This window comes from Scyliorhinus torazame, chromosome 6 (genome assembly GCF_047496885.1).
Source record: "Scyliorhinus torazame isolate Kashiwa2021f chromosome 6, sScyTor2.1, whole genome shotgun sequence".
Lineage (NCBI taxonomy): Eukaryota > Metazoa > Chordata > Chondrichthyes > Carcharhiniformes > Scyliorhinidae > Scyliorhinus > Scyliorhinus torazame.
The window spans coordinates 186,669,345-187,246,060 of record NC_092712.1 but is presented as its reverse complement, the minus strand read 5'-3'; the positions used below and the strand labels follow the sequence as shown (position 1 = coordinate 187,246,060).

General features: G+C 47.3%; 1 protein-coding gene across 5 annotated transcripts; it reads left to right on the top strand.

The window, feature by feature from the left end:
• The first annotated feature begins 118,087 nt into the window (after positions 1-118,087).
• On the top strand, positions 118,088-353,494 carry snx13 (sorting nexin 13). 5 transcript variants are annotated; one of them, XM_072509178.1, is made up of 26 exons: positions 118,088-118,377; positions 182,030-182,142; positions 200,509-200,611; positions 201,344-201,433; positions 230,364-230,485; positions 237,213-237,331; positions 242,505-242,606; positions 243,923-244,011; positions 251,876-251,959; positions 253,583-253,721; positions 263,248-263,336; positions 272,004-272,103; positions 286,902-287,095; positions 294,644-294,748; positions 298,502-298,634; positions 301,920-301,957; positions 303,917-303,986; positions 306,356-306,531; positions 336,869-336,976; positions 337,452-337,562; positions 341,111-341,260; positions 347,438-347,503; positions 349,302-349,447; positions 350,544-350,612; positions 350,694-350,806; positions 351,513-353,494. In XM_072509178.1, the coding sequence occupies exons 1-26, from the start codon at positions 118,366-118,368 to the stop codon at positions 351,758-351,760; spliced, it is 2,889 nt and encodes a 962-aa protein (XP_072365279.1). In that variant the 5' UTR covers positions 118,088-118,365; the 3' UTR covers positions 351,761-353,494. The 5 variants fall into 5 exon arrangements, with proteins under 5 accessions (XP_072365279.1, XP_072365282.1, XP_072365281.1 ...); XM_072509181.1 differs by lacking the exon at positions 118,088-118,377 and adding an exon at positions 118,648-118,771; XM_072509177.1 differs by lacking the exon at positions 118,088-118,377 and adding an exon at positions 118,831-118,957.
• The last annotated feature ends 223,222 nt before the right edge of the window (positions 353,495-576,716 follow it).

Here is a 576,716-nt window from a genome sequence, read left to right as displayed (position 1 = left end):
TATATACAAAGCCCGAGGGGCGGAGCCACAGGTGGAGCCAACAGAAGCAAAAACAACAGTAAGTAACAATGGAACAAACAGTAACAATGAATATATATATACAGCAGTGAGCAACAGTGGAACGTGGTTCACCACAGTTCCCAAACATTATACTCCGCAGGGGGCGAGGAGCACAATGTTATCATGGCGCATACACCCGTGCACAACCAGGTTACATGGTGGCCTCGGATGGCACCACACTCCCCAGCCACGCATGCCCCCCACCCCCGCCCCATTGATGCCCCCACTCCTGGCACGCGCCTCTTCTGCCATGGCCACCGTTTGATTGCACTGCCCTCACTGGGGGCTGTCGTGGGTGTGGGTCTGGGTGGTCCCCTGGTGGGTGTCGCCGGTTGGGTGGGGTGGCCGGGGATGGAGGCGGCACCCACCCATACCCAGCACCCGGGGTGGGTTGCAAACAGGATAGCCAGCGTAATGGCGCCCATTGGATGAGCACCCCCCAGTCATGTCGGGGGCTCCCCGACTGCTCGGCATGTTCCCCGCCCCGCCCCAACCCTCGCAGGCTCGCCTCCCCCCTGTCCTGCAGAAGGCACGGGCTGGTGTCTGTTTCGGGAACCCGCGGTCCCCCACGCTAACCCCTACCTCCTCCCAGGCCACATCAGCCAGCACACCAGCTTCACAATTTTCTATAGGTGGTTAGAATCACACCGCCGGAATCACTGAGGCCCCGGTGAATCGGTCGTCAGGGCACCTAATGCGATTCTCCGGGCCACACAGCGGGAACCGCCATTCCGTCATGTTGGGGGGGTTCAGAGAATCAGAAACCGGCGTGAAATCGGCGTCAAAGCCGATTTCGGCGTCGGAGCCGATTCTCCGGCCGATCGCGTTTCGCGATTCCGGCGCGGAGCTGCGGAGAATCCAGCCCTTTGATTCTAATCTCAGATAATCAAATAGTAGAGAATAGAACAAAGAAGCCTAGTCCTCCAGGCGGATAGGGAGCTGGTGGTACGCAGACTTAAAGTCTACTGTGGAGAAGACCCGGTACTGCGCAATCTGGTTGACCATGTCAGATATGCGGAGGGTCCGTATCAAGCTGCGTGTACCGGTTGATCGTCTGACTGTAGTCGCTGACCATCCGGTGTTTCTCCCCAGTCTATACGACCACCACTTGGGCTCTCCAGGAGCTGTTACTAGCCTCAATTATCCCTTCCCGCAGGAGTCGCTGGACCTCTGACCTCATAAAGGACTTATCCCAGGCACTGTATCGCCTGCTCCTGGTGGCGACGGGCTTACAGTCGAGGATGAGGTTAGCGAAGAGTGAGGGAGGGGCGACCTTAAGGGTCGCGAGGCTACAGACGGTGAGAGGAGGCAGGGGTCCACTGAACTTCAAAGTCAGGCTTCGGTGGCGGGCGGCGCCGAAGATGGCGGCCAAAGTGGCGGCCCCCACTGGCCGCACGAGGTGGATGACGCATCAGAAGGGGGTGGTCCTGGCAGGCAAGATGCCACGCCGCGGGACCTGTGAGCTTCAAGTCGGGCCTGGCAGACTTTGGGTCTGGGAGTTTGAGGTTGGGCCTGATAGACCTTGGCAAGTGCCCCTTCTTACCGCACTCGTTGCAGGTCGTGTTCCGAGCAGGACAACGCCGTCTGGGGTGCTGGCCCTGGCCGCAGAAGTAGCAGAACGGCCCCCCGGAGTTGGCGGGCTGCCACGCAGCACAGGCTTGTGACACGCCCAGGCTGGGTGATGGCCGCGCTTCCGATGTCCACGAGGGTGCCGCGTGGTCGGACGTGAAGGCATCCATGTTCTGGAACGCTACTTCCAAAGAGCTAGAGAGCTGCACAGTGTCCTTGAGGTCGACGGTACCCACTTTGAGCAAGCGTTGTTGGATATAAATAGACAGGACTCCGGCCACATCGGCGTCCCTGATTAGGAGCTCAGAGCGCTGAACCGCCGTAACTGCCTGGCAGTTACAATTTCGGGCGAGCACTCGCAGGTCACGCAGGAATTCGGCCAGTGATTCACCAGGGCACCGACGCCTCATGACAAGGAGCTGTCAAGCGAACACCTCATTCCCTGCCCTCACCAACTGTCCTTTTAGCAGTGCGATTGCCTCTGCATATGAGGCCACGTCTCTGATCAGCAGAAAAATTTTGGGGCTCACCCGGGCATTGAGGAGACACAGTTTGTGCACCTCGGTGACGGCGTCGGTCGATGAGCCGAGGTAAGCCTCGAAACAGCTTAGCCAGTGCTCAAAGATCGCAGTGGCGTCGGCAGCCTGTGGGTCAAGTTCAAGTCGGGCAGGCTTAAGAGCGGCATCCATTGTAATCCAGTGTATTAAATTGATGAACCATTAATAATAGACGAAGCAAGTTATAGAACTAAATTGTGGTTTTAATACACTGAGATGTGTGCCTCACTGGGGGCAAGGTCATAGATCAGCCAACTATATACAAAGCCCGAGGGGCGGAGCCACAGGTGGAGCCAACAGAAGCAAAAACAACAGTAAGTAACAATGGAACAAACAGTAACAATGAATATATATATACAGCAGTGAGCAACAGTGGAACGTGGTTCACCACAGTTCCCAAACATTATACTCCGCAGGGGGAGAGGAGCACAATGTTATCATGGCGCATACACCCGTGCACAACCAGGTGCCATGGGTTACATGGTGGCCTCGGATGGCACCACACTCCCCAGCCACGCATGCCCCCCACCCCCGCCCCATTGATGCCCCCACTCCTGGCACGCGCCCCTTCTGCCATGGCCACCGTTTGATTGCACTGCCCTCACTGGGGGCTGTCGTGGGTGTGGGTCTGGGTGGTCCCCTGGTGGGTGTCGCCGGTTGGGTGGGGTGGCTGAGGATGGAGGCGGCACCCACCCATACCCAGCACCCGGGGTGGGTTGCAAACAGGATAGCCAGCGTAATGGCGCCCATTGCGTGAGCACCCCCCAGTCATGTCGGGGGCTCCCCGACTGCTCGGCATGTTCCCCGCCCCGCCCCAACCCTCGCAGGCTCGCCTCCCCCCTGTCCTGCAGAAGGCACGGGCTGGTGTCTGTTTCGGGAACCCGCGGTCCCCCACGCTAACTCCTACCTCCTCCCAGGCCACATCAGCCAGCACACCAGCTTCACAATTTTCTATAGGTGGTTAGAATCACACCGCCGGGACTGCGGCTCATGTGGGCCGCAGAATCATTGAGGCCCCGGTGAATCGGTCGTCAGGGCACCTAATACGATTCTCCGGGCCACGCAGTGGGCGCCGCCATTCCGTCATGTTGGGGGGGTTCAGAGAATCAGAAACCGGCGTGAAATCGGCGTCAAAGCCGATTTCGGCGTCGGAGCCGATTCTCCGGCCGATCGCGTTTCGCGATTCCGGCGCGGAGCTGCGGAGAATGCAGCCCTTGGACTCTAATCTCAGATAACCAAATAGTAGAGAATAGAACAAAGAAGCCTAGTCTTGATATACATGAAAGCTTTTTCGAAGGTCCTGACTCTACTGCACAATTTAGCAAATTTAGTTGCCATACTATTGATGCCCTGCTCCAAATCATTAAGAAATACACTGGAAGTGTCTTAGTATCAAATATTGAACATCTCAGTCATGACTGAACCACTTTGGAAAACAGTCCTTCATAAATCACCACCGTTGGGACAGCACGGTAGCACAGTGGTTAGCACTGTTGCTTCACAGCGCCAGGGACCTGGGATTGATTCCCGGCTTGGTTCACTCACTGTGCGGAGTCTGCACGTTCGCCCCGTGCCTGCGTGGGTTTCCTCCAGGTGCTCTGGCTTCGTCCCACAGTCCAAAGATGTGCAGTTTAGGTGGATTGGTCACGCTTAATTGCTCTTAGTGTCCAAAAAGGTTAGGTGGGGTTACTGGGTTACGGGGATAGAGTGGAGGTGTGGCTTAAGTGGAGTGTTCTTTCCAAGGGCTGGTGCAGATTCAATGGGCCGAATGGCATTTTTCTGCACTGTAAATTCTATGATTCTATAAAAACAACCTTTGCCTACATTCCTTTAGTCTCTCTATCATCTATTTCACAAATTATTGTCAAACTATAAAGAATGTTTCCACTTGGATAACCTATATTGTTAAATTGTCATTAATGCAAATTAGGCATTCCTTTCAATCTCCTTTTAGATACTTCCATTCACTTACATTTACTAAAAGATTAGATCAATAAGGAATTCTCAAACTCAGGGAGCGAGCAACATAAATCCTCTGTAATACAAGATGCTATTTATTCATATTCTACTGGTATTATGTAAGCCAGTCTCAACAAGCGATCACAGAATCACAAATATGTCATAGTGCAGAAAGAAGCCATTTGTCTGCACCAGTTCTCCAAAATGAATAATTCATTTAGTGTCATTCTCCTGTCTTCTCCCCTTAACCCTGAACATTCTTCCTTTTCAGATAACAATCTGATTCCCTTTTGAATGCTTCAGTTAAACACACTACCACCACAGCCTTGTACACTGTATTCCAGACCTTAACCACTTGCTGCATGAAAAAGATATTTTCTCATATCGCTTTTGCTTCTTTTGCGAATTACTTGAAATCTGTGTCCTCTCATTCTCGATCCTTTCACGAGTGGGAACAGCTTCGCCCTATCTAGTCTGTTCAGCCTGCTCATTATTTTGAATACATCATTAGTTACCAGAATGATTCCTGGGATGGCAGTACACCAGAATGATTCCTGGAATGGTGAAACTGATGTATGAGGAGAGATTGAATCGGTTAGGATTATATTCACTGGAGTTTAGAAGAGAGGGGAGATCTCATAGTAACCTAAAATTTCTAACAGGATTAGATAGGGTAGATCCAGGAAGGATGGTCCCAATAGTGGGAGAGTCCAGATATATGGGTCACAGTCTGAGGATACGGGGTACACCATTTCGGACAGAGCAAAGATGAGGAGGCATTCTTCGTCCAGAAAAAGCAGTTGAAGCCAAAATATTGTAAGTTTTCAAGAAGCAGTTCGTTATAGCTCTTGGGGCTAAAGGAATCAAAGGGTATGGAGGAAAGCGGGAACAGGTTACCGAGTTGGATGATCAGCCATGATGATAATGAATGGCAGAACAGGCTCGAATGGCTGAGTGGGCACTCCTGCTCCTATTTTCTATGATTCTATGAATACATCCATCAAATATCCTCAACCTTCTTTTCTTTTAGGAAAAGTATCCTAACTTCTCCAATTTATCTTCATGACGAAAGTTCCACATCTCTGGAGCCACTCTTGTGAATCTTTCCTGAACTGTTTCCAATGTCTTCACATCCTTCCTAAAGTGCAACACCCAGAACTGGACACCCAGATATTCCAGTTATCTAGTGTCTTAGACCAGTGTTTTTCAAACTTTATTTCGCAGGACTCACTTTTGCCAATCAGCTGACCTTCGGGATACATACTGGCCAACCTTCGCAACCCACGCCGGCCGACCTTGGGGATGCACGCCACATTTGCCAACCTTGAATGCGAAAAGAACAGGTGTTGGGTGTCTTGAAAAATATTAAGGTGGATAAGTCCCCAGGGCCCGATGGGATCTAACACAGATTACTTAAGGAGGCAAGAGAGGAAATTGATGACCCCTTGAGAGAAATCTTTGGATCCTCACTGTCTTCAGGGGATGTCCCGGGGGACTGGAGAATAGCCAATATTGTTCCTTTGTTTAACAAAGGTAGCAAGGATAATTCAGGGAACTACAGGCCGGTGAGCCATACGTCAGTGGTAGGGAAATTACTGGAGAGAATTCTTCGAGACAGGATCTACTCCCATTTGGAAGCAAGTGGACGTATTAGCGAGAGGCAGCACGGATTTGTGAAGGGGAGGTCGTGTCTCACTAACTTGATAGAGTTTTTCGAGGAGGTCACAAAGATGATTTATGCAGGTAGGGCAGTGAATGTTGTCTATATGGACTTCAGTGAGGCCTTTGACAAGGTCCCTCATGGCAGACTGGCACAAAAGGTGAAGTCACATGGGATCAGAGGTGAACTGGCAAGGTGGATACAGAACTGGCTAGGTCATAGAAGGCAGAGAGTAGCAATGGAAGGATGCTTTTTTGATTGGAGGGCTGTGACGAGTGGTGTTCGGCAGCGATCAGTGCTGGGACCTTTGCTGTTCTTAGTATATATAAATGATTTGGAGGAAAATGTAACTGGTCTGATTAGTAAGTTTGCGGACGACACAAAGATTGGTGGAATTGCAGAGAGCGATGAGGACTGTCAGAGGATACTCCAATCAGGTTCACAGGATTTGTGCATTTCAGGTGCCGACTTCAGCCAGTTCCTTTCTGCTGTCTTCAACTTTGTGAAAACAGAAAATCCAACCTTGCACATGTAGGTCATCGTGAAGGAGAATAGCACAAAATGCTTGTTTTAGTCAGCAGTGGATACTCCTGCGGAATGCTACTTCAGAATACTGACAGCCTCATGGGCTTTTGACGTGTTTTTAATGTGGTCTAACAGATCAGGTGCAGCAACATAGTTTTTTAATTTGGAGTGAGCAGTAAGTTAGTAACTGACTCAAAAGTCCCAACCTCAAAAGGAATTTCTCACCCACCACATCTCTGCCGAAATCTGCAACTGGGCCATTTCACTTGTGATCTCTTCCCGTTTGGGTATGGGGTAATGGTCCCTCATAATATTGTTATTGAGGTCTTTTGGGTCAATACAGATCCGGAGCTCGCCGGAGGGCTTCTTGACACACACCATGGAGCTGACCCACGGCATGGGCTCCGTGACCCTGGATAGGACCCCTTGGTCCTGGAGATCCTGCAGCTGCTGCTTGAGGCGGTCTTTGAGTGGCGCAGGGACCCTGCGAGGTGCGTGAATGACCGGGGTGGCGTCTGGTTTGAGCCGAATTCTATAGGTGTATGGCAGTGTTCCCATGCCCTCGAATGCCTCCTGGTTGTGGGCGAGGAGCGATTGGAGCTGTGCGTTAAACTCTGCATCCGAGAAGTCAGACGTTCCGTCTGGAGAGAGTGGACTCGTTGCACGAGGTGGAGAGCCTTTCATGCCTGTGCGCCTAGCAGGGAATCCTTCGATGAGCCGACGATCTCGAATGAGAGTGTGGATGTGTGTGTGTTGTGTGTCACCTGGAGCTGGCAGGATCCCGTAGCCGGGATAACGTTCCCGTTGTCGTCGACCATCCTGCACCGGGATGGCCGAATTGGTGGTCTGACCTTCATGGCGTAGAAGGCTGACCATGCTATGAGGTTGGCGGAGGCGCCAGTGTCCAGGCGGAAAGTTATTGGCGATTGGTTGACCATCAGGGTGGCACACCATTCATCACCCGGATTGATCGTGTTAACTCGGTTCCCATCAATGACCGCAACACGGAAGGCGTCTGGGTCATCTGTGTCACCGGTCTGGATGTCGTCTGGGCAAGATTCGTAATGGGGAGGCTGACTGGTCCGCACGTCACTGCGAGGTTGTTGGAGTTGTGGAAGATTGACAGGTTGAGCTGCTCGACAGTAAGCAGCGTAGTGGCCCACCTTGCCACAGCGTAGGCATTGTTGGGTTCTTGCGGGACATTGCCGCTTTAAATGTGCAGCTCCACAGCTGCCGCATGTCGTGACGTCATGACATTCGTTGCGCCACTGCGCATGCGCAGTTCGGTCTTGTGTCGGGCGCGCCTTCGCATCACGTCCCTCAGTGTTGCCGTAGGTTTTGGCGCGCACAAGCGCGGGAGGCCTCGAAAAGCGCGCGAAATGGCTGACGTCGTCCGGGCTGCTGGCCGGGAGGAACTCGATCGCCTGGACCCGTTCGGCCTCGTGGGGTATCTGGCTCGCCGATCCGGCCGCATAGGACCCCCGCCGTGCCAATTCGGTCGCCTGAAATTGTGCATAGTGGCTAGTTGCATTTTCGTGCAGGACACAGGCTTCGATTGCGGAGGCTAAGGTGAGGCCTTTTATTTCTAAAAGCTGCTGGCGTCGGGTGCCCGAGGCGACCCCAAAAACGATCTGGTCCCGAATCATGGAGTCTGAGGTGGTGTCGTAACCGCAGGACTGCGCGAGGATGCGGAGATGGGTAAGGAATGACTGAAAGAGCTCATCCTTACCTTGCAGGCGCTGCTGGAAGATATATCCCTTGAAGCTCTCGTTGACCTCGACGTTGAAGCGTTGGTCAAGCTTGAGAAGGACCGTCTCATATTTGGATTTGTCCTCGCCTTCCGCGAACACCAGGGAGTTGTAGATATGGATGGCGTGCTGCCCTGCGGTGGTGAGGAGGATGGCGATCTTTCTGGTGTCCGAGGCGCTCTTTCTTTCGTTGGCTTCCCGAAAGAGCTGGAAGTGCTGCTTGAACAGCTTCCAATTTACGCCGAGGTTCCCAGCGACTTGCAGCAGCTGCGGTGTGTTGACGGTGTCCATGGCGCAGGATGGCAGATTTGTGGGTAGGTGTCGATTTACTCCTGGTATCATGATATGTTGGGTACTCTGACACACAGACGAACCAACACGGTTGCGAATGGTACAACGCAGTTTTATTTCATTGAACTATTAACATAGTAAACTCTGGTATTCAGCACATGGTGAACCTCTGAGTGGCTGGCAATGAGGTCTGTGCCCTGAGCTCTCTCCTGCTCGAGAGTCCAGGAAGTGTCGTGTTCCCTGCCTTGTACTCTGTATGCTCTTGTCCATGATTGTCTGTCGTGTTGTGTGTGTTGATTGGTCCGTTGATCTGTCCATCATTATGTGTGTATGTATGTGCTGTGATGTTCACCTGAATATCATGACACTAATTACATAGAATTTACAGCAAAGAAACATGCCATTTAGCCCATCTGGTCTATGCCAATGTTTACGCTCCACACAGGCCTCCTCCCACTCTACTTCATCCAAACCTTATATAATTATATTCTTCTAATCAACAAAACATGCATCATGACAGTAAACAATTTTTAATAACTACACTTTAGAGATATATTGTGATTCCCCACCGACTAATTAGTACGCGAGTGCATAACTTCTAAAACTGAGATCCATTGTACTACATTCTTCTTCGTAGAAAACCTGGTATAATATTTACATTTTTTAAATCTCACATGTTTAGAATTGTGATAAACATGGATACCGCAGCTTTTGAATGGCACCATGTCATGTGGGCGACTTGGCATTGATTGTTGTCTTTTTAAAATGTTTTTATTAAAGTTTTTCATTCCATACAATACAAAATAAACAAATCTGTGTCGACTAGATACAACTTACAAAAGTCCACAATTGGAAATAACCCCCCAAAACCCCCCACCCCCTTTTCTTGTTATTTTGAAATATTTCTATTGGAATACATAGTTTACAAAAGGTAATTGTCATGTATTTACCTATATATATTTATTTTGGCCAGGGAGGATCTTAAGAGGTGGGATACACTGCACTTAACATTGGTGGGGAGGGTCCAAGTGGTGAAAATGAATATTCTGCCGAGGTTCTTGTTTATCTTTCACGTTCTCCCGATCTTTATACCAAAGGCCTTTTTTCGGAAAGTGGACACAATCATCTCTGACTTTGTATGGGCGGGGAAGGTGCCGAGGGTGGGGAGGACCCTGCTACAGAGCCAGAGGCAGCAGGGGGGTTGGCGTTGCCAAACTTGCTTCATTATTATTGGACGGCGAATGTGGACAAAGTGCAGCGGTGGTGGGAAGGAGAAGGGGTAGTGTGATGAATGATAACTGTATAACTGTACCTTTAATATGATGATCCCTTTAAGACCAGGTTTGGAACCCTGGGGGACTCCGCCTCCAGCTTCGCCCCCACCAGGGAACTGTATATAAGGTAATGTTCAGTGGGCAGCGTGCAGTGAGCACACTTCTCGGCAGCTGTCTGGTTCTCTGCTAACTAAAGCCTTTGAATTATCACTCTTCTCTCTCGAGTCGTAATTGAGAGTATCTCAATTTAATTAGCAGAATACTTCGAGATGGACAGCGGACTAAAGCTGGAGAAGCTCACTCTGGACGTTCGGTCGCCAGAGGCCGCTGAAATTTTTTAATACTGGCTCCGGTGTTTTGAGGCCTATCTGAACTCCTCAGAGACTGAAGTTGACGGACCTCGCAAGCTGAGCTTACTACATGCCGGGATGGGCCACAGACTCTCCTCCGTGATCGAGAAGGCTACGACGTACGAAACAGCGGTCGAAATCCTACTGAAGCGCTTCGTTAAGCCGATAAACGAGGTACACGCCCAACATTTGCTCTCGAGCTGCTGCCAGCGCTCCGGGGATACGCTAGACGAATACTTGGAGAGATTCACTACGCTCCATATGAACTTACATATTTGTGATGCTTTCGTGTCCGGTATCCGATCCACGTACATCAGGCAGCGGCTCCTAGAAGACGGGGCAAAGGACCTCCAAGGCAAGGTAACGCTCGCCTCTTCTCTGGAAGCGGCCCACCATAATCTCTGCACGTACTCCGCGGACATTGCGAACCCCTCTCGATCCCCTCCAGACTCGGCCATGCTACAGGCCTGCGCCGCGCAGCGACCCGCTCACACCGAGGGCACACCGTGCTATTTCTGTGGGCAAGGCCAACACCCACGCCAGTGTTGCCCAGCCCGCTCTGCTATCTGCAACGACTGCGGAAAGAAGGGGCACTTCACAAAGGTCTGCCTAGCTGGGCCCAAAGGCCAGAAACAAAAGTCTCATCGGGCCCAGAAATCGAACTCCCGGGCCTACAGGCCCCGCAACGCGGCTGCGCGCCGGCCGGACATGCCCACTTCTGACGTGTCATCGGCCTCGTGCGAGTCAAGGGGGTGGCCATCTTGGCGGCGACCATCTTCAAAATCCGACATGTGTGATCAACAGTGGTGGCCATTTTGTAACTCCCGGTGGCCATTTTGTGAGTCCGACTCAACCGAGGACTCTGACTACCCGCAACTGGGAGCATTCACTCTCGATCAATCATGGCCGAATCACCTGCGGAACTCAATGATGCGGTCCAAATCAATGGTCGCGACACCCCCTGCCTATTTGACTCCGGGAGCACGGAGAGCTTTATTCACCCAGACATGGTAAGACACTGCTCCTTGCGCACCTATCCTGCCTCCCAAACTATCGCCCTCGCATCTGGGTCTCATTCGGTCCTAATCACGGGGTATTGTGTCGCGAACCTCGCTATTCAAGGCGCCGAATACACCCATTTTAAACTTTATATCCTCCCTCACCACTGCGCCCCCCTGCTGCTCAGTCTTGACTTTCAGTGCAGCCACCGAAGCCTGACACTGAAGTTAGGCGGACCCCTGCCCCACTCACGGTATGTAGCCTGGCAACACTTAAAGTTGCACCACCCCCCCTCTTCGCGAACCTCACTCCCGACTGTAAGCCCGTCGCCACCAGGAGTGGGCGGTACAGTGCCCAAGACATGACTTTCATCAAGTTCAGCGAAGGTTCAGCGACTGTGGTGAGTGTATAATTACTGATAATTCACCAGTGCACTGTGTTATGTTATTAACCCTGTGGTTTCTACCTATGGGCCATTGTGTGGCTTCACCCACAGGGGATATGTTGGGGCATGTACGGGCTCCGCCCATGGCTCCACCCCCTTTACAGGAAGTATAAGAGCTGCTGACCTGCGGGGCCGCCTTCAGTGTTGCAACGGTCACAGGCAGGCTCAGTTCTAAGATGATTAAAACCACGGTTTACTTCTCCACGTGTCTTCGAGTGAATTGATGGTTGCATCAATTTAATCAGCTTAAAATACTACTATGGAATCAGCCCTCAAACCTGACAGGCTGGAACTCGATCCACAGGCCGCGGAGGCGAAATAAATTTTTTCACATTGGCTTTGATACTTCAAGGCCTATCTCGCCGCGTCATCTACGCCATCCGTCACTGACGAACAGAAGCTGAGCCTCTTCCACGTGCGGGTGAGCCATCGCATTTCTGTCCAGCTCGATGAAGCCGCTTCGTATACAGAGGCCCTCGCACTACTCGAACGCCTCTATGTGCGGCCTGTGAACGAGGAATACGCGCGACACGTCTTCACCACTCGCCGCCAGCGCCCCAGGGCGTCGCTAGATGATTACCTACGCGACCACAAAGCCCTCGCACGCAACTACCAGGTCGTTACTGCCACTCAGCACATGGAGCTCGCCGTCCGAGATGTTTACGTGGCGGGGGTCCGATCGAACTATGTGAGACAGCGCCTGCTCGAAAAAGGGGCCCAGGACCTGGACGACATGGTAAAACTGGCTACCTCTCTGGAGGCCGCTTTTCAGAGCCTTACTGCGTCCCGGCCGATCACACGACCCCCTCGTGGGCCCCCAACTCGAGACTACCCCAGGCTTGTGCCCCGCGGCCGCCCGCCCATCATGGGGGCTGCCCTGCTACTTTTGCAGCCAGTCCCAGCACCCCCGACTGCACTGCCTGGCGCGCAACGCGAACTGCAGCAGCTGCGGGTGAAAAGGACACTTTGCCAAGGTCTGCCTGGCCAGGTCTAAGAACTCAAACTCACAGACCCGATCCACAGACTCACAGGCCCGCAGACCCCGCAAGGTGGCAACGTGTCTGCCGCCTCCGCCTCACATGTGCGACTCATGGGGGCCGCCATCTTGGCCATCCACCCCCATGCAGCCGGCCACGTGCGATCCATGGGGGCCGCCATCTTGGATGCCATCTTCCTCACCGCCCGCCACGCTCGACCAACGGGGGCCGCCATCTTGGCCGCCATCTGCTACGCTGCTCGACGCGTACGACCTACATGGACAGCCATCACGGGGCCGACCCAACACCTCCGATCACGCCGCCGGCTACCCACACCTCAGCGCGGTCACCCTGGACCAGTCGCGACCTAAGCACTTCCGGAGCTCCATGATGGCCGTCCGGGTTAACGGGTACGAGACACCTTGCCTTTTCGACTCCGGGAGCACAGAGAGCTTCATTCACCCGGACATTGTAAGACGCTGCTCGCTCCCAATATTCCCGACACAACAAGTCATATCCCTCGCCTCTGAGTCGCACTCGGTGCAAATCCAAGGATGCACTACTGCAACCCTAGTGATACAGGGCACTGAATACGCTAATTTTCAACTATATGTGCTCCCAGACCTCTGCGCTCCTCTCCTTTTGTGACTCGACTTCCAGTGCAACCTCAGGAGCCTAACTCTTAAGTTCGGGGGGCCCCTGCCCCCGCTCACCATATGCAGCCTCGCGACCCTAAAAATTGACCCCCACCCCCTCTTCGCAAACCTCACTGCCGATTGCAAGTCAGTAGCTACCAGAAGCAGGCGGTATAGCATGCAGGACAGGACGTTCATTAGGTCCGAGGTCCAGCGTCTCTTGCGGGAGGCGGTCATAGAGGCCAGCAATAGCCCCTGGAGAGCTCAGGTGGTGGTCGTCAAGACCGGGGAAAAGTTCCTGATGGTGGTTGATTATAGCCAGACCATTAACCGGTTTACGCAACCCGTTGCGTACCCCCTTCCCCGCATTGCAGACATGGTAAATCAGATTGCGCACTACCGCGTGTTCTCCACGGTGGATCTGAAGTCTGCATACCACCAGCTCCCAATCCACCTGGAGGACCGCCACTACACGGCGTTTAAGGCAGACAGCCGCCTTTTCCATTTCCTCCGGGTCCCCTTTGGCGTCACGAATGGGGTTTCGGTGTTCCAACGAGCGATGGACAGAATGGTGGACCAGTACGTGCTGCGGGCCACATTTCCGTACTTGGACAATGTCACCATCTGCGGCCATGATCAGCAGGACCACGACACCAGCGTTGCGCAGGTCAAAGAGACACAGCCTGAGTGAGTGAGACACAGACAGAGTGAGAATTTGAAACTTGGTAATTTGGTGCAGTGAGGTAATTCAGTTCAGAGTGGGAGAAGGTGCTTTTTCCCTACTGTTTTGTTCTCTCTCTTTCTTCGGGCCTAATTTCGGGAGCCGTTCGGAGGAGGAGGAGCAGTCTCTGTGAGTATAAAAACCTAACGGTAACTTCCTGTTTTCCATTTTTTCCCCCGAACTTACCCAGAGGGAAGCTGTGATCTGATTGGTTCATAGAAAATCTGCCCCAAATTTAAAAAAAAACACAGCCAAACTCGTAAACTTAAATTAAACTAATTAATTAATTAGAAATGGCTGGTCAGGTGATGTGCTTGAGCTGCTTGATGTGCGAGCTGGCAGATCCCATTGCGAGCTGCAGCGACCACAAGTGTTGGCTGCTCGAAGAGCTCTGGCTCAGAGTTGATGAGCTGGAGTCTGAGCTTCAAACACTGAGGCACATCCGGGAGGGGGAGACTTACCTGGACACTGTTTCAGGAGGCAGTCACACCTGTCAGAGTAAGTAGTTTAAATCCTGCCAGTGGCCAGGGACAGCAGGGTATGACTGCAAGTCAGGCAGGTAAAGGGAACCAGCAGTCAGGAACTCAGGAGCCTCAGCCCTTGACCCTGTGGGCACTTGCTCCCTGTGTGGATGGCGAACAGGGCTGCAGGAAGGATGAGTCAGCTGACCAAGGTCAAGGGGAGGGAGTAAATAGGCAAGTTGTAGTTGTAGGGGATTCTATTATCAGGGGGATAGATAGTATCCTTTGTGAGCAGGATAAAGAATCCCGCCTGGTATGTCGCCTGCCCGGTGCTAGGGTACGGGACATCTCTGACTGGCTTGAAAGGATACTGGAGAGGGAGGGGGAGGATCCAGTTGTTGTGGTCCATGTCGGTACCAACAACATAGGCAAGTCTAGGAAAGAGGACCTGTTTAGAGATCATAAAGAGCTAGGATTCAAATTAAAAAACAGGTCCTCAAGGGTCATAATCTCCGGATTACTGCCCAAGCCACGTGCAAATTGGCATAGGGAGGCAAGAATAAGGGAAGTTAACACGTGGCTGAAAGAGTGGTGTGGGAAAGAGGGGTTCCTTTTCATGGGACACTGGCATCAGTTTTGGGACAGGGGGGACCTATACCGTTGGGATGGTCTCCACCTGAACCGAGCTGGGACCAGTGTTCTGGCGAAAAGAGTAAATAGGGTGGTCAATAGGACTTTAAACTAGAGATTGGGGGGGGGGGAAGGGAAAGTCAGGGAACCAAGAGGTGAAGTAATCAGGGGGAAGCGTAGCTGCTTAGGAATACAAAAAAGCACAAAAAGACAGAACTCAGGAGAGGTTACGATAGTCCCCATCTCACAAAATATGACACAGTGTATGGAAAGGCTCAGTAAACCAAGGTCCACCACACTAAGAAAACAAAAAGGGACGGTCAATAGAGAATTAAAGGTGCTATATTTAAATGCGCGCAGTGTACGGAACAAGGTAGATGAGCTTGTGGCCCAGATTGTGACTGGCAGGTATGATATGGTAGGCATCACAGAGACGTGGTTGCAGGGGGTTCAGGACTGGCATTTAAACATCCAGGGATTCACAACCTATCGAAAAGACAGAGAGGTGGGCAGAGGGGGTGGGGTTGCCTTGTTAATTAGAAATGAAATTAAATCAATAGCACTAAACGACATAGGGTCAGATGATGTGGAGTCTGTGTGGGTAGAGTTGAGGAACCACAAAGGCAAAAAAAAAAAAATGGGAGTTATGTACAGGCCTCCTAACAGTGGTCAGGACCAGGGGCACAAAATGCACCACGAAATAGAAAGTGCATGTCAGAAAGGCAAGGTCACAGTGATCGTGGGGGACTTGAATATGCAGGTGGACTGGGTAAATAATGCTGCCAGTGGACCCAAGGAAAGGGAATTCATTGAATGTTTACAGGAGGGCATTTTGGAACAGCTTGTGATGGAGCCCACGAGGGAACAGGCCATTCTGGACTTAGTGTTATGCAATGAGCCAGACTTGATTAAAGATCTTAAAGTAAGGGAACACTTAGGAGGCAGTGATCATAATATGGTAGAATTCAATCTGCAATTTGAAAGAAAGAAGGTAGAATCAGATGTAAAGGTGTTACAGTTAAATAAAGGTAACTAAAGGCATAAAGGTAACTACAGGGGCATGAGGGAGGAACTGACGAAAATCGACTGGGAGCAGAGCCTAGTGGGAAAGACAGTAGAACAGCAATGGCAGGAGTTTCTGGGAGTAATTGAGGACACAGTACAGAGGTTCATCCCAAAGAAAAGAAAGGTTATCAGAGGGGGGATTAGGCAGCCATGGCTGACAAAGGAAGTTAGGGAATGCATCAAAGCAAAAGAGAAAGCCTATAATGTGGCAAAGAGTAGTGGGAAGTCAGAAGATTGGGAAGGCTACAAAAACAAACAGAGGATAACAAAGAGAGAAATAAGGAAAGAGAGGATCAAATATGAAGGTAGGCTAGCCAGTAACATTAGGAATGATAGTAAAAGTTTATTTAAATACATTAAAAACAAACGGGAGGCAAAAGTAGACATTGGGCCGCTCCAAAATGACACTGGTAATCTAGTGATGGGAGACAAGGAAATAGCTGAGGAACTAAATAAGTACTTTGCGTCAGTCTTCACAGTAGAAGACATGAGTAATATCCCAACAATTCAGGAGAGTCAGGGAGCAGAGTTGAATATGGTAGCCATCACAAAAGAGAAAGTGCTAGAGAAACTAAGAGGTCTAAAAATTGATAAATCTCTGGGCCCAGATGGGCTACATCCTAGAGGTCCAAAGGGGATAGCTGAAGAAATAGTGGAGGCATTAGTTATGATCTTTCAAAAGTCACTGGAGTCAGGGAAAGTCTCAGAGGATTGGAAAATCGCTGTTGTAACCCCCCTGTTCAAGAAGGGAACAAGGAAAAAGATGGAAAACTATAGGCCAATTAGCCTAACCTCGGTTGTTGGCAAGATTCTAGAATCCATCGTTAAGGATGGGATTTCTAAATTTTTGGAAGTGCAGGGTCGGATTAGGACAAGTCAGCATGGATTTAGTAAGGGGAGGTCATGCCTGACAAACCTGTTAGAGTTCTTTGAAGAGATAACAAATAGGTTAGACCAAGGAGAGCGAATGGATGTTATCTATCTTGACTTCCAAAAGGCCTTTGATAAGGGGCCTCACAGGAGACTGCTGAGTAAAATAAGGGCTCATGGTATTCGAGGCAAGGTACTAACATGGATTGAGGATTGGCTGTCAGGCAGAAGGCAGAGAGTTGGGATAAAAGGTTCTTTTTCGGAATGGCAACCGGTGACGAGTGGTGTCCCGCAGGGTTCAGTGTTGGGGCCACAGCTGTTCTCTTTATATATTAACGATCTAGATGACGGGACTGGGGGCATTCTGGCTAAGTTTGCCGATGATACAAAGATAGGAGGAGGGGTAGGTAGTATTGAGGAGGTGGGGAGGCTGCAGAAAGATTTAGACAGTTTAGGAGAGTGGTCCAAGAAATGGCTGATGAAATTCAACGTGGGCAAGTGCTTTGGAAAAAAGAATAGAGGCATGGACTATTTTCTAAACGGTGACAAAATTCATAATGCTGAAGTGCAAAGGGACTTGGGAGTCCTAGTCCAGGATTCTCTAAAGGTAAACTTGCAGGTTGAGTCCGTAATTAAGAAAGCAAATGAAATGTTGTCATTGATTTCAAGAGGTTTGGAATATAAAAGCAGGGATGTACTTCTGAAGCTTTATAAAGCATTAGTTAGGCCCCATTTAGAATACTGTGAGCAATTTTGGGCCCCACACCTCAGGAAGGACATATTGGCACTGGAGCGGGTCCAGCGGAGATTCACACGGATGATCCCAGGAATGGTAGGCCTAACATACGATGAACGTCTGAGGATCCTGGGATTATATTCATTGGAGTTTAGGAGGTTGAGGGGAGATCTAATAGAAACTTACAAGATAATGAATGGTTTAGATAGGGTGGACGTAGGGAAGTTGTTTCCATTAGCAGGGGAGACTAGGACCAGGGGGCACAGCCTTAGAATAAAAGGGAGTCACTTTAGAACAGAGATGAGGAGAAATTTCTTCAGCCAGAGAGTGGTGGGTCTGTGGAATTCATTGCCACAGAGGGCGGTGGAGGCCGGGACGTTGAGTGTCTTTAAGACAGAAGTTGATAAATTCTTGATTTCTCAAGGAATTAAGGGCTATGGAGAGAGAGCGGGTAAATGGAGTTGAAATCAGCCATGATTGAATGGTGGAGTGGACTCGATGGGCCGAATGGCCTTACTTCCGCTCCTATGTCTTATGGTCTTATGGCCAACCTCCACCGATTTCTCCAAACCGCTCAAAAACTCAACCTCACCGACAACAAGGAGAAATGCGTTTTCCGCACAACCAGGCTAGCCATCCTCGGCTACGTCGGCACTACCTCGCTGGTAGGAGGTTTAGCCTCGTCACCGACCAACGATCGGTTGCCTTCCTGTTTGACAATACGCAGCGGGGCAAGATCAAGAATGATAAGATCTTGAGGTGGAGAATCGAACTCTCCACCTATAACTATGATATAGTATATTGTCCTGGGAAGCTCAAAGAGCCCCCAGATGCCCTGTCCCGCGGCACATGCGACAGTGCACAAGATGACCGACTACGGGCTATCCACGATGACCTCTGCCACCCGGGGGTCACCCGGCTCGCCCATTACATCAAGGCCCGCAACCTGCCCTACTCAAGCGAGGAGGTCAGAGCTATAACCAGAGACTGCCAAATCTGTGCGGAGTGTAAACCACACTTCTATCGACCGGATAAGGCCCGCCTGGTAAAGGCATCCCGGCCCTTTGAACGCCTCAGTATCGATTTCAAAGGACCCCTCCACTCCAATAACCGCAACACGTACTTCCTTAACATCATTGATGAGTTCTCCCGCTTCCCGTTTGCCATCCCCTTCCCTGATATGACCACCCCCATTGTCATTAAAGCCCTGCATAGTGTCTTCACCCTGTTTGGTTTTCCCAGTTATGTCCACAGCGACAGGGGCTCGTCGTTCATGAGCGACGAACTGAGTCAGTACCTGCTCAGTAAGGGCATCGCCTCGAGCAGGACTACCAGTTATAACCCTAGGGGAAACGGGCAGGTGGAGAGGGAGAATGCGACGGTATGGAAGACCGTCCTACTGACCCTGCGGTCCAGGAATCTCCCAGTTTCTCACTGGCAGGAGGTCCTCCCCGATGCGCTCCACTCTATTAAGTCCCTCCTTTGCACGGCCACAAACCAGACCCCTCATGACCGTTTGTTTGTTTTTCCTAGGGGAGCTACCTCAGGGGCCTCGCTTCCGCCCTGGCTGATGACACCGGGTCCAGTCCTCCTCCAAAAACATGGTTGGAGCCATAAGACCGACCCCCTGGTAGAGAGGGTCCAGCTCCTGCACTCCAACCCACACTATGCGTATGTCGAACACCCCGATGGCCGGCAAGATACCGTCCCCCTCCGGGACCTGGCGCCCGCAGGCTCCAACACCACTCCCACTACTGCATCTCCCACACTATGTCCCGTCCAACCTCCCATGTTCAACGCCCCCACCCCTAATATGGTTCCCGCGCTCCCTCCCACCCGCCGCACCAGTCCACAGGAATGAAGCTCCAGAAGATCCACTCCCGGAGTCCACGCCTGTGCCTGCTCCGGACCCACTTCCACAGCCACCCGAAGCGGCTGCAACACCAGCGCTTTGGCGGTCGCAACGTACGATCCGGGCACCGGACCGACTGAATCTATGAGCCCGTCACCCCCGCCGGACTTCATTTTTAAACAGGGGGTGAATGTGGTGAATGTATAATTACTGATAATTCACCAGTGCACTGTGTTATGTTATTAACCCTGTGGGCTCTACCTATGGGCCATTGTGTGGCTTCACCCACAGGGGATATGTTGGGGCATGTAAGGGCTCCGCCCATGGATCCACCCCCTTTACAGGAAGTATAAGAGCTGCTGGCCTGCGGGGCCGCCTTCAGTGTTGTACCGGTCACAGGCAGGCTCAGTTCTAAGCTTATTAAAACCACGGTTTACTTCTCCAAGTGTCTTCGAGTGAATTGATGGTCGCATCAGCGACGACTAAAAGAAGGGGTCATAGAGGCTAGCAACAGCCCTTGGAGAGCACAAGTATTGGTAGCCCGGTCTGGGGAAAAGTAACGAATGGTGGTGGACTATAGTCAGACCATAAACCGTTTTATTCAACTCGATGCGTACCCACTTACCCACATAGCAGAAATGGTGAACCAAATCACCCAGTATCGGGTATTCTCCACGGTCGGTCTAAAATCCGCCTATCATCAGTTCCCTATCCACCCGGAGGACCGCTCCTATACGGCCTTCGAAGCAGCCGGTCGGCTTTTTCACTTCCTCAGGGTCCCTTTTGGTGTCACAAACGGAGTTTCCGTTTCTCAAAGGGCGATGGATCAAATGGTGGACCAGTACGGCTTACGGGCTACATACCCGTACTTGGACAACGTCACCATCTGCGGCCATGACCAGCAGGACCATGACGAAAACCTAAGGAAGTTCCTCCAGACCGCCCGGGCCCTCAATCTGACATACAATAAAGAGAAATGCGTGTTCCACACAACCCGACGAGACATCCTCGGCTACGTCGTGGAAAACAGGGTCCTAGGCCCAGACCCCGACCGCATGCGCCCCCTTAAGGAACTTCCCCTCCCCCATTAGCCTCAAGGTACTCAAACGGTGCTTGGGGCTCCTTTCCTATTACGCCCAGTGGGTCCCCAGATATGCGGACAAAGCCCGACCACTCATTAAGACCACGGATTTTCCCCTGACGGCTGAGGCTCAGTCAGCCTTCAGTCGTATCAAGGCTGATTTCATCAAGGCCGCCATGCACGCAGTGGACGAAACTATCCCCTTCCAGGTAGAAAGCGATGCATCAGACATTGCCCTGGCTGCTACCCTCAACCAGGCGGGCAGACCAGTAGCGTTTTTCTCCCGAACCCTCACCGCCTCGGAAATCCGGCACTCTGCAGTCAAGAAGGAGGCACAAGCCATAGTGGAGGCCGTACGGCACTGGAGGCACTACCTAGCTGGTAGGAGGTTCATCCTCATCACCGACCGACGGTCGGTCGCCTTTATGTTCGATAACGCACAACGGGGCAAAATAAAGAATGATAAAATTCTGAGGTGGAGGATAGAACTCTTCACCTATACGTACGATATTACATATCGTCCGGGGAAGCTCAACGAGTCCCCAGATGCCCTGGCCCGTGGCACGTGCGCCAACACGCAGAAAGACCGCCTGAGGGCCATCCACGATGACCTCTGTCACCTGGGGGTAACCCGGCTTGCTCACTTCACCAAGTCCCAAAACCTACCTTACTCCACCGAGGAGGTCAAGGCCATGACCAAGGCTTGCCAGATCTGTGCGGAGTGCAAACCGCACTTCTACCGACCAGACAAGGCTCGCCTGGTAAAGGCCTCTGGGCCCTTTGAGCGACTAAGTGTGGACTTCAAAGGGCCCCTCCCATCCACCAACTGCAACATTTATTTCCTCACTGTCATCAATGAATTCTCCCGCTTCCCATTCGCTGTCCCCTGCCCCAATATGACCTTTGCCTCCGTAATCAAGGCACTGCACAGCATCTTCATCCTGTTTGGTTTCCCCGCTTATATCCACAGCGACCGGGGTACATCGTTCATGAGCGATGAGCTGCGTCGATATCTGCTCAACAAGGGCATTGCCTCGAGCAGAATGACCAGCTATAACCCGCAGGGAAACGGGCAGGTGGAGAGGGAGAACGCGACAGTTTGGAAGGCTGTCCTTCTAGCCCTACGGTCAAGAAGTCTCCCAACCGCCCGCTGGAAGAAGGTCCTACCCGATGCCCTACACTCCATTAGGTTGCTCCTCTGTACGGCCACGAACGAGACCCTTCACAACCGTTTGTTTGACTTCCCCAGGAAGTCCACCTCTGGGGGCTCGCTTCCACGTTGGCTGACGACTCTGGGACCAGTTCTACACCGAAGGCACGTGAGGAGCCATAAGGCAGACCCACTAGTCGAGAGGGTCCAACTGCTACACGTAAACCCTCAATACGCCTACATCGAACACCTCGACGGCAGACAAGACACCGTTTCCCTGCGAGACCTGGCACCCGCTGGCTCTCCCACCGATGCCCCCCCTTCTACCGACGCTCCCCTCCCCGCACCGGCTGCCGACTCCGACAGCGCCCCCCCATAGCGCCCCCTTCCACCCAGCCGGCGCCGGCACCAATCACCCTAGTCACCCCGGATATCCCCCCTGCTCCAACACGGGCAAAAGCTCAGACAACCGTGTTCCCGGATATACCCCCACCAAGGACGACCATATCCGCCGCACCACCGCCGGAGCTGAAAAGGTCAACACGGACAATCAGACCACCCAAAAGACTGAACATGTAATTCCACTTCACCCCCGACGGACTATGCGTTTTTTTTTAAACAGGGGGTGAATGTGATGAATGATAACTGTATAACTGTACCTTTAATGTGATGATCCCTTTAAGACCGGGTTTGGAACCCTGGGGGACTCCGCCTCTGGCTCCGCCCCCCCCAAGGAACTGTATATAAGGTAATGTTCAATGGGCAGCGTGCAGTGAGCACACTTCTCGGCAGTTGTCTGGTTCTCTGTTAATTAAAGCCTTTGAATTATCAATCTTCTCTCTCGAGTCGTAATTGAGGGTATCTCAGGTAGAGTGGGTTAGGATGGAGGAGGAATCTTGTAAGGGGTCTAGTTTGAGGGCTATGATGATGGCAACATTGCCAATGGCTCCGCGTAGATATTCAGGGAGCCCAGTGGTGCAGTCCACGGTGAACATATGGAATCAGCTGAGGAGGCATTTTAGGGTGGAAGGGATGTTGGTGCTAACACCACTGTGCGAGAATCATGGGTTTGAGTCGGGGGGGATGGATAGTGTATACAGGAGGTGGTGGGAAGTGGGGCTGGTCAATGTGAGGGATTTTTATTTGGAAGAAGAGTTCGCCAGTCTGGAGGAGCTAAGGGAGAGGATAGAGCTGCTGAGGGGTATTGAGTTCAGGTATCTACAGGTTAGAGACTTTGCACGAAAGGTCTGGAAGGGGTTGATACACGATCAATAACCTCAGAACCGAGATTGGAGACAATTGAAGGCTTTAATACGATAGATGTTTCCCCCAGCAGCGCAGGTACAGAAGAAAGCTGCTGGGCCGGCATGGGCCCTTATACCCCGCCTTGCAGGGCAGAGCTAACATACAAGCTTATCCAATTGGAACAAGTACATTCTCCACCAATGGTATTCTGACATTATTAGGTACCATAATCCTCCTAACACAGACTACCACAGGGGTTCCCTAGATTGCCGGGTTACACCCTGCTGGAGCGACTGCTGCTTCCGGATGTGGAAAGGGAGAGAAGAATTGGGGATATATATAAGTGGCTGGGGGAGTGTGGTAGGCTATATTAGGGGTATTGCGGTACCTAGGTGGGATGTACCTTATACTGTAGTATGATTGGTAGAACCTGCCTGCTGGTTCTGCCCAGCAGGTGGAGCATAAGAGTCTGTGTTTCACCCACAGCAGTCATTCTGTACCGGAGCTGCTGGGGTAACTACTTGTTCATTAAAGCCTTCAATTGGACAAAGTCTCGCTTCAGTAGTGATTGATCGTGCATCAGGGAGCAGGGAGGCGAACGGGTGGTGAAGATCAAGGAGAAATGTGAAGCGGAGTTGGGAATGGAGATCAATTGGGGAGTTTGGAGTGAGGCACTGCGAAGGGTAAACGGGACCTCCTCTTGTGCAAGGATGAGCCTGATACAGTTTAAGGTGGTGCACAGGGTGCATATGACTCGGGTGAGAATGAGTGGGTTCGTTCAGGAGGTAGCAGATGAGTGTGAGAGGTGTGGGTGGGGTCCAGCGAATCATGCGCACATGTTTTGGGGTTGTGAAAAATTGAGAAGATTCTGGGCGGGAGTGTTCGCGGTCTTAGCCTGGATAGTGGAGGAGGAGGTGGGCCCGGACCCTTTGGTGGCGATTTGTGGGGTTTCAGGGAAGCCGGAGCTCATGGAGAGGGGGAAGGCCGATGTATTGGCCTTCGCCTCTCTGATTGCACGGCGACGAATTTTACAGGAGTGGCAGTCGGCATCGCCACCGGGGGTAGCAGCATGGTTGGGTGACCTGTATGACTTCCTACGGTTAGAGAAGATAAAGGGCGTCATTCTCCGACCCCCCAGCGGGTCGGAGAATGGCCGTTGGCCGCCGTGAATCCCGCCCCCGCCGGTTGCCGAAGTCTCCGGTACCGGAGACTTCGGCGGGGGCGGGAATCGGGCCGCGCCGGTTGGCGGGTCCCCCCGCTGGATTCTCCAGCCTGGATGGGCCGAAGTCCCGCCGATAAATTGCCTGTCCCGCCGGCATAAATTAGAGTACCTATTTACCGGCGGGACAAGGCGGCGTGGGCGGGCTCCGGGGTCCTGGGGGGGGGCGCGGGGCGATCTGGCCCTGGGGGGGTACCCCCATGGTGGCCTGGCCCGCGATCGGGGCCCACCGATCCGTGGGTGGGCCTGTGCCGTGGGGGCACTCTTTCCCTTCCGCGTCCGCTACGGTCTCCACCATGGCGGAGGCGGAAGAGACTCCCGCGCATGCGCCGCCCCGACATGTCATTTCCGTGCCAGCTGCCGGGGCAACAAAGGCCGTTTCCGCCAGCTGGCGGGGCGGAAATCCCTCCGGCGCTGGCCTAGCCCCTCAATGTTGGGGCTCGGCCCCCAAAGATACGGAGCATTCCGCACCTTTGGGGCGGCGTGATGCCCGTCTGATTGGCGCCGTTTTGGGCGCCAGTCGGCGGTCATCGCGCCGTTTGGGGAGAATTTCGCCCAAAGTATGAGCTATGGGGAGTTTGAGAAAAGGTGGGGGGATGTTTGTGACCATGTTTGAGGTGATGTCCTCTTTAAATCACCTCCTTAAGTATCTGATCAACACCAGCATTGCTACAAAATAATCAATAACACCTAGAGCCCAGCTGGCGTGTGGGGAAGGGGCCGGGGCGGGGTGGAGTCGTGAAAAAGGAGAAAAATCTGTACAAATTGTATAGTTGTTGATTGTTGGGAAGAATGTTTCCCGGGGTGTTTATTTGCTGTAACTACTTTGATTCAAGTTTGAATAAAATGCGTTTTTAAAAAAAAAATATATATATATATTTCTTTCCCTCCCCCTTCCCCTCTGCTGATTGGCCCCGCTCCCCCTCTCCTCAACCCCCTCCTTGTTTTAGGTGTACCTTTTGGATCTTGTTCTATTTCACTTTATTTGTCTTTGCCTGTGCACCCCCCCCCCCCCGCCCCCCCCCCCCCGGCCCCCCCCCCCGGCCCCTTCCCCACATGCCAGCTGGGCTCTAGGTGTTATTGATTATTTTGCAGCAATGCTGGAGTTGATCAGATACTTAAGGAGGTGATTTTTCTTTCCACTGAAGTCCGCTCTTCACCAGTGCATCGTGGCACTTGAAAAGATCAGGGGCGGGATTCTCCCATCGGGTGACTAAGTGCCGACGCCGGTGTAAAAACGGGAGTGTTTTACTCAGGCGTCGGCACCCGTTCCAGGACCCCATTCTGTGGCCCACAGGGTGCTAGCACGGCGCTGGAGCAGCCCGCGCCGCTCCAGCTGCCGATCCCGGCCTGAACCTGGCGCCGCAGGGTCCACACATGCACAGTGGCCTTCATCCCCGCCAGAGAGGCTGGCCCGCCGATCGGTGGACCCCGATTGCGTGCCAGACCACGACGGAGGCCCCCCCCCGGGGTCGGACCCCCCCCCCCCCCCCCCCGAACCCCTTCAACGCCGAGGTCCCGCCGGCTCAGAGGATGTTAGAACGGCGCCGGCGGGACTCGGCGTTTTGATGAGGGCCGCTCGGCCCATCCAGGCCGGAGAATCGGCGCGCCGGCCTGTGCCGGCCTGGGCCGGAGAATTGTCGCATACCCCGACCGTCGCCAGGCCGACCCCAATGGCGTCGATTCTCCGCCCTGTAGGCTGCCGGTTCTGAAGACTGGCCGGGCTGGTTGAAGGGTGTGGGGGCCTGCCAGGTTTGGGGGGGAGGGGTGATGGGGGGGAACGGGCCATGGGGCCGAGGCAATCCCCCCACATGAGTGGGGCTGTGTCCAGCCACCAACTGACATTGCCAAGGCCTGCAAGGCAGCCATCTTGCCATCCACATTGGCCCATGTTTCTACAGAGTGCCACCGGCCATATGGTTGCCCCCATCCCACCACCCCACACCCCCGCACCCAGCACCCACTCTCCACTCCACTGCCCTTACACCTCAGCCCCCACTCTCCACCCCACCATCCCTGCACTCGTACCCCACCCTTCGCCATACCACTCCGCCCCCCCCCCCCCCCCCCCCCCAATTGGTCGTGGGGCATCATGAGGCCAAAATAATGGCAATGTCCACAGTAGCCCCTACAGGAGAGTACAGACAGGGGCCGCAGAGTGTACTGCTGGCAAGGGTAGCGCAGTGAATGGTACCCCTAGCAGCAGGGTTGGGCAACAGGGTCAGAGGCCCCCACGGTGCCGGACACGGATGGGGCCAGGAGTGCGTGGATAGGGGTGGGGTTGGGAGAGGGACATGCAGAGGTAGGTTCCACAGAGCCATCCAATGTAGCCCATTGGACCTGGTTGGACACGGGGATATGCACGATGCTAACATGTCTGCCTTTCACCTCCAGTAGACAATGGATTTTGGAATACAACCAGCAATGGTGGCCATCCTACCAGTCACCGCAGTTGTACGACCTGGGGCTGCCCGAGGAGGAGGACCATTCAGCAGTGGAGCCTGCCCCAGAGGAACAGGAGGCATCTGGTGAGGATGGAGAGTCAGCACCTGTCATTCGAGGGCCTGCTGGACCGCGCATTTAGTCGGAGACTCTGGCTGAGCAAGTGGATAGTGCGGCATATCTGCCAAATCACTGTGCACCTGGCACCTCAGGGGAATAGGGGAGGACACTCGCTCCTGGTGGCTGCCAAGGTGACAGTCGACCTAAATGTCTACGCCATGGGGGCCTTCCAGGCTCTGAGTGGGGCCCTGTCCGGGATCTCACAAGCCCAGAGCACAGGTGCATCCGCGCCATCATGGAGGCCCTATATGCCCAGTTGGCACAATACATCCACTTCAATATGGACCGAGCCCATCAGGTTGCCCAAGCAGCAGGGTTCGCTGCCATCGCAGAGATGCTCGGGTCCAGGGCCTGATCTATGGGATACGTGTCACCCTACGAACACCTGTGGATCACAGGCCGATCTTCATAAACCAAAAGGGGTTCCACTCGATGAACGAGCAGCTGGTGTGTGACCATCAGCTGTGCATCATGCACGTCTGCGCCCGATATCCAGGTAATCTGCATGATGCCTTCTTCCTGGCACACTCAACGGTTCCTGACGTCTTTGAGGCGTACCCCCAGCTGGGGTGTTGGCTCCTGGGTGACTGGGGTTATTTGCTGTGGGCATGGCTGCTGACACCTACCCGGAGGCCAAAGACCAACGTGGAGACCCTCTAAAACGACACCCATGCAGCGACCAGGGACAAGATCGAGCAGAGGGTCAGCATCCTGAAGATGCGGTTCAAATACCAGGTGGGGTCCTCCAGTAAAGCGCTGGGAGGGTCGCCCACATTGTGGTGACCTACTGCGTCCTCCAAAACATTGCGCAGCAGAGGAGCAACCTGCTGGAAGAGGAGGATGAACAACAGTCCTCGTCTGATGAGGGGAAGGGCGAGAATGAGCAGGACATGGGGCCAGGCAGACAAGGGAGGCCGCACAAAGTGTGCGCCAGGGCCATCGCGCACTGGACTGCTCTAATCGCCTCCAGGTTCACCGACTGGGGTTGGAGACTGGTAAGAAGCAAGGACACTGCATCCCACTTGCACACACGATGCTCCACACCCCCCCCCCACTCCATCCACGGCCCTCGGCCAACTCCCCCAATTGCAACCCCTTCCATGAAATCTACCTGCCTCACTATGGGGTCCAGGCCCTAGGTTGGCAGTAACAACAGGTCTGTCCCATGGGCTGGCGGATGATAACAACCGGCTCTGTGATGAGCTGTGGGATGAGCTCTGGTACTCCGCACCGTTGAACGTGTCAATCCTGCCCACGGTGGCACATTCCACTGTTCATCTGGGTGAGCCCTGCATGCGAACAAGCCATTCCATCACATGGTCCCATCGAATCACTGGGGTGGCGGACGTGAGCAAGCAGGGCAGGGGTGGGGGGGAGACATAGTGGGGGTGGGACACCGGAGCGGTGAGTGGTCCATGAGCCAGGCCAACTTCCAACATTGCCCTACCCCCAGTGCACCCCCTGTGCCCCCTCTGCTGCCAGCCAAGACCAGCCAACCCCTTACACCCTTCTGACAGAGCACCGAGGCGAGTTGTAACATTGTAAACAGGTGTTTAATGTGAACAAATATACACAGGTTTGTGCCCTAGCCCCTATCATTATACTGTGCCCTGCACCCATGCCAACTTAACTGGTGTCTACTTTTCTGGTTTTACAGGCCCTAATGCCATGCCTTGGTGGATGCCCAGACGGTACATCAGGAGCGGAGGCTGGTGCTATCTTTTGTTTGGTTCAATTGGCTCTGCATTATAACCTTTGCTCTTGAGTCGCCAGGTATCTTTATGATACCGCCACGAGGTTCAAGTTCAAGTAATGATCAAGAACTCAACACACCAATTAGTAAGATTCAAATCAATACACATTTATTATACACAGTAAATCGCTACTCATGCATAAATTCTACTTCTAAGCTATTTCTACAACTAACAGGCCTATACTTAGCTTTGGACTGGCCCACCAGGTCAGGGGAAGAAATGGCCTTCCGTTCGGGTTCTGAGTCTGTGGGATTCAAAAGCTGGTATGGACTGGTAGCTAGGGACGCCTATCTCGTAGCGAGCGTTGACTTAAAACTTACTTCGTTGGAGCGGCAGCTGGACAGGTCACTCTCAAGGGTTGCTTCGCGTTGCTGAGTGACCCTGTCAAGAAGGACGATTTGAACTTGGGGGCTTAACTTTATAGTCCCCAGGGGCTTCCCGCCTTTCAGGGCGGACCCTGTACCTGGTTCCAAGTGATTGGACTTTGTTCCAATCGCTTGGTTCGATTTCTCCAATACTGGAGCTGTTCCCTGATCGATGGGCGGTCTTGAGGTGTCCGTTAACCTCTTTTGTGTTGGCTCCTGCTGGCGCCGAGGAGTCTGGCTTGGCCTTGTTTATCCCAAATGTTTCGATTGTTCCAGGGGATCGCTCATTAGTATGTAGGTGGCTGCTACATTATTATGCAGATGGCTGCTTTTATCGATGCTGTCTGGGCTTTTGCAGAGTTTATTACACAGTAAACTGGCACCTGCTAGTTTCTGCCTCTGTTGGCTGAATTTCCCTTCAGCCTTTGCTGTTCTCCATTTCACGTCAGGAGTTGGCCAACGCACGTGGCTACACACCCTCCTTGTGATCCTAACGCGAAGCATGAAGGATCACATAACTGCGTTGTTCTTCATTCCCTGACCCGGCGAGCACTCTTCTATGGCCTCTACACTGACCATAACCAAGCAAGAAAATTTTTAACTGACAATTCTGAGGGGCGCTATGTCAAACAGGGACATGCATTACAAAATAAAAAAATCGGAACCTCTAACTATCCTTAATAAACTACACTCACTCAAACATTCCATCACACTAACTTCTGAAACAATACACACAAAATCATAGTAGCATTATACACATTTTTCTGGCTTGGCAGTCAAGCTCAGGATTGTACAATCGCTCATGAAACAATTCTTTATTCACAACAAAAAACGCTGGTCATATCTGAAAATAGGGGATCTGATCCTATATACCTGGGTGCGAGCGCGGTAGGCTCTCCTTCTCCATTTTCTCAGACGAATAGTCTGCACGATGCAGCAGAGTATCGCCAATACTAGTACGGATTCTATCAAGTAGGACAGGTTATAAACTTGGTTATAAACCTGTCACACCAAGATGGTGTGGTGTCGCTTGTGACTGGGCTCTGGCTACTACGGGGAAGTGAATTATTAACGGCTGGGGGGGGTTGAGGTCAGTGGGTTCGCGTTCGCGCGCAACCAAATGTCCATTATGGTGATGAGCCACGCGGAGGATGTCCTCATGGTTCTTCTTCTTTCACTTCTCTTCTCTTCTCTGGTCCTGGAGCTTCTGGAATTCTGTGGGATCAAGCATAGTGTCTGTTACTATCTTGGTTTAATATCTCATATGATAGCCTGTCTGTCCTTTGGTGCCAATTACTCCCTTTATAATTGGTCACTATGTGTGACTCCCTCATTTTCTTATTCCAAAAACTGAATTTCAGGACAAGACACACTTACAAATACCGAACCAGTGTGAGCCATCTCGCAGACTGTGCGGTTTACCATCCAAATGTTTGAGGATGTAAATAGCAGAGGGTTGGCAACCTAAGGGTTACCTGAAAACAAAACAAAACTTTTTGAACAAAACTTGCCGAAATGAGGTGCGTATGGGCCGTGACGGGTAAGATTTGGATGGAGGCCCAAGGTAGGACGGCGACCAATGCCGTGTGTGCCCTACCCGAGCGTAGCTGACCAGAGGGGGGTTCCCAGGTAGGGCAGGTCCCAATGCCGTTTCTCCACTGCCTGAGCAACCAACAAGAACGGGCAAGAAATGTAGTCATTGTGGGGGGTTGCCATATTGGTTCTTCCTTCGAACCAGAAGAGCAGTTACGAACGGGCGTCTGTCGACAGACGAGTTCCTCTGAACTGGCGTCTGGGACATTAACAAGTCTCTGCAGACAAACTAGTTCCTCTGAACTAGCGTCTGGCCAAACTAGTTTCTCTGACTGCCAGTGGGCGTCAGAAGGGAGGTAGCGTGGGGGCGTGGAAAAAAAATTCCGGTCTTACAAACAACATTTAACAGAACAAGTACAAACAACATCAAACATGCTGCAGGTTCCATCAGAAAGGACACCGTTTCTCCCAAGCGGTTCCTTTTTAAAACATCATCTGGACACCTCAGTTATCGGTTGCAAACAGGGTCGCAAAGGGGTTCTCGTTTTGGGAGTCAGACTCAAAGTCGTCATCTTCTCCCGGATGCCAAACTCTCGAGTGTATCAGGGCTGGTGAGGCTGCTTGATGTGATTTGGGATCGCTCGCGTCATTCCGGACGAGTCTGTATGAATTATCTCGGTGCCAAAAGGTGGTGTCTAGTTCTGTGGGGACAGAATCGGGGTCGTCATTGTAGGTCGGTGGTCGGTGGTGGGGTTTGTTTAGGAAAGTGATCATGAAGGGATCACTTGAATCGTGGTCAGATTCGCTGGGTGTGGGTCCGATTGCTTGGGGATAGTAGGGGGTTGTGCTGTGGCTATTGTCTGAGTCACAGTCACTGTCGCTGCTGCTGCAGTCTGTGGTCGTTCGGGGGTGGAGTCGGGGTTGAGTCCGTGGCTTGGCTGGATGTGTTGGGGGAAGGTAGGGTTATGTTGGCTGTGGGCGGGGCGTGGTCTGCTGCGTCAAGCATGACGTGGTGTGCGTGGTTAGACTGTGTTCCATATGCCTTCATCTGGTTGATATGGAACCACGCAGTCTTTCCATTGGGGTACTTTATTTTGTAGACAGAAGGGCTTACTTTGTCCGCAATGGAGTACGGACCCGAATACTTAGGTGACAGGAATATGCTGGGGTTGTATACGGAGAGCATGACTTGCTGTCCTACCCTGAACTCAGTCGCGTGCACTGTCTTATCGAAACGGGCCTTGCTCGGTTTCTTTCTTGTGCTCAATTTCACTGCGGCTGCTAGCTGAGCCGTTTTTACGTTTTCCACTAATTATTCTACTGCTTTCTCATGTGTGAGGGCCGTCACTTCGGGGCTGGTCAAATCTAATCCTAATAAAAATTCTGTGCCTTTCATGGGGCGTCCGGTCATGAGAGTGTTTGGGGTGTAACCTGTGGACGTGGAAACTGCATTTCGCAAAAACATCAGCGCAAAAGGGGGGACTGAATCCCAAGTGGTGTTATTTTGCTGGACCATTTTTCTGAGGATGGATTTTAGGTTCCGATTCATGCACTCCACGGTACCACTTGACTGGGAGTGGTATGCGATGTGGAATTTTTGAGTAATGGCAAATATCGTGAGGACAGTCTTCATGACACGTCCCGTAAAATGGGAACCTTGGTCGGATTCAATGCTGCGGGGGAGTCCCCATCTCGTAAAGATGTGGTGGGTTAAAATCTTGGCTGTGGTCTTTGCCGTGTTCGTTCTGGATGGGAATGCTTCCACCCATTTTGTAAATGTGTCTATCACCACGAGTACATATTTATAACCATTCCTGCAAGGGGGCAATGGCCCTATAAAATCAATCTGGAGGTTAGTCCAGGGGCCATTAACGGGTCGGGTGTGACTGAGCTGAGCTTTTTTGGCATATCTGTCCAGGTTGTTCTGGGCACAGATAAGGTAAATCTCAATGTAGTGAGTTACATCTTCTTTTAAACTCGGCCACCAACAGAGCTGCCTGAGGTGGGCTGTAGTGTTTTCCATTTTATGGCGGGTGTTGGCCAACGCAGGTGGCTACAAGGCGGCCTGTTGTCATTCCCGCCCTATAACCTGGGTACCCTTTGGCGGCCTTCTTCTGGGGCAACCGGGCCTGGATGTTCCTGATTACTGCTTTGGTGTCCCAGGTGGCGTGGTGCCACCCTGTTCTGCCCACTACACATATGGTGCGCCAGGGACAGAAGGGGGAGGGAGTCTGAGGTGTGCGGTGTTCTGACACCTCCCCTGTGGGAGTCTCCGGCACAGGCCCATCACCTCCTCATTCCTTGGGGTGTCTGGTGGTCCCCCGGCTCCTCCATTGGACCGGAGTAAGAGCAGAGCTAACCCCTGATGCTCCCCACCACCTGACGCTGCCTGTCCTGGAGGCCCACATCAGTCTTGACCACAATTTTCATGCCTGCAGCCCTGGAGCACGGGGAGTGGACCACCTCTGTCTGGGACTGAGCCACATCATGCTGTGACTGTGCCACCACCTTCAAGGTCTGTGCCAAATCAGCCAGTGACTGCGTCATCTCCCTCTGGGACTCGCCACCTCCCTCTGGGTCTGTGCCATGTTGGGCAGTGCCTGGGCAATGGAGCCGCTGATGCTCTTAGCCATGGCCTTCTGTGACTGGGCCACACTCTGGAGCACTGCTGTAATGTCCAGGTGACTCTGGCACATGGATGCCTGTAAGAGGGCAGCCCTGTCCTGGGCCTCGGCCACTGCCTGCAGATTGCCCCAGGCCTTGGACATGTTGTCCCATGGCCGAATCCTTCACACCCAAGGCCTCCATCGCGGGCGCCAGCCGTGCTATGTTGGCCTGGGTGGCACGCATGGTTGGAACCATGTGTACTCCTGCACATTCTGGACTCCTCCAACTGCACCTACAGGTGCTGGAAGCTCGCCGACAACCCCTCATGCAGTTCCTGACTCTGCAACTGCATCTCCACAATCGATTGGACGATCCGTTCCAGAAGCCTGAAACCCATCCGGACATCAGCTAGTCCCTGGGGTTGACCCGGCCTCCGAGCATCAGACCCCTCAGGAGTTCCTACCTCCACTTGCTGTGCAGGAGCATATGTGTGCAGCGCACAAGATAGTGACCCAGAAGGTGCTTCACTAAGGTGCCCAACCGAGGTGAGTGTGTCTGGGATGGAGGAGGGTGTTGGAGACCGCTGTGAGGGGAAGTCAGTGTCATCTCCGGACTCAAGGTCTGGGGTGCCCCGGGATGCGGGTTGAGGGCACCCGTCCATGTCGTTTTCATCCTCGTCGCTGGTCGATAACTGGGGGTTCTGGCTGCTGCTGGGGGAGGGGGACACCAGAAGAGTCCATGCCAATACCAGCAGCTCCTGCAAGACACAAGAGGGGGTGGAGTGGGGTATGGGGGTGGAGCAGGTGGGTGGGTGTGGGTGTGGTGGTGGAGCGGGATGTGAGTGTGGGGATGGTGTGGGGGGGGTGAGGGTGGAGTGGGTTTGGTGTGGGTGTGGGGGTGGTGTGATGGTGGAGCAGGGGTGTGGGGGTGGAGCGGGGGGGTGGGTGTGGGGGTGTGGTGGTGGAGCGGGTGTGGGGTTAGTGTGGGTGTGGGCGTGGTGTGGGGGAAGTGTGGATGTGGGGGTGTGGGGGTGGTGTGGGGGTTGGGGGTAGCGTGTGGTGTGTGGGGGTGATGGTGGAGCGGGTGTGTGGGGTTGGTGTGGTGGTGTGGGGTTTTGGGGGTAGTGTGGGTGTGGGGGTGGTGTAGGGGTGGTGTGTGGGTGGGGGTGGTGTGGGGGTGAGTGTGGTGTGGGTGTGAGTGTGGTGTGGGGTGAGAGTGGTGTGGGGGTGGGGTGGGGGTTGGGGTAGTGTGGGGTGTGTGGGGGTGATGGTGAAGCGGGTGTGTGGGGTTGGTGTAGGGGTGAGAGTGGTGTGGGGGTGGGGTGGGTGTGGTGTGGGGGAGGGGGTAGTGTGGGGGTGGTGTGGGTGTGGAGGTGCTGTGGGTGCGGGGGTAGGGGTGGAGCGGGTGTGTGGGGGTGGAGTGGGTGTGTGGGGGTGGAGCGTGGGTAGTGTGGGGGTGGTGTGGGTGTGGGGGTGGTGTGGGGGTGGTGTGAGGGTGGGGGTGGTGTGGGGGTAGTGTGGGTGTGTGGATGGTGTGGGTGTGAGGGTGGTGTGGGGGTGGATGTGGTGTGGGGTTGTGGGGGTAGTGTGGGGGTGGTGTGGGTGTGAGGGTGGTGTGGGGGTGGAGCGGGTGTGTGAGAGTGGTGTGGGGGTGGGGTGGGTGTGGTGTGGGGGAGGGGGTAGTGTGGGGGTGGTGTGGGTGTGGAGGTGCTGTGGGGGTGGGGGTGGGGGTGGAGCGGGTGTGTGGGGGTGGAGTGGGTGTGTGGGGGTGGAGCGTGGGTAGTGTGGGGGTGGTGTGAGTGTGGGGGTGGTGTGGGGGTGGTGTGAGGGTGGGGGTGGTGTGGGGGTAGTGTGGGTGTGTGGATGGTGTGGGTGTGGATGTGGGGTTGTGGGGGTGGTGTGGGTGTGAGGGTGGTGTGGGGGTGGGGGTGGAGCGGGTGTGTGGGGGTGGAGCGGGTGTGTGGGGGTGGAGCGGGTGTGTGAGGGTGTGCGTGTGGGTTGGAGCGGGGGTAGTGTGGGTGTGGGGGTGGTGTGGCTGTGGGGTTGGTGTGGGGGTGAGGATGGTTTGGGGGTACATCGGGTGTGTGGGGGTGGAGCGGGTGTGTGGGGGGGGTGCATTTGGGGGTGGAGTGGGGGTAGTGTGGGTGTGGGGCTGGTGTGGGGGTGGTGGTGGTGGTGGTGTGGGGGTGGTGTGGGTGTAGTGTGGGTGGTGTGGCTGTGGGGTTGGTGTGGGGGTGAGGGTGGTGTGGGGGTGGTGTGGGGTTGAAGCGGGGGTGTGGGGGTATTGTGGGTGTGGGGGTAGTGTGGGTGTGGGGGTGGTGTGGGGTTGAAGCGGGGGTGTGGGGGTAGTGTGGGTGTAGTGTGGGTGTGGGGGTAGTGTGGGTGTGGGGGTGGTGTCGGTTTGTGGGCGTGGTGTGGGGGTAGTGTCATGGTGGGGTTGGTTTGGGGGTGGGGGTGTTGTCAGGGTAGTGTGGGTGTTGTGCTGGTGTGGGTGTGGGGGTGGTGTGGGGGTGTGGGGGTGGAGCTGGGGTGTGTGGGTGGTGTGGGTGTGGGGGTGGGTGTGGAGGGTGTGGAGGTGTGGGGGTAGGGGTGGAGCTCGGGTGGGGGTGAGTGACATGCATGCCATGGGGAATTGCAACTCTGCGGGGTCTCACTTCCTTGCCCGATGCCGACCTCCACCCCGGCGACTCCGTTCTTTGGGTTCACCGACCATGTCCATTGCCCTCTGCTCTACTGTCATGAGGGGCCGCAGGTCCGGCGGTCCCTCTCCAATCTTCTCCCATTTCCGGTGGTTGTGTCCGGCCTTCTCCTGGGGGGTGGAGGGAGAAACAGAAAACGCTTAGTGTTAGACAGCATGCAGCCCAGGGGTTGGATAGCTGGTGTCTTCAGTGGCCAGGACACCAGGCCATGGCAGCTAGGATGTGGGTTTCAGGTGTGTGAGGGGGCAGGGGGATTAGTGCCAGGGGCACAGTGCTGCCCACTCCCCCTAGCTACCCTGAGGAGGTCATGCAGTATTTTCAAGCACTGCTGGCTGGTCCGGATGGTGTTGCCCATGGCGCTGACCACCTCTGCCACCTGCGCCCAGGCCCAGCGAATGGCAGCGGGTGGCAACCTCCTTCCAACCCCGGTGTACAGGGGACTGGATTCACTGTTTTGGGGACTATGTCCCCACACCGTCGTGAAAATGGTGTCAAAAGGCCACCGATTCACAGCCTTGCAGGGGGCTAGCAGGCAGCTGTCGTGGAGCTCGGAGCTCCAGCTGCCAATACAGACCCCGCACTTCCGGGTAAGAGGCCATGCATGCGCACGGCGGCAGCCTCCAGCGGCCATGCCGTGCTGCATGGTGGACTCAGCCCATGGACCTGGACCGTGGAAATTGTGCCCCGCTCGACAGCTCTCCCGATCAGGACGCCCGCACAAAAATCTCAGCCCCGAATGATGCACCCGCTGCCCTCCGATTGGCCAGCCCCCGACTGTGGTGACCGCGGACTGAATCCACAGCCGTCTCACGAGTTTCCCGAACGGCAACACCAGATTAGATCCACGCCGTCGGGAATTCGGCTGGTCGGGGACGGAGAATAGTGAGGCGTGTCTCAAACAATAGCCTCAGGTGGTGGATACTCGGCGCGGTGTACCCCCGAGTATGGAGCTTTTTGGGAATCGCAGAACCGGTGGCGGGCCCGATTTCATGCGGGAAACTGGATTCTCCGCCCCGTCGCCGTACACGGAGAATCCAGCCCAGAGTCTCTCGCCTCTCCTCCACGGCGTCCAGCAGCGACTTCAGTTCCGCATCGGTGAATTTTAAGGCCGCACCTCTTGCTGCCATCTTGTTGGCTGGGATGGTGTGTGTGGGGAGTGCAGTGTGTTTATGCAGCTGCAGCTTGTCAGCCTCCTGAGTGTCAATCGTGAAACCGGCGAATCCCGCACCGTTTCTCTTTGGAATCGATTGTGTTCCAGGTGGCGCCGATGCTAGCTGAACGTTAAAGCGGTCCAGATGTGGTGGCAGTTTTGCTGTCGTAGAACTCAACTAATCCTGCCCCAGCGTCAACCATTAGTCTCAGGAACGGGTAATCCGGCCGGTGATATTCCTCAGGTTACTGACATTAGCTTCAATAGATGGAAAATGAGGATAGCACACTGACCCTATTTATCTGACCGCTAGTGGAGTTGATGCTTTTACCGTTAATTCTCCTCCTCCCATTTCATTGCATTTTCCATTCGATTGTTTGTGTTTTATCATTTTCCTAACCAGCTGCAGGTAGGCAAACACCATTCAGTGACATAATTATCTCATTCATATACTTGCCAGTTTAGTGATTACGTTACTAGATCAGTAATTGAGAAGCTCAGGTCAATAATCTCATCATAGCAGATTTACCAACCACCCCACCGCATATTTTCCATCAGGGGAGGTGGCCCGTCAGCCTGATCTACCGGTCCTGCCGTTGTCAACGGGATTTCCCATTGCTGCCGGGAAATCCGTGCACCGGCGCAGGACTGGAATTTCCCATCAGCGTGACCAGACAATAAATCTTCACCAGAGAATTTGAATTCAGTTTTAAAAGACCTGGAAATTTTTTTTTTAATGGAATCTGTAAAAAAAATGACCACAAAGTTTAAAAATCCAACTGGTTCCCTAATGTCCTTTTAAGAAAGGAAACCTGTCACCCTTAACTGGTCTGACCTACATGTGGTTCCTATCCCATGGTAAATTGCTCAACATTTAACTTCCCTAAGACAATCAGTTCATCCACTAGCATCTTCTCGGGGAAATATGGAATTGGTAATGAATGCTGGACTTGCCACCGATGCACATATCCCAAAGATTAAGAAAAATTCCTTTACATGGTAAAGTGCTCTTCAGTTGACAACGTACTAAGAAATTCGTCCATGTGGGTACTGTCAATGATTAGTGAATTTTGATAAACATCATTTATCACTCAAATCTTAATCAATTTATAATGTACTCGGGATAAATGAGCCAACCTTGATTCGTATAGTCCATTAGCTTCAACCTGAATTTCAAGCAATAAAATAGTTTCTGCAGCCAACAGTACAAGTGAAAACTTGGCTGAGCTCCCAGCTTCTGTTTATATTGGGATGAGAAGAAATCCAAACTCATCGCCAAATCCAAATCCATTACCCAGAATGTTTTTCACTTGTATCAAAATTTGTTACTCAGCAATTTTTGCATAAATGTACCAACAGAATATAGCATATATATATATATATAATTGGAGGAATTTTTAAACAGGGATTTATAAGATTTTTAACTGCATTATGGATTCAACATTGATTGAAGTTTGTCACAAAAATCCCAAGTTATCCCCAAGAGCTCCCTGTCTAGTTTATCATTTCAATGGTAGCATACCTTTCATATGCATTACGGAAGCTATTGGTGTGAGGAGATCTATCTACCCGCCTTTTTCTCTTTTTTTATTGCAAAACAAGCAAAACATAACCGGGTGGAAGGGGCATCTGGGTCCCTTGCATCTCTTTGTTGTTTATCTTTTGTCCATTTGCCTCAGCTTCGGCCATCTGTCGTTCCTTCTTCTTGTTCTTTTTTTCTCTCTTTCACCTTACTGTGCTTGTTGTGGTCATTGTCATCTCCTGTGCTCTCTCCCCAGTTTATGTTCCCTCCTCATTCCTTCCTTCTGGCTCCTCTCTGTTGTTCTCCTTCCCTTGTCCTCCCTCTCCCTCCCTGTCCCCCTCATCCCTCCGCCTTTCCTTCCCCCCCCCTTCTTCCCCCCATCCCCTCCCAACCCCTTCTTCTCTGCTACTCCCCCTTTCATTCCCGCTGGGTTTGGCTACTGCCCCGCCACCCCCCCCCCCCCCCACCCCCCCCCCCCCCCCCCCCCCCCCCCCCCCCCGGTCCTCCCTCTCTCCTATCATGTCCATGCTACTTTCCCCTGGCTCTTGTTACTTGTTTATTTGTTTGTTTGTTTGTTGGCCACAAACAGGTCCCGGAACAGTCGGGTGAATCGCTCCATGTTTTGAGGAAGCCATCTTCCGATCCTCGGATGGCGAATTTGATTTTCTCCATTTGGAGGTCGGACAGCCAGTTTTCAGCTTTAGGTGGTGCTGTTGATCGTCAGCTGAGCAGAATGCTATGGCGGGCGATCAGGGTAGCAAAGGCAAGGGCTTCTGCCCTCCTCCCCATGAAGAGATCTGGCTGATCTGATGCCCTGAAAACCGCCACTTTCGGGCGTGGCTCCACGCTCATCCCCACCACTTTGGACATTGCCTCGAAGAAGGATGTCCAGTACCCAGCAAGTCTGGGGCAAGACCAGAACATGTGGGCGTGGTTGGCCGGGCCTCCGCGGCACCGTTTACATCTGTGAAGACCCTACTCATTTGGGTTCTTGTTAAGTGGGCTCTATGTACCACTTTCAGTTGCGTTATGTTGAATCTTTGTTGATTGAGCACTGGAATCAGGGGCGGGATTCTCCGACCCCCCCGCCGGGTCAGTGAATCGCCAGGGGCGGTGTGAATCCTGCCCCCGCCGGCTTCCAAATTCTCCAGCGCCAGGGTTTTGGCAGGGGCGGGAATTGCCCCGCGCTGGTCGGCGGCCGCTGGCAGCGTCCCCCCGACGATTCTCCGGCCCGCGATGGGCCGAGTGGCCGCTTGTTTTCGGCCAGTCCCGCCGGCGTAAATTACACCAAGTATTTGCCGGCGGGACCTGGCTGCGCGGGCGGCCTCCAGGGTCTTCGGGGGGGCACGGGGGGATCTGGCCCCGGAGGTGCCCCCACGGTGGCCTGGCCCGCGATCGGGGCTCACCGATCCGCGTGCGGACCTGTGCCATGGGGGCACTCTATTCCTCCGTGTCGGCTTCTGTGGTCCTCCGCGATGGCCGACGCGGAGCTGATCCCGCCCCCTGTGCATGCGCTGGGATGACGCCAGCACATGCTGGCGCTCCCGTGCATGCACCAACTCGCGCCAGCCGGCGGAGGCCCTTCGGCGCCGGTTGGCATGGCGCCTAGCCCCGTCCCCGCCGGCCGGCGCAAACCACTCCGCCGCCGGCCTAGCCCCTGAAGGTGCGGAATATGCCGCACATTCGGGGCGCCACTCCTTCGCGCCGGAGTTGCCCGCCCCACCGATTCGCGGAGAATCCCGCCCCAGGTCCCTCCCAATGTCCGCTATGAAGGTTAAACAAAATGCTACTAGTGGATAAGAAATTTTGTGAACACATGTCCAGTGCCATTGAGGACTATAAAAATTTAATAAAACTGAGTCAATCTCACTGTCAACGCTGTGGGAGGCCCTTAAGGTGGTTCTCAGGTGGGAAATGATCTCCTATAAAGCGCGAGGATAGAGCAGCAGAGGCTGGTGGACTCCATTCTTGAGTTGGAGCACCAGTACTCACTTGGCCCTACCCCAGAGTTGTTGACAAGTAGAAAAAAGCTGCAAACACAATTTGAGCTATTATCGTCAGGCACAGTGGTAAGCCAGTTGCGACACTCAAGGGGCATGTTTTACGAATGTGGGGAGAAGGTCAGCCGCCTTTGGCTGACCAACTTAAGCAACAGGTGGCCTCCTGGGAAATCATACAGATACACCATTGAAGCGGTAGTCTGGTGTCCACCCCTCCACAGGTTAATGCGGCTTTCGAATCGTTCTATCGTGATCTTTATAGATTGCAGTCTCTGGCGGAGGGATCGGTCAAGACTGACTTTTTGGACAGTCCCAGCTATGGAAGTGGATAGGAGAGACGAGTTGGAATCCCTGTTAAACCCAGATGCAATTATAAAATGCATTGGTTAGATGCAGTCTGGAAAAGCTCTAGGTCTGGATGGTTTTCTGATTGAATTTAGAAGACGCTCTGGGAGCAGCTGGTGCCTTTATTTCTGGACATGTTTAATAACTCCTTATCCCGGGATTCATTGCCCACTACCCTCACACAGGCCTCGATCTCCTTGACACTCAAGAAGGACAAAGAGTCAACAGAGTGTGGGTTGTACTACCTATCTCACTCTTGAACATGAATGTAAAGTTGCTAAGGTGTTGGTGCGGTGGCTGGAGCCCGATCTCCCAAAGGTAATCTCGGAGGATCAGACAGGCTTAAAGGTCAACAATTGTCAGCCAATATCCATCACCTGCTAAATATTGTCCTTTTCCCCTCCTCGGTGCCCAAATAAGAGATGATTATTTCCCTGGATGCCAAAAAAGCATTTGATAGAGTGGAGTGGCAGTATCTGTTTGAGATTCTTTGGAGGGTTGGCTTTGGCCACAAATTTATTTGGCCACAAATGTATTTACTGGATTCAACTACTGTACAAGACCTCCCCCCCCAACCCCACCCCCAGCCCACCCAACCCCACCCCCAGCTACTGTCCATATGAATGTCCTGAACTCTAGTTATTTTCCATTGAATAGGAGTGCCTACTGTTCCCGCTCCTGTTTGCTTTGGCAATAGAACCGCTCGCTACAGCGCTGAGGTCCTCTATTAAGTGAAGGGATAAATCGGGGAGGGGTGGAGCACCAGGTGTCCCTTTACGCGGATGACCTAATTCTCTCTATTATGGACCCTGTACCCTCCATCAATGAGATAATGAAGCTGCTTAGTACTTTTGCTCCTTCTCTGTTCACAAGTTGAACTTGGAAAAGAGTGAGTATTTCCCGTTCAACCCCTCAGGGAGGGGAGCCCAACTGGGCACGTTACATTTTCATCTTGCCAAGACTAACCTTCGCTATTTGGGGGTCCGGGTAGCCAATATTTGGGCCTCGCTTCAGAAATTAAATTCCACTAATCTGGTTGTCAGCATCAAAACAGACTTGCATATGTGGAATAACCTCCCCCTATCATTGGCAGGTAGGGTTCAGACTATTAAAATGAACTTTCGCTTCAATGTTTCCACAGTTTTCTCCCCAAGTCCGTTTTTGTTAAAGTGAACAAATTAATGTCCTCCTTTATTTGGGCAGGTAAGATTCACGGAATCGGTAGGGCTTTCCTTCGTAGAGACAGACACTTGGGAGCCCTGGTCCGGCCCAATTTGTTCTTTTACTATTAGGCAGTCAACATTCAGAAGATTTTCTTATGGTTTAGCGATCCTGTTTTCATATGAGTACAAATGGAAGTAAGCTGCTGCACTGTTTCTAGCATTTGTGCAATATTTACTGCACCGTTGCCTTTCTGTCCAGCAAGATTTTCCATGAATCCAGTGGTGGTCTCCACCCTGAGAATTTGGAATAAGTTCAGGCAGCATTTCAAACTCTGTTCCCTGTCTTCGCTACACCCACCTGCAACAACCACCTTTTTCTGCCAGCGTGTCTGGACTCGAGGTTTAAGTCTTGGGAGGGGAAGGGTCTGGAGAGGGACGGAGACTGGTTTGTGAAGGGGATGTTTGCTAGTTCAAAGAACTTGGCAAAGAAATTCCAACTGCCTGGCTCCAGTCTTTTCAGGTATTTTCAAATTCATGATTTGTCGTGCAAGATTTTTACCTCCTTTCCCTTGGCGTCACCCTTTTACCTGTTTAATGATATTTTGTCTTTGGCCAGGACTGACAGGGGCACTATTTCAGACATATATGGCAATATCCTTTCACTGGAGTGCGCTCTGTTGAGCGAGGTGAGGATGAAAGGGAGGGTGAATTGGGTTGAATTCTGGATGTTGACGTATGGAGTGAGGCCCTTCGTACGGTCAATTCCATGTCTTCATGTGCTTGGTTTTTTTCAAAAATATTTTTATTCTCTTTTTCACATTTTCACCCAGATTTGCACCCACCAACAATAAACAATAAGCAGTAACGAATATAATGTCAATCCCCATATCAACAACAATAATCCCATCCTCCCACCAAACCCCCAAACAGCAGCCCGCATGTTAACATGAATAAATAACAAAACGGAATCAGGAATCACCCATAGTCACCATTAACACAGACAGTCCCCCTCCCACCAACCCTCCCAACACCCCCCCTCCCCACTAATGTTCGATGCTATCCAATTCTTGAAAGTGCACAATGAAGAACGCCCATGAATTGTAGAACCCTTTCATCCTTCCCCTCAGTTCAAACTTAACCATCTCAAGAGTCAAGAATTCCAACAGGCCCCCCCGCCACGCCAGGGCACAGGGTGGAGAGGCTGCTCTCCATCCCAACAGGATCCGCCTTCGGGCAATCAACGAGGCGAAGGCTACAACATCTGCCTCCACACCTGTTTCCAACCCCGGCTGGTCCGACACCCCAAATATGGCCTCTCGAGGGCTCGAATCCAGTTTCACGTGCACCACTTTAGAGATTACCCGAAAAACCTCCTTCCAGTAATCCTCCAGCTTTGGACAGGACCAGAACATATGAACGTGATTTGCAGGCGCCAGACCCCCAAGTGTCTTAACCCCCTTCTCCTCCCATTTCCAAAAATTTCCGTCCCACTTCCATGGCTCAAAACTGTGGTTGCCCCGAATCGGCATTTCCCTTGACCCTGCCCCCAACCCGAAGTGTTGGCGAAACTGCCTCCAAATTCTCAATGAAGCTATTATTACCGGACTCCCTGAGTATTTCCCCGGGGCCATCAGAAGCGGCGCTGATGCTAGCGTCTTCAATCCCGACCCCCGACACAAACTCTCCTCCATTCTGCCCCATTGGGAATCAACCCCTCTGACCCAGCGCCGCACCTTCTCCACATTCGCCACCCAGTAATAATACATCAGGTTCGGAAGACCTAAACCGCCTGCCTGCCTTCCCCTCTGTTGCAGCACCTTTCTAACTCTGGCAACCTTCCCTCCCCATATGAACGTGTTGGACGTTCAGGGAGTGCAACCCCTTCCTGTTAATGTAGGGCACTCCCAGATGGCCCAGTGAACATAAGGCATCATGCGTGCAGTCTATCAGCCCCTGTACCTGGGGCATCCCCGCGATGGCAGAGAATCCTGCTGCCAGTACATCCTGTTGGGCTTGGTCCATGCCAAAGTTTATATTGTTTTCCGCCCGGGCAAACAGGGCATCCGTGATCTGTCGGATGCACCTGTGGGCTGTGGCCTGCAAGATGCCACACAGATCCTCGCTTGAGCCCTGGAAGGATCCCAAGGTGTAAAAGTTAAGGGCTCTGGTGGCCTTGATGGCCAGAGAGAGCGGGTGTCCTCCTTCTCCCATGTGGTGCCAAGTCCAAGAGGACATGACACAGGTGCCGCACCACCTCCATGTTGAGGTGGAGCCTCTTGCGGCACATGCTGTCCATCAATTTTTCAAAGGACCAGAGATGCCTGTACACTCTGGGCCACCGCGGGTCTCCCCCTTTGGGTCTCACCGTGACTTGATGGGTGGCCGGGTCCTCAGGGTATGGGGCAGGTCCCTGCACGTGGGCCGCCGCCTCGAGCATCTGCAGACGCTAATGCTGTCTCCGGCGTCTTCCCACTTGGCCTACCAGCAACACCACTGGAGCCTGTTCTGCGGGGTCCAAAATTCCTCACATAGCGTTCAATATCTGTAAGGAATTGGGAGAGGGTGTTAGACTGACAAACAGAGGTCACACCCAGAGGCTCCCCCTCCTATGGCAGCCCATCCCAGCTGAGGCCCAACTCGACCCTGAGAGACCCACCCAGCGACCCGACCCAGAGAGGCCCGCCCAACAACCCGACTTACCTGGAGATGGAAGAAAGAAAAGTCCACATGGAGGCCCGACCGGGTCGACTTCAAGACCCGACCCCAGGAGCGCCCAGGGAGTGAACAGACCATGGGACTCAGCCCAACCTGCCTCAGGAAGCCCCTGCCCATGATCCAGGTCCCCTGAACTGGCGGAGACCCTGCGCGAGGACCCAAATGCGCTGCAAGGTATTCACGTGCCTGCAGAATGCTGGGACCCATCCGGATCGCAAACATTCCCCCCTAGCAACCCCTCTACCTCAACCAGTGCCCAGGACCATGCCAGATGCGACCCCGGAAACGTAACCAGCGCCCTGGTCCCCGCCAGCACCCTGGACCCCGCCAGACGCAACCACCTACCTTCCACAAGGACAGACATCTCCCATCAGATCCCAGGATCATCCAGCCGCAGCCGCCGACCGAGGAAGCGAGGGAAACACGGCGGTCTGCAGGTTAGACTGAAACAACGTGGTTTCAAGACCCCTCTCCCCAGCATACTCCTGGCAAACGTCCAAGCGATCGAAAACAAGCTGGATGAACTTAACGCCAGTCTTACCTCTCAGAGGGAAGTAAGAGACTGCTGTGTGCTCTGTTTCACAGAGACATGACTCACCCCCGCCTCACTGGAGTGTGCCATACAACCTGAAGGCTTCTCAATTCACCGGGCGGATCGCACTGCGTCATCAGGCAAAGCGAAGGGTGGAGGGGTTTGCCACCTCATCAACTCCTCCTGGTGTTTGGATGTAGCGACTCTGGCGACCTACTGCTCCCCAGACCTGGAATACCTGACTGTGAAGTGCCGCCCATACTATCTTCCACGTGAGTTCACTTCAGCCATTATCACAGCGGTCTACATCCCACCCCAGGCAGAATTGAGGAAGGCCCTGGATGAACTGTACAGTTATAAACAACTATGAAACAGAACACCCAGAGGCCTTGTTCATCGTCGCCGGAGACTTCAACAAGGCCAACCTCAAGAGCGTAGTGCCAAAATTCCACCAGCACATCTCCTGTCCCACCTGGGGCGACAACACTCTTGACCACTGCTACTCAAAAATCAAGGGCGCCTACCGTTCCATCCCCCGACCACTCTTTGGGAAATCAGATCATAAGACGGTGCTCCTTCTCCTGGCATACAAGCAGAAACTCAAGCGGGAGAATCCAGCTAGAAGGTCGTGCAGTGCTGGTCCGAGGAAACAGAAGTGCTCTTACGTGACTGCTTAGAGACAGTGGACTGGTCCATATTTAAGAACTCAGCGACCAACTTAAATGAGTATGCCACCACCGTCACAGACTTCATCAGCAAATGTGTGGACGACTGCGTGCCAAAGAAAGCAGCACGTACGTTCCCCAACCGGAAACCATGGCTCAATCGCGAGATTGACTCCCAACTGAAGGACAGATCTGAGGCGTTCAAGTCAGATGACCCTGACCTATACAAGAAATCCAGGTACGACCTCCGTAAAGCCATCCGAGATGCCAAGAGAGAATATCAAACCAAGCTAGAGTCACAGACAGACTCTCGGCGATTGTGGCAAGGACTAAACAACATAACGGGCTACAAAGTGAAGCCGAGCAGTATCTCCGGCAGCAGCGCACCCCTCCCCGATGAACACAATGCATTCTATGCTCGTTTCGAGCAGGTAACCAACAATCCACTGTCCAGTGCCCCAGCAGCCCATAACTCACCCATACCCACCATCACAGCTTCCGAAGTCAGATCGGCCTTTCTGCAAGTGAACCCTTGGAAGGCGACGGGCCCGGACGGGATCCCTGGTCGTGCACTCAGAGTCTGCGTGGACCAGCTGGCAGAGGTGTTCGCGGACATCTTTAACCTGTCCCTATTCCACTCTGAGGTCCCCACCTGCTTCAAGAAGACTATTGGATAAACATATGGATGATAATGGCATAGTGTAGGTTAGATGGCTTTTGTTTCGGTGCAACATCGTGGGCCGAAGGGCCTGTACTGCGCTGTATTGTTCTATGTTCTATGTACTACCATCATAACGGTGCCAAAGAAGAACCAGGCAACGTGCCTCAATGACTACCATCCGGTGGCCCTGACTTCAGTCGTAATGAAGTACTTCGAGAGGTTGATCATGAAGCGCATCACCTCTATACTCCCAGAACGCCTTGATCTACTGCAATTCCATACCGTCGCAACCGATCCACAGCAGACACCATTTCCCTGGCCCGACACACATCCCTAGAGCATCTCGACAACAAGGACTCCTACATCAGACTCCAATTTATTGACTACAGCTCCGCCTTCAACACCATAATCCCAGCCAAGCTCATATCAAAGCTCCAAAACCTAGGACTTGGCTCCCCACTCTGCAACTGGATCCTCGATTTTCTGACCAAGAGACCACAATCAGTAAGAATGAACAACAACCTCCTCCACAATAGTCCTCAGTCCCAGGGCCCCGCAAGGCTGCGTACTTAGCCCCCTACTCTACTCCCTGTACACACACGACTGCATGGCGAAATTTGGTTCCAACTCTATCTACAAGTTTTCTGACAATACGATCATAGTGGGCCGGATCTCGAATAACGACGAATCGGAATACAGGAGGGGGATTGAGAACCTAGTGGAGTGGTGCAGCGACAACAATCTCTCCCTCAATGCCAGTAAAACTAAAGCGCTGGTCATTGACTTCAGGAAGCAAAGTACTGTACACACCCCTGTCAGCATCAACAGGGCCGAGGTGGAGATGGTTAGCAGTTTCAAATTCCTAGGGATGCACATCTCCAAAAATCTGTCCTGGTCCACCCACGTCGATGCTATCACCAAGAAAGCACAACAGCTCCTCTACTTCCTCAGGAAACTAAGGAAATTTGGCATGTCCACATCAATCCTTACCAACTTTTACAGATGCACCATAGAAAGCATCCTATCTGGCTGCATCACAGCCTGGTATGGCAACTGCTCGGCCCAGGACCGCAAGAAACTTCAGAGAGTCGTGGACACCGCCCAGTCCATCACACGAACCTGTCTCCCATCCATTGACTCCATCTACACCTCCCGCTGCCTGGGGAAAGCGGGCAGCATAATCAAACACCCCTCTCACCCGGCTTACTCACTCTTCCAACTTCTTCCATCGGGCAGGAGATACAGAAGTCTGAGAACACACACGAACAGACTCAAAAACAGCTTCTTCCCCGCTGTTACCAGACTCCTAAATGACCCTCTTATGGACAGACCTCAATAACACTACACCCTGTACGCTTCATCCGATGCACGAGCTTATGTAGTTACATTGTATACCTTGTGTTGCCCTATTATGTATTTTCTTTTGTTCCCTTTTCTTCCCTTTTGATGCATGGCATAGGGACCTGGTCTAGCTCTAAAAATCTTCGGGGTCGAATCCGGATTGACATAAATTGTGGCTTTGACGCCTTTAATCTGACCTAGTTCGCTGTGAAAAATGTCCTTGTATCTTCTCAGAACATCATGAAGGACATTGTTGGAAACTTAAAAAATTTCCAGCTAATTGAGTTTCCAGTTACCAGTTCCTTCCCCGTTAGGCTGGGTCTGTGCCCTCCATGCCAACCAGGACCTCTAGCTCTTGGACCATCATTGGTGCGCCGGTGGTCCCAAGGAATTTCAGTTTTCCTGATGTAAGTTAAAAGCCTGGCTGTGGTGCTGCTCCAATTTAAAGATTGAGCTCCATCACAAATGTACTTTTAAAAAATATATATTTTTATTCTCCTTTTTCACATTTTCTCCCAAATTTGCACCCAACAATGAACAATAATCAGTAACGAATGCAATGTCAATCCCCATATCCATAACAACAGTCCCATCCTCCCACCAAACCCCAAACATTAGCCCGCATGTTAACATAAACAAATAACAAAAAGGAATCAGGAATCACCCATAGTTACCATTGACACATACCATCCCCCTCCCCCCAACTCGCCCAACACCCCCCCTAATGTTCGATGTAATCCAATTCTTGAAAGTGCATAATGAATAACGCCCATGAATTGTAGAACCCCTCCATCCTTCCCCTCAGTTCAAATTTGACCTTCTCAAGAGTCAAGAATTCCAGCAGGTCCCCCTGCCACGCCAGGTCACAGGGTGAAGAGGTTGATCTCCATCCCAACAGGATCCGCCTTTGGGCGATCAACGAGACGAAGGCTACAACATTTGCCTCCGCACCCGTTTCCAATCCCGGCTGGTCATCATAAATTTACTTGAAGGTCTGCCCCCGCCCCCGATCCACCCCACTCTGCCACCCTCCCACTCCGCCAACCCCTCCTCCCCACTACTGTCACTGAAACCCCTATGTAGATTTATATTTTCAAGGGTTTACCATCCACACTTGGGGCTGTCTTGTTTGACTGGATTGGATTCAAACAGTACATTGGGTGCTCCTTCTCAGAGCTCCTCTCCACTTGATTCAGTGACGATGTGGACTGCCGCTGCACTGTGGACTGCTGCTGCTGTTGTTTTATTTTTCATTGGCATGCTTTGCCTTGTGTGGCAATGTTCTTGGAAAAGGCCCATACGATTATAACGGAAACACACAAACTCTCATCAATGGAAAGTGTTTTGGGGACGGTCCCCTCCCACAACAATAGCGGTCCACCTTTATCTTAGGTTGATGTCCTGATTTTTTTCCCGGTCCTTTGACTCTAATCCAGCCTCGAGGACAGTGCCTGGTTCTCTGCTGTACCTGTTCTTCATGCCGCACAGCTCACAGCCATACCACCCCATACTTGATTGACTTTCCCTTCAGGATGTTTTGGAGCTCAGTGGCAGCTTTCTCAGCATACTCCATCGCCCTGAGCTATCTCTTTTACTTCATAAATTTAGGGTACCCAATTCATTTTTCTTTCCAATTTAGGGGTAATTTAGCATGGCCAATCCACCTAGCCTGCACATCTTTGGGTTGTGGGGGCGAAACCCACGCAAACACGGGGAGAATGTGCAAACTCCACATGGCCAGTGACCTAGAACCGGGATTGAACCTGGGACCTCAATGCCATGAGGCAGCAATGCTAACCACTAAGCCACCGTGCTGCCTCACCTGAGCTATCTCAATCACTTTTTTCCACCGGGCTATGAAGGCTGAGATACAGTCTTCAGGGTTCCCAACAGTGGAGTTGAATTTATCACATTGGAGGATAATCAAGGGTCTTGGGTTAAAAGGTTCCTTGACCAGCTTGACTATCTGATCAAAGGTCTTTGAGTCAGGTGCCTCCAGGAATGTGAGGTTCTTAATTAGATCATATGTTTGGGGTCCACAAACTGTTAGAAGTATCACCTTCTGCTTGTCTTTCCCTGTGATCGGGCGGCATGGTGGTGCTGTGGTTACCACTGCTGCCTCACGGCGCTGAGGACCCAGGTTCGGTCCCGGGTCACTGTCTGTGTGGAGCTTGCACATTGTCCCTGTGTCTGCATGGGTCTCACCCCCACAACCCAAAACGATGTGCAGGGTAGATGGATTGGTCATGCTAAATCGCCCCTTAATTGGACAAAAAAGTATTTCCCTGTGATCTTGTTGATGGTGAAGCAGAGCCATTTGATGTACTGGCTCCAATCTTCAGCCCCTATGTCAAGCGGGTCTAGTTTACCGATAATAGGCATTTTCACTCACGTTTTGATGGTTCCCAACACTTGCTGGTCCTTCGTTCTTTCTAATTGTTGCTTCCTTCCCTTCAAATCAGCTGCAATCAAACCTTTTATCTCATTGCCAATGTGGAGGCTCGAGAAACACTCTGGAGGCTTCCACTAGTAACAATGGGTTTATTAACAAAAGGCAGAGGCTGGTATTTACTCAAGTACAGAAAACAATAAGACGGATCTTGTCTCTTTGGCTCAGGAGTCCACACTGCTATTGTCCAAACTCGTTATTGGCCGGGGCCAATTGTGCCACCAGTCACGTGTGCCACCAGGTTGGCCCCTTAATAGGCCACGCGACCACATATCCTATCTAATACCTTGCTATTCACTACTCATGTGCCAGCTGTCTTTCCCAACTTTCTGTGCACCTTAGTTTTCCTCTAATACAAGGGGATATTTTGCATTTTTGCATTCTGTGCAATGAGTGCTGGCCTCTTAAGGACTGATCTGATTTCTTCACACATCTTCCCTACTGAGTAGTACTACATTCCAGAATGTTTCACCCGATGCCTATGTGTGGTAAACCACTGTTACTGTATTATATATATTGTGGTAAACCACTGTTACTGTATTGTATATATTGTTTGTTGTCTCTGCTGGCTCCGCCTGTGGCTCCTCCCCTCAGGCTCTGTATAAAGGTGGGCGACCTCTGGCCCTGCCCCAGCTCGGGACCAGTTGCCAGCAGGTTCTCGTTTAGCTTATTAAAGCCACAGTTTCGTTCCACAATTCGTCTTTGTTATAATTGATGGCACATCACTACGTCTATGTATTTACATTGTGAATTTATGTTTACCCTATGATTTTTTTGCATGTATGGAATAATCTGCCTAGACTGTATGCAGAACCATACTTTTCACTGCACCTGGGTACATGTGACAATAAACAAATCCAACGGCTGAGGCGAGAAAACTGGCGTGCAGCTCTCCAGATGTACAGACAAGGTGCGGGATTCTCCAATAATGGATCTATGTCCCCACGCCATTGTCAAAACATGGTCGTTTTACTCTGGACTTTCCTTTAGAAAGTCCAGAATGATTCTCCAACCTGCAGGGGGCTAGCAGGGCCCTGGAGTGCTTCTCGCAGCTCTGGCTGCGGATATTGGGCACTGCACTTCCGGTCGGGCGTCCACACATGCGCACGGCGGGGGCCTGCGGCGGCCGCACGATGCGCAATTGCGGCACCACAAATGTAGGCCCCCTCGAGATCACACAGGCCCGCGGAACGGTGCCGCCCAATCGCCCCCCGGACAGTCCATCAAGCTTCCTCCCCGATGAAGGATCCCACCGCCCCCCCCCCCCCCCCACCAGGGCGGCTGCGGATGACCGTTCCCGACAGGCAAAAAGGTGGTTAGAACCACGCCGTCGGGAACTCGACCAGTTACCCTCGGTGAATTGCGGGGGGAGCCTCTGTCAATGGCCCCCTACCCGCACCGCGTAGACAGCGCACTCGTGCGATTCGCGGCGTTTCTCCTGGGACCGGAGCGGGAGCAACGTTGGACCAGTTTTTGTCGTTGACGCCCATTCTCCGCGCCAAACACGATTTCGGCTCGGAGAATCCAGCCCACGTTTTCTCTTCAGATTCTCTATTCAACGGTACACAGAAACCCTTAGGGCATGGTTTTGGTCGTCCTGCCTGATAGAATCAAAAACACCGTCTCCACTGAGAGTGCGCCCTGATCTGCACTGAAAACAATGCTAACCCCACAGATAAAGGGAAACCCCCGCCATACGCACGGGGGCAACACCCATCCACGAATAGGAGGAACAACCATCCCTTCAGATGTCCCACCGCATGGATTCTGGAGAACTGCCCAGGACTTTTAAACTTACAAGGGTCAATTCGCCTGCTCCCCAAGGCCCTCCAAAAAGGTCATCAACTCTGACTTAAAATAAAAGGCAATTCCAACTTACGTACCGGAATAGTCACCCAAGAAAAGTTCCAAATGACCGCACAATTATTCACACTGACAACCCCCCCCCCTCCCCACCCCCTCCCCCCCCCCCGACTTCCCCATGACTCCCTGACCACCCCCTGAACACCCAACTGTCCCCCTGACTAGCCTCCGACCTGACCTGACTACCTCCCAAACCGACCTGACTGGCCGTCATCATGCTAACTTGGGTCCGCACCATCCAACTTCCCTCCAATTCCCTTCTACCTGACAAGACCCCAACCTGACAGCCCCTCCTAACCGGACTGCACCCCAAAAACCATGTCCATAAAATTATAGACTATGGATAGCTTGGGATTCTAATATTTTCTCTGGAATCCATCACTTCTTTAATTTTAGAAAGTATGAATATAAAATTAACTGAATTTTAAATTATTCTCTCGTGTCTATAAGTAGCTCATTACCAGGAGGGGTGATTGTCTGGCTAATCACTGCAGCTTCAGTTTCCTACTAATCACCACACTCATATGTTAAACAAGAATTGAATTTGCATTAAAATTTTCTTCACTCTATTCCTTTGTTTTTTTCTCCCTCATGGACTGAACCCACGGTTAATAATATCCCCTTGAAGAAGCTAACTCAAAAGCTAACTGAAATGTTACTGAATCACTTTATTTCATCGTTGAAGGTTATTTGCCACTGAATTCAATTTGTCTCATCTACTTGAACAGTCCTCATATTTAAAAATTTTGTGAACTAATAGTTTAAGAAATGGTGAGCACAGTAAGAAGTCTCACAACACCAGGTTAAAGTCCAACAGGTTTGTTTCAAATCACTAGCTTTTGGAGCACTGCTCCTTCCTCAGGGGAATGAGGAGGTATGTTCCAGAAACATATATATAGCCAAAGTCAATGATGCAAGACAATGCTTTGAATGCGAGCATTTGTTGGTAATTAAGTCTTTGCAGATCCAGAGATAGGGGTAACCCCAAGTTAAAGAGGTGTGAATTGTCTCAATTGTCTCAGTTGGTAGGATTTTGCAAGCCCAGGCCAGATGGTGGGGGATGAATGTAATGCAACATGAATCCAAGGTCCCGGTTGAGGCCATACTCATGTGTCCGCACACATGAGTACGGCCTCAACCGGGACCTTGGATCCACACCTCATATGGGGTTACCCCTATCTCTGGATCTGTAAAGACTTAATTACCAACAAATGCTCGCATTCAAAGCATTGTCTTGCATCATTGACTTTGTCTATATAGGCGCAACACGGTGGCACAGTGGTTAGCATTGCTGCCTCATGGCACTGGGGTCCCAGGTTTGATCCCGGCTCTGGGTCACTGTCCGTGTGGAGTTTGCACATTCTCCCCGTGTTTGCGTGGGTTTCACCCCCACAACCCAAAGATGTTCAGGGTAGGTGGATTGGCCACGCTAAATTGCCCCTTAATGGGAATAAATGAATTGGGTACACTAAATTTATTTTTAAAAAAGACTTTGTCTATATATATGTTTCTGGAACATACCTCTTCATTCACCTGAGGAAGGAACAGTGCTCCGAAAACTAGTGATTTGAAACAAACCTGTTGGACTTTAACCTGGTGTTGTAAGACTTTGTACTGTGCTCACCCCAGTCCAATGCCGGCATCTCCACATCATGGCTACCTTAAAAAATGGTAACTGTTCTATAAATATCAACGGTGTTGTGGACCCTTATACATTTCCACTTATAATGATGACCTTAGTAATTGTGTATAAGATTACAACATTCTGCAGTCAATGCTATATTTCAAATTAAACCACTGATTAAACCAATGCATTCATGTGAAAGATATTTTCACTATCAGGTCATTGAGATTCCAAAGCATCATAATTCTTTTTGCAGCCTAAAATCTTATGCTTTTTTGTTTCTGAACACCGACTTACAATGGTAACTTTCCATTCTGCCCATCTTAAAGTCCTCCAGTAAGAAGACACGCAGTGTTTAAAAAGGCAGAACACAAAGAACCACAGGAGAGGCTTGAGATGCAAACACAAAAAAAATCCACAATGCACAGAAAACAAACACTGAGGGAATTTGAGGAAGTGAACAGCAAATTCAGAGGAGGAGAACGTCACATCACAACGAGGGTCGGAGGGTCAGTGGGAGTAACTTACAGGTAAGAATTTAATTTAATCTACCTATAACTTAAACTACATAAAGTAACTGAGGCTTAGTTACATTTACAAGAAATACACCTATGACCTAATCAATAAAAACACAGCATAGCAGGGCTTCTCTTTTCCTTTGAATGCACACCCTTGCCATGTGGCAACTAACTCCAGGACTTTTCTTGTGCATCTGTGAGGTTCGGAGCTACATGGATAGCACATTTCAGGAAGTCATCACATCTCATATCAAGAGTATGCAGACAATCAGGGATTGGGTAACGATCAGAGAGACAAGGAAAATCAGGAAGTTAGTGCAGGAATCCCCTGGGTGCATCTCGCTCTAACTGGTATTCAGCTCAAAATACTTGTGAGAACAATAGTTCCAGATTCAAGGCCACATCATCATGGGAGGCTCAGCTGGGTGCAGGGGAGGAGGGAAGTCAGGAAAGCAATAGTGCTCAAAGAATCAATTGTTTTTTTGAAATCAATTTAGAGTACCCAATTATTTTTTTCCAATTAAGGGGCAATTTAGCGTGGCCAATCCATCTAGCCTGCACATCTTTGGGTTCTGGGGGTGAAACCCACGCAGACACGGGGAGAATGTGGAAACTCCACATGGACAGTGATCCAGGGCCGGGATTGAACCCGGGTCCTCAGCACCATAGGCAGCAGTGCTAACCACTGTGTCACCATGCCGCCCTATAAGAGAATCAATTGTAAGGGAAACAGACAGATGTTTCCATGGCTGCAGACATGAATCCAGCATTATATGTAGCCCACTGGTGCCAGAATGAGGAATGTTACTAAGCGGCTATAAAAAAAACTAAGTTGGGGAGGATGAAGAGCCAGAGGTCATGGACCATATTAATACCAATGTCATTGGCAGAACGAAAGAGACAGTCCTGCAGACAGCTTTCAGAAAGCTAAGAAGGAAATTAATAAGAAGGTCCTCTGAAGTAGTAATCTCCAGATTAGTCCCAGTGTCACATGCTAGTGAGTACAGAAATAAGATAAAGCAGATGAATGCATAACTGGAAAGATGGTGCAGGAAGAACAGCCTTGGACTCTTCGAGGATTGGGATCAGTTTTGGGGAGGACGGGCTGCACTTCAACAGGGCCAGGACGAATAACAGGGTAGATGGTTTACTGGTACACTTGGGGAAGATTTAAATTAGCTTTGCAGGGACCTGCATAGCTTCAGAAGAGAGAGAAACACATATGTAAATGGAAGACAGAAAATTAGTTGTCAAATATTTTTTTTTTTACTTTACAGTACCCAATTATTTTTTCTTCCAATTAAGGGGCAATTTTAGTGTGGCCAATCCACCTAACCTGCACATATTTGGGTCGTGGGGAGAATGTGCAAACTCCACACGGAGAGTGACCCAGGCCGGGATTCGAACCCAGGTCCTCAGCGCCGCAGTCCCGGTGCTAAGTTGTCAAATATAAAGGTGGAGAAAACAAAGGCTTGAGCAGTCAAACAATTAATGATATATACTTGAAAGTGAATCAGGCAGGTGAGCTAAGGACACAGGCAGACACTTGGAAGACAAATTCTTGGAAGGGGATAAATCAACCATGGTTTTAAAAAAAAATTTAGAGCATACAATTTTTTTCCAATTAAGGGGCAATTTAGCGTGGCAAATTCACCTACCCTGCACATCTTTTTGGGTTGTGGGGCACAAACATGGGGGACAATGTGCAAACTACACACGGACAGTGACCCTGGGCCGGGATCAAACCCGGGTCCTCAGCGCCGTGAGGCAGCAGTGCTAACCAGGGCGCAACCATGCTGCCCAAATCAACCAAGAAATGTAGGATAGTGTTAAACTGAAAGCTTGGCACTTCCAACCTGGCAGTTTGGCAGTGCCCCTGCCAGCTGGCAGTGCCACCTGGGTACTTTGGTAGTGTCAGACCCAGGTGCCACTGCCATAGTGGCAGGCTGGCACTGCCAGGGTATCCAGATGGCACCAGCAGTGACAGGGCACCACCCTGCCCAAAGGGCATGCAATTGGCTTCTGATCCCCTTGGAGAACCTACGAGTGCCATTCTGTCTGGTCCCCGTTTCTGGGGATTAGTACCAAATATGCTCGCCCGAGGTCTCTGAGACGAAGGGATTGAATCCCAAAGCTCCAGGTATCTCGGGGATCTGCACATTAGAGGAAAGCTCACTGCCTCGATCTAATATGCAGATTTGCTAAAAAGTGATTCCACCCATGTACCTTGCAACGTCTCACGAGATTGCTCGAATGGGGACGGCCATGCTGCACCGCCGCGAGCCACTTTTCCGGCACAGCATTGTCGGAGGATCGCATCCTCAGAAATGTTTTGGTTGAATTGAGCCCATTATCTTTGTGAATAAATGTTTTTCATAAAACTTTACAGGTTGCTACAAACGTGCTGTTATTCAAAACACAACACTAAAATAGAAGATAACTATAACTGAAGACATAACCCAAATAAACAACAAATCAGAAAAGAGAAATTTTTAAATGAAGGCAAAATATATTAATAATCCCAAAATGACTCAAATGTGACAAAACACATTTTACAGTCAAGCCGGTGGCCAGATGCGCCACAAGAAAGAAACACAGTGAAATAAAAGAGACAAAATATCCAATATGAAAAAAGGGGTGGATGAGGGAGAGTAGACAATGTTGGACAGAAAGGGGCAGGCCCTAATTCCTTTCCTGTCATCTTTGGACCGTTCCCCATCTACTTTTCATAACCTTCTGTGTCCCAGATGCATGCCCAGCAACAGGCTTCTCTAAACTGGGCGGCTGGTGGACAGAAGATGCAGACGCTGAAGCTTTTGTCCAGCAGCAACTGGGGGGGGATAAATACTGTCTCTGCAACTGTCCAAAAGGTGCAACAGGTGTCAGCATTTCAGTAAGAATCTCACAAAGAGACTAATTTTGCTGCCTCATACATTCATTGTGCTGTCTCATAATCTCATTCTGCCCCTGACAAATCTGCATACGCTGCGTATTGACCTCAGTTAATCTTCGCAGCTGCTGAGAAACATCTGTTAAGGCTTGGATTTGCAGCTGTGAATTGGCCTCACAACTTTCACCCTTCTGTGACAGATGCTGATAGAGGCAATGAAGGATATACTCAGCTTCTTCATCATCACCTGCACGGTCTACATGTTCCCTGAAACTGGAAGCCCAGGGGAGCACGATACAAGAGATGGAAAAGACACAACGGATCAGAGTGGCCGAATCGTTGTCTGGAAGCAGAGATCAAGAGGTTGGCTACGACCCCGGGGAGCCTGAAAGGGAAGATCAAGGACCAGGAGAATCAGTCGATGAGGCAGAACATTTGGATAGACGGCCTGGCAGAGGGGATCGGGGGCAGGGACTCAACTGACTTTGTGGCCCAAATACTGGGCAACCTGGTTGGGAGAGACAGCTTCCCCAAACCGCCCGAGATCGACAGAGCTCGCAGGTCACTCTGACCAAAGCCCAGGGCCGGTGAGCACCTGAGGGCGATAATAGGCAAGCTGCACAAATATCAGGACCGAGAAAGGATCCTTCACTTGGCTCGACAGGCGAAGGCATTCAACTGGGAGGGACATAAAATAAGTGTGTATCAAGACATTGGGGTGAACCTGGCAAAGCGCATGGCTGAATTTAACCACGCAAACTGGCCCTGTACAAGAGCAAGGTCAGATTCAGGATGTTATTCCCAGCCAGGCTCTGGGTAACATATCAGGGCAAAGAACATTATTTTACTGCCCCGGTAGAGGTGGATAAGTTCGTCCATAAGAATGGTCTGGACAGGCAGCAAGAGAGGCAGCGGTGAGAAAGGCACATAGGAGGCAGAGGAACTCAAGGGACAATTTTGCGCAGGACTGCATCGCCTCACTATGAACAGGAGAACCAGCTCATAGGAAGGAGAGAGCAAAGGCAGCAGAGTGCAGGAGAGGATATGGAGGAGACAGTAGGGACACTAGTAGAGCAGGCACAGGAGGGGGTCAGAACGACCCTGGGACGGGTCCACCACATTGGCGGGAAAGGTAGCGCCAGGATGTTTGAGAGAGGGGGGGCCGCGGCGCATGGCTCACTGTGGAAAGAGTCTGGCAGAGTGTGGGGGGGGGACACATCAATTGGAGAGAAGGCAGGGGGGTAGACAGAAAAGGGGTATATGGGGCAGTGAGGGGGGCAGAAGGGGGAACCAAAACCATGGGGGGGTGGTGGTGAACCGATAAGAGGGGAAAACGGCTCTAGACTGGCTTCAGCAGGTCGATATTGGAAACGTGGAACAAGATGGCGCCACAAGCAGCCACTTTGGAAGGTCCCAGAACAAAGGGAAACCCCAGAGTGCAGGGGCTCATCCACATGGCATACACATAGTTGGCGGCCATATTTGGTGGGCCCTGGACAAAGGGAAACCCCAGAGTGCCGGGGCCTGGCCTTATGGTGATAACGGTGCCATGGCCATTTTAGATGGCCCTCTAACAAAGGGAAACCCCGGGGTGCGGGGGCACATCCTCAAGGTAAGTATGGTTGATCCCACAGGACGTGGGATGGACTAACCCTCCATCGGATTAGTAGCTGGATTGGCAAGGGACTTAATGGCCCAGTGAAAAGATCCAGAGTCTTCGCCCACCTGAAAGGCATGAAAGCTGACATAGACTTCCTCCAAGAGACACACCTCAGGGAGAAGGACCGACTGTGGGTAAAGAAAGACTGGATGGGTCAAACCTACCATTCCTGTTACAGGACGAGGGCCAGGGGGATAACCATACTGATAGGTAAGAGGATGGTGTTCACTGCGATGAGGATGGTCACGGACCAAGGGGGAACAGTATGTCATGGTCAGCAGTGTCCTGGACGGGGCACCGGTAGTTCTTGTCAACGTGTATGCTCCCAACTGGGGCATCACGGTGTTATATAAGTTATATATAAAAGACCATGGTGGAAATCCCCGACATTGATGAGCAGCGACTGATCATGCGGGAGAACTTCAACTGTGGACAGGACCTGAGGACAGATAGATCAAATCCAAGAATGGGGAAAGTAGCAGGCATGGCTAGGGAACTGGGAACATACAGGAAGCAGATAGGGGCGGTGGACCCATGGCAGTTCATGCACTCGGGTGAGAAGGAATTCTCATTCTTCTCACCAGTACATAAGGTATATACCCGCATCAACTTCTTTGTAGTGGGGAAATCGGTGCTTCCAGACCTAATAATAGCGAAATACTCCACGATTGACATCTCCGACCACGCTCCACATTACATGGATGGGAGGTTGGGGACGGGCCGTGCCCAATGCCCCACAAGGAGATTGGACATTACCTTTTTGGCAGAAAATATCACAGGCCACAGGTGAGTACATCACTAACAACTGGAATGGGGAAGTCTCATCTTCCACATTTTGGAAGGCAGTGAAGTCTGTCGTTAAGGGAGAAATTATCGCCCATAAGGCTCGCAGAGACAGGGAAGGGAGCCTGGCTCGGCAGCAACTGATCCTGGAGGTCAACAGAGGTCCCAACGTAGAGCTCCTGGCGGAGAGGAAAAAGCTACAAATGGACTTTAACCTGCTATCCACTAGGAAAGCAGTGTATCAACTCCGCCAGACACGGGGACCTTTTATGGGCACGGAGACGAGGCTAGCCACCTGCTGGCTCACCAGCTGAGAAAGCAGGCAGCCATGAGGGAAATAGCCCACGTAAAGGATAACGGATGCAGACTGGTAGCCCAACAAAAAAGGTCAATGAAACATTTGAAGCCTTCTACTGGGGACTATACACCTCTGAGTCCCTTGGCGGGTTCCTTGATGGACTGGACATGCCAGTCATGGGGGGCGATAGGAGGAGGGAGCTGAAAGCACCACCAGGACTCGGAAAGGTCATAGAGAGCATCAACTCCATTCAATTGATAAGGGGTGGGATTCTCTGACACCCCGCCGGGTCGGGCAATCGCAGGGGGGCGGCGTGAATCCCGACCCTGCCGGCTGCCGAATTCGCTGGCGCCGGGGATTTGGTGGGGGCGGGAGTCACGCTGCGCCGGTTGGCGGCTGCTGGCAGCGGCCTGCCCGGCGATTCTCCGGCCTGCGATGGGCCGAGTGGCTGCCCGTTTTAGGCCGGTCCCGCCGGCGTATGTTACGACAGGTACTTACCCCCCCCTGCGCATGCGCTGGGATGACACCAGCACACGCTGGCGCTCCCGCACATGCGCCAACTCGCGCCGGCCGGCGGAGGCCCGTTGGTGTGACGCCAAGCCCTTTGCGCGCCGGCCGGCGCGGCACAAACCATCCACCGCCGTCCTAGCCCCTGAAGATGCAGAGGATTCCGCACCTTCGGGGCTCCCCGACGCCGGAGTGGTTCACGCCACTCCTCGGAGCCGGAGTGGCCCGCCCCACCAGTTCGCGGAGTATCCCGCCCAAGATATTTATGGCATCTGTGTTGTGGGGGGGGGGAAAGAGTCCAAGAATCCCGAAAACAGTACTACAAAAGAGAAGAAACATGGGAGGCCTGCCTGTCCCGGATTTGCAATGTTATCACTGGGCAGCCTCAGGGGATGTGTAAAGGACGCAAACACGGAATGGGAGAGGATGGAGGAGTCCTGTACAGGGACAACCCTCCGGGCCCTCGCCATGGCAGCGCTCCCATCCCTACCAGCAAAACTTTCAACAAGCCTAGTGGTGGTAGCGACCCTGAGAACTTGGAACCAGATGAGGCAACATTTCGGTCTGACTGATATGTCCATCATGGCCCCCATCTGCGGCCACAATAGGTTTGCACCAGCCATGCGAGAGGCCACCTTCAAGAGGTGGAGACAGGATGGGGGAACACTGACGGTTAGTGACTTTTACATGGGTGGGAGAGTGGACACCTTAGAGGAGCTGACAGAGAGACTAGACCTACTGAACGAACTCCGACATCTACAGATCAAAAGCTTTCTCCGTAAGGAGACAACGACAAAGCCGCGAACCCCAAGAAGCTCAATGCTAGAGGAGTTACTGGGCGCGGAGAGTCTGGGGGATGGGAAAATGTGGGGGGCCTGTAGGGATGACCTTTGGAAAGGACACGATCCCCACTGGACGAAACTTGGGAAAAATGGGAGCAAGAGCTAGGGACGAAAATAGGGTGGGGTCTCTAGAGCAAAACACTGTGCAGGGCCAACTCCACATCCTCATGCGCAAGGCCCTATGGAGCAGAAAGTGCTGCACAGAGCGCAGCTGACAAGAACCAGAATGAGCAGGTCTTCCGGGAGGTGGAGGCCAAATGTGACCGGTGCCAGGGAGGCCCAGCCAACCACGCCCACATGTTCTGGGCATGCCCCAGGTTTGTCGGGTTCTGGACAGCCTTCTTCAAGGCAATGTCCAATGTAAGGTGGAGCCAGGCCTGAAGGTGGCAGTCTTCGGGATATCAGACCAGCCAGAACGATTCATGGGGAAGAGAGCCGACACCCTAGCCTTTGCTTCTCTAATCGCCGGCCAGAGAATCCTGCTCGGTTGGCGATCAGCAGCACCACCCACAGCTGCAGACTGGCTGGCAGACCTATCGGAATTTCGCCACCTGGAGAAAATCAAGTTCACTATCCAAGGGTCAGACGAGGGCTTCCAAAAAGCATGGAAGCCAGTCACTAACGTATTCCAGGACTTGATTAAAGACAACAGCCAATAGAACAGGGAGGGGGGGGGGGATGTACAGGAGCCAATGGGACCACAGGGAGCAGACAGGAAATGGGGAGAGGGGGAAGGCTACTGGGAAAAGGAGGGGGAGGCCAGAAAACAACTGGCACAGAGGCCAGAGAGCCCAGAACAAGAACACAGGAAAAGGAACCCCTAAGGGAAGGCCCAACAATAAAAGTGGGGGGGGAAAGGGAGGGCACCACCCACTTGTAAATAACAAATAACTATCCATTGTACAGTCAAGGGCCCGGGAAAGGACCCTGAAACAATGAATGATGGGGACGGGGGTGGGAACCGGGGTGGGGGTAGGGGGGCGGTACCATCGCAAAGAAATTGATATGTACATTGTAATCAGCACAGTTACCCTTACTGCATGTATAGTGTATAGTATATTTTAAAAAGCTTTAATAAATACATTTCAAACAGATAGAGCTCTTTGGGCTAAAGGAATCAAGGGATATGGGGGGGAAGGCGGGATGGTGGGATGAAGGTATTGAACTTGATGATCAACCATGATCATAATGAATGGCAGAGCAAGCTCGAAGGCGCAAATGACCTCCTCCTGCTTCACATTCAGGAATCTGAAATCTCACCCTCTTGCAAGGCATCTCCCTCCTCCGCTGCAGTTCTGCACTGCCGCAATGTACTTGCCTCCATTACATCCCTTTCAGGTATCTCTGTTGCTGCTGCAGCAGACTCACCTACATTGGCCTCTGATGGGACCGTGGCACCTGTGAGAGCAAAAGCACAATTACTTTTTGTAAAAAATTACTGTCATCTTGATGGTGTGATCACTTTCCTTTTTGTAAACTTTCACTCATCCCCACATCTGAAACACTGTTGTTTAATTGGGGGTTGGAGGGGCTCATAAGCAAGCTTCCATGTGTGCTCCTCCTGTTTGGAAAGGTCCTTAATGTATCCCAGCCTCCAGTCAGTGAGTGCTCGCTCCCAGGCATTATGAGTCTGCTTTGCCTACAGAAAGAAATGGAAATTTGTTCTAAAATTCTGACTGTCCTGTGACACATTTCATGACTTCTGGAGACAGTTGAAAGCTTTGATGCACCATCAATTGGACACGAGGCGAAGATGCGATCCAAACAAAAGGCTTTAATACACAAGATGTGTGCCCGACAGCAGACGTACAGAAGAATGGCAGACTGCCGGGGAACACGGGTTCTTATATCCTGAGAGGCACATGACTTATCTGGGCCAATGGGCAGCGAGTCCTCTGCACCAATGGCAGCTCACCTCTGAAGGTACCGTCATACCCCCAGTCATACTACCACATTCACCCCTTGTTGAAAAGGAAGCCGGGGGGGGGGGGGTCCCGTGAATACGTGAGGCTGGTAGTATGACTAGAGATGTTTACACCGTGCCGTTGCATCGATGGCTGCCCACTGACCCATAACCACTATTCAAGAGGAGAACAGAACAATAACTATGTACAGTGTGCAATAAGCAACGGGGATAAATGGGTGAACAGTTAAAGAACAAAAAAATCACAAGAGTCCATCCGCAGCCAGAAGTCCACCCCACGTCCACCCGTAGGTCACATCGATTCAATCAGTCGAGTGGGCGCCCATGATGTCCTGCTTGACCTGCGTCGTGGTGCCGGTGACGTCGGAGCGGTTGGTGACGTCGGAGCGGTGGTCGTCCGTGACTCTGGGAGCGATGATCTTGTCGGAGCGGTGGTCGTCCGTGACTCCGGGAGCGATGATCTTGTTTCTGTGTCCGTACCCCTAGTTGGAGCTAGAGGGGGCCAGGCCGGGGGAGGGGGTCCCTGTCCGCTGAGCTGTGGATGCGTCGTTGCTGGGGGCAGTGGGTGTCGAGGGGGGCGGGGTGGGGGGTGGCTGGTGCTGGGGGGTGTGGCCTTGATCCGGCGGGTGCCAGGTCCCGGAGGGAGATCATGTCCTGTTGACCGTCGGGATACTCCACATGCATGTATTGCGGGTTCGCATGGAGTAGCTGGATTCTTTCGACCAACGGGTCCAATTTGTGCACCCGCACGTGTTTCCGGAGCAGAATGGGCCCGGGGGTCGCCAGCCTGGTCGGGGTCCCTGAGGAAGACTTACTGTGAAAAACAAGAAGACGTTCGTGAGGCATTTGGTTAGTGGCGGTACAGAGAAGTGACCGGATGGAGTGGAGGGCGTCTGGGAGGACCTCTTGCCAGTGGGAGACTGGGAGATTTCTGGACCGTAGAGCCAGCAGGACGGTCTTCCAGACCATACCGTTCTCCCACTCGACCTGCCTGTTACCCTGGGGGTTGTAACTAGTCGTCCTGCTGGAGGTGATGCCCCTGCTGAGCAGGAATTGACGCAGCTCGTCGCTCATAAAGGAGGCCCCCCGATCGCTATGAATTTATGCGGGGTAACCGAACAGGGAGAAGATGGTATGCAGGGCTTTGATGATGGTAGTTATGGTCATGTCGGGGCAGGGGATGGTGAACAGGAAGCGGGAGTACTCGTCAATCACGTTGAGGAAGTACGTGTTGCGGTTGTTGGAGGGGAGGGGACCCTTGAAGTCCACGCTGAGGTGTTCAGAGGGGCAAGAAGCCTTTTATCAGGTGCGCTCATTCAGGGCGGTAGAAGTGCGGCTTGCACTCCGCGCAGATGTGGCAGTCCCTCGTGACTGTCCTGACCTCCTCGATGGAGTAAGGCAGGTTGCGGGTCTTTATGAAATGGAAAAAGTGGGTGACCCCGATGGCAGAGGTCCGTGTGGAGGGTTCGGAGGCGGTCCACTTGTGCGTTGGCACAGGTCCCGGGGGACAGGCATCGGGAGGCTCGTTCAACTTCCTAGGACGATACAAGATGTCGTAGTTGTATGTGGACAACTCAATCCTCCACCGCAAGATTTTATCGTTCTTTACCTTGCCCCTCTGTGCATTATCGAACATGAAAACTACTGACCGTTGGTCTGTGAGGAGGGTAAACCTCCTGCCGGGCAGATAGTGCGTCCAATGTCGCACAGCTTCAACTATGGCCTGTGCTTCCTTCTCGACCGAGGAATGTCAGATTTCGGAAGCGTGGAGGGTCCGGGAGAAGGCGGCCACGGGTCTACCCACTTGGTTGAGGGTGGCCGCCAGAGCAACATCGGACACGTCGCTTTCAACCTGAAAAGGGAGGGACTCCTCGATAGCGCACATCGTGGCCTTTGCAATGTCTGCTTTGATGCGGCTAAAGGCCTGGCGGGCCTCCATCGACAGGGGAACGTGGCTGATTGGATGAGGGGACGGGCTTTGTCGGTGTAATTGGGGACCCATTGCGCGTAATACAAAAAGCAGCCCAAACAGTGCTTGAGGGCTTTGGGGGAGGGGGGGAGGGGGAGCTCCATCAGGGGGCGCATGCGTTCAGGGTCGAGGCCTATCACTCCGTTACGCACTATGTAGCCGAGGATGGCTAGACGGTCGGTGCTAAACATGCACTTATCCTTATTGTAGGTCAGGTTAAGGAGTTTTGTGGTACGGAGGAATTTGCGGAGGTTGGCGTCATGGCCCTGCTGGTCATGGCCGCAGATGGTGACATTATTGAGATACGGGAAGGTTGCCCGTAAACCGTGTTGGTCGACCATTCGGTCCATCTCCCTTTGGAAGACCGGGACTCCATTCGTGACACCGAAAGGAACCCTTAAAAAGTGGTAGATTCGCCCATCCGCTTCGAACGCAGTGGTAGGCGGACTTAAGGTCCACCGTGGAAAAAACCTTGTACTGCGCGATCCTGTTAACCAGGTCGGAGATACGTGGGAGAGGATACGCGTCCAGCTGCGTAAATCGGTTGATGGTCTGACTGTAGTCTATGACCATCCGATTTTTCTCCCCGGTCTTAACCACCAGCACTTGTGCTCACCAGGGGCTGTTGCTAGCCTCGATAATCCCCTCCTTCAGGAGCCTTTGGACTTCAGACCTGATGAAGATCCGCTCCTGGGCACTGTACCATCTGCTCCTGGTGGCGACGGGTTTGCAATCCGGGGTAAGGTTTGCAAACAAGGATGGGGGAATCGACCTTGAAGGACGCGAGGCTGCAGACAGTAAGGGGGGGCATAGGGCCGCCGAATTTTAAAGTTAAGCTCTGGAGGTTGCACTGGAAATCTAACCCCAGGAGTGCTGCCGCGCAGAGGTGGGGAAGGACGAAGAGCTTATAATTTTTAAACACCCTCCCCTGGACCGTGAGGTCCGCTATGAAGCACCCTGTGATCTGGACCGAGTGCAAACCGGAGGCCAGAGCGATTCTTTGTCTAACCGGTTGAACGGGAAGTGCGCAGCGTCTTAGCGTGGCGGGGTGGTGAAAACTTTCCGTGCTCCCAGAATCCAACAGGCAGCTCGTTTCGTGACCGTTGAGAAAAATCTTCGTGGTCGCCGTGGAAAGCTTGCTGGGCCGTGACTGATCCAACGTTACTGAGGCGAGTCGAGGCAGGAACTCCGAGTCGTCATCCGGCAGCGAGTGGTCACTTGTGGGGTCCTCGGTGCCGATCCAAGATGGCGGCGCCCGTCGGCCGCACATGGTGGGGGGTGAACAAAATGGCGGCGCCCTGGGATCGCACGTGGCGTCGGGGGGCCCAAAATGGCGGCGCCCGGTGGTCACTCGTGACGGTGGGGGTAGCGAGGTCCGTGGGCCACTCAGGGCGCGTGAGGAGCGCGGGGGGGGGGGTGAACCCACGGCCGCTGCTCGGGACCGCAACGACCGCCTTAGACTGGCAAACAGTCGCGTAATGGCCTTTTGCCGCAGCCTTTACAGGTTGCGGCGCAGGCCGGGCAGCGCTGGTGGGGGTGCTTGGCCTGGCCACAAAAATAGCAGTGGTGCCCCGTGGGTTAATCGGGGCACCCTGCGGCGCAGGTCTGGGGGGGGGGTCAGAGTCTGCGGAGGTGAGGGGGGTCGTGTTCCATGCCGCCCAGGGAGCCGGTGCGCGGTCGGGAGTGTACGCGCGGGCGTTGCGATTTGCAATATCGAGGGAGGAGGCGAGGGCCCGCGCCTCAGCGAGGCTTAAAGATTCCTTCTCCAAGAGTCTCTGGCGGATCTGGTTAGATTGAATACCCGCCACAAAAGCCTCTCGAATTAAAAGTTTGGTGTGCTCTGCCGCAGAAACTTGTGGACAGGCGCAGTTCCTCCCCAGAACAAGGAGGGTCTGATAGAATTCATCTAAGGACTCACCGGGGAATTGCTGTCTCGTGGCCAGCAAGTGCCGTGTGTAGACCTGGTTCACCGGCCGGATGAAATGTCCTTTATAGTAAGTCCATCGCTGCGTCAAAGTCTGGTTCGTCCTCTATGAGCGTGTACACGGCAGTGCCCACGCACGAGTGGAGGATATGAAGTTTTTGTTCCCTTGACGGGCGGCTTTCGGCTGTGCTTAAATAACTGTTAAAACCAGTGTTTAAATGCAGCTGTTGCATTTGCTGCGTGCGGGCTGAATCAAAGGCACTCCGGCTTGATACGAAGCTCCATCTTTTAAAAACTTGTGTATTAAATTGATGCACCATCAATTGGACACGAGGCGAAGATACAATCCAAACAAAAGGCTTTAATACACAAGATGTGTCCCGACAGCAGACGTACAGAAGAATGGCCGACTGCCGGGGAACACAGGTTCTTATATCCTGAGAGGCACATGACTTACCTGGGCCAATGGGCAGCGAGCCCTCTGCACCAATGGCAGCTCACCTCTGAAGGTACCGTAATACCCTCAGTCATACTACCACAAGCTTGTACCCTTGTTGTTACATTATAACACTTATGACAAAGTTGGAGCCATCACCAAGCTAACTGCATATTATGACATATCAGAAAGTTAGCAAAGAAATTATATTATAAAATGGAGATTGGACGGAACTAGCTCATAGCATATCCAAAGCACCAGCATCTTTGACACCTCTAAGGTAGCAAAGAAACTATTGGATTTGACACCTCACAAACTTAGTAGTTGGAACAAACATTTCTGCCCTATCTTACACTTTTAAAGTCAGAAGCCAGCATATTACATTTCAGGAATTATTTTATGTATTCAGATATATCGTATATAATATATATATATATATACCATGCCTGAAAGCATTAAATCATTCAAAGTCTGACGGCACTGATCCACCATCCTCGGCACAATGCTGTTGGCATTAAGAACTGCTGCAACCTGTTTCCAAGCCATAGTTTACTTGGAGATTTAGAGTTTCCACACCCTACGCTATGTACAAGCCTTTCTTCCAACTCATTTAACAAAATATTCAATTGCTCATCTGTAAAGCGGATTGACCACATCCCCCCCTCCCTAACCCTCCCCTCTACCCCCAAGGCCCGGCCCAACACAGCACCCCCCCCCCCCCCCCCCGACCCTCCATCCCAGAGGCTCAAACAACCTCCCAGTTCCCTGACCTGGCCCCCTCCATCCCTTCCCTCTGATGCCCGGCTCTCCCACCCAGGGCCTGACTATCCACACTTTGCGCCCCAGGTCAACCCTCCCCCAACCCCTGAGCCAGACTGAGGCCTACGACCTGTGAACATTACATACATTTCAAAATGACCACCACACAAAGTGCAATAATAATCAGATTCTCTACATACATCATGTTGCACTCTTGCGGTGCTTCAATTCAGTTAAAGAAACATTACAGACATTTCAAAATGGTCACTACAAATGATGCAAAGGTATTTTAAGTTGTCTACCTACATTACGTTACACTCTGAGGATTTTCAATACAATTGTGACATTTATAATATTCACTGCATATACTTTACGAATAAAGTATGGTTTTGCAAAATAAAAAGAAATTCAGAAGATTGTCACTTGTCTGGGTTAGTCACCAACATCTTAAAATACCAAAGGAAAACCATATTAAATTATCTTGATTAATCTCTGTTAATTTAGCTTGTCCTGGTTACATCCAAACATTCAAAATTGACAAGCAGAATACATACTGGTTCAGTGAGCTGCCTGACACAACTGCAATGCTTGCTGTCCATCATGCCCAATCTGGGAAAAAAATTAAGCTGGGTAATTCCTCTCCAAATCCCTCAGGCAATCATAACCTATCCAAAGGACAACATATACCATGTTCATAGCACCAAATACTTTTCCTACCTTTTATAAGATGTGATCGTACCAGTGAGGAACTTGTCTAACTCTCTCATGAAGATGTGCAGACAGTTTGCACTCATCATATGTGCGCTTATCTTGTTTCATAGGTCTCCAATCCCTTGGGAAAAGATAAAAATCTAACCAATCTCTATTCTTTGTATACACTTGACCATTGGCCTTCACCACCACCCCCTCCCCCCACCCCAACCAACACCATTGATGTACTTTGTTTCATCTTGAATAGTTATTATAATGCAAACAGTTGCTTTGATTCTGATGTTTTGGCATCAGTCATTGAATGTTAGCTATGAGCAATGAAGCCAATAAAAACACAAAATGCTGGAAATACTCAGCACCCGCTGTAACCTGTTGAGTATTTCAAGCAGTTTCTGTTTATCTTTCAGATTTCCAGAACCTGGAGTATTAATCTTTTCGGTTAACAAAAATGCCAAGATCCCTTCCTCTCATAAAGATTTTAATTTGTGTAAGTACACTAGGTATTGAGCTTGCCCAAGTGGAATACAATGTACTTATCTAAGTTAAAGTCCATCAGACAGGGTTTGGCCTACCCCCAAGAGCAGTTCGATCCACTTTCAGAATTCCTTTCATCTGCATAGTTCTGGCACTCCCACAAATGTCTGTGTCTGCAAACCTACAGACCACTTCCCCAGCAACATCCCAAGACTTCCCATAGGAGACCAATAAAGCAAGGTGTGGTCAACCATGCCAAAGGCTGTAGACACAGGAAGGATGCAGAAGGATATTTTACCTTTGTCACTGCGACATTTGTGACTGTAATAAAAGCCATTTCAGCACTGTGGCAGGGGCAGAAACCTGGGGCGTCATTCTCCGCCGGCGGGAGTCTCCGTTTTGCCGGTGCCCGGGGGTTTCCCGACGGTGTGGGGCTGCCCCACAATGGGAAACCCCATTGACCGGCCGGTGTTCCGGAGACTCCCGCCGGCCGGTCGGAGCAGAAATGTGGCGGGGCGGGTAGGAGAATTTCGCCCCAGATTAGGGACAATAGTTTGCAAGGAAACTAATAATAATAATAATCTTTATTGTCACAAGTAGGCATACATTAACACTGAATGAAGTTACTGTGAAAAGCCCCTAGTCGCCACATTCTGGCGCCTGTTCGGGTACACAGAAGGAGAATTCAGAATGTCCAATTTACCTGACAAGCACGTATTTCAGGACTTGTGGGAGGAAACAGAGCACCCGGAGGAAACCCACGCAGACACAGGGAGAACATGCAGACTCCGCACAGACAGTGGTCCAAGCCGGGAATCGAACCTGGGACCCTGGCGCTGTGGTCAAGGTTAGGTTTTTTTAGAGGTATGTCGTAATAATGGCAGATTTAAAGGAAAGAGGGAACTGTTAACAATGTTAGCTAATATGGCAGCCAGGAAAGGAAGTTAGATGGTCAGCAGCTTAGTGAGAATAGGATCAAGAGAGCAGGGGATGGATCTCATGGACAAGGTGAGTTCAGAGGGAATCTGAAGGGAAATAGTAGAGAAACCAACCTAGTGAATGATGTGAGTTAGGGCAGGTAGAATTTTGAAAGGAACTTGACCTGGTGAGCTAATAGAAGGGAGGGAAGCTGCAGAGACAGTTGATCGATTGCCTACATCTCGGCTATTTCAAATTGCTTAAGAAGGATTAGAACCTAGATCAATCCCTGTGAAACACCGTTAGTAACCAGTCTCCAATCAGATTGGTGGCCATTAATCACAATGGTCTGACCACAAGGATCAGCTAATTCCAAATCCATCAAAACAGCCCCCTGCCAATACAACAAAATTTTGCTTTGGAGAGTAACTTACTGCATGGATCTTATTGAAGGATTTGTTTGGGAATTCTAAGTTGACAATGTCCATTAGTGTTATGACACTCTGGGCTACTGCATGGTCAATTCCAGCCCCACAGGCCTCGGAGTCCCAACACAAGTGAATTAACCAATAATTCTTATAAAAATTCCCGAAATCTTTGGCCCTTGGCTACCCAATAATTTACAGTCACCAGGTTTGTAAGCTGAAACACAATTACTATTTATATATAACAGGAATAAAGATGAATTATGCAGTAATAACAGAATAACAGCAAGCTAACCTACAACCACCCCCCTTTACTGTCCCACCTTCTACCCACACACACAAGACAGACAAACACAGGGGGTGGAAAGGGATAAAAATAATAAGGATTAAGGTGAAAAGGATAAGAGTCCTTTCTTTCTATGTTGAATTCTTTGCAGTAGGCTTTCCTCCCAGAACACTAATTGATTGAAGCTACCGGTGAAGAGTTGGTAATGGTCTTCTTGCAGAGACATTCACTCAGTACTCACAGGTAGCAGGATTTCTTCAGGAGACGCACTTAGCCTTTATTAAAGTTGGCCTCCAACTCAAAGGTTCACCTTTGAGTCTACTTCTCTCTTAAAACTCTTTATCTCACATCAAGCCCAGCTTCCAGCCTAAGTTTTAATCCCAATACTTTGCAGTTTCACTAAAATGACATGCAATTTTACTGGAGAAAGAGAAGAATCTTACACTGGATTTTTAAAGACTTCATCATAGCAGAGAGAAAGAAGCAGAGTTGCTCTTTCCAGCTTCAGAACCAAAAGCAAAACTAAAAGCCCAGCCCTATCACACTGAGAAACATTCCAGAGAAATCAGAACCAATCACCACTTGTTATTGGTAAAGCCCAGCATTTTGAGCCAGTTCATTGGCTGCAAATGAAGTCAGTCAAACTAAGTAATCAGTGATGTCTCCTGCTTCAATTAAAGACAAAGCCTGCATTAAAGTCACAGGTCCATTAATCGGCCATGGATCAAAATTATAAAAGCAAACAAAAAGGAAAAAATAAGGGAATAAACAGGAACTCAACAGGAAAATCCTTACAGTATGCAGGACCTATTTTCCAGAAACGGTGCTGAGTGTCTCTGATAATACTCCAGTTAGTCACGTGATCATACAGGATGCAAGACGTCTCTTACAATTGGTGTCATGTTTAACCCCCTGGATCAGACATGTCATTCTTTTTGAAAATCATCATCACATGATAACCTTTCTAATTGAAGAGAATATTCCCTGACTCCATCTAACAGTTAACTTTTAAAAAAAATATTTTTATTCTCCTCCTTTTTCACATTTTCTCCCAAATTTACACACAATAATAAACAATAATCAGTAGCAAATGTAATGTCAATCCCCATATCATTAACAACAATCCCATCCTCCCACCAAACCCCCAAACATTAGCCCGCATGTTAACATGAACACATGACAAAATGGAATCAGGAATGACCCATAGTCACCATTAACACATACAGTCTGCCTCCCCCCAACCCTCCCAGCCCCCCCTAATGTTCGATGTAATCCAATTCTCGAAAGTGCATAATGAATAATGCCCATGAATAAAATGAAATCTGAAATCTGAAATAAGAAATATGAAAATGAAATATGAAAAATAAAATGAATAAAATAAAATGAATAAAACCCCTCCATCCTTCCCCTCAGTTCAAATTTGACCTTCTCAGCGTCACAAATTCCAGCAGGTCCCCCCACCACGCCAGGGCACAGGGTGGAGACATTGATCTCCACCCTAACAGGATCTGCCTTCGGGCTCCAACCTATACAGCTTTTCATAAAACTCGTCAAAGACCATATTGATCTGCTCCAGAGCCATCAGCAATTTCCCCGTCCTGTCCTGCACCTGGCCTATACTCCTCGCCACCGCCTGACTCCGAAGCTGGCCTGCCAACATATGCCTCACCATCTCCCTATATTCATAAATATTCATAAACTGCTCCCTTCGCCCTCCTCAGTTGGTGCATTGCTTTTGCCACAGACAGTGTTAGTTCAATAAACCTGATTGAACTAACTTCAAAGGCTGGAGTATCTTTCTGATCTAAGCTGCATCCAGTTGCAGCCAGTGTTAGACCAGTGTACCTAACACGACAATGTTGAAGCCAGTTCTGTGGACTTCCTTGCCTCTCTGAGCCAGAGTGTAGTTGGGCAGTTTGCAGTCAGAGACCTGTAAAATACTCTTTGGGTGGCATATCCTGTTATTATGTTCAGCATCAGGATCTGTTTCTTTATTGAGTTCAGTGCGTCAGTAACAAACCCCGTGCGTCATTTATCATTCTCTCAGTTAAGCTGGACATACAGCCTCCTCCAGCCCTACAAGCCCCTATGTCCACTCCTTTCACTTCCAAATTATCGCTCCACACCGGGGCTCTTGTCCTTCAAGGACGCTTCTTTTTTTCAACACATCTCCCGCCGCTATCCACCCCCTCTTCCAAGGTACTCGTCCCCAAGCTTCAGTCTCTGCCGGGTGGCTACATGGACTCCATCCGCTGAATCAGTTCCTCGACAGCAAGGGCTTTTACATCTACCTTTAACGGGGCTTGAATTGTTTGCCAAAGATGGCAATAGCTGCCGACTGAACTACACTCATGTATACAGGAGCCGGTAAAATGTTGCACGCGTATGAAATGGAATGGGTCTGCCCGTTTTGCATATTGGTCAGCTGAGTTGTTCCCAGCATTGTTCTTTTAAAGCATGCTTTCAAACTGTTACATAATTACCTGGGAAACGATACTGACAGGCGTCCAGTGATATTTGGTCTGACTGTGCTTTTAGTTCAACAGTTAGGGCTCCTGTTTCTGAAGTTGAAGTTTTGAGTTTAATTTCCTATCCGACGTCGTGTTAGGTTTTGAACGTGTGAACATGACGTTTTTAAAACTGTGTAATACTGAGCCTGCTCATCTTTCCAGCGCTTGCATGCAATTTTCCAAATGCTAACAATGGGTGTGAAGAAATAAAATAATCAAATAATCCTGACCCTTTAGCAATGGGTCAGGGTGGAGCTGTCGTTTAAGGTGAAACTGCAGCTTAATTTACAAATTTACTTGTAACAATACAGAAGTGCCAACAATGAGTGTGACTTTTTGAAAGAAATTATGGAGAATCTTTTGTGAATGTGGCATGGGCCATTCTGTAAACGTGGGTCGCTCGGAAAAGAAGTTTGAAAAACACTGTTTCTCGAGGATAGGACAGATTTGTGTATTCAGGTTGTTGGAGCTGTGCTGCAAGGAATGGTTACAACAGCACATTAAGGGCGGGATTCTCCAGTCCCCCAGCTGTGTGTTTCTCGGCTGCAAGCCTTTCGCTGGTGGCGGCATTCTATCTTCCCGCTATTTGTCAATGGGAATTCCCAATGTAACCACCCCAAGCTGTCGGGAAACCTGCTGGCGGGGTGAGCTACCGGCGAAAAAATTGAATCACAACGACTGGAGAATTCCATCCTATAATTGTAAGGAGCAACAGAAGAATAATTTGATAACAGAAGAATAAGTGGATGATATAGGCCTCTGGAGGGAGAACAGAGAAGTGGGATCAGTTTTGGGTTGCAGTAAAGGGTAGAGAGTTTGATTCTTTTCAGTTTGGAATAACTTTTGCAATAATTCTTTCAGCAGTCTGTCTGCACAGGCGTGTTGTCATTTCTTACCATGATGGGCACTGTGTTGCACATAAATGACATTGGCCAGCAATGTCATAATCACAAGTACAGATAAACTGCTAATCTGTCACGTCATTGGATTGTAAGGTAAACCTACCACCTATTTTAATAATCCCCCCTAACCATGTTATTTTTGAAACTACAGGCTGAAAACTAGTTTGCATTTAGCTGTTGTTGTGAGTTACAGAACAGTGATGTTTGGGTTAGTATTCATTTCCCGTCACTTATTGGATCCTATCAAATCGCTTTTCAGGGTGAGTAACTTCTATGTACCCAAGTGCTGAATGTATTATACTACATTAGTTTCAATTGTTGCTACCAATGTAATAGATCCTTAAAGGAAAAGCATATTATAACGCAAGGCTCATACTCACTGAGATCCTATAGTCCATTTTCATTATGCATTGCAGAGGCACCTTGCTACTTATCAGCAGTCAGTATTGATCTATCATTGGAGAAAATGGCCAATTAGCACCTGATCAAAGAGCTTCAGTGTAGATTTCTGAAGGGTAGGTCATGTCTGACTAATCTTTTGAATTTTGGAGGCCATCAGCATGCTGAATAGTAAAGATGTTGGGCTGGATTCTCTGTATTTGGGATTATGTCCCCTTGCAGTCGCAAAAACTGTGGACTTTCACGCCAGGAAAACTGCCGTGAAAGGGCCACATATTCCTAGCCCTGCAGGGGGCTAGCAGGGACCCAGCGTGGATCTAGCAGCTTTTGCTGCAGAAACGGGTGCCCGTATTTCCATGTCAGAGGCCGCGCATGCACATGGCAGTGGCCTCCAGCAGCTGCGGCCTGCTCCATGGCAGACTCAGGCTGCGGAGCAGGACTCTAAAACTTAGACCCCCCCCCCCCCCCGATCGGCGGTGCGCCCGCCCGAAAGTTGCCTGGCAGAGTCTAAGGCCCTCCCTGCCCTCCGATCGGTCTGCCCCCGATCAGGGCGGCCACAGACTGAGTCCGCAGCCGGCATGCTAGTATCCCAACCGGCAGGACCATGAGTGGTCCACGCCGTCGGGACTATGGCCGGTTGGGGGCGGAGAATGGCGGAGCGGGCCTCCAACCACGGCCTCGGGTAAGGGGATGTGTGGCGTGGCACACTCTCGGAGTACAATGCTTTTCGGGCCCAGGAGAATCGGGGAACCGCCGCTGGTCCCGATTCCTTGCGGGGAACTGGATTCTCCCCCCCGGCGCCGGCCGCGCGCTTTTGGAGTCGGGGTTTTGAGAATCCAGCCGTTGTCTAGAAAGACCACCAGACGGCATCCAAGAAGCTTTCACACAAGATCATTAGCAAAAATGAAAGTGCTTAGATTTGGAGATGACCTTGTGATATGGGATGTTAATTGGACTGGAGACAAAAGAAAGGAAGTAAAGGGAAAGCAAATGTACTTTGATTAGTGGGATCTGGTGGAATGTGTAAGATGGTGTTTCATAGCAATCCATCTTAATTTTTCCCCATATATCTGCCTCACGACACCGAGGACCCGGGTTCGATCCCGGCCCTGGGTCCCTGTTCGTATGGAGTTTGTGCATTGTCTGCGTGGGTCTCACCCCCACACCCAAAGAAGTGCAGGGTAGGTGGATTGGCCTTGCGAAATTGGCCCTTAATTGAAAAAAAATGAATTGAGTACATAGAATTTTTAAAAAAACTTCCCCATATATATACTAAAGGCTTGGACAAAGGAATAAGGAGGTGCAGGGCAGCACGGTGGCGCAGTGGTTAGCACTGGGACTACGGCGCTGAAGACCCGGGTTCGATCCTGGCCCTGGGTCACTGTCCATGTGGAGTTTGCACACTCTCCCCGTGTCTGCGTGGGTCTCACCCCCACCACCCAAAGAAGTGCAAATGGCTGCTGGAACATTGTACTTTATCTCAAGGGCTTAGAATACTAAAGTGAGAAGCTGCTGCTTCAATTATACGGAGCATTGTTAAGACCCCATTCTGGAGTCCTGTGTTCAATTGTCAGAACAATTTTCCTGAATATATGAGAACATATACATTGGCCTTGGAAGCTCTCCAGTGCAGATTCACCAGAATGGCAGGGTTAAATTATGAGGCTGTAGAAATTTGTCCTGTGTTTCATTTTGCATAGGAGTTTGAGAGGCAATCGAAGACCATAAAATAATTAAATAATTCAAGAGGATGGCAAGAGAGAAATTATTTCATCCGATCTAATTGAGAATAAGGTGGCATAATCTTAAAATTTGAGCTGGGGCAATAAGGGATCGAACCTGGGACCTCGGCACCGTGAGACAGCAGTGCTAACCACTGTGCCTCCGTGCTGTCTTTGACTGTTATTTTACCACATTTTTTTATTTCGGAAAATAAAGAGAACAGATAAGCAATGTACGTTTTGAGACTATACATGATCCAAGGAAATTTCCCAAGAAAGGATCCCATGATTCTCCAATGCAATAAAAGATCCGCGGCACTATTTCAAAGGACAATATTTATTTGCCAATCTCACAAACAAATGTGGTCATTATTGTATTTGTGTTTGTAGGACTATGCTGTACAATAGACAATAGATTGTCACATTTCCTAAGTTACAACTGTGACTGCACTTCCGCAGTACTTCACTGGAATGCCAACCTACATTTTGTGCTCAAGTCTCTGGAACAGATCATGAAAAAAGCTCTTGGGACTCTGCTTTCCAGCTTGTCCAAATGTTTACTTGCATTTTACCAAGCCCCATTCACCCATTACCACCTATGCTTGCTGGTCTACCTTTGCTTCCAATACCTTGAATTTCTCCATCCTCATGTGCAAATCACTCCATGTCCTCCCTCCCGCCCTATCACTGTAAGCTCCTTCAGCCTTGCAACTCTACAACATTTCTTCCTCTTCCAGGTCTTGTGCGCATCCCTCAATTTTAATTGTTGCATCACATATCTTCTGTTTCCTAGACACTAACGTCTGGAATTTTTTCTTCCTTATTGCTCTAAAACCTGCCGTTTTGACCAGGCTTCTAGGGGTGCTCCTACTATGGCCTCACATGGCTTGATGTCGATGAAATGAAATGAAAATCGGTTATTGTCACAAGTAGGATTCAAATGAAGTTACTGTGAAAAGCCCCTAGTCGCCACATTCCAGCGCCTGTTTGGGGAGGCTGGTACTGGAATTGAACCGTGCTGCTGGCCTGCCTTGGTCTGCTTTAAAAGCCAGCAATTTAGCCCTGTGCTAAACTAATGGGTGTTTAGTCTGATTAACAATCTCCTGATGAACTTTGGCATATTGTACCAAGTTAAAGGCAGTATAAAGAGGTTATGGAGGCACTCAAGAAGGTGCCAAATGATTTACAAAAGAGATAGCAAAATTGAAAATTTATAATTATCAGGAAAGAGTGAATAGGGTGGGATTTTTTCTCTGCTTTTGTTGGCAAGAATTCAATTTCCGAGGAACGTAACTGACTAGTTATTTGATCTCTATCTCATTCTCCTGTGATTAAACTGCACAAACACCTACATTGCTGGCGTCAACAGCCAGTTTAAATGGCTTAGCATAATTCGGCACTGCGAAAACCGATGTAGTAATCAAGCCAGCTTTCAAGCTGTCAAAGGCACTTTGACACTCCTTTGTCCTCTCAAATTCCTTCCCTTTCTTCAACAAGCTGGTCAAGGGAGCCAAGGGAGTTCAACTGGAATCTGGAATGGACTTCCAATTGAATCCACTCATGTTTATATAACGCAAGATATCTTGCTTTATCTGAGGCACTGTAAATACCAAAATAGTCCTTACTTTCACTTCTCTAGGTGCCATTTGGCGTTGTCCCACCCTGTGGCTCAATCAGTCACTTTTCCTTTGGTTAATTCACTTTTTGCCAGGTTTATGACCAAATTGGCTCTTTATAACCGATCAAACAATTCATTCAAGTGTTTGAAATGTTCCTCCCAGCTTTGGCTGAACACAACCGCGCCATCAACATATTCCACGCAGTAGCATAATTCTTCAATAACCTTGCTGGTTAATCTTTGAAAAGTTGCTGGTGCATTTTTCATTCCAAAAGGCATGACTTTGCATTGTAACCATCCGGAGTTACAAAAAATAATTTATTTGGCTGTTTCATTTAATGGAATTTGCTAATATCCCTTCAATAAATCAATGGGCAGAATCTTACTAGAATTTGGCAAAGTGTCAGGCTCAGACAGAAAACTGGTGTGCAAGTCTCCAATTGCATAGACCAGTTTTCTCATGAAATCTTGAGCCTCTTAGTCAAAAGATATGAGTGAACGTGGTTTACGCCATGATTCTGGTGGGGCAGGACCTCATAGAGCCGGCAACCGGCTCCAAAGAGATTGGGGTGCCATCCTTAAAGGGCGCCCTGATCAGTGCTGCTGTCAAACGACCCCCAGCCCCATCACGGAGGTATCAGGGCTTCCCACCCACCCCCACCGACAATCCAAGCAGATAGGGGTCCCTTTTGGGGGGCGGGGTGGGGGGGGTTGCGGTGGGGGGAGGCTTCCCTTCATCAGGGGCTCCCTGTGGGGATCACCCTATCACTGGGATCCCTGTGGGGGAATTTCCCTATCACAGGAGTCTCTGCAGGGGGAGCGGCTATCAAACGGGTTCCTGTGAGGGTCTCCCTATCACAGGGGTCCCTGTGGGGGTCCCCCCATCAACTGTAATATCTCAATTTACTAAGTCACTCTTTAATCCAATTCTATATAATAGAACTGGTATTTAACATCCGTGGATACCTCCAATTAATAGTTTTTCCTTCATTTACCCCTCTGGAAGACAAAGTGAGCTATCATCTGTGACTGACTTGCTCTGTGTCTCTCAAGATTTTTATTGGTTTACTTTCTTGATTAATAGCATAAGGGACTATCTCCCCTTGGTTAAGAAAACCTTTAAACCCTTTTGGAATTTGTTTTCCGAATAGAATAAATAGAATTATTTTATTTGATGAATTATCTCCACCTTTTCGGTAGATCCTGAGACTTTGCTTTGCACTTGCACTGTGGCTATTGTTTTGGTTCTTGTCTCTTTCCCCAAGTTAATTTTTCTGCAAGATTCTTTAGGCATCCCTATCACTGCAATAGGTCTCACAAATAATTTCCAGGATGTCCAGTTTTATTGCACTGGAAACATACCATTTTCTTTGCATCACTTTTAGGCTGCAGTCTATCTCCATTATTATTTTGGCATCCCTCTGTTTGTTCTCTACAACTGGTAGATGTTCGATCACCAGGTTTTCTATTCCTCCAATTTCCCTGTTGATTCCCATAGACAAATTCCCCACATATGCGAGATATCATAGGTATCAGCCAAAACTGCTGCTTCTCGGACCTTTGATAGTTGGCACTCACCTAAGTAAGACTCAATGGTTACTGGAATGCAATTTTGGAATTCTTCCATAATCATCATTTCCCTCAAGCTCTCATTTTTTTTTCTAATTTTAGTGATTGAAACCACTGATTGCACATCATTTCTTTTTCTCTTGCAAATTCTACAAATGTCTGATTTTTCCTTACCATCCGAAACTTTAATTGAAAAGCTTCAGGGACTTGTTCATAGACATTGAGTATTTCCCTTCTAACCACTTCACAGTTTGCAGTTTGATCTTCTGACAAACTAGTGCATACATTCATTGCTGTTCCTAACAGGGCATTTGTAACATTAAGCTCCAAGCATCCTTTGACCACTTCGACTTCACAGCTATCTTTCAAATTGGATCAAATATCTTTCAACTCAATTCTCTGTAAATATGAAGATTTTTAGTTAAATCAATGTTCTCAGTGAAATCAAACTCATCCTCTAAAACGTTATCTATCCTTTCTTTCTTTAATCTGAGCTTTTCTTTAGACAAATCATACTGTCTGATTTATTTCTCACTTTGAAACTCTTTCCGTTTCCTTATCTCTCCCTTGCTAACTTCTCTCTCTGGAGTTCAAGTTCAAGCTTTTTCATTTCCATTTCTTTCGCTCGTTCAAATGCTAATATTTTCTGGTTTTCGCTTTATTTTTGAACATGGGATTTTTCATTTAATTTTCTTTTTTTATAAATTTAAAGTACCCAATTCCTTTTTTTCCCCCAATTAAGAGGCAATTTAGCGTGGCCAATCCACCTACTCTGCACATCTTTGGCTTGTGTGGGTGAGGCCCGCGCAACACGGGAAGAATGTTCAAACTCCACGCGGGCAGTGACCCAGGGCCGGGATCGAACCCAGGTCCTCGGTGCCGCCCTTTCATTTCATTTTCAAGTTCAAGCTTCTGTTTTTCTCTTTCTATCTCAAGGTGCTTCACCGAGGACCTGGGTTCGATCCCGGCCATGGGTCACTGTCCGCGTGAAGTTTGAACATTCTCCCCGTGTTGCGCGGGCCTCACCCACACAAGCCAAAGATGTGCAGAGTAGGTGAATTGGCCACGCTAAATTGCCTCTTAATTGGGGGAAAAAAAGGAATAGGGGCTGGCTTAGCACACTAGGCTAAATCGCTGGCTTTTAAAGCAGACCAAGGCAGGCCAGCAGCACGGTTCGATTCCCATACCAGCCTCCCCGAACAGGCGCCGGAATGTGCGATTCCCATACCAGCCTCCCCGAACAGGCGCCGGAATGTGGCGACTAGGGGCTTTGCACGGTAACTTCATTGAAGCCTACTCAAGACAATAAGCAATTTTCATTTTCAGTTCATTTAATTTCATTTGTAAATTAACTTTAGTTAACTTTAACTATGTCACATTAGTTTCAGGATTCCCTTCTTCTAATTCTAAATTTTGGGTAATTATTTTAATCATCCATTCCTTAAGACATCTGCTTTTATTTTATCTGCTAACCCTCTCAGTTCAGTCTTATTCAAGGATTTAAAATAATCTACTGTTACATCTTCCATTCCCAGAAAAAGTCTTAACAACAGTCAAAGCCATTTTTGAGTTTCAACTGATGTGACATACTTCACAACAGTCCTCAGTCCCTGTAGGCTTTAATTATTTCAAAGAACTACACAGTACCAAAGACTTATGCAATTGCAGCAGCAACCAGTAGAGATCAATCAGCAATTAATCTAAAAGTATTTGATTAACCCTTTAAATGACACTGGTGTGTGTATGGGGGGGGGGGGGGGGGGGGTCCTTCTTGCTACTGAACAAATGCTCAGCCATGAGTGATTAAGAGACAGCATTAACTGAAGCTCTAAGCTCCAAAATGGCAGTGCTGGTATAAAATCAGCTTTGCAAGTTAACTGACGTCATGATCTGTCTGCTCTGCAAACTTCCAGCAGATGCTCACTGAGTGTGCATTAATACCCACACAAATATGACATCCAGCGTGACTCCCACTAGAAGTGCAAGCATGTCGTAGCCAACATTTTGGTCCAGTAAGGCCACTTGTTATGTCAAAGAATTGAGCACTATGCATTTACATTTTGTGCCATATACCTTACCTACAGATATTGTTAACCATTTAGAAATGCTCAGTTTACTCTTGGTTAAAGTGCAATAATAATTTTTTGATTTACATGTTGTCTTTTGCTCAGTGATAGCTAAACATTATGGGCAGGATTCTCCATTTGGGAGACTAAGTGTTGACGGCAGCGGAGCATGTGTGGTCTTTCACAACCGAAAAATCAGCGTGAAACCCTCACCGATTCTGGTACCAGTGACGGGCTAGCACCGGTGCCGACTGAAACTCCCAAAAACGGGCGGAGAATGGCCGGGTCCCGGGCCGTGCATTTGCACGGCTGACGACCTGCACTGGTCGCACCGTACAACATGGCGTCAGCCGTGCGCATAACCTAACCCGCATACCGCAACCCATCAGCCCTTTCCCTGGCCACCCCCCTCCCACCAGTCCCCCACAGCCCTAGAAGAGGCCTCTCCGGCACGGATGCCGGTTGAGTGTGGCGGAGCAGGACACATTCCGCAGCCAGCATGCCGGTTTCCTGCACGGTTGGGACCACACATGGCCCGCAGCATCGGAAACGTGCCCCATCGGGGTGGAGCATCGTGGGTGGGTCAGCCATTGACGTCCCAATGCCATTGAAATGTGTTACTAATTGTGTTTCTCTTAACTTGGCTCTGAAGATGGCGGCCAATATGGTCGCCTTCCTTAATTCAAATTACGTTTGCTCTAGAGTCGCCAGGTATCTCTCGATACCACCACAAGGTTCAAAACCAAATACTGATCAAAGACTCGATACACCAGTTAGTAAGTTCAAACTCAATGCTCATTTATTTACACACACTGTCAAATATACTCATGCATAAAACTCTACAAACTAAACTATCACTACTGCTAAAAGCCTATACTTAGCTTCGGACGCCCACTCAGTCAGAGGAACAATGGCCGTTGTTCGGTTCTGAGGCTGCTGGGGTCGAATTGGTTCAGAATAACAGCTAGGAGCATCTGTCTCGTAGCATGTGTTGACCTTGGACTTACTTGTTCTGATGTTGCTGTTGGGCAGGTCTCTCCTTCATGAGAGCCGGGGCTGCAAGAGATTGATTCGCTCTTGGGCGATTCTTCTTATACCCAAAAGGGGCTTCACGCGCTTTTGGGTGGGCCTTGAACTTGGCCCCAATTAATTGGGCCATTTCCCAATTGTTCCCATCGATTTCCTCCAATATAGGGGTGGGTGCCCTGATTGCTGGGCGTGTCCTAGGTGGCCGTTGGCCTGCTTTGCTCTGGTCTCCTCTGGCGCCGGGGTGTCTGTCTTGGTATTGTTTACTTAAATGTTACCTTTTTGTTCCCGGGGATGGCTCATCAGTATGGAAATAGTTTGCAGTATCAGTCTTGTCTGGGAGCTCTGGCTCCAATCAACAGACAAACCTTGCACCTGCTTGCTTTCTTAGTATTGTCCATTTTCCCTGCAATCTTTGCAAAGTGTCCATTTTGTAATCGGGAAGTGGCCATCCCAGATGGCTACACCCCCTCCTTCTGATCCTCAACGCGAAGCGTGAAGTATCACATTACTGCGTCGTCTTCGTTCTCTGACCAAGTGGGATACCGGTAAGCAGTTCATGGGCTCTACACTGCCCTATCCTATGAAACGCAATTCTTTAGCGAAAATCATTTTACATGCATACGTCAGTATAAAACTCTACGGGGCGCTATGACATTCAGGCATGCATTACAAAATAAAAAAACTGGAACCTCTAACTATCCTCAATAAACTATCCTCACTCAAACAATCAAAAATAATCTACAACATTTTAAATGTACAAAATAGCAGCAACACAAGTTTCTTCGGCCTGGCAGTCAGACACAGAGGTTTACATTTGTTTATTGAACAAAACATACATAAAGAGAAGCGGATGCACTTTAATTCATGTCAAGGGGTTCGGGGTTTGGTGAAGTCTGAAAATAGGGGACCTAAACGTGTATGTACCGGGGCGCTAGAGCGGTAGGCTCTCCTTCGCCATTTTCTGATTCTAAGTGTCTGCACGACACTGCAAAGTATCGCCAGTACAAAGAGGGCTTCTACTATGTAGGATAGTGAATGCCAGATCATAAACCTATCACACCAGGTCGGGGTATCGTTAACTGTCTTAGGACTAATTATCTCGGGGTTCTGTGTATGGCAGGGGTGGGAATCATTCACGGCCTGTGTGGTAGGGGTCAGGGGGGTAGCGTCCGCGCGCAACTGAAGGGATCCCGCTAAGATCCAGGTGAACATGAAGGTTGTCTTCATCTTTCCGTCTTTCTGTCTTCTTCTTTTTCTTCCTCTGAGGTTCCTGAGGTTCGGGAGGTCTATGGACACAAGCATAATATCTGTTGTTATCTTGTTTAAGATCTCGTATGTCTGTCTGTCTGTCCTTTGTTGCCAATTACCCATTATAATTGGTCACCATCTGTGACTCCCTCATATCTTAAACCAAATATTTGGGACAAGACATCCGAGAAAAATACTGACATAGTGCGAGCTGTCTCGCAGCCAGTGTGATTTACCATCCTGGTGTTTGAGGATGTAAATAGCATATGGCAGCAACCTAACGGTTGGCAAAAACAAACAAAAGATTTTCGAACTGAAAGTGCCAAAATGGGGTGCGTATGGGCCGCGGCGGTTAAGAAATGGGTGGAATCTCCGGGTAGGACAGTGATCAGTGCCGTTTGTGCTCTACCCGAACGTAGCTGACCAGAGGGGGGTCCTCAGGCAGGGCGGGGACCAGTGCCGTTTCTCCACTGCCTGAGCGACCGGCAAGAATGGGTAAGAATGTGCTCATCGTGGGGGGCTGCCCCTCGTGATCGAATCAGGAGAGTAGCTATGAGTGGTGTTCTGCCGACAAACTTGTTCCATTAACAGGCATTGGGCATCAAAAGGGTGGTGGCGTGGGGCCATGAAAAACTTTCAAATTTACAAACAAACATGTCCATTAAACAAACAAACATGGTGCAGGTTCCATCAGAAAGGACACCGTATCTCTCCATCGGTTCCTTTTTTCCATCATCTGGACACCTCATTGATCAGTATCGAACAGGATCGCAAAGGGATTTGTTTAGTGGGAGTCAGACTCTATGTCATCATCTTCTCCCGGCTGCCATACTCTTGACTGGCGTAGTTTGGCTAAAGATGCTTGGGGTGAATTGGGGGCCATCTCATCATTCCGGATGAGCTTGAACGAATTGTCTCGGTGCCAGAATCGTGTGTCGAGGTTGGAGCTGCTAGGTTGTAATCTGTAATCGTCGGGCAGTGGGTCTGGGTCAGGGGCTTTAATGATGTGATTTCGAAGGGGTCGCTGGAATCATTCTCGGATTTGCTGGGAGTGGGGCCTGGTGCGGAGGTATAAACATAACGTGGTGTGCTGTGGCTGTCGTCATTGCTGTCGCTATCACTGTCGCTGTTACTGTCGCTGTCGCTGCTGGTTGAAGGAGGGAGAGGCGGAGTCGTGCCTCTGGGGGTGGAGTTGAAGTTGTGTCTGAGGACGGACTGGACTGGCTGGGGGAGGGGAGGAATAAGTCATCTGTGGACGGGATGTCTGCTGCTGCGAGCAAGATGTGGTGTGAATGGTTGTTCTGTGAGCCATAAGCCTTAAGCTGGTTGATGTGAAACCACGCAGACTTGCCATCGGGATATGTGATTTTGTATACCGAGGGGCTTACTTTGTCCAAAATGGAGTACGGTCCGGAAAATTTGGGGGAAAGGAATGAACTGGGGTTATATAGGGAAAGCATCACTTGCTGCCCTACTACAAACCTGGTGGCGTGTATCTTTTTGTCAAAACGAGCCTTGCTTTGTTTCCTCCTGGTCCCAAGTCTCACAGCTGCTGCGAGTTGGGCTGCCTTTATATTCTCTATTAACTGTTGTACAGCATTTTCATGCGTGAGGGCGGTGACTGCGGGGCTGGCCAAATCCAGTCCTAATAAATACTCTGCCCCTTTCATGGGGCGTCCGGTCATGAGGGTGTTGGAGGTGTATCCTGTGGACGTGGATACCGTGTTTCTTCGGAACATTAAAGCAAATGGGAGAACTGAATCCCAGGTGCTGTTGTTCTGTTGTACGATTTTCCTGAGAGTGGCTTTTAGAGTTCTGTTCATCCTCTCTACAATGCCGCTTGACTGGGGGTGGTACGCTATGTAGAATTTATGCCTGATTCCGAAAATTGTGAGGACGTTTTTCATTACTCGTCCTGTAAAATGGGAGCCTTGATCAGACTCTATACTGCGTGGGAGGCCCCATCTTGTAAAGATGTGCTGTGTCAGGATTTTAGCTGTTGTTTTGGCCGTATTTCTTCTCGATGGAAAAGCTTCCACCCATTTTGTGAAGGTGTCGATGACCACCAGCACATACTTATAACCATTTCTGCATGGGGGGTAGGGGTCCTATGTAGTCTATCTGCAAATTCGTCCAGGGACCATTAACGGGACGGGTGTGACTAAGCTGAGCCTTGCTTGCATATCTGTCTGGATTGTTCTGGGCACAGATCAAGCAATTTTCTATGTAGTGAGTAACATTGGCTTTTAAATCAGGCCACCAGCAGAGCGGTCTGAGGTGGGCTAAGGTGGGTTCAATGCCTTGGTGCCCATGATTGTCATGGAACTGACAAATAATCTGGTTCCTGTCCTGGCTGGGAACTACATAAATGCCTTCTATTAAAATCACGCCGTCGTGTGTGGTGATTGCGTGTTTAAACTTGTCATACGGGGCTGGGAAGGTTCCTTTTAAAACTTCCCTGAGTTTTTCATCTTCCTTCTGTTCCTTTGCTAGATCCTGAATGTTGGTCTGTGAGACCTGAATCGCGTGTACTGGGGTGTTCTCAGGGGGTTCCAAAGGTTACCATGCCTGGAACCTGCCTTCGCTAGGGTGTCTGCTTTAACGTTACCAGGGGGGGAAGAACGGTGATGACTGCGAACCCTAATTATGCCATATTTTCTATCTTTAGCTGTCTCTAGGATATGTCAGAGTAATGGGGCTGAGGGTAGGGGCTTTACGTCTGTGGAAACGAATCCTCTAGTCTCCCACAGGGGCAGGAATTCCGTCAAACTATTACAGACATACAAGCTGTCCGAATAGATGTCTGCTGGGGTCGGAACGAGTCTGGGTGGTCTACAATATAAGCGATTGCTGCCAGTTCTGCTGCCTGCCAGCCTAAGTGTCCTGGCAACTTGAATGAAATCTCATCTAGGGCGCATCGCTGCGTGTCCTCTACATAAATGCCTCAACTGGTAATTCTCTTTCCGTTCAAAATTGTGGAGGAGCCATCCACATAAATTTTCAGGGGTGCGCACGTGTCTGTGGGCTGGGGTCTCTGGGGTGTAGTACCTGCTTTCCTGGGGGATGAATTAGGTATAAATGGGCCTGTGTTGTGTTTTGTGGTGATGATCTCACACTCATGAGGGGTTCCTGCATACTGCAAATTATTGGCTAGGAAGGTATGGGTCTTGGTTCCTTTGACTGTAATGTCCCATTAAAAGAAGGGTCCAACGGGCTGCGCGGATTTGGCTGACTGTGCCATCTTTAAGTCGACCGTCTAATCATAGCTGTGTTGGGGTGTGGTCAGTGAGAATGGTGATGGGGTTGAGTCCTGTAATGTAGGCTGTAACTTTACTGCCCAGAAAACTGCGAGCAGGTGCCTTTCGCAGGCAGAAAATCCTTGCTCGACAGGATCTAACACGCTTGAGGCGTATGCTACGGGGCGTAATTGGTCATGGCGCTCCTGGAGGAGTACGGCTGAAAGGGTTTGGTTGGTGCTTGCAACTTCGATTGCGTACAGGGAAAGTGGATCTGGGACCTGTAATGCGGGGGCTGTACTGAGGGCTCTTTTTAAAGCATCCACGGCATCCGTGGCTGTGGAAGCCATTCCCAAGGTGCCTTTTTCTTGAGAAGGTCGGATAGGGGCGCTGCTTTTGTGGCGAAACCATTGATATGGTTTCGGCATTAGCCAACCAGTCCTAAAAATGACCAGAGGGCTGAGACATTGTGGGGAAGGGGCAATTTGACGATCAAGTCAATTCTCTTTTGCTCGATCTCGCGTTTACCATGGGTGATTACTGTACCAAGTAAATCACTTTTTCCTGCAAAATCTGGGCCTTCTTGGGGTTGACTTTACATCCAATTTCTTTTAGGAGTGCTAGGAGTTCGGCGAAAAGTGAAATGTGCTCTCCCTTTGTGTCTGTCTGTAGTAGCAAGTCATCTACATACTGGACCAGACAATCGGGGCAGGAAAGTTTTGCTAGTCCATTTGCCAGCTGTCGGTAGAAAATGGAGGGGGAGTTGTGGAAGCCTTGTGGAAGGCACGTCCAAGTATACTGTTGTCCCCGGAATGTAAAGGCGAATTTGTACTGGCACGCTTTATCCAATGGAATGGACCAAAAGCCGTTACTAATGTCCAAAGCCGAAATTTTTTTTGACTTGAGTCCCTGTTTGAGCATGGTCTCGGGACTCGTGGCTATGGTTGTGGCTGCTACTGGGGTTACTTTGTTCAGTTCCCGGTAATTAATGGTCAGTCGCCATGATCCATCGGGTTTCTTGACGGGCCAAATTGGTGCGTTGTTTGTGGAGGCTAGTGATCTGAGTACGCCTTGATCCAGCAAACTCTCTATTACTTTGGAGATTTCTCCCTCTGCCTCTTGGGGAAAACCATACTGCTTTTGGGGTCTGGGTCGGGACCTGTAATATTTACCAAGCCAGCTATTTTGCCACAGTCGTGCTTGTGCTGTGCAAATGCTGCTTTGTGTTGCTGCAGGACTTCCCTAACCTGTTTGTCCTGACTAATGGCTCGAGGGTCGAACCAGAAGTCTCCTACTTAGCTAATCCTGTTTTCATAATCTCCAACTGTGAGCGTGGCGGGGGCTCGTGCTGCCTTTGCCATTCTCCAAACACATTTATTAACTGGATCAAAAGAGAGGTTGTGGGAGCTCATAAAATCGATTCCTAGGATGTGTTCAGCTGTCTGGGGTAGATCGACCAAAACTACGGGGTGTTTAGGTGTAATGTTCCCTATTTGTATCGCTACAGGGGCTGTGATGAGTCCTTGTTGTAAATGACCTGTAAAGCCGCTGAGTGTGATGGTATCTGTTGTAAGCAGCACAGTAGCATTGTGGATAGCACAATTGCTTCACAGCTCCAGGATCCCAGGTTCGATTCCGGCTTGGGTCACTGTCTGTGCGGAGTCTGCACATCCTCCTCGTGTGTGCGTTGGTTTCCTCCGGGTGCTCCGGTTTCCTCCCACAGCCCAAAGATGTGCAGGTTAGGTGGATTGGCCATGATAAATTGCCCTTAGTGTCCAAAATTGCCCTTAGTGTTGGGTGGGGTTACTGGGTTTCCAAGAGCCGGTGCAGACTCGATGGGCCGAATGGCCTCCTTCTGCACTGTAAATTCTATGATATTATGTGTCTCGCTGAAACATCGTGGAGGAATTGAGTGTGGTGCGGGACCCTCCTGTGTGCCAAAGAAATTCTACGGGGTGTCCCCGAACTTTGCCTGCTACGAACGGTCTACCGGACTTGTCGAAAAGGGTGTCGCAGACCCAAGTTGGGGAGCCCGAACACCGTCAGTCGGTGCCGTTCATGTCTATGTTCTTTGAACGGGCGCTAACGCTATGGATTGGCTTTGCCCTATTCTTATTTAGGGTGCCTGTCTGTTGGCTTCTCTGCTGCTTTTGGGGCGCATTGCACTCTCGTGCAAAGTGTCCTAATTGTCCACAGTTGTAACATTCCTGGGGTTTTGGCTGTTGTGGGCTGTTCCTGCCCTCATTTACCCATGCGGGGTTCTGGTGCACTTTAACTGGATTCATATCTGCCTGCTCTTCATCTGGTTTTATAAATGCGGTTGTGCCTTGGACTGATTGCTCCCAAGCACGGGACAATCTCTTCAAAACCCATTTCTTGTTGTGGGCCTCGTCTGAGGGGTTGTAATTTGCGCAACCTCTCTATCCTGCGTCTTTCGCGTGAGACTAGGATACAAGTCCATTTGGCCATGTTATCTGGGGACAACTGGGCACGGGCTAACTCTCCGAAAACTGCTGTGAAATGTATCCACAAGTGTCCAGCAAATGCTGTGGGGTGCTCTGTCTTCTTTTGCCTACACTTGTTTAGGCCTTCTATGGGGTCTCCTCTGTTATAGTCGATCACATCTAGGATCGCTGTGTGCATCTCTTGGATTGTGCCTCCTCCTACATTCTGTGGGTCGGGAAGGGCTGCCACAACTGAATGGTCGAGGCTTAATACTGTGAGCTTCACTTTCTCCTTTTCGTCCAGGCCGTACATGGTAGCCTGCTGTTTAACTCTAGCAAAAAACTGGTGGGAGTCTGATGCGGGAAGGAACGGTGTAATTTTTCCACGCGCGTCCTGTAATTGGGTCACGGTTAACGGGGTTGTATCCAGGAAATCTGCATTTCCTTCTGCTGCGGCCCTGTGGTGTGTGGTTACAGGGTTCATGGGGGTGTGTTCTGCCAGTTCAATCGGGGGTTGGGGTGCTTTTCTCTTTTGGGGTTTTTCTTGCGTACATGTCCCATGTACATATCTATGGGCAGTTTCATTGAACTCCTGCCAATCGGGGACGTTTTCCTGGTCTAATCTTTTGGGTCCGAACGTATTTTGAAAACCATTCTGGACAGAAAGCAGACATTGCAATTCTGCAATTTGCTTCCGGCACTTTGCGTGATCTACTGAGCTCTGTCTTTGTTCCGTCGTGGAAGTGTGAAGCGCTCGTAGGGCTGCTTTTAAATCATTGCACTGTTTCTGCAATTTCTCTACCTGTTGCTCGGTTTCTTGTCTTACCACAACTGCACGTTGCGTGTCCTGGTAGGCCTTATCATATTGCGTCTGAAAACTACTCAAATGGGCGAGACAAGACTGGTGTGCACGCTTGGCATCATCCACCTCTCCCTCCCTCGCTGCTAACTGTTCTCTCAAATTTTTATTCTCTTTCTCAAACTCGCTCACATCTCCCTCACTATTTCTGTCTCTCTCCTCTATCTCTCTACGGAGCGTCCTAACGACCTCCTCTGTGCCTCGCAATTGTGCCATCGGCTTGCGAGCTTTCCCTAAGCTCTTCTTGTGGATCTCTGACAGGTTCTCCCACCAAGTATGTCCTATACTCCCGGGATCTGTTTCGTCATTCGCGCAGAATTTGCTCCAAAGGGGCCATCCTTTCCCTTTGAGGTACTTTCTGATTTCCTCTTCCCATACGGGACACTGTCCTATTCTACTGTTTGCTGCGACCTCGAATTCCTGGGGGTTCATAAGGCGTTCCATTGCCTTCATTGCCATTTTCCCTATCTGGGTTCTCGACTGAATTTGGAACAGGGGGGATAAAGTGGTGATGTAAACATGGGTACGGCTTACGCTAATTTCCGGTCTACAAAACTCCCGACAGTTTTACGCAACAAAATCTCTCAGATTTACCTTATATCCCTGTTAGTACGCATGCATTAACAGACTTCTGAATCTCGGAGGTTTGATCAGTATTGTTCTTACACTTGTGGTTTTCCTGTTTCTAATTGGATTCCAATTCAAATTTTGGGTTCTCTCAGAGTGGTTAGGCCACTTCTAAGTCGAGTTCCGGCAGAGTCGCCAGTAAATGTTGCTAATTGTGTTTCTCTTAACTTGGCTCTGAAGCTGACGGCCAATATGGTCCCCTTCCTTAATTCTAATTACGTTTGCTCTAGAGTCACCAGGTATCTCTTGATACCGCCACAAGGTTCAAAACCGAATACTGATCAAAGACTCGATACACCAGTTAGTAAGTTCAAACTCAATGCTCATTTATTTACACATACAGTCTAATATACTCATGCATAAAACTCTACAAACTAAACTATCACTACTGCTAAAAGCCTATACTTAGCTTCGGGCGCCCACTCAGTCAGAGGAACAATGGCCGTTGTTCGGTTCTGAGGCTGCTGGGGTCGAATTGGTACAGAATAACAGCTAGGCGCATCTGTCTCGTAGCGTGCGTTGACCTTGGACTTACTTGCTCTGCTGTTGCTGTTGGGCAGGTCTCTCCTTGGTGAGAGCTGGGGCCGCAAGAGAGCGATTCTCTCTTGGGGGATTCTCCTTATACCCAAAAGGGGCTTCACGCGCTTTTGGGTGGGCCTTGAACTTGGCCCCAATTAATTGGGCCATTTCCCAATCGATCCCATCGATTTCCTCCAGTAGAGGGGTGGGTGCCCTGATTGCTGGGCGTGTCCTAGGTAGCCGTTGGCCTGCTTTGTTCTGGTCTCCTCTGGCGCCGGGGTGTCTGTCTTGGTATTGTTTATTTAAATGTTACCTTTTTGTTCCCGGGGATGGCTCATCAGTATGGAAATGGTTTGCAGTATCGGTCTTGACTGGGAACTTTGGCTCCAATCAACAGACAAAGCTTGCACCTGCTTGCTTTCTTAGTATTGTCCATTTTCCCTGCAATCTTTGCAAAGTATCCATTTTGTAATCGGGAAGTGGCCATCCCAGATGGCTACAAATGGTGCAAGGCACGCGGCACGATGACGGCAGTTTGGAGGGGGCTGAGCATGGTGGACTGGCATCAAACTGGCGCGGCCCCGATTTTGGTGTGGGAATCCATTCTCCGCCCGATCGGCAAACACAATTTTGGCGTCGTCATGCGCAGCACGGTAGCACAAGTGGATAGCACTGTGGCTTCACATTCCAGGGTCCCAGGTTCGATTCCCCGCTGAGTCACTGTCTGTGCGGAGTCTGCACGTTCTCCCAGTGTGTGTGTGGGTTTCCTCCGGGTGCTCCGGTTTCCTCCCACAGTCCAAAGACGTGCAGGTTTGGTGGATTGGCCATGATAAATTGTCCTTCGTGTCCAAAAAGTTTAGGAGGGGTTATTGCGTTATGGGGATAGGGTGGAAGTGAGGGCTTAAGTGAGTCGGTGCAAACTCGATGGGCCGAATGGCCTCCTTCTGCATTGTTAGTTCTATGTTCTAAATCCAGCCCAATATCTGTTTAATAATTATGTATTGTTCTTCAAAGAGAATGATGTGGAAGGTAAATATAGCAACAGATTGAAACAATGCAAAGGATTTGTATGATCAAGAATCACATTCAAATTTAACATTACAAACACTCAGACACCTTGCAATATTTTTAACACCCCAGTCTTCCTTGGTACATCTTCAAAACAAGATGTTCCCGACATAAGTTTTGAAATGTTACGGCCGTGTCACAGTGGGGGTGGGGCCAGAAAATAGGATGAACCGCTCAAAATCTTTTTGTCCTCGGTGGGACTGGAAGATCCAACCAGCGGAGGGGCTGTATGATTCCACTCTCGGTCATTGAAAAGGAACAAATTATAAGACCATAAGACATAGGAGCGGAAGTAAGGCCATTCGGCCCATCGAGTCCATTCCACCATTCAATCATGGCTGATTTCAACTCCATTTACCTGCTCTAATTATCTTCCATGTGTGGTTCCTTTTGGCAATATATGCTTATTTAAAATATCTGCATTTGGACACTATTTTACCCCCAATGAAAATAAATCTTTTCGGCTAATGGGATGAATTGGGGCGGCACAATGGTTAGCACTGTTGTCTCACAGCTCCAGGGACCCGGGTTCAATTCCAGCCTCGGTGACTGTCTGTGCGGAGTCTGCACTTTCTCCCTAGGTCTGCGTGGGTTTCCTCCGGGTGCTCCCGTTTCCTCCCACAGTCCAAAGATGGGCAGGTTAGGATGACTGGCCATGCTAAATGACCCCTTAGTGTCCAAAAGGTTAGGTAGAGTGGGCAGCACGGTAGCATTGTGATTAGTACAATTGCTTCACAGCTCCAGGGTCCAGATTCGATTCCCTGATGGGTCACTGTCAGTGCGGAGTCTGCATGTTCTCCCCGTGTTTGCGTGGGTTTCCTCCGGGTGCTCTGGTTTCCTCCCACAGTCCAAAGAAAGATGTGCTGGTTAGGTGGATTGGCCATGCTAAATTGCCCTTAGTGTTCAAAATTGCCCTTAGTGTTGGGTGGGGTTACTGGGTTATGGGAATAGGGTGGAGGTGTGGGTTTAGGTAGGGTGCTCTTTCCAAGAGCCGGTGCAGACTCGATGGGCCGAATGGCCTCCTTCTGCACTGTAAATTCAATGAAATTCAATGAAATGTGTCTCGCAGTCTTAATTGTAAGAGTTCTACATTAAATTACTTTAAACAGTTATTAGAGTATCAGACCTACTGTACACTCCCGGCTCTTGTGCAACCCCAAATATAGCCAACCCCCAGCTTGGTTCGACCCGGACCCCCACTACTTTTGAAAGCACCTTTGTCACCCCCATCCAAAGCCCCTGTAGTGCCGGGCATGACCAAAACATATGGGTATGATTCGCTGGGCTTCTCGAGCACCTCGCACACCTATCCTCCACCCAAAAAAATATACTGAGCCGTGCTCCAGTCATATGCGCCCTGTGTAATACCTTAAACTGAATCAGGCTTAGCCTGGCACACGAGGACGACGAGTTTACCCTGCTTAGGGCATCTGCCCACAGCCCCTCCTCGATCTCCTCCCCCAGCTCTTCTTCCCATTTCCCTTTTAGTTCATCTACCATAGTCTCCCCTTCGTCCCTCATTTCCCTATATATATCTGACACCTTACCATCCCCCACCCATGTCTTTGAGATCACTCTGTCCTGCACCTCTTGTGTCGGGAGCTGCGGGAATTCACTCACCTGTTGCCTCGCAAAAGCCCTCAGTTGCATATACCTGAATGCATTCCCTTGGGGCAACCCATATTTCTCGGTCAGCGCTCCCAGACTTGCGAACTTCCCATCTACAAACAGAACTTTCAGTTGCGTTATTCCTGCTCTTTGCCACATTCCATATCCCCCATCCATTCCCCCCGGGGCAAACCTATGGTTGTTTCTTATCGGGGACCCCCCCAAGACTCCAGTCTTTCCCCTATGCCGTCTCCACTGTCCCCAAATCTTCAGTGTAGCCACCACCACCGGGCTTGTGGTGTAGTTCCTCGGTAAGAACGGTAATGGGGCTGTCACCATAGCCTGTAGGCTAGTCCCCCTACAGGACGCCCTCTCTAATCTCTTCCACGCCGCTCCCTCCTCCTCTCCCATCCACTTACTCACCATTGAAATATTAGCGGCCCAATAATACTCACTTAGGCTCGGTAGTGCCAGCCCCCCCCTATCCCTACTACGCTATAAGAATCCCTTCCTCACTCTCGGGGTCTTCCCGGCCCACACAAAACCCATGATGCTTTTTTCAATCCTTTTAAAAAAAGTCTTCGTGATCACCACCGGGAGGCACTGAAACACAAAGAGGAATCTCGGGAGGACCACCATCTTAACCGCCTGCACCCTCCCTGCCAGTGACAGGGATACCATATCCCATCTCTTGAAATCCTCCTCCATTTGTTCCACCAACCGCGTTAAATTTAACCTATGCAATGTGCCCCAATTCTCGGCTATCTGGATCCCCAGGTAACGAAAGTCCCTTGTTACCTTCCTCAACGGTAGGTCCTCTATTTCTCTACTCTGCTCCCCTGAATGCACCACAAACAACTCACTTCTCCCCATGTTCAATTTATACCCTGAAAAATCCCCAAACTCCCCAAGTATCCGCATTATTTCTGGCATCCCCTCCGCCGGGTCTGCCACGTATAGTAACAAATCGTCCGCATACAAAGATACCCGGTGTTCTTCTCCTCCTCTAAGTACTCCCCTCCACTTCTTGGAACCCCTCAACGCTATCGCCAGGGGCTCAATCGCCAGTGCAAACAATAATGGGGACAGAGGGCATCCCTGCCTTGTCCCTCTATGGAGCCGAAAATATGCAGATCCCCGTCCATTCGTGACCACGCTCGCCATCGGGGCCCTATACAACAGCTGCACCCATCTAACATACCCCTCTCCAAAACCAAATCTCCTCAACATCTCCCACAAATAATCCCACTCCACTCTATCAAATGCTTTCTCGGCATCCATCGCCACTACTATCTCCGTTTCCCCCTCTGGTGGGGGCATCATCATTACCCCTAACAGCCTCCGTATATTCGTGTTCAGCTGTCTCCCCTTCACAAACCCAGTTTGGTCCTCGTGGACCACCCCCGGGACACATTCCTCTATTCTCATTGCCATTACCTTGGCCAGGATCTTGGCATCTACATTTAGGAGGGAAATAGGTCTATAGGACCCGCATTGTAGCGGGTCCTTTTCCTTCTTTAAGAGAAGCGATATCGTTGCTTCAGACATAGTCGGGGGCAGTTGTCCCATTTCCTTTGCCTCATTAAAGGTCCTCGTCAATACCGGGGCGAGCAAGTCCACATATTTTCTATAGAATTCGACTGGGAATCCATCCGGTCCCGGGGCCTTTCCCGCCTGCATGCTCCTAATTCCTTTCACCACTTCTTCTACCTTGATCTGTGCTCCCAGTCCCACCCTTTCCTGCTCTTCCACCTTGGGAAATTCCAGCCGATCCAAAAAGCCCATCATTCTCTCCCTCCCATCCGGGGGTTGAGCTTCATATAATTTTTTATAAAATGTCTTGAACACTCCATTCACTCTCTCCGCTCCCCGCTCCATCTCTCCTTCCTCATCCCTCACTCCTCCTATTTCCCTCGCTGCTCCCCTTTTCCTCAATTGGTGTGCCAGCAACCTGCTTCTCCCCATATTCGTACTGTACACCCTGTGCCTTCCTCCATTGTGCCTCTGTAGTGCCTGTAGTCAGCAAGTCAAATTCTACATGTAGCCTTTGCCTTTCCCTGTACAGTCCCTCCTCCGGTGCTTCCGCATATTGTCTTTCCACCCTCAAAAGTTCTTGCAGCAACCGCTCCCGTTCCTTACTCTCCTGCTTCCCTTTATGTGCCCTTATTGATATCAGCTCCCCTCTAACGACCGCCTTCAGCGCCTCCCAGACCACTCCCACCTGGACCTCCCCATTATCATTGAGTTCCAAGTACTTTTCAATGCACCCCCTCACCCTTAGACACACCCCCTCATCTGCCATTAGTCCCATGTCCATTCTCCAGGGTGGGCACCCTCCTGTTTCCTCCCCTATCTCCAAGTATACCCAGTGTGGAGCGTGATCCGAAATGGCTATAGCCGTATACTCCGTTCCCTTCACCTTCGGGATCAACGCCCTTCCCAGCACAAAAAAGTCTATTCGCAAGTAGACTTTATGGACATAGGAGAAAAACGAGAACTCCTTACTCCTAGGTCTGCTAAATCTCCACGGGTCTACACCTCCCATCTGCTCCATAAAATCTTTAAGTACCTTGGCTGCTGCCGGCCTCCTTCCAGTCCTGGACTTCGACCTATCCAGCCCTGGTTCCAACACCGTATTAAAATCTCCCCCCATTATCAGCTTTCCCATCTCTCGGTCCGGAATGCGTCCTAGCATCCGCCTCATAAAATTGGCATCATCCCAGTTCGGGGCATATACGTTTACCAAAACCACCGTCTCCCCCTGTAGTTTGCCACTCACCATCACGTATCTGCCCCCGTTATCCGCCACTATAGTCTTTGCCTCGAACATTACCCGCTTCCCCACTAATATAGCCACCCCCCTGTTTTTCGCATCTAGCCCCGAATGGAACACCTGCCACACCCATCCTTTGCGTAGCCTAACCTGGTCTATCAGTTTCAGGTGCGTTTCCTGTAACATAACCACATCTGCCTTAAGTTTCTTAAGGTGTGCGAGTACCCGTGCCCTCTTTATCGGCCCGTTCAGCCCTCTCACGTTCCACGTGATCAGCCGGGTTGGGGGGCTTCCTACCCCCCCCCCCCCTTGTCAATTAGCCATCCCCTTTTTCCAGCTCCTCACCCGGTTCCCACGCAGCTGTATCTCCCCCAGGCGGTGCCCCCCCGCCCATCCCCTCCCATACCAGCTCCCCCCTCTCCCCAGCAGCAGCAACCCAGTAATTCTCCCCCCCCCCCCCCCGCTAGATCCCCCGCTAGCGTAATTACTCCCCCCATGTTGCTCCCAGAAGTCAGCAAACTCTGGCCGACCTCGGCTTCCCCCCGTGACCTCAGCTCGCACCTTGCGACGCCCCCTCCTTCCTGCTTCTCTATTCCCGCCATGATTATCATAGCGCGGGAACCAAGCCCGTGCTTCTCCCTTGGCCCCGCCCCCAATGGCCAACGCCCCATCTCCTTCACCTCCCCTCCTCCCCCCATCACCACCTGTGGAAGAGAGAAAAGTTACCACATCGCAGGATTAGTACATAAAACTCCTCTTTCCCCCCTTTTTAACCCCCCTCTTCGCCCCCCACATTTGCCCCACCACTTTGTTCAAACGTTCTTTTTAATAACCCGCTCATTCCAGTTTTTCTTCCACAATAAAAGTCCACGCTTCATCCGCCGTCTCAAAGTAGTGGTGCCTCCCTCGATATGTGACCCACAGTCTTGCCGGTTGCAGCATTCCAAATTTTATCTTCTTTTTATGAAGCACCGCCTTGGCCCGATTAAAGCTCGCCCTCCTTCTCGCCACCTCCGCACTCCAGTGTTGATAAACGCGGATCACCGCGTTCTCCCATTTACTGCTCCGAGTTTTCTTTGCCCATCTAAGGACCATTTCTCTATCCTTAAAACGGAGGAATCTCACCACTATGGCTCTGGGAATTTCTCCTGCTCTCGGTCCTCGCGCCATCACTCGGTATGCTCCCTCCACCTCCAACGGACCCGCCGGGGCCTCCGCTCCCATTAACGAGTGCAGCATCGTGCTCGCATATGCCCCGACGTCCGCTCCCTCCGCACCTTCAGGAAGACCAAGAATCCTCAGGTTGTTCCTCCTTGCGTTGTTCTCCAGTGCCTCCAACCTTTCCACACATCGTTTCTGATGTGCCTCATGCGTCTCCGTCTTCACCACCAGGTCCTGTATGTCGTCCTCATTCTCGGCTGCCTTTGCCTTCACGACCCGAAGCTCCCGCTCCTGGGTCTTTTGTTCCTCCTTTAGCCCTTCGATCGCCTGTAGTATCGGGGCCAACAGCTCTTTCTTCATTTCCTTTTTGAGCTCTTCCACACAGCATTTCAAGAACTCTTGTTGTTCAGGGCCCCATGTTAAACTGCCACCTTCCGACTCCATCTTGGTTTTTGCTTGCCTTCCTTGCCGCTGTTCTAAAGGATCCACTGCAATCCGGCCACTTTCTCCTCCTTTTTTCATCCGTATCCAGGGGGGGATTCCCTTCTGGTTTACCGCACAGTGTTTTTAGCCGTCAAAATTGCCGTTGGGGCTCCTATCAAGAGCCCAAAAGTCCGTTTCACCGGGAGCTGCCGAAACGTGCGACTCAGCTGGTCATCGCCGCACCCAGAAGTCGCTTTTGTCAATTATTTATACAATCTTTGGGATACTTCATCGTTAACTCACAATGTTCTTATCTCACCGTAATTACAAATTAGTTTATAGCATGAACACAAAATGATCAGTTCATTACATCCACAATACAGAGGAATTTGTAAAATAATCTGTGGAATGATCTCTCCTTTAGTACAAACAATGTCCACAGTTTCTTCCAAATCATGAACTTCGCTTATCTATCCTGATATTTTACTGCTGTGGTAAGTCATCTGTATTTCTTAGCTTGACACCAAGGTTTAACATTTCAGTTTAATACAGTACAATTCATAGACTATTCATCAACATATTTTATCATGAGCCAAAGTTCAAGTTCCTTTAGCATATCATGGACTGACCTGTAGGCTGATCATCACCTACCTAATAATAATAATCTTAATTATTGTCACAAGTAGGCTTACATTAACACCGCAATGATGTTACTGTTAAAATCTCCTAGTTGCCACACTCAGCGCCTGTTCGGGTAAACAGGGAAAGTTCAGAATGTCCAATTCACCTAACTGCACGTCTTTCAGGGCTTTTGGGAGGAAACTGGAGCACCCGGAGGAAACCCACGCAGACACGAGGAAACCGTGCAGACTCTGCACAGACAGTGACCCAAGCCGGGAATCAAACCTAGGTCCCTGGCGCTGTGAAGCAACAGTGCTAACCACCGAAAGGTCATAGAATCATAGAATCATAGAAGTTTACAGCATGGAAACAGGCCCTTCGGCCCAACCAGTCCATGCCGCCCAGTTTTTACCATTAAGCTAGTCCCAGTTGCCCGCACTTGGCCCATAACCCTCTATACCCATCTTACCCATGTAACTATCTAAATGCTTTTTGAAAGACACAATTGTACCCGCCTCTACTACTACCTCTGGCAGCCCATTCCAGACACTCATTACCCTCTGAGTGAAGAAATTGCCCCTCTGGGCCCTTCTGAATCTCTCCCCTTAATATTCATTCTATTTTTTTTAAACTGTAAATATTTTTAAAACTCATATCCAGAACTTGGCCAAGCCTTGGTGATCCCATGATGCATCCTGATATGTCACTTCAATGAAGATATGTGGTTAGAAGCACAACTCAGTCTGAAACATGACACTGACATTGCAAACTATCTGTGTTAGTCTCAGTTACCATGGAGAGTAATGGAGTCTAGGAATCAGAGTTGGAGTGGGGATCAGAAAGAATTAGTGAAGTCTTTCCAATATACAATTGGGGGAAATGTCTGCTCATAATCTCCTGCTTGTCTGATAAGCAACCTGCTAATTTAACAACAGTGGACGTGTCAAGAGAAGTGGTGATGAAGTAAGGCTGATGTGGTGAATGTTGGTATTTCAGACATATTGTAATATATGTAATGGGTGCAGTAAGGGTTAAACGCCTGTGTTAGTGTGTGCATGACTGCTTCAGTAGAGTTTTTAAAAATCCTGGTTTGCAAGACAGCTCGGCTTTTTGGATCCAGACAGGCAATTAAAGCATCGTAAAAGTTTGGGCTAATGGACTTTTATTTATATTAAGAGGGTTCCTTGAAGAGTAGTTAATCAGAGACATTGTGTTCAGCTTAGCAAGGTGATGTAGTTAATGGGAGGAGCTCGGTGTTGAAGCAATCAGGTATTGAGGTTTTCAGAGTTTTAGTTTTTGGTTCTAAGGTGAGCTGAGAAGATTTCTGAAGAAATACAGCCAGAGATTCTGCATTAATCTGATAGGGTGTCAGGTCTCTTTCTTTGAAGCAGTCTCAAAAGATTTCTCGTTCTCAAAGTGAAGTACACAAGTCATCTCTATACATCAAGTATTCTTGAGTGCTAACTGTTTTTAACCATGGATTGGGACGCGAGATGGTTTTGTTGTTTGAGGGGAAATAAAGATAACAGTTAAGTGTTATTGTGTCATTGTATTGATTAGCATTGTTTAAGGGGTTAATTGTAAACTATTTTCTTGTGTGCAGTTCAAGATATGTTAATACTGTATTAGTAATAAAGTTTGTTTCAATATACCATATCCCTATTTTGTGTTCAATCACTCCTGGAGCGAGGCATCTTTTGCTCGCAGTAGGTCCATCGAGTCTGCACCAGCCCTTGGAAAGAGCACCCTACTTAAGCCCAAGTCTCCACCCTATCCCCATAATCCAGTAACCCCACCTAAACTTTTGAAGACGAAGGGGCGATTTATCATGGCCAATCCACCTAACCACTGTGCCATCTTGCTGTGGGGTTTCTGGCCAGTTGGGGTCTGGTAATGCTGAACATAATCCGTGTACATGTGACAACGAATGCTTTACTTTTGGATGATGTTGCTAAATGGCAGGGTGCAGATGAGAAATTAGAGGGGGCCAAAGATTGATTCTTGGGGGCCAACAGAGGCAATGATTCTTGGGGGCCAACAGGGTGGGGAAAAAAGCCACCGTGAGACATAGTCTGGCTATGATTATTGTTATGGGCTAGGCGTTTTCAGAACCCCAAAACGTATCATGGAGTTCAACCGAGCACGCGGCTTTTCCCTAGGTGTGGGATTACAATTATGGACACGTGGGTTTTTAAACACAAAACACTGTTTATTCCATGAACTCAACTTAACATCTTAAATAAACATTGGATCTCTTAACACCCCTTACTTCAAAGATAACTCAGAAAATATTGCAACTGTAAATAATTCCTTAAAATGTTCCTTCAAACTTCCAAGAGACTTAACACCTTTAAACAAAATCACATCAGGTTAAAGGCTTCACTATTATAAGTTTAAATCACCCAAATGATCCAGAGATAGTCTTTCATGGCAGATATCCAGTTCACTGCAAAACACAGACACACACCAGCTCTTTTCAAAACTGAAACTAAAAACCTGCAAAACTAAACTGCAAAATGGCTGACCTGACCTCAGCCCCACCCATTCTCTGACGTCACTGTTTTCTTAAAGGTACATTGCTTAAACATCCATGTCTTAAAAGTACTCTCACGTGACATTACATAGATAAAAAATGGAACCAGATGAGTGTAGTCTCATCCAGTTGGACCTGAGTGGAGAGGCATTGGAGGAGGATAGTATGGGTAATCATGCTAAAAGCTGCAGGCAGGTCAAGAAGAACAAGGAGGGAAATTTTAACATGGTTAGTCACTTAGGTTGTCATTTGTAACTTTGATAAGAGCCATGTTGGTACTTTGGCAGGGGTGGAAGACTGATTGGAGGTATCCAAACATGGAGTTCCAGGAAAAATGGGAATGGATTTGGGAGGTGAAAACATGTTCAAGGATGCTGGAGAGGAAAGGGATGTTGGAGTTAGGGTAGTAGTGTGCATGGACAATGGGGTCAAGGTTTTTTTGTTGAGGAGAGAGCTGGTGAGAGAACAAATACCAACATCAGAAAACAATGAGACCAGGAGTAGATGTGGAGTGGTAGCGGTTAATGAGGTTACGGTTGAGGGAGCAGGATGTGGGTCACGTGGACAAGCTTGGAGAGAGAACGAGGGTAGAAAGGAGTGAAATTAGAGAAAGATGCAAGCTCAGAGATAAAGCAAGAGGGACATTTAGAGGACGTTTGGTTTGGTGGGCTAGTGGAGTGAGGAAAATAACAGAGGGAACTGATTGGATGGTCTGATCTTACTGAGAAAGAGTCCATGAGCTCTTCCCACTTATTGACTAGTTGGCGGAAAGAATTAATATGACATGGGAAAGGGGTTTAACACGATGGGTCTGCTCTAGAGAAAATAAATTGGGGATAATATTTTTGCAATGTGGGGAATATGGTGGCAATGTGGTAATGTCACTGGACTAGTAATCCAGAGGTCCAGGCTTTTGCTCTGGGAACGTGGGTTCAAATCCCACCATAGCAGCTGGAGTAATTTAAAATACAATTATCAAAAAAATCTGGAATCTAGTCTCAGTCATGCTGACCATGAAATTATCATTGATTGTTATTGAAATCAAAACAAAACCCATCTGGTTCACTAATTTCCTTCAGGAAAGGAAAACTGCCATCCTTACCTGGTATGGCCTGCATGAAAATACAGATCCAGCAGTAATGTAGTTAACTCTTAACTGTCCTCTGAAATGACCCAGTATGCCACTCAGTATAAGTGCAACAAATGCTAACCTTGCCAGCGACACCCACATTCCATGGAAAAATAAATAAATACCCTTAAATCAAGGGTTCCCAAACTGGGTTCAGTGGAACCTCAAGGATCTGCGAGAGGCCTCCAGGGATTCACAGAGCCTCGGGGGGGGGGGGGGGGGGGTCATGTGACAAAGGTCAGTAAAAAGCCGGCATTTATTTAAAAAAACAACAGAAGCATGCAAAACAAAATGAGCACGAGAGTCAGTTAAGAAGAACATTGCAATAAAGATTTGAAAAAAAAGACCAGGAAACAACTGCCACAAAACAAAATAAACAAAAAAATCAAATTGATGTCAGGAGGTTCATGGAAGAGGCTGATGGAAGGGGGCCATGGGAGAGGATGATGTGAGGGGCGGGGGGGGGGGGGGGGGGTGGGGGGTTAGCGGGGTAACATGGGAGAGGATGATATAGGGGGGTGCATAGGAGAGGATGATGTGAGGGAGGGGCGATGGGAGAGGATAATGTGAGGGGACTATACATATAGCTTGAAAAGACATGTATCCATTTTGTTTGGGTGTTTGCACCTATTTCACAGGAAAAGGTGTCTTTGATATGATAAGAATGTCTGTGGTTGACTTCCGCTTGTGGCCATGGAGTGATTGGTCACATAAAGGGCTGTTCCTGTTCAAAGTCACAGAAAAGGGCTCTTATTACCCAGATCCGGGTGGAATTTTGATGAAAAGGCGTAGGTGAATGTTAGAGGAGTAGTTTACCCCTGGAATGGTATGTCTTCTGATCACCGGACCCGGCAGAAAACAGTGAGAGGTTTGGCTGGAACGTCGAAAAAGTCTTGTGCTTCACAGCCAGTCTCTTCCAGTAGGTGGGCGAGGGGCAAGCTGTAAGGCCCCAGATACAGGAACTGATTACTTTTATCAAGGAGGAATTCCATAAACAGAGGAAAGAAATGCATGGGGAATCATGCAAAGGCCATTGCAGAAGCTGTGGCACCGCTGAAGAGTACTTTGGAGCGGATGGAGAGGTATTTGGAGGTGAGGGGTCACAGATTCGGGAGATTGAAGCAGTGATCTCGGACCACAGCGATCGTGTGGTGGCTCTGGTTGCGGAGGTGGGGCTCCTAGGAGACCTTTTAAAATGCTGAGGGCAAAGTTGGAGGAGCAGGAGACTGTCTCGAGAAGGCAGAACCTGCGAATAGTGGGCCTGCCTAAAGGAGTGGAAGGTGTGAGTGCCACGAGGTACGTCTCGAGGATGCTGGCGGGGCTGGTGGCAGGAGGGGTGCTAGATAAGGCACCTGAAGTGGACCGAGCGCATAGGTCACTGAGGCAAAAGCCTAGAGCTGGGGAGCCGCCACGGGCGGTGATCGTGAGACTCCATAAATTTGTAGAGAAAGAGAAAATTCTACGGTGGGCCAGGGAGAAGCGTAGCTGCGACTGGGAGGGAAATAACATCCGGATTTATCAGGACATCGAAGCCGAGTTGGCAAAACGGCGGGCGGGTTTCAACAAGGCCAAGGCGGTGCTGTACCGGCAGCAGATCAGGTTTGGGGTGCTCTACCCGGCGAAATTCTGGGTGACGTTCGGAGGCCAGGAGTATTATTTTGAGACCCCATAAGCGGCCAAAGACTTCATTAAGGAGCATAAACTGGGGGAGAACTGAGTGGACAATGCTTGGGAGCCGGGGTGCTGGCACTATGTAATGGTCGGGAGCATGTTTGAAGTGGGTGTAGGGATTGGGGGGATTTTCGCCTTTTTTTGTTGGGGGGGGGGGGGGGTGTTCTGTTCAATGTTGAGATTGTAAAGAGTTGTAGGGGTGAAAAGTTTATGTGGCGATGGATGTTCCCAGCCCCCCTCCTGTTTTATGGGACTGTTTGTGTTTAACATCTGTTTGTTGCTTTTGGAGAAGGCTACCTGGAGTTCAGGAGACGTCCGGGTGGGGGAGGGTATGGCCAGCAGAGGCCTTCTTCTTTGAGCTGAGAAGTGGGGGGAGAAGAGGGAGAGAGAGGTCATTAGGATGTGATTTTGGGCAGGGGCAGCCGTGCTAGCAGGTTATGCTGGTGAACGGAAGTGAGGTGGTGGGGGAGAAGGCCAAAAGGGTGGCCGGGGGGAGGGGGGAAAGGGGAAGTGGGGGGGGGGGGGAAGAAGGGGAAGGGGAAAAGCGGGGGAGGGGGGTTTCTGCGACGCAGCAGGGGGTGAGAGATGACATGGTCAAGGGCGAAGAAAGGGGCCATCTGGGATGGGCTAGGTACAGAGTGGAATTAAAGGGGCAGGGGTTAAGTGGGGAAGATGACGGTTTGGAGGCGCAAGCCTCCGCTAAGATTGGTAACGTGGAACGTCAGGGGACTGAAAGGGCCGGTTAAAAGGTCGCAGGTGTTCGTGCACCTCAGGAGCTTGAAAGCGGGGGTTGACTTTTTGCAGGAGACACAGCTCCGTGTGAAGGACCAGGTTAGGTTAAGGAAGGGAGGGTCGGGCAGGTTGTTCACTCGGGGTTTGACTTGAAATCGAGGGGTGTGGCGATTTTAATGAGCAAGAAAATGGGATTCGTGAGTGCGAAGGAGGTGAGGGATCCAGGTGGGAGATATGTGATTGTGAATGGGGTATTGGAAGGGGCACCAGTAGTGTTGGTAAATGTGTATGCCCCACATTGGGATGATGTAGGTTTTATGAGGGGGTTACTGGTAGCGATCCTGGATTTGGCCACGTACCAGTTGATCATGGGAGGAGATTTTAACTGTGTCCTGGAGCTGAGGGTGGACAGATTGAGCCCCAGGTCGATGGGTAGGGTACGAATGGCAAGGGAGCTGGGGGGCTTTATGGAGAGGATGGTATGGTGGATCCATGGCACTTTCAGAATCCAAGGGGGAGTATTCCTTCTTTTCACACATCTATAAGGTGTATTCGAGGATTGATTACTTTGTAGTGAGTCTGAAGATTTTGGTTTTGGTGGAGGGTTTGGGCAGAGTATGCGGGGAGTTATCTCGGACCATGCACCACACTGGCTGGATATTCAGTTCAGTACGGGATGAGAGCAGAGGCCGGGGTGGAGGTTTGACTCGGGATTGTTGGCGGATGGAGGTTTTTGTGATAAGGTGCGGTTGGCGATTAGGGATTATGTGGGGCAGCACAGTAGCATCGTGGTTAGCACAATTGCTTCACAGCTCCAGGGTCCCAGGTTCGATTCCCCGCTGGGTCAATGTCTGTGCGGAGTCTGAACGTTCTCCCAGTGTGTGCGTGGGTTTCCTCCGGGTGCTCCGGTTTCCTCTCTCAGTCCAAAGATGTGCAGGTCAGGTGGATTGGTCATGCTAAATTGCCCTTAGTGTTCAAAATTGCCCTTAGTGTTGGGTGTGGTTACTGGTTTATGGGGATAGGGTGGAGGTGTGGGTTTAGGTAGGGTGCTCTTTCCAAGAGCCGGTGCAGACTCGATGGGCCGAATGACCTCCTTCGGCACTGTAAATTCTATGTATTCTATGTATCTATGTGGAGTTCAATCAGAATGGGGAAGTGTCGGTGGGCATTGTTTGGGAAGCACTAAAGGCAATGGTCCGGGGAGAAATGATCTCAATTACGGTTCGTGCGAATAAGGAAAGGAGGGCGGAACATGACCGTCTAGTGAGCGAGATAGTGAAGGTGGACAGGGAATATTTGAGGGTGTCCACCGTGGAGGGATTGGTGAGGAGGAAAAGGTTCCAGGGGCAATTTGACAGGCTGACAATGGGGAGGGCGGTAGGGCAACTGCGTAGGGCAAGAGGGGTGCAATACGAGTATGGGGAGAAGGCGAGCCGCATGCTGGCGCACCAGCTACGGAGGCAGGCTGCGTCCAGGGAAATATTGAAGACCCGGACTGGGGCTGGGGATGTGGTGTCAGAGCCAGGGAAGATAAATGAGGCATTTAGAGAGTATTACCAGGGACTTTTTGAGGCAGACCCAGGAGGAGAGGAGGGGGACACGGGGTGGTTTCTGGACGAACTGGCATTTCCCCAGGTGGAGGAAGCAAAGAGGCAGGCATTGGAGGAGCCCCTGGGGCTGAGGGAGGTGCTGGGTTGTATCAGGGGTATGAAGTCGGGGAAGACCCCTGGGCCGGCTGGGTACCCGGCAGAATTTTATAAGGAATTTGCGGCGGACCTGGCACCACATCTGTTGGGGGCGTTTAATGAAGCACTGGAGAAGGGGAAGTTGCCGGAGACGATCAAGCAGGCAGAAATCACACTAATCCCTGTAGCCACCTGGGTTGGCCACTTCCCGACTTTAAAATGGAGATCCGCTAAGAATGCAGGGAAATTCAGTCATACGCTGGAAAAACAAGCAGGTGCAAAGTTTCCTGTATATCAGAACTTGCAGGAACCCAGACAGCACTGAAACTAACAACCATCTGCATATTGATGAGCGATCCCCGGGAACAATTAGAAACAGTTAAGATAAACAAGGCCAAGCCAGACTCCTCGGCGCCAGCAGGGGCCAAGACAAAGGAAGGCCAATGGACATTTAGGAACCGCCCAGCGATCAGGGAACAGCTCCAGTATTGGAGAAATCGATCCAAGTGATCAGAACTTAGTCCAATCACTTGGAACCAGGTACGGGGTCCACCCCGAATGGCGCGAAGCCCCTGGGGACTATAAAATAGAGTCCCCAAGTTCAATTCGTCCTTCTTGGCAGGGTCTCTCAGCAGCTCGAAACAACCCTTGACCGTGACCTGCCTAGTAGCTGCGTCAACCAAGTCTCCAGTCAACGCACGCTACGAGATAGGCGCTCCTAGCTATCAGTCTATACCAGCTTTGAAGCCTGCAGACTCAGAATTGAACGAAAGGCCATTTGTTCCCCTGACCTGGTGGGCCAGTTCCAAAGCTAAGTATAGGCCTTTTAGTGTTAGAGATAGTCTAGTAAGTAGAGTTTTATACATGAGTAGTGATTGACTGTGTATAATAAATGTGTTTTAATTTGAGACGTACTAACTGGAGTATTGAGTTATTGATCAGCACTTGAACTTGAACCTTGTGGTGGTATCATAAAGATACCTGGCGACTCTGGAGCAAAGGTTATAAAATAGAGCAAATTAAGTAAAGACACAACGAGCAACATTTACTAAGAGCCAACCAAAAGTTAGCAACATTTACTGGCGACATCTGACGGGATTCGACTTAGAAGTGGCCTAACCACTCCGAGAGAACCCAAAATTTGAATTGAGAGTCCAATTGGGAACGGAAACATTCACAAATGTTCAAGCAGTTCTGATCAATCCTCATAATTCGGAAGCGTGTTAATGCATGCGTAAATAACAGGGCTACAAGGTAACACTGATAGATTTAGTTGCAGAAAACTGTCGGGAGTTTGTATTCCGGAAAATAGTGAACGCCGTACCCGTGTTTACAGCTCCGCCTTAGTACCCCTCGTTCCAAATTTAAAAAGAGAGCATTCAGATAGGAAAAATGGCAATGAAGGCAATGGAACGCCTCATGAACCTCAAGAATTTGTGGTCAGTGTCCCGTTTGGGAAGTTGAGATTAGAAGGTACCTCAAAGGGAAGGGATGGCCCCTTTGGAGTGACTTTTGTTCAAATGAGGAAACAGGTCCCGGGAGTATAGGACATACTTGGTGGGAGAACCTGAGCGAAGTCCATATGAAGAGCCTAGGGAAAGCTCGCAAGCCGATGGCAATCGTGTCCTGTCTGGCACAATTGCGAGGCACAGAGGAGGTCGTTCGGACACTCTGCAAAGAGATAGAAGAGAGACATCGAATGAGAAAGGTCGATGTTAGTGAGATCGAGAGAGAATGTAGACTTGAGAAGGAAGTTGGCAGCAAAGGACGGAGAGGTGGATGATACCAAGGGGGTTCACCAGTCTTGTCTGGCGCATCTGAGCAGCTTCCAAACCCAATACAATAAGGCCTATCAGGACACGCAACGTGCAGTCCTGGTACGAGAAGAGACAGAGAAACAGGTAGAGGCATTGCAAAGGCAGTGCAGCGATCTAAAAGCAGTATTAAGAGCACTCCATGCTGCCACCACGGAGCACAGACAAAGCTCAGTGGATCATGCAAAATGCTGGAAGCAGATTGCGGAACTGCAGTCTTTGCTTTCAGTGCAAAATGGGTTTCAAAGCACCTTTGGATCCCAATTAGATGAAGAAGACGGCTCTGATTGGCAAGAACTAAACAAAACCGCGCATAGATATGTACAGGGAACATGCGCGCAAGGAAAGCCCCAAAGGAGAAAAGCACCCCCTACCCCCCACAGAGCAGATAGATCAGGCACCCATGAATCCAGTAACAACCCACCGCACAGTCACATCGGACGGAGACGCGGAATTCCTTTACACCACCCCCTTACCCGTGACCCAATTACAGGACGCTTGCGAAAAGGTCACACCATTCCTCCCCACCTCAGAAGCCCACCACATCTTTGTTAGAGTGAAGCAGCAGGCGACCATGTACGGACTGGATGAGCGTGAGCAAGTGAAGCTCACAGTTTTAAGCTTAGACCCTTCTTTTGCAGCAGCCCTTCCCGACCCACAGAATGTAGGAGGAGGCACCCTTGCAGAGATGCACATGGCGATCCTAGACGCAATCGGTTATAACAGAGGTGACCCAGTAGAAGGCCTGAATAAGTGCAGGCAGAAGAAAACAGAACACCCCACAGCGTTTGCTGGACGCCTGTGGATCATTTTACAGCCGTTTTCGGAAACTTAGACCGCGCCCATTTGTCCCCAGACAACATGGCCAAATGGACCCGCACCCTTATCTCCCATGCCACAGAGACAGGACAAAAAGCTTGTACTAATTATGACCCCTCGGAAGAAATGCACAACGAAAAGTGGGTTTTAAAAAGGTTGTCGCGCTCCTGGGAGCAATCTGTCCACAACAAACCCGCGATTAGAAAACCCGAAGAACAGCAGGCAGAGGCAGATATTCAAGCAGTTAAAGCGCACCAGAACCCCGCATGGGTGAACGAAGGCATGAACAGCCCCCCACAGAAACCACAGGAGTGTTACAACTGTGGACAATTAGGTCACTTTGCACGAGAGTGCAATGCCCCACGAAAGCCACAGAGAGCCCAGCAGGCAGGCACTCTGAATAGAAACAGGACAAAGCCCATACATAGTGTAAGCACCGGTTCAGACCAGACAGACATGAACAGAACTGACTGACGGTGTTCGGGCTCCCCCACCTGGGTCTGCGACACCCTTTGGGATAGGTCCGGCCGACCAGTCGTTGCAGCAAAAATACGGGGACAGCCCATCGAATTACTCTGGGACTCAGGAGGGACCCGCACCACAATTAATTCCTCCACCATGTTCCAAAAAGACACGTGGCCCACTACAGCCACAATCACCCTCAGCGGCTTCACAGGCCACACACAACAGGGACACATCACAGCCCCTGTACCCATTCAAATTGGCAACATTACAACAAAACACCCCCTAGTTTTGGTCGCTCTGCCCCATACAGCAGAACACATTTTGGGCATCGATTTCATGAACTCCCACAACCTGTCATTTGACCCAGTAAATCACTGTGTCTGGAAAATGACAAAGTCAGCAAGAGTCCCGCAACGCTCACAGTAGGTGAGTATGCTAATAAGGTTAGCCCAGTCGTCGATTTTTGGTTTGACCTGACCACGATTAGTGCAGACAAACAGGTTAGGGCAGTTCTCCCGAAAAACAGGACCGCATTTGCAAGTCATAAAGATGACTGCGGCAGGATGGCTGGTTCGGTTCAAATAACAGGACCTGACCCTAGACCCCAGAAGCAACATGGATTTCCCCAAGAGGCAGAGGGAGAAATCTCAAAAGTTATTGATAAGTTTATTAAAACAAGGTGTACTTAGATCAGTAGCCTCTACTAATAATGCACCGATTTGGCCAGTGAGAAAGCCCGATGGATCATGGCGACTGACCATCGATTACCGGGAACTCAACAAAGTCACCCCCGCAGCAGCCCCCACGGTAGCCACAAGTCCCGAGACCATGCTCAAACAGGGACTCAACTCACGATATTTTATGGTTTTGGACATCAGTAATGGATTCTGGTCCATTCCATTGGCAAAAGCGTGCCAGTACAAATTTGCCTTCACTTTTAAAGGTCAGCAGTACATGTGGACATGTCTTCCATAAGGATTCCACAACTCCTTCATTTTCCATCGACAGCTGGCCAATGGTTTATCATAATTTTCTCGCCCCCAATGTCTGGTCCAGTATGTAGACGACCTATTACTGCAGACAAACACCAAGGCAGAGCACATCGCGCTTCTGTCCGAACTCCTGGAACTCCTACAGCGAATTGGATGTAAAGTGAACCCCAAGAAGGCCCAAATTTTAGAAAACAAAGTGGTATATTTGGGAACAATTATCACGCATGGTAAATGCGAGATCGAGCATAAAAGAATTGACTCGATTGTCAAATTGCCCCTTCCCCAGAATGTTTCCGCCCTCCGGTTGTTTTTAGGACTGGTTGGCTACTGCCGAAACCACATTGACAGTTTCGCCACCAAAGCAGCACCCCTCTCGGAACTCCTAAAGAAAGGAGCCCCTTGGGAATGGCTTCCGCGGCACACAGATGCTGTAGATGCTTTAAAACGTGCACTCATTGCAGCCCCTGCACTACAGGTTCCAGACCCGCTTTCCCCCTATGCTATAGAGATAGCTAGCACAGATCGTACCCTTTCGGCCGTGCTCCCCCAGGAATGGCACGAACAGTTAAGACCTGTGGCTTACGCCTCCAGAGTTTTAGATCCTGTGGAGCAGGGATTCTCGGCCTGTGAAAGGCACCTGCTCGCAGTTTGCTGGGCAGTTCAATACTTTTCATATATCACCGGACTAAACCCCATCACAATCCTCATGGAACACCCCCCCACCCAACTTTTACTAGACGGACGACTTAAGGACGGTACAGTAAGCCAGATCAGAGCAGCCAGATGGACCCTTCTTTTGCAGGGATGGGACATCACTGTAAAAAGGACCAAGACCCACACTCTCCTAGCCGACAACCTTCAGTACCCAGGCACCCCCCCACGAATGTGAAATCATCTCACCGCACCACAACATAGGCCCCTTTATTGCGAAACCCCCTCGCAAAAAGATAGGTAGTTCACCCCAGAGCCCCCAGCACAGACACGTGCGCACCCTTGAGAATATATGTGGATGGTTCTTCCACTATATCAAACAGGAAGCGCATTACAGGATGCGCAGGGACGCGCCCTAGAAGAAATCTCATTAAAACTGCCAGGACACTTAGGTGTGCAGGCGGCAGAACTAGCAGCCATTGCATACATTGTAGATCACCCAGATTCCTTCCCCAGCCCAGCAGACATATACTCAGACAGCCTCTATGTCTGTAACAGCCTCACAGAATTACTACCCCTGAGGAAAGCAAGAGGATTTGTTTCCGCAGACGGAAAACCCCTCCCTTCAGCCAAATTGCTCCGGCACATTTTGGACAAAGCACAGGACAGGATATTTGGTATTACTAAAGTACGAAGTCACCACTGTTCCTCCCCACCTGGAAATGTAAAAGCCGACGCACTGGCTAAAGCAGGTTCCAGACATGGATATTTTTGGAACCCCCGAAAGTGCCCCAGTGAATGCAGTTCAGGTCTCACAGACAAATATCGAAGATTTAGTGCAGGCCCAGAAGCAATATAGTAATCTCAGGGAGATTTTAAAAGGAAAATTTGACCCCACTACAGCCCACCTTAGGCAGCTCCTTTGTTGCCGAACTTTGCCAAAACAATCCGGACAGATATGCGAAGAAAGCTCAGCTTAGCCACACCCGCCCCGTTAATGGCCCCTGGACTAACCTCCAGATTGATTTTATAGGACCATTGCGCCCTTGCAGGAATGGTCACAAATATGTTAGTTGTTATAGACACGTTTACGAAATGGGTAGAAGCATTCCCACCCAGAACAAACACAGCAAAGACTTTAACCCACCACATCTTTACGAGATGGGGACTTCCCCGCAGCATTGAATCCGACCAAGGTTCTCATTTTACAGGACGTGTCATGAAGAACGTCCTCACGATATTTGGCATTAACCCAAAATTCCACATCGCATACCACCCCCAGTCAAGTGGTATCGTGGAGTGAATGAATCGGACCCTAAAAGCAACCCTCAGGAAAATGGTCCAACAAAACAGCACCACTTGGGATTCAGTCCTCCTTTTTGCACTAATGTTTTTGCATAACACTGTTTCGATATCCACAGGGTACACCCCACACACTCTCATGACCGGACACCCCATGAAAGGCACAGAATTTTTATTAGGACTTGACTTGAACAACCCTGAAGTGACGGCCCTCACACACGAGAACGCAGTGAAACAATTAGTAAGAATGTAAAAACGGCTCAGCTAGCAGCCACAGTAAAATTAGGCACCAGGAAGAAACAGAGCAAGTCCTGTTTCGACAAGACAATGCATGCGATTGAGTTTGATGTAGGACAGCAGGTCATGCTCTCCATTTACAACCCCAGCACGTTCCTGTCACCTAAGTATTCGGGTCCGTAATCCGTTGCGGACAAAGTAAGCCCCTCCGCCTATAAGATTAAGTACCCCAACGGGAAGACCGCATGGTGTCATATTCACCAGCTCAAGGCATATGGCTCGCAATCTAACCACGCACACCACGTCATGCTCGCCGCAGCAGACCACGCCCCACCCACAGCTAACGTATCCCTACCCTCCCCCAACACATCCACCCCATCCACGGACTCGACCTCGACCTCGACTCCACCCCCGAACTCTAGACTCCGCCCCGGAACGCCCACAGACAGCAGCGACAGCGACACAGACGATAGCCACAGCACGCCTTCCTACTATCCCCATGCAACAGGCCCCACACCCAGTGAATCTGAATACGATTCGAGTGATCCCTTCCTGGTCACATTCCTTAGCAAACCTCACCAAAGACCACCACCCTACAATGACGACCCCGACTCTATCTCCACAGAATTAGACACGACTATTTGGCACCGTGACAATTCGTACAGGCTCGTCCGAAACGACGAGATGGACCCCAAGTCACACCATGCAGCTTTAGCAACCCTCATCTATTCAAGAGTATGGCATCCGGGAGAAGATGATGACATTGAGTCTGAAAAAAAGGAGAAAAATCTGTACAAACTGGAGAGTTGATTGTTGGGAAGAATGTTTCCCGGGGTGTTTACTTGCTGTAAAATGATACAAAGAACAAAGAACAAAGAAATGTACAGCACAGGAACAGGCCCTTCGGCCCTCCAAGCCAGTGCCGACCATGCTGCCCGACTAAACTACAATCTTCTACACTTCCTGGGTCCGTATTCTTCTATTCCCATCCTATTCATATATTTGTCAAGATGCCCCTTAAAAGTCCCTATCGTCCCTGCTTCCACTACCTCCTCCGGTAGCGAGTTCCAGGCACCCACTACCCTCTGCGTAAAAAACTTGCCTCGTACATCTACTCTAAACCTTGCCCCTCTCACCTTAAACCTATGCCCCCTAGTAATTGACCCCTCTACCCTGGGGAAAAGCCTCTGACTATCCACTCTGTCTATGCCCCTCATAATTTTGTATACCTCTATCAGGTCTCCCCTCAATCTCCTTCGTTCCAGTGAGAACAAACCGAGTTTATTCAACCGCTCCTCATAGCTAATGCCCTCCATACCAGGCAACATTCTGGTAAATCTCTTCTGCACCCTCTCTAAAGCCTCCACATCCTTCTGGTAGTGTGGCGACCAGAATTGAACACTATACTCCAAGTGTGGCCTAACTAAGGTTCTATACAGCTGCAACATGACTTGCCAATTCTTATACTCAATGCCCCGGCCAATGAAGGCAAGCACGCCGTATGCCTTCTTGACTACCTTCTCCACCTGTGTTGCCCCTTTCAATGACCTGTGGACCTGTACTCCTAGGTCTCTTTGACTTTCAATACGCTTGAGGGTTCTACCATTCACTATATATTCCCTACCTTCATTAGACCATCCAAAATGCATTCCCTCACATTTGTCCGGATTAAACTCCATCTGCCATCTCTCCGCCCAAGTCTCCAGACAATCTAAATCCTGCTGTATCCTCCGACAGTCCTCATCGCTATCCGCAATTCCACCAACCTTTGTGTCGTCTGCAAACTTACTAATCAGACCAGTTACATTTTCCTCCAAATCATTTATATATACTACAAAGAGCAAAGGTCCCAGCACTGATCCCTGTGGAACACCACTGGTCACAGCCCTCCAATTAGAAAAGCATCCCTCCATTGCTACTCTCTGCCTTCTATGGCCTAGCCAGTTCTGTATCCACCTTGCCAGCTCACCCCTGATCCCGTGTGACTTCACCTTTTGTACTAGTCTACCATGGGGGACCTTGTCAAAGGCCTTATTGAAGTCCATATAGACAACATCTACTGCCCTACCTGCATCAATCATCTTAGTGACCTCCTCGAAAAACTCTATCAAGTTAGTGAGACATGACCTCCCCTTCACAAAACTGTGCTGCCTCTCACTAATACGTCCATTTGCTTCCAAATGGGAGTAGATCCTGTCTCAAAGAATTCTCTCCAGTAATTTCCCTACCACTGAAGTAAGGCTTACCGGCCTGTAGTTCCCGGGATTATCCTTGCTACCCTTCTTAAACAGAGGAACAACACTGGCTATTCTCCAGTCCTCCGGGACATCCCCTGAAGACAGCGAGGATCCAAAGATTTCTGTCAAGGCCTCAGCAATTTCCTCTCCAGCCTCCTTCAGTATTCTGGGGTAGATCCCATCAGGCCCTGGGGACTTATCTACCTTAATATTTTTTAAGACACCCAACACCTCGTCTTTTTGGATCACAATGTGACCCAGGCTATCTACACCCCCTTCTCCACTCAACATCTACCAATTCCTTCTCTTTGGTGAATACTGATACAAAGTATTCATTTAGTACCTCGCCCATTTCCTCTGGCTTTCCACACATAGATTCCCTTGCCTATCCTTCAGTGGGCCAACCCTTCCCCTGGCTACCCTCTTGCTTTTTATGTACGTGTAAAAAGCCTTGGGATTTTCCTTAACCCTATTTGCCAATGACTTTTCGTGACCCCTTCTAGCCCTCCTGACTCCTTGCTTAAGTTCCTTCCTACTTTCCTTATATTCCACGCAGGCTTCGTCTGTTCCCAGCCTTTTCGCCCTGACAAATGCCTCCTTTTTCTTTTTGACGAGGCCTACAATATCACTCGTCATCCAAGGTTCCCAAAAATTGCCGTATTTATACTTCTTCCTCACAGGAACATGCCGGTCCTGTATTCCTTTCAACTGCCACTTGAAAGCCTCCCACATGTCAGATGTTGATTTGCCCTCAAACATCCGCCCCCAATCTATGTTCTTCAGTTCCCGCCTAATATTGTTATAATTAGCCTTCCCCCAATTTAGCACATTCATCCTAGGACCACTCTTATCCTTGTCCACCAGTACTTTAAAACTTACTGAATTGTAGTCACTGTTACCGAAATGCTCCCCTACTGAAACATCTACCCACTGGCCGGGCTCATTCCCCAATACCAGGTCCAGTACCGCCCCTTCCCTAGTTGGACTGTCTACATATTGTTTTAAGAAGCCCTCCTGGATGCTCCTTACAAACTCCGCCCCGTCTAAGCCCCTGGCACTAAGTGAGTCCCAGTCAATATTGGGGAAGTTGAAGTCTCCCATCACCACAACCCTGTTGTTTTTACTCTTTTCCAAAATCTGTCTACCTATCTGCTCCTCTATCTCCCGCTGGCTGTTGGGAGGCCTGTAGTATACCCCCAACATTGTGACTGCACCCTTCTTATTCCTGATCTCTACCCATATAGCCTCACTGCCCTCTGAGGTGTCCTCTCGCAGTACAGCTGTGATATTCTCCCGAACAAGTGGCGCAACTCCGCCTCCCCTTTTACATCCCCCTCTATCCCGCCTGAAACATCTAAATCCTGGAACGTTTAGCTGCCAATCCTGCCCTTCCCTCAACCAGGTCTCTGTAATGGCAACAACATCATAGTTCCAAGTACTAATCCAAGCTCTAAGTTCATCTGCCTTACCCGTAATGCTCCTTGCATTAAAACATATGCACTTCAGGCCACCAGACCCGCTGTGTTCAGCAACTTCTCCCTGTCTGCTCTGCCTTAGAGCCACACTGTCCCTATTCCCTAGTTCTCCCTCAATGCTCTCACCTTCTGACCTATTGCTCCCGTGCCCACCCCGCTGCCACACTAGTTTAAACCCTCCCGTGTGACACTAGCAAACAAGTTTGAATAAAATGCATTAAAAAAAAATGAATGACTGCGGTTGGAAAGGTTTAGGAAATCCTGCCTTGAATTAAAAATACAAGGCCCTTCATGATTTTTCAACACCTCTTGTTAAATCTTCCCTCAATTATGTCAGCTTTAAGAACTCAAGTTTCTCTGGTCTCTAGACATAACTGAAATCAAAAAAAGCAGTTTCGAACTGCAGAAATCCTCACATAAGACAACTTAACAATTCCCCAGAAAGTTCCTTCAGGAAACTAAAAATACGAATTGCAGCTAAGCAACATTTTGTTTGTAACCACGACTATCACACATACAACTACAAAACCAACAACTCATCTTCAACTTCTGAGGTTCAAATTCCTGTGCAGCAAAGGAAAGTAATTATGTGATACTTGGTTGTCGACAGCCTTCACTGCCCTCTTGCATGAGGGCCGATTGATGCTGACAACCTTCAACCCAATAAGAAAAGTCATATTTGGCGAAACACCAACAAGCTGAGACAGGGTGAACAGCTGAGAATTAGTAGATATGTAAGCACTCCTTAAAATGGCAGTGGTTCCTCTAATTGAAGAGGTGGTCTTTTTTTAAATGAGGAACAAAATTCAGACACCAACTCAGGACACAATATGCTCCAGCAATTTTTGTCGTCGCAGTACCCCAGAACTGGCTCACGCACATTCTCCGCCCCGGGCAGCGCGTAAGCGCGCTCTGCAGTGGGCGGAGCTCGCTGACACCGCTCCAGCGCGCAGGCTCGCTCTACAGTGGGCGGGGCTCCATGACACCGCTCCGGCGCGAGCAGGGGAACGGACGTCAGCCTCAGCCAATCGGAAAATCGTCACCCTGACAGTATTTTTAAAAAAAAACGTCAGCAGCGTTAAGATGGCGGCGGTGCGGCTGTTCCGGGAAGAGTAACGGTCAAAGGCAGAGCAAGGGTGCCCTGCGAGTGACGCGATATTGGGGGTTACCGATCCACTTTCTACCCCACCCCCTCGCCATCTCCGGAGTCAGTCAGCGAGACGCGAGGATGTGCTGCTGCACGGCCGGCTGACAGCTCGGTGTGGGAAGGATGAGCCAAGAGGTGAGAAGGGAAGGGAAGGGAGGGGGCTTTGTGGGGTTGACCGGCCCAGGTCGCTGCATGTGTGCCCCCGGAGGCTGGTCAACGTCGTTGATGTTCCGAGCCGGAGCACCCCCCCCTCCCCGCAGGGGAGCTCGGCGCAGCTCGTGCTCGGTACATCACAAACAGTCACGAGTGTGGGTGCGCGCGAGCAAGCTCGTCCTCCATTGTCTGCAGTCGCCCGCCACGCCCATCAGAGCCCGGGGGAGGGGGAGGGGCGTAACCTGCAGCACCGGCAAGTCAACTTGTCCCTGTGCCACCGCTGCCACCTCCTCCTGCCTCTGGGCACTGCAGGCATCTCCATCTCAGGTTGCCCAGTTGTACCCGAACTGGTCGCAGTAGATTACAGTCCAATGAAGTAAGGTGATTTTGTTTTTGGCCTGAAGCAAGTGGACACATTTTAGACAGATGTCACCCGTTGTATCCCTTTGTTTTTCACTCCCTCCTCCTTCCCTTGGCTTCATGTCATTTCCATGTCTGGCGTCTCTTCCCAGTTTCTTTCCACCTTGCGTTTTATCTGATGGATGTTGAGGTTATTGCGAAGGTCAGTTGAATGAAGATCTATCTGTCGCTGTTTCTATAGGAATCTGTTCTTGTGATTTCGTAACTTAGACATTGATCTATTAGAATGCCATTGATCAAACAGGTTAAATGAATGTACAAAGTATATATCATAACTTTCATGTTATCATTTTAGAGCATTTTCATGTTTTTGGGACATAATTTTGTCTTTATTAATCGTAAGGAGAGATTATATTGGTCTGTAACATTTATTTACCGGTATATGGAGTTGAGATTCTATGTATTCATTTTATGACTCATTTAAGAACTGAGGAAATCTTGGCGTGAAATGACCAACTAGACTTGTTTGTATTCTGGTAAGGAGATAATTCTGTTCAGAGATGAAATGCAACTTGCATGGCATAAGTGTATATGGGTATAGAATCATAGAATTTACAGTGCAGAAGGAGGCCATTCGGCCCATTGAGTGCACCGGCCCTGGGAAAGAGCACCCTACCCAAGCCCACACCTCCACCCTATTCCCGTGACCCAGTAACTCCACCCAACCATTTTACTTACATAGAACATACAGTGCAGAAGGAGGCCATTCGGCCCATTGGGTCCCCATAACCCAATAACCCCTCTTAACCCTTTTGGACACAAAGGGCAATTTAGCATGGCCAATCCACCTAACCACATCTTTGGATGTGGGAGGAAACCAGAGCACCTGGAGAAATGAAGTCTGATTTGTTTCTGATTTTTCGCATACTAATTCTACAAAATAAATGAATGTACAATGAGTCCAGATTGATAAGTTGTTGATCTTTCAGTCGCTGCCATGTTTATCGTTGCTGTCTAATTCTTTATTTTACAAAATATGTTATTGTTGGTCTTGTTTCTCGTGAAATAAACTGCATGTTGCACTATTTCGTGTGCTTTTTGCTGTTTAAATGGGAGATCATTGACAAAAATGGCAACAGGTTTACATATGGAAAACTATTAGCACTAAAGGGTGATAAGTTCCCTGGACCTGATGGCTTGCATCTGAGAGTCTTAAAAGAACTAGCTGTGGAGATGATGGATGTGTAATTGTGATCTTCCAAAATAACTTCGATTCTGAAAAGGACCCTGCGGATTGGAAAATGGCAAATGTAACCCCTTTATTCAAGAAAGAAGAGAGACAGAAAGTAGGAAACTAACTATTGGTTGGTTAGCCTAACATCTGTGGAGAAAATGCTGGGATACATTATTAAGGAGGTAATAGCATAACATTCAGAACATAATACAATCTGGCAGAGTCAACATGATTTTGTGAAAAGGAAATTAGAGTTCTTTGATGAAGTAACACGCGGGGTGGATAACGGGGAACCTATAGATTTGCTGTACTTGGATTTTCAAAAGGCCATATCACCAAGGTTGCTTCACAAAATGTGATAGGAGCTAACATATTAGCATTGATAAAGGATTGGCTGGCTAATGGGAATAAATGGGTCACTTTCTGGTTGGCAGGTTGTAACAAGTGGAGTGCCACAAGGAATATTGTTGTGGTTTCAACCTTTAGCAGTCAATATCAATGACTTGGATGGAGAGACCAAAAATGTATGGTGTTTAAATTTGCTGATGATACAAAGCTGGCGAGGAAAGTAATTCGTTAAGAGGACTTAGAGTCTGCAAAGGGATATAGGTTGATATAAATAGGTTAAGTGAGTGGGCAAAAAATTGACAGATGGAGTATAATATAGGAAAATGTCAACTTGACCCCTTTGGCAGGAAGAATAGAAAATCAGTGTATTATTTTAAATGGAGAGGGAGAGTGCAGAACTCGGGTATCTGGTTGTCCTGGTGCATGAACCACAAAAAATTAATATGCAGGTACATGCAGCAAGTGATTAGGAAGGCAAATGGAATGTTGGTGTTTATTGAAAGAGGAATGACGTATAAAGACAGGAAAGTGTTACTGCAGCTGTAAAGAGTCTTAGTGAGACAAAATCTGGAGTAATGTGTGCGGTTTTGGTCTTCTTGCTTAAGAAAGGATATAATTACATTAGAAACTGTTTAGAGGAGGTTATTTTGACTGCTTTCCGGGATGGAAGGATTATCTTGTGAGGAACGGTTGGGACTATATCCATTGGAATTTGGAAGAAAGAGAGGTGATTGTATTGAAACTTGAGGGTGGATGGATGCTGTGAGGTGTTTCCTTGTGGGGTAGTCAATAGCTAAGGGGCACAGTTTAAAAATTAGGGGTCTCTAAGACTGAAATGTCCATCTTTCTTCTCTGGTGAAATTCTCTTTACCGGAGAGCAGCGGAGGCTGGATTATTGAATATGTATTCAGGGCTTCTATTTTTGATTGACAAGGGTTATAGGAGATAGACAGGAAAGTGGAGTTGAGGCCACAATGAGGTTAGCCACAATCGTATTGAATGGCAGAGGAAGCTTGAGGAGCTGAATAGCTGATACATAGAACATACAGTGTAGAAGGAGGCCATTTGGCCCATCGAGTCTGCACCGACCCACTTAAGCCCTCACTTCCACCCTATCCCCGTGACCCAATAACCCCTCCTAACCTTTTTGGATACTAAGGGCAATTTAGCATGGGCAATTTAGCATGGCCAATCCACCTAACCTGCACGTCTTTGGACTGTGGGAGGAACCCGGAGGAAACCCATTCAGATACTGGGAGAACGTGATCCAGCGGGGAATCGAACCTGGGATCCTGGCGCTGTGAAACTACAGTGCTATCCAGTTGTGCTACCTTGCTGCCTAATACATGTATAGCTTTTATGATCTCGTGTGTGCTTGCGCATGCATGTGTGTCTGTATCATAGAACATACATACAGTGCAGAAGGAAGCCATTCGACCCATCGAGTCTGCATAGGTCCTCACTTCCACCCTATCCCCGTAACCCAACAATCCCCCCTAACCTTTTTGGTCACTAAGGGCAATTTATCATGGCCAATCCACCTAATCTGTTTGTCTTTGTACTGTGGGAGGAAACTGGAGCACCCGGAGGAAACCCACGCAGACACGGGGAGAATATGCAGACTCCGCACAGACTAGTGACTCAAGCCGGGAATCGAACCTGGGACCCTGGCGCTGTGAAGCCACAGTGCGATCCACTTGTGCTATGTGCTACCCTTCATTGCTGAAAAACATTTCAATCTGCCTGAAATTGGTGACCAAACCAAAGAAGGGAATATTAGGAGTGAATAAAAATTTGGTCCGAGGTAAGTTTCGAGGAGCATCTTTATGAAGGAGCGAGCAGTCATGTGGCTTGGAGAGAGAACTTTTCAGATCTTTGAAAAATGGCAGGGCAAATGGAGTGGTGGATGTACAAGACGTCAGAGTTAGAGGAATGAGGAGTTCTCGGGGGGCTGTTTATTTGGTAAGGATAAGTCATGGAGTTATTTGAACCAGAATGAGAATTTTAAAAGTTATGGTATTGGGAGCAGTGGAGGTCAGTGAATACAGATGAGCTCAAGTTTTAATCGTAGAAGGTGGCTATCCAAGAGAGCTTTGGAAAAATAAAGTCTGGAAATAACAGTAGCAAGGATGGGCGTTTTTGTAGCACATGGGCTGAGTGGTAGGCGGGATCGCTGATACTACAGATTTGCACGTAAACGCTTTGTGATGGGGGGGATATGTGGTTGAAAGGTGCATGCCATTGAATGGCTTTGAATTTCTGATCTGTATATACCTCTCCAACCATGAGGTAAGGTATGGTTTTTGGGTATGGAGTACAAAACTGTTGCAACTTAAAGCAGCTGTATATGCTCAAACCTTCTCTGTTATAGGTGCTGTGTGATCCACCCCCAATACAATTGGGATGATTGATACAAGATGGAGCCAATATTGCAAGGTTGCAATTTTTATACTTGCTAATTACTTCCTACCCAGTTGATGTATTTTCTATATGGTTGTCAAAGAGCTCACTGGACTACATTATTTTAAAACTATATCCTAATACGGTACAGCTTTTTCCAGTATCTGGCAGTTTGTAAAGAATGCTGTGAAAGTAAGTTATCTAGATTCCTAAAGAGAGTCTCAAACTATTGACTGATCAAAGTCCCAGAGAGGAAGGATGCATTTTTCATTTCATAGAATTCTTTCTTCCAGATTTATAGGCAGGCCTCGGAACTTCACCTGACAATGACCATGTTTTGCTCCTCTCCTTTGTCAATGTTTACTAATGTGGCAACGTGACTTTAATGTTATACTGCAGCGATATGCTTAAAGTTAAATGTTGAATTACATATGGAGCTTTGTACCACGTTATATCTTGTTTGCTGAGAGGATAATTTATACTGTTGAGTAAATATTGCCTTGTGCTGTCATGGATACCTGATTACTTTTTTCAAAAAGCTGAATTTTTCAGCTGAACTGAGAAACCGAGACACCATTACAAAATGCTTGTTTTGATATTGTTCACTGTCGGCAGTCTGAACAAATTAACTTATCTATGTACATCATTGTGTACATAATGTTTGAAGCATATGGGAACAGCAACTTGTATAGTTCCTTTTTAATGTACGAAAATGTCCCAAGGCTATTCACAGCAGTGTTATCAAACAAAATTTGGTACTGGGTCAATGAGATATTGGGGCAGGTGTCCAAACATTTGTAAGATTTTAAGGCATGTCTTGAAGGTGCGAGAGGTTTAGGGAGAGAAATCAAAGACTTGGCATCTTAGAGGCTGAATAAAATAGGGGCTGTGCAAAGAATTGGAGCAGCATCGGTAACCTTCTCCTGTACGACAACACCCTTTAAACTTCATTGTTCTGACTTTGCGCCCCTGTCAGTTGGTAGCATGTTGGTCTCTAAATCACAAGGTTCCAAGTTTTTAAAATTACTTTATCAGAGTTGCACAGCCAGAGCTCAAGAGTGTGGACCGGGGCAAACCCCTAATCCAGCTCCTTGCCTGCTCCAAAGACCAATTAACATTGAAACCAGTGGCCGTAGAAGGCAGCACGGTAGCACAAGTGGATAGCACTGTGGCTTCACAGCGCCAGCGTCCCAGGTTCGATTCCCCGCTGGGTCACTGTCTGTGCAGAGTCTGCACGTTCTCCCCGTGTCTGCGTGGGTTTCCTCCGGGTGCTCCGGTTTCCTCCCACAGTCCGAAGACGTGCAGGTTAGGTGGATTGGCCATGATAAATTGCCCTTGGTGACCAAAAAGGTTTGGAGGGGTTATTGGGTTACGGGGATACGGTGGAAGTGAGGGCTTAAGTAGGTCGCTGCAGACTCGATGGGCCGAATGGCCTCCTTCTGCGTTGTATGTTCTATGGTCCCCACAAGAGAGACATACCAGATCCAGGCATTTCACCTGACCTCGAGCTCATCTTAGCCAAACTACACTTGATCTTAGCCAAAAGGCCGAAGTTCCACACCAGGTCTTGAGTGCAAAATCATTGCAGTATGTATTTGGGTGGGGGGGAAGAAATTATCCCTGTGTCCTGGCCAATATATATCTAAAAAAAAAAATCACAAAAGACAGATTATCTGGTCATTATTCCACTGACGTTTTGTGAGCGTTGCTGAGCACAAATGGACTGCCAAGTTTTCTACGTTGCAGCGTCTGCACTTCAGAAGGTACTTCATTGGCTGTAAAGCACTTTGAGGTGTCTGATGGTTCTAAAAAGTGCTTTATAAATGCGAATTTTTCTTGTTTTCTTGCATTCCCTCCTCTTGTCTCCATTTATTGCCATGCCTTCAGCCATCTAAGTTCTGTGCACTGAAATTCTTTCCCCAAACCCCTTCACGTCTCTAACTCCCTTTTCCCCCTTTAAGGTCTTCCTTAAAACCCACACTTTTAATTAAACTTTAATATCTACTCACATCCATTTTAGCCCAATTTTTTATTACAGATATTTTATTGAGGCATTTATAATTTTAAACATCAAATTTCAACAAGAACAAAAACACAGCAATATAACCAACAAACCCCCTGAGCACAGACCCCCAGCCAACATGGCTTAAATAAACAGTGCCACCTTCCCCAGACCCCCCTCCCCATTGGTTCTCCTGCCCTCACTCGTCTCTCCCATGCCACCCCCCCCCCCAAGCTGACAGCTTAATTTTTCTCTAAGAAGTTGATGAACGGCTGCCACCTCCGAGCAAACCCCTGCAACAAATCCCTTAAGACAAATTTAATTTTTTCGAGACTGAGAAACTGCGCCATGTTGCTAACCCATACCCTTCGAGGGTTGCGAGTCCCTCCATCCTAGTAAGATCCGTCTCCGGGCCACCAGGGCCTCTCTCCCACTCCATCAGCTACTTATAGATCTCTGAGACCTTGCCCTCTCCTACTCTTGACCTTGACACCACCTTATCCTGCAGTCCCCAGTGTGGCACAAGCTCGGGAAACCTTCATCAATAAACAGATTTGCCCAATTTATTTTGCATGAAACACCTTGGCATGCTTTTCTACATTGAAGACACTGTGTACAAGGATGTTGTGGGCCGACATGTTGCGTTCAAATGCCAGTAGTTTGATTTCAGTGCAGTGTTTAGGTTGCCAAAACTGTCATTTTAACATGCCAGAACAGACCTTTTTATTTTAAATGTTCACATTTCCTTGAATGTTTGTACAATGTGAAGATAACCTACTTCGCTTCTGTTGGCAAGTGTATAGGAAGAATGGTAGCATCTGTGAACCTCAACCTGAAAATCACCAGTTTGGAATATAATTAGAAACTGTGACTCTTAGTAAATCATAGGATGCTATGAGAAACTTCTATAAATGGAGTACTGTTGATTGCAGACATGTAGCCTTGCAGTTCATTACATTTTTTAATACAGAAGAACTGACGGCATTTGAAGTCCAGATTTTCATAATCTCAGAAGTTGACGATGGATAGACATTCAGCTAAATCAGCAGAACCATTTGCTTTCCCTTTTAGCTATGGAATCACCTTGGAGTAGTAGTGCCAGCTAAGGGTGGTGCAAGGGGTCAGGTGAAGTGCCTCTTGTTGGCCCCTGGTGCCAGTTAAAGGCCTCTCTCCACACCTCCCCCTTGCTGGGTCCATGCTGCTGAATATCCAGGTCCATTGCTAAATGCCACCTCCTCGACCTACCTGCAGTACCGGCAGTAGCCATTGCTCTAGGCGCTGTCAGTCTGCAGAGCTGCAGGCCACCAGTTGGCTGTCAGAAGTCCCACCTCGTACTCATTAAAGGGCAGTGGGCAGAAAAATTGTTGAGTTGAGCCAGCTAAGTGAGGCAGGCTTTAAGCTGGGTGCGGCGAGCCTAACATGGCTCATAATCCAGCCCATGTTTTTAAGATGATGTGAAATTTGAATAACTGTAGCTTTAAGTTATGTACTGGGATTTGGATGAGTGATGTCTTGTTTGGAAATACCTAACAAGTAGTAACATGCATTATCTGTGTGTGTTGAAAAACATTTTGAGGTGAAACTTGGCACATACAATCAAATAAACTTCACGGCCTATACTGTTCTCTTCTGCATTATGGTATTTATCAGTTGCTTTGAGACTAAGTGACGTTAATAGCAGTGTACACTTCAATTAAATCTTCAAAAATTTTGAATCTTCAGCTATTTTAAGTTTGTAAATTTTCAGCCATTATATAGAAAAATTAGCTACATCATATTTGTTTCACAGTAGCTCTTTGCTTTTTTTTGCTATTTTCATAAATGTGAAACATAGGATTTCTGCTATCTGGTTTAATATTGTAAAATTTTTACATGTGGGACTGAATTTTCTGGGACTGGTGATCACTGTCAGGTTGCCACTCCAATCCTATTTTCTTATACAGCGCTGGTGTTTCGCATTTCTCGTTTGGACTTCTGAACCGGGCATCCTCCGAAGTGTGGACTATAGCTGTTCTGGGAGTCCTCGTCACACAAGATCGCCAGACGAAGCCTTGCCACTCCCCCTTTTAAGGAACTATCTGGGTATTTTACCAAGTCTTCATTCACTAATGCAGTGAGAAACTTTGGGGACATTTAAATAGCTTAAATGGGTATGAATAAGGTGGGTTGGGCCCCAGCTGGATAGAGTTGCAGGGTGGGTAGGATGATTTTTGGAGGGGGCGGGGAAGGGAGATGGGGAGGGAGGAGAAAAGTTGAAAGAGGGGGTGGGTTCAGTGGGGAGATAGTCGGGACGGGGTAATTCAATTGTAATTAATTGGTAGTTTTTTCCTGTCTAACATTCTCTGGTTAACTAGCCAGGGAGTTACTGGTGCAGACTGGTCTGTCTCTCAGTATACTGGAGGGACCGTGAAAGTGAGATACAGCCCTCTGTGAATTCCCAAGAGACGTTCAAAAAATAATTGGATCATTGTCAGGAAAGGAAAAATTTACAGGGTGACAGTAAAATGGCACTAGGTGAATTGCTCTTGCAGAGAGCGAGTACAGACACAGCGTGCAGAATGACCTCCTGTGTTGTAACCATTCTATGATTATATGTGAGTCAGAACCTTCCCAAGTCTCTGACTCTCTGGCTCTAAATCAGGGTTGGAGTCTTTATTGGAGGGTTCTGGAAACAGGTGCCATCTTTAATCTTTATTGGCACAAGTAGGCTTGCATTAACATTCCGCGCCTGTTCGGCTGCACCGAGGGAGAATTCAGAATGTCCAAATTACCTAACGGCACACCTTTCGGGACTTGTGGGAGGAAACCGAGCATCCGGAGGAAACCCACGCAGACACAGGGAGAACGTGCAGACTCCACACAGGCAGTGACCCAAGCTGGGAATCGAACCTGGGACTCTGAAGCTGTGCTACCGTGCTGCCCATATCCATTGCATGTTGAAACTTCCTCGGCAATTTCCATGGAACCTTGTATTGGTACTTCTATAATAATCTTTATTGCCACAAGTAGCCTTACATTAACACTGCAGTGAAGTTACTGTGAAAAGCCCCTAGTCGCCACATTCCGGTGCATGTTCGGGTACCCTGAGGAAAAATTCAGAATGTCCAAATTACCTAACGGCACGTCTGAGGGGTGCTCCACATCTTCCCGGATACTTCAGGGGTATGACCATCCAGAGACCAGAAAATCTGAGCCTATATATCCAAAACTTTTCTGTAATGTGAAATGTAGGTAGAGCTTATATTGGTGCAGGATCAAGGAGCATCTGTTTTTTTTTTAAACTTATATTTTTACCAAATATTTTTTTACATTAATCTTCTGAGTATGTCCAAGGATGCATACAAGTAGCTGGTAAAGCCTGTATAATCTAAGATCTGTCAATGAGTGTGTTCAGTTTAGTAGAATTTAGATTATTCATCAAGTTTGTACTTGAACGTGTTTAGTACATGCTTGCAGTGATTTTAGTTAGTCACAATTTTGATTCTTGGCAATCTTTCATTGGTGGCACTTGCCATTCTAAATCTTTAGTTGATTTAACTGGTTACTTTCAAGATTGATTTAATTCTTGTTTTAAAACAAACAAAAATTCAAAGTACAAGCAGTACATGCAGCAATTTTAGTCTGCAGTAAATTAAAATTTCTAATGGCAGGGGGAATGGAATTACTCCCAAAAAAGAAGTGTAAAATTTTAGTTAATTACTGGAATGCAATATTTGGTAATTAAAAATGTCAACATCAAACTGGTGCTGGGGATGTTTACTTTTAGGGTGCAGCCTTCTTTGCCATTAGGACAGATAGCTCCGGTTTTCAATTTACCCACTTGGTCACAGTATTAGGAATGCTGTTGATTGATGTGGTTTTAATTTGGGGGAAAAGAAGCATGTGGCTAGGGTAAGTAAATGATGGCACACTACAAAACAATATCAGTGGCTCTTCCCTGAAAATATAGACAGGATAAGAAAGTGGGGAACAGAGGTTCTCGAGAGCTAGCTCAGAAACAGTGGGTTGAATTGCTTTCTGGCTATAAAATTCTATGATAGTTGCAGTTGGACCTCCAATTTTAATTTGGTTTTAACTTCTAAGCCACTTGATTGTGACCTCAGTTTGGCCTTGAAATTGCCAGAATATTTGAACTCTTAACAAGGAGAAAAAAATGTTATTTTTATAGGGGTACCTGTTAGTTGTTACCTATCATCTTTGTTTCCTGTAATTAACAAAAGTGTGTAAATTTTCAACCGCTTCTATCACATGATGAATTAGTTTCTGAAGGATAATATTGACCATGAGGTGAGAGATTAATGTTTATGCTTTCTTCGAACATAATTTCAAACATTAGTATCTTTGTCCTCCGAACAGAATTTAACACGTATAGGGATATTTGGAGGTGTCTTTCAATATGCAGATATAAAGTTATGCATTTTTTTTCTTGGTTTATTGGTAGGAGGAACAGATGTGCAGAGTATTTTTTTAAACTGAGAGATTAGAAAGTGGAGATGTACAAAAGGACCTGGGTAAGTCCGGTACATGCAGATGCAGCAAGCAATTATGAAGGCAAATTGCATGTGAGCCTTTATCGTAAGAGGATCTGACTACAGGAATAGAGAAGTCTTCCTTCAACTGTATAGAACCTTGATTAGACTGCACCTGGGGCATTGTGTGGGACCCCTTACCTTAGGAAGAATGTTACTACCATAGAAGGAGTGCATCAAAGGTGCATCAGACTTGTTCCCAGGATGGCAGGGATGAGAGATTGGGAAAACTGGACCTGTATTCTCTAGAGTTTTTAAAAATAAATTTAGAGTGCCCAATTCATTTCTTCCAATTAAGGACAATTTGATGTGGCCAATCCACCGATCCTGCACATCTTTGGGTTGTGGGGGCGAAACCCACGTAAACACGGGGAGAATGTGCAAACTCCACACGGACAGTGACCCAGAGCTGGGATCGAACATGGGACCTTGGTGCCGTGAGGCAGCAGAGCTAACCACTGCGCCACCGTGCTGCCCTCATTCTCTAGAGTTTTTGAAGAATGATCTAATTGAAACCTACAAGGATAGATATAGTAGATACAGGTCAGATGTTTCCTTGGCTGGGGAATCTAGAACCAGGGAACATAATTTCAAAATAATGGGGAAGTAACTTAGGACTGAGATGAGGTGAAATGCTCAGAGGTTTTGTGAATCTTTTGGAATTCTTTACCCCAGAGGACTGGAAGCTCAGTCAGTAAGGTGTGAAAGATTGACATAGTTCTAACTACCAGTGACATGAGAGGATATGGGGTTAGTGTGGGGTAAACAGACATTGAAGCTGGTGATCAGTCATGATCGTATTGAATGGTGGCGTGGACTTAATTGGCTGAATAGCTTACTTCCTCATTCCAAAGCAAAACCATTGCTTTTGTTCTACTGGTTTTACCTTTGTACTTTAACTTCAGTGTGGAATGTAACTAAGCTGCCAGACCCATACTTGTGTGCAATATTGATTTCTAAATCTTCAGTATAATGTTTTTGCACAGGTTGAAAATCCTTTATCCAAAATGCTTGGGGCGAGTGCGCATTGAATTTCGGAATATACAGCGCGGGTGCGCGTGCCCCCAAAAAGTGTGAATTTTGGAATTTTTCGGTTTTCAAAATTTTGGATAAGGGGTACTCTTAGGGTACAGAATGTTAATAGATAGTCATAGACATTGGGTGAAGCATACAGAGTATAGTGCTACAACAGTAGATAAGATGCGTAGAGAGATCAGTTGAGTCCATAAGAGGGCCATTTAGGAGTCTGGTTAACAAGAAGCTGTTTTTGAATCTATTGGTGCGTGTTGTCAAACTTTTGTATCTTCTGTCTGATGGGAGAAGTTGGAAGAGCGAATAACCCGGGTGGAGGGGTCTTTAATTATGTTGCCAGCATTCCCAAGGCAGCGGGCGGTGTAGACACACAATGGATGGGAGGCAGCCTCGCACGATGGACTGGGCTATGTTCACGACTCTGTAGACACTTTCAGTTTTGGGCTAAGCAGTTGCCATACCAAGCTGTGATGCAACCAGATAGGATACTTTCTATGGTACATCTATAAAAATTGGTAAGTGTCATTGTGGACACATCTAATTTCCTGAGGAAGCATTGGCGCTGTTGTGCTTTCTTGGTCATAGCATCAACATGGATGGACCAGGACAGATAGTTGGTGACGTTTACACCCAGAAATTCGAAGCTGTCAACCATCTCCACCTCTGATACAGACAGGGGTGTTTATGACACTTCGCTTCCTGAGGTCGATGACGAGCTCCTTAGTTTTGCTTATGTTGAGGGAGGGATTGTTTTCATTGTACCATGCCATTAAGTGATTCTACGATCTCCCTCCTGCACTCTGACTCATTTTTGTTTGAGATCTGACCCACTACGGTCGTGTCATCAGCAAACATGTAGACGGAGTTGGAGATGAAATTTTCCACACAGTCGTGTGTGTATAAGGAGTATAGTAGGGGGCTATGTACACAGCCTTGTGGGGCCCCGGTATTGAGGACTATTGTGGAGGAGGCGCTGTTGTTTATCCTTATTGATTGCGGTCTGTGGGTCAGGAAACTGCGGATTTAGTTGCAGAGGGAGAAGCAGAGTCCTAGATTGTGGAGTTTGGATATGAACTTGGCTGAGATTATGGAATTGGAGTTGAAGGTGGAACTGTAATCAATGAACAGGAGTCTGACGTAGGTGTTCATATCGTCGAGGTGCTCCAGGGATGAGTGTAGAGCCAGGGAGATAGCATCTGCTTTGGGCCCGTTGTGGCCATGGGTGAATGGTAGTGGATCAAGGCAATCTTGAAGGTTGGGGTTGGTGTGTCTCATGACCCACCCCTCAAAGCACTTCATAATAATAGATGTCAGGACCAACAGTCGGTAGTTGTTGAGGTACGTTGTCCGGTTCTTCTTTGGAACTAGTATGATAGTGGTGTTCTTGAAGCAGGTGGGAACCTGTGAACGGAGTAGGGTGAGGTTAAAGATGTCTGCCAACACACCCGCCAGTAGGATCGAAGTGCATGACCAGGGACTCCCATCGGGACCTTTTTTTTTAGAATCATAGAATTTACAATGGAGAAGGAGGCCATTCGGCCCATCAAGTCTGCACCGCTCTTGGAAAAAAGCACTAGCTGGCCTTTTCAGAATCTTAAATAAAGTGTTGATCAGGATTCCAGCCTACTTTTTAAATTCCAATTATGAAATATACATAACTTTAATGACTATTCAGTTTTTCCAAATATAAAAAGGATGGCACATAGGTTCTCCTGACGCAAATAAGCAGCTTCATTGAAAAATTGTTTCCCACCCCACTCGTTTCTTTTCTATGGACATTGTATAGAATATTTGAACAGTAACGGTTGCACAGTATTGAACAGATTTTACAGAACAGAAATGGATCGTTTGGACCAACAGTTCTGTGCCACACAAGCATATACTTATTTCACCTAACCGTGGTCAGTAAACTGTACCCTCCTATTTCTTTCTCATCTATTTGTGTAATTTCCCAATATTTACATTATGCTATTTGCCATGTGGTATTAAGCTTGACATTCTCAACATTGCCTGTTTAAGGAAATTTCTCTCAAATGACTTATTGGATATTAGTTAGTGACTGCTGCAAGGTTTATTCAGGAGGTCTCACGAAGAGGTTGAGGCTTGTAAGATCCTACCAACTGTCCTGGCTTGACACAATTCACACCTCTTTAACCTGGGATTACCCCATCTCTGGATCTGTAAAGATTTAATCACCTGCTAATGCTCGCATTCCAAGCATTGTCTGGCACCTTTGAATCTGTCTATATATATATGTTTCTGGAACATACCTCTTCATTCACCTGAGGAAGGAGCAGCGCTCCGAAAGCTAGTGACATCGAAACAAACCTGTTGGACTTTAACCTGGTGTTGTAAGACTTCTTACTGTGCTCACCCCAGTCCAACGCCGGCATCTCCACATCATGTAAGATTGAACAGTGGTGTTTATTGGTAGGATGTAATTAATACACATGGACAAAGTATAGCCCAAATTAGGATCTAATTCAACGTTGAGGCTTTCTAGAAGGCCGACCTAAATTCTGAGCATGTGATGGTAGATATGGGTGTGCCTGAAGCTGTTGGGTCAGGTGACATCAGTTTGTTGGCTTCCTGCTCAAAATGTGCATAGAATGCATTAAGTTCATCGGGGAGGAGTGCTCTTGCCAGAGATCTACTCTGGTTTGCTTTGTAGCCCGTTATATTGTTTAAGCCTTGCCACAATGCTTGTATTGAAACTGTCATCTGCGACTTCAGGCTTGCCATTAAATGAAAGAAAGACGTCTTGAAATGACACAGCACCTTTTACGACCAGCAGATATCCCAAAGTGCATTGAAGCCAATGAAATACTTTTGAACTCTAGTCACTGTTGTGATGTGGAAACGGAACAGCCAATTTCAATGCAGCAAGATCCCACAAAGATCAGCGTGAACATGACTTTTTAAAAATAAATTTAGAGTACCCAATTCATTTTTTTTCCAATTAAGGGCCAATTTAGCGTGGCCAATCCATGTAGCCTGCACATCTTTGGGTTGTGGGGGCGAAACCCACGCAAACACTGGGAGAATGTGCAAACTCCACATGGACAGTGACCCAGAGCCGGGATCGAACCTGGGACCTCGGCGCCGCGAGACAGCAGGGCCAACCCACTGCGCCACTGTGCTGCCCTCAGTGTGAACATGACTGATGATTTGTTCGAGGGATAACTATTAGTCAGGACACCAGGGATCACTCCCCTGCTCTTCGTCAACATCGTGTCATGGGATGTTTTGTGTCTACCCCAGAGGGTTTGCGTATCATCCGAAAGATGACACTTCAGTGCATGTCTCCCACCGTACTGCAAAAGAATGTTGGCATAAATTTTGTGCTCAAGTCCTGGAGTAGAACTTGAACTCTGCACTCTCATCTCTGAGTCATGAGATTGTATCAACCGAGCCATGGCTGACACTTCCACTAAATGTTGCGGAAGATTAAGGTTGTTGTGATCATAATATATGGCTTCAACTTCCCTCATTGGTCTGAATGCTTCATATCTGCCTGGTTCATGCCTGCAATGTGTATTACCCTGATGGTTAGAATTGGTGCTGCCAGCATACCTGTAAAATTAAGCATATAGAATATTTTTCTTCAATTGAAATATGACAATTATACTAAATACTTGCACTCCAGAAATTGGCATGCACTAGCCAAACTGTTCTGGTACAGCTACAACGAGCATCTGCCCTGCAATGTGGAAAATTGCCAAAGTATGTTCTGTGTACAAAAAGCAGGACAAGTCCATATCTTTTTATTAAAACAGTAAAAATATACGAGGCCAAATGGTAAAAACACTAATTTTGTGTGGGAGAAACAGGGTTCCCTCCCCTCAGTACCAATGTACTGGGAGGGGAGGTGGATACTCTGATTATTAAAACAGTTCACAACACGTTTGCACAATAAACAAATGGTATAAGCACTAAACTTTGCGCTGGAGAGACCAGATACCCTCACCTCTACCAACAGAAGGGAAAGGAAGAGGGGTGATGGGAGGGAGGGGGTCTGAGCTGGTGAAGTGGGGGGGGGGGCAAATGGGGCACTGCCTGAACTATCTACGGAGGCAGAAAAACAAAAGAACCTTCAGTTATGATGTGCCAGTTTCCGGGAGTTCCCCAGAGGACGTGAGGGGCGACACAGTGTCAGGCACGAGTGAGCTCCGCACCCCGCTACAGAGTGCCTCGTGCACCCTGCGCTCCCGACACTCGGCGGCTGACCGCCTTCGGACAGTTGCCCTCCGGGCCAGAATCCTTCCCCACACTGAGTGCGGCGGGTGACATGGGCCCACCAACCAACTCAAGGACTGCCTTGATCCCGCCACCGGGATCATCGACAGACGGGATCTCCTCAGGCTCCTCCTGGGGCCCCGTGCCACCCTAGCCAATTACTTACCCCATCAGTCTACTCTCAGTCAACAGCAAAGTGATGGAAGGTGTCTCATCAGTGCTATCAAATGGCACTTCCTTAGCAACAACCTCACTTACACTCAGTTTGTGTTCTGCCAAAGCCACTCGGCACTGACCTCATTACAGCTTTGGCCCAAACACAGACAAAAGAGGTGAAAATTAATGTCTTTGGGGCAAATCTGCCTTGAAAAACAGATCAGTGGGAATCATAGGGAAAGCTCTCCACTGGTCAGTGTCACACCTAGCACAAAATAAGATGGTTGTGGTTGTTGGAGATCAATCATCTTCGTCCCAGGACACCACTGCATGAGTTCCTCGGGGTAGTGTCCCAGGCCTAATCACCTTCAGCTGTTTCATCAATTACTGTCCCTCCATCATAAGGTTAGAAGTGGAAATGTTTGCTGACAACTTCACAATGTTCAGTGCCATTTGCAACTGCTCAGATACTGAAGCAGTCCATGGACAACATTTAGGCATGGGCTGATAAGTGGCAACTAACATTCCTGCCAGGAAATTACCATCTCTCAAAACGGAATCCAGATATCTCCCCTGGACAACCAATGGCATTACCATTGCTCAATTCCCACTATCAACATCATGGGGATTGGGCGGAACTGTTGAGCCGTGGTTAGCACTGCTGCCTTACAGCGCTGATGACCCAGGTTCGATCCTGACCCCGGGTCACTTCCATGTGGAGTTTGCACATTCTCCCTGTGTTTGCATGGGTCTCATCCCCACATCCCAAAGATGTGCAGGATAGGTGAATGAGCTGTGCTGAAATGCCCCTTAATTGGAAAAAAGAATTGGGTACTTAAAATCATTAAAAAAAACATCTTGGGGGTTACCATTGACCAGAAATTGAACAGGCCCAGCCATATAAATACGATGTCTACAAGAGTAGGTCAGAGACTGGGAATTCTGTGGCAAGTAACTTGCCCCCGACTCCCCAAAGCTTGTCCACCATCTACAAGGCTCAAATCAGGAGTGTGATGGCATCTCGTTCACTTGCCTGGATGTGTGCAGCTCCAACAGCACTCCACAAGTTCATTACCATCCAGGACAAATCAACCTCCTTAATTAACACCCCATCCACCACCTTCAGCATTCACACCCTCCACCACTGATGCACAATGGCAGTAGTGAGTACCATCTACAAGATGCATGGAAGCAACCCACCAAAGCTCCATCAGCTCATTCCAAACCTGCCACTCAAAAGGACAAGGGCAGCAGGTTCATGCGAACACCACCATCTGCAAGCTACCCTCCAAGCAGCACCGTATCCTGACTGCTTCACATTTTGGGTTAAAATCCTGTAACTCCCTTCCTAACAGCACAATGTGTGTATCGTGACCACATGGACTGTAGTGGTGCAAGAAGGCAGCTCAGCACCACCTTTTCGAGGTCAATTGTTGATGGGCAATAAATGCTGGTTTAGCCAGCAATGATCACATGAAAGAATGTTTCAATATTTGGAAACTAACTTGTATGTTTCTTCTTCTCTTTCTCCTCCCCCCCCCCCCCCCCCAAACCCCCCCCCAATCAACTGCAAGGGTAACCTTGATTTTCATTTATCATCATGCTGTTCTTTAGTTCAATATATATTTAGCAGTACCTGTACAGAATTAATCTGGTATGATAAACTTGTTTGTTTAACAGTAACTAATGACAAAATCCTCCCTTTCATGATTTAAAGTCTACGTATGACCTTAAATTCCGACCTTCAACAGCAACTTGATTATAGCGCCTAACTGCTATAAGACACTGAAGTATCAACTCAGTATTTTACTTGCTATACTAATCTGTGGGGTCGTGTGTACTCCTTTCACATTAGCAGCATAGGCATTCAAATGTGTGAGATATGATTCAGAGGCCTTTCAGCCCATTATGCCTGTACTGTCTCTTTGGTAGAACTATCCAATTAAAATTCTCCTTGAGGGAATTGTGGCAGTGTTGAGTTAATTACCTTTTAACTGTTACTATTTGACGTACTTGCACTACGCTTTCCAGATCTTCACAATTTGCTATAAGGGGATGGGGAGAGCAGAAATTGTTCTAGCATGTCACCTCTGGTTCCTTTTGCTAATTGCCTTTATATCTGTGTCACCTGATGACTGAATCTTTGACCACAGTTCTTCTTATTTACTCCATCGAAGATCTGTCATGATTTTGAATGCCTCTTACTTTCAGAAAACCACAGCTTCTCTAGTCTCCACATAGCTAAATTTTCTTCTCCTTGGTACCATTTTGCTCAGTTTGCTCTGCATCCCCTTAAAGGCATTGGCATCATTCCTAAAACCAAGAATTTAATACAATGCTATTTTTAAGGCCGAATCAGTACATAAACTTCCTGGGCGGGATTTTCCAATCCCGCGGCAGAGTGTCCACGCTGTTGTAAACGCCGTCCCGTTTTACGACGGCATGAATGGACCGCTCCCATGACTAATTCTGGCCCCTCCAGGGGGCCAGCACGGCGCTGGAGCGGTTCGCGCTGCCCCAGCTGCAGATCCCAGCACGAGCTGTGTGCTGCGGGATCCGCGCATGTGTAGTTGCGCCGGCGCCAACGAGGACATGCGCAGTGGCACCGGTGCCAATGCGCGCATGCGCAGTGGCCTCCTTCAACGCGCCGGCCCCAACGCAGCATGGCGCAGGACTATAGGGGCCGACGCATAGGAAAGGAGGCCCCCAGCCACAGAAGCCGGCCTGCCGATTGGTCGGCCCCGATCGCGGGTCTGGCCACATCGGAGGCCCCCCCCCCCCCCCCCCCCCCCCCCCCCCCCCCCAAAGGCCACCACCTGACCCTTGCACGCTGAGGTCCTGCTGGTCCAGAGCAGGTTAGAACGGCGCCGGCGGGACTCGGCTCTTTTCTTACAGCTGCTCAGCCCATCCGGGCCGGAGAATCGGTGGGCCGGCCGCGTAGAGCGGACCGCAACCGGTGCCGCGCCAACCACGGCGCGATTCGCACGGCCCGCCAGCGATTCTCCGACCCAGATCCCGCCCCCTTCCTTTTATCTCTATTAATACAGCTAAGGATCCAACAAACCTTTTAAACTTGTTCAGAAATGTTTTCACACTCCCGTTAAAATTGTACCATATTTCATTTCTTTGTCTTCCTTGTATCATTTCACACTTTGTGCAAATTTGATCTGTTATGCATCTGACCATTTCACAAAACTCTTGTTCTGAATTTTATTTCCTATCTTCCTCATTGGTCACTAAATTTCTTAGATTTGTACCATTTATAAACATTGACATTCTACGCTGTATATCATAACAATATGCGGTCATAAGAAATGTGAGCAGGAGGAGTCCATCTAGCCCCTCAAATTTGCTCTGCTGTTCAATAAGGTGTTAGCCAATCTGATTAACAAGAAAACATTGGGAAATGACCCCTGGTTGAGTTCCATTTTAAGGTATATACGACCAGTACCAGTCATTTTCAAAATTGTACTGTTTTCTTTATTTCTTGTTAATTCCACTTTTCCTGCCTGCTCCTATAATCATTTACTCTTTTTTTTGATTAAAAATGTGCCCAATTCAGCCTTTCATATATTAGAATAATCATTATTGTCACAAGTAGGCTTACATTAACACCGCAATGAAGTTACTGTGAAAAGCCCCTAGTCACCACAGTCCGGTGCCTGTTCGGGTACACAGTGAGAATGTCCACAAATTACCTAACAGCACGTCTTTCGGGACCTGTGGGAGGAAACTGGAGCACCCGGAGGAAACCCACGCAAACACCGAGAGAACGTGCAGACTCCACCCAGACAGTGACCCAAGCTGGGAATCGAACCTGGGACCCTTGAGCTGTGAGGCAACAGTGCTAACTACTGTGCTACCGTGCTGCCCCATCGATGACGCAGCCTCCACTGGTCTTTGGGGAAGTGAATTCTATAACAACCCTCTTGAGAAGAAATATTTCCTTTGTAAATGGGAACCTCTTTATTTTGAAACAGTGCCCCCTAGTTCCTGCAAGGGCAAACATCTCTCCGCATCTAGCTTGTCAAGACCTCTAAGAATTGTAATTGATCAACTCCAAGGCCCAAACTGCTCAACTTTTCCTTGTAAGACAAATCCCAGGCAGCTGCCTGCAGAGCCTTCTGTGAACTGTTTCCAATGCAAGTGCATCCGTTCTTCTGTGAGGAGACATATTGTCCACTGTCTGTAGGTATGGTCTTGTACCAGCCCTGTACATTTGTAGCAAGACTTCCTGACTTTATTTGTCATATCCCTTGCAATAATGGCCAACATTTTGTTAAGAACTCGGCTGATCACCTAGTGTGTTCCAAATCCTAGCTTATTTCAAACCCCAGAAGGGAAACTTGGAGTGCCTGCTGTCAACTGTATTTTGCAATTTGGTGTAATCATGGAATAGAATTTACAGTGCAGAAGGAGGCCATTCAGCCCATCGAGTCTGCACCAACCCTTGGAAAGAGCACCCCATGCCTCCACCCTATCCCCGTAACCCAGTAACCCCACCCAACCTTTTTTGGACATTAAGGGCAATTTATCATGGCCAATCCACCATGATCCACGGTTTAATAAACATTTATTTGGTTTAAAATCATTACAAAACCATCTGGGGCATCCTTCATTAGTCTTCACATCATTCCTCCGGGTGCTCCGGTTTCATCCCACAGTCCAAAGATGTGCAGGTTAGGTGGGTTGGCAATTCTAAATTGCACCTTTGTGTCCAAAAATGATTTAGGTGGGGTTATGGGGATAGGATGGAGGCATGGGCTTAAGCAGAGTGCTCTTTCCAAGGGCCGGTGCAGACTCGATGGGCCGAAAGGCCTCCTTCTGCACTGTAAATTCTGTGATTCTAATTCCATCAACTCAAACAATCCATCTTAACTACAATTTTTATTTTCAAGTAGTTTGTTTTTCTTTAAACATACAACCACCAGAATACATTTCCAATTATCAAATTTCCTAACAATTTCTTTTGCCTTCCTAATTAATTGCGGTACTGCATACTGAATTTTTGAAATTCATGTACATGGAAACTTGGATCCCTTTGCACTGCAGCATTCTGGAGTCTCTCTTCACTTAAACAATATTCTGCTTTTCTGTTCTTTCTACCAAAGTGGTCAAGTTCACTTTTACCCATATTATACTCCCATCTGCTGAATTTTTGCTCATTCTTATTAAACCTATCTATATCTCTTTACTGGCTCTTTGTATTCTTCTCTTCTCACAGTTTCCAAGTCCGGAATGATCCCAAACACCTTCCTCACAAACCCTTCATCATCCCAGATTGGGCCATGCACACTCGCCAATGCTACTGACCTCCCCTCCAATGCCCCTGTTACTATCATATATCTACCCCCCTGGTCTGCCACCACTTTCTCCATCTGGAACCTCACTCTTGCTGACCAAAACCGCTATCCACCATGCCCTGCTGTTGAACACGGAGTGAAATATTTGGCTTACCCAGCCCTTTCTGAGCCTCACCTGATCTTTCACCCTCCGATCAGTCTCCTATAGCATAAACACATCAGCCTTTAAGCTTTTTAGTTCTGCAAACACCCTAACCTGACCGGAGGGTCTCTCATCACCCCCGTTATCTGCCATCATCCATAACTCCGTCCCCATCCCATTGTTGCCATCAGCCGTGCCCCCCCCCCCCCCCCCCCCCCCACCCCCACCCCCATCCACTTCCTCTCAAACACCTCACCCAGTTTTGGTCTCCTAGACTTTAACTTTCCAAATATTGACTGGAAACGCTATAGTTAGAGTACATTAGATGGGTCCGTTTTTGTCCAATGTGTGCAGGAGGGTTTCCTGACACAGTATGTAGATAGGCCAATGAGAGGCGAGGCCATATTGGAGTTGGTACTGGGTAATGAACCAGGACAGGTGTTAGACTTGGAGGTAGGTGAGCACTTTGGTGATAGTGACCACAATTCGATTACGTTTACTTTAGTGATGGAAAGGGATAGGTATATACCGCAGGGGGAAAGGCAATTATGATGCGATGAGGCAAGACTTAGGATACATCAGATGGAGAGGAAAACTGCAGGGGATGGGCACAATGGAAATGTGGAGCTTGTTCAAGGAACAGCTACTGCGTGTCCTTGATAAGTATGTACCTGTCAGGCAGGGAGGAAGCGGTCGAGTGAGGGAACCGTGGTTTATTATAGCAGTCAAAACACTTGTCAAGAGGAAGGAGGAGACTTATGTAAAGATGAGACATGAAGGTTCAGTTAGGGCGCTCGAGAGTTACAAGTTCGCTAGGAAGGACCTAAAGAAGCGAGCTAAGAAGAGCCAGGAGGGGACATGAGAAGTCTTTGGTAGGTAGGGTCAAGGATAACCCTAAAGCTTTCTATAGATATGTCAGGAAAAAAGGAATGACTAGGGTAAGAGTAGGGCCAGTCAAGTACAGTAGTGGGAAGTTGTGCTTGGAGTCAGAGGAGATAGGAGAGGTGCTAAATGAATATTTTTCATCAGTATTCACACAGGAAAAAGACAATGTTGTCGAGGAGAATACTGAGATTCAGGCTACTAGACTAGAAGGGCTTGAGGTTCATAGGGAGGAGGTGTTAGCAATTCTGGAAAGTGTGAAAATCGATAAGTCGCCTGGGCCGGATGGGATTTATCATAGGATTCTCTGGGAAGCTGGGGAGGAGATTACAGAGCCTTTGGCTTTGATCTTTAAGTCATCTTTGTTGGTGCCAGAAGACTGGAGGATAGCAAATGTTGTCCCCTTGTTCAAGAAGGGGAGTAGAGACAACCTCGGTAACTATAGACCAGTGAGCCTTACTTCTGTTGTGGGCAAGGTCTTGGAAAGGTTTATAAGAGATAGGATGTATAATCCTCTGGAAAGGAATAATTTGATTAGAGATAGTCAACACGGTTAAGAGGTGACTTAATTGAGGCATACAAGATGATCAGAGGATTGGATAGGGTGGACAGTGAGAGCCTTTTTCCTCGGATGGTGATGTCTAGCACGAGGGGACATACCTTTAAATTGAGGGGAGATAGATATAAGACAGATGTCAGAGGTAGGTTCTTTACTCAGAGAGTAGTAAGGGCGTGGAATGCCCTGCCTGTAACAGTAGTGGACTCGCCAACACTAAGGACATTCAAATGGTCATTAGATAGACATATGGACAATAAGGGAATAGTGTAGATGGGCTTTAGAGTGGTCGGCGCAACATCGAGGGCCGAAGGGCCTGTACTGCGCTGTAATGTTCTATGGTCTATGTCCTATCCAAACCTGTTTGACCAGGCTCCAATGACTATTTTTATATATACTGTGCTTCTGATGTTTTAGATTACCTGACCAACAGAAGAAACACAAACAATCTCTCAGCATCTGCCCGAACAAATCCCTTCAGAATGTTGTATGTTTTAATGAGATCGCCCCTCGTTCTTCTATATTCTCGCATATATAGGCCCAACTTACTCAACCTTTCATCATGGGATAACCCCCTCCTGAACATTTGCTGTACTGCCTCCAATGCAAGGATATCCTTTCTTAAATATGGACACAAAAATTGTACACAGTATTTCAAATGTGGTCTCGCCAAAGGCCTGTAGAATTGTATTCCAGTACCCTTGCAATAAAAACTGACATGCCACTTGCCTTTACTTGCTGTAACTGGATGCTAACTGTGTTTCTTGTACAAACACACACAAGTTTTACACCTTTTTAAAAAATATATATATATATATTCTGCTTTTCTATTCTTAGGGCTAAAGTGAATACCTTCACACTCCTCCACCTGTCATCTTGTGTCCTCCTCATGGCTAACCTTTCCACCTCCCTTTCTCTCATTAGCAAAAATAGATACTCTGCCTTTTTATTGAAGTCATTAAATTGTAAATAGCTGAGATCCTAGCACTGATGCTTGCAGCACTCCACTAGTCGCAACATGAAAATGCCCTGTTTATGCCTGCTCTTTCCCTCCTGACCTTTACCCAATCCTCTGTCCATGCTATACCTATGTAATTGTCTTTGTTTAAGTTTAAAACTCTTATTGTGATTGGAGTATTGTCACTTTCATGTTGCTTTCAAACCCAATGTGCAATTAAGTGTTATTATCATATTTCCCAGTGGATCTTTTACTACGCCATCACTAATTACCTTGCCTCATTACACAATACTAGATATCTCAGCTAGCTTTACCCCAGTTGATTGCATTGCGGCTATATATGCGAGTCCATGTCATCACTATTTAGCAAAAATGATCCCAGTACTAACCCTGGAGATCAACACCGCATGTTCACTAATCTGGGGAAAAAAGCCCATTCACCACTTCTGTTTTCTGTTCTTCAGCCAATTTTGTATCTATGTTGTTAGACTATTTCAAAGGACATTTTAAGAGCCAACCACTTCTGGAGTCACATGTAGGCCTGATGAGGTAAGGCTGGCAGAATTTCTTCCGTAAAGGACACTAGTGAATCAGATGAGTTCTTGCAACGCTGGAAATGGTTTCACGGTCATGATTAGATTTTAATTCCATCTTTTATTGGATTTAAATTTCACTATCTGCCATGGTGGGATTCGAATCTGGGTCCCCAGAACATTACCGTGGGTCTCTGGATTACTACGCAACCACCTTGTCTTGGTGTGTTTAAGTTGTCTCTTTGACTTCATCATAAAGTGTACTTCAGTCAGCAAAGCCCCGGGCGGCACGATGGCACAGTGGTTAGCACTGCTGCCTAAGGCGCTGAGGACCCGGCTTCGACCCCGGCCCTGGGTCACTGTCCGTGCGGAGTTTGTACATTCTCCCCTTGTCTCCTTGTCCCCACAACTCAAAGATGTGCAGGTTAGGTGGATTGGCCACGCTAAATTGCCCCTTAATTAGAAAGAAAATAATTGGGTACTCTAAGTTTTAAAAGTCAGCAAAGCCCTGTAGTAATTGAGTAAATAACCGTGCTAAAGCCGAAGTCCCTGGACAGACTTGAAGACTTAACCTATATATTCTGAAGTCTCTGGTACAATATTGCGAGTGGATTAAACAAAGGGACAATGAATTAGTTCTAAGTTTGGATTGTGTGGGGGTTTGGAGCGAAACTTATAGGTGGTGATAAAGCATGTTTAAGATCTTACAGTAGTTCGAAATAGGATTTAAAACAAAAGATTGCTTGTGGTATAGAGCCGTGCATGATTTACGGATAATTGGCAACTTGGACCAAATGTTCATGAAATTAGTTTACAAAACCAGGCAATAGGATTTGTTGTCAGTTGCTGCTTTTGGTTACTTGCTGGCAGGCAACTGATAATTGTTTGCATTAACGGTTTGACGATCACTATCAACAACAGTTGCATATGAAAATTAAATTAAAACATGTGACAAACTTTATTTTTTTCACCTCACTTTTTATATTTGATTTTCATCCCAGTGCTAAATGCTAATCCTTCTATTCTGAATAGGTGGTTTTCTTTTCCACATTGTTTTTTAATTGGTTCCTTTCGAAGTCCTTCAGGATGAATTCTGTTTGGTTCTGGTCAAGAAATCTGAGGAATCACATGACCTTGCATTGGAGCCATCAAGTGGAGAGTATTCTATCACACTCCTTACTTGTGCCCTGTAGATGGTGGATAGGCATTCGGGAGTCAGGAGGTGGGTTACTTGCTGCAGGATTGCTAGCCTACGACCTGCTCTTTTAGCTACTGTGTTTATTTAGCTGGTCCAGTTATGCTTCTGGTCAATAGTAACCTTGCAGGAGGATGTTGATGGCATTGATTGTTAAGGGTAGATGGTAAGTTTCTTTCTTGTTGTAGATGGTCATTGTCTGACACTTGCATAGTGTGAATGTTGCTTGCTACTTATTATCCCAAGATTTATGTCACAGAAAGAGCCCACTTGGCCCATGTCTGCACCAGGTCTTGCTGGGTATCGACATGGACTGCTTCAGTATCTGAGGAATTGCACATGGTGCTGAACATCCTTGCTTCTGACCTTAAGATGGTGGGGGGGGACGGGACATCATTGAAACAGCTGAAGATGGTTGGGCCTAGGCTACTACCTAGAGGAGCTCCTGCAGTGATGTCCCAGGACAGAGATGATTGAGCTCCAATGGCTACAACTATCTTTGTTTATTAAAGATATGGGGCGAGATTCTCCGACCCCCCCCACCGGGTCGGAGAATCGCCGGGGGCTGGCGTGAATCCCGCCCCCCGCCGGTTGCCGAATTCTCCGGCACCGGAGATTCGGCGGGGGCGGGAATTGCGCCGCGCCGATTGCCCCCCCCCCCCCCCCCCCCCCCCGCGATTCTCCGGCCCGGATGGGCCAAAGTCCCACTGCTAGAATGCCTGTCCCCCCGGCGTGGATTAAACCACCTCTCTTACCGGCGGGACAAGGCGGTGAGGGCGGGCTCCGGGGTCCTGGGGGGGGGTGCGGGGCGATCTGGCCCCAGGGGGTGCCCCCACGGTGGCCTGGCCCGCGATCAGGGCCCACCGATCCACGGGCGGGCCTGTACCGTGGGGGCACTCTCGTCCTTCCGCCTTCGCCACGGTCTCCACCATGGCGGAGGTGGAAGAGATTCCCTCCACTGCATATGTGTGGGGATGCCGTGAGCGGCCGCTAACGCTCCCGCGCATGCGCCGCCCGGAGATGTCATTTCCGCGAAAGCTGGCGGGGCACTTCCAATTGAGAGAAACTTAAATCTATTCTCAATAAAGTCTGGCTAGCAAAAGGACTTAAAAAGAAGTAACTTGTACACAATTTAACTTTCAAAATAATACAGAAATGGTTTCTTGCTTACGGCAAAGCAGCTTGCATTTACTTAAAGAGTTAGAGTGGAAAAGTGAAAATATGAAAAATAGAGATAGCGAATAGTTAGATCAAAGTATAGGATGATCCCGGAATAAAGATGGCCTTCCGGATCATCATGTTTAAGGGAAATCTTATCAGTCTTGAGCCATCTATCTACACCTTCATGTCGTCCTAATTGGTTTGGGTTAGAATCAAATACATTTGATTCGATGGTTAACTGTCAATCCTTAATGTGCAACATAAGTTCTGAATGTTTCATGTTAGAATATTTGTGTGTATTATGGAATGCGATTCTGTGCTATGATCAAGACCGGTTTCTACTGATTTTCTGTTGACTTTGCTTTATCCACATTATGAACAATGGTGCCTTCATGTTGCTATGGTGCCTACTTTGACCTTGATCTGATTACTGGTACAGCTCATTTCTTAATGTCAAACTGTCTTTGGAAATATGTTTATTAGAACAATAGCTTTTTCATCTTGCTTAGTGAAAAATGTTGTTTTTATCTCCAATTAGTTTATGCATGTGTCAGGCTTTTTGTGTCTCTGTTGAAGCTGTGTGTTTTATCATGACCTGAGGTTATGAGTACTGAAATCCCCATTTTGGGTATTAAAACTGGGTCTTAATATTTACACTAAATAACCTTCTTTTACCTATCATATCTATCAGGAAATAGTCGATTACTATCAGTCCGCCCTTTTGATGAATCGAAAGATCAAGTGAGATATATCACAATAAGATAAACGATATAATAAATGCGATAGGATAGGTAAAAGCGCAAAGAAGAACTCATTTATATTGTCATTGCAGTTTTAAACAATAGAGTGGGCAGGCATTGCATTTCAGCAAAAATTATTATAATTCTTAAAGAATCATTATTATAAAATAACAATTAATTAATCGAATTTGATTCTCCTGATTCAGTATTAATCTATTAGCAATATGTTAACAATACAGTCAAATAATTGATTGATCAGTACCATTTCAAGAATTAATAATTCATTTCTATTTCATCTAATGGTGGTGCAGTGGGGTTAGTGAGAATCATTCTGACTGTTGGGCCCTTGCGTTTAGTGAATAGTTGTTTAATGCACTCTATACACTGATTTGTTATGTAAATAATGAATCCTGCTACACAGGAGACATTCCAGTGTGTCCCAACCACCCGCAAAGTTTCTCCCCGATAGAGATAACTGGCGGTGGATCAAGTTTCTTGATTTCCTTTTGGATATGTGATGTCAGATCTTTAACTTCCTGTGAGTTATCTGGAATGAAAGTGCAACACTCCGCACCAATCAGTGCGCAGGTGCCACCTTTTTCGGCCAGCACATAGTCAAGTGCCATTCGATTTTGTAATGCCACGGTTCGAATTGCTCTCATTTCGTCAGAGATTTTATCTAGGGCATTGGCGGTGTAATCGGCTGCGTTTTGTATGATGGTTGTTATGTTATTCAATTCATTGGCCACCCTTACTTCCCAATAGAATGTAATAACTAATAAATTGCATCTCGTAATGTTATGGCACGTTTATTTCTTTGAGTGGTTGGATCTGAAACATAATGCAGATGAGGAAGATGATGGATTGCAGGTACCATGTATCCTAAATAGCAAGATCCTGACCACTATTTTGGGAGCCAGGAATATGCTTTGTCATTAGAAATAAAATAAGTCCCATTAAAAGCAGAGTATAAGTAAATATCTTCTAAGTACCAATGATCTGAGAATGTTTTATTATTTGTGATGTTGTATATGCCTGTTATTGTTGAGGACCGTTCAGTTCTTTGTAATAAATTTTGCGTACATTTATAAGCTGTGTTAACATCCAAATAATGAGTACAAACGCTATCGCCCATTTTCATCCCTTTGGAGTGATTACTAATGAGGCATATTGATCCTTTTTTGTTTAATATTAGTTGGGAGGCTAATATATTGAGGATTTTTGTTCGGGTTATATTTCCCCACTGTCACCAGACTCCTAAATGACCCTCTTATGGACTGACCTCATTAACACTACACCCTGTATGCTTCATCCGATGCCAGTGCTTATGTAGTTACATTGTATATCTGGTGTTGCCTATTATGTATTTTCTTTTATTCCCTTTTCTTCCCATGTACTTAATGATCTGTTGAGCTGCTCGCAGAAGAATACTTTTCACTGTACCTCGGTACACGTGACAATAAACAAATCCAATCTAATCCAATCCAAGTTGGTGCCATCCTGAAAAGGTGTTTAGTGGCTAGCCTGCAGATTTCCATAAGTTAATACATTTCTTTAAATAAATCTTGTACCTTCCTTTTTCACATGAATATGCTCCAGAACGGATCACTACAGAACGAGGGACACTTTGATAGATGTACCATTCTGCTGTTTCTGAAGCATTAAAGGGAATAGTTATGAATGGAATACCCTCTCCTGAGTTAGTAGAGGTTGCAATGCATACCCAACAATTAGAAATGTTGACATTTTAAGCACATATCACAGATGTGTAAAGAAATGTATTCTCTTTCAGTTCTGGTAGAACATTTACAAAGCCAATCAAATAACTGAAAATGAATATTACAGTAAACATTTTACAGATCTTAATATTTATATGCGCGCTTCACATGTGATGCGTGGATCCAACTTTTCTTTCCTTTTAATTTTACAGTGGATTGGGTGGTGAGAAGGATTACGAATGGTCCTTCCCACTTTGATCCTAAGGGTTCTTGATGCAGCTTTTTAACGTACACTTCTTCACCGGGCACCAGGTCGTGCCCACCTTCTGGAGGATCGGCCCACGCAGCTAACACCTGTTGAGAGGCAGAACTGACAGCATTTGTTAGATTTTGACAATAAGTCAGCAAAGTATCACTCATTAAATGACAGTCTGCTTTCCGCAAATCAGTAGTTCCTGGCAGAGACATTGGTCTGCCTGTGATGATTTCAACTGGACTCAGGCCTATTGTTCTGTTTGGTGTAGCTCTAATACTGCACAATACTATTGGCAAAGCTTGAACCCAATTCATGCCTTCCTGGTTGTATTTAGACAGTCTTTCTTTCAAAGTTCGATTCATACGTTCCACTTGTCCTGATGATTGCAAATGATAAGGACAGTGTAAATTCCAGTCAATGTTTAATAGTCTACAGACTTCCTTACAAACAGCACCTGTGAAGTGGGTTCCATTGTCTGAGTCAATGCCAACTGGTACTCTCCATCTGGGGATAAAGTCTTTGCATAGCACTGTGGCTGTATGGACAGCTGTCGCTCTTCTAGCTGGAGCAGCTTCCACCCATCTAGAGAATTTATCCACTATTACAAGGACGTCATTGTACTTTTGGCATTTAGGAAGGGTGATGTGATCTACCTGTATATCCAGGAACGGTCTTACAGGAGCTCTTAATTGAGGCATTGATGTTATAGGTCCCAAGTTATTCTTTTGACAGGTTACACAACGGTTTGATACTAATTGTGCATGTTTTTTGAATCCTTTACCACATCCACTTCTATGGAATCGATCCATCATTTGTTGAGGTGATAGATGTTGAGCTAAGAAGGGCATTAGTGATTGTGACTAATGTGATATAAAATAGTTACTTTAGAGTTACTAGTTAATGTAATGTAGAAATAAGCCACTTTGATTTTTGCAGTTAGGGACAAAGGAATTTGAGACCGCATGGAAAAAGCAGGAAGAGGTGTGTCTATGAGAGTGAGACTGCATTGATAGGGGCCAGAGAAAGGGATTGGAAGTGAGCCAATCAGAATAGATCGAACAGGTCAGGAGGGACATAGGCTGACCTATGTCCGTCGAGTATGTGAAACTTGATACCATTTGAACTGATTTTGCAGAGATCCCTTTGTCTGTTAGTTCAGTCGTTTTCTGGAATGAAAGAGGCTGGATGTCTCTTACATTTCTGTAAGATGATTAAGCTTGCAAGCTAAATAAATAACTTCTGTTTACGTGCGAATCCGTCTCAACTTTTATTGAGGCCAGACTGACAGAGAAAGAAATTTGGAGATCAACATTTGGTGCCGAAAACCGGGATTTCTCTGGGCGATCCTGTTCCAACTGCGAAATCAGAATTAGACTGATTATGAACAGGAGGACGGGAACAAAGGGCCCTCAATGTAGAAATGGAAAACGACCAGCATTGATTGTTCCCCTCTTCTTATCGTCTGATTAGTCTGGTCACTCGCGGTTGGCACAGAAAGACCGCCTCGACGAAATCACAGGTCAGTCTGGGGATTAGCACTTTAATTGATGGGATTTCATATTGTTGTTTCGGCTTGGGTTAGGGTTTTGGGCTGATGGGACTTTAAATAATAAAGGTTCAGTCTATTATTAGGGTTCAGAGGCTGATGTGACTTAAATAATAAAGGTTCAGTCTATTATCGGGGTTCAGAGGCTGATGTGACTTAAATAATAAAGGTTCAGTCTATTATCAGGGTTCAGAGGCTGATGGGACTTTAAATAATAAAGGTTCAGTCTATTATATGGGTTCAGGGGCTGATGGGACTTCAATAGATGGGGGTTAAGTCCAGTATAACTGTTTTTAAATCTGAAGATGGTTCAACTCTATGTGTGAGTGTTTTAAATATATAGTTGATTAAGCTAAAATTGTCTCCTTGGACTGTAAAGTTCCGAGGTCTAGTTGAGATTGTGAGGTTGAAGCAGAAGTCTCTCAAAGGGTTAACAGCAGCAGGCGGAGTTGAAAACAGACAGTGCTTCTCACTCAGGCCTTGAGATAACAGTCTGCAGTGTAATCGGATACCTTTCCTTTGAGTCAGTGAACACCAGCAAAGTTACGTTTTGAATTAATTAAAGGAAACCAGTGGGTTTCTCCACCTCTTTGATAAAAGTTATTATTTTCGAAAGCAATTGATTGAAATTGCCAGAATCTTAAATTTTACTTACTTGAAATAAGGTTTATCTCATTTTATCTGGAGATTAATAGAAACTTAAAGAAGATCATGGACACCATTTTAAAAAGTGTCAATCTGGAGATGATAATTGATTTTGCTAATACTTATGATAGTTGATTTTGCTAATACTTATGTGTATGTAACAGAAAAAAAAACTTGTTAAAAGAAAAAATTGTTAAGATAAAGAAATAATTAAGTTGTAAATGTTATACAAGTTTGTGTTAAGCAAATTGTAAATTTAGTTCTGAGTTGAGATCAGAGCTAAGCTTGCAAGTTGCAGTAATTCAATTTGAATTTTCAAACATTTTTAAGTTTTAAAAAAAAAAAGAGAGCAAATAGAGAAAAGAAGGACACAGATCTTGAATGCGTTGAATAGCACATTTCAAAGGCCCATAAATCTTTGTTATCTTAGACCTAAAACCTAGGAAGATTGATGAGCCATAGGAATGTCTGGGGCGTTTTAATGAAATCTACCGGGGGCAGTCAGGCGATTTGCTGTATCAAAATGGTCAGAATTCCCCTCAATACTGTGCTATGTTAATGCATTGCCTACCACCTTCTGTGGTTACTGCTGTGAAATGTAATAACATGAATTGGACAGAGAACGACCCTTCCCAGATGGCAAGGGCAGTCAGATTTTACTGGAAGGAGGGTGTAGGCCAAGAAGGAGGCTCAGTTACAAAGGTTAAGACTGAGTATGTAATGAAAAAGGATGATCTGCGATCCCAACAAGCGGCAGAAATGGTAGTTTACCAGCAGGAGCTCCAATATAGTGACTTTGGGTGGGTGGATCAGCGAAGAGGAGGATGAGACAACAGTGCTATATTTCTATCACCCCCCAGTGGTGGACGTTAGACATTGAACAGCCACTATCACTGCATCACGTTACCCTGGCCTATGACAGAACTGGACGAAACAGGGAGTTGGAGGACAAATACCGGCCATTACTTGAGACCGAATGGCCAGTCAAGGTTACAGCCACAGTCACGGGAAAAGAAGGTACAGCCGATTTTGTTACAATATCACCACATTTATGGCCACAGTCAGCTTCGGTAAGCCCTCATATTACACGTCAGGTCCATGACCAGTACCATGCCAGGGATATGGGGCGAATGGTCAGCATCTTACCACAGCTCGTCAGAATAGGTATGAGATATACCTTTTGAACAATCCACGTCTGACATTTAAATACTGTACCACTATCAATCCAGCCTGTTTTCTTAGTGGTCCCCCTGTCCATGAAGACGCACCTGGCCACGACTGTTTAGCCTTGATTCAGGAAACTACCACAATAAGGGGCGATTTGAGTGACATTTCGTCAGAACAACCTGACATGATTATGTGTGGTCAAATATCCCACCGGGGTTTAGTTAATGACCTACTGCAGGCCCTCCTTCTGCCAGCGCAGATTTCCGTTATTAAATGTGCTGCCCACACGAATGGTACAACCCCAGTTGACGTTGGTAATGAACGAGCAGATTGTGCAGTGCGCACAGCCGCACAAATTCAGCAAGTGATGGTGCCTAAAATGTTAAGTCAGACTAAACGATCTACTATGAATGTGTCTGCTTCTGACAAGCCAATGCCAACCATCCAAGACGTCATAAGGTTACAGGAGGACGCTCCTGAGAGTGATAAACAAATGTGGAAACGGTTAGGTTGTACATATGATTCTGTTTCCTCTTTATGGACCACGCCTGCACATCAGACTTGTATGTCTGATGTACTGGCTTTATGGGTCATCGAATGTGTACACTTTGCAACTCATTGTGGGGCTCGGGGGACTAGTGATTTGTTGCTGGACACTTGGTGGCACCCTAAAATGCAGGGGTTGGCCCAAAGTATCAGTAATCGGTGTTTGATTTGTCAGCAATATAACACCGGAAAAGGTATCCCTTGTGGGAAGGGGCAAACCCCGTTGCCCAGTGGTCCCTTTGAGACGCTCCAAATGGATTACATTGAGTTGGAAAGGTGTCAATGTTATAAATATGTTTTGGTCATTGTGGATGTGTTCAGCAGATGGGTTGAGGCGTATCCGACTATCGATAGTAAAGCTGCTACTGTGGTTAAAGTCTTGATGAGGGAAATCATTCCCCGGTACGGTATACCAGCTCAGTTAAGTTCTGATAATGGGCCTCATTTTATTGGACAAATTAACAAGGGGTTTTGCTCCCAGTTGGGCATACGCCAGCAGTTACACTGTGCTTACAGACCACAGGCAGCCGGGGTGGTTGAAAGACACAATCAGACCCTCAAAACTAAATTGGCTAAATTAAGAGCAGACACGGGACTGACATGGCTTAAGTTGCTCCCCGTTGCCCTCTTCCAGCTGCGGGTTACACCTGCGGGACCGGCCCGGCTCTCTCCCGCCGAGATTCTCTATGGCAGGCCTCTTAGAACTCCCTGGAGCCTGCAGGTTCCCAGACGGGTTCAGTTTCATCAGATGACTGAGGAAATGACCACCTATGTTCTAGCCCTTACGCAAGTGCTCAAGGAACTCCATGGCCAAGTCCGCGCGGCTCACGAGCCATTGCCCAGTACCTAGCTCACTTTCAGTCCAGCCCGGTAGTTATGTAATGGTCAAAAATTGGACTAGGAAGGGGTCGTAGCCGCGATGGGATGGGCCCTTCCAAGTTCTCCTTACCACCCCCACAGCAGTTAAAGTGGAGGGGCGAAGTGCTTGGGTCCACCTACATCACTGTAAATTGAGTCCATCTCCACTACTGTAAAAGGTCGGATACTAACCTGCCTCCCTTCTCCAGTGCTATTTTACAGGTGTGGAGCATGATGGAGTGGCTACGCATCGTCTGTCTGATATTTGGCCTCACTTCGCTTGGCGTGTTATTGGCGATGGACATGGAAAAGGGGAATATTATGTATCTGTGTAGCCCCAACCAATCTACAAGGATACATCACCTATGCAAAGGTGATGTTCTTCACTGCCCCCATATACGAGGACATGGTATCGACTCATGGAAGGTCATCAAAGTTAAGGAGAATGCGGGAGTCATGAAGCAGCTGCACCGGCCCCGGCGATGGGAAGGGAACATTATATGGACATTGCCTTGTTTTTGGAATACATGTAAATTTGATTTTGGATGTGTTAAAAGTGGTACAATAAAGGTAACATCAGGCTGTCAGAAGAGTGTAGGAAGAGACCATGAGAAAGAGAAAGGGACTAGAGAGAGGACGGGGCGTGTGAGAAGGGAAGTACAGCTAGAACGTAGGTTACCGGGAGATGCACTTAAGTTAATTAAAGGCCAAACTGAGGAAAACCCGGGTAGTATGAATCTCTTCTACCAGATTTACCACCGTCTGTATGGCCAGGGACGGGTTGTCTGCTACCCAAACCCCGCAGCGGTGTCTAGGTTATTTTCTGTTTCACCGCTTTGGGGCACTCCCCAAACGGTGGTTCATTGTCAGCGTTCCGAGCCATTGCCCGAGCAAGTCACTCTTCCTTACGATCCGGATTCAGCACCACCGGCTATTTGCCTTCCCCTCCCTCGGAATAATTCCCATTCACAGTACGATAGGCTGCGACGGTGGAGGGCGTACATACCTAGCCACTTCACTCCCAATAGGGATTCCCGGTCGTACGAGAATTGCTTCAGCAGTGAAGGATATGGCTGTTTGCTGGTAGAGGTGGACACAAATATAACATGTCTGTTTCCCACCTGTATGGACAGGAGGTGCCATATCACCCAGGCGTCTGGCCAATGCGTTTGTTATAGCACCACTTGCGTTCCATTGAACGCTGGCCTCCAGCTCCTTTGTGGCTGGGCGAATGTCTCTCATATCACTGTTGGGAATAGGGCTTTCTGCATTGCTGGGCGGCCCGAATGGGCATTTCAAAATTGGATAAACTGGGCTACTGGGAGGTCCTTACGCAACCGATATGCTGATTGTGATGCTAGTCTCCACACGGAACAAGGATACTACTTTTTATTTAATGGTACGGCGACCAACGTTTTGTCACCCCATTTCCCCGCCGAATTGTTATTGGGACTCTAACCTGCATAATCAGTTAGCACGCCGGGCAGTCTCTGCTGAATTTTGCGAGAACTGGAAAAAACCTCAGGTTCTTGCACCCAACCGGGGCCACTCAGCCGGGTGGGGCATTCTGAGCGTATTGACACTGGGAGGTGTGGGGGGTTCCTTGGCTGTTAGTGATCGGAATTATTTTATTTGCGGCCTTACCATCTTGGGAAATGAAACCTTGGGAGCCCTCGGGGCAATAACCAAGGAGTTGTCTCAGCTACGGTTGTTTGCAATGCAGAACCGGTATGCTCTTGACTATCTTCTGGCCCGTGAGGGTGGGGTATGCGCCATAGTACAGGGCAAGTGGATCATGGGTGTTCAGGACTTGACCGCTAACATTACTAAATTTATGGATCGCATACGGGATCACTTGGACGGGATGCAGGATCCTGACTCTTGGGGTAACTGGGGATTTGGAGGATGGAAGGACTGGTTGATAAATATGGCCATGTATCTAGTGGTAGCTATCGGCTGCATCTTTGTGGGCCTGGCCATCCTTAAATGTGTGATGGGTAGAATGCTGGGTGCACTGGATCAGATCACCGCCCCAATCACCGAGAAAAAAAATTTAACTGTTAAAATCCATGAGGGTGAAGCAGATGAAGGGGGGCTAAGACAGGAATTGGAAATGCAGCGACGAATCTTTTTAGATGAGGAACCGTAGCTATAGATTGGATAGTTCGGTTATCATGGGATGATAAAAGGAGGGAATGACGAATGTGATATAAAATAGTTACTTTAGAGTTACTAGTTAATGTAATGTAGAAATAAGCCACTTTGATTTTTGCAGTTAGGGACAAAGGAATTTGAGACCGCATGGAAAAAGCAGGAAGAGGTGTGTCTATGAGAGTGAGACTGCATTGATAGGGGCCAGAGAAAGGGATTGGAAGTGAGCCAATCAGAATAGATCGAACAGGTCAGGAGGGACATAGGCTGACCTATGTCCGTCGAGTATGTGAAACTTGATACCATTTGAACTGATTTTGCAGAGATCCCTTTGTCTGTTAGTTCAGTCGTTTTCTGGAATGAAAGAGGCTGGATGTCTCTTACATTTCTGTAAGATGATTAAGCTTGCAAGCTAAATAAATAACTTCTGTTTACGTGCGAATCCGTCTCAACTTTTATTGAGGCCAGACTGACAGAGAAAGAAATTTGGAGATCAACAATTGTGGTGCCACTGGTTTATCAGTTTGAACTTGTCTCCAAATATTGTCATCATACAGCTGAATACCTGATTCTAACCATGTCCATTTGTCTTCCTTTGTGCAATCATGTTGCATTTCACGTAAATCCTGTAATAAGCTGGTTACTCCCAATTTGTAAATGTGATTGAATTCATTCCTTATGCCATTGGGAGGCAGCTTCCCTTGCTGCTTGTTCCGGGACAACAGCATTTCCTCTTGCTTCCATCGTGTCCTCATGAGTATGGGCGTTACATTTTAGAACTGGTACTTCTTTTGGCAAGGCCATAGCTTCTAGAAGATCTTGTACTTCCTTTCCATTTCGGATAGGTGTACCTGCTGTTGTGAGAAATCCTCTTTTTCTCCACAGATGGCCAAAATCATGTGCTACTCCAAAACCATATCTGGAGTCAGGATAGATGTTAGCAGTTTTATCTCTTGCCACATGACATGCTTCTGTTAGTGCTTTTAATTCAGCCTGCTGAGCTGATGTACCTTGGGGCAAACTTCCTTCAGCTAATACTTCATACGGGCTTGTGACTGCCCACCCAGCTTTTCTGATACCCTTGTCAATAAAAGAGGAACCATCAGTGAATAGGACTAAATCTGGGTTCTGTAGTGGCTCTTCTTCTAGTAAGTGTACGTCTTCCATTTCCTCTATTATTTTCACGCAGTCATGCCCTTCTCCCTCTCCTCCCTTTTGTTCCTCGGGAAGCGGGAGCAAAGAAGATGGGTTTACAGGACTGGCTCTGTGAAAATATAGGTTGGGAGCTTCCAAAACTGCAGTCCATCTAGCTGATGTAACTTGCGATATTCTGTTCATGGATAGGAGAGAATGGACTGAACGTGGACATTTAATGGTTAACTTTTGGTCTAGGACAAGGCCTGATGTTGCCATTACAGCTCGACATGTGGCTTCTATGTCTCGTAAACAGCTGCCAAATGCTAGTGCCACATTGTCAAGTTTAATGGAGTAATATCCAATTGGTCTTAACTGATCACCATGTTCTTGGACTAGTACTGCAGTCATGTAACCATCTTTTTCATGAACAAACATGGTAAAAGGTTTTCCATTGTTTGGAATACCTAAGGTTGGTGCTGAACACAGGACCTTTCTCAAATTTAGAAATGATTGCTTTATTTCTGAATTGAGATTAACTGTGTCCTTTTGATTTCCGATTCCCTTTTAAAAGATCATTCAATGGCTGAGCTAACTGAGTGTAAAAATCAATCCAATTCCTGTTAAAATTACACAGTCCCAAAAAAGATCTTACTTCCTGAACAGTTGAGGGTTCTTTTGCGCAGCCGTTCTATCCTGAGTAAGTTCCCTTTTGCCTTTGGATATTTTCTGACCTAAGTAGATAACTTCTTCCTGAGGAATGTGTGCTTTGGCAAAGCTAGCTTTGTGACCATTATCACTGAGGTTGTTCAGGACCACTCGTAGGACTTTTTTGTGATCATCTTTATTGATGGAGGCTATCAGAATGTCATCTACATACTGGATAATGGTGGAAGGCAGATCCTGAGATGATTCTGTAGAGCCATGTGGTAAACAGTTGGGCTATTGTGAAAACCTTGCAGTAGTCTCTTCCATGTGTACTGTTGCTGATTAACGGTAAAAGCAAACCATGGTTGTACATCCTTAGCTAGTGGTTTTTGTTCTTTGTTCTTTGGTACTGACCAGAAACCATTTGCCATGTCAATGACTGAAAACCATTGAAGGTCAGGTGTTCAAGAATTAAAGATCGTAGATGGGTCTGCCACTAAAGGAGCTTTTCTGACAATGAATTGATTTGCTTTTCTACAGTCAATAGTAAGGCGTCATGTGCCTTTAGCCTTTTTTTACAGGCCATACAGGGCTGTTTGATGAGCTGTGAATGCGCACTAAAATACCCCTTTCTTCAAGTTGTTTTACTATATGTAGAAAGCCTTGAATTGAAGTTTAGTTAATGGGGTATTGTTTGATACAAGGTGGAGTGGATCCAATGAAAGTGACTGGTTCCATTTTTAAAAGGCAACAATCATTTTTGTCTTTTGCCCAAATTGGGTGATTTTGTATCTCGTCTTTTTTGATGTTTCTAATGGACCAGGTGATATTTCCATTATCGAAATTAAGTGAAGAATTTAGTTGAGATAAGATGTCCATACCTAGAAGTGCTTGTGTTACCGGACCTACCCAAATTGATGCCATCAGTTGATGTGGTCCAAATTCTAACAGCAGTCGATCAGTCAGTCGGAGGATAAAAGAATCTCCTCCTGCAGCAAAAGCGTTAATTTTTCCTGCAGTTAGGGGAAATAAAGCAGCATAGGTTTGAGTAACACCGGTAAGTTCAGCTCCAGTGTCAAAAAGAAGATCGATATGAAAACCTCCCAATCTTAGCGAAATATATAGTCCATCCTTTTTCTGTTCCAAAAGTGCATGTAGAGAAATATGGAAAGAATCACCGCGAGTGGGGTCCATTAGTTTCTTGAAGAATCAAACATAGAACGCCTTTGAGCAGGAGGTAAGCTGTTCAACATTTCATTCATGTCATTGTCGGCATCGCGTGTGTCCCTACTTGGGAACGGCTGGGAGGGTCTAGATTCCCTGTACGCAAGTCTGGGTGTGTCTTGTTGGAACGTAACTCTAGGTGTGTCTTGTCTGTGAGTGTTACGTGACTGGCCAGTCTGGCCATGGGGCGGAAACGTATTGAAGGAGTCATTGGACACATTCCTATAATTTCTTGACTCGAGTCGTTGTTATAATAACATGACACCATCCAATGCCCTAGTTTACCACAAAAAAGACAGTGTGGAAGTTTCTTATGTGATTTTAATGGAGCAAGGATGCATACGGAACCCGATGCTTCTGGGGAGGTTGTAGTTACTGCTGATATCCCTGCAGGGGCTGCAGCAGCTGCTGCTGGAGCAGCGGGTAACACAGGCTGAATTTGAGCAGTCGCAGTGTTATAGTTTGTCTGGTTATGCATACCGCGATCTATCTGAATGCATCGGTCAACTGTTTCGCGATATGTACCAGCTGTGGCCCAATTTGGTAAAATCAGATTCAAAGCATTAGATATTTCAGGTTTAATGCCGGCTACAAAAGCTGTTTTAATTGGCCCTAAAGTGCTTGTATCCCAAGTGTCAGTCTCATTTGGAGTTTCATTCCTGAATGTTCTATCCAGACATAAATCTGTCTTCAAAATCTTGTATATCTTCAGTATGTTTCTTAATGCAAGATGTAATTTTAGACCAATCGGTTCTAGGAGGGCGAAATTTTAATAGCCAATTTTTGACTGCTAGCCAAACAGCTTCTAAATTTTGTAAATCTTCCCCAAGGGCAACTCCTACTTCTTCTCCAAGAGTTATACTGTCACGGGTGCCGACCATAGTAAACAGAATTTGTACACCATCTAATGGGTGAAGATGATAAATGGATTGCAATCTGTGAAGTTGTTCCCACGTGGTCAAACCACCCCTTTTTGGGCGTTGAAGATCTTTAGACCATCTATCAATTTTTTCAGGGTCTGTGACCTCATATACCCAATGATGGCCAGATACAGTTTGTGGTTGTCAAATCATTTTCTTTTATTTCTTTACTTCCAATTTTAACCCGTTTACGTTGTGAAGGGGCTAATCAAATTACTTTTGTAGTTTGCATTCTAGGAACGCTAATTTCATCACTTCATCTGAGTCAATTGGCATCTGAAAATTAGGTTTTGATTTATTACTAATGCTTGATCTTGGCTGTGGAACTGGAGCTGTTTGTGGAATTGGAGTCGTTTGTTGAATTGGAGTAGTTTGAGGAACTGGAATTGGCTGTGAGATTGGATTTGGAGGTGAAACTGGAGTTGGAACTATGTTGCTCAGGATACTTTCTCTAGCTTCAGAACTAACATTCTTGTTTGTGCTTTGATTCAAATTATGAGCTGCACGATTGTTAAGATTTTGCAGTGTCCTTTTTAAATTGTTCATTTCACCTTCCAAAACACATCTTTCCTCGACTAACTGACAATTTTGTCTTTTGATTTCATCAGTTTCTGTTTTAACTGTTGGTATTTGGACTCTGATTCATTATTTTTACGTTGTAATTCACCGATTTGAAATGATTGTTGTTGAACTTTATCAGATCTATTAGGAAATAGTTGATTACTATCACTTGGCTAGTCTATGGCACAGCTCATCCAATTTTGGCACAAGCTGTGTGTTTTCCAGTACCTAGATTGATGTCAGGTGGTCTGGTTTAGTTACTTTTGATTTTGTATTGGTTTCATACAACTGGGTCGCTTCCTAGGCCATTTCAGCAGGCAGATACAACTTTGCTGTGGGTCTGAAGTCACATGTAGGCCAGACCAGATAAGGACAGCAGATTTCCTTCCCTTAAGGAAATCACCATTACCGATTTAACTACAGATTTATTAATTGAATTTAAATTCCACCAGCTGCCATGATGGGATTTCAACCCATGTCACCAGAGCATTAGGCTGGGCTTCTGGATTGATCATCCAGTGACATTACTGCTTGTCACCACCTCCACTAGTAGTCTAAAACTTGCCGAGAACCACTGATGCAAGATAGCTCATCTTCTTAACAGAAGTTCTACTAAACAGCGTCTGATCAGCAGCAGTTGCCTTCTATCTTGTTTGTAAACCTGATATGTTGCAACTCCTGTACCTCCTTTGCAAGGGCACATTCCAGAATTGGGTGGACGTCGGTCTCTTTCCCACCACACCCGCCTCGAGGGAGAAGCAGTGAGACTCTTTGCCTGCTGGAAGGGTCCTCCTACCAGTCTTGTTTGAAAACTCTTGTAATGAGATATTCTGCCAAACGACAGTCTGCTCAGAGAATCATACATCATGATCCACCATCTTTTCGTGCAGAACTTTGAACATTTTTGTGTGGACCACTGCCTGATATGCCATGGTCAAAGGTCTGCACGCACTTTTTCATAGCTACATTTTTATGTCAACCTGCCTTGTACTCTTGCTGAATCATTTATATCCTTAAAACTGGTGCATTAAGCAATTTGTTTAGACCGCAAACTCTAGAAACTGTAAATGCCATTGAGCATGATTTGGGTCTTAAACTCAATTCAGTTCTTTCAGATATGCATTTATAGTGTCTTTTTTTTATTGACTCGGTTTGAATTTGAATCCGCAGTCTTGCATCTATGAATTGGATCTTGGTGATCACATTGAAAAACAGGACCTCGTTATAATCTCCGAACCACATGCACATTGAGAAGGGATAATCTTAAGAAAAGGGAGATAAGTATGTAGCTGAAGGAATGGTGCGAGAAAGAAGGATTCAATTTCATGGGACACTGCCAGCAGCAATGGAACAGGAAAGAACTGTACTCTCGGGATGATTTCTACCTGAACCGAGCTGCGTGGTAGCAGTTATGCAGTGGTAGGTTATATAAGTGTGGTGATTAGGCAGCATATGGCAAAGTAGTTTTAACAGGCGATTTTAACTTTCATGCACAGTAAGTCCCTTTAAGTCACCTCGCTTAATGTCACTTCGTTTTAAAATAGCATACTCTTTTAGGCCTGTTTCTCTGATTTATGGTGCGATTTCCATCTTTACGTCATTGTGCACGTTGCGCAACATAACCGCTGCTGGCAGAGCAATGAACAGTACTGTCGAGTAGTTTGTCTTCACCCTTGAATTGGCCTGGGAGAATCGCACATCAGCCCTGCGTACTAATACTTTTGACATGGGCAGCAGGAAGCACAATTTTTTTTTTTGGAAACATTAAATGTTTAAAGGGGAGGAGGGAACACTCCTTTGCCAGTCACAGGATAACCCCTCCTTAAACTCAGTTCCCTCTCTCCTTCCTTTGTAACCGCTTATTTTCTTAAAACGCACTGCCACTCTATCTAATGCACCCTCTCAGCCCAAAACACCAGAATTAGCTGCTCCGAGAATCCTAGTCCTTGGAACCCTCTCTTCAACAGCAATCTAGGCAGTTGCCACTGATGCCTTCCCAGCATTGCTGGGATTGATGGAGCTGCTGACCAATTAGAATGACCGGCAGTACCAGAGGGTTACCTCATGAGTCCACCCTGCAGTGTTTATGGGGGGTTGGTGCGGACTGTGTTGGCTCCAGGTCGACTTGGTTTCTGGGGGACAGGGGCCGAATATCATTTTCCACTGCTGCCCATTGCACTATCCAGCCAGTTCCAGAGTTGCCAACTAGCACGGGTTTTTCTCATTGAAATACGCAAAAGGAGACAACTGATTTGCAAGCCGGCACCCAAAACGTGTTATTTGGTTTCCTTGGTGACAGGGCCCCGCCCCTTCTCCTCTCCGCCCCGCCCGCTAACAGCGCATGTTTGGCAGACACGCACGCACTGTTAGTCTGTGGGACGGAGAGGAGAGGGGACGGGGCCCTGTCGTCAAGGAAACCAATGCGCACCTCGATGCCTCATGTCCGAGACCGTGCGAAGGTCAGGATCAACTGACACTGTCAGATAATCCTATCTTCGCGTGGTCTCTGAGGCATCGAGGTGCCTGGATTTTATTGGGGTAAAAAAAATCACATCGAGGGAGGGTGGACTACAGTAAGTAGACTCAACACTAGCTCTATCACTGATATTTGTAGAGCACTATTATATATTCAAGAAAAGAAAGTGCTGGAAATACTCTGGTCAGGCAGCATCGATGGGGAGCGACGCAGAGTTAACATTTCAGAATTGTTGAAAGATCATTGATCTGAAATTTTAACTCTACTTCCCGATTTCTATACTGATGGAGTGCAGCTGATAATACATTGCACATTATTAAGTTTTAGCAGGATTCAGTTCATAAATCCTTGTTATACTTGTGGCAACTGCACTTTTTGCTGTGAGGGCGGCACGTTAGCACAGTGGTTAACACTGTTGCTTCACAGCGCCAGGGTCTCAGATTCAATTCCTGGCTTGGGTCATTGTCTGTGCGGAGTCTGCACATTCGCCCCGTGTCTATGTGAGTTTCCTCCGTGTGCTCTGGTTTCTTCCCGCAAGTCCCGAAAGACGTGCTGTTAGGTGAATTGGACATTCTGACTTCTCCCTCTGTGTACCTGAACAGGCGCTGGAGTATGGTGACTAGGGGCTTTTCACAGTAACTTCATTGCAATATTCATGTATGCCTACTTGTGACAATAAAGATTATAGAAAAAAATGCTGAAAAAGTAAACCTGAATCATCGTGCATTTATTTAACCATATCTTCTTCTTTCTACTTTTTGTGACCATTCTTTTCTTTGTGCTCTTTTACCTTTACTATCATAAACCCTAATTTGAACATCAAATTTGCTCGTGCTACTTCATGAAAATATTTTTTGAAAGAAAGAAATGCATAGGATTCCTTCTGTTTCTATACAGTTTCTTGTAAGAATTCAATTCAGTTAAGCAAGCGTTCAGGACAGTTTTGAACTTCGTGTAAAAAGGCGATAGTTTTGTTCACATTTTTCATTCTTAGGTTTACTGAATGTTTGAAAACACTTAATTTGAAAACACCCACTCATGATGATGTACATGTATGAAGCATTGGATTTGCATTTTCCATTTGTGTTTTAGATTTGTGCAAAGGTGCAAAGCTATACTTCAGATTGGGCATTTTTCCTTTGAAATGAAAATCCGGATTTTACTGCCAAAATCTGATTTTTGGTAACTGGAATACTGATTTCTGTTGGGAAAGGTTGGCAGTCTGCAATTAAGTGAGGAATCTTCTGTACTGTAGATTGGAATATGTAGATGAGCACGTGCCATGAATATATTTAATAGCATTAATGGTGACCCCATCCAACACTAGAGTAGACTGATGGGGCGGTAATTGGCTGAATTGAATTTGTCCTATTTTTTGTATACCGGAGATACCTGGGCAATTTTCCACATTGCCAGGACGATGCCAGTGTTGTAGCTGCACTGGAACAACTTGGCTAAGGGAGTGGCAAGTTCTGGAGTAAAATTCTTCAGTCCCATTGCTGGAGTATTGTCAGGGCCCATACCTTTTCAGTATCCAATGCTTTCAGCTGTTTTTTGATATCACGTGGAGTTAATCGACATGTATGAAGACTAGCATTTGTGATGATGGGGTCCTCCAGAGGAGACCGAGATGGATCATCCACACAGCACTTCTGGCTGAAGATTGTAACACATGCTTCAACCATTACGCTGATGTGCTGGGCTTCCCCCAACATTCAGGACAGAGGTATTTGTGGAGTCTCCTCCTCCTCCTGTGAGTTGTTCAATTGTCCACCGCTGTTCATGGTTGGATGCGGCAGGGCTGCAGAGCTAGGATCTGGTCCATTAGTAATGTAAGTGCTTAGCTCTGTCTATAGTTTGACATGTAAGCAATCCTGTGTTGTAGCTTTGTCAGATTGATGCCTGGGGTTGCTCCTTGCATGCCCTCATTGAAACAGGATTGATTCCCTGGCTTGGTAATGATAAGAGTGGGGGATATGCCAAGCCACATGTTTTCAGATTATGGTTGAGTATAATTTTGCTGCTGTTACCTCATGGATGTCCTATTGGGTTGTTAGATCAGTTCAAAATCGATCCCAGTTAACATGGTGTTGCTGCCACGCAACACAATTGGAAAAAAAATTAATTTATGGGATGTGGGCATCGCTGGCTAGGCCATTTATTGAGTGTTCTAATTTCCCTTGAACTGAGTGGCTTGCTGGGAAATTTGACGGCATTTAAGTATCGCCCACGATGAAAGGCATCCTTGGTGTGAAATTGGGACTTTGTAAACCTAAGGACTAGGAGGTGGTCATCCCTACTGGCACTGCCATGGACAATAGCAGGATGATTGATGAGGGAGAGGTCAAATATGTTTTCCCTCTTAGTCCCACTTCACCTGCTACAGCCCCAGCCTAGCAGCTATGCCCTTTATTGACCAAGCTGGTTGAGTCCTCAAAGTGCTACTGAGCCCTCTTAGTGATGGACATTGAAGTCCTCCACCCAGAGTAAATTGCCACCCTCAGTGCTGCATCCAAGTGAGGTTCAATTGGGAGGAATAATGATTCATCAGCTGGAGGGATAGGTGGTGGTATGTGGTAATTATCAGGGAGTTTCCTTACCCATGTTTGGCCTGATGCCATGAGACCTCATAGGGTTTCAGCCAATGGTAAGGATTCCCATGGCAATTCCCAACTGTATACCACTATGGTGCCATCTCTGCTGGGTCTGTCATGCCGATGGGACAGGACATACCCAGGGATGGTATTGTTTGGGACATTGTCAAGGTATGATTCAGTGAGTATGACTCGTCAATGGGACAGCTCTCGCACAAGTCCCAGATGTTAGTAAGGGGGTCTTGCAGGGTCGACAAGGATGCGTTGCCATTGTAATTTCCGGTGCCTAGGTAGATGCTGGGTGGTCTGTCTGGTTTCATTCCTTTGATACTTTTTTAGCAGCTTGATACAGCTGAGTGGCTTGCTGGGCTATATCACAGGGCACTTAAGAGTCCATCCCATTGCTATGGATCTGGAGTCACATTGGCCAGACCAGGTAAGCTTGGTGGATTTCATTCCCTTAAGCACATTAGTGAACCAGATGAGTTTTTCTGACAACAATGGTTTTATGGTCATCATTAGAATTTTCATGACAGACTTTTAAAAATGGAATTCAAATTCCACCACCTGTCGTGATGGGGTTCCAACCTGGGTCCCTAGCACATCATGTTGAGCATCTGGATTATTAATCTCGTGGCAACATCACATACTGCGTCCCTGCTGTGACCAATGGGGCAAGGATCAGTGCTTTGTCTCCAATGTATACACAACTAAAGCAATAATTCGGATGTAGGGACTAAATGTAATATTTCCAAATTTGCAGATGATGCAAAACTAGGTGGAGGTGAGAGTTATGAGGAAGATGCAAAGTAGCTTCTTGGGTATTTGGAGAGCCCAAGTGAGGGTGTGAAAAACTGGCAGATAGAATACAATGTGGAGAAAGGTGAGGTTGTCCATTTGCTTATTAAATGGTGAGCGGCTGGAAGTATTGAAATTTAAAGGGACTGGCGTGTTCTTGTTCAGGAGTTACTGAAGACTAACTTGCAGTTTACAGTAAGCAGATAAGGCAGCAAATGTTAAGTTGACCTTTATTACAAGAGGATTTGAGTATAAGAATATATATATTTCTGCAATTATATAGAACCCTGGTGAGAAAATACTCAACACCGAGTAGTGTGTGCAGCTTGGTCTCTTCATGTAAGGAAAGTTATACTTGCATTGAAGATTCCAAAGTAATCCCTGGGATGGAGGAGTTGTCCTTGTGGTGTTGGGTGCTCTGAGGTACAGACGAACCAACACGGTTGCGATTGGTACAACGCAGTTTTATTCCAACTAGTTATTTACACATCTGACTTGGTACTCAGCACGTGGTGACTGTGTGAGTTTCTTGTTAATGAGGTCCTGGCCTTGTCCTGTTTCCAGATGGACTGGCCAGCAGGTATCGTGTTTCTTGTCTTCTACTGTGGCTGCTCTTGTCTGTGATTGGCTGTCGTGTTATGTGTGCTAATTGGTCTGTTGGTCTGTCTATCATGATGTGTGTTTGAATATCATGACAGTCCTGTGAACAAAATATTAAATAAACTGGCCCTTTATTCTCTGGAGTTTAAAAGAATGAGTGGTGATCTCCTTTAAATATAGAAAATTATCACAGGGTTTTACAGGGTCAATGCAGGTAGGCAGCATGGTAGCACATGTTGCTAGCACTGTGGCTTCACAGCGCCAGGGTCCCAGGTTCGATTCCCCGCTGGGTCACTGTGCGGAATCTGCACGTTCTCCCCGTGTCTGCGTGGGTTTCCTCCGGGTGCTCCGGTTTCCTCCAACAGTCCAAAGACGTGCAGGTTAGGTGGATTGGCCATGCTAAATTGCCCTTAGTGTCCAAAATTTTAAAAAAGTTAGGAGGGGTTATTGGGTTACGGGGATAGGGTGGAAGTGAGGGCTTAAGTGGGTCGGTGCAGACTCGATGGGCCAAATGGCCTCCTTCTGCACTGTATGTTCTATGATGTTCCCCTGACTGAGGTTTACTAGGACTGGGGAGCCTCAGAATGTACGACTGAGATGGGAGACGTATCTTCAGAGGATGTTGAATCTTTGAAATTATCTGCGCCAGAGGGCTATGGAGGCTCAATTGTTGAGTATGTTCAAGACTGAAGTTGATAGATTTCAACATATTCAAAATGTGAAGGAATACTGGGAATGTGCAAGAAAATGGCATTGAAGTAGATCAGCCATAATCTCATTGAATGGCAGAGCCGCCTTCAAATGCTGAATGGCCTCGTCCACCTATTTCTTGTGTTGTAAAAGAAGTTCCTAAGCCAAACATCACAAGGAAACTAATGTTGAAACAGGGATGGAAACGCAACAAAATTAATGTAAGTAAAACAGCAATATATCAACATATATTTATACAGCACCTTTAACATAATGGAATGTACCAAGGTGCCTTATGAAATAATACGACACTGAGCCACAGAAGGCGATATTAAGCGTGATCTAATCAGAATCCATTCTGGGTGGGATTGGCAGGGATGCCACTATCTAACCGCTGTCTTGTTTTTGTGCCCTTGTGGGGAACGCTGCACCCTTCATCCCCCGAGGCTGCATTTGGAGTCAGTGCAGGAAGGGATTGGGTTGTCATTTTTAAATAGCATCCTGATCTCGTGTTTCTCCCCCTCCCCCGACGCAACTCCCAGACCCCCAACTCACTTGTTTTGACGTCCTCTGGAGGGGATGTCCTCCGACAAGCAGGGCACCCCGGGCCAATCCCCAGCATGGGCACAATGCCAGGCTGGCAGTGCCATGCTGCTCAAGTGGTACCAGGGCACTGCTGCCACCATGCCCGGAGGCTGACCATGGGGGGGTGATCATGACACCACTGTCGATAGTTGTAAAGACCCATCTGGTTCTCATGTCCTTTAGGGAAGGAAATCTGCTATCCTTACCTGGTCTGGCATACATGTGACTCCAGGTCCACAGCAACGTGGTTGATGCTTAAATGTCCTCTGAAATGGCCAAGCAAGCCACGAAGTTCAATGGCTTTTAAACGATAGTTGGGCATTTGTTGCCCAGTGGCGCCCACTCCCCATAAATAAATGAAAAAAGACATGGACAGGGGACGGCATGTGGCGCAGTGGTTAGTACTGCTGTCTATGGCGCTGAGGACCCAGGTTCGAATCCCGGCCCTGGGTCACTGTCCATGTGGAGTTTGCACATTCTCCCTGTCTGTGTCTGCGTAGGTTTCACCCCCACAACGCAAAAATGTGAAGGTTAGGTGGATTGACCATGTTAAATTGCCCCTTAATTGGAAAAAAAATAATTTATTTAAAAGAAAGACATGGACAGCAGAATTTTGGATAATGTAAAACTTACTGAGGGGCGGCAGACTAACTAACTGAAAATAATGGTGCCCAAAAGTGAAAAACCTCCGGGACTAGATGGTTTCCATCCCAGGACTTAAGTGAATGAGAAGGGAAGGTGATGACATAGTGGTATTGTCATTGCAGACCCATAATGCTCTGGGGACCTGGATTTGAATTTCACCACAGCTGATGGTGAAATTTGAATTCATTAAAAAAATTGGGATTAAGATGTCTAATGATAACCATGAACCCATCTGGTTCACTAATGTCCTTTAGGGAAGGAAATCTGCTGTCCTTGGTAGTTCTGGCCTGCATGTGACTCCAGACCCACAGCATTGAGGTTGACTCTTAAATGGCTTCTGAATATGGGCAATAAATGTTGGCGTAGCCAGCGACGCGCACACCCCATGAATGAATTTTTAAAAGTTGCTGAAGTCCCTACTATAATCTTTTAAAATTTGTCGTCATTCAAGAACTGTTGTTTTTTATTTTGGAAATTTGTGCATGTCACTTTACAATTTAAGCAAGGTAAGAGAAGGAAACCAAGGAATTATAGACCAATTAGCTTTTCATCTGTTGTCTCAAAATTATTCGAGCCTTCATTGAGGATAGGATGACTGAACATGTTGCAAGTTTTCAGCTGATCAGAGAGCAGGTAAGTAGAAGATGAGAAACTGTTTCTGCTGGTGGAGGAATCTAGGACTAGGAACATAGTTTAGAAATCAGACCCCTTAGAAACAAAGTTAGGAAATACCACTCCCGTGAACTGCAATTGATAGATCAATTATTAATTTTAAATTGGGATTGATAGATTTTTGTTACCCAAAATATTGAGCGTTATGCGGTAACATTGAGTTGGATTGCAGAACAGTCATGATTTTATTAAATAGCAGAAAAGGTTTTGAGGTGCTAAATGACCTATTTCCAATACCATGTTCCTAATACATGACCAAATCTGATTTTTTAAATATCCCAGGGCAGAATTGAAGACCTTATTTTTCATGTGATGTAGAGACTGATTTAACAATGTAAAAATACTTGATGTCATCTCTTCCGTCCCAAATTTAATTGTTCAAATTCTATTCTAATTCTATCCTTGTTTTTGGGGCCTTCGTTTTTTTTGGTCCTTGTTTTGTCAGAACATTTATTCCTCAATCTTCTGCAGTTACTCGTGAATTTGAATCTGTATATTGAGCTTCACCCCCTGTTTAATACATTGGCAACAAAAAAATGTGTAATTTAGAGGGTTTGTGCTGACCACATCGTCCTCTTTAGAGGAGATGGAGTAATCTTGTTCATCAAACAAAGCAAATAAAAGTTCCAACAATACATATTAAGCCTGCTCTTGCAAAGTGGTTGCGAAAGCTTTTACCTCTAGCATTGCAGTCCAGTCATTCACAGTGCAAAGGAGCATAACTAGTTATAATGTCATTGGTTTCTTGAAGATTTTCAGAGCTTGCAGAAGAATAGCTTGTCTTCAATTGAACACTCTCCTGTTTGGGAACCTTTTGGGAAATTTAAGGTTCCGTATTCATTTGAGCTACTGAACGTCTGTATGTATTCAAATATTCTAGCTAACTTTTTTAAATGGTTCGAAAATGGTTATACAGGGTACAACCTTCTTGGATAATCTGAAATTGGAACAATTTGCATTTGCATAATACCTTTGCCATAAAACTTCCAAGGCAGCAACTCCAATGTAATGTATGTTTGCGTGCATACCAAAATTGAATTCATAAAATTATATGGGGAAATACTTTTGGTAAGTTGTTTGGTGTTGGTGAGAGATCTGAGAATGGAAAGCTCATTACTACAAAGAATGGTTAGATGGCAGCATTTGATGTTGCAAATCAACTGTTAACTTCCCATATTCTGCTGAGTACATTGGAGAGAGTGTATCCTATAACAGTGAGGATCCAATATTGTAATTTAAAATTAAATGTGCCACTGCTAGTGTAATTCATGTCGATACAATTTTCAAGGAGTTTTGAAAGAAGGTTAAAACATCATGCTAAATATTTGTAGGACTGCTTTTATGTGTTTGTCATATTACATTGTACTATGCAAATCACCATAATGAACAGTGCTGATAAAATTTTAATCTTAATCATTGATCGTATGCACTGCATATAAAACTGTAATTTCAGTTTTATCACCGTTTCACACAGCATATATGCATCTTTTGCTACCCAGTGCGGACCTTGTAAGTGCTTTCATTTATTCCATGGGTGTCTATTGTAATGTGAGATAGTGGAGTATTTTTAAAAAGACTATTATTCAAAAATTCCACTTGAATGCTGAAGTGATTTTTGGAAAGAATATTGCTTCACTTGCAGTTTAAATGCTAAATCTAAATGTGTTTTTAAATCTCTGATTAATGTCTTGTTTATTACTATATTTAAAGCTGAATAGCTTTGGTGTACAATTGAATGAGAAGAGCAGTTGCACCTCTGTGACCCTATTTCTGAGCAATTTATGTTATGATGGAGATGTGACACATACACTGTTGTAATGATCTGAATTGAGGCAAGGGCTGAAATGGTAAAAGAGGAAGGTGTAGTTGAATAGGATGATAATGAAAAAGTTGGTGGGACTCAAATAGAAAAGCTGTCACGTCTTGATACTGATCCTAGAAAGCTGAAATAAGTCAATGAGACTCTGACGACAACTTTTGAATATCCTTGGATATGATATAATACACAGCATAATAAATAAGAGCATACAACAGAAACAAAACTTAAGCAGGAGAATCCGGTTAAGAAGGTCGCGCAATGCTGGTCCGAGGCAACACAAGCTCCTACGTGACTGCTTGGAGTCAGTGGACTGGTCCATATTCAAGACCTCATTTGCTAACCTAAATAAGTATGCTGCCACCGTCACAGACTTCATCAGCAAGTGTGTAGAAGATTACGTGCCAAAGAAGGTAGTACGTACGTTCTCCAACTGGAAACCATGGTTTAATTGGGAGATTCACTCCCTACTGAAGGTGTTCAAGACAGGTGACCTTGGCAAAGCCATCAAGGATGCCAAGAGAATACCAGACTAAGCTGGAGTCACAGACTAACAACATGGACTCTCGTCATTGTGGCAAGGCTTAAACAACATAACGGGTTACAAAGCAAAGCCAAGTAGAATCTCTGACAGAAGTGCAGTCCTCCCCGATGAACTCCATACATTCTATGCTTGGTTCGAACAGGAAACATCAAACCTTGTCAACTGCCCCAGCAACGTCTGACACACCCAAACCTACCATCAGAGCTTCTGAAGTCAGATCGGCCTTTTTGAAAGTGAACCCTCGGAAAGCAAGATGCAATGTAGGGTCAGAAGGCGTAGAATCTGGGTAGAGGTGAGGAACTGCAAAGGTAAAAAGACCCTGATGGAGTTACGTACAGGCCCCCTAGCAGTAGTCAGGAAGTGGGGCAGGAAATAAATCAGGAGATAGAAAAGGCAGATACTGTAGAGGGTGCCATCTCTGCTACTCCACTACTGGGCCGATATCTGGGGTTTGAGTATCTGTGTATGTCTCTCTCCAGCTGGCACTGAAACTTCAGAGGCCAGGGGATGCCGCACTGGGACACCTCCACGGAAGAGAGCACTGAATCAAGCCTGCCGTTTATCCCTAACCGGAAGCCTGAGGCTTATATCACACAGATATCCAGACCCCCACCAATGCCCAGGTGATTCTCTCTCTTGCCGGTGGTGCAACACCCACCCGGTTCCTACTTCGCTGGAGTAGCTTTCCCAAGAGAGAGAATAGGACACTGCTGTTTATTACCTAACCAGCAGCCTGTCCTGAGTGAATCGTTCAAGATGACCCTAGATTCTCGAACCCGGAATTAAGGTGAGGAATATCTTAACAATGACTTGGTCAGAGATGGCTGGTGAGAGATTGAAGAATTTAAACGACTCCAATTATCAGCAAATCAAGGTTTATTGCAAAACCCAGGTCAAAATCATCAAACAGAAGAAATTATAATAAAATCTTAAACTCTAACACAAACTAAGTCTATTCAGAAAGTACTATAACGGACACAACGTAAAATCTTATTGTTACACAGTTTTAGCAATGACACAGAACACAAATCAAGTCCCCTTCCCCCAAAGCCTCAACCACTATCAAGGTCAAGGGAGTTTCGCAAGCTGCTGCAGGGTACTTACAGTCACAGGCTGCAGGAGGTCAGCACGGTAGCACAAGTGATTAGCACTGTGGCTTCACAGCGCCAGGGTCCCAGGTTCGATTCCCCGCTGGGTCACTGTCTGTGCGGAGTTTGCACGTTCTCCCCGTGTCCGCGTGGGTTTCTTCCGGGTGCTCCGGTTTCCTCCCACAGTCCAAAGACGTGCAGGTTAGGTAGATTGGCCATGATAAATTGCCCTTAGTGTCCATAAGGGTTGGGAGGGGTTATTGGGTTGCGGGGATAAGGTGGAAGTGAGGGATTAATGTGGGTCGGTGCAGACTCGATGGGCCGAATGGCCTCCTTCTGCACTGTATGTTCTATGTAATCTATGTAATCTATGAGGTCAAGTCAAAGGTGGAGAGGTCAAGCCAAGAGACCCTCAATCGAAACACAGCCCCTTTTATATCCGTTTTACCTGGCTTTTTCCTGTGTTCGGCCAGCCCCTTTTGCATTGAATCCATAAGGTTTAAAGTTCCCGCTGGTCCTGCCCCCTTTGAGCCGGTCAGACCTGTCAAGCTGGGAGGACCTCCCCTAGGTCCGCCTCCAGTCTGCTTTTCAAGATAACGAGGTTGAGCTCCCTTGTGAAGATTTTCAAAGTCTTCCATCTGCTCCGGAGATGCTGCTATGTTGATGGGGTGTTGATTGGATTCTGCTCTGGTGGAGGCCAAGTCATTTACATCTGCATGGGGCTATGACCATCCCATTGTCCTGCTTGCAGGCAGGCCCCTTGTGTATTCCCGTGCCCCTTTGTCTCTGTGTTTAATCTTATCTCGTTGTCTGGCTCCTTCTTCCTTGTAGCTCCTAGGGGGGGGGGGGGTTTGTAAATACCTATGCCCCTACTCAGCTCAGCGGACCAAGCCTGCTGGGAAATCTGGTTACGTTCTTTTGGCTGACAAGTGTCCAGTTTACAGTCTCTGGGTTTTATTCCTGGGCAGTCCAAAAAAGGCCGGATTGCCCGAAAACCTTACAATACGAAAGGCAATATTACAATAATTCTGCAGGCCTTCAATTTGCAGATGGACTGGGAAAATCAGGTTGGCAGCAGGTCCCAAGAAAATCCATGTTTTTTTTGAGCAGCTTGTGGGTAGAGCCCACTAGGAAAAAGGCAATTCTGGATTTGGTGATGTGTAATGAGGCAGACTTGATTGGGAACTTAAAGTGAAGGAACCCTTAGAGGCAATGACCACAATATGATAGAATTAATCCTGCAGTTTGAGAGGGAGAATCTGGAATCCGATGTAACGGTATTAAAATTGAGTAAAGGTAACTACAAAGACATGAGGGAGATATTAGCCAAAGTTGATTGAAAGCGGGGACGGGGAGGGGGGGGGGGGGGTGGAGAAGAGAGGAAGATGATGAAATATGAGTGCAAGCATTACTAAGTTTTTTTTTTTGTGGATTTTTAAATAAATGGTAAGAGAGAGACAAGAAAGGACTTGGGACACTAGAAAATGAGGCTGGTGTAGGAACACAAAATGGCAGAGGAACTGAATAGGTACTCAGTCTTTTTTAAAGATTGAGAAGTTTTCACTAGAATGGGAAAGTTCTCAGAAATTTGGTGGCGATATTCAAAATTATGCAGGGGGTTTCGAAGGTACATTAGCAAAATCTATTTCTACTGTTTGTTCATGACTTGAGTAATTTGAGAGGCTGCACATCAAAAGAACGAAGGGAGAATTTTTTTTTTAGAAAAGAGGGTTTTGGGACCTGGAATGTGTCACCGAGAAAAAGTGGTACAGAGAAACTCATAATGACTTTTAAAGGAAAAACTAACAGATCAATGACTTTTAATGGAAAAATGAACAGATCAATATTGTGAGGGTGTGAGCAAAGGGCAAGCAGAATTACATAGACCACAAGTAAGCAAGATTTATTAACAAGTGTTTGACTCGCCGTCCAGTGACCCTTGATGGGACTGCATTTGTCGTCTGGTAGATTATGTTCAAGTATGAGGCTGTTGGTTCGAATTGCTTGTCAGTATTCATTATGTAGGAAACCTCCACCAAGTATCTATCCTTTTTGTGGAATCCTGAGGCAGAGTAATAGAATAGGGATGAGGGCAATGTGGGTAGAAGGAAGTTATCCTGGTTGCACTCCTGTGAGAAATGTCAGCACAGTCTGTTTATTCTCAGTTTATCATCTGCTTCAGGGGCAGGGGTAGGCGCAGGCACAGAGAGGGACGTGCGCGTCCTGATTGCCGTACACGCACACTGCACGCACAGAGACAAAAACAGGCACGTGCACACAGACGTGTACGCATACGCATGCACAAGAGACTGGCATGCACACATGTGCATGGGGAGGGAGAGGAGAGACATGCACACGCGGAGGATAATGACACCTGGGTGTAAACTAATATTGAAATTAAAACAATAAGAGCACCTGTTTCAGATGGACATCTTCCAGTTCGTTGTTTCTTCATTTCTAGGCTTCAGATAGATTTTATCTTTTCTTTCAGCTATAATGGTTTTCACTGTAGACTCACGAAAATAGCAGGCAGCTAGCATTTGAGAGAAAGAGACAGCTTCCTTCTGGGTCCAGAAGTTGTAAATTAACTCCAGTTAAAACTTAACATTTTTAGATTAATTTCCCAGCTAATAATCCAAATCCACCAAACCGAACCAGTCTTCAGCACTCCTTTATTGTATTTTGAAAACCATTGTTGCAGGTAAATTGTGAGAAAGAAAGTAGTAAAATTCTTACTGTGACCATTATATGTTATCAGATTCATTTGAAAACATTTTATTCTCATCTACTTGAACATATAATGGATTTTGAAATCTGAACATTGGAAGTTGTATTTGTTGTGTGGAGAAAAGTGTTTCCTAGCAAAATGTGACCTGTTGTGCAAATAACTTAAGCAAGGGACATTTGACATGTCAGACTCTAAAGATGTACCTTTTAAATGATTTCCAGGATGTTGGCCCTCATTAAGTACTTTTTTTAGTTAATAACATTCTTACTCTAAACAAATGGGCGGCACGGTAGCACAGTGGTTAGCACCGTTGCTTCACAGTGCCAGGGACCTGGGTTCAATTCCCAACTCGGGTCACTCTCTGTGCGGAGTCTACACGTTCTCCCCATGCCCGAAAGACGTGCCTGTTGGGTGAATTGGGATATTCTGAATTCACCCCCCCCCGTGTACCCAGACAGGTGCTGGAGTGTGGCAACTATGGGATTTTCACAATAACCTCATTGCAATGTTAATGTAAGCCTACTTGTGAATGTTAATGTAAGCCTACTTGTGACACCAATAAAGATTATTATTTTTCATTTCCCTGTTGGATTAAAAAACATGGATTATTAAATCCAGCATACATGCACTGTTGAAAAATTGGTATTGCAGAAACCATTGCTCCATATTGCAAATGTTTAAAAGGTTAGTTAAAATTGATTTTAACAGCATGATGGAAATCGATACGGTCAATCGTCCTTCAGCGTTTCTAGTTTTCAACCATGACAGGAAGTATTTTAATTACGATACCATAGTATAGCAGTATGTTATCATAGAATCATAGAATTTACAGTGTTGAAGGAGGCCATTCGGCCCATCACGTCTGCACCAGCCCGGCACCCGACTTAAGCCCACACATCCACCCTATCCCGTAACTCAGAAACCCCATCTAACCTTTTGGACACTAAGGGGCAATTTAGCATGCCCAATCCACCTAACCTGCACATCTTTGGACTATGGGAGGAAATCGGAGCCCCCAAAGAAAACCCACGCAGACACTGGGAGAAAGTGCAAACTCTACACAGACAGTCACCCGAGGCCCGAATTGAACCCGGGTCCCTAGAGCTGTGAGGCAGCAGTGCTAACCACTGTGCCACCATGCTGCCCTATAGTTTTTTAATTCACCATTTACTTCAAATAAATTGGAGCATTGGGTCCTTTGTTACACTTCATTTTTAAGTTGAGCAAAAACTAGTGTTTAGTTATTGATTATTGATTTCTTGATTTATTCATGATTTTAGGTGCTAATTGAATGCATAGCTGTAGAGTGAAATTATTAAAAGTGTCTTGACTGTCAAAATACAGTCATTGTTTCAGATAGTGAATTAACTATTGAACTCTAGTGTCTTGACAGTGGAAATTTAGACATTGTTTCAGTGAATGTTTCATATAATTAATTGACTATTGTATTTCAGTGCATTTAGCAATAAGAATGTATCAACTAATTAGTTACAGCAAGGTCTATGGCCAGTGGTGGCATGAGAAACCTATTTTCATGAGACTAGCTCTGCGTCTATGCACGCAATTTTGATGAACACCTGTCAATCTTAAGTAATGGCCAATGAGCCATCCTCTAAGTAGCAGACATCCATTTGAACAAACCAGGAGGTCTCAGCTTGAGAATTAGTTTCCCTTCAGTCCGGATGAAATGATCAATCGAACACCAAGTTTCTTAAACATACGTTTATTCTCGGCCGGAGCTACACCATTGTATCTCGGAGAGGTACAGCAGCCAGCCAAAGTTAATACATCCGACAGTAGTTTATATACAATATATGACACTGTTTCTTTTCTGAGGACAGCCCCCTTAGAGGAGGCCTACATTACGGCATTCTGTTGCTTTCAGCTTAGTTATAGTTATCTTTAAAATTAGGAACCATTCCCAAGGCCGTTACTGCAATTTGTCTGGTGCAAAAGCAGAAGCGATTACAGAGCCTTGACATTCCAGTTTACACAAAGCTCTATTTGACATTCTATTTTCCCATAGAGCTCTATTCTATCTTGAGCCAAAATCTCAAGCTGAGAATTAGAAACCAATGGGAGTAAATGAGGGATTAGACCAGAGATGAGGATTCCTTTAAAAGTAGGACCACGTGGTTGAGGTCTTGTTCCTGAATTTTGTATATGAAGTTACCGTAGGTTGCAACTTTTGGCACCAAAATGGCATGTTTAGGCCTATACTTGGCAGATAAATTGGACATTCTGAATTCACCCTCTGTGTACCTGAACAGGCGTTGTAGTGTGGCGACTACAGGATTTTCACAGTAACTTCATTGCAGTGTTAATGTAAGCCCACTTGTGACAATAATAAAGATTATTATTATTATTGTCTTATTGCTGTAATTGTTGTACATTGCAGATGTTTAGCTGTGTCCTAACCTAGTGAGCTGTGTGATGATTGTCGTATTGCTGTAATTTCTGTACCATGCAGATGTTTAGTTGTGTCCGAACCTAGTGAGCTGTGATGATAGGTAGACTATCATCTGTATATAATGTGAATAATTCATCATCATCTGCATGTGTATTATGAGTTACAATTTTTACTGTTGTAGTTCTAGCATCCGACCAGCAGGTAGGGCGAGTATGCAGGCACGGGACCCGGATGCACCATGGGCTGGATTCTCCGTCCCGTCGTGCCAGATTTCTGGTTCAGCACACTGGTGGGATGCTCCGTTTCGCCAGCTGGTCAGTGGGCAACTCCATGCTGTCGGGAAACCCAGGCTGCCGGCAAAACGGAGCATCCCGCTGGCGGAGAATCCAGCCCATAGTGTTCCATCAGAAGGTGTTTGCAAGGAGTTGATAGCAGTCGCATGTTAGAGCAGCTCTGTGGTATCTTAGTGTAAGTTAATGTTGGACATTTATTTCAACTGTATTCATCTTGGACATTTTAATTATTTATTAGTGTAGAGTTAGAAATAAATAACTTTGTTTATAGAACAAAGTCTAATGTTCTTTGTTTTCACAGCAATATCGAGATTTTACATCAGCCCAATCAGAATATTACAGGCTGCAGTGTAATTTCTCATAAGCAAATGATGTCCCCAAAGGCGTTTGCAGCCAGTGGAGTAGAAGTGTAGTCATAGCTGTAATGCAGGGAACGTGGCAGCCCATTAATCCATAGCAAGATATCACAATCGGTAATTTGTTAATGACTAGATACATTAGGGAAACTCCTCAACCACAACACTAGCAAGGATTTCCCTGCTCCTCTTTGAAACTGTGCCATGAGATATATTTTATCTACCTGAGTGGGCAGACAGGGCCTTTTGTTGTCCCACCTGAAAGATGCACCTCTGAATACAGTGCTACCTGGAATTTCACCCAACATTTGTACCCATGTCTGCCTTTAATCCACAGCCTTTCTGACTTGAAGATGAGCAGTACTATTGCTCCACAGCAGCCTGATATTGTCTGGCTTTTATTTTCACTTTCTATTATTTATTAAATAAAATTGCCAAAACTATATCTAAATGATGTTTTAGATGTGACTGAAACAGCACAAATTTTTGAATTTCTAACAAAAGGAAACTGAAGGAAAAAAAGAAAAATTTGGGCTTGATTTTGTCATTTGATCAAAGACTCTTTTGGGCCTTTGACATATGATTTGAGATTATAGAACTGGCACGATTTTGATGCAAGTGTGAGAATCAGACACTCATAGTAAACCTTAGAGATATCCTGGACCTGCAGCCTCACAGTTTGTTAATTTTTACATTTTTGTGTTTCTGTGAGTAAAACTAACATTAATTATGACCCCATAAGTATTTATTTGGCACTTTAGCAAGTTGGAATAATTCAGTGCAATTTTGCTGGCTATTATAAATTGTTGAGGGCGGCACGGTGGCGCAGTGGTTAGCATTGCTGCCTCACGGTGCCGAGGTCCCAGGTTCGATCCCGCCCCTGGGTCACTGTCCGTGTGGAGTTTGCACATTCTGCCTGTGTCTGCGTGAGTTTCACCCCACAACCCAAAGATGGGCAAGTTAGGTGGATTGGCCACGCTAAATTGCCCCTTAATTAAAATAAATAAATAAATTGATCAGATTAGGGCAGCACGGTGGCACAGTGGTTAGCATTGCTGCCTCACGGCGCTGAGGACCCGGGTTCGATCCCGGCTTCGGGTCGCTGTCCTTGTGGAGTTTGACCATTCTCCCCATTTCTGCATGGGTCTCACCCCCACAACCCAAAACATGTGCAGGGTAGGTCGATGGTCATGCTAAATTACACCTTATTTGGAAAAAAGAAAGGATTGGATACTCTAAATTCATTTATTTAAAAAAAAAAAATTGTTCATATTAGAAAATTGAAGCTTTTCGGAAAATTTGCATTGTTCAATGTTCAAATTATTATTCGCGTATCTAGTTATCGTTTCCAGTAAAATTATGACTAATTGTATGGCGAATCTAAAATGGATTTCTGCTAATCTAGAGATTATCATGAAAGTTGCCTGGGAAATAAATTGTATAGTATTATCTCGATTGAAGCGTCAAACCATTAATCCCTTTATATTCAAATTGGTGATTATTTGATGCACATTGAACATCATTATTGTAGTTTTCAAACAGATAGGGAACTTTTTCCATTGTTGCTAGGCTTGAAAATAATAAAAAATATTATTCATTTATGATCTGAATAGATTGACAATTGAACTAAGAAATCTGATTCTTTACTGAAAGTATCAACAATGCAGTGCCTGCAAATAGAAAATGAATGTCTAATGCATGTTGACTTGAATTATGAACATTTCTTACTGATTTGAGAAACCTGCTCAGAAGCCTATTGGTAGGAATTATTGTGCGATTAAAGGCAAAATCTGAATTCTGCATGGAAGCTAGGAACCATTGGCTTGCCCACTTAGAAACTTTGAAACATAAAGGCAGGGTTTTGCACTTGTAATGACAGCAAGGCAGTCAGCATTCATCATCATTACCCTCTGAAGCTGATAGCAACTTTTTGCAATGTGCTGATAATTGTGTGAATCCAGGAGTTTCTGTCGGTGATATCCCCCCTCTTCCACCCTGTGCACTATTGAAGGCCTCATAGAAGGACATCTTGCAAATCACTTGAATTGATGCGAATTTCAATTCAGCCTTGCTTTAAAAACCTCTGAATAAAAATTATGTCTTGCTGTGTGAGGTGTAACTGGGTTTTCAACAGCATACCAAGTCTTAATTACTGCTGAGCAACCCAGCTGGTGACCAAACAGGTGGATGAGGGTAAAGCAGTTGATGTGGTGTATATGGATTTCAGTAAAGCGTTTGATAAGGTTCCCCACGGTAGGCTACTGCAGAAAATACGGAGGCATGGGATTCAGGGTCATTGAGCAGTTTGGATCAGAAATTGACTAGCTGGAAGAAGACAAAGGGTGGTGGTTGATGGGAATGTTCAGACTGGAGTCCAGTTACTAGTGATATACCTCCAGGATCTGTTTTGGGGCCACTGCTGTTTGTCATTTTTATAAATGACCTGGAGGAGGGCGTAGAAGGATGGGTGAGTAAATTTGCAGATGACACTAAAGTCGGTGGAGTTGTGGACAGTACAGAAGGATGTTATAATTTACAGAGGGACATAGATAAGCTGCAGAGCTGTGCTGAGAGGTGGCGTTTAAATGGAGTTTAATGCAGAAAAGTGTGAGGAGATTCATTTTGGAAGGAATGACAGGAAGATGGAGTACTGGGCTAATGGTAAGATTCTTGGCCATGTGGATGAGCAGAGAGACCTCGGTGTCCATGTACATAGATCCCTGAAAGTTGCCACCCAGGTTGAGAGGGTTGTAAAGAAGGCGTACGATGTGTTAGCTTTTATTGGTAGAGGGATTGAGCTTCAGAGCCATGAGTTCATGTTGCAGCTGTACAAAATTCTGGTGCGGCCGCATTTGGAGTATTGCATGCAATTCTGGTCGGCGCATTATAGGAAGGATGTGGAAGCATTGGAAAGGGTGCAGAGGAGATTTACCAGAATGTTGCCTGGTATGGAGGGAAGATCTTATGAGGAAAGGCTGAGGGACTTGAGGCTGTTTTCGTTAGAGAAAAGAAGGTTAAGAGGTGACTTAATTGAGGCATACAAGGTGATCAGAGGTAGATAGGGTGGACAGTGAGAGCCTTTTTCCTCGGATGGTGATGTCTAGCATGAGGGGAGATAGATATAGGACAGATGTCAGAGGTAGGTTCTTTACTCCGAGAGTAGTAAGGGCGTGGAATGCCCTGCCTGCAACAGTAGTGGACCCGCCAACACTAAGGGCATTCAAATGGTCATTGGATAGACATATGGACGATAAGGGAATAGTGTAGATGGGCTTTAGAGTGGTTTCACAGGTCGGCGCAACATCGAGGGCCGAAGGGCCTGTACTGCGCTGTTATGTTCTATGGACACAAATTATGGATTATAAAAATAAAATAATTTTTAAAAATCTTTGCTGATTTGCTTCTACCTTAATCTGGTGTATGCCCCAATCGTTCTTTCTCTCTCTAAAATGGTTAAAACAATTAAAAATGAATAATCAAAGCTTTCTGGTTTGCTGTCTTGGGAATTTTTCACTGTGATTAATGCTTACCCATTTGAGGACATCCTTGCTACTGGTTGCTGTTCATTGGACTGAGGATTATGCTTTGGAAATTATATGGTGCTGACAGGGTGTGGTTGTATTTATTTGTTATGTGATTTCTAATTCTACAAGAAATGTATGACATAGTTTTAACCTGAACAAGATGATTAGGTGTAATTTTGGTGCATGGTGAGCAATTAGTCTAAGGATAAAGTGTCTTGGGAGTAATTGCTAATCCTGCGTCACTCATCTCCTATTCAAGCCGAAAAAGGTTTCCGTTCACGTGGAATGTACGCTGCAATTATCCTAAATATTGAAAGGGGGAGGGGGATTGGTTACTTGAACATCAATCGTTTAATTATAAAATTAATAAGCCAGTCAAGGAAATCCCCACCCTCCCCGTCGGAGTCCACACTGTCAACTGAGCTTCACCTGCATTACATGGTGACCTGTAGCATGTGATCGCAGAGCTGGTGAAGGTTATTGGGGAAAATCTCTGTTCAACACCTTTAAATTTAAACAATCTGTTATCCGTTCACGCATGATAAAATGTTGAGTTATGTTGAAATTTGTTGTCATTTATGCTATAAATTCCTTCAGTTTTTATCAAACACAGTAAGATCATGCCATTGTGTTTACTTCCTTCTCGTGCTTACAATTCTTTGTTGTTGTTTCAGGCCGGTGTTTCCATATGGGGATGGGGAAGCCTTGGTGTCGTTCTTTTTCTAGTCACTTTTGGACCTTTCGCTATATTTTACTTTGCGTTTTATATTCTGTGCTTTCTTGGTGGGTGAGTATAACAATTTTGTTACAGCGTGTAATCTCTGACTATCTAATTAACTATTTGAGGCTTTGGCAGTTCATTGCAAATCAAACATGGAAGTATTGTTGGTGACTCTTTGGACACATCTCAGTCTATGTACAAATGCTTGTTTTGAACTGGATGCCTTATTAGAAGTTGTTGCTTTCTTTAAACAACTTTATCTGTCTGTTTTTAAAGATGCCCTGAAAGGTTTTCAAAATCCTGCTCTGAGTTGAAAATGTTACTAAAATTAAATTTGTGAAACTATTTGTTTAGCTACATGCATTTTGCAGATGGAAAGAACAGAATTAATATATTAACTTAAAACATTGTGTTTCAGCTGTCATTCCTATCTGGTTTGTGCAAGCCATGTGGCCTTTAATGTACTTGTGATCACTTGGTCATCATTAGTCTGTTATCAGTTTTGTGGTTACCATGGCCAAATCTCATTCCTTTCTAGCCCCATCGATTTCTGAATTGTGAGTGTCGCAGAAGCGTCAAATGTACTAATTGGTTAGAAGGGTTTTGATACAGTGTGATGAACTGGGAGATTACCTTGGTTAGAATGGAGTTGATTTTATGTTTTACACAGATCAGCTAATATACCAAATATAAATCTAACAATGTCATTTTTGTTTTTCTTTTGTGGGAAGTATCACTTAATGGGCCACATTGTTGCTAGACACATTTAGTTGTGGTTAAATGATAGTCTATAAAAAAATTTCTATTAAACCTTTTGTGTGCTTGATCAAGGTATCCATCCATGGTTGCTTCCTCATTTACTATCCACATCCGCCCGCCTGCCTTCAATCCCATTACCTCACCCACTACCCCTGCACAAAATGAGCATTTCCCAAGGGTTGCTGTTGCTTTTCACAGAATCATAGAATCCCTTCAGTGCAGAAGGTCCATCGGGTTTGGTCCATCAAGTGTTTACACCCACCCTAACCTAGGGCTATCCCCCTGCTTATCCCTATAACCCAACTAACCGTTGGACACTAAGGGGCAATTGATCATGGCAAATCCACCTAACCTGCACAATTTTAGAATGTGGAAGGAAACCGGAGCACCCAGGGAAACCCACTCCGACACTGGGAGAATGTACAAACACCACAGTCTCCTTAGTGTCCTGGCTAATATTTATCCCTCAAACAACATCACAAAAAAAAACAGATTATCCCACTACAGTGAGCAAATTAATCATTGTGTTTCCTATATTGTAACAATAACTACACTTCAGAAATATTTCGTTCGCTGCTATGAGTACTCTGAGATATCTGGAGGTCATGAATGGTGCTGTGTAAATGCAAGTCTATCATTCTGTGGCCTATTGAAAAGTGAACAGGTGGTTGCCTAATTAAATAATTCTCATATAAAAGCAAATTATTGCAGATGCTGGAATCGGAAACAAAAAGTGCTGGATAATTTCAGTAGCTCTTGACAGCATCTGTGAAGAGAAAATGGAGCCAATCGTAGAGCTCTGATGAAGTCATCCAGCCTCGAAGCATTCTCACTAAATTGTCTTACTCCCACAGTTCTCCCTCTGCTCAGTTAATTTTGGAAACTGCTAACGTGCATGTAAGTGGTGCACAATTGACCTAGTCATTCGTGACCATAACCTGAACTGTACTGTTGGCTTCTCAGCCAAATTGTCCTGTTACTCCAGAATGGACAAGGATCACCTATCGCTTATTTTTCTCCATGAGTAACTGCTTCTGGTACCTTTCCTCTGCCCTCACCTCTAACATGATTTATTTTCAAACCACTTATCACTTTCTTTAAAATGGTCACATTGTCCCATCCTGCATTGATCATTAAGTTGTCAGATTGTTTGTAAAAAAACAAAATTGGTTCACTCGTCCATTAAGTGAAATAAATTTAATGTTCTTACCTAGTCTGGCCTATGTGACTCCGCCCCACACCAATTTGATTCACTGACTCTTGACTTCCCTTTGAAACGGTCACTCTGTCAAATCTGAAATGGGTGATCAATGCCGGCATTATCATTGACGTCCATAGGACAGCACGGTGGTGCAGTGGTTAATACTGCTGCCTCACCGCACCGAGGACCCGGGTTCGATCCCAGCCCCGGGTCACTGTTTGTGTGGAGTTTACACATTCTCCTCGTGTCTATATAGGTCTCACTCCCACAACCCAAAAAGATATGCCGGGTAGGTGAATTGGCCACGCTAAATTACCTCTTAGTTTGGATACAACGAATTGGGTATTTTGATTATGTTTTATTGACCTCCATTTCATGGAATCGCTACAGTGCTGAAGGAGGTCATTTAGCCCATCGGGTCTGCACTGACCCTTTGAAAGAGCGCCCTACCTAGGCCCAAACCTTTGTCTTATCCCTGTAACCCCACCCAACCTTTGGACACCTGGGGCAGTATAACATGGCCAATCTACCTAACCTGCACGTCTTTGGACTGTGGGAGGAAACTGGAGCACCCGGAAGAAGCCAATGCAGAACCAGGGAGAAAATAGCACACTGTCACATAAGGTCGGAATCAAACCTTGGTTCCTAACTGTGAGGCATCAGTGCTAACCACTGCGCTACCCCATAGAACCCATATATCTATAGAATGAATAAAGAATAACAGCGCTGTCACCTTCACAATCCTCTGACTTTACATAGTGTCTTTAATGTGCTTTTTGCAAATAGTGCTATTTCCTCTGGCAGGTAAACATTTATTTAGGGAATTGTTTGTTGCAAGTAATCCAGAACAGCCATGCCTGAATTCAAACTTTGGTATATCCCTGTTTAGTGAAAATGGCTTTTTATCATATTTAAATAATATCTGCGTGACAAGTACGTGTAAGTATTAAATCAGTTTATATTGGGTTGGCACGGTGGTGCAATGGTTAGCACTGCTGCCTCAAGGCGCCGAGGACCCAGGTTCGATCCCAGCCCGGGGTCACTGTCTGTGTAGAGTTTGCACATTCTCCTTGTGCCTGTGTTGGTCTCACCCCCTTCAGTCCAAGTATGCGCAGGGTAAGTAGACTGGCCACACTAAATTGCCCCTTAATTGGAAAAAAAAAAATCAGTTTATATTAAAGTTATATCAAGCAGGTCAGATCTTGCAAAAAAACAATGAACATTTCTGAAATGAAACACATGTGGAATGCACTTGCAGCTATGCTAGTGGAGTCGGACACTTTTGGAACTTTCAAGCGGTAATTGGATAGGCATGTGGAGTGCACTAGAATGATTGGGAGTAGGTTGATTTGATCTCAGTTTCAGACTAGTTCGGCGCAACATGGTGGGCCGAAGGGCCTGTACTGTGCTGTACAGTTCTATGTTCTATGTGACTGCAAAAGCACAAAACAAAACTGCCTACTTCTTTTAGCTTTTTTGGGAGAGAAATAACTTGCACCATAATGGAATGATGTAATTATTCTCCAAAAAATGCACAAAAGTAATGATAGTACTCCTGATCGATTCTTTGTAGCCATGAACATTTTCTCTACTTCATTCAGTACATGTCATGTGTTTATTTTCTAAAAATATAGTACATTTTGGCATCATTGTTTAGTGGTGTAGGAAATACTGAACTAAAGATAATATGAAGAAATAGATTAAAATTTATCACCTAATAATGCTGTTTGGCTAGGCAATCATTCTAAGTAAAATGACTTGTGAAGAAATTTGCAACCAAGAATCAATTTGCATTTATAATGTAATATTCCAAAGATTTACTGTTGGGCGTAACGACACTTGGAAGGCGTCAAAGGCCTAAAGCAAAACTCTTCGTATAATTACTTTGTTTAACTATGTCTGATTATGAGATTCAGTGCCAATGCTCACCAAGCAAGGAGCAGTTTTCAAGGTTCTAGTGTGTACTTGGTCAAGTGAAAATAGTACAAGCAATTTTATTTTTTAACTTTGATTTTAATTTCCGAAGACATCCTCTTTCTTCCTTGCAGAATGTGTTTGTGGCGTTGAGATTTCAATGATTCTCACCTTATTAAATTGTTTTTCTGTTAGTCAGACAATGAGGCAATCTTCCAAAATTGTTCTTTACCTCAATCTTGCAAAAGTTTTGAAGTGCTTCCTCTGTTATATGGCCCTTTTTGGTCTTATTGTGACTGAGAATGTGCTGATTGGGGAAATTGAAGGTCAGACCTGTATCTTCTCACTCACCCATGAATTGTTTCAATGAATAGGCTGTTTCTATAGGATGACTTAATGGATCACCTGTTAATTTTTGTGAAGGCACATTGAATTCCCCACCCTATGCTTTTAACCCTCAGGCTTGTAATTATAATTGTAATTAAGCCATCACTGTTCCTGATTCCACTTAATTAACTAATTGTCTATTAATATATTTAATTTGTATTTTGACAGTTTATTTAGGATCATAAACTGTTAACTTATAGATTCAAAAATTGTTAAAAGAATCAATGTAAGTAAATAAGGTCAACTTTTAAAAAAGTAAATCAAGCATTGGGAGAGAGCTGGAATTTAAAAGTTGGGAAACCTGATTAAATTACGATAGAACCTTGTTTAAATGAGACTTGATGGCAAGCACATATTTGTAGTAATCCTCCTTATTCAAAAGCCCTAATTGGTTTTGAATTTTCAGTAGTTTTTTAGACTGGAAGAAAGTATGCAGTGATGTTTCCCATGGGTAGGTTTTAGGAACCATGTTCTTTTTGGTAGATATTACTGAGCTTTGCTTTGGGATACAGGGCATAATAAAAATTGTAGTTGGCACAGAACTCCCAAGTGTTGTAAACTATGACAAAGTTAACAACAAACTTCATACTAATGAGGGTACAGGTCTCTGGCACAGAGTATGTCCCTGTTGCTCAGAAGGGAAGGGGGGAGAGGAGTAGAGCATTAATCATTGGAGACTCCATAGTTAGGGGGATAGATAGGAGATTCTGTGGAAATGAGAAAGACTCGCGGTTGGTGTGTTGCCTCCCAGGTGCCAGGGTCCGTGATGTCTCAGATCGTGTTTTCGGAATCCTTAAGGGGGAGGGGGAGCAGCCCCAAGTCGTGGTCCACATAGGTACCAACGACATAGGTAGGGATGGGGATGTAAGGCAGGAATTCAGAGAGCTAGGGTGGAAACTTAGATCTAGGACAAACCGAGTTATTATCTCTGGGTTGTTACCCGTGCCACGTGCTAGCGAGATGAGGAATAGGGAGAGAGAGGAGTTGAACACGTGGCTACAGGGATGGTGCAGGAGGGAGGGTTTCAGATTCCTGGATAATTGGGGCTCATTCTGGGGTAGGTGGGACCTCTACAAACGTGATGGTCTACACCTGGACCAGAGGGGTACCAATATCCTGGAGGTAGGTGAGCACTTTGGTGATAGTGACCACAATTCGATTACGTTTACTTTAGTGATGGAAAGGGATAGGTATATACCGCAGGGCAAGAGTTATATCTGGGGGAAAGGCAATTATGATGCGATTAGGCAAGACTTAGGATGCATCGGATGGAGAGAAAAACTGCAGGGGATGGGCACAATGGAAATGTGGAGCTTGTTCAAGGAACAGCTACTGCATGTCCTTGATAAGTATGTACCTGTCTGTCAGGGAGGAAGTGGTCGAGCGAGGGAACCGTGCTTTCCTAAAGTAGGAAATCACTTGTCAAGAGGAAGAAGGAGGCTTATGTAAAGATTAGACATGAAGGTTCAGTTAGGGCGCTCGAGAGTTACAAGTTAGCTAGGAAGGACCTAAAGACAGAGCTAAGAAGAGCCAGGAGGGGACGTGAGAAGTCTTTGGCAGTTGGATCAAGGATAACCCTAAAGCTTTCTTTGGATATGTCAGGAATAAAAGAATGACTAGGGTAAAAGTAGGGCCAGTCAAGGACAGTAGTGGGAAGTTGTGTGTGGAGTCCGAGGAGATAGGAGAGGTGCTAAATGAATATTTTTTGTCAGTATTCACAGAGAAAAAGGACAATTTTGTCGAGCAGAATACTGAGATTCAGGCTACTAGACTAGAAGGGCTTGAGGTTCATAGGGAGGAGGTGTTAGCAATTCTGGAAAGTGTGAAAATCGATAAGTCCCCTGGGCCGCATGGGATTTATCATAGGATTCTCTGGGAAGCTAGGGAGGAGATTGCAGAGCCTTTGGCTTTGATCTTTAAGTCATCTTTGTTAGTGCCAGAAGACTGGAGGATAGCAAATGTTGTCCCCTTGTTCAAGAAGGGGAGTAGAGACAACCTCGGTAACTATAGACCAGTGAGCCTTACTTCTGTTGTGGGCAAGGTCTTGGAAAGGTTTATAAGAGATAGGATGTATAATCATCTGGAAAGGAATAATTTGATTAGAGATAGTCAACACGGTTTTGTGAAGGGTAGGTTATGCCTCACAAACCTATTGAGTTCTTTGAGAAGGTGACCAATTGGTGGATGAGGGTAAAGCAGTTGATGTGGTGTATATGAATTTCAGTAAAGCATTTGATAAGGTTCCCCACGGTAGGCTATTTCAGAAAATACAGAGGCATGGGATTCAGGGTGACTCAGCAGTTTGGATCAGAAATTGGCTAGCTGGAAGAAGACAAAGGGTGGTGGTTGATGGGAAATGTTCAGACTGGAGTCCAGTTACGAGTGGGATACCACAAGGATCTGTTTTGGGGCCACTGCTGTTTTTCATTTTTATAAATGACCTGGACGAGGGTGCAGAAGGATGGGTGAGTAAATTTGCAGATGACACTAAAGTCTGTGGAGTTGTGGACAGTGCGGAAGGATGTTACAAGTTACAGACGGACATCGATAAGTTGCAGCGCTGGGCTGAGAGGTGGCAAATGGAGTTTAATGCAGAAAAGTGTGAGGTGATTCATTTTGGAAGGAATAACAGGAAGACTGAGTACTGGGCTAATGGTAAGATTCTTGGTAGTGTGGATGAGCAGAGAGATCTCCGTGTCCATGTACATAGATCCCTAAAAGTTGCCACCCAGGTTGAGAGGGTTGTTAAGAAGGCGTATGGTGTGTTTAGCTTTTATTGGTAGAGGGATTGGGTTTCGGAGCCATGTGTTCATGTTGCAGCTGTACAAAACTCTGGTGCAGCTGCATTTGGAGTATTGCGTGCAGTTCTGGTCACCGCATTATAGGAAGGATGTGGAAACATTGGAAAGGGTGCAGAGGAGATTTACCAGAATGTTGCCTGGTATGGAGGGAAGATCTTATGAGGAAAGGCTGAGGAACTTGAGGCTGTTTTCGTTAGAGAGAAGATAGTTAAGAGGTGACTTAATTGAGGCATACAAGATGATCAGAGGATTAGATAGGGTGGTCAGTGAGAGCCTTTTTCCTCGGATGGTGATGTCTAGCATGAGGGGACATAGCTTTAAATTGAGGGGAGATAGATATAGGACTGATGTCAGAGGTAGGTTCTTTACTCCGAGAGTAGTAAGGGCGTGGAATGCCCTGCCTGCAATAGTTGTGGACTCGCCAACACTAAGGGCATTCAAATGGTCATTGGATAGATCTATGGACGATAAGGGAATAGTGTAGATGGGCTTTAGATTGGTTTCACAGGTCGGCGCAACATCGAGGGCCGAAGGGCCTGTTCTGCGCTGTAATGTTCGATGCTCTATGTTCTAATAATAACTTTAAAAAGGGGAATGGATAAACATGTGAAGGGAAAGGAAATTGCAGGGGTGTGGAACGAATTGGATGTATCTTTATGCCTGTCCCGGTACAGGCATAAAGTGACAAATGAGTCTCATTCTGTGTTGTATCAATTTGATTCTATATTATGAAAAGAATATTAAGTATTGGCAATGGTGCAAATATATGATCTTCGGGCCGATGCCAGAATTGAAAGGTTTCCACATATTGGGCAAGACTGAAAAGACAAAGGTGATCTACTAGAACCTTAAAAATGATGAAAAGAATTGATATGGTAGATATAAAGATGGTCCCACATATAGGGCATATCCCATAAATCCAAGTTTGTCATCAATAAATCCAATAAGGAATTTGGCAGAAATGTATTTATCCCAGACAGCAATAGGAAGTTGGAACATGTGACCACAGTTAGAACATAGAACATAGAACAATACAGCGCAGTACAGGCCCTTCGGCCCACGATGTTCCACCGAAACAAAAGCCATCTAACCTACACTGTGCCATTATCATCCATATGTTTATCCAATAAACTTTTAAATGACCTCAATGTTGGCGAGTTCACTACTGTACAGGATGGTCTACATCTGAACCTGAGGGGCACAAATATCCTGGGGGGGGAGATTTGTTAGTGCTCTTTGGGGGGGGTTTAAACTAATGCAGCAGGGGCATGGGAACCTGGATTGTAGTTTTAGGGTAAGGGAGAATGAGAGTATAGAGGTCAGGAGTACAGATTTGACGTCGCAGGAGGGGGCCAGTGTTCAGGTAGGTGGTTTGAAGTGTGTCTACTTCAATGCCAGGAGTATACGAAATAAGGTAGGGGAACTGGCAGCATGGGTTGGTACCTGGGACTTCGATGTTGTGGCCATTTCGGAGACATGGATAGAGCAGGGACAGGAATGGATGTTGCAGGTTCCGGGGTTTAGGTGTTTTAGTAAGCTCAGAGAAGGAGGCAAAAGAGGGGGAGGTGTGGCGCTGCTAGTCAAGAGCAGTATTACGGTGGCGGAGAGGATGCTAGATGGGGACTCTTCTTCCGAGGTAGTATGGGCTGAAGTTGAGGCAAATAGCATAGATTCATGAAGAGGAAACCAGTTGAACACGAGTGAGTAAAAAATAGAGGCTGATGTTGAAATGAAATGAAATGAAAATCGCTTATTATCACAAGTAGGCTTCAAATGAAGTTACTGTGAAAAGCTCCTAGTCGCCACATTCCGGCGCCTGTTCGGGGAGGCTGTTACGGGAATTGAACCGTGCTGCTGGCCTGCCTTGTCTGCTTTCAAAGCCAGTGATTTAGCCCTGTGCTAAACAGGGGCTAGATGAAGGGAAAAGATTTGTTTGGAGGAAAATGTCAACGTAGACCAGTTGGGCCAAATGGCCTGATTCTATATTGTAGACTTAATGTAACAATAAACAATATTTGTTTATTTCAGCTGCTGGAAATAAAGGGACTGTAACAGTCTCATTTTTGATTAATTATTGTAAATTCTGTTTTTATTTACGTAATGTGAACTGTTAGTGTTGACTATTCACTTACAAGGCTGACTATTCATTTACAAGGCTTGCATGTTTTGTGAACCTTCATCTTGGAAAAAGTCACCATGATTATAAGAGTGTGCACCATTGTTGTAGAACTGTAAGACATTCCACCGATTAGGGATGGCCATCAAATTTGTTAAAAGTTCATTTTTCGAATATCGGTGTTCCTATCATGGCCAGCATTTATTACCCACTACTAGATGCCCTTGAGAAGGCGGCGGTGGGTGGGCTGCCGCTTTGAACAGTCCATTCTTTGAAGTGCTTTTGTAGTGCTTTGATACAATAGTGGCTTGCTTGGCCACTTCACAGGGCTGTTGATGATCAACCTTGAGACCCATGTCGGATAGATTGGGTAAAGCCATCAGGTTTTTACAAAACAGTTTCTTTCCATAAAGGACATAGATTTTTTTCTGACATGATAATCCAGCAGTCACTTCATTTGGTATTTTATTGGCTGTTCATTTTCAGATTTGTTTTTAAAACTGAATTCAAATTCTCACGACTGTCTTTATAGAATTTGAGTAAGCATTCTCGAGATTATTGTTCCAGTTTATTGGATTACTTTATAAGGAGTTCCTCCTCCAAACACAGGCTGTTTCTCTACCACATTAGTAGCAAGCACAGGAGAGGAGCAGCAGGAAGGTGAATATGGTGCATGACTCTGAGCACGAGGATGGGTGGGAAAACCAAGGATTCCAGACTTTTGTTCCACAAAATAACCTTCTAACTGGTTTTGTATTTTTTTGTGCCCCTTTGCTTTGCCGTTTTATGTGGTCTTATCCTGTTGTGAGAAATCTTAATTCTTTACCCGTCAGTCTGGCCTCAATAAAACTCGAGACGGATTTGCAGGCATAGCATTAGTTATTTTCTTTGACTTGTAAGTCTGATTCATTTCACACAGGCACAGGACACAGAACCAGTCTCCTAGACCCCTGGAAAACGAATGAAGAAGGAGACAAAGGGATTTCTGCAAATACATTCAAATGGCATCAAGTTTCACATACACGATTCCCGTAGGTCATCCTATACCCCTCCTGACCTGGCCATACATCCTGATTGGCTCACTTCTCATCCCTTCCTCTGGCCTCCTATTACCCAGCATCCTTTTCTCCTCCTTAGCTGGACACCCCTCCCCCTTACTTTGCCATGTGTTCTGAAATCCTTTGTCTGTGAAGTAACAGAATCAGACCGGCCAATGTTTACATTACAGTAACTAATATCTCTAAAGTAACTATTTTATATCACATTCGTCAGTTGTACCAATCACAGATAAAGTTATCTCTGATCACTCCCTTTCATCACTCTTCATCCTCATCTCTCTACCATGCCAGAACCTTGCCTCCTTCTGTATCAGTCCCTGGGTGTGAAAAGACTGTCCTCCAATTCACTCACAACTGAACTTTCAAAGTCACAACTGTGTAACCTTTTGTCTTCCGTTCGCCACAATATTTCTGCAGCCGCTGGTTTGCTCAACCATACACTCACTTCCACTCTTGCCCTGGTCCCCACTAAAACTATTACACTCTCACCCTGGCCAAGCCCTCTGGTATAGCCTTTGTATCTGCTCACAAGTCCAAGAATTGTAGACTTGTAAGACGATGGGAACAGTTGGTTCAGCCATCCACCACCAGATTTGGCTGGACCTGCTAAAACTGCTCCCTATTTCAAAATAATCACAGGCAGTTTTTCTCGACTCTTAACCCCAAACCCCTGCTGCCCACACCCTTGTCTCCAATGTTAAAATTGGGCTTGTCATAAATATTGAGACTTTCCCATTAGCTGCTGTGCTGCATTCATTCCACCAGCCCACTGAGCCAGCTTACTCCACTCTAGCACTGAACTCTCAGTTTCCTCTCGTTTCTCTCTTTCCCATGTGCTCTCTCCAAGCTCACCATGTCCATCTCCTGCTCTCAACTTCCCCTTGTTGACTGATATTGTTTCCGGCCCCCTCCCTTCAAGTCCGGCATCATCTCATCACCTCCTCAAAGACAATCTTTGACACCAGGTAGTAGTCCTTGCAAACTATTGTTGCTAACTTTTGGTTGGCTCTTAAGTGTTGCTCGTTGTGTCTTTACTTAATTTGCTCTGTTTCTATAACCTTTGCTCTAGAGTCGCCAGGTATCTTTATGATACCACCAGGAGGTTCAAGTTCGAGTGCTGATCAATAACTCTACACCAGTTAGTAAGCTTCAGATCAAAACACATTTATTATACACAGTCAATCACTACTCATGCATAAAACTCTACTTACTAGGCGATCTCTATCACTAAAAGGCCTATACTTAGCTTTGGAACTGGCCCACCAGGTCAGGGGAACAAATGGCCTTTCGTTCAATTCTGAGTCTGCAGGCTTCAAAGCTGGTATAGTCTGGTAGCTAGGAGTGCCTATCTCGTAGCGTGCATTGACTGGAGACTTACTTGGTTGGTGCAGCTACTAGGCAGGTTACGGTCCAGGGTTGTTTCGAGCTGCTGAGAGACCCTGCCAAGAAGGATGAATTGAACTTGGGGACTCTATTTTATAGTCCCCAGGGGCTTCGCGCCATTCGGGCGTGATTGGACTACGTTCTGATCACTTGGATCAATTTCTCCAATACTGGAGCTGTTCCCTGATTGCTGGGCGGTTCCTAAGTGTCCGTTGGCCTTCCTTTGTCTTGGCTCCTGCTAGCCGAGGAGTCTGGCTTGGCCTTGTTTATCTTAACTGTTTCTAATTGTTCCCGGGGATCGCTCATTAATATGCAGATGGCTGTTAGTTTCAGTGCTGTCTGGGTTCCTGCAAGTTCTGATACACAGGAAACTTTGCACCTGCTGTTTTTCCTGGTTTGACTGAATTTCCCTGCATTCTTAGCGGATCTCCATTTTAAAGTCGGGAAGTGGCCAACCCAGGTGGCTGCACTGTTACCCTCTCAAAAAGCCTTGAACATATTGTTGCCAAAATTCCTCCTCCTGCACTGTCACCTCGGGTGTTCCCCTCAGGTCAATCCTTGGTTCCTCCCATCTCTTATCTACATACTTCTCCTTGGGGACATCATCCGAAAGCACACCATTAGTTTTCATATGTATGTTGATGACGCCCAACTCTACCTGGCAACAACAGACAAGTTGGTGTTAGGAAAATTTGAGAGACAACACTCTCTTGGCGATCACCTCTCTTGCCTCCTCCACAGTTGCCAGATCTGGCTTCCAGTACTGGATGAGCAGAAATTTCCTCAAATTATTTTGGTTTTGGCCCCACTCCAAACCCTGCTCCCTCATTACCAACTTTATCCCTGATAACAGGCTGAGACTAAACCAGTCTATTTGCAACTTTGGTGTCATATTTGACCCTAAGATGAGCTTCTGACGTCATGATGCCATCACTAAAACGCCTATTTCTATCTCCATAGCATCCCCTGACTTAGACCCCATCTCAGCTCATCAGCTCAAACCTTTTGTTGCATCTAGAGACTCTTGGCTGGTCTCCCATATTCTACCTTCTGTAAGCTTGGGGTTATCGAAAACTTTGCTACTCTGTTGTAAATCTTACTCAATCATATTCACCTATCGCTCTTGTACCCGTTAACAAATGTGTGCTTTCATTCATTAGCCCACATTTTTCCAAATGTCAAATCATTTTGTCCTGCGTTAATGTGTCTCAAAGTTTCCTTAACACTGACTTGACTGTAGTTGTCAGGTTTATTCCAGTCCCCTTTTTCAAAAATGGGGATGTAACTTTTGCAATCTTGAAGTTCTGTGGGGAAAAAAACCCTCCACTTTGAAGGAGGATTGGAAGATTTTGGCTGGAACCTCTGCCATTTCCACCCAACTTTCTCTATAACCTTGGATGCATCCAAACCAGGTGATTTATTTTATTTGGAGATTAGCCAACCGTTGTAACTATCATGTATCACTTCCACCTGTATTACTGCTATGTTGAAACTAAGGAAAGCGGAGGCTGGGGCACCAGGGGAGTCCGCATTGCTCAAGGCAGAAGAAATGACCATGGTGATGAACTTGGAACTTGAAAAACAGTTCACAAAGCACATGGAAGCGATGAAGAAGGAGATGGGGGCGGTATTGAAAGTGCTGGTGGAGGAGTTGATTGCCCCGGTGAGGGCCGTGGTATTGAGCGCAGCGGCAGAGGTGCGGGAGCAAGGTGAGACACTGAAGGAAGAGGAAGAGGCATTATCGCAGCACAGTGATCAACTCACCTCGACGGGGAAGGAGCTGCGGAAGGTGATAGAGACCAACAAGGGTCTGCGAGCCAAAGTGGAGGACCTGGAAAACAGATCCAGGCGGCAGAATCTGAGTATCTTGGGTCTGCCCGAAGGGGTGGAAGGCCCGAGGCCGACGGAGTATTTTGCCACTATGTTGGCAGAACTATTGGGGGAGGGGGATGGTCTCTCTCGACATGAACTGGATTGGGCCCATCGGTCGTGGAAGCCTATACCAAAGGCGAGTGAGCCGCCAAGAGTAGTAACTGTTTGTTTCCGTAGGTGTAGCGAGAAGGAGAAGGTCATGTGCTGGGCAAAGCAGAAGCGGGTGGTGCAGTGGGCTGGAGCTGGCATACACATATACCAGGACTTTACAGTGGAGCTGGTGAGGAGGCGGGTGGCCTTCAGCCGGTGGAGCTGGCGAGGAAGCGGGCGGCCTTCAGCCGGGTGAAGAAGGCACTGTACATCAGCAAGGTGCAGTGCAGCATAGTGATCCAGCTAAGTTGAGGGTGACCTACAAATCCAAGGACTTTATTTTGGGGTGGCGGAAGCGGCGGAGGAGTTTGCGAAGGCAGAAGGACTGTGGCAGAATTGAGACTGAGAGTTGGTCTTGTACCGATTGTAGCCTCAAGTAACTTTATTTTTTTACTGCGTGTTGGGTATGTACTAAATGAATCGTGCTGTATATTTGGACAAGGGAAGAGTTGGCACTTTCATTTGCAATGCTGGTTCTTTGGGGCTTGGGTGTGTATGCTGGTGTTGTGTGCTGAAGGGGATTTCTTGGTTTTCCTGGGACCGGGCAAAGGGGAAGGAGATCCGGGCGGGGGCCTCCACGCTGGCCGATTTAAGCCGGCCAGTGAACGGGAGTGAGGTGGGGGGAGGGGCTGCAGCCATTGGAGCCCGGTAGAACATGCTTCGGTGAGTCTGGCCGGGGTGAAAAGCTGGGGGCAGGAACCGAGGCTGGGGGGAGGAGTTTACAAGAGGAAGTGGAGGGGGGCTCTACAATTTATGGGTGTCATTCACGGTACTCTTTCGGGGATTGGATGCCATTGAATATTCAGGGGTGGGGTTGGCGGCGTGGACTATATATGTCAATGGTGACCCTAGACGATTCCTGATTCCTTTTCTTTTTTTTCCTTGGGAGGTTTTGTTTTATTTGATGCTTATATTTGTCAGGTGGGCCATTGTTTGGGGTGGTGGGAGGATGGGATCGTTGGTGTTAATAAGGGGATTGACATTATATTCGTTACCGTTTACTGTTTGTTGATGGGGTGTAAATTTTGAAGAAAATGTGACAATGGAAAATCAAAATATTTTTTAAAAAATGACTGCTATGTTGGAAGCATTCTCTTCAGTCAAGACAGGTGCAAAGTGCTTATTCAGTACTTGAGGCCATGCTCTTTGCGTGCACAATAATATTTTGTTTTTGGCCCTGTCTGCACCTGCAGGTGGACGCAAGAGATTTCATGGCACTATTTTAAAGGGCAGGAACATTAACCCTGGCCAACATTCCTCAATCAACATCACAAACGTTATTATCACATCATTGTTTGTGGGAGATTTGTAGCGTAAGTTAGCTACTGCATTTCTACATTGCAGCCAGGGCAACAGTCGTCAAAGGTACTTAATTGGCTGTAAAGGGATGTCCTGTGGAAAGACACAATATAAATGCTAATTGTTTCATGATTGCTAAAATAGACGAAGTTGAAAGATACCCCAGAAATCCTTGTACATGCCACACTCAACAAGACCAGGCAGTGCAGAGACCACAAAGCAAACAGAATTTTGAACTGAAATAATAAATATTAACCAGAAGAAGTAGTGATCAAACTGTACAAGGGTTTGGCCAGAATCTTGAGTGCTGTGTCCCATTCTTCGAAGAAACTAGGAAGGTGCATTCAAATCCTGGCTCCAGGATGGGAATCTCAAATGCCTGAGCTGTGAATTATGAGAGCTTTTCCATTCAAAAATAAAATAGTAAATAATATGGAAGCAGTTAATCTATATTACTTAAAATTGCAGTGCGAGTCGGTTGAGGAAATATGCTTTTGATTTAATGTAAGGTTATCTGCTAGTATCATAGTGTTCTTTAGACTATTACTGGAAAATAGACTTCTAGGAGCCTTGTTGAAGGGATTAGCTGTACATTATTTAAATAAATGATTTTAAGCCTTGGGACATTGTTATGGATCAACAAAAGCTGATGTCTAACCTTTGCCACTGCAAAATAAATTCTGTTTAATAGAAACAGTTGAGTCTCTTCACCAATCTTCGATGTGCAGGAAAGAATCTTTTGATTTCTCACATGGTTCAGGGTAAGTTCTTATGCTATTTCTATTAGACCTGCGGGAAAGACTGATTAGACGGGGTCAGGAGGCCACAATGCCTCCAACTAGGGGTATAGATTAATTTTGTATGGTGTGTTCGATCTGGCATCTTAGCATTGACATGGAGCATGTTCAGGAACAGATCATGTTGAACACATGGGGAAGAAAGTAGTATGCAATTTCCCCATTTTGTTATCCTTTATATGTAAAACAAAAGTGCTGAAAAATTGTGAGATGTTAAGTCCTGCATCTAATCTGTGCCAGCAGCTTGCTGCCAAAATATTCCTGCTGGCTTTTTAGGTTGCTTTTTAGGCAGCTTTGGCAACCTCTCAAAATCAATATTTTAATCAATCCAAATGTATAAGTTACTTCTTGATCCTGTTTCAGAACCCTTCTGCGGATTCTGTGTGTGTGTGTGGGGGTGGGGGGGGAATTAATGGAGAAAACATGCTAACTTGTTAAAGTTCTAAGGCAGCCTTAGAGTGACCTAATAAAATTACGGAGAAACAAGGAAACAACATTTGCCCACTATCATTTTGATCTTGGCTCTCTTTTCATTCCCCCCCCCGTTCATTCATACCCCACACGCGCGGGAGCACAGCAGCCGCAGCGGTACAAAACTTAAAATGAGCAGTCCTCTCACGCACTTGGAACTGTACACGGGGAAATTAAGTTTCATTTCAAGAGACTTGGCAACCTTGAGCGTACTGCGGACCAGATCAGAATGTTTTGCGAGCTGCGCATGTGCTGCGGCTTGTACACCGTTCGCGTTTTCCCTTGGCTCTGAAAGGACTGAGCCATGTTTTTCTCCTTTGACAAACAAGTGAGTTAGATTGAGGGAAGAATCAGTCCAAGGACTAACTGCCTATTTATTATTAAGCTAGGCAGAAGAACCCCAGGTGGCAAAAGGCAACTATTTTTCTGACCAGCCACTGAATGAGCCATTTATGGATGAGAAAATCAAGATTATAATTAAATACTGGGAAGACTGAAGCTATTATCTTCAGTTCCTTACAAACACTGTTCCTCCAGTGCTATCCCTCTCCATGGCAACTGTCTGAGACTGAACCAGACTGCTTGCAACCTTTTGTCCCCAAGATGAGCTCTCGACTACATCCGAGCCAAGATTGGACTGCCGATTTCCACATAACATTGCTCATCTCTACACTGCCTCAGCTGTTCTGTTGCCAAACTCATCATCCATGTCTTGATAACTGTCAAACTTGACTATTCTAAGTCACCCTTGGCTGGGCCCCAAATTCTACCCTCTTTAAACTTGGGCTACAGAGTTTGGGATGACTATGTCTGAAGTCACACCAAAAATCATTCACCCAGCAATCCTGTGCTTGCTGACCTACGTTGGTGTCTAGTTAAGCAGAGCCTCTTTCTCATCCTTATATTCAAATCCCTACATGGCTAGACCTGTCCATCTCTTTATGATATCTGAGCTCCTCCAGCTCTGGCCTCCAGAACATTCCTGAATTCAATAGCTCTGCTATTCAGCTGCCTTAACCCTAAGCTCTAGGTTGTCATCCCTAAACCTCACCATCTCTACCTTTTCTTTCCCATTTTAATACACTCTTTAAAAATATACCTCTTTGATTAAGCTTTTGGTCATGTCTTAATATCTCCTTCTGTGCCTCAGTGTTATATTTTGTTTTATACTGCCACCGTGAAGCATCTGGGGATGTTTTATTAAGTTAAAGACACTATATAAATATAGTTTATAATTTTTTTAAAAGTGTGGTTCCTCATTTCATGAGGCTTGCTCAAGGAAGTGGTATATACCTCTAAGTTCCATCAAATTCAGCAGTTCTTAGAACAAACCCAAAACTTGCGAACGGAATCTTCTGAACAGTCTTGGTGGTGGATTTTGTTTTAGTTGCTTTAATGACCAGACTGGCCAGTTAGTGGACAAGGTTATCACTGATGGTTCGGATAAAGGGTGAATCAATGCCAACAAGGCTGTCGTCAGCAGAGCTGACTAGGTTCTGGAGAAGTGCTCCATTTTGTTGAAGATTTTACCCATGGAATTTAGGTTGCAGGGGAGCTGTTGCTGGATGAGAATTGGTGGGTAAATCCTTAAAGAAAAAGAACTGGAATTCTTCCTGCGGAAAATTGGAGCATTGAAGAACTTTGTGGATGAAATCAGTGTCATGTATGCTGACTGGACTGCCTGATCAGTCTGTGATATCTTATCTTTTTGTATCTGCTATTTAAAGTATAGTTTATTTTGGCAATGATTTGTCTGTCAATTCATGTTTAATTATGTTGATTTTGGTTTTAATGTTCAGTTAAATGTTTTAAAGGTGAAATTTTGTCCATTGGTTCTTCCTGGGGTCTACCAGTAAATTTGGCTCTTTTGGCACTGGGATCTCCACAGGGATCATAACAATGCATTCTTCTATATTCACCATAAGATTAAGTAAAACCATTCGCATTGTATCGGTTATTTTATGAATACCTTTCTACTTGGGCTGAAAGGTTATTTCGTAATGGGATTCTCCAGAAGGATACACAGGTGGCAAACTATGCCATCTATAATGTAAAGTTTTGCATGCAGCTCTATTGGTCATTGTTTTGCAAAGTGTATGGTAGAAATATTTGGGGAGCAATATTGGACATGTGTTAATCTGATACGTACTCTGATATAGATTTTGCTCTGATGAAATTGCAGCTTGAACACTGATGCTCGGAAAATCTGTGCATTATTTTACAGGGGTTTTGCAGTCACACTACTTTTTGGGAAAACAAACTCTGAGAAATATCTTGAAAGGTGTGAACATTCTTTCCTTCCTGCAGCACCAACTGGCGTTCCCAGAGTAAGTTGACTAACTTTATTTGAACTAAATTTCTGTGTTCTCTTGGAGATGATCTGACCTGACTAATTTTCCTTTTCAAACTCACTCACACCAGTTTTAGTGATGGTATGCATATATAGCTGAAATCTCGCCTTGGGACCAAAAAATCCAATGTTGTGAACAGTCTGGTTCAGCCTTGCACAATTGCCAGGGAAAGTTGGGATGTGAGGGAACAAACTAGAACCAAGACTCAAGACAGTGGCTTTAGCCTCTTAAATTCTATTTGGAGGAAATTTTTGCTTGTCAGTACTAGTTGACAAGTAGTCTTGACAATTTAGAGTGTGTCACCATAGGTCAAGAAGAGGGGCAGGTATAAATTCTGGGGTCACCGTATGTAATGACATGTGGGTGGGAAGAGAAGCCATTCTAGCTGATCCATTGCCTCTGATCCATAAAATAGAACCAGACGAGTGCAGTCTCCACCCAGCTGTGCGACAGTGGAGAGGCATTGGATGATGATGGTCTGGTAACAACATCAAAGACAAGGATGGATAATTTATCGGTGTTATTTGTAACTTGAGCCATTTGGTATTGCAGTGGGGGAAGCCTCAATTGCCGGAATTCAAACATGGGAACCATGGCATGGATTTCTTGTCAGTTGTTCAAGCTTTACAAATGCCAAGTAAACAAGTTTCTGTTGTACCCTTTTTTGATTGGTATTTTGTTGGACTCTCCATATTCCATTCTCTTCAGGCTGTAGAAGAAATGAAACGTGAAAGTCGACAAATAAAGATTGACCGGCGACTAACTGGTTCCAGTATAATCGATGAACCTCTACAACAGGTGAGAAACAAAATATTCTTTTTAATATAAAAGCAAATTACTGTGGATGCTGAAAACAAAAACAGAAAATACTGGACAATCTCAGCAGGTCTGACCGCATCTGTGGAGAGAGAAGGGAGCGAGCTAATGTTTTGAGTCGAGATGGTTCATTGTCAAAGCTGGAGAGAACTGGAAATAAGGCCAGATTTGTACTGTTGTTGGTGGTTGGGGGGGGGGGGGGGGGCAATAGGTGGAAATTGACAGAGAAGTCGTGGACAAAAAGAGAAATGGGGATGATCAAGACTAAGAAGGATACTGATAGTGGCACATTAAGAGATTAGAATTAGAATGTGCAATTGCAGATAATGGTAAGCAGTGTGTCAAAGGACAATTAGGAACAGGGAACAGTTAGCCTGGGATGGGAGGCAATGGTGAGGGAAAAACTGATCGGTGGATGAAGCGATTGATAGAAATAAAAATGGGGTGAAGGTGGGGTGACTGAGAGTCTGAGGTGCTGTTACTCCAGTTTGTGCTGGGCTTCACTGGAACATTGCAAGGACAGACATGTGGCCATGCGAGCAGGATAGTGAGTTGAAATGGTAACCGACAGGAAGGTCTGGATTCTGCTTACAGGTGGACCAAAGGTGGTCTGCAAGGCGGCCACCCAGTCTGCGTTTAGTCTCTCCAATGTTTTTTTTCTTTTACTCATTTTTGGGATGTGGGCGTTGCTAGGCTGGGTCACCATTTGTTGCCCATCCCTAATTGTCCTTGAGCTGAGTGGCTTGCTTAGCCATTTCAGTGGGGGCGGTTAAGAGTCAACCGCATCGCTGTGTCGGTCTGGAGTCACATGTAGGCCAGACTGGGTAAGGACGGTAGATTTCCTAGTGAACCAGATGGGTTTTTACGACAATCGGCAATGGTTTCATGGTCATCATTAGACTTTTAATTCCAGATTTTTATTGAATTCAAATTTCACCACCTGCCATGGTGGGATTCGAACCCAGGACCCCAGAGCATTACCCTGGGTCACTGGATTATTAGTCCAGTGACAATACCACTATGCCACCACCTCCCATGTCGCATAGACCACATTGGGAGCAGCAAATGCAATAGACCAGATTGAAGCAGGTGCACGTGTGAAGCACTGCGTTACTTGAAAAAGAGTTTTTAGACCCTTGGATGGTCAGCAGGGTGGAGGTAAAGGGTCAGGTGTTACACCTATTATGATTGCAATGAAAGGTGCCTTGGAAAGAGGGTGAGGTTTTTAGGTGATGGAAGAGTGGACCTGGGTATCCCGGAGGGAACGGTCCCTGCGACATTCTGACAGGGGGGGTGAAGGGAAGATGTGTTTGGTGGTGGAATCATGTTGGAGTTGGCGGAACTGGAGGAGGATGATTCTTTGAATGCGGAGACTGGTGTGGTGAAAAGTGAGTGGGGTGAAAAGTGAGGACAAGGGGAATCCTATCCTGCTTCTGGGAGAGAGGGAAAGCGGTGCAGGCGATGAGTCGGATATGGTGGGTGGGAAACCGCAATTCCGGAAGAAATGAAGGCATGTCAACAGCATTGTTTTGGAAAGTGGCATCATCGTAACATGTACGACGGTAGAACGGGGAGAATGGGATGGAGTCCTTACAGGATGTGGGGTGTGAAGAGCTGTTGTCGAGGTAGCTGTGGGAGTCGGTGGGTTTGTAATGGATACTAGTGGACAGTTTATTCCCAGAAATTGAGACAGATTGATCAAGAAATGGAATAGTGAATAAACGGAGGTTTCAGAGACTGACCATGTGAAGATGATAGAAGGGTGGAAATTTGAAGTGAAATTAATACCTTTTTCCAGGTCCAGACTGGAACATGAAGCAGCACTGAAACAGTTGTTGATGCACCAATGGAAGAGTTGTGGGATGGAGCTGGAGTAGGACTGGAACAAGGAATGTTCTACGTATCCCATAAAGAGACGGGCAATACTGGGACCCATCCAGGTGCCCTTTGCCATGCCTTTGGTTTGGAGGAAATGAGACCTGTTGAAGGAGAAATTGTCGAGTGAGAGGACAAGTTCAGCCAACAGTCTAAATTAGACCCTACATGATTGTCCAGTATTTTGTGAAAATATTATTTTTCTTGTTTTAGTACAACTATTTCAATATACTGCCTTATGAGACTGCCATTGATCAACCAGTTCTGGTCTAAAGTGACACTAGTTTGACCTTGAACCTTGAAACAAAAAAGTGAAATTGTGCTCATGGTGTAATCAATTTTTGGTTCACTGCAGGAGCAGCCTGTCAAGCTGAAGTTTTTTTTTTAAGGTGATTAAGCTGTATGGTCGACTGCATTAACCTGATGCTGATGTGGTGGACCACTTCCAAAAATCTACAGCAGACTACGGGACAGGTCACGACAGTTTATTCACATTTCAAGCATGGAGGATTCTACCCCAGAGAAACCTCCGAAGTAGCACTCCTCTAAAACAGCACTCCACTCTAATACAACTTTCACTAAGAGTAGTATTAGAGAAAAAGTCTGCGATCCACTGTGTTGGTCAGGCTGCACTCCAGTACTTATTCACAGGCACGATCCCACGACAATCAGCACAGGGGCTTTGACCTGCTCCGTTTACATTCTGGGCTGGTTCACCCCTCTTTCACGCCTGGTGGGCGGTGCGTTAGCACTGTTGCTTCATAGCGCCAGGGCCCCAGGTTCGATTCCCTGCTTGGGTCACTATCTGTGCGGCGTCTGCGCATTCTCCCTGTATCTACATGAGTTTTCTCCGGTTTCCTCCCACAAGTCCCGAAAGACGTACTTGTTAGGTAATTTGGACATTCTGAATTCTCCCTTTTTGTACCCGGACAGGTGCTTGAGTGTGGCGACTGGGGGCTTTTCACAGTAACTTAATTTCTGTGTTAATGTAAGCCTACTTATGACAATAATGAAGATTATATTATGGTGGTCCTGGAAGAAGTCCACCACAAACACCCTGCATCACGATCACAGACAACTTTGTTGCAAGCATTTATTGCCCATACTTGGTTGTCCATGATGGGATTGTGATGAGCTGCTACATGCCATATAGTGAAGATAATCCAAAAGTGCTGTTAAGTAGGAAGTTCCAGGTTTCAGCTCCGAGACATGGAAGGGAATGGTGTGTGATTTGGAGAGGAACTTAACAGTGATGATATTCCCATACATATTGTGCCCTTTTCCTTGGAGGTTAGCATTGTCCAATATGCTTGTCACTTGCCACATGGTGAATTGGCCGCAGATAGTTGTAAATTTACACTCTTCATCTTCAGAACTACACTGTTCTGGGTTATCTTGCCATGGCAGCTGAGTGTCGCTGGAAAGTTCATTATATGGCATCTTCCTAATTGAGCAAGCAAGAGTTGACTGCATTTCTCTAACACAGAACTCACACATATCGATCAGACCGCAACTTTGTTTATCAGAATATAGTTCTGTATTCAGCTTTCTAATGACCTGGAAACTGAAGGGCCACTTGCTCAATTAATCAACTTTTTTCCTGTTCGAATTAGAACATTACAGCGCAGTACAGGCCCTTCGGCTCTCGATGTTGCGCCGACCTGTGAAACCAATCTAAAGCCCATCTACACTATTCCATTATCATCCATATGTTTATCCAATGACCATTTAAATGCCCTTAATGTTGGCGAGTCCACTACTGTTGCACGCAGGGCATTCCACGCCCGTACTACTCTCGGAGTAAAGAACCTACCTCTGACATCAGTCCTATATCTATCTCCCCTCAATTTAAAGCTATGTCCCCTCGTGCTAGCCATCACCATCCGAGGAAAAATGCACTCACTGTCCACCCTATCTAATCCTCTGATCATCTTGTATGCCTCAATTAAGTCACCTCTTAACCATCTTCTCTCTAACGAAAACAGCCTCAAGTCCCTCATCCTTTCCTCATAAGATCGTCCCTCCATACCAGGCAACATCCTGGTAAATCTCCTCTGCACCCTTTCCAATGCTTCCACATCCTTCCTATAATGCGGTGACCAGAACTGCACGCAATACTCCAAATGCGACCGCACCAGAGTTTTGTACAGCTGCAACATGACCTCATGGCTCCGAAACCCAATCCCTCTACCAATAAAAGGTAACCCACCGTACACCCTAAAAACCCTATCAACCTGGGTGGCAACTTTCAGGGATCTATGTACATGGACACCGAGATCTCTGCTCATCTACACTACCAAGAATCTTACCATTAGCCCAGTACTCTGTATTCCTGTTACTCCTTCCAAAATGAATCACCTCACACTTTTCTGCATTAAACTCCATTTGCCACTTCTCAGCCCAGCTCTGCAGCTTATCTATGTCCCTCTGTAACCTGCAACATCCTTCCGCACTGTCCACAACCCTACCGACTTTAGTGTCATTCGCAAATTTACTCACCCATCCTTCTATGTCCTCCTCCAGGTCATTTATTAAAATAACAAACAGCAGTGGCCCCAAAACAGATCCTTGTGGTACACCACTAGCAACTGAACTCCAAGCTGAACATTTCCCATCAACCACCACCCTCTGTCTTCTTCCATCTAGCATATTTCTGATCCAAACCACTAAATCGATCTCAATCCCATGCCTCCGTATTTTCTGCAATAGCCGACCGAACCTTATCAAACACCTTATTGAAATCCATCTACACCACATCAACTGCTTTACCCTCGTCCACCTGTTTAGTCACCTTCTCAAAGAACTCAATAAGGTTTGTGAGGCACGACCTACCCTTCACAAAATCGTGTTGACCAACCCGAATCAAATTATTCCTTTCTAGATGATTATAAATCCTATATCTTAGAATCCTTTCCAAGACTTTGCCCACAACAGAAGTAAAGCCCACTGGTCTATAGTTACCGGGGTTGTCTCTATTCCCCTTCTTGAACAAAGGGACAACATTTGCTATCCTCCAAAGGCTCTGCAATCTCCTCCCTAGCTTTCCAGAGAATCCTAGGATAAATCCCATCCGGCCCAGGGGACTTATCTATTTTCACACTTTCCAGAATTGCTAACACCTCCTCCTTATGAACCACAAACCCATCTAGTCTAGTAGCCTGTGTCTCAGTATTCTCCTCGACAACATTGTCTTTTTCCTGTGTGAATACTGATGAAAAATATTCATTTAGCGCCTCTCCTATCTCCTCGGACTCCACGCACAACTTCCCACTGCTGTCCTTGACTGGCCTTAGTCATTCTTTTATTCCTGACATACCTATAGAAAGCTTTAGGATTTTCCTTGATCCTACCTGCCAAGGACTTCTCATGTCCCCTCCCGGCTCCTCTTAGCTCTCTCTTTAGGTCCTTCCTGGCTAACTTGTAACTCTCAAGCGCCCTAACTGAACCTTCACGTCTCATCTTTTCATAAGCCTCCTTCTTCCTCTTGACAAGTGATTCAACTACTTTAATAAACCACGGTTCCCTCGCTCGACCACTTCCTTCCTCCCTGCCTGACAGGTACATACTTATCAAGGAGCTGTTCCTTGAACAAGCTCCACATTTCAATTGTGCCCATCCCCTGCAGTTTCCTTCCCCATCCTATGCATCCTAGGTCTTGCCTAATCGCATCATAATTGCCTTTCCCCCAGCTATAACTCTTGCCCTGCGGTATATACCTATCCCTTTCCATCGCCAAAGTAAACGTAACCGAATTGTTGTCACTATCACCAAGGTGCTCACCTACCTCCAAATCTAACACCTGGCCTGGTTCATTACCCAGTACCAAATCCAATGTGGCCTCGCCTCTTGTTGGCCTATCTACATACTGTGTCAGGCCACCCTCCTGCACACATTGGACAAAAACGGACCCATCTAGAGTACTCAAACTGTAGCGTTTCCAGTTAATATTTGGAAAGTTAAAGTCCCCCATAACAACTACCCTGTTACTTTCGCTCCTATCCAGAATCATCTTTGCAATCCTTTCCTCTACATCTCTGGAACTTTTTGGAGACCTATAGAAAACTCCCAACAGGGTGACTTCTCCTTTCCTGTTCCTAACCTCAGCCCATACTACCTCAGTAGACGAGTCCTCATCAGACGTTCTTTCTGCCACCGTAATACTGTCCTTGACTAACAATGCCACACCTCCCCCTCTTTTACCACCTTCCATCTGAAGCTTACTGAAACATCTAAACCCCGCAACCTGCAACAACCATTCCTTTCCCTGCTCTATCCATGTCTCCGAAATGGCCCCAACATCGAAGTCCCAGGTACCAACCCATACTGCAAGTTCACCCATCTTATTCCGGCTGCTCCAGGCGTTGAAGTAGACACACTTCAAACCACCTTCCTGCCTGCGAGTACACTCCTGCGACCTTGAAACCTTACTCATGACCTCCCTACTCTCAACCTCCTGCACACTGGAGCTACAATTCAGGTTGCCACCCCCCCTGCTAAATTAGTTTAAACCCTCCCGAAGAGCATTAGCAAATTCCCCTCCCAGGATATTGATACCCCTCTGGTTCAAGTGTAGATCATCCTGTTTGTAGAGGTCCCGCCTACCCCAGAATGAGCCCCAATTATCCAGGTATCTGAATCCCTCCCTCCTGCCCCATCCCTGTAGCCACGTATTCAACTGTTCTCTCTCCCTATTCCTCGTCTCGCTAGCACATGGCACGGGTAACAACCCAGAGATAAAAACTCTGTTTGTTCTAGCTCTAAGATTCCACCCTAGCTCCCTGAATACCTGCCTTACATTCCCATCCCTTTTCCTACCTATGTCGTTGGTGCCTATGTGGACCACAACTTGGGACTGCTCCCCCTCCCCCTTAAGGATCCCGAAAACACGATCCGAGACATCACGGACCCTGGCACCTGGGAGGTAACACACCAACCGCGAGTCTCATCCCGTTCCCACAGTATCTCCTATCTGTCCCCCTAGCTATGGAGTCCCCAATGACTAATGTTCTACTCCTCTTTCCCCCCCCCTTCCCTCTGAGCAACAGGGACAGACTCTGTGCCAGAGACCTGTACCCCATGGCTTACCCCTGGTAAGTCTCTTTCTCTCTCTTTCCCCCCCCCCCCCCCCCCAGTATCCAAAGCGGTATATTTGAAACTAAGGGGGACAATCCTCTCACCGTCACCCATCTATCTTCATTCTTTGGAGTAACTACATCCCTGAAGCTTCTATCTATGACCACCTCTGCCTCCCGAATGATCCGAAGTTCATCCAGCTCCAGCTCCAGTTCCCTGACAGTGTCCCTCACCTCAAAAAATTCTGCAGGGGGAACATTGCACCGCCTTCCCTGCCACCCCCTCGAGATAACTTGCGGATAAAATAAGAAAAAGAAGGAAAGAGCTTACCTGATATTCACTCAACCCTTTAGGTTAGAGGAGGTGGCTCCTCTCCCATGCTTTTAAATCTCTGGCTCCTCTCCCGCGCTTTTAAATCTCTGGCTCTTCTCCCGCTTTTAAATCTCCGGCTCCTCCCCCGCTTTTAAATCTCCAGCTCTTCTCTCGCGCTTTAAAATCTCCGGCTCGTCTCCCACTTTTAAATCTCCAGCTCCTCTCCCGCGCTTTTAACACTCTGGCTCCAGTCCCACGCTGTTCTCAATAGGTGCCTCTAATTGACGACACATTTAGATCTACGAGTCTGCTCTTTGAATTTCTGTGCGAGCAGGGCTGGCCTTTGAATGAACAATGGTCCAATTATCGTTAATTTTCTTGGGGAATCTAGTGAAATGGGATGCTAACTAACAAATTCAGTTTTGTTTCACTGATCGTTGGCAGTTTTCGCAAAAAATGGTTGAGGCATGCGAGCGACAGTCAGCAATGCATGACTTCCACTACAGGTTGAAATGTGCAATTTTGGTAAACTGGGGTGGTGCAGCAATATCCAAGTCTGTTCAGTCTTTGTCCTAACCTGTTTAAGTGAGTGATTGAAAGTAATATTGATAGGAGGTTGGCCACAAGTCAAAGATCTATTAAATTACCAGATGCTGTGTTCAGTATTAGACAAGTGATTGTGCTTAAGCAAGGCAAGAGTCAGAGTGCAGATGCAAATTCTAGAGGATTGTCAATTCTTTTGCCCCAGAGTTTCTTAACATACCAATTCAGATAAAATGGAAACAGTTCACTCTTGAAGAAATTTGTGTTTTGAAATAAACTGAGCACATTGAAATTTAATACTTGAATATTGTTACGACCCTTTGAGAGTGTATGCAGAAGGCTTGCTTCAATAATAATCTTTATTGTCACAAGTCGGCTTACATTAACACTGCAATGAAGTTACTGTGAAAAGGCCCTAGTAGGGCAGCATGGTGGCGCAGTGGTTAGCATTGCTGCGTCACGGTGCCGAGGTCCCAGGTTCAATCCCGGCTCTGGGTCATTGTCCATGTGGAGTTTGCACATTCTCCCCATGTTTACATGGGTTTTGCCCCCACAACCTAAAGACGTGCAGGGTAGGTGGATTGGCCATGCTAAATTTTCCCTCAATTGGGGGAAAAAAGAATTGGTACTCTAAATTTTTTTAAAGGGGGAAAAAAGGCCCTAGTCGCCACATTCCGGCGCATGTTCGGGTACACCGAGGGAGAATTCAGAATGTCCAAAGTACCTAACAGCACGTCTTTTGGAACTTGTGGAAGGAAACCAGAGTACCCAGAGGAAACCTACGCAGACACTGGGAGAACAGACCGTGACCCAAGCCGGGAATCAAACCTGGGACGCTGACGCTGTGCAGCAACGTGCTCCCGGGAACAGTTTTGATTGAAAAACCCTTTTAAAGCAACCTTCTTACTTTGGTAGTGTTTGCATTGGTCTTGATTGCTGATGGTTTAAATCTACAAAAGATTACAGATTTGTTTTATTAATATTGCATATGCTTGTATCATGTGGCTGATGGATAATTAATTGTGACAGGTATGGTGAGCATTGAGGTCCTGTTGAGCAACACTGATCTAGGTGATAAAAGTTGCAAGTTCAGGAGGTGCTGTCGAAGAAGCCTTGGTATAAGTTGTTGCACAATGCAACCAAAGTGCCCTTGTAGTGATGTGTGGGCTGCCAATCAAGCAGCCTGCATTGCTTTGCCCTAGATTGTAAGCTTATTGAATATTGCCCCTGCATCCATCCAGGCAAGTGGAGGATATTCTATCACTCTTGACTTGTGCCTTGTAGGTGATGGAGACTTTCAGGTGTTGGAATGTGAGCTCCTCACTGCAGAATACTCAACTGCTGACCTGCTTTCACAGCCACAGGATTTCTGTAGTTCGTTCAATTGTCCAAATATCTGGTCAGTAGTGAGCCTTCAAATGTTGATCGAGGATTCGGGGATGGTAAAGTCAGATGGTCTGATTGAGCTCTCTGGTTGGAGGGTACCAGTTGGCTGGCATCAGTGTGGCATGAATATAGCTTACTCTTATAAGCTCAAGGTGGGTTGTTGCCAACGTTGTGTGGACTGTCCAGTCATGCCTCTCGCTGATTCTCCTTTACTGCTCAGGCTCTGCCTTACCCTACCCCTTTTAATGATCGCAAGGTTTGTCATTGAGCAAACCATTGATCTGGATTGATCTGAAGGTGAAGGGATTTCAGAGTCTTCATAATGTGCTGTAGCCTGTGCATCAACAAATTTATATAACACTTTTAATGTGATTTAAATGTTCCAGATTGTTTCACAGGAACATTATCAAGCAAAGTTTGACACATGAGATTTTGGGACAGGTTACGAAAAGCTTTGTCACAGAGAGAGGTTTAAGGATTGGCTTCAAGAGGAAAAGGAAGGCAAGGAGGTTTTTTTTCCCCCAGTGCATAAGGTGTACTCCAGGATAGACCTCTGTTATGGGTAGGACCTTGCTCCCTGTACTGAAGAGCATGGAATACTCTGCTATGGTCATCTCTGACCACTCGCCGCATTTGGTGGCTCTGAAGTTGGAGGCGGGGCGGGCGCAGCGTACGGGATGGAGGTTGGACGTGGGGCTTTTATCAGATCTTGGGTTTGTGTGAAGTGTGAAAATTTCTAGGGCCATAGTGTGGAAGGGCCATAGGGGACTATGTGGAATGAAGTGCGAATGGGATGCTCTCACCATTGATTATCATATCATAGATTATCATAGAATTTACAGTGCAGAAGGAGGCCATTCGGCCCATCGAGTCTGCTCCGGCTCTTGGAAAGAGCACCCTACCCAAGGTCAACACCTCCACCCTATCCCCATAACCCAGTAACCCCACCCAACACTAAGGGCAATTTTGGACACTAAGGGCAATTTATCATGGCCAATCCACCTAACCCGCTCATCTTTGGACTGTGGGAGGAAACCGGAGCACCCGGAGGAAACCCACGCACACACTGGGAGGATGTGCAGACTCCGCACAGACAGTGACCCAAGCCGGAATCGAACCTAGGACCCTGGAGCTGTGAAGCAATTGTGCTATCCACGATGCTACCGTGCTTCCGTTGATGGTGTGGGAGGTGTTCAAAGCGGTGATATGGGGGGGGGGGGATCATCTTGTACATGAATAGAAAAACCAGGAGGGAATGTCAGGAGCTTGGGTGTAAATAGTGGGTATGCAAACGACTGAATACCAGAGCTTTTGGATACTCGGGAAGAAACGGCAAATGTGGTTTGACCTACTATCCACCGTTTGGGTGGTCGCCAGCTGAGGTGCTTAAAGGGGTCGGTATACGAGTACGGGGAAAAGGCTAGCCACCTGTTTGCTCGGCAGTTGAGGCGACAGGAGACTGCCAGGGCGATTGTGCAGATACAGGAGCCGGGGGTGGGCTGGTTTTGGCCCCGGATAAAGCCAATGAGGTGTTTTGATCCTTTTATGAGGGGCCTATAGGTCGAAGCCACCAGAGGACGAGCAGGGGATGGTGGAGTACTTGGAGAGATTGGAGTTTCTTCAGGTGGGGGAGGAGTTGCGGGAAGAATTGGAGGCACCAATGGGGTGGAGGAGGTCCGCAGGGTCTTGGAAAAGATGCCGACAGGGAAGGCGCCGGGACCAGATGGGTTCCCGGTAGAATTCAATAAGTTCACAGATCATCTGGGGAGGTTTAATGACTCATAGGCACAGGTGTGTTTCCTGAAGATGCTGGGGCAGCCGTCTATCTCTCTTCCTCTGAAGAAAGGACAAGGACCCCCACAAGTGTGGGTGGTTTTGCCCAATTTCTTAGTTCACATGGATGCAAAACTTTTGGCCAAGGTCTTGGCATTGAGGTTGTAATGTTGCCTCCAGGAGGTTGTGGGGGAAGACCAGATGGGATATGGGAAGGTTTGAATGTTGTCGACTAATGTGAGGCGGTTACTTAATGTGGTTCTCACACCGGCGGTGGGGCCAGACTAAACGCTGGCCAGACTGTCTCTGGACGCAGAAAAGGCATTTGACACAGTTGAATGGAGCTACCTGTTGCAGTGAAAGAGAAATTTGGGATCAGTCCGAGGTTTGAGTCCTGGGTTAGGCTGTTATATGATGTACTGACTGAGAGTGTGTGAACGAACCATTTCATTTCTGGGTCGTTTAGGCTGTACAGGAGGACGAGGCAGGGATGTCCAATGTGCCCTCTTCTGTTTGCGCTGGTGATTGAAACTTTGGCAATCGCTTTGAAGGCCTCTGTTAAGTGGAGGGGACTGCTGAAGAGCATAGGGTGTCCCCGTACATGGATGATTTGCTGCTATACATAAGGGATCCTGAGCCAGTTATGGAGGATAAGGGCATATTAAAGAGGTTTGGCTCCTTCAGGGTATAAACTGAATGTTAGGGAATTTGTGATTAGTCTTCGAGGGGACGAGCTGGGCTGGCGGGGACTAGTTTTCACTATTTGGGGAACCGGGTCGCTTCAGACTGGGCGCGACTTTGCAATAGATTTTTACGAGTCTGGTGAGTAGGATTAAAGGTGGGAGAGCCCATTGTCGTTGGCGGACCAAATTCAATCTATTAAAGATTAATATTTTGCCATGATTCGTGTTCTTGTTTCAACATCTCCCAGTTTTTCCACCAGTCGTTTTTTTCGGGATATGGACCAGCTCGTAACTGGTTTCATTTGGGTGGGAGAACTCCTCTGATTCAGAGGGGGGTCCTACAGCAGGAGAAGCAGGTATGGGGGGGGTGGTTGAAGCTGCCGAACCTAATGTATTATTACTCGGCAGCTAATGCGGGAACGTGTTAAAGTGGTTTGGGAATCAGGAACTTATTTGGCTGAGGATGGAACCTGGGTCCTGTAAAGGGATGGACGTTGAGGCATTGGCGATGGCGTCTCTGCCGTTTGCTCCAGTGAAATATTCTTCAAACCCCGTTGTGGTCTCCATGTTAAAAATATGGCGGCACCTCCGTCAACATTTTAAGTTGAGGGCAGTGTCAAGGTGGGCCCCTATATGTAGGAACCATTTGTTTGAGCCAGCAAAATAGGAACCTACATTTGGGGGGTGGCGATGGTGAGAGGATTGTTTTTGGAGGGGCGGTTTCCCAGCTGGGAAGAGTTGAAGGAGAAAGCCGGGCTGGGGTAGTAGGGTGGCAGCACATCCAGGACATGTGGGTGGATCCAGGATAAGTGGGAGGATCATGGGGGAAGAACAGGTTTTGGTGGCAGGAGTGAAGGTCAGATGACAGGGAGTCTACACTTAATTAAAGTGTAGATTCCATCCTCAGGCTGGTTGGGAATCTACACTTAATTAAAAAAATTAAGCATTGGTAACTAATTAAACATAATTACTTAATTATAATTTAGAGGGGTATCTAAGCCAGAGATCGGAGAGTACTATATTTAGCTTCCGCATTTCTATTAGAAATCTAGTGCTAGGAAACAGATAGTTAGCAGTAACTTTGAAATTTAAAAAAATATATATATATTAAAAAAATTTTAAAAATTTGTTTTTAATTTTAATTAATTGACGCAATGTCAATTAGAGGGGTGCAGTGCTCTGACTGTGAGATGTGGCAGGTCCAGGAGGCTTCCAGCGTCCCGGATGGCTTCATCTGCAGAAAGTGCACCCAATTGGAGCTCCTCACAGACCGCATGGTTCGGTTGGAGCAGCAATTGGATGCACTTAGGAGCATGCAGGTGGTGGAAAGCGTCATAGATTGCAGTTATGTAAATGTGGTCACACCCAAGGTGCAGGCAGAGAAATGGATGACCACCAGAAAGGGCAGGCAGTCAGTGCAGGAATCCCCTGTGGTTGTCCCCCTCTCGAACAGGTATACCCCTTTGGATACTGTCGGGGGGATAGCCTATCAGGGGAAGACAGCAGCAGCCAGAGCAGTGGCACCACGGCTGGCTCTGATGTTCAGAAGGGAGGGTCAAAGCGCAGAAGAGCAATAGTAATAGGGGACTCTATAGTCAGGGGCACAGATAGGCGCTTCTGTGGACGTGAAAAAGACTCCAGGATGGTATGCTGCCTCCCTGGTGCCAGGGTCCAGGATGTCTCCGAACGGGTAGAGGGCATCCTGAAGGGGGAGGGCAAACAGGCAGAGGTCGTTGTACATATTGGTACTAACGACATAGGCAGGAAGGGGCATGAGGTCCTGCAGCAGGAGTTCAGGGAGCTAGGCAGAAAGTTAAAAGACAGGACCTCTAGGGTTGTAATCTCGGGATTACTCCCTGTGCCACGTGCCAGTGAGGCTACAAATAGGAAGATAGAGCAGCTAAACACGTGGCTAAACAGCTGGTGTAGGAGGGAGGGTTTCCGTTATCTGGACCACTGGGAGCTCTTCCGGGGCAGGTGTGACCTATATAAGAAGGACGGGTTGCATCAAAACCGGAGAGGCATAAATATCCTGGCTGCGAGGTTTGCTAGTGTCACACGGGAGGGTTTAAACTAGTATGGCAGGAGGGTGGGCACGGGAGTAATAGGTCAGAAGGTGAGAGCATTGAGGGAGATCTAGGGAATAGGGACAGTGGGGCTCTGAGGCTGAGCAGACAGGGAGAAGTTGCTGAACACAGCGGGTCTGGTGGCCTGAAGTGCATATGTTTTAATGCAAGAAGTATTACGGGTAAGGCAGATGAACTTAGAGCTTGGATTAGTACTTGGAACTATGATGTTGTTGCCATTACAGAGACCTGGTTGAGGGAAGGGCAGGATTGGCAGCTAAACGTTCCAGGATTTAGATGTTTCAGGCGGGGTAGAGGGGGATGTAAAAGGGGTGGCGGAGTTGCGCTACTGGTTAGGGAGAATATCACAGCTGTACTGCGAGAGGACACCTCAGAGGGCAGTGAGGCTATATGGGTAGAGATTAGGAATAAGAAGGGTGCAGTCACAATGTTGGGGGTTTACTACAGGCCTCCCAACAGCCAGCGGGAGATAGAGGAGCAGATAGGTAGACAGATTTTGGAAAAGAGTAAAAACAACAGGGTTGTGGTGATGGGAGACTTCAACTTCCCCAATACTGACTGGGACTCACTTAGTGCCAGGGGCTTAGACGGGGCGGAGTTTGTAAGGAGCATGCAGGAGGGCTTCTTAAAACAATATGTAGACGGTCCAACTAGGGAAGGGGCGGAACTGGACCTGGTATTGGGGAATGAGCCCGGCCAGGTGGTAGATGTTTCAGTAGGGGAGCATTTTGGTAACAGTGACTACAATTCAGTAAGTTTTAAAGTACTGGTGGACAAGGATAAGAGTGGTCCTAGGATGAATGTGCTAAATTGGGGGAAGGCTAATTATAACAATATTAGGCGGGAACTGAAGAACATAGATTGGGGGCGGATGTTTGAGGGCAAATCAACATCTGACATGTGGGAGGCTTTCAAGTGTCAGTTGAAAGGAATTCAGGACCAGCATGTTCCTGTGAGGAAGAAGGATAAATACGACAATTTTCGGGAACCTTGGATAACGAGAGATATTGTAGGCCTCGTCAAAAAAAAAAAAAGGAGGCATTTGTCAGGGCTAAAAGGCTGGGAACAGACGAAGCCTGCGTGGAATATCAGGAAAGTAGGAAGGAACTTCTTAAGCAAGGAGTCAGGAGGGCTAGAAGGGGTCACGAAAAGTCATTGGCAAATAGGGTTAAGGAAAATCCCAAGGCTTTTTACACGTACATAAAAAGCAAGAGGGTAGCCAGGGAAAGGGTTGGTCCACTGAAGGATAGGCAAGGGAATCTATGTGCGGAGCCAGAGGAAATGGGCGAGGTACTAAATGAATACTTTGCATCAGTATTCACCAAAGAGAAGAAATTGGTAGATGTTGAGTCTGGAGAAGGGTGTGTAGATAGCCTGGGTCACATTGAGATCCAAGAAGACGAGGTGTTGGGTGTCTTAAAAAATATTAAGGTAGATAAGTCCCCAGGGCCTGATGGGATCTACCCCAGAATACTGAAGGAGGCTGGAGAGGAAATTGCTGTGGCCTTGACAGAAATCTTTGGATCCTCACTGTCTTCAGGGGTTGTCCCGGAGGACTGGAGAATAGCCAATGTTGTTCCTCTGTTTAAGAAGGGTAGCAAGGATAATCCAGGGAACTACAGGCCGGTGAGCCTTACTTCAGTGGTAGGGAAATTACTGGAGAGAATTCTTCGAGACAGGATCTACTCCCATTTGGAAGCAAATGGACGTATTAGTGAGAGGCAGCATGGTTTTGTGAAGGGGAGGTCGTGTCTCACTAACTTGATAGAGTTTTTCGAGGAGGTCACTAAGATGATGGATGCAGGTAGGGCAGTGGATGTTGTCTATATGGACTTCAATAAGGCCTTTAACAAGGTCCCTCATGGTAGACTAGTACAAAAGGTGAAGTCACACGGGATCTGGGGGGAGCTGGCAAGGTGGATACAGAACTGGCTAGGTCATAGAAGGCAGAGAGTAGCAATGGAAGGATGCTTTTCTAATTGGAGGGCTGTGACCAGTGGTGTTCCACAGGGATCAGTGCTGGGACCTTTGCTCTTTGTAGTATATATAAATGATTTGGAGGAAAATGTAACTGGTCTGATTAGTAAGTTTGCAGACGACACAAAGGTTGGTGGAATTGCGGATAGCGATGAGGATACAGATGTCAGAGGATACAGCAGGATTTAGATTGTTTGGAGACTTGGGCGGAGAGATGGCAGATGGAGTTTAATCCGGACAAATGTGAGGTAATGCATTTTGGAAGGTCTAATGCAGGTGGGGAATATACAGTGAATGGTCGAACCCTCAAGAGTATTGAAAGTCAAAGAGATCTAGGAGTACAGGTCCACAGGTCATTGAAAGGGGCAACACAGGTGGAGAAGGTAATCAAGAAGGCATACGGCATGCTTGCCTTCATTGGCCGGGGCATTGAGTATACAATTGGCAAGTCATGTTGCAACTGTATAGAACCTTAGTTAGGCCACACTTGGAGTATAGTGTTCAATTCTGGTCGCCACAGTACCAGAAAGATGTGGAGGCTTTAGAGAGGGTGCAGAAGAGATTTACCAGAATGTTGCCTGGTATGGAGGGCATTAGCTATGAGGAGCGGTTGAATAAACTCGGTTTGTTCTCACTGGAACGAAGGAGGTTGAGGGGAGACCTGATAGAGGTCTACAAAATTATGAGGGGCATAGACAGAGTGGATAGTCAGAGGCTTTTCCCCAGGGTAGAGGGGTCAATTACTAGGGGGCATAGGTTTAAGGTGAGAGGGGCAAGGTTTAGAGGAGATGTATGAGGCATGCTTTTTACACAGAGGTAGTGGGTGCCTGGAACTCGCTACCGGAGGAGGTGGTGGAAGCAGGGACGGTAGTGACATTTAAGGGGCGTTTTGACAAATACATGAATAGGATGGGAATAGAGGGATACGGACCCAGGAAGTGTAGAAGATTGTAGTTTAGTCGGGCAGCATGGTCGGCACGGGCTTGGAGGGCCGAAAGGCCTGTTCCTGTGCTGTACATTTCTTTGTTCTTTTGACAGGAGGAGCTAGGACCCGTTTTGGAGGTGGTGGTGTGGAGTGAGGCCCTTCATGGGGTGGATGACTAATTTAGCTAAAGGTGGTTTTTAGGGCACATCTCACCAAGGCCAGGATGATCGCTTTTTTTTTTTTTTTGAAGGGGTTGAGGATAATTGAGAGCGGTGCTCAAGAAGGCCTGCTCACCATGCGCGCATGTTCTCGTCCTGTGGGCTTTTGGGCGCCATTTTCTTAGCACTATAATGACTATCCTGAATGTGGATCTAGAGCCATGTCCGTTGTTAGCTACATTTGGGGTGTCGGACCAGCCGGAGCTGAGGACGGGGATGGGGGCTGATGCTTCAGCATTCGCCTCTTTTTTGGCCCGGAGGCGGATTTTATTGAGTTGGAGGCAGGTGACACTGCCGAGTGCCGGAGCATGGCTGGATGATTTGATGAGAGTTTTTTGTACCTTGAGAAGATCAAGTTTACAATGAAGGGGTTGATCATTGGGTTCTATTGTAGATGGAGCCCGTTTATATTGCACTTTATGGAGCTGGTCACTGTTAGCTGTTATTGGTGGTGGGGGATGGGGGTGTTAGTTGTTACGTTGCTTTTATTGTTATATATGGGTTATTGGGGCTATGATTTGTATAAAATGATATAAGTTCAATAAAAAGGAAAAGGTTGAGAGGTGGAAAGGTTGGTGGTGGAAATTGAAGAACTCCGTCATTGATAGCAGAAGGCACATTGGAATAGTCAAGTTCAAATGTGAGAAAGGTAAGCAAGAACATTGGTTTTCAGCAAGCAGATCTCAAGTTAAATATGACACAAGTTCTTAGCTGTCTATTTCACCCTCCCAGTTGCATGGGCGGAGGATGAATCAGTGGCGCAGGAATGGCTGACCATTGTAGTCCTGACCAAAGACAATGGGCGCGATTCAGTGATCCGTTGACTCGGCGCGGATCCGGTTGCAACGGGTGAATTGCGTAAGAGCCCCAAATCAGGCTCCGTGTTGGGCAGATCGTGTCACCCGATTTGCTCCACCCAGTACAATCTGGATCTCGCTCTCGCTGGGCAAGATCCAGATCTGCAAATTTAAATTAACCTTATGGCTCATTTAAATACCTGCACGTCGGTTTCACCTGGCGCCCAGGTCTTGCCGGCCGCACCTGCGAGACCTTGCCAGGGTGATATTTAGTACTGGTCCACAGAAACGTGGACTAGGTGTAACGGCACCTTGGAGACCCCTGGGTGGTTAGGGACAGGGAAGGGTGGTACCCTGGCGCACTCCCTTGATTTTGGACACATTGGAACTGCTAAGGGCACAGGGACACTGCCAGGGTGCCAGACTGGCACTACCAGGTCTCGTGCCTGGGCCCGGAGGGGCCTTGCATTTGTAGGGGGTGGGGGTTCCCAGGGACCTCAACAAGGATGGGGCGGGGGCGGGGGGGGGGGGGGGGGGGGGGGGAAGAGAGAGATCAGGGATGCCGATCGAAATGGCGCCCTAATCTGCGCACAGCCGTTTCTGCTGGCGTTTCTGCATCCTCGGCAAGATCTAGGCAAGTGGCACCCCACCAGTTGGGCAATGATAGTGGGCAGAAATGACTGCAAGTGGGAGGTAACTATGTTTATTGCTGGTGTTTGGATGTGGATGAGGAAAACACTCCATGTAATAATGGACAAATTGTGACAGTGGTGCTGGCTAATACATTTTGTCTTGTTATAATGAAAGGAAACTTGGGAGCTTTTTGTAAAATGCTGATTTGTATGATCTTGGTGAATTATAATAACTTTCTCTGACACTTCCTACCATTTCTATATGGTGGATCCTGTTGTTTTAGCAGCAGTAGAAGCTCTGATTCCGATCATGACTGGTGAGATGCTTTAGTCTTTGCACTCTGGATTTCTGGACTTTGCAGGCCCTGTGAAAGATTGCGTGTGAAGACCTGGTCATTGGGAGAACGGGTAGCATGTTGTGTATTAACTGTGGTGAGATTGGGGGCTTGCAGGACAAAGGGTGAGTGTTTTGAATAGAGTTCCCATTTCCATGTCCCCTTTGACCATTGTCCCTCTCTTGTTCCATGCCACATCACTATTGCCACTCTGCTGAATGAAAAATGAAATGAATGGAATGGAATGAATGCATCCTAGCTTTCTGAAGATCACCAAGGAATTGGCCATTCTGTGAAGGTGGTAGAACAATTGGCGTTCACAGTCAGCACATCTGTGCCAGGTGTGCTGACTGTCTCGTCTGTGGAGGTTTTGTTTGCAGGTCACCACGACACGGCAAGTTTTCTTACAAATCTCTATGCAGTCAATCCACTTGTGATGAAGTCAGAATTCTTCATCATCTTCACTGTTCAGTTCACGTCAGTTGCATAGTTACTGATGCACCATTTGACATTTTCCTTCTCAACGATGGCACTCAAGAGTTTAACATCTGTGTCCATCTGAATAGAAATTGCACAGTCCAGTGCAGACTCTATGCGGATTAAGAAGGCAAATCAAATGCTGTTATTTATTGCAAAGGGAATTGAATATAAAAGTTGGGATCTTTTGCATCAATTGTAAAAGGTGTTGATGAGACCATGTCTGGAGTACAATGTAGTTTTGGTAATTTTACTTGTGATATAATGGCATTGGAAGCTGTTCAAAGGCAACTCATGCGACTGACTCCTGGGATTAAGTGATTGGCTTGTGAGGAAGTGTTAGACAGGTTGAACATATATATATACCCAGTGGAGTTTAGAAGAATCAGAGGTGATCGTATTGAAATATAAGATCCTGCGGGGACTTGACGTAGTTGGTACTGAGAGGATGTTTCCCCTTATGGGAGAGACTAGAACTAGGGGACACAGTTTAAAAATAAAGGGTTTCCCATTTATGACAAAGATGAGGGCAGTTTTTTCTTTACAGTTGTTAGTCTGTGGAATTCTCTTCCCCAAAGACAGTGGAGGCTGGATCATTAATACTTCTAAGACAAAATTAGATATATTCTGATTGCCAAGGGTGTCAATAGACAGGAAAATAGAGTTGAAGCCACAATTAGATCAGCCATGATGTTAGAAATGTTGGAGCAGGCTCGAGGTGCTGAGTGGCCTACTCCTTCTAATTTGTATGTTCTGCTACAGAACTCTCCCTGCCCCAGTAATTAATTGAGAGTTATGATTTACCCAGAGAAAAATCACCTAAATGTTTAATTTGATCTAAAGTGAATATTGCACTGGTGTCTGCAAAATGTCCAGTGATTGTGCACCCTCTTGAGGAGTCCGCCTTGTAAGTGTCACAGCAGGTGTTGCTGGACATGCATATGTCATCCTCTTATGCATTTGTGAGCTGGACTATTTGTGATAGCCCACCTGTCATCCTCTCCCTCACATCAGTGTGCTTTTTACAAGGAAACAGGCATATTTATCACATGGAACCTATTCATTTCATGGGGGTGACTGAAACAGATGCATTAGATTGGGATGTATTATATTCAGAAGAATTGATGTGTGCAGAAAGTAAACGATGGCTGTTGCTTAAATTTGAGTGATGTTAAGGAGTACTATGAGGCACAGTTAGATTGGCGTGAGGCACACTTAACTCTGTTTCTCTTTCTAAAAATGCTGCCAGACCTGAGTTGCCAACATTTTCTGTTTGTATTTCATATTTTCAGCATATGTGGTATTTTGCTTTTATAAAAAAACGAAGAACAATACAGCACAGGATCAAGCCCTTCGGCCCTCCCAAGCTTGCGCCGACCATGGTACCTGCCTGAACTAAAACCGTATGCACTTTGGGAGTCCGTATCCTTCCATTCCCAGCCTATTCACATATTTGCCTGGATTCCACTTCAATGCCACCTGCTTTCACCATCTCCATGCACTTTAAACCTATGTCCCCTAGCACGTGACTCTCCTACCCTAGGAAAGAGCATCTGCCTATCCACTCTATCCATGCCACTCGTAATATTGTAGACCTTTATCAGATTGCTTCTCAGAATCCATCATCCCAGTGAGAACAGACAGAGTTTATCTAACCTCTCATAGCTAATGCCCTCCATACCAGGCAACATCCTAGTAAGCCGCTTCGGTACCCTTTCCAAAGCATCTACATCATTCTGGCAGTGTGGTGACCAGAATTGTACACCATATTCCAAATGAGGCCGAACATTGTCCTATACAGCTGCAACATAACTTGCCAATTTTTATATTCAATGCCTCGACTGATGAAGGCCAGCATGCCATATGCCTTCTTGACCACCTTATTCACATGCATTGCCACTTTCATGATCGGTGGACATGCACATCCAGATCTCTCTGCCTGTCAATACTCGCAAGAGTTCTACCATTTACTGTGGAATTCCTATTTGCATTGGATCTTCCAAAGTGCATTACCTCACACTTGTCCGGATTACCTCGCACCTGTCCAGATTACCCCTCACTTGTCCGGATTTAACTCCACCTGCCATTTCTCCGCCCAAGACTCTAACCAGTCTATATCCTGCTGTATCCTCTGCCAATCCTCTTCACTATCTGCAACTCCCCCAATTTTTGTGTTGTCTGCGAATTAACTGGTCAAACCAGCTACATTTTCTTCCAAATCATTTATATACACCACGAACAACAAAGGTCCCAGAACTGACCCTTGTGGAATGCCGCTAATCACAGCCTCCCATTCAGAAAAGCATCTTTCTATTGCTACCCTCTGTCTTCTATGCCCAAGCCAGTTCTGTATCCAACTTGCCAGCTCTCCTCCAATCCCATGTGACTTCACCTTTTGTACCAGTCTGCCATGAGGTACCTTGTCAAAGACTTTACTGAAGTCCATGTGTACAACATCTACTGCCCTTCCCTCATCTATCATCTTTTGTCACTTCCTCAAAAAACTCGACTTCCCCTTCACAAAACCATGCAGTTCATCACTAATAAGTCCATTTGTTTCCAAATATGAATAAATCCTGTCTCTAAGAATCTTTTCCAATAATTTCCCTACCACTGACGTAAGGCGCACCTGCCTATAATTTCCTGGATTATCCCTGCTGCCCTTCTTAAACAATGGAACAACATTGGCTACTCTCCAGTCCTCTGGAACTTCACCTGTAGCCAATGAAGATACAAAGATTACTGTCAAGGTCCCAGCAATTTCCTCCCTTACCTCCCTCAGTGTTCTGGGGTAGATCTCATCAGGCCCTGGGGACTTATCTACTTTAATGCTTTTGAAGATGCCCAACTCCTCTTTATTAATATCAACATAACTCAGAATGTCTACACACTCTACCCTATACTCCTCATCCACCAAGTCCTTCTCTTTGATGAATACTGAGGCAAAGTATTCAATTGGTATCTTTCCTCTGGTTCCATACATAGATTCTCTCCAATACCATTGAAAGGACCAACCCTTTCTCTGGCAACCCTCTTGCTCTTTATATATGTATAAAATGCCGTAGGATTTTCCTTAATCCTGTTTGCCAGCGACATTTCATGACCCCCTTAAGCCTTCCTAACTTCTACCTTAAGTTCCTTCCTACTTTCTTTATATTCTTCAAGGGCTTCATCTGTCCTAAGCCTTTTAGACGTTACATCAGAGTCTGTATGTAAATTGGCAAATGTACTCCCTTTTCTTGAACTGGTGATGTCATGAAATTACTTCCTGCACTTTTTCCCCAAGACCAGAGCGCAATGCTCCTGTTGCTTACCTTTTAAGCCCCCCACAGCTATGCCACCTTGATGAGAGCTGCAGGTTTCTTCCATTGCTGGGGGAAAAGTATGACCCTCTTACTCCTGACTGCACCGAGCAGTAATGTCAGAGATGTATCATTAAACTTGGGTGCTGGCCTAGCTCCCTGGGCACCCGCCATATATATCCCCTGGTTCCTGCAGATTCTATTTCTAAATTTCTTCCTTTCTAAGTATAGATTGGAGGTGCAAAACTGGAAATCAAAATTTATGGGGCGGGATTCTCCCATTCGGCGGCAGAGTGTCCATGTCGTCGGAAATGCCGTCGCGTTTCACAGCGGTGTGAACGGGCCGCTGGGAGTACCGATTCTGGCCCCGACAGGGGGCCAGCACGGTGCTGGAGCAGTTCACCCCGCTCCAGCCTCCCAACCCGGCGCGAACTGTGTGCCGCGGGATTCGTTCATGCGCAGTGGCGCCAGCACGCGCATGCACGGTGGCCTCCCTCAACGTGCCTGCCCTAATTCAACATGGCGCGGGAGTTCAGGGGCCGGCGCGGAAGAAAATAGGCCAGGGGAGCGAGAGGCCGGCCCCATCGGAGTGTTCTCTCTCCCCCCCCCCCCCCCCGACCTTGTGCGCAGAGTTCCCGCCGGCTGCGACCGGGTGTGGACGGCGCCGGCGGGACTCTGCCTTTTTAGAAAGGCCGCCCAGCCCTCCGCGCCGGAGAATCGGCGGACCGGCCGCGTACAGCGGCCCATGACCGGCACTGTGCCAAACGCGACGGCGCCAATGTCGCCGATTGAATCACGTGCCGGCGTCGGGGCGGCGTGACCCGGTTGCAGGGATTCTCCGGCCCGGCCCCGGGCTGGGAGAATCCCACCCATGACATTTAGTTAAGCTAAATTAACTAATGCGTTGACTTGATGGCTATCTTCCCCCACACAATGTGAAATCCCCACCCCCGTCCCAGCTTGGAAACTGCCGTCACCATATTCTTTGGACTGTTACCGACAGAGAGACACAGTGAACTACTTTATCCTCTCACTATCTGTCCATAAGCAGAGGTCTTTTAAAATTATTTGAAAGATAGACTGTTTTACCCAAAACCCTTAGTTAATGTGGTCTAATTTTATTAGTAGCACACCCTCGTTATGGTTAACTCAGAAGTCTTGTTTATTTCACATTCAAACCCAGAGAGAGCGGTGTTGGGAAGGATGTTTACAACCCGACACTGCATATGCAGTAAGGAGGTGTTTTTACAACTTTGAGTAACAACGTTAAAAGAACCACTGAAATTAATGTTAGTTCATTTCCAGACCTTCAGAGTCCAGAAAATCCAAGTCCAGAGGTTGTTCCTTTTGTGGTGGAGTTCAGTTCAGATGAGTTCCTGGTTGGGGACAACAGCATAAAAATCCTTAAAAGCGAATGAGTATGTTTTTAAAATGAAACCGACTTCAAGGAGTCGAGAGAAAGTGGACAGCTGCTTGGTTGGCCAGGAGTCCTGTTGTTGTCTTTTCTGGTTGGAAGTCATCAGCAGCTTGTTTCATAATTCTCAATTGAAAATCGATTTCAAAATACCGAGTCATGTCATTTCCTTCTTCCGCAGTTATTTAAAAAAAGTATTTTTATCTGGTGTCTAGGTCTGGCCTTTGTTTCATGGCTTATAATGAAATGAAATGAAAAAAATGAAATGAAAATCGCTTATTGTCACAAGTAAGCTTCAAGTGAAAAGCCCCTAGTCGCGACATTTCAGCGCCTGATCGGGGAAGCTGGTACGGGAATTGAACCGTGCTGCTGGCCTGCCTTGGTCTGTTTTAAAAGCCAGCGATTTAGCCCTGTGCTAAACCAGCCCCATCTGGTTTGATGATGACCCAGTCTTTACCCACCTACGTTGAGAATCTTGTGTTGGGGAACCATTGGCAGATGCAAAATGCAAATTGTGTCCATTGTCCCCTCCAGTGGCCCCCTTTTTAAATTGACGTGGACAAGTGTGAGGTGGGTCTGTTATCGGCTCTGCAGTAATACCGAGTTTGGATTTCTGCTTTTCTGATTTCATGATTATAATTTCCTTGCAATTTGATTTGAGATTCCACAAGGTAAGAGTGGGAACTCTTCTTGTTCTTGTAACTCCTGTTGGAAACTTCCAAAACAAATGGAGAAACCTGAGTCAAATGACCTGTAGCAGCTACCTTTTGGTGCCGCAAATGTCCTTTTTAAAAATAGCAAATATACACTGTTTGAATTCTGTTCATGTTTTATTAACATGACAGTTGATTTGATTGATTTAACCTATGATTTCACAGAATGTCTGTCAATTTTATTTTGGAAGAGAGATATGTTTACAAATGAATGTTGTAGTTCATAATATGTGAAAATACCATGGTCGTTATTTGAAAAGGAATGAAACTGGACTAACCTAGGTGCCGGAAATGGCACTGGTAAACCCAGCTCTGTCGACCCTGCAAAGTCCTCTTTTACCAACATCAGGCCTTGTGCCAAAATTGAGAGAGCTGTCTCACAGACTAGCCAAACAACAGCCTGACATCATACTGACAAAATCATAGTTACAATAATGTCCCAGATACTACCATCGTCATTCCTGGCTATGTCCTGTCCCACCGGCAGGACAGACCAGCAGAGATTGTGGCATACAATATGGAGAAATTGTCCTTGGTGGGGGACTTCAATGTCCATCATGAGGACTGGTTCAGTATTCACGGCACAGACCAAGCTGACTGGGTCCTAAAGGACATAACTGCTAGACAGAGTCTGGCAGGTGGTGAAGGAACAAACAAGAGGGTACAACATACTTGACCTCATCCTCACCAACCATCCTGCCACAGATGCATCTGTCCATGACCGTATTGGTAGGAGTGATAACCGCACAGTCCTTGTGGAGACAAAAGTCCCATCTTCATGTTGAGGATACCCTCCATTGTGTTGTGTAGCACTACCACCATGCTAAATGGGGTAGACATCGAACAGATGAAGCAACTCGAGACTGGGCATCCATGAGGCACTGTGGGCCATCAGCAGCAGAAGAATTGTACTCTGCCACAGTATGTAATCTCATGGCCTGGTATATCCGCTTCTCTGTCATTACCATCAAGCCAGGGGATCAACCCTGGTTCAAGGAAGAATGCAGGAGACATGGCAGGAGCAAACCAGGCATACCTAAAAATCTGGTGAAACGACAACACAGAACTACTTGCATGCCAAACAACATGAGCAGCAAGTGATAGACAGAGATTTAACAATTCCACAACAAATGGATCAGATCTAAGCTCTGCAGTCCAACCACAACCAGCTGAGAATGATGGTGGGCAATTAAATGATTCACTAGAGAAGGTGTCGCCAGAGATACCCCCATCCTCAATGATGGAGGAGCCCAGCACATCAGTACAAAAGATGAGGCTGAATACTCAACCATCTTCAGCCAGAAATGCCAAGTGGATAATCCATCTCTGCCTCCTCTGGAGGTTGTTAGGATCACAGATATCTCTTCAGCCAATGTGATTCACTTCATGAAATATCAAGAAATGGCTGAAGGTACTGAATATCAGAAAGGCTATGAGCCCTGACAATATTCTGGCAACAGTACTGAAGGCTTGCGCTCCAGAATTTTCTGAGCCATTGCCAAGCTGTTGCAGTACAGCCACAACACTGGCATCGACCTGGCAATGTTGAAAGATTGTCTGGCTATGTCCTCTGCTTAAAACGGGGCAAATCCAATCCAGACAATTAATGCTTCATCAGTCTACTCCGATCATCAGTAAAGAGAAGGAAGGCGGTCGTCATCAATGCTATCATGCGGCAATTGCTTAGCAATAACCTGCTCACTGCGCTCTGTTTGGGTTCTGCCAGGGTCACTCAGCTCCTGACTACCCGTGGTTCTAATGGGGACAATAGAGCTGAACTCCAGAGGAGAGGTGAGAATGACTGCCCTTCACATCAAGGCAGCATTTAACAGAGTACAACATTAAGGAGCCCAAGTAAATCTAGAGTTGATGGTTGGGAGGTCAATCGGCTCAGTTCCAGGACTTCCTCAGCGTAGTGTCCTAGGTTCAACCATCTTCAGATGCTTCATCAATGACCGTCCTTCCATCATAAGGTCAGAAGTGGTGATGTGCAGCCATTGGCAAACAATCTTCAGCACTATTTACGACTCTGCAGATACTGAAGAAGCCCATGTCCAAATGCAGCAAGACCTGGACAATCTCCAGGCTGGACTGAGCAGAGGAAAATGACATTCGCGACACACGAATGCCAGGCAATGGCCATCTCCAACACGAGAGAATCAAACCACCTTCCCTTGACGTTGAATGGCATTATGATCACTGAACCCCCACCATCAACATCCTGGGGGGTTACCATTGACCAGAAGCTGAATTGGACTAACCATATAGATACTGAGAGCAAGTCAAAGGCTGGGAAGCCTATGGTGAGTAATACCTGACCCCCTGTCCACCATCTATCTACAAGGCACAAGTCAGGAGTGTAATGGAATGTGCATTTGTCTAGATGAATGCAGCTCCAATAACACAAGAAACGTAGCACTATCCAGGAGAAAGCAACCTGCTTAATTGGTACCCCTTCCACAAACATTAATTCCCTCCACCACCAATGAACAGTGGCAACAGTGCGCACCATCTACAAGATGCATTGCAGGAACTCGCCAAGGCTCCTTTGGCAGCACCTTCCAAACCCACGGCTGCTATCATCTAGAAGGATAAAAGGAGTGGATGCCTGAGGATACCGCTACCTGGAGTTCCCCATCCTGATTTGGAAATAGGGTCGGCACGGTGGCACAGTGGATAGCACTGCTGCCTCAGCGCCAGGGACCCTGGTTCAATTCCGGCCTTGGGTGACTGTCTGTGTGGAGTTTGCACTTTCTCTCTGTGCCTGTGTGGACTTTCTCCAGGTGCTCCCGTTCCCTCCCACAGTCCAAGAATGTGCCATGCTATATTGCCCACTAGTGTCCAAAGATGAGAGGTTATGGGGATAGGGTGAAGGTGTGGGTCTGGGTAGGGTGCTCTTTCGGAGGGTTGGTGCAGACTTAATGGGTCGGCCTCGTTCTGCACTGTAGGAATTCTATATTATCATCATTCCATTGCTGGGTCAAAATCCTGGAACTCCCTCCCTAACAGCACTCTATGTGTACCTACCTCTGGCTCTGCAGTGGTTCAAGAAGCCAACTCTCCAGCACCTTCCCTAGGGCAACTAGGGATGGGCAATAAATGTTTGGCTTAGCCAGCGACGCCCACATCACGTGAATTCATTTTTCAAAAATTTTATGCAATTGTTACCGGGGGTATTGCTGGGAGCTGGCGTCACCTGTTTATAGGATGGCCAACAGAAGTACGTGCCAATTAGTCATTTAACAGGCCAATGGCAGGCCTTTATCAGGACCAATGACCCAGAGGTTGAAAGTTCCATCTGCTGAGAGCTACTGGCCAATCAGAGGGTGACAGGTCTTTGTTTGGCAATGGTACGGTTGAGGCAGTGCTATTGCTAGTAATACACTCACCTGAAGCCTAGGATTGTTCACGGACCCAGGCACAGGTGAGTAATAGCAGGTGGGTGGGGGTTGGGGTGGATGTGGGGGGGGGGGGGCGGTGTCCTCCCGCCCTCCTGCCCTCTTCCTGATGAATCAGTGCCTCCCCACAACAATGTGCCTTTTAAGTAGGGCCTCCACCCGCTTACGGGGAACCTGCAAACAACCCCTCATGCTTTTGCTTTTGGTGCTCTCCACAAGAAGAGTCCCCTACCCACTGCTGAATTAATACCTGCAGTGAAGGAAGAGAGCCCTTAAATAGGCTACAATTGGGGGTAGGGAAGGAAGGCTGTTCCCAGGCCTTCTTGCCCTGGATTTAATTGGGCAGTGGGGTGCTTTCCACGTGCACGCTGCCCATGTCACAGGCACCCCACCCACACCCAACAATCAAACGCAACAAGGAGAAAGAAGTTAAATTTCGACCCAAAGTATACTTTGCTGAGATGATATGACACCATATAAATGCATTCTTCAGTGTAATTTTAGCTCATTTGACTGTGCTGTTACCTCTGAAACATAATTTATGGGGTCAGGTGTAAAAACCAAATCTGAAGTTTGGAACCGAATTGAAGCTGTCAAAAGAATTAGGTAGTGAATGGAAACATCTGGAACACTGAAGCTCTATTGTGAAATCTGGTGTCTTGGCAGGGTAATGGGTAAAACCTGCAGATTTTGAGGTCTACTTGCAATCACCCCAAAATGTGTAATACACATTATCTGCATACTTAAGTTTATCTGCAGACTTCAGAAGTGTTGGTGTTATCATACAAATTATGTGGCTCTCTTTGCAGTAAGTATTATTATTCCAGTTCATGTATGTTTTGTTATACACTACAAATGATGTACTACGCATGCAGACCTAAGAATTCAATATTTACTGCGTGAACCTTTTTCTTGAAACTTTTACACAGCAACTGTGGAAGAGCCAAAAAAGGTGAATAAGAATATCCTACATATTCACTTTCTTTTTGCAGGTCATCCAGTTTGCACTAAGGGACTACATCCAATACTGGTATTATACTCTAAGTGAGGATGATTCTTTTTTACTCGAAGTCCGAAAAACTCTACAAAATGCACTTGTTCATTTTGCCACAAGGTAAGTTGGGTTCAGTTGAGTTTACCCTACACCTCAAAAGCAATTGCAGTATAGTATACAGTTCTGTTAACATTTTTGGCATTCAACCGTTATATGGTTCAGTTATGTGTATTCTAATTTAAACGGAGCATAGAAGGATATTCTTAGCTAAAATTGGATGCCAAACTTGAGATTTCCTTTTCTCAACAAATATTGATCCTGACAAGTGTGGTCACTTTATTCAGAAAATAAATTGTTATTGTGGCACAGAAGGAGGTCATTCAGCCGATCAAGACCATAATATCTCTCCGTAGAGCAATTTGGTGAGTTGTATTCCCTGTTCTATCCTTGTTGCCCTGCAAATTTATTTTTTAGATGGGCCCATCCAATTTGCTTTTGGAAACATTGGCATGTCCATTCTTGCACAACAACACCAACTTATATTTATGTGGTGTTCAAAGGAGCATTATAAATCAAAATAGGACCGAGAAATCATGGAAATAATTGAGTCAGATGACCAAAAGCTTGGCCAAGGAGGTAATTTTTAAGGGGGTGTCTTAATAGAGGAAAGTGAGATCTCACGGCGGCGAGGTGAAAGGAAGGTATTCCAGAACTTTGGACTTAGGAATTCATTTGAAGCAATTTTGTCATTGTCACTCAGGTTTAAAAAGAAAGTTCTCCCTCCACTTGCCCTCATACACTGGCCCAAAACCTTAAATCTGTGTCACCTCGACCTTCTCTCAACTAATGGGAACAGCTTCTCTTTGTCACCCTTAATTAAAACCTGATGAGACCTTGTACATCTCTTACAAATTTCTCCTCAATCTCCTTTGCTGCAAGACGAACACCAGCTTCTCTACACTAACCTTGCAGGTAAAATCTGCTATAACTGGAACCTTTCTGGTAAAGTTTCTCTGCAGTCTTTCAAGGGCCTTCGCATCTTTTCTCCAGTTTTGGTTACTGGAACTTGATGCAACGCTTGTTGCCTTGCTAGCGATTTACGAAGGTTCATCTTAACTTCACTGCTTTTCTATTCAATACCTACATTTATGAAGCCCACGATCCCATATGGGTGGCACGGTAGCACAGTGGTTAGTACTGTTGCTTCACAGCGCCAGGGCCCCAGGTTCGATTCCCGGCTTGGACCTCTATCTGTGCGGAGTCTGCACGTTCTCCCTGTGTCTGCTTGGGTTTCCTGTGGGTGCTCCGGTTTCCTCCCACAAGTCCTGAAAGACATGCTTGTTAGGTGAATTGGACATTCTGAATTCTCCCTCTGTGTACCCGAACAGGCGCTGGAATGTGGCGACTAGGGTCTTTTCACAGTAACTTCTCTGCAGTATTAATGTAAGCCTACTTGTGACAATAAAGATTATTATATGCTTTGCAAACAACTCCCTCAATATTTCCTGTCGCATTCAGAGATCTATGCACTTGAAACCCCAGTTTCCTGTGTTCCTGCACACTCATTAAAACTGTGGCATTAAGTCTGTTGGCTGAAATTTCCGAGGACTGGCAATCACTGTCAGATTGCCTCTACGCACCTATTTTTAACACTAGAATGGAGCTACACATTTCTGGCTCTAATTTCTGAACCAGGCCTCATCGGTAATGCAAAGCATACCTGTTCTAGGTGTCCTCCTTCATAGTGCAGATCATCAGGGAAGCCAAGCCAATACCCCCTTTAAATGACATGAGCTGCGATATTTTGGTATTTTTCAGTCACTGTTTAAATGTCCCAAAGCCATTCAGTATGTTGGTGAATGAGGGAGTGGGGTAAATAGGTAGGGCGATGAAGTCGGAGTGGGGTGCGCACTCAAGTGAGGAGCTGGGTTTGTTGAGGGGTTGTCAATTGTATAGTTACCCAGGAGTTGGATATGTTTTTTTCATGTCTGATATTTCCTGAGTAACGATTCGGATAACTGAGGTGGAACCCTTCAAATTGGAGACTTTCTTTTTTCAAGAGGGTTCCGGGCGCAGGGGTATTACTCATTGGAAGTTGAAACCTCCAGGGCAATTCGTGGAGTCAGTGCGTTAGGACTTCCAGGAGCATCTTCAGGAGTACATTTGGTCTCCAATCATCTGGAGACTGGAAGATCGAGGCCTCTGTTGCCTTTCCCTATCCCTCTGTCAAAATGCATCACCTCATGCTTCTCTATATTAACCGTGGGCAGCACAGTAGCATAGTGGTTAGCACAGTTGCTTCACAGCTACAGGGTCCCTGGTTCGATTCCCGGCTTGGGTCACTGTCTGCGTGGAGTCTGCACGTTCTCCCCGTGTGTTCGTGGGTTCCCTCCGGGTGCTCCGGTTTCTTCCCACTGTCCAAAGATTTGCAGGCTAGGTGAATTGGCTATTCTAAATTGCCCTTAGTTTCCAAAAAGGTGAGGTGGGGTTACAGGGATAAAGGGGATAGGGTGGAGGTGTGGGGCTTAAGTAGGGTGTTCTTTCCAAGGGCCGGTGCAAACTCGATGGGCTGAATGGCCTCCTTCTGCACTGTAAATTCTCTGATTCTCTGTCACTTGTCTGTGTACCCTCTGAGCCTTCCAATGTTCTGTTGCAATTGATTAATATCTTCCTCTCTGTTTGCCTCATGTTTAGGTATGGTATCATTGGCAAAGTGCTCTGTATTCCAATAGTCAAGTAATTTGTATATAGCAAAAAGAGCATTGGTCCTAGCACTGACCTTTGGGAACACCATTGTCTACCATTTCCACTTTGAAAACAAGCTATTTACCAAACTTGCTGTTTTCAGTCCTTAATTTAAGTTTTATCCAAGCTCTCACTAATGCTCCCGTTCCTTGAGTCTCAGTTTTGTTGTTGCTAAACATTTTTATTCCAGGCATTTTCATTTTTATACAAAATTCAAAAACACAACCCTCTTTATGCAACATCATTTTGTAGCTTAATTAGTAAAACCAATAAAGACTTATCAACACTAAAGCCATAAACCAAACCCAATTTCCCCCCCCCCCATGTTCACAAATCCTTCAGAGGAATCTCTCTTCTGACCTTCGAATTACTAAATTTATCTTCTCCAGATGTAAGAATTCCGCCAAGTTGGCAAAGGCCAACACATGAGCCTCCCAGAATCGACATAGACAGGCTAGGAGAATAGGCCAAATTTGCAGATGGAGTTTAATGTGGATTGGTTATCAATGGCTGCCACCAGAAGTCATCTCAGCTTTGTTAACTAATCTTTTATGTGTACTTTGTCAAAACACTTCCATAAAATCCATACAGACAACTTCCACAACAGACTTCCATCTTCTAATGATGACCATAAAACCATTATCGATTGTTGCAAAAACCCACTCGTTCGCTGATCTTTTAGGGAAGGAAATGTGCAATACCGACCTGGATTACCCTGCATGTGACTCCAGATTTATAGCAATATGGTTGACTTTGAAATGTCTTCTCAAATGGCCACCAAGCAAGCCACACGGTTCGCAGTTGAGGATGGGCAATCAATGCTGGTGCAACAAACTACTCCCACATCCCATGAATGAATAAAAAAGCAAGGTTGGAAAAGAGATGAAGCAGTTCTATATTTTGTGGATAACCGATCAGTAATGGAGGAATATCCATTTATACTATTCAATGAGTTTGCCTGATTGAGAATACATAATACAGGCAGAACAGCAATATAGACCAGATTGAAACAAAAAAGCAGTGGTTCACCTGAAGTGATAAGGAAAGGAAAAGAAAATTGAAGGATCCTCCTGATGGGGATTTTATCCAACTAGCACATGTACTGCATGAATTCTGTCTGACCCAGTGTGTCAGAAAAGCCTTGTGTAATAAATTGCATATTGTTCTGAGGATGACAAACCAACACTTCTGCGAATTTAAAAGGACCAGCTCCAAGAGAGCAAAAGTAAGTGGTTAGCACTGCTGCTTCATAAGTGGTTAGCACTGCTGCTCACAGCTTGAGGATCCCGGGTTCAATTCCAGCCTCGGGTGACTGTGGAGTTTGCACTGCTCCCCGTATCTGTGTGGGTTTCCTCCAACTGCTATAGTTTCCTCCCACAGTCCAAAGTTTCCAGTGACTAGTTTTGTTTATTGAATTAGGTGTATTGGCCGTGCTAAATTGCCCTTAATGTCCAAAATGTTAGGTGGAGTTACTGGGTTATGGGGATAGGGTGGAGGTGTGGGCTTAAGTTGGATGCTCTTTCCAAGGACCGGTGCAGACTTGATGAGCCGAATGACCTCCTTCTGCCCTGTAAATCCTATGGAGTGGGATGTTATGGTATTACTTGCGAACTTTTCAGTTGAAAACAAATGGAAGAACTAAGGAGTTATAATGTAGGATAAAAACTTCATGGAGTGCTGGCTAAAAATGCTTGAGCCCCAAGAGATTGGTAAGACAATGAAGACTGCAATAGACAAAACCAAATGCCTAATAAAACTTCAAAGGAAATATAAAAATAGTGAACAAACTAAAGAAAGAACAAACTTGCATTTTATATAGCACTTTTCATGAGATAAAGATGTCCCAAAGCAATTTACAATGAATTTAATTACTTTTGAACTGGGCACAGCCAACATTTGGGAACAGCATGTCTGTCAAACAGTAGTGATGACGATTAGTCTGTTTTTGTTTGTGGTGTTGATTGAAAGATAAATGTTGGTCAGAGAACAGGAAAACTCCACTAGTCTTGAAATAGTACCTAGACATCTCCCAAAAATATTTTGTACAATAAATAATTTATTGCAGGAACCAAGGATGATAGTTGCCGCGCAATACTTGGCATTAATGTTTCTATAACTAGAATTAATCGCTTTAAATAGTTTTAATCCAGGCCCTAAACTATTCAAAATAATGAATATCTAGAGAATGATTGTGTATACCTGAGATTGCAAAATAAGACTAGGAACAAGCTCCAGAAGTGCTAACATTGTAAGTGAGCTATTGAATACAATGAAGATTCCATTGGGTTGGAAAAAAAATCCAACTGAGACTTATTTGTTTAAAGTCAATAAACAAAACTAGTCACTGGAAACTTGTTGGGCTTGATTTTATAACTGGTGAATAATGGAATTTCTCATCAGTTTGAAGAGTACCTAAATGAAAATAACAAGCTAGTATGGGTTCAGATTTGGTTGGCTGGCCAACTTGTGAACTTTGAGGAAAGAACATTCGAAATGGACATTTGAAACCTCCCTGATAACTAGACTCCAAGAAAGCCTTTAATGTCCCGCTTTAAAAACTGACAGTGGATAATAAACTGGCTGAAACGGAGAAGACGGTGGGTAATAGTTAACGGTGCAATACTGGATTGGAAACCTGTGTCTAGTGGGTGCCCAGGAATTAATGTTTGCACTTACACTTTATGATGTTCAGGAACGGGTTGCAAGACAAATTATAAATTGAAGGAACAATTGTTTCTGAAGCAACCAGCAACCAATGGAAGAACAAATGTAAGCTTGGTTTAGTTGAAAGTGCACTTGTCTTCGAGTTGGACGGTGGTTGGTTCAAGCTTAACAAAGGATTACAAGCTTATATGGCACAGAAGCAGAATTTAACCCAACCATCCATGCCACTGTTTAAGCTTTATTAGAGTGTCTACTTTTTCTCAAAAAATCTACAATCATAGTCATCTATTCCCTTCTCTCGTATATGCTTGTCTAGTTTCCCTTTACTTGTGTTTACAATATTCGCTTCAACAACTCCATGGAAGTGAGTTCCACATTTTCAGAACTCTTTTTACTCAAAGAAGTTTCTTCTGAATTCCCTGTTGAATTTCTTGGTGACTATCTTATATTCATGGCAGCTAGTTATAAGCTTCTCCACGAGTGGAAACATTCTCTCTGTATTCATTCCACGAAAACACTTGATAAGTTAAAGACTTCTATTAGTTACCCCTCAGTCGCCTTTTTTCAAGAGGGGAGACCATCCTGTCGAACCTTCCCTATTATGTATCCCCACACATTTCTGGGCTCATCCTTGTAAATTGCTCTGCACCCTTTTCAGTTATTTTCTTCCTCTGCTCTATCTTGACTTGTACCTTTCAAGTAATGTGATCTCCCTATTTTTCCAACTAAAATATGCAACCTCACTTGTATCTTTATTGAACTTCATTTGCCAATTATTTGCCCATTCTACAAGTTCAAATTATTGGCGTAAATTGAGAACAGCAGTTGTCCCAGCATTCATCCTTGTGATCCTTCTTTCAGGATGTATTCCTCTGGACCAGGTGACTGATTAATTTTCAGTAATGATCTTGTCTCTTCTATTATTACCCTTCTGATTAATTTTCTCTCCTCTTTTAACCTTCACCTTACAGCAACTGCCTACTTAATGAAGACATATACAAAGTTTGTGTTTAATACTTTTGCCATGTTTGCTGCTGTTACATAAAGGTTTCCCTTTAGTAAGTTCCCCTATCTGACCCCAAGCCTGCCTTGGGTAGTGCTTTTTCAGCTTGAAACAAATTTCAGCAGATATATATTTTTGTTCTCCGATTCTTTTTGGCAGTTATCTTTAAATTTGTGTCTTCTGGTTCCTGACCCACCTGCTAGTGGTAATGGGTTCTTATTTACTGTATCAAAATTCCTCCTAACTAAGTATCTTGATCTGAGCAGTAAGCCACAGTATAGAACCCACATGAGTGTTAGTAAAATTGGGACCATGAGAACTGATTTTTAAAAAAAATCCTGGTCTTATTCAAGAACCTGCAAATCATTATCACAGTTTTGAGGAATGTTAATTACAATTTTGTGGTTTTCATTACTTTATTGTGATTAATAATAGGTCAAAGGAGGTAGACTGGCAACCATACTTTACTACGCGGTTGGTAAATGACTTTGCTACACATCTTCGTGTATTCAGAAAAGCTCAACAAAGGATAGAAGATTTAAGACCGAAAAAAGGTATGGAATGGTTCTCAAGTCAATTTGTATTTTTTTTGGAGGGGACGTTTTCTATCACTTTGGTATTCTGTGCCTATTCTTCCTATGTGCCGAGATAGCCTGTTAAAAAAAAAAAAAAAAAACCTGGGTGCATGGGTGCCCCAAATGCAGGAAACCTACCTGCAATTCGGCTCCTTTTGAATAGGGCGGTGCGTTTTGCTAAACAGTTATGGTGCAAAATGCTGGAAGTACAAGGCATGTGCACCCAAAGGCAGGTTTTCAACTAGCATGTTGGCTCCTGGTGTACAGGAAGATCAGATGGTGCAATTACTGAGCAGTGTATGTGAGAGAATGCAACATAAAAAGTTAATACGGTCAGTGCTCATGGATTTGCTGGTAATATGGGTGGAGGATTAGTTAACTGACTAGGACAGTAGAGACAAGTCGGCCATTGGGCTGTAACAAGTGGAGTACCACAAAAATCAGTGCTGGGACCTCTACTATTTACAATCCATCATAATGACACAGAATATTGTATCCAAGTTTGCTGATGATATAAAACTTGTTACAATTGTGAGGTTTTTAATACGTTTTGGTAATATTTTAAATTTATGGCAAATGAGGAGTTACCTGACCTTTTCCAGAAGTCTATCTGACCGTAAGCTTTTGCGGTTTGATTGTTGAAGATCAAAAAAGGCTTAGATTGTTTTACTGGGAAGAAGGTGCAAGGAATTTATGCTTGGAGAAAGTGGCAGCAGTCTTTGAGTCTTCTAAAAGACCCAGAAAGGTGTTATAGATATTGGAATATCGTCTTGAAACCCTTAAGTGGAAATGTTTTATCTTCTGTATTTTTAATAACTTAATTGATGAGCCCCAACTTTTAGTCAGTAAATTACCTTCACTAATCCAAGCGTGTAGGTATTTTTTGAGTGTCATGCCCAGGCCAATGCTCAGAAGACTTTTTCTGTTTTTCTGTGATATGCATATCAGTTAAAAGATTTATCTAAGGGACAGCACTGTGGCGCAGCGGTTAGTACTGTTGCCTCACGATGCCGAGGACCCTGGTTCGATCCCGGCCCCGAGCCACTGTCCGTGTGGAGTTTGCACATTCTCCCTGTGTCCACAACCCAAAATGATGTACAGGGTAGGTGAATTGGTCACGCTAAATTGCCCCTTAATTGGGAGAACAAGAATTGGGTACTCTAAATTTGAAAAAAATTGTCTATATGCAGCTCTCTATTAAACTCTTTCTTTATTGGCAGTCTCACCAATTCAAAACTGAACAAAATTAACTTCAAGCCAAAATTATGAGGGTTGTTTTAAAAAGTCAGTAAGAGATGCGCAGTCAGTGAAGGGAGACTTTGGCCTGTGTGAGACAGACCCAGTGAGTATATTTGGGAATTTGGTTCAAACTGGGAATTAGGTGCATAAGGGGTAAAAGATGCTTTCAGTAAGGTTTACTGCAAGACGTATGACATAGAATAGAGTGCTGGGAGTTGCGCAATTAAAGCGAGTAAGGGAAGGAAATGGAAGAGTTGCTCTTTGCTTTAGTTTTCCAACTTCCTCAGCCTTCATGAAGTGATCTTACTCTGCTACAGGAGAAGGTAGTTATTTGTTGAGAATCTGGTAACTACGGTTTAGTCTATTCCTAAGGTTCAAAATAGCCAAGGTGTTGGTGGTAAGGTTAATAAAATATATAAAAGTAAAATTTATAATTGAATTAAATAATGAAGTAGATCACATTAAGAATGGCAGGACAGGTGAGGTGCAGAATGTGGGAGCTCCTGGATGCCAGTTTGATCTACGGCAAAACCCGTCTGCAGTACATGGCTCGAGTAGCTTTGGTTCAAGTGTTTGTTCTGGAGTCTGAACTACAGGTAGCACTGATCCATCACTAGCATTCACCTTAAATCAGTGCCATTCTGCCAATAGGAACAGTTTCTCACTGTTTACTCTGCTTGACCCCTATATCATAGCTCCTTTCAAACTTTTCTCCTTTCTCCAAGGAGAACAACCCCTGCTTCTTCAAACTATCCCTGTAACTGAAATGCATCTGCCATGGCAGTTTTTCACCCACACAAGCTCGGAATGAGAGGGAAGCTGCATAATAATAATGCTTGAATTTTTGAAATCTGAGCTGAGTTGGTAATTGATACCACCAGTCAAAGGAGGAGCCTAGCTGCGACCTCTGTAAAACCACAGGAGATCCACTGGTTTATTTGCGTTCTGCCCTCACTTTATTTTGCTTTTTTTGTTGATGCTTTTTTCTCCTTGAGAATGGTTTTCATTTCTTTAACTTGTAACGCGACCTCTCAAATTCATTAAAATCTGCCAATTATAATTTTTGACACATGCTTGCTTAGTTGAATGACATCTTTGCAAGGATCTCATTCACAGATAATCCTCTTTGTTTATCATCAAGTTCTTTGTGGATAAATTAGTCTGAGTTATTAGCATTTCATGTATAAAAAGATGCTTTTCACATTGGAGAGAGGGGAGGAGAGAAGAGGTGAGACAAGGACAAGTTGAAGTTAGTGATGGGTGAATGTAAACTTTGGCAGTATAGCATGGCCACAGTTATTTCATGTAGAAGCTTTCATCTGACATCAACCTGCTAGACGCATCCAACTGCATTTTAGTTGCAAATAATGTTTCTTGGAATCAATCTATTGCATATGCTGGTCCAATATCAGAAACAAAAATGTTGTAATATTGCAATTCACAGTACTTGAAAGAGAAAATTAAATTGCTTGCCTATTTGGTGCAGGAGGTGAGAAAGAACTCCTGCTAGGATTGTTTCTTTAGTGTTTCTTTAGTGTGTAATGTATCTTTGTCTATTATTTTGTTTTATTCCCCCTACGTCATTGACACGTTCAGTACGATTCAGAAAGATGGCAGAATCATAGATCTCCATCAGTTGTAGCCATTATGAAGCCGAGAAGATAACTTTTTTTTTTCTCTTGGTGACTTTAATAACAAAGGAAAACGCCTTTTGAGGAAATGTCATTTCACTGCTCATTACTTCTGTAACTGGGCCATGTGGAGCAATCCGCAACCTGATTGTTGATTTCCAGTTCAGGGCCCTGCTTATGTAAACGCTAATTCTATCTGCTGCGAGAGCACGACTCTTCCAAATTTAAAAACAAAATTGGAAATATAAAATCAGCAGTATCTGTGGAGCAAGATGCTTCAGGTCTGTCCAATAAAATGCGTTTATTTCCCATGATGCTGATGACCCAGAGACTGTGATATAGCAAGTAAAGTGGACAGGAACATGGAATTGTGACGCGACATTGATAGTTTAAATGGTTGGGTAAAACTGAGGCAAATAGAATTTTGTGCGGTTAAGTGTGAGGTGAACCATTTTGAACCAGAAAAAGAAAGTTGAGAGCATTATTTAAATGGTGAAAATCTTGAACAGAGGAGATGCAAAGCGATTTAGGAATCTGTGTACAATATAGATTTTGTACCTGACCACTTTCAAAAATGAAATTGGAAGCCTCTGTAGCAGTGCTTCTTAAATCTATTTCCTATGCAATTTTAATACCCCCAAACTTCACGTGATCACAGATTGAAAATTTGGAAGGTACGAGACTTGTTTAATATGGGGGGGGTTGTGGTATGGCCTTCAGCTGCTGAGCAAGGGATGAATGAGGCTGAGCTTGGTGGGAGTTGTTTAAACTGCAGGTTTTAAAAAGAAAAATACTTTTTATGGTCTTTTTAACAGTAGCAATTAGGCCTCAAACATCTGTCCATTAGATCATGCTCAACATTAGAAATAATCATGAAGATTTAAAGGGGCCTCCCAGCTGTTAGCACATTGTTACTTGGAGCTCACAACTCCAAAATAATGTCTTCTGACCCTGTTGGGGTTACAGTCCATAGTTTGGGAAGCCTTGCTCTGTGGCCAGACGATTTAAGAGGGAAGAGGTTTTGCGACAGCAATACAAAGCCCCAGTTAAACCACATCCACATAGAACATGCAGTGCAGACGGAGGCCATTCGGCCCATTAGGTCTGCACCGACCCACTTAAGCCCTCACTTCCACCCTATCCCCGTAACCCCATCTAACCTTTTTTGGACACTTAAGGGCAATTTAGCATGGCCAATCCACCTAAGCTGCACGTCTTTGGACTGTGGGAGGAAACCGGAGCACCCGGAGGAAACCCAAGCAGACATGGGGAGAACGTGCTGACTCAGCACAGACAGTGACCCAGCGGGGAATCGAACCTGGGACCCTGGTGCTGTGAAGTCATAGTGCTATCCACTGTGCTACAGTGCAGCCCCTATCCACTGTGCTACCATGCTGCCCAAGATCTGGACTATCTTGTGCATTTTTGACCTAATACCATGGAAAGGATATATTGATGTTGGAAGTGCAGAACAAATGTATCCGAATGTTCACAGGGCCCCAAAGGTTAGATTATGAGGAGAGTACATAAGTTAGATAAAAGCAAATTACTGCTGATGCTGGAATCTGAAACCAAAGAGAAAATGCTGCAAAATCTCAGCAGGTCTGGCAGCATCTGTAGGGAGAGAAAAGAGCTAACATTTTGAGTCCAAATGATCCTTTGTCAAAGCTAAAACACAGCGGAAGTGGGAAATATTTATACTGTGGAGTGAAAGAATGAAAGATGAGTCTTAGTACATAAGCTATAAGATTTTGAGGGTTTTGAAAGTATTTGATGAGTGAGGTAGAGATATGTTTTTCTCCCCTCTGGTGTAAGTCTAGGGCAAGGAGACACCACCTTTAAAATCAGGGTAAGACCATTGAGGAGAGATGTTGGGCACAGTTCTTCCTGCAAAGGCTGATACACTCGTGGAACCATCTATCACAGAAAACAATAGGGGCTTGCTTGATTAATCGTTTTGAATATGAAATCTATGAAGTTTTTCTGGACAAAGATGTGAAAGGAGCCAAAGCTAAAGCAGGTAGACTGAGTTGAAATGCAGATCAGCCTATTGAATGGTTGCTGGTGGCCTTGAGGGGAAAAATGGTCTATTTGTTCCTATTAACACTTTGCCTACTTTAGATACTTTTTTGTATTGCATCATCATAATTCTCTCTCCCTTTTTTCAGCCCTGTATGTTACGTTTAACTAATTAAAAAATATTCAAGGCAAGTTCTTAAAGTAACTGCAATAATATAGTGGATTCTGATACATCAATTGGAGCAACAATTCTGTCATTTCAGATGGTTTGGAAGAGTTTGTTGAAATATTTTTTGAGGTTGAAGTGGAAATGGAGAGAGAAGTCTGCCGTGACCTAGTTTGTACTTCAGTTAAAGATGAAGAAGGTTTGTTATATTTTTCGACTTTACGTATGTTTTTAGCTTTTTGACAATAAAGGATCATACAGAACATATGGATGGGGAAGGTTATTTTACATATTTTGGCTTATTAAACTGGATCAAAGCTATAGTTTTGGTCTTCCTTGCCCTCCATCCTAAAATGACAACCTGTAACTTGAGTATTTTTACCTCCATTGTACTCTGAAAATCCTCACACATCATTATCATTACTTATATGAAAATAGAATTCTGGTAATCTTGGGGTGGGATTTTCTGGCCCCTCCCACCGGCACGATCTTCTGGTTCTGTCGCAGTCATTAAAGATTTGAATGGCTCACTCCATCTCCTGCATAGGAACCCACCACGGTGGGGCTGGAAAATCAGGCCTGGAATTTATCTTTTTTGAAATTGTGCCCATCTTTCTTACTGATGCCCCTCTAGTTAAATTGCATTAAGAAGCTTATTCTTTTAAGACTTGGTGTTCACTGTGTAAAATGTGTAAAGCATTCTTCCATATAATGTAGACTGTCATTTTAATTAAAGCAACTAGCTTGTAACTTGCATGAGTAATATTTTTATGAATTCTTATTGGATATATACCAATCCAAGTATGGTGAGTCTTCATCTTGAACTGGAGGCACACTGTATGGGCTATTTTTTCTCTTGGAAGCTTGTGTGATGCAACACCCGTTTTCCTCCACCCTACCCCCACAGCACACACTTCACCCTACAGGAAAGCACCCAAACTATTTTCCCAGATGTTCTAATCTCCCACATTTTTCCTTCTAAATTTTGCTGCCTGCGTCGTTACGCACCCAAAATCCTGTTCACCCATTGACCTGCATTTGCTCCTGGTTACACAATACCTTGATTTTAGGATTCTAATCCTTGTTTTTAAATCCTTCCCTGGCCTTGGCCACCCTGCCCCAACCCTAACTCTAATCTCCTCTAGCCCAAATGGCCCTCTGAGATATCTGGGCTCTTCTAACTCTGTCCCCTTGAGGATCCCGACTCAGCTATTGGTGGCCTTGTCTTCAGTTGCCTGTGGCCTAAATGATAGAATTCCCTCCTGAAATTTCTGTTTCCCTACCTCTCTTCCTTTTAAGATGTTGCTTAAAACCGACTTCATTGACAAAGCTTCACATATCACCTTATGTGGTTCAAAGTCAGATTTTGCTTGCAACATTCAAAGAAGCACTTTGGATATTTAAAGCCACTATGAGGAATAAGGTTGTTGTTGTTGAAGTAAGATGGCCCTGTTCGAGATTTTCTGTATGACAGGCATATACAGCCTGTTGAAATCAAATTGTCTCTCGTTTCAGGGTTCCTGCAAGATCTTTGTGAGATTTTACTGTATTTGTTTCTACCTCCTGGAGACTTCCATAACAAGAACATGAGATATTTCCTAAGGGTGAGATTGGCTGGTTTAACTTTAAAGATTGTATAGTCATTGAAAGTGATATAATTTGTAACTATTTCAGCAGCTGGCTTTTAAAGTTCTGTTTAACTGGAGAAAATCATGGCTTTTCCAAGTTTAGATGTCAAACAAGTAGTGTGATAGTACAAAAACAATAGAATGGTCGAGACAGTTGGTAAACAGGTGGAACTGGGTGTCAGCTTACATATGGAAGCTGATCCTGTATCTTTAAGTCTTGTTACCGTGGGATGATTGTAGATTAGAAAAAGGAGGGAACAAGAATGACCGACGAGGGACTCCAGAGGTAACAATAGGGGAGGGGGGGGGGGTTCTCTTTTCCCACTGGTGGATTGTTTTCCCCCACCTGTGAATTTCCTGGCGGTGTGGGGTGGCTTGTTGCTAACTTTTGGTTGGTTCAATTGGCTCTGTTTTATAACCTTTGCTCTCGAGTCACCAGGTATCTTTATTATACCGCCACGAGGTTCAAATTCAAGTAATGATCAATAACTCAATACACCGATTAGTAAGATTCAAATCAAAGCACATTTATTATACACAGTAATCGCTACTCATGCACAAATTCTACTTCAAAGCTACTTCTACAACTAACAGGCCTATACTTAGCTTCGGACTGGCCCACCAGGTCAGGGGAACAAATGGCCTTTCGCTTGGGTTCTGAGTCTGCGGGATTCGAAGTTGGTAGGGATTGGTAGCTAGGAGCGCCTATTTCGTAGCGAGCGTTGACTTAAGACTTACTGGATATCGGCGGTAGCTGCACCGGTCACTGTCAAGGGTTGGTTCGCGTTGCTGAGTGACCCGGTCAAGGAGAACGATTTGAACTTGGGGGCTTAACATGATAGTCCCCAGGGGCTTCCCGCCTTTCGGGGCGGACCCTGTACCTGGTTCCAAGTAATAGGACTTTGTTCCAATCGCTTGGTTCGATTTCTCCAATACTAGAGCGGTTCCCTGATCGATGGGCGGTCTTGAGGCGTCCGTTAACCTCTTGTGTTAGCTCCTGCTGGCGCCGGGGAGTCTGGCTTGGCTTTGTTTATCCCAAATGTTTCGATTGTTCCTGGGGATCGCTCATTAGTATGTAGATGGCTGATACATTATTATGCAGATGGCTGCTGGTATCGATGCTGTCTGGGCTTTTGCAGAGTTTAATACACAGTAACTTGCACCTGCTAGTTTCTGCCTGTGTTGGCTGAATTTCCCTGCAGCCTTTGCTGTCCTCCATTTTACGTTGGGAGTTGGACAACCCAGGTGGCTACACATCCTCCTTGTGATCCTAACGCGAAGCGTGAAGAATCACATAACTGTGTTGTTTTTCATTCCCTGACCCGGCGACCACTCTTCTATGGCCTCTACACTGACCATACCTATGCAAAAAGTTTTTAACTGACAATTCTGAGGGGCGCTATGTCTAACAGGGACATGCATTACAAAACAAGAAAATCGGAACCTCTAACTATCCTTAATAAACTACACTCACTCAAACATTTGATCACACTAACTTCCTAAACCATACAAACAAAATCATAGCAGTATTATAAACATTTTCTGGCTTGGCAGTCAAGCTCAGGATTGTACAATTGATCATGAACATTTCTTTATTTACAACAAATCGCAAACGAATGCTCTTTATTATAGGTTGCGGGGGTCTGGTCATATCCAAAAATGGGGGATCTTATCCTATATAACTGGGTGTGAGCGCGGTAGGCTCTCCTTCTCCATTTTCTCAGACGAATAGTCTGCACGATGCAGCAGAGTATCGCCAATACCAATAGGGATTCTATCAAGTAGGACAGGGAGTACCAGGTTATAAACCTGTCACACCAAGATGGTGTGGTGTCGCTTGTGACTGGGCTCTGGGTACTGTGGGGAAGTGAATCATTAATGGCTGGGGAGGTTGAGGTCAGGGGGGTCGCGTTCGCGTGTAACCAAATGTCCATTATAACGATGAGCCACGCGGAGGATGTCCTCATGGTTCTTCTTCTTTCACTCTTTCTTCTCTTCTCTGGTTCTGGAGTTCTGTGTGATCAAGCATAGTGTCTGTTACTATCTTAGTTTAATATCTTGTATGATAGCCTGTCTGTCCTTTAGTGCCAATTACTCCCTTTATAATTGGTCGTTTTGTGTGACTCCCTCATTTTTTTCTTCAAAAACCGAATTTCAGGACAAGACACACTTACAAGTACTGAACCAGTGCGAGCCGTCTCGCAGGCTGTGCGATTTACCATCCAAATGTTTGCGGATGTAAATAGCATAAGGTTGGCAACCTAAGGGTCACCTGAAAACAAAACAGAACTTTTTGAACAAAACTTGCCGAAATGAGGTGCGTATGGGCCGCGACGGGTACGATTTGGATGGAGTCCCCGGGTAGGACGGCGACCAATGCCGTGTGTGCCCTACCCGAGCGTAGCTGATCAGAGGGGGGTTCCCAGGCAGGGCGGGTCCCAATGCCGTTTCTCCACTGCCTGAGCAACCGACACGAACGGGCAGGAAATGTAGTCATCGTGGAGGGCTGCCATATTGGTTCTTCCCTCGAACCAGAAGAGCAGTTACGAACGGGGGTCTGTGTTTCAGTCGACAAACGAGTTCCTCTGAACTAGCGTCTGGGACATTAACATGTCTCTGCAGCCAAACTAGTTCCTATGAACTAGCGCCTGGCCAAACTAGTTTCTCTGACTGCCAGTGGGCGTCAGAAGGGTGGTGTCGTGGGGCAGTGGAAAAAAAATTCCGGTTTAACATGCAACATTTAACAGTGCAAGTACGAACAACATCAAACATGCTGCAGATTCCATCAGAAAGGACACCATTTTCTCCCAAGCGGTTCCTTTTAAAACATCATCTGGACACCTCGGTTACCGGTTGCGAACAGGGTCGCAAAGGGGTTCTCGTTTTGGGAGTCAGACTCCAAGTCGTTATCTTCTCCCGGATGCCAAACTCTCGTGCATGGTGTGATTTTTGGATCGCCCTCGTCATTCCGGACGAGTCTGTACGAATTATCTCGGTGCCAAAAGGTGGTGTCTAGTTCTGTGGGGACGGAATCGGGGTCGTCATTGTAAGTCGGTGCTCGGTGGTGGGGTTTGTTTAGGAAAGTGATCATGAAGGGATCACTCGAATCGTGGACAGATTCACTGGGTGTCGGTCCTGTTGCATGGGGATAGTAGGGAGGTGTGCTGTGGCTATTGTCTGAGTCACAGCCGCAGTCGCTGCTGCTGCTGTCTGTGGGCGTTCCGGGGCGGAGTCGCGGTTGAGTCTGTGGCTGGGCTGGACGTGTTGGGGGAGGGGAGGGTTACGTTGGCTGTGGGCGGGGCATGATCTGCTGCGTCGAGCATGACGTGGTGTGCGTGGTTAGACTGTGTTCCATTTACCTTCATCTGGTTGATATGGAACCACGCAGTCTTTCCATTGGGGTATTTTATTTTGTAGACGGAAGGGCTTACTTTGTCCGCAATGGAGTACGGACCCGAATACTTAGGTGACAGGAATGTGCTGGGGTTGTATACGGAGAGCATGACTTGCTGTCCTATACTGAACTCAGTTGCATGCACTGTCTTATCGAAACAGGCCTTGCTCTGTGAGGGCTGTCACTTCGAGGCTGGTCAAATCTAATCCTAATAAAATTTCTGTGCCTTTCATGAGGCGTCCGGTCCTGAGAGTGTGTGGGGTATAACCTGTGGATGTGGAAACCGTATTTCGCAGAAACATCAGCGCAAAAGGGAGGACCGAATCCCAATTGCTGTTGTTTTGCTGGACCATTTTTCTGAGGGTTTATTTTAGGGTCCGATTCATGCGCTCCACGATACCACTCGACTGGGGGTGGTATGCAGTGTGGAATTTTTGGGTAATGCCAAATATCGTGAGGACGTTCTTCATGATGTGTCCCGTAAAATGGGAGCCTTGGTCGGATTCAATGCTGCGGGGGGAGTCCCCATCTCGTAAAGGTGTGGTGGGTTAGGATCTTGGCTGTGGTCTTTGCCGTGTTTGTTCTGGATGGGAATGCTTCCACCCATTTCGTAAACGTGTCTATTACCACGAGTACATATTTATAACCATTCCTGCAAGGGGGCAGTGGTCCTATAAAATCAATCTGGAGTTTAGTCCGGGGCCATTAATGGGTCGGGTGTGACTGAGCTGAGCCTTTTTGGCGTATCTGTCCGGGTTGTTCTGGGCACAGATAAGGCAATTCTCAATGTAGTGATTTACATCGTCCTTTAAACTCGGCCACCAACAGAGCTGCCTGAGGTGGGCTGTTGTGGGATCATTTCCCTGATGTCCATGACTGTCATGGAATAAACAAATCAGTTGATTCCTGTCCTGTTCAGGAACCACATTAAGGGTGTCCTTTAACACCACACCGTCATGTGTGGTTAGAGCATTTTTAAACCTCTCGTAGGGGGCTGGATAGTTTCCTTTCAAAATCTCTCTGAGATTGCAGTCCTGCTTCTGGGCCTGCACTAAATTCTCGATATTAGTCTGCGAGACCTGAACTGCATTCACTGGTGCGCTTTCGGGTGGTGTCCAAAAATATCCGTGCCTGGAACCTGCTTTAGCTAGTGCATCGGCTTTTACATTTCCAGGGGGGGAAGAACGATGGTGACTTCGAACTTTGACTATCCCAAAGGTCCTGTTCTGTGCTCGCTCTAAAATATACGGAGCAATGGGGCTGAAGGGAGGGGTTTTCCGTCTGCCGAAACAAATCCTCTTGCTTTCCACATGGGTAGGAATTTTGTAAGGCTGTTGCAGACATAGAGGCTGTCCGAAAATATGTCTGCTGGGCTGGGGAAGGAATCTGGGTGTTCCACTATGTATGCGATGGCCGCAAGTTCTGCTGCCTGCGCGCCTAAGTGTCCTGGAAGTTTTATTGCTATTTCTTCTACGGTGCGTCCCTGCGCGTCCTCGACGTAAATACCGCATCCTGTTATGCGCTTCCCTTCTAATATTGTGGAAGATCCATCCACATATATCTTTATGGGTTTGCACGTGTCTGCGTGCTTGGGGCTCTGGGTTGAACTACCTATCTTTCTGGTGGGTGTTTTAGCAATAAAGGGGCCTGTGTTGTGGTGTGGAGATATAATTTCACATTCATGGGGGGTTCCGGGGTACTGTAGGTTGTCGGCTAAAAAAGTGTGGGTCTTTGTCCTTTTAACAGTGATATCCCGTCCCTGCAAAAGAAGGGTCCACCTGGCTGCTCTTATCTGACTAACTGTACTGTCCTTGAGTCGTCCGTCCAGTAAAAGTTGGGTGGGGCTGTGTTCCGTGAGGATTGTGATGGGGTTCAGTCCGGTTATGTACGAAAAATACTGTACTGACCAAAAAACCTGCGAGCAGTTTTCACAGGCTGTAAATCCCTGCTCCACAGCATCTAAAACTCTGGAGGCGTAAGCCACGGGCCTTAACTGTTCGTGCCGTTCCTGAAGGAGCACGGCCAAAAGGGTGCGGTCTGTGCTTGCTACCTCTATCGCATAGGGGGAAAGCGGGTCTGGAACTTGTAGTCCACAGCATCCGTATGCTGCGGAAGCCATTCCTAGGGGGCTCCTTTCTTCAGGAGGTCCGAGAGGGGTGCTGCCTTGCTGGCGAAATCGTCAATGTGGTTTCAGCAGTAGCCAACCAGTCCTAAAAACGACCGGAGGGCTGAAACGTCCTGGAGAAGGGGCAATGTAGCAATCGAGTCAATCCTTTCATGCTCGATCTAGCGTTTACCATGTGTGATAATTGTACCCAAATCTCTCACCTTATTTTCCAGAATCTGGGCCTTTTTGGGGTTAACTTTACATCCAATTGCTTGTAGGAGTTCCAGGAGTTCGGACAGAAGCTCAATGTGCTCTTCCTTGGTGTCTGTCTGTAGTAGTAGGTCGTCTACATACTGGACCGGACATTCGGGGCGAGAAACTTTGGCTAAACCATTTGCCAGCTGTCGGTGGAAAATGGAGGGGGAGTTGTGGAATCCTTGTGGAAGGCATGTCCACGTGTACTGTTGATTTTTAAAGGTGAAAGCAAATTTGTACTGGCACGCCTTTGCCAATGGAATGGACCAGAATCCATTACTTATATCCAAAACCGTAAAGTATCGGGAATTGAGTCCCTGCTTGAGCATGGTCTCGGGACTTGTTGCTACGGTGGGGGCTGCTGCGGGGGTGACTTTGTTGAGTTCCCGGTAATCGATGGTCAGTCGCCATGATCCATCGGGCTTTCTCACTGGCCAAATCGGGGCATTATTAATGGAGGCTACTGTTCTAAGTATGCCCTGCTCTAATAAGCTATCGATTACTTTTGAGATTTCTCCATACTGCTTTTGGGGTCTCGGGTCAGGTCCTGTGATTTGTACTGAACCAGTCATCCGGCCACAGTCGTGTTTGTGGGTCGCGAATGCTGTCCTGTTCTTTTGTAACAATGCCCTAACCTGCTTGTCCGTGCTAATTGTCGTCGGGTTAAACCAAAATTCGCCTACTGCGCTAATTTGATTGCCGTATTCTCCTATGGCGAGCGTTGCAGGGGCTCTTGCAGATATTGCCATTTTCCAGACACATTGGTTGACTGGATCAAAGGATAGATTGTGGGAATTCATAATGTCTATGCCCAAAATGTGTTCAGCTGTGTGGGGCAGGTCGACTAAAACTACGGGGTGCTTGGTGGTGATGTTGCCGATTTGAATGGGTACAGGGACTGTGATGTGTCCCTGCTGTGAGTTGCCTGTAAAGCAGTTGAGGGTGATAGTGGCTGTAGTGGTCCACGTGTCCTGTTGGAACATGGTGGAGGTATTTATTGTGGTGCGGGACCCTCCTGTGTCCCAGAGAAACTCGATGGGCTGCCCCCGTATTTTCACTGCAACTACCGGTCGTCCGGACCTATCCCAAAGGGTGCCTGTGTTGGCTGAATTTCCCTGCAGGCTTTGCTGTCCTCCATTTTACGTCGGGAGTTGGCCAACCCAAGTGGCTACAGGCTTCAATGGAAAATGCCATTGACAAGCGGCAGGAAGAGAGATTTCCACCCTACATGTATTTGCAGGCCTTTAAGAAAAGTCCAAAGTTCAACCTGGATCTTTTGGACACAAGGTCACTAATACAATTTCAAAGATTTTGAATGAATTTTTTTTTGTTTAAAAATACAAGCAAATTCACTTTTAACAGTTGTAGGTTTTAAATGTGGTTCAGTTTGAGGGTTTTAATATTTTTTTGTGTAATAAACATAAATCCTAGTAATCAAACATTACCATCTCTCTTGAATATATCAAAGTAATCAAACATTACCTCCTCTCTTGAATATATCAAAGAATATTTTTTAAAGAAAAAACTTAAAACCTTTAAAACATTGCCCAATTGAGTATTCGTGTAATTTATTGTGTCCCTTAGTTATATGTAGATTCATTCAGCAGTTGTATTTTTCCAACCATTATGTGGTCCATTGGGGAGCGGCTCCATAACAAACTGCTCATGTGATAACTGTCATAAAGGATGTGGTAAATACAAATAGATGTGTCCAGTTATTGAAACCTAAGAATTGCTGCAGAAAAGTAACAGGTTTAATTTGAATTCAACTGAGCAAAGCTCTCATAGCTTTCTGAATCCTGATATAATTGATACCTGTTCAAAATATGCAATTTCCATTTGGAATTCTTCTCTATTTCGAAGACTTTTTATGTTGTATAAATCTTTCTATAAATATAAACATATGTTATAATGTTGATGTTTAATGACACAAAGTTTATTGAAAGAGAATTTTCCATCATACTAGCAGGAAATTTAAACTAATGTTGTATACTTTAGAAGCTGTGTAATTTTCAAATGTGTTAATACACTATTATGATTTTCAAAATGCCAAACTATCCAAAAGGATTATTTTAACTTTTCAGGAAATTTTGGCAAAAGGAATTCTTCTTCCGTTAATCAACCAGCTCAGTGATCCTGACTACATTAATCAGTATATTATATGGTTGGTAAGTGACAAGTTTGACTTGACGATTTGTTAATTCATTGGAATACGAATGCATTTTGAGGAGTGAATTATGTGCATGTTTTTCTCGAAGGTTAAATTTGATTCAATGTATTTTTTAAAAAAAAGAAGTCCACTCCCGCCATTCACATGCCCCTCCATCGCAAATTTGTTTTCTCGGGCAAATCTGAGCACCTGTTTGCGGTTTGTGGCCTGAAACTTTTCTCATCTGCAATTTTAAAAATGTTACACTTCTCACCAGGACACATGGTCTACATCCCTGTTGACGTAGTTTTCCAGCATTGAATTCAAAATCCATGTCCTCATTCATATATCTCTCCTTTGCCTCACCCTATATTTGCAACCTCCTCTAGCCTTGTACGCCTACTGATTGGCCTTTGTTACATGTCCACCTTCAGGAACATCGCCACCTAATGTTTTGGCTCTTCACCTTTGGACACTATCTCTAAACCGTTTTACATGGCTTTCCCTTCCCTCATCTTCAAAATAAATCCTCCTCAATACCTCTTTCAACATGGTGTCAGATATCTCCCCCAAATCTAGAATGATAGAAAAATGGGACTTGGAATAGGGTGAGGAGTGAGCAGTGGCTGAAGCTAGAGACCCAAACCTTAGTGTAGAGCCCGTAAGATCATTGTTACTTGATGACATTGACTGGAGCCTGTGATTCTGCGCCCTAGTTCCTGCAAGGCAATCTCAAAGCTGCCATAAACAAGTCAAATATAAAGTCCTGTTCATATGGTAGCAGAGCAGGTCAGTCTCTTCAAACCTTTTCCAAATTGGCTTGTGGCTCGGTTCGAGCACTAAGTCTGACTATGAACCCAGGAATCAGCTGTGAGAATGACTTGTGACCTCATTGAGGTGAAAGGCAGCAGACTTGGAGACTCGGTGGCTGGATTCAGGCTCTACTCCATTAACTAAGGGAAAAGATCCCTTTTATTTCCCTCCTCTCTTTCACCACCAGCCCCTCCAAAAAGCTCTGAGGAGTTGCTCTTACACCTCAGCTGTGTACCTGTTCGACTTGTGCTTCTTTTGGCTGGAACCTTTTCATTTGAGCCCAATGATGAGCACTGTTCGCAATTTCACCCTTCGTGAGATCATATGGGAATGAAATGCCCGCAAATGGCTAGAGTTGACTGCACATTCGTGTATTTGACCAGAATAAATACAGAATAGAAGATTGTAGTAACAATCGTGTCCTCATTGGGGAAAATTGGCAATGATGACGCCATGTTTGAGCCTCAGAAGAAAAATAGAACACAAAATGCTCTTTTGAGGTGCAAAGTAAGATATGATGAAATTAATGTAATTGTTTTGTGGCTGCAGGTGCAAAATTTTACTGGTGAAGTCCTGCGAGCGTTTTTCATTCCCATGTTCTCGGTTGGGAATGGTACCAGCTTCAGTAATTTCTAGCAAAGGAACAGGAGAAAATCTGAACAAAAAAATGTAGAAATATCAACAGTGAATTTTTCCCAACCATTATAAATCAACTTGTGTTAACTTTGGAATTATTTTTACTTGTGCCTTCTCTTGTTAGATATTTTATTTAATTAAAATTAATTTGATACATTGATTTTAAAATTACCGAGAATCTTATTTATTTCAGATCCGTGATGCCAATTGTAATTATGAAGCTTTTTTGAATATTATCAAATTAAGTGACAGAGTTGTAGAACTAGAAGCAGTGAGAGATCGAGCAGCAGAGGAGCTGCAGTATCTTCGATCTTTAGATACCGCTGGTGATGGTAAATATCCAATTTTATTTGGTTTTGCTTATCTCTTAAAAGTTGCTGGAGGCATCAGTTGAACAATAAGTAATGTCTCCCTTGGTCACAAATGGAACAGGATACAAATAGAGGGTGTCTTGTTCATCCATGGATTAATGAAGTATCATCCATAATCTTTGGAGACGAACAATTGGTCAATGTGGGTTGAGTGAAGCATGGTAGTGCATTGGCAGTAATATGGATTTTCAGAAGGCATGTTACAAAAATTCATTATATAATAAAGTAGAAATGTAGGCACATGGTAATATTTGGGGGAAACAAAGTTAAATGATTTACTTCTCATTGGAAAAGAGTGTGCCCTATTGGCCAATTGGTATGTGCTTGGGTGTGTATGTGTGTGTGTGTGTGTGTGTGTGTGTGTGTGTGTGTGTGGCATTGATGTTTGTTGATACCAAGGCCGATCATAAAAGATGTCATATACGTTAGTCAACTGGTTGATTTTCTGTATCGCATTGACGGGCTAACTATTTGACACTTGCTAAAATAATACAGGTTCAGAAACAGCAGTGCAACCAGGAAAATTGATGAATACCGTGTCCTTGTCCAAGATGTATGTATTAAACTTCCAGATCTTCCCTCTTCATAAAGAAACAGCTGGCTTGTAATGCAGAACAAGGCCAGCAGCGTGGGTTCAATTCCCTTACCGGCCTCCCCGAACAGGTGCCGGTATGTGGCGACTAGGGGCTTTTCACAGTAACTTCATTGAAGCCTACTTGTGACAAAAAGCTATTATTATTATTATTATTATTATTATTATTAAATGGCAGTCCCTGCAACACACTTTTTCATCAGCTAACAGTGTTGGCTGCGATTTGCAGTGCCTCGTACTTTGTTCTTCTGCAATCATGAGCAAATGCCTGTACCAGTTAATCAAACTTGTATGATGTGGAATCTATGAGTCAAGTTAGAAACACCAAGAGGCAAAAGACATTTGTGGGGGTTGTATACAAACCAGCAAACTGTAGTGGTAATGTTGGGAATAGCATTAGATAGGAAATCGGACATGCATATGATGAAGGAACATCTGTGATTATGGGTGACTTTAATCTGCATATAGATTGGGTGAGTCAAATTCGTCATAAAACAGTAGAGGAGGAATTTCTGGAGTGTATACAGGATGGGTTTCTGGACCAATACATTGAAAAACCAACAAGGGAACAGGCCTCCATGGACTCGGTATTGTGCAATGAGAAAGGATTAGTTGGCAATCTAGTTGAGAGGCCCTTGGAGATGAGTGACCATAATATGCTAGAATTCTTTATCAAGCTGGATAGTGAGGTAGTTTATTCTGAGACCAGAGCCCTAAATCTCAATAAAGGTAACTATGATGTTATGAGGCATGAGTTGGCTATGATGGAATGGGAAATATTACTGAAAGGAAGGACAGTGGTCAGGGAATGGCAGGCATTCAAGTAACAAATAGGTGAACTCCAGAAGTTGTTCATTCCTATTTGGCACAAGAGTGGAAAGGGAACTGTGGCCAAACTATGGCTTACAAGGAAAATTGGAGAAAAGCCATAGATCGACCTGAGGATTGTGAGCAGTTTAAAATTCGCCAAAGGCGGACCAAGGAATTGATTAAGAGGGGAAAATAGAATATGAAAGTAAGCTAGAGGGGAACATAAAAACTGACTGTAAAAGTTTCTATAGCTATGTAAAGAGAAAAAGATTGACAAAAACGAATGTAGGCCTCTTGCAGTCAGAAACTGAGGAATTCATAACAGGGAACAAAGAAATGGCTGGGGAACTAAATTCGTACTATGCTTTGCCTTTACAATGGAAGACACAAATAATGTACCGGAAGTTCTGAGTAACACAAGTTTTAGTGAGGAACTGAAGGAAATTTAGTATTAGTAGAGAAATGATTTTGGGGAAATTAATGAGATTGAAAGTGGATAAATCTCCCGGGCCAGATGGTCTTCACCCCAGGGTACTTAAGGAAGTGACCCGAGAAATAGTAGATCCATTGGATGGTCATTTTCCAAAATTCTTTGGAATGGTTCCTACATATTCGAGGATAGCTAATGTAAACCTGCTATTCAAAGAGGGAGGTAGATAGAAAACAGAACTATAGACCAGTGAGCCTAATGTCGGTAATAGGGAAGTTGCTGGAGGCCATTTTCAAGGATTTCATAGCACAGCATTTGGAAAGCAGTGGTAATAATCAGACAAAGTCAGCATGGATTTATGAAAGGGAAATCATGCTTGACAAATCTACAAGAATTCTTGAAGATGTACCTAACATTGACCAGGGAGAACCGGTGGATGTGGTTTATTTAAATTTTCAGGAGGCTTTTGACAAGGCCTCACATAGCAGATTACTATGTAAAGTTAAAGCACATGGGATTGCAGGTAGTGTCTTGAGATGGACAGAAAGCTGGTTAGCAGATAGGGAGCAAAGGGTTGAAAGAAATGGGTCTTTTTTGCGATTGGCAGGCAGTGGCTACTGGGGTACTGCAGGCATCTGTGCCAGGGCCCCAACTATTCACATCATACATTAATGATTTGGACGAGGGAACTAAATGTATTTTCTACACGTTTGCAGATTATACAAAGTTGGGTGGGGGGGATGAATTGTGAAGAGGATACAGAGATGCTTCAGTGTGATTTGGACAGGCTAAGTGAGTGGGCATATCCGTGGCAGATGCAGTATAATGTGGATAAATGGGAGGTTATCCACTTTGGTAGTAAAAATAGGAAGGCAGATTATTATTTGAATGGGTGTAAATTGAGAGAGGTGGATACTCCGTGAGACCTTGGTGTCCTCGTGCATCAGTCGTTGAAAGTAAGCATGCAGGTACAACAGGCAGTAAAGAAGGCAAATGCTCTGTTGGCCTTCATAGTGAGAGCTTTTGTGTATATAACCTTTAGTAATGTCACAAGTAGGCTTACATTAACACTGCAATGAAGTTACTGTGAAAATCCCCTAGTCGCCACATTCCGGCGCCTGTTAGGGTACACAGAGGGAGAATTCAGAATGTCCAATTCATCTAACAAGCAAGTCTTTCGGGACTTATGGGAAGAAACCGGAGCACCCGGAGGAAACCCACGCAGACACCGGGAGAACGTGCAGATTCCGCACAGACAGTGACCCAAGCGGGAATCGAACCTATGACCCTGGTGCTGTGAAGCAACAGTGCTAACCACTGTGCTACCGTTACCCTAGGAATGGGGATGTTTTATTACAATTGTATGGGGCATAGGTGAGGCTGAACCTGGAGGATTGTATGCCGTTTTGGTGTCCTTATCTGAGGAAGGCGATGGAGGGAGTGCAGTGAAGGTTTACCAAGCTGATTCCTGAGAGGAGAGACTAAGTTGGTTCAGATTATCTTTATTGGGGTTTAGAAGAGTGGGAGGGGATCTTGTAGAAACTTTTAAACTTCTAACAGGATTAGACCGGGTAGATTCAGAAAGAATGTTCTTGATGGTGGGGGAGTTTAGAACTAGGGGTCAAAGTTTGAGGATAAGGGGTAAACCTTTTAGGAATGAGGTGAGGAGAAATTTCTTCACCCAGAGAGTGCTGAATCTGTGGAATTCACTACCACAGAAAGTAGTTGAGGCCAAAAGGTTGTGTGATTTCAAGAAGGAGTTAGATATCTCTCTTGGAGCTGAAGGGATCTAGAGATATGGGAAGAGGGTGGGATCAGGGTATTGAACATGATGATCAGCCATGATTATAATGAATGGCAGAGTAGACTCGAAGGGCTGAATCACCAACTTCTGCTTCTATTTTCTATTATGTACTGTTAATGCACTTTTCCAAAGTAATTCCATTATTGCAGCACGGTGGCACAGGGTGACTTTCTGTGTGGAGTTTGCACTTTCTCCGTTAATCTGCGTGGGTTTCTTCCGGGTGCTCCGGTTCCCCCCCACAATATAAAGATGTGCAAGTTAGGTGGATTGGCCACGCTAAATTGCCCCTTAGTGCCCAAAAGGTTAGGTTGGATTACTGGGATAGGGTGGAGGTGTGGGCTTAAGTAGGAAGCTCTTTCAAGGGCTTGGTTTCTGATGAAATCAGCTAGTATTCAGGTGGCTCTATACCTTGTTGCGTTGATTAATTAGAAGAGCTCCACTATTGATCAAGTCACAACGAGGGTGCAAAGGTTGGCTGGTCCTTTCTACTTTCTGGCACGCTTATTGTCACTGTGACAGGGTAGACCGAGTCTAGATCGCTGCAAATCACATCAGTATCGCAGATCATTCCCTTGGTAGCTTCACTGATCTGCATTGAAGAAAGGATTTGAAGAAACCTGCCTCGATTCTTTCATTTGGTCTCAGTTGAAACCTCAGGAATTTAAGACATCGGGCATAAACCCACGCTGCACCGAAAAAGCAGCTCGCCGCGCGGCACAGCGTGGCCGTTGAAAGCCAGGACATCCCGCTCCCGGGACCTACCCAGCTCGCAACGCCTCACTAGATTTAACGCAATCTCACGAAACGTTGCGATGTGAATCCTGCCTACAATGGGCGGGATCACTTTTTGGCAAATTTGTATATTAGAGCGAGGCAGTAAGCTTTACTCTAATGTGCAGATTCCTGACATACTTGAGGCTTTGCGATTCAACCCCATCGCCTCAGAGACCTTGGATGAATTCCGTTCAGCACTGGTCCCTATGGGGACCAGACGGAAAGGGGAGATACTCCCAGGGGATCGGAGGCCCCTACCCAGCTGCATGCTCTTTGGGCAAGCTGGTGCCCTGGCACTGCTGGTGCCACCTGGATACCCAGGAAGTGCCACGTGGGTGCTAGCGTGGCACTGCCAAAGGGCCTAGGTGGCACTGCCAACTGGCATGGACACTGCCAAGCTGGCATTTCTTGCATGCGCGATCGGGCCGGGGGGGGGGCGGAGACCCTCCCATATTGCGTTCGGGGAGGGGTGGGGGAGGAGGTCGGGGATTGTTTCGGAGGCCTCAGAGATCGGTATGCAATTCAATCTCTCACTACAATGGGGAGTTCCGGCGAGCTGAGCTCCCCACTGTACAAAATGAGACCATGTGCGGCCTCGGCTGCGCGATCCCCGTTTTGGGTCCCTTATTCAATGCAAGAGTGCCGGGAAACAAGTGGCTCAACACAAGGGGCTGTTTAGCACAGGGCTAAATTGCTGGCTTTGAAAGCAGACCAAGGCAGGCCAGCAGCACGGTTCAATTCCCGTAACAGCCTCCCCGAACAGGTGCCGGAATGTGGCGACTAGGGGCTTTTCACAGTAACTTCATTGAAGCCTACTTGTGACAATAAGTGAGTTTCATTTCATTTCAACACGCTCGCTGGGAGACTTTGTTCCCTTTTGGGAGAATTGTGCCCAATGACCTTTGAAGCAGTAATCTGAACATTCATTAATATTGCTCTAACTGGTATTATGGGCCAGGGGTTTAGAGAACTCCAAAGTATATCATGGAGTTCACCTGACCCACAACTTTTAATAGATTTTAGTTATGGCGAGCACAAGGGCCCACTTTACAGGTGTGATGCAACAGAGATCTAAAGTATGTTTAAACAAAAACAATGTTTATTCTATGAATCCAGTTAATATTTTATAAACACACAGTAAACATCTTATCAACGATCAACACAAATATTCCTCCCAAAGATACAGTACTCTATAGGTAACCCTTAGTAACTTTCCGAACAACATCCTTAAGTCAAAAACCTTTTTTAACAAAGACAGTAGGTTTGCATTCCTTACAGAAACAGGTATTACTTTGAAATCATCAAGTGATTTGGAGACATTCTTATTTTTAACCTCTTATTTTTGAACCACATTGCCTAGTTTTAGTCTCCCTTTCGAGAGAGATCCTCTGGGTATCCACCTGTTATGAACAATGTATAATTTAAAGTTCAATTTGCATATACGTTTCTGTGTTAAGAAAGGTAAAAATGGTTTGCTTCATTTAGGTTGTTATGAACCTGACTGTCTGGGTAAGCTTATCATTGAAATGTGTCAGGTCTTTTGGGCGTGTTTGTGTACATATATTTTTAATGAGGTTTTACAAACCTGAAATGTAACCGATGGGTTAAAAGGAGTTGGAAGTTCAGTGGTTTGGGAAACAAAAGAAAAAGTAGGAAAGAGCTTTTTTGCTGAATAGCAACAGTGATCTAGTGACAGAAAAGGGCAGAAGTGGAGAGAGAGATCAGTGGGTGTCTGAGAGAGAAGACTGGGATCTGAAGCTCTCTGAGAAGCCCTCTGCGTGGCTCGTGTGACAGTCGTTAACTAATCAATAAAGTGATTAGTTTAACACAAGTGCTACTGGAAGACTAGTTTAACACAAGTGCTACTGGAAGATTTAGGAAACTAATTTGTTTGCTCTGCAGTTGAAGAAAGTTCTGCAGTTGAAGAAATAGTGAGTTTAAATGTGGTGCTTGGGTGTGTCGGGGAGATAAGAGTTTGGTGAGAAGCATCAAGTGAATGCTCAGTAATTCACTGGAAGAAAACCATTTGCAACTGTGCCAGTCCCAAGCAAGAAGCCATGTGTCAAGTTCTTCTTTGATTTGTGTCTCTGTAAAGAAATCGTGGTAATTTGAATTGTTGTCTTCTGGTGATATTGAGATATTTCCAACCTTTGACTGGTGGAAGATAGTTCACTTTCTTGTTTGAAAAAATATTTTATTCTTTGTATTAGACATTCATCAACAGACTCCTCTGAATTTGTTCAGTAGCTTTCCTTCACAGTTTCGAAAATATTTTGGAGCTATCAGTCCAGGATTCAACAGCAGCTGGGAGCATAACAACTCTAGCAAGTTTCCTCAGGATCTTTTACGTTTCAATAAGATCACCTCTCATTCTTCTAAACTCCAATAAGGATAGAGCTAACCTGTTCAATCCATCTTCATAAGACAACTCCTTCATCCCAGGAATGAGCCCAGTGACCCTTCGCTAAACTGCTTCTAAAGCAGTTGTATATTATTTTAAATAAGGAGATCAAAACTGCACACTACTCCATGCATTATTTCACTAAGGCCCTGTACAGCTGTTGTGAAACTTACCTAAATATTCACTCTCTCCACCACCAGTTCATTCTGGCAGTAGTGTATACTATCTACAACATGCATTACAGCAACTCACCAAGGCTTCTTCAATAGCACCTTTGAAAACTACAACTTTTGCTATCCAGAAGGGCAAGGGCAGCAGATGTGGAATGACCACCACTCCAGATCACACTCCATCCTGACTTAGAACTATATCGCCATTCCTTCACTGTCATTGGGTGAAAGTCCTAGAACTTTCTTCCTATCAGCACTTTAGTTATACCTACACCAGATAGATGTAGTGGTCCAAGAGGATGGCCCACCACCACCATCTAGAGCAATATTTATCAAACTTTTTTTCCTGGGACACAATTTTGCTAACCGGCCGACCTTCAGGACGCACGCCGACCAATCTGCACGACACATGCCACATTTGCTTACCTTTAATATGAAAGAAGAGCCTGCTTGGTCCTCAGGATCTCACTCCAGTCAGGTTCACAGGAGGAGAGGGCAATGTGCATATCAAGTGCAGACTTCAGTCAGTTCCTTTGTGCCATCTTCACCTTTGTGACATGGAAAATCCAAGCTCGCACATGTAGGTCATCATGAAGGGCAATTGCAACAAAATGCTTGTTTTACTCAACACTGGATAGTCCTGGAAGATGCTACTCCAGAATGCTGACGGCCTTGGGCGTTTGCTGTGTTTTTAATGTGCCGTTATAGGTCAGTTACAACAGTGTCGTCTATTCATTTGGAGTCAGCTGTAAGTTAACTTAATAACTGATTGGGGTCTCAACCTCAAAGGTGTTTTTATCCACCACTTGTCTATCAAAATCTGAAACTTCTCTCATTTTCCAGTACTTCGCTACATATAACACCCGGGCTTTGCATCCTTATTTGCATAGGCATAATTGACCGAACCATACCTCAAGAAATCATCTTTATACTACTTTGTACCAGAGTTAAGTTTCTTCTTTGTAGGCTGTTAATCTGAGGCCCTGGACCTCTGCAGAGCTAACACTAGCACTTCTCTGATCTGCTGTGGACTCTCCTGAGTAGCTTTCTCCAGCAGATTTAGATGTGAGATCCTGTCCTGTAGGCACATTACCTAATTGAGTCTCTGGCTGTCTCTTTCTTGTAACAAAATGATTCATCTTCACAGTCTTCTTTCCTTGCTTGCTAGCAGCTAGAGAATGGAAGAAGCTCCCCTCCATGATTCGGTGCCAAAGGAATGTACATGCAGGGTGCTTGCTGTCAAGTGTAAGTGCGGGATGCCTGACCTCACTGCTGCTTGCAGTCAGAAGACTCCACACAACCTCATTTGTTCTAATTTAAAAGGTGGCAGCAGCCACCATTCTCCATAAAAATGCTGGTAGTAGCCATTGGGCACTTTGATTTATTATTGTCACATGTATTAGTATACAGTGAAAAGTATTGTTTCTTGCATGTTGTACAAACAATGCATACCGTACATAAGGAAGGAAGGAGAGCCTGCAGAATATAATGTTGCAGTTATAGCAAGGTGTAGCGAAAAGATCAACTTAATACGAGGTAGGTCCATTCAAAACTCTTGACGGCAGTAGGGAAGAAGCTGTTCTTGAGTCGGTTGGTACGTGACCTCAAACTTTGGTATCTTTTTCCTGACGGAAGAAGGTGGAGGAGAGTATATCCGGGGTGCGTGGGGTCCTTAATTATGCTGGCTGCCTTTCCGAGGCAGCAAGAATCGTAGACTGAGTCGATGGATGGGAGGCTGGTTTCCGTGATGGATTGGGCTACATACTTCTCTTGTGATCAGGGACGCCGCGACCCACCTGACATCTGCCCGTGACCCACCCGTAGGTTGTGATCCGCACTTTAAAAAACACTGTTTTAGATGAGATTTTAATTTTTTTCATGGGCTGTGGGCGTCACTGGCATGGCCAGTCTGTTGCCCATTCTTTACCTTTTAATTGGATGGCACGCCATGTCATTTTGGAGGGCAGTTAAGAGGCAACCACATTGCCGTGGACCTGGAGTCACATGTTGGCCAGACCAGGTAAATATGGCAATTGGGAATGAGCAACAAATTGGGAATGACCTAGCCAATGACCCCCCTTGAAATAAAAATAAGTAATGGTACTGTCAATTCAATCCTTCCTAGAGCATGGCGGCGCTGGTTCGATCCCAGCCCTGGGTCACTGTCCATGTGGAGTTTGCACATTCTCACCGTGTCTGAGTTGGTGTCACCCCCACAACCCAAAAAGATGTGCTGGGTAGGTGAATTGGACACACTAAATTGCCCCTTAATTGGAAAAGAAAAAGAATTGGGTACTCTAAATTTATTTTTAAAAATTCAATCCTTCCTAGTTGTGACATAAGCTATAAGTGTTTTGGTAAGTCTATATAATTTCTGTATATTTTTATTTGCATATTTATGTTAATTGTTTTATAAGAGATGTCAAATGTATTAAATAGTAAAAGAAAATAGACAACTGAGTTGAGTTAACCAAGTTTTGCATAACTGTTGCAACTTTATTTTCAGATATCAGCACTATAAAGAATCAGATAAACAGCTTACTGTTTGTGAAGAAAGTTTGTGAAACAAGAGTTCAGAGATTAAACTCAGGAAAGGTAACTGTTTTGAGATCTCAATTTATTTATCAAATGCTTTTGAATTGTCCTTTAAAGCTAAAAGTTCCTATCATATTGTATTGCTTATTTTAATCATGTTAAAGGAGATTGAGACAGGATAATAAATGAATTCCTTTAATTGAATTTTTGAAACTTCACTTGTTTGCCAAACAATGGAAGTATATTAGTAATTGAAGAAAGTCACCTGTCTCAGTCAACAATATTTCAAGGTGTGTGCACTGTTCAAGCTGGCATAAATGGAGGTTTTGCATAAATCCCCTATTCAAGAATTTGAATTCAGGATAAGGATGCATGTCTGCGATTAAATCCTACTTGACTATGCTCCCAAGTTGCCTCCTTTCACTGTCTTCCCCACCCATCCGCCAATAAAGCGACACCAATGTTTTGGTAAAAGAAAAAAACTGCAAATATTGGAAACCTGAAGTACAAACAGAACATGCTGAAAATGCACAGCAGATTTAGGAGGAAAAACAGACTAAGTTAAAACATTTCAGAGGCAAAATCTTTCCTCAATTAAAATGACTGTTTTGGCATGTTTCATATTTGATAATTTCAGTTTCTACTTTAAACATTTGGTCAAGCAACTCAGTGGGTTTCCTTCTGGTCCCTTATTTATGTGGCTGATTGGAGCCTCCAGACAAATGGACATATTTCTCTGGCACTTATGGCAAAAGACTGGAAGCGCTGGCACAGCACATCATTGCTACAATTTTCTGTCCTTTCCTTCAAGAACTATACAATTTTCTTTGAAAGTATTAATGTACACTTAACTGCTTTGCTGGATGCATTTTCCATGTGTCAACTGGAAGGGGCGAAAGGCATTGTTTTTTTGCTTGAGACTTGTACATTTTGAACCTGTTCCACATTTCTAATTCAAATCAAACTTTGCTTTCGTTTTATGCATTTCAATGCTCAGAAAAACTTGAATTGTGTTTGTAGCACGCACTCTCCCACCCCACTTCCCACCAATTTTATTTTATTTGCTTTGAAACATGTCAGCTTTGAATCTGCTCTTAATCTAGAACACCATTCCCGAAGTCACTTTCCTTGTTCTCAGTGTGGGCCATAATTAGCAGATGAATAATGTTGGAAAACATGAACTTGTCTACTTTGGTAAGAAGAAGAAACACCGTATACTATTTAAATGGAGAGAAATTGCAGAACCAAAGATGTGTAAGTTACGGGGATTGGCCATGCTAAATTGCCCCTTAGTATCCAGAGATGTGCAGTTTAGGTTACGGGGATAGGGCGGGATGGATGGGATAGTGGATAGTGGACCTGGGTAGTGTGCTCTTTCAGAGGACCGAATGGCCTCCTTCTGTACTGTAGGCATTCAATGAACTCAGTGGTACAGAGGGTTCTGGGTCTCCTGGTATGTGAATCACAAAAATTAAAAAACAGGTATAGTAGGTGATTAGGAAAGCAAATGGAATGTTGGTATGTATTGTAAGAATGGAATAAAAAAGAAGGGACGTTTTGTGCAGCTGTACAGAGCACAGAGACCCCATCTGGAATATTGTGTATAGTTTTGGTGTCCTTGTTTGAAAAATATACAAGTGCGATTAGAAATAGTTCACGAATGTTCACTTGACTCATTCCTGGATGAGCGGTTTACCTTATCAAGGAAGGTTGAACAGGTTGGGCCTATATTCATTGGAGTTTAGAAGAATGGGAGGTGATCTTACTGAAACATCTAAGATCCGGAAGGGATTTGATAGGGTAGATACTGGGGGGATGTTTCCACTTGAGGGAGAGACACAGTTTAACATAGAAAATAGGAGGAGGACATTTGGCCCTTGAAGCCTGCTCTGTCACTGATTATGGCTGATCATCCAACTCCGTAATCTGCATGCAATATTCCAAGTGTGGTCTCATGAAGGTCCTGTATAACTGCAGTAAGACATGCCTGTTCTTGTAGTTGGATCCTCTGCTTTGAAGGTCAACATACCATTTACCACCTTTACTGCTTGTTGCACTTGCATGCTTTATTTCAGCGATTGGTGAACAAGAACAACCAAGTCTCGTTGCATATTCCCCTCTCTCAATCTATTGCCATTCAGATCAGAACCTGCTTTCCTGTTTTTGCCAACAAAGTGGATAACCTCACATTTATCCCCATTTAACCACATCTACCATGCACTGCCCACTGGCGCATCTTGTCCAAATCACACTGAAGGATTTCTGCATCCTCCTCACAACTCCTCTTTCCACCCAGCTTTAGAACATAGAACAATACAGCGCAGTACAGGCCCTTCGGCCCACGATGTTGCACCGAAACAAAAGCCATCTAACCTACACTATACCATTATCATCCATATGTTTATCCAATAAACTTTTAAATGCCCTCAATGTTGGCGAGTTCACTACTGTAGCAGGTAGGGCATTCCACGGCCTCACTACTCTTTGCGTAAAGAACCTACCTCTGACCTCTGTCCTATATCTATTACCCCTCAGTTTAAAGTTATGTCCCCTCGTGCCAGCCATATCCATCCGCGGGAGAAGGCTCTCACTGTCCACCCTATCCAACCCCCTAATCATTTTGTATGCCTCTATTAAGTCTCCTCTTAATCTTCTTCTCTCCAACGAAAACAACCTCAAGTCCATCAGCCTTTCCTCATAAGATTTTCCCTCCATACCATGCAACATCCTGGTAAATCTCCTCTGCACCCGCTCCAAAGCCTCCACGTCCTTCCTATAATGCGGTGACCAGAACTGTACGCAATACTCCAAATGCGGCCGTACCAGAGTTCTGTACAGCTGCAACATGACCTCCTGACTCCGGAACTCAATCCCTCTACCAATAAAGGCCAACACTCCATAGGCCTTCTTCACCACCCTATCAACCTGGGTGGCAACTTTCAGGGATCTATGTACATGGACACCTAGATCCCTCTGCTCATCCACACTTTCAAGAACTTTTCCATTAGCCAAATATTCCGCATTCCTGTTATTCCTTCCAAAGTGAATCACCTCACACTTCTCTACGTTAAACTCCATTTGCCACCTCTCAGCCCAGCTCTGCAGCTTATCTATATCCCTCTGTCACCTGCTACTTCCTTCCACACTATCGACAACACCACCGACTTTAGTATCATCTGCAAATTTACTCACCCACCCTTCTGCGCCTTCCTCTAGGTCATTGATAAAAATGACAAACAGCAATGGCCCCAGAACAGATCCTTGTGGTACTCCACTTGTGACTGTACTCCATTCTGAACATTTCCCATCAACCACCACCCTCTGTCTTCTTTCAGCTAGCCAATTTCTGATCCACATCTCTAAATCACCCTCAATCCCCAGCCTCCGTATTTTCTGCAATAGCCTACCGTGGGGAACCTTATCAAACGCTTTGCTGAAATCCATATACACCACATCAACTGCTCTACCCTCGTCTACCTGTTCAGTCACCTTCTCAAAGAACTCGATAAGGTTTGTGAAGCATGACCTACCCTTCACAAAGCCATGCTGACTATCCCTGATCATATTATTCCTATCTAGATGATTATAAATCTTGTCTCTTATAATCCCCTCCAAGTTCAAGTATGATTCATAATGAACATTTTATTTCTATCACTGATATTTGAATGTGGAAATTCTTATTTTAGGTCAATACGATCCTTAATTAGGAATGAAGGCCATGTTCTAGATTCAAAAGTGCTGGCCAAATGGCATGTCACGTCTTTCACAAATTCTGGGCTAGGATCTTTTTGTATGGACTGTATATTCACATGCATGATTAGCTAGGTTATGAAATTTAATTTTCAGTGACATTATTAGGTGCTTTATCAGCATCTAATATTGTTGTCTAACTTTCAAATATTGAACAGTTTTCTTGTTAGCTTATCTCGTCATGGATACAGCTAAGTGGGTTTCTTCTGTGAATCCTGGTCACTCTAAGCATTTTGGTATGCAAAATGGGATTGAATAATAGTGGTGGAATCAGGAGTTATTTTCTCAACAGCAGTAATAATTAACTTTGTGCTCATGTTTGCTTCTGTTGACAACATATCTCTTTAACACAGATTTTTGGCTGGAATGGAAGGTGTAATTGATATAAGTGTAAAGAAGTGGAGGAGACCTATAATATTGAAATACGGAATATGAGGAGAGGAAGGAAAGGGAAGATAAATGCTGACAGTTGTAGATATCTTTGTTGAATAGCATTTCCCAACTTGATTGAAAGGTCTGAGAAGCTTAACATGTAAGATACCACCAAATTAATTTAGTAACCATCAAATTATTTTGATAATTTTATTTGTGTGGTAATAGACTATTTGATATTTCTATTTATCTTCCAAAATACAAAACATTCTATTTCAAAATACCTTGATGAAGAAAGTCTCAAAGTATTTACATTTATCTGTATTACCTGTAATGCCAATTGGTGGCAGCCTTAAAGCCCTTTATGATTTTCACGGAACATTGGGTCTGCAAAACAGTACCATCTACTGTACATTGGTGTTGAAGCACCATCCATTTCTACTCAGAAGCCACCTTGCAGCAATATGATTTCTGGGTATCTGAAGTGAAATAATTGGTGCAAAAATTCATAAAGCATCTGTGGATCATGTTATAAAAGCAGAAAATGTTCTAAATCGCCAGTTGGTCTGGCAGTGTCTGAGGAGTGAGGAAACAGTTGATGTATCAGATCACTGACCTTTCATCAAAATCAGAGCAATTTGAGATTTAGTTAGAGATTTGGCGGTTTATAAGCAGATATGGAGACAGGGAAAAGGGAGACGGAGGACAGGAAAGAAAAAAAGGAATGCCTATGATCGGGCAGAGGGCAAGATTGATTAAATTACAAAAGATATGATGGTGCAAGGTAAAAGCGGGTGGTTCTTTACTTGCTCTATTACCAGATTGGAGCCTTTCACTCAAACTTGTGAACTTAGTTGCAGATCCTAAAGTAGACACAACTGACATTGTAGCTGTCATAATCTGGTTAAACCAAATAGCTATATTGGCCGAGGCAGTCTCTGATAATGATCTTAAGATGCTTGTCGTTAAATAAGACAGCAGTGAGTGGAAGAAATCTGGAAGCACCCTTGTCATCAATTTTAATCAGCAGGTTTTTTTTTTACTTCATGGGTTGTTTGCATCGCTAGTAAGACCAGCATTTATTTCCCATTCTGAATTGCTCCAGAGAAGGTGATGGTGAAATGCTGATGATTTAGGTTCACCCACAATGTTTTTAAATCGAGAATTCCAAGATTTGACCCAGCGACAGGACAAGAATAACTGTTTATGTTTTCAAGTCAGGGTGATGTGTGACTTGGAGAACTTGCAGTGATAGTGTTCTATGCATCTGTTGACCCTTGTTCTTCGCCTGCCTGTCTGTCACAGCGATGGATCCTTTGGATTAAAAGGGGAATTTTATTCCACATTATCCACAGTGTAAGATTAGAATTGTGAAACAAGGGGTTGTAGTATATCTGGTTGAAAACAAATGTTGTATTTCAAACCCCCTACCATCAGCATTAAACCCGACTAGATCAGCCGCAAATAATGTGGCTACTAAAACAACTTAAAGGTCTGAATTCTGTGATGGATGGCTCCTCTGAGCTACTTCAACTTCGAGGTAAAAGTCAGGAACTTCACATTTTCTTCTTGCTTCAGCTGCAAAAATGTTCAAGAAACTTGACATCATCCAGGACAAAGCAGTCTGCTTGATCAACCTATCCATCATCTCAAAAAATCAGTCTCTCCGTCACCCGTAAACAGTGGCAGCAGTACACTGTCCCCTGGATGGAGTACAGACACTCATCAAGCCTCCTTCGACCACTTGGCAAACCCACAGTCTTTACCAGTTAGAATGTTGAGGGCAACAGGGATACCATCACGCCCAAGTGTTCCTCCAAGTCTCTCACTTTTCTGACCTGGCATATGTCAGTGGTCCTTCTTTGTTGTTGGGGCAACGTTCTGGAATTTCCTACCTAACATCACTCTGGGAATCCCTTTATGCCCTCATGAAACCATAAGGTGTAGTAGCAGAATTAGGTCATTCAACCCATCAGGTCTGCTCTGCCATCCAATCATAGCTGATATGTTCCTCATCCCCATTCTCCTGCCTTCTCCCCATCAGCCACGATCCTCATATTGATCAAGAACTGCCTTCTCCCCATAAGCCATGATCCTCATATTAATCAAGAACCTAGCTATCTCTGTCTTAAAAACACTCAATGACTTTGCCTCCTCAGCCTTCTGCGGCAATGAGGTCCACAGATTCATCACCCTCTGGCTGAAGAAATTCCTCTGTTTTAAAGGATTGCCCCTTCAGTCTGAGATGGTGTCCTCTGGTTCTAGTTTTTCCTACAAATGGAAACATCCTCTCCACGCCCACTCTATCCAGCCTCGCAGTATCCTGCAGCAGTTCAGTAAGGAGGGTATCCCCACTTTTTAGAGGAAAGCCAGCAATGGATAATACATGCTGGACTTGTTAGTGATGCCCATGCCCTGCAAATTAATGAAATTAGAGTGATAGTTTGCTTGTCGCTTTTACACAGCAAATATTCCTGAATTGGTATAATGTATATTTGGTGGTCAAGCGCATCACCCTGCTGCTTGCAACAGTGGCATGGCATAGTGCCACTTGTTTCTTCTTTCCCTACTCCCTGTTTTAAGTTTTCCAAATTAGAGCAAACATCTAATACCTGGGATACCAAACTAAAACTTGTAATGGACAGAAACAAAATGCTGGATAAACCCAGAAGATCTGGGGCAGCAAGGTAGCACAGTGATTAGCACAGTTGCTTCACAGCTCCAGGGTCCCAGGTTCGATTCCCGGCTTGGGTCACTGTCTGTGCGGAGTTTGCACGTTCTCCCTGTGTCTGCGGGGGTTTCTTCCGGGTGCTCCGGTTTCCTCACACAGTCCAAAGATGTGCAGGTTAGGTGGATTGGCCACGCTAAATTGCCCAAAGAAGTTAGGTGGGGTTACTGGGTTACGGGGATAGGGTGGAGGTTTGGGGTGTTCTTTCTAAGGGTCGGTGCTCACTCAATGGGCCGAATGGCCTCCTTCTGCACTGTAAATTCTATGTCTATGTCAACATCTGTTGGGTCAGAAACATAATTAAGTTAAGGAGAGATTGACAAAGACGTCATGGATATGAGGCAAAGGGGCTGTTAATGGTGCATTCTTGTCTCACGCCCACATGTCTGTCTTCGACCTGTTGCAGTGCTCTAGTAATGCCAATGGAAACAGGAAGAACGACACATCATCTTCCCATTAAGCAGACTACAACCTTCTGGAATCAACATTGAGTTCAAAAAGTTTAGACTGTGAACTTCCCCCTCCACCTTGACTCCCCTCTTTTGTTTTCTGTTATTCAGTTTCCCTGGCTTGTCCTAACACAACCCCACCACTCCCCACATGGCCATTGACATTTTCTCCTATTAACAGTCTGCTATCCTGCTTTTGCCACTATTAACACTCTCAATCCCTAATGGCACCATTATTAGCCCCTTTGTTTCATGTTTGCGACATGATCTCTCTTCCTAAGAAGCCGGTGAAAGCAGAATCTTTGAATGTTTTTAAGGCAGAGACGGACCGGTAAGCAACGGGTGATAGGTTGTTGGCGGTAAGAGGGATGCAGATTTGAGGTTACTGTCAGATCAGCCATGATCTTATTAAATAATGGAGCAGGCTCAAGGAGCAGAATGGCCTACTTGGTAGTAAGTTGGGTCCTGCCCAAAATCTCTTTCCTCATCCTGCCCAAATTAATGCTGATAGGGTCATTTTAAGAACACACACTTAAGAAAAAAGGACAGAATGGGCCATATGGCCCCTTGAGCCTGCACTGTCATTCAGTCAGATAATGGCTAATATTGGCATCAACCCATCTTTACACTTTATCCCAATATCCCTTGATTTACAGTCAAGGGATCTATTGATCTCAGCATTGAGTATTCTCAATGACAGAGTATCTAAGCCCTGTGGAGTATCGAATTTGCAAGATTACCAATCCTGTGAGTGAAGACACTTCTCATCTTGGTCCTAAATGGTCTACCCATTATCCTGAGACTATTCAGCACCACACCCACCTCACCCTCACACAGTTCAAGGTCACCAGTCAGGGAAACAACATGTTGAGCCTTTTTAGAATCTTGCATTTCAATGAGATGACCCCCCATTCTTCTAAACTCGAGAGATTATCTGCCCACTGTACTTTACTCTCAGAGGGAAACCCTCTCATCCTGTGAATCAACATCTCATGACCTGAATTAAGTTTTGCAGATTTATTTTGTGTAATCTATTTGATCTGTTTGAGCACACAAACCTTATTCAAACTTAGCATGATTTTACCTGCTTAACAACCATGGCAGTACTTCAAAATTAAATTGTTGGCTTTGAAACACTTTGAAACATCCTTAAAACATGAAAGGTAGTGTTGAAAATACAACTTTCCCCCCTCCACATTTTTGTGTTTTCTTTCAATGACCAGCATTGTATGGCGATCTATTAAGGTCACCTTACTTTGCATGTAATGTACTGTGATATTTTTGAGTTTAGTATTTTTTCTAGTCTATTTTTCTAGTCCACTGTCTGCACCTCTTGCAAGGTTTAATTATTGTGGGTGAGTCAACATTTTTCAAATTTTGCTGTTGAGCAATTTTTCAGCTGCTAATTCACTTTTTTTTAATCTGCAGGAAGTAGATACACTCAAGCTTGCTGCGAACTTTGGAAAACTTTGTACGATTCCCCTAGACAGTATTCTTATGAACAATGTCGCTTTACAATTTTTCATGGGTAAGTGCTTTCTTACTTTCTTAAACTCAGCATTCAGCAATAATTTGGGACCTAAGCATTAAAGATTTAACTCTTTAAAATTCAAATACTTAAATACAAAATTATGTGTAAGTTGTGATTTGATCCTGATATATTTCTACAAGGGAAGTAATACATTTTCATTAAAATATTGATTAATGTTTATAATTGAATTCCATTTCACTACAAATAATTTGGAGCATACATTTTCAAAACCTTGTGTGCAGAACCTGTATATGAGTTATGTTTCACCCTAATGCACCATACTTTTGACATAACCATGTTAGTTAAATTGCCACAGTCACTTTGGTGGTTTTACAAGTTTTTTAAAATTCATTCAAGGGATGTGGGCTTTGCTGGCTAGGCCAGCATTTATTGCCCATCTCTAATTGTCCTTGAGAAGGAAAGAAAAATCCTCAGTTCATTTGATTTAATTTACTCCGTTTTATTTGAAATAGTGGTGACAAGCCGCCTTCTTGAACCTCTGCAGTCCATGTGGTGTCGGTACACTCGCAGTACTGTTAGGGAGGGAGACCCCCCCCCCCAAATGAGCGAGGACAGCCCACCCCCGATGAGAGAGGACACTCCCCCAATGAGAGAGGAGCCCCCCCCCCCCCCCCAATGAGAGAGGACATTCCACCCCCCAATGAGAGAGGACCCCCCCCACAGAGAGGACATCCCACCCCCCAACGCGAGAGGACATCCCGCCCCATGAGAGAGAATACCCCCCCCCATGAGAGAGGACCCCCCCCCAATGAGAGCGGACACCCCCCCCCCTCAATGAGCGAGGAGACCCCCCAATGAGCGAGGAGACCCCCCAATGAGCGAGGAGACCCCCCAATGAGCGAGGAGACCCCCCAATGAGCGAGGAGACCCCCCAATGAGCGAGGAGACCCCCCAATGAGCGAGGAGACCCCCCAATGAGCGAGGAGACCCCCCAATGAGCGAGGAGACCCCCCAATGAGCGAGGAGACCCCCCAATGAGCGAGGAGACCCCCCAATGAGCGAGGAGACCCCCCAATGAGCGAGGAGACCCCCCAATGAGAGAGGAGACCCCCCAATGAGAGAGGAGACCCCCCAATGAGAGAGGAGACCCCCCAATGAGAGAGGAGACCCCCCAATGAGAGAGGAGACCCCCCAATGAGAGAGGAGACCCCCCAATGAGAGAGGAGACCCCCCAATGAGAGAGGAGACCCCCCAATGAGAGAGGAGACCCCCCAATGAGAGAGGAGACCCCCCAATGAGAGAGGAGACCCCCCAATGAGAGAGGAGACCCCCCCAATGAGAGAGGAGACCCCCCAATGAGAGAGGAGACCCCCCCAATGAGAGAGGAGACCCCCCCAATGAGAGAGGAGACCCCCCCAATGAGAGAGGAGACCCCCCCAATGAGAGAGGAGACCCCCCCAATGAGAGAGGAGACCCCCCCAATGAGAGAGGAGACCCCCCCAATGAGAGAGGAGACCCCCCCAATGAGAGAGGAGACCCCCCCAATGAGAGAGGAGACCCCCCCAATGAGAGAGGAGACCCCCCCAATGAGAGAGGAGACCCCCCCAATGAGAGAGGAGACCCCCCCAATGAGAGAGGAGACCCCCCCAATGAGAGAGGAGACCCCCCCAATGAGAGAGGCGGCCCCTCCCCAATGAGAGAGGCGGCCCCTCCCCAATGAGAGAGGCGGCCCCTCCCCAATGAGAGAGGCGGCCCCTCCCCAATGAGAGAGGCGGCCCCTCCCCAATGAGAGAGGCGGCCCCTCCCCAATGAGAGAGGCGGCCCCTCCCCAATGAGAGAGGCGGCCCCTCCCCAATGAGAGGAGACCCCTCCCCCAATGAGAGAGGAGACCCCTCCCCAATGACAGAGGAGCCACCCCCCCCTTCCATAAGATTAGAGCAGAATTAGGCCACTCGGCCCATCGAGTCTGCTCCACCATTCAATCATGGCTGTATTTTCCTCATCCTCATTCTCCTGCCTTCGCCCCATAACCCCTGATTCCCTTATTAATTGAGAATCTATCTATCTCTGTCTTAAAGACATTGAGTAATTTGACCTCCACAGCCTTCTGCGGCAAAGCGTTCCACAGATTCACCACCCTCTGGCTGGAGAAATTCGTTCTCATCTCTGTTTTAAAGGACCGTCCCTTTAGTCTGAGATTGTGCCCTCTGGTTCTAGTTTTTCCTACAAGTGGAAACATCCTCTCCACGTCCACTCTATCCAGGCCTCGCAATATCCTGTAAGTTTCAATAAGATCCTTTGATCCTTTGAAACTCTTGGGGCAAAAGGGATATGGGGGGAAAGGCGGGATCAGATTATTGAACTTGGGGGGGGGGGGGGCTGCTGCCATATGCCAGAGCTTGCTATTGGCCCGCTGCTCAAAATTGTGGCCTGCTAGTTGGAATTGCGATGGAATCCTCCGCAATCCTTGCCATGTGTACATTTGAATGACATGGGATAATGAATTGCCTCCGATATATGCTTCCAGCGCAAGCGTAAACCAGGTGATTAATCTCCGGTGGGATAACATAGGGCCGGATTCGTCGGCCATGCCCACCTGGTGACCGGAGCTTCCCGCCCAAGGTCAACGAACCTTTACATGGTCCCCCTCCCATCCGAGGCGATCTTGCGGCAAGTGCAGTCCAAGAATCCAGCCAATAGTCTCCCAAACGCGGAATTCCGGTCAGAATGGGAGAAAAGTGCATTTCTAATTTATTCACATTTTACCAGCAACAATGAAGGAACATTAATATAGTTCCTCATCCAATGGTTCGTGGCTTGGAGCTTTTTATGTGGTGTCCTCGTGCTTCACTCCCTTTGTCTTTCTAATTTGTAGAAGTCATGGACTCTGTTGTTTAAAGAGCCTTGTTGAATTGGTGTAGTGCATCTTGTAAATGGTACACTTTCCTGCCACCGTGCAGCAGTGGTGAAGAGAATGAATGTTTAAGGTGATGACTGGGTGCCAAATAGGTGAATGCTTTGACCTGCATTGTAATGAGCTTCTTGTAATGAGCTTTTTGTGTTGGAGCTGTAATCATCCAGGCAAGTGGAAAGTATTCCATCACACTCCTAACTTGTGCCTTGTAGATAGTGGATAGGTTTTGGGGACTCAGGAGATGAGTTATTGACTGCAACACTCCCAGTATCTGGCATACTCTTCCAGCTACAGTACTTGTATGTCTGATTTAGTTAAGCTTCAGGTCAATGGTAGTCCACAGGGTGTTGATGGTTGGGCATTCAGTGATGGTAATGCTGATGAAGGCATGATGGTTAGATTCTCTCTTGTTGGAGATGGTCATTGTCTGGCACTCGTGTGATGCAAATGTTACTTGCCACTTAGCAGCCCAAGCCTGAATGTTGTCCAGATCTTGCTGCATAAAGGCACAGACTACTTTGGTATCTGAGGAATCACAAACACCGAACATCACATTTCCCTTGTCCCCTCTTTTTGGTCAACAATGTTCAACAGCTGAGACGGTTGGTCTTCAGCAACCACAACCAACTTTCTTTGTGCACGGTATGACAGCCAATGGAGTATTTTTCCCTGATTCTCATTGACTTCAATTTTCCTCAAACTCTTTGATGTCATACTCTGCTAAATGCTCCCTTGATGTCAAAGGTAGTTTCTCTCCCCTTACGTCGGGAGGTCTGCCTTTTTGTCCATATTTAGACTGAGGCTGTAATGAGGTCTGGAGCCGAATTGTTTGGCGGAACCCAAAACTGAACATTGGTGCGCAGGTTGTTATTGAGTAAGTATGCTTGACAACACTTCCCATCGCTTTACTGATTGAGAGTGGACTAGTGCTGTTGTAACTGGCTGGACAGGATTTGTCCTACTTTTTGTTAATGACTTAATGGTGAGGACCTCTCGGGTGATGTCTGAGATGGATCATCCATTTGGCACTCTGGCTTAAGATGGTAGCAAATACTTCAGCCTCTTTTGTACGTACGTCCTGGCCTGCAACACCACTGAGGGTGGGGATACACAATGAGCCTCCTTCCTGCCTGCCTTCCTTACTTGTCACCGGCTCAGTCTACCAGATGTTTCTTTAAGTTTTGGCTAGCTCGGTCACTAATTGTGCCACCGTTGTTACTAGGGGATGGGAAGGGGGGGGGGAAATGTTCTGCTGACGAGGGAGTGACTTGTGCTAAGGGACAGAGAGGAAGTTGGGGGTGGAGTCTGCCTGGGGGCGGGCCGGTGGAGGCGCGGAGCACGGGCTGGAGGCTGGCCCAAAAAAGGGGATGGTTGATCGGCGAGGGGGGGGGGGGGCAAATGAGCCCCCCTCAACTAGACTGATCACCTGGAATGTTCGAGGGCTAAATGGGCCGGTCAAGAGGACACGCATGTTCGTGCATCTGAGGGGACTGAAGGCGGACGTGGTAATATTGCAGGAGACGCACCTTAGAGTAGCTGACCAGATTAGATTGAGGAAAGTCTGGGTCAGTCAGGTCTTTCACTCGGGACTGGATTCAAAGACTAGAGGGGTCGCGATCCTGATCAATAAGTGAGTGGTGTTTGAGGTGGGTAGAATAGTCTTGGATGTGGGGGGTCAGTACATTATGGTCAGTGGGAAACTGGAGGGGGTGCAGGTGGTATTAGTAAATGTGTATGTGCCAAATTGGGATGATGTGGAGTTCATAAAGGGGATGCTAGGGAAGATACCGGACCTGGACGCGCACAAGTTGGTCATGGGAGGGGACTTCAACACAGTTTTTGACCCTGGCTTAGACCAGACAAGCTCAAAAACAGGCAGGGTGCCAGGAATGGCAAAGGAACTAAAAGGGTTCATGGAGCAGATGAGGGAGTGATCAATGGAGATTTTGGCAGCCGAGGGTGAAGGAGTTCTCCTTCTACTCACACGTGCATAAAGTGTACTCCTGGATTGATTTCTTTATTCTGAGCAGGGCTTTACTGACGGGGGTGGTGGACACGGGGTACTCGGCGATCACAATCTCAGACCATGGTCTGCACTGGGTTGACCTGCAGGTTAGTAAAGACAGTAACCAGCGCCCGCACTGGAGGTTAGATGTGGGACTTTTAGCTGACAAAGCGGTGTGCAAGCGGCTGAGGAAATGTATTCAGAACTACTGCAGGTCAACGACATGGGGGAAATTTCAGCAGCAGTGGTCTGGGAATCACTGAAGGCGGTGGTCAGAGGGGAGCTGATCTCGATACGGCCCCATAGGGAGAAGGTGGACAGGGCAGAGACGGAGCGACTGGTAAAGGAGATACTACAGATTGATAGGAGGTATGCAGTGCCCCCAGAGGCAGGGCTTTTAAGGGAACGGCGGAGGCTACAGGCGGTTGAGAAGTTGAGAAGGTGAGGGAGCGATCTATGAACATGGAGAGAAGGCCAGCAGAATGCTTGCACAGCAGCTTAGAAAGAGGGAGGCAGCCAGGGAGATGGGGAAAGTAAATGACGGAGATGGGAGCCTGGTTGGAGATTCAGCAGGGGTGAATAAGGCATTTAGGGATTTTTACAGTAGGCTGTATGGGTCGGAACCCCCAACGGGGCCGGAGGGGATGAGGCACTTCTTAGGGGGGCTGAATTTCCCAAAGGTGAACGGGGAGCTGGTAGAAGGGCTGGGGCCCGATCGGGTTGGAAGAGATAGGGGAGGGTCTGAAGGCCAGGCAGTCGGGTAAAGCCCCGGGGCCAGATGGGTACCCAGTGGAGTTCTATAAAAGGTTCTCTGGGATATTGGGACCGGTGTTGATGAGGATGTTCAGTGAGGCAAAGGAGAGAGGGGTGCTGCCCCCGACGATGTCACAGGCCACGATTTCGCTGATCCTGAAGCGGGACAAGAACCCGGAGCTGTGTGGGTCCAACAGGCCGATATCCTTGTTGAATGTGGACTCCAAACTGCTGGCCAAACTTTTGCCCTCCAGGAGCGAGGATTGTGTTCCGGACGTCATTGGGGAGGACCAGACGGGGTTTGTTAAGGGTAGGCAGTTGGTGGCCGATATACGAAGGCTATTAAACGTGATCATGATGCCCCCGGAAGGTAGGGAGGTGGAGGTAGTGGTCACCATGGACGTAGAGAAGGCTTTTGATCGGGTAGAATGGGAATATCTGTGGGAGGGACTGGGACGTTTCGGATTTGGGTGGGGCTTTATTGACTGGGTCAGGTTGCTGTATCAGGCTCCTGTGGCGAGCGTACGGACGAATAGGACAACATCGGACTACTTTAGACTGCACCGGGGGACAAGACGGGGATGCCCCCTCTTACCACTGTTCGCGCTAGCTATAGAACCGCTGGCAATTGCTCTGAGAGCTACAAGGGGCTGGTCCGGGGGTGGGGTGGCGTTGGAGCACAGAGTCTCGCTTTATGCAGGCGACCTGCTTCTGTATGTATCGGACCCAATAAAGGGGATGGAAGAAATCATGAGGATTCATGGGGAATTGGCCGGTTTTCAGGGTCTAAGCTAAATATGGGGAAAAGTGAGATGTTTGTGGTCCAGGCGAGGGGACAGGAGAGAGAGGCGATTGGGCGAGCTACCGTTTAGATTAATGGGGGGAAGCTTTCGGTATGTAGGCATCGAAGTGGCGTGGGAATGGGACCGGCTGCATAAATTAAATCTGGCCCGACTAGTAGACCAAATGAAGAACGATTTTCGGAGATGGGACGCGCTTCCGTTGTCACTAGCTGGGAGGGTGTAGAAGGTGAAGATGACGGTCCTCCCGAGATTTCTGTTTGTATATCAGTTGTCTCCCCATTTTTGTTCCGAGGTCCTTTTTTAAACGAGTCAACAAAGTGATCAGTGGCTTTGTACGGGCGGCCAAGACCCCGCGAGAAAGGAAGGTAATGTTTGAGTGGAGTCGGGGAGAGGGCGGGCTGCCGCTGCCAAATTTTAGTAACTATTACTGGGCGGCAAATATAGTCATGATCAGGAAGTGGGTTGTGGGGAGAGGGTCGGCATGGGAGCGTATGGAGGCGGCTTCATGCAAGGGCACCAGTTTAGGGGCGTTGGTAACTGCGCCTCTGCCGTTCCCGCCGGCACGATACTCCGCCAGCCCCATAGTAGTGGCGGCCCTGAGAGTCTGGGGGCAATGGAGGAGACATGTGGGAGCAGATGGGGCATCGGTCTGGTCCCCAATCTGTAATAATCACCGGTTTGCCCCGGGAAGTATGGATGGGGGTTCCGGGTATGGCAGAGAGCAGGGATTGAGAGGATGGGGGATATGTTTATAGAGGGGAGCTTTCCGAGTATGAGTGCGCTGGAGGAGAAGTTTGGGTTGGCGAGGGGAAACAAATTCAGGTACCTGCAGGTGCGGGACTTCCTACGTAGACAGGTGTCAACCTTCCAGCTCCTACCATCAAGGGCGATTCAGGACAGGGTAGTTTCCGGTGGGTGGGAGCGGGGAGCGTCTCTGACATTTGTAAGGAACTTATGGGGTCAGAGGAGATGCAGACCGAGGAGCTGAAGCGCAAGTGGAAGGAGGAGCTGGGAGGAGAGATAGAGGGTGGTCTGTGGGCGGACGCGTTGAGTAGAGTCAATGCGTCCACAACATGTACCAGGCTCAGCCTGATATAATTCAAGGTCGTTCATCGGGCTCACATGACAGTGGCCCGGATGAGCAGATTCTTTGGGGTGGAAGACAGGTGTGCAAAGTGTGCTGGAGGACCAGCAAACCATGTCCACATGTTTTGGGCATGTCCGAAGCTTAGGGGATTTTGGCAGGGGTTTGCAGATGTCATGTCCACAAGGGTAGCACCGAGTCCAGATGTGGCGATTTTTGGGTGTCAGAAGATCCGGGAATCCAGAAGGAGAAAGAGACAGACGTTCTGGCCTTTGCTTCCCTGGTAGCCTGGAGACTGATACTATTAGCTTGGAGAGACTCAAAGCCGCCAAAGTTGGAGATCTGGCTATCGGACATGGCTAGCTTTCTCTGGAGAAAATCAAGTTCGTCTTGAGAGGGTCAATGTTTAGCGTTCGCCCGGAGGTGGCAACCGTTCGTCGACTTCTTTGCGGATAATTAATCGTCAGGAGAAGGGGGAGGGGTGGGGTTAGTTTAGTTTAGAGTAGGGGGTTAATAAAGGTGGCACCTGTAAGGGAGGGAGACATCTTTTGCACTATGTTTATAGATTCATGTACAGTGTTTATTTTGTTGTTGTAGTACCAAAAATGCCTCGATAAAATGTTTATTAAAAAAAAATGTGCCCCTGTTGAGGGACATTGAGGTCCCCCACCCAAAGGGCGTTCTGAGCCCTTGCTACCCTCAGTGTTTGTTCCATGTGGTGCTCAACACTGGGATGATTCATCAGCTGAGGCAGGGCAAGAAATGCGCATGCGCCGCATTTCCGCGCCAGCTGGCGGGGCACCAAACGCCATTTCCGCCAGCTGGCGGGGCAACAAACGCCATTTCCGCCAGCTGGTGGGGCGGAAATCCCTCCAGCGCCGGCCTAGCCCCTCAATGTTGGGGCTCGGCCCCCAAAGATGCGGAGCATTCCGCACATTTGGGCCGGTGCGATGCCCGTCTGATTGATGCCGTTTTTGGCGCCAGTCGGCGGACATCGCGCCGTTGGGGGAGAATTTCGCCCAAAGTATTTGACGATATCATTGACATGGTGGACGCGGAATATATATTGTTACGTCTGACTGGACCGCCACTAAAACTACATTGGACAAGGACGGCATTAGAATGAAGTAGTGAAAACGAGATACAAGAATTGGCAAGCATTGGAGGAGAAAAGCAACATTTCAGAAATGGGAGTGATCAGACAGGTGGGTGGAGGTGTGCTGTGAGACAAACTGTGTAAAAGCACAATTTATGTTAAATTAGGTTGGTGAGCTGCAGGCAAAACTAGCAATGTGGGATTAAGATGTAGTCACTAACCGAATTTGCCTCAAGCAAGGGGTGGAATGGACATTTACTATTCCTGGCTTCCAGGAAAGCGAGGGAAGGAAAATAAATGGAACAGGCATTTCCGTATTAATCAAAGACACTGTCACAACAGTGGAAAGGGCAAAGATAATTGAAGGTTCAATGTTGAATGAATAATATAGACCATAGCAGAAAGTAGGTAAAGAATAAATTTGCAGACAGATTGCAGAAAGGTGCAAGGAATTTAGAGTAATGATAATGAGGGGGGAACTTCAATTATCGACACACAGGCTAGGAACGTGATACTGAGAAGGGCAAAGGCAGTGGGGATGGAGTGATAGTGGGGGGAGGGGGATTACTGAAATGGGGGGAACTACTGAAATGTGTCCAAGAGAACTTTCTTGATTAATGTGTTTCCAACCTAACGAGGAAGGAAACAGAACTGGATCCTGTTCTGGGGAATAAAGTTGATGCACGATCAATTATTGCGAAAGCGAGATTAGAGAATAATCAAAGGCTTTATTAGACTAGATGTGTTCCCCAGCAGCTCGTCACAGAAAATGGCTGCAGCCGGGGATGAACACCTCTTTATACTGTCCACTGGGCAGAGCCAGCAGAAAGGGATTTACCCACGTATCTCTAATACAGTAGTACCTTCAACACAGGTACCGTAATACATATAATACGGTCTACCACAAAAGTGGTGCATGTTTCAGTAAGAGAATATCAGAAAAGCAATGATCCATGTACCATTGGCTTTGGGAGTTTAGGAGTAGCTGTTGAACAGGACATTGAAAATGTTAAATGTGAAAATACTCGGGAAATGTTGATTTGAGTGAGTTGGAAGAGATGTGGCCAGATGAATTGGAATTAGAAGTTGGCAGGTCAGCCAAAGGATGAGTAATGAGAGGCCTTAAAAGAGGAAATTATTCTGATACACGCTAGGCCTATTTTCATGAGTGGGAGAAGTGGGACGTTCTGAGTAACAAAGCATAAAGGGTTTAAAATGAAAGAGAAAAGGAGTGAGAAATGAAGGCTGTTCTCAGAGCAGAAAAGATTCAGGGAGGATTTGATAGGTCTTCAAAATTATGATTGGCTTTGAAAGAGCAAATGAGAAGAAAATGGTAACCAGAGAAGACCGATTTAAAGTAATTTGCAAAAGAACCAAAGCGACATGAGGAAAATATTTTCATGCAACAAGTTGTTTTGCTCTGGAATGCACTGCCTGAAAGACGTAAAATTGCAATAGCAGTTTTAATAATTATCAAAAGAGAATTGGATAGATATTCGAATTGGGAATACTTGTAGAGTTTTGGGAAAAGGTTAAAGGTATGGGATGAACTGGATAGCTTTTCTTAGAGTAAACAAAGGTACTATGGATTAAATGCCTTCTTCTCTGGTGCATCATTCAACGATGCACCTCTATTAAAATCTGCCTTCAGTCTTTTCTGCTCGAAGGACAACAATTTCCATTCTCTAGTAGTGGAAGTTTTTCATCCCTGGTACTATTCTAGTAAATCTCTTCTGCATCCTTTGCACCCATTCAAAAGTGTGTGCTGCAGCTGGGGCCTAACCAATATCATGGCATGACTTCTTTGTTTTTCCACTATTAGAATTAGAAATTGGTTTAAGCCAATTTTGGGGAATAGAGGCCACAATCCACTTCCTACCCATGTCCTTGCAGATTGAAGTGGAGATGGCACAATTTTTGTTTACCTACTTCATTTGTATGATTTCTGTTAGCCTAAGCTGCTACAATGTTGACTCTGACCTCCAAGCTGCCTGTAATCTCTGCGCACAGCAGGAAGCTCTGTTAGCATTGTTTACTGATCACGTGTCCAGGCTGGCACACGTATTTACAGAGAGTTACAGACACTGTGGTTCAGGCAGTAATTTACAGGCAAACTGTCCCTTGCGGTTTTCTTCTGTACCAGTCCGGTGTTTTTCTTGGGTGCTATAGTTGTTCTCTTTCCCCATCCTGAACCCCGTGTTCTTCCTTTTTCTGCCTTATTTTGTGAATTGTCCTGGGTCCCCCCTCCACTTTATTGGTTGCTGGTTACGAACAGGTCTTGGAACAGGTTGGTGAAAAGCCTTCACATCTTGTGGAAGCCTTCCTCCGATCCTCGGCTGGCATACTTTATTAAATTCCGCCAGGTCGGACAGCCAGTCTGCAGCCTTGGGTGGCGCTGCTGATTGCCCGCTGAGCAGGATCCTCCAGCGGGCGAACAGGAAGGCAAAGGCCCCCCCCCCCCCCCCCGAAGATCTCTAGCTGCTCTGATACCCTGAAGACTGCCACTAGTGGGCATGTCTCTCTGCTCATTCCCACAACCCTGGACATGGCCTCAAAGAAGGACATCCAATACCCGACAAGTCTACAGTAGGACCAGAACAGGTGGGTGTGGTTCACTGGGCCTCCCTGGCTATGTTCACACTTGGCCTCCACCAGGAAGAGCCCGCTCTTTCGTGTTCTGGTTTGGTATGCCCTCTGCACCACCTTTAGCTGCGTTAGGCTCAGCCCTGTGCACATGGAGGTGACGTTTGCCGTGTGCAGTGCTTCGATCCAGGTTCCTCCCCCTATTTCACTGCCTTGCACTTCCTTCCATTTCTTTCTTGTCTCATCCAAGGGCGAGCGTACCTCCTCTAATAGTCGTCCATACATATCCACACAGCTACACTCTCCTAGTTCACCCATGTTTAGAAGTCGTTCTAGTTATGAGTGTCCTGGTATCTGGGGATATGTTGTCAATTCCTTGTGGAAGACGTTTTTGATCTGTATATATCTTGGGTTGTTCCCTCTCGGAAATTGGAACTTGCCTGCAGGTTGTCCCAGGGTCGCTACTCTACCATCCATGTACATATCGCTAACCATCAGTATCCCCTTGTCCTGTCTCCACCTTTTGAAGGAGGCTTCCATTGTTGCAGGAGGTGAACCTGTGATTTTTGCAGATGGGGGGCCATAGTGCACATTACAGTTAGTCCAAAGTGCAGGATTTGGTTGCACAATTGGAGCTTGACTACCACCACTAGGCTTTGCGCATCTGGGTTGGGGAAGGTGGGAGTGCGATTGTGGCCAACACTTGGTGTGATGTCTGTACTGGACACCTCATCCATTCTGACGCACTCTGCTCCCGGTTCCTTGACCCATCCCCATACTCTTTCTGTGGTGGCTTCCCAGTGGTAGAACTGAAGGTTCTGGAAGGCTGGCCGCCCACATTTCTTCTCCTTTGTAGCACCTTCTTCCTAATCCTTGGGCTCTTTCCTCCCCAAACAAACGCCATGATTAGTTTGCCCACCGTGGTAAAAAGGGCCTTGGGGATGCAGATCGGGAGGGATGTGAACAGGAAGAGAACCTGGGCAGTATGTTCATCTTCATTGTCTGAACTCTCCCTGCCAGGGAGAGTGGGAGGGAGTCCCATCTCTGCAGGTCCTTTTTAACTTCCTCCACCAGACTCTCGTCAGGTTCCATTTGTGGATCCGTGTCCAGTCATGGGCTATTTGGATCCCCAGGTATTGGAATTTGGTCTGGGCCAGTTTGAACGGCAGCCTCCCCAGCTCTGCTCCTCCCCTGCGGATTCACGGAAGATTTCGCACTTACTCAGATTAAGTTTGTAACCTGAGACGGCTCCGAACTCATGAGTTTAATTATCCCTTCCATGCTGGCCAGGGGGTTTGGGATGTAGAGGGGCAGGTCATCAGCATAGAGTGAGATTCTAGGCTCTCTGTCTCCCCTTTCGACACCGCTCCACCCCTTCATCACTCTGAGGGTGATCACCAATGGCTCGATTGCCAGAGCAAACAGTAGTGGGGCCATCCCTGCTTCTGTGCAGCCGGAAGTATCCAGAGATGGTGGTGTTTGTTCATGCGCTCGCCATGGGAGTGCTGTACAGCAGTTTCACCCACGAGGTGAACACTGGCCCAAACCCAAACCGTTCCAGTACCTCTATGAGGTACTTCAATTTCACTCTGTCAAAGGCCTTCTGTGTCCAGGGAGATTGTCACCTCCGGTGTTCTCTCCCCTGATGGGGTCATCATCGTGTTCAGCAGGTGCCTGAAGTTTGCTGTTAGCTGTCTGCCCTTGTTGAGGCCCGTCCGATCTTTCACGACTACCCCCGGCACACAGCATTCCAGCCGCCTCTCTAGACCCATGCTAATTTTACCGTCTCTTCTGCTTTTTGAATTATTCATAGGTATCTCTCTGTACCTATGGTGATCTTGGAGGAGGCTGGGGGGGTGGTTGCAGGCTTAGTGGCCTATTTGCGGTCTAAAAGTGCCGAATTCCAAAGTTCCAGGAGGAAAGCCAACTTTCCTGCGCCCGCTCAGCACATCCCTGCCACCCAAAGTGAATTTCAATCATGCCTAACAGAAAATCCGTTCTCAACACTGGATGTATATCTCAGCAACCTAGGGAGAAGGCCCCTTCACTTTAGTAATGCCGCACAGTAGGATCTGATGACTGAGTGGACGCCAGGGGTCCTGGATAAGAAATAAACCCTTAGATTCATCCTGAAGAGGGAATGTGTGAACACTTTGCTAGTGCCCACGAAAGTTACAGTTGTGTCTGCTGCTTAGGCACATCTGTGACATGCTTGCCAGATTGTGACCACTTTGCGATCTGCATGCGAGTACCCACCAATGTTAGAGTATGTGCATTAGTGGAAGGGTCGAAGGAATGATGCGATGCTACACCCTTTGAGGTGGAGGGCTGTCCTGTAAGCTCTGCAGCTGCCTGTTGTTGTAAGCGACCTGCAAGCGAGAGATGAATAAAGAGAGGGCATCACACATTCCAACGTGACCTTGACTACGCATCACCTAGATCTCGATGAGCGCTATGTGACCAGTGGTGGGCAAATGAGCACGGTGTATTTTGCTGGTGCCATTCATTAAGCCACTCATTCTCTCTGGATTCCTCACCCAATTCACTATCCATAGTTGTCTTGCCTGCTTCCATTCCTCTCAGCTCCACTGCCTCTTCCATTGGTGTGAGGATCACCACATGCAGGACACTGTCTCCAGTTCTTGCGCTTTCTTGTGCCTTGTGCGTTCACTTCTCCTGCAGCCGTATAAATTTACATTTTCATGCACGTCATACTTTTGTTGGTAACAGCCTATTTGTCCGTCATGGCAACACAGGGATGCTGCCTGCATGTAGCCATTCTGTACTGGTAGTGCAGGGGTCAACTTTGACCGGTGTCCTCCACAAAGAGGCTGCAATGTATGTGGTAGCCGATACTGATGCCAGGGCTTTGCTGCTGACTGGGTGGGTACCCCTTTTTCCAAAGTCAGGTCATTCTTCCTCTTTCTACACTTACAGATTCCATTACTTCATCTCATTGCTGTTTTGAGAATATGCCAAATGCAATTTAGTTAGCATACTTGTCTACAAAATAGTGGTTACATTTTGGATCAAATTAATTTGCCAGTGAAATGCTTTTAAGCGTTTGAAGGACGTGTAAAACTATATTCATTAAATCTTTGTAAATATATATTGGGCAGGATTCTCCGTCCCGCCAGACCTGTTTTATGGCGCGGCACTCCACTGCCGGCAGCGGGTCCCTCCGTCCCGGCAGCCGGCCAATGGGGTTTCCCATTGTGGCCACCCCCACGCCGTCAGGAAATCCGCGGGCGTGAATCCGCTGCCAGCGAAGCGGAGAATCCTGCCGACGGAGAATTCCACCCATTAGCTGTGATTTATTTTCAGGATCATGAATTAATATCAACTTCTTCACCAAATTGAGTCATTGTATCGGCATGCTTAAAACTGCCAGACTTGGACCTATTGCAAGAATCATCTATTTTGCTGGAAGTATTAGTCTTACGAACGGTAATTTTTCATTTTTGACTAACTTATGAAATTGATATTATTAGATGCACCCTAAAAACATTTGAGTTAAATTATTTAATGGGGTCAAATTATGGAATTAAACCAAGTTGTTGCTGACCATTAAAAGATAGATATCTTCTTGGTTGCAGATTATATGCAGCAGACAGGGGGACAGGCACATCTCTTCTTCTGGTTAACTGTGGAAGGATACAGAGTCACTGCACAGCAGCAGCTGGATGTTTTACGAACTGTCCAAAAGGATGGAAAAAGACTGAGCAATCAAACCAAAGGATTACTGCGTGCAGCAGCTGTAGGTGTTTATGATCAGTATTTGTCAGAAAAGGTAAACTTATACCGTTCTGTTTCTTTTGTATAAATGTTTTTATTAAGGTTTTTTTTTTGTTATACAAAACAAAGGCAATAATGAACATACATTAAAAACAACAGAAAAGGAAAAGAAAAAAAAAAGAAAATATATATATACACATCACATACAAATGTCTTTTGTTATTTACATTGGTTGTGGCTTTTTGTTTTGCGTTCTCCAGCAGATGTTTATTTCCAGCCGGGTCCCCAACCTTCCTCTCCCCCTTTTCTTCCTGACCCCCATCCCCTTTCAGTTGTCTGGCATTCCCTCTTCAGCTCCTATATCTTGTTCCTGTTTGTTGTGTGACGCCGTGTATTTTGTTATTTGCTGAGCCTGCTTGGGCTCCATGCTTCTATGTTCTCTCTTCCCCCCCCCCCCCCCCCCCCAACTTAATTGGCATTCGTTGGTGTGTCGTGGTTTTCAGCTCCCTCAGGCTTACTGGCTGTCGGCTGCAAACCGGTTCTTTTGGCATGTTGGAAGTATTCCCTGTTTTGGGATTCAACCTTTCTGTGCATGGATCCTGAACACAATTAACGTCTCCTCTCCTCTCTCATTTCACCCCCCAATGATAAGTCATGTGTGTTGACATTGGGGATTTCCGCCATGTTCTTCTTTATAAACTCCATGTCGTCCCAGTTAGGCGTGTACACGTTGACCAGGACTCCCGATGCCCCGTCCAAGACACCGCTGACCATAATGTACTGTCCCCCTGGGTCCGTAACTGCCTTCGTCACAGTAAACACCATCCTCTTATTGAACTGCATGGCTACCCTCTGGCCCTCGTCCCGTAGCAGGAATGGTAGGTCTGTCCCACCCAGCCCTTCCTTACTCGCACACGGTCCTTCTCCCTCAGATGCGTCTCTTGGAGGAAGACTGTCGGATTTCATACTTTTCAGGTGGGCGAATACTCTGGATCTTTTCACTGGGCAGTAAAGTGCCCTAACGTTCCAGATGACTATCCTGATGGAGGATTTCTGTCTCTCTCTTTCCCCCCTTTCCTGCGGTATCAACCATACTTATCTGGTGAATGCGCCTCTGCACTCCGGGGTTTCCCTTTGTTAGAGGGGCTGTCCAAAATGGCCACAGTCACCGTTCTCTCCATGAGGTAGGGCCCCTGCACTCTGGGGTTTCACTTTGTTCAGGGACCCCCCCAAAGTTGTTTGCATGCAGTGCCTTTATGTCACCAAGTCGCCATGTGTGGCCTGTTGTAGCCAGCCTGATGCCCTTGCTATCTTTGTCCCTATGTTCCTCCTATGGTATTTTCTCTCCCCCCATTCCCCCCATGTTCCCTTCCCTCTGTTTCTTCCCCCAGTCGTATCCCTGTTGCTGTACTTACCTCCTCCTTTGCCAGGCGCTCGCTCTTTCCTTCATGCTTCCTGGTGCTAGCTTCCCTGCTCGTGCGGTGTTGGTTATGTATCCACCCTTCGCCCACTCTCTGTACTCCCTACCTGCCCTCTGCTGCCCTTTTTCTTTCCTTCCACTATTTCACCTCCCATCCTCAGAACGAGGCAATGCAGTGCCGTGCAAAGTGTTCATCAAGTTGGTAAATTGATTTAGTAAATAAATAATTTCTCTTCGGATGATCTTCTCATCGCTGTTCCTGCCGCCGTTTCTCCACCCCGTTCTCCAGGACAAATTTGTCCTCCTCCGCAGGGGCCGTGAAGAAGTGCTCCCGGCCCTGGAATGTGACCCAGAGTTTGGCTGGGTACAGCATCCCAAACTTTCACGCCCCTCTTGTACAGGGCTGTTTTCACCCTGTTGAACTCTGCCCGGTGCTTGGCCAGGTCAGCCCCAATGTCCTGGTAGATCATGATCTGGTGATCTTCCAATTTCGTTTTTTGTTTGCCTTGCTCAGCGGTGGCTTCTTTCCCGGTCCTGGTACTGGTGCATTTTAGCGACCATCGCCTTTGGTTGTTTTCCAGCTTTGGCTTTTGGGCGAAGCGACCGGTGGGCTCGGGAAGCTATCCCTTGCCACCAGATTCTCTGGCATTTGAGCCACATAGTCTGTGGGGTTCCTGCCTTCGATCCCCTCTGGCAGGCCCACAATCATTAGGTTTTGGTGCCTCGATCGGTTTTCCTGATCCTCGATCTTTCTTTTCAGACTCCCATGCATCGTGAGCAACTGATATTTCCTTTTCCAGGACGGCGATCTGTTCGTCCTGGATGTGTTAAGGACCATTCTGTTAAGTGCTCCGTATTCTCTTTCTATCATTGTACATTTATTTGTTGCACAAAATCAGAAGGGCTTTGAAACTCTTCCTGAAACTTGAAAACATAATCTAGCCAAACACTAGGCAGTATTTCGATTTGGTCTTTTGCTTAAGATTTTAAACTGCTTGCTGAGCCAGATTTCAAGTATCTCACAGCAGTGAAGTCCTCCTGAATGGTTGACTAATATTTATTACTGAACCAACAACCCTGGAAAACAGCATGCAGATTATTTTATTGTTTAATTAATTGCTGTTTGTAGGCCTAAATGTCTTCCTTCTGTGCTGTGCAATACGTTGGTAAAGGCAGAATGCATATATTAAATAATTTAATTCATGTAGTTCAACTCTATTTACTGGAGGGTTTATAAGCATATGGTACCTATTGAAATGTAAGATCAAAATATTAACTTGTGTATTAAATGCTTTCTTGGCCTTTAGTTCTACAGGATGTTAGTGGTCCTTCCCAGTTAATCGAAGTGGTAACCGTAACTTTTAACTTTAATTAGGCTAGCAGTTTGGACTGTCAAATTAGCTCTCGAAAAACCCAAAAGGGTAGACACCTCCAAAGTGATCGTCACCTTTTCATGAGCTATCATAATTTGGTTGTGTATCCAGCATTTGTTAATCAGTTTACAGAGATGGCATTCAGCAGTTGCTTAGGGATTAGCACTTTTCCTTTCGCTGTCGGAGCACAATTACATCACTAGTGTATAAAGAAATGTTGCCTTGCTGTTGAATCTTTGGAATTAGTGAAGCAAAAAGGCAGTAATACTTCATCAGTTTTTATGGCTCACCTCCTCCCCCAGATGAGTGACTCCGGTGAATCTCATTACTTTGGCAACTATCTTACTTTCTAGTGTCATTTGCTAGAGCCTAATTACTTTGTTCAAAGACATATGTGAGGCAACAGATTAATACAGGGTGGATCATTAATGGGGATTTTAAAAACATCAAGTTAAACTTGAAACCAAAACTACCTCTTTAGGGGAAATGGCTAAAGCCTAAAAAAAAAACATGCTCTTCAGATTTGATTTGCTGCTTGCTTGAGTGCACATTTCAGCACCATTATGTGCAGTATGTAAATATATTGATGCTGACTACTGTTTTTAGTTTTTAGCAAGGTTAATAGTTGTCAGTGAAAAAATAGAAACATTTTTGCATCAATTAGTTGTTTTGAAAATCTCCACTGATCTGAAATGTTGCTTTTTACTTCAGCTATTCTGTGTGATGACCAAAATAATCTTGATTGTTCTTCGAATTGTAAGAAGTCTTACAACACAAGGTTAAAGTCCAACAGGTTTATTTGGAATCACTAGCTTTCGGAGCGTATCTCCTTCATCAGGTGACTCACCCCACCTCCTTTGGTTGACAGGGAACTCAATCGAAAGCTAGTGATTCCAAATTAACCTGTTGGACTTTAACCTAATGTTGTAAGTCTTCCGACTGTGCTCACCCATCTCCACATCATGGCTACTGTTATGGGCCAGGGCTTAGAGAACCCCAAAGTGTATCATGGAGTGCACCTGACCCACAACTTTTAATAGATTGTGGTATGGGGAGCACAAGGCCCACTCTACAGGTGTGGTACAGCAGAAATGGAAAAGTATTTTTTAAAGCAAAACAATGTTTATTCCATGAATTCAAGTTAACCTTTTTAAAACATACAGTGAACATCTTGGCAACCATTAATTCAAATACAACCCCCAAAGAATACAACACTGAGTAATCCTTAATAAATTCCCAAACAACATCCAGAAGACAAAAGAAACACCTTTTAACAGAAGCACATCAGGTTTAAATTCACTACTGAAAACAGTTATAATTCTGAATTCACCAAATGATCAAGAGATAGTCTTTTCATGGCAGAGAGAACAACAGTATACCTGCTTTGCCTTGCTTCAGGTCAACACTGAAAAACGAAACCAAAAAAACCACAGACACATCCAAACTTTTCTCAAAGTGAAAATAAAAAGTAGAGCCAGAGCTCAGCTCCACCCACACTCTGACATCACTGCAGTAACATGAGCAGCCAAACATTTCTTAAAGCGACATTCTCATGACACTACCCATATTCTCCAAATTCATAATGCTGCAAACAAAAGCTGAAAAAAAATGTTCTACAGTTGACGAATATGCAGAAATCACTTTCATGAGACTTGGCACTTACTAACCTTCAAGTAAAGTGAACTAGATTATCTTAATTCCGCAAAAACAATAATGAAATTGAGTGAGTTTCTTTTTTCCAAGACATGAACATAAGAAATAGGAGCAGGAGTAGAGAATTCAGCTGATTTTTTCCGTAACTCCACTTTCTCTTCTTATTTTCAAATGCCTTGGGATCCAAAAATTAGTAAAGGGACAGGTGTTGCACCTTTTGCAATTGCAAGGGAAGGGGATGGTGAGTTGGGCATGATGGAGGAATGGACCAGGGTGTTACAGGGAGTGGTCCCCTTTTGATGCTGATGGGGCCAGGGCGAGGGGGGGGGGGGGGAAGAGAAGAGAGATAAGGCAAAATGTGTTTTGTGGTGGCATCAGGTTGAGGTTTGCAGAAAAAGGTGGCTGATCCTTTGAATACGGAGGCTGGTGGAGTGAAGAGTAAGGAAAAGTGGGATCCTAACTTGGTTCTGTGAGGGAGGGAAAGGGGTGAGGCAGAGGTGAAGGAAATTAGTTTGAGTCTGGTTGAGTTCCATGTCAACCAAAGGAGGTGCGGTGATCAACGGTTAAGGAAAAAGTCAGTCATGTCAGAAGTGCCATCTTCGAAGGTGGCATCATCAGAATCGATGCGAGCGAGGTGGAGAAACTAGGAATTTTTCAGGTCCAGGCAAAAACATGAAGTGGTACCAATCAATGTAACAGAAAAGAGCTGTGGTAATGGGTCTGAGCAGAACTGAAATAATCAGCGTTCCACAGAACCCACAAGAGAAAGGCATGTCTGCAGCCCATGCAGGTACTCCGAGCCACATATTATTTGAGACTATGTTTAGTTTTTGTTACCAATTATCAGCAAAGAAGCAAGTTGATCTTGGTGGGAATACAATGCAGATACTAGTGATAACGGGACTTGGGTGTTTGGATAAACTTGTCTTGTATTCCCTTCTGTTTGGAAGCTTCAATAGTGATCTAATTAAGGGGTATTTACCATAATTAATGAATGCTGTAGTGTTGATACGGAGAAATATTTTCTCCACTGGGGAAACTTAGAAGAAGAAGTTAAAGTAATTGAAGCTAGGTCAGTTAGGAATGAAATTAAGAAGCATCTTTTCATTTTAAAAAGAAGAGTAGAAGACATCTAGTGTAGCCATCTGGGATGGCCACTTCCCGATTACGAAATGGACACTTTGGCAACGATTGCAGGGAAAATGGACAATACTGACAAAACAAGCAGGTTCAGGGTTTGTCTGCATATTGGAGCCGCAGCCCCCAGACAAGACCAAAAATGCAGGCCCATTAGCATACTAATGGCCCATCTCCGGGAACAAAAGAGTAACATTTGAGTAACCGATACTAAGGCAGACACCCCGGCGCCAGAGGAGACCGGAACAAAGCAGGCCAACGGCCACCTAGGACACGCCCAGCCATCAGGGCACCCACCCCTTTATTGGACGAGATCAATATGAATGATCAAGAAACGGCCCAATTGATTGGGGCCAGGTTCAAGGCCCGCCCAAAAGAGCGCGAAGCCCCTTTGGGTATAAGAAGGAGCCCCCAAGAGAGAATCGTTCTCTTGGACCCGGCTCTCACCAAGGAGAGACCTGCCCAACAGCTGCACCAGAAGCAAATCCAAGGTCAACGCACGCTACCAGACAGACGACCTTAGCTGTTATCCCGTATCAGTTCCACCTCAGCAGCCTCCGAACCGAACAACGCCCATTGTTCCTCTGACTGAGTGGGCGCCCGAAGCTAAGTATAGGTTTTAGCAGTAGTGATCGTTTAGTCTGTAGAGTTTCGTGCATGAGTATATTTAACTGTGTGTGTAAATAAATAAGCATTTGACTTTGAACTAACTAACTGATGTTTCGAGTCTTTGATCAGTATTCGGTTTGAACCTTGTGGCGGTATCGAAAGATGCCTCGCGACTCTTGAGCAAACGTAATTAGAATTAAGGAAGGCGACCATATTGACCGCCATATTCCGAGCCAATGAAAGAGAGCAACATTTAGCAATACTAGAAATGGTGGAATGGGATGAATGTACTGAATTGGCTCCTTTTTCTTATTGTGGTCACTACTTGAATTGGGCTCGTGCTCCAGATATGATAACGTTCAACCTTTTCTATGGGTACTCTGAAATTTTCTGCCTCAGCTATTTAGTGTTACTAGATGACTTAGTTCCTGAAATTTGTCCCAAAGTGCGTCCTTTTCTCAAATCTGTTTAAGAAAGGTAGCAGGGATAATCCTGGAAACTATAGGCCGGTGAGCCTCATGTCGGTTGTAGGTAAATTATTGGAGGAAATTCTCAGGGACAGGATTTATACCCATTTGGAAACAAATGGACTCATAAGCGATAGACTGCATGGTTTTGTGAAGGGGAGGCCGTGCCTCACTAACTTGAACGAGTTTTATTGAGGAGGTGACAAAGATGATTGATGAGGAGAGGGTGGTGGATGTTGTTTACATGGACTTCAGTAAAGCCTTTGACTAGGTGCCTCATGGCAGACGTATAAAAGGTGAAGTCACATGGGATCAGAGGTGAGGTGGTAAGATGGATACAGAACTGGCTCCTTCCTGATTATCCCACCTGTAAATTGGCCAACTCATGCATGTACGTGCATCATAAAATATAGTTAGAGTTGAATGATTTGCCAAATTTACCTTTTCTGTGCATCATACGCAAGAAAATGGTAACTCAAGTCAAGTTATATACAGCACTGTTCACCTAATCTCTAAGCACCATGCATCTTTTAGTTTCATCATCGTATTTAATATATTGGAACATTAATTTTTAACATCATAGATGTTTTGCTTATTGGATGCCTGGGACTGTCTTGACTAGTTTCTGCATCTGAGATTCGCATGAAAGAAACAAATGTATCAAGGCTTCAGGATACCATCCCACAATCCATCATGGAGTGACAGGTGATATATTTCTTCCTCCATTCAGTGAAATTTCCCAGGGTGAGAGGTTAATTTGGACGAGTATCTTGTTCAAAAAAGAAATGTTATTTTGAGTAACTGACACAAATTTGCTTCAATCGCATGTTTGAAAACTTTAAATGTTATTGATGCGAATGGCAGAAACAAACTAAGTGGTGGTTCATATGAATTTGGTGTAAAATTGTTGAATTACCAACACGATTGTTTTTTTTCTTTACCAGGCATCTCCAAGAGTCCATGTGGATGATAATTTGGTTGCTAAATTGGCAGAAAAATTAAATTACGAGGATCCCACACCAGAAATATTTGATGATATTCAAAGAAAAGTAGGTTTGAAGAAAGGCTTATAATTTATTCATTGCCATCCATCTTTCTCGGGTCTAAGTATACCGATGCGAGAAAATTGGGGCATTCCGGAAAATGGATTTTCCATTACCAATTTCAGCACTGCTCCATTATTGAGAACAGCAAAGATTCAATCAATTTTACATTTTTAGAAGTTCCTCTATCAAGCTAGCTCACTAAATGTTGGCCATACTATCAGTTGAAATTGTATCAAGTTCTAGGTTCTCTTAGAGTTGAACATTCTGTTGCCATTACTAAATATGTTCACATTTTTCACAAATCATAACAGCAATAAGCAGTATAGATGGATGCATAAAATCACAAAGATACATTAATAAATTGAACAAATAGGCAAAACTGCCAAATGCAATTCAGTGCAGGCAAATATAAGTTCAAGCACTTTCTGCCCCCAAAAAATAGATTAAGTACTTAGTAAATTGTGAAAAGCTAGAGACGTCGAGGTCCAAGAAAATTGGGGGGGGGGGGGGTCCATGCACATGGATCATTAAAATGTCATTGCCAAGACGACAAAATAATCAAAAAGGCTAATAGAATACTGACCTTTCCATAACTTTAGTACAATTTCTACCTCGAGATTTAGACTCTTGGTTTGGCCACGCTGTGGGAATTCTGGGCACCACAGCTTGGGAATTCTGGGCACCACAGCTTAGGAATTCTGGGCACCGCACCTTGGGAATTCTGGGCACCATGCCTTTGGAATTCTGGGCACCACACCTTAGGCAAGACATGTTGGCCTTGGAGATGGTGCAGTGCAGACTTATCAGAATGACACCTGGATTGTAATGATTATATTACGAGGCAAAACTACATAAATTGGGGTTGTATTCCCTGGAATTTATGTTGGGGGTAATTTGAAAGTTTAAGATATTAGGAGAACTGATGGGGTAGATTGTGAAACTATTTCCACTGATTGGGGAATCCAGGACTTGGAGTGGAGGTTGCATAGTCTTAAAAAATAGAGCCAGATTGTTCAACACATGAAGTTAGGAAACACCCTTCTGAAAATGACTATTGATTCTAGGTTAATTGTTCATTTTAAATCTGAGATTTATCATACATTTGGTTAACAAAAATCCAAGGGACATAAGCCAAAGACAATTGTATGGAATTAACTCGCAGATCAGCCATGGTCTTAGTAAATGGCGGAACAGAGTTGAAAGGCTAAATGGTCTAATCATGTGTCATTACTTTTTAAATCTGGGTTTGGGCAACCTTGGAACTGCAGCTAATCCAGAATTAAAATTTCAAATGCATCAATGAAAAATAAGGAGTATTTTAATTCCACACTACTCTGGCCTTCAGAAACCAAGTTCTGAAGGGAAGAGGGCTGTTCAAAGAGCAGTAACTTCCACTGTCCTGCCGTCGTCCTGTGAGATTGCATTTTAACCTGCCGTTTACACGGTCATATCAGAAAATAGTGGAGTGTTGCTTTTAATGTATAGACTGGACCACAAAATTTTAGCTGTATTGAAGGCTAGAAGAGGCTCAGTGAGGTAATTTCTTTAGATTTCCTTGTGGCCTTGCAGAGTATGAGTGTTTTCCCAGACTGCACAGGGAAATTCTGCTTCCCCTATGCTCTATAAAGAAACCTTGGATCTGGACTCGCTCATAATCACCTGCAGTATGGTGACACAGTGGTTAGCACTGCTGCCTCACAGCGCGAGGGACCCAGGTTCAATTCTGGCCTTGGGTGATTGTGGAGTTTGCATGTTCTCCCCATGTCTGCATTGTCTTCCTCCGGGTGCTCCGGTTTCCTCCCTCAGTCCAAAGATGTGCAGGTTAGATGGTTTGGCCATGATAAATTGCCCTTAATGTCCAACAGTTAGGGGGGTAACGGGGTTACGGGGAGAGAGCGGGGTATTGGGCCTGGGTCGGGTGCTTTTTCAGAGGGTCGATGCAGACTCGATAGGCCAAATGGCTTCCTTCTGTCCTGTAGGGATTCTATGATTCAATACTCCCAATCAAGTGACTTTAGTACTAAGGACTGTTCCTGTGGGTCTCCAAAGGTTGGCTTTCTACTTGTCAAACGTGAGTTCAATAAGGCTGGATGAAAAATTAGGTTTTACTGTTAATTAGCTAAGCCTCAAACTGATGCTGTTTGCCCACCCTCGGTGCTAATAAAGTCCACGTTTTGATTATATTTCATCTGAAAACTGAGGGAGATTAAAATACCACATAAGGTTTCACAAAATGTCCATGTTATGCAATTACTACAAAAAAGAGTAAGAAGTTTTACAACACCAGGTTAAAGTCCAACAGGTTTGTTTCGATGTCACTAGCTTTCGGAGCGCTGCTCCTTCCTCAGGTGAATGAAGAGGTATGTTCCAGAAACACATATATAGACAGATTCAAAGATGCCATACAATGCTTGGAATGCGAACATTAGCAGGTGATTAAATCTTTCCAGATTTTTACAGAATCTTATAGCCAAGTTCCGCACACACGAGTGCGGCCTCAACCGGGACCTGGGATTCATGTCGCATTACATTCATCCCCCACCATCTGGCCTGCGAAGTCCTACCAACTGTCCTGGCTTGACACAATTCACACCTCTTTAACCTGGGGTTATCCCATCTCTGGATCTGTAAAGATTTAATCACCTGCTAATGCTCGCATTCCAAGCATTGTCTGGCATCTTTGAATCTGTCTATATATATGTTTCTGGAACATACCTCTTCATTCACCTGAGGAAGGAGCAGCGCTCCGAAAGCTAGTGACATTGAAACAAACCTGTTGGACTTTAACCTGGTGTTGTAAAACCTCTTACTGTGCTCACCCCAGTCCAACGCCGGCATCTCCACGTCATTACAAAAAAGAGGGCCTAGATTTTTTTTGTCAATTTTTCAGCGATAGGTGGGGTTGGAAAATTGTCCAGGGATACATAATGTCACGTGCTTGTTGTCTTTGCCTCTATTTTCTACATCCAAGGCTCAGGAGTAGCCGATGCATTCCAATATGGAGCATATTACAGAGATATACAAATCGGGGATTATCTTCTTTGACTGCTGGGTTCAAGGAGCACATGTAATACTCACAGGTAAATGAAGAGTCACCAAAAATGTTGGTGAATTTCACAAGCAGAATGGAGGCTTCAATCTGACTAAAAATCACACGAGGTTGAGAGCACAGTCGTGCAGCAGACTAATATCCGGAATGTGTACCAGGTGTGCTCTCATTCCCGAATAATAGATCCAGGCTGAGATAGTTACAAAGGATAAGCGATACTTGCAAAATATGGGACATTGTCAACAATGCTGCATCATTCTCATTCTTTAATAGTATTGGTCGTTACCTCCTCTTCTGGTGATCTGGATACTCCTACCAAATATCTTTCTGTCGAAACTGACAAACTTTGATGATAAATATAAAATGGAGTTTCTGTAATCCATATGTGAGTGTATTTCTTTTCATTCGCTCTACCCACCGACTACAGTTGCAGACACGTTGTACTCTGAGCTAATTGCCAAGAACACCAGAAAGATGGAATAGGTTTTATTTTGGATACCTTCAGGGTGCTAAATGTTTGCCCATTCACACTTTCTCACAGTGACATGGCTCTCTGGAACATGGCATAGTAATGGATCGTAGATACAAAATTATTATGTTTACTGCACAATAGTAGCATCTTGTTAAATCAAAGTATTGACATTTTTGTACAAATGTAGGAAGTGTTGTATCTTGGAAAACTAATGTTTGTTTGCATTTTTATAAAGGTCTATGAAATTATGCTGAAGGATGAGCAATTCTACCCCTCTTTCAGGCAGAACCCGCTTTATGTGCGGATGTTAGCTGAGTTGGACATGTTGAAAGATCCAAGTATCAGAGGCTCAGATGATGGTGACTTGGGTATGTGAATACTCCATGCACATAATATGGATTTATTCTGTAGCAACTTGTCAGTACATCAGCTTGGTTCTAAATACATAATTATCTACTGAAACGTTTTTACCATTCTATATGGTGGCCTTCAGATTGTAAATATTCAAACCTGAATGGAAATTCCAGGCCATCTAATTTGCAGCAAGGCACATGCAGATATAGACCTCAAACCTTTACCTTGATGTATGTGTTTGAGGCACCAAAGAAAGTAGTGCTTATTTACAGCACAAGTCTGTTGGAATGGACTGCTGATTGGTCCATTTGTCTGGAATGTGTAGTTTTAAACTTTACATCCTCCTGAAGTATATTACTGTCCTCCTCAATTTCAAAGTTGTGCAGTAAAATTAGGTCCTGTAGATCCAAATCTGGATCATTTGTTAATCCATATTTTCCAAATGCCAATTAATTTTGTCCTGGATTATTGTCTGTAAATGTTTCTCCCATCACTGTCATTAAGCTAACGTGGCCTGTAGTTTCCAGGCTTATCCTTTTGCCTTTCGTAACATTTGTACTTTAGAATATCTTGAATCAGGTTTACATCCCACAAAGGCGACCCTAATAAATTTTACAAAGGATATTTTTTTTTATAACTGACTGCAGTTGTGCATTGTCTTTAATCCCTTGTTTCCATGTTTATAGTTGGAGCACTTTTAATAATAAAAGGTTGATGAGAAGTAACTGATTGAAAATGGCAGATGTTATATTTACATTTAATCATGAAAATGTTATTACCACTGTATTGCTTGTCTAAATGTTACTACTTAAATATATTCAATGTATGAATGAAATCTGCATACAAGAGCTGGTAATACAGTACCCAAATCAATATTCAGTTGTGATAAAATCAGCTTTTGGTGCAAATCCATAGATTATTCACGGTGAAACTGTGAGTAGCCACTGCTGAAAAATGCTTATTTGAAGAACTGGGGTTACACTGAATGTTCAGTGCATACAAAAGAATCCCAATTGCACCATTACAAATTAATATCTTTAGAAGTAGAAATTTGAGCTTCAAGGGGTTGTATCTTTGGTATAATGCAAGTGGACGTAAAAGCATTCTAAGAGTAATAGCTGTAGAAATATTCATAGCCAAAATTTCACAGTCTTTTTTTGAATTGGCGGTGTACAAGACAAATGTGAGGAAATGGATGGAAGATAAAATGAGCTAAAATGGTGTCTATCATTCCATCACTTGTTCAATTGTTTGGAATAAGATCTGCAGGCTGTCAATTTGTACTACAGAGCTTTTTAAATCTAGAAATTGAGGTGGCATTGATTATCTAATTTACTATAAATTTTGGTTTCTATTGAAATACTCATTTTAATACTCATTTGAATATGCCCAGTGTTTGTAATGGCTATAAGATTTAGCTTAACTTCAACATATGCCAGACTTGAGATCTAAGGAATTTTAAACAGATTCAAAATACGTTTTAAATGTCCATCAAACTAGTGGGGTAAGACATAATATGGCAAATTGCAAAGTTTGTAAGTTAGTGCCATGGTGGGTACTTTTCAAAGCTTTCTACCTACATCTAGTGGTAGAAGAACAGTTTTGCAGGGAATTTCCATTGCCTTGTGCTTCAAGAGTGCACTGTTTTCATGTGAACTGGCACATCTTGCGCTGGCTTATCGCTACTTTTATAGTGCAACACTTTCTGATATATTTCTGGATAATATTGATATTCTGTACTCTTAATCTAAATTTTATTTTTCTTGAATTAAAGTTAAATGAATTCATACATTTAATCTGGAATAAACATGGTGACTTCAGTAATTCAATATTGAAGACTTGGGCCATATAAAGATATGGGGCTGGATTCTCCGCTTGGGAGACGAGGTCACCAGGCTGGTGTGAAAACGGTGGTGTTTTACACCAGGAAAACTGGCGCAAAACAGCCACCGATTCCCTGCTCGCGGGGGGCGGGGGTGTTAGCAGCCAGGCAGTGTGCCCGGACCACAAGAATAGCCCCCCCCCCTTCAGCCGGCTCGCTAGCCCCGAATAAAGCCCCCCCCCTTCCCGCGGATCGGCCTTCCCCCGACTGTGACGGCGCTGGACTGAGTCAGCAGCCGCTACGCTGAGTTCCTGACGGGTGAGACCATGAGAGTCCTACGGCGTCGGGAACTTGGCCGGTCGGGGGCGGAGCATCGCGGGGCGGGCCTCAGGCAATGGCCTCAGACCATGGATACAGCATGCGGCGTACTCTAGGAGGCTTTTCAGTGGGCGGAGTATCACGAAAGTGGCGCTGCCCCTGATTTTGTTGTCATTCTCCGTCCCGTCGCCGAACGCGATTTCAGCATCAGGGATCGGAGAATCCAACCCATGATTTCTTAGCTTTTTTATTTAATTCTGAAAGTAACCACACCAAAACATTGAAAATGGAATTATTGTTTTGTTTGCCATTGCTATGGGTCGGTTACCAAACTCGGAAAATTCAGTGATCTTGGTTTCTTCTAGCAGAATCATGTGACCTGCACCTCCAGGCATCTTACAGCAGAATGTCTCGACAACTGTCATCTCTTCTGTACCCACAAGCAATGTTACTCAATTGTCATTGAATAGCTCCATGCATTTTTATGACATTTTACATTTTATATTAAATACCTGTTTGTGGACATGGGTTATTACCCATGTTGAAAACTTATTAAGTTATAAACTGTTATTGTTACCCTTTGAATATTTTTTTCCACTGGTTGCTGTGTCTCATTTGTGTGCAAGGTTCCTGTGCAGAAAGGACAACATTGTGTTGATTTTGAAATCCAGCATAAAATTTAATAATTTGCTAAAACCAAAAGATTTTTGAAACACTCACTGCTTCAGAAATATAAATAAAAGGAAGTTAATTGGGCATGCAATTTCTTGGCAAACCTAGTCTCACATCTATACATTCAGATATAAAGGAAAATAAGAAAGGAAATTGCTTTCAGAGAACTGTCTTGCATCATCATTTAAATGCCAGTGTGAAAGTAGACAGTATAATTTGAAATTATGAACCCAAAATCACAGATCAACTAACTACTCTCTAGTGCACAACTGCCCTGTTCTTGGCTGGATGCAGGTGCATACGTTTGTTTTACTAGGAATCCTTTGGGTATTGTAGCATTGGATGTTGGCAATTTGCCATAACTTGGCAATTTTTCTTGATGTTTAATTTTACTTCGTAATTTATAAGTACATAACCTATTATATTTCAGTATTATTTCGCAAAACATTTTTCACATTCTGTGCTGATTTTTGTTTTCCCTTCCCAGAGTCTTTCAATGGCTCTCCAACTGGTAGTTTAAATTCGGTAAGTACTACAGAAATGAAATGAAAATCGCTTATTGTCACAAGTAAGCTTCAAATGAAGTTACTGTGAAAAGCCCCTAGTCGCCACATTCCGGCGCCTGTTCGGGGGGGCTGCTACGGGAATTGAACCCGCGCTGTTGCCTGCCTTGGTCTGCTTTAAAAGTCAGCTATTTAGCCCTGTGCTAAACCATCCCACATCTGTTAAATAATCAGTCATTTACTGATAAATCGCCAAATAAATGACTGCTTATAATGTTGAAATAAACAAATTTCCATTTGCCGATCCCAAAGCTAAGTCACAACGTTTTTTGCGTCTCGTTTCTATGCAAAACTTCTTCCTTGTTTCCTGGATTCACAGTGCTTGTGCAGGTGTTTTAATATCTATAGATTAGCTTGTTTTTGGCTCAGTTCCATGTCTGGAAGGATGCCTGCTAAATTATTCAGTTCCCTTGTGTCATTGTGATATAAAACAGCTCAAGCTATGAATAGTCAAAAGTTACATGTAGTGTCAGTATGTTTCTGTAATTTTACCCATTTAGGTATCCTTTACCTCTTAGCAGATGTTCTCAAAGTTTGTGTTTTATAAGTCATTGATATTTACTGTGTAATTATGGAGATAATAAAATTAAACTGAAACTTTTCAAAATGATATTCATGGCACAGGAAGCATAGATTAATTATTGTTTTCCAGTGAGGAACCATTGCACTATGCTATCCTAGCTGTGTCCCTTAAGTCTGAGGGATACAGACTTGAAACAAATATGATAGACAACTGATTTAGCAAGCCGATGCATTGTGGCTGGGCCACATAAAGCACCATCAGGTTCTGTCTTGAATACTAAAGCGGCTCACTATTCCACAATCATCGTGAAGGCAGATAGCCCCTGGATTCTTTTTTTATAGATACTTTATTGCTGAACCCCTCTCCCTCAGTCTCCTCCATCATCACGCCCAATGATAAGTACAAGGAGCTCATGGACTTCTTTGTGTCTAAGATTGAGACCATCCAATCAACTGTTTCTGCCACTTTCCTCCCTCCCTGGCCCGCTGGGCCAAACCTCCTCTGAAGTGCCCTCCATTACCCCTCTCCAGGCCTGAACTTGGCATTTTTCTGTACTTCCTCTCCCAGCTCTACCTCTCCTCCATCTCCCTTGATGACTCTATTGTTGTGAAATTGTCAGACTGCTTGCCCAACATCCAGTACTAGATGAGAAGAAATATCCTCCTGAGTAAATATTGAGAAGACCGAAGCTGGTGTCTTTGTTCCCTAGGTACCAATTCCATCCTTTTCCCTCGCTACTGTTGAGCCTAAACCAGGCTAATTTCACATTTGACCTACAATGAACTTCTCACCACATATCCCATCACCAAGACCTATTTCTATTTCCATAATATTGCTCGACTTCACCCTGCCTCAGTTCATCAATGCTTTTGTTAGCTCTAGACTTAACTATTCGTAAACACTCTGGATGGTCTACTGCATTCTCCCCACTGTAAACATGACATCTAAAACTTGGTTAATGTTCTTAATCACAACAAGTCCCATTGACCCATCAATCCTGTTAGGCTGACCTAAGCTGACTCCCCTTGTTCTCCTTGTTTTTAAATTCTTCCATGACCTCTCCCCTCCCTACCTCAATTTCCTCCAGCCCCACAATCCTCCAAGATAGTTGCTAATCTAATTCTGTTTTTTTGAGCATCCAGTATTGTAATTGCTCGACCATCGGTGGAGTGTTTAGCTTCCTAGGCCATACTCTCTGGTATTCCCTTACTAAATCTCTCCACCTCGCTTTCCTCCTTTGCAACTTTGCTTAAAACTCCCCATTTGACCAAACGTTTAGCCACCTTATGTGGTTCGGTGTCAACTTTTAATTTGTAATGCACCTGTGAAGAGCTTTGGTGCATTTTATTACATTGAATGTGTTATATAAAATTAGTAAAATATGCTTTCCTTCCTCAGTCTCTAGATGATCTTTCAAATGCCAGCTCTGAAGAGACTTTGCAATTGCTAGTATCTATTAGTGACACTGGTAAGTGATAATACAAATGTCAGTTTGAGTGGAAGCATTACCTCTGGACAATGTTGATTTGTGCAATACGCACATAACCGAGTCACAATTATTTCAGAAATATCACAAATAAAGCAAAAGCATTAGTTGCATACGTGAATCATAGAATCCCTACAGTGCAGAGTCTGCACCAACCCTTTGAAAGACCACTCTACCTCTGCTCAACCCCCTGTCCTATTCCTGCAATTTAGCATGGCCAATCCATCTAACCTGCCAATCGTTGGACTGTGGGAGGAAACCGGAGCGTCCCTGGGAAACCCACACTGACACAGGGACGATGTAGAAACTCCCAGAGTCACTCCGGGTTGGAATCGAACCTGGGTTCCTGCCGCTGTGAGGAAGCTGTGCTAACTAGCAGTGAAGCTATGTGTGTTCACAGAACAGCTACGTCAACTAGGTAGGGGGGGGGGAAGAAATATTCTTAAATTGCATCCAGTAAAATCTTTTTAATCAGTTCACAGAGAGCCCAACAGGGGAAGGGGGCAATCCTGGATTTAATATTCGGAAAGGAGTCCAGGCAGGTTGAAGATGTCTCACTCGGCGAGCATTTTGGAAATAATGACCATAATACAGTTAGAATAGGATGGCTATGGAAAAGGATAGGGTGGGCTGGGAATAAAAGTTTCTCCCCGTGTCTGCGTGGATTTCACCCCCACAACCCAAAGATGTGTAGGTTAGGTGGATTGGCAATTGGGAAAAAAAATAATTGGGTACTCTAAATTTGTAATAAAAAAAAAAAAAATACTTCTGGAGCCACAAGTTGATTCTTTGTAAATCCTTGCCCCCTATTTAGCAGTCGGAAATGTGTAATTTTAATAGAAAAGCTTTCTTTCCATGTGCAATGAATTGTAATAGGTGGCTTAAAAAAAGCAGGCTTGATTTGTGCAGGAATTTGATTGCTCCACCTAATACGTTCTGTTCCAGATGATCAGTTCAGCTTAATGTGGTATTAATTGAATTGGACAGTTCTCTCTGTTTCTAATTATCATCCCCTTGCTTTGTACGTTCACATTTCTGTTCATTTTTCATCTGGTTTTTCATGCCCGTCTGTGCATCTTCTAATTTGTTTAGCTTTTCTGTGAGGCCAATCTACTTTTATCTTCAATTGGTTTTTGTACTTTAATCTTTTTAAATAGTAATTTTTCTGACAATTGTCAGAAAGCGAATGCTGTATTTTGCATTAAAAAGATGTACAGTATTCAATGTTAGAAAATGCTGTGCAGAGTTGTCTAGATTTTTTAGTGTCAGTGTATATAAAATTCTGAAGAATTTAAAGATCCCTACTTGTATCTGCACATTACACAAATGCACCCACGCAACGGAGATTATTCATGAAGGCCCACTTTCTCAACCTTGCCCCTCACCTGAGGTGTGGTGACCCTCTGTTAAATCGCTACCTGTCAGCTCTCCCCCTCAAAGGAGAAAGCTGCCTTTGGGCATCTGGGACTCTGGTGACTTTATTTTACTGTACTGTTCAATCTTGTATCTCTTCATTCAATTACTGTTCACATTGAAAAAACTATATTAACTTTTTCTAAAAAATTAAATAACAAAATCCTTAAATGTGTTTTACATGGCATCATACTTACTTTAAGAAAATAAGTACTTGTCACATTTCAATATCTGTGCACTAAGAAGTAAAACTGAAACTTAATATTTATTTATTAATATAAGCATGTCCTGGGAATTTGGCCTTTTAAAAAATTTTAGACATTTAATCTTAGTATTATGCTATCTCAAGTTCAATATCGTACATAAAAGCAAACTTTTACTTAATCCTGTCCTTAGTCCAAATCTCTTCATGCCATGGTGAATTCTTCCACTTCTCCCACCTGCTATCCTGTAGCCACTTTTGACTAATTAAACATTTTTACATTTGATTAGAGGCAGTATTCTGTTGCAGGCCCATATATATATATATATATATATATATATATATATATATAATATATATATATATAGAAGTTAGACTAATACTAGCTATGCTCAACATAAGACATTTCCAGCTGACTAGGATAAATTTGGCCCAAAACATTTATTTTCCAACCTAAGATCAGGAGGTGAAAAGATTGTGCGTGAAAGCAGTGCAACACCATCTTCACAGTTTAAACTTTTTTATGTTTACTTCTCCGTAAAAGAATGAGAACCAAATTGGGGTAATAGGGAAATAATAAAGAGGCATGGAAACCATTTACTCTCTCATTCATTTGCCATTCTAGTTACCTTCACACTATTGCTTTCTTTGCTTTTCCTCACTTGATATGTTCCTGTCCCATTTTCATCCGTGTTTGTTTCCCATTTTCCTCTCCTCTCTTTTTCATTGTGACTAGTCCATGCTGACTATGAACCATATCCTGTGGCAGGAGTGTGTAATGACCATGGCAAGACGTATGCACTATATGCAATCACTGTTCGGAGAAGAAACCCAGATGGTAGTGAGGATGTGTGGAAGACCTATCGCCGCTACAGTGACTTCCATGACTTTCACATGCGGATAACTGAGCAGGTAAAAGTCCTTTTCGGATGTTGTTTGTAGCAGTTTCCTATCAGTTTTTCTGGATATAAGGAATTATGGCATCAAGCTGTCTACATTGCTACAATGAGAGGATCAATTATGTAGTGCAGAAGTTTGAGAATACAAAGGCCTAGTTTTTTTTTAAATTGTTCTGATGAGGAATGCTGAATTGAATTAATTTGAAACTTCATAAGCAGGTGATGGATTTTGATAATTTTGTTAAATTGTTTTTCAGTTTCAGTTATGCTGTTATTTGTATTGTGAATTGGTGATTTCCCCCCTCTCTCTCTCTCTTTCCCCCCCCTCCCCCCATCTCCTATCCTTCTCTTTTCCCACCCCCTACCCCAAAAAAGAGTTTTACGTTCTGGGGCGTTGTTTAACACCTATTTTTGTTAAAACCTTGAAAGTTAGTATTTTGCTGAATTGCCTCATAAGATGCAAGTTGACAATTACAAGCAGGACTCTGGATTTGATTTCTTCGGAATTGAGATATTGACATACGCATTCATGAAAAAATGCTGTTATGTTATTAGTACATGATGCAACTTATTAGCAATGAAGGCTTTGACATAGATATTTGCTGTAATGCGATTGATCAAAATCAGATGCAGACTTTTGTACAACTTGATTAAAGAATATTTTTTCTCAGAAATATAACTTGCCTCAAGTATACAGATGGTGACCAACTCCTCTCTCCAATTACCCTTAAATCCATGATACTCGTGTGAATATGAAGTCCTGAATAAATCCAGCACTTGTTGCAATTCAATGAAATATGAGCCATATCCTTTCTTGTTTCAGCTAACCGTATTGGTGGGGTAGAAGAAAAAGGCACCTTCTGGGAGAGAGGGGCAAGAGGCATGTGAAATAAGTCAGACATGGTAGAGGTCCTTATCCAAGCGCTGTGACGCTGAGAGTGGGGATGGAAATTTCTCAACCAAAGATTCCCTCTGCTATGTACTCCGATGATGGGACTTCTTTTTATTGCTTTTAATAGTGCAAGAGACTGAAATGATGATCACAGGCATTACAGACTTGATCACATCTTTTCTAGTGGCTTGACTTACAAAGCTGTTGGGGTAAAAATTTGTATGCCTTGCACCCAATTTTGATTGGCGGTTCACTCCCTCACTCCCACTTTCGCTCCTGAGGGTCGTTGCCTGCCCAAATATCGTGACTTCCAAATTCCAGGCTTCATGAAGATCTCTGATCAAACCAGTGCAAACAGTAATCATTATGTTTTAAATATCGCTGCTGATCTTCTGTTAGTTTTTTTTCCCACCCAGAGGAAAGAACCATAACCTGTAACGTATTTTCTGATTATTGCACAGAATCATTTTAACCTAACCCACCCAGCAGGAAGTGATGGAAACAAATTGGCTCCAAGTTTCGTGCTCCTACCCAATAGTCCTCTGATTTCAATCTAAAATAAAATAAATTGAGCAATGTATAAAACTGGCTGCTAATATGATTCTCTCAGTTTCCTGCTGACAGGTTAACTTCAAATTAACACCTTTCCTAAATCTGGTGACATCCTTGAAAATGTTCTGTATTTTTTCTTTTGCTTCAATCTTCCTTTCTGCAGTATAGAGGCCAGAACTTGAACAAGTGTAATCTCACCAAGTGATGTGCCGTCAATTAACACAAGACGAGTAGTGAACATAACTGTGGCTTTAATAAGCTAAACAGAAAGCCTCCTGGTCACTGATCCCGAACTGGGACAGGGCCGGAGGTCAGCCACCTTTATACCGAGCCCGAGGTGAGGCGGAGCCATCAGGCAGTGGTTTACCACAATACATGTAGTACAGTAACAGTTTAACACAATACATATAATACACTAAAAGTGGTTTACCACATTCACCCCCTGTTTAAAAAAAAAAAAAGAATCCAGCGAGGGTGAAGTAGACTTAAAGGTCGAGTCTGTCAGGGGCTTTGACCTTCCGCCAAGATCGCCTCAGTCCCGGCTGTGGTGTGTGCACTGGTGTCGAGAGCTGCGCGTCCGGGAGCATGTTGTCTTCTTCGCCCAATAGTTCAGTCGGTGGAAGGGAGGGTGGTGTAGGGGCGGGGGTGGTGGATGGACGCCGGTGGGCCTGCGGGTGCCAAATCTTGAAGTAGCCGGGTAGTGGTGGAGGGAGACGGTGTAGGCTCGGGGATGGTGGTGATGGTCGCTGCGGAACCTGCAGGTGCCTAATCCTGGACTGTGCCCTGCCGCCCGTCATGATGTGCCACGTAGGCACATATTGTGGGTTGGCATGGAGGAGCAGGACCTTCTCAACGAGGGGGAGCCGATTTATGACTCCTCGCATGCTTCCGGAGGAGGACGGGCCCTGGGACTGTCAGCCAGGACGGGAGCGAGACCCCTGAGGTGGACTCCCTAGGGAAGGCAAACATACGTTTGTGAGGGGTCTCATTGGTGGCAGTGTACAGGAGCAACCAGATGGAGTGGAGCGCATCGGGAAGGACCTCCTGCCAGCGGGAGACTGGGAGACCTCTAGACCGTAGGGCCAGAAGGACAGCCTTCCAGACCGTCGCGTTCTCCCTCTCCACCTGTCCATTTCCCCGGGGGTTGTAGCTGGTCGTCCTACTTGAGGCGATGCCCTTGCTAAGCAGGAACTGACGCAACTTTGTCGCTCATGAAGGAGGAACCCCGATCGTAATGGATGTAGGTGGGGAAACCGAACAAGGTGAAGAGACTGTGCAGGGCCTTGATGACGGTGGCAGAAGTCATGTCAGGGCATGGGATGGCAAAGGGGAATCGTGAGTACTCGTCAACAACGTTGAGGAAGTACACGTTACAGTCAGTGGAGGGGAGGGGTCCTTTGAAGTCGATGCTGAGGCGCTCAAAGGGGCGGGAGGCCTTCACGAGGTGTGCTCTGTCGGGCCGATAGAAGTGCGGTTTGCACTCCGCGCAGACCTGGCAGTCCCTGGTCATGTTCCTGACCTCCTCGATGGAGTAAGGCAGGTTGCGAGCCTTGATAAAATGGAAAAAACGGGTGACCCCCGGGTGACCGAGGTCATTGTGGAGGGCCCGAAATCGGTCTACTTGTGCGCTGGCACATGTTCTGCGGGATAGGGCGTCTGGGGGCTCATTGAGCTTCCCAGGTCGCTACAAGATATCATAGTTGTAGGTGGAGAATCCACCTCAGAATCTTGTCATTCTTGATTTTGCCCCGCTGTGTATTATTAAACATGAAGGCAACCGACCATTGGTCAGTGAGGCGAGTGAATCGCCTGCCGGCCAGGTAATGTCTCCAATGTCGCACAGCTTCTGCAATGGCTTAGGCTTCCTTTTCGACGGAGGAGTGTCGAATTTTGGAGGCATGGAGGTTACGGGAGAAGAAAGCCACGGGCCTGCCCGCTTGGTTGAGGGTAGCGGCCAGGGCAAAGTCCGACGCGTCGCTCTCCACCTGGAACGGAATGGACTCGTCCACAGCGTGCATCGCGGCTTTGGCAATATCTGCCTTGATGCGGTTGAAGGCCAGGCGGGCTTCAGCAGTCGGGGGAAAAATGGTGGATTTAATGAGTGGATGGGCCTTGACCGCATAATTGGGGACCCATTGGGCATAACAAGAGAAGAACCCCAGGCATCACTTCAGGGCCTTGGGGCAGTGGGGGAGGGGAACGATTGCGGTCGGGGTCGGGCACTACGACTCAGTTTTCCACAACGTAGCCAAGGATGGCTAGGCGGGTTGTGCGGAAAACGCATCTTCTCCTTATTGTATGTGAGGTTAAGGAACTTAGCGGTGTGGAGGAAATGCCGGAGGTTTGCGTCATGGTCCTGCTGGTCATGGCCGCAGATGGTGATGTTATCTAGGTATGGGAACGTGGCCCGCAGCCCGTACTGGTCAACCATTCGGTCCATTTCCCGCTGGAAGACCAAGACCCCATTGGTGACGCCGAAGGGAATCCTGAGGAAGTGGTAGAGGCGGCCATCTGCCTCGAAGGCAGTGTATTGGCGGTCCTCCGGGCGGATAGGGAGCTGGTGGTACGCGGACTTCAAGTCAACTGTGGAGAAGACTCGATACTGCGCAATCTGATTGACCATATCAGATATGCGGGGGAGGGGGTACGCATCGAGCTGCGTGTACCGGTTGATCGTCTGACTGTAGTCGATGACCATCCGGTGCTTCTCCCCAGTCTTGACAACCACCACTTGGGCTCTCCAGGGGCTGGTACTAGCCTCAATGATCCCCTCTCGTAGGGGTCGCTGGACCTACGACCTGATAAAGGTCCTGTCCCGGGCACTATCGTCTGCTCCTAGTGACAACGGGCTTACAGTCCGGGGTGAGATTAGTGAAGAGCTAGGGTGGGGCGACCTTCAGGGTCACGAGACTACAGATGTTTGGGGTGGGGGGGCAGTGGTCCACCGAACTTTAAGGTAAGGCTTTGGAGGACACAAAGTTGAGCCCCAGTAATAGGGCAGCAAAGAGATGGGGGAGGATGTAGAGTTTAAAGTTAGTGTACTCTACGCCTTGTACCGAAAGGGTCGCGACACAGTACCCCCGGATTTCTACGGAATGTGATCCGGAAGCCAGGGAGATTTTCTGGGTCGCGGGTAAAATTGGGAGGGAGCAGCGCCTTACCATATCTGGGTGGATAAAGCTGTCTGTCCTCCCGGAGTCGAAGAGGCAGGCCGCCTCGTGCCCGTTGATCCGGACGGTCATCGTGGATTTCGTGAGATGATGAGGTTGAGACTGGTCGAGTGTGATGGAGGCAAACTTCCAAAATGGCGGCCCCCATGGGTCGCGTGTGGCATCGAAGGTGGAGTCAAAGATGGCGGCCCCTATGGGCGGCGGGTGGTATCGAAGATGGCGGCCCCCACGGGTCGCACATGGCAGGTGGCAGCGAAGATGGTGGCGCCCACGGGTCGCACATGGTGGGTGGTGCGGCAGATGGGGGCGGTCCCGACAGACAACAGGCAGCACTGCTGGGCCTAGGAACTTTGGGGACAGGTCGGGCCTGGCAGACTTTGGCGAAGTGGCCCTTCCTCCCACACCCTTGCAAATCGTGTTCCGTGCAGGGCAGCGTTGTCTGGGGTGCTTACCCTGGCCGCAAAAGTAGCATTTCGGGCTTCCGGCGTTGGCGGGCTGCTGCGCGGCACAGGCTTGCGCCACACTCGAGTCGGGTGATGGCGACGCCCACGACGTCCACGAGGGTGCCGCGTGGTCGGAGGTGTAGGCCTCCATGTTCTGGAAAGCCACTTCCAGCGGGTTTGAGAGCTGCACGGTCTCTGGGAGGCCGAGTGTACCCCTTTCTAGGAAGCACTGGCGGATGGAATTGGATTTAATGCCCACGACATGGGCTTTCCTGATCAACATCTCCATGTGTTGGACAGCCGATAATGTCTGGCAAGCACAGTTCCGGACGAGTACCCGCAAGGCACGCAGGAATTCGGCTTGTGATTCTCCGGGACCTTGTCATCCCGTGGCAAGGAGGTGCCTGGCGTACACCTCGTTTACTGCCTTTACATACTGTCCCTTAAGCAGCATTATCGCCTCCGTATACGAGAGGGTGTCTCTGATAACAAGGAAAACTTGCAGGCTCACCCATGCGTTGAGTATTTGAAGCTTTTGGAGGTCAGTGACGTCGTCGGTGGAGGATCCGAGGTAAGCTTTGAAGCAGCTTAGCCAGTGCTCGAATGTCGCAGTGGCGTCGGCTGCTTGTGGGTCCAGCTCCAGGCGATCAGGCTTGAGTGATAAATTCATCTTAAAAGTTTAGCTTATTAAATTGATGTGCCATCAATTAACACAAGGCGAGTAGTGAACGAAACTGTGGCTTTAATAAGCTAAACAGAAAGCCTCCTGGCCACTCACTGATCCCGAACTAGGGCAGGGCCGGAGGTCAGCCACCTTTTATACCGAGCTCGAGGGGAGGCGAAGCCGTCATGCAGTGGTTTACCACAATACATGTAGTACAGTTACAGTTTACCATAATGCACTAACAGTGGTTTACCACACCAAGGTTTTTTTATAAGTTCAATTTTACCTCCCTGCTTTTGTGTTTTGTTCCTCTAAAATCAATACTGTACTTGTTGTTTGCTTTATTTGTGAATTCATCAACTTGTATTGCCACTTCTAACAATGCAACTGTCTATTCCCAGATCTTAGGTCTGCTATGCCATTTAATGACCTTCTTCTCCCCCCACCCTCCCCCTCGACAAGAACCACCTAACATTTCACGATATTGAATTTCACTTGTCATTATTAGTTCACGCATTTTACAAGCCTGTTTAATTCTTATTATAATTTGGTACAATCTTCCTTATGATTGATTATAATCCCCAATTTAGCATCAATAGTCTTTTAGTGCAACTTCAGAGGGACATGCCTGGGCACTGCCAGGTTGACACTGCCAGGTTGGTGCAGTGCCAACCAGTGCCGGGGCAGCGCTAAAGCAGGCACTTGTGGGAGCCCCATTTTGGGGGGCTCAGGCTCAAGATCTGTAGTGAAAACTTGTCTGTGCCGTTAGGGAGCTACATGCTGAGCCTGATACTTTGGGAAAAATATGGCAAGATTTAACCTCGTGTCCAGCTCTGGAATTCATAAGAACAAGGAACAGGAGTAGGCCATCTGGCCCCTCGAGCCTGCTCCGCCATTTAATGAGATCATGGCTGATCTTTGTGGACTCAGCTCCACTCTCCGGCCCGAAATCCATATCCCCGAATCCCTTTATTCTTTAGGAAGCTATCTATCTTTTTCTTAAAAACGTTCAAAGAAGGAGCCTCAACTGCTTCACTGGGCAAGGTATTCCAGAGATTCACAACCCTTTGGGTGAAGAAGTTCCTCCTAAACTCGGTCTTAAATCTACTTCCCCTTATTTTGAGGCTATGTCCCCTAGTTCTGCTTTCCCCAACCAGTGGAAACAACCTGCCCGCATCTATCCTATCTATTCCCTTCATAATTTTATATGTTTCAATAAGATCCCCCCGCATCCTTCTAAACTCCAATGACTACAGTCCCAGTCTACTCAACCTCTCGTCATAATCTAATCCCCTCAACTTTGGAATCAACCTAGTGAATCTCCTCTGCACTCCCTCCAGTGCCAATATGTCCTTTCTCAGGTAAGGAGACCAAAACTGAACACAATACTCCAGATGCGGCCTCACCAACACCCTATACAATTGCAGCATAACCTCCCTAGTCTTGAACTCCATCCCTCTAGCAATGAAAGACAAAACTTGATTAGCCTTCTTAATCACCTGTTGCACCTGCACACCAACTTTTTGCGACTCGTGCACCAGCACACCCAGGTCCCTCTGCACAGCAGCATGTTTTAACATCTTACCGTTTAAATAATAATCCATTCTGCTGTTATTCCTCCCAAAATGGATAGCCTCACACTTGGCAACATTGAATTCCATCTGCCAGACCCTAGCCCATTCACCTAACCTATCCAAATCCTTCTGCAGACTTCCGGTATCCTCTGCACTTTTTGCTTTACCACTCATCTTAGTGTCGTTCCCAAACATTGACACATTGCACTTGGTCCCCAACTCCAAATCATCTATGTAAATTATGAATAACTGCGGGCCCAACACTGATCCTTGAGGGACCCCACTAGTTACAGGTTGCCAACCAGAGAAACACCCATTTATCCCCACTCTCTGCTTTCTGTTAGTTAACCAATCCTCTACCCATGCTACCACTTTACCCTCAATGCCATGCATCTTTAGTTTATGCAGCAACCTTTTGTGTGGCACCTTGTCAAAAGCTTTCTGGAAATCCAGATATACCACCTCCATTGGCTCCCCGTTATCTACTACACTGGTAACGTCCTCAAAAAATTCTACCAAATTAGTCCGGCACAACCTACCCTTTGTGAACCCATGCTGCATCTGCCTAATTGGACAATTTCCCTCCAGGTGCCCCGCTATTTCCTCCTTAATGATAGATTCCAGCATTTTCCCTACAACCGAAGTTAAGCTTACCGACCTATAATTACCCGCTTTCTGCTGACCTCCTTTTTTAAACAGTGGTGTCACGTTTGCTACTTTCCAATCCTCTGGGACCACCCCAGAGTCTAGTGAATTTTGATAAATTATCACTAGTGCGTTTACAATTTCCCTAGCCATCTCTTTTAACACTCTGGGATGCATCCCATCAGGGCCAGGAGACTTGTCTACCTTTAGCCCCATTAGCTTACCCAATACTGCTTCCTTAGTGATTACAATCATCTCAAGGTCCTCACCTATCATATCTTTATTTCCATCAGTCACTGGCATGTTATTTGTGTCTTCCACTGTAAAGACTGACCCAAAAAACCTGTTCAGCTCCTCAGCCATTTCCCCGTCTCCTATTATTAAATCTCCCTTCTCATCTTCCAAAGGACCAATATTTACCTTAGCCACTCTTTTTTTGTCTTATATATTTGTAGAAGCTTTTACTATCTGCTTTTATGTTCTGAGCCAGTTTACTTTCATAGTCTACCTTACCCTTCTTTATAGCTTTTTTAGTAGCTTTCTGTTGTCCCCTAAAGACTTCCCACTTCTCTAGTCTCCCACTAATTTTTGCCACTTTGTATGTTTTTTCCTTCAATTTGATACTCTCCCTCACCTCCTTAGATATCCACGGTCGATTTTTCCCCTTTCTACCGTCTTTCTTTTTTGTCGGTATGAACCTTTTCTGAACACTGTGAAAGATCGCTCTGAAGGTTCTCCACTGTTCCTCAACTGCTTCACCATGAAGTCTTTGCTCCCAATCTACCTTAGCTAGTTCTTCTCTCATCCCATTGTAATCGCCTTTGTTTAAGCACAAAACACTAGTGTTTGATTTTACCTTGTCATCCTCCAACTGTATTTTAAATTCCACCATATTGTGGTCGCTCCTTCCAAGAGGATCCCGAACTATGAGATCATTAATCAATCCTGCCTCATTACACAGGACCAGATCTAGGACCGCTTGTTCCCTTGTAGGTTCCATTACATACTGTTCCAGGAAATTATCCCGGACACATTCTATAAACTCCTCCTCAAGGCTGCCTTTACCAACCTGGTTAAACCAATCGACATGTAGATTAAAATCCCCCATGATAACCGCTGTACCATTTCTACGTGCATCCATTATTTCTTTGCTTATTGCCTGCCCTACCATCCTGTTACTATTTGGTGGCCTATAGACTACTCCTATCAGTGACCTTTTCGCCTTACTATTCCTGATTTCCACCCAAATTGATTCAACCTTGTCCTCCATAGCACCAATATCATCCCTTACTATTGCCCGGATGCCATCCTTAAACAACAAAGCTACACCACCGCCCTTACCGTCCATTCTATTCTTTCGTATAGCTTGATACCCTTGGATATTTAACTCCCAGTCGTGACCATCCTTTAACCATGTTTCAGTAATGGCCACTAAATCATAGTCATTCACGATGATTTGCGCCATCAACTCATTTACTTTATTTCGTATACTACGAGCATTCAGGTAAATGACACTTATGCTGTTTTTTATGTCCTTGTTATGAATCCTAACACCTTGATCAGTAACTTTTCGCAAATTATTTTTCCTCTTACCCTTTCTCCTAATTTTCCTTGTCTTTGAACCCATATCTCTACAGAATAACCTGTCATGTAACCTGCTGCCTTGCTCTCCATTAACCATTATACTGTCCATAGCTTTACCCTTCCCTTCCCCCCAACTTGCTTGTTTAAAGTCCTTGTGACCAACCTATTTATCCTATTCGCTAGAACACTGGTCCCAGAATGGTTCAGGTGAAGACCGTCCCAACGGTACAGGTCCCTTCTGCCCCAGTACTGATGCCAATGCCCCATGAAATGGAATCCCTCTTTCCCACACCACTCCTTTAGCCACGTGTTAACTTCCCTAATTTTCTCAACCCTATGCCAATTGGCACATGGCTCGGGTAGTAATCCAGAGATTATAACCCTGGAGGACCTGTTCTTTAATTTAGTCCCTAGTGTTTGATAATCCCCAAACAGGTCCTCTTTCCTAGTCTTACCTATGTTGTTAGTCCCAACGTGGACCACAACAACTGGATCCTCCCCCTCCCTCTCCAAAATCCTTTCAAGCCGATCAGAGATGTCCCTCACCCTGGCACCGGGCAGGCAACATACCATGCGGGACTCATGATCTGGCTTACAAAGGATGCCATCAATCCCCCTAATTATAGAATCCCCTGCAACTACCACTTGTCTTTTTGCTCCCCCCTCTTGAATGGCTTCCTGTACCACGGTGCAGAGGTCAGTCAACACATCCTCCCTATAGCCCTCTTCCTCATCCACACAGGGAGCAAGTACCTCATACCTGTTGGACAAGGTCAAGGGCTGAGGCTCCTAAACTCAGGATCCCCCTACCTGCCTCCCTTGCAGTCACACCACTCTGTCCCTGACCACTGTCCGAATTATCAGTACTTATTCTACCGGGTGTGACTGCCTCCTGAAACAAAGCGTCCAGGTAATTTTCCCCCTCCCTGATGTGCCGCAGTGTGTGCAGCTTGGTCTCCAGCTCATCAATTCTGAGCCGAAGTTCCTCGAGCAGCCAACACTTGCTGCAGATGTGGTCACTGACGGTCTCAATGGGATCCACCAGTTCCATCATCATACCGCAACAGCACATCACCTGTCCAGCCATATCCAACTAGTTAATTAATTTAAATAATTTTTTTTTTATAGAACCTCAAGAATAAACCCGAACACAACAAAAACACAGCCCTCTCTCGCCACTCACCCGAACTCAGTCACTCACCTAAACTCAGATGCACTCTGTTCCAATCAGCACTCCGTGTCTAAAGGCACGTACTTCACAGCAACAGTCCCAACACTGGTCTCTAATGGACACAAATGCTAGCCTGAGAAATGTCTCTAATTTTCTACCCTCTTTTCTGTTCGTAGTCTTTCAATCCATTCTGCTACCTGACATCGTGAACTTTGTTAGAAGCTTCAGCCATGTTAAAGCCTTCTGCAATTCCATGTGTACCACATATATTACATTGCCCTCATCCAAGCTTTGTTGTCAATTCAAAGAAATTGATAAGAGTTGAGTTGATTGGCATTTGCTGAGAAAGTAACAACATGTTTAATATATGTGAAATTATTTAAGCCAGCAGCTTAAGGTGAAGAGCAGGTGAGCCATGAATTGCCACAAACTGCTCGACAATTTGCATTGCTCTGCTGTGTGCTTCATGAAAATGCCGGCTTGACCTTAACCTCGATAATTTTCATGAAGTAACGGCGGTTGCACGTTAATTACCCATTAAACTCACCACAAAGTCGGTCTAGTAATTAATCTTGTTCAGAGTGTAATGATTGTTAATGACTGCCAGCTAGACTCTCTGGCCAAAAAAGTGTGGAGTCTCATTTCTCGGTGTGTTTTAATTTAATTTTTTTCTAACTTTAATAGAATCATAAAATTTACAGTGCAGAAAGAGGCCATTTGGCCCATCAAGTCTGCAGAAATAACAGAGGTTGCACTATGTTGGAGTAATGGGCAAAGAAAGAGAGAGGATTTGATGTTGCTCGAGGATATTTCACTAGGGTGTTTAACACTCTGTGATTGTTATTTTTCTGCTCGATGTTTATAAACCATTAACTTTTTTTTAAAATCCATTGTTCTGTCCTCTCATTACATGCCTATTTCCTGCCATATGAAAACGGTATAATGAGTAAAAGATGAGCTCTGGGTATCTGTGAGCAAGATCAATTGTTAATTTTGGAACTGCTTGGTTCTAGGGGTCTGCCCGCACAGTATGTGTTCAGAATTGGTGTGCCAGAAGCGTGCCTGCATCAGTCTGTCCCAGACATCGTGGGCAGCATTTTTTTTTTAAATTCATTTACGGGTTGTATCCCTAGTTGCCTCTAAGTTGGTGGTGAGTTGGTGTTTTGAACTGCGGCAGTCCCTGAGGTGTAGGTACACCCACCATGCTGTCAGGGAAAGAGTTCCAGGGTCTTGACCCAGCGTTAGTGAAAGAACAACAATTTATTTCCAAGTTAGGATGATGAGTGACTTGGAGAAGAACTTCAAGTGGTGGTGTTCCCAGATCCAGGTTTTCTCGCCACATTAGGTTCCTCCTTTTCTTGCACTTTCCTATCAAGATGAACAGTGGTCATCACCTTCCCCCTCTTAGAATTCCAGTCCTTGGTGCTTCAAAATGTTTTGCAGATGCAGCACCCCCCGATCATTCTAGAAATCTTTGCTGGTGGATATGGAAAGGCACTCCCAGATCTGTCGAGGAACCTGTAATGCATCTTCTACATTCAGAAGGCTTGCTTAATGTTGATTATTGTACCCCTGTGGCTTCGGTTGCACCTTTCCTGGTCATCAGTGGTATGGCACCACACTTGAGTTATCAGCCACATTCTCAAGAGGAGAGCCATCCACTGACTCTACTTGGAGGTGCAAATATCTTTGGAACACTTGACCTGGTGCAGGATCATGGCAACTTCCCGGGTATCTTGCACAGATGTGCATGACCTTTGATGGTTACGTATCAGTTGAACGTTAATGGAGAGGAATTCCTTTTGGTTGATGAATACTGCTCAGTGATTGCTACAATTTGTGAATCCAGTCAGCGCAGGACATCAAATGGTCTCTTTCATTCTGCGGCTTCATCAATGCCAAAATGTACAAAAGTACCAACCCTTGCAAAAACCCTCGCAACATCAAGGACCCGGGTACAATTCCAGCCTTGGGTGACTCCGTGTGGAGTTTGCCTGTTCTCTGCATGGGTTTCCTCCGGGTGCTCCGGTTTCCTCCCACAGTCCAAGGATGTGCAGGTTAGATGGATTGGTCATGCTAAATTGCCCCTTAGTGTCCAACAGTTAAGGGAATTAGCCATAAGCAATGCATGGGGTTACAGGGATAGGGTGGGGGAAATATGCTGAGGTGGTAGAGTGCTGTTTCAGAGGGCCGGTGCAAACTCGATAGGTCGAATGGCAACCTCCTGCACTGTTGGGATCTTATGTAATCTGTCACTTGGGAGAAGCCTTTGTGGGCTGAAGATTGAGATTCTACAAATATCACCTGCAGATCCACAAGAAGGTGCTGGATGTGAAGAAAATAAATGTGGTGAGCTTAACTGCCACAGGCAATGCATGTCCACCCAATCCATTTGGCAGTCGATCGTCTTCCTGGTGCTCAGCAATGTCCAGAAGACTAATCCTCTCTTTATATACCCTGGGCGGGATTCTCTGTTGGCTGGCGCCAAAATCGGGAAAGTCAATTGGGTGGAGAATAGGTGCCGACGCCAAAATCGCGGCAGGCGTCGAACTGACGCCAAATCGGAATTCTCCATCACCTCAACAGTGGCATCAATACGTTCCGGAACGCACATACAGTGAACACCATTTGCATGCCATTAGCGGGACCGACCCTGTATTTTCCGGGACCTCTGTGATGCTCCGCCTCTGATGGGCTGATTTCCCGAAGGCACAGTTCACTTGTGCTTTTAATAATCGTGAAACTGGCATGGTGGCTGCTGAGGGAGAGAGAGAGAGAGAGAGAGAGAGAGGGTACAGAAATTGTCCCACGTGGCCATAGTGTGCTGACAGTTGTGCTGCTGCCGGGAGGCTTCTGCCAGGGCCAGGGAGAGAGTAGTGGCCAGGCTGTGGGGTCGGGGTGGATCGGCATAGAACATCATTGCCGCAGCCAGCAAGGCAGCCATGCAGCTGCACACACCGCTAACAGCCCATTATGAACTTAGAGCCACAGGTCATATAGGTGTCCCCCAGGACAACCCTCCAAGGTGCCCCCTGGCCCCAGCCGACCCATCAGATGTACGGGCGCGCTCCAGCACAACCAGTGCTATCTTGTTGGCTGGGATATGTGTCTGTAGGGAGTGTAATGTCTATGTGCGGCTGCAGCTTGTGAGCCTTCCGAGTGTCAATCATGGACCCGGTGAATCCCGCACCGTTTTTCATTGGATTCGATTGTGTTCCACGCGGCACCGGGGCTAGTCCCTTATTAGTAGCGAAATCAGTCCAGGTGTTGGAACCAGTTTTTCTGTCTTGAAAGTCCACAAATTCTGCGTTGCCGTCAACACCAAGTCTCAGAAACGGAGAATTCCGTCCCCTGTGCTCAGGATTATTGCAAGCAGGAGCTTTCTTCTTGTGTGTCCTGTGGAACTGCAAGTGATTGAGGAGAAGGCAGAGCCACAGAAGCAGATCCTCAGGCTGCTGTGAATGCTGACAGCAGGGAACTGCAAAGAATTCCAAGGGAGCAGAAAACACTTCCAAAGCAGTGAAACCACACTCACTGAGCAAGCCCCAAGGACGAAAGCCTTTCACATTGGGAAGGAAATGACTATCGTTTCTCAGGGTCTAAAGGCTTTCTTGCCTGTTAATTCCTCCGCCCCATCAATTCCTGCGGTCTTCTTGCCTTGTCCAATCTAGTGAGTTCCAGTAAGACCAGAAAGCTCAAGAGTTAATGAACCTAAGAATAAGATTTAATTGCCTTTTAACATAAGAATTTCCCTCGTATGAATAAATCAGCTCAAGTTAAATGCAGATGTTGAGGGTGCCTGCCAGCTTCCTGATGCACTGATAGATTCTGGTGTTTTAACCTGCTACCCACCCATCCTTGCAGGTTAAAATTCTATCCCAAATCTTTCACTGTGTAAATGTTGCTTTTATATTTAACCCTGATAGATGAGATAAATTAATATAGCTAGTATTTTTAATTATAATATATTCTATCATTTTTCAGTTTTATAGAAAGGTTACAGAAGCATTTCACTTAAAATAGTGTTGAGGGTGGAACTTGGTCTTGGTTGATGTTACCGAATTTGGTTTTGTGCAGACATTGACATAGCAGCTGCATATTTAATAGATAGAAAACACTTCTAGCTCTAATGAATAATTCTGTTCAATAAATTAGACTAGTTTATTTCTTGTGACAATAATAAAGATTATTATTGATAACATGCAAAGGTTTTTGATTAAGTTTTAAAAATATTACGGTACAACAGCTCAAAAGTGCACTTACCAAGCACTTTAGAGAACATGGGATATGACCCTGGCATGTTAAATTAATTATTTTCTAATTGACTTCCGGGTGCGGCTATGCAGAGCTAAGTCGCATGTTTGGCAGGTCCCGCTTGGAATGGACTTTGGGGCTCTTTACAGGGCCCCCAACGGAATTTTTTCGACATTTCCCGGTGTGGTAAGAAGACTGCAACATTCCCCCGACAGTGTCCCCCAGGAATGGTATGTCTCTTGGTTACCAGACCCGGCAGAAACAGTAAAAGATTTGGCTGGAGCTGCAGGAATAGACAAAAGCCTCTTCCAGCATGCAGGTGGGGGAAGGGCAAGCTTAAAGGCTTCAAGCTGACTTGAGGGCCTTTATTAAAGGTGAATTCTAGCAGCAGAAGGAACAACTGTGAAAAGATCTCACCAAGGCCATTGAAGAAGCGGGGACGAGGCTTCCGGTGGCGGCCATGGAGGAGTAGGTCGCGCATTCGGCAGCTCCTGTCTGGAACGGACTCTCAGACCTTTTTCAGAAGTTTCCACTGACTTTTTGAGGCAGATTGGTGAAGCGAACACTGCCAAAAGAATTCCCTCTCAAGACTTCCGGTTGCAGCTATGCGGAGCTAAGTCGATCATTCGGCGGCTCCCGCAGAAACTGACTTTTGGGCTCTTTTCAGGGCCCCCAACGGCACTTTTCCGACGTTTCCCGGTGTGGGAAGGAGTTAATAACAGCTCCCCGTCAGTATATGGCTTTAACTAGGAGCGGGGCGACAAAAAAGGTGGTGGTGGACCCGAAGAAGGGAGGAAAGAAGGACAAAATGGCGGCGGGCGGAGACAAGGCAGCGTGGAGGCAGTGGGCGGAGGAGCAACAGGAGGGTATCCAGCGCTGCCTCAGAGAGATTAAAACGGACCTGCTAGAGCCGATGAAGGCTTCTATTGATAAGCTGCTGGAGACACAGACGGCCCAGGGGTTGGCGATCCGAGAGGCTCGACAAAAGATCTCTGACAATGAGGACGAGATCTTAGGCCTGGCGGTAAAGGTGGAGGCGCACGAGGTGCTCCACAAAAAATGGCAGGAGCGGTTTGAGGAGATGGAGAATCGGTCGAGGCGGAAGAATCTGCGGATTCTGGGCCTCCCGGAGGGGCTGGAGGGGCCGGACGTGGGGGCCTATGTGGTCACCATGTTGAACTCGCTGATGGGAGCGGGGTCCTTCCAGGGGCCCCTGGAGCTGGAAGGGGCCCATAGAGTGTTGGCGAGGAGGCCCAAGGCTAACGAGCCTCCGCGGGCGGTGCTGGTGCGGTTCCATCGGTTCGTCGATCGGGAGTGTGTGCTCAGGTGGGCCAAAAAGGAGAGGAGCAACAGGTGGGAGAACGCAGAGGTTCGGATATATCAGAACTGGAGTGCGGAGGTGGCGAAGAGGAGGGCCGGGTACAATCGGGTGAAGGTGGTGCTGCACAGGAAGGGGGTGAAGTTTGGCATGTTGCAGCCGGCGCAACTGTGGGTTACCTACAAGGATCGGCACCATTATTTTGAGTCTCCGGAGGAGGCATGGACCTTTGTTCAGGCCGAGAAGCTGGACACAGACTGAGGGTCGGGATGGGCGATTGGGGACTGCGGTGGATATGTTATGCCTATTCTTTGTTCGGGGGGTGGGGGGGCCTTTGCATTGTTTTGGGTTTCTTTTTCTCTGTGTTTTTCTCTTTCGGGTTGGGGAGGGTGGATGGGGTGGGTTGGGCACTGTTTTGGTTGGTGGCGGGGCCTGGTAGGTGGAGAGCGCGGGCTTTTTTCCTGCGCCGAAGACTAGGGGGGTGCTGGGCTTGGGCGGGGAAGCGAGGATTGTTTCCCGCGCTTAGAATGGAGGGGGAGGGCCTGTGGATGGGGAGCGGGAGAGGAGGGTGTGCCACACAATGTGAGGAGTCGAAGGGGAGGCAGGATGGGAGGGGTGGACCCTTGGAGATTTGCAAGGCCGGGGGCTAGGGAATTTTCATTCTTCTCACATGTCCGTAAGGCTTATTCTCAAATCGACTTTTTCATTTTGAGTAGGGCACTGATAGCAAGAGTAGAGGATACCGAGTATTTGGCAATAGCCATTTCTGACCACGCCCCGCATTAGGTGGACTTGATGATGGGGGAGGAGAGGGACCAGCGCTCGCTGTGGAGCTTGGAGGTGGGGCTGTTGGCGGACGAGGAGGTGAGCGAGCGGGTCCGAGGAAGTATAGCGAGGTACTTGGAGACCAACGACAACGGGGAGGTCCGAGTGGGGATGGTATGGGAGGTGCTGAAGGCAGTGGTGAGGGGGAGAGCTGATCTCCATTAGGGCCCACGGAGCGGGGGGGAGAGGGAGCGGCTGGAGGGGGAGATGGTGAGGGTAGCAGGAGGAATGCGGAGGTGCCCGAGGAAGGATTGTTGAGGAAAAGGCGCAACCTCCTGGCCGAATTCGACCTGGTGACCACCAGGAAGGCGGAGGAGGTGCAGTGGAGGAAGGCCCAGGGGCGGTCTACGAGTATGGGGAAAAGGCAACCCGGATGCTGGCGCATCAGCTTAGGAAGTAGGACGCAGCTAGGGAGATCGGGGGAGTTAAGGACAGGGGAGGGAGCGTGGTGCGGAGTGGGGTTGGCATCAATGGGGTCTTCAGGGACTTCTACGAGGAATTGTACCGATCTGAGCCCCCACGGGAGGAGGGAGGGATGGCCCGTTTCCTGGACCAATTGAGGTTTCCAAAGGTGGAAGAGGGACTGGTGGCGGGACTGGGGGCCCCGATTGGGCTGGAGGAGCTGATCAAAGGGATAAGAAGCATGCAGGCGGGGAAGTCACCGGGCCGGACGGTTTCCCGGTCGAGTTCTATGAAAAATATATGGACCTGTTGGGCCCACTGTTAGGACCTTTAATGAGGCAAGGGAGGGGGGGGCTTTACCCCCGACGATGTCCCGGGCACTGATCTCCTTGATCCTGAAGCGGGCCAAGGATCCCCTGCAATGTGGGTCTTACAGACCGATTTCTTAGCTAAATGTAGATGCCAAGGCGCTGGCGAAGGTCTTAGCCACGAGGATTGAGGATTGTGTGCCGCAGATCATCCATGAAGACCAGACGGGATTTGTGAAGGGGAGACAGTTGAAAGTGCGGAGCCTTTTGAACGTTATCATGATGCCGGCAAGGGAGGGGGAAGCGGAGATAGTGGTGGCGATGGACGCTGAGAAATACTTCGATAGGGTAGAGTGGGGGGACCTGTGGGAGGTGCTGAAGAGGTTCGGGTTTGGGGAGGGGTTTGTCAGGTGGGTTAGGCTTTTGTATGAGGTCCCGATGGCGAGTGTGGCCACAAATAGGAGGAGGTCCGAGTACTTTCGGTTGCACCGAGGGACGAGACGGGTCCCCCCTGTCCCCCCCTGCTCTTCGCACTGGCGATTGAATCCCTGGCTATGGCACTGAGAGAGTCGAGGAACTGGAGGGGGTTGGTGCGGGGTGGGGAGGAGCATAGGGTGTCGCTTTATGCAGACGACCCGCTGCTGTATGTGGCGGACCCGGTGGGAGGAATGCCAGAGGTAATGAGGATCCTTAGGGAATTCGGGGACTTTTTGGGGTACAAGCTCAATATGGGGAAGAGCGAGCTGTTCGTAGTTCAGCTAGGGGACCAGGAGAGGGGGATTGGCGAGCTCCCACTAAAAAGGGCGGAGAGGAGCTTCAGATATTTGGGGGTCCAGGTGGCCAGGAGCTGGGAGGCCCTGCATAGGCTTAACTTTACAAGGCTGGTGGAGCAAATGGAGGAGGAGTTCAAGAGGTGGGACGCGTTGCCGCTGTCCTTGGCGGGTAGGGTGCAATCAATCAAAATGACGGTGCTCCCAAGGTTTTTGTTCCTGTTCCAGTGCCTCCCCGTGTTTATCCCGAAGGCTTTTTTCAGGCGGGTTAACAGGAGTATAATGGGGTTTGTGTGGGCGCGAGGGACTCCGAGGGTGAGAAGGGTGTTCCTGGGGCGGAGTAGAGATGGGGGGGGCTGGCGCTGCCCAACCTCTGTGGGTCCTGCTGGGCCGCCGATCTCGGAAACTTACCAGGTGACGCAGGAGGAGGAGGAGGAGGCCTCGGTGGTGGAGTTGAAAGGTAAGTGGGAGGAGGAGTTGGGAGAGGAGATCAAAGAGGGGACTTGGGCGGATGCCCTAGGGAGGATGAACTCTTCCTCTTCGTGCGCGAGGCTCAGCCTCATACAGTTTAAGGTGCTGCACAGGGCACACATGACCGGGACAAGGATGAGCCGGTTCTTTGGAGGTGAAGACAGGTGTGTTAGGTGCTCAGGGAGCCCAGCAAATCACACTCATATGTTCTGGGCATGCCCAGCGCTGGAGGAATTTTGGAAGGGCATAGCGAGGACGGTGTCGAGGGTGGTAGGATCCAGGGTCAAACCGGGCTGAGGGCTCGCAATATTTGGGGTGGCAGAGGAGCCGGGAGTGCAGGAGGCGAAAGAGGCCGGAATTCTGGCCTTTGCGTCCCTGGTAGCCCGGCGAAGGATTCTCCTTCAGTGGAAAGATGCGAGGCCCCCAAACGTGGAATCCTGGATCAGCGATATGGCAGGGTTCATTAAATTGGAGAGGGTGAAATTCGCTTTGAGTGGGTCGGTACAAGGGTTCTTTAAGCAGTGGCAACCGTTCTTAGACTTTCTGGCAGAACGATAGACATTGGTCAATGGCAGCAGCAGCTCGGGGGGAGGGGGGGTTTACTTTATTTTTGTTTATGTTATTTACACTGGAAGGGTCTGAGGGGGTGTATACACCTGTTGTGTTAAGTCGGGGTGTTAATGTTAATTTATTATTTATGTACAGGGGGGGAGGGGTTTGGGGGGTTACTTTTTTTTAGATTGTGTTTTGTACTTAATCCTGTTGGGTTATTTTTTCTTATTTTGTTATTGATATTTTATGAAAACCTTTAATAACATTTTTTTATTTTTTTAAATTATTTTCTAATTAAACTAAATTCTTCTTTAGGGCAGCACGGTAGCATAGTGGTTAGCACAATTGTTTCACAGCTCCAGGGTCCCAGGTTCGATTCCCGGCTTGGGTCACTGACTGTGCGGAGTCTGCACGTTCTCCCCGTGTCTGCGTGGGTTTCCTCCGGGTACTTCGGTTTCCTCCCACAGACCAAAGATGTGCGGTTTAGGTGGATTGGCCATGATGAATTGCCCTTGGTGTCCAAAATTGCCCTTAGTGTTGGGTGGGGTTACTGGGTTATGGGGATAGGGTAGTGTGTGGGCTTGGGTAGGGATGCTCTTTCAAAGAGCCGGTGCAGACTCGATGGGCCGAATGGCGGCCTCCTGCACTGTAAATTCTATGAAATATGAAATTATTTGCTCAACACTTGGACCAGACAAAGATGGACTCGGATGATATTTCATATTTAACATGCAGATATTGCAGATAGACAAGAAATTAAGTTATGTATAATCTGCAGTATTTATGTCAAATGTGAAATTGATACCTACATGTTCATGTGTAGCTTTGTTGGGTTGCTGATTATTTGAATTTTGTTAAATTGTTTTACAACGGTGTTGGGACTAAGTTTTAAAAAAATATATATATTTATTAAAGATTTTTAACACAATTTTTCTCCCTTACAAACAATAACCCCACCCCGTAACAAAAAAAAACGAGAAATCGCGCAGAGCAAGATATATACATGGCAAAATGATATATTTACACAGGTTTGTACACTGGCCCTCACATGTTCGTGCCAGTTTCCCCAACCCTTCATGTTATCTCTTGCTCATCCACCCTCCCAGGCAGTCCCCCCTCTCTTCTCCCCCCCACCTTCCCAGGATGCCCCCCCCCCCCCTGCCCCTCAAGGTTGCTGCTGACCGACCTTCCTCTAACGCTCCGCGAGATAGTCTAGGAACAGTTGCCACCGCCTGTAAAACCCCTACGCAGACCCTCTCAAGGCGACTTAATCCTCTCCAACTTTATGAACCCAGCCATATCATTTATCCAGGCCTCCAGGCTGGGGGGCTTCGCCTCCTTCCACATTAGCAAGATCCTTCGCCGGGCTACTAGGGACCAAAGGCCAGAATGCCGGCCTCTTTCGCCTCCTGCACACCCGGTTCGTCCACTACTCCAAATATTGCTAGCCCCCAGCTTGGTTTGACCCGGACTTTCACCACCTGAGATATTGCTCCCGCCACTCCTCTCCAGAACCCCTCCAGTGCCAGGCATGACCAAAACATATGGACATGGTTCGCCGGGCTCCCTGAGCACCCTCCACATCCGCCCTCCAACCCCGCCCCCGCCAAGTGCGCTCTGTGGACCACCTTAAATTGTATCAGGCTGAGCCTAGCACACGCGGAGGAGGAATTAACCCTACCTAGGGCATCAGCCCACAGACCTTCCTCGATCTCCTCCCCCAGCTCCTCCTCCCATTTACCCTTCAACTCTTCTACCAGCGCTTCCCCCTCTTTCAACTCCTGGTGTATTTCCGACACCTTGCCCTCCCCGACCCATACACCCGAGATCACCCTATCTTGAACTTCCTGTGCCGGGAGAAACGGGAACTCCCCCACCCATCGCCCCACAAAAGCCCCCACCCGCATATATCTAAAGGCATTTCCCGGGAGTAACTCGAACTTCTCCTCCAGTGCCCCTAGGCTCGCAAACGGCCCGTCGATGAACAGGTCCCCCATTCTTCCAATCCCCGCCCGATGCCAGCTCTGGAACCCCCCGTCCATCTTCCCCGGGACAAACCGGTGGTTACCCCTGATCGGGGGACCACACCGATGCTCCCATTGCACCCCGGTGCCGTCTCCACTGGCCCCAGATCCTCAACATTGCCGCCACCACCAGGCTCGTGATATACCTTGTCGGCGAGAGCGGCAGCGGCGCCGCCACCAACGCCCCCAGGCCCGCTCCCCTACAGGACGCCATCTCCACCCTCCTCCATGACGCCCCCTCCCCCTCCATAACACACCCGCGGATCATCACCACATTTGCTGCCCAGTAGTAGCTCCCCAGGTTTGGCAGCGCCAACCCTCCTCGGTCCCGACTGCGTTCCAGGAACCCTCTCCTTACTCTCGGGGTCTTATTCGCCCACACAAACCCCATAATACTCCTGCCTACTCTCTTAAAAAAGGCCTTAGTGATCACGATGGGAAAGCACTGAAACACAAACAGAAACCTCGGAAGGACCACCACCCCGACCGACTGCACTCTACCCGCCAGCGAGAGCGGCAACACGTCCCATCTTTTGAAATCCTCCTCCATCTGCCCCACCAACCCCGTAAGATTCAGTTTATGTAGGGCCCCCCAACTCCCGGCTATCCGTATCCCCAGACACCGAAAGCTCCCCTCCGCCCTCCTCAGCGGCAGGTCCCCCATCCCTCTTTCCTGGTCCCCCGCCTGTAATACAAAGAGCTCACTCTTCCCCACACCGAGCCCATAGACCGAAAACTCCCCAAACTCCCCTAGAGTCTGCACGACCTCCACCATCCCCCCACTGGACCCGCCACGCACAGCAACAGGTCATCCGCACACAGCGACACCAGATGCTCTTCTCCCCCTCGGACCACCCCCTTCCATTTATTAGACTCCCTCAACGACATGGCCAATGGTTCGATCGCCAATGCGAACAACAGGGGGCACCCCTGCCTCGTCCCTCGGTACAGTCGAAGGTACTCCGACCTCCGCCGTCTCATCACTACACTTGCCATCCGGGCTCTGTAAAGGAGCTTAACCCAATTGATAAACCCTACCCCGAACCCAAACCTGCGCAGCACCTCCCAGAGGTACTCCCACTCCACCCGGCCAAAGGCCCTCTCCGCGTCCACAGCCGCCACCATCTACGCCTCTTTCCTCCCCCCCCCCCCCCCCCCCCCCCCCCCCCCCCCCCCCCCCCGACGGCACCATTACCACGCTTAAGAGCCGCCGCACATTGGTGCTCAGCTGCCCGCCCCTTACAAATCCCGTCCGGTCCTCGTGGACCACCCCCGGGACACAGTCCCCGATCCTCGCGGCCAGCACCCCTGCCAGCACCCCTGCCAGCAACCTTGCATCCACACCGAGGAACGAGATTGGCCCGCACGATCCACACTACAGTGGGTCCCCGACCCGCTCCAGGACCAAAGAAATTGTCGCTTCCGACATTGTCGGGGGCAGGGTCCTCCCCTCTCTTGCCTCATTAAAGGTCCTCACCAGCAGCGGGGCCAACAGGCCCGCGTACCTCTTGTAGAACTCCACCGGGAATCCGTCCGGTCCCGGAGCCCTTCCCGCCCGCATGCCCCCCAAACCCCCGCCCAGCTCCTCCAACCCAACCGGCGCCCCCAAACCAGCCACCCCCCGCTCCTCCACCCTCTGGAACCCCAGCCGACCCAGGAATCGTCCCATCCCCTCCTCCCCCGCCGGGGGCCGGGACCTGCACAGCCCCCCACAAAAGCCCCCGAATACCCCGTCCACCCCCGTCGCACTCCGAAGCTCCCCCTCCATCCTTGACTCCCCCCCCCCCATTTCCCTCACTGCCATCCACCTACGGAGCTGGTGTGCCAGCATCTGACCAGCCCCCTCTCCATACTCTTAGGTCGCCCTTTGCGCTCTCCTCCACTGCGCCTTCCCCCCCCCCCCCCGTGGTCAACAGGTCAAACTCCGTCTGGAGCCGCCGTCTTTCCCCAAGTAATCTTTCCTCCGCGGCCTCTGCGCATCCCCCGCCCACCCTCAAAATCCCCCCCCCCCCCCCCCCCCATACACTCTGTCCCCTCCCCACGAGCCCCAACGGAAATCAGCTCTCCCCTGATCACCGCCCCCAACGCCTCCCACACCGCACACCCCCCCCCCCCCCCCCGCATGGTCCGAAACGGCTATAGCCGAATACTCCGTCCCCTCCACCCTCGGGATGAGCGCCCCACCCAGAACAAAGAGATCTATCCGGGAGTAGGCCCCGCGCACATGGGAGAAGAAAGAAAACTCCCCGGCCTGCGGCCTTGCAAACCGCCATGGGTCCACTCCCCCCATCCGATCCACAAACCCCCCCCAAGCACCCTGGCCGCCGCCGGCCCCCCTCCAGTCCCCGATTTGGAGCGGTCCAGTGCTGGATCCAACACCGTACCGAAGTCGTCCCCCCCCCACCATCAGGCCCCCCATCTCCAGGTCCGGAATGTGCCCCAACACGCGCCTCATGAATCCTGCATCATCCCAGTTCGGGGCGTATACGTTCACCAACACCACCCACATCCCTTGCAGCCTACCGCTCACCATTACATATCGCCCTCCACTGTCCGCCACAATAGTCTTGGCCTCAAATGACACCCACTTTCCCACCAATACCACCACCCCTCCACTCCTCGCGTCCAGTCCCGAGTGGAATACCTGTCCTACCCATCCCCCTCTTAGCCTGACCTGGTCCGCCACCTTCAGGTGTGTCTCTTGGAGCATGGCCACGTCCGCCTCCAGTCCCTTTAAGTGCGCGAACACTCGAGCCCTCCCCACCGGCCCATCCAGGCCCTCCACGCTATCAGCCGGACTGGAGGGGCTCTCACGCCCCCCACGTCCCGCCGACTAGCCATCCCCCTTTCCGGGCCAGTCCCGTGTCCACGCCTCCCTCACCCTCCAGTCCCCCAGAGGGGGGATCCCCGTCCCGACCACCTCTTCTGTGTCCCATTCCCTTTCGGCCAGTGCAGCAGCAACCCTTTCTTTCCCCCCCCCCCCCCCCCTCCCGCTAGACCCCTGTCTAGCTTTTTTGCTTGCCCCATGTCACTCCCGTAAGTCAGCTGACGCCTGCTGACCCCGGCTTCCCCCGCTGTCCCATTGACCTCCCCGGGTGGGAGTCTCCCAATCCATATGCATTCCTTCGTTCCCCTTCCCGCCTTTCTTCCCGCGCGCGGGAAAACACCCCGCGCTTTCCAAAGCCCGCTCCGCCCCCTCTGGCGCAGCTCCTGTCGCTCTTGTCTCTCTCCCCCAGCCCATGTAACATTTCCTGCGCGTGATTGACCCCCTATATACAACAACCATCACACATCAAACCTCAAACATCCCCCCCCCCACCCTCACAAACCCTCAGTTAGAGTCCAACTTTTCGGCTTGTACAAAGGTCCACGCCTCTTCAGGCGTTTCGAAGTAATAGTGTTAGCCCTGGTATGTGACCCACAGTTGCGCTGGCTGCAGCATTCCGAATTTCACTTCTTTCCGGTACAACGCCGCTTTGGCCCGGTTGAAACCCGCTCTCCGCTTTGCAACCTCCGTGCTCCAGTCCGGGTATATTCGGATCTCTGCATTGTCCCACTTACTGCTCCGCTCCTTCTTGGCCCATCTCAGGACCCACTCTCTGTCCGTGAACCGGTGGAACCTCCCCACCATCGCCCTTGGCGGCTCATTTGCCTGGGGCTTCTTCGCCAGCACCCGATGTGCCCCGTCCAACTCCAGCGGCCTCGAAGGGGCCTTCGTGCCCATCATCGCCTCGAGCATCGTGCTCGCGTATGCCCCGGCATCAGCCCCCTCCACTCCCTCAGGGAGACCCAGGATTCGCAGATTCTTTCTCCTCGACCTGTTCTCCAGGTCTTCGAGTCTTCCCGCCCACCTCTTGTGTAGCGCCTCGTTCTGCTCCACTCTCACCGCCAGGCCCACGAGCTCATCCTCGTTCTGACTGACTCTGTTATGTACCTCCTGGATCTTAGCTTCGTGGACCTTCTGGGTGATCCCGAGTCCTTCAATTGCCGAGAGCATAGGCGCCAACATCTCCTTGCGCATCTCCTCGCGCTGCTCCTCGAAGCAGCGCTTGATGAACTCCTGCAGCTCCCCTTTGTCCCTGGCCGCCGCCATTTTGTTTTCTTTCCCTCGCTTCTCCCGTTGCTCCAGTGCCGCTCCTTTGGCCGTTACACTTATGGTCCGTTTAAAAAGTCTATGGAAACTCCTGAAAAAGGTCTTGAGAGTCAGTTCCAGACGGGAGCTGCCGAATGCGCGACCTACTCCTCCATGGCCGCCACCGGAAGCCTCGTCCCTGCTTCTTCAATGGCCTTGGTAGATCTTTTCATAGTTGTTCCCTCTGCTGCTAGAATTCACCTTTGATAGAGTCAAGTCAGATTGCAGCTTTAAGCTTGCCCTTCCCCCGCCTGCATGCTGGAAGAGACTTGTCTAAACCTGCAGCCAAAGCCAAATCTTTTACTGTTTCTGCCGGGTCTGGTAGCCAAAAGACATAACATTCCTGGGGGACACTGTCAGAGGAATGCTGCAGTCTTCTTGCCACACCGGGAAATGTCAAACAAATACCGTGGGGGCCCTGTAAAAGAGCCCAAAAGTCCGTTCCAAGCGGGAGCTACCGAATATGCGACCTAGCTCTGCATAGCCGCACCCGGAAGTCCCTGTTGGGACTAAGTTAAAAGAAAATATATCCTCTTTTAACATTTTTGAAGATGCACCAATATCCTGGGAGGGAGGTTTTATAGTACTCTTCGGGAGGGTTTAAACTAATTTGGCAGGTGAATGGGAACCGGATTTGTAGTGCAGCAACTAAGGTAGCCGATATTCAGGACGCCAAAGCGTGTAGTGAGGCAGTGGGGAAGGGAACACTGACAAAGGAGAGTACTTGCAGGCACGGAGATGGGTTGAAGTGTGTATACTTCAACGCAAGAAGCATCAGGAATAAGGTGGGTGAACTTAAGGCATGGATCGGTACTTGGGACTACGATGTGGTGGCCATCACGGAAACTTGGATAGAAGAGGGGCAGAAATGGTTGTTGGAGGTCCCTGGTTATAGATGTTTCAATAAGATTAGGGAGGGTGGTAAAAGAGGTGGGGGGTGGCATTGTTAATTAGAGATAGTATAACAGCTGTAGAAAGGCAGTTCGAGGAGTATCTGCCTGCTGAGGTAGTATGGGTTGAAGTCAGAAATAGGAAAGGAGCAGTCACCTTGTTAGGAGTTTTCTATAGGCCCCCCAATAGTAGCAGAGATGTGGAGGAACTGATTGGGGAAACAGATTTTGGAAAGGTGCAGAAGTCACAGGGTAGTAGTCATGGGTGACTTCAACTTCCCAAACATTGAGCGGAAACTCTTTAGATCAAATACTTTGGATGGGGTGGTGTTTGTGCAGTGTGTCCAGGAAGCTTTTCTAACACAGTATGTAGATTGTCCGACCAGAGGGGAGGCCATATTGGATTTGGTACTTAGTAATGAACCAGGGCAAGTGATAGATTTGTTAGTGGGGGAGCATTTTGGAGATAGTGACCACAATTCTGTGACTTTCACTTTAGTAATGGAAAGGGATAGGTGTGTGCAACAGGGCAAGGTTTACAATTGGGGGAAGGGTAAATACGATGTTGTCAGACAAGAATTGAAGTGCATAAGTTGGGAACATAGGCTGTCGGAAGGACACAAGTAAAATGTGGAACTTGTTCAAGGAACAGGTACTACGTGTCCTTGATATGTATGTCCCTGTCAGGCAGGGAAGAGATGGTCGAGTGAGGGAACCATGGTTGACAGGAGAGGTTGAATGTCTTGTTAAGAGGAAGAAGGAGACTTATGTAAGGCTGAGGAAACCAGGTTCAGACAGGGCGCTGGAGGGATACAAGATAGCCAGGAGGGAACTGAAGAAAGGGATTAGGAGAGCTAAGAGAGGGTATGAACAATCTTGGCGGGTAGGAGCAAGGAAAACCCCAAGGCCTTTTACACATATGTGAGAAATATGAGAATGACTAGAGCGAGGGTAGGTCTGATCAAGGACAGTAGCGGGAGATTGTGTATTGAGTCTGAAGAGAAAGGAGAGGTCTTGAACGAGTACTTTTCTTCTGTATTTACAAATGAGAGGGGCCATATTGTTGGAGAGGACAGTGTGAAACAGATGGTAAGCTGGAGGAAATACTTGTTAGGAAGGAAGATGTGTTGGGCATTTTGAAAAACTTGAGGATAGACAAGTCCCCCGGGCCTGATGGGATATATCCAAGGATTCTATGGGAAGCAAGAGATGAAATTGCAGAGCCGTTGGCAATGATCTTTTCGTCCTCACTGTCAACAGGGGTGGTACCAGGGGATTGGAGAGTGGCGAATGTCGTGCCCCTGTTCAAAAAAGGGACTAGGGATAACCCTGGGAATTACAGGCCAGTTAGTCTTACTTCAGTGGTAGGCAAAGTAATGGAAAGGGTACTGAAGGATAGGATTTCTGAGCATCTGGAAAGACACTGCTTGATTAGGGATAGACAGCATGGATTTGTGAGGGGTAGGTCTTGCCTTACAAGTCTTATTGAATTCTTTGAGGAGGTGACCGAGCATGTGGATGAAGGTAAAGCAGTGGATGTAGTGTACATGGATTTTAGTAAGGCATTTGATAAGGTTCCCCATGGTAGGCTTATGCAGAAAGTAAGGAGGCATGGGATAGTGGGAAATTTGGCCAGTTGGATAACGAGCTGGCTAACCGATAGAAGTCAGAGAGTGGTGGTGGATGGCAAATATTCAGCCTGGATCCCAGTTACCAGTGGCGTACTGCAGGGATCAGTTCTGGGTCCTCTGCTGTTTGTGATTTTCATGAATGACTTGGATGAGGGAGTTGAAGGGTGGGTCAGTAAATTTGCAGACGATACGAAGATTGGTGGAGTTGTGGATAGTGAGGAGGGCTGTTGTCGGCTGCAAAAAGACATAGATAGGATGCAGAGCTGGGCTGAGAAGTGGCAGATGGAGTTTAACCCTGAAAAGTGAGGTTGTCCATTTTGGAAGGACAAATATGAATGCGGAATACAGGGTTAACGGTAGAGTTCTTGGCAATGTGGAGGAGCAGAGAGATCTTGGGGTCTATGTTCATACATCTTTGAAAGTTGCCCCTCAAGTGGATAGAGCTGTGAAGAAGGCCTATGGTGTGCTAGCGTTCATTAACAGAGGGATTGATTTTAAGAGCCGTGAGGTGATGATGCAGCTGTACAAAACTTTGGTAAGGCCACATTTGGAGTACTGTGTACGGTTCTGGTCGCCTCATTTTAGGAAGGATGTGGAAGCTTTGGAATAGGTGCAAAGGAGATTTACCAGAATGTTGCCTTGAATGGAGAGTAGGTCTTACGAGGAAAGGTCGAGGGTGCTAGGCCTTTTCTCATTAGAACGGAGAAGGATGAGGGGCGACTTGATAGAGAGGTTTATAAGATGATCAGGGGAATAGATAGCCAGTCAGAGACTTTTTCCCCGGGTGGAACAAACCATTACAAGGGGACATAAATTTAAGGTGAATGGTGGAAGATATAGGGGGGATGTCAGAGGTAGGTTCTTTACCCAGAGAGTAGTGGGGGCATGGAATGCACTGCCTGTGGACGTAGTTGAGTCGGAAACATTAGGGACCTTCAAGCAGCTATTGGATAGGTACATGGATTACGGTAGAATGATATAGTGTAGATTAATTTTTTCTTAAGGGCAGCATGGTAGCATTGTGGATAGCACAATTGCTTCACAGCTCCAGGGTCCCAGGTTCGATTCCGGCTTGGGTCACTGTCTGTGCGGAGTCTGCATGTCCTCCCCGTGTGTGCGTGGGTTTCCTCTGGGTGCTCCGGTTTCCTCCCACAGTCCAAAGATGAGCAGGTTAGGTGGATTGGCCGTGATAAATTGCCCTTAGTGTCCAAAATTGCCCTTAGTATTAGGTGGGGTTGCTGGGTTTTGGGGATAGGGATGAGGTGTTGACCTTGGGTAGGGTGCTCTTTCCAGGAGCCGGTGCAGACTCGATGGGCCGGGTGGCCTCCTTCTGCACTGTTTAAAAAAAAAAAAAAAAAATGTTTTTAAATCTATGTATAATAGTGATAACTAATAGCAGTTGCACACTAATTGTACTTCCATCCTTGGCAAAGTCAGATCATTGTTTAAGCTAGGTTTACATTTGGAAGATACTTTATCCCTCCTCCACACGTCCGCACCCAAGATGAAAAAAAAGTCTTCAATTTGGCTTTGCAAGATTCTGCAATTATTTGTGCATACATTTTGCATCTGCATGACATGCATGGAGTCTTTTAAGAGTGTAATGTATGTGACCAATCCTGAGTCCAACGAATTATAGAATTTTCAGCATTAGACCTGTGGCCACCAAGCATGAGAACTCAAAATTATTCTTGGGAAACAGAGCAAATGTTAAAGTATCGCATGAAATGCATGAAACTTGGCAAGACTAAAAACTGAACAGCTGCCACTGAAAAGGAGCAGTTGACAAAAGCTGTACCCTCTGCCCTGCCCTGTACTAATCTGGCTACATTCTTACAATTTAACACCTGGAAACAAGAATAAGTGGATTAATACACATTTTAACAGCTGTGGTTTGAATGTACCATTGAAAGTTCATTTGCAGAGTTAATGCTATATGGAACATGTAGTTGCTTAAATATTTATAATCTATTACGCTAAATTAAGCATGCAAATATTAACATCAGTCTAATGTTGAGAGAGAAAATATGTTATGCACTGTACTGTAAGAAATTAAATGCAGCATTTCCTTTATTCAGTTTGAAAACCTTTCAAGTTTGCTCAAACTTCCTGGGAAAAGGACCTTTAATAACATGGATAAAGATTTCTTGGGAAAGCGGAAAAAAGACCTCAATACGTACTTGCAGGTAAAATCAAACTTGTAGTCACTGTTCAAAAAGCCATAGTTCATGGTTGCTGCTTTTAGGTGCATTCTGTAATCTCCTTACTTGTGATACTCTACTGGAATCATTGTCAACATAATGATTGGGACAACAGATAATAATGCTCAACTTGTGCCTAAGGGAGAAACCTTTAGACATTAGAAACAGAAACTGCACCAAAAATGAACAGCTAAGTCATTATAGATGATAACTCATTGGCAAGAAACTTGAAATTAATTAAAGGTGTTTTTAGGCACACATTTTGATACTGGGGAGTGTTAAACCATAAATAATTAAGACACTCGTTGTTGAGCCTTTAAGTGGTAATAACAGGAGGTAACTTTTAAGTGATCTCAAGTGTATCTTTTCAAAAGAATTGGCTTGTTGAGTAGAATTCAAAATGAATCTGGTAATAAATGATTGAAACATGCTTACTCAAGCTATTTTCTGCTTTGATTAGTTGTTAATCAATCCTGAAATAATAAAAGCTTGCCCAGCTTTGATTCCATATGTGAATGACTTTCTGGAGAATAAAGCCTATAACAAGGGGAAAGGAGATTTTGCTCGTAAGGTAAGCCTGCCATCTATTGGTCAGTTGATGTAATGTTGCTTATCAACAGCTCTTAATTCGTATTGTTTGTTTTGCTGTTCTCAATAATGTGATCCTACGTCTTCAAAAATTATGAATTTAATATTTGACTTGTACAAATGGCATGAATGTACTTGAACTATTTCTATTTTCCACAATTTAATAAACTGAAAAGTAAATTCATGCTTGTCTTCATTGCAACTAAATTGAGTTTGTTTGCCTGAACTATCAATTTGTGACCACACAAAGCAAAGCTCCCCTTGGAAGTGCGTATTTCAAAAATGACACTTTTTTTTTTTGATATTGAAAAAAACAGGGAAATATCTATAGTCCATGACCTGAATCCATGGAGTGATTTTACATGCTTGCATTCTGGTAAAATCCATTGGAAAACAGCAATGGCCCAATTACAGTAGGTTCCTGGAATTTTGAACCAGCCTTTTCAGGGCACAACCTCCATCCACCCTTTACATGGAAAATGGTGCTAAGAGGCAGAGTCAGGAATGGATACCCCCTATGTTGACAGTTCACATTCTCCCTGCAAAGTCCAGACCAAATTTTGAACTGCAGGCTGGCTTTAGGGTTAGTGAGTTGAGGTGTACATGCCTTCAGTGAACATAATGGGACCTACCATGTCATCCAGGAAAAGAAGTGGCCTGCATTCCAAAGCAAGAATCTAACACTTTTTAAAAAATCATCATTCCTTACATGGGTCCAAGAAGAAAACTATGGAGTTTAAGCAGGTGGGCCAGGGCAATCCCTGCCACTCTCCAGAGGACCGTTAGGTATCAGGTTTTCCAACTGAGTGGAGCAGGTTACCATCAAAAATATTTCCCATTCATTTTTTGCATATTAGATGCTTTCTTGCTGACCCTGAAACACTGAAGAGCACCAATAGGCATGATTCTGGTGTAAGTTAAATCAAGCCTGTGTCTTTGTACCTCGCCTGTTATAGTGGTACATCACTGAGTTTTGGCATGCCATGGCAGATTTTATCAGATTTGTGCTTATCGCAATTAAATGCTGCAGATGTTAAATAAGGCTGTGATAAAAGCAAAATACTACGAGTGCTAGAAATCTGAAAATAAACCAGAACATTTTGGAAAGTTTGGTAGGCTAGTGTGAGGTCAGTTTCAGCCCCACTTGACCCAGAGTCGCAACATAATTGAAATTAACAATTCTTAGAAAATACCCTAAGTCTCGGGTCTTTGGCTGCCGAATAACTACAGTCACCAGGTTTGTAAATTTAAGCACAATTTCTGGGCAGCACGGTAGCATAGTGGTTAGCACAGTTGCTTCACAGCTCCAGGAACCCAGGTTCGATTCCCAGCTGGGTCACTGTCTGTGTGGAGATTGCACGTTCTCCCCCTGTCTGTGTGGGTTTCGTCCGGGTGCTCCGGATTCCTCCCACAGTCCAAAGATGTGCGGGTTAGGTGGATTGGCCATGCTAAATTGCCCTGTGTGTCCAAAACATGTGAAGATGGGGTTACTGGGTTACGGGAATAGGCGAGATACGTGGGCATCAGTAGGGTGCTCTTTGTAAGGGCTGGTGCAGACGCGATGGGCTAAATGGCCTTCTGCACTGTAAATTCTATGATTCAATCTAGGATTTATTAATAGCAATAACTATAATTAAATATGCAGCAAATACAACTGGTTAACTATTCTATAATTCCTATCTACCCCCCCCCCCTTAGCTCGCCCCACCATCTGTATATACACACACACATACACACACAAGATAGATAAACATAGAGGAGAAAGAGGGGTATAAAATAATGATGAAAGTAAAAGGATAAGAGCCTTTGTTGGACATGGGCACCTTTCTTCAATCTAGGCCTTCAGTTGGAGGTTTCTTTTCAGTCCGTAATGGTTTTTACTGGAGATTCAAATTCTCTGCAGGTTCAGAAACCAGTAGAAAGACAGTATTTTTGAGAGAGAGAGCAGCTTTTCTCAGGGTCCAGGATCCAACTGTGACTTCTTGCGTCCTCTGAAAACCATCGCACTCGGGTAGAACCCAATCACTGCCTGTCACCAGGCAGAATACAGCCTTTTGTCAATTCATTGGCCACCAGCCAGCCAATCAAAACAAATCCCTCCAATCACTCAGATGGCAAAAGTCGAGTTTTTCTGTTCAGAAACTAAACCTCCACAGCAAGGTGTACCGTTTTGCAACTTTTGAGTTCCTTACATCCTCTGCTCGACTTAAAGGTATATGTGCATTAAATATCCATGGATAAAAATGATAAATACAAAGTAAAAGAACTGGGAAATAAGGGAATCAGCAGGAAGGGTCCTTACAGGAGAGAGAAAGTGTTAGCGTTTTGAATTTGTATGCCTCTTACAGACATAAATGTTAACCTTATTTTGTTCTCCACAGATGCTGCCAGACTGAGTCTTTCCAACATTTACTGTTTTTATTTTAAATAATCCTATCATATTTTAGGGTGCATTTACACGAATGCAGTGAGTCCCTCTGAAGGAGGGAGTTTCATTCATTCTCCTTAGGATCCAATCGGCTTATCCTTTTTGGGTTTAAGGTTGATGGAGGGCAGAAACTCTTAAATGCACCCCTATTTGAAAATCAAACAATCAAGACATTTTCTCAGTTTTAATATTTGAAGAAAACAGTGTCTCATCTGCTTTCTTCACAAAATTTCCCAATTGGAAAAAGATCATGTGTGTGCAGGGATATGAGCATTGTAACTGACTGTTTAAATGCTCAACAAAATAACAATTGTGTACCTATCATTGTAGAGAAATGATCTCCCTACATCTGCAAATGTCAACCACAAATTATTCCTGTGTGACATTTCTTTACACAAACACGTAGTGTCTGCAGCACTTTGGCTCTGTTGTGTTTTAATTTCTGCTTTTAATTGTTCAGGAGTTAAACTTTTTCCAGCTTGTGCTGTATGTGAAACTAGGTTCAAGAGGGAAATAATACATTTTCCATCTCAATTTAATTTCAATTAATTCGGTCTGAGCACGAACACCAGAAGGTCTCTTTTTAATTCTAATGGCCCATTAACTCTAACAGTACATGCATCATGCATTAAAAAAATTAAACTGCTCCAATGGATTGTTTGTGTACCACCTTGATTCCCGAATTTGTTCTGTTTTGTCAATACTTACAAATATTACCTCCGCTGTATCTGCCAATTCAGTATTCATTTTTACCATATAATATTAAACTGGCTATAAACTGATTCCAGAGTTCTGGGTTCATCTACTTAGCAGAAGGATTGTTGCCGTTTGACCTGATAGTGTCACTAAAATGATGGGTCACACTACTAATAAACATTTTCCAAAATTTTATTGAAAGAAAGCTATAAACTCAGACAATTTTGTGATTGGGAGATTTGTCAGAATGCATTGCCTTCATAATGGTAATTCGTTAAAATTTTATGTATGAAAATGCTTTTCTGATCATCCTTAAATACAGTTCAATTTACAGAAAATCTTTTTACGGAGTCATGGTTAATTCTTTATGGTTAATACTTGGTCTGCATCTTGTTTGTGTTTTGCAGATGGACACGCTTGTAAATCCCCTTCGTAACTCAATGAGAAATGTTTCGAATGTTGTAAAGTCAATTCCAGACAGTCTGGCAGAAGGAATGACAAAAGTATCAGACAATATGGATAAGTTGGGACATGAAATTAGGCATACGTTTTCAAAGGTATTCCAATAATTATTTGATTAATATAGTAAAATGCCCGAGTGCACTTCAAACATAGCCACGTGGTGCAGATGAAAGATGGGTTTTAAGAAGTGTTATAAAGGAAGAAAGAGAGGTGGATGTTTATGCGAACAAAGGAAATGGGCGCAGGAGTAGACCGTATGGCCCCTTGAGCCTGTTCCATTATTCCGTATGAACACAGCTGATCTTCTACCTCAATTCACTTGCCTGCTTGATCCCGGTATCCCATCATTCCCTGAGACATAATCTAACATCTTACATCTTAACCTTAAAGAATATACTCATTGGTGGAGCAACCACAGCACTCTGGCCTAGGGAATTCCAAACATTCACAACCCACTGAGTGAAGATTTTTCCTCATCTCAGTTATTTATCCTTGGGCTGTTCTCAGTGCCCTGGATTCTCCATCCAGAAGAAACAACCTCTCAATGTCTACCAAATCGGGCCCCTTCAAAATATTGTAGTATGTTTCAATAATTCTTCTCATTCAACTCCAGTAAGTATAAGCTCAATTTACTCAACCTGTCATCATAGCAGAACCCTCTCATTCCAAAAACCCTCTCATCCCAAGAACTGATCTATCAAACCTTTGCTATACTGCCTCCAAGACAAATATACCCATCCTTAGATGTGTGGATACCAGAAGTGTGCACAGTATTCTAGGTGTGGTCTCACCAATGTCCTATAAAATAAAATTGTAGCGTTTTCTTATTCTTGTACCCTTATACCCTTCCAATAAAGGCCAATGTGCAATTTGTCATCCTAATTGCTTGCTGTACCTGCATGTTAACTTTGCTTTCTTTGTATGAGTACACTGTTGCAAACATGGGAAATATGTTCGATGATTTCCCCTTCTCCCAACTTCTTGACTAACTACAAGAAGATGTATTTCTGAGAAGTGTTTTAATCACCCGCCCCCAGGTGCTGTGACATTTGAGATTCAAAAAAGGCTGAATGTTTATCACAGCACCCAAAATGTAAACAACAAATATCCACTCCCCAAACCACCTACACACATGCACAAGAAAAAGATGATGATTTTGAGAGATATAGGATGCACTTTGGTTACTAGAAGGGTGAAACAAACATGTTGTTTTGTTACCATCTTTAAGATAGTGGATGTTAACATTGCAGGCCAGAAGGATCGTCTCCTAGTTCCTTGAAGACAAATGGAGGTTGGGAATTTCTGGGCGGGATTATCCCTTCCGGGGACTAAGTCCCCATGCCCCCGGAAAATGGGCGGGAGCCACTTTTTCCTAAAGTCCGGGGTGATTCTCCGTCTTCAAGGGGGCTAGCAGGGCCCCGGCGTGGAGGAACATAGCCCCACCCCCCCCCCCCCCCCCCCCCCCACCCCCCCACCCCCACCCCCCGGAATGAGCGCGCCTGCCGATCGGTAGCCACCGATCGCGGGCCTGGCCACCGTGGCGCCCCCCCCCCCCCCCCCCCCCCGGAATCGGTCCCCCCCCCCCCCACCAGGATGGCCCCTGCAGCCAGAACGTCGAAGTCCTGCCAGGCGGGACCACATGTGAACCACGATGGCAGAACCCGGCGGGCACTTGGCCCGTCGAGCGCGTAGAATCGCCGCGGGGGCGCTTTCAGCGGCCCTCGACCGGTGCCACGTCGATTGCGCGACTGGCGCCGGTTCTTCGATCGCGGAGAATCGCGTGCTGGCGTGGGAGCCTATTTTGGGTAATTGTCCACCCCCGCGCCAAGCGCGATTTCTGCGTGGAGGATCTGAGAATCCCGCCCTCTCGCATTTTGGTCTAAATGTGGTGGACCCTCTATGACGAAGAAATGTAATCATACAGATAAAACAAATGAGCCCCTTTTCACTGCTTGAAGTGACTTCTTGGTAGGGTTCTTTTGCTGGACCGGGATCTCTTCCCTCTGGGTATTTGATTAACTCCCATCTGGCAGTTCAAAAAATGTCAGCTATGAAGTATTTATTCACCACAAAATGTCTTTGTCATGTGGCCATGTGTCAGGACCTTACATTGTCCACACATCAACATTCTGGCCATAAATGCCTCCAAATTCCTCTGCTTCCACCTCCCAAAAAGTTCCAGAGGCATGGAACATTAAACCCCCCCCCCCGGGCAAGAAAACAGAACAAAAATAAATTCCCGAACATTTTTCTTTTTTTACTTGCGTCACTAAAGACAATACAATACACACAATACAATCATTCATACACATGACTTCCCATACACTCCTCAATGTCGCGATCATTAAGCTTTTCTTAGCAACAATCTGTTCATTTTAGACACATGGAGGAATTTTACTATAGTGCCCATGAATTAAATACTATCTAATACTTTAACATTCAGAATTAATGAGATAAACCTGAATGAACAGGAAAACTGTGGTTACTACCAAATGGCAGATATAACCAAAACACACACATTCAGTTACCCACCCAGATATCACCTGAGTCTCAACAATTCTTTGAACACGTATCCCCACCAGGGACCTCAGCTTCTCTCTTTTGTAGATCTGGCCATAGATTTGATCCTCCCAAAGGACATACTAGTCCCAATCTGTCTCAGATCTGCTCCCAGGTTGAGCTTTCTTGATGATCTTTTCAGCAGCACCGAGCAATTTTCTGCTCCTGGACCTCTCTGAACCTCGATCTCCCCAGCTGCACTGAGCAATTTAGTTGGCCAGTAAAAGGAAGAACACTTCCCAGACATCTTCTCAACACTAAAACACATCTATAGTATTTACTGCATCAGTGGAGGAGATCTATGTAGGACTTGTGCTTTCCATCTCGCGAGCCGGTTTAGCTCGGTTGGCTAGACATCTGGTTTGTGATATAGAGCGAGGCCAGCAGCGTGGGTTCAATCCCCATTCTGGCTGAGGTTATTCATGAACGCACCGCCTTCTCAACCTTGCCCCTCGCCTGAGGTGTGGTGATCCTTGGTTAAATTACCACCAGTGAACTCTCCCTCTCAAAGGCAAAAGCAGCCTATGGTCATCTGGGACTATGGCGACTTTACCTACTTTCCATCTGCAATTTAAAAAGTTCCACTGAACATCAAGCCACTGTTCCCAGGACAGTCACTGACCTCGTGTTTGGAAATCTCTCTATGGTTTCCAGCAAACAGTTCATTTCCATCTTTCCCAAGGTGGTTGGTCTCTGGTAGACCTATTGTTTCAGCTGCTATTTAACATTTTCAAAGCTGCTATTTAACATTTTCAATGGATGTTGTCTGACCTGCTGAATGTTTCCAGTATTTTCTGTTTTTTACTTTAAATTTTGCTATTGGTTCCCTGTTTATCTCTCGTTTTCTTGAGTAGTTACTTCCAGTCAGCTGGGACCATTCCACAATCTACGGATCTTTGGAAAATCTGCTATCTTGGCAGCTCCCTCTTCCGAACTCTAGGATGTAGGCCATCAGGTTCTGGGGATTTGATGGATTTTAGTCACTTGGGTTTCTCGAGTACTTTTTCTCTGTTGGTATTATTTACTTTATTCACTTTGTCACTCGTATCACACCCACCTCTCTGGTATTTAATTTGTGCCTTCCACTGTGAATACAAATACTTGTTAAACTTCTCTGCCATTTCCCCATGATAAGTTTTCCTGTCTTTGTCTCTAAGGAATGAATGTTAACTTAAGCCGTTCCCATTTTTATACTTACAAAAGCTCTTCAACTCCATTTTTATACTTCTAGCTAATCTACTCTCGCTCTTTCTCTTCCCCCCCCCCCCCCCCCCCAATTCTATCAATGTTTTGATCACCGCTTGCTAGTATTTAAAACCCTCCCAATCCTCAGGGTTACTATTATTTTTTGCAACATTGTAAGCCTCTTTCAATCTAATACTCACCCTAGCTTTTCTTGGTAAGTTACGGATATATGTAGCAAAGATTAGTGGGAGACTAGAGGACTGGGAAATCTTTAGGGGGCAACAGAAAGCTATAAAGAAGAGTAAGATAGATTATGAGAGTAAACTTGCTCAGAATATAAAAACAGATAGTAAAAATTTCTACAAATATATAAAACAAAAAAGAGTGGCTAAGGTAAATATTGGTCCTTTAGAGGATGAGAAGGGAGATTTAATAATGGGAGATGAGGAAATGGCTGAGGAACTGAACAGGTTTTTTGGGTTGGTCTTCACAGTGGAAGACACAAATAACATGCCAGTGACTGATGGAAATGAGGCTATGACAGGTGAGGACCTTGAGAGGATTGTTATCACCAAGGAGGTAGTGATGGGCAAACTAATGGGGCTAAAGGTAGACCAGTCTCCTGGCCCTGATGGAATGCATCCCAGAGTGCTAAAAGAGATGGCTAGGGAAATTGCAAATGCACTCGTGATAATTTACCAAAATTCACTAGATTCCTGGTGGATTGGAAATTAGCAAACGTGACACCACTGTTTAAAAAAGGAGGTAGGCAGAAAGCGGGTAATTATAGGCCAGTGAGCTTAACTTCAGTAGTAGGGAAGATGCTGGAATCTATCATCAAGGAAGAAATAGCGAGGCATCTGGATGGAAATTGTCCCATTGGGCAGACACAGCACGGGTTCATAAAGGGCAGGTCGTGCCTAACTAATTTAGTGGAAAGTTTTGAGGACATTGCCAGTGCGGTAGATAACGGGGAGCCAATGGATGTGGTATACCTGGATTTCCAGAAAGCCTTTGACAAGGTGCCACACAAAATGTTGCTGCATAAGATAAAGATGCATGGTATTAAGGGGAAAGCAGTAGCATGGATAGAGGATTGGTTAATTAATAGAAAGCAAAGAGTGGGGATTAATGGTGTTTCTCTGGTTGGCAATCAGTAGCTAGTGGTGCCCCTCTGGGATCAGTGTTGGGCCCACAACTGTTCACAATTTACATAGATGATTTGGAGTTGGGGACCAAGGGCAATGTGTCCAAATTTGCAGACGACACTAAGATAAGTGGTAAAGCAAAAAGTGCAGAGGATACTGGAAGTCTGCAGAGGGATTTGGATAGGCTAAGTGAATGGGCTAGGGTCTGGCAGATGGAATACAATGTTGACAAATGTGAGGTTATCCATTTTGGTAGGAATAACAGCAAAAGGGATTATTATTTAAATGATAAAATATTAAAACATGCTGCTGCGCAGAGAGACCTGGGTGTGCTAGTGCATGAATTGCAAAAAGTTGGTTTACAGGTGCAACAGGTGATTAAGAAGGCAAATGGAATTTTGTCCTTCATTGCTGGAGGGATGGAGTTTAAGACTAGGGAGGTTACGCTGCAATTGTATAAGGTGTTAGTGAGGCTCCACCTGGAGTATTGTGTTCAGTTTTGGTCGCCTTACTTGAGAAAGGACGTACTGGCACTGGAGGGTGTGCAGAGGAGATTCACTAGGTTAATCCCAGAGCTGAAGGGGTTGGATTACGAGGAGAGGTTGAGTAGACTGGGACTGTACTCGTTGGAATTTAGAAGGGTGAGGGGGGATCTTATAGAAACATATAAAATTATGAAGGGAATAGATAGGTTAGATGCGGGCAGGTTGTTTCCACTGGCGGGTGAAAGCAGAACTAGGGGGCATAGCTTCAAAATAAGGGGAAGTAGATTTAGGACTGAGTTTAGGAGGAACTTCTTCACCCAAAGGGTTGTGAATCTATGGAATTCCTTGCCCAGTGAAGCAGTAGAGGCTCCTTCATTAAATGTTTTTGATATAAAGATAGATAGTTTTTTGAAGAATAAAGGGAGTAAGGGTTATGGTGTTCGGGCCGGAAAGTGGAGCTGGGTCCACAAAAGATCAGCCATGACCTCATTGAATGGTGGAGCAGGTTCAAGGGGCCAGATGGCCTACACCTGCTTCTAGTTCTTATGTTCTCACTGAATTTGTGTTATTAATGGGACGTACTTCTGTTGAAAATTATTTGGGAGGGAATTCCAGAGCTTAGGCGGATTGTTGAAGGCGCAGTTAACAATGGTGGAGCAATTTAAAATGATCATGTGGAAGAGGCCAGAATTGGAAGAGTGCAGATATCTCGGGTGGCAAAAAGTTTTAAGGATGGAGGAAATTTTATTCATTAAGCCAGGCATGATGATGGAGAATGTTTGGAATTTGTGTGTAAAACATTTTCACAATTTTATACTTGTTGAATATCTTTTCTCTGATTAATGCTAGTCTTGCAAATAAAATTAACATACTTGGTTCTTTTTCTTTGGTGCAGGTTCCTCCATTAAAGCCAGAAGAAGATAGTGAATATATTCGTGTTTCTGCCCAGCTGGACGATTATGTGTGTTACCATTTTTTTTTTTACTGTTTCTAACAATTTTGGAAATCAGGAAATGCTGAATTTCCGTTGACTCGGGCTATAGTATTTGTATTTTCAAATATATTATTTTGTTTGCGATGATTGATTTCTTTTTAGTTTCGTGGAAGGCAACAAATGTTCAAGTATTGTTTTCTGTGTAACGCTGGCACTGAATGACCAAGTGCATTTGGGATCATTTGTATTTTGATAAAATTGCTCCATACTTTAAATCGACAATCTAAGCGTCAGTAAAGACTCCTCAATGTCACGAACGTGAAGCATTTTTAGTAACATTTTGTTAATTTTAGACACATGGAGGAATTTTATTTTGGTGCCAGTGAATTAAATACCAAATACTGTCCTATACTTTAACATTCCAAATGAATGAGGTAAACATGAATTAACAGGCAAACTGTCTTTCATACTTTAAATCGACGATCTAAGTGCTGTGCTTAAATTTTCACCATTAAAATGGAAAAATACAGCGGCACATGGCACAATGGTTAGCACTGGGACTGCGGCGCTGAGGACCTGGTTTCGAATCCCGGCCCTGGGTCACTGTCCGTGTGGAGTTTGCACATTCTCCCCATGTCTCGGTGGGTTTCACCCCCACAACCTAAAGATGTGCAGGTTAGGTGGATTGGCCACGCTAAATTGCCCCTTAATTGGGGAAAAAAAAAATTGGGTACTCTAAATTTATAAAGAACAAATGGAAAAATACTGCACTGATGAATATTTGTTCTCTTCCAAGGACTTGCTCCAATCTGTAATGTCCTATGAAAAATATTGTTGAGCATTAGTGGACATATTCGAGAACATAGGAATAACCTATTTTAGCAAATTATGAATATTAAGAATTTGACAACATTACCCATCTTAAAATTAGTGAACTATCAAATTTCCACCAGTTTAGTGTAGTGTCTGAGGACCGTATTTTCTCTCCCAAGGTGGGCAGCTTGAGTCAGGAAATTTCCCAGTTTAGTGCACTAGCCTCAGGGAAAAATTGTCGTGAATGGTAAAATTTCCATCTTTGGGAGATGGGTGCATACGGCATGGAATCTGACCTGCCACTGCCAGAAGCGGATTGAAAGTGGCCATTGGCTATCAAGTGCTACGGCTGGCAAGTTAAAAGGCCTGTCTTGATGCCCTGGGGCTTCCCAGTTATTTGGTCAAATATTAGACCATCTAATCTTCACCCCCTCACCTCTGCTTCCCATGGCAATCCATGACTCCACCCACCACCCTTTGCCTTTAAGCCCCCAATGTCAACTAACACAGTATATGCCATATGCAGAACTCAAGAGCCATGCTGAGATAAAATAAATATCTTTTAGAGTTTGCTATATAAAAACAGTCCTATTCATGAAAGTCTATTCAATACATTTAAATCTCCTAAAGTACTTAATCTCTTATAAAACAAGCATTTGTATTGATAACCCCACATCAAAATTAGCTAATCATTTAATAACCTCTTTAAGCTGCCAATGAATCTGTGAAGATATAACCCCCCCCCCCCCCCCCAAACTGTGATAATGATAGTTTGTGGAAAGCAGTTAAATAGTACTATAAGAATTGCACTTGGCATTGTCAACACACAGCTATGGAAACCAGCAGAAAAGGGATATGCTACAAATGGGAACAGGACTTCTGGGCCCTGGTCGCCATTTTCAAAGATCTGTGGAGTCTCCGAGGCAATGCACAAATTCAGTCAAGAGCTATATTTTTGAATGCCTAGCAAGATTATATGCAAATTTCAGTTTTTAATTATTTCCTGAAACAGGTTGATGACAATATTCCTCTCAGAGTTATGCTGCTTCTCATGGATGAAGTATTTGACTTGAAGGAGAAAAACCACTGGTTAAGAAGAAACATCAAAAACCTGCTTCAGCAGCTTATCCGAGCTACCTATGGAGACACGATCAACAGGTTTGTAAATACTGAGCTGTCCAAATGAATAAAAAGCCTTTCACCATAATGTAATCCCAGACATGCATTTAACTTAGTGAGACGTAATACACTGAAACTGAAACACAAATAAGCCAGCTACATTTGCAACAAGTTCGATCCATTCTGAGATGGACTGTTGGAGTTTCTGCCAGCTCTAGGATATGCCTGCCTGACAGATAATATTGTCTGTAGCACCTTGGAGAAAACCTGCTTGAGATTTGGAAAACTTCAAAATGGATGGTGATGTTTACAACTTGTTACTTTTGTGCATCTTTATCTTTACTGAGGGTTGATGCTTGGGAATTATTATAGTCTCAGTAGGGACCAGTAATGTCTTTAGTTGTTTTAGAATCCAAAACCCAGGTCTTTACTAAAGGTATAAAGCCACAAGGTTCACAATGTAAATCAAAATTTTACTACACAATTAAACCAAGACCTCCCATGTACCTCCAGCAAGGTTTCCCCTTCATATCTCCTCCAGCTGTCCTGCCATTTTTTTTTCTTTCTCCCTGTACAACATGATGTCACAAGCATCCTTGGGTCAGAACTCACCTGGTCCTAATATTCTTTTACTCTGGAGTCTGCCATCCAAATCACTTTCTTTTTCTTTCCTCAGCTTGGCTAACCCAAAGGTTCAACTCACTATTGGTAGAATCCTTCAGTTATCAAAGGTTCTACACTCTTAGCCAGCACACAGAATTTCAACTGAACTCTGCCTGAAATAGATGTTTCCTGTACTCAACTTGTTCTAAAACTAAAGACTAAAACCCTGCTGAGACCAGAGCCATACTCTCAACCTAATCCCTCTCTTGTTGACCCTTACTTATTGTTTATTTCCCAGGCAACCTGGTCACATGATGGGAACAAGGTGCTTTACCAGAAATAATCATCTAGAGAAGCTTAGTTCTTTAAAGGACCATCACCCCAACATAAAATATAGGTTTTTCCCTAAAAACATATGAGCCATCATAGGCTGACCTTCATTTTGGGAAGAGAGTTTTAATAGATATGCTGAAATGTATTTTTGAGATTAACCAAGTTTTGTCCTCAATGTGGATTCTTTTTTCACTTCTAGAAAAATTGTGGATCATGTTGATTGGATGACTTCACCAGAGCAAGTTGCAGAAACAGTGAAACGATTCAGGTAATAAACAAAAAAGTTGCACAGTCTTGGTAAATTTGTTTTGTTACCAGTTTTTAAATGATTTTTAATTTTTGTCTACAGAGATTCATTTTGGCCTAACGGTATCTTGGCAGAGACAGCCCCACGCAGGGAAAAGGCAATAAGAATGCGCTCAAGAGTGGCAGCTAAAACTAAGATGCTCGTGATTATGCCAGGTAGGAGACATTGGTTCCCATTTCTGAATACCTCTTTTATGTGTGTGTTATTGGTTGATTTTAATGTAAAATGGAATAGTTGATTGTTTTTATCACAACAGAATCAATCCTTTGATTCTTTTGCGAGTAGGCATATCATAATTGTTTCTCCAAAGTATGCTTCATCCTCGGACATACAGTTTTTCATATCAGTCATGTTTATAGTCTCTCTAAATGAAGTTGCCAAATTTGGAGTGTGAGGGCATATACATCAAAAACTCGGTTGAGTGTCCATAAAATTATTTCAAATAGAGCAACTAAACAAATTATTTTCCATTGTTATGAGCTGATTTCAAATCCTAGAAGTGAAGGCGCTAATCTGATCCACAATATTATCTAGTCATCAAACTCCATATTTTGAAATGAGCTACCATGAAGGTGATTGTGGAGAATGGAAAATATATCCAGCATCCAATTAGTACACATGTAACATAAAACTGCTTCTGGACATTTTGTAAAAAAAAAAATAGGGGCATGTTACCCAGCATTGATACTTCTATCTCTATATGCACATAAATAATTTTCCTAAATTTCAGATTTATTTTAACATGCAATGGGTTGGTGGAGTGGTATGTTTAATAAACACTTCATAAACACTAACCTGGAAGTTAAAATATTCTCTTGTATTACCCCAAGAGACTACCAGTAACAATGTTTTTTTTTCCAGATGAATTAAAACATATCATTGGTGCTGAAACCACACGCAAAGGCATTTTACGAGTCTTTGAGATGTTCCAACATAGTCAGTTAAACCGAAGATTGGCCCATGTGTTTCTTGAAGGCTTCCTAGAAACCCTTTTTCCGCAGTACAAGTTTCGTGAGCTCTTCATCAAATTGCATTCACGATCATCACGGATGCAAAAATACAAGCAGAAGTCTCAGTCAGTGCAAATTGCTTCCTCTCAAAAGAGGTGACGCTTCCAGCCATGAAAACTGTGCCCTGCAGACAGGGGCTTGCGCACCTGCCCTAGTTCAATCCATGTTACGGCAGTTCCTCTGGGGCTCAGAAATCTACACAGCTCCTGTTATGATGCCACCTTTGTTGTGCCAGCCTCCAGAGCCATGACTCAGTGGCTTACTTCGGAAGACATTTTTGTCTGCCATTTTTGATTTCTAATGCACTTTTCCCTCATAATATCCCTGTGTATCATAACTGGTTTATATTTATTATAATGCCTTCATAGTTCATCGAGAAAATGTGCATTAATTTGCAATAGAAGAGCTGTAGATGCATGGTCAGACTGCTGCACCTTGTAGCTGTATCCTTGTATCTAGTTAGCATCAAAGCCAATTGTACACCCACTGAATCATCTCTTAAACTGGAAATGGGAGTAGCAATATTGCTCAAGATTAGAGCAAAGCACAATTATGATTTTGCATTTGAATGAACTGGTGTGTATCCAATTTGAAGAAGGAAAAAATGAATTCAGCACAAATCAATGTGTACCTTTGAGAGAATTTGAAGGGTGATGGACATTGGTTTTAAAAAGGACAGCATTTAAAGAGTAAAAATCTGAAAGACCCTACAGGGACTAGTTGAACATCCTTGTGGCAGGAATAGTATTCTGGAGATTTGGCTTATGTGGATGTGATCTGGTGACACAGAAACATGATCACTGGTCTGAGAGAACCACAAGATTGGGTTGTACTCCACCCACTGCCTGCACTCCTCAAAAGAGCTGAATAGAGCAAAGTTTTTTTTTTTAGTTGCATACATGTCTGTGCTTGGTCCATTAGTCAAGGAGTTACTGAGCCGTGTATTTTCATACAACTGTAAAGCCTCCAGAGATGATTGTAAATTTTAATGTACAGAGATTTTAATGTACTTTAAAGTTGGGTGTGTCCAAGATAACAAGTGAGTGCTCTGATTAGGATTGATCAGATTAATGTTGCCACTCTAGCAAATGTAATTAAGATTAGCCTTAAATGTCCTATTTAAAAAAAATAGTTTACTCATTTTAATCTGACCAGACCTTTTCTGAATGATGTTTTTCACTCGTGTACTGGTAAATATTGCCACAGAAATAAGTGCCCATTTCTGCAAATGTCAGGAAACTATGGTCTGCAAAATGCATTATGCATATTAGCAGATCTTATTTCTGACAAACATCTTCATGGAAACTAATTTTAATGGGCCCCATGCACATACTTTATACTGAGATTTTAATTTTGTGCAATATTTTCTTTAGCATATGTGCATTTAAATAAATTGTATAATGAAAAATTTTAATGTTTTGAAATGTATGTTTAACAGTCGTCTTAACCCAACAACTTACATTCTGTTGTTGATGCGTTAGTTTATTTAAGGACTTGTTTTAAAAGTCTAGTTAGTCACTCCTTGTAAGACTCACTTGTCACGGATGAAATTTCCTCATCCGAGCACGGCTTGTAAACTACAGGGGGAACCTAAGAGCACATGGTAAATAGCTATTAATGAATTTGTGCATTTCATTGTACAGTGTCAACAGTGTGCCTAATTGTACTGTCAATTTTTCTTATTTCTGAGAGAACAAATGTCAATCAGAATGTCTTGGTGGTTTTTAATAGACTGAAAAGGAACTCTAAATTTTTGAGTTTGCATTATGCTATTAAAATGTTCAATAGAACAGATGACAAAAAGTATCACACTAAATAAAGTATTAACTGAAATATGATGTTTACTCATGTTTTCAAACATGCCCAGCTGCCTTCCATCCAATTCAACTGTGTCCATGATTTTAGATTTATTTGTATACAGTCTGGTATTGAATTATGCTTTTGTAACATTTTCCGAACAAAAGGTCCGATTCATCCGCTCAGGAAGGTATTAAACATTGAAAATGAGAGTCATGCAAGCATTGTTTTGGCAGTATGAAGTTCATATTATTTTTTCCAGATTTAGTTCTGAGCTGATTCCTACAGTGGAGCATGTTTCTTTCAGAGAATGAGAAAGACACAAAGGTAATCTTTTGAGTGAACTGACTTGTGATTTGAAATAAATGGTCATTTCATTTTGATATAAGATTTTACTTCCCATCAATCATGTTTTGTTTTGCTTCTTAGTGGTGAGATACCTTTTTGTCAGGAATTTCTTTACCCCCATTCTGTAATTGCTTCTGAGCAGATGGCGAGAAGTTTCCCCTCATGTTTTAAACTTGTTAGAGTTTGATACAGACCTACCATCTTCTATGTCTATTTGAATGAGTATTATCTGCAAATTACTACAAAAATGATTGCATATCTTCAATCTGCTTTCTGTTGTCCCTGTTCTATTACAGAATTCAGCAATTAAATTACGATGGCACTGTGGTTAACACTGCTGCCTCACAGCGCCAAGCACCCGGGTTCAATTCCAGCCTTGGGTGACTGTGTGGAGTTTGTACGTTTCCCCCTGTTTTTGCGTGGGTTTCCTCTGGGTGCTCCGTTTTACTCCCCACAGTCCAAAGATGTGCAGGTTAGGTAGGTTGGTCATGCTAAATTGCCCCGAGTGTCCAAAAGGGTAGGTGGGATTACTGGGTTGTGGGGATAGGGTGGGGGGGGTGGGCCTAGGTGGGGTGCTCTTTCGGAGGGCCAGTGCAGACTCGATGGGCTCTGTAGGGATTTTATGATTCTGAGAACCAGTTTTCAGGATCTCTCTACGTTGTTAAATCACACAAACATGTGCTGTTCTGTTTTCTTTAAGCTAGTGCTCTTCTTCCCCATCCTGTTGTTCTAATGTTTCCCCATCAATGGATAAGAATAATAAGCTGAGGAAAGCTATATAACTCCTGTTGGCAGAAAAGCTTGCTTTTTCTTTCAGTTGTCATTGATATGAAACCTAGAATGCACATTAAATATGACTGAAGACAGGGCAGTACGGTTGCCCAGTGGTTAGCAGTGCTGCATCACGTTGCCGAGGTCCCTAGTTCGATCCCGGCTCTGGGTCACTGTCCGTGTGAAGTTTGCACATTCTCCCCTGTTTACGTGGGTTTTGCCCCCACAACTCAAAAGATGTGCCGAGTAGGTGGATTGGCCACGCTAAATTGCCCCTTAATTGGAAACAATTGGGTATTCAAAATTTTTTTTTTAAAATGACTGAAGAAAATTACTGACTGAAAAAGTTCTTTAGCAAGCAAGCATAACTCATAGCTGCAATATGTTTAAGTATTTGGATTTGGCATTTTTTGTATAATGTACTTCTTTTTTGTTTTGCAAATATATTTTGAACTCAATATTTTTCTTCTAATTAGACCAAGTTTGCTGATGTTGGTTGTCTTTAACGTAATTTAAAGTTTATATATTTGATTGAGTGTGGCATCAAGAAGCCCTAGCAAAACTGGATTCAAAGGCAATTGGGGAAAATCCTCTGCAGGGTTGGACTCTTACCAGGCACAAAGGAAGGTGGTTCTGGTGGTTGGAGGTCAATCATCTCAGTTCCAGGACGTCAGCGCAGGAGTTCCTCAGGGTAGTGTCTTAGGCCCAACCATCTTAAGCTGCTTCATCAATGAACTTCCTTCCATCATAAGGTCAGAAGTGGGGATGTTCGCTCGCTGAATATTTCACAATGTTCAGCACAATTCACGACTCCGATACTGAAACAGTCCAAGTCCAAATACAGCAAGACCTAGACAATATCCAGGCTTGGGCTGACAAGTGGCAAGTAACATTTAATGCCACACAAGTGCCAGACAGTAACCATCTCCAACAAGAGATAATCCAAAAAATTGCTTGTTGACATTCAATGGCATTACCATCTCTGAATCCCCCACAATCAACATCCTTGGAGTTACCATTGATTAGAAACTGAACTTGACTACCAATATTAATACTGTGGCAACCAGAGCAGATCAAAGGCTAGGAATCCTGCAGCGAGTAACTCATCCCCTAACTCCTCAAAGCCTGTCCACCATCTACAAGGCACAAATTTGGAGTGTGATGGAATACTCTCCACTTGCCTGGATGACTGAAGCTCCAACAACAACACAAGTTTAACACCATCCAGGACAATGTAGCCTGATTGATTGGCACTTCTTCCACAAAAATTCACTCTTTATACCACCAATGAACAGTTGGAGTAGTGAGTACCATACCACCTCCAAGATGTACTGCAGGAACTCACCAAGGCTCCTAGGTAGCACCTTCCAAACCCTTGACCGCTATCACCCGGAAGGACAAGGTCAGCAGCCACATGGGCTCGCCACAAGCTGGAAGTTCTCTGCCAAGTCACTCAACATCCTGGCTTGGAAATATATTGCCTTTCCTTCACTGTCCCTGGATCCAAATTCTGGAACGCTCTCCCTAACCGCACTGTGAGTGTACTTCTGCCATACGACTGCAGCAATTCATGAAGGTGGCCTATCACCACCTTCTCGAGGGCAATTGGGGATGGGGATTAAATGCTGGCCTTGCCAGCGATATCCGACCCGTAAATTAATTTTAAAAACTTACATTTAAAGAGGGGACTCAAGTATTTTCCTGGGAGTATTTTGAGTGTAATTACTGTAATACCATTAGTGGAATGGTAGCAGCAGTATACGTGATTGACTGGTTTCACAGGATATCTCAATGTAATTTGTAGAAATGCATCTTTGGAGAGAAAACCTTTTCAGATCAATGACTTTTCATGAACTGGGTGGAGTCTGTAAGGTTTTGAGTAAGAATGCAAGCGTCATTAACATCTTAACATGCATGACTTTACTGTAATCAAAAAGAATTTGGTGAAACAGAACTTGATTAATAAAGTATGGTTCCTATGACCACTGGCTGTTTACAATGTTTACTGTAATATTGCGTCATAGAGCAATGTTAGAAAATTACAATGTAATATGAGCATTCTTATTACTGATACCCTTTCAAAGATTGAAAAGATATTTCATTCAGGCAGTCCTTGGTCACATTAGGTTAAAATTCATTGAATGGAAGAAGTCACTTAGATTTTCCTGCATCATTTTTCACTCCAAAGCTGGGGAGCAAATTCAGAACGCCTGAGTGAAGAACTATTACTAATATGATTGCTGGTTCATGGAGTTACCAGGGAAGGAAACTAGTGTATGTTGACACCCATTTGAAAATGCTATGCTAATTGGAAGTATGGCACGAAAGAAAAATCAGCATGGATCAGTTGTACAAAGTAAGTTGATCTGATGCGAGTTCTGTAGATTTCTCATCAATCCCCCACCACCATCACCCATGCTTATCATACTGTAAGCCAGCTAGTCTCACTGGAGCCCTGATTACCATGCAAGTGTTTGCAAACACCACTCTTGAAAAACACTCCTTAGAATTTTCTCCTTTACAATGCTTTCTTTAGGATGCGTTCACCAAGGATCCACCCAGGATTTTGATCTCTTTTCAGTATTCCTCTGCCTTGGATTGACATGTGCATTCAAGCTTCCACACCATCTCTCAGGTACCCAGCCATGCCAACAGACCACCACTGCTTCACAGGCTGTATGACGATATGACCAAACTTCAGATTAATTCAGATGTCTGGTTTCTTGCTGGCCAATTTCAGATCTGCAACTATCAGCTCTCTTTAACTGGGGTGCCTTCCTCTGCCCTTTTGACTTCAGTGAACAGTACCTTGTTCAGATTTCAGGTCCCTGTCCTTTTAACTTCAGTCATGCTGCAAATTCTTTAAGTCCCTGGTTTCTAGAGCTATCCTTTAGCATCTGAGACTTGCTTTCTGCCCCTTGCTCCATTGTCCTGCCTCTCTGGCAGTTTGTGTAGAAGCTGCTTTCTTCTCGGGTACCTGGTTCCAAACTGAACTACAAGTGCTTACATTTCGGGTTGGGCCCCTGGTTGCTAAGCAACAACCTACACTTGTTTTTCCTAAGTTTTGTCTCTGGTGGAAAAGCGGAGGGCAACCTGCCAGCTATCTTATTGGGTTTCCTGTCATATCTTTAAACACCAAAAAGAAATGGAAAGGCTATGTCCCACAATGTCATATTGCCCTTTTTTAAAGGGCACCACATACCACCCATGGACAAGAGATGCCCTCTCCACTGGAAGCTACGCAGCACTGGGCATGGCCTTTCCTTCGCCACCCACCCAGGGCTGTACTTAGCTGTGCGACCCCATGGGAACCATTCGAACAAAGAACAAAAAGGTACAGCACAGGAACACGCCCTTCGGCCCTCCAAGCCTTCGCCGATCATGCTGCCCGTCTAAACTAAAATCTCCTCTACTTCCGGGGTCCGTATCCCTCTATTCCCATCCTATTCATGTATTTGTCAAGATGCCCCTTAAACGTCACTATCGTTCCTGCTTCCACCACCTCCTCCGGCAGCGGGTTCCAGGCACCCACTACCATGTGTGTAAAAAAACTTGCCTCGTACATCTCTAAACCTTGCTCCTTAAACCTATGCCCCCGAGTAATTGACCCCTCTACCCTGGGGATAGTCTCTGACTATCCACTCTGTCTATGCCCCTCATAATTTTGTAGACCTCTATCAGGTCTAAGTTTGTCAGGAACTGTTGTCAACCCTGCCGACATGATGTCATGTCGGGGGGGGTTGGGGGAAAGTGGAGAAGCTGGCTGACGTTTAAACGTATTGTTCCTGACCTTTCATGGCGGAAATTCTATTACATCATTGGGGGGGGGGGGGGCAAGGACAAGCTGAACAGGAAATCTTGCGGGCCTAAAAGCCGTTTGGGGGCTCCCATTAGATTCTCCACCCTCGCCGGCTTTCTTGCCTACTGAAAGCTGGGACAGAAAACCACCCCCAGTGTTTCTTTAAACGCTGTTTGTACGTTGTAAACCCGTTAATTACAGTGCAAACACAGTTTGAAATGAAACCAAAGACCCCATACAGACACCTTTTGTTTATCATCAGCCAACTGAAATTTTTAGCACTTTCTCCGTACACTACACAAACACAAATTAAGCTTAATTTAAACTAGTACTTTATTTCTAATACCCAAAAATACAAATGTTGATTATTTAAAACTACCTCTGTTTCCTGACAAAGAAAATTGGTGGGAGTAGAACATGCCAATATTACAATGGCCAAAACAAGGCCAAAAGTATTTTTAAGGTAATAAAATTATACAAAGGCCTTTTGGTCAAAACAAACTATTTGAAGATGTAAGAGGACAAGCAAGTATATGTTTACCAGTATGGAAATATAACATTGCCTGTTTTCATTCTTTATAACTAATTGTTTCCTTTAGGGCAGCACGGTAGCACAGTGGTTAGCACAATTGCTTCACAGCTCCAGGGTCCCAGGTTCGATTCCGGCTTGGGTCACTGTCTGTGCGAAGTCTGCACATCCTCCCCGTGTGTGCGTGGGTTTCCTCCGGGTGCTCCGGTTTCCTCCCCCAGTCCAAAAGATGTGCAGGTTAGGTGGATTGACCGTGCTAAATTGCCCTTAGTGTTGGGTGGGATTCTGGGGATAGGGTGGGGGTGTTGGCCTTGGGTAGGGTGCTCTTTCCAAGAGCCGGTGCAGACTCGATGGGCCGAATGGCCTCCTGCACTGTAAATTCTATGATAATCTGTGATTATCCCTTTTCTAACCCAATTTTTTCAAAAACTATCTCCCCTTTGAAAAGACTTTATGGTCAATGTTTAACAGGTGTTTTGGCAGCAAATACCACATCTGAGACTTGCCTCATTTAAAAAAAATCTTTTCAATTATTTTCTGATCTTAAATTTGTGCCCTCTAGTTATCATTTAACTGGCAACTAGAAAACCTTCATACACTTGAAGACCCCACATCAGACCACACTTAACTTTCTCAGTTCAGGGCGCTGGAGGAGAAGTTTGGACTGGCAAGGGGGAACAAATTTACTTATTTACAGGTGCGGGACTTTTTGCGCAGGCAGGTATCATCCTTCCCACTCCTGCCACTAGGGGGGATCCAGGATAGAGTAGTGTTTCGATTGGATTTGATTTATTATTGTCACGTATTGGTATACAGTGAAAAGTATTATTTTTTGCATGCTGTACAAACAATGCATACCGTACATGGGGAAGGACGGAGAGACTGCAGAATATAATGTCACAGTTATAGCAAGCTGTAGAGAAAAGATCAACTTAATACGAGGTAGGTCCATTCAAAAGTCTAATGGCAGTAGGGAAGAAGCTGTTCTTGAGTGAGTTGGTACGTGACCTCAAACTTTGGTATCTTTTTCCTGACGGAAGAAGGTGGAAGAGAGTATGTCCGGGGTGCGTGGGGTCCTTAATTATGCTGGCTGCCTTTCTGAGGCAGTGGGAACTATAGATAGAGTCAATGGATGGGAGGCTGGTTTGCGTGATGGACTTGGCTACATTCACGACCTTTTGTAGTTTCCTGCGGTCTTGGGCGGAGCAGGGTCCATACCAAGCTGTGATACAACCAGAAAGAATGCTTTCTATGGTGCATCTATAGAAGTTGGTGAGGGTCATAGCTGACATGCCAAATTTCCTGAGTCTTCTGAGAAAGTAGTCGTTGGTGGGCTTTCTTAACTATAGTGTTGGCATGGGGGGACCAGGACAGGCTGTTAGTGATCCTGTACACCTAAAAACATGAAGCTCTCGACCCTTTCTATTTCGTTCCCATTGATGTAGACAGGGGCATGTTCTCCACTACGCTTCCTGAAGTCGATGACAATCTCCTTTGTTTTGTTGACACTGAGGGAGAGATTATTGTCGTCGCACCAATTCACCAGATTCTCTTATATCATTCCTATACTCTGTCTCGTCATTGTTTGAAATCCGACCCACTACGGTGGTGTCATCAGCAAATTTGAAAATCGAGTTGGTGGGGAATTTGGCCACACAGTCATAGGTGTGTAAGGAGTATAGTTGGGGGCTGAGGACACAGCCTTGTGGTGCACCAGTGTTGAGGATGTCATGGGGATGGGTGGGAGAGGGGAGCGTCTCGGACATCTACAAAGAACTTATGGGGGCGGAGGAGACGCAGACCGAGGAGCTGAAGCGTAAGTGGGAGGAGGAACTTGGGGGTGAGATGGAGGATGGCTTGGGGATGGAGATGGAGCAGAGTCAACGCGACCGCAACATGCTCAAGGCTCGGCTTGATCCAATTCAAGGTGGTCCACCAGGCCCACATGACAGTGGCCCGGATGAGCAGATTCTTTGGGGTGGAGGACAGGTGTGTAAAATGTGCGGGTGGACCAGCGAACCATGTCCATATGTTCTCGGGGTGTCCAAAACTTAGGGTATATTGGCAGGGATTTGCGGATGTCATGTCCGAGTTTTGAAAACAAGGGTGGAAATGAGTCCAGAGGTGGCGATTTTTTGGGTGTCGGAAGACCTGGGAATCCAGGAGGAGAAAGAAGCAGATGTTCTGGCCTTTGCTTCCCTCGTAGCCCGGAGAACGATACTGTTAGATTGGAGGGACTCAAAGCCCCCGAAGTCAGAGACCTGGTTAACTGACATGGCGAGCTTTCTCGGCCTAGAGAAGATTAAGTTCGCCTTCAGAGGGTCACTGTTAGGGTTCGCCCAGAGTTGGCAACTATTCATCGACTTCTTCGCGAAGAACTAATCGTCGGTGGGAGGGGGGGATGTTAGGGTACCGTAGAATAGTGGGTCAAACAGGCGGGTCTTGGAGGGATGGGAGTGGGTGATTGTACTATGTTGTTCTTTGTATATTTTTATACTGTTGCTGTTTATAATGCCAAAAATACCTCATTAAAATTGTTGATTTAAAAAAAACTTTCTCAGTTCAGTTAAATAAACCCCAATTTAAGAATTTTCAGAACACACTTTTCACCTCCTAGTGAATCTATGCTGCACCTTTTTATATACTTGCTTTAATGGGCTGCCCAAATTCCATTGTTGTAAACTCAACATTGTCTTGTCGCTTTTGTATTTTCTGCCTCTTGATCGAGCACTTGTTTGTATTTTTGGTCTCAAATGAGACACCAACAAACGTCTATGGTAACTTGATCAAATGCTTTAAGCAACAATATAGACAACATTCATTGCATTTCCATTAAAAATCTGTCTTCAAAGCATTATAAGATTGTTCAAGCCTCGCTGATTGCCCTGGTTTAATCATGTTTCTCTGTGTTTAATTATTTCATCCCGTAAGTGAAAGAGCACTGTCGATAATCTGCAGGCTTCTTCCTGTCTCCTTTTTGAAAAGGAGCATCACTAAATCCTGGCACAATGTTCCTTTCCAACGGTTTTTTTGAAATATTATATTTCTTCTCTAGTTTCTTTCTGGTTCCTGAGTGCAAACCATCAGATCCCAATGAGTTTCTGCTTCTGCCTTGAACTTAACTAAATATACACGTCTTTGAAAGCAGAAGGAAACTACATATTTGGTATCTCTGCCAGTCTCTTGCCTATCCATTGCAAATTGGCTTGCCCTATCTGTTAGTAAGATAGGGGTCAGAGACAAACACCTTCATGCCACAATCTACTTGTAAAAAAACCTTCATTTTTTCAGAAATAAGTCTGACTTGATAACCATGAAGAAAAATATAGCTTTTTTTAACCATGTAAATTACAGATTACACTTTAATAGTGGGATATAAAAAGCAATTGAAAACTGATAGCACATTAGGTGTTCTCTGGACAGAAAAACTGCATAAATATTTAAGATTGGAATTAAAAGATTTAAATAACTATTGAATGTTATGTGGCGTACAGTAAGCATTGACTGACTTGATTTAACTGGAGACCTATTATGTATATCTGCAAAATTGCAGCTTGCTTTATTTGGTAATATAAACAAAGCATTATTGACCTGACGGGAAAAGCATTTTAGTTTTAGGATAAACCTTCAATAGTGTAGTTACTTCTAATAAGCAAAGTAGCTAATGTTTTCTAATATTGTCATGAGAAATTTTATAGAATTATTAAAGCTATTACACTTTGGGTATGATTGCTATTGATGCTGTAATTTTTGAAATATCCATAAAATACTGTATAGTGTCATGTATTGATGTCTGTTGAATGGGTTAAATATTTTGGCTCCGACTGAGTTTATCTGTGACAGCCTTTTTTTGATGGAATGCAATTGGCAGTGAAATTTCGTTACACAGGGTCTCATCGTAACTGAAGCATTTAACCCTAGAACATTACATGGACGGTTCCCACAGAACTCTTTCTGACTGAGGCATTGCTGCCCCTGTTACATCAGTGCTGCCTATGTTATAAACAGCCACTTGTGTGAAATCAATCACTTGTATTAATCTGCGGTTTAATTCGATTAGGAGTAATATGAACTGGTGGTGACATTTGCTACATTTATTACCTTGATATGCTATTAAAATAGGGTTGAAGGGGGAAATTGGCATTTGGGTAACAAAAGTACTGAATATATAATGTCTCAACTAGAAGGCTACTGGGTCAAAATCTAAACTGCTTGAATTAACACACTACAAGGTGATATTTTTTATACCCGTCTGCTTTGAACCAAGAAAAGTCTGACCTAGATGATAACCCTATTTTGTAATCTCCTACTTTAGAACAATTTTCATGCCTGACAAAAATGCCTTGGCAATTTACTGCCTGTTCATGCCTCATGTCTTCAAACTGGCTCAGTGTGTGGTTTATAGTTGTCCACAATTTTTTTTTCTCTCCCACTTCTGAGAACTACCTTCATACAATAGCCAATTCAGCTATTTCTGAAGCTGCTGGCAATGCCAGCTTCACATTTCTTGTAAACTGCTCATTGTATCTTGCATCTGTCAATTGAGAATTCTTATGAGGTTCACACAATCAGCTGCTGCCTTTCTGATGTATTGCATCCATAGAGTACAGAAGTAGGCCATTCAGTCCATCAAATTAACACCAACCCTCTGAAAGAGCACCCTACCTAGACCCACTCGCCCGCCCTATTCCTGTAACCACACCTAACCTGCAGATCTTCGGACATCGGGGCAATTTTAGCATGGCCATTCACCTAAACTGAACATCTATGGACATCCTGGGCGGAATTCTCCCATCCCACGGCAGAGTGTCCACGCCGTCGTAAACGCCGTCACGTTTTACAATGGCGTGAATGGGCCGCTCCCACGACTAATTCTGGCCCCTACAGGGGAGCAGCACGGCGCTGGAGCGGTTCACGCCACTCCAGCTCCAGATTCCAGCGTGAACTGTGCGCCGCGGGATCTGCGCATGCGCAGTTGCGCCGGCGCCAACGAGGACATGCACAGTGGCACTGCCGTCAATGCGCGCATGCACAGTGGCCTCCTTCAACGCGCCGGCCCCGAGGCAATATGGCGCAGGACTACAGGGGCCAGCGCGTAGGAAAGGAGGCCCCCAGCCACAGAGGCCGGCCCGATGATCGGTGGACCCCGATCGCGGGCCAGGCCACATCGGAGGCTCCCCCGAGGTCGGTCCCCCCCCCCAACCCCAAAGGCCGCCACCTGACCCTTGCATGCCGAGATCCCGCCGGCCCAGAGCAGGTTAGAACAGCGCCGGCGGGACTCGGCTCTTTTCTTACGGCCGCTCGGCCCATCCGGGCCAGAGAATCGGTGGTCCGACCCGTGACTGGCGCGGCCCCAACTACACCAGCCACCAATGGCGCCGATTCTCTGCTCTGCGGAGAATCACGTGCCGGCGGCGTTGTGCGATTCACGACACGGGGCTGGAAAATCCCGCTCCCTATGCCTGTTTTTAGAACACGTAAAATGGCCCAATGTGTTTATTTAGCATTGATTTGACTTTCCAAATAGCACATGTTAGACAGGAACCTGTGGCTCAGATCTTCCAGGCTCCGGGTGGGCGGAGACTGGATGTATCCAGGAAAATGCACTATGGTGCTCTTCGGAAGTTTCCAGTTTCAACTTCTGAAGGGCAATTCCCCTGCTCCCCAAGTCTCCAACACTTTGTTGAGTCTTTGGAAGGTTCTGACTCCGTTATCTGGATAGTTACCCAGAAAATATTAGATGTAGAGGTGGGGGGGGGGGGGGGGGAGTGGCTAGCCCCTGGGTAACTATATAACTGACCATACCTCTCTGACTGACCCCTGACTATCTGACTCCCCCTGACGTGACCTCCCCACTCTACTCACCTTTCCTCACTCGCACTCTCAAATAGCTTTCCAGTGTGCTCGTAAATATGTCTCAAACCTTTTCTGTGTGTTGCTGCATGAAGACTTACCAAAATATGGCCGCTAGTGCCATAAAAAGGAAGCTTGGTTTTCCCCGACGGTCCTGCCCTCTGAGGAAGGATAGGTACGCTCCAAGCTTCTGAAGAATGATTCAGAAATACAGAACTCAGAAATACAGAACTCCACCTTAATGCAAAGCAATAGAAGCAGAGTGGCAATCCGACGGTAATTGCCGCTCCTTGAAATATTCCGTCCAATATGTTAAAGTATAAGAAAACCATACTGACATTGGATGTTTCAGTTATATTCTGTGATTTACAAATTGATTCAGTGTTAGCTCATTACTGCATCGTGTCCCCTGTTTTCTTAATTGTGTTTTTCAATCCAGTAAACTTCACGATCTCATAAGCTTCAGCAATAACTAAATTGGCTATTGTATAAAGGTTCACAGAAGTGGGAGAGAAGGAAAAAAAATATGGACAACTATAAATCACACACTGAGGGCCAGATCAAAGACTTGGTTCAGGATTTTCCATTTGGGAGACTATGTTCTACCACCAGTCAAACTGCTCCTGGTCTGTGCTGGCACTATGTGCCCACAGCGCGCACACAGAGGGTGACCAGACCCCCCCCCCCCCCCCCCCCACCATATCAGCGATCCCACATCATGGGGAGGCAGTAGCACAGTGATATTGCCATTGCACTAGTAAACCAGAGACCAGAGTAATGCACAACGAGAGAGGGGGCAAAACTTGACCACCTCTTGGGGAATAAGGAAGGGCAGGTGTTAGTGAGGGATCACTTTGGGACCAGTGACCATAATTCCATTAGTTTTAAGATAGCTATGGAGAGTGATAGTTCTGGCCCAAAAGTTAAAATTCTAAATTGGGGCAAGGTCAATTTTGATGGTACTAGGCGGGAACTTTCAAAGTTTGACTGGGGGAGCCTGCTTACAGGCAAGGGAACAGCTGGTAAGTGGGGGTCTTTCAAAAGGGTGTTAACTAGGGTTCAGGGTGAACACATTCCTCTTAGAATGAAGGATAAGGTTGCTAGAAGTAGGGAACTCTGCATATTGAGGCCATGGTCAAAAGGAATAAGGAGGCATATGACATGCATAGGCAGCTGGGATCAAGTGGATGCCTTGAAAATTATAGGGCTTGGAGTAGAGTTCGAGAAATCAGGAGGGCAAAAAAGGGGACATGAGATTGTCTTGGCAGATAAGAAAAAGGAAAATACAAAGAGCTTTTACAGATACCTAGGCAAAAGGGTGACTAGGGAGAGGGTAGGGCCTCTTAAGGATAAACAAGGTCATCTATGTGCAGATACACAAGGGATGGTAGAAGTCCGAAATGAATATTTCCCGTCATTATTCACTGTTGAGAAAGACATGAATGTCAGGGAAATTGGGGAAGTAAAAAGTGATATCTTGAGGAGTGCACATATTACAGAGAAGAAGGTACTCGAGGTACTAAAGCGCATCAAGATGGATAAATCCCAGGACCTGGTGAAATGTATCCCAGGATGTTGTGGGAGGCTAGGGAGGAAATTGCCGGCCCACTACCTGAAATATTTGAATCATCGACAGACACAGGAGAGGTGCCTGAAGATTGGAGGGTAGCAAATGTTGTGCCCTTGTTTAAGAAGGGTTGTAGGGATAAGCCTGGGAACTATAGACCGGTGAGCCTTACTTCTGTGGTGGGTAAGTTGTAGAAGGTATTCTGAGGGCCAGGATCTGCAGGCATTTAGACAGTCAAGGGCTAATTACGGAAAGTCAGCATAGCTTTGTAAGGCGAAAGTCATGTCTCACGAATTTGATTGAGTTTTCTGGAGGGTAGCCAAGAAGGTAGATGAGGGCAGTGCGGTCGACCTGGTCTTCATGGACAAGACCTTTGACCGCATGGTAGGTTGTTGCAGTAGGTTAAATGTCATGGAATCCAGGGTGAGGTAACTAATTGGATACAAAATTGGCTTGGCGACCGAAGCCGAAGGATAGTTGTGGAGGGTTGTTTTTCAAACTAGAGGCCTGTGACTAGTGGTGTGCCTCAGGGATTGGTGCTGGATCCACTGTTATTTGTTATATATATTAATAATTTGGATGAGAATGTAGGAGGCATGGTTAGTAAGTTTGCAGATGACACCAAGATTGGTGACATAAGTGGATAGTGAAGAATGTTATATAAATTGCAACAGGATCTTGACCAATTGGGCCAGTGGGCGAATGGCAGAATGAGTTTAATTTGGATATATGTGAGGTGATGCATTTTGGTAGATCAAATCAGGGCAGGACCTACTCAGTTAATGGTAGGGAGATGGGAAGAGTTGTAGAACAAAGAGATCTAGGAGTCCAGCTTCATAGCTCCTTGAAGGTGAAGTCGCATGTGGACAGGGTCAGAATATTGAATACAGGAGTTGGGACGTCTTGTTGAAGTTGTACACGACATTGGTAAGACCACACATGGAATACTGTGTTCAGTTCTGGTCACCCGATTATAGGAAGGATATTGTTAAACTAGAAAGAGTGCAGAAGAGATTTACGAGGATGCTACTAGGACTTGATGGTCTGAGTTATAAGGAGAGGCTGGATAGGCTGGGACATTTTTCCCTGAAGGGTAGGAGGCTTAGGGGTAATATTAGAGAGGACTATAAAATAATGAGCATGGGTAAGGAGATTAGTCAACATCTTTTCCCAAAGGTAGAGGAGTCTTGAACTTGATGTGATAAGTTTCCGGTGAGAGAGGAGAGATACAAAAGAGACCAGACAGGAACTTACTTCACACAGAGGGTGGTGAGCATCTGGAATGGGAGGTGGGTACAATTTTGGCCTTTAAAAAGTAGTTAGACAGTTACATGGGCAGAATGGGTATAGAGGGATAAGGGCCATATGCGGGCAAGTGGGGGAGTAGCTTTGTGATAGAAACTGGGCGGCGTGGACAAGCTGGGCCGAAGGGCCTGTTTCCATGTGGTAAACATCTATGACTCAAAGACCATGACATCTTTATTGATTGTCGTAAAAACCCATCTGGCTCACTAATGTCCTTTTAGGGGAGGAAATCTGCCGTCATTACCTGGTCTGACCTCCATGTGATTTGAGATCCACACCAATATGGTTGACTCTTAACTGCCCCCTCAAGGACAATTCGGGATGGACAATAAATACTGGCCCAATCTGTGACACCCATGTCCCATGAACAATTGTTTTTAAAAGCCACCCCTGCCTGGAAGCTGAAATTCATTTATTTTTCACTAATCTGTCCCTTACACCTGCTGCTTCAGTCATACGTGTAGAAAGCAGCAGTTGTTACTTCATAGAAAACCAAAACACATCACAAGACTTTAAACCCCCTTTGATCTGTGAGCCTTCTATTTCACCTTCAAAGAGAAATAGCTTTTAGTAGGCTGTAATTGACAGGGTAATAGCTTCCAGACAGCCAGATGTCTGGATTATTTATTTTCGTCTCCCTTCACACTTAGATGCATCTCAAGTACCCTGCTCTGAAGCTAGCCACCATGTTTATAAACACCTAGCTATGAGTGACCGGTCATCACCACATCAAAAGCTGTTAAGTGCTTTCTGATGAGAAAACGATTGAGTGAAAGTACTTATCTCCCAGACATTTATAAACATTGTGGTTCACTTGACATGCATTCAAGCATAAACTGAGATGAAAATGATATGGGGGTTACTTCGGCCCTCCAAGCCTGCACCGATCACGTGTCCTATCTGGACCAACCGCATGTATCCTATACCGCATCTGTTCATGTGCCTATACAGATAAGTCTTAAAGGTCGCTAACGTATCTGTCTCAACCACCTCACTTGGCATTCCAGGCAACCACCACCCTCTGTAAAAAATTTAAAAAACTTCCCCCACGCATCTCCACTGAACCTTTCCCCTCACCTTGAACTTGTGCCCCCTTGTAATTGTCAATTCTGCCCTGGGAAAAAGCCAATCTATACCCCTAATAATTTTCTAAATTTCTATCAGGTCGCCCCTCAGCCTCCATCTCTTTAGGGAGAACAATCCCAGTTTATTCAATCTCTCCTCATAGCTAATACCCTCCATATCAGGCAACATCCTGGTAAATCTTTCCTGTACTCTCTCCAAAGCCTCCACTTCCTTCTGGTAGTGCGGTGATCAGAATTGGACACAGTATTCCAAATGTGGCCTAACCAACGTTCTATACAACTGTAACACAATTTTCGAGCTTTTATACTCGATACTCCGTCCTATGAAGGCAAGCATGCCATATGCTTTCTTTACCACCATTTCCATCTGTGCTGCCACTTTTAAGGATCTGAATTTGATCTACCAAAATGCATCACCTCGCATTTGTCCGGGTTAAATTCCACCTGCCATTTCTCTGCCCAATTTTGCAGCCTATCTGTATCCTGTTGTATTCTCTGACAATCTTCATCACTATCCGCAGCTCCTGCAATCTTAGTATCATCCGCAAACTTGCTAATCAGATCCGCTACGTGTTCTTCCAAGTAATTTATGTATATAAATATATATATATATATATATATATATATATTACAAAGAGTAGCGGTCCCAGTACTAATCCCTGCGGAATACCGTTAGTTACAGACCTCCATTCGGAAAAACACCCTTCCACTGCTACCCTCTGTCTTCTAAGGCCAAGCCAGTTCTGAATCCATCCAGCTAGTTCACCCCTGAGCCCATGTGATTTAATCTTTTGTACCAGCCTGCCATGAGATACCTTATCAAATGCTTTATTAAAGTCCATGCAGACGACATCCACAGCCCTTCACTCGTCAATCATTTTTGTCCCCTCAAAAAATTCAATTAAATTAGTGAGACTTGACCTCCCTTGTACAAAACCATGCTGTCTGTCCTTAATAAGACCATTTACTTCCAAATGTGCATAGATCTTATCTCTGAGAATCTTTTCCAAGATCAGCGTGAGTAGGCAGCGCTGTGCCATTGACACTAACCCCACTCCCACCCACCTGGAGGCGAATGAACTCCACCACCAGCAGTGTGTTCACTCCCCTGCACCACATGCCAGCACCCATACCGGCTGCCATATCAGGTGCCCTGGCCACGTGGACCACCAGCTGCCAACGTCTGAGTGTGTCTCACTGTGCACTCTCACCCTCCCCAGGAGAAGGCAGCCCACAACTGTGGAATGGGACCGCTGGACCTTCGGCCCCTCACCGCAGTGGAGCCAAGGTGGAGTTCGGCATCGGGCAACTAGGTGAGACCCCGCTGCTTTGCGGGTTTCCCATGGCATGTGTGGCAAAACCACCGCCCCAACCCACAATCCAATCATGCACTATGTCTTGCAGGATCACCTGGTGATGAAGTGGACCCTTTTGGTGTCCCTGCCTCTGACTTCAACCACAAGCAGATTCCAGTGTTGACAAGGTGCTGGATAGCGAAAAGAGCCCCCAAACATCAGCCTGAGACACCCCAGAGCACCAGACGGGAGACGACACTGACTGCCCATCACAGCTGTCTCCAACACCCTCCACCATCCCAGAGACACTTACCTCGGTTGGGCATGTTAGTGAAAAGGCTCCTGCGGCACTATCTGTTGCACACCACACATGCTGCAGTACATCAGGTGGAGGTAGGAACTCCCGAGGGGGCGGACAGTCGGAGGGCAGCCCATACTCAGGGACTAGCTACCATCCAGATGTGTCTCGGGCTTCAGGAAAGGGCCATACCATCTGTAATTGAGATGCAGACACAGAGCTGGGATCTACATGAGGGGCTGTCAGCAACCATGCAGTGCCTGCAAGTGCAGTTGGAGGAGTCCAACCGTCTGCAGGGGCAGGAGGCCATGCTGACAATGCATGTCACCCAGGCCAACACCGAATGGGTGGAGGCCTTGGGGACGAAGGTATCGGCCATGGGTCAGGTTGTCCCAAGGCCTGGGGCACTCTGTGTGAGCGGTGGCCGAGGCACCGGCCAGGGCTGCCCTGTCACAGACACATTTGTGACAGGTCTACCTGGACATTGCTACGGCAGTCCAGAGAGTGGCCCAGTCACAGGGCTGAGGGCGACACCGGCATTGCCCAGCCATTGACTGACCTGAGCGAGTCCCAAAGGGAGGTGGCCCAGTTCCTATGTTCCATGGTCGCAAGTATGGAGACCCATGTCGATACGAGAGTGGGCCTCCAGGACTGACGATGCCAGGTGACGGGGGAGCCCCCAGGAGTTCGATCTGGCTGCACTCCCACCCCACTGAGGAGCCTGGGGGCCATCACGCACCCTGAGAGAGGAGAAGGTGATGGGGCCCATGCCGATAACCACCGCAGGGAAGGAACTGGAACACCACAGCGCCTCAGGTGCAGCAGGCCACCACTATGTGGGAGTCTCTCCTAGCACTATACTGGAGGATCCTTCCAGAGCAGTCCAGGCACTTGAACCTCAATTGCAGCATGCCGAAGTACTGCTCGATCAAGCCCTTGGTCGCAGCATGGGCATCGTTGTAGTGAGTATCCACGTCGGTCTGTGGCCTCCAGATAGGTATAATCGGCTATCATCGCAGTGGATAACGCCTGTCACCCTGCAGCCAACCCTTCACTCCGGGGAGCAACTTGAAAGGGGTAGGGAACGGTTGAGTGTGCCAGGATGAAGGAGATATGCACACTGCCTGGGTATTGGGTGTAGGCATGCATGATCTGCATGCATGGTCACATATCAGCTGCACGTTCATCGATTGGAACCTCTTTTGATTTGTGAAGACCGGCCCATTCTCGGCCGGTGCTCATAGGGGGACCTGCATCCCGTTGATTACTCCCTGAACCTGAGACATCCCTCCGATGGCGGTGAACCCCGTTGCCCAGGCATCCTGGTGTGGTCAGGCCACATTGAATTTGATGTATTGTGCTGACCAAGCATTTAGGGCCTCTGTGAAGGTGCAGATTCACCTGTGCACCAAGCTCTGTGTGATCCCGAACAGGTCCACACTCGGCGCCTGGAAGAACCCCATGGCGACCATCACCTTGACAACCAGCGGGAATGGGTGCCCACTCCCATACCTCCACGGTTCCAGGTGTGCCATGGTCTAGAAGATATGTTGCACTGTCCCCCTGCTCAGCTGGAGTATTCGGCATGCCCAGTCCGGCAGGTCTTCAAATGATGGGCATTGCCGGTACACATGAGGCCTGATGTGGCACCTCCTTCCCACCACTTTGGCCTTTAGGGCGGTCAGTTCTCCATCCTCATCGACTGCCTCCTGTACCTCTGGGGCAGGCTCCACAGACGCGGGGAGAACATGCAGACTCCACACAGACATTGACCTAAGCTGGGAATCAAACCTGGGATTCTGGCCCTGTGAAGCAACAGTGCTAACCACTGTGCTACTGTGCCGCCCTTCCAAATTTGTATACAAAGAATGGCCACCTGAGCAGGAGTGCTGCTATACTAATGTAACTTATCTTTTCTAAAAATATGCTTTAAACAATTCACATTTGACATTCTATAAAATGTAATACCATTTAATTCCTCTCATTGCAATATAAAGTGTAGTGAGGCACCTCAAATACAGTTTATATTTGCAATATACATTTTATATGTAGAGGTTGGATAAACTCGGTTTGTTCTCACTGGAATGACAGAGGTTGCGGGGCGACCTGATAGAAATTTACAAATTTATGAGGGGCATGGACAGAGTGGATAGTCAGAAGCTTTTTTTCCAGGTTGAAAGCGTCAATTACTAGGGGACATAGGTTTAAGATGCGAGGGGCAAAGTTTAGGGGAGAAGTGCGAGGGAAGTGTTTTTACACAGAAGGTAGTGTGTGCCTGGAACTCGCTGCTGGGGGAGGTGGTGGAAGCAGGTACAATAGTGATAATTAAGGGGCGTCTTGACAAATAAATTAATATAATGAGAATAGACGGATGAGGACCCTGAAAGTAGAAGGTTTTAGGTTAGACAGGCAGCATGGGTGATGAAGAATTGGAGGGCTGAAGGGCCTGTTCTTGTGCTGTGCTTTTCTTTGTTCTTTGACTGCTTACTTTTAAGGTAAAAGCATGGTTCAGAGCAAGCACACTGGAAAAAAGCTGGGGCTGGATTCTCCGATGGGATGCTCCGTTACGCCGGCAGCCCGGGGGTTTCCTGACGGCGTGGGGCAGCCCCACAATGGGAAAGCCCCGGGCTGCCGGCGTAACGGAGCATCCCATCGGTGGGGTGAAACAGAAATGTGGTGGGGCAGAAAATCCAGCCCCAGGTTTTTATAAGATATCCTCGGAAACACCTCCCCCTCCCTTTACGTTTGTGAAAACCAAAGCACATGATATTCCTAACTGCAGCTTCTCCTCTGTTCACTAGTCCCTCAATGAGTCAGCAGCACATGATAACCTACAGCAACACTAATGCACCAGGTATTTTCTGTTGAGACAAAATGTCACATTTACATAAGCTTTAAGCTATTCGTGCTGAAATATTAAAGTAGCCATTTTGAGTCACCAGATACTTTCTTCATGAAATTTACAGTAACTGCAGGAACAGAGAACTGAAGACTCTATTGTATTGAGGCTGAGTCCAACCCTTTCAATATGGAGCAAGCTTGACAGCTTTTAAAATAACCTCACTTTTTTAAACTATTCAATTTGTTTTAAAGAGAAAAAAGGGCGAATAGCCAAGCAAAATAAAATAGAACTTACTCCAAAATAAATCCGAATTTGTAGTTTAAATAGTGATTCTTGTGATTCCAATGTATCTGCTTTATCTCTTATTTGCATTTTGTTCTTGCCATATCACAGAAATGTACAGCGCAAAAGGAAACCTGTCAGCCTGCCTTGCCTGCACTGAAGTTCCTCATCACTACCTGTTCAATTCCTTTTTAAATTATTTATGGAATCAGCTTCCACCACCTTTTCCGGTAGAGTAGTCCGTTCCAGACCCTGACAGCTGAATGGAAAAGAAACCCTCATCTCCCTTCTAGATCTTTTCCCAGTGATTTTAAGTCAATGACCTCTTGGTTTTTGACCTACTCACCAGCAGGGATTATTTTTCGCTATCTACTCTTATCAAAATTTCTCATTATCATGAAAGCCATTATTGGGTCACCTCTTCACCTTCTCTGTTCCAAAGGGAACAGTCTTGACTCTTTCAACTTCTCAAACTGAAGTCCTTCCACCATGGTAATATCCTCTGCACCTTTCTCTGAGGCCTTTATATCACAGTCTGAAAAATGTTCACAATCACCCTTTACTTCCAATCACAGATAATCCTGTATCCATACTGCACTTAATTCCATGGGCTTCCATATAAGAAGACTCCTGTGTGATACTGTGAAATGCCTTCCAAAAGTCCTTATGTTCAAACTCTACTGCACTACTTTGATCAATCCATTCTAGTACCTCGTCAAATAATTCAATTAAGTTAGTCAAAGAAAATTTGGCTTCAACAAATTTCTTTGATTCATCCATGTCTTTCCAATAAAAACTTTATATTGTCCCCGATACTTTTTTTCAATAACTTCCTGGTCATATAGAGAATGCTACCATTTTCATAGAATTTACAGTGCAGAAGGAGGCCACTCGGCCCATTGAGCTCCTGCTCCTGGAAAGAGTAAGGGCAATTTTGGACACTAAGGGCAATTTAAAAAAAAAACCTAACCCTAACCTTTCCTGTGGGAGGAAACCGGAGCACCCGGAGGAAACCCATGCACACACGGGGAGAATGTGCAGAATCTGCTCAGACAGTGACCCAAGCCGGGAATTGAACCTGGGACCCTGGAGCTGTGAAGCAATTGTGCTAATCACTATGCTACCATGCTGCCCGTTTTCTGGATCAATATTTAAGTTGGGAATTAATTAACAGTTGTATCTGGCAATATTATCTGAATATCTTCTAGTACAAGGTGTAATGTCAAATAAAGGGAAGTTCAGACTTGTGGATGCCTTTCTGTAAAGTAAATTGTGTCGTGTAGATTTCTCATGCGCCTATGCTTTTTTGAGCCTACATGTGGTATATATGCTTACTGTTTAATTCATTTTATTGAACGTAGCATCAGTGCAGCTTTTTGCTTGATCTACCATCTGTCGGAAGTTTATGGGCTGAACCAGGAGAGGAGGGCAGCAACAGTGTGGAACGAAGAGATTGACAATGAAATTATTTCAATCCAAAAGATTTGTTTGAATAAATGACAGTTATGACACAGGCTTAATGCAGTGCATTTCCCATCTTGATTGCTGTTAACTGATATCTTTAAAGTGGTGAGTGAAATAAGTTATTCTTCGGACTGCATCTTGAGATGTCTATGCAGGTTACTTTGATCACCTACAGGCCAGCAAAATGACTGCTGGTCCTTCAAGCTGAACTTTGCAAAATGACCAAACAACTGTTCTCCAAACCTACTCAGCAAACTTTGGTGACCCCCCCCCTCACCTAAAGCAGCACAGTGGATAATCAGACAGAGTGGCGGGTGACACCTGTTATCCCGATCATGGATTGTTTTTCTTCCCACAGCATTTTACACCTCTTAATTTAATTTGTGACTGGCCCCTGCACTCCTCCCAGCTGTTCAGAGAGAGTGAACATTCCAGCTGGTGTTATCAGGAGCTTAAGAGGGCTTAGAGACAGAGCCAAGAGAATTACCAGTTCTACACACAACACAAAATATTCTGCACTTTCGATGCTTTATCTCCCTGCATTTTTGTAACTCAATCTTTAAGATCTAAAAGTTAAATAAGCATATTTAAAATACTTGCAAGAAGCAATTCCCATCCTGAAATTGTTATTTTGTATATTAACCCTTGGAGCAGTTATAGTAGAAATTCCCGACAAAAGAGTTTTGAAGAATAAGAATATTCTTTCTTTTATTCAGAAGCATTCATTTCAAGTTATTCTCTAATGATAAATATAATCTGGAAGGTTAACCAGTGAGAGAACTTTTATATGAAATATATTACAATATTTGCATTCAACGCAATTGATGTATACCATTAGCCACCCTACCTGACAAAGCGATTGTCAGATAATCTGTGCTTCATCTAGGCTTTTGAGTGATCACATAAGTGAGATACCAGAGAATTATGACTGTGTGTTGATCTGCATTTATCATAAACAGGTGCTTTCTTAAACCTGGGGCACTGAGGAATATTTGGGGATTATCTGTTCATATGAAAATAAAATTTAATGCAATTGTGATGAATTAATTCCTGGCTCTGACAGTTAACAAATAAATAATACTCATAGATCACTGCTAACTCCATGCATATATTAAGAATTCACAAACCTGTGCCTATTACATGTTTTGCATTCTATAAATGGTATCCTGTATTTATTTAAAATAAATGATTTCTGTCTTATGTTGCCTCTCATTAATACTACATTATAATATCAAAGGTGTCCTCAACATTAACACTTATAGGTAATATTTATTCTAAGAGAGCTTTATAACTGCCAAAACAATTGATGAGCATGATCCTGACTTAGGGACTGTGTAAACATGCAGCACTTTAAAAAGCTTTATAAATCTTACTTATCTGACCCTGTCAACAGGATTAGGTTACGCTGCATAATGCCTGGAGTACTCCTGCAGAAAATCTTCAAAACATAAAAGTGAACTATTTTAGATTGGCACTCACTCTATGCTATTTTAGGGAAGTCTGTCTAATCATTACACCTCATGTTATAACTAGTTAAAAGCAAATATATGTATTAAGGTTCCCAGTGTAATATTCCAAGTGGTCGTTATTCCGTTTGGCATATCATTTTGGATTATTACTGTATTACAGTATCTGATGAAATATTTCACAAATGAAATGTTCGAATCATTTTTATTAGTATCACAAGTAGGCTTACATTAACACTGCAATGAAGTTACTGTGAAAATCCCCTAGTCGCTACACAACGGCGCCTGTTCAGGTACACAGAGGGAGAATTCAGAAAGTCCAATTCACCTAAAAACCACGTCTTTCAGGACTTTGGGGGAGAAACCGGAGCACGTAGAGGAAACCCATGCAGACACTGGGAGAACGTGCAGACTCCGCACAGACAGTGACCCAAGCTGGAAATCGACCCCGGGGCCCTGGTGCTGTGAAGCAGCAGTGCTAAGCACCGTGCTACCGTGCCACAGTCTGGGAAACATTGCAATAAATATTGTAACCTTTTCCTGGTATCCCGATTCTCTTTTTGCTATGCTGTCTATAGAGAGCAAAAAGGGGTGGCATGTGGCGCAGTGGTTAGCACTGCAGCCTATGGCACTGAGGACCCGGGTTTGAATCCCAGCCCTGGGTCACTGTCCGTGGAGCTTGCACATTTTCCCCGTGTCTGCATGGGTTTCACCCCCACAACCCAAAGATGTGCAGGTTAGGTGGATTGGCCACGCTAAGTTGCCCTTCATTTGAAAAAAAATAATTGGGTACTCTAAATTTTAAAAAAATAGAGCAAAGAGAAAACTAGAGATTGTACTTCTTACATGAAGGTGCTTCATTAAAGGCGACAGTTATCGCAAGGAAGATTAGATGGTTCTGAACTGTTACTTTTCCAGCCGTTTCTATAATCTAATGAAATGTGCTGTATTTATTCCTCCTTCTGTTTAATTTTACTTAAACCATTTGTAGTTTGTAAGCTTTTGAGATAAACAGCCTGTTGGAAGGGATGACGCCATGGGGGGCTATTTGAAATTGAAGATTCAAGAGGAGTATTTGAGTTTGCACCGATTACAACAAATTTTGACAAAGTATTTTATGACTGTGCTCTACAAGTTGAGCTTGCTTGACACTCCAGAGTTGGATTTTCCTCATGGGTGAAAAATTCAAAATCAAGCTGTTGCCAGATCAGGAGCTAGTTTAAGTTGCCGAGCAGAGGGGTGATGAGAGAACGTGCCTTTGTCCAAATTAAATTACGAGCAGACATTGGGATGAGCTGAAGTTAATGGAAGTTGGGTGGCTGGCCAGTAGAGGATTGGTATTTTCAAGTCCACAGGTAACAATATTTGAGCAGCAGGCATGCCTGAAATAGGTAGGCTACAGGAAAATTAGGCCCTAAATCTTGATCTGTGCGTTTATTTGACCTAATTTTACTTTGCAGCATGGCAAAATGTGTTGCATTATTGTGCCATAAAGCACATAGTTATGTATTGTAAATCCTCCTATGCAGTTGTACACAAATATTACTGAAAGAGCTTTTAAACTAAAGCAACTAAATTATGCATATTACCTGTCCATACAATAACAAACAAACTTTGTCAACCCACAGGTTTGGAATTACTGAATAATAGATGAGTATATAATGGATAAATAACAGTCCACTCTAATTCAAACATACTCTTAATTTTATATTGTCCCCAACAGTAATGTTGGTCGGTTTGTGTTGTCAATATGATATGAGAAGAAATACAAAACTATATGTATCCAAACTTGATTCATTTTGCTATCTTTAAAATGAAGGAAAAAAGGTGTCTGCTCCAAGTCATGTAACTACAGGATTGGCCTTTTGTTCTGGAAGCTACCAACAGAACAAAATAATTCTTCACTCATTGTGGGATCTCTCATTTAATTGTAAGGACATTGCAATCACAAAACCAGGGGTCTCTGATCAAAACTCATTGTGCCCGCAGAGTTGTTCACAGATTCATTGCACGCCTGGGACTACCCAGGTCCATTTCAGAAGGGACCATTGAGGCGATAATGCATCTTGGTGAGCTTATCCTTCTAGCAGAGTCAGAGGGTCTGCCTAGATAATGGGTTCCTAACATGATTCTCAATATGGATGGTAACTCTTTCAAAAGCTAATAACTAGGACATTATCAGACCTGAAATCCAAGCTAGTTCCAGACAGTGGATAAACATCTCTTTTGAAATAATTATGGAGAAAGATCACATGACTTAAGTGAACATTTTGAAACCTCTGTATTCGTTTGAGAACTGAGAAATCCTCTATGTTTTTTAACATCCAACTGCTGAACCACCAAGAAGAAGACCTCCAAGCTGAACAACAGCCTGCTCCTGTAAGTCGGTTTCTGCTGGGAGATTTCTGCATTGACCACAGAACTGATCCAGTCACTGTGTACCAACTTCATCTGGGAAGAGTCATCCCATTAGTTCCACATCTTTGCAATTTCCCCAAAACTCTGCAAATGATTTCGCTCAAGAATCTATGTAATTCCCCATTGAAGTTTGCTACTGAATTTGTTTCCATTGCCTTTTCAGGCAAGTCCATTTCACATCATGAAAACTTGTTGCATAAAATGTTTTCTTCGTCCCCTGTGGTTCTTTTACCATTCAACTTAAATGTGTATCTTCTGGTTACTGGCCTCCCTGCGACTGGGAGAAATGGTGAATGCTTTTACCAGCAATTGTGGGGTTCGGTGGGGGTGGGGTGGGGGAAGGGGGGTGGTGGTGTTCAGCTTTGGGTACTTGCAGGGAATTAAATCCCCTAAAAATCATGTTGTTGTGATCCGCGCATCACCCTGGGTTTGCCGCGGGGAATCCTGTTGGAGCTGTCAGGTAAGTAATGAACATATTCAAACTGGTCACTAACTGATGTTTTAACCAAACATTCTGATTTCAACAGAGGATACATTTCCCAAACTGTCAGCAACTTGTTAGGGAACTCTACACATTTCAGCCAGAAAGAGTCTAGTTAGGTTTAGCACAGTGGGCTGAACAGCTGGCTTGTAATTCAGAACAAGGCCAGTAGCGCGGGTTCAATTCCCGTACCGGCCTCCCCGAACAGGTGCTGGAATGTGGCAACTGGGGGCTTTTCACAGTAACTTCATTGAAGCCTACTCGTGACGATAAGTGATTGTTATTATTATTAAATGCCTGTGCCGAGGTCAATTCCAGATCATAAATAAATGCTCATCCCATTTTATAGCTCATTCCCTGACCTCAAGAATGGCAAGATTGACTCAATCAATATTCACTTCCAATTTTACCATCAATATGCTAACTTAAAGAAACCTCCTTTATGTTAATTGCTCAGATTTCTGTTTACTCATTCTTGTCAAAATTTATTTAGCTACTTTTCATTTAGCACAAAATGGACATATTTCAGCTAATTACCTGGGATGTTATACCTTCAGATACGTGACCGCTTTAAAGGTGTGCTGTGATTGATGTGCTTAATGCAGAATTTGTAACTATGAATGGATGTCCTGTGGTTTTACTCAGTAATGAGAAGTTAAATGCATTCCAATCCCCCTCACCGCACCCCCCCCCACCCCTCTTCACGCTCGAGTGATTTTGAATGCTGAGCTGGAAATTGACAGCCCTTAACTCTCTTTGAAGTGGTTGATGTTTGTAAACATTATGGTTACAGCACTTCAGAGTTATTCATCAATAAAGGGAGATGAATGCAGCAAGGTTCACACCTCCATTTGTGGAAGATGTCAATCACAGCCCACTAAGAAAAATGAATGAATGGCTTGCAGCTAAAAGATGCGAGGTGTTTAAACATAGGTCTTTCCAGGAATGGACACGTGTTGCTTCCTCTGTCTCAGCCAGCAGGTGTATGCCCAGGTCAGTGTTACAAAAGTAATTTTTTTGCACTGCTCCTGTCTGGACTGCTCTCTAACTTCCAGACAGGGGTCTATTTTATTGCGGTCTGGGGTGTCCCTTTAGTCAGAGGGTCTCTTGGGGAGGGGGCCTTATATTTAGGTGGTCCCTGAAGGGGGACACCCCCTATTCAGGTTGTCTCTTTATTTAGGGGTCTCTGGCAGGGGTTCTGGTCAGGGTGAGTGGGCATGTCTGGCATTGTGAGGGGGCTAGAAAGGTGGTCCTGGGGTGGACTTTGGGGTCAACCCCCTTAAGGGGTTACCCGCTTGGCCCACGGCGAGGTCCACCACATCAGGGCCATGTTCGTCCAAACCTGTTGTAATGTGCACCCACGTGATTCCCAGCCAGAGACCTGGAGAATCACGTGGGCCTGGAGAATCTGGTGCATGGCCCGCTAAATGGAAGCGAATGGCTCATTAAGACCCATTTGCATACTCCCGCTGACACACGGACCAGAACCCAGATTCCACTCCGAGCAGGGGCTGCAGAGGCACCGATCCCGGTTTTATCCCTGACGTCGATTCCCCTCCGCATCGGGATGCTACCGGCGGCCGGCAGCGGAGAATGCAATCCGTTGTTCTGCTAATTTCCTTTCAATTGTTTGTATATGGTAAGAAAGGAAGCTGCTGATGATTCAGATCTTTTCTTTTCAACAACAAGTTCAAAGAAAATGTCCCTCGGGCATCATCAACAACTTGTTCCTATCACGGCAGAAGACAGGAAATTATAGGCTGGTTAGCCTGACTTTGATTGTAGGTGAGATATTAGAGTATTATTAAGGATGAGATTGCAGAGTACTTAGAAGTGCATGGTAAAATAAGACTAAGTCAGCACGGATTCGTCGAGGGGAAGTCATGCCTAACAAATCTGTTAGAATTCTTTCAGGTGATAACAAGGAAGTTCGATAAAGGAGAACCAGTAGACGTAATTTGTTTGTATTCCAGAAGGCCTATAACAAGGTGACTTACAAGAGACTACTAAATAAGATGAGTCCATGGTTTTAGGGGCAAGGTACTGGTATGGATTGGGGATTGGCTGATTGGCAGAAGACAGCGAGTAGAGACAAAGGGGTCCTTTTCAGGATGGCAGCCAGTGACTAGTGGTGTTCCGCAGGGGTCAGTGTTGGGACCACAGGTTGTGCTGTGGAAGCAAGGAGGCTGCAGAAGGACTTGGGCAGACTAGGAGAGTGGACAAAGAAGTTGCAGCTGAAATACAATGTGGAAAAGTGTGAGGTTATGCATATTGTTGTGAAGAACAGAGGCATAGATTATTTTCCATGTAGGGAAGGTTTCGGAAATCAGAAGTACAAATGGACTAAGGAGAATCTTGACCAAGAATTCCTAACATGCAGGTTCAGTTGGCAGTTATGAAGACAAATGCAATGTTGGCATTCATGTTGAGAGGGCTAGAATACAAAAGCAGGGATGTACTGTTGAGACTGTATAAGGCTCTGGTCAGACCCCATTTGGAGTATTGTGAACAGTTTTGGGCCCCGTATCAAAGGAAGGATGTGCTGGCCATGGAGAGCATCCAGAGGAGGTTCACAAGAATGATCCTCGGAATGAAGGACTTGTCATATGAGGAGCAGTTGAGGTCTTTGGGTATTCACTCAATGGAGTTTAGGAGGGTGAGGGTTGATCGCATTGAAACTTACAGAATACTGAGAGGCCTAGATAGAGTGGATGTGGAGAGGATGTTTCCACTAGTAGGAAAAACTAATTGATTAGGACGATTCTTTAAACAGGTGAGGAGGAATTTCTTCAGCCACAGGGTGGTGAATCTGTGGAACTCATTGCTGCAGAAGGCTGTGGAGGCCAAGTAACTGAATGCCTTTAAAACAGATATATCTAGGTTCCTGATTAATAAGGGGCTCAGAAGGGCAGCACTGTGGCACAGTGGTTTGCACTGCTGCCTCACGGCACCGAGGACCCGGGATCGATCCCGGCCCCAGGTCACTGGCCTGTGGAGTTTGCACATTCTCCCCGTATCTGCGAGGGTCTCAATTACACAACCCAAAGATGACAGGGTAGGTGGATTGGCCATGCTAAATTACCCCTTAATAGGAAAAAGTAATTGGGTCCTCTAAATTTATTTTAAAAATAATAAGGGAATCAGGGGTTATGGGGAGAAGGCAGGAGAATGGGGATGAGAAACACACCAGCCCTGATCGAATGGCGGGGCAGACTCGGGCTGAAAGGAGCAGAATTAGGTCAATGTTTTATGGCTCCCTTCCCATCTACTTTCTTCCAAAGGCTCTCCATTCTTCTATAACTCCCACCATCCCTCATTTTCATCACATCCCCAACTTCTTTGCATTTCACCATTCCCTTCCTGCTTGCCCCTCCAACTTCACAAATCATTTTCTTGTTAGTTACTCTGCTCCATCATGTCTTTCTTCCTTCCTACACAACCTTCCTTTGTCCCTGCTGCCTGCCTCATTTATATTGCTAGATAAATGAGGAAAAGCAATGGGACAGAGAATGCGGGATGCCTGGAGAATATAAGTCAACTTGAGAGATACAAGGATAAAGTGGAGTCCTAACACGATGGGTTAAGTTTGAGTGTGTCAGAATCAGTCGACAAGAGGTGCAAGATCCATGCCGAACAGGTTGGGGATGTGGGGTGAATTGTGGCAGGGTGGTGGGGGGGGGGGTTGCTATAGGACTGTTTCAGGGTGATGGAAAAAGCACAGCATAGAGGTTTGTAGCTGTGACGGTAGCTGTGACGATGGCTGTCAGCGTTGAGGCCTTCGAACAAGCCAGAAAATGTTCAGGAGCAAAGATCAATGAGGAGACCACAAAAACTTACCATTTCAGGACTATGGAACAAGAAATGCTGAAAATACTCAGCAAGTCTGCATCTTTTGCCCATCCTTGTGCAGAGAGAGACAGAGTTAATGGTTCAAGTCAGGTCCTTCCATTAGCATTTTATGCTTTTCTTGCTTTGCTACCTACACCGTCTCATGTACATTTTTCTGACATCCTACACTTTTAGCAATCATTCTGGCAAGTCTTGGGGAAAATGAAGGGCAAATGCCTGACTTTGCCCCATTGGATCTCATTCTCATGGCAGCACACGGTTACTATGGGTTTTGGTGGATTCTAAAGAAAGCTGCATTTCTCTAACCTTACGATTTTCAATTGGTGGATGAACAAGTTTTTAATATGTCCAGTAGGTCAACCCATGACAGGGAAGGAGCAATAATCTTCATATCTACGACCTTCAAATAGTAGAAACTCAAACAGCTGAAAGAACAATGGGAGGGAACTAAACTGAGAAACATTGCTAAAGAAGGAGGTGTTACAATGAGGAAAAGCAGATTTACTGTCTAACCATTGGAATCCTTTCTGCAAGGTGTCGGAGTGTCCAGTTCAGTTTCTGATCAATGGTAACCCCCAGGATATTGTTTTTGGAGGATTCAGCGATGGTGATGCCATTGAATGTCAAAGTCTTCTCTTGTAGGAGATGGCCATTGCCTTGCACTTGTGTGGTGTAAATATAACTTGCCACTTGTCAGTCCAAGCCTGGATATTGTCCAGGTCTTGTTGCATTTGGAGATGGACTGCTTCATTATCTGAGGAGTTGTAAATGGTGCTGAACATTGTGCAGTCATCTGCGAACATCCCCACTTCTGACCTTATGACGGAAGGAAGGTCATTGATGAAGCAGCTGAAGGTAGTCAGGCCTAGGACACTATCCTGAGGAACTCCTGCAGTGATGTCCTGGAGAAGAAATGATTGACCTCCAGCTTTCTTTGTGCCAGGTATGACTTCAACCAACGGAGAGTATTTCCCCTGATTCCCATTGACTCCAGTTTATCTAGAGCTCCTTGATGCCATACTCGGTCAAATGCTGCTTTGGTATCAAGGGAAGTCACTCTCACCTCACCTCTGGCATTCAGCTCTTTTTTCCATGTTTGCACCAAGGCTGTAATCAGGTTAGAAGCTGAGTGACCCTGGCGGAACCCAAACTGAGCTTCCGTGAGCAGGTTATTGCTGAGTAAGTGCCGCTTGATAGCACTGTTGATGACTCCTTCCATCACTGCTGATGATGGAGAGTAGACTGATAGGGCGGTAATTGGCTGGGTTGGATTGTCCTGTTTCTTGATTCGAGGACATGCCTGGGCAATTTTTCACATTGTCAGGTAGCTGTACTGGAACAACTTGGCTAGGGGTGCGGCAAGTTCTGGAGTTCAGTACTATTGCTGGAATATTGTTAGGGCCCAAAGCCTTTGCAGTATCCAGTGCCTTCAGCCTTTTCTTGATATCACGTGGAGTGAATCGTATTGGCTGAAGATTGACAATTGCGATGCTGGGGACCTCTGGAGGAGACCGAGATGAATCATCCACTCGACACTTCTGGTCGACTATTATGAATGCCTCAGCCTTGTCTTTTGCACATATGTGCTGGGCTGCTCCATCATTGAGGATGGGATATTTGGGGAGCCTCCTCCTCCAGTGAGTTTAATTGTCTACCACCATTCACGCTGGATGTGGCAGGACTACAGAGCTTAGATCTGCTGCGTTCGTTGTGGAACTACTTAGCTCTGTCATTTGGCACACAAGTAGTCCTGTGTTATAGCTTCACCAGGTCGACACCTCATTTTTCGGTATGCCTGGTGTTGTTCCTGACATGTTCTCCTGCACTCTGCATTGAACCAGGGTCGATCCCCTGGTTTGGTGTTAATGGTAGAGTGGGGGATTTGTTGGGCCATGAGGTTGCAGATTGTGGTTGAATACAATTCTGCTGCTGCCAATGGCCCACAGCGCCTCATGGATGCCCAGTCTTGTGTTGCTCGATCTGTTCGAAGTCTATCCCATTTAGGACAGTGGTATTGCCACACAACACAATGCAGGGTATCCTCAATGTGAAGACTGGACTTTGTCTCCACAAGGACTGTGCGGTGGTCACTTCTACCGATACTGTCATGGACAGATGCATCTGCAGCAAGCAGATTGATGAGGATGAGGTCAAGTATGTTTTTCCCTCTTGTTGGTTTCCTCACCACCTGCTGCAGTCCTAGTCCAGCAACTATGTCCTTTAGGACCCGGCCAGCTCGGTCTGTGGTGGTACTACTGAGCCACTCTTGGTGATGGACATTGAAGTCCCCAACCAGAGCATATTCTGTGTCCTTGCCACCTTCAGCACTTCCTCCAAGTGGTGTTCAACATGGAGGAGTACTGATTCATCAGCTGATGGTGGCGGATACGTGTTAATCAGCAGGAGGTTTCCTTGCCCATGTTTAACCTGAAGCCGTGAGACCTCATGGGGTCCAGAGTTGATGTTGGGGACTCCCAGGGCAACTCCCTCCCGACTGTATACCACTGTGCTGCCACCTCTGCTGGGTCTGTCCTGCCGGTGAGGCAGGACATACCCAGGGATAGTGATAGTGGTGTCTGGAACGTTGTCTGTCAGGTATAATTCTGTGGGCATGACTTTGTCAGGCTGTTGCTTGACTAGCCTTTGAGACAGCTCTCCCAACTTTTGGAAAAGTCCCCCGATGTTAGAAAGGAGGACGTTGAATGGGTGACTGGGCTGGGTTTGCCGTTGTCTGGATCGATGCCGAATTGTCCGTCCGATTTCATTCCTTTTTTGTGTTTTCGTAGGGGTTGAATATAATGGAGTGGCTTGCTAGGCCATTTCAGAGAGCAGGTGTATGGGGGTAGGCAGGAAAGTGGAATTAACGCCAGACTATGTACAGCAATGATTTTGTAGAATGGCAGAACTGGTGTGAGGGGATGGATGGCCTACTCCTGGTCCTATTTCTTCTGTTCATCTTTAGTGTCTTGCTTTTCTATCAACAAGCAGGTTGTTGATGAGTGGGTGTCTCTCCTCTCCAGAAATGAAAAGACAGTAAGAGTTTCTACCGATACTTAAATAAGAAAAGTTAACAAAGTGACCGATGGTTCGACAGAAAGTAATTCTGAGAAATTAAAAATGGAAAATAAGGAAATGTCAGATAAATTGAACAGGTATTTTACATTGGTCTTCACTATAGAGAAAACCAGTAAATCCCAGAAATAGCTGTAGATGAGGAACTGGGGAACTGAGCAGCAAACTACAGGCCAAGTAGCTTAACATCTGTCATAGGGAAAGATGTTAGAAAATATTATGAAAGATGTTATGGCAGGGCACTTAGAAACTTCAAGGCAATCAGGCAGGGTCAACATAGTTTTGTGAAAGGGAAATCGCGTTTAACCAATTTATTGAAGTTCTTTGAAGGAGTCGCATGCTGTGGATAAGGTATTTGATGAGGTGTCACATCAAAGGCTATTGTGGTAAACAAAAGTTCATGGTATAAGGAGTAACATATTGGTATGGGCAGAAGATTGGCTAGCTAACTAGAAGCAGTAGACATTAATGGGTCATTTTCTGGTTGGGAGGACGTGACTAGCGGTGTGCACATAGATCAGTACTGGTTACTCAACTTTTATATTTTATATAAATTACTTGGATGAAGGGACCAAAGATATGTGGGTGCGATTTAACGGGAAGAAAACAGAGCCCCGTTTTCGACGCATTTAATGGGGTGCTTCTCGGCATCTACAATGCTGGGAATTACACCATAAGAGAGCATAATTAGGCCACTCAGCCCATCGAGTCTGCTCCATCGTTCAATCATGGCTGATATTTTTCTCATCCTCATTCTCCTGCATTCTCCCCATAACACTTGATCCCTCTATTAATCAAGAACCTATCTATCTCTATCTTAAATACACCCAGTGATTTGGCCTCCTTGGTCTTCTGCAGCAAAAAGTTCCACAGATTCACCACCCTCTGGCTGAAGAAATCCCTCCTCATCTCAGTTTTAAAGGCTCGTCTCTTCGGTCTGAGATTGTGCCCTTTGGTTCTAGGTTTTCCTACAAGTGGAAACATCCTCTCCACGTCCACTCTATCCAGGCCTCGCAATATCCTGTAAGTTTCAATAAGGTCACCCCCCTCATCCTTCTAAACTCCAACGAGTACAGACCCAGAGTCCTCAACCGTTCTCATCCATTCCAGGGATCATTTTTGTGACCCTCCTCTGGACCCTTTCCAAGGCCAGCACATCCTTGCTTAGATATGGGGCCCAAAACTGCCCAAAACACTCCAAATGGGGTCTGACCAGAGCCTTATACAGCCTCAGAAGTACATCCTTAGTCTGGTATTCTAGCCCTCTTGACATGAATGCTAACATTGCATTTGCCTTCCTAATTGCCGACTGAACTTGCACGTTTACCTTAAGAGAGTCTCTTTGTGCTTCTGATTTCCGAAGCTTTTCCCCATTTATAAAATAGTCTATGCCTCCATTCCTCCTTCCAAAGTGCATAACCTCACACTTTTCCACATTGTATTCCATCTGCCACTTTATTGCCCACTCTCCTAGCTTGTCCAAATCCTTCTGCAGCCGTCTTGCTTCCTCAATACTACCTGTCCCTCTACAGATCTTTGTATCACCTGCAAACTTGGCAACAGTGCCTTCAGTTCTTTCTTCCAGATCAGTAATGTATATTGTGAAAAGTTGTGATCCCAGCACAGACCCTTGAGGCACACCACTAGTCATCAGCTGCCATCCTGAAAAAGATCCCTTTATCCCCACTCTCTGCCTTCTGCCAGTCAGCCAATCCTCTGCCAACCTTACCCTTAACACCATGCGCTCTTAACTTATTTAACAGTCTCCTATGCGGCACCTTGTCAAAGGCCTTCTGGAAATCTAAATAAATCACGTCCATTGGTTCTCCTTTGTCTAACTTCCCTGTTACATCCTCAAATAGCTCTAACAGATTTGTCAGACGTGACCTCCAATTGACGAAACCGTGCTGACTCAGTCCTATTTATCATGCACTTTCAAGTACTTCGCAATCTCATCTTTGATAATGGACTCTAAATTCTTGCCAATGACCGAGGTCAAGCTAACTGGCCTATAATTTCCCATCTTCTGCCTCCCTTCGCAAACAGGGGTGTTACATTAGACACTTTCCAGTCCTCTGGGACCTTCCTGCCTCCAGTGATTTCTGAAATATCACCACCAATGAATCCACAATCTCCTCAGCTATCTCTTTTAGAACCCTGGGGTGTAGTCCACCGCTATTAAATAGAACTCTTTTTTTATGGCCTCAGCGAGGAATGCATTGCTGAGGCCACACTTACCTTCATGCAGAAAGAGATTGTTAAATGCTGCCCGGTCTCCCTGATCTCAGGACCTCCTCTGACACCTCACTGCAGCCTCCGGATCTCCCCAACACCCCAACTTGCCTGTTAGGGGGTCCTTGAGCCCCCCCCCCCCCCAACCACAGCTCATAAGGGTTGGATGCCCCGGCCCAATCCCTGGCAATGCCAAACTGGCGCCCATATACCTTGGCACTGACACCCTGGAAGAGCCCCTGCCAGATTGGCAGTGCCACCTGGGCACCCTGGCACTGCCAGATACTGTTACGCCTGTTTGTGTGGACCACTGCTAAATGGCGCCATGGCGAGATCTCCCAGATGTGGGCATTCGATCCTGGGCATTGGGAGAATCCGGTGCAGGCATACTTAAGTGAGCCTAACTACTCACTTAAATATCCCGCCCAGTGGGGGCAAGAGATCTTGTTAGATCTTGCAAGGAACCCAGAATGTCGCAAACCTAGTGAGAGACCTCTCGTGAGATTTAACGGCCTCGTCACATTCCAATATTGGCCAGGATGAGGCCTATTGATCGGGCCCGATTGCTAAATTTGCTGATGACACAAAGATAGGTAGGGACAAATATAAAATTGTTCATTTTGGCAGAAGAATAAAAAAGAAGCATGTTCTGTAAATGGTGAGAGGTTGCAGAGCTCTCCAGTGTGAGGGATGTGGCTGTCTTAGTACAATAACCACAGGAATCTCAAAAGGCTAGTATGCATGTACAGCAAGTAATTAGGAAAGCTAATAGAATATCATTATTTACTGCGAGGGGAATTGAATACAAAATTGGAGAGCTTATTTAGTTGTAAAAGGCATTGGTGAGACCACATCTTGAATACTATGCAGTTTTGATCTCCTTATTTACGGAAGGATGTAAATGTGTTGGAAGCAATTCAGGTTTACCAGACTAAGGGCGAGAATCAACCAAAGAAGTGTGGATTGGTGGGGTTTTTCACATCGGCTGCAATTAGTGCAAAAAAATAAACCCCCAATGGGGGGTTAGATGCTAGGCGCCATGGGGGGTGGCTGCCAGGCTAGCTGGGAGGGCTAGTTCAGAAGCAAAGTGGGGGGTGAGCTGATGACCGAGGTGGGGAAGGGGGGGCTTGGGAGGGGGAGGGGAGGGTTGGGTGGGGTAGGGCTAGACTGCTGATGGGGAGGGGGGGAGCGTTGGGTGGGATGGGGCTAGACTGCTGATGGGAGGGGAAGGGGAGGCTTGGGTGGGGTGGAGCTAAACTGCTGACGGTGAGGGGACTTTTAAAGTGGAGGAGGAGGAGGGTTGATGACAGTGGTTGCCTGAGGGCGGGCCGGGGAAGGTGCGAGACATGGGCCGCAGACTGGCCTAGGAGAGGTTATGGTTGATCGGCAAGGGAGGGGGGTGTGGTGCCCTCCGACTAGGCTGGTCACGTGGAACATTCGGGAACTGAATGGGCTAGTCAAAAGGACCCTTGTGTTCATGCACTTTAAAATTAAAAAAAAAAATTTAGAGAACCCAATTCATTTTTTCCAACCAAGGGGCAATTTAGCATGGCCAATCCACCTACCCTGCACATATTTGGGTTGTGGGGGTGAAACCCATGCAAACATGGGGAGAATGTGCAAACTCTACACGGACAGTGACCCAGAGCCGGGATCGAACCTGGGACCTCGGCGCCATGAGGCAGCAATGCTAACCACTGCGCCACCGTGCTGCCCTCCATCAACCTACTCTTGATCATCAATAAAGTGATGGAAGAGGTCATTAATCATGTTATCAAACAGCACTTAATCAGCAATAACCTGCACACTGGCACTCAGTTGGGGTCTGCCAGGTCCACTCAGCTCCTGACCTCATTATATCCTTGGCTCAAATGTAGACAAGAGCTGAACTCCAGAGATGAATGACTGCCCTTAATATCAAGGCAGCATTTGACCATTATGGCATCAAGAAGCCCTTGAAAACTGGAATCAATGGGAATTGGGGAAAATGCTCCACTGATTGGAGTCATGCCAAGCACAAGGAAGATGATTGTGATCGGTTGAAATCAATCATCCCGGTCCAGATACCTTGTGCCAGGAGTTCATCAGGCTCTTGTCCAAGGCCAACCATCTTCAGCTGTTTCATTTACTGATCTTCCCCCTCCATCTCATGGTCAGAAATGGGATGTTTGCTGATCATTGCACAATGTTCAGCACCATTTACATCTTCTCAGATACTGAAGCAGTCTGTGTGTATATGAGGCAAGACCTGGACAATATTCAGGCTTGGGCTAATAAGTGGCAAGTAACGTTCATGCTACACATGTGACATCTCCAACAAGAGAGATAATCAAACTATCTCTCCTTGACAATTAATGGCAATCCCATCACTAAATCCCCCACTGTCTGCAGGTTATCGTTGACCAGAAACTGAACTGGACTAGCCAGATAAATAATGTGGCTACAAGAGCAGGTCAGAGGCAGAGAATTCTTCAGTGAGTAACTCCCTCCAGATTCCCCATAACCTATGCACCATCTATCTATGAGGCACAAGTCAGTAGTGTGATGGAAAGCTCTCCACTTGCCTGGATGAGTGCAGCTATGACAACATTGGCACCATCAAAGTCAAAGCAGCCTGCTTGATTGGCATTCCATCCACCAGTTTAAATTAACTCCCTCTGTGACAGATGCACACTGGCAACTGCATGTACCCTTTACAAGATGCACTGCAGCAACTTGCCAAGTCTGCTTCGACAGCATCGTCCATGCCAGTGGTGGGCAACCTGTGGCCTGGGGACCACATGAGGCCCATCTGGGTTCTGACTGCGGCCCACGAGACATTTAGTTGACCATTGCCCACGCGAACGGCTGCCGCATTCCACTGATTTCCGTCTGTGTAGTTGTTCTCCTCCCGGTATGACTGAAGTGATTTGAATGCAAAGCAAGAGCAAGTGGTGAAGTGCATGCTGATTGCACGCAACATTGACTGAGAGCTGTGAGCTCCCTCTGTGACCAAAGTCTAAATATTTATTTTGTTTTTCCCATTTGAAGTTGATGGCAATTGTATTAACATATAAATGATTAAGCATTTTCTGTAACTCGTTACAAAATATTCAGCGTGTATTCAATGTATTTAATCTTATTCATGGGGTCATGGTTAGTGAACAAACCTGATTTCAACCTAAAGGCCCACTGAGATGGAGGGCCATTCCTGCGGCCCACTCACTAGCCTAAGTTGCCTATCACTGTTCCCCGCCCTCGACCTCTGCTGCCTAGGAGGACATGGAACAGCAGATGCATGGGAACACCACCATCTGCAAGATCCCCTCCAAACCAGACCCCATCCTGGCTTGGAACTTTATCACCATTCCTTCAGTGTTGCTCCATCAAAATCTTGGAACTCCCTTCCTTAACAGCACTATGGTCATCCCTACACCAGATTGACATCAGCAGTTCAAGAAGGCAGCTCACCTCCATCTTTGAGGGAAATTGTCTGTGTCCGTGTCACTGTCTGTGCGGAGTCTGCACATTCTCCCCGTGTCTGTGGGTTTCCTCCAGGTGTTCCGGTTTCCTCCCACATCCAAAGATGTGCAGGTTAGGTGGTTGGCCATTCTAAGTTGCTCTTAGTGTCCAAAAAGGTTAGATGGGGATAAAGGGGATAGGGTAGAGGTGTGGGGCTTAAGTGGGGTGCTCTTTCCAAGGGCCGCTGCAGACTCGATGGGCTGAATGGCCTCCTTCTGCACTGTAAATTCTATGATTCTATGAAATTAGGGATGGGCAATAAGTGCCGGCCTAGCCAATGATGTCCATGTACCATTTAAAAGTTAAACATATATTTTTTAAATGAGGCCATTGTGAAGCAAACCTTGTTGTCGAGAGGTTTGGAACTTGCTGTATAGCTCCTGAACTGACAAGCTGCTGAAAGAGCATTTGATCTATCACAGTTAACTACAAGGTTATACCATGCTCATGATCTGCTTCACAGTGGACCAGATGACCCTCCTGGGACCCTGTCCTCTGTTTCAAACATTGATGTGGTAATACCAATTTGAGAAAGAACAGATTGCAGTGACCTCTTTCTCCTGACCCTCTTTGATCAGTCAGGCAATAATCTTGGAGTCAGTCATGTTGGCAAGTGTAACAGACGACATTCCTGCAGTCAGCAATCCCAGAACCCTCCCTATCCACACCTGTTCATTTTAAGATGTTTTGGTTAAATTAACTAGAAAGCAAAGTCCTAATTGAAATAACATTCACCATACTCAAATTACTGAAAAACATCTCAATAGTTCATTCCTTTTTAAGTATTCACATAATATTCAAATATTGGTAACTTTCATCGGAAACAAAGTAAATAAATGCCCCAGAACATTTCAAAATAATATGGTTTGATTAAATTTAACTGGACCGAATACATTTCTCATTAAGCATTTAAAAAATAAATATCACTGCTCAATAGCATACCTTGTACATATGAAAAATAGCTGAATTGGAAAACTGAAAGAAAATGTTAAAATAAATAGAAAGCCCATGAACAGTTGAAAGATTAAATCCAGGTTAATGGTTTGGAAGGGGGCTCTTCATCATTCGCTGTGTCAAAAAGTAAAAGTAGAGAAGATGCAAGATTTTAATTACACTTTTTCTTCCCCTGATGTCAAGCCAAAAAGTTGTGTGGAATTGAGTTAAACCAAGGCACAAAAGGATGATTAGAAAATATAAAATAAAATCCTTCAAGTAAATAAGAAACCTTTATGACTGTCTTCATGTGTATAAAATAAGAATGCTTAAAGTGCAGCCTTGGAGCTTCATCCTGTTATCTGTGCATGCGCCTGGGAAATATGTTGAAGTAACTCCTGTGGCAAATGGGGGAAGTGGATCAGATCTGCAATATTATACCACTGACGTTTGCAGGTTTTGTTCCATTTAATACTATTTTTGAAATTCATCTTTCAGGATAATTAGGCTTTGTTTAATTTTAATCCCATTTTTCCATTACCCGGGTCCATCCCCAGAGCGAGAACTACATTTTTGATGAATTAGGGTTTAATGGTTTTCTGCTGACAGACAGTAGGGTTATTCAAAAGAGACCCAGATGTGACTAAAAGGCTTCATTGAAGCCTTGAACCCTCCAACCTGAGTAGTGCTCATTTGGAAGCAGGTGTTGCTATGTACCAATCCTATCTCGGTAGAATAAATCCCAATTATTTTGTTTTGAATGTGTACACAGCAGGACTCAAATTTACTTGGATTCCAGCCATAATCAGATCACTCAAAGCACAAGGAGATCCCTGCTGTTTTATTCTGTGCAACATACCAAAGAAATCTGGTTGATTTCTAGCTATCACTGTTGACAGAAATACTTAGATTTATAGGTTCAATCGCAAATCTGGGATTATGCCTTGCAGTTTAATACTTAATGCTAATAATAATGCCAAACTCGAGACACATGTGATTACCATATTAAAAAATGAAAGTCTCCTTCAACTAGCAATAGCTTCTGTTCATTTCGAGGTTTTCTGTTTAAACGGTGTGCACCATCTTTTCCTCACACAATTTGCAGACATTGTGAATGGAATATTGAGAGGATAGGACACCATGCAGCTGACAGCCATGTGGTGAACTTTTTTTTAAAAACTGCACATTGCTGACTTCAACAGAAAAGGAATCTCACTTTGATTAAGAAACTGTTAATGTCCTTGTTGGTTATCTTTTTTATGCTGGCCCTCGTCGCTACACAGCACATAACAAAAAAGAATCACAGATTCATAGAGGTTTACAGCATGGAAATTAAAATTTAGTCCAAACATGTCAAATTGGCAGGCAGGAACAGGCTAGATGGTATATCAAAGCTGGTCCACACCGTGTTGGCCAGAGGGGTTTACATGGACATGTTGGACAGTGGGGTGGTGGGGGGAAGGTGGTGGATGTGGGAAGGGGTCTCCGATTGGCATGAGGGAACTGGAAAGGAAGCAGCCTCCACCCTTTCGCTGGCAAGAAGCTGCAGATACACATCTGCCAGGTTGCACATTGGGCATAGTTCTCTCCAATCACCTGTTATATCTGAACGCTGGCAGAATGAGAACCAGTGGGTATTAATTGCCCACTTAAGAGTCTCAGTTGGGCCATAAGTAGGCAACCCATCTAATGCCCCCCCACCCCCACCCCCAGTGCATGTAAAATTGCAGCTAGGTAATCTAGCAGGTAGCAGGCGCGTTGCTGATGGCACGGCCCTATTTAACAGCTCCACCTTCCTGCTTTCCTGCCTGCTGGTAACTATTAAAATCCAACCCCTGGAGCATACTGCACTTTATATTGGAAGTCTACAAATAGCGTTTTACTCCAGTAGCAAATCTGGATGTTTAGAAGTAGAAGTATTCCAATTGCACCAATTGCCATCTTTTCATTCTGCTGAGCCAAATAATATAAAATAAAAACACTTGGCACTGTTTATTCTCATTTCCTCCTTTACTGTCTTCACATGTTGCCATGTGGAATTCTGTTCTCGGCTAATACGTCAAACGTTGCGAGCAGGTCAAGAAGCTGAAACAATGACTGGGGAAAAGGTATACTTGTCAAATGTGAATTTCTGTATACTGCATTTGTGATTATCAGCCGTAATGAAGAGGCCTCAGTCACTGGATAGGAATTAGTTAACTGAAATTCCTTTTTGTTTTGAGTTTTTAAAACTTTTATCTACAGTGTCCAAACATTTGTTCCATTTTGAAAGTGAGTTATTCTTGAAAATGATGCTGATGACCAAAGAGTCCTTCTAATCTGCTGATCTGAAGCTAAGTGTGAGCGCTGTGTGCTGTTCTGGCCAAGTGAGGAGAAGCGCAAAGACTCCCTTTTTTTTCTCATTCTTTGGTTGATTGTAACAGGGTTTCTATTTAATCTGTAAGGATGATTGTGCCAAATCATTGCATGTACTTAATTATTTACATGCTGATAGCAAACAGCTAATTTCAACTGCCTTTCTTGAGTTTAAACGAGTAAGGGGGTAGTTTTTGCAGTACTAAAAACCCATCCAGGTAAAGATATAAAAATATTTTTCGAAAGGAAAAGACACATCACAACTGTCGCCCTCGTACCTACACACACACAAAAATACAAGTTACACAGTAGAGGACGTTAACATTTGGCCAAATGAAGATAAACGGCAAAGATATAAAAAGTTTACCCATTATGAGTCCTTTGCTGTTGTCAGTAGCTGACACAGTTCTCAGAACATAGCCTTCAGCTGGAATTTTCCTACTGTTCATGCCAGCGGTATCTTCTAGTCATGTTGACAGCGCACGCCCCTGCAGGTTTTCCGGTGGTGAGGGTTACATTCGACAGGAAGCCCCATTGACCAGGACCAGAAGACCCTGCCGCTGGCCAATGGCGGGCCGCCTCAGCCACTGTGAGCACACGGCAGGTTGCATACCCCAGAACATCCCGACTCTTGTTTCCTTTTCCTAGAATCACCGCTGAAGAATTTGACGCCTTCTTTAGTATTTCTCTGCCTGTCTGGTCCAATATCAGCAGCCAGGGTCCTGCTCAGTTGCAAGAGAGCGAAAGAGGCAATGAGCTTTTTTGTTGCCTTCAGATATTCCTTCTACAGACTTCCCCCAAGTCAGCAGGGTTTGTAATGAAAGACTTGCAAATACAAAAAAAAGTTGTGATGACTGGCCATTGAAACGCAATGAATCGGGGGCCATAAATCACATCCACATGTTCTAGGAGGGTCCGAGGTTGAGGGGGTTCTGGCAGGGATTCTCGGATGTCAGGTCCAAGATTCTGGGTGTGGAGTAGCCCGGGTCCGGAGGAGCCGATATTTGGCGTGTCAGAAGATCCGGAATCGAGGTGGGGAAAGGCTGATGTATTGTCCTTCGCCTCCCTGATACCCGGAGATGGATCTTGTTGCGCTGGTGGGACTTGGAGCCGCCGAGGTTGGGGGTATAGGTGAGCGACCTGGCGGAATTTCTGCATTTGGAGAAGGCCAATTTTGCCTTGAGGGGGTCGGAGTAGGGGTTCACCCGGAAGTGGAAACCGTTCATTGATTTCTTCAAGGTGAATTGTGGGGTCAACGGGGCAGGGGTGTGGAGGGCTAAAGGGGAGGGGGGAGATAAGGGGGGAAAATTAGGAAGACAGGGTGTGTTGGATGTTGGTAGGGGAAAGTGGGGCATGTGTTTTCTGTTCATGTTGATGTTTGGTCTTCTGAGATTTTCATGTACATATGTAAAATGCCATTAATAAAAATATTTTTAAAAATATACAATAGAGGTGATCACGGCTCCTTAACACTCCCAAAATCAATTTTGTGAGTCCTCCTTTGTTACCTGGTGGCCATGGAGACATAAAGTCTTATTTTGCTTCTACTTTGGTGTAGGTTTTGTCAAAGGCATTTGCAACATTCCACAAAGATGAGCTGCAGGCTTCTCCATCGGCGGGATCCTCTGCCCCGTCGACAGCGCACCGACGCCCGCCCGTTTCCCGACAGCGTGGTGTGGCCCACAATGGGAAATGGTATTGGCCGGCTGTGGGAACGGAGGATCGCGATGCAGGCGGGGCCACGCCACGCTGGAAAATGGGGTTGGCAGGACGGAGAATCCTGCCCATGGTCCAGGCATGTTCCCACCCACCCTGGCACATTGCCCACTGCTGGGCATGCATCCCGCCAGTGTCACTGTCGGCTAACCCACCCCGCAGGACCACTGGGTTCCACTAAGCCCTGCCTGCCCACTGCACCCCTGCCCCCATTGATCCTGCTCCCATACAAGTAGATGCACCACAAAAAAGACCCACAGCACACCTCAGCCACAGTCCCAACAGGTGCCCCCCTCACACCTACCCGTGGGCCTTGCCCGCGCACATGCCCCCCAGCATGGCACCAGTCAGTGGCGCCCTGCACCCACCCCCCCACAACCTAGTGCCAGCTTGCTGTTGGGGTATCACATGACCCACGAAGAAGGACCCCCACAGTAGACCCCACAGGAGGGTGCAGGACAGGGGCCACAGAGTGTATTGCTGGCATAGGTAATGCCAGCCACCGGTACCCCTGCCGGCTGTGATGTGGCAGAGTTAGAGGCCCCCCAGTGCCAGGCACTGATGGGGCTAGTTGAACGGCCGGAGTGGAAAATGGGGGTGGGGGAGGGGGGGCATGCAGGGGCAGAGGCTGCAGTGCATGCCAGGGCCACCGTGCAGCCCATTGGACCTGGCTAGGCATGGGAGTACTCACTATGCACTTCACCCACTGCAGATGATGGAGTTCAGTATCCAGCCAGGAGTGGTTGGAATCTGCCTGACCGCCGCAGCCCTGCCAGATGCACTACGGTTGCACAAGCAGGAGCTGCTTGGGGAGGGCCCTGCAGAACCGGAGATGCCCCAGAGAAGCAGGAGCCAGCAGGATGGTGAGCTGACGGCAGAGCAGGGGGAGGAATCGCGTCAGGCCTCGTGCATATCGGCAGCGCCTATCGTACGAGGACCTGCCGGACTGGGCATGTTGCCGGAGACTCCGGCTTACCAGGGGACCGTACAGCATATCTGCTGGATGATGGAGCATATGGAGCCGTGGGGAGATGGGGACACCCCTCCTAGTGGCCGTCAAGATGATGGGTGTCCTGAAACTTTACGCCATGGGGTCCTTCCAGTCACCAAGTGGGGACCTGTCTGGGATCTCCCAGACCTCCATGCATAGGTGCAACCGTGTTGTAACGGTGGCCCTGTATGCCCGGGCAGCACAATATAACCACCTGATTATGGACAGAACCCAGCTGGTTGCCCGGGCAGCGGACATCTCCGCCATTGCTGGCATGCCCTAGGTACAGGGGTGATCTATGGGACGCATGTCCCCCTACGAGCACCACTGCAGGAGGGGCTGCCCTTCACAAACTGGAAGGGCTTCCACTCCCTCAATATGCATTTGGTGCATGAACAACAGCTGCACATCATGCACGTCTGCACCTGATACCCGGGCAATGTGCACGACACCTTCATTCTGGCACACTCGACGGTTCCCGACATCTTCGAGACGCTCCCCCAGGTGTGGGGTTGGCTCCTGGGTGAAGCGGCTATCCGCTACGGTCGTGGCTGATGATTCAGACCAACATGGAGAACTGCTATAATGATGCATATGCAGTGATCAGGTACGTCATCAAGCGGTGCATCGGCGTCCTAAAGATGCAGTTCAGGTGCCTGAACCGCTCTGGAGGGGCCCTCCAGTATAGCGCTAGGAGAGTCTCCAATATCATAGTTGCCTTCTGCATCCTCCACAACATCGCACACATTGCGCAGCAGAGGGACAACGTGCTGGAGGATGAGGATGAACACCAGACCTTATCTGATGAGGAAGAGGGCGAGGATGGGCAGGGCATGGGGCCTGGGCAGCCACTGGAGGCCGTACAACATGTGCGGCAGGGCAGCTGTACACCGGATGCTCTAATTGCCTTCCCCTTTCCTGTTCCCCCCTTCCCCCTTCCCCCTCCCCCCACCCCCCCTGCCCCCTGCTTCTGCACCCCCCTCTGTGCTTCCCACCTGCTTCACTACAAGGTGCTGGCCCTGGGTTGGCAGCGTCACAGGGCTGGCCTATGGGTTGGAGGATGATGATGACCCGCTCCACGATGAGCTCTGGTGCTCTACATTGTTTGATGAAGTCTGACTCTTGCCCTTGGTAGCACTTTCCACCTTCTGCCCAGGTGATCCCGGCTTGCTGGCCATTTCATCTCAAGGTCCCATCGAACCCCTAGCATGGCAATGGCAGGGACGGGTTCCAGGGTGGGGTATCGGGGGAATTGCAGTGGTGGGTCACTCACCGAGTAAGCCCCAAGTTCAAATCGTTCTTCTTGACCGGTTCACTCAGCAACGCGAACCAACCCTTGACAGTGACCGGTTCAGCCGCCACCGATATCCAGTAAGTCTTACTTCAACGCTCGCTACGAGATAGGCGCTCCTAGCTACCAATCTGTACCAACTTCGAATCCCGCAGGCTCAGAACCCGAACGAAAGGCCATTTGTTTCCCTGACCTGGTGGGCCAGTTCTGAGTTAAGTATTGGCCTGTTAGTCGTAGAAGTAGCTTAGACGTAGAATTTGTACATGAGTAGTGATTACTGTGTATAATAAATATGCTTTGATTTAAATCTTACTAAGCGGTGTATTGGATTATTGATCATTACTCGGACTTGAACCACGTGGTGGTATCATAAAGATACCTGGCGACTCAAGAGCAAAGGTGATAAAACAGAGCAATTAAACTAAGGCAAAAGTTAGCAATATTATTTGGCGACATCCTGACGGGACCCGATCTAGAAGTGGAAAACCACTCCGGGAGAACCCAGAATTTGAATTAGAGATCCAATTGGAAACAGAAAACCACAAGTATTCAAGCAGTTCTGATCAATACTCATAATTCGGAAGTGTGTGTATGCGTGCGTAACTAACAGGGTTATAAGGTAAAACTGATAGATTTTTGTTGCGTCAAAACTGTCGGAAGTTTGTATATCGGAAAGTAGCGAAAGCCGTACCCATATTTACAGCACCGCCTTAATACCCCTGTTCCAAATTTAAAAGAAGCATTCGGATAGGAAAGATGGCAATGCAGGCAATGCAGCACCACATGAACCCCGAGGAATTTGCGGTCGCAGTGACCAGCAGCAGTAGAGTAGGACAATGTCCCATTTGGGAGGAAGAAATCAGGAAATATCTCAAAGGAAAAGGATGGCCCCTTTGGAATGAATTCTGTGATAACGAGGAATCAGGTCCCGGGAGTATAGGACATGCTTGGTGGGAGACCCTGAGCGAGATCCAGAAAAAGAGCTTAGGGAAAGCTCGCAAGCCGATGGCAATCGTGTCCTGCTTGGCACAATTGCGAGGCACAGAGGAGGTCGTTAGGACGCTCCGGAAAGAAGTAGAGGGCATACATCGGATGAGTAAGGTCGATGTAAGCGAGGTAGAAGAGGAGAGTTTAGACTTGAGAAGGAATTTGGCAGCAAAAGATGGAGAGGTGGATGACGCCAAAAGGGCTCACCAGTCTTGTCTGGCGCACTTAAGCAGCTTCCAGTCTCAATACGAAAAGGCCTATCAGGACACGCAATGTGCAGTCCTGGTACGAGAAGAAACGGAAAAACAGGTAGAGGCATTACAAAAACAGTGTAGTGACCTCAAGGCAGCATTAAGAGCACTCCATGCTGTCACCACAGAACAAAGACAAAGCACATTAGACCACGCAAAGTGCCGGAAGCAGATTGCAGAGCCGCAATCGCTGCTTTCTGTTCAAAAAGGTTTTCAGGAAACCTTTGGAGAAAGATTAGATCAGGAAGATGGCCCTGATTGGGAAGAATTGAATGAAACAGCGCAGAGGAACATATGCGCAGGGAAAGCCATGAAAGAGGAAAGTGCCTCAACCCCCCACACAGCAGATAGCTCAAGCTCCAATGAACCCAGTAACCACCCGCCGCACAGCCACATCGGACGATGCGAAATTTCTATATTCCACCCCCTGAACAGTGACCCAATTACGGGACACGTGCGATAAGATCACACCGTTCCTCCCCACCTCAGACCCCCACCATTTCTTTGCCACAGTTAAACATTAGGGGACCATGTACGGCCTGGATGAGCGAGAGCATGTAAAGCTCACTGTTTTAAGTTTAGATCCGTCAGTAGCAGCAGCCCTTCCCGACCCACAGAATGTAGGAGGAGGCACCCTTGCAGAAATGCACACTGCGATCCTGGATGCGATCGGGTATAACCGGGGTGACCCCGTAGATGGCCTCAACAAATGTAGGCAAAAGAAATCCGAGCACCCCACAGCGTTTGCTGGGCGCTTGTGGATTCCCTTTGCAGCAGTCTTTGGAGACTTAGACCGTGCCCATTTGTCCCCAGACAACATGTCCAAATGGACCCGCACCCTTATCTCCCATGCCACAGAAACAGGACAGAAAGCCTGCGCGAGTTATGATCCCTCAGAGGAGGCCCATAACGAGAAGTGGGTAGTGAAAAGATTGTCCCGCGCTTGGGAGCAATCTGTTCAAAGTAAACCCGCGCTTAAGAATACTGAGGAAAAGCAGGCCGAAGCAGATATGCAGGCGGTAAAAACACACCAGAACCCCGCATGTGTGAATGAGGGAAAGAACAGCCCCCCACCCAAGTCACAGGGGTGTTACAACTGTGGACAGTTGGGACACTTCGCAAGAGAGTGAAATGCCCCTAAAAAGCCAGAGAGCCCAGCAGACGGGCACTCTAAGTTAGAAAAAGACAGAGCCCATTCATAGCGTTAGCGCCCGTTCAGATCAGACGGACTTGACCGGAACGGACTGATGGCGTACGGGCTCCCCCAGTTGGGTCTGCGACACCCTTTGGGATAGATCCGTTCGACCGGTAGTTGCAGCAAAAATTCGGGGACAGCCCATCGAATTTCTCTGGGACACAGGAGGCTCCCGCACCACAATGTATTCCTCCACCCTGTTTCAAAAAGACACGTGGCCCACTACAGCCACCATCACCCTCAGCGGCTTTACAGGCCACTCACAGCAGGGACACATCACAGCCCCTGTACCCATTCAAATCGGTAACATCACCACCAAGCACTCCGTGGTTTTAGTTGACCTGCCCCACACAGCAGAACACATTCTGGGAATCGATTTCATGCATTCCCATAATCTTTCATTCGATCCAGTCAACCAGTGTGTCTGGAAGATGGCAAAATCCGCAAGAGCCCCCGCAACGCTCAACATAGGAAAGTACATGAACAAAATTAGCGCAGTAGGCAAATTTTGGTTCAACCTGACCACGCTTAGTACGGACAAGCAGGTTAGGGCAGTTCTGCAAAAGAACAGGGCAGCATTTGCGACCCACAAGCACGACTGTGGATGGATGACTGGCTCCGTACAAGTAACAGGGTCCTAGACCCCCAAAACAATATGGATTTCCCCAAGAGGCAGAGGGAGAAATCTCCAAGGTCATAAAAAGCTTATTAGAGCAGGGCGTACTTAGATCAGTAGCCTCCACTAATAATGCCCCGATTTGGCCAGTGAGAAAGCCTGATGGATCATGGCGACTGACCATCGATTACCGGGAACTCAACAAAGTCACCCCCGCAGCAGCCCCCACAGTAGCAACAAGGCCCGAGAGCATGCTCAAGCAGGGACTCAATTCCCGAGACGTCACGGTTTTGGACATCAGTAATGGATTCTGGTCCATTCCATTGGCAAAGGCGTGCCAGTACAAATTTGCCTTCACCTTTAAAGCACAGCAGTACACGTGGACATGCCTGCCACAAGGATTCCACAACTCCCCCTCCATTTTCCACCGACAGCTGGCAAATGGTTTAGCCAAATTCTCTCGCTCCGAATGTCTGGTACAGTATGTAGACGACCTACTACTGCAGACAGACACCAAGGAAGAGCACATTGAGCTTCTGTCCGAACTCCTGGAACTATTACACTCAATCGGTTGTAAAGTCAACCCCAAAAAGGCCCAGATTTTGGAAGATAAGGTGATATATTTGGGAACAATTATCACACACGGTAAACGCGAGATCGAGCATAAAAGGATTGACTCGATTGCTAAATTGCCCCTTCCCCAGAACGTTTCAGCCCTCCGGTCATTTTTAGGACTGGTTGGCTACTGCCGAAACCACATTGACGGTTTCGCCAGCAAGGCAGCACCCCTCTCAGACCTCCTAAAGAAAGGAGTCCCTGGGAATGACTTCCGCAGCATACGGATGCTGTGGACTCTTTAAAACAGGCACTCATAGCAGCCCCCGCACTACAAGTTCCAACCCGCTTTCCCCTTACACCATAGAAGTAGCGACCACAGACCGCACCCTTTCAGCCGTGCTCCTCCAGGAACGACACGACCAGTTAAGGCCCGTAGCTTATGCCTCCAGACTTTTAGATGCTGTGGAGCAGGGATTTTCAGCCTGTGAGAGGCACCTGCTCCCAGTATTCTGGACAGTCCAGTATTTTTCGTACATTACCGGACTGAACCCCATCACAATTCTCACCGAACACACCCCCACCCAACTTTTACTGGACGGACGACTCAAGGACGGTACAATAAGCCAGATGAGAGCAGCGAGATAGACCCTTCTCTTGCAGGGACGGGACATCGCTGTTAAAAGGACAAAGACACACACCTATTTAGCCGACAATTTACAGTACCCCGGAACCCCCCCCATGAATGAGAAATTATCTCTCCACACCACAACACAGGCCCCTTTATCGCTAAAACACCCCCCAGAAAGATAGGTAGTTCAACCCAGAGCCCCCAGCACACGGACACGTGTGAGCCCATAAAGATCTATGTGGATGGATCTTCCACAGCCTTGGATGGGAAACGCATAACAGGTTGCGGTATCTATGTCGAGGACACGCAGGGACGCGCCCTCAAGGAAATATTGTTAAAACTACCCGGACACTTAGGCACGCAGGCAGCAGAGCTTGCGGCCATCGCATATATAGTTGAGCACCCAGATTCCTTCCCCAGCCCAGCAGACATATACTCGGACAGCCTCTATGTCTGCAACAGCCTCACGGAATTCCTGCCCCTGTGGAAAGCAAGAGGATTTATTTCCGCAGATGGAAAACCCCTCCCCTCAGCCCCATTGCTCCGTCATATTTTACAGAGAGCCCAGAACAGGACTTATGGGATAATCAAAGTCCGCAGTCACCATCGTTCCTCCCCCCCTGGAAATGTAAAAGCCGATGCACTAGCTAAAGCAGGTTCCAGACACGGATATTGTTGGACACCCCCCGAAAGCGCACCAGTGAGCGCAGTTCAGGTCTCACAGACAAAGATCGAGGATCTAGTGAAGGCCCAGAAGCAGGACAGCAATCTCAGGGAGATTGTAAAAGGGAAATATCCAGCTCCCTATGAGAGATTTAGAAATGCACTGACCACACACGATGGTGTGTTAAAAGACACCCTTTATGTGGTTCCTGAACAGGACAGGAATCAACTGATTTGCTTGTTCCATGACGGTCATGGACATCAGGGAATCGATCCCACTACAGCCCATCTCAAGCAGCTTTGTTGGTGGCCGAATTTAAAGGATGATGTAAACCACTACATAGAAAATTGTCTTATATGTGCCCAGAATAATCCGAACAGATATGCCAAAAAGGCTCAACTCAGCCACACCCAACCCGTTAACGGCCCCTGGACTAACCTCCAGATCGATTTTATAGGACCATTGCCCCCTTGCAGGAATGGCTATAAATATGTACTTGTGGTAATTGACACATTTACAAAATGGGTGGAAGCATTCCCAGCCTGCACAAACACTGCAAAAACCACAGCCAAGATTTTGACCCACCACATCTTTACAAGATGGGGACTCCCCCGCAGCGTTGAATCCGACCAAGGTTCCCATTTTACGGGACGTGTCATGCAGAACGTCCTCACGATATTTGGCATCACCCAAAAATTCCACATAGCATACCACCCACAGTCGAGTGGTATCGTGGAGCGCATGAATCGGACCCTAAAATCCACCCTCAGAAAAATGGTCCAGCAGAACACCACTTGGGACTCAGTTCTCCCTTTTGCGCTGATGTTTATACGTAACACAATTTCGACTTCCACAGGTTGCACCCCACACAACCTCATGACCGGACGACCCATGAAAGGCACAGAATATTTGTTAGGTTTGGACTTGACCAGCCCCAAGGTGATGGCCCTCACACACGAGAAAGAAGTAGAACAATTAGTGGAAAATGTTAAAACGGTTCAGCTAGCAGCTGCAGTAAAATTGGGCACCAGGAAGAAACAGAGCAAGGCTTGTTTCGACAAGACAGTGCATGCGACTGAGTACAGTATCGGACAACAAGTTATGCTCTCTGTATATAACCCCAGCACATTCCTGTCACCAAAATATTCGGGTCCGTATTCCATTGCGGATAAAGTAAGCCCTTCCGTTTATAAAATAAAGTACCCCAACGGTAAGACTGCGTGGTTTCATATAAACCAGCTGAAGGCATATGGAACACCGTCGAACCACGCACACCACGTCATGCTCCACGCAGCACACCACGCCCCGCCCACAGCCAACGTAACTACCAACCCCCACCACGTCCAGCCCAGCCACGGACTCGACCTCGACTCCACCCCCGAAATATACACTCCGCCCCGGAACGCCCACAGACTGCAGCAGCAGAGACAGCGACTGTGACTCGGACGACAGCCACAGCACGCCTCCCTACTATCCCCATGCAGCAGGACCCACACCCAGCGATTCCGACTACGATCCAAGTGATCCCTTCATGATCACTTTCCGAAATAAACCCCACCACCGACCACCGAACCACACTGACAACCCCAATTTTGTCCCCACACAGCTAGACACCAATTACTGGCACCGAGATAACTCGTTCAGACTCGTCTGCAACGATGAGAGCGACCCCAACTCACACCATGCAGCCCTTTCAGCCCTGATACACTCAAGAGTTTGGCACCCGGGAGAAGAGGACGACCTTGGGTCAGACTCCCAAACCGAGAACCCCTTTGCGACCCTGTTCGCAACCGAGAACTGAGGTGTCCAGATGATGTTTTAAAAGGAACCGCTTGGGAGAAGTGTTGTCCTTTCTGATGGAACCTGCCGAATGTTTTATGGTGTTTGTAAGTTTGTTAAATGTTGTATGTCCGACAGGAGAATTTTTTTTCTCACTGCCCCACGCCTATTCGGCCGAAACCTCTGAGGACTTACCTACAGAGACTCATTATTGCCGGACACGAGTTCAGCGGAACGAGCTTGTCTGCAGAGACTGGTTAAGGAACCAGATGCCCGTTCGGAACTGCCCTTCTGGTTCGAAGGTAGAACCACTACGGCAGCCCCACCACGATGACTACATTTCTTGCCCGTTCTTGTCGGTTGCTCAGGCAGTGGAGAAACGGCTTGGGACCCGCCCTGCCTGGGAAACCCCCTCTGGTCAACTACGCTCGGGTAGGAGAGACACGGCATTGGTCGCCGTCCTACCCGGGGACTCCATCCAACTCTTACCCGGCCCATACGCACCTCACTTTGGCACTTTCGTTCAAAAATGTTTGTTTTGTTTGGGTAACCTTTAGGTTGCCACCCACATGCTATTTACATCCTGAAACATTTGGATGGTAAATTGCGCAGTCTGCGAGACGGCTCGCACTGGTTCATTATTGGGAAGTGTGTCTTGTCCTAAAATTCGATTTTTGAAAAAAAATGAGGGAGTCACACATAGTGACCAATTATAAAGGGAGTAATTGGCACTACAGGACAGACACACTATCGTACGAGATATTAAACAAAGATAGTTACAGACACTATGCTTGTTTCCACAGAACTCCAGAAGCTCCAGGACCAGAGAAGAGAAGAAAGAAAAGGAAAGAGAAGAGCCATGAGGACTTCCGTCATATGGATCAGCATCATATTTATGGACATTTGGTTGTGCTTGAACGCGAACCCCATGACTTCAAGCCCCCCAGCTGTTAATGTTTCACTTCCCCACAGTACCCATAGCCCAGTCACCAGCGACACCACATCATCTTGGTGTGCCAGGTTTATAACCTGGTACTCCCTGTCCTATGTAATAGAAACATTACTGGTATTAGCGATACTCTGCTGCATTGTGCAGACTATGCGTCTACGGAAATGGAGAAGGAGAGCCTACCGCGCTCGAACTCCGGTGTACAGGATCAGATCCCCTTTGTTTGGATACGACCAAACCCCCGAACCCCGCGATCGATAATAAAGTGCATTCACTTGCATTTATTGTAAATAAAGAAATGTAAAGAACTGTTCATGAGTAAATTGTACGATCCTGAGCTTGACTGCCAAGCCAGGAAGACTGATGTATAAAATGCTATGATTTTGTTTGTATGGTTCAGGAAGTTAGAGTGATGAAATGTTTAAGTGAGTGTAGTGTATTAAGAATAGTTAGAGGTTCCCAGTTTACTGTTTTGTAATGCATGTCCCTGTTTGACATAGCACCCTTAGAATTGTTAGTTAAAATTTTTTTGCATAGCTGTGGTCAGTGCAGAGGCCATGAAGGAAGTGTCCCCCCCAGGTCAGGGAATGGAAAGCAGCATAGTTATGTGACCCTTCACGCTTCGCATTAGGATCACAAGGAGGGTATGTAGCCAGTTAAAATGGCTAACTCCCGATTTAAATTGGCTAACTCCTGATTTAAAATGGTGAATGGCAAAGGCTGATGGGAAAGTCAGCCAACAGGACACAAACGAGCAGCTGCAGGTTGAGTGTGTATTTAACTCTGGAAAGGCCAGACAAGATCGATACCAGCAACCATCAGCATAACAAAACACCATCCATCTGCATATTAATGAACAATCCCCGGGAACAATGAGCAACATTTAGACACATAAAGCAAAACCAGACTCTTTGGTGCCAGCAGAGGCCTACACAATGGGAGGTGAACGACCACCTCAGGACTGTCCATCGATCAGGGAACCGCTCCAGCATTGGAGAAAATCGAACCAAGTGACTGGGACAAAGTCCAATCACCTGGAACCAGGTACAGGGTCCGCCCCGAAAGGCGGGAAGCCCCTGGGGACTATAAGAATTAAGCCCCAAGTTCAAATCGTTCTTCTTGACCGGGTCACTCAGCAACGCGAACCAACCCTTGACAGTGACTGGTTCAGCCGCCGCCGATATCCAGTAAGTCTTACTTCAACGCTCGCTACGAGATAGGTGCTCCTAGCTACCAATCTGTACCAACTTCGAATCCCGCAGGCTCAGAACCCGAATGAAAGGCCATTCGTTTCCCTGACCAGGTGGGCCAGTTCGAAGTTAAGTATTGGCCTGTTAGTTGTAGAAGTAGCTTAGACGTAGAATTTGTACATGAGTAGTGATTACTGTGTATAATAAATGTGCTTTGATTTAAATCTTACGAAGAGGTGTATTGGATTATTGATATTTACTCGGACTTGAACCACGTGGCGGTATCAGAAAGATACCTGGCGACTCAAGAGCAAAGGTGATAAAACAGAGCAATTAAACTAAGGCAAAAGTTAGCAACAACCTCCGATTGCCCTGGGGGCCGTGGTTCGTGTCCGCCTCCAACACCCGCGCCACATGCCACAGGCCTCTCACGAGCACACCCTCTACTCCCGGCCCAGCCCATCGCGCACACCCTTCAGACAGAGGACCGAGGCAGTTTGGAACATCGGCGAACAGGTGTTTATTGTGATAAATAATAATTGCTTATTGTCAAGAAGGCTTCAATGAAGTTACTGTGAAAAGGCCCTAGTCGTCACATTCCGGCACCGCGGCAGAACAACCCGCGCTGCTGGCCTTGTTCTGCCTTACAAGCCAGCTGCTTAGCCCACTGTGCTAAACCAGCCCCAATGATATATACAAGTATTGTGCCTTAGCCCCTATCGCTAACGTATGTGCTTCACCCATGCCAACGTGACTGGTGTATACCTTCTAATCTTACCGGCCCTAATGCTTCTTCTAGTTGGTCCCCCAGATGGTGTATCAGAAGCGAATCTCGCCTTGTGATCTGGGTCCCCTTTGGTGGCCGTCCTCTGGAGTGACCAGGCCCGGATGGGCCCAGCAGTGTTCTGGGTGTTATAGAGGGCGTGGAGTCACCCTGTTCCGCCCACTGCCCATCAGATTCACCAGGGACTGGTGGGGTGGTGTGGGGGGGTTCAGAGGTGCTGTGATGTTCCTGCACCTCCCCTGCGGGAGTCACCAACACAGGGCCCATCGCTATCTCCTCCCTTGGGGTGCCTGATGGTCCCGGGCTACCCCTTGGTTTGGGGGTGTGGTGGGAGCAATCTTCGGGGCTCCCCCACTACCTGGCATTGCCAGTCCTGGAGGCCCACTCCCACCTCGACCAGGGACTCCATGCTCGCGCCATGCAGCACAGGCCATGTGCCACGTCCCTCTAGGACTGTGCCACATCTCTCAGGGACTGGCTCAGGCCAGCCAGCGCCAGGCCAGTGCCCTCAACGCCTGCAGCCATGACCCGTTGTGACTGGGCCAAACTCTGGAGTGCCGCTGCAATGTCCATGTGGCCCTGGTACATGGCTGCCTGTGACATGGATGTCCTGCGCCTCATCCACCATCGGCCTGATCCATGGCCGATTCCAAGGACACCACCCCTATGGTATTGGCCTGGGTAGCACACATGATCGGCACCGTCTCTTGCCCCTGCAGGTGCTTGGATTCCTTCAATTGCACCTGCAGGTAGCTGGATGGTTGCTGACCCCCCCCCCCCCTCCCCCTGCCCCCCCCCCCCCCCCTGCCCCGTAGTCCCTGACTCTGCGTCTGCATCTCCACTATCAAAGGGACCACCCTTTCCAGAAGCCCAAGACGTCTAGATGGCAGCTAATCCCTGGGGCCGGGCTTCCCTCTGACCATCTGCCCCTTGGGGGTTCCTACCTCCGCCTGATGTACTACTGCATGTGTATGGTGTGCACCAGATACTGCCCCAGGAGCCTCTTCACTATAATGCCCAACCCAGGTCTCCAGGATGGTGGAGGGTGTCGGTGACAGCAGTGACGAGAGGTTGGTGTGGCCCCCAGCCATGAGATCTGGGGTGTTGTTGGGTTGCGTCTAGGGGCACAGGTCACCAGGCTTGTCACCAGGAGAGTTGTGGGGTTGCGGCTGGAGGGCGAGGGACACCAGGTGGATTTGCCTCGTCGCCAGGTGATCCTGCAAACCAAAAGACAAGACACATGGTCATATCGTGGGTAAGTGTGGTGTGGGGGTGAGGGGTGACACAGGTGCCATTGGGACATCGCAATTCATTGAGGGCAATTCATAGGGGGCTCACTTGGATCTTTGTTGCCGATTTCTGCCTCTGTTACTGCCTGCCCCCCAACCCCATCGACCAGGTCATTGGCGTCTGCTCTGCGAAGGTGAGGAGCCACAGTTCCGGTGGGGGGAGAGGGAGGGGCAAGGTTGATGGCTTGTGCGTTGTGTGGGGCAGGGGTGGTGCCTCGGGCACGGAGCTGGTGACTGACCCTGGCAGCCCTAATTAAGTCATGCAGCTTCTTCTTGCACGGCTGGCCGGCCCTGCTGATGAGGGCCACAAGCTCTGCATTGGCGCTCTTTGTGGGGGGGGGGGGGGGGGGCATCTTCGTAGCTGGAATGAGAGTGTGCGGGGAGTGGGGTGCTTATATGCTGCTGCAGCTTGTCAGGCTTTCGAGTGCCGATCCTGATCCCGGGGTGCGTTGGAATTGCACTAGTTCCATGTGGCGCTGGTGCTGGCCCATTGGCTTGTCCTGAATGGCTGTGGAACCGGCACTGCCATTGGGACTGTAGAGCACCCATGATTCAGTCCTGGCGTCAGCACTTTGTTTCTGAAATGGAGAAACCTGCCCATTGTGTTGTGCTGGGATCTTGTTGGCAGGGAGTTTAAGCAGACTTTAACACAAGAAGTAAAGAGCATGCTGACTATATATTTATTTTTGCAAAGTCTATTTCAATAAGCAAGGCACGACCAAAGAAGCGCTATGTTTAAATTGATTATCTTCCCTATATATTTGACCAGATAGCTCAGCTATTTACTGTTGCAATCACACCAAAACCAAAAGAAAGTCTCGAAGTTAGTGTCCAGAAAGTTAAGGTCCTACCAGGGTCGGGTTCTCAGCCAGTCCCAGTGATGTGCCATCAATCAACATAAGGGGAGTAGTGAATGAAACTGAGGCTTTAATAAGCTACACAGAAAGCCTCCTGGCCTCTGAACCTGAACTGGGACAGGGCCGGAGGTTGGCCACCTTTATACTTGGCCCGAGGGGAGGCGGAGCCATCAGACAGTGGTTTACCACATTACATGTAATATACTAACAGTGGTTTACCACACCCAGTTTGTGTTGTGATTCAAGGTCACAAGCCACACTGGGTGTGATTCTCCGGCCGCGTTGTGCTCTCACTTGAGCCTAACACAACCGGAGAATGCCGGGAAAGGCCTCCAGCGAGCCTCCCGACAACCTCCGCTCCCCCTGGGTTTCTCCAAAGCCCCACGAGACGTTGGAGTTGGAACCTGGCCCCAAATGGGTGTGATCGAATGTTGTAAACCTACTTATGACCTACCTGTGTGTGATCCACCGGCCTCCCTCAATTCTTCGGCCTCCCCTGTGAGGCTGCAGCTGGGTGCCAATCAGTGCTGGTCCACACAAATGTGGATCCGGTGGAATGGCACCTGGGGGGTCTCTCCCGGGCCACCGTAGACCCCAGGTGGTCAGGGCAAGTGCAGGGTGGCTCCCTGGCCCTCCCCAGCTTGGCACTGCGCAGCTGGCACCTTGGCTCTGCCACCCTGGAACTTCCTGGTGCCAGGGCGGCAGTGCCAAGGGTAAGGGGATGAGGGGGGCATGACCATGAAATGAGGGTGGAGGGGTTTTGACGGATGAGGCAGTGCAGGGCAGGTAAGTAGGGGCTTCTGGGAGGTTGGATAGGTGATGGGTGTGGGTCGTGGAAGGGAGGGGGTCTTGTGAGGGAGCTGGGAGGCCTGAAGAGGGTGGAGCCCCTGGGATCCTCACTTGGGGGGTATGGGATAGTGTCCATGTGTGTGGGGGGTGACATTGCCCGTGGGTGGGGGTTGTTGGGAACCCACCAGCTCACTTAGAGATCGGGGCACCCTTTCAAAATGGCGGCCCAATCTCGGAGTTCAGTTTCCCAGTGCTAAAAAAAAATTCTGTGGGCTAAACCAGTGAGAAACTCCCCAGGGCCCAAAATAGTGACTAAGTGTCATTGAATAGTGGTGGGGAACTGGGCTGCACGGTAGCACAGTGGCTAGCACTGTTACTTCACAGCTCCTGGGTCCCAGGTTCGATTCCCGGCTCGGGTAACTGTCTGTGTAGAGTTTGCATTTTCTCCCAGTGTCTGCGTGGGTTTCCTCCGGGAGCTGCGGTCCCCTCCCACAGTCCACAGATTAGATTGATTGGCCATGCTAAATTGCCCTTATTGTCCAAAAAGGTTCAGTGGGATTACTGGGTTACGGGGATGTGGTGGAGGTGTGGGGCTTAAGTAGGGTGCCCTTTCCAGGGGTCGGTGCAGACTTGTGGGCCGAATGGCCTCCTTCTGCACTGTAAATTCTATGAATTCTATGAACATGGGAAACTCCCTGAAAAACCTGCCACAAATTAACTTAGACATTGTTTGGGAGAATCGCATGCAACGCTTCTCTTGGGTTCCTCATCTGCTGCCCTCCACAACATTTACCTCTGTAGGCACTCAGCCAGTCAACCCTGTTCAAGCCTCCTCTTTTTATACCCATCCCTCCTCACCTGCGCCCGTTCCTATTTTTTGTGATTTTATCTTAGAAATTGTAGTGTGTGTGGCGTGTTGTGTAGTTCTGGCCGAAAGGAAATTACACATAGGTGCAGGAAGGTATCTCTCTCCCTGAACTCTGCCCAATGCTTTGCTACAATATGCTGCAATATTTACACTTGATGAGGGAAGGCTTCTGGGTGACCGAATCAACAGACACAAAATGGTAAAGAGCATAAAAAATAAACATTAACATGGGTAACATATTTATAGACACTATCTGATTGTAGTCATTATTAGATCGTTTACAGTGACACCTACATCCCTTTAATTTAGACAGACAACGTTAAAAGGCTGGGAGCTAAGTATATTTTGATCGCAATTGAGTTAAATTATTCTGAGGTTTGTTAAAATTTGGGTTACTGGGAAGAGGTCTAATATGCAAGGTTACATTATAATGCGTTATTTGATCAACTGGTGTACTAAAATGGTATTCTGCTCCATTCCTTAGTGAAACAAAATTGCACTCCTTTGAAATTGTGCAAATGATTTTGTTGCCAAATCAGTTTTGTGGTTTGAGTCTTGTAGATTATTTGTTTGCATAGTCAGAGTAAATGGGTGTAATTTTTGAATGAAAAATGAGCCAAAAGTTGGTTGTTCAATTCAACCTCAAGAATGTGTCAGCATTTCGAGGAGCTGATGACAAGTGATCTTTTTAACAAAGCTTGAAGTGTTCGGTTAAAAGCTCGATCCTAACCTAATTGAACGTACACTATGCACTGATACTCACAAGATAACAAACACATTGATGATTTGAGAGGCTATAATGAATATAAGCTCATACAAATGAATAACGCAATAACATCCCACTGGTTTGGGGGCAGCACGGTAGCACAGTGGTTAACGCTGTTGCTTCACAGCTCCATGGTCCCAGATTCGATTCCCGGCTTGGGTCACTGTCTGTGCGGAGTCTGCATGTTCTCCCTGTGTCTGCGTGGGTTTACTCCGGGTGCTCTGGTTTCCTCCCACAAATCCCGAAAGATGTGCTGTTAGGTAATTTGGACATTCTGGATTCTCCCTCTGTGTACCCGAACAGGCTCCGGGATGTGGCGACTCGGGGCTTTTCACATTAACATCATTGTACTGTTAATGTAAGCCTACTTGTGACAATAAATATTATTATTAAGTTCTAGGATCTCTAAATTGTGTAGACGTGTAGTAATTTCATGTTCTCTTTCCACTTTTGTCACTGACGTCAGTGATGACAACACACTCGTCTGTGAATCACAAGGTTCTGGGTTCAAATCCCACTCCAGGGCTTGAGCACAAGACCAAGGTTGACACTCCAATGTAGCACGGTGAGATTCCCTGTCATTATTCTGAAAAAGAGCGGGGTCTCTGGTGTCCTTCTCAATAATACTCATCTCTCAATCAACATCACAAAGAACAAATCATCTGATCATTTTTGCAGTGCTGTGTGAGGCTTTGCAAAACATGAATTTGTTGCTGCATTTCTCAATGCAGTGACTACACCTAAAAATAAATACCCTATGGGCTGTGCTTGGTGCTTTGAGAGATGGTGTTCATGAAAAGTGGTCTATACGTGCAAATCTTTCTTTCTCTCTTGTGTGTTATGATAGCAAAAAGTGGTGTGCTCTTATTTTTAAAACACGTAACCCCTGATGGTCCACAGTGTGGACTGAGGTCACAAACTGATGGGGGAAAATAAACAATCAGTGCATCTTTAATAAGTTTGCTTCCCCGATGGCCCAGCAAACTGGTTCAGTGAGAAGCTGGCCCATACAAATCGGAAGGTTCCAGATTTAGTCTCGGGTCTGTAATGAATGAATGCTCTCAGCATTGGAGGTATTTAAAAATTGGCATTAGTGTCCCGCATAAAGAAATGAACCCCAGTTCTAAGCAAAGGCAATTTACCTGAAATGTCAGCTGGCTTGTCTTGTCTTGTATGGATGCTGCCTGACATGCTGAGCATTTCTCTGCAGCAAATGACTCTGCAGCATTTTCCGTTTTTCTTTCCAATCTAAAACCATTTCAAACAGAAGTCTTTTGTGACATGAGGGATAAAACCACTATTCATGTTGTCTTTGAGGAAAATGGCCATTCACAAATAATTGCTGAAACTGGATTTTGAACAAGTATTTGAACTTTTGCTGCTCTATTCTCATTCAGTGATTAATCTTATGCCCAGCAGAGACAGAAAGAATAAATTGCTTCTTCATGAACAACCCGAATGACGTGCTTGTTAACTGAATTCTCCCTCTGTGTACCCGAACAGGCGCCGGAGTGCGGCGACTAGGGGATTTTCACAGTAACTTCATTGCAGTGTTAATGTAAGCCTACTTGTGACAATAATAAAGATTATTACATTTTAAACTTATATTTTTTGAAAAAATAATGGATTTTACAGCTGAAATATCATAATTTATTTCACTGCTTTTTAAAAACAGGTTTCGTGAAATATCTTTGATATCAAACTTTATGCGAAAAAATACCTGAAGTATTTTTCTTTTAAAGACTTCTTTGTTTTTATTGTTGTTACTGAAACAAGAACAATGTAAGCCACTTAAAGCGAACCCCTAGAGATTGTGCAACTGATCCTGACAAATATTCAGCTTCCCTTATCAACGTGGAAATCTCTCAAGTGGTTTGACAGATAACACAGCAGCTGGCAGCATGAATCTACCGTAGAACTACAATTAAACCTGGTGTTGAAAAGCATCCCATGAGTTGTTAGTTTCATCTGAGCATGATACTTTTCGACTGTCAAAGTAATGGTTACCCTTGCCAATTTGAACAAGGTGCTTGAATCTTCATTAGTATTCAGAGTTTAGGCACTGCAGGCAGTTCTATTGCATGTTCGATGTTGGTACTAGGTAATCTTTTTTTATGCGCCTATATTAAATGTACAGTGCAATGCTCAGATAAATTCGACTTTGTTCTCAGAAGTCTTAGTTTAATGCATTTGGAAGCGAGTTGATTCTTTCATCGAGTCTCTATTAGATACAAATTCATGACCATCTCTTTAGAAATTGTCTCCTGGTGTGGCATGTGGCGCAATGGTTAGCACTGGGCCTGCGGCGCTGAGGACCCGGGTTCGAATCCTGGCCCCGGGTCACTGTCCATGTGGAGTTTGCACATTCTCCCCGTGTCTGCATGGGTTTCACCCCCACAACCCAAAGATGTGCAGGTTAGGTGGATTGGTCACGCTAAATTACCCCTTAATTGGAAAAAAAATAATTGGGTACTCTAAATTTATATAGAAAAAAAATCAAATAAAGAAATTGTCTCCTTGCTCTTCACTCCACTGTTGCAATTTAAGGAACAAGATATTTCATTGAACAACTTATGAAGCAGATGAAATCATTCCTGCAAAACATTGCAATTGCAGCATCCCCACCAAACCAGTGTACAGTTTCAGGAATATATTTGTCAGGTTTTTAGAAATGACAGCTGCAAACGGGCTTTTGGTTATTATGGTTCCATCTTTCAACTTCAATCTAAATCCTGGAGCGAGTTATTGCTGAGGCATATAACAAGAAAGATATTGCAGTTTAAACATTTTATAATATAATCTGGTTCACTGTACCAGAAAACACAGATTATGAATGAGCAAGCACAGTGGGCTAAACAGCTGACTTGTAATGCAGAACAAGGCAGCAGCGCAGGTCCAATTCTCGTACCGGCCTCCCCGAACAGGTGCTGGAATGTGTCGACTAGGGGCTTTTCACAGGAGCTTAATTGAAGCCTACTTGTGACAATAAGCGATTATTATATTATTATTAAGTTTGAGCTCATGTAAAATTCTGCTGTCCATAACCATTCCCGCATCAGGTCCTATTCGTTCATCGCCCTGTATTGGGCTACATTGGCTCCCAGTCAGGCAACACTTTCATTTAAAATAAAACTCATCCTTCTTTTCAAATATCGCCATAGTCACACACTACCCCAGCCCTGTAACTACCTCCAGCCCCGTTGCATTCGAAGACTCCTGCGTTCAATTCTGAACATAGAACATACAGTGCAGAAGGAGGCCAATTCATCCCATCGAGTCTGCACCGACCCACTTAAGCCCTCACTCCCACCCTATCCCCATAACCCAGTAACCCCTCCTAACCTTTTTGGTCACTAAGGGCAATTTATCATGGCCAATCCGCCTAACCTGCACGTCTTTGGACTGTGGGAGGAATCCGGAGCACCCGGAGGAAACTGTTGCTAATTGTGTTTCTCTTAATTTGGCTCTGAAGATGGCGGCCAATATGGTCGCCTTCCTTAATTCTAATTACGTTCGCTCTAGAGTCGCCAGGTATCTTTCGATACCGCCACAAAGTTCAAAACTGAATACTGATCAAAGACTCGATACACCAGTTAGTAAGTTCAAACTCAATGCTCATTTATTTACACACACAGTCAAATATACTCATGCATAAAACTCTACAAACTAAACTATCACTACTGCTGAAGCCTATACTTAGCTTTGGACGCCCACTCAGTCAGAGGAACAATGGCCATTGTTCGGTTCTGAGGCTGCTGGGGGCGAATTGGTACGGAATAACAGCTAGGAGCGTCTGTCTCATAGTGTGCGTTGACCTTGGACTTACTTGTTCTGATGTTGCTGTTGGGTAGGTCTCTCCTTGGTGAGAGCCGGGCCGCAAGAGAGCGATTCTCTCTTGGAGGATTCTTCTTCTACCCAAAAGGGGCCTTGCATGCTTTTGGGCGGGCCTTGATCTTGGCCCCAATTAATTGGGCCGTTTCCCAATCATTCTCATCGATTTCCTCCAATACAGGGGTGGGTGACCTGATTGCTGGGTGTGTCCTAGTTGGCCGTTGGCCTGCTTTGTTCTGGTCTCCTCTGGCACTGGGGTCTGTCTTGGTATTGTTTACTTAAATGTTACCTTTTTGTTCCCGGGGATGGCTCATTCGTATGGAAATGGCTTGCAGTATTGGACTTGGCTGGGAGCTATGGCTCCAATCAACAGACAAACCTTGCACCTGCTTGCTTTGTTAGTATTGTCCATTTTCCCTGCAATCTTTGCAAAGTATCCATTTTGTAATCGGGAAGTGGCCATCCCAGATGGCTACACACCCTCCTTGTGATCCTCAACGCGAAGCGTGAAGGATCACATTACTGCGTCATCTTCGTTCTCTGACCAAGCAGGACACCCGTAAGCAGTTCATGGGCTCTACACTGCCCTATACTATGAAACGCAAATCTTTACCTAAAATCATTTTACGTACATACATCAGTATAAAACTCTACGGGGCACTATGACATTCAGGCATGCATTACAAAATAAAAAAACTGGATCCTCTAACTATCCTCAATAAACTATCCTCACTCAAACAATCAAAAATAATCTATAACACTTTAAATGTACAAAATAGCAGCAACACAAGTTTCTTCGGCCTGGCAGTCAGACACAGAGGTTTACATTTGTTTATTGAACAAAACACACATAAAGAGAAGCGGATCCACTTTAATTCATGTCAAGGGGTTCGGGGTTTGGTGAAGTCAGACAATAGGGGACCTAAACGTGTATGTACCGGGGCGCTAGAGCGGTAGGCTCTCCTTCGCCATTTTCTGATTCTAAGTGTCTGCACGAAACTGCAAAGTATCGCCAGTACGAAGAGGGCTTCTACTCTTATGTACGATAGTGAATACCAGGTGATAATCTTATCACACCAGGTCGGGGTATCGTTAACTGTCTTAGGACTAACGATCTCGGGGTTCTGTGCATGGCATGGGTGGGAATCATTCACGGCCTGTGTGGTAGGGGTCAGGGAGGTAGCATCCGCGTGCAACTGAAGGGATCCCGCTAAGATCCAGGTGAACATGAAGGTTGTCTTCATCTTTCCGTCTTTCTGTCTTCTTCTTTTTCTTCCTCTGGGGTTCCTGAGGTTCCGGAGTTCTGTGGACACAAGCATAATATCTGTTATTATCTTGCTTAAGATCTCGTATGTCTGTCTGTCTGTCCTTTGTTGCCAATTACCCATTATAATTGGTCACCATCTGTGACGCCCTCATTTTTAAATTTTAAACCAAATATTTAGGACAAGACATCCGACAAAAATACTGACATAGTGCGGGCAGTCTCGCAGCCTGTGTGATCTACCATCCTAGTGTTTTAGGATGTAAATAGCATACGGAAGCAACCTAAGGGTCGCCAAAAACAAACAAAACAAACGAGGCAAGGTACTAACATGGATTGACGATTGGCTGTCAGGCAGAAGGCAGAGAGTTGGGATAAAAGGTTCTTTTTCGGAACGGTGACGAATGGTGTCCCGCAGGGTTCAGTGTTGGGGCCACAGCTGTTCTCTTTATATATTAACGATCTAGATGACGGGACTGGGGGCATTCTGGCTAAGTTTGCCGATGATACAAAGATAGGTGGAGGGGCAGGTAGTATGGAGGAGGTGGGGAGGCTGCAGAAAGATTTAGACAGTTTAGGAGAGTGGTCCAAGAAATGGCTGATGAAATTCAACGTGGGCAAGTGCGAGGTCTTGCACTTTGGAAAAAAGAATAGAGGCATGGACTATTTTCTAAACGGTGACAAAATTCATAATGCTGAAGTGCAAAGGGACTTGGGAGTCCTAGTCCAGGATTCTGTAAAGGTAAACTTGCAGGTTGAGTCCGTAATTAAGAAAGCAAATGCAATGTTGTCATTCATCTCAAGAGGCTTGGAATATAAAAGCAGGGATGTACTTCTGAAGCTTTATAAAGCATTAGTTAGGCCCCATTTAGAATACTGTGAGCAATTTTGGGCCCCACACCTCAGGAAGGACATACTGGCACTGGAGCGGGTCCAGCGGAGATTCACACGGATGATCCCAGGAATGGTAGGCCTAACATACGATGAACGTCTGAGGATCCTGGGATTATATTCATTGGAGTTTAGGAGGTTGAGGGGAGATCTAATAGAAACTTACAAGATAATGAATGGCTTAGATAGGGTGGATGTAGGGAAGTTGTTTCCATTAGCAGGGGAGACTAGGACCCGGGGGCACAGCCTTAGAATAAAAGGGAGTCACTTTAGAACAGAGATGAGGAGAAATTTCTTCAGCCAGAGAGTGGTGGGTCTGTGGAATTCATTGCCACAGAGGGCGGTGGAGGCCGGGACGTTGAGTGTCTTTAAGACAGAAGTTGATAAATTCTTGATTTCTCGAGGAATTAAGGGCTATGGAGAGAGAGCGGGTAAATGGAGTTGAAATCAGCCATGATTGAATGGCGGAGTGGACTCGATGGGCCGAATGGCCTTACTTCCGCTCCTATGTCTTATGGTCTTATGGTCTAAAAGAATTTCAAACTGAAAGTGCCAAAACGGGGTACGTATGGGCTGTGGCGGGTAAGAAATGGGTAGAATCCCCGGGTAGGACGGTAATCAGTGCCGTTTGTGCTCTACCCGAGCGTAGCTGACCAGAGTGGGGTCCTCAGGCAGGGCGGGGACCAGTGCCGTTTCTCCACTGCCTGAGCGACCGGCAAAAACGGGTAAGAATGTGGTTGTCGTGGGGGCTGCCTCTCATGATCGAATCAGGAGAGTAGCTGTGAGTGGTGTCTGCCGACAAACTAGTTCCTCTGAACGGTTGTCTGGGGACAAACTTGTTCCATTAACAGGCATTGGGTGTCAAAAGGGTGGTGGCGTGGGGCCATGAAAAACTTCCAAATTTCCAAACAACAACATGTGCATTAAACGAACAAACATACAACAAACATGGTGCAGGTTCCATCAGAAAGGACACCGTATCTCTCCATCGGTTCCTTTTTTCCATCATCTGGACACCTCATTGCTCAGTAGCGAGCAGGGTCGCAAAAGGATTCGTTTGGTGGGAGTCAGACTCTATGTCATCTTCTCCCGGTTGCCATACTCTTGACTAGAGTAGTTTGGCCAAAGCTGCTTGGGGTGAATTGGGGTCCATCTCATCATTCCGGATGAGCCTGAATGAATTGTCTCGGTGCCAGAATCGTGTGTCAAGGTTGAAGCTGTTAGGTTGTAATCCGTAATGGTCGGGCAGTGGGTCTGGGTCAGGGGCTTTAATGTATGTGATTTCGAAGGGGTCACTGGAATCATGCTCGGATTCGCTGGGAGTGGGGCCTGGTGCAGGGGTGTGATCATATCGTGGTGTGCTGTGGCTGTCGTCATTGCTGTCGCTATCACTGTCGCTGTCGCTGCTGGTTGAAGGAAGGGAGAGGCGGAGTCGTGCCTCTGGGGGTGGAGTTGAAGTTGTGTCTGAGGATGGGCTGGACTGGCTGGGGGAGGGGAGGAATACATCATCTGTGGGCGGGGCGTGCTCGTCTGCTGCTGCGAGCAAGATGTGGTGTGAATGGTTGTTCTGCGAGCCATAAGCCTTAAACTGGTTTATGTGGAACCATGCAGACTTTCCATTGGGATATGTGATTTTGTATACCGAGGGGCTTACTTTGTCCGAAATGGAGTACGGTCCGGAAAATTTGGGGGAAAGGAATGAACTGGGGTTGTATAGGGAAAGCATCACTTGCTGCCCTACTACGTACTCGGTGGCATGTACCTTTTTGTTGAAACAAGCCTTGCTTTGTTTCCTCCTGGTCCCAAGTCTCACAGCTGCTGCGAGTTGGGCTGCCTTTATGTTCTCAAGTAACTGCTGTACAGCATTTTCATGCGTGAGGGCGATGACTGCTGGGCTGGCCAAATCCAGTCCGAATAAATACTCTGTCCCTTTCATGGGGCGTCCGGTCATTAGAGTGTGGGGGTTATATCCTGTGGACCTGGACACCGTGTTTCTTAAGAACGTTAAAGCAAATGGGAGAACTGAATCCCAGGTGCTGTTGGTCTGTTGCACCATTTTCCTGAGGGTGGCTTTTAGAGTCCTGTTCACCCTCTCTACAACGCCGCTTGACTGGGGGTGGTATGCTATGTGAAACTTCTGCCTAATTCCGAAAATTGTGAGGACGTTCTTCATTACTTGTCCTGTCAAATGGGAGCCTTGATCGGACTCTATACTGCGTGGGAGGCCCCATCTTGTAAAGATGCGCTGTGTTAGTATTTTAGCTGTTGTCTTGGCCGTATTCGTTCTTGATGGAAAAGTTTCCACCCATTTTGTGAAGGTGTCGATGACCACCAGCACATACTTATAACCATTTCTGCAGGTGGGTAAGCAAATTCGTCCAGGGGCCATTAACGGGGCGGATGTGATTAAGCTGAGCTTTTCTTGCATACCTGCACGGATTTTTCTGGGCACAGATCAAGCAATTTTCTATGTAGTGAGTAACATCGGCTTTTAAATCAGGCCACCATTAGAGCGGTCTGAGGTGGGCTAGGGTGGGTTCAATGCCTTGGTTTCCATGATTGTCATGGAACTGACAAATAATCTGGTTCCTGTCCTGGCTGGGAACTACATAAATGCTTTCTATTAAAATCACACCGTCGTGTGTGGTGATTGTGTTTTTAAACTTGTCATTCGGGGCTGGGTAGGTTCCTTTTAAAACTTCCCTGAGTTTTTCATCTTCCTTCTGTGCCTTTGCTCGATCCTGAATGTTGGTCTGTGAGACCTGAACCGCGTGTACTGGGTTGCTCTCGGGGGGGTTCCAAAAGTAACCATGCCTGGAACCTACCTTCGCTAGGGTGTCTGTGATGCACTATCAATTGCACAAAGACTCAGGTTGGGTACAACTGTGGCTTTATTGCAGTCAGATGCGTGGCCTCCTGCTGCAGCTGGCAAAATGGCAGCTGAATGAAGGGCACGCATATTTATACTCCTCCTACTGGGCGGAGCCAGCTGGCAGGGGCTATTGGCGAACCTGTAGTACAGGTCCTACCTTACATCCCCTCATGCAGGTGTACAGTGGTTCACCACATTCACCCCCTGTTAAAAATGAGTCTGGCGGGGGTGGTGTGGAACTATGTTCATTTGAAGGTCCAGTTAAAAAATTGTCCATTTTGAAGGTCCAGTTAAAGGTTCAATCTGTCTGGAGCCTTGACGTTCCACTGGGAGCGGCGTAACGGTGGCGGTGACGGCGGTGCTGGCGGTGCTGGCCTGCTGTTAGATGACTCCGGGAGCGTGCCGAAATCTTTGTCGTCCTCTTGTGTGGGCAGGGGTAGGAGGGATGGGACTGGTGGGGACAATGATAGAAGCGCCGGGGAAGGGGAGGATGGCGCCGGGGCGGGGGAGAGTGTTCGGTTGGAACCTGACGGTGCCAGCTCCCTGAGGGAAACAGTATCTTGGTGGCCGTCGGGGTACGCAACGTAGGCACAATGGGGGTTGGCGTGGAGCAAGAGCACCCTATCCACCAACGGGTCCACCTTGTGGAGTCGGACGTGCCTACGGAGCAGGACCGGTCCTGGAGCTGCGAGCCAAGCCGGGAGCGACACCCCGGATGTGGACTTCCTCAGGAAGGTAAAAGCACGTTCATGGGGTGTGTTATTTGTAGCGGTGCACAGTAGCGACCAGATGGAGTGCAGTGCATCAGGGAGGACCTCCTGACAGCGAGAGGCTGGAAGGTTCCTGGACCGTAGGGCCAGCTGGACGGCCCTCCAAACCGTCCCATTCTCCCTTTCTACCTGCCCATTTCCCCGGGGGTTGTAGCTGGTCATTCTGCTGGAGGCGATACCCCTGCTGAGCAGGAACTGACGCAGCTCATCACTCATGAATGAGGATTCCCTGTCGCTGTGGATGTAGGCGGGGAAACCGAACAGAGCGAAGATTTTGTTGAATTATCCCACGGGGCGTAATTGGTCGTGGTGTTCCTGGAGGAGTGCGGCCGAAAGGGTTTGGTCGGTGCTTGCAACTTCAATAGCATACGGGGAAAGTGGATCTAGGACCTGTAATGCGGGGGTTGTGCTGAGGGCTCTTTTTAAAGCTTCCACGGCATCCGTGTGCTGTGGAAGACATTCCCAAGGTGCCTTTTTCTTGAGGAGGTCGGATAGGGGCGCTGCTTTTGTGGCAAAACCATCTATATGGTTTCGGCAGTAGCCAACCAGTCCTAAAAATGACCGGAGGGCTGAGACATTGTGGGGAAGGGGCAATTTGACGATCGAGTCAATTCTCTTTTGCTTGATCTCGCGTTTACCATGTGTGATTACTGTACCCAGGTAAGTCACTTTTTCCTGCAAAATCTGGGCCTTCTTGGGGTTGACTTTACAACCAATTTCTTTTCGGAGTGCTAGGAGTTCGGCGAGAAGCGAAATGTGCTCTCCTTTTGTGTCTTATTAGCAAGTCATCTACATACTGGACCAGACAATCGGGGCGGGAAAATGTTGCTAGTCCATTTGCCAGATTTAGATGGAAAATGGAGGGAGAGTTGTGCAAGCCTTGTGGAAGGCACGTCCACGTATATTGTTGTTCCTGGAATATAAAGGCGAATTTGTACTGGCATGCTTTATCCAATGGAATGGACCAAAAGCCATTGCTAATGTCCAAAACCGAGAGAACATTTGATTGGACTCCCTGTTTGAGCATGGTCTCGGGATCCGTGGCTATGGTGGGGGCGGCTACTGAGGTTACTTTGTTCAGTTCCCGGTAATCAATGATCAGTCACCATCATCCATCGGGTTTCCTGGTGGGCCAAATTGGTGCATTGTTTGTGGGGCCTAGTGATCTGAGTACGCCTTGATCCAGCAAACTCTATATTACCTTTGAGATTTCTCCCTCTGCCTCTTGGGGAATTCTGTACTGCTTCTGGGGTCTGGGGTCGGGACCTGTAATGTTCACAAAGCCAGCCAATTTGCCACAGTCATGCTTGTGCTGTGCAAATGTTGCTTTGTGTTCCTGCAGGACTGCCCTAACCTGATTGTCCTGACTAACGGCTCGAGGGTCGAACCAGAAGTCTCCTACTGAGCTAATCCTGTTTTCATAGTCTCCAACTGTGAGCGTGGCGGGGGCTCGTGCTGCCTTTACCATTCTCCAAACACATTTATTAACTGGGTCAAAAGAGAGGTTGTGGGAGCTCATAAAATCGATTCCTAGGATGTGTTCAGCTGTCTGGGGTAGATTGACCAAAACCACGGGGTGTTTAGTCGTAATGTTCCCTATTTGTATCGCTACAGGGGCTGTGATGTGTCCCTGTTGTAAATGACCTGTAAAGCCGCTGAGTGTGATGGTGTCTGTTGTGGGCCACGTGTCTCGCTGTAACATCGTGGAGGAATTGAGTGTGGTGTGGGACCCTCCTGTGTCCCAAAGAAATTCTATGGTGTGTCCCCGAACTTTGCCTGCCACTACTGGTCTACCGGATTTGTCCCAAGGGTGTCGCAGATCCAAGTTGGGGAGCCCGAACATCGTCAGTCGGTGCCGTTCATGTCAATGTTCTCTGAACGGCGCTAACGCTATGGATTGGCTTTGACCTAACTTATTTAGGATGCCTGTCTGTTGGTTTCTCTGCTGCTTTTGGGCGCTTGACACTCTCGTGCAAAGTGTCCTAACTGTCCACAGTTGTAACATTCCTGGAATTTTTGCTGTTGTGGGCTGTTCCTGCCCTCATTACCCATGCGGGCTTCTGGTGCGCTTTAATTGGATCCATATCTGCCTGCTCTTCATCTGGTTTTATAAATGCGGTTTTGCCTTGGACTGATTGCTCCCAAGCGCGGGACAATCTCTTCAAAACCCATTTCTCGTTGTGGGCCTCGTCTGAGTGGATGTAATTTGCACAAGCTCTCTGTCCTGTGTCTGTCGCGTGAGAGACCAGGATTCGAGTTCATTTGGCCATATTATCTGGGGACAAATGGGCACGGGCTAACTCTCCAAAAACCGCTGTGAAATGTATCCACAAGCGTCCAGCAAACGCTGTGGGTGCTCTGTCTTCTTTTGCCTGCACTTGTTTAGGCCTTCTACCGGGTCTCCTCTGTTATAGCCGATCGCATCTAGGATCGCTGTGTGCATCTCTTGGAGTGTGCCTCCTCCTACATTCTGTGGGTCGGAAAGGACTGCCACGACAGAAGGTTCAAGGCTTAAAACTGTGAGCTTCACTTGCTCCTTTTTGTCCAGGCCGTACATGGTAGCCTGCTGTTTAACTCTAGCGAAAAACTGGTGGGGGTCTGATGTGGGAAGGAACAATGTAATTTTTCCACACGTGTCCCGTAATTGGGTCACGGTAACGGGGTTGTATACAGGAAATCTGCGTTTCCTTCTGCTGCGGCCCTGCGGTGTGTAGTTACAGGGTTCATGGGGGTGTTTTCTGCCTGTTCTGTCGGAAGTTGGGGTGCTTTTCTCTTTTGGGGCTTTTCTTGCGTACTTGTCCCATGTATATCTGTGGGCAGTCTCATTTAACTCCTGCCAATCGGGGGCGTTTTCCTGGTCTAATTGGGGTCGAAACGCACTTTGAAACTCATTCTGGACAGAAAGCAGAGATTGCAATTCTACAATTTGCTTCCGGCACTTTGCGTGATCGACTGAGCTCTGCCTTTGTTCCGTTGTGGAAGTGTGGAGTGCTCGTAGGGCTGCTTTCAAATCATTGCACTGATTCTGCAATTTCTCTACCTGTTGCTCGGTTTCTTGTCTTACCAAGACAGCGCGTTGCGTGTCCTGGTAGGCCTTATTGTACAGGGTCTGAAAACTACTCAAATGGGTGAGACAAGTCTTGTGTGCAATCTTGGCATCATCCACCTCTCTGTCCCTTGCTGCTAACTGTTCTGTCAAATCTTTATTCTCTTTCTCAAACTCACTCACATCTCCATCACTATTTCTGTCTCTCCCCTCTATCTCGCTACGGAGCATCCTAACGACCTCCTCTGTGCCTCGCAATTGTACCAAGCAGGACACGATTGCCATCGGCTTGCGAGCTTTCCCTAAGCTCTTCTTGTGGATCTCTGACAGGTTCTCCCACCAAGTATGTCCTGTGCTCCCGGGACCTGTTTCTTCATTCGTGCAGAATTTGCTCCAATGGGGACATCCTTTCCCTTTGAGGTACTTTCTGATTTCCTCTTCCCATATGGGACACTGTCCTACTCTACTGGTCGCTGCGACCTCGAATTCCTGGGGGTTCATGAGGCGTTCCATTGCCTTCATTGCCATTTTCTCTATCTGGATTCTCTACTGAATTTGGAACAGGGGGTGATAAAGTGGTAATGTAAACATGAGGACGGCTTACGCTAATTTCCGGCCTACAAAACTCCCGCCAGTTTTACGCAACAAAATCTCTCAGGTTTACCTTATATCCCTGTTAGTACGCATGCATTAACACACTTCCGAATGTCGGAGGTGTGATCAGTATTGTTCTTACACTTGTGGTTTTTCTGTTTCTAATTGGATTCCAATTCAAATTTTGGGTTCTCTCGGAGTGGTTAGGCCACTTCTAAGTCGAGTCCCACCAGAGTCGCCAGTATATGTTGCTAATTGTGTTTCTCTTAATTTGACTCTGAAGATGGCTGCCAATATGGTCGCCTTCCTTAATACTAATTACGTTCGCTCTAGAGTCACGAGGTATCTTTCGATACCGCCACAAGGTTCAAAACTGAATACTGATCAAAGACTCGATACACCAGTTACTAAGTTCAAACTCAATGCTCATTTATTTACACACACAATCAAATATACTCATGCATAAAACTCTACAAACTAAACTATCACTACTGCTAAAAGCCTATACTTAGCTTCGGACACCCAGTCAGTCAGAGGAACAATGGCCGTTGTTCGGTTCTGAGGCTGCTGGGGTCGAATTGGTACGGAATAACAGCTAGGAGCGTCTGTCTCGTCGCGTGCGTTGACCTTGGACTTGTTCTGATGTTGCTGTTGGGCAGGTCTCTCCTTGGTGAGAGCCGGGGCCGCAAGAGAGCAATTCTCTCTTGGGGGATTCTTCTTATACCCAAAAAGGGCTTCACACGCTTTTGGGCGGGCCTTGAACTTGGCCCCAAATAATTGGGCCGTTTCCCAATCGTTCTCATCGATTTCCTCCAATAGAGGGGTGGGTGCCCTGATTGCTGGGAGTGTCCTAGGTGACCGTTGGCCTGCTTTGTTCTGGTCTCCTCTGGCACCGGGGTGTCTGTCTTGGTATCGTTTACTTAAATGTTACCTTTTTGTTCCCGGGGATAGCTCATTAGTATGGAAATGGTTTGCAGTATCGGTCTTGTCTGGGAGCTATGGCTCCAATCAACAGACAAACCTTGCACCTGGTTGCTTTCTTAGCATTGTCCGTTTTCCTTGCAATCTTTGCAGAGTGTCCATTTTGTAATCTGGAAGTGGCCATCCCAGATGGCTACAAAACTCACGCAGACACGGGGAGAATGTGCAGACTCCGCACAGACAGTGACCCAGCGGGGATTCGAACCTGGGACCCTGGCTCTGTGAAGTCACAGTGCTATCCACTTGTGCTACCGTGCTGCTCTGACTTCTTCTACGTCTCCGATAAGTGCTCCACCATTGTCAACCATGCTGTCAGCTGTCCCTCAGCACTGGTGTCCCCATCTCAAACCTTTCCGCCGACTGTCTCTTTTTTTCTTTCTTTTTAAGGCAATTACCTCAGTAAGACATCACCATTACCTCATGGCTGACATCCTCTCCCTCGAGGACCTCCTCAGCTCCGTTCCCTTTGACGTCCTCTGAATCAGAGGAAATGTGCCGCTCTTCCATCAGTCCTCGGGCAATTCCTCTCCCCATTGCAGCATTAGGTTGCCTAGGGCACAGCAAGTGACCACGATGCATTACCCCCTTTTGTGGATTGTGTTGCAAAGCTCCATCATACCGGTCCAGACAACGGAACCTCATTTTCAGCATTTCCCACTTAACCTTGTTCCCCTCTATTGACTCCTCCTCCTCCATAATCCTACCATTTTATCACTGAGACAACCCCACTCTCCAGCTCCCACCCACTGACAGTACCTGCTGCAGCAATGAGGAGAGTGGCACCACCGGAACACTCGGAAAAGTCTTTCTTGCTAAATAGCGCACCTGCAAATACCTAAAGCTCTCCTCATGCTGGATCCCATACTCCACCCCCAACTGCTCTAAACTTGCAAATCTCCCCTCCAGAAACAGATCCCTTTGCTTACCAGCCCTGGAACCTTGCATCCAGCCTCATTGGCTCAAACACATGATTCCCTCTTAGCGGCATCACCTTGGCCATGTCCTCAACTTGAAGTGCTGTCAAAATTGCCCCCAGATCCTCAGCATGGCCAGAACTACCGGATTCTGAGAATATTTCCCCGGGGGCAGCGACACTGTGGTCAGTGTCTGCAACCCTGACCCCTTACAAGACACACTTCCAGCCACACCGACAAAACCTCCGACTCCTTCCTCCAGCCCCACACTGTCTCAGCATTCGTCACCCAATAATAATGCAACAGATTCAGGAGAGTCAGGCCCCTCGACTGCCGCCCCCTAAGGAATACCACCTTCCTCATCCTCGCCATCTTCCCTGACACTGGAATAGAAACAAAAACCCATGGCAAAATGTTCATAAGTGCCGGTTTAGCTCAGTGGGCTAGACAGCTGGTTTGTAATGCAGAACAAGGCCAGCAGCGCGAGTTCAATTCCCGTACCGGCCTCCCCGAACAGGTGTCGGAATGTGGCGACTAGGGGCTTTTCACAGTAACTTAATACTTGTGACAGTAAAAGGTTATTACTATTGTTATCTTGGCCACCTGCGCCCGGCCAGCCAATGACAACGGGAGACTATCCCACCTCCCCAGATCCTCCTTCTCCTTCCCTATCAGGCTTGTGAAATTCAGCTTACGGAGCCATACTTCCCCGTACTACCTGCATGCCCCAAGTACCTAAAGTGAGTTGCCATCATCCTAAAAGGCTTCCTCTTTAATCCGGCCGCTCCACCCGAAGGCGCTACACTTGCTCTTCCCTAGATTCAATTTATACCCTGAAAATGCCTCAAATTTCCCTTGCAGCCCCATTATGTCCCTCACAAAAGAGCCTGGGTCTGTGATGTACAGCAGTAAATCATCTGCGTATAGAGACTCCTATCCTAGCCTTGATGTAATTTGTCTCAGTTGCACTCTGTGGCTCCACACAGGCATCATCAGTCCTCATTGGATAGCCCTTGACCCCGAGGAGCCAACCATGATCTCGTTGGCCCGGTAACATGTCAGGGATCTGAGAGTAGCTCAGAATGTATGAGCCATGCACGTTCCCTGGTGTTGACTTCTTTATTTCTATGTGAACCACAAGCTGTTTCTTATATTGACCGAATGACCACACAACCAGTAAATTAGTTCAAAAGATAATTTATTAACAAACGCACTTGTTTTATATGCAATGAGTCACGCGGCTATGCACTAAACTAAACCTAATAACTAAGATGATCTGTACTTAACTTTGGGGTGACTGACTCTGTGCGGGAGATAAGGCCTTTATCTGTGTCCATGTGGGTCGATTGGAAGTCATCAGGTTCGTCTTGGCTGGGCCCGTCCTTCAGGTGGCGACCGCGGGTCCTTGAACTTGGCTGGTTGATATGCTGCAGTTGGTCGCACACAGGCCGGTCCAAAAGAGGTCGATCCTTAGTGCGCAGGACTTCTTATGCTTCTTCTCTTTCGCGCCCTTTTGGGCGGTCCTAACTCCAGATCCAATGGAGCGATAGGTTTTTGATCACCCTCATTTATCCTGGCCAATTATGGGGCGGATACCTCGGTGGCTGGGCGGGTCTTAGCTATCATTGTCCCAGGCACGTAGGCCTTTCCAAATAAGAGGAAGTGGCGCTGGTCAGTCTGCTACTGTTGTAGCTCCTTGATTCAAACTCTATTGTCCTGGGGGAAATGGTGATTGTCTTTCAATGGGTGCAAGTTTTGGTCAGGTCTGGCTTCAATGGATGAAGTTGTGTGCCCTTGCAAAGATTTGTCCGTAATCTCCTGGATGTACTTGTGTTTGGAGGCTTGTGAAATTCTGCCGATGTCACCTGTGCAACTCTACTTGTGTAAAAATTGAGCACCATAGTAACTTTCAGCAACACTGGCTGTAGATCCCCTTCAAGTCCCTGGTGCGCCAAATCTTGCAGAATTTGGCAGGTGTAATCAACCAGTTCCCTGGACATGTGTAGTCCTCGGCGACACTGGTTCTCGGACATCTGCAGATATGTTAGGCACCATCTGTAGACACAAGGTCTAGCAAAACATCCCCGAGTGGTGGTTCTCTGTTTGGTGATATGCCTGTAAGCAATATTGTAGATGGCTGGTGGTGCAACCTCCAACCAGCAGGCGGTGGTACAGACCAACCGTGCGGTCTTGAGACCAGGGATCATGTGACAAGGTACTCAGATGTAAGTGCGGACAGTCAATCCTGCGGGTAGTTCCAGGGGAGTACAAAGAAGCTCCATGATAACTTGCTCTGTAACAGATCGGTATTTTACCACGTGTGATTTAATAGAGATCCTGGTTTGGACATGTCACAAGTCATTTGGTAGGTTCCCTGCTGGACATCGAAAACCAAACACAACACTCTGGAGTTCATCCTCTGCACGCAGAGCAGGACCTATCACCCCTTCCTCTTTACAGTTCTATTCCTGCCTTTGGTAAGCCAGACACCTCTGTTAACATCTTCTTCTTCTCTCTTGCTTATTAGCGAAAATGACAGCGAGATCACCAGAACCTCGGCGGATTTGCAGCACGGTGGCACAGTCGTTAGCACTGCTGCCTCAAAGCGCCAGGGATCTGAGTTTGATTCCGACCTCAGGCGACTGTCTATGTGGAGTACGCACATTCTTCTCTTGCCTACATGGGCTTCCTCCGGTTTCCCCCCACAATCCAAAGATGTGAAGGTTTGGTGAATTGGATATGCTAAATTTTCCCTTGGTGGGGTTACAGGGATAGGGTGGGGGATTGGGCCTAGGTAGGGTCAGTGCAGACTCATGTCTGAATGGCCTGCTTCTGCACTGTTGGGATAGGGATTCTATGATCCATGTTCTGTATGTTCTCTTCACTGCAATATCAAAGAGAAAGACTTGACGGTTAGCATTTGTCTGCTAAGGATCACCCTTTGTACATTCATTGTCTGAAGTTGTCTCTCAAAGCCCACTAATTCATTTCCTGGCCACCACATTGATGCCCAGTCCTTAACTTATATTCTGCTTTGGTTACATCCCACACCAAATGATCAAGTTGCCAGAGCTTTGGCCCCTTTGTTGCATCCTGAGATCTCATCCCCAGTGCTGGCATTGTCCAAACCTCCACTCCAAAGCATTGCAACCTGGCCTAAAGGGCACATGTCAATAGGCACCTCAGCTAAGGATTAGGAGTGCTCTCCTCAGTTATGCCATTTGTGAGTGGGCAAATATGTAGTCTCCTTATTTATGAAAGGATTTCTTGTCAAAGAGGGAGTGAAGACTTATTCCTGGGATAGCAGGATTGTTGTATGAGGAGATTTTGGGTCAACTGGGCTTGTACTGACTGGAATTTAAAAGAATGAGATGGGATCTAACTGAAACATAAAATGTTGTCAGGGCTGAACAGACTGGATGCAGGGATATTGTTTCCTCTGGCTGGAGGACTAGAAAAAGGGATCACAGTCTCAGGATGTGGAGTAGGCCATTTAGGACTGGGATGATGAGAAATTGCTTCCCTGGGAGGGACGTGAACTTGTGGAATTCTTTACCACAGAAGGCTGTGAAGGCTAAGTCACTGCATGTATTTTAGAAGGAAATAGACCGTAGAGATGTCATGGAGTTTGGTGAGAGTGCTGGAGTATAACGTAGAGATAGAGGAGCAGAGGGCAGCACGGTGGTACACTGGTTAGCACTGCTGCCTCAAGCCGCCGAGTATCCGGGTTCGATCCCAGCCCTGGGTCACTGTCCTTCTGGGGTTTGCACATTCTCCCCGTGTCTGCGAGCGTCTCGCCCCCAAAACCCAAAAATGTGGTGGATAGGTGAATTGGCCACGTTAGAATTGCCCCTTAATTGGAAAAAAGAATTGGGTTTTCTGATTTTTTTTTTAAAAGATAGAAGATCGGCCATGATCATGTTGCATTGTGGAGCAGGCTTGACTAGCCAAATGGCCCTCTATGTTCTGTGTTTCTATGTTTAACTTTCTGGAAACTTGAGGTAGCCTGTGTAGAAAACTCAGAAGTCATCAGACTGTTGGCAACCATCTTAACAGTCTTGTTCGTGTCCATTTTTCAAAATAGAAGCCAGTCCCAGAAAAGTATATACACTGAGTGCAGTCCATGTTTAACATTGTGAATAGGACATCCTTTCATTGGGAATCCACTTCTCTCAATCATTTACAATAAGCCTGGAACATATTAGAATTGTGAAAAACTATTCAGAAAGGTTTGACCTTCTTTATTTGGATTTGCTGCACAGCAGGATACACATATGAGAAGGTATTGTAATAACGGCAGTCCACGTGTGGCATTTTGTAAAGGCAAAACCACCAACAGTATGTCCAATACAGTCTTCAGGACTTTTCATAACTTCAGAAAGCCCCACATGTTTTACAGCAAATTAAGTGCTTTTGAAGTGTCCTAATTTAGATAACAATAATCTCTGGATTGCTGCCTGAGCCATGAACACATTGGCACACGGTAAATCAGATTAGAGAGTTAAATGCATGGCTCAAAGTGTGACATTGGACAAATCAGTTTTGATTCATGGGCACTGGCATCAGTACTGGGGAAAATGGGAGCTGCACCATTGGGACGGCCTTCTCCTGAACTCTGCTGGGACGGGTGCTTTTAAAAAAAATAGAAACCCTATGGTGCAGAAGGAGGCCATTCGGCCCCTTGAGTCTGCACTGATCCTCTGAAAGAGCACCCTACATAGGCCCACATCCCCATTCCATCCCCATAACCCAACCTAATCTTTTTGGACACTAAGGGGCAATTTTAGAATGGCCAATCAACCTAACCAGCACATCTTTGGACTGTGGGAGGAAACCGGAGCATCCGAAGGAAACCCAAACAGACACAGGGAAAACATACAAACTCCACACAGACAGTCACCCAAGGCTGGTATTGAACCCAGGTCCCTGGGGTGTTCCGGCAAGTCATATATTAGGGTGGTATAGAGCGCTTTCAACTAAATGTGATGTGGAGATACCGGCGTTGGACATGGGATGGGCACAATAAGAAGTCTTACAACACTCGGTTAAAGTCCAGCAGGTTTGTTTCGAATCACTAGCTTTCGGAGTGCAGCTCCTTCATCTTTAACCTGGTGTTGTGAGACTTCTTATTAAACTAAATAGTGGGTGTGGGGGATGAAACTTGGGAAGATGCGATCAATTAAATAGAGAAGACAGGGCAAGTGAGCTAAGTAGGAAAAGGGAAATTGTAATTGTGAATCAGGAGATGAAAGGGAGGGAGGAACTTAAAACGATTACAATCACCAGAAGCAGAAGCTGACATGTCCTGATGGACTTCATCCTTGGGTCTGAAAAGAAAGGGTTTCTGAGGTAGGAGATGCATTGGTTTTAATTTTCCAAACTTCCCGAGATTTTGTAAAGGTGCCATCTGATTGGAATATAGTGAACATGGCTCTATTTAAGAAAGGAGCAAGACAGAAAGCAAGAAACTACAGACCAATTAGCTTAACATCTGTCATAGGGAAACTGCTGGAATCTATTATTAAGGAGATTCTAGCAGCGCACAAACAAAATCTCAATACAATCAGGCAGAGTCAACATGATTTTGTGAAAGGGAATTCATGTTTGACTAATTTATTGAAATTCTTTGAGTTGCTTTGGAACAAGAAACGTGGATAAAGGGGAACCTGTGGATGTGGTATACTCAGATTTCCAGAAGGCATTTGACAAGGTGCCACATCAAATGTTACCACGCAAAATAAGAGCACATGGTGTAAGTGGTAAGGACGCTACTATTTACCGTTGATCTCAATGACTTGGATGAAGGGACTGCATGTACCATTGTTAATTTTGTTGATGACACTGAGATAGGTATAAATGTAAGTTCTGAAGAGAACATAAGGAGTCTGCAAAGAGATATAGATGGGTTAAGTGAGATAATAAAAAATTGACAAATGAAGTATAATGTGAGAAAATATGAACTTGTCCACTTTGGCAGGAAGAATCAAAAAACAGCATATTATTTAAATGGGGAGAACCTGCAGACCTCTTCTGGTAAATCAATCAAGAAAAGTTAGTATGCAGATGCAGCAAGTGATTAGCAAAGCAAATGGAATGTAGTTGTTTATTGCAAGAGGAATGGAATTCAGAAGTAGGGATGTTTTGTTACAATTGTACAGGGTATTAGTGTGACCACATCTGGAGTATTGTTCACAGTATTGGTCTTCTTATTTGAGAAAGGGTGCAGATATGTTAGCAGCAGTTCAGAAAAGGTTCACTCGACTGATACCATTTCATCAGAGGAAAGGTTGAACAAGGTGTGCGTGTAGAGAATCTATAGAATCCTTACAGTGCTGAAGCAGGCCATTCAACCCATTGAGTCTGCACCAACCCTCTGAAAGAACATCCTACTTAGTCCACTCCTTTTATATCTGTAGCCCCACCTAACCTGTACATCTTTGGATCCTAAGGGACAATTTAGCATGGCTAATCCACCTAACCTGCACACCTTTGGACTGTGGAAGGAAACCAGAGCACCTGAAGTCAACCCATGCAGAGATGGGGAGAATATGCAAATTTCACACAGTCATCTGAGGCTGGAATTGAACCCGTGTCCCTGGCATTGTGAGGCAGCAGATAGATAGATTCTTAACTATCTATTGGAATTTAGGCGATTGAGAGGTGATCTTATTGAAACATATAAGATACTGAATTAGGGTTTGAGTCAATGGGTTAGTCGAGTGCTTGGGGAGTGGTCGGTGGGGCGGGGGGTTAGTCAGATATTGGGAGGTAATTGCGGGCTCAGTTGTGGAGTTACTCAGGTGGTAGTATTGGTTCTAATCGGCCAGATCCTCCAGTCTCCAAATCATCAAGACTGGATGTGCGACTGAAGAATTGTGTCAGGACCCTGCGGAAGTCTTGATATCTGGATCGACATGGGAATTTCCTGGAAAGTTTCAGGCCAATGGGCAATTCCCCTACTCCACAGACCAATCTGCAAATGTCTCCAACACTGAGGTAGTCAGAGATTTCAGAAGATCCACAGTATTTACCGGGATAGTTACACAAGAAATGTTAGACAGATTGAATTATAGTCTAACTCCTGGGTAATTACAGAACCAATCACCCCAATCACTTCTCACCCCTACCATAATAAAAGCAAATTACTGCGGATGCTGGAATCTGAAATCAACCAACTTTGACAAAGGACCACCTGGACGTGAAATGTTAGCTCGTTTCTCTCCTTACAGATGCAGCCAGACCTGCTGAGATTTTCCAGCATTTTCTCGTTTCGTCTCACTCCTACCATCCCACTCACTTGACAATTCACTTGATTAGTCACAGACCTGACTGTCAGCCCCCCAACCCCAACTACCTCACTTCCCCCTCATCCAACTGACCAACTGCCCTCCGACCACCAATCTAATCCCTGACTACCCACCTTCACCTGACTACCCCTTTACCCAACTATTCCCCGAGTTCCCGACATCTCTTCTGACATGACTTGATCCGACCCGGCAACCTCTGATCTCCCGATTACCACCATATGTTACAGATTAAAACCTAGGCTAACAGCTAGGTACCTTTACCCACCCGCCGATCAACAACTCACCTAGCTCACTCACTCACCAAACCCACTCACCCACCTTCCCACCTACACAGCTTCCGCTCACCCACCTTCCACCTCACCCACCAAACCCAGTCACCCACATTCCCACTCACTCAGCTTCCCACTCACCCACCTTCCTACACACCCACCTTCCCATTCACCCACCTTCCCACTCACCCACCTTCCCATTCGCCCAGCTTTTCACTCGCCCACCTTGCTACTCACCCACCTAGTGCACTTGCCGACACAGCCCACTCACCGACCAAGCCCACTCACCGACCCAGCCCACTCACCGACCCTGTCCACTCACCGACCCAGTCCACTCACCGACCCAGCCCACTCACCGACCCGGCCTACTCGCCGACCCAGCCCACTCACCGACCCAGTCCACTCACCGACCCAGCCCACTCACCGACCCAGTTCACTCACCGACCCGGCCTACTCACCAACCCAGCCCACTCAGCGACCCAGTCCACTCACCGATCCAGCCCACTCACCGACCCAGCCCACTCACCGACCCGGCCCACTAACCGGCCCAGTCCACTTACCGACCCGGCCCACTGACCGGCCCAGTCCACTTACCGACCCAGCCCACTCACCGACCCGGCCTACTCACCAACCCAGCCCACTCACCGACCCAGTCCACTCACCGACCCAGCCCACTCACCGACCCAGCCCACTCACCGACCCGGCCCACTGACCGACCCAGCCCACGCACCGACCCGGCCCACTGACCGGCCCAGTCCACTTACCGACCCGGCCCACTGACCGGCCCAGTCCACTTATCGACCCAGTTCACTCACCGACCCGGCCCACTCACCGACCCAGCCCACTCACCGACCCAGTCCACTCACCGACCCAGCCCACTCACCGATCCAGCCCACTCACCGACCCAGCCCACTCACCGACCCAGTCCACTCACCGACCCGGCCTACTCACCGACCCAGCCCACTCACCGACCCAGTCCACTCACCGACCCAGCCCACTCACCGACCCAGTCCACTCACCGACCCGGCCCACTGACCGGCCCAGTCCACTTACCGACCCGGCCCACTGACCGGCCCAGTCCACTTACCGACCCAGTTCACTCACCGACCCGGCCCACTCACCGACCCAGCCCACTCACCGACCCAGTCCACTCACCGACCCAGCCCACTCACCGACCCAGCCCACTCACCGACCCAGTCCACTCACTGACCCAGCCCACTCACCGACCCGGCCTACTCACCGACCCAGCCCACTCACCGACCCAGCCCACTCACCGACCCAGCCCACTCACCGACCCAGTCCACTCACCGACCCAGCTCACTCACCGACCCGGCCTACTCACCGACCCGACCCACTCACCGACCCAGTCCACTCACCGACCCGACCCATTCACCGACCCAGTCCACTCACCGAACCGGCCTACTCACCGACCCGACCCACTCACCGACCCAGTCCACTCACCGACCCAGCCCACTCACCGATCCAGCCCACTCACCGACCCAGCCCACTCACCGACCCAGTCCACTCACCGACCCGGCCTACTCACCGACCCAGCCCACTCACCGACCCAGTCCACTCACCGACCCAGCCCACTCACCGACCCAGTCCACTCACCGACCCGGCCCACTGACCGGCCCAGTTCACTCACCGACCCGGCCCACTCACCGACCCAGCCCACTCACCGACCCAGTCCACTCACCGACCCAGCCCACTCACCGACCCAGCCCACTCACCGACCCAGTCCACTCACTGACCCAGCCCACTCACCGACCCGGCCTACTCACCGACCCAGCCCACTCACCGACCCAGCCCACTCACCGACCCAGCCCACTCACCGACCCAGTCCACTCACCGACCCAGCTCACTCACCGACCCGGCCTACTCACCGACCCGACCCACTCACCGACCCAGTCCACTCACCGACCCGACCCATTCACCGACCCAGTCCACTCACCGAACCGGCCTACTCACCGACCCGACCCACTCACCGACCCAGTCCACTCACCGACCCAGTCCACTCACCGACCCAGTCCACTCACCGACCCAGCCCACTCACCGTCCCAGCTCACTCACCGACCCAGCCCACTCACCGACCCAGTCCACTCACCGACCCAGTCCACTCACTGACCCAGCCCACTCACCGACCTAGCCCACTCACCGACCCAGTCCACTCACCGACCCGGCCTACTCACCGACCTGACCCACTCACCAACCCAGTCCACTCACCGACCCAGCCCACTCACCGACCCGACCCACTCACCGACCCGGCCTACTCACCGACTCAGTCCACTCACCGACCCAGCCCACACACCGACCCGGCCTACTCACCGACCCAGTCCACTCACCGACCCAGCTCACTCACCGACCCAGCCCACTTACCGACCCAGTTCACTCACCGACCCGGCCTACTCACCGACCCAGCCCACTCACCGACCCAGCCCACTCACCGACCCAGTCCACTCACCGGCCCAATGCACTCACCGACCCAGCCCACTCACGCACCCAGCCCACTCACCGACCCAGCCAACTCACCGACCCAGCCCACTCAACGGCCCAGCCCACTCACCGACCCGGCCCACTCACCGTCCCAGCTCACTCACCGACCCGGCCCACTCACCGGCCCGGCCCACTCACTGACTCGGCCCCACTCACCAGCCCGACCCACTCACCGACCCGGCCTACTCACCGACCCGGCCCACTCACCGACCCAGTCCACTCACCGACCCGGCAAACTGACCGGCCCAGTCCATTTACCGACCCAGTTCACTCACCGACCCGGCCTACTCACCGACCCAGCCCACTCACCGACCCAGTCCACTCACCGACCCAACGCACTCATCGACCCAGCCCACTCACGCACCCAGCCCACTCACCGACTCAGTCCACTCACCGACCCAGCCCACACACCGACCCGGCCTACTCACCGACCCAGTCCACTCACCGACCCAACGCACTCACCGACCCAGCCCACTCACCGACCCGGCCCACTCACCGACCCAGCCCACTCACTGACCCAGCCCACTCACCAACCCAGCTCACTCACCGACCCGGCCTACTCACCGACCCAGTCCACTCACCGACCCAACGCACTCACCGACCCAGCCCACTCACCGACCCGGCTCACTCACCGACCCAGCCCACTCACCGACCCAGCCCACTCACCGACCCAGCCCACTCACCGACCCAGCTCACTCATCGACCCAGCCCACTCAACGGCCCAGCCCACTCACCGACCCGGCCCACTCACCGTCCCAGCCCACTCACCGACCCAGCCCACTCACCGACCCAGCCCACTCACCGACCCGGCCACTCACCGACCCAGCTCACTCACCGACCCAGCCCACTCACCGACCCAGCTCACTCATCGACCCAGCCCACTCACCGACCCAGCTCACTCATCGACCCAGCCCACTCACCGACCCAGCTCACTCACCGGCCCGGCCCACTCACTGACTCGGCCCCACTCACCGACCAGGCCTCCTCACCGACCCAGCCCACTCACCGGCCCGGCCCACTCACCGACCCAGCCCACTAACCGACCCAGCTCACTCATCGACCCAGCCCACTCAACGGCCCAGCCCACTCACCGACCCGGCCCACTCACCGGCCCGGCCCACTCACTGACTCGGCCCCACTCACCGACCAGGCCTCCTCACCGACCCAGCCCACACACCGACCCGGCCCACTCACCAATTCATCCTCTCACCCATCCATTGACTCAATAATTAAATCATGTTCAAGCAGCTAGTGCTGTTAAAAGGTTGCATGTTCTCTCTTCCCTCGACTCTACTCATCTCCGACAGAGCCATGATTCGCCTAAAAGGGTGACTGCACGTTAGGCGTGTATTTCCCGGCACTTGTGTTGAATTTGGCGCCTGAACGAGAGACATGCGGCTGAGGCTGCACATAGCCCCAACCATTTCGCAGCTGCACCCCATAGCATGTATGCACTATGGGAGTGACCCTGGTATCCCCCCGCGTACGCCCCAATACCTATGCCAGATAACCCAACTGATTGCACGCATGCAAAAAATGCCCGCTTGGCACCTTGGCAGTTCTAACCCAGCGGCCTGGCAATGCCCATGCCAGCTGGCAGTGCTACCTGGGCACCTTGGCAGAATTGCCTTTTGGACGCAGAGTGGCCATTGGATCCCGCACAAAATTCCTGGAGGATATTGTCCTGTGCATTTCTGTGAGTGCCAGGCTCAGAAAATCCCAGAAGAAATGTGTAGCAATGTCAAGTCGGGGGGAATCTTCAAGCACATTGAAAATCCGCCCTTTTTTTGTCACTGCTCAGAAGAACATAGAACATAGAAAATACAGCACAGAACAGGCCCTTCGGCCCACGATGTTGTGCCGAACCGTTGTCCTAGATTAATCATAGATTATCATTGAACTTACAGTGCAGAAGGAGGCCATTCGGCCCTTTGAGTCTGCACTGGCTCTTGGAAAGAGCACCCTACCCAAACTCAACACCTCCACCCAACACCAAGGGCAATTTTGGACATTAAGGGCAATTTATCATTGGCCAATTCACCTAACCTGCACATCTTTGGACTGTGGGAGGAAACCGGAGCACCCGGAGGAAATCCACGCAGACACGGGGAGGACGTGCATACTCCGCACAGACAGTGACCCAAGCCGGAATCGAACCTGGGACCCTGGAGCTGTGAAGCAATTGTGCTATCCACAATGCTACCGTGCTGCCCTTAAGAACAAATAAATCTACACTATATCATTTTACCGTAATCCATGTACCTATCCATAGCTGCTTGAAGGTCCCTAATGTTTCCGACTCAACTACTTCCACAGGCAGTGCATTCCGTGCCCCCACTACTCTCTGGGTAAAGAACCTACCTCTGATATCCCTCCTATATCTTCCACCTTTCACCTTAAATTTATGTCCCCTTGTAATGGTTTGTTCCACCCGGGGAAAAAGTCTCTGACTGTCTACTCTATCTATTCCCCTGATCATCTTATAAACCTCTATCAAGTCGCTCCTCATCCTTCTCCGTTCTAATGAGAAAAGGCCTAGCACCCTCAACCTTTCCTCGTAAGACCTACTCTCCATTCCAGGCAACATCCTAGTAAATCTTCTTTGCACCTTTTCCAAAGCTTCCACATCCTACCTAAAATGAGGCGACCAGAACTGCACACAGTACTCCAAATGTGGCCTTACCAAAGTTTTGTACAGTTGCATCATCACCTCACGGCTCTTAAATTCAATCCCTCTGTTATTGATTCGGGCCATTCTGTTGAATATTTCCTGGATAACTTTCTGGTTTAGTACTGTGGAGACTTTTGCGCAGGTTTCCAGGCAACAGGAGCATTGACCATTGGAAGTTTAAATTTTGGGGGCAACTCTCACATCGGTCCACCCTCCGCGGGATCCAGTGGCCCATCGTCCGGCGTGAATGTGAATTTACATCTTTAAAATTATGTTGTCTCTGAATTTGCTCAGCCTGGCTTCTCAGTGACTGTTTGAAATGCCTTTTCCCGTGCAGAAACTGAGGCTTCCTGCAGCTTTACCAAAGACGTGGTGCAGCAGAGACCCAGGAATTTTGTTTCTCGGAGTGGTCTTTGCCTGCCTGTTAAAATTCACAAACTGCTCAAAATTATTCACAAGCTCCTGAAGTTCACCCTTCAGAATTCAGAGCCGGAAATGATGCTGCTTCTTATAAATGTGAACAAGAGAGAAATCTATCAATTTAAAACTTCTGGATGCCCAAAGCTCCCGATTCAATTTGTGGGGCGGCACGGTGACACAGTGGTTAGCACTGCTGTCCCACAGCTCCAGGGACCCGGCCTTGGGTCACTGTCTGTGTGGAGTCTGCACGTTCTCCCCGTGTGCGCGTGGGTTTCCCCCGGGCGCTCCGGTTTCTTCCCACAGTCCAAAGATGTGCAGGTTAGGTGTGGTTTTGGGCAAGGGTGTGGCCGAGGTAGGGTACTCTTTCAGAGGGGCAGTGCAGGCCTGATGGGCCGAATGGCTTCTTTCTGCACTGTGGGAATTCTATGGCTCTTCTATCACCATTGACTTTGTACATAAACTGTGAACATGCTAGAAATACATAGCCGGTTGATCAGACAAAGATAAATTCAGGCCTGAGCATGTGTCATTTTAAATTCATGCCACACAGAGGAAAATTTGATGTATTTAATATTTCTCTTAACCACCTTTAACTATCAATAAAAATCCCTACAGATTCTTTCCTTCATTTTTATGGGGTTGGTAATTGGTGCTACTGTGCTGCAGTGTAAAGTGTAGTCAAATCTTTTGTGTAATATTTACATTCACAATGAATTGTACACTGTCTGCACATTCCAGCCCCACATGCCTGAGCTCCATCTGAAGATCTGTTTAAAACTCTTAATGTCACAAATACATCAGCAATCACTTCCCCAAAGGGAATGTTAGATTTTAAACAGAACTGAGAAACTTATTTTATTTCCATGATCTGATATATGGAGCAACACTGCCCCCTGTTGACAACTTGAAAACTTCATAGCTCATGGGCTGGATTTTCTGTTTCAGGGACTATGTCCCCACGCCGTCATGAAAACTGTGGTCTTTTACGGCAGAAAAACTGGCGTCAAAAGGCCACAGATTCACAACCCTGCAGGGGGCTGACAGGGAGCCGTCGTGGAGCTCGCAGCTCCAGCTGCCCATATGGCCCCCAACACTTCCAGGTCAGAGGCTGCGCATGCGCATTGTGGCGGCCTCCAGCGGCCGCGCCGTGCTCCATAGCAGACTCAGACCGCAGCCCTGGATGGCGGAAATAGTGCCCACACTCGGCCGCACCCCCGACCCGGACCGCCGGCACAATAAAGGCCTATTGCCGTATGAGGGCCCTCCGATCGGCCCGACCATGGCGGCTGCGGACCGAACGGCAGGACTTCGGCCGGTCAGGGGAGGAGAATAGCGGGGCAGGCCTCAAGCAATGGTCACAGGTGGTGAATTTGCAGCATGCCTTTTTGGGGGCCGGAGAATCGTGGAACCGGCGCCGGTCCCGATTTTATGCGTGAAACTGGATTCTTCGCCCCGGCGCTGAATACGATTTTGCTGTCGGGGTGCGGAGAATCCAGCCCCATGTCTAGCAGAAAACATTGGCCCAGATTGTCCATCTAAGAGACTAAGTGCTGATGCTGAGACCGAATAACGAGTGTTCTATGTGCATGATAGCGGCGGCGGACCCGGAGAGATTCAGGAAATCCTAATAGACTAGCACCAGCACCACGTGGAACAAGTGCAATTCCAATGCATGCCGGCGTGCGATACAATGGGGTCGGGATCGGCACTGGGATGAGCAGAAGCTGCGTTTCGGCACTCCACTTGCCACATACCCTCATCCCAGCCAAGCAGATGGCACTGTCTGGCCCACCCAGTTGATGGGTCAGCTGGGTTTAGAGGGTACTTGTGAGGGGAGGGGGGGGAGGGGGGGGGGAGGGGGATGGGCAGGCACCCGTACGACCCATGGCACTAAGTTCACAGTGGGCAGTCAGCGGTGCTGCGCACCCACGCGACTGCCATGCAGGCTGCGGCAATGGTGAACTATGCCAGTCCACCCCGACCACACGGCCCATCTCCTGGCCGCTCTCCTCTACTCACCTCAGCCCTGGCAACACCCCACCCCCCCCTCCCTCCACCACCCCAGCCAGCGCCACAACTGTCAGCACACTATGCCGATGCTGGACACTTGTCAAACCCCTTGCTCTCCCTCAGCAGCTTCCCCTGCTTCCCGATTTAAAATAGCGCAAGTGAACCTCGCCGTCGGTAATTCCTCCTGGAGGAGGCGGAGCATTGTGGGAGGCCTTGAAATTGCTGGGTTGGGCCAGTTAATGATATGCCAACGGTGTTTACCGTGCAATTTGCATGCCCACGCCAGCGTGCGGCATGAACACAATCATGCCGCTCTCGAGGCACTGGAGCATGGCATTTCGTTGGGCGCCCCGCGATGGCAATGTTTTTTGGCTGACGTGCGATTCTCTGCCCGATCGCGCTTCGTGATTCCCATGATGCTGATGGAGAATCCATCCATGGTTTCTAGCCATAGGACATTTTGTCCTTTATTTCCATCTGGTTTTTCCTTATGACATATTTTATTGTCCAGTTTTTAATATTGTATTTTCCTCCATTTTTCAGGCTGACATGTGTAGCTGACTGACCAAGGTTCCCGAAGATTATATGGTGATAAAGTACAGAAAAGAGCCATTCCACCCAATAGGTCTATTTGACCTGTTTTTTTTTGCTCTTCTTGAGCCTCCTCTCACCTCACTGCTTATCAGCAAATATTTTATTCCTTTATCCCTTGTGTATTGATGTAACTTCCCCAAAATGCATTTGTCTCAACTACTCCTTGAGGTAGTAAGTTCAATGCTCTCAATACTGTCTTGATAAGTTATTAATTTATTGGTGAATGGGGAGTGCTCAGGTTTGTACCGTGATCTTGGACATTAACTTTGGACAATTCACCCCTCAGCAGTATACCCTTTAACTCCCTCTTGTGAGGAATACTGGCATTGAATCTGCACCTTTCCCTGACTGCGCAGCTGAAGTCTGAGTAAATCTCGGTATGCAAAAGAAAATTTCAATAGTTAAAATACTGAATGCAACGCTAAAATGTTTTACGAGTTGCAGAAATAATTCCTGTTAAAACCCTCTTGCAATGATTCCTTGAAGTAAATTGAGGCAATTGTTAAAGTTGATGTTCTCTGTTCCTTGATCGCTGAGCAATGTTCCTACAGTGCGATGGAGCAAGAAGGCCGTGACTTAAACTGAAATACCCATGGGAGAGATTTTCTGTGGTGGAGAGAGGTGGATAACTGGAGACCAAGAACCCGGACAGAGATTGCTCTTGGACAGTCTTAAAACACACTATTCTCACCCAAAACAGGCGAGAGCTTTATTTAAATGTTTAAATATATGTAAATGGTGCAGAGCACAATTTTCCCTGTTTAGGACAGCAATTATCATCTTAAAATGGCAGAAATATCTTCACTTTATTTCAATTTCTAGTTTTATTGCATATTTTTAGCACTTGAGCACTTGAAACACCATAGCATACCAGGATAACGACCAAGTGCTGGAACATAGGCAGCGGGATTCTCCATCCCGTTGATGTGTTGGGAATGCCGGGTCTGCGAGGACTGCGATTACTGCAGCAGTGAGAGAGACAGGCTTCCAACACTTGAAGAAATGCAACTCGATTTTATTGAACTCTTAACTATCATACATACTTTAACTGTGGGTTGACACTATGCTGACTTGACTGGAGACCTGAGACTAACCTGACCAGACTATCTTACTACCACATGGTGGATGTTCTAGTTGCTGCTCACGGGCTCTGACTGTCTCAGAGGCTGGATCCCAAGAGAGCGGGAAAACTAGTACCCTCTGTCTTTATAGTGATCGTGTCCTGTCTGCTGATTGGCTGCTGTGTTCTGTGTGTTCACTGGTCACCCTGTGTGTCAATCACTGCCTGTCTGTGCACCATCATATGCTTGTGTGTATATTATGACGCCCACCGCACCAGTATTCTGGTGCAGCGTGCCCCTGGGATCCTCTATCTCGCCAACTGGCTAATGGGGTTTCCCATTGTGGATAGCCCCACGCCGTCGGGAAATCCCCGGGGTGCCGGCGCAACGGAGAATCCCAACAGCGGAGAATCCAGCCCGGGATTAGAATAGATAGACAACAGAGACACAATGGGCAGAAGGGCCTCTTTCAGTGCTGTAAAACTCCAATGACTATTTTTGTTTTAATTGACAATTTTTGGAAAAAGTCATCTGCTCTTCTGTATCTTGGTTTTTGGTGAAAATAACTAACTTTTATGTGAAATCTGAAACTGCCTGCAACTTGACTAGAAAGCTGACTGAACCTTTTAATGAGGTTTTGGCAGAACAAAGGATTTTCGCAATCTGTGGATGTGGAAAAGGAGCCTCTACGATGCAAACGTTCATGGGAGCTCAAGGAGCAACAAGATCCCTGAAACGTCCAACCGCAGTTATCAAGTCAACGTCATATTTCATTGTCGAAGGTCTACAAGATGAAAGGCATGACAGGAAGATCAGCATGCAACATAATGGATTACCCACACCTGCATTTGTGTCAACCCATGCTGCAGACTCGATCAGGCATTCATATTTGACTCGCCCAGTTAAAGGGGAATGTCACATTCTGAACAGCTGGATAAAGGATGACAACTCTCTCTAAGGTATCAGCAACATCTTTCAGGGGAGGGGGGCTGCTCAGCAGCTGTAAGGGCCCCCAGATTGTAATATGGATCTCTGGAGGTTTTGCTGTCTGAAATGAGGACTAGAAGAAGTGAACAGCTAGGCACTGAGGGCAGTCCACTGGAGGATGGGGCATATATGAAGGGACAGGTTAGTCAGTGCAGACTTCACCACTCCACGAATTGTGACATAGTGCGGGAAGAAATTCGATGACCTCACAATGATAGCCAAGGTAAGTCGAAGAAAGTCGCACATTAGTAACTATATCACTATTTTTATAGATTTATCCACTTTGGTAACCATCATACTATTCTCTATCAACTTCTGGGTTTCTGTCCAGTGCTTGTTTTCCACAATCACTCCAATATTCAAAACCACTCTTCACTTGGTTTGTTTGCGACAAAAACCTTTGAGAGTCCTTGGATACATTTTATTTAAAGGGGGAAAACATCTCCGCCGCACATCATTAGGACAATGACCATGGGCAAAACCTTGCTGTTTACACCAGCAGAATCCTCCAATCCCACTGACAGGTTCCCGGGCGGCATGGGTTTGATCCAATGGGAAACCCCACTGACAGCGGCGGAACCAGAAAATCATGCCGTCGGCCAATTGTGGGCTGCCTCCTGATGCTGAGAAACATGCCGTGGGGAGGCGAGACAATCTTGCCTAATGTCTTCTCCCCCCCCCCTTGAATAGGAAAGAAAGGGCAAGCAAACTGTATCGTAGCAGGATAATTGTGGGAAGGACAGCTATGGCCGAAAGCCTATCTGAGGAAGTGGAGTTAATTTTAAAGGACGCAAATCTAAAGGAGAGGGTAGTGTCATGATATGCAGACATGCACAGAATGAGATACAGACAGGCAGCTAATGAACACAGAGAACAGGACATAACCAATCAGCAGGTAGAACACTTGGGAGTGGTTTCCCACTATAAAAGGCACGAGGCACTTACACTCCGCCTCTTTCCACTGGGGACACCTACAGAGTGAGTCCGGTGTATGTATCACATAACACCTACAGCATGTGGCTAAGAGCTAGTCTGGTTCAGTCAAACAAAATAATCACACTTAGGTTAGCAGAGAGTCGAACTCACAGAGAACTGTGCTAACTGTGTGACAGGTTCAATAAATCAAATTGAACTAACTTCAAGGTCTGGAGTATATTTCAGTTACAGCTCATCCAGTTGCAGCCCGTGATATCTCAGTGTGCTTAACACAACATGGTACCAGAAGACTGCTATCCCTAGGTGGTTTACCTCAATCTGTTCCGTGATGACCAGCAAATGTATCCCGGCACCATGGAGAACATCCAGGCTCCTCTTTTTTTAATTAAATGTTTTTATTCAAATGTTTTACATATTTTCAACAAACCGCCCCCCCCCCCCCTTACAGAAAAAAGAAAAACAAAGAACACATAAATAAACATCTTACAACTACATCATAAATTCCCCCAATATACAAACCCCCCATTAAGCAATAATAAACACAGTAGTAAAAACAAAGTACACCCCCCCCCACCCCCCCGCCGGGTTGCTGCTGCTGACCACCTCCTAACGCTCCGCTAGAAAGTCTAGGAATGGTTGCCACCACCTGAAGAAACCTTGCACGGACCTTTTCAAGGCAAATTTTACCCTCTCCAATTTAATGAACCTGCCATGTCGCTGACCCAGGCTTCCACTCTAGGGGGCCTCGCATCTTTCCACTGTAGCAGAATCCTCCACCGGGCTACCAGGGACACAAAGGCCAGAATACCGGCCTCTTTTGCCTCCTGCACTCCCGGCTTGTCCGATACCCCAATTAGTGCTAACCCCCAGCTCGGCTTAACCCAGGTGTTCACCACCTTAGACACCGTCCTCGCAACAACCCTCCAGAACCCATCCAGCGCCGGGCAAGCCCAGAACATATGGCCGTGATTTGCTGGGCTCCCCGAGCACCTCACACACCTGTCTTCCACCCCAAAGAACCTGGTCAGCCTCGCCCCTGTCATATGAACTCTGTGAAGAACCTTAAATTGTATCAGGCTAAGCCTGGCGCAAGAGGAGGAAGAATTAACCCTACCTAGGGCGTCCGCCCACCTTCCCCCATCTATCTGCTCCCCAAGCTCCTCCTCCCATTTACCCTTTAGCTCCTCCACCGAGGTCTCCTCCTCTTCCTGCATATCCTGGTAGATCGCCGAGACCTTGCCTTCTCCAACCCACCCCCCCGAGAGCACCCTATCCTGGATCCTACGTGCTGGAAGCAGGGGGAACTCCCTCACCTGCCGTCTTACAAACGCCCTTACCTGCTTGTACCTGAAGGCATTTCCAGGGGGAAGCCCGAATTGTTCCTCCAGAGCCCCAAGTCTCGCAAACGTCCCATCAAAAAACAGGTCCCCCATCCTTCTAATCCCTGCCCTGTGCCAGCTCAGGAACCCTCCATTCATTCTCCCCGGGACGAACCGATGGTTCTCTCGGATCGGGTACCAAACCGAAGCCTCTACCTCACCCCTGTGGCGCCTCCACTGCCCCCAAATTTTCAAAGTCACCGCCACCACCGGACACGCGGTGTACCTTGTCGGCGGGAGCGGCAGCGGTGCTGTCACCAGCGCTCTTAGACTCGTGCCCACACAGGACCCCATCTCCAGCCTCTTCCACACCACCCCCTCCCCCTCCATTACTCACTTGCGTATCATCTCCACATTGGCAGCTCAGTAATACCCACACAGATTAGGTAACGCTAACCCTCCTTTGTCCCTACTCCGTTCCAGAAACACCCTTCTCACCCTTGGGGTCTTTTTCGCCCACACGAATCCCATGATGCTCCTGCTGACCCGCTTGAAAAAGGCCTTAGGGATCAGGATGGGGAGGCACTGGAGTACAAAAAGGAACCTCGGGAGCACCGCCATTTCACCGACTCCACCCTACCCACCAGGGAGAGTGGCAACATATCCCACCTTTTAAACTCCTCCTCCATCTGCTCCACCAGTCGGGTCAAGTTGAGCTTTTGTAGGGCCCCCCAGCTCCTGGCCACCTGGATCCCCAGGTACCGAAAACTCCTTTCCGCCCTCTTCAATGGAAGATTGTCTATCCCCCTTCCCTGGTCCCCTGGGTGTACCACGAAGAGCTCACTCTTCCCCATAGGGGAATAGGGGGCACCCCTGCCTTGTCCCCCGGTACAGCCAAAAGGAGTCCGACCTTCTCCGTTTTGTGGCCACACTCGCCACCGGGGCTTCGTGAAGTAGCCTAACCCAACTAATGAATCCCTCCCCGAATCCAAACCTCCTCAACACTTCCCAAAGGTACCCCCACTCCACCCTATCGAAGGCCTTCTCCGCGTCCATCACCGCCACTATCTCCGCTTCCCCCTCCACTCCAGGCACCATGATTATGTTAAGGAGCCTCTGCACATTGGTATTCAGCTGCCTTCCCTTCACAAAACCCGTCTGGTCCTCATGAATCACTCCCGGACACAGTCCTCAATTCTGGTAGCCAACACCTTTGCTAGCAGCTTTGCGTCCACGTTGAGGAGCGAGATTGGCCTCTACGACCCACACTGTAATGGGTCCTTGTCCCGCTTCAAGATCAGCGAGATCAGTGCCCTAGACGTTGTCGGGAGTAGGGCCCCACCCTCCCTCACCTCATTGAAAGTCCTCAGTAGTAGAGGGCCCAGCAGGTCCATGTATTTCCGGTAAAATTCCACCGGGAACCCATCTGGCCCCGGTGCCTTCCCTGCCTGCATACTCCCCAGCCCCTTAACCAGCTCCTCCAGCCCTACCGGTGCTCCAAGCCCAGCCACCTGCTCCTCCTCCACCCTCGGGAACCTCATCCGACCAAAAATCGACGCATCCCCCCCTCCTCCGCCGGGGGCTCAGACCTATACAGCCCCTCATAAAAGTCTCTAAATACCCCATTTATTCCCACCGCACTCCGCACCGTGTTCCCCCCTTTATCCCTAACTCCCCAATCTCCCTTGGTGCCTCCCGCTTCTGAAGCTGGTGTGCCAGCATCCGTCTAGCCTTCTCCCCGTACTCATACACCACCCCTTGCGCTTTCCTCCACTGCACCTCTGCCTTCTTGGTGGTCAACAGGTCGAATTCGGCCTGGAGGCTTCATCGCTCCTTGAGTAGTCCCTCCTCAGGGACCTCTGTATACCTCCTATCCACCCTTAAAATTTCCCCACCAATCTCCCCCTCTCTCTCCTCTCCTTCTTCTCCTTGTGGGCCCTAGTGGAGATTAGCTATCCCCTAATCACCGCCTTCAGTGCCTCCCAGACCACCCCCACCTGCACCCCTCCATTATCGTTAGCCTCTAGATAGCTTTCAATGCACGCCCAGATCCGCCCGCTCACCTCCTCATCTGCCACCAAGCCCACATCCAGGCGCCACAGCGGGCGCTGGTCCCTCTCCTCCCCTAGCTCCAGCTCCACCCAATGCGGGGCATGGTCTGAGATGGCTATGGCCGAATACTCCATGTCCTCCACCCTTGGGATCAGCGGCTTGCTCATAACGAGGAAGTCTATCTGGGAATAGGCTTTATGGACGTGGGAAAAAAAAGAAAATTCCATGGCCCCCGGCCTGACAAACCTCCATGGGTACACTCCTCCCATCTGGTCCATAAACCCCCTCAGCACCTTGGCTGCCGCCGGCCTCTTACACGTCCTGGACCTGGAGCGGTCCAATGCTGGATCCAGTACCGTATTAAAGTCCCCCCCCCATTATCAAGCTCCCTGTCTCCAGGTCCGGAATCCGACCCAACATGCGCCGCATAAATCTGGCATCGTCCCAATTCGGGGCATATACATTCACTAATACCACCCGCAGCCCCTGCAGCTTACCACTCACCATCACATACCTACCTCCATTGTCTGCCACAATGTTTAGCGCCTCAAACGACACCCGCTTCCCCACCAAAATCACCACCCCTCGATTCTTTGCGTCCAACCCCGAGTGGAAAACCTGCCCTACCCACCCCTTTCTCAGCCTAACCTGATCTGCCACCTTTAAATGCGCCTCCTGGAGCATAACCACATTTGCCTTCAGTCCCTTCAGGTGCGCGAACACACGGGCCCTCTTGACCGGCCCGTTCAGGCCTCTCACATTCCAAGTTATCAGCCAGATCAGGGGGCTTCCCGCCACCCCCCTGACGATTAGCCATCCCCTTTTCTAGGCCAGCCACATGCCCGCGCCTCCTGCACTCTCCATTCCCCCAGCGGCAGACCCCCCCCCGACTCTCTCTCCGAGCTCCAGCTCCCCTTTGGCCAATGCAGCAGCAACCCAGTCCCCCCCCCCTCCCCGCACCCCCCCCCGCCCCCCTTGCTAGGTCCCCCCTAGCTGCGTTGCTCCCCCCATAGGACTCCCGTAAGTCAGCTGACTCCTGCTGACCCCGGCCACTCCCGCCACTCCATCGACCCAGTGTGGCAGTCTCCCCCCCCTCTCCTGTCCATCAGCGGGCGCTCCTCTCCAACACCACCCTTCCCTCCCCCTGGCCCTGCCCCCTTCCTTCCCTAGCGTGGGAAAAAGCCCGCGCTTTCCATCAAACCGGCCCCGCCCTCTCTGGCACAGCTCCCTTTTGCGGCCTAATCCCAGCTCCCCCACCTCGGGCCTCCCGTCTTCCCTCCCCCACAACGGGGCCCCGTCTTTCCAACCACCGACGCCCACACTCTCACAAAACCCCCCCTTCGAACCATTTCACCCTACCCCACCCAGCACCCAAGGAAACAATACAGAGCAGAACTGAAGATCCCCCAACATCCCCAAAGTACAGTAACCACACTAACCCACCCGCGACATCCCCTCCCAACCGACCCTCAGTCCGTGTCCAACTTTCCGGCCTGGATAAAGGTCCACGCCTCCTCCGGCGTCTCAAAGTAATGGTGCCAGTCCTTAAACGTGACCCACAGTCGCGCCGGCTGCAGCATCCCAGCTTATCGATTGAAGCCTTCATCGGCTCCAGCAGCTCTGCTTTCAACTCCGGAAAGCAGCACTTGAGAAACTCCTGCTGCTCTTGCGACCACTGCGCCCACACTGCCTGGTCTCCACCCGCCGCCATCTTGGTTTTCCTCCCTCGCACTTTTCGCTGCCCCAAAATCACTTTTTTCACCGCTCCACTCCTGGTCCAATCCATACAGTGCCGGCAAATCGTACTGTCACCTTCCCACACTGGGAACCGTCAAACAAATGCTGCTGGGGCCCCTAAAAAGAGTCCAAAAGTCAGTTTCTGACGGGAGCTGCCGAACGTGCGACTCAGCTGAGCATAGCCGCAACCGGAAGTGAGATCCACGCTCCTCAACAGCTGCGGACCACCGGCAATCTCAGTGCCAACTGGCACACTTTCAAGCAAAGGTTTCTGCTGTACATCGAAGCCTCAGACCTCGATGGTGCATCTGATACAAGAAAGATCACGCTTCTCCTCTCAACTGCGGGGGATCAAGCCATTCAACTCTTCAACTCGTTTAACTTCACCGAAGGCCAGGACAAGACAAAGTTTCAGACCATCCTGGACAAGTTTGACAGTCGCTGTGAAGTGGACACCAATGAAATCTTCGAGCGCTACATATTCAAACAACGCCTACAAGGTAAAGATGAATCTTTCAACTCCTTCCTAACTAATCTCCGCCTGCTAGCGCTGTCCTGCAACTTTGGTGATATTGCTGACTCCATGATCAGAGACCAAATCGTTTTTGGAGTTCACTCTGATCCTCTGAGAGAACAGCTTTTAAAAATCAAACATATGACCCTGCCAGTCGCGATTGAACCATGTGCAATGCATGAGCACGTCAAAAATCGGTATTCCCAATACAAATCGGCTGAAAATGAGAAACTTGCCTCCCACGAGGCAGAGAGAGTGCAGGCCATCGCCCGGATGCAGCGTCTCAGCCTTGATGAAAGTGGACATTTTGCGTGCTCTTCCCGGAGCCCCACGCGTGCGCACTGCGAATGGGATAATGAAGCGGCCGATTACCACACTGCGCAGGTGCGAACGTCTGCCGACCGTACTGGGCATGTGTGCTGACGCACGGAGCGTAACAACATCATAATGTGCCCGCACTGCTGCACCGCCCACTTAAAGAAACACTGCCCTGCAAGAGGCAGGCGCTGTTTGAATTGCAGGAAGCCTGGACACTATACAGCCTTGTGCAGGTCTGCATCACCAGTCAAGCCCAGCGCTCCCAATTCCGATGCAGGCACATTCGGAGTGTCCAACAAGGTTTACAGGATTCTGATCCTGGCAGTATAACAGATCCAGAGGACGATTGCCTGGAGTCTCCCTACCATGTGGGCATCATTACCACACATGAACATGCCTCACCGACATCATCACGGAGCCTGCCCATCCTCACTGTGGATTTTGCGGACGAATGGCGTGCGGGGATGCGAGTAAATCAATGCTCTATCCAGTTCAAGCTGGACACAGGTGCTTCTGCCAATCTCCTTTCACTGGCAGATTTCACCCGCATCAAGAAGCCACCCAAGCTCCTTCCAGCAGCCTGCCAGCTCCTGGACTATAACGGCAATGCCATCACAGCAATGGGATCCTGCCACCTGCTCGTCTCCAACAGGAGCATTCACGCAAGGCTAAGGTTTGAGATTGTCAAGCCAGACAGGGCCTCCCTGCTCGGCGCACATGCATGCAAGCAGCTAAACCTTGTGCAGCGGGTCTACACAATGACCTCCCCCAACGTGGATCTTCAAGCCGGCATTGACGACATCCTTGCTCAGTATCCGGATGTGTTTGACGGGATGGGTACTCTGCCAAATCGGTACAAGATCCTGCTGCGGCGTGCCCACGCCTGTGGTCCACGCTCCACGCCGTGTCCCGGCTCCACTGAAGGAGCACCTGAAGGCACAGTTAAAGGATCTTCAGGACCAGAGCATCATCTCCAAAGTTACAGAACCGACTGACTGGGTCAGCTCGATGGTCTGTGTAAAGAAGCCTTCGGGGGAGCTGCACATCTGCATTGATCCCAAGGATCTCAACCAGAATATAATGCGGGAACACTACCCCATCCCGAAGCGGGAGGAACTAACAAGTGAGATGGCACACGCCTGTTTTTTCACAAAGTTAGATGCGTCACATGGGTTCTGGCAAATCCAGCTGGATGAGTCCAGCAGAAGGCTCTGCACCTTCAACACACCGTTTGGCAGGTACTGCTATAATCGTATGCCGTTCAGCATTGTCTCGGCCTCGGAGATCTTCCATAGAATCATGGAGCAGATGATGGAGGGCATTGAAGGGTTCGTGTGTATGAGGACGACGTTATCATATGGTTCCCAACCCCCAAAGAGCACATCTCTCGTCTCCAGCAGGTATTCCTGCCAATGGCCTCAAGCTGAACAGGGCCAAGTGTTGCTTTAGCATGTTGACACTGAAGTTCTTAGGTGACCAGATATCTCAGCAGGGTGTGCGCCCGGACACAGACAAGGTCAAGGCCATCGAAGGCATGAAGACCCCTGAAGACAAGAAGGCAGTGCTGCGCTTCCTAGGCATGGTAAACCTTTTGGGCAAGTTTATCCCAAACCTGGCCTCACACACCACGGCCCTCAGACACCTGGTGAAAAAGTCTACTGCCTTTGAGTGGCAGGCAGCTCATCAAGCAGAGTGGTTGGAGCTGAAAGCCAAGCTCACCACTGCACCTGTATTGGCATTTTTTGACCCTGACAGGGAAACAAAAATCTCAACAGATGCGAGCCAGGATGGCATCGACGCGGTGTTGCTCCAGCGCGATGACACCTCATCCTGGGCACTGGTTGCCTACGCATCACGGGCGATGACACCCACCGAGCAGCGGTACGCCCAAATTGAAAAGGAATGCCTGGGCCTTCTCACTGGAATTCTCAAGTTCCACGATTATGTCTACGGCCTCCTGACGTTCACCGTCGAGACGGACCACAGGCCTCTGGTCCACATTATCCACAAGGACCTGAACGACATGACGCCCCAGCTGCAGCGCATCCTCGGCAGACTCAGAAGGTACGACTTTGAACTCGTGTACACACCGGGTAAGGAGCTCATTATTGCGGATGCCTTGTCCCGCTCCATAACCTTGCCTGCTGACCCGCCGGCATTCATCCAACAGATCGAACCACAGGTGCAGCTGTGGGCCAGCAACCTCTCGGCGTCAGATGAAAAGGTGATCCGCATTCACGACGAGACAGCCAAAGACCCTCTTCTGCAGCGTGTCATGCGCCACCTCGCCAATGGCTGGCAAAAAGGGCAGTGTCCTTAATTTTCTATGTGAAGGACGACCTGACGGTGGTTGATTGTATCCTCCTCAAGCTGGACCGCATTGTCATTCCACTCAGTCTCCAGAGCTCCAGCAAATCCACGAGGGACATCTAGGTGTTGAGAAGTGCAGGCGCAGAGTGAGGCAAGCTGTTTACTGGCCTGGGATTAGTCAGGACATCTCAAATATAGTCCTCAACTGTCCGACCTGTTAAAGCTTCCAGCCAGCACAGAGCAAGGAGAAGCTTCAGCAGCACAAAATCATGACCTTCCCGTGGTCCAAGGTGGGCATCAACCTCTTTCACGCCAATGGTCGTGATTATGTGCTAATCATTGATTATTTTTCCAACTACCCAGAAGTCGTGAAGCTCTCAGACCTCACATCCAAGACCGTCATCAAGGCCTGTAAGGAGACATTCTCCAGGCATGGTATTCCACTCACTGTCATGAGTGACAACGGTCCTTGCTTCAGCAGCCAAGAGTGGTCAAGATTTGCCCAGTTATATCAGTTTCATCACGTCACTTCCAGCCCACATTAACGCAGTCCAACTGGAAGGTTGAGAAAGGGGTGCACATTGTGAAGCAGCTCATCTGCCGCGGATTTTGCTTCTGACGTCAACCTTGCGCTGCTTGTGTACAGGGAAGCTCCTCTGTCTACCGGCATGTCATCGGCTCAACTCCTGATGAACAGGGACCTGCGGACGACTCTTCCAGCCATACACCTGCCTGATCTGGATCACCTCCCGGTGCTGCAGAGGGTGCAGAAACTCAGGGACCGGCAGAAGCAGGGCTATGATGCTCATGCCACCGATTTACCTGTGCTATCCTTGACGGATGCTGTTCGGATCAAGGTACCTGATGGAGGCTGGTCACCTCCAGCGGTTGTTCTTCGACAGGCTGCTCCTCGATCGTATGTTGTGCGTATGGCTGATGGCTCTGTTGTGTGGCGAAACAGACGGGCACTACGCACAGTTGCTCACCCGCAACCACATTCTTCGTTGTTTCCATCTGTTGTTGTGCCACCTCCTGACACCTCGACCCACGAGGCCTCCAGTCAGGCTGCAATCCCACCCATCAAGGGGCCGTCGTCCCCACCACCATCTCTCCGGCGGTCGACCAGGATCAGACGCAAGCCCCAGAGACTGGACTTATGAACATTTGTTTTGTTTGCTATGTTCTGTTTTCGCACATTAGACACCTGTTTTCACATGTATATATGTTCCCATCTGCATTTTATGTAAATAAGTTAGTTTTTCGGCCTACACATGTAAATACTTTCACATATGCTACAGAAAAACATTTGAAAAGGGGAGATGTCATGATATGCAGACATGCACAGAATGCGATACAGACAGGCAGCTAATGAACGCAGAGAACAGGACATAACCAATCAGCAGGTAGAACACTTGGGAGTGGTTTCCCACTATAAAAGGCACGAGGCACTTACACTCCGCCTCTTTCCACTGGGGACACCTACAGAGTGAGTCCGGTGTATGTATCACATAACACCTACAGCATGTGGCTAAGAGCTAGTCTGGTTCAGTCAAACAAAATAATCACACTTAGGTTAGCAGAGAGTCGAACTCACAGAGAACTGTGCTAACTGTGTGACAGGTTCAATAAATCAAATTGAACTAACTTCAAGGTCTGGAGTATATTTCAGTTACAGCTGCATCCAGTTGCAGCCCGTGTTATCTCAGTGTGCTTAACACAACAGGTAGGGTTAGGGTGAGCTGGCAAAGGAAGGTTGGTCGAGGCTGGACACACCTCATCATATACAGTTTCGACTTTGTGTGCTTTCTTAAAATATTGCACTGCCCTTACATTCATTTTATTAAGTCAAATGCCAATGTCCCCACAGCTAAACAAGCTTGCAGAAAGACACTAGCTGTTCTGATGACCACCCAGCACTTCTAGATCCACTAGGCTGCTGCATTGAAAGCGACAGCTACAATCTTAATGTGCCCCTTAGAAGTTCTCTTGAGTTCAATAAAGTTAATTAGTGTGGGCAAGAAAAATGTATACACACAACAACTGTTTACAAATAAGAGAAAAGCCAATAAAAAGATTTTCCAAAAAAAAGAGAAGTTCTCGAGGGCAGCACAGAGGATAACCCTGTGAAGGAGGATTCCTGCATTGGATGACGGAAGGAATTTGGAAAGACAGAGGATCAGTGCTGAGTTGGGGTATAAATTAGAAGGGAAAAAATATTTGAATAACAAAATGAAAGAAAGGATGGCCTCTATCTATAAAGGGGTCAAGGAGAGGGCAGAAGGGAAGTGGAGTGGGAATGGAGGGGGGGAAATGAAGAGAAATAAAATTGAGATAGAAGTAATGGGCAGAGATGCAATCAGGATGTGCACGGCATAAAACAGGAGCTCAGTGACATAGGCAAGGTAATGCAGCCCATCATAAATAGAACACAGGGAGGAGGGAACATAAACAAGTCCAAAGTGGAAGTCTAACATCCTGTGATGAGATGAAGTCAACAAGTAGAGCATATGCAGTTGGCTTGAACATATATAGGCCAATGTTCAGATTTTCAGTCAAAAGAGGCAATAGATTAGGAGCTGTTATAACTTGAGGGGCGAGCAGGCTTGGTGCAGGTAAGCTGATCTTGCGAACATATTGCCAAAGTGGGAGGGAGAGCTGGGAGAGGGTATGGAGGAGGGGTTCAGGTGTGAGGGGCTCCGGAGGCTGAACGCCTCCACCTCGTGCATGAGGTTGGGGCTGATATATATGGTGGAGCTCACAAGGACGAGGGTGAGCCGGCTCTTTGAGTGGGTAGAAGATGTCTGTAAGCGTTGTACATATGTACATGTGAAAACATTCATATGTTTTGGTCCTGTCCAAAGCTGGAGGATTACTGGAAGGAAACTTTTAGGGTAATCTCTAAAGTGGTGCATGTGAAACTGGACCCGGGCCCTCGAGAGGCCATATTCGGGGTGTCGGACCAGCCGGGGTTGGTAACGTTCGCCTCGATGATCGCCCGAAGGCGGACCCTGTTGGGATGGAGATCAACCTCTCCACCCTGTGCCCTGGCATGGCGGGGGGACCTGCTGGAATTCCTGACTCTTGAGAAGGTCAAATTTGAACTGAGGGGAAGGGATTCTACAATTCATGGGCGTTATTCATTATGCACTTTCGAGAATTGGATTATATTGAATATTAGGGGGGGGGGGCGTTAGGAGAGTTGGGGGGAGGGGGACTGTACGTGTTCATGGTGACTAAGGGGGATTCCTTTTTGTTATTTGTTTATGTTAACATGCGGGATGCTGTTTGGAGGTTTGGTGGGAGGATGGGTTTGCTGTTATTGATCTGGGGATTGACATTGCATTCATTACTCATTATTATTTATTGTTGGTGGGTGTAAATTTGGGAGAAAATGTGAAAAAGGAAGAGAATAAAAAGATTTTTAAAAAGAGAACACATATTGTGACATTTACACGTTTGTCAACATCTTTCTAGAGGAAGCCATGCCCCTGGCTCCGCGCCCCCCCCCCCCCCCCCCCCTCCCTATAAGAAGGCGTACGGTATGTTCGCTTATATTGGTAGAGGGATTGAGTTTCAGAGCCATGAGGTCATGTTGCAGCTGTACAAAACTCTGGTGCGGCCGCAGTTGGAGTATTGCGTGCAATTCTGGTCGCCGCATTATAGGAAGGGTGTGGAAGCATTGGAAAGGGTGCAGAGGAGATTTACCAGGATGTTGCCTAGTATGGAGGGAAGATCTTATGAGGACAGGCTGAGGGACTTAAGAGGAGACTTAATATAGGCATTCAAGATGATCAAAACAAGATGTTTCAATTTAAGTCTCTGAAGTTCTGTGTGTGCAGGTCTGCTAAGGGAGATTCTGGAACATGGATAATGGGGTTTGAGCTTCATAAGAGCGTGCATCACTGGAACTGGCTAGTTCTGCATTCGACAGCTCATTGGATGTGTCTGGTGCTGTAGGGCGACCACTCATTTCAGAAGATGATAGTAAAACATCAGTCGTAGGTTGACCCTCCATTTGCTGGGATGTTTCTCTTGCTTGAATGTGATTCACTTGTTTGCGGCACTAATTTGTCCTCAACTTGAACTCAAAATGACAATGAACCTGTTTCTGAAATGATGGCTCCTGGCGTCCACGATCCATTTCCACAGTTTTTTATCATAGAAGTATCATAGAATTTACAGTGCAGAAGGAGGCCATTCGGCCCATCGAGTCTGCACCGGCTCTTGGAAAGAGCACCCTACCCAAGGTCAACACCTCCACCCTATCCCCATAACCCAGTAACCCCACCCAACACTAAGGGAAATTTTGGACACTAAGGGCAATTTAACATGGCCAATCCACCTAACCTGCACATCTTTGGACTGTGGGAGGAAACCGGAGCACCCGGAGGAAACCCACGCACACACGGGGAGGATGTGCAGACTCCGCACAGGCAGTGACCCAAGCCGGAATCGAACCTGGACCCTGGAGCTGTGAAGCAATTGTGCTATCCACAATGCTACCGTTGCGCACATATATAGGGTCGCCTACTTTGGACGTCCGGGCCCTGCTGTATAAGTCATGTTTAGTTTCTGATTGCTTTGTTTCTGTCTCACCTTCCCCTCCTAATTGAGAAACACCAAATCCAGATGTGTGTGTAAATGTGTTTCCTCGGCAGGTCTGACTGTGTTTCCTCAGCCGATCTGACTGTGTTTCCTCAGCAGATCTGACTGTGCAGATCTGACGGTGTTTCCTCAGTAGAAGGTCTGATGGTATTTCCTCAGCAGGTCTGAAGGTGTTTCCTCCGCTGAAGGTCTGACAATGTGGAGCCAGTCATTGGTTTTGTCCGAAAACTCAAAAGGAATCTGGAATGATGAGACCCCAAACTGCCTCCACACAGCTTTTCCATAATGGCTTGAAAGACCTGGGTGGCTTTTTTGGTGAGATAATTTGATGAGGGATGCCAGGGCATCCAGCAGTATTTATGTGCTGGATATGGTTCAGCTTTGTGAACTTCTGAAATTCTGTGCTGGTTGAAGCTGTTCCATTGTCAAAGACAATAATCTCAGGCAAATCATGTATAACTAAAGGAATAACTCAATAGTTACAGCTTCTTTACCTCATAGACATTGAGCCATTTTGAATGTGTGTCAGTGAGTAACAGGAACATGGTGCCTAGAAACGGCCCCAAATTGTCAATCATAGAATCTCAAAGTGCAGAAGGAGGCTGTTTGGCCCATCGAGTCTGCACCTTGGAAAGTGCAACCTACCTAGACCACACCCCTACCCTATCCCTGTAATGCAGGAGCCACACCTAACCCTTTGGACACTAAGGGGTAATTTAGCATGGCAAATCCACCTAACCTATGCATCTTTGGAATGTAGGAGGAAACCAGAGCACCCGGAGGAAACTTACACGGACACGGAGAGAACATGCAAACTCCACATAGACAGTGATTGAAGGCTGAAATTGAACCCAGGTTCCTGGCACTGTGAGGGACCTGTGCTAACCACTGTGTCTCCCAGCGGGAGAATAGGTGTGGCCCGCTCAGAAAACTGGACAAGCTGAGTTATTCCCAGGTTTTCCAACCTACACAACTCTACTTCCACTTTTTCTCTTACAGGAGTGAGGCACTAGCCTGGCATTGATCAAGTGTGGTGTTGCCTGGGGATCAATGTGTATTTTAGTATGCAAGTCTTTCAATTTTCTCAATTCATCCTGAAAAACAGTGTCATGTTTCTTCAAAAGCTCAGGAATACTATTGGATTAAAATTGAATATTTCTGACCAGTCGAATTTTATTTTTTGCAGACAATCTAGGCCCAAAAGGCTGAGCCCCACTCCCTCTATGACCATCAGAGGAAGCTGGGCTATCTGCTGTTTGGAGCAGACTGGATCAGCAGTGATGCATCTGACATGAATGGGCTCTCCAGTGTAGGCTCTCAGTTCGGTGACATGGCACTTCAATGTCAATGGCTTACTCCCTTCACTGTCCTACTTGAATGTCCACTCTCCAGCAACAGTAGCTGAAGCACCTGTCTCTACTTCCAGCTGCAGTTGCTTGTCAGTCACCTACACTGTCACTGCAATGGGCACAGATTTAACAAGTCACCTGACACAGAGAGTATACAGCAGCAGCTTCAGCCTCTGCAGTGTCAGTTGACTTGATCAGGTTTGCACTCTGCTCTGCTGTTGGTTGATTGTTTGTTCTGCACTGCACGGCCAGGAATCCTCTCTTGTGGCAACAGTAGCACTCTGTCTCTTTAAATCTGCATGCATCTGCTCCATGGTTCCCTCCACACCTGTAGCAAATGTGTACTGTGTAGGCTCACTGACTTGTCATTAGTTAGACAGGAAATCGTGCTGAAAATATGCTCCGCGGTAGACTTCAGCCTAACACGGTGCCGTGCTCCTTTGTTCATGTGCTGCAAATCCTGAGAATCTCTTGCAGCACTCTCCATAGCGAGCTATGAAATCAATGACCGATTCAGCAAGAAAATGGTGCTGTATGGTGTTGTCAATAATCCCGCATGCCAGCCTGCCCTGCAGCAGATCATTCAAGACATCACCAAACTCTCAGTACTTGGTGAGCTGTTTCAGGTTCACCACAAAGGAAGCAGTTGATTCTCCTGGAGCAATAACTCTCGTGTTGAACTTGAAGCACTTCATAATTACCGATGGCTTTGGCTGAAAATGGGATTTCACAAGTTCCACTAACTCATTGCACGAATTAGTACTGGGTGTATCTGGGGCAGTTGGGTTTCTGATAAGGTTACAAGTTTTACATCCACACGCACTCAGCAGCTAGCTCTATATTTACCTTGATCAGTAATTTCTTTAGCAATGAAATAGAAACGGAGTCTCTCGACTTTCTGACTCCAGTCCTCAGCACCTGCAGCATACAGTTTGACCATTCCAAACAACGACACTATCAATGGCTCCTGCAGTTGTTAGCTGTTTTCTTTTTCATATATTTCCCGCTTTAAATGTATTTACCACTTGAAGAGCTGACAATGCAGTCGCAATCTTTTCACTCGGACGAAAAGCACTTCGTACTCGATATCGTTCACACATAGTGGTCAAAACAATTAGCATTTTAATGTATTGCAAAGCATGTTTATGTATTTGGTGAAGTTCCCACATTTAAAACAAAAAGAGCAGCAATTTCCAAAGACGATGTCACATCCAAAAACTTTATTTGGAAGGTGGCACAAAAGGAAATTTTTTGTCCAGATATAACCACTGCCTTTTGTCGTTTTCACTAATCATAGAATCCCTACAGTGCAGAAGGAGGCCATTCGGCTCATCGAGTCTGCACTGACCCTCTGAATGAACACTCCACCCAAAGTCCATTCCCCCTGCCCTATCCCAATAACCTCTTAACCTAACCTACACAGCTTTGGACTGTGGGAGGAAACCGGAACGCCTGGAGGAAACCCACGCAGGCACAGGGAGAAATTGCAAACATATGGCTAATAAAGCAGATCCAGATGAGCAACAGGTATGGATGAGATGAGCCATTTTGCTGCCTGAAGACGTTTCCAATTCAATGCTTACAGTTTTCTGAAGCAGAATAGGCTGCAATACAGCCTAACTTCATACTTTTTTCAAAAGTGAAGGGGCCCAAAAGTTGTTGTTGGTACAATGAGCAGGGTTTGATTTCATAGTTGGTACACCAACTATAGTTTGGTCAAACCAAAGTTTGTGTATTTGCTGTAACATCGAAAATGAAAGGTAGACTTTTCCGTTGTCGACAAGGAAAACACGCAAGTGTTGGGCACATTTGAAGGCCAAACGATTGTTATTTGTGTTCAGTGTCTGCCTATGTAGTTCATTGTGCAGGGATTCTACATTTTGTCAGGTTTCATATCTATACTCTATGGTGCTGAAAATATGTTGCCCTGTGCATTCGACACGTTCTTGTTGCTCACTTATGTAACAATAACTGGCACTTTCAAAATCAGGGTATGTTTCTATTTTGACTTGAATCGCACTCCGAATGAATGGTGCAAACCACCACCACAATTATTGAGCAGATAAAATACCTATTGTGACATCCTGCTTGGTAATTTATGTGCATGTGTAGAAGAAAATCAAGGAGAAAATCTGCTAATATCTCAATGACTATATCCATAACCATGGGCGTCATTCTCCGACCCCCCGCCGGGTTGGAGAATTGCTGGGGGCTGCCGTGAATCCCGCCCCCGCCGGTTGCTGAAGTCTCCGGTACCGGATATTCGGCGGGGGCGGGAATCGGGCCGCGCCGGTTGGCGGGCCCCCCCGCTGGATTCTCCGGCCCGGATGGGCCGAAGTCCCGCCGATAAATTGCCTGTCCCGCCGGCGTGGATTAAACCACCTTTTGAACGGCGGGACAAGGCGGCGTGGGCGGGCTCTGGGGTCCTGGGGGAGGCGCGGGGCGATCTGGCCCCGGGGGGGGGTGCCCCCACGGTGGCCTGGCCCGCGTCGGGGCCCACCGATCCGCGGGCGGGCCTGTGCCGTGGGGCACTCTTTCCCGGTCTCCACCATGGCGGAGGTGGAAGAGACTCCCTCCACTGCGCATGCGTGGGAAACTGTCAGCGGCCGCTGACGCTCCCGTGCATGCGCCACCCGGGGATGTCATTTCCACGCCAGCTGGCGGGGCAACAAAGGCCGTTTCCGCCAGCTGGCGGGGCGGAAATTCCTCCGGCGTCGGCCTAGCCCCTCAATGTTGGGGCTCGGCCCCCAAAGATGCGGAGCATTCCGCACCTTTGGGGCTGCGCGATGCCCGTCTGATTGGCGCTGTTTTGGGCGCCAGTTGGCGGACATTGCGCCGTTTCGGGAGAATTTCACCCCATGTCTCTTTTTATACCAAGCAGAAATAAGCTTAGTTTATGATTTCCACTCCAATGCAATTAAATATTATGGGTGGAATTTACCCGCAGCGGCGATGGGAGGCGGCTCATCATTGGCTGGCGGTGCGATCTTCTGGTTTCCCTTGCCGCTGGGAAACCCACGGCTGGCGTTAATGGCCTGAAAATCAAGCCCTATCGTTCTCCGACAGCTACTTCAGCATTTTCAAATAAATTTGTGATTTTGTTATGTGGATGGTTGCAAGCTGGAGGGGTTAACTGAATTCTCCTGGTAGCAGCATCAATGTTGTGCTGGTCATTGATTTACACTGTGAAAGTGCACATTGGTTACTGATTTTTCAGCCTCTCACAGAACGTGGGTGTTTCTGGCTCGGAGATTGTAGTGTGGGGAGCGACCCGCTGTCTAATGGCACACCTTTTTTTCCTGCTGCCCAGATGGGGAATGCGTCCCCAAGGACGCACTCAGTGTAATTTCCTGCACCGAGGAGTTCCGGTGAGCGGAACCCTTCTGTGCAGGGAGTGCCCTTCCAGCCTGGCACCGCCACTGCCACCTAGGTACTCTGGCAGTACCAGGCTGGCACCAGGCACCAGAACCAGGGTAGCACTGGCAGTGCCAAGGTACCTAGGTGACACCGGTAGTGGCCAACCTTCCGGGAGCTTCTAATCGCCTGGAAAACTCCCTTCCAGGTACAGTCCAGCTGGTTCCCATTGTAGGGACTACTAATGAACAGTGCCCAGCTGATCTCCTCAGCGAGGTCAGTAGATGACTGGTGGCCGTTCCATCCAGCGGCAACAAGGCTAAGTGGGGTTCCTAAACTTACTTACAAGACTGGTGCTCGTCCACAATGCATGGTACCCAGATTGCAATGTCTTGCGAGGCGTAACGGCTATTGGGAATCCCGAGGGAGGCCTCCCATAGGATCTACCGGCCACATCCAGCTCCAATTCCGGCAGGAACCCCTCGATTGATCACGCCTTTCATGTTTTCCTACATTGAACTGCATATGCCACTTTTCTGCCCATTTTGCTACAGATCTATGTTCTCCTGCAGTCTTTCACAATCCTCATTGTTATGGGAGTGTCCCTTTAAGAAACGTTTTTGTCTTATCACATGGCCTACAATGATGTCATTGTGTGTGTGCAGCTGGGCTGTGGCACTGAGTTTTACTTTCACTTTGGTTTTGGGCTGCTTTGTGGCTCTGAGTTTTTGCTTTTGTTTACACATTGGGCTGCTGTACTCAGAAAGAGAAGTACCTTGGTGTGTCTCTCTATCTTCATTATAAAAGCTGTTTCCAGACTGCTTGCTAACTGGAAAAGAAATAATTGCTTTCTGGAAGGAATTCAAACCTGCGGTTTTGGAAAGGAAACAGTGTGTGTGCTGGGCCACACATTTGAAAAGGGGCTTCTGGTTTATGGGATTTGTTATTAAATTGGAACAGTTAAAGGGGGAAATTTATTGAGGGTGATACATAGAGTACTGTAGCTGTGTGGGGTATTTATGTTTGTAGTTGATAAAAATGCTTACTATATGTGTTCATAAAAATGTTAACTAAATTCATAGAATAAAGCTTGTTTTTGATTAAATGTGCTTAAGGTCTTTGTTGAATAACACCTGAAAGGCAGGCCCTTGTGCTCATCGTGACCAAAATCAATAAACAGTTGTCGGTCAGGTGAACTTCATGATATACTTTGGGGGTTTCTAAACCCTGGCCCATAACATCATCATGTTTAGCAATGCTGCCAACTTGCTATCATTCACATATATTGATATTATTCCTGGGGGACCAAGTCTTTAAATATTTTAGAGAGGGAGAGAGATAATCAACCTAAAACGAAACCTGTAGATTAATTTTGAGTATTGCTTCTCCCTCCAGTGATCTGTTGAATGATTTCTAGTATCTTCTGTATGTTGCTGTTGTCTTTTAGGTGTGAGCTGACTGACTCTGATCAACTTCTATTTCTTTAAGTGTCATATAGTTTCAGAAATGTTTGGATTTTAGATATCTAAAATAAGGCCAATCTGTGTGGGAGGAGAAGGCTTTGGTCCGAACTAATTTCCACCAGGTTTCTAATACTTCTGGTCAGATTGTACTGTCCAATTTACTCCTTTATCATGGCGAGTGCTGATTATGGTTATGATTATCATTTTTATTTTTACTATGTACAATGTTTAAGGAAATGAGGACTGTACATCCTGCCATTCACTGAGGTCCCACATCCCCATTACCCTCTCCACACCTTTATGAACTCATACTTCCAACAAGTAATAGCACAAAATCATTTCCAGCTGCAGGATGTAGGAAGATGTGTAACTAATAACATATGCCACAAAATCCCCAACTCCAGCAGGATTTGATCCATTTATTTTAGTTTCTCAATGCTGTATATCACCCCTATGATGTCGTTCGTCTACCTTTCTGCTTTTTATTTGAAAGTCTTGCCGTTTTTTCCAGACCTCTATCTTGTGATGTTTATTCTTAACTTCTTTTAGTAGCAAGCTGGAAAAGATCTCGTCAGCCATCTTAGCATATAGTCTATAAACACTTTGACATCAAGAGAAAACTGTTGGAGAACTCCTTGCACTTAACTATGGATATGGCTATACCTTCCAAGTTATTAGTACCATATTCATTCTCTTCATGACTAATTTCTACACTTGCTCCCTTCTTTGTATAATTATGGGTCTCCATCTACCAACAAAACTTCGCTGTCCTTTTCAATTGTAGCAGTGAAACAGATTTTGCTAACTTGAGCCAAATTTCACAGCTATTACGGGCTCAGCAATTGTATGAACAAACTGTTTGGTTAATTAACTGTTCTTGTTTTGTTCCTGCTAAGCAAATTGCACATTCCAAAACCACGAATCATTCAATTTTACTAGTAAGCAGTAAATTGAAATTAAAAAGATTAGTTCTCAGGATTTGTTTTATAAAGGAAAATATATCTTGTGAAATTTAGAATGTAGATAAGTATATACTACCTGTTGGTGTATTGTCCCTCCCTAACTATTCTCTCTGCATGCTTTTTAGTTCCACTTTTGTTCAGAAACACATATGACTATGGTTTGAACCAAAAGGTGGAATTTCCACTCCAGAGACGAGTTAGAATCATAGAATCATAGAAAAGTTACAGCAGAAGGAGTGCATTCGGCCCATCTTGTCCATGCCAGCCCGAGGACACCCAGGTGCCCTTCCTAATTCTACCTTCCTGCACCTTGTCCATGGCCCTGTCATTTAGAACACTTAAGGTACTGATCCAGGAACTTTTTAAAAGGGTTTAATGTCTCTGCCTCCACCACCAACTTGGGCAGAGAATTCCAGACGTCCACTACCCTCTGCGTAAAAAGGTTCCACCTCATGTCTCCTCTACACCTCCTGTCACTTGTCTTGAATCTATGTCCCCGGCTCTAGAATTCTCAACCAAGGGAAATAATTCTGTTCTGTCCAGCCTATCTCTTACCCTCATAATTTTGTTCACCTCAATCCTCAATTAAGTCACTCTTCAGCCTTCTTTGTTCCAAGGAGAATAACCTCAATCTATCCAATCTCTCCTCATAGCTACACTTTTCTAGCTCTGGCAACATTCTTGTAAATCTCCTCTGCACTCTCTCCAGAGCAATAACGTCCTTCCTGTAATGTGGTGACCAGAACCGCACACAATATTCCTGTTGTGATAATTCTGATATCATATCTTGACTTTTATATTCTGCCAATGGAGAGCTTTCTCAACAAACTTGAACTGCTGCCTTTAGGGACCTGTGTACTCTACACCAAGATCTCTCACTTCATCTACCCCTCTTAGTATATTCCCATTTATTGTATACTCCCTATAACTGTTTGACCTCCCTTAATGCATGACCACACACTCCTCGGTGTTAAATTATATCTGACAGTTTATCACCCTCTCCAAGAATCCATCAATATTGTTTTGGAGATTTTGGCTATCCTCTACACTGTCCACCACTCGGCCAAATTCCCAATGATGCTCCCAAGTTCACGTCCAAATCGTTATTAATATATAACACAAACAGTAAGGGTCCCAGCACCAAGCCCTGTGAAACAACTCTCCATTTGCAATGGCAGCTACCAACCATGACCCTTTGTTTCCTGTTACTAAGCCAACTTTTTATCCAGTTTGCCACTTTGTCCTGTATCCCATGGGCTTTCACTTTCTTGACCAATCTGCCATGTGGGACTTTGTCAAATGCCTTGCTAAAATCCATGTACGCCACATCCACTGCACTACTTTAATCAACCCTTCATGTCATTTCCTCAAAGAATGCCACTGATGGGCAGGGGAAATGCACTTGGATACCGTTGTCTGGACTTGGCTCCTCCTGGAACCTTGTGGCTATGAGTGTGTCATGGGCACGCCTTCCACATCTTGTGGCTTTGATTGCCTCCTCACATGGATGCTCCCCATCATTACCCGCTTCAGGTTCCTGTCCTTCCATTTCTTCATCATACGAGGAGTTCTCAGCCTCCTCCATGTCTTTCTCTGGCAAATGATCTCCCATTTAATGGGTCAGCTTATGCAGGGCGCAAGAAACCACGGTGATGCGGGCACCCTATCTGCAGAGTACTGCAGAGCCCCACCTGAGCAGTTTAGGATGGATCTTGTTGAAGTATGTGTTTGGTGTGATTCTTCGGAAAGATTTCTAAGTGTGGTATTGAGCGGGAACTGCCGCGAGCTTCCCGGTGCTTGGCCTGGCGAGGCTGGCAACGCTACTCAACGTTAATTGGTCCACTCAAAGAGGCTCCGCAGGCTTCTCACAGCAAATGAAGGTTCACCAGCTGATTCACTAGGACCGCACTTGCCAACCCCCCGCCAACAAGCTCGAGCAGCACTTAAGCTTCACTTGCTCAGCCAACTCCAGCCAGCTCGCAACACTGGCGCCGAAGAGACTGGCCCAAGTTTGGGCGATGCAGACCTGCAGAACCTTGTAGATGCGGTGGAAACCAGGAGGGATGTCCTTTTCCCTGAGGGTCTTGGAGAGTGAGCCACGGGGCAGCCAGTGCTACCTGGGGCGAAGCTGTAAGCTCCGGCAGTGTGAACAGGAGGACTGGCCTCCAGTGCCGGGAAATGTTCAACGGCATATACCGGGCAGCACGACTGAGTAGACATCGATGACCCCCCCCACACCCCAAGGCATTTCCACCCCCATGCGAGCACCTTCCCAACTCTCCATGCGACCCCCAACCCTTCTTTCACACACCTCCCACCAATGTGAACCATGCGTGTGGCTAATGATGCCCTCTCTGTGTCTCTTCAGGAAAAGCTCCCCCAAACCATTGGAAGAGGGCCCTGACTGGTGGTGGGGTGCTGGACATAAGGATCCTCATTACCTTCGTGGAGCGGGCACTGAAGGTGACTGGGATGGCCGAGGACAGAGCGGTTACCCACGTGGAGGTTGGTGGAAGCCGCAGAGGTGAGTAACCACCGGGCCCCACTCGGAGGACCTGTCAATTGTGAGTTGTTATTGCCTTCCTGACTGACCCATGCCCCCCACTGACCACCCGCAGGTCCTCCAGCCAACAGCACTGGCCCATCCGGGGTGGCCCCCTCCCCTGCTTCCCAGGAAACTACCTCGGAGGGGAGCTCCAAGGAAGACAAGATCGAAACATCACAGCTGTCACCTCCACCCTCCACTAGCGCAGATACACATGCCTTGGTGGAAAATGTTAGTGGTCGGGCTTTTGGGACACAATCTGATGAGCACCACACAGCTGCTGATGCACATCAGGTGGAGGCAGGAACCTCCAGGCAAGACAGCAGTCGGCAGGCTGCTGGATCCCAGGACCCAGCTGAGTCCCAGCCTGATGCTGAGCCTCTGGTACAGGGTTACCCGGAGCTGATGGAGACATAGGGTGCAGTCAGGACATTCAGAGGAAGATGTCAGTGACACTCCAGCAGGCGCATAGCCGATTGGAGGAGTCCCAGAGGCTACGAGAGATATCACCGGCAATGCGTGGCACCGAGGTGAACACTGTTAGGGTGGCAGCCGCAGTGGAGAGCCTGGTGCACACCGTCGGTAGCATGAGTCGAGGTGTCCGAGGCGTTGCGCAGCCGGTGACGGCCATGGCTGAAGGTCTCGGCAGAACGTCTGCCTCGCTGGGGGATGTGATCCAGTACCAGGCTGAGCTTGATAGGTTTCTGCAGGACATGTCCCGTTTTCAGATGGGAATGGCCAAGGCGCTGCAGAGATTGTCCCAGTTGCAGGTGGGCATTGCCGAAGCATTGCAGAGCACGTCCCAATCACAGTGTAGCATCACCGAGGGCGCATTTGTCAATGAGCTGCCAGGGCAGGTAGAGCCAGATGGTACAGAGGCAGCCGTGGCTTGAACAAGCTGCCTCTCCAACCCAAGGTGAACCGCAGGGCCCTAACGGCACAGATGGGGAGGAGGGTGCGTTTGGTGGTAACTCGGGCCCATCCCATGGAGTGGCGATGGTGGCCACCAGCTCCTCCACATTCCACCTCTCTGATGAGGCCGAGTCACATAGCCAGCACCCTGAACATGTGCCGCCGACAAGTGCGTCGGGGCCGTCTGGCCCAGAACCCCCAGAGGACGCTCGCCAGGCACATCAAAGGCCGCGGGACGATGTAAGCAGTTGGCTACCTCCACGTCAGATCTGCATCCTGAGGAAACACCTAGATGTAGCCGTAGAGCTAGGAAGGCTAAGTACATTGAGGATCACTGAGGGCACCAGAGGGGCGAGGGAGTTAGGGGGTTATGGGTGGTTGGTGGGGCAGATGGGCAGGGACAAGAGTTGTCCCTGGAACGGATACACATGATCCAGGGTTGGTATAGTGGTGCCTTGCGTGGTTGCTCCCCGGTTCCCTTCCCTGCGCCTCCCTCCCACCCTCCCATGGAGGCCCACCCCTGCAGAGGGTTCCCCTGCCCTCAGCCAAGGAACCCCACCACCTGCCGAGCACTGGTGTGGCAAGCCCAGCGCCTTGGTTTCTTTGCCTGTGAGTAAAGATGGCTACTCATCTCCTCGGCTCCCCGCAGAAGCCCTCCTGTCAGGTTCACATTTTTTAATGTGTAGTACTAATTGGTACCAATTGGTACTAATTGGTGCCAGCGTGACCACTTGCTGGGGAGGACAGTGAATGACGGGAGGCCATTGGATATGGGGTGGCTTCTCGTTAATTGTATGGAAATGGGTCTTAAGTGGTGATAATTGGTTTCTCGCCACGCTATGGCGAGGTCCAGATTTTGTCTACGGCTGCAGGCTGGTTGCAAACTGTTTGCTGCCTGGCACGGTTCTCATTTTTGGCTTCTCCCGCTATTCAATGGCCTTGTTTCGTTCGAGCGAGAGCGCAACGAGGCCGGAAAATCGCACCTGTTGTATCGTTCCTCCAAGGCACTGTGAGGCTGGTGCAAAGGTGCCATGAATCATCATTTTAGCAAGCACCCTTTCTCACCAAATAGCCAGCCCTATGAGCACCAACACCCTTTGAATATCTGAGGCACCTGAGAGGGCCTCTGGATGTATGAATCATGGGATTTCCCAGGGTACCTAACATGAACCTGCATGATTTTTAAAAATAAATTTAGAGTATCCAATTAATTTTTTCCCATTAAGGGGCAATTTAACATAGCCAATTCACCTACCCTGCACATCTTTTGGTTGTGGGGGTGAAACCTGTCATGATATGCAGACATGCAGATAATGATATACAGACATGCACACAGGAAGCTAATGAAAACAGAGAACAGGACATGACCAATGAGCAGGCAGGACACTCAGGGGTGGTATCTCACTATAAAAGGCACGAGGCACTCACACTCCGCCCCTTCCACTGATGAACATCTACAGAGTGAGTCAGGGTGTATGTACAGTATCACACCTCCAGCATGTGGCTAAGAGCTAGTCTGGTTCAGTCAGACAGAGTAACCACACTTAGGTTAGCAGAGATTCAAACTCATAGAGAACTGTGCTAACTGTGCTACTGGTTCAATAAATCAGATTGAACTAACTTCAAGTCTGGAGTATCCTTTGGTTAAAGCTGCATCCAGTTGCAGCCTGTGTTATCCCAGAGTACATAACACATCATGCTACCAGGAGACTGCTTAATCTAGGTGGTTTACCTCAGTCCATTCCATGATGACCAGCGAATGTATCCCGGCACCATGGAGAAGATTCAGGCTCCTCACCAGCTCAGAACCTCCGGCAATCTCAGTGCCAACTGGCGGACATTCAAGCAAAGGTTTCTGCTGTACATCGAAGCTTCAGACCTCGTGGGTGTGTCTGATGCAAGGAAGAGCATGCTTCTCCTCTCAACAGCGGGTGATCAAGCCATCAAACTTTTCAACTCTTTTCACTTCACTGAAGGCCAGGACAAGACCATCCTGGACAAGTTTGACAGTCACTGTGAAGTGGACACCAATTAAATCTTCGAACGCTACATATTCAAACAACGTCTACAAGGTAAAGATGAATCTTTCAACTCCTTCTTAACTAATCTCCACCTGCTAGCGCTGTCCTGCAACTTTGGTGATATTTCTGACTCCATGAGTGGAAGGCAGCACATCAGGCAGAGTGGTTGGAGCTGAAAGCAAACTCACCACTGCACCCGTCTTGGCATTTTTCGACCCAGACAGGGAGACGAAGATCTCGACAGATGCGAGCCAGGATGGCATCGGTGCGGTGCTGCTTCAACGCGATGACACTTCATCCTGGGCACCGGTAGCCTACGCATCGAGGGCCATGACGCCCACCGAAACAAGATATGCACAAATAGAGAAGAAATGCCTGGGTCGTCTCACTGGCATTCTCAAGTTTCACGACTATGTCTGTGGGCTGCCGCCATTCACTGTCGAGATGGATCATAGGCCTCTGGTCCACATTATCCACAAGGACCTGAATGACATGACACCTCGGTTGCAGCGCATCCTCTTCAAACTCAGAAGGTACGACTTTGAATTAGTGTACACGCCTGGCAAGGAGCTCATCATCGCTGATGCAATGTCCCGCTCCATCACCTTGCCTAGTGAACCGCTGGAAATCATCCGGCAGATTGAATCACAGGTGCAGCTGTGTGCTAGCACCCCCCCCGGGGTCTGATGAGAAGGTGGTTCGTATCTGCGAGGAGACAGCCAAAGACCCCCTCTTGCAGCGTGTCATGCACCACCTCGCCAATGGCTGGCAGAAAGGGCAATGCCCTCAATTTTACAATGTGCAGGACGACCTGACGATGATTGATGGTATCCTCCTCAAGCTGGACCGGATTGTCATTCCACTCAGTCTCCAGAGCCTGGTGCTCCGCCAAATCCATGAGGGACACCTGAGCGTCGAGAAGTGCAGACACAGAGCCAGGCAGGCTCTCTACTGGCCTGGTATTAGCCAGGACATCTCGAACATGGTCCTCAACTGTGTGACCTGTCAACGCTTCCAGCCAGCGCAGAGCAAGGAGACGCTCCAGCAGTATGAAATCGAGACCTCCCCGTGGTCCAAGGTTGGCATCAACCTCTTTCGTGCGAATGGTCGTGACTACGTGTTGATTATTGACTATTTCTCCAATTACCCTGAAGTCGTGAAGCTCTCAGACCTCACATCTCGGACGGTCATCAAGGCCTGTAAGGAGACGTTCTCCAGGCATGGTATCCCACTCACTGTCCTGAGTGACAATGGCCCGTGCTTCAACAGCCACGAGTGGTCTATGTTTGCCAAGTCATACCATTTCAAACATGTCACTTCCAGCCCACACTATCCACAGTCCAATGGGAAGTTTGAAAAAGGGGTGCACATCGTGAAATAGCTCATCTGCAAGGCCGCGGATTCTGCTTCTGGCATCTACCTCGCGCAGCTTTCGTACAGGACGACCCCACTGGCATGTCGCCGGCTCAGCTCCTGATGAACAGGGACCTGCGGACGACACTTCCAGCCATACACTTGCCCAACCTGGACCACCTCCCGGTGCTGCAGAAGGTGCAGCAGCTCCGAAACCAGCTGTGGTGAATGTATTCACCAGATAGGTGATATGCCTTTAAAGTTTGGTGTGATATATGCTTTTAAGGCTTGGGTTGGAACCCCGCCTCTGGCTCCGCCTCCCCGGGGCTGTATATAATGTTGTGTCCAGTGGGTGGCGCTCAGTTTGTACTGAAGTCTCTGGCTAGCTAAGTTCTTTGCGTATTAGCCTTCATTCACTTGATCTCTCAATTTAATACGCAAACTATGACACTATGGGCCCCGCTCTCAAGCCAGAGAAGCTCGATCTAGATGCCCGCGTGCCAGAAGCCAAGGAGATCTTCCCGCACTGGCTTCGCTGCTTCGAGGCATATATCGGCTCTTCAGAAGCACCTATCCCCCCAAACTCGCAAGCTGCACCTCCTCCACGCCCGGGTGAGCCACAGAATCTTCGTTTTAATCGAGAAGGCGGTCTCGTATGACACTGCGGTCGAGATTCTAAAGAAGTGCCTCATCAAGCCCGTCAATGAGGTGTTCGCGCATCTACTCTCTACCCGCCGGCAGCACTCCGGAGAATTGCTGGATGAGTATTGGAAAAGCTCACCATAGTCGCCAGAAACTGCGATTACCAAGCCGTGTTGGTGGAGGACCACATGAAGCTGCAGATCCGGGACGCCTACGTGGCTGGAATCCGCTCGAACTACGTCAGGCAGCGACTCCTAGAAAACGGGGCAAACTACCTGCAGGAAACGGTAAAATTAGCCACGTTTTTCAGGTGTCCTACCAGAACCTCGGCGCTTACCCTGCAGAGCCTGCGAGCCCCACGTGGACTTCACCAGACCTGACCATGCCACAGGCCTGTGCCACGCCGCTGCCACCAGACCGGGGGACCGTCGTGCTACTTCGGTGGTCAGGGCCAACATCCAAGACATCATTGCCCAGCCCGCTCAGCGACATGTAGCGACTGCGGTAAGAAGGGGCATTTCGCTAGAGTCTGCCTGGCCAGATCGAAGGACCAGAAGCAGAAAACTCACCAGGTCCAACCAACAGACTCACAGGCCCGCAGGCCCCACAACGTGGCTGTGTGCCTGCAGGACACGCCCTTTTTCGACGTGTCATCGGACTCGTGCGATTCGTGGAGGTGGCCATCTTGGCTGCCATCTTCTGCTCAACTCGACACGTGCGACCGATGTGGGCGGAGGTTTTGAGACCCCCTGCCTCTTTGACTCCGGGAGCACGGAGAGTTTTGTGCATCCAGAAACAGTAAGGCGCTGTTCCCTGTGAACCTACCCTGCCTCCCAAACAAACTCCCTCGCCTCTGGGTCCCATTCGGTATGAATTAGGGGGTACTGTATCGCGAACCTCGCGATCCAGGGTGCTGAATACGCCCGCTTTAAACTCTATGTCCTCCCTCACCACTGCTAGGTCTGGATTTTCAATGTAGTCACCGAAGCCTGAACCTCAAGTTCGGCGGACCCTTACCGCCCCTCACGGTCTGTAGCCTCGCGACTCTGAAGCTCCTCCCCCCCCTCGCTCTTCGCGAACCTCACCCCCGACTGTAAGCCCATCGCCACCAGGAGCCGGCGGTACAGTGCTCAAGATATGTCTTTCATCAAGTCAGAGGTTCAGCGATTCTTGAGAGAGGGGGTCACCGAGGCCAGTAACAGCCCCTGGAGGGCGCAGGTGGTGGTAGTCCGGTCCGGAGGAAAGAATCGGATGGTCGTGGATTACATCCAGATCATAAACCGGTTCACGCAGCTTGATGCATACCCCCTTCCCCGTATAGCGGAGATGGTTAATCGGGTCGCGCAATACCGGGTTTTCTCCACGGTCGATCTGACGTCCGCCTACCACCAGCTCCCGATCCGCCCAGACGATCGCCACTACACGGCTTTTGAAGCAACCGGCCGACTCTTCCACTTCCTTAGGGTCCCTTTTGGCGTTACTAATGGGGTCTCGGTCTTCCAGAGAATGATGGACCAAATGGTGGACCAGTACTGGCTGCGGGCTACTTACCCGTACTTGGCCAATGTCACCATCTGCAGCCATGATCAGCAGGGCCACAATGCCAACCTAGAGAAGTTCCTCCAGACCGCCCGGGCCCTCAACCTAACTTACAACAAAGAAAAATGCGTTTTCCGCACAACCTGGCTAGCCACCCTCGGCTATGTCATGGTAAACGGGGTCCTAGGGTCCGGCCCGACTGCATGCGCCCCCTCACGGAAGTCCCTCTTCCCCTCAGCCTCAAGGCCCTCAAACAGTGCTTGGGGCTTTTCTCCTATTATGCCCAGTGGGTCCCCAACTATGCGGACAAAGCCCACCCACTTATTAAGACCACGCCATTTCTCCTGACGGCTGAGGCCCGTTCAGCCTTCAGCCATATCAAAGCCGATATCACTAAGGCCGCTATGCACGCGGTGGATGAGACCATTCCCTTCCAGGTCGAGAGCGATGCGTCAGATGTCGCCCTGGCTGCCACACTCAACCAGGCGGGCAGGACAGTTGCGTTTTTTTCTAGAACCCTCAACGCTTCTGAGATCTGACACTCTGCTGTCGAGAAGGAGGCGCAAGCTATTGTGGAAGCTGTGCGGCATTGGAGGCACTACCTAGCTGGTAGGAGGTTCACCCTCGTGATCGACCAACGGTCGGTCGCCTTTATGTTCGACAACGCTCAGCGGGACAAGATCAAGAATGATAAGATCTTGAGGTGGAGAATCAAACTCTCCACCTACACTTACGATATTAAGTATCGTCCGGGGGAGCACAACGAGCCCCAAGATGCCCTGTCCCGCTGTACATGCGCCAGAGCGCAAGAGGATCGACTGCGGGCTATCCACAATGACCTCTGTCACCCGGGGGTCACCCAGCTTGCCCACTTTATTAAGGCCCGCAATCTGCCCTACTCCACCGAGGAGGTCAGGGCCATGACCAAGGATTGCCAAGTCTGCGCGGAGTGCAAACCGCACTTCTATCGGCCTGGCAAGGCTCGCCTGGTGAAGGCCTCCAGGCCCTTTGAGCGCCTAATTATCGACTTCAAAGGGCCCTTTCCGTCCTTCAACGGCAATGCCTATTTCTTAACCGTCATTGACGAGTACTCCTGCTTCCCATTCGCTGTCCCCTGCCGGGCCCGACATGACTTCGGCCACTGTTATAAAGGCACTGCACAGCATCTTCACTCTGTTCGGTTTCCCCGCTTACAGCGACCGGGGTACATCGTTCATGAGCGATGAGCTGCATCAGTACCTGCTCGGTAAGGGCATCGCCTCGAGCAGAACGACCAGCTACAACCCGCAGGGAAACGGGCAGGTGGAGAGGGAGAACGCAATGGTTTGGAAGGCCGTCCTTCTGGCCCGACGGTCTAGAAGTCTCCCAATTCCCCGCTGGCAGGAGGTCCTCCCTGACGCCCTCCATTCCATTACATCACTCCTCTGCACAGCCACGAACGAGACCCCTCATGACCGTTTGTTTGTTTTCCCGAGGAGGTCCATCTCCGGGGTCTCGCTTCCACCCTGGCTGACAACTCCGGGACCTGGTCTTCTCCAGAGTCATGTGAGGAGCCATAAGATGGATCCCCTAGTCGAGACGGTCCAGCTGCTACATGCAGTGTGCCTACGTCGCGCATTCTGACGGACGGCAAGATACAGTTTCCCTACGGGATCTGGCGCCCGCTGGTTCCCCCGCCAATATTTCTCCCTGCATCCCCGCGTCAACAGTTGCCACCAACCACGTCCCTCCCGCGCTTCCATTTTCCCCCCCTGCACCGTCGCCCCCAGCCACCCACCCGGCCCCTGCTCCCCAACCTTCTTTGACACGCCAAACGGAAGCTCCGACCGCCGTGCTCCTGGATTTACCATCGTCGATGACGTCTGTGCCCACCGCACCACTGCCTGAGCTGAGGAGGTCAAAGAGGACGATCAGGCCTCCTGATAGACTGAACGTTTGATCCCACGTCACTCCCGATGGACTTTGTTTTTTTTTAAACAGGGGGTGAATGTGGTGAATGTATTCACCAGAGAGGTGATATGCCTTTAAGGTTTGGTGTGATATGCCTTTAAGGCTTGGGTTGGAACCCCGGTGGACTCAGCCTCTGGCTCCGCCTCCCCGTGGCTGTATATAATGTTGCGTCCAGTGGGTGGAGCTCAGTTTGCACTGAAGTCTCTGGCCAGCTAAGTTCTTTGCGTATTAAAGCCTTCATTCACTTGATCTCTCTGTCGTGTCATAATTGATGGTATATCATCAGCAAAAGTAGGGCTTTGATGCTCATGCCACCGATTTGCCCGTGTTATCCCCGGCAGTCACTGTCAGGATCAAGATACTGGATGTGGCTGGTCTGCTCCAGCTGTCGTTCGACAGGCTGCACCCCGCTCGTATGTTGTACGTATGGCTGGTGGTTCTGTTGTGTGACAAAACAGGCGGGCACTGCGCAAAGTTGCCTGCCCGCAACTGCTTTCTTCTCCGTTTCCGTCCGTTGTTTTGTCACCTCCTGATACCTCGAACTACGCGGCCACCAGTCAGGCTTCCATCCCGCCTGTCAAGGCGCCGTCGTCCCCACCACCATCTCTCCGGCGGTCGACAAGGATCAGACGCATGCCCCAGAGACTGGACTTATGAACATTTGTTTTGTTTGCTATGTTCTCTTTTCTCACATTAGACAGCAGTCTTCACATGTAAATACGTTCACATATGCCACCGCTTGTAAATATGTTAATATATGCCACCACATGTAAGTATGTTCCCATGTGCCAACAAAACATTAAACAAAAGGGGAGATGTCATGATATGCAGACATGCAGATAATGATATACAGACAGGCACAGACAGGCAGCTAATGAACACAGAGAACAGGACATGACCAATGAGCAGGCAGGACACTCAGGGGTGGTATCTCACTATGAAAGGCACGAGGCACTCACACTCCGCCTCTTTCCACTGATGAACATCTACAGAGTGAGTCAGGGTGTATGTACAGTATCACACCTCCAATACGTGGCTAAGAGCTAGTCTGGTTCAGTCAGACAGAGTAACCACACTTAGGTTAGCAGAGAGTTGAACTCATAGAGAACTGTGCTAACTGTGCTACTGGTTCAATAAATCAGATTGAACTAACTTCAAGGTCTGGAGTATCTTTTGGTTAAAGCTCCATCCAGTTGCAGCCTGTGTTATCCCAGAGTACATAACACGACAGAATCCACGCAAACATGGGGAGAATGTGCAAACTGCACACGGACAGTGACCCAGAGCCAGGATCGAACCTGGGACCTCAGCGCCGTGAGGCAGCAGTGCTAACCACTGCACCACCGTGCTGCCCCGCATGATGTATTTTTGATGGTCGTAAACCAGCTGTACGTTTAGGGAGTGGAACCCTTTCCTGTTAATGAACATCAAGGAACTTCCGGTGCATCATGTAAAGACAAGACCCACACAAAATGGCTCCTGGCAAGGTCTTTGTATTTCATCCCTTTTTACCGTTTATTTCTGGGATTTTTAGTTCTCCAAATCAGTGAGTTGTGTAGGTGAACTCTTTCCTGTTGGGTGTATGTTGAAATCGTCGACAAAGAAGCTCAATATTAAAAGGTTTCAGAGGGGGTGGCCCAGTGGGTTAGCCCTGAGGCCTCACGGTGCCGAGGTCCCAGGTTCGATCCCAGCTCTGGGATACTATCCATGTGGAGTTTGCACTTTATCCCCGTGTTTGCGTGGGTTTCACCCCCACAACCCAAAGATGTGCAGGGTTGGTGGATTGGCTACACTAAATTGTCCCTTAATTGGAAAAGAATGAATTGGGTACTCTAAATATATTTTTAAAAAGGTCTCAGAGGCCTGTCGAAGCAAGTGAAGGAGGGAAGGTGGCAGCCATGCCCATTACATTAGACATGCTGGCATTGGTAATGGCGCAGGAGCTTGAAAAGTTCGGCAAACAAATGGACTGGCAGTTTGAGCAGCAGGCCTAGGAAATAAAGGAATTTTTTAAAGTCACTATTGAAGAGGTTTTGGGTGTGATCCATGAACAGTTGGTGCGAACTTCGAACGTAGTGAAGGCACAAGGCGAGACGTTAAAGGGGTGGAGGAGGCCTTGTCAAGGCATGAGGATCGGTTTGCCTCAGTGATGGCAGAGTTGCTGTTGGTGGCGGAAAGCAATAAAGGCTTGAGACTTAAAGTGGAGGATGTCGAGGATAGGTCGCGGTAGTTAAATCTCAGCTTGGTGGGGCTGCCAGAGTGAGCGGACGGCCCGAAGCCGACACATTGGCCGGGATTCATTGGCGAGAATCGCGTCCCAATGCTGGCTTCCCCATTCTCTGGTGCCGATTCTCTGGCGCCCGCTGGATTCCTGCTGGTCGGGGGCCGTTGACAGAGATTCTCCACGCCCCGATGGGCCGAGTGACCACTGGGTTTGGCCGAGTCCCGCCGGCGTGGGTTACTCAGGTCCCACGCGGTGGGACCTGGAAGGTGAGTCTACGGGGGCCGTCCTGGAGGGGGAGGCGGGGGATCCGACCCCGGGGCGGGCCCCCACGGTGGCCTGGCCCGCGATTGGGGCCTACTGATCGGCGGGGGGGCTGGTTCCGTGGGGGCCTATTTTACTCCACGCCGGCCCCTGTAAGGCTCCGCCATATTGCCCAGGGGCTGGCGCGGAGAAGGGAACCCTCAGGCATGCGCAGAAATACGCTGTCTGTAGCGCGCATGTGTGGAAATACACCGGTCGTTCCGCGCATGCGTGAACGCAGGCGGGCTGTTCCACGCCAGCTGGAACTGCAGGGACCACTCCGGCGCCAACCTAGCCCCCTAGGAAGGGGAGCATTCCCCATTATCGGGGAGCGCTGATGCCAGGTTGGCGTCGCTTTTCATGCCGGCGTGCGGATATAGCCACATTATTGGAGAAGCCGGCCACTCAGTATTTCTCCAAAATGTTTTCTTGGCTGGTGGGAGTGGATAAAGTGATCACCCTTCCGGAATTAGACAGAGCACATCACGCTGTCAGGCAAACTCCACAACCAAATGAACCATGCGGGCGATGATAATCCGCTTCCACAATTATCAAAGGAAGGAGAGGGTCTTGGAGTGGCCATAAAGGATTCGGAATATTGACCGGGATGTAAGTACGGTCCGAATATATCAAGATGTTAGGACTGAATTGCCGAAGAGACATATGGCCTTCAATAGGATGAAGACGGTGTTTTATAATAAGGCGTGAGGTTTGGAGTGGTGTACTCGGCACATTTACGGGCTGCAATGGACTTGAATGATATCTTTTTTGACAAGCTGGAGAAGCGGAGACCTTTATCTGACAGAAAAAGTTGGGTTTGCTGTGAAGAGGACTATTTTCACTCTGAATGAAGGAGGTGTTTGTATGATGTAGCTATGTTGCTGTTTTTATCACTGTTTCACTTTTGTTCTGTTGAGGGAAGGGGATTGGTATGTGTTTCTTTGTTTTTTATCTCTTGGAGGGGAGAAAGGTTTGCTGATCTTGTTGGGGTTTAGGTGCGGTTGGGGGGGCAAAGGGACGTTTTGGCTGATGTTTTTTTTAAAAAAATTTTTTTATTCTCCTCCTTTTTCACATTTTCTCCCACATTTACACCCATCAACGATAAACAATAATCAGCAAGATATGTCAATCCTCATAATAACAACGATCCCATCCGCCCACCAACCCCCAAACCTCAACCCGCATGTTTACATAAACAAATTACAAAAAGGAATCAGGGATTACCCGTAGTCACCCTTAATCTTACACAGCCCCCCCCCCCCCCCCCCCCCCAGGTCTCCAGCTCCTCCCGTCCACTGCCTCTTGTAAAACTCCGCCTCCCAACCTCGGTTCCTTCCCCCCAACTTTCCACCCCGGCTAGACCACTCGGACCCTGTTCTGCCAGGCTCCGATGGCCGTAGCCCCTCCCCCACCTCATTCCCGTTCACTGGCCGGCTTAAACCGGCCAGCATGGAGGCCCCCGCCTGGGTCCCTTTCCCCCTTGCCCGGCCCTAGGAAAGCCCAAAGATCCCCTTTTAGCACACAAACCCCGCATATCCACCTACACCCCAAAGAGCCCTCATTTCGAGTGAAAGTTCCGTCCCTTCCCTTGTCCAAATATATACAACATTGGCTCCTTTAGTCTCTACACCCGCGCGCAGTGATACAAAAAAGAAGAAAATACAGTCATGAGGTTACATCGGCACATGGCCATTCCTCAATTTGTCAGTTCTGCCACAGTCCTTCTGCTTTCGCAAACTCCTCCGCTGCTTCCGCCGTTCTAAAATAAAAGTCCCTGAGCTTGTAAGTCACCCTCAGCTTCGCTGGATATACAATGCCGCATTGCACCTTGCTAATGTACAGAGCCCTCTTCACCCGGTTGAAGGCAGCCCGCCTCCTCGCCAGCTCCACCGTAAAGTCCTGGTATACACGTATACCAGCTCCAGCCCACTGCACCACCCGCTTCTGCTTGGCCCAGCTCAGGACCTTCTCCTTCACCCTGTGCTTACGGAAGCACAGAGTCACTGCCCTTGGCGGCTCACTCGCCTTTGGTACAGGCCTCCACGACCAATGAGCCCGATCCAGTTCATATCGGGAGGGATCCTCCCCCTCCCCCAATAGTTTTGCCAGCATCGCGGCAAAATACTCAGTCGGCTTCGGTCCTTCAACTCCTTCGGGCAGCCCCACAATCCTCAAATTCTGTCGCCTGGATCTGTTTTCCAGGTCTTCCATTTTTCCTCGCAGATCCTTGTTAGTATCCATCATCTTCCACATCTCTTTCCCCATCGAGGCAAATTGATCACCGTGCTGCAATAACGTCTCCTCCACTTTCTTCAGCGCCTCCCCTTGCTCTCGCACCTCCGCCACTGTGCTCGCCACCTCCGTCCTCACCGGGGAAACCGCCTCCTTTACCAGCACACTCAAAATCTCCCTCATCTCCTTCCTCACCGTCTCCATTTGCAATCTGCGCCAACTGCTTTTCAAATTCCGCAGCCATCACCTTAGTTATTTCTTCAGCCGTAAGCAGTGCGGCCTTCCCTGGTGCTCCAGCCTCCATTTTCCTTGGTGACCCCGCGGTGACCTTTCCACTCCCCGACGGACCTTCAGCTGTTTTTTTTCCGGCCGTTTTCTTGCTCACCCTTGACATTTTTCTTTGGTTTTTTTTCCCTCCTGTGTCTTCACTATGCCTCCTCCGTGCCTTCTCCCTGCTTCTGCTACCTCCGTGGACCCTGGGACCGGGCTTGAAGCCCCGAAAATGCCGTTCCCGAATGGGAGCCCTCCATTGTGCGTCCGCCTCCCGGCCGCCGTCACCGGAAGTCCGTTTTGGTTGTTATTTGAGGGAATATTTTAAGGGCACCCTGTTTGGGAGCCACTTTACTAAAGATGGGAAGAGGGGAGGCTAGCAAACGGAAGTGGAATGGAATGGGTGGGGGGGAGAGGCTGTGGCCTGTTGGGCCAGGTTGGGAGGGGCACACTAAGTCTCACTATAGTTTTGTGTTTGTGTGGTGTGGGAGTGGGGGAGAATATGGCGCAGGCACTCTGTGGGTCTGAAGGGGGAGGAGCGAGTAATTTTGGGGGATGGGGAGGGAGAACTAGTGGTGACCAGGGGCTTTTCTTTGCCTTACCCTGTTGGTGGGGCTAGTGGCCATCTTAGATGGGCCTGGGGCCCAGGGATATTTCACTGACTTGCAAATGGCTGACTCGAGGAGGAAGAGAGTGAGAGACCCCCAATGAGGTTGATCACCTGCAACTAGTGGGGCTTGGTAGGGACTACATAAATTCCATCGTTTAAAACAATTCCCTCATGGATCGTTAAAGAGTTCCTAAACTTTTCGTAGAGAGCTGGGATGTTTCCTTTTAAAATTTCTTTCAATGCCTCATCTTCTTTCTGTGCCTGGGCTAAGTGTTGGATGTTGGTCTGTGAGACCTGAACTGCATGTACTGGGGCACTCTCGGGGGGTTGCCACAAGTGGCCATATCGTGAGCCTGCCTTCGCTAGGGCGTCAGCTTTCACTTTACCGGGTGGGGAGGAATGGTGGTGAATTCTTACTTTAACTATGCTATATTTCCTGCCTTTCGCTGTCTGAAGGATATGTTTGAGCAATGGGGCTGAGGGTAGAGGTTTTCAATCAGCAGAAATGAATCCTCTCGATTCCCACAGGGGTAGGAATTCTGTTAGGCTGTTGCAGATGTACAAACTGTCTGAATATATGTCTGCAGGGGTCGGGAATGAATCGGGGTGCTGGACAATGTAAGCAATGGCTGCTAACTCGGCTGCCTGCAAACCTAAGTGTCCAGGCAACTTAAAAGCAATTTCTTCTAAAGCGCGTCCCTGTGCGTCCTCTACATAAATCCCACATCCTGTTATCCTTATCCCATCAAAGACTGTGGAGGAGCCATCTACATAAATCCTCAGTGCTTTGTCTGGGGGCTGGGTCGTCTGTGGTCGGATGCCTGTCTTTTTTGGTGCCGATTTGGGAACAAAGGGGCCTGTACTGTGCTTGGGATCTACGATCTCGCACTCATGTGGGGTTCCTGCATAGTGCAGATTGTCGGCCAGAAACGTGTGTGTTTTTGTCCATTTCACAGTAATGTCGCGTCCTTGTAGGAGTAGGGTTCATCGCGCTGGTCAAATTTGGCTTACTGTGCCGTCTTTTAGTCTGCCGTCCAATAAATGCTGTGTCGGGGTGTGCTTGGTCACAATGGTTACTGGGGTGAGTCCGGTTATGTACGAGAAGTACTGTACCGCCCAGAAAACCGCTAACAGGTGCCTTTCGCAGGCTGAAAATCCCAGTTCCGCTGGATGTAAGACTCGCGAGGCAGAGGCTACGGGTCCTAGACGATCGTGCCTTTCTTGCAGGGTTCAGTCGGTGGTCACTACCTCTATCGCATGTGGGGAGAGGGAATCTGGGGCTTGCAAAGCGGGGGCTGTGCTCAGGGCGCATTTCAACGCATCCACGGCATCCATGTGCTGTGGTAGCCATTTCCATGGGGCCTGTTTCTTTAGGAGCTCGGAAAGTGGGGCTGCTTTTGTGGTGAATCCATCTATGTGGTTTCTACAATATCCAACCAGACCTAAAAATGACCAGAGTGCTGTAACATTCTGGGGCAAAGGCAATTTTACAATGGAATCTATGTGTTTGTGTTCTATGTCATGCTTGCCATGCGTGATGACGGTACCTAAATATGTGACTTTTTCCTGGAGGATTTGGGCTTTCTTGGGGATAATTTTGCATCGAATCATTGTGAGCAGTTCTAGTAATTCTGAAAAGAAGCTAAATGTGCTCTTCGTTGGTGTCAATCTGTAGGAGCAAGTCGTCCACGTACTGAACAAGGCATTCAGGGCGGGAAAATTGCCAATTGTCTGTGAAAAATGGAGGGGCAGTTGTGGAAGCCTTGTGGAAGGCACGTCCACGTGTACTGCTGTCCCTGGAAAGTGAACGCAAATTTATATTGGCATGCTTTGTCCAGTGGTATGGACCAAAAGCCATTGCTGATATCCAATACTGTGAAACATTTCGACTGGAGTCCCTGTCTCAACATGGTCTCGGGACTTGTGGCAACGGTGGGGGCTGCTAGGGGAGTCACTTTGTTCAATTCTCTGTAGTCGATGGTCAGTCGCCATGAACCACCAGGTTTTCTCACTGGCCAAATCTGGGCATTATTCGCCGATGCTACGTGTCGAATCACTCCTTGATTCAATAAGCTTTGAATTATCTTGGCTCGGCTTGCTGGGAGAGCAGTACTGTTTCTGGGGCTTAGGATCAGGACCTGCAATGTTCACTACTCCTGGGATTTTGCTGCAGTCGTGCTTGTGCTGGGCAGATGCTGCTTTATGTCTTTTCAAGACTTCTCTAACCGCTTTGTCTGTGGTAATGGTTTGTGGATGAAACCAGTACTCTCCTACTGAGCTGATTCTATGGGCATAATCTCCTCCTGTGAGCGTGCCGGGGGCTCGAGCTGCTCTAGCCATTTTCCATATGCATCGGTTAACTGGGTCGAATGAAAGGTTGTGTGCACTCATGAAATCGATGCCTAGGATGTGTTCTGGGATAAGATGGAGGGGGAGTTGTGGAAGGCACATCCACGTGTACTGCTGTCCCTGAAAGGTGAACGCAAATTTATACTGGCATGCTGCCTGGGATAAATCTACTAAAACGACTGAGTGTTTTGTTTTGATATTACCGAGCTGGACATCCACAGGGGCTGTGATGTATCCCTGCTGGAGGTGACCTGTAAAGCCGCTAAGGGTAATGGTGTCTGTAGTGGGCCATTTCTCTCTTTGGTACATGGTGGAGGAGTTTAACGTGGTTCGGGACCCTCCTGTATCCCAAAGGAACTCTACGGGGTGTCCCCGGACTGTGCCTGCAACTACCGGTCTTCTGGAATTATCCCAAAGGGTATCGCAGACCCAAGTTGAGGAGCCCGAACACCGTCAGCGGTGCTATTCATGGCCAAATTATCTGGTCGGGTGCTAATACTGTGGATGGGTCGGGTATTGTTTCTGGGGCGGGTGTTGGTTTGGGTGCTGATTCCTTTGCTGCTTCGGGGGTGCTTGACATTCTCATGCGTAATGTCCTCTCTGTCCACAATTATAACATTCCTGTGTCTTGGGGTGTGGCACTGTACCTCGGCCTTCATTTACCAATGCGGGGTCTTGGTGTGCCCTTACTGGATTCATTGTGGCATCTACTCTCTCCTGCTCTGTCTCTCTCTGTACAGACTGTTCCCAAGCTCTGGACAAGCGTTTCAGAACCCACATTTCATTGTGTACTGGTCTGAGGGGTCGTAACTGGCACATGCCTTCTGTCCTGCCTCTGTGGCATGGGATACTAGCGTACGGGTCCATTTGGCCGTATTGTTTCCCGATAAATGGGCGCGGGCTAACTCACCAAATACAACAGTAAAATGGATCCAGAGGCGTCCAGCAAATGCTGTTGGATGCTCTCCATTTTTCTGCCTGCACCGGTTGAGTCCTTCTACCGGGTCTCCTCTATTATATCCTATAGCGTCTAAAATGGCCGTTTTCATTTCTTGGAGGCTACCTCCTCCTACATTTTGTGGGTCGGGAAGGGCAGAACTAACTGACGTGTCTAGGCTCATTACTATGAGCTTTACCTCTTCCTGCTCGTCTAAACCATACATAAGGGTCTGATGCTTCACTAGCTTGAAGAAGTGGTGTGGGTCTGATGTGGGGTGGAAAGCTTCTATCTTCTCGAGGGCATCTCTTCACTGGGTGAGAGTTAATGGGGTGTGTCATAATATCCACGCATGTATATAATGCAGTGCAGACAGGCAGTGATTGACACACAGGATTACCAGTAAGTACACAGCACAGTGCAGCCAATCACCAGACAGGACACCACCACTATAAAGCCAGAGGGCACTAAGTTTCCCGCTCTCTCGGGACACAGCCACTGAGACAGTTAGAGTCCATGAGCTAGCACAGTGCAAACACCATGCGGTAGCTAGTAAGTCTGGTCAGGCCAGTACAAGGTCTCCAGTCAGTTCAGTATAGTGTCGACCCACAGTTAAATACGTATGTTAGTTCTATTGTTCAATAAAACCGTGCTGGATCTTCTACAGTGTTAGAAGTCTGTTTCTCGCATCACTGCATCAAGTGCAGTCCACACCGAACTGACCTGCCTAACACATCATGGTACCACGGAGTGATACTGAAAATTGACGGACCTACCTCGAGTCAATCAGCATTGACCAGCAAGCAGCCATCCGATGACATGGAAAACATCCAGCCTCCTCCGCAGCTCCTCGGCGCAAATTGGAAGCTCTTCAAGCAGAAGTTCCTCTGGTACATCGAGGCCTCCGACCTCGAAGCAGCATCGGATGCCAGGAAGATCACGCTATTTCTCTCCACCGCGGGGGACCACGCCATTCACAGCTATAACTCCCTCATGTTCGCTGACGGCGAAGACAAAACAAAATTCAAAACAGTCCTGCTGAAGTTTGATAGCCACTGCGACATTGAGGTGAATGAGAGCTTTGAACGGTAAGTTTTCCAGCAGAGGCTTCAGGGTAAGGATGAACCTTTTCAGCCCTTCTTGACCCACCTCCGCATCCTAGCGCAGCCACATAACTATGACTCGACGGCTGATTCCATGGTCCGGGATCAGATCGTTTTCAGGGTCCACTCCGACTCCCTTCGGCAGCAGCTCCTGAAAGTCAAACAGTTGACCCTCTCTGTCGCTATTGTGACGTGCATTGTCCATGAGCATGCTAAGAATCATTACTCCCACATCAGGGCGGCAGAAACTGCGAAGCTGGCCTCCCACGAGGCGGAAAGGGTGCAGGCCATTGCACAATGCAGGGCCTGAGCATCGAGGAGAGTGGCCGTTTTGCGCGCTTTTCCCGGGTCCCTGCGCATGCAGCAAGTGGATGATGAGCCCGACAATCCGACTGCGCAGGTGCGTACGTCGACCGACCGCACTGCTCATGCACGATGGTGCGCGGAACGCGCTGACATCGGCATCATGACGTGTCCGAATTGTGGCTCTGCCCACTAAAAGCGGCAATGTCCGGCAAAAGGACGCCGGTGTCTACAGTGTGACAAGCTTGGCCACTACGCAGCCCTTTGCAGATCTGCTCCACCGCTCAGCAGCCAGCGATCCCAGCTGCGGCGCAGAAGTGTCCGCTCAATACAACAAGGCATGCCAGATTCTGATCCCAACAGCCCAACGGACCCTGATGCTGAGTGCCTCAAGTCCCCATACCGGGTGGGCATCATAACTACACATGCGCTGCCTTCCATCATAACGGCGAAACGCCTCTCGATCCTCAGTGTGGATCCCGACGATGAGTGGTGTGCTGTCCTCACAGTGAACAAGGCCCACATCCGGTTTAAACTGGACACCGGCGAACCTCATCTCGAAATCCGACCTCGACACCATCCGCGCCAAACCAAGCATTCTTCCACTGGCCTGCTAGCTCCTTGACTACAATGGCAACGCCATAGCTGCCAGTGATTCGTGTCAACTGGGGGTATCCAATAAGGTGATCAAGGCGACGCTACGATTTGAAAGCGTCGGGCCTGACAGAGCATCTCTGCTCGGTGATCATGCCTGCAAGCTCCTGAACCTTGTTCAATGTTTCCACACCATGTCATCATCACCGGCGACGGCCTCGCCCGATGGAAACTTGCAAGCTGACATAAATGACATCATCACGCAGTACCACAGTGTGTTCAACGGAATGGGCACGCTCCCATACCGATACAAAATCCTGCTCAAGCTGAACGCCACCCCTGTAATTCATGCACCTCGCCGGGTGCCGGCGCCCCTCAAGGATTGTCTGAAGAAGCAATTACAGGACCTCCAAGACCAGGGCATCATATCGAAGGTCACAGAACCCACAGACTGGGTCAGCTCCATGGTCTGAATCAAGAAGCCGTCAGGGGAGCTTCGCATTTGCATTGACCTTCATGATCTAAACCGCAACATCATGAGGGAGCATTACCCGATACCAAAACGAGAAGAGTTGACCAGTGAGATGGCTCATGCCAAATTCTTTACTAAGCTCGATGCCTCCAAGGGTTTTTGGCAAATACAACTGGACGGGTCCAGTCGCAAGTTGTTCACGTTCAACACTCCGTTTGGTCGTTACTGCTACAACCGGATGCCTTTTGCATCATATCTGCCTCCAAAGTATTTCATCGCATCATGGAATAGATGATGGAGGGCATCGAGGGGGTGCGAGTGTATGTTGACGATGTCATTATCTGGTCCACAACGCCCCAGGAACACATCGCTCGCCTCAAGAAGGTATTCCAAAGAATCCATGAACATCGTCTTCAGCTCAACAGGGCCAAGTGCTCATTTGGTCAATCGGAGATAAAATTCCTCGGTGACCACATCTCGCAGCAGTGCGTACGGCCAGACGGCGACAAGGTCTCGGCGATCAACGCCATGAAGACCCCGGAGGACAAAAAGGCGGTCCTCCGCTTTCTCAGAATGGTCAACTTCCTCGGGAAATTCATTCCCAATATGGTATCCCACACCACGGCCCTCCGCCATCTCGTCAAGAAGTCGACGGAATTCCAGTGGCTCCCACGAATGAAGCGGAATGGCGTGAGCTGAAAGCAAAGCTCACCACAGCCCCGGTTCTAGCGTTCTTCGACCCAACCAAGGAAACCAAGATATCAACTGATGCAAGCCAGGACGGCATTGGGGCGGTGCTCCTTCAGCGAGATGACTCCTCATCCTGGGCTCCAGTGGCGTATGCCTCCAGGGCCATGACGCCCACTGAGCAACGGTACGCTCAGATTGAGAAGGAGCGTCTGGGCCTCCTAACAGGGATAGTCAAGTTCCACGACTATGTTAATGGCCTGCCGAATTTCACGGTAGAGACGGACCACAGGCCTCTAGTCCACATAATCCAGTAGGATTTAAACGACATGGCACCTCGGTTACAGCGTATTCTTCTAAAGCTACGTCGCTACGACTTCGAACTGGTCTACACGCCAGGTAAAGAACTGATCGTTGCAGATGCCCTGTCCAGGTCAATTACCACACCACATGAACAAAGTGACTTCATCTGCCACATAGAAGCCCAAGTGCAGTTGTGTGCCTCGAACCTTCCGGCCTCCGACGAACAGGTGATCCAAATTTGTGAGGAGACAGCCAAGGATCCTCTGCTGCAGCGTGTGATGAAGCACCTCAGCAATGGCTGGCAGAAGGGACAATGTCCCCAGTTCTATAACGTAAAAGACGCCTGACGGTGGTGGAGAGAATCCTTCTGAAACTCGACAGAATCGTAATTCCTCAGAGCATGCGGGCTATGGTGCTGGGCCAATTCCATGAGGGTCACCTTGGGGTCGGAAAATGCGGTCTATTGGCCGGGCATCAGCCAGGACATTGCCGACACAGTCCTCAATTGCTCTACCATGCCAACCCAAAGAAACGTTGCAGCAGTGCGAGATTGTGACCTCTCCGTGGTCCAAAGTCAGTGTAGACCTTTTCCATGTCAAGGGGTGTGACTACGTACTCCTGGTCGACTACTTCTCCAGTTACCCAGAAGTGGTGAAACTGTCCGACCACACGCCGAAGGCGGTAATCAAAGCCTGCAAAGAAACATTTGCCAGGCATGGGATATCGCTCACAGTAATGAGCGACAACGGTCCTTGCTTTTACAGCCAGGAATGGTCTGACTTCGCACAGTCCTACAACTTCCGTCACGTAACCTCCAGTCCCCACTACCCGAAGTCAAACAGGAAGGCCAAAAAAGGGGTCCACATTGTAAAACGGCTGCTGTGCAAAGCTGCAGATTCAGGCTCCGATTTTAACCTGGCGATGCTGGCATACTGGAGACCCCACTGTCCACTGGATTGTCCAGCCCAGATGCTCATGAATCGCACTCTGAGGACCACAGTTCCAGCCATCCACGTTCCCAACCTTGACCACCTCACGGTCCTACAGAAAATGCAGCAGTCACGAGCCCAACAGAAAGCCATGTACGATGCCCATGCCACGGATCTGCCCGAGCTGGCCCCAACTGATCATATTCGCATACAGTTGCCTGAGGGCGGCTGGTCAGCCACAGCTATTGTGCTCAAACAAGTGGCCCCAAGATCATTCCTTGTCCGCATGGCTGATGGCTCCCTGCTATGGCACAACAGACGGGCACTGCGAAGAATTCCACGCCTGCTACCTGACCGGCGTGCCCCGCCGCCTACGATGCCTCCTCCAGAAGTACCCTACTACGATGCCACCAATCTACCAGCAATCCTGCCCGTCCACACGCCCACCGCAATGCCAGCGATCCCGCCTCTCCAAGCGCAGGCGGCTCCTAATCCGCCTCTGCGGCGATCAACTAGAATTCGTCGCCCACCACAAAGACTAAATCTATAGACTGAGCTTTTGTACATTTTTGTGACTTCACCAATTGGATCTCTGTAAATTTTGTTTTGTTTGCCATGTATCAGCACTATCACAACCTTCCTATGTATATACGTTCGTTTAGACATCTTTCTGTATATAGTCAGGCACATATATATATATATCTATTTATAAGCATCCACACCTTAGTATTTATTGTTTTAAAAAAGGGGGGAGATGTCATAATATCTACGCATGTATATAATGAAATGCAGACAGGCAGTGATTGACACACAGGATGACCAGTAAGCACACAGCACAGTGCAGCCAATCACCAGACAGGACACTACCACTATAAAGCCAGAGGGCACTAGGTTTCCCGCTCTCTTGGGACACAACCACTGAGACAGTCAGAGTCCACAAGCTAGCACAGTGCAAACACCATGCGGTAGTTAGTAAGTCTGGTCAGGCCAGTACAAGGTCTCCAGTCAGTTCAGTATAGTGTCGACCCACAGTTAAATACGTATGTTAGTTCTATCGTTCAATAAAACCGTGTTGGATCTTCTACAGTGTTAGAGGTCTGTTTCTCGCATCGCTGCATCAAGTGCAGTTCACACCAAACCGACCTGCCTAACACATCAGAGTGATGTACACAAATTCGGGTTGGTCTTCCGTGGTAACCCTGCGCTGTGTCATAATGGGGTTCATTGGGTTGGGTGCTGCCTGTGTAGTCGGTAGTGCGGGTGCTTTTCTTTTCGGGGCCTGGGGGGCTCCATTTTGATTCTCGGTCTCACTTACGTACCGTTGGGCTGTTTCACTGAGTTCTTGCCAATCGGGGCCGTCTTCCTGATCTAGCTGTGGGCCAAAGGTGTCTCTATACCCATTTTGAACAGATAGCCGGGATTGCAGCTTTGCAATTTGCTGCCTGCACTTGGCGTGATCCACCAAACTCTGCCCCTGTTCCGTGGTGGAACTGTGGAGTGCTCGGAGGGCTGCCTTCAAATCATCGCACTGTTTTCTTAACTGTTGTACCTGATTCTCTGTCTCTTCTCTTACCATTACAGCATGTTGTGTGTCCTAGTAGACCTTATCATACTGAATTTGGAAGCTGCTAAGGTGGTCGAGACAGGATTGATGTGCCCTCTTGACATCATCCATTTCTTTGTCCTTCACCGCTAACTGCTCCCAGAGCTGTACATTTAATCTCTCGCTTTCACTAATATCTCCCTCTCTACTTCTCTCCTTCTCCTCTAGCTGATTACGGAGCGTCGTCACGACCTCCTCTGTGCCTCGCAATTGTGCCAAGCAGGACATGATTGCCATCGGCTTACGAATCTTAGTCAAACTCTTTTTGTGGATCTCTGTCAGGCTGTCCCACCAAGTCTGTCCTATGCTGCCAGGACCTGTCTCTTCATTTGTGCAAAATTCCGATCATAGGGGCCAAACTTTCCCCTTTAGGTATCTTCTAATCTCTTCTTCCCACACGGGACACTGTTCTGACCTATTGGTCGCTGCGACCTTGGGCTCCTGTGGATGCATAAGGCGTTCCATTGCCTTCATGGCCATCCCTACAAATACTGCTGTCTACCGGAAATTTGGAACAAGGGGGAATAAAGCGGTGGTGCAAACACGGGTACGGCTCAAGCTATTTTCCGGTTTACGCAACTCCCGAAAGTTTCACGCAACAAAATCTATCGAGTTTCATCATAGAAAACGATCAAAGAGCCAAACACCAGTTAGTTAGATCAAGGTCAAAGGTACTTTATTTACACACAATTAGTCATGCAACATAAACACTACTAGTTAACTACACCTATCGACTAAGACAATCTGTACTTAACTTCAGGCACCCGGCTTAGGTCAGAGGAACAGTGGCCGCTGTTCGATTCTGGATCTATCGAGTCCAAGGGAGTAACTGCTCCTCAGCTAGGCTCATCCGTCTGGTAGCGGGCGTTGAACTTGGACTTGCTTCTGGTGTTGCTGCACTTGGAGATGGCCGTGACCGGGGTACCAGGACCAAGAGAGGACGAACATGTGGCGAACTCTTCTTCTTATACTTGGGGGTTTTTGCGCTCTTTTGGGCGGTCCTTCAGTTTGGGCCCTACTAATTGGATGATCCCTGATCACTCCGTTCGATTCCTAACCAATAAGTGGCCGGGGATCTGGATGGCTGGGGGTGTCCCAAGCGGTCACTGACCCCGCTGTTTGCATTTCCCTTGAACAAGAAGTGGCGCCGAAATGTCTGGGACAGTCCCGGTCGCTCGAGTACCAGTCCTTTGTTTTGGTGAAGGTGGGCCATCAAATGCTAATCGGCCCCATTAAAATGCTAATTGGTCGGAGTTTCGATATCGTCTGGACTTCTTGCTTTCAAATATGCATTTCAGGCTCTGAGCCTGCCTGAGTCTTGGCTTGTCCATTTTACCCGCTAGGCTTTGCGAGTTTCTCTGTACCTAGTTGTAAGTGGCCATCCCAGATGGCTACACCGTTTTCAGGCGGTTGCGGTGGTGGCAATTTCAGGGGGTCGGTATGTGATAGTCCCAGGTACCTTGGAGGGGAGGGCTGTGGTGATAGTGTACTCATATGCCATGAATTGGGACAATGTCAAGTATTGTTGGCTGCCATTCCAGAACTGGATACTCGGCAGCTGATTTTAGGGGGGATTTCAATTGCGTTTTGGATCCAAAGTTGGGTCACTTCAGGCCTAGATCGCTGGCCCCTTCGGGGATGGCGAAGGCATTAACAGCATTTATGGAAGAAACAGGAGGAGTGGATCCATGGTGGTTTATGCACCGGGGATTGTTTTCGGTTTTTTCGCCGTTACGTAAGGTGTACTTGCGTTTAGACTTTTCTGTTATGGGTAGGACTTTGCTACCTCGGGTGAAAAGTGTGGAGCACTCAACACTGGCTATTTCAGACCACGCGCCGCTTCTGGTGGACTTAAAATTGGAGGGGGACTGAACACAGCGCGCGGGTTGGAGGCTGGACGTGTGTCTGTTATTGGATCTCGGGTTCTGTGTGAAGGTTTCGGGGGCCGAGAAGAACTACGCTGAATGGGATGGTGTCATCTTCAACGGTGTGGGAGGCATTAAAGGCGGTGATTAAGGGGGAGGTCATCTTGTACAAATCATATATGGATAGGGGGAGCAGGCAGGAGTGTCAGGAAGTAGTGGATGAAGTTCTGGGTGCGGATAGGGAGTATACAAGTGATCCAATGCCAGAGCTTTTGGCGCGTGGGAAGAAGCTACTGTCCACAGGCCGGGTGGTGCAACAGCTGCAGTGTTTAAAGAGAATAGTATATGAGTTTGTGGAGAAGACTAGCCAACTATTGGCACATCATTTAAGGTGGCAAGAGGCTGTCAGGGAGATTATGCAGGTGAAGGAATCTACAGGTGGGTTGGTCTCTACCCCAGAGAAAATTAATGAGATGTTTCATTACTTTTATGAGGAGCTTTAGGGGTCGGAGCCGCCAGAGGATGAGCAGCAAATGGTTGAGGTTTTGGAGAGCTTGGAGTTTCCTCAGGTGGGGAAGGTGTTGCGGGAGACATCGGAGGCACCGATGGGGTTGGAGGAGGTCCGCAGTGCTCTGGGTAAGATGCAGGCGAGGAAGGCGCCGGGGCCCGATTTCTTTCCCGGTAGAATTTTACAAGAAGTTCACGGACCAGCTGGCCCCATTGGTGCTGGGGTGTTTAATGACCCATTGGCATGGGGTTCCCTTGCAGACATGTTGAGGCAGGCTCCCATCACCCTCCTCCTGAAGAAGGACAAGGACGCCACAGATTGTGGATGTACCGGCCAATCTCTCTCCTTAAAGAGGATGTGAAACTTTTGGCCAAAATCTTAGCCTTGAGGCTGGAGCCCTGCCTCCCGGAGGTATGGGGGAAGACCAGACGGGGTTTGTGAGGGGCAGAAAACTGTCATCCAATGTGTGGCAGCTACTTAATGTAGTTCTTACACCGGCGATGGGACCAGAACCGGAGATTATTGTGTCTCTGGGGGCCGAAAAGGCGTTCGATAAGGTCAAATGGAGCTACTTGTTTGTGGTTCTGGAGACGTTTGGGGTTGGTCCTGGGTTTGCATCATATGACCGGCTGCTATATGAAGCGGTGGCTGCTTGTGTTTATTCAGGTTGCCTGGGGGGACAAGGCAGGGATGCCCTATGTCTCCGCTGTTGTTTGCGTTGCTGATCGAGCCATTGCCGATTGCTTTGAGAGCTTTGGAAAAGTGGAGGGGAATTGTGAGGGGTGGAGTAGAGCACAGGGTGTCCCTTTACGCTAATGACCTTTTACTATCTGTTAGTAATCCAGTGCCAGTCATGGGGGAGATAATGGGGATATTGCAGATGTTTGGTTCCTTTACAGGATATAAACTAAATGTTGAGATGAGGGAATATTTTATGGTTAGTCCTCTGAGAGCAGGTGCTGTGTTGGGGAAGATTTCCAGTCCACCTGGCGGGGACCAGTTTTCGCTATTTGGAGGTTCAAGTGGGCCAGGATTGGTCTCGACTTCGCAAAACAAATATTACAAGCTTGGCGAACAGGGTTAGTGTGGACTTGCAGTGATGGGATAGCCTCCCCTGTTGCTGTCAGGCCGAGTTCAATCTATTAAGATGAACATTTTTCCGCAATTTATGTTCTTATTTCAATGCCTCCTAGTTTTTCTGCCAAAGTCATTTTTTTGGGAGATGGGGCGGCTCATAACGGGCTTCATTTAGGCAGGGAGAACACTTCAGATTCGGAGTGGGGTCTTACAGAGGGAAAGGCAGCTGGTGGGGGGATGGGGGGGGGGGGGGGGGGGTGGGGGGGGGGGGGGGGCGGCGCGAGGGGGATGGTGGGTGCTGCCAAATCTGTTGTATTATTACTGGGCGGCCAACGCGGAGGAGGTGATGGGCTGGCTTGGGGATCAGGAGGTTAGTTGGGTAGAGATGAAGTTGGAGTTATGTAGACTAGAGGGATGGAACTGGAGACACGGATGACGGCATCTGTGCCATTTTCACCAGCGACCCGTTCTGTGAATCCGTGGTAGTCTTCACTGTGGGGGTGATATGCATGTACACATTAATGTATATAATTGTCTATCAATGCACATGGTTACCAGTACGACCTCCGACCAGCAAGTGGCGTTAGAGATTTATCTCGTGACTCGAGACACCTGCCAGTTGGTAGTAAGTCATACAATAAGATAGTTGCACTGAGAGTAGCTCCAGGAGAATTCACTGAATTCATTTTAAAAAATATTTTTATTCTCCATTTTCACATTTTCTTCAGAATTTACACCCCACCAACAAACAGTAAATGGTAATGAATACAATGTCAATCCCCTTATCGACAACAACGATCCCATCCTCCCACCACCCCCCAAACAATGGCCCACCTGACAATATAATCATCAAATAAAACAAAACCTCCCAAGGAGGAAAAAAAGGAAAAAAGAAAAAGGAATCAGGAATCGCCTATGGTCAACATTGACATATATAGTCCACCCCCCAACCCCACCCCTGAATATTCAACGTCATCCAATCCCTGAAAGAGTACCATAAATGACACCCATGAATTGTTGACACCCCCCCCCCCCTCCCAGACTCCTTCCCTCCACTTCCTCTTGTAAACTCTTCCCCCAACTTCGGATCATTCCCCAACTTTTCATCCCGGCTCGACTCACCGAAACCTGTTCTACCAGGCTCCAATGGCCGCAGCCCCTCCCCCACCTCACTCCCATTCACTGGTCGGCTTAAACCGGCCAGTGTGGAGGCCCCCGCCCGGGTCTCCTTCCCCCTTGCCCGGTCCTAGGAAAACCAAGAAATCCCCTTTCGCACACAACCCCAACATACACACTCAAGCCCCCAAAAAGCATCATTTCAAATAAAAGTCCCAACTCTTCCCTTGTCCAAATATACAGCGTCGACTCATTTAGTACATACACCAACATGCAACGAAAAAATAAAGTTACATGAGGCTACATCGGTACACGACCCGCTCTCAGTCCCATTTTTCAATTCTGCCACAGTCCTTCTGCCTTCGCAAACTCCTCCGCTGCTTCCGCCGTCCCAAAATAAAAGTCCTTGGATTTGTAGGTCACCTTCAACTTAGCTGGGTAAACTCTGCCGCACTGCACCTTACTGATGTACAGTGCCTTCTTCACCCTGCTGAAGGCAGCCCGCCTCCTCGCCAGCTCCACCGTAAAGTCCTGATATATGCGTGCTCCAGCCCACTACACCACCCGCTTCTGCTTTGCCCAGCACAGGACATTCTCCTTCACGCTATACCTACGGAAACACACAGTTACTACTCTTGGCAGCTTGCTCGCCTTTGGTATAGGCCTCCACGACCGATGAGCCCGATCCAGTTCATATCGAGAGGGATCGTCCTCCTCCCCCAATAGCTTCGCCAACATCGTGGCAAAATACTCCGTCGGCCTCGGGCCTTCCACCCCTTCAGGCAGACCCACGATCCTCAGATTCTGTCGCCTGGATCTGTTTTTCAGGTCCTCCATTTTGGCTCGCAGACCCTTGTTGGTCTCTATCACCTTCCGCAGCTCCTCCCCCGTCGAGGTGAGTTGATCACTGTGCTGCGATAATGCCTCTTCCTCTTCCTTCAGTGTCTCACCTTGCTCCCGCACCTCCTCCGCTGCGCTCAATACCGCCGCCCTCACCGGGGCAATCGCCTCCTCCACCAGCACTTTCAATACCGCCCCCATCTTCTTCTTCATCGCTTCCATGTGCTTTGTGAACTGTTTTCAAGTTCCACAACCATCACTTTGGTCATTTCTTCTGCTGTGAGCAATGCGGCCTCCCCTGGTGCTCCAGCCTCCGCTTTCCTTACAGTTCCTGCGCTGACTTTTCCACTCACTGGCGGACTTTCATTAACCCCCTTTATCATGGCCGTTTTTTTTTTTCCAAACTTGGACATTTCTCCTCCCTGTGCCTTCTTACAGCTTTTTCAGCCTCCGTTGCCCCCGGGACCGGGCGTTAAAACCCCGCGATTTCTATTCCCGCGCGGGAGCCCTTTAGTGTGCAGTTGCCTCCCGCCCGCCGTCACCGGAAGTACTTCACTGAATTAATTTAGTAGCCATTGTCTGTATTATAGTTTGTTAGTTATTTTTCCACGTGTTTATTAATAATTCATCTTTATAGTTAAACAATTATATGTTCTGTGTGCATCATTACAATAGTTATATCACAGAACACAACATCCACATTGAAAATATGGCTGCAACTCCGTCAGCATTTTAAGCTGAGGGTGGTTTCAAGGTGGGTCCCAATCTGTAGGAACCACTTTATTGAGCTGGCAAAATTGGATGTTATATTCAGGAGGTGGAAGACAAGGGGCTGGAGAGGATGAGGGATTTGTTTCTGGAGGGGGGGTTTGCGAGCTGAAGGAGAAAGCAGAGCTTGAGGGATGGAGAGGTTCAGATATTACCAGGTGTGGGACTTTGTTCGGTAGGCAGTTACGACTTCCCGGAGGCATCCCTGTCCACCTTGCTGGAAAGGGTACCCTCGTGCGTGGGGTCTGAGGAGAGAAGCACGTCTGGCATATATGGATGAATAATGGGGGAAGAGCAGGTTTTGGTGGATGATGTGAAGTCCAGGTGGGAGTAGGAGCTGGGACCATTTTGGAGGAGGGGGTGTGGAGTGAGCCCCTTCTTCAGATGAATGCTATGTCATCATGTGCGAGGTTGAGCTTGATGCAGCTAAAGGTGGTGTTTAGGGTGCACCTCACCGGGGCCAAGATGAGTCGATTTTTTGAGGGGGTCGAGGATAAGTGTGAGTGGTGCTCAAGAAGGCCTGCTCACCATATGCACGTGTTCTGGTCCTGTCCCAAGCTGGTGGGTTTTTGGGGGTCCTTTTCCGCACCAGATCGGCAATCCTGAATATTGACTTAGAGCCCTGTCCGTTAGTTGCTACTTTGGGTGTCGGACCAGCCAGAATTGAGGACAGGGGTGGGGGCAGATGCTTTGGCATTCTCATCACTGTTGGATCGGCGTTGGGTACTGCTGAGCTGGGGGCAGGCCACGCCACCCAGTGCTGAAGCATGGCTGGGTAATTTGATGGCATTCTTGTACCTTAAGAAGGTCAAGTTCATGCTGAGGGGGTTAATCAATGGGTTATTTCGTAGATGGCGGCTTTAAAGATCAGGGGCTGGATTTTTCTCTCCCCGACGCCAAAATCGTGTTCGGCGACAGGGCGGAGAATTCGCTTTGACGCCAATATCAGGAGCGCCGCCTGTTTTTGTATTCTCCACTCCCTGAAAAGCGGGATACTCCACGAGTACGCCGCGCCGATTATCCACCACCTCAGGCCATTGCCTGAGGCCCGCCCTGCGATGCTCCATCCCCGACAGGCCAAGTTCCCGACGGCGTGGGTTATGTGTGCTCACACCCTCCTGGAATCTTGCGTGGCGGCTGCAGTCCGGGGCTGCTACAGTCAGGGGAAGGCCGATCCGCGAGCAGGGTGGGGCTTTATTCAGGGCTGGGGGCACAGTGGGCGGGTGGTCCAGGGCACGCGAGGGGCCAAAAGGGGGCACTACTTTGGTCCGGGTCCGCGGGCTGAGTCCGCCATGGAGCACGGCGCGGCCGCTGCAGGCTGCCGCCGTGCTCATGTGTGGCATGGAACCGGAAGTGCTCTGGGCTGTATCGGCTGTGTGCTCTAGGCTGCCTCCCTGCCACCCCCCAGTAAAACGGTGAATCGGTGGCCATTTTGCACCAGTTTACCTGACGTAAAAGACCACCGTTTTCGTGCCGGTGTGGGGACTTAATCTCCAAAACGGAGAATCCAGCCCAGGTCACTGTTAACTGTTCATGTGAGGAAGGCGGGGAGCGGGTTAGTGACCGGGGGAATTGTTCTGGTGGCATTTTGGTTACTGGGGTTCCTGTTACTGTTGTTGCTGTACTTTCTGATATGTGTGTTGGTACTATTGTGTTTTGTAAACTTTTTGATATAAAATGTTAACATTTTAATAAAAATATTGTTTTAAAAATATGAACATCAGGGGCTCTTGCCATGTAACTCATAAAGCCACGTGTGTGCAATCGATCTTGCCCTGTACTCTGGGGAAGCCAGCAATTGCAACAAAACCCAGGAATCTAGCTGCCTGGCTAGCTTCATCCAGTGTGAACTTCACATAATGATGAGCCTTACAGTGGAGTGAATCAGTCACCTCCTTGATACATTTATGTGCTGTGTACTGAGTGATGCTACATAGGTCCCCTATGGATCCCTGGAATGACCACTGGCAAAACAGTTGAGTGCAGTGGTGACCTTCAGAGTACTGGCAAAGGACTTTTTCCCAGTCCATGCAGTGTGAACTCCTTCTACGGAATGTGGCAGATATAAGGCACCACATCTCCTGACAAGTGTAAATGTGTACAGCATTGTCTCACTCATCTTCAGATAGGTAAGGCATCTTCAGTAGACCGTTGTTTGCGCGGGTCACCTCCATGGAATGTGTCTGTCCTCTGCACCTTTCCGGTCTCGCTGGGGCTCACCTGTGTCATGATATTCAGATGAACATCGCAGCACATACATACACACATAATGATGGACAGATCAACGGACCAATCAACACACAAAACACGGCAGCCAATCACGGACAAGAGCATACACAGCACAAAGCAGGGAACACGACACTTCCTGGGCACTTGAGCAGGAGAGAGCTCAGGGCACAGACATCATTTCCAGCCACTCAGAGGTTCACCATGTGCTGAATACCAGAGTTTATTATGTTAATAGTTCATTGAAATAAAACTGCATTGTACCATTCGCAACCATGTTGGTTCGTCTGTGTATCAGAGTACCCAACACTTCATGATACCAGGAGTGATTTGACACCTACCCACAAATCTGCCATCCTGCGCCATGGACACCGTCAACACACCGCAGCCGCTGCAAGTCGCTGGGAACCTCGGCGTAAATTGGAAGCTGTTCAAGCAGCGCTTCCCGCTCTTTCTGGAAGTCAACGAAAGAGGGAGCGCCTCGGACACCAGAAAGATCGCCATCCTCCTCACCACCGCAGGGCAGCACGCCATCCATATCTACAACTCCATGGTGTTCGCGGAAGGTGAGGGCAAATCCAAATACAAGACGGTCCTTCTCAAGCTCGACCAACACTTCAACGTCGAGGTCAACGAAAGCTTCAAGAGATATGTCTTCCAGCAGCGCCTGCAAGGTAAGGATGAGCTCTTTCAGTCATTCCTTACCCACCTCCGCATCCTCGCGCAGTCCTGCGGTTACGACACCACCTCAGACTCCATGATTCAGGACCAGGTCGTTTTTGGGGTCGCCTCGGGCACCCTACGCCAGCAGCTTTTAAAAATAAAAGGCCTCACCTTAGCCTCCGCAATCGAAGCCTGTGTCCTGCACGAAAACGCAACTAGCCGCTATGCACAATTTCAGGCGACCGAATTGGCGCGGCAGGGGTCCTACGCGGCTTGATCGGCGAGCCAGGTGCCCACGAGGCCGCACGGGTCCAGGCGATTGAGTTCCTCCCGGCCCGCGGCCCGGACGACATCGGCCATTTTGCGCGCTTTTCGGGGCCTCCCGCGCTTGTGCGCGCCAAAACCTACAGCAACACTGGGGGATGTGATGCGCAGGTGCGCCCGATGCAAGACCGAACTGCGCATGCGCAATGGCGCAACGAACGTCATGACGTCACGACGTGCGGCAACTGTGGAGCAGCACATTTAAAGCGGCAATGTCCCGCAACAACCCGACAATGCCTACGCTGGGCAAGGTGGGCCACTACGCTGCTTACTGTCGAGCAGCTCAACCTCTCAATCTTCCACAACTCCGACAACCTCGCAGGGACGTGCGGACCATTCAGCCTCCCCATTACGGATCTTGCCCAGACGACATCCAGACCGGTGACACAGATGACCGAGACGCCTTGCGTGTTGCGGTCATTGATGGGAACCGAGTTAACACGGTCAATCCGGGTGATGAATGGTGTGCCACCCTGACGGTCAACCGATCGCCGATAACTTTCCGCCTGGACACTGGCGCCTCCGCCAACCTCATAGCATGGTCAGCCTTCTACGCCATGAAGGTCAGACCACGAATTCGGCCGTCCCGGTGCAGGATGGTCGACTACAACGGGAACGTTATCCCGGCTATGGGATCCTGCCAGCTCCAGGTGACACACACATGGCCACACTCTCGTTCGAGATAGTCGGCTCATCGAAGGACTCCCTGCTAGGCGCACAGGCATGCAAGGCTCTCCACCTCATGCAACGAGTCCACTCTCTCTCTCCAGACCAAACGTCTGACTTCCTGGCTGCAGAGTTTAACGCACAGCTCCAATTGCTCCTTGCCCACAACCAGGACGCATTCGAGGGCATGGGAACACTGCCATACACCTATAGAATTCAGCTCAAACCAGACGCCACCCCGGTCATTCACGCATCTCGCAGGGTCCCTGCACCACTCAAAGACCGCCTCAAGCAGCAGCTGCAGGATCTCCAGGACCAAGGGGTCCTATCCAGGGTCACGGAGCCCACGCCGTGGGTCAGCTCCATGGTGTGCGTCAAGAAGCCCTCCGGCGAGCTCCGCATCTGTATTGACCCAAAAGACCTCAATAACAATATTATGAGGGAACATGACCCCATACCCAAACAGGAAGAGATCACGAGTGAAATGGCCCAGGCAAAAATATTTACCAAACTGGATGCCTCTAAAAGCTTTTGGCAGATCCAACTAGATCCGTCCAGCCGAAAGCTGTGCACTTTCAACACCCCTTTCGGCAGATTCTGCTACAACCGAATGCCATTTGGCATCATCTCGGCATCGGAGGTCTTTCATAGGATCACACTTCAACCTGGATTGTGGACCACAGGGTGGACCTCTTCTCACTCAGCTCTCCAACTTCTGAACAAATGACCATAAGTCCTTTTCCATTCACCTCCCCTCGCTCCACAGGTTCCTGTGTAACCTTCCCTCTTGTGCCACACTAACCCTCCACCTTTTGTACTTTAGAGTCTGCATGCATCCCCTTCTCTTCAGGCAAATTGAATCCCTTCCACCCCTTTGAGTGTTTACGTTCTGCTATTCCATGTTGGGCCCTACCTTCCCCACCCCCAACCTTCCCCCTCTGTCATCGTCCGTCCTCCCAAACCCCCTTCACCCTCACATCTCTGCCACCTCTCCTCTCCCCCCCCCCCCCCCCCCCCCCCCCCGCACGTGATCTCACACTGGTTTTAGTTTGCAACCCTGTCTGAGACTCACAGCACACATTGCTGCCCTGACAGACTAGTTCGGTAGCCATTACGAGGAGCCCAGCTCAACATCTCAAGCAGTCACGGTAAACAGACCAGAGCAACATCTGAGGCAGCTTGGGTGGCAGCCCCACATCCATCCTCACCGAGGTGAAACTGGAAGTGGTATCTGCTGGTATGACACATAATTGAGAGGCGGACTGTGATTCTGGCAAGTTGCATTTTTAAAGAGTATCCATGACATACTAATATATACAGATGGCGTTCCCAGTACGACTCAAGCATAAAGCCAATGCATCATTACGCCACCATGAAAGTATTGATGGGAAAATTCTGACTTGTTTTTCCACCAGTGGGAATCCGACTTTTAGCCTCACTCCGAATTTCCACTCTCACAATCGGAATACGATCGATTCCAATGAGAAACGGGGCCTGATTCGCGATTGACACTCAGGAGTCTGACAAGCTGCAGCTGCAAATATACACTTCACTCCCAACCCACACCATCCCAGCCAACTAGGTGGTGGTGAGGAGAGCGGCCCCGAGATTCACGGATACTGAGCTTGAGGCCATCCTGGTGCCATGGAGGAGAGGCAGGCCACCTTGTACCCTGGCCCGGGAAGGAGGCTGCCAGCCGCCGTCGTTTGCCGTGCCTGGGCGCAGATAGTTGAGGTAGTAAGCCCCACGAGCAACGCCATCCGGATCGGCCAGCAGTGCTGTAAGAAACTGCATGACCCCCTCGATAGCCAGGGTGAGTAGGCAGCACTGTGCCCCCGGCACTAACCCCCGTCCCACACACAGGTGACCCTACATTCCCCCCACCCGCCCGGTTAAGTTGGCACGGGTGCAGTGCATGATTTAGCAAACAGGCTAGGGCACAAACCTGTATTTATGTTTTCACAATGAACACCTGCGCACAATGTTACAACCTGCCTCGGTGCTCTGTCGGAAGGGTGTGAGGGGTAGGCTGGTCTGGCCACAGAGGGACCGCGGTGGGCGGTGGGGGGGGGGGGGGGGCGAATGGGTGGACGTTGGGGGTGAGCTTGGCTCAGGGACCACGGTTCACCCAGGGCTCAACACTCCGTTGTCCTGACCACCCCCCCCCCCCCCCCCCAACAACCGTCCCCACCTCTGCCACCCCAGGGATTCGATGGGACCGTGTGATGGAATGGCCAGGTTGCATGCAGGGAACACCCAGGTGGATAGTGGCAAGTGCTACCGTGCGCTGGAGTTGGACGTTGTCAAACGATGCGGAGCACCAGAGTTCATCCCAGAGTGGATTGTCATCATCCTCCATCCCACGGACGATACCCACTGTTACTGCCAACTGGGGCCGGGATGAGTGTGCCAGGATGAAGCTGTCGTGCACACTGCTGGATATCGGAAACAGACGTGCATGATACGCAGCTGGGTCCTACAAGAGAAAGCAGTGATTGTACCCTGGGGTACTAGTAGTAATGGTATGTGATGCTCGATCAATAACTCCAGAAGCGAGATTGGATGACAATTGAAGGCTTTATTGGACTAGATGTTTCCCCCAGCAGCGCAGGTACAGAATGCAGCTGCTAGGGAGACACAGACTCTTATACTCCGTCTTACTGGGCGGAACCAGCAGGCAGGCTTCACCAATGATCTTCCTGTCTCAGGTACCTCCCACACCAATGATCTTACAGCCTCAACCTAGGTACCGTAATACCCCTAATACCGACAACCACAATATGTGGTGGTGAATTGAATTTGGTCTTAAAGAAGAGGTTTCTTTGATTCCACGCTGGCCTTTTATGAGCATCTTAGACACAGTCCCAGTTTTGGCCATGGCCTTGGAAAAGCATTCCACCTTTCATACTCTAGAGCTTTACTGCCTCTTTGGGTGTGGCAAAGGTGGTTGAAAGTAAAATGGATCATGGATTCGATGGAATCAACATGGCAGGCAAAAAGGATCTCTCGGGTACTGCACTGCCAAAGACCAAGAAACCATCAAACTCTTCCTGTCTGCTTCCCCTCTCTCACAGCTGTCAGCATTTAGAATATATTTCTGTCAACAACTGAGAGGTTATGAAGCTTTTCATCAGTGGCATATCTAGTGGGATTTCCAAGGTAGCCCGTGAAGATTCCTATATGTCTCCAACGTGTAAAGCGGAAGGTGGGCAGTAATGGCTGCTTCTGCCAACAGAAGTTTCTGCTGCTTTGTGAGTGGGCAGGAACCCTGCCTCAAATGAAAGAGCTTTTGCCGACTCTTTGTTAAAGTTCTGGTGAGATAGAAATTAAACTTCAGTTACAAAGATAGATTGGAGAAGTTAGAACTGTTACCTTGGAGAGGTTTCATAGAGATGTTCAAAAAGATGAGGGGTCTGGACAGAGTAGATAGGGATAAACTATTCCCGCTCGTAAAAGGATCAAGAACGAGAGGGCACAGACATGACGTATTCAGGAAAAGAACCAAAAGCGATCGAAGAAAAATTTGTTCACCCAGCAAATGGTTAAGGAATGCACTGCTGGAGAGTGGTGGTGGAGGCAGGTTCAATTGAAGCATTCAATATGGAATTACACTATTATTTGTAAAGGAACAATGTGCGTGGTTATGGGAAGAAGGTGGAGAATGGCACTAAGTGAATTGTTCATTCAGAGGACCAGGCATGATAGAATCCGTAAAATCCCTAAAGTCCAGAAGGAGACCATTTGGCCCATTGAATTTGCACCGACCCTCTGAAAGAACACTCTACTTAGGCTCATTCCCCTGCCCAATCCCCATAACCCCGCACATGGCCAATCCACCTAGCCTGCACATCTTTGGGCTGGAGGAAGAAACTGGAGCACCCGGAGGAAACCCACGCAGGCACGGGGAGAAAGTGCAAATTCCACACAGACAGTCACCTGAAACAGGAATCAAGCCCGGGTCCATGACGCTGTGAGGAAGGAGTGCTAACCACTGTACCACCATGCCACCACGATGGGCCAAATCGTGCCTTGCTAGAAATAGTCTGTTAAATTTCTGTCCTTTTTCACTTGCTTTATAATTCTATTTGTGTATTTTGGTAGAGGAAGATGGGGGAAATGTGCTAATATCCAGAAAAAAACATTAAAAGCTAGAATTCCCTATGCAGCGGGTATGTGGCCAGGATCAGATTGGGAGTGATTTCCACCTACACTATTGTGGTAGTATGCATTAGGGGTCATGTGGGACTGTGAAGCCGTGATGTCATTGGCTGACAGATCCCGGGTCCTGGTTGGCCGTTGACCTCTAGCTCCGCCCTGAAGGCGGAGTATAAGAACCAGGAGTCCTCCCCCGCAGGCCAGTCTACTACTGAACTGCGAGGGAACAGTCACGCTTAATAAAGCCTCATCGACTTCACTCTATTCGTCTCTCGGAGTCTTTGTGCGCTACAATTTATTAAGCGTGACTAAAGGACTATGGAGCTCAGGATCATCCCGGAATGCCTGAGGATCAGCCCCCACACAGTGAACGCAGCAGCAGCTTTCAAGCACTGGCAGACTTGTTTCGAGGCCTACCTCAGAACGGCCCCCGGCCGGGTCACAGAAGACCAAAAACTACAGGTCCTGCACGCGAGGTTAAGCACGGAGATTTTCTCTCTCATCGAAGACGCAGAGGATTTCCAGACGGCGTTCGCAGCACTAAAAAGTCTCTATGTTCGCCCAGTAAACCAGGTCCACGCTCGCTATCAACTCGCAACGAGACGGCAAAGTCCCGGAGAATCGATAGATGAATTCTACGCCGCGCTACTAATTTTGGGACGGGCCTGCAGCTGCCCGCAGGTGAACGCAAATGAACACACGGACATGTTAATGCGCGATGCTTTTATGGCATGTATGAACTCCTCCCAAATCCGCCAAAGACTTTTAGAAAAAGAGTCGCTAGGACTCTCAGAGGCATGTGCCCTAGCAGCCTCCCTGGATGAGGCCGCGCGAAACGCCCGCGCCTACGGCCCCGACCGCGTGGCAGCCCATTGGGCTCCGTACGCACCCGTCGCGGCAACCCCCCCCCCCCCCCCGGACACCCCACAGGCTTGCGCGGTTCAAACGCCAAGTCGCACCGGGGAAGCCCGCTGCTATTTCTGCGGCCAGGCGAAACACCCCCGGCAGCGCTGCCCGGCCCGCGCAGCGATCTGTAAGAGCTGCGGGAAAAAGGGCCATTTCGCGGCTGTGTGCCGGTCCCGGGAGGTCGTCGCTGTCCCAGGAGAACAGGGAGCCCTGCACGCATTTTACGCTCCCCAACCCCCCCAGCGCCCCATGTACGACCCGCAGGCGCAACCACTTTGGGTCCCGACCACCGCTCTCCCCGGAGAAGAGGGAGTTCTGCGCGTCTCTAACACTCCCCAACCCCCCCCCCGCGCCCCATGTATGACCCGCCGGCGCTACCACTTTGGGTCCCGGCCACCGCTGTCCCCAGAGAAGAGGGAGTCCTGCGTGTTCCTAACGCTCCCCAACCCCCCCAGCGCCCCATGTGCGTCCCGCAGGCGCCGCCATTTTGGGTCCCGGCCACCACGAGGGGAGGAGGGGCGCCGTCATCTTGGACCACCCCAGACCTGTGCGACGCATGGGGGCGGCCATTTTGTCCACCCCCGCCGCCATCTTGTGACCCCCCAGCCATGTGTGATGCATGGGGCAGCCATCTTGTTCACCCCCGACGCCATCTTGGACGGCAACAACGGACCCCAGTGTCGACGGCTCCACGGGGTTCGAAGAAGATGCTCAACCATTACGAACACGTCTGGCTTCAATGACGCTGGACCAAGCACGGCCCCGGACGCTCCAGACGACGACGACAACGGTGCTGATAAACGGGCACGAGACACCATGCCTGGTCGACTCCGGGAGCACGGAGAGCTTTATCCACCCCGACACGGTAAGACGCTGTTCTTTGACCATCCGTCCCAGCGCACAAAAGATTTCCCTAGCTGCAGGATCCCACTCCGTACAGATCAAAGGCTTCTGCATAGTTACCCTAACGGTGCAAAGGAGGGAGTTCAAAAACTACAGGCTCTACGTCCTTCCCCAACTCTGCGCGCCCACATTACTGGGATTAGACTTCCAGTGCAATCTACAGAGCCTAACCTTCAAATTCGGCGGCCCAATACTCCCACTCACTATCTGCGGCCTCGCAACCCTCAAGGTTCAACCCCCATCCTTGTTTGCAAACCTCACCCCGGATTGCAAACCCGTCGCCACTAGGAGCAGACGGTACAGCGCCCAGGACCGGACATTCCTTCGGTCCGAACTCCAGCGGCTACTGAAGGAAGGCATAATCCAGGCCAGCAATAGTCCCTGGAGAGCACAGGTGGTGGTAGTAAAGACAGGGGAGAAGCAAAGGATGGTCATAGACTATAGCCAGACCATCAACAGGTACACACAACTAGACGCGTACCCTCTCCCCCGCATATCGGACATGGTCAATTGGATTGCCCAATATAAGGTCTTCTCCACCGTGGACCTCAAGTCCGCCTACCATCAGCTCCCCATCCGCCCAAGTGACCGCAAGTACACAGCCTTCGAGGCAGACGGGTGATTATACCACTTCCTATGGGTCCCATTTGGCGTCACAAACGGGGTCTCGGTCTTCCAACGAGAGATGGACCGAATGGTTGATCAACACGGGTTGCGGGCCACGTATCTCGACAATGTAACCATCTGCGGCCACGATCAGCAGGACCACGACGCCAACCTCCAAAAATTCCTCCAGACCGCTAAAGCCTTGAACCTCACGTACAACGAGGACAAGTGCGTTTTTAGCACAAACCGGCTAGCCATCCTGGGCTACGTAGTGCGCAATGGGATAATAGGCCCCGACCCCGAACGTATGCGCCCCCTCATGGAATTTCCCCTCCCGCACTGCTCAAAAGCCCTAAAACGCTGCCTGGGGTTCTTTTCGTACTACGCGCAGTGGGTCCCCCAGTATGCAGACAAGGCCCGCCCCCTAATACAGACCACGACCTTCCCTCTGTCAACAGAGGCTTGCCAGGCCTTCAGCCGCATCAAAGCGGATATCGCCAAGGCCACGATGCGCGCCATCGACGAGTCCCTCCCCTTCCAGGTCGAGAGCGACGCCTCCGACGTAGCTCTAGCGGCCACCCTTAACCAAGCGGGCAGACCCGTGGCCTTTTTCTCCCGAACCCTCCACGCTTCAGAAATCCGCCACTCCTCAGTGGAAAAGGAAGCCCAAGCCATAGTGGAAGCGGTGCGACATTGGAGGCATTACCTGGCCGGCAGGAGATTCACTCTCCTCATGGACCAACGGTCGGTAGCCTTCATGTTCGATAATGCACAGCGGGGCAAAATCAAAAACGACAAGATCTTAAGGTGGAGGATCGAGCTCTCCACCTTCAACTACGAGATCTTGTATTGTCCCGGAAAGGTGAACGAGCCGTCCGGTGCCCTATCCCGCGGCACATGTGCCAACACACAAATTAACCGCCTCCAAACCCTCCACGAGGACCTCTGCCACCCGGGGGTCACTTGGTTCTACCACTTTATAAAGTCCCGCAACCTCCCATACTCTTTGGAGGAGGTCCGTACAGTCACAAGGAACTGCCACATCTGCGCAGAGTGCAAACCGCATTTTTTCAGGCCGGATGGTGCGCACCTGATTAAGGCTTCCCGCCCCTTTGAACGCCTTAGTCTGGATTTCAAAGGACCCCTCCCCTCCACCGACCACAACACATACTTCCTTAATGTGGTGGACGAGTACTCCCGCTTCCCATTCGCCATCCCCTGCCCTGACATGACCGCGGCCACAGTCATTAAAGCCCTGAACACCATATTCACACTGTTCGGTTGCCCCGCATACGTCCACAGCGACAGGGGGTCCTCCTTCATGAGTGACGAGCTGCGCCAGTTCCTGCTCAGCAACGGTATAGCCTCGAGCAGGACGACCAGCTACAACCCCCGGGGGAACGGGCAAGTAGAGAGGGAGAACGGCACGGTCTGGAAGACCGTCCTACTGGCCCTACGGTCCAGGGACCTCCCAGTTTTACGGTGGCAGGAGGTCCTCCCGGACGCCCTCCACTCCATCCGGTCACTACTGTGTACTAGCACTAACCAAACGCCTCATGAGCGCCTCCTTGTCTTCCCCAGGAATTCCTCCTCTGGAACGTCGCTGCCGACCTGGCTGGCGGCCCCAGGACCCATCTTGCTCCGAAAACATGTGCGGGCGCACAAGTCGGACCCGTTGGTCGAAAGGGTTCACCTCCTTCACGCGAACCCGCAGTACGCTTACGTGGAGTACCCCGACGGCCGACAGGACACGGTCTCCCTGCGAGATCTGGCTCCCGCCGGCAACACACACACCCCCCGACACCAATCACCCCCTCCCTGCCACCGCCGCACCCCGCGACCGCCCCCTTCCCAGGAGGATCGGTCCTCCTCCCAGGTCCGACCAGGAGTGAAGCCCAAGCTGAAACCATAAGGCTCCCGGAGACGACAACACCGGAACAAGCACCACCACCACCACCGGGGCCGAGGCGATCGACACGGACGACCAGACCGCCCGACCGACTCGTGGCGTCGATCTAACACTACAATATGTGGACTTTTAACGAGAACATTTTGTCTTTTTCTCCTGACGATTACTGTAAATAGTTCGAAACAAAAAAAAACCTTGTACATACTGTAATAACATGCAAAAGTTTTCCTCCCAGGACCAGCCTTGTAAACCCTTACCACCATACGAAGCATCACCCCGCCGGGTTCATTTTTAACAAGGGATGAATGTGGTAGTATGCATTAGGGGTCATGTGGGACTGTGAAGCCGTGATGTCATTGGCTGACAGCTCCTGGGTCCTGGTTGGCCGTTGACCTCTAGCTCCGCCCTGAAGGTGGAGTATAAGAACCAGGAGTCCTCCCCCACAGGCCAGTCTACTACTGAACTGCGGGGGAACAGTCACGCTTAATAAAGCCTCATCGACTTCACTCTATTCGTCTCTCGGGGTCTTTGTGCGCTACAACTATCAACTTCACAGTTAATACAAATCATTTTTCTTAATTTGGAGCTCACCACAGATACAGAGGGAGGTCCATTCTGAGAGTGTACCTTGGTGCAAAACTTCAGAGGCAAGGCAGCATGGCAGACAGGAGAAAAAGAAGACCTCAAATGGGCGGAAGATGCAATGGTCTTGAGAAGAAGCACCAAAATCTTCTCAACTGAAAGCGAATCCTCTCCCTGGCACTGAAATCTAGTTACCTTCACTTGGTGAGTTTTAGCAATTCTTTGCTCAGCCACTAAGTGGAGCACTCTACCAATCACATACCAAAGAGGTGCACTTTGTGCAGTGAGTGAATGCGTAGCTGGAGAAGGACGATTTTCAATGAAAAGCAGCCACGAGAATATAAATAGAATTGCTCCAGTGCAGAGGGGGCTATTCAGCCCATCGAGTCTCCACTGAACCACTGAAAGAACACCCTACCTGGGCCCTATCCCCGCAACCCCACCTAACCCTCACATCCCTGGACACTAAGGGGCAATATATTATGGGCAATTCCCCTTCTGCGGCAATGACAATGTCACCTGAGTGTAATTGCATTTTTGTGTCACAGCTGTCACCCCCACCCTCCACCAGCGCAGTTGCACGCACTTTGGTGGGCAACATTAGTGGTCAGGCCTCTGGGGCGCAATCTGGTGGGCACCACACAGTTGCAGATGCACATCAGGTGGAGGCAGGAATGCGATAGCAGTTGGGATCCAGCAGACCTCCAATTGCTGTCTCAAGAGAGTGTTCCTGCCTCCACCTGACGCCTCTGCAACAGGTTTACCTGAAGCTGATGAAGCCGATAGGGTGCGGCCGTGACAATCAGAGTGGGGGGGTGACAGCAACACCAGCAGGTCTATAGACGATTGGAGAAGCCCTGGAGGCTACGGGTGCAGGAGGTGGAGCCGGCAATGCGTGACACCGAGACCACCCCTGCGAGAGTGGTGACCACAGTGGAGAGTCTGGTGCACAACGTCGGCAGCATGAGTGGAGGTGTCCAAGGCGTGGCTCAGTTGATGCTGACAATAGCTGAGGGCCTCGGTAGACTGTCCGACTCACTGGGGAACGTGAAGAGGGGACACTGATTGTCAACCCGGATCCGTCCCATGGAGCGGCGACGGTGGCCACCAACTCTCCTGCGTTATACCCCTCTGAGGATGCTGCGTCTCAGAGTTAGCACTGATTGGCTCTGGATTGATACAATACAGACCCTGGGAGGGTGGGAAAAGTGGGGATGGGTGGCAGGAGGGGAGGATCGTGAAGGTGAGGAGGCAGTGCAAAGTGATGGGGGCGGGAGGGGTGAAGGTTGCAATGACGGACTAGGCCAATGTCCTAAGTGTAGCGGGTGATGATGAGGGCCCTCTGGCTTGCCGGACGCTCGCCGCTGCCGCCTTTCCTCCATTCTCCGACTGGTCCTACGGTTCCTCCTCGAGATTGTCCTCTAGCCCCTCCTGGTCCAGTGCCTGCTCATCATCGTCATCCTCCTCTTCGGAGGTGGCCACATGTTCCTCCTCCTCCAACTCCAGCACATTGCCCCATTGCTGTGCCAGGTTGTGGAGGGCACAGCAGACCACCACAAAGCTGGTGACTCTCCGGGGGGGGTGTACTGCAGGGCATCACCGGCGTGGTCGAGGTATCGGCACCGCAATTTGAGCAGACCGATCATAGATTATCATAGAATTTACAGTGCAGAAGGAGACCATTTGGCCCATCGAGTCTGCACCGGCTCTTGGAAAGAGCACCCTGCCCAACACCTCCACCCTATCCCCAAAACCCAGTAACCCCACCCAACACTAAGGGCAATTTTGGACACTCAGGGCAATTTTAGCATGGCCAATCCACCGATGAACCACTCAGTGACAGCCCGGATGGCCACATGGGCCTCGTTCTCATGGGTCTCTGCATCGGTCACCAGCCTCCATGCTGGCACCATTAGCCAGGCCCTCAGCAGGTACCCCTTATCCCCCAAGAGCCAAGTGGCCATCCCGGGGTGGTTCGCGATGATGCCGGGGATGAAAGACTGCCCCAGGATGTAACTGTTGTGAACATTCCCTGGGAAGCATGCACACACGTGCATGAACTTCATGTGGTGGTTGCACATGAGCTGGATGTTCAGCGAGTGGAATCCCTGTCTGTTGACCTAGGGCACTCCCTGATGGCCAGGTGAGCGCAAGATGACATGCATGCCATCTATTAGTCCCTGGACTTGGGGCATCCCGGCGACGGAGGAGAATCTGCTGCCCGAGTATCTTGTTGGGCCTGGTCCGTATCAAAGTTCACATAGTTCCCTGCCAGGGCAAACAGGACATCCTTGAACTGTTGAATGCACCTGTGGGCTGTAGCTTGCCACAAAAGTCCCCTCTCGAATCCTGCAATGATACTGAGGCGTAAAGGTTCAGGGCCGCGGTGACCTTGACGGCTACCAGGAGTGAGTGTTGTCCTCCTCCACGTGGTGGCAAGTCCACAAGGACATGTGTTGCCAATTTAATGGAATAATATCCCACGGGTGTCACCAATAATGTTGCTCTTTAGCGTCGCCAATATGATACTGAGGCTCTTTGTATGATATGATGTTATGTCCCAACAGTGTCGCCAATACTGTGGGTGTTTCTGTTTCTCTTACTGAACCACAAGGCTTTCCCGTATATCGGTCAAATGACCACACAACCAGTTAGTTCAAGTTCAAAGATGGTTTATTTACACACGAGGGTTACTTTGACATGCAAGCACAATATACTACAAGTTAAACTACACCGATCAACTGAAATAACCTATACTTAACTTCAGGTGACTGGCACTGTGCAAGTGGATAAGGCCTTTATCTTGATCATGGTTTGAAGAAGTGGCTCTGTCTCTGCTGGGCTCATCCGTCAGGTAGCAATCGTTGGTCTTGAACTTGGCTGTCTGGTCGTTATGTTGCAGTTGGGCTGGCACAGGCTGGATTCAAAGGAGGCTGGCACAGGCTGGGTCCAAAAGAGGCAGAACACATGGCTGTGTCCCCTTTTATCCCTCTGGGATTTCACGCTCTTTGGGGCGGTCCTTAATCTTGGACCCAATAGTTCGACAAGGCTCTGATCACTGTCTTCGATTTCGGCCAATAAAGATCCACAGCTTACGTTATATCTTCAAAGAGCTCCAATAAATTAGTTAAACATGATTCCCTTTCACAAACCCATGTTTATTCTGCCTGATGGTCTTGAAGTTTTCCAAGTGCCCTGCCATAACATATTTGATAATAGCTTCTGAAATTTTCCCTGTGACAGATGTTAGACTAACTGGTCTGTAGTTTCATGCTCTCTGTCTCCCTCCATTTTTGAATAAAAGAGTTACATTCGCTATTTTTCAATCTAATGGAATCTTTGCCGGATGTAGGGAATTTGGGGAAATTAAAGTCAATGCATCAACTATCTCACGAGCCACTGATTTTAGGACCCTATGATGAAGTCCATCAGGATACAATGACTTGTCAGCCCGCAGATCCAACAATTTGTTCTGTACCATTTCCCCGCTGATTGTAATTTTCTTGAATTCCGCCCTCTTTTCCAATTCCTGATTTGCAGCTATTTCTGGGATGTTACTTGTATCTCCTGCAGTGAAATAGATGCAAAATGCCTGTAAAATTACTTCGCAATCTCCTTGATTCCCATTATTAATACCCCAGACTCATTTTCTATCGGATCACTGCTCATTTTGTTGACTCGTTTGTTTTTTTATATATCCATAGGAACTCTTACTATTTGTCTTTATATTTCAAGGTAGCTTTCTCTCGAACACTAATTTTTCCTTCCTTATCAATTTTGTTGTTATTCTTTGCTATTTTTTATATTCTGTCCTGTCATAAGACCTGCCACCCAGGTGACAGGGACCTGAGAATCACAAAAGGCTAGTGTACAGGGACAGCACTTAATTAGAAAAGCTAAAAGAATGTCATCATTTATTGTGGGGGGAATTGATTACAAAAGTAGGCAGATTATGCTTCGATGTACACAGGGCATTGATGTAACCGCATCTGGAGTATTGCAAACAGTACTGACTCCTTATTAAAGGAAAGATGTAAATACGTAGAAACAGTTCAGAGGAGGTTTATTAGACTAATATCAGGAATGGGTGGGTTGTCTAATGAGGAAAGGTTGGAGAGCATACATTTGTACCCTCTAGAGCAGGGTTTCCCCAATTAAATTTGTGGAACCCTGGGGTTCCGCAGGACTCATCCAGCTGACCGTCCATCTTGAACAATCAAAGGCTTTTTCAGCTGAAAGAGAGAGGTGAGTGTGGGAGAGAGGTGAGTGTGGGAGAGAGGTGACCATGAGAGAGAGGTGAGTGCATGGTGAGTGTGAGAGGGAGGTGTGTGTGTGACTAGTGTGAGAGAGGTAAGTGTGTGGTGACTGTGTGGTTAGTCTGAGAGAGAGGTGAGTGTGAGGGAGATGCGAGTATGAGAGAGTTAAGTGTGAGAGAGAGGTGAGTATGTGGTGTGAAGTGAGTGTGAATGCAAGGTGAGTGTGAGAGAGAGGTGAATGTGGTGAGGGAGTTGAGTGTGAGTGCTTGTGTGCACATGTGTATGTGTAAGTGTGTGCATACATGCACAATGGGTATGAGAGAGAGGTGAGTGTGTGGTGAATGCATGGTTAGTGTGAGAGAGAGGTCAGTGTGTGGTGTGTGTGTGTTTGTGTGAAAACATATGTGCGCGCATATGAACAGTGAGTGTGAGGGAGAGGTGAGTGTGTGATGAGTATGAAAGAGAGGTGGGGGTGTTGTTAGTGGGGGTAAGTGGGAGTGGTAGTGAGTGATAATATGTTAAGTGTGTGAGAGAGGGAAATTTGAGGTGAGTGAGAGAGAGGTGAGTGTGTAGTGAGTGTGCGAGAGGTGAGTGTGGTGAGTGATCGTGTGTTAAGTGTGAGAGAGGTGAATTTGAGGTGAGTGAGAGAGAGGTGAGTGTGTGGTGAGTGTGAGAGAGGTGAGTGTGGTGAGTGATAGTGTGTTAAGTATGAGAGAGAGGTGAATTAGAGGTGAGTGTGAGTGAGAGGGAAGTGAGTGTGTGGTGAGTGAGAGAGGTGAGTGTGTTAAGTGTGAGAGAGGGGTGAATTTGAGGTGAATGTGTGTGTGCTTGTGCTTTTTTTGAGTGTGCGTCTATGTGTGCATGTGTCTGAAATGAGAATCCAGTTTCCAGCAGCACTTCCAAAATTATATGAATTTGTGAGTAAAAGATCAGAATCACTCCTCTCATTAAAAATGACAAGAAGAAGGTAAGACTTGGAAGTGTTGTTCAATAAGATAACTTGTGAATTATAATAAATGTTTTCATATAAGAAATAGAAGAATATTTATAAATGTGTTTTTGTATGTTTGTACTTATTGTGCAATAATATTTTTTGTGGTTTACCGCTTCAATATAGCACAGATGTTTCTTAGAGGTTCTGTCTGTACTCTTGGGAGATCAAGACAGTTCCCTGGCTGGAAAAATTTGGGGCACCCTGAATTAGAGTTTAGAAGAGTAAGAGGCGATTTGATCAAATTCTTTAAGATCCTGAAGGGTATTGACAGGTTGGATGTGGAGTTGATGTTTCCTCTTGTGTGGGAATCTAGAACCAGAGGGTCACTGTTTAAAAATAAGGGATTGCCCATTAAAAACCATAAGAAATAGAAGCAGAATTAGGCCACTTGGCCCATCGCGTCTGCTCGGCCATTCAATCATGGCTGATATTTTTCTCATCCCCATTATCCTGCCTTCTCCCCATAAGATGCAGATGAGGAGGAATATTTTCTCTCAGAGGGTCGTGAGTCTCTGGAACTCTCTTCCTCAAGTGGCAGGGGAAGCAGGGTCTTTGAATATTTGTAAGGCAGAGCTGCACCGATTCTTGATTAACAAGGGGGTGCAATGGTATTGGGTTAGGCAGGAATCTTGGGTTGAGGTCACAATCAGGTCAACCGTGATCTTATTGAACAGTGGAGCAGGCTCGAGGGGCTGAGAGCCCTACTCCTATTCCCAATTCATAATACCTTCTTGATCAAAGCATGCTTGAGAAACTGAGTGCTGTGATTTTGTGCAATTATGTTTTTTCTTTACGTTTGACAATATATTTGACTATTTTAGTTGGTGGGCTCTTCCTTTACTAACTTGAATAAACCAACGTTGTGGAAGAAGGATTTTATTGAACTATGTACAAGCTCTGCACATGGTAGTAACTCTCTCCCAATCCAGTCCTTGTTGGGACAACAAGGGAGAGGCTGTGGCATAGTGGTATTGTCACTAGACTAGTAATCCAGAGACCCAGGATAATGATTTGGGTTCGAATCCTACCACAGCAGCTGATTGAATTTAAACTCAATAAAATATCTGGAATGATGACTATGAACCATTGTCGATTGTTTATAAAAACCCATGTAGTTCAATAATGTCCTTTAGGGAAGGAAATCTGCCATCCTTACCTGGTCTGGCCCACATGTGACTCCAGGCCCACAGCAATGTGGTTGACTCTGAAATGGCCTAGCAAGCCAGTCAGTTGTATTCAACCGCAATGAAAACACAAAAAAGGAATGAAACCGGACATCGAACCAGGCATATCCAACCCTGCCGACCCTGCAAAGTCCTCTTTACTAACATCTGTGGGCTTGTGCCAAAGTTGGAAGAGCTGTCTCACAGACTAAATAAGCAACAATATTCACATAATCATACCTTCCAATGTCCTGGACATCACTGTCACCATTCCTGGGTATGAGCTGTCTCACCGGTAGGACAGACCCAGCAGAGGGTATACAGTCGTGAGGGAGTTGCCATGAGAGTCCTCAACATCGACTCTGGACCCCATGAAGTTTCATGGCTTCAGGTTAAACATGGGCAAGAAAACCTGCTGATTACCTCAGCCACCACCAGCTGATGAATCAGTACTCCTCCATGTTGAACACCACTTGGAGGAAGTACTGAGGGTGGCAAGGGTGCAGAATATACTCTGGTTGGGGACTTCAATGTCCATCACCAAGAATGGCTCGGTAGTACCACCACAGACCGAGCTGGCTGGGTCCTAAAGGGCAGAGCTGCTATTCTTTTTTTAAAATTTAAAATTTAGAGTACCCAATTCATTTTTCCAATTAAGGGACAATTTAGCGTGGCCAATCCACCTACCCTGCACATCTTTGGGGTGAGGTCTAGGAGGAGAACCGAACCCCCCGGGAAGGGGGTGGCTGCGGGATGAACCGGCGGGAGTGATAAGGTGGTGATTGGCGTTGGGTGGGTGTGGGTAGCTCCGGCGGGCGCCAGATCTCGCAGGGAGACCGTGTCCTGTCGGCCATCGGGGTACTCCACATCGGCGTATTGCGAAGGAGATGCACCCGTTCCACCAACGGATCTGACTTGTGCGCCCGCACATGTTTCCGGAGCAGAATGGGTCCCGGAGCTGCTCACCAGGTCGGAAGTGGCGTTCCAGAGGAGGACTTCCTAGGAAAGAGGAGGAGGCGCTCGTGAGGCGTTTGATTCGTGGTGGTGCACAGCAGGGACCGGATAGAGTGAAGGGCATCCGGGAGGACTTCCTGCCAGCGGGAAATTGGGAGGCTCCTAGACCGAAGGGCCAGCAGGACTGCCTTCCAGACTGTTCCGTTCTCCCTCTCTACCTGCCCGTTCCCCCGGGGGTTGTAACTGGTCGTCCTGCTCGAGGCTATGCCCCTGCTGAGCAGGAATTGACGCAGATCGTCACTCATTAAGGAGGACCCCCTGTCGCTATGGATATAGTCGGGGAAACCGAACAGTGTAAAAATGGTACCGAGGGCTTTAATGACCGTGGACGCGGTCATGTCGGGGCAGGGGATGGCGAAAGGGAAACGGAAGTATTCGTCAACGACGTTCAGGAAGTACGCGTTGCGATCGGTGGAGGGGAGGTGGCCTTTGAAATCCAAACTGAGGCGTTCAAAGGGTCGAGAGGCCTTAACCAGGTGCGCTCTATCTGGCCTGAAAAAGTGCGGTTTGCACTCAGCGCAGATCTGGCAGTTTCTGGTGACTGTTCGGACGTCCTCGACGGAGTAAGGGAGGTTGCGGGCCTTAAGGAAGTGGTAGAAACGAGTGACCCCCGGGTGGCAGAGGTCCTCGTGGAGGGCTTGTAGACGGTCCACTTGTACATTGGCACATGTGCCGCGAGATAGGGCATCGGATGGCTCGTTCAGCTTTCCGGGACGATACAAGATCTCATAATTGAAGGTGGAGAGTTCGATCCTCCACCGCAAGATCTTGTCGTTCTTGATCTTGCCCCGCTGTGCATTATCGAACATGAAGGCAACCGACCGTTGGTCAGTGAGGAGAGTGAATCTCCTACCGGCCAGGTAATGCCTCCAGTGTCGCACAGCTTCCACTATTGCTTGTGCCTCCTTTTCCACTGAGGAGTGGCGGATTTCTGAAGCGTGGAGGGTTCGGGAAAAGAAGGCCACGGGTCTGCCTGCTTGGTTGAGGGTGGCCGCCAGAGCTACATCCGGTGCGTCGCTCTCGACCTGGAAGGGGAGGGACTCTTCGATGGCGCACATCGTTGCCTTTGCGATATCCGCTTTGATGCGGCTAAAGGCCTGGCATGCCTCTGTCGACAGGGGAAAAGTAGTGGGCTGGATTAGTGCACGGGCGTTGTCTGCGTACTGGGGGACCCACTGGGCGTAATAAGAAAAGAAGCCCAGGCAACGTTTCAGGGCTTTGGCACAGTGGGGGAGAGGGAACTCCATGAGGGGGTGCATGCGCTCAGGGTCGGGGCCTATCACTCCATTACGCACTACGTAGCCCAGGATGGCTAGACGATTGGTGCGGAACACGCATTTTTCTTTGTTGTAAGTGAGGTTCAGGGCGTGAGTGGTCTGGAGGAATTTTTGGAGATTGGCTTCGTGGTCCTGCTGGACGTGGCCGCAGATGGTGACGTTGTCGAGATACGGGAACGTGGCCCGTAAACCGTGCTGGTCAACCATTCGGTCCATCTCTCGTTGGAAGACCGAGACTCCGTTCGTGACGCTGAATGGAACCCTTAAAAAGTGGTATAACCGCCCGTCTGCTTCGAAGGCAGTATAGTTGCGGTCACCGGGACAGATGGGGGAGCTGGTGGTAGGCGGACTTGAGGTCCACGGTGGAAAAAACCTTGTACTGTGCAATCCGATTGACCATGTCGGATATGCGGGGGAGAGGGTACGCATCTAGCTGAGTGTACCTGTTGATGGTCTGACTATAGTCGATGACCATCCTCTGTTTCTCCCCGGTCTTAACAACTACCACATGGGCTCTCCAGGGACTGTTGCTAGCCTGGATGATGCCTTCCTTCAGCAGCCTCTGGACTTCGGACCGGATAAATGCTCGGTCCTGGGCGCTGTACCGTCTGCTCCTTGTGGCGACGGGTTTGCAATCCGGGGTGAGGTTCGCAAACAAGGAAGGCGGTTCAACCTTGAGGGTCGCGAGGCCGCAGACAGTCAGTGGGGGTATAGGGCCGCCAAATTTAAATGTTAAACTCTGGAGGTTGCATTGGAAGTCCAACCCTAGGAGTGTGGGCGCACAGAGATGGGGGAGGACATACAGCTGGTAATTTCGGAACTCCCTCCCCTGCACCGTTAGGTTAGCGATGCAGAACCCCGTGATCTGAACGGAGTGGGATCCCGCCGCCAGGAAAATTTTCTGGGTGCTTGGCCGAATTACGAGGGAACAGCGCCTTAGTGTGTCCGGATGAATGAAGCTCTCCGTGCTCCCAGAGTCGATAAGACACGGCGTCTCGTAGCCATTCACTAGGACTGTAGAGGTTGCAGTCTGGAGCGTCCGGGGTCGCGACTGGTCGAGGGTCGTCGAAGCCAGACGTGGTTGTTGAAGTTAAGAATCGTAATCAGGCAGTATGTGGCCGTCTGTGTCGGGGTCCTTCAGCCAAGATGGCAGCGTCCACGGATCGAGCGCGGTTGGGGGTGGACAAAATGCCATTGCCCATCTCTCCTTCGTAGCGTCCGGGGTCCAAAATGGCGGCGTCCGTTGGTCACACGTGGATCGCTGGGGGGGCTGGGTCTGTGGTCCCGTTTCTTCCCCGGAGATAGTGGCGACCCCGCGGGACTTGCACACCATCGCGTAGTGGCCCTTCTTCCCGCAGCTTTTGCAGGTAGCCGCGCGGGCCGGGCATCGCTGCCGAGGGTGTTTCGGCTGGCCGCAAAAATAGCAGCAGGGCCCCCCCGGTTGGTCTGGTGTTTTGGCCGCGCAGGTTTGCAGGAGTGGGGGGGTTGTCGGAGAGTCGACCGCAGCGGGGGTCCACGGAGCCCAAGTGCTGTAGTGCAGTCGGGGGCGTAGGCGTGGGCGTGGCGTGACACAACATTGAGGGATGCCGCCATGGCCCGAGCGTCTGTAAGTCCCAGAGTTTCTTTCTCCAGAAGCCTCTGGCGGATCTGGGAAGAGGCCAAACCTGCCACATACGCTTCGCGGACCAGGAGCTCTGTGTGTTCACTCGCTGTTACCGCTGGGCAGTTGCAGTTTCGACCCAGGATCTGCAGGGCGTTATAAAATTCGTCCAGCGATTCCCCCGGAAATTGCCGTCATGTGGCGAGCTGGTAGCGAGCAAAAACCTGGTTGGCGGGCCGGACGTAGATATCCTTCAGCGCGGCGATGGCACCAGTGAAACCGTCCTCGTCCTCGATAAGGGAGTCGACGTCAGCACTCACCCTGGAATAGAGGACCTGCATCTTTTGTTCGTCAGTCGGTGTGCCGGGGGCCGTTCGGAGGTAGCCCTCAAAGCATGCCATCCAGTGTTTGAAGATAGAGGCCGAGTTAGCTGCTTGGGGTGCGATGCGCAGGCACGCCGGGGTGATTCGGAGCTCCATGTTTCCACATCGTTTTCTTCAATTTAAATTCTGCTTAATAAATTGTAGCACCGTCAATATGACACGAGGCAGGTTGAGGTAATGTCAATTGAAGGCTTTATTAAGCAGAACTTTATCCCCAGCAGCGTGGTTACAGAATGCAGCTGCTGAGGGAAATGGAGGGAAAAACTGGGTTCTTATACCGGCATTTCTGGGTGGAGTCCAGTAGGTGGCAGATCCTATCAGGGCCTGGCATCCCTCCACCAATAGCCTGTCGACACGTGGTGTACCGTATTACCCCTAATACATACCACCACACAACACAAGACTGGGCATCCATGAGGCACTGTGGGCATCAGCAGCGGCAGAATTGTATTCAACCACAATCTGCAGCCTCATAGCCCGGCATATCCTTCACTCTACCATTACCACCAAACCAGGGGATCAACCCTGGTTCAATAAAGAGTGCAGGAGAGCATGTCAGGAGCAATATCAGGCATACCGAAAAATGAGGTGTCAACCTGGTGAAGATGCAACACAGGACTACTTGTGTGACAAACAGCATAACCAGCAAGTAATAGAGCTAAGCAATTCTGCAGCAAATGCATCAGATCTAAGCTCTGTAATCCTGCCACATCCAGCCGTGAATGGTGGTAGACAATTAAACACCTCACTGGAGGACGATTCACAAATATCCCATCCTCAATGATGGAGGAGCCCAGCACGTATGTGCAAAAGACAAGGCTGAGGCATTTGCATCAATCTTCAGCCAGAAGTGCCGAGTGGATGATCCATTTCAGTCTCCCCCAGAGGTCCCCAGCATCGCAGACGTCAGTTTTCAGACAATACGATTCACTCCACATGATATCAAGAAACGGCTGAAGGCACTGGATACTGCAAAGGCTTTGGGCCCTGACAATATCCCGGCAATAGTACTGAAGACTTGTGCTCCAGAACTTGCCACACCCCTAGCTAAGCGGTTCCAGTGCAGCTACAACACTGGCATCTAGACAGCAATGTGAAAAATTGCCCAGGTGTGTCCTGTACATAAGAAAGATGACAAATCCAACCCAGCCAATTACCGCCCTATCAGTCGACTCTCCATCATCAGCAAAGTGATGGAAGGAGTCATCAACAGTGTTATCAAGTGGCACTTACTCAGCAATAACCTGTTCACGGATGCTCAGTTTGGGTTCCGCCAGTGTCACTCAGCTCCTGACCTGATTACAGCCTTGGTTCAAACATCGACAAAAGAGCTGAATGCCAGAGGTGAAATGGGTAGCATGATAGCACAGTGGTTAGCACTGTTTCTTCACAGCTCCAGGGTCCTAGGTTCGGGTCCTGGCTTGGGTCACTGTCTATGTGGAGTCTGCACGTTCTCTCCGTGTCAGCGTGAGTTTCCTTCGGGTGGGCTCTGGTTTCCTTCCACAATCCGAAGATGTGCAGGTTAGGTGGATTGGCCATGCTGAATTGCCCTTAGTGTCCCAAAAAAAGTTTATGTGGAGTTACTGGGTTGCGGGGTAGGGTGGAGGTGTGGGCTTAAATACGGTGCTCTTTCCATGGCCTCCTTCTGCACTGTAAATTCTATGATTCTATGACATTGACTGCGTTTGACATCAAGGAAGCCTTTGACCGAGTATAGCATTAAGGAGCACTAGCTATATTGGAGTCAATGGGAATCAGGGGGAAAACTCTCCGCTGGTTGGATTCATACCTGGCACAAACAAAGATGGTTGTGGTGGTTGGAGATCAACCATCTCAACTCCAGGACATTACTGCTGGAGTTTCTCAGGGTAGTGTCCTAGGCCCAACCATCTTCAGCTGTTTAATCAATGACCTCCCTTGCATCATAAGGTCAGAAGTGGGAATGCTTGCGGATGACTGCACAATGTTCAGCACCATTCGCGACTCCTCAGATAATGAAGCAGTCCATGTCCAAATGCAGCAAGATCTGGACAATATCCAGGCTGGGGCTGACAAGTGGCAAGTTACATTTGCACCACACATGTGCCAGGCAATGACCATCTCCTACAAGAGAGGATCTAACCACCGCTCCTGGACATTCAATGGCATTACCATTGCTGAATCCCCCACAATCAACATCCTGGGGGTTAACATTGACCAGAAACTGAATTGGGCTAGCCACATTAATACTGTGGCTACCAGGGCAGGTCAATGGCTAGGAATCCTACAGTGAGTAACTCACCTTCCCCCCCCTCCCCCTCCACCTAAAGCCTGTTCTCTCCCCCCCCCCCCCACCCCCCCACCTAAAACCTGTCCAGCATCTTCAAGGCACAAGTCAGGAGTGCAATGGAATATTCTCCAATATTCAAGGAGCTCAACAACATCCAGGGCAAATCAGCTCACTTGATTGCTTCCCCTTCCACAAACAGTCAAACCCTCCACTGATGAACAGTGGCAGCCATGTATACCATCTACAAGAGGCACTGTAGTAACTCACCAAGGTCCCTTAGACAGCACCTTCTAAACCCACAACCACTACCATCTAGAAGGACAAGAGCAGCAGATACCTGGGAACCTCTCGACCTGGAAGTTCCCCTCCAAGTCACTCACCACCCCGACTCGGAAATATATCGCCGCTCCTATACTGTCGGTGGGGCAACATCCTGGAACTCCCTCCCTAACAGCACTGTGGGTGTACATACACCTCATGGAATACAGCAGTTCAAGAAGGCAACTCACTACCATCTTCTGAAGGACAATTCGGGATGGGCAATAAATGTTGGCTTAATGAGCGATGTCAACATCCCGTAATTTAATTTTAAAAATACAACATCTCCGGCCCTACTTCAGATGACTTTTATGTGGCGGTCTTTAACGAGTTCCAATTGGGTGTCAACACCATCCTACCTGGGAAGCTCCACAAGTCCCATGGGTGATCGACAATTGTTTCCCCGTAGTCCTCATATGGGTTATGACCCCCCCCCCTCCTCCAAAGTCCGAAAGGTCCACTTCCTGGCATCCTGGCCATTCCAATGGATGAAGGGAGGCCGCCGGCAGGAGCTTCTGATGCTCTAGGCACGGTGGGTAGCTGTGTATGACGCACTCGATGTCCCCATCGAGGCACCAGACATAACTATGGGCTAGCATCTTTATTTTAGACATGCCCAGGTGACTACTGTGTATGTCATTCAGCGGGGATACCTGACCCTGCGGTGGGATGATTACGCGAGCTCCCACAATTTGACACCGTCCTCCAGGCTGAGCTCAGAGAGCTTCTGGACAAAAGACTGGAGGGCTACAGGAGGGGTGCCTTGCATTCCGACGCTCAAAAGCATATAGTGAACTTTCACCAGTGTTGGATCCCACTACGTCCACATTCGCACCTGAGTAGCCATCCCTGGCAAAGTTTCCATAAAATTAAGAGTTAAACTACTTCTTCCACCATTGTCAATGATGGGAACTCATGGGAAATAGTGGACGACAGAGCGTTGGCATGGGCAATCTGCGCACCTGGGAGGTGTTGAAACATATATTCATACGCGGTGAGTAGGAGCACCCAACACTGAATTCTGGCTGATGCGATGGGCTGAATTCTCTTATCTCCCTAAAATAGCCAAGCAGGAGTTTGTGGTCAGTCACAATAGAAAAATGCCTTCCGTCAACATACTGATGGAACTTCTTGACTCCAAATATTATCGCCAAGCCCTCCATTTCGATTTGAGCATATCGCCCCCCAGGGTCTTTGAGGCAAAGGCAGTGGAGCGTTCATACTGTCATCCGATCTCTGAGCCAGTAACATCCCAACGCCAGATGGGGAGGCATCACATGTTAGCATTAGCAGCCTACCTGGATAATTTGAGTGAGGAGCTGCGTGGATGACAGACGCCGTTTTACCCCGAGGCACCCCAGAACCACTTGTGCTTCTTCTTCAACAAATGGAGTGGAGCCAAGAAGATGGCCAGGTTGGTGATAAACTTTCCTTAATAATTTAGCAGGCCTAAAAACGACCGGAGTTCAGTGACGTTCTTCAGGGTCAGGGCCTCTTTTATCACCGAACCTTGGCCTCCTCTGGGTATAGACCATCGCTGTCCATCCTGTATCCTAAATAGGTCACCGCACTAGAGCGGAACACACACCTGCTCCTCTTTAGCCAGGCACCCACTTGAGAAAACCATCTGAGCACTTCTTGCAGGCTGTCCATATGCTCTTTCTTCATGGCATTCATTTGAACATGCCATCCACATAGATGTCCACCTTTGGCAAACCCTGCAAGATGCTCTCTGTTACACGTTGGAAAATCGCAGGGGCAGATGAGACCCCTAACGGGAGGCGGGTGTATTCAAAGGGCCCTCTGAATGTTTATGGTCGCACATTTTCTGGATGCTTGATCTATCTCCATCTGTAAATAAGCCTGCCTCATGTCAAGTTTCATAAAGGAACACCGTCCAGCTAGTTTTGTGGACAAACCTCCACTCTGGGCATCGGGTTCCAGTCCAGGCATGAAGCTCTGTTTACTGTGAGCTTGTAATCCTGCAGAGTTGGACAGATTTGTTGGGCTTCATCAACAGCACCACGGATGCAGCCCACTCTACAAATTATACAGGGCGCATAATACCCAGATCCTTCCAGTGCTATAGCTCTGCATCAACCTGGGCAAGCAATGTGTAAGAGACAGGCATTGCCCTAAAGTACCGGGGCTGAGCACCAGGATCCACATAGCTATGGGCCTTGGCCCCTTTTCTCCTGGCCAGACTCTCCTGGAACACTTTGGTATTTTCCCAGTATGTCTTACAGATCCCCATCTGGATAACCCGTTGCCAGTTGAAGCTGAGGACTCCCAACCGGTCACACCCCAGCAAATTTTTGGTTGCTGAGAAACGAAAAGATATTTGAGCTCTGGAGGTAATGAGGTTGATTCAATGTCAAAAAGTTGAATTGTGAAAAAACCCTAGAGAAAATTGGAATTTTTAAGCCAGGAAAGGGATTTATTGGGAGATGGTATATCAAGTTATTGAAGATATGTAGTAAAGCTTAAACTTAAACATTACTTTAAACTAAGCGCTGAGTGTAAGAACATAGCAAGAGTAGACCATTCAGCCCTTTAGCCTGATCCACCATTCAAGTTGATCATGGTTGATCATCTACCTCAATGGCATTTTGCTGTGCTATCTGTCTAGTTCGTATTCAATGACAAAACGTCCACAGCATTCTGCAGTAGAGAATTCTAAAGATTTGCCACCTTCTGAGCGAAGAAATTCCTCCTCATCTCGGTCCTCAATGGCTTATCCCTTATCCTGAGACTCTGTCCCCTGGTTCTAGACCCCCAGCTGGAGGAAACATATTTCATGCATCTATCCTGCCGAGCCTTTTGTGAGTTTTTGCGAGTTTCAATTAGATCACCTCTCATTCTTCAAAACTCGAGAGCATACAAACCCCGTCTCCTCAATCTCTCCTCATTGTTAGTCCCACCATTTCAGGAATTAGTCTGGTGAAGTTCTGCTGCACTCCCTCTGTGGCAGGTATCTCCTTCCTTAGGTAAAGAGACCAAACTGTATACAATACTCCAGGTGGAATTGAACCAAGATTCCATTCAATTGAAGCAAGCCAGATTTACTCCTGTACTCATCCTCTTGCGATGAAGGTCAACAGACCATTTGCCTTCCTCATTGCTTGCTGCACCTCCATCTTAGCTTTCAGTGATATGTGAACAAGAACCCAGGCACCTTTGGACATCAGCACCTCCCAATCTTTCCACCATTTAAGAAATACTATGCACTTCCATTCCTCTTAAGTGGATAACCTCATACTTTAAAAACAATATTTCTTTATTCTTCTCCTTTTTCACATTTTCTCACAAATTTACACCCACCAACAATAAACAATAAGCTGTTACAAATATGTCAATCCCCATATCAATAACAACGATCCCATCCTCCCACCAAACCCCAAACATTAGCCCGCATGTTCACATAAAGAAATAACAAAAAGGAATCAGGAATCACCCACAGTCACCATTAACACACACCGCCCCCTCCCCCCAGCCCCCCCCCCCCAACTAATGTTCGATGTTATCCAGTTCTTGAAAGTGCATGATGACTAATGCCCATGAATTGTAGAACCCCTCCATCCTTCCCCTCAGTTCAAACTTAACCTTCTCAAAAGTCAAGAATTCCAACAAGTCCCCCCGCCATGCCAGGGCACAGAGTGGAGAGGCAGCCCTCCATCCGATCAGGATCCACCTTCGGGCGATCAACGAGGCGAAGGCTACAACATCTGCCTCCTGTAAGGTTTTCGGGCAATTCGGCCCTTTTGGAGAAACTCAGAGACTGTAAACTGACTTTCCAGCCAAGGGAACAGAACCAGTTTTCCCAGCAGGCTTGGTCCGCTGAGCTGAGTAGGGACATAAGCACATAAATATTTACAAACACCCCCCTAGGAGCTACAAGGAAGAAGGAGCCAGACAACAAGATAACATCAAAACACAGACAAAGGGGCACGGGAATACACAGGAGGCTTGCATGCAAGCAGGACAATGGGATGGTCATAGCCCCATGCAGATGTAAATGACTTTGCCTCCACCAGAGCAGAATCCAATCAACACCCCATCAACATAGCAGCTATCTCCGGAGCAGATGGAAGTCTTTGAAAATCTTCAAGGGAGCTCAACCTCGTTATCTCGAAAGGCAGACTGGAGGCGGACCTAGGGGAGGTACTCCCATCTCGACAGGTCTGACCGGCTCAAAGGGGGCAGGACCAGCGGGAACTTTAAACCTTACCTTTTTCAATGCAAAAGGGGCTGGCCGATCACAGAACAAAGCCAGGTAAAACAATATAAAAGGGGCTGTGTTTTCGATTGGGGGTCTCTTCGTTCTTGGCTCGACCTCTGCACCCCTGACTTGACCTCTGCAGCCTGTGACCGTAAGTATCCTGCAGCAGCTTGCGAAACTCCCTTGACTTTAATAGTGGTTGAGGCTTTGGGGAAGGGAACTTGTTTTGTGCATTGTGATATTGCTAAAAACTGTGTAATCTTAAGAATTTTCGTTGTGTCCGCTATATTACTTTTGAATAGACTTAGTGTGTATTAGAGCATAAGATTTTATTGTGTTTCTTCTGTTGATGATTTTGACCTGGGTTTTGCAATAAACCTTGATTTGATGATAATTGGAGTCGTTTAAATTCTTCAATCTTTCACCAGCGATCTCTGACCAAGTCATTGTTAAAATACTCCTCACCTTAATTCCGGGTTCAAGAATCGAGGGTCATCTTGAGCGATTCACTCAGGACAGACTGCTGGTTAGGAAATAAACAGCAGTGTCCTATTCTCTCTCTTGGGAAAGCTACTCTAGTGGAGTAGGAACCGGGTGGGTGTTGTACCACCGGCAAGAGAGAGAATCACCTGGGTATTGGTAGGGGTCTGGAGATCTGTGTGATATAAGTCTCAGGCTGTCGGTTAGGAATAAACGGCAGGCTTGAATCAGTGCTCTCTTCAGTGGAAGTGTCCCAGTGCGACATCCCCTGGCCTCTGAAGTTTCAGTGCCAGCTGGAGAGAGACACACACAGATATTCAAACCCCAGATATCGGCCCAGTAGTGGAGTAGCGGAGATGGCACCCTCTACAATGGCGACCGCGACAGGACCCCGGTGGTTTGGAGTATGTGACTTGGCAGAGGGGGTGAGGGAACGAAGCAAAATGGAGGAGAGAATATCCTCGTATTTGTGGCAAAAGGTCAACCTCACCAAACCTTGGGTTTCAGAATTAATCAATGCGGAGCAACCGGTAATGGCAGCGGCTGCATGGACAGACAGTAAGGCGCACAAAAAGCACTTGGAGAAGGCAGTTTGGCTGGTTTGCCTGTCCGAGCAGGTAGTCAAGACAGAGGATAGGGTCGAAGAGTTAGAGCAGGAGTTGAGAGAAGTGAGGGCCAGCGCAGGGGACAGCGCTAGCGCAGCGGAACGACTGCGGGAAGAAATGGCAGAAATGAAACAGGAAAGCGAGTCTAACCGGTGTGAGAAGGACTATCTCCACTGCCAGATAGTGGAGGGTAAAGAAAAGGAACGGAGGCTCCAGGAACTCTATGCTCGGAGTACAGAGCAGTGTAGGAAGCTGGAGGGGAAGTTCCGGGACATCCAGGCAGCGTACCGGGTGGCTCGCGAGGAAGTAGGGGACTGTGCCCATGGGCCGTGCCAGGCACGAATAACGGAGTTGGAGGAGGCCTTGTCCAAGGTCAGGGGACAGGTACACCTGGTAGGTCCAGGGGGGTTCCCAAGGGGCAAGGTGCTCCTCGCAGCAGATGATTCCCCACAGGCCAAGGGGAATAGACCGCCTCCTGAGGCACCGGGATCGTGCCCGGGTCGGCAGGCGGGGAACGGACTGCACGTTCAGGGGCAAGTCCAAGGGGGGTCGGCAGGGTACCCCCAGCTGGAGGCGTGTCCGCCTGGTTTCGTATGTGGGTCCCCATGGGATGGGGACAGACCGCTGCCTGGGATGCCGGTGATGGGGCCGGGTCAGCAGGTAGGGTTTGGACCGCCCGGTCAGGGGCAGGTCCAAGGGGGGTCAGTGGTGTATCCCCAGATAGCGGCGTCTCCTATATGGGTAGCTAGCCCGGGGACAGGGGGGCTACCCAACGAGGCAGGAGAGCTGGACAGTGGGGAGGAGGAGCAGGAACCCCAGGTAGGGCAGATGTGCCCTGTCAGGCAAAGGAGGTATGGTCCCCCGGCGGGGATGGCAAATAGGGGACCGGTTGAGGGCGACATTATCGTTCCTCATGGGGCATCCGCGCTCAGGGGGATGGTGGCCCACGTTCCCAGACTAACTCCAAAGGGGGATCCGTCGCTGCATTTTATGGAGGTGGAACAGGCTGCCAACATCAATGACTGCGACGAAGGGGAGCAAATAAAGATGCTCCTGATAACCCTAGATGCCCAGCTATGCAGGACAGTGACCTCTGGGAATGGGGGAAGACCTGACACCTGGGCGGCAGCACAGACTGCTGTTCTGGAGGCAATGGGCTTGAATCTGGGGAGCCCTTTCATGAGGGTGGGGGAAACCAAGCAGCAACCAGGGGAATCTCCCACCATGTTCGCAGACAGACTGTGGACTGTCTATATGGAGGCATGCGGGGTTCAAGCGGATAGACGGAATTTAGGGGAAAGAACCGCCCACTGGCTGAAGACCCTAGTTGCCAACTGTCTCCCTAACGTTAGGGCAAAAGCCGAACACTGGTTCGACCCGCAGAGTCCGGACCTTAATGAGGAAGAGGTCCTTAGGAAACTTACCCTCGCATATCGTAATGGGGAGAGGGGTGAGGACAAGCCCCTTAAGGATAGGGTGCATGAAATCGCGCCAGCAGCCCCTAAGAGAGAGTGGAAGCATGAGGGCACCCGAACCTCCGACGAGAAACCGGTATGCTACGGGTGTGGGAAGGCCGGGCATTTCAAGAGGGAATGTAAAAACCCTAGCAAGCAGGAGAGGGCTCCCGCAGTAGAGAGTCAGACCCTGGCGGCAGGAGCAGCTGCCCCGGAAACCTTCGAGGTAAAGAAACTTTTAGCCTTTTTGCAGAGCCTAGCAGCTGGGTCGGGACAGGTGGCAATGGCAACGGGCCAGGGCCTGCCCGCACCCACACCACAAGAACCCGTATGACTACCCAGGGAGCAGCCTCAGGAAAAAGGGAGCGCAGGGGTAGTTCTAGCCCCAGACCCTGGCCCGGTCCAGGTGCAGGGTCCCATTCTGGAGGCTGCCTCAGGGGCTATTTGCAGTTTAAATCCCTTAAGGTGGGACCCATGCGAACGCCACATCAGTCAATTTAAATTGTTCCACCCCATAAGGACAAAAAAGAGCAAGGTGGGGGGAAGACGGGGGGTGGTAGTGGAGAAACCCCCCGTAGAATTAACGACGGTGGGGGAGGTCCCTGACTCCACGGTCACACAACCGGTGACAAGGTGCTGTCCCGAAGGGGCAGTCCCAAAGAGACCGACAGTGCTGCAAGCACCCAGCCCAGGGACAGTAACGATTCCCAAGCCCTTACCTGTGGGTCAGGTGGCCTGCCTTAGTATAGAGGCTAAGGAGGCGGAGGAAGTGGAGGTATCACCTTGGGTTTGGGAACCAGTCAGGGGACGAAGGAGCAATCGGGTCTCCAAGCCCCCTCTAAGATGGTCCCCATCACACCTCCCAATAACCCGGTCCCGCAGTAAGGGGGCCAGAGGGGAAGGGAGCGATGAGGGATCACCGAACCCTGTTGGGAAAGGAGAGGCAAGGGGCAGCCCGAACCCCCGGGAGGGGACGGTCTGGCCCGAGCCGTTGGACCAAACAGGTGAACTGCCCCAGTTTAGCGGGGCACAGTTTTAATTTGGCCACCCGGAGACGGGTGGCATTGTATATAGCATTCCCCCCCTGTTAGTTCTAATTAGTGTGTAGTTGTGTGTGAAGTATTTAGGATCGTGGGAACACAGAAGCGCCTGGTGCAAGGGTAAAATGATGAAGCACCAGGCACTAGGACCCTGGTGCAGCCGGGCTGTGGACACAGAATCACAGACAGGCTGCGGCAACTTCAAAGTGGGAGCTGCTGCTGCCGCCGGATAGCGGCAGGCACTAGGACCCTGGGGAGCCGGGCTGTGGACACAGAATCACAGACAGGCTGCGGCAACTTCAAAGCGGGAGCTGCTGCTGCCACTGGATAGAACCCATGCACTTTAAGGTAGGTAGGGCTGTAGAGGCAAGAATGTGTTTTGTTTTTTACAGATGGGGCACCCGACGATGTGGAGTTTGAGGATCTTGGCGATGGTGGGACCGGGAGAACTCCGCAGAGGCGAGACAGAAGAGTCCTTCGACTGACCGGGTTAGGGTGACTGAGGGCAGGCGGGTGTGTGTTTAACCTGTGAGGGGGACGTTCCTTTGGGGAGATGGTGGTGGCCCAGGAAGCTGAGGCTGGACATGAGGGATCGGTCCTCGGACTGGGAACGGACTGGACAACACCTAACGGACCATCACGGGGTCACCGGGTAGGATCACCGTTTGCGGGGATAAGTGGTGGGCTTCTGACCGGGGCATTTATTTGTGTTCATGGGGATCTACCAAGGCATGTCCACAAGGGGCATTAATCACTTTTGTAAGGTGGTGGCAGAACCCAGGGAACGGGATAAATTGACCGCAGTGGGGAGGGATGTGTAACGCCCAGGGAAGGGATGACTGTAGAAGCTACCGAACTGCTGGTTCAGGTAAAGCGACCCCTGCCCACAGCCCAACCGATCGACCCTCACAACTGCCCGATCACCACCAGGGGGGGGCCTGAGAATGGTTTAGTGTTTGCCCCACAAAGGAAATGTTGTACAGGGGGTACATTGTGCTGTCGCCTCAGTTGGACTAAACCTCTCAGCTGCAGGTATCGACGATGGAGAGTAAATGAAGAGCCCTCAACGGGAAGAAGCGAAGTGCAGCCAAGAAAGGAGGATCCTTGGTGAAATAAACAGATGCAATTGTAAATAGTTGTATGGATTCGCGGGTCCCAGTTACTTGACTGTGATATATGTACAGGGACCCTTACGTTTGGGGTTCCGGTGAAATGTGTATATGTTACTGTCTGCTTGAATTAAGTATGGTCTTGTCTTTCCCTTTCATTGAAATCAGGGGTAGCCTAGATTAAGGGAACTGTCTTGGGACTTGTAGTTTCGCATGTTGTTGGGGGGGGACCTACGGTCCACACAAAGGGAAACAATTGCCCTTCACCTGTGTCGATACGGTCCAAGCAGGTAGGGACGTATCGAAGGGGCATCTGTAAGGTTTTCGGGCAATTCGGCCCTTTTGGAGAAACTCAGAGACTGTAAACTGACTTTCCAGCCAAGGGAACAGAACCAGTTTTCCCAGCAGGCTTGGTCCGCTGAGCTGAGTAGGGACATAAGCACATAAATATTTACAAACACCCCCCTAGGAGCTACAAGGAAGAAGGAGCCAGACAACAAGATAACATCAAAACACAGACAAAGGGGCACGGGAATACACAGGAGGCTTGCATGCAAGCAGGACAATGGGATGGTCATAGCCCCATGCAGATGTAAATGACTTTGCCTCCACCAGAGCAGAATCCAATCAACACCCCATCAACATAGCAGCTATCTCCGGAGCAGATGGAAGTCTTTGAAAATCTTCAAGGGAGCTCAACCTCGTTATCTCGAAAGGCAGACTGGAGGCGGACCTAGGGGAGGTACTCCCATCTCGACAGGTCTGACCGGCTCAAAGGGGGCAGGACCAGCGGGAACTTTAAACCTTACCTTTTTCAATGCAAAAGGGGCTGGCCGATCACAGAACAAAGCCAGGTAAAACAATATAAAAGGGGCTGTGTTTTCGATTGGGGGTCTCTTCGTTCTTGGCTCGACCTCTGCACCCCTGACTTGACCTCTGCAGCCTGTGACCGTAAGTATCCTGCAGCAGCTTGCGAAACTCCCTTGACTTTAATAGTGGTTGAGGCTTTGGGGAAGGGAACTTGTTTTGTGCATTGTGATATTGCTAAAAACTGTGTAATCTTAAGAATTTTCGTTGTGTCCGCTATATTACTTTTGAATAGACTTAGTGTGTATTAGAGCATAAGATTTTATTGTGTTTCTTCTGTTGATGATTTTGACCTGGGTTTTGCAATAAACCTTGATTTGATGATAATTGGAGTCGTTTAAATTCTTCAATCTTTCACCAGCGATCTCTGACCAAGTCATTGTTAAAATACTCCTCACCTTAATTCCGGGTTCAAGAATCGAGGGTCATCTTGAGCGATTCACTCAGGACAGACTGCTGGTTAGGAAATAAACAGCAGTGTCCTATTCTCTCTCTTGGGAAAGCTACTCTAGTGGAGTAGGAACCGGGTGGGTGTTGTACCACCGGCAAGAGAGAGAATCACCTGGGTATTGGTAGGGGTCTGGAGATCTGTGTGATATAAGTCTCAGGCTGTCGGTTAGGAATAAACGGCAGGCTTGAATCAGTGCTCTCTTCAGTGGAAGTGTCCCAGTGCGACATCCCCTGGCCTCTGAAGTTTCAGTGCCAGCTGGAGAGAGACACACACAGATATTCAAACCCCAGATATCGGCCCAGTAGTGGAGTAGCGGAGATGGCACCCTCTACACTCCGCACCCGTTTCCAACCCTGGCTGGTCCGACACCCCGAATATGGCCAGGTTCACGTGCACCACTTTATAAATTACCCTAAAAACCTCCTTCCAGTAATCCTCTAGCTTTGGGCAGGACCAAAACATATGGTCGTGATTAGCGCCCCCCCCCAAACGTTCACACACATCTTCTACTCCTTCAAAGAATCGGCTCATCCTCGCCCTCGTGAGATGTGCTATGTATACCACGTTCAGCTGTATCAGCCCCAACCTCGCGCATGAGGTGGAGGCATTCACTCTCCGGTGCACCTCACACCAGAACCCCTCCTCCATATCCTCTCCCAACTCCTCCTCCCACTTTGCTTTGATCCCTTCCAGTGGTGCCTTCTCCTCTTCCAAAATAGCTCCGTAAACCGCTGACACTACCCCCTTCTCCAGTCCCCCTGTCGTCAGCTATGTGGAGGCCGGCTCCACCAGCAATGTGGAGGCCGGCTCCACCGGGAAGCTCTGTATCTCCTTTCTGACAAAATCACGAACCTGCATGTATCTAAACACTTACCCGTGCTCCAGCCCATACTTCGCTTCCAGCTCCTTCAATCCTGCAAACCGACTCCTAAGAAACAAATCTTTCAGTGTCTTAATCCCCTTCTCCTCCCATTTCCGAAAATTTCCATCCCACCTCCCTGGCGCAAATCTGAGGTTCCCCCGAATCGGCATTTCCCTTGACCCTGCCCCCAACCCGAGGTGTTGGCGAAACTGCCTCCAAATTCTCATTGAAGCTATTATTACCGGACTCCCTGAGTATTTCCCCAGAGCTATCAGGAGCGGCGCTGTTGCTAGTGCTTTCAGTCCCGACCCCCTGCACAAACTCTCCTCCATTCTGGCCCACTGGGAATCAACCCCTCAGACCCAGCTCCGCACCTTCTCCACATTTGCTGCCCAGTAGTAATACATCAGGTTCGGAAGACTGAAACCCCCTGCCTGCCTTCCCCTCTGTAATATCACCTTTCTAACTCTGGCCACCTTCCCTCCCTATACGAACGACATAATCCTTCCCTCAATCTCTCTGAAAAAAGCCTTTGGCATGAAAATCGGCAGGCATTGAAAGATAAACAGAAATCGTGGCAACACGTTCATTTTAACCGCCTGTACCCGACCTGCCAGTGACAGAGGGAGACCATATCACCTTGCCAGATCAGCTTTCACTCTCCCCACTAAACTAGAAATGTTGTACCTGTGGAGCCCCCGCCCCCCCCACTCCCAGGTGACCTGCACCCCCAGATACCTAAAGTGAGTCCCTGCCCTAAGGAATGGCAGCCCCCCTACCCCTGCCCCCACCCCTGGCCGAGACACCACAAAATAATCACTCTTGTCGAGATTTAGTTTGTATCCCGAGAAAGACCCAAACACTCGAAGAAGCTCCAATATTCCCCCTATCGACACACTCGGTTCCGACACGTATAACAGCAAGTCATCGGCATATAAGGACACCCTATGCTCTATCCCCCCCGGACTATTCCTTTCCATACCCCTGAACTTCTTAATGCGATGGCCAAAGGCTCAATCGCGAGTACAAACAGCGGGGGGGACATAGGACATCCCTGCCTAGTCCCACGGTGGAGAGAAAAGTATCTCGAGCTGGTGTTGTTTGTGCGGACACTCGCCCTCAGCTCCTTATATAGTAGCTTTACCCAGTTAACAAATCTTGGTCCAATCCCAAACCGCTCCAGAACTGCCATCAAATACCCCCATTCTACCCGATCAAATGCCTTCTCAGCGTCCAATGCCACAACCACCTCTGTTTCCTTCCCTTCTGCCGGTGCCATAACGACGTTCATTACCCTTCTAATATTTGAAAAGAGCTGCCTCCCTTTCACGAACCCCGTCTGATCTTCACCTATCACCTTCGGGAGGCACTCCTCCAGCCTACCTGCCAGTACCTTCGCCAATACTTTTGCGTCCACATTCAGAAGTGATATGAGCCTATATGACCCACACTCCGTCAGATCCTTATCTTTTTTTAGCAACAGGGAAATCAATGCCTGCCCCAAAGTTTGTGGCAACAGCCCCTTCCATATCGCCTCCTCAAACATCCCCACCATCAGGGGTGCCAGCTTATCCTTGAATTTTTTATAATATTCCACCGGAAACCCATCCAGCCCCGCCACTTTCCCCGATTGCATCCTCCCAATCGCATCCTTTATCTCCTGCTCCACTATCGCTCCTTCTAATGTAGCCCTGTCCCCCTCCCCTAACCTCGGGTACTCCAACCCATCTAGAAATTCCTGCATCTCACGGTCTCCCCCAGGTGGCTCTGACCTGTACAACCTCTCATAAAATTCCTCAAAAACCTTGTTAATCAGATCCGGAGCCACCACCAACTTCCCTGTCCTATCCCTCACCTGCACAATTTCCCTTGCCGCTGCTTCCTTCCGGAGCTGACCTGCTAACATGGCCTTATCTCCATGTTCGTAAACTGCACCCCTTGCTCGTCTCAGTTGGCGCACCGCCTTCCTGGTAGATAGTCGGTCAAAGCTCGCCTGTAGTTCCTTCCCCTTTTCCAGCTTTGCTGGGTCCCCATCCTCTGCATAACTCCTATCTACCTCCAACATCTCATCTATTACCCTCTGCCGCTCCAATCTCTCCTCTTTGTCCACCCTGGCCTTAAACAAAATCACCTCCCCCCTCACCACCGCCTTTAGAGCCTCCCAGATGACTGCCTTCGACACCTCACCCGTACAGTTGAAACCTACATATTCCTTAATTACCTTTTCAATTTTGTCACAGAACATCTGGTCCCCCAAAAGTCCCACATCTAATTTCCACCCCGGCCTCTGCGCTACCCTCGTCTCCAGCACCATATCCACCCAATGCGGAGCATGATCTGACACTGCAATTGCCAAGTATTCCGACCCCTTAACCCCAGCCAACAAAGCCTTCCCCACCACGAAAAAGTCGATCCGCAAATACACCTTATGGACTGCTGAGAAAAACAAGTACTCACGCTCCCTCGGGTGCAGAAACCTCCAAGGGTCCACCCCTCCCATTTCCACCATCAGCCCAGCTAACGCCTTCGCCCCCCATGATGGGACCAGCGAGCGAGGCCGTGACCTGTCCAACCTTGGCTCCTGCACCAAGTTCCAGTCCCCCCCCCCCCCACTATCAGTTCTTGTGTGTCCAAGTCGGGGATGGCCCCAAACCCCTTCTTTGCGAATTTCATATCATCCCAATTGGGGCCGTATACACTTAACAGTGTGACTAACCTCCCCTCCAGCGCCCCTGTCACAATCACATATCTATCCCCCTGATCTGCCACCACCTTCTCCACCTGGAAGCGTACTCTTTTGCTGACAATTACCGCTACCTCTCGAGCCCTTCCGTCAAGTCCAGAGTGAAACACCTGACTAACCCAGCCCTTTTTAAGTCTCACCTGGTCTTTCACCCTCATCTGAGTCTCCCGCAGCATTGTTACATCGGCTTTCAAACTTTTAAGATGCGCAAGCACCCTTGACCTCTTGACCAGACCTCCTAACCCCCTCACGTTCCACGTGACTATCCTAACTGGGGGTCTCTCACCCCCCCACCCTTCTTATCCACCATCATCATACCACCGGGCCCTGCTCCATGTGCCTGACCCGCCCCTATCCATTATTAACATCAAACCCCTTCCCCCCTCCCAAACTCCCCCCCCCCCCCCCCCACATTTCCTCTCGACCAAAACATCTCCCAGCATCAATCCCGTCCCGTCTCGCCTCGTAGGCCCATCAAAACCTGCTAACCAGGCTCCAATGTCCACAGCCTTCCTCTCACCTCACCTCCGTTCACTAGTCGACTTTAGTTAGCTCGCACGGGTGGCTCCCCCCCCCCGCCAAGATATACCGTCCCCTCCCACCAGTCCCAGAGAAAGAAAAAACAAAAACAACAATCAAACCCATACCATTCCCAACACAGACTGCCAATCAACCCAACCAATAACTTGAACTCTGTAACAATGTGAAGAGAGGTAAATTACAACACATGTCAATAAAAAGAAAGTTATAACATTTATACATTTTCCAGCTCCCCAATCACAGTCCACAGTCTCTCTTCCAGCTTCGCTCCTCACGTCTGCCCCAAGCCTTCCGCCCTCACGAACACCTCAGCCGCCTCCACTGTCTCGAAATAAAAGTCTTAGGCATCATGCATCACCCTCAGCTTCGCCAGGTATACCATACCAAATCGCACCCCCTTTTTGTACAGTGCCGCCTTCACCCGCCCGAACGCCGCTCTTTGCCAACTCAATCGTCAAGTCCTGATAGATCCGAACTCCAGCACCGTCCCACTGCACCTCGCGCTTCTGCTTCGCCAGCTTAACACCTTCTCCTTCATGCAGTACTTATGGAAGCAGATAATTACTGCTCTTGGCGGCTCATTCACCTTGGGCTTCGGCCTTAATGACCGATGAGCTCGGTCCAGCTTGTACCGGGAGGAGTTCTCACCCTCCCCCATCAGCTCCGCCAAGCTCTTAGCGAAGTACTCTGTTGGCTTTGGGCCCTCTGTCCCTTCGGGCAATCCCACAATTCTCAGATTGTGCCGTCTCGAGCGGTTCTCCAAGTCCTCGAGCTTTGCTCGGAGTCCTCTGTTGACCTCCACCACTCTCCGCAGCTCGTCCCCCATCGAGGTGAACTGGTCGCTGTGCTGTGACACGGCTTCCTCCACTTCCTTCATCTTCTCGCCCTGCTCTCTCACCTCGGCCAATGTCTTTGCCACAGCTACCCTCACCGGGGCAATTAGCTTCTCCACCATTGATTTCAATGCGACCGCCGTCTCCTTCCTCAAAGCCTCCATATGCCTCGCAAACTGCTTTTCCAGCTCCACCGCCATCACCTCAGTCATCTTTTCCACCGTAAGTAGTGCGGCCCCACCATGCGGCCGGGCATCCGCCATCTTGTCAGCGCTTTGCTGGCCTTCTCATTCAACGGTGAACCCGGGTTTTCTTCCTTCTTCCGAGCTGCTTTTCACATCCTCTAATGACTTATTATTTTTTCTTCCTTTCTTCAATCCGAAAATAAATAAATAATTATTTTCAAAAATTATTTCCAAAAATTCCAAAATCAAAATATCTCTTCCCCCGGAGACTGGACTTCAAGCTCCTCAAAGATCCATTTACAGTGGGAGCCACCCAATGTGCTCTAGTCCCCCTCTATATCGCGTTCTGGACTCGGGCCTGCCACCTCGAATGCCTCGCCTCATGTCAAGATCCGCCCACACATCCGACCTCTGGATCGATGCCTCCCGCTCCGGCCGCTGGACACTCCCACGGGGCTCCTCACCAGCTCCAAATCAGACCAACCTGACGCCTGTCCCTCAGGCCCCAAAGGCCGAAGAAACCCGGGAAGAAAGAACTACGGGGAAACTCCCGAAAAAGTCCGAAATGTCGCGGACCGTGGCTTCCAGGAAGAACTGGAAGCGCTGTTTGAACAACTTCCAATTGGCGCCGAGGTTTCCAGCGATTTGTAATGGCTGCGGCGTGCTGACGGTGTCCATGGCGCAGGATGGCAGATTCCTGAGGATTCGTAGGTAGGTCTCACAGTTACCGGGTTCCAATCCTGGTACTATGTCATGTTGGGTGCTCGGCTACACAGACGAACCAACATGGTTGCGGATGGTACAACTCAGTTTTATTACAAACAATATTTACAATGGTAAACTGGTTACTGTGGTTCGTTCATTACCCTTGAATCTGTGGACCTATCCTGAACACTATCTTGGAGTGGCACTCAGCACATGGTGGATGTCTGAGTGGCTTGCTGTGAGCTCTGTGCCCTGGGCTGTCTCCTGCTGGAATGCACAGGAAGTGTCGTGTTCCCCGTTTTATAGTGTGTATGCTCTTGCCTGTGATTGGCTGTGGTGTTGTGTGTGTGTTGATTGGTCCGTTGATCTGTCCATCAGTTGTATGTGTGTTTGCACCATGAAGTTTACCTGAATATCATGACAGGCGGGAGGGAGCCTCTTCTCAACGCAGCCATTCCGCTCGCGAGCACCACCGGAAGTCGGATAACCTCATACTTATTCACATTACATTCATTTGCCATATTCTTGCCAGCTCATTAAGCCTGCCCAAATACCCTTGGAGCCTCTTTGCAACCTCTACAAACACACATTTCCACCTAGTTTGTGTCATCCGCAAAGTTCAAATATGACATTTAGTCCTCACATCCAAATCATTGATATGGTTTGGGTGTAGTACAAGAGGACATGTGATTGAGCCACCAGAGGTTAATTTTCAGATACAGTAATTAGCTGTAGTCCATGAGCCACCAAGGCATCTCTCTCTGCTGGAGATGGTTACCATTTGAATTCAAGCACAGGGCAAGGCAAAGAGGCAGCTCTCCATGAATTACTACAGAGAGTATGGGGATTGAAGCCACACCATTGGTGTCATTCAGCATCTAGCCAACTGACAATACTGACCCCATAATTTTAGGATAGCTAACAAAGATTTTTCCTCCATACACAGAGTGATTAACATACGGAATAGATTCCAGATAGAGTAGTAGAGGAATCATTTCAGAATCAATTGCTTACTGCAATGGGGACGTGAGGGGGCTTTTCTGCAATTTGGCATCAAGATAGTATGAATGGCTTTCCTCATCTTTAACCATCTAATTAACCTTGTCTCCTGTAGTGCCACCTAATATGAGTAAACTGTTTTGACTAGATCTGCATTTCTGTGTGTTGTTGATTCTCTGCTTTGTTGCTACTCCAAATATTTCTTGGCTTAATATAAGAAAAAGTGAAATGCCAGGAGGTGGAAAGGAAACATACTCTTGTATAAACAACATGACAGTGTGGAAGGTTTTATGCATATGTAAAGTTCACATTTACACAATGCAAGCTTGCTCAGGTGCCCTCTTGTGATAATTTACAATTATGAGAATATAATAATGATAAATTCAAATTGAACCACAATTCTTTCATTTAACAAGCTTGTTTGTTCTTGTGCTTTTATGAACTCAGATTCTAAAAGCTAACTTGGGTTTACATTTACATTTACATTACAATGGCTTCTACATTTTATTTGCTAGTTTAAATCTCCTGGAAGGATTCCAGTACCTCAGGCACTGAAGTGATCTAAGGCAGAGCTAATTGCCTCCAAATGTGGGAGAATTATTCACGTCTACATAAACGGCCCATCTTTTTCAGACAGGTATCACTTCGAACAATGGAAGTTTCTTTGAGTTTTTATACAAAGGTGTGTTGCTTTGCTATGTTAATCCTCAAATGACCTGCAGAAGAAAAGTGGATTGTGTTAGATTATCAACTGGCAATGAACGTGAGCAAACCTCACATTCTGTCAGCCTAATTTGTAGGTTGACTAACTCAGGGTTGAAATTTAGATTTTTTTGCGAACATATTTTTGTTTCAAGTGCCTGATTTAATAATGGGCCACAGCAATTATCGATTTCAGTGTTTTGTGTGATGAAACCTGGATCCACATGCCAATCCCACTGGTATATCCACATTACTGCTTTAAACCCTATGTGTTTTTAAAGCAAAATATTCAAGACTTAAAAAATGAATCTTTTCAAGGCCCATTACTGCTCATATTATTGATGTCCATGCCTGTACAGCTGTTCAGATTTCTCTACAACTAATACTGACCAGCCTGTCTGTCATTTCTGCTATCTTAGCTGCTCTGATTCATTTGTTGCTCTAGCTTTCCTAACTGCCTATTGTCTCTTCAGCTTCTTTGCAAAGCCCAGTCATCTATCACTTGTTACAGATCCTGAACTCCCTTGGTTTTCTCCATTGACTTTGAGCATCTCTGCTCTTCCTCTCAAATTCAGATTTTTCCGACGTTCCTTTCCAATGGGCGGCATGGTAGCACAGTAGTTAGCACCGTTGCTTCACAGCGCCAGGGTCCCAGATTCGATTCCCGGCATAGGTCACTGTCTGTGCCGAGCCTGCACGTTCTCCCCGTGTCTGTGTGGGTTTCCTGTGGGTGCTCCGGTTTCCTCCCACAAGTCCCAAAAGACGTGCTTGTTAGGTGAATTGGACATTCTGAATTCTCCCTCTGTGTACCCGAACAGGCGCCGGAGTGTGGCGGCTAGGGGATTTTCACAGTAACTTCATTGCAGTGTTAATGTAAGCCTACTTGTGACAATAATAAAGATACTAATAATATAAATCTAAATTTCTATTCATCGCCTCACAGTGCGCAACTTCAATCATTTCAATCGCAGGAGACTGCATCAGGAGTTTCTCAGGGTCGTGTCTTAGGCCCCACCAACTTCAGTTGCTTCATCAATGACTTCCCCTCCATTGTAAGGGCAGAAGTCAGGGCTGCACCGTGGCACAGTGGTTAGCACTGCCACCTCACGGCGCCAGGACCCGGGTTCAATTCCGACCTTGGGTTAATGTCTGTGTGGTGTTTACATATTTTTCCCGTGCCTGCGTGGGTTTCCTCCGGGTGCTCCAGTTTCCTCCCACAGTCCAAAGGTGTGCAGGGTAGGTGGATTGGCCTTGATCAATTGCCCCTTACAGGGCAAGGTGGGGAACATGGCAAGGAGTATCGTTGACTGCTGGGAAGTATGTTTCCCGGGGTGGTTATTTGCTGTAACCTGTTTTGGTATATGTTTGTAATAAAATACATTTTTTTAAATGAATATAGCGAGGAGTGTGCCTAGGTAGGGTGCTCTTTGAGAGAGTTGGTGCCGACTCGATTGGCCGAATGTCCTCCTTCTGCACTGTAGGCATCCTATAATTCTAAATTTAGGATGTTCGCTGATGTTTGCACCATTCGTGACGCCTCAGATGCTGACGAAATCTGTGTCCACATGTAGCAAGATCTGGACAACAGAAGTGGCAAATAACATTCACACCACTAAACTGCCAGGCAATGGCCATCTCCAACAAGTGTTACAATCTTAGTTACTACTGGACAGTTAGGTTCCAGAGCGGAACCCCAGCTCGATAGATCGTAACTTTAATTTTTTATTTAGCGATCTAGAGATCGACAACAAGGACTCCTACATAAGATTTCTATTCATTGACTATAGCTCCACCTTCAACACCATAATCCAAGCCAAGCTCATATTAAAGCTCCAAAACCTAATACTTGGTTCCTCCCTCTGCAAATGAATCCTCGACTTCCTGATCCATAGACCAAAATCAGTAAGGATAAACAACACCTCCTCCATGATAGTCCTCAATGCCGGGTCCCCGCAAAGCTGCGTATTTAGCCCCCTACTATACTCCCTCTACACACATGACTGTGTGGCAATATTTGACTCCAACTCCATCTACAAATTTACTGATGACGCGACTACAGTGGGTCGGATCTTGAACAACGATAAGTCAAAATGCAGGAAGGAGATAGAGAACCTAGTGGAGTGGTGTAATGACAACCATCTCTCCCTCAATGCCACAAAACTAAAGAGCTGGTCATTGACTTCAGGATGCAAAGTACTGTACACACCCCTGTCTGCATCAGCGGGGCCGAGGTAGAGATGGTTAGCAGTTTCAAATTCTGAGGGGTGCACATCTCCAAAAATCTGTCCTGGTCTACCCACGTCGACGCTACCACCAAGAAAGCACAACAGCACCTTTACGTTCTCAGGAAACTAAGGAAATTTGGCATGTCCACATTACTGTTACCAATTTTTACAGATGCACCATAGAAAACATCCTATCTGGCTGCATCACAGCCAGGTATGGCAACTGCTTGACCCAAGACCGTAAGAAACTACAGAGAGTTGTGAACACGGTGCAGTCCATCACGCAAACCCACCTCCCATCCATTGACTCTTGTCTACAGCTCTCGCTCCTTGGGAAAGTGGGCAGCATAATCAAAAAACCCTCCCACCCAGGGTATTCACTCTTCCGACTTCTTCCATCAGGCAGGAGATTCAAAAGTCTGAGAACACGCACAAACAGATTTACTGTTACCAGACTCCTGAATGACCCTCTTATGGGCTGATCTGATTTCTTCACACATCTTCTCTACTGAGTAGTACTGCACTCCTGTAAGTTTCATCCGATGCCTATGTCTATGTATTTACATTGTGTATTTATGTATGCCCTAGGTTGTTTTTTCATGTATGGAATGATCTGTGTGGATTGTACACAGAACAATATTTTTCACTGTGCCTTGGCACACATGACAATAAAACAAATTCAAATCTAGATGAACAGAGTCACAGGGCTGCTGACTAACTTAAAAATATATATATTTTAATTAAACTTTTACATTTTTGCACTGTATATTGGTCACAGTTAGATGAGATGGTTACAGTTTATATGTTGTTCCTTGCCAGCATCCCCCCCGCTGCCCTTCTTTTGCTGTTTCCTGTTTTATCCTAGGTCCTTTACTTCACTGTGGGTGGTTGTTTGGTGTTTGTTTGTGGGCAGTGCCCTCCCTTCCCTTCCGTCTCCCGGTTGCTTGGCCTCCCCTCCTTTCTTTTCTCTTCCCAGCCTGCTGTCTGCCTGCTTTTTGCGGGTTCTTTTTTGTGTGGCCTTGTGTTGGGCCCTCTGGTCCCCATGCCGGCCACATTCTGGCCTCCCACTTGGTGTTTCTTCTGGTCTCTCCCCCACTGTTTCCCCCTCTCATTTTTGTCTGCTCTCTGTGGTCCCGGAGGCTCCTGTGCTCCCCCTCCCGCTCCCGCTCTATCAGTTGTTGGCTTCGAACAGGTCTTGGAACTGGTTGGTGAATGGCCCCCACGCTTTGTGGAAGCCATCATCAAGCCCCCAGATGGTGAATTTAATCTTCTCCAGATAAAGAAATTCCACTGGGTCCGCCAGCCAGCCTGCAGCTGTGGGACGTGCTACTGATTGCCAGCCGAGCAGGATTCTCCGGCGGGTGGTTAGGGAAGCAAAGGCAAGGGCGTCAGCCCCCTTCCCCAAATCTAGTTCTGGCTGGTCCAGAATGCTTTTGCATTTACCAGTAATTCTCCATTTGTTAACATGTCGAGATAATTCTTTGGGACCCCTTTCATGTTACTCACTGACAATCTACTCTCAGAAGTCGCTTGCCCCTCTTTTGTAAATTTTTACTTCTCCTCTGTATATTTTACATTCATTCTTATTTTTCCTTTCATTATCATGCTGACATCTGACATATGTTTCCTTCGCTGCTTCATCCTTGTCTCCAACTCCTTTGTCAATCAGTAAGCTTTAGCTTTGATTGCCATCCCTTTCACCCTTGCAAGTAATTAATTACCTGGACTCTACTCGAGTCATCTCCTCTTTAAAAGTTGCCATTTCAATCATCCTTTTCATGACACCTGGATGTCTCAAAGTGTTCTATAGTCAATGCAGTACTTTTGAAGTCACGATTGTCATTTGGGAACAATATTACATGTACAAGTGTAAGAATCAACTTGAGACTTTTCTCGTGTGTTCCCCTAACATTGCATTTATTCACTGAGCTACGATTGGAATCATAATCACTAAATTTATAAAGGACAGAGATGCTTATTGCTTGCCTAAGAATCAGATTTGTGGCAAATATTGAACCTGATTTACAGCAAACCACCAGTTGACTCAAATAGTCTTGTCTTTTGGCAGTATGGCACCATCCATGCAAAGTAAAACCCCAAACTGCAGCCATGGTCTGCAACACATATTAATGGTTAGGTGGTGGCGTAGTGGTATTATCACTGGACCAGTAACCGAGAGACTGTGCTCTGAGGACCCAGGTTCAAATTCTGCCACTCAGATGGTGAAATTTGAGTTCAATTTTTAAAAAGTCTAATGATGACCACGTTGATTGTTGCAAAAACCAATCGAGTTCACTAATGCCCTTTAGGGGAGGAAATCTGCCATCTTTACCTGGTCTGGCCTACAAGTGACTAGATCCGCAGTAACATGGTTGACTCTTAACTGCCCCCTCAAGGGCAGGGCAATTAGATTTGGGCAATAAATGCTGGCCCAGCATGCAATGCCCATGAATGGGAAAGAAAATCACACTGACCACAAAACCAGATGAAGTAAAAGCTTTTCTTAGAACCAAACCCATTGACCGAAGGTAGAAACTAGCACATGTATGTAGCTGTGCACTTAGACAGTTACACCACCAGTTTCCATTTGGCAGAATAGTACAAATGAAACCCGTATCATGTAACTATCATTCAGGGTCCCTAATACCCATTGGGATATAAACATAACAAACAGAATTATAGAACATAGAACAGACAGTGCAGAAGGAGGCCATTTGGCCCATCGAGTCTGCACCGACCCACTTAAGCCCTCACTTCCACCCTATCCCCGTAACCCAATAACCCCTCCTAACCTTTTTGGTCACTAAGGGCAATTTATCAAGGCCAATCCACCTAACCTGCATGTCTTTGGACTGTGGGAGGAAACGGGAGCACTCAGAGGAAACCCACACAGACACGGAGAGAACGTACAGACTCCGCACAGACAGTGACCCAGCGGGGAATCGAACCTGGGACCCTGGAGCTGTGAAGCCTCAGTGCTATCCACTTGTGCTACCGTGCTGCCCCTAAATAAGACTTAAATAGTTTAAACTACCCCAAAGAACGAATATAATACAAAGAGAATATATTGTGCTCCAGAATCTTGATTAACATAAATTCTTCCGAAGTAAGAAACATCATTAGCAAAAGCTTAGTGTCATGTGAGAGTACCTTTAAGACATGGATGTTTAAGCAATGTACCTTGAAGAAAACAGTGATGTCAGAGAGTGGGTGGAGCTGGGCTTTAGATCAGCCATTTTGCAGTTTAGTTTTGCAGTTTTGAAAAAGAGCTTGTGTGTGTCTGTGTGTTTCCAGAGAGCTGCAGTTTGGAGGAAAATTGCTGGGTGTGTGCCTGTGTTTGCAGTGAGCTGGATCTCTGCCACGAAAGACTATCTCTGGATCATTTGGGTGATTTAAACTCATACTAGTGTAGCCTTTAACCTGATGTGATTCTGTTTAAAGGTGTTAAGTCTGTTGGAAGTTTGAAGGAACATTTTGAGGAATAATTTACTGTTGCAATATTTTCTGAGTTATCTTTGAAGTAAGGGGTGTTAAGAGATCCAATGTTTATTTAAGATGTTAAATTGAGTTCATGGAATAAACATTGTTTTGTGTTTAAAAACCCACGTGTCCATAATTGTAATCCCACACGTAGGGAGCAAGCCGTGTGCTAGGAAAAGCAACAAATACATTAAAGGGAGAGGTTGGTTGAACTCCATGATACATTTTGGGGTTCTGAAAACGCCTCGCCCATAACAATTGGGGGCTTGAGGGAGATAAAAGTCTATCTATTGGATTGGCTTTTGTGAACTTAAAGACAGTGAAGGATTGTTGCCTTTCCAGTGTGGTATTTTAGTTTAAGTGGGGAGAGTGTTGTGAACAATGGCTCTTTCAGAGGCTCAGAAGTTTTTGGGGGTGGAGAATGTCACACGTAGTACTTTACGACAGAAACAAAAAGCAGACTGTTAGATTTGGCAAGAACATTGCAGTTAACATTACCTGACAAAATGCGAAAAGATGAGGTAATTATGACGGTGGCTAAGCATTTAAAGTTGCCTGATAGAGTTTGACTCATTGGAAATGGCAAAAATTCAGTTGCAAATTAAACAAATGGAACATGAGAAAGAATTAAAGCGGCTTGAATACGAGAGTGAGAGAAAGGAAAAAGAAAGAGAAAGAGAGAGAGAGGAAAAAGAAAGAGAAAAAAAGAGAGAGGAAAAAGAAAGAGAAAGAGAGAGAGAGGAAAAAGAAAAGGGGAGAGAAGAAAGGAGAAAAGAAAGAATAGCCCTAGCAGAACAAAAAGAAAAAGAAAGGGAGATACAGATCAGGGAAAAAGATAAAGAGAGGGAGTTTGAACTTCAGAAAATGGCCATGAAACATGACAATCAGTTAAAATTGGCAGACGTAAAGGGAAACGTACAGTTGGACGATAGTGATGAGGATAGTGAGAAAGAGCGTCATAGTCGAAGGCTTGGTGAGAATCTATTTAAATATGTCCAAGCATTGCCAAGGTTTGACGAGAAGGAAGTGGAAGCCTTTTTCATTTCATTTGAGAAGGTAGCTAAACAAATGAAATGGCCACAGGACATGTGGGTGTTACTGATTCAAACAAAGCTGGTAGGTAGAGCTAGTGAAGTGTTTGCATCACTACCGGAGGAGGTATCTGGAACGTATGAGGAGGTGAAGAAATCCACCTTAAGTGCATATGAGTTAGTGCCTGAAGCTTACAGACAAAGGTTTAGAAATTTAAGGAAAGAATTTGGTCAAGCATACATGGAGCTTGAAAGGCTCAAACAGAGTAATTTTGATACGTGGATAAGGGTTTTGAAAATAGACCAAACGTATGAAGCTCTAAGAGAAATTATACTTTTGGAGGAGTTTAAAAATTCAATTCCTGATGTAGTGAGAACTCATGTGGAAGAACAAAGGGTTAAAACTGCGAGATTAGCAGCGGAAATGACAGATGATTATGAATTAGTTCATCAATCAAAGATTGGTTTCCGACATCAGATTCAGCCGGTGAGGGATATAAACTGGGGACATGAGAAATACTCAAGTGGTAAAGGTAAAGGTGATCTGATGGGAGACAATAAAGAGAGTGTACCTCAGATTAAAAAAGAAATCCAGGAGGGTGGAAAAGAAATGAAAAATGTCAAATGTTTTGACTGTAATAAACTAAGCCATGTAAAGTCACAGTGTTGGTGGTTGAAGAAAAGCACTGGGAAGGCTGATGTGGTAAAACAGGATAAGACAGTGGGGTTTGTTAGAGTGGGAAAGGAAACCCCAATGGAAGCGAAGGAGGTGTAAACGATTGTTATGCCTGTTCAAGAAGTAATTGTTGAGAAGGTGCCAGATGTCTTTAAAGAATTTACTTGTGTGGGTAAAGTTTACTCATGTGTATCAGGAGGAGCAGGTAAAGAAGTCACAATTTTAAGATATACAGGGGCTAGTCAACCTTTAATGGAAAGAGATGAGGAATTATGTAGTTTGGGAAGAATGTTGCCAGAAAAGGTGGTGATATGTGGAATTCAGGGTGAGAGGAGTAGCGTTCCATTATATAAGGTAAGGTTGGAAAGTCCAGTGAAAAGTGGTGAAGTGGTAGTAGGACTAATAGATAAACTATCTTGTCCAGGAATACAGTTTATCTTGGGTAATGATATAGCTGGATCGCAGGTGGGAGTGATGCCTACTGTGGTTGATAAGCCAGTGGAAACTCAGTCAACTGAAGTGTTGAAGGACGAATATCCTGGGATTTGTCCGGATTGTGCAGTAACAAGGTCGCAAAGTCACAGGTTAAGACAAGAGGAGAAATCAAAGAGTGAAGATGAAGTTGAAGTGCAATTATCAGAAACAATTTTTGATCAGATGATTGAAAAAGACCAAGGACAGGTGAAGGATGAGGCGGATATTTTTAGTTCAGGAAAATTGGCGGAGTTACAACAGAAAGATGTAGAATTAAAACAGATATATCAGAAAGCATATACGGAAGAAGAATCTGAGAGAATACCAGAGTGTTCTTACCGTAAAAATGATGTCTTGATGAGAAAATGGAGACCTTTACATATGCAGGCGGATGGAAAGTGGGCAGAAGTTCATCAAGTAGTATTGGCGGTAGGGTATAGAAAGGAGGTGTTGCGAGTTACACATGAGGTACCAGTGGGAGGTCATTTGGGAATAAGGAAAACTCAAGCTAAAATCCAGAAATATTTTTATTGGCCTGGACTACATAAAGATGTAGTTAAATTTTGTCAATCATGTCACACATGTCAAGTGTTAGGGAAACCTCAAGCAGTGATAAAACCAGCACCCTTAATATCCATTCCAGAATTTGAGGAACCTTTTACAAGGGTCCTAATCGATTGTGTAGGGCCGCTTCCTAAAACAAAAAGTGGGAATCAACATCTTTTGACTGAAATGGATATGTCTACTAGGTTTCCAGAGTCCATTCCAGTACGTAATATTACAGCTAAAAGGATTGTGGAGGTGTTACTTAAATTCTTTACTAGATATGTATACCCACAGAAATTCAATCGGATCAAGGAACAAATTTTACTTCAAAGCTATTCAAAGAAGTTATGGATAGCTTAGGAATAAAACAATTTAAATCAACTGCGTACCATCCAGAATCGCAAGAAGCATTAGAAAGGTGGCATCAGACATTAAAGACCATGTTGAGGGCATATTGTCAAGATTATCCAGAGGATTGGGATAAAGGAATCCCATTCGTACTGTTTGCAATTAGGGATGCACCTAATGAGTCTACCAAATTTAGTCCTTTTGAATTAATTTTTGGTCATGAAATAAGATGACCACATAAATTGATTAAGGAAAAATTGGTGGTGAGAAAACGGAAATTACACTATTAGATTACGTGTCAAATTTTAGGGAATGATTAAATAGAGCAGGTGAATTGGCAAGACAACATTTGAAAGTTGCACAAAATGTGATGAAACGGGTAGCGGACAAGAAATCCAAAGTTCGTAGTTTTGCCAGTGGGGATAAAGTTTTAGTATTGTTAGCAGTGGTAGGGAAGTCTTTAAAAGCTAGGTTTTGTGGACAATATAAGATTGAAAGGAAATTAAGTGAGGTGAATTATGTGGTAAAAACACCAGATAGAAGGAAGATTCACTGAGTGTGTCATGTGAATATGCTTAAAAGATACTTTGAAAGGGAAGGAGAGAAAAAGGAGGTTTTAATGATTCTAACTCAAAGTGACGAACCAAATCCAGATGACTGTGAATTTGGCATACGTCAAATTAAATTGGAAAATGAGAATGTTCTTAAAAATTGGGATGAATTGTTAAGTTACCTTCCAGAGGAAAAATGAACTGACCTGAAAGAGTTATTGATATCACATGGGCAAGTTTGTAGAGATAAATTGTGAAGTACTAAAATGGCTGGACATGATGTAGATGTGGGAAATGCTGTTCCTATCAAACAACATCCATATAAACTTAATCCTTTAAAATTGGCACAGGTTAACAAAGAGATTGAGAGTATGCTTAAAAATGGCATAATTGAAGTGGGTTGCAGCCAATGGAGCTCACCCATAGTGATGGTACCTAAACCAGATGGTACCCAACGGTTGTGTGTGGACTATAGAAAGGTGAATGCAGTTACAAGAATGGACTCTTATCCTGTCCCACCATTGAAGGATTGCATGGAGAAAGTGGGACAATCTGCTTTTATTTCCAACCTCCAGACATGGAAAGAACATTTAAACCATCGTATGGAGTTCTTCGATCGACTTCAGGTGGCGGGTTTGGTGATGAACCTAGCCGAAAGTGAATTTGGAGAAGCCCGAATCACTTTCCTTGAGGAGTTTCCGCTACCCTCAAGATGAAGGGAGGCAATGCGATCTCTTAACATGAATGAATTTGATCGAACCATTGTGCAAATGTTTTGTGGCGTGATTACTCCACCTAAAGAAACCTAAAAAATTTCAATGGACAGCGGACTTTCAACAGGCACTTGACTGCCTGAAAGCTGTGATCACCAATGTTCCTGTATTGGAGAATTGCAAGGGACTCTGTGGTCAGATTGAACTAAATTATCTGATTCTAAAGAGAATTGCCGAGGAGTAGAGGAATGGATGGATTGTGCAGAGACTTTCTTGTTCAAAGAGACTGTCAACCAAGAAGGATTTTGGTTGGAGGAAGAAGAACAAAGAAGAATTGACTATATTATTACACCTGTTTGCATGTGTTGTTTTTAAAAAAAATGAAAAGGTATATTTACTGTGTACATTTCTTAGTGGATGGTGCAAAAGTGAAAAATGAAACCATCTTGAAGTTGATGGTTTATTTTTTTTTCTTGGGGGGAGGTGTCATGTGAGAGTACCTTTAAGACATGGATGTTTAAGCAATGTACCTTTAAAAAAACAGTGATGTCAGAGAGTGGGTGGAGCTGGGCTTTAGATCAGCCATTTTGCAGTTTAGTTTTGCAGTTTTGAAAAAGAGCTTGTGTGTGTCTGTATGTTTCCAGAGAGCTGCAGCTTGGAGGAAAAGAGCTGGGTGTGTGTCTGTGTTTGCAGTGAGCTGGATGTCTGCCACGAAAGACTATCTCTGGATCATTTGGGTGATTTAAACTCATAGCAGTAAAGCCTTTAACCTGATGTGATTCTATTTAAAGGTGTTAAGTCTCTTGGACGTTTGACGGAACATTTTGAGGAATTATTTACTGTTGCAATATTTTCTGAGTTATCTTTGAAGTAAGGGGTGTTAAGAGATCCAATGTTTATTTAAGATGTTAAGTCGAGTTCATGGAATAAACATTGTTTTGTGTTTAAAAACCCACGTGTCCATAATTGTAATCCCACACCTAGGGAGCAAGCCGTGTGCTAGGAAAAGCAACAAATACATTAAAGGGAGAGGTCGGTTGAACTCCATGATACATTTTGGGGTTCTGAAAACTCCTCACCCATAACACTTAGCAAGAGGCCCACAGGCTAACAGAGATAACTTGGTGCTCGGACGACTATTAGTCTGGATATATTTCGAGATCTCTTGACACAGCTCTGCAAATAAATATCGATAATTGGTCCTATGAAGGTCGACCATCCTTAAAATAATAATAATCCTAACAATTTGAATAGACATCTTTAAAATGGTCCACGACAGACTAGTTCTGTTGAGGTTAAAAAGGTACCAGGCTATCACCGCCCTTAAGAAGCAAAATATATGAATCTACAAATGTGAATAACCGTCTCTAAAATAGTTAGTACAGACTGCTTACTGCAGAGATAAGGAACGTTAGGCTATTCTAGAGAAAGGGAAGAAAAATATATAAAAAGAGACAGATTCGAACAAACCACCCTCCTTTCCTACAACTCTCTCGGAGAGAAAGAGAAGTCAAGGTTCTGCCTGTTTCGTCAAACAAGTCATTCTGGATTTGTAAGTACGGCTTTCTTATTCTGTTAAAAGTTTTGAGGTAGAGATAGCTTTTGGATATCCATGTTTAAGTATATTTCTCTTTTAGTAATGATGAACTGTTAGCAGACTTGTATTTTGTACATTCTGTTAACCTGTTTTATAATTTAAAATGTTTAGAACAAAACCCCACTAAAAATTAACTGTGTATGTGTTACACTGAGTAAGTTTAAGTTCCTAGAAGGTCATTAGAAGAATCCTAGAGACAAGAACCTATGCTGAAAAAGTAATGATTTAGTTTGGGGTACTTACCTGGACAATCTCCATTAGGGCGTAACTAATAGCGTTTTAACTACTGAAGGTTATCTCTTCATAGCGAGAGCCACTCATTGTTCTGTCTAGGAAGATAGGTATCTCTATTTTGGTGGCTTAGTCAGAAACAGACTAGTAAGATTAATCATCCAGGTCAGAAATCCTAAATCATTCACAGGTCAGATGTCTGTTCTCAGTATTGGTTCAGTTCGTTTGCAAAACCATGAATGCTGATGCATGCTAAAAATACAAATGGAACGGATTACAGCTTAGTTGTAAATCAGCCTCATTAAAGGGGCCAGTTTCAGTTAGATTCATGTCTTGGCCCCACTCATTCCTAATGGTAGCTGTGCTCAGGGAAGAACTGGCATGATTTCAATTTGTATAGTTGTTCATAAAACTTTATGCAATGAGTGATCACTTGCTTATTACCTTGAGCTGGAAACCATTTATTATCAGAAGGCAGTTGTAACACTCCAGAGGCCAGTTAATAAAATCTATTAAAGTTACCAGATAATTATCTGCCATTCTCTCTGTTGCCTGTATTTTCAAAACTTGAGACTAGGTCTGAGCAAAGATCTATGAGTCTGTTGTGTCACTCGTCAATCTCCCTACCCATAAAGACGAGCTGAGCATGGAGCTGGAGGACATGTACCGGTCTGCCCCTGCAGAGTGGAGTTCAGAGCAATAGGATCGGTGTAGCGCTATGGCAGGTAGGTTATGTTTGTTCTACTCACTTTAAAGTCTCGAGTGAACGGTGATCCCCCTTTTCAAAAGGGTTTGTGGCTGACGTGATTTTCCGCTGGCGTAACAAAGATTGAAAGGTGCGGGGAGATTCCAGGAAGCAGCTGTTTTAATAAACATTCATGAAATGCAACTGAATGCAAAAGGGCTTCATCTAATGAGGTAGCAGTTGTTGTGTTATGTACTCGGGGATAACACAGGCTGCAACTCAATGCAGCTTTGAGTAAAAAATACCCCAGACTTTGAAGTAAGTTCAATGTGATTTATTGAGCCATTAGCACAGTTCTCTATGAGTTTGACTCTCCTGCTAATCTTGCTATAGTAACTCAGTCTAACTAACCAGTCTGCTCCAAGCCACGTGGTGGTTATGATGCTTCTGATCTGCCCCTGTCCTACTCTCTAAGTGTCGCCTGTGGAAAGAGACAGAGCATGTGTGCCCTGTCCTTAGATATGGGTTGTGTAATGCCCCCTTGTGATAGTGTCACCTCTGTGTGTCTTGACTGCCCATTGGTCGTGTCCTATTCTATGTGTTCATTAGCTGTATGTCTGAATGTCATGACGTCTCTGGTGCTCCCTCTAGTGTTTACTTAGTCAGAGTGTATTTACATTAACCCCTGTGTATTTACAGTGATGCATATCACCACATCACCCCTTTTTTCATGTTACATATTTTCTGTACAGTGTTAAAGAAAAATTGAACAAAAACAGGTAAATAAGTGATGACATGTACAAGTTATGATGACTGTGATGACGATACAAGATCAAAGAATAGTTATGATGACATTGCCAATTATACAATACCAAATAATAGTTATGAGTCCAAAGTTCATTTTACATGGAATTTACACGGTCGAGTGGCTTTCTTGTGCTGTTATGGAAGTGTCGATGTTGATGTTGTCATCCCCTTGTGAACGCCGTCAGTGTCCTGTGTTTACGTAACCAAGAAGCCATCAGCAGGTGTTCAAATGGTCAAATCACTTCATTGTCTGAGGTGGACTCTTTTTTTTTAATGCTTGTGGTAGCAATTCTTGATGACATCTTTCCTGAAAGCTGGTTTGCTTGTCCGTAGTGTAGCAAGCGTGAATTGGTAAGATGTGGTGACATGCCATGGTAGGTTTGCACTCTCGCCATTGTTCTGAGCTGAGCAGTAACATTGTCCTTCATGGGCAGAATTGTACCATGTCGTACCAGTTGTTGTGCTATTGTTATTGTCTTTGTAGGTTTTGTTGTCATGTTTGTTGCGCTCAATGACCACACCGAGTGGAGAATTTGAGTCCTTCACAAAGTTACTTGTGTCAGTGTCCTTTGTGGCATCTGCTGTTTCATTGAGCGTGCCGTCTCTGATTCCTCGATACTCCCCGTCTGGAGTCATGTCCGGTTCACTGGAATCATCTTTGGCTTGTCGATGTTCCCCGTCTGCAGCCCTTTCTGGTTCATCTGTATCACCTTTGGTTTCTTGATGCTCCCCGTCTGGAGTCATTTCAGGTTCTTGTGGAGAGGCTCGAGGAGATGAGGTTTGAATTAACGTGGTGTCACTGGAGTCACTAGTAGCCTCACTTTGATTGTCGAGTGCCTCTGTACATACTAGCTGAGATCTGTCAGTCTCGCTGAGATGTCGCACATCTTGTATGGGAATTGTAAAGCCTTTGTCACTTGTCGCACGTACAGTGGGTAGACCTTCAGTGTCTTCTTGTCGGTTAGATGAGCTGGGTAGACTGTCAGAGTCTCCTTCTGGTGGCTCAAATAATCTGGGTAGACTGTCATAGTCTTTTTGTTGTTCACGTGAGCGTGGTAGACTGTCATAGTCGTCTTGCTGTGCACTTGAGCGTGGCAGACTTGCATCGTCTACTGCTGGTTGCTCAGATAAGGGGCGGGATTCTCTGACCCCCCGCCGGGTCGGAGAATCGCCGGGGGCTGACGTGAATCCCTCCCCCGCCTGTTTCCGAATTCTCCGGCACCGGATATTCGGCGGGGGCGGGAATCACGCCGCGCCGGTCGGCGACCACCCCCCCCGGCGATTCTCCGGCCCGCGATGGGCCGAAGTCCCGCTGCTGGAATGCCTGTCCCGCCGGCGAGGATCAAACCACCTCTCTTCCCGGCGGGACTAGGCAGCGCGGGCGGGCTCCGGGGTCCAGGGGGGGGGCGTGGGGCGATCTGGCCCCGGGGGGTGCCCCCACGATGGCCTGGCCCACGATCGGGGCCGACCGATCCGCGGGCGGGCCTGTGCCGTGGGGGCACTCTTTTCCCTCTGCCTCGGCCACAGTCTTCACCATGGCCAACGCGGAAGAGACACACCCCCCTGCGCATGTGCGGGGATGACAGCAGCAGCCACTGACGCTCCCGCGCATACGCGGATTTCCGCCACCCGGCGAAGTCCTTTCAGCCCCGGCTGGCGTGGCGCCAAAGGCCTTTCCCGCCGGCTGGTGGCGCGCTAACCAATCCGGCCCGGTGCTAGCCCCTCAAGGTGAGGGCTTGGCCTCTAAAGGTGCGGAGAAATCCCGCCCCAGGTTGCTAGACCTTCATGGTCTTGTTCATGCAAGGACTGTGCTCTGGAGTCTTGCGTTGCTTCCATCATGGTGTCTGTCAATGTGCTTGCTGTGGAGGCTTGTATCGCTCTCTCTGTGGAGTTTGGCATCGTTCCCTGTGTGGAGTCATGCAGTGGTCTCGCTGTGGAGTCGATCTGTGTGCTATCAACGGAGTCGTGCAGTGGTCTCGCTGTGTAGTCTTGCTGTGTTCTCTGTGTGGAGACTTGCAGTGGCCTCGCTGTGGAGTCTGTCATCGGTTTCTGTGCGGAGTCGGGGACTCTTCGTGGTGCGTGGACCACTCTCTTGGCATCAGGTCGCTCTCTGTGGGCTTGCACTGCTCTCTGTCTCTTGGCGTCAGGCCGCAGCAGAATCCTGTACTCATGGGTCGGGATGTCGTCTATGCTGGGCTGAGGATCCTCAAATCCGAAGAACTCGTGCATGACTGTGTCGGATGCTTCTCGTTGCAGTTCGGATTTGGTACTGAGGTCGCCACATCCAATGATGAAATCATTGTCTGAGTCGCAGTCTTCAAGGAATAAATCACCTCTTAGGGTGGTGCTAACTGGTTGTTACAGGGTTCTGCGCAGGTTACTTTCATCTACTGGTCGAAGTTCAGGCATTGTGCTGACGTTCCAGGTGAAAGAATTGTGTTTTCTCGCTTTAACATTTTTTTTCACTATTTTCGGACATTTCCCCTTTAAGTGGGCGTGGTCCGGGGCCTCTGAGGTCATGATGCTTGTGACATAGAGCGTAGGAATGGATTGCGCATGCGCAGATCGCTTTTCCTTCACTGTGCGCTCTTTTCGCAGCTGCGCATGCGCAGCTTCTTGCCCACGCGCAAAACACTGTTTCGCCGGTTCGCGTCTTCTCGGGAACTGCGCATGTGCGGCTCCTCAGGCAGGGAGGAAGTGGTCGAGCAAGGGAACCGTGGTTTACTAAGGCAGTCGAAACACTTGTCAAGAGGAAGAAGGAGGCTTATGTAAAGATGAGACATGAAGGTTCAGTTAGGGCGCTCAAGAGTTACAAGTTAGCTCGGAAGGACCTAAAGAGAGAGCTAAGAAGAGCCAGGAGGGGACATGAGAAGTCTTTGGCAGGTAGGATCAAGGATAATCCTGAAGCTTTCTATAGATATGTCAGGAATAAACAAATGACTAGGGTAAGAGTAGGGCCAGTCAAGGACAGTAGTGGGAAGTTGTGCTTGGAGTCCGAGGGGATAGGAGAGGTGCTAAATGAATATTTTTCATCAGTATTCACACAGGAAAAAGACAATGTTGTCGAGGAGAATACTGAGATTCAGGCTACTAGACTAGAAGGGTTTGAGGTTCATAAGGAGGAGGTGTTCGCAATTCTGGAAAGTGTGAAAATAGATAAGTCCCCTGGGCCGGATGGGATTTATCCTAGGATTCTCTGGGAAGCTAGGGAGGAGATTGCTGAGCCTTTGGCTTTGATCTTTAAGTCATCTTTGTCTACAGGAATAGTGCCAGAAGACTGGAGGATAGCAAATGTTGTCTCCTTGTTCAAGAAGGGGAGTAGAGACAACCCCGGTAACTATAGACCAGTGAGCCTTACTGCTGTTGTGGGCAAAATCTTGGAAAGGTTTATAAGAGATAGGATGTATAATCATCTGGAAAGGAATAATTTGATTAGAGATAGTCAACACGGTTTTGTGAAGGGTAGGTCGTGCCTCACAAACCTTATTGAGTTCTTTGAGAAGGTGATCAAACAGGTGGATGAGGGTAAAGCAGTTGATGTAGTGTATATGGATTTCAGTAAAGCGTTTGATAAGGTTCCCCACGGTAGGCTACTGCAGAAAATACGGAGGCATGGAATTCAGGGTGATTTAGCAGTTTGGATCAGAAATTGGCTAGCTGGTGGTTGATGGGAAATGTTCAGACTGGAGTCCAGTTACTAGTGGTGTACCACAAGGATCTGTTTTGGGGCCACTGCTGTTTGTCATTTTTATAAATGACCTGGAGGAGGGCGTAGAAGGCTGGTTGAGTAAATTTGCAGATGACACTAAAGTCGGTGGAGTTGTGGACAGTGTGGAAGGATGTTACAAGTTACAGAGGGACATAGATAAGCTGCAGCGCTGGGCTGAGAGGTGGCAAATGGAGTTTAATGCAGAAAAGTGTGAGGTGATTCATTTTGGAAGGAATAACAGGAAGACTGAGTACTGGGCTAATGGTAAGATTCTTGGCAGTGTGATGAGCAGAGGGATCTCAGTGTCCATGTACATAGATCCCTGAAAGTTGCCACCAAGGTTGAGAGGGTTGTTAAGAAGGCGTATGGTGTATTAGCTTTGATTGGTAGAGGGATTGAGTTTCGGAGCCATGAGGTCATGTTGCAGCTGTACAAAACTCTGGTGCGGCCGCATTTGGAGTATTGCGTGCAATTCTGGTCACCGCATTATAGGAAGGATGTGGAAGCATTGGAAAGGGTGCAGAGGAGATTTACCAGAATGTTGCCTGGTATGGAGGGAAGATCTTATGAGGAAAGGCTGAAGGACTTGAGGCTGTTTTCGTTAGAGAGAAGAAGGTTAAGAGGTGATTTAATTGAGGCATACAAGATGATCAGAGGATTGGATAGGGTGGACAGTGAGAGCCTTTTTCCTCGGATGGTGATGTCTAGCACGAGGGGACATAGCTTTAAATTGAGGGGAGATAGATATAAGACAGATGTCAGAGGTAGGTTCTTTACTCAGAGAGTAGTAAGGGCGTGGAATGCCCTGCCTGCAATTGTAGTGGACTCGCCAACATTAGGGGTATTCAAATGGTCATTGGATAGACATATGGACGATAAGGGAATAGTGTAGATGGGCTTTAGAGTGGTTTCACAGGTCGGTGCAACATCGAGGGCCAAAGGGCCTGTACTGCGCTGTAATGTTCTATGTTCTATGTTCCAAAGATGGCTGCCAATCAAAATTGCCGTTTGCTTCTGTTGCAAGCCCACCGTTGCCTCGTGGTGAGTATTGGCACCAGTATTACCGATTTCTGTTGTGTTCACCTCGCAGTAGTTTTCAAACTTGTCCAGGACTGTCTGGAAGTCTCTCTTGTCTTGCCCTTTGGAGTACTTGAAGGAGTTGAAGATTTCTGTTGCACTTTCACCCGCAATGTTGAGTAGAAGATCTATCTTCTCAACATCGGCCATGCCATCTAGGTTGGATGCTACCCTGTAAACCTCAAATCTCTCCTTGAATGCACGCCAGTTGGCAGTGAGATTGCCGTGGCACCTGAACTGCTGAGGAACCGGAATCTCGGTCATCTTGCTTGGGTGCTGTTGCTGGTAGTCACGGATACTGCTGAGTTGAACTGTATAGATTCAACAGGCACTACTGGTACTGTGTTGTATTATGTACTCTAGGATAATACAGGCTGCAACTCGGTGCAGCTTTGAGTAAAAGATACTCCAGACTTTGATGTAAGTTCAATTTGATTTATTGAACCATTAGCACAGTTCTCTATGAGTTTGACTCTCCTGCTAATCTTGCTATAGTAACACAGTCTAACAAACCAGTCTGCTCTAAGCCACGTGGTGGGTGTGATGTGTAGCCATCTGGGATGGCTACGTCCCAATTACAAAATGGGCACTTGCAAAGAATGCAGGGAAAATTGGACAATGCTAAGAAACAAGCAGGTGCAAGCTCAGTCTGTTGATTAGAACCTTAAACTCTCAGACAGGACAGAAACTACCAAACAATCTACATACTAATGAGCCATCTCCGGGGACAAAAGGGAAACATTTAGATACACAATGTTAAGGCAGACTCCCCGGCACCAGAAGAAGCTAAGACAAAGCAGACTGACAGTCACCAGGACACGCCCAGCGATTAGGGAACCACCCCTCTATTGGAAGAAAATCGATACAGATGATTGGGAAGACCCAATTAGTTGAGGCCAAGATCAAGGCCCGCCCAAAAGAGCGCGAAGCCCTTTTTAGTATAAAAGGTATCCCCCAATGGAGAATCCTCCTCCTTTGGCTCTCACCGAAGAGAGAAACCCACCTAGCAGCTGCACCAGACCAAGTAAGTCCCAAGTCAACGCACGCTACGAGATAGACGCTCCTAGTTGCTACCCTGTAAACAGCTCAACCCAGCAGCCTCAGAACCGAGCAACGGCCATTGTTCCCCTGACTGAGTGGGCATCCGAAGCTAAGTATAGGCATTAGTCATAGTGGTAGTTTAGTTTGTAGAGTTTATGCATGAGTAGATTTGACTGTGTGTAAATAAAAGAGCATCGCTTTTGAACTTACTAACTGGTGTATCGTATCATTGATCAGTATTCGGTTCTGAACCTTGTGGCAGTGTCGAAAGATACCTGGCGACTCCTGAGCAAACGTGATTAAACAGAGCCAAATTAAGAGCCAACCAAAAGTTAGCAACAGATGCTTCTGATCGGCCCCTGTCCTACTCTCTAAGTGTCGCCTGTGGAAAGAGACAGAGCATGTGTACCCTGTCCTTATATATGGGTTGTGTTATGCCCCCTTGTGATAGTGTCACCTCTGGGTGTCTTGACTGCTCATTGGTCATGTCCTATTCTATGTGTTCATTAGCTGTATGTCTGCATGTCATGACGTCTCTGGTGCTCCCTCTAGTGTTTACTTAATCGTAGTGTATTTACATTAACCCCTTGTGTATTTACAGTGATGCATATCACCACAGCAGTAAAACCGAGCCACCATTAGTCAGTCATTGGGAAAATTACAACGTGTTTTTACGCCAGTGCGTTTCTGACTTTTTGCCTCCCGCTAGATTCCCTGCTCACAACTGCCACTAAACTTGCCCCAGGCAGGATGAGAGAATTCCACCCATATAGTGGAGTTCTCCAGTGATGTCTAGGAAAAACACTACAATTCTTGATCCAAATTAATGACTTGGACTTGCCTGTACGGGACACAATTTTTACATTTTTCAAATTTGCAAGTAAAGTGAACAATGGGGAGGATACTGTTAGACGTCAAGAGGACATTGATAGGCTGATGAAATAGGCGGACCACCTGGTAGAGAATTGAGAAGTATAAAATTTTATTAGGAATGATGAGGAAAAACACACATATATCATAAAGGATACATAAAGAGGTTGCAGAAACAGGGACTTGTTCAAGTCATTGAAAGTGGTAGGGCAGCATGATGCTGTACCAAATACACGCTTATCAGATTATTAACTTTCAGTGACTGTTTTTAAAGTTTGGACATAAACAAGCTGTTAAGATAACTTTCCAAATCAGGTGTCTTTTAAAAGCTCAACTACAGACAATATTGAGTCTATGGCAAATACCTAATTAAAAATGGACATAGGTGAAGGTACCTCATTTGTTGAATTCACACATCTCATTGTTTAAGGGTGGATCAACATCTAAAGACTCTGGAGTTACACCTAAATGTCTGCACCATCAGAGCGAGGGGAGAAGCATTTTAGAAGGGTTTTACCAGCCCTTCTCTTGGTTTACCAGCTCTTATAGAACATAGAACATAGAACAATACAGCGCAGTACAGGCCCTTCGGCCCACGATGTTGCACCGAAACAAAAGCCATCTAACCTACACTATGCCATTATCATCCATATGTTTATCCAATAAACTTTTAAATGCCCTCAATGTTGGCGAGTTCGCTACTGTAGCAGGTAGGGCATTCCACGGCCTCACTACTCTTTGCGTAAAGAACCTACCTCTGACCTCTGTCCTATATCTATTACCCCTCAGTTTAAAGTTATGTCCCCTCGTGCCAGCCATATCCATCCGCGGGAGAAGGCTCTCACTGTCCACCCTATCCAACCCCCTGATCATTTTGTATGCCTCTATTAAGTCTCCTCTTAACCTTCTTCTCTCCAACGAAAACAACCTCAAGTCCATCAGCCTTTCCTCATAAGATTTTCCCTCCATACCAGGCAACATCCTGGTAAATCTCCTCTGCACCCGCTCCAAAGCCTCCACGTCCTTCCTATAATGCGGTGACCAGAACTGTACGCAATACTCCAAATGCGGCCGTACCAGAGTTCTGTACAGCTGCAACATGACCTCCCGACTCCGGAACTCAATCCCTCTACTAATAAAGGCCAACACTCCATAGGCCTTCTTCACAACCCTATCAACCTGGGTGGCAACTTTCAGGGATCTATGTACATGGACACCTAGATCCCTCTGCTCATCCACACTTTCAAGAACTTTACCATTAGCCAAATATTCCTCATTCCTGTTATTCCTTCCAAAGTGAATCACCTCACACTTCTCTACATTAAACTCCATTTGCCACCTCTCAGCCCAGCTCTGCAGCTTATCTATATCCCTCTGTAACCTGCTACATCCTTCCACACTATCGACAACACCACCGACTTTAGTATCGTCTGCAAATTTACTCACCCACCCTTCTGCGCCTTCCTCTAGGTCATTGATAAAAATGACAAACAGCAACGGCCCCAGAACAGATCCTTGTGGTACTCCACTTGTGACTGTACTCCATTCTGAACATTTCCCATCAACCACCACCCTCTGTCTTCTTTCAGCTAGCCAATTTCTGATCCACATCTCTAAATCACCCTCAATCCCCAGCCTCCGTATTTTTTGCAATAGCCTACCGTGGGGAACCTTATCAAACGCTTTGCTGAAATCCATATACACCACATCAACTGCTCTACCCTCGTCTACCTGTTCAGTCACCTTCTCAAAGAACTCAATAAGGTTTGTGAGGCATGACCTACCCTTCACAAAGCCATGCTGACTATCCCTGATCATATTATTCCTATCTAGATGATTAGAAATCTTGTCTCTTATAATCCCCTCCAAGACTTTACCCACTACAGACGTGAGGCTCACCGGTCTATAGTTGCCGGGGTTGTCTCTGCTCCCCTTTTTGAACAAAGGGACCACATTTGCTGTCCTCCAGTCCTCTGGCACTATTCCTGTAGCCAATGATGACATAAAAATCAAAGCCAAAGGTCCAGCAATCTCTTCCCTGGCCTCCCAGAGAATCCTAGGATAAATCCCATCAGGTCCCGGGGACTTATCTATTTTCAGCCTGTCCAGAATTGCCAACACCTATTCCCTACGTACCTCAATGCCATCTATTCTATTAGCCTGGGGCTCAGCATTCTCCTCCACAACATTATCTTTTTCCTGAGTGAATACTGACGAAAAATATTCATTTCGTATCTCGCCTATCTTTTCAGACTCCACACACAATTTCCCATCCCTGTCCTTGACTGGTCCTACTCTTTCCCTAGTCATTCGCTTATTCCTGACATACCTATAGAAAGTTTTTGGGTTTTCCTTGATCCTTCCTGCCAAATACTTCTCATGTCCCCTCCTTGCTCGTCTTAGCTCTCTCTTTAGATCCTTCCTCGCTACCTTGTAACTATCCATCGCCCCAACCGAAACTTCACACTTCATCTTCACATAGGCCTCCTTCTTCCTCTTAACAAGAGATTCCACTTCCTTGGTAAACCACGGTTCCCTCGCTCGACGCCTTCCTCCCTGTCTGACCGGTACATACTTATCAAGAACACGCAGTAGCTGATCCTTGAACAAGCCCCACTTATCCAGTGTGCCCAACACTTTCAGCCTACTTCTCCACCTTATCCCCCCCAAGTCACGTCTAATGGCATCATAATTGCCCTTCCCCCAGCTATAACTCTTGCCCTGCGGTGTATACTTATCCCTTTCCATCATTAACGTAAACGTCACCGAATTGTGGTCACTGTCCCCAAAGTGCTCTCCTACCTCCAAATCCAACACCTGGCCTGGTTCATTACCCAAAACCAAATCCAACGTGGCCTCGCCTCTTGTTGGCCTGTCAACATATTGTTTCAGGAAACCCTCCTGCACACACTGTACAAAAAACGACCCATCTATTGTACTCGAACTATATATTTTCCAGTCAATATTTGGAAAGTTAAAGTCTCCCATAATAACTACCCTGTTACTTTCGCTCATATCCAGAATCATCTTCACCATCCTTTCCTCTACATCCCTAGAACTATTAGGAGGCCTATAAAAAACTCCCAACAGGGTGACCTCTCCTTTCCTGTTTCTAACTTCAGCCCATACTACCTCGGAAGAAGAGTCCCCATCTAGCATCCTCTCCGCCACCGTAATACTGCTCTTGACTAGCAGCGCCACACCTCCCCCTCTTTTGCCTCCTTCTCTGAACTTACTAAAACACCTAAACCCCGGAACCTGCAACATCCATTCCTGTCCCTGCTCTATCCATGTCTCCGAAATGGCCACAACATCGAAGTCCCAGGTACCAACCCATGCTGCCAGTTCCCCTACCTTGTTTCGTATACTCCTGGCATTGAAGTAGACACACTTCAAACCACCTACCTGAACACTGGCCCCCTCCTGCGACGTCAAATCTGTGCACCTGACCTCTATACTCTCATTCTCCCTTACCCTAAAACTACAATCCAGGTTCCCATGCCCCTCTTGGTTCCCTCCTGCGTGCAGTTTGTTATCGCCCTAACCAGCTCAAGCCAAACACAGGCAGAAGCAGGAAGGCCAGCCAGACTCGTGCAATGTGGGAGCAGGTGGCCGAAGAGGTTAACAGTATGGGTGTGACAAGAAGGACTTGGTCCCAGTGCCATGAAAGATTCAATTACCTCATGAGGTCAGCCAGGATCAGTATGGCCTTTGTATGAGCATTCTTGGTCCAATGTGCTACAGGCCTCGCTACGAATAAAGGAAGTAATTGAGGTTTGCTACTCATCAAAAGTGGCATGATTCCACAAGGATACAGCTATCCTGGACCATGCCATTGTGCATTTGAAATAATGGTCTAGTTATATGATGGTTCTTGGCAGGATCACCTTCTGACTCATGAGCATGGTCTATCCAAAGACACTATCCATTTGATTCTGGTCATCGTGTGTGAAATGATGTAATTCCCATCCCTACTGAACATTGCATCCGTGAACACCTTGAAGCAATGGTTTGCAGAAGACTGTGTTATCCTTCAGAGGGTCACGGGGACATGCGTCGCCGCATTCCAGTTCGCGGGAAAAAGTGCCCAACTGCTTTTAAAAATGTCAGCCGCGACTGGCTTTCAGAATGCCGGCCATTCTGTACATGTGTGCCCCCACGCTGGCCCAGAGCAGATTTTATTTTTAAATCGCTGGAGTCTTCCTGCTTGGAGTGGCAGTGGGGAACAGGTCACACTGAGGTCATGTGTTCTGCGCACGTGAGAGAGATTCCTCCATTTTTCAGCTGCCAGCAGTGTTGGTGAGAACTCCAGGGCCTCTGGTGAACAACCCATGAAGAAGAAGCTGAAAACTGGAACAAAGCAGCATAAAGATGATTACTTGAGGTATGGGTTATTAATTGTTCCACCGCAAATCAGGATTCAAAGTTCATGTGTGTTGTATGCAGGGAAGTACTAGCAAATGAAAATTTAAAACCTTCAAAACTTCAAAGATATCGCAAGGCGAGTTTGAAGACAAACTTCTTTATTTTTTTCAATGGATGCAGTGAGATCTTAAATCATCAGCTGAAGTCATTATCAGAAACATAACATTGAATAACAAAGCAAGTGAGATTGTGAGGACCAAGCAGGCTAACCTGTCACATTAAAGATAAGTGAAAATGGTGGGTCGCGAACATTCGGGAGGCGTGGCTGCAAAGGTCGGCTGGTGTGGGTCACAAAGGGTGGCTGGTTGATAAAAATGGGTCCCGGGCAAAATGTTTGAAAAGCACTGACATAGGATCATCTGTGCCTCTGCCAAGGGTCTCTGGGTTCTTCCTCACCCTCAGGGTCTGACGCTGCTCTGTCCCCTGCCTGAAAAACCACAACATCCTAAGCCTCCCTGTGTTCCCCTTTTCCTCTCACCCTTCTCCTCCTCCTTTCCCTAATCCTTCTCTCCTCCTCTCTGGAGGCTGTGTCTCCAACTGAGACCAGAATGCCCATCTGACTTTACAGTCAGAGGGTTAATGGACAGTAAAAAAATCAATCAAAAGGGCCCTCAGATTCAGACGAGTCCTCCAGCTGAAACACTATCCAAAAGGTCCCTCTGCTTATTCACAGGAGAGCAGCCCCTGCAGTCTACAAAGTGGTAGCTGTAAAGTTGAGAGTCTGGTGTCAGCTGCAGTTTGAATACCCACCCAAACGACTTGCCCATGAAAAACACAATGCCTCGTTGTCATGATTTTCATCCTGAAGGTATTGTATTGCCTTCAGAGCCAATTACTGCTGTGAGCTAGCTCATTAATGACCTTAATTGCCGTCACTATTGCAATTTGAATAACATAGGCCTGTTCCCAACGTTTTGGTCCTCTGTCAGTTGTATTATCACAAACTGGCATGATGACATTGGAAACAATGCCCCATGTCATCATAGAACATACAGCGCAGAAGGAGGCCATTCGGCCCATCGAGTTTGCACCAACCCACTTAAGCCCACACTTCCACCCTATCCCTGTAACCCAATAACCCCTCTGAACACTTTTGGACACTAAGAGCAATTTAGCATGGCCAATCCACCTAACCTGCACGTCTTTGGACTGTGGGAGGAAACCCGAGCACCCAGAGGAAACCTACGCAGACACGGGGAGAATGTGCAGACTCCGTGCAGACAGTGACTCTGCGAGGAATTTAACCTGGGACCTTGGCGCTGTGAAGCCACAGTGCTAGCCACTGTGCTATGGTGCTGCCTCATATCATGCCCCATATTACACTCCATGAAGCAGGAAGTGTATTAATCAGCCCAATATTTCATATTGAACAAAAGGGAAAATTGAAACTTAGTAGCCACTGTGAATTTCCCATTGTATCATGATGCTGACCCCACAACACCATCCAAATTAGATTGCGTGGGCCTCAGAAGTGTTAACTCAATGGTCATATGATTGAAACTAGTTTCGGGGACTGCGTCTGTGTTATCCTAGTGTGACACGGTGGCACAGTGGTTAGCACTGCTGATCTACAGCATCAGGGACCTGGGTTCAATTCCAGCCTTGGGTGTCTGTGTGTGTGAAGTTTGCACATTCCCCCATGTCTGCATGGGTTTTCTCCTGGTGCTCCGGTTTCCTCCCAAAGTCCAAAGATGTGCCGGTTAGGTGGGGTTACGGGATAGGATGGGGCAGTGGGCCTAGGTAGAATGTTCTTTCAGAGGGTCAGTACAGACCGGTTGGGAAGAATGACCTCTTTCTGCACTGTAGGTAATCTATGATTTGATTTGATTTGATTTGATTTATTATTGTCACATGTATTAGTATACAGTGAAAAGTGTTGGTTCTTGCATGTTGTACAAACAATGCATACCGTACATTGGTAAGGAAGGAGTGACTGCAGAATATAATGTTGCAGTTATAGCAAGGTGTAGAGAAAAGATCAACTTAATACGAGGTAGGTCCATTCAAAAGTCTAATGGCAGTAGGGAAGAAGCTGTTCTTGAGTCAGTTGGTACGTGACCTCAAACTTTGGTATCTTTTTCCTGACGGAAGAAGGTGGAAGAGAGTATGTCTGGGGTGCGTAGGGTCCTTAATTATGCTGGCTGCCTTTCTGAGGCAGCGGGAATTATAGATAGAGTCAATGGATGGGCGGCTGGTTTGCGTGATGGACTGGGCTACATTCAGGACCTTTTGTAGTTTCCTGCGGTCTTGGGCAGAGCAGGCTCCATACCAAGCTGTGATACAACCAGAAAGAATGCTTTCTATGGTGCACCTGTAGAAGTTGGTGAGGGTCGTAGCTGACATGCCAAATTTCCTTAGTCTTCTGAGAAAGTAGAGTCGTTGGTGGGCTTTCTTAACTATAGTGTTGGCATGGGGGGACCAGGGCAGGCTTTTGGTGATCTGTACACCTAAAATCCTGAAGCTCTCGACCCTTTCTACTTCGTTCCCATTGATGTAGACAGGGGCATGTTCTCCACTATGCTTCCTGAAGTCGATGACAATCTCCTTCGTTTTGTTGACATTGAGGGAGAGATTATTGTTGTTGCACCAGCTCACCAGATTCTCCATCTCATTCCTGTACTCTGTCTCGTCATTGTTTGAAATCCGACCCACTACGGTGGTGTCATCAGCAAATTTGAAAATCGAGTTGGAGGGGAATTTGGCCACACAGTCATAGGTGTATAAGGGGTATAGTTGGGGGCTGAGAACACAGCCTTGTAGGGCACCGGTGTTGAGGTTGATCGTGGAGGAGGTGTTGTTACCTATCTTTACTGATTGTGGCCTGTGGGTTGGAAAGTTCAGGATCCAGTCGCAGAGGGAGGAGCCGAGGTCAAGGCCACGGAGTTTGGAGATGAGTTTCATAGGAATGATGGTGTTGAAGGCTGAGCTGTAGTCGATAAATAGGAGTCTGGCATAGGTGTCTTTGTTATCTAGGTGTTCCAGAGTAGCGTTCAGGGCCATGGAGATGGTGTCTGCTGTGGACCTATTGCAGCGGTAGGCGAACTGTAATGAATCAAGGCAATCCAGGAGGCTGGAGTTGATTCGTGCCATGACTAACCTTTCAAATCACTTCATGATGATGGATGTCAGAGCCACTGGGCGATAGTCATTAAGGCACGCTGCTTGCCTTTTTTTGGTACAGGGATGATGGTTGTCTTCTTGAAGCAGATAAGGACCTCAGATTGTTGTAAAAAGAGGTTGAAGATGTCTGCGAATACCCCCGCCAGCTGATCCGTGCAAGACCTGAGTGCTCATCCGGGTACCCCATCCGGGCCAGTGGCTTTCCGTGGGTTGACCTTCGAGAAGGCTGCTCTGACGTCTGCAGTGGTGATCTCAGATACAAGTTCATCCGTGGCTTCTGGGGTGGAGGGCTCGCTCTCGCTGACCTCTTGCTCAAAGCGGGCATAGATTGCATTGAGCTCATCAGGGAGGGGTGCGTTGGAGCTGACGATTTTACATGCCTTCATCTTGTAGCCCGTTATGTCTTGCAAACCTTGCCATAGACGAATCCCCCGTGTGGCTAGCCTGGGACTCGAGCTTGGTCCGGTACTGTCTTTTGGCATCTTTGATGGATTTCAGGGTTCTACGGACGCAGCAGATCATCAGTACGATCAATCATCAGCCAGTCTGAGAACTCTGAAACTAGCTGCAAATTAGAAAGCAGCCAAAGTATAGCAAAGGCATCGGTAGCGAGGCAGTGCCGTAGTGGTATTGTTGATGGACAAATAATCCAGAGACCCAGAGACAAGCTCTGGGGACCCGGATTTGAATCCCACCATGGCAGATGGTGAAATTTGAATTTAAAAGTCTAAAGGTAACCATGAAACTATTGTCAATTGTCATTAAAAACCCATCTGGTTCACGAAGGTCCTTTAGAGAAAGAAATCTATCGTCCTTAGCTGGTCTGGCCTACATGTGGACCCCAGATCCACAGCAATGTGGTTTGACTCTTAAATGCCCTGAGGGATGGTCCGGCCAGTGATGCCCACATCCCATGAATGAATAAAAAATGTTGTATAATAAACTTTAAGTACCTCATAGCCATTTAATATGGACATAGGTGAGTATACCTTATAGTCATTTGTGGAATTCATGCATCTCATTGTTTAAGGATGGGCCAACACCAAAAGACAATCAGGTTTCCAGACAGCCTGTCACTATTTTTCATACTGGACAAAAGGGAAGATCAAAACTCAAAAGCCACTATCAATTTTGCATTATATCACAAGAGACCCTCCCGTCCAAGCTAGACTGGCTGGGCCTCAAATAAACTAACAGTCATGGGACCGAAGCTGGTTTCAAGGACTGTATTATCCCAGGACCCAGTAGATCATCAGAACAATCAATCTTCAGCTTGTCTGAGAACAAGGCTCTGAAACTGGCTGCAAGTCATCAAGCAGCCAAAGTACTTAATTTGTTCCAATTTCAAAGTTCACCACAGAACCAATCCAAAGATTAGATTTCCAGGTGGCTCGCAACCTGTTGTTCGCCCTTCACTTCAACTTTAAATAATCAAACCCATCGTTATCAATATCCAGTCTTTATGTGGATGCGCATGTATGTGCATGAGACCAAGTAGGTAGGGTGCTCTTTCAGAGGGTTGGTGCAGACTTAATGGGCTGAATGGCTCCATCTACACTGTAGTGATTCTATGATTCTATGTGACATTTCATTAATTAATTGTGTTAATTTGGTCTAAGTGTGTGAGAATAAATAACCTTTTCTATTTTAAATTCACAAAGCTTGCTGCTGAATTATTTAATTGGAATTCGCGGTCCAAGGGTAGGAAAAGACACACCTCATTCCATACAAAACATTATGGGCAGTAAGAAAGAAAATACTTTCTGTCCATGACAATGAAGAAGACGTTAAGAAGGCATTTATGGATCCTAGGAGTTACAGATGCATAGAGTACAAAAGGAAGGAAATTCCGACAAATTTACAAAAAACATTGTTTTGGCCTGTGTTGGAATACTGTTTCCAAGTCTGAGTACCATATTTTAGGAAGGATGGGAAAGATTTGGAAAGGTTGCAGAAAAGATTTATACCAATGTTGCCAGGGATGAGAGGTTTCAGTTACGTGAATAATTTGGAGAAGCTTGGATTGTTTCATTTAAAGCAGAAAAGACTGAGAGGGGATTTGATAGAATTGCTCATAATCAGGAGAGGCCTAGAGCAATGTTCCCTCTAAAATTCTCAGCCAGGCTGCGTACTAGTTGACCCTTTCAAGTTACAGCACATACACAACTGTGCAAATCAATTTAAAAGGACCGCAGACTTAAATATGTTGCTTGCGCATTTCAAAAAATAAGACAGAGAGGACACTGATCTAGCCAGAGTAGGTGGAAAGCATTCATATTGGTGGAAAGTTGACAGCCAAAGAATGCAGATTTACCATAGAATTCCTACAGTGCAGAAGGAGGCCATTCGGCCCATCGTGTCCGCACTGACCCTCCCAAAGTGTACTCTACCTAGTCACGTACCCCCACAAACCTACTTAGCCTACTCATCTTTGGATACTAAGGGGTAATTTAGCATGGCCAATCCACCTAACCCTCGCATCTTTGACTGTGGGAGGAAAACGGAGCACCCGGAGGAAACCCACACATACACAGAGAGAAAGTGAAAACTCCACATAGTCAGTCACCCAAGGCCGCAATTGAACCCGGGACCCTGGAGCTGTGAGGCAGCGGTGCTAACCACTGTGCCACCGTGCCACCCCATGATGATAAACTATGGACTGAATTTTGTAGAAGCAAAAGTAGATCCTCTGCCAGAGCTGTAAGTGGAAGACAGCGACACTTTGGCTTGTTGTGGGACCCGGGGAAGCACGACAATAGCTAATTCCCTGCAAGAGCTGCAAACCCAATCATAGAGCTGGTAGCTTAGCAACATCAGCACAGTAGTATCATCAGCACCATTGCTGGCAGTGCCCATTGCTGAGGCTGCATCTGCAGGGAGAGGACACCGCAATAGCCAGGCACCCTCAAAGAAAGGGAAGCAGTGTTGGTAAATGCAGGGAGTCAACCAGGCATGGGAGATGGCACTGAATGTCATTGCTGCCGGGGAGCTAGCTAGTACCACAGAGTGCCCATTAAGGGGATCTACCTCCCCAGAACTGCCTGTCAGCTAGCAAAATGTGCATGGAGGCAGGAGATGGTCACTTACTTAGCTTAGTTGGTCCCCCACAAGCGGCCAATCTGCTATCTTTCCTGCTGCTGGAAAAATGGCATGATGACAGGATGTTGTTGGGCACACCCACCATGCCATGCCATTCTACGAGGCATCCCAACTCCTAACCCATCCTCAAAGGGCCAGAAACATTGCAACCTGTGTTTCCAGTGACAAAAGTGATATTAACCAAAGCTCTTTGGCAAATAGCTTTGACAAATTGGATTTTCACAATAACTTCATCGCAGTTACTGTGAGCCTACTTGTGACACTGTTAAAGATTATTATTATTGTTATTATTATTAATGATGATTGTTATTATTAAGAACCAGAACAGAGCTGAGAAGAGTATTTTTTAAACACAATGAGTTGGAATGCATTCTTGAATGGGTGGTGGACTCAAAGAAAAATCAGATAACGACTTGAAAATGAAAAGTTTGTCGGGCTATGGGTAAAGATAGGGGAGGGGAACTAATTTGATATTTATAGTCGCTTGGTATTACAGAACTAGAGACAAAAAGTTTTGACAATGTGTCTCTGTTTTTCAGCAATAATTCAGTATCTCTTTCCATGAGGCGGTACATGCACCATGGGTTAAATGAACACCTTCTGTATTGTATTTCATTCTACAATTCTGGTTTGTAGACTCTGCTAGTTGGCCTTCCCCTTTGATGTAACCTTTATCTGCGTGTCTCTCTCATTTCTTCTCCCTCTTACTCCTGTTGTGATTCCATCATAAAAACATATCTGGAATTGACCTTAATGACCTCCATGGCAAGGGCTCCTTGGAAACAAGTAGGAAGAAAAAGATTTCCTCTTAGAAAATGCTGGAGCTAGATTTTGGAATACTTTCTTTGTTGTACAACTGAGAAAGGATTTCTTCAGCTGCTCGACTCAAAAGATTTTGGACAAATCTTTCCTCATTCAACAAGTAATGCGTGTAATTTGCTCCTTGCTTCCAAAGACATAGGTCATATGCTAATCCAGTTTAAATGACTGAATTCCTGGCATGTATTAATAGCCCAGAATATTCCCTGAAAAAAATTGGAGAAACTGCAATGTGTGAGCAGAATTGTGCTATTCTTTTCCTGCCCAACTGAGGTTACGCTGAACCATCACTACGTGTGATTTCCTCGATTATTTCTGAAATCCGTTCGCCAAAACCCTGATTCTGCAGGTCAGGTGGCATCAATGGAGAGAGAGGCAGGTAAGGTTTACATTTCAGGTCTATCATGTTTTGTCAGAAGTGGAAGATATTATAAACAAACTATTTATAAATAAGAACAGAGCAAGATCAAATGATGGAGAATAATAAAAAATGAATTGTCTGATATTATAGGTGAATGAGAGATGCAAGTGATTCAGGCAGCATGCAATTTTTGTGCTGCCTGCTCACCTCCACGATTGGCATGCTGTGCGTTCTGCAAGAGGCCCAAGTCTATGCGAGGCTAGCAGGAACAAAAACTAGTCTGAACTTCTTAAAGCCAGTCTGCCCTTAAAAGGAGGTTGCAATCAGGCTGCAGCTAGTGCTGGAAATGTGGAGGAAGAATCTCGACTAGAAAAAAGCCAAAACAATGGAGCGGAAGCCCAAGAAGAAGGTCGCTATGTTCTTAGAGGCAGCACATGAGATTTTAATACAGGAGATTGAAAGGAGGAGAGAGATAATTTTTCAGCAGGAGACCAGGAGGCCAAACAGATATGGACTGCAATGGCAATAGGAGCCCATACAGTAAGGTGCTTCTGAGGGATAATGCATCAGAAGCGAGTCTTCCACATAGTGAAATTGTAATGTAAAGTTGCTTCGTCTTGTCGAGAATAGCTAACCATGATTAATCTTAAAATTAACCTAATGTGACTTGACTTTAATCTAAAATATGCTTTTTGGAGTAAGAGGATGTTCAAGTTAATATTAATTTTTTTCTATGTTGAGATTTTATGCCACATATGTTAACCGACATGTGGCAGCAATAAGGTTGTATAAATAAAGAATGATTGAATGTATTTTCATCTGTTCTATAGTGAGGTAGAATTTCCAAATGGGTTCTCCTGATCTCCCACTGTGATTTTGACAGAGCCTTGAAAAAAAGAGTTGGAGAAATGGTGGAAATGATTGTTTATACATTTCTCTGAGGCTCTGCCAAAGGTATGGTGACAATTCAGGAGAACCCCAGTGAAGGCTCTATCCGTAGGGTCAGAAAGCATCTTTCATGCTATGCTGTTCTTGCTCACATATTTGCTTTATTTGGCCCTTGTTCCGCACTGTAATCAATCACTGTTTGTCGATGTACCATTTGTCAATGTATTCTGTTGATTATTCTTTTTGTCTACTATGTACGTACTGTGTACGTTCCCTCGGCCACAGAAAAATACTTTTCACTGTACTTCGGTAAATGTGACAATAAATCAAACCAAATGTCTTTAAACTCACACTAATGTTTTTGCTAGTATTGGTGAATGCAGGAATATCAACCATTACAGGTTTACGTAAGCACAGGAATTAATACAGTTACAGAGAAATTACACTTCTGAAACAGGCTATTCAGCCTAACCAACTTGAGGTAGTATTTAACATTCACACAGCCAGTAATTCTAATTCCATATGTCAATCCTAAATCTCTGGCTATCTAACCATTCTTAAATAGGTGTCAGCTTTGGTCAGTGAGAGCTCTCTGGTTCCTGAGCCAGAAGTTTG

Excerpts from the sequence above, each read along its gene's own strand:
- snx13 (XM_072509177.1), top strand. The coding sequence starts at position 118,934 with ATGGATGTTGAGGTTATTGCGAAG. Across the intron at positions 253,722-263,247 it reads TTTAGATACCGCTGGTGATG|ATATCAGCACTATAAAGAAT; the intron begins GTAAATATCCAA and ends CTTTATTTTCAG. Across the intron at positions 301,958-303,916 it reads CAACTGGTAGTTTAAATTCG|TCTCTAGATGATCTTTCAAA; the intron begins GTAAGTACTACA and ends TTCCTTCCTCAG.